This window comes from Chelonia mydas, chromosome 4 (genome assembly GCF_015237465.2).
Source record: "Chelonia mydas isolate rCheMyd1 chromosome 4, rCheMyd1.pri.v2, whole genome shotgun sequence".
Taxonomy (NCBI): domain Eukaryota; kingdom Metazoa; phylum Chordata; order Testudines; family Cheloniidae; genus Chelonia; species Chelonia mydas.
Genome location: NC_057852.1, coordinates 102724348 through 103301063, shown reverse-complemented (window position 1 = coordinate 103301063; position 576716 = coordinate 102724348). Strand labels below are relative to the sequence as shown.

Sequence of the window (576716 nt, the reverse complement as noted above, 5' to 3'; positions counted from 1 at the left end):
CCCCTCCCACCCACGCCCACTCACTTCCTCATTGACTACAGATTATATAGTAAAACTTGAGTTCTGCTTAGCTATACCTTAACCAACCATTTTCCTGAAATTTAACTAACCAATCCTAACATACTGTAACATGATTATGTAACCAATTATATCCCTCCACCTTAATTAGTTTACACCCAGCAAAATTAATTATGCAGCAGACAGGAACAATCACAGAACCAGACAGAGATTATACAGACAAACAATAACAAAGTGGGAACTATAATGACAAAACAATACAGAAGTGAGGATTTCACATCCCAGTATTGATAAGTGAGTTCTTGCCAGACAGGATGCTGTTTCCTTTTACATTTTCTAGGCAATTCCCTTTCTCTGGAGGTGATAGGCATTATCAGGACAGGATTGTATTCAGGACAGGATTGTATTCCTAACAGCCCAATAGCACCTTCTTTCAATGTGACTAGTTTGGAATGTGAGGATGTGACTGTTCACTTCCTGGCTTATGGCTGCCTCTGCTGCTTAGCCAAAGGCCTTAGCCTAAGCACAGGGCCTCAGACTGTCACAGTAAGAGAAGGCCCTTACACCAGCAGACAGTGATTTTGATTCTCTCTTTTATACCTCTAGAACTAGCCACGTGATAAGAATACACCTAAATTCTTAAAGTACAGGCCTTTGCAGACAGGCCTGAATATCTATATCCTAACACCCCCTGTCATAAATATAAAGGGAAGGGTAAACACCTTTAAAAACACCTACTGCTGTTGCAGACATTGGCCTGGGGTCCGGGTCCATCACCTCTGACTGGGTCCTGATAGAAGTTTCCGGAACAGAGCTAGGCGTCACGGCAGGTTTAGTCTGGCTGCGGGTGACCATTCCCACCCTCTTGGCCCGCTTCACATGATTGGCCAAGTCTTCCCCCAACAGCATGGGGATGGGATAATCATCATAGACTGCAAAAGTCCACGTTCCTGACCAGCCCTGGTACTGGACAGGCAACTTGGCTGTAGGCAAATTGAAAGAGTTGGACTTGAAAGGTTGAATCGTCACTTGCATCTCTGGGTTGATTAAATTGGGGTCCACTAAAGAAGCATGGATAGCTGACACTTGTGCTCTGGTGTCCCTCCACGCGGTGACCTTCTTCCCACCCACACTCACAGTTTCCCTCCGCTCCAAGGGTATCTGGGAGGTATCTGGGCCTGTGGATCTTTGGTGTGATTCCGGTGCAATGAACTGTAATCTGTTGGGGTTCTTGGGGCAGTTGGCCTTTACATGCCCCGGCTCGTTACGTTTAAAACATCGTCCAGCTGACAGGTCACTGGGGCGAGGTGGGTTGCTGGAGAACGGTGTGACGAGACGATAAGGTGGCTGGAGGTTCCTTGAGCGGTAGGTTGGGCCTTGGATGGCCCCCGGTAATAGGGTGTGGTCTGAGGTTGTCCCTTCTGATATCCGCTCCAACTGTGACCAGATTTTTTCCTCTCTGCCACCTCCACCCATTTGGCTCCAATCTCCCCCGCCTCGATTACAGTTTTGGGTTTCCCATCTAGGATGTATCTTTCTATTTCCTCAGGAACACCCTCTAAGAAATGTTCCATTTGCATTAGGAAGGGCAAATCTATTGGAGATTCAACACTTGCCCCTGATATCCAGGCATCCCAATGTTTCACAATGTGGTAGGCATGCTGAGTAAATGACACGTCTGGTTTCCACCTTAGGGCTCTGAATCACCGAAGGGAATGCTTGGGTGTTAGCCCCATTCTGACTCTTGTCTTGGTTTTAAACAGTTCATACTGGTTCATGTGTTCTTTAGGCATTTCAGCCGCCACCTCAGCTAAGCGTCCACTGAGCTGCGGCCTCAGCTCTACCATGTATTGGTCTGTAGCGATGCTGTACCCAAGGCAGGCCCTTTCAAAGTTTTCTAAGAAGGCCTCGGTATCATGGCCTGCCTTGTAGGTGGGGAACTTTCTGGGATGGGAAGTGGTACCTGGAGAAGGATTGCTAGGGTTTGTTGGTATATTCTGCTGAGCCCTTGCCTTCTCCATCTCCAGTTCATGCTTCCTCTCTTTTTCCTTCTCCAGTTCTTTGTCCCTTGCTTCCATAGCTCTCCTGTGAGCAGCCGCTTGGTGGTGTTCTGCCTCTTTTGCTGCCTCCCTTTCTTTGTTCTTTGCCTCCATTTCTCTCCTGTGAGCAGCTTCTAGGGCTTTTTCGGCTTCTTTCACTGCCTCCAGTTTGGCTAACTCCAATTTGTGTAGTGCCTTGGTGTCTGTCATCTTTACCTCTCTGTTTTTAACTAACTTTACACCCGAGGGTTAGAAATAAAACAAACAAAACTTGGCTTGTAAAATTTTGCTGTGCTGAAGTAGGATACCTATATTCTCTGATAGTGATTGTCAGCCTACAGCAAAATCAAAAAAACAAACAAACAAACAAACAAAACCTTAACAACTTTGTCTCCAGGCAAATAGGTAGAAAACCCCTCTAGTTGCTCTTAGGAAAAAAAAACAACTTCAGGTCTGTGAAGACTTGTGAATTTCCCTACAGGAGGTTAACTACTTTGCCTTTAGGTAGAGAAAACTGCAATTCCCTTTTGTCTCTGCTCTGGCCCCAAAGCAAAGCAAAAAACAAAAAAAACAAAAAAAAAACTAAAAGCTTCCAACTATTGTCAGTTGGAGACCTGCTTTCTAGAAGCCCAAAGGATTTTAAAAATTTCCTTTTAAAATCTGTGTTTCTGGTTCAAAAAATCTCAAATTGATCTCAAAAGGATTTCAAGTTAATCCCACCGCTCTGCCACCATGTCAAGGTTCCTTCCCCACTCTGAACTCTAGGGTACAGATGTGGGGACCTGCATGAAAACCTCCTAAGCTTACTTTTACCAGCTTAGGTTAAAACTTCTCCAAGGTACAAACTATTTTATCCTTTGCCCTTGGACTTCCACTGCCACCACCAAACATTTATCTGGGTTTATTGAGAAAATGTTGTTTGGAAACATGTTTCCCCACAAAATCCTCCCAACCCTTGCACCCCACTTCCTGGGGAAAGTTTGGTAAAAATCCTCACCAATTTGCATAGGTGAGCACAGACCCAAACCCTTGGATCTTAGAACAATGAAAAAAGCATTCACTTCTTGAAAACAAACATTTTAATAGAAGAAACAGTAAAAAGAATCACCTCTGTAAAATCAGGATGGTAAATACCTTACAGGGTAATTAGATTCAAAACATAGAGAATCCCTCTAGGCAAAACCTTAAGTTACAAAAAGACACACAGACAGGAATATTCATTCTATTCACACAACTTAATTTCTCAGCCATTTAAAGAAATCATAATCTAACGCATATCTAGCTAGATTACTTACTAAGTTCTAAGACTCCATTCCTGTTCTGTCCCCGGCAAAAGCATCACACAGACAGACACAGACCCTTTGTTTTTCTCCCTCCTCCCAGTTTTTGAAAGTATCTTGTCTCCTCATTGGTCATTTTGGTCAGGTGCCAGCGAGGTTACCTTTAGCTTAACTCTTTACAGGTGAAAGGATTTTTCCTCTGACCAGGAGGGATTTTAAAGGTGTTTACCCTTCCCTTTATATTTATGACACCCTCAAAATCTTTTTCAGCATCACTGCTTCCCAAGACAGAGGTCCCCATCGTGTCACGCTTACATTCTTTGTTCCCAGATGTGTACATTTACATTTAGCTGTATTAAAATGCATATTGCTTGTTTGTGCCCAGTTTGCCAAGTGATTCAGATTGCTCTGAATCAGTGACCTGTCCTTTTCATTATTTACTCTGCCCAATTTTTGTGTCATCTGCAAACTTTGTCAGTGACAATTTTATGTTTTCTTCCAAGTCACTGATAAAAAAAGTTATAGCATAGTGCCTTGAACCAATCCCTGCAGAACCAAACACACCTGCTCGATGATTCCCCGTTTACAGTTATGTTTTGAGACCTGTCAGTTAGATAGTTTTTAATCCATTTAATAATGTGCCATATTACCTTTCTACTGTTCTAGTATTTTTTTTAATCAAAATGTCAGGCAATACCAAGTCAAATACATTTCAGATGTCTAAGTATATTTTCATCAATATTATTACCTTTATGAATCTTGTTGTAATGGAGCACTGTGACTGGGTGTATCTACCCCACACTGACCCAGCTGAGGTTAACTGTACATTATGCAAGAGGCCACACACCCCTCGGTCCTACTGGGCATGCACAACCTGGAGACAGGATATAAAAGGGAGTGGCCCAACTCAGTTTGGGCTGGTGGAGAAGCAGAGCAGATGCAAACTGCAGGCACCTGTCAGGGAGTTGCTGGTGTCACAGATCATAGAGGCCAAGCCAGTGGGATCTGCACCAGAACCCACACTGACCCTGGAAGATGAGAGTGAGCCAGAAGGCTGAAACCCCAGGAGAATTGACAGAACAGGAACCAAGAGTAGGAAGCGACCCAGGGAACATCACTGTTAAAATAGGAAACCAAGCCAAACCACGGACTATCAGTTTCATAGGCCCTGAGTCAGAACCCAGTAGAAAAGGGTGGGCCTAGATCCCCCTACCCTGCCCTACAGCCACTGTAGGGTGTGGGTGCTGCTCAAGGACTCTGGCCATTAAGCCATGCTTCCTGAGAGCCTGGGCAACCCCCGGGACTCTGGCTGCTAAGCCAAATTGCCCTGAGAACAAGGGCAGTTCCAAGGACTCTGGCTGCTAGGACAGGCTACCCTGATTTATAAACTAGGATAGCCACATCTTCTCTAGCTACTTAAGCTGTAACCCCTTATTTGTCACACATAACATGACACCCCATGATGAGATGCATCTACCCCATGACAGGCACTCCTCTCATGCTAACCATGGAAGGGTGAATAGAAGCAAGGGAGGCCAGTTAGCCCTAAGCTGTACCTGGAGGGGAGGTAGGATGAATGAGCTTTAACTGAAGATAAAGCTCACCTGGGCAGAAACAACCAGGGCTTCTATCAAGCCAGGGAGCTGGCAATAGAGAGACAGCTGCAGTGAGGAGGCTGCAGTCTTGCTGCCTGATACACCCGGGGGTGGGGGGAGGGAGTAGAAGCCTGTAATAGAAGTCCAGGGAAGGAGTCCCTAGGAAGCAGTCCAGGGAAGGAGAAGAAAGGGCTAAGAGAACAGATCTGAACTGCTGGTTCGAGGGCCCCTGAATTGGAACCCAGCGGAGAGGGCAGACCTGGGCTCCCCTACAAGCCACTGTGGTAGCAGCATGGTCAGTGCAGTGAATATGGAGACTGCCTGAAACTGTGTGGAGAGAGACTCTTGTAAGACCCGGGAAGGGGAGAATGATTAGCACTTGGCTAGAGGGCTAAGCCATGAAGGAGAGGTACTACAGCTCGTGACCAGCAAGATGGGGGCTGCAGAACAAGTGACTGTGGCAAGGCTGAGTGACTGCTAGACAGTGGCAAGCTAATTCCCCAGATGAAGCATGAGGAAGTGCTGCTTCCATTACACTTATCTCATTTAGAAAAGCATGTTGATTGGCACTAATTATAATACCTTCCTTTAAATTCTTTATTAATCAATCACTCCATTACCTTGCCCAGGTCTAAGTCAGACTGATAGACCTGTAATTATTTGTGTCATCCCATTTCCCCTTTTTAAATATTGGCACAATGTTAGCAGTCTTCCAGTCTTCTGGAATTTCCCCAGTGTTTGGAGATTTTTTTGAAAAATCAGCATTAATGGTGCAGCAAGCTCCTCAACCAGGTCTTTAAAAACTCTTGGTTGAGAGTTATGAAGACCTGACAAATTTAAAATGTCTAACGTTTGTAGCTACTATAAAAGATCCTCCCAAAATATGAGTGGAATGGAAAGTGTGTTGTAGTCATGCTATTTCCCCCCCCAAAAAATACAGAACTGAAATATTTATTGAACACTTCTGCCTTTTCAGCATTATAATTGATAATGCTAACATTTCTATCTAGTAATGGACCAATACCATTGTTAGGATTCCTTTTCTTCATAATATACTTAAACTCCTTATTGTCCTTAATTCTGCTGGCCATAGATTTCTCCTTCTGTGTTCCTTTGCTTCTCTTATTAATTTCTACAGTTCCTATTTTACAACTTATTTTCATCATTATCAACTTCTCCTTTCTTCCATTTGTTATATACTGTTTTTATAACTGCCTTTATTGTCCCTCTATCCCAGGGTTTGGATATTTTTTTTAAGCCAGTACAGATTTCTTACTCAGTTGTGGGATTGAGGCATCTTGTAAAGTGTTTTTAAACAATTTCACATTTTTCTGATAAAATTCTTCTTTGCAACTGATTTGGCTCAAATGTTTTCAGCTTTGTTAAACTGGCCCTTCTAAAGCACCAAGTATATTTATTACTGGTTTGGACTTAACTCTGTTTGCAGATGTGGTTGTTGTAACTATTTGGATGGGATTGTTCTGATTGTTGTCCTTCCATGCTTAACCCTTTCTAAGGAAATTTTAATATCAAGTATTTATAGCAAAACTGCATTAGTACCTTTTCCCTAACAATATGTAACCATCCTACAACTCCACTACTTCATTCTGCTCCCTTCATCTTTGAAAGAAACATTTTTTTTATTATCTACAAAACCAATTACCTTCATGAAATAGACACAATCAGGGAAAAGTGTTATCAAAATCATCATCCAGGCAAATCGCAAAGGGATGTGGCCTACTTTCAGAATGACCACCATCAAAATTGATCTCTGACTAGGTCCTCAAGGTGCCGCCACTGGCAATTTTACTGCACCACTGAAGCTTTTGGTGTCCACGTGATTGCTGGCCATATAGTAGCATTCCTTGGTAACCACACTTTGTAATTGGTTGGTTTTCCATTTTACTAATACCTCCCTACCAAAAAAGCTAACAAAACTGAAATAGTGCTGAATGAGGTGGTTGCTCGGTTCACCTTTGAATATCCTTTTTTTTCATTATGTCCTGCCACTTAATATGGAGGGGGGAAAATGACAAAAAATGCCCAAAAAATGAGAACTGAAAGCTACAATCTGGTGTTCTTCAGCCTTCCTCAGCACGCAAATTTCACTTCTGTACAACAGATATTTTATACATCCACAGCTTTGTTTCAAGCTTGATGTCACAATGTCCCTGCAGAGCCTTTGAAAGGCCTGAAGCATGGTAGCAACTTCTGCTATACAAGTGTCCACATATTTTAAGCATCTTTCAGCACTGTCTATGATGCTGCCCAAGTATTTGAGAGTTACCATAAGCTCAGTGCCCCATCTGGAGAGATTAACACTAAACTGTTTCTAATCTGGAGCTGGTGGCTGCTTGATGGATTTAGTTTTCACTGGCCTAATAACCTGACCAAGGCATGCAGATTCTTTCCAGACCAGATTGGCCATTAGCTGCAGAAATTCACAACTTAGCCAACAAATAATGTCATCAACACATTAGAGCTCTCAAAGCAGATTGGTATTCAATTCAACATACCACCAACTGTCTCCACAAACTTCTCTATCAGTGCTGATATTGAACAATGTGACAGAACACAGCTGTGCCAAACTCCCATGGAGATAGGAAACCAGGCTCTGCATCTGCCATTGACTTAAACTTGGTTTTCTATTGCAGTATACGGCTCTTCTATCAATGACATTATCTTCCCAGAGACACTGAATCATTTCATCAGATCCTAAAAATGTGTGATGGACTGAATCAAATTATGATGGAAGTTTATAAGAAGGCTGCACACAGCTAGTTACATTCAGACATCTTCTCAAAAAGATGTCTCAAGATAAAGATCTGGCCAACAGTGGGATGTCCAGGTCTAAAGCTGCACTGAGTATTCTGGCCTTTCCCATGAAGTGCATTGTTGAATTGAGATATTAACATGGAAGCAAAGACAACAGCATAACATCTCTGTAGTTGCAACATTCAGCCTTATCACTCTTTTTGGACAGAGGTCCTTCTTTCAGTCATCACAGACAATATTAGTGTGCCAGATGGTCTGGAAAAGCCTGTGCAGTCAATCAGAAGGTCTGATATTCCCATACAAATACCTTTGAATTTGCAGGTACCCAATAATTTACAGGAAGAGTTCAGTTTTTTGGCTGAATCACTGCAGTGCAGAGAGAACAACAATAATCTCACCTGTCTTCAGCAGTTTAGGGGTGATGTTCACTGTTCCCTCTAAGCTGTGTGCGTGTGCATGCACACACAGACCCTAAACCCCGCACACATGGCGAAACATCGCGCTCACAAAAACTGAAATGATACGTAGGAGCCAGGCCGAAATATCATTTACGGGCGACTTTTGACATTGTTCGCCCTCCATTTATCAACACAGCCAGATTCTACTAGCTGGCAAGGGGTGGGAAAGGGACAGGAGAGCAATGAATCATACCCCTCCCTGCCAGCATTTCGAACGTGGAACGTTGATCACATCGGGATGGTTGGGATCCACACATCTCCTTGTAGTCTGTTCATTTGGCTGTGTACAAACTCAAGTACGTACGAATAAGTCAAAATGCCTGGCCATAGTTGCTAAGGAACGGCAAAGATTTCCCAGAAATGAACAAAGGTAAGTGTTGTTTTCGTGACTGAAATCTTTCAAAGGCATTAGACTTCATACATTTACTCATGATGTTTTACCATTTTCCCATGGTTTTTTTGCAGCAGATGCATGGACGTGATCGGAGCTATGCACAAACTTCCGGTATCCTGATCTGAATGATCTCCCCTTTTCCCTTTTGTTGAGTCATGCTGTTAAGTGCATTGAAATAGTAGCCATATAATAAAAGTATTAATTTTAAATAAACCAATCTGGTAAAAAAATCAATCCCAAAATGTCACTGTCTAGAGGTCTAAAGTGTAAAAGAACAGCTACTTCATTTAAATCTGGATGGCTGGATGAGACTATAGAGATGGTTACACCGAAGTCACATAGTGTAATGCTTGTTAAACTTTGTGAAATATTCACATATGATGAGCACAACGGAGTGCTTTGTGTATATTGTCGAGATGCCAGAGCTTAGGGAGAATTTTCAACAGGAAGAATGTGGAAGTTGGATTTCTTAAAGCGTCATCTGTCAAGTAAGTCTCATATAGATGGTGTAACAAGACTTAGAAACAAAAACCCTTCCTTACAGAGCGGATTGCTTAGCATGATTCTTGAAAGTCCAGCTGAAAAGCAGAGGAGGCAAATTAATCTTGAATGCAAGTGCTCAACCCCAGAAGAAATCAAGGTACTTATGGGCAGTGTGTTGTTGGCTGTTAAAATAAACAGCTCAGTGCTTTCTGTTCAGGATATTAATGACCGTATGGAAAAGTATGTGCAGATACCAGCAAGCTGGAGAAGTAAAAATTATGCTTTTGAATTTCTTGAAATTACCAACTGCGTTGTCCAAAAGGACCTCATGCATGAAATAGCATCAGCAATGTTTCATACTCTAGCTGTTGCTGAAAGGACTGATATATCTATTAACAGATACTTGATACTCTAATATAGATCCATAAATTCTGCAGAATATAAAACTTCGTTTGGTGGACTATTACGATTGCAAGAATGTGATGCTGTTTCAATGGTGTCTGCAATCAAAGAGTTTTATAAAAAGCACCAACTTGATCTAATGAAAGTGGTGATGTTCACATCTGATGGTGCCTCCGTGATGTTGGGCAAACTCAGTGACATGGCGGCTCAGATGAAACATGATATTCCACACTTAGTCCACCAACATTGCGTTGCACACCGGGAAGACTTGGGGATTTCCGATGCATGGAAAGAGGTCAAGCTGATAAGAGACATCGAAACCTTAATGAGAACTGTCTACATGGTGCTGTCGGTCATCTGGGAGAAAACCCAAATTTCAGAAAATAGTGGATGTTTCTGAATGTGAGTCAGTGGCTTTCAGGCCACTCAATGAAGTGCTCTGGTTATCTAGGCAGTTTGCATTTTGAGCAATTATTTGCAACTATAATCCTCTTCTGGAATAGTTTGAGCAAGACAAAGATACTGATCCAGTTTCTAAATACTGCCACAAGAAGCTGAATACCATGGAATACCGAACAACATTAGAAGTTTTGAATGCTGTTTTGTAGGAGCTGGCTTCACTATCCACCCTGCTCCAGAAACGGAGCGTTACACCTCTTGAAGCATTTAACCTTGCATGAGGTAAATTGAACAAGTTCAGAAGACAGTACCTTGGACATTCAGTTTAATGGAGTGACAAAGTTAAGGCTTTCTTAGATATGAGCTCTCAAGAAAATAATCAATCAGAGGGGTAGCCGTGTTAGTCTGGATCTGTAAAAGCGGCAAAGAGTCCTGTGGCACCTTATAGACTAACAGACGTATTGGAGCATAAGCTTTTATGGGTGAATACCCACTTCGTCAGATGCATGTCAAGAAAATAATGAAATTGATACCAGTTCCATAATAACTTTCATAAACATCTTATGTGCACATTTGGCAGACAGGTTTCCAGAGGATGAAGTCCAGGAGTGGTCCTCTTTTGATTGTGCAGCAATAGTTAATTGTGACTTCAATTTTGGAATTCATCAGGTCAAATCCCTATTTTCAAAATACAAAGACTTTTTTGCTGAAGAGATTGTTATAGTCAGTCAGTACAATGACTTCAAGTTTTCAGTAGCTGAAAGAATCAAAAGCCAATTGGTTTTAAGTTTCCCGGATATGGTGACATTTGCTCACCAGAACGAACAGTTTCAGGATCTTGCAAAGTTGATGGATATTGAAGGAGCATTCCTAGCATCAAGTGCAGACTGTGAGTGTGGCTTTAGCTTAATGAACACTCTAAAAAGCAAACTATGGAATCGTTTACAAGTAGATCATTTGGACATGCTGATGTGTATTAAGAGTTAGCAGCTGGATGGAGGACTGATAGATCTGACAGAGTTTATATTGAACGGGCAAATGAAAAAGATTGCAGGGAAAAACAGTAAGGTTAGTTTAGCAGTCTTTGACATTTTGACCAATAAGGAAATTAAAATGCATTTGTAATTATATATCTTATTCTTGACTGATCATTTATTGATATTTTTTAGGAAAATTTTAAATTTAAAACACAAACTCTTGTTTTTCTTTTTTTAAACTTATGATGTCTCTATCTGAAAACCCATATAAATTGACATAATGGCATACTTATTAAATTGTCTTTATTATGTGTTTATCAAAATCTTTTCAGACATGCATATAGAATGAGAGGTGAAAGTGGACACCAATGGGCAGAAGCCTATGGACTGATAATGATCATAATTAATATGCTTGATATATGCTCATGATTGTCTATGAAAAAGATCATAAAGCGTAATGCTTAAAACTAACTTCTGCTTCATGAAGAATGGTTAAATTTCCTTTTTCTAAGTATATAAAAATGACATTTATAAAATAACATGGTGTAAAACTATTATTATCGCAAATTGAAAATTAAAACTTTTAAAATGTATAAGCATTTTACTTGCTTGGGTGCATTTGCCTCATGGCACACAAATTTGAACTCTGCTTCAAAAATTTGCACAGAAGAAATTTTTTGTGCACACGGCCTGTCAAAAATTAAAGGGAACATTGGTAATGTTACAAACCTCTAGTGCCTTCCCAGGCTTCAGGTAACGGACTGTGATCCATGTCTCTTCCTGGTTGAAGGAAGGTGACTCTATTGGAACTTCCTTCCCCATCTCATTTGTAGAGGGAATGTGGATGGAAGACAAGTGAGAAATGTCTTGAAATGGTTTTCCTATTGATGCAACTGATCTTGCAGATTGTAACTGATGCTGCCATTCCTATTCTTTACTAGAAAATCTGGTGCCTCCTTCCCCCACAAACACTGCAAAAGCTAAAAAGAGGATGAAGTGCTTGTGCCAGGTGGCAACCTGTTCTAAGTTGGCTGCTTGAGTCTACCACCAAGATTCCTTATCTATATTACCCAATGACTGGATGACAGTCCCAAAGTCAACCCCCTTCAGTCTTTGCTTTTGCTCTTGACAAAGGTGTCCTTGAAGATTCAGATCATCACCTGTTTTTTCCTCTTAGCTCCAACTGCAATGGGCATCTTCTCACTGATCCACAGATGATATTTGAGGGTCTGGGGCCGCAGCACTGAACTTGCAGTAGTCGACACTGATGACTTAAAACAATTCAATTCCTCATCAGAAGAGGGAGGAAATGAAACATCAGTTTATAATGTGTCAATAGGCTTAAGCAGTTCAGTAGACAAAGCTGCCAGATAGCTTCCTTGTAGTAAGAGCTTTTGGTTGCATTGGTCTAATTTTTGGCCCATTAACTCTCTGTTTGAAGCTAGAGATGTCCTTGAATCAGCAGAAGCTGATGATCAGTGTCAAGGTCACCACCTCTATGAACTTGAACTTCTATGGCTGTTGACCATGAATGATTGTTAATGAGGACATAATTAATAACTGTTCTAGTGAAACCATTTGGGCTGTACCAGGTCTGTTGGTGAATCTTCAGGTGACAGAATAGCATAGGGAGGATATTTGTCCAGCTGAAAGCCAGACAGTCCTAGTTTTGCAAAGCACTGTCCCTGTCCAGTAGGGACTTAGGGCTGGACATGAGTTGTCTGATGAAAATAAGAGGAGGAGACTGTGTATGCAGGAGAAGCCAGTGGAGGCGGAAGTGGGGGTGATGCTTGTGTGTGGAGAGGAGCAGGACAGGCATGTCTTGTATTCTGGGAATGCACAATTGGTTACCTTAGAGCAAGTCAGCTATAATGATGTCATTGACAGCTGCACATTCCAGCCTGTTCCTGTTCTTCTGCCCAATACTAAACATCAAGCATTTGTGCCCAGTTGTCATTATCTTTTTCTAAGTGGACATTAAACTCACCTCCAGGTTCAGTATGTTTGCACCGTGATGGTGATTTTACTGAAGCTGCCCACCTGCAACAGTTTAGTCAATTGTCCTTGTAGCTGAAACAGCCATGCGTTTCTCAGCCACTAAGGTGAAACCAACCAATAAAACCTTATAACAAGGCCATTCCACTGTCCTGATGGCAAATGTAAAATTTATTTTGGAACATTTAAATAGTGTCCACAAAAGCTAAAGCCATCCTCCTCATCAGGCAGTTGAAAAGACTGAACATTGATTTCTGTGCTTTATTTGAAGTGAACTAGCCAAGAAATGATGAAAAAGTTGGCGATCATATAGCTTTATTCTTATGGTCACCCCAAAGAGTTGCTCCAGCAATGAGTGGCCATTGAACTTTCACCCAGTGCCCAATGGGCATTGTATAGTTGGCTGGTGATAAATTAATGACTTATCAATGTCCAATTCTGTACTGGCTGTGGGCATCTTATCATAGTGCATGGCTCCACCAACAGAAAAGCCAACGATGTGGCTGAAAATAGATTTACCAGCCACTGCAGTCAAAGTTGTAATGAAACTCTAAAAAGACAAGTCATCATGATCTACTATTTACCCTGCACATTAAAGAAAACTTGTATGAAAATATGGCTGAAAGAGTATTGAGTAGACCTTGAGTAAGTCTTGTATTTTGAAATAGGTGAGTGAACAACTCATGGAATCATAGGCTTCATGGGCAACTCCTCAGATGGTGTAAACTGGCATAAATCCCACTCTTACAATAGAGCTATGCCAAATTGCACCAGATGAGGATATGACCCACATGTGCATCTGTTTTTTTACATCTATTCTAGATATTTCCAGGATGCCCAACCCCATTGCATGGGAGTGTTATATGCAGTAATTAAGGTTTACATAGGTGTCTGTAGTAGAATCTGAGGTGGATTTTATGACACCAGTGTTAATTAGTTTTTGCTTACTGTGGGCCTAATTCTGCCACCCCACCCCCTGGGCACAAGGAGCAGTACCCAAGTATGTAAGTAGTCCCACAATGTGAGTAACGGTTGCAAAATTTATATGTTGTCTATGTCTGTGTCTATGTTACTGCTGTAGTTCCCTCTCATCAGCTATTCCAGTGTCTTTTGCAAAAGTCTTGCAGCATTCACTGAAAACAGTCTCAGGCAGAATAGCTGCACATTTTCTAAAAAACAGAATTGTCCCCAGTTGTACAATTGATAGCATTTTATCTAGTCCAGTTGGGAAATATATTGAATTGGCTACTAGACCTCATTGGCTGAATGGTAAGTCAAACATCCTGGGAGTTTCCCCTTTTTAATTTCCTTAATTCTCATTATAACCCATTTTATTATGCTAAATAATTCCTCTCCCTCCTTGGTGTTTGTCTTAAAATATTTGTAGAATGTTATCATATATATCCCCTTCGCTGTTATTTAGCTAAGCTATGCATATGTAACTCATTTAATCTTTACACACAAGTGTACCAGCTACCTAACCATTTCTGCTGCTCTTCTCTGAATTCCTTTCAAATTGTTGTCCTCTTTATAGAAAAGAGGGGCCCAGAATGAAACAGTATTCCCAATGCAGTTGCAGCAGATCTATATATACTTGTCCTGTGATGCTCTTTGCGTAGCTTTTTTTGCTACCAAATCACATTGAAAACTGGAAAGCTGCCCTGGGTATAGGAAAGACCCAAGCATAGCCAGTGGGGGATGGGATCACCCGAGTTATGGCCCAACCACATTTTGGCCAGGCCAAACTTGAGTGGTGCTGTGATCCTGCACACCAAGTTTGGCCCAGCTGCCCTGCAGCCATGATGGAAGGGTGGCTACGACAGATTTGAGTGAGTGACATTGCAACCAGATGCGTGGGGTGCAGCACCATTCAGGATTCAGTTAACCATGCCACTCTCTGAAATTTGGACGGCATGGGGTCAGGCAGGAGGTGGGTGTAGCCTGTATTTGGCTAGGTGAAATATAGGAATAAGTCAATAATGCAATGATTCTACAAGCCTCGTGGCCCGTAAGACAACAGCTAATTAAATTGGCCAAACTAATTAAGGACTGAGGCCCAAAAAGCCTTAATGTAAGGGGACTGTTGCCCCCTTACTAATATTCAGTGGGGGTGTTTTGGTTGGCTAGCTCCCAGTACTAAAAAGGGGGAAGGGTCGATGCGGAATCAGGACCCTGAGACTGACAATGACTCCCCCAGGAACAATGGGGAGAGGCCAGTGCTCCAGGTCAGCCTGAATGACAGGGCGAGCAGGCTAGTCAGGGAGTCAGGAGGCCAGGGAGGTCCTGTCCTCCGTGTGAGCTGGAATTGCCTGGGTCAGACAGAGTGAGGCCGAGCTAAGAAGAAAGCAGGGGCCCAAGCTAAGCTGGGGAGCAGAGCTGGGCCAGATCCAGAGGGATCAGAAAAGCAGCCCAGAGAGATCAGACCCTGTCCTGGGAGCAGAGCTGCAGCCCCAAAGCTAGAGGCACAGCCCAGAGAGAGCAGACTTGCCCTGGGAGCAGAGCTGCAGCAACCTGAGCCAGAGGGGCCAGAAAAGCAGCCCAGGAAGCAGGTCAGTGCTGGGAGCAGAGTCACAGAAGCAGCCTGCAGAGCAGACCTGTCCTGGGAGCAGAGCTGTAGCAACCAGAGGCAGAGGGGCCAAAGAAGCAGCCCAGGGAGCTGGAGGCAGAGCAGCAACAGCAGTGCTGAGACAGAGTGGTGGAGCTGGGGCTGGAGCAGTCTGGAGCTGGGTGCAGTGAGCAGCTGGGGAGAGGGGGACCCTGGGCAGAGCCCAGCACAGGAAGACGCCTCAGCCAAGAGGCTCTGCAGGCAAAGGCTTGGATCATAATCCCGACAGGGCGGGGGCGACACTGGGAAGAAGGTTCCTACCACTTAGAGCCTAAGAGCATGTGACCACCACCAGAGCAAGTGTCCAACCCACAGCATCCCTGCAGCACAGCCAGGGCCTGAGAAGAAGGACTGGGACTTACAAGGAACAGACTGTGAATTGCTCTGACATTCCAGAGACACTGTTTGTGATGTTCCCTGCCAAGAGCGGGTTGATGTGTTTCCTTTAACCTTTGTCATTTTTCCTTATTCTTTTTAAAATTAATAGTTGATTAAATAACTTGCATTCACTTTAACTTGTATGTAATGGTCAGTGGGTCAGAAAAGTGCCCAGTGCAAAGAGAGTACCCCGGAGTGGGGACACCCTAGCCCCTGTCCTAGGTGACCACAGCAGGGTTGGGGGTCGAGCCCCCCCAAGAATCCTGGGCCCAGACTTGTTGGGGTTACGAGGACTCTGCCAGACAGGAGAGTGGAAGGGGAGTCCTCAAGGGCAGGGAGGCCACTGGGTAAAGGAAGTGGGAGCGAGGACTCAGATCCTTTCGCTAGCCCACTTCACCGGGGTAGTGCAGAAGCCAGGAAAGTTCCCCACAAGAGCGGGACTATTGCCCCGCTTACATTAAGCATAAGTAGCTAACCAAGTCATAAGCTATCACAAGATAGAATGCTGTAATAAAGAAACTGAACAAGTAACAATGAGATGCTGGTTTAGAGAAGCTTGGTATATTCTCAGTTAGAGACATCAGCTGATGTCTGACTACAAGGATGCCATGGTAACTAATTGGCATATATGCTAATAAACTGAGGTAAAATGATTAATAACCTATGGGAGAAAGGCAACCCAAGGGTGAGGAACTACAAATAAGGAAGAGGGGCTGAAACCTTTACTGAATATGCATTAGGCATAGTGGCATCAGCATAATACATTATAAAAGTTGTACCCAGCCTATGTGCTTTGAGAGGAAGAGATACAACTCTTCGGACAGGCCAGGATGATGATCACTGATGATGGTGGTGGGAATGATGAGGAAGATAACTAAAACTTCAGATTGTTTTGCAAGGGATGAGGTAAGTATATGGATGTTCCGTTCATTCTATGTTATCTTTGCCTGCCTTGCTGAGTTGGAGAGTTTATGAATTTGCTAACTGTGTTAATGAAACAATTATAAATATATTTCCTAAGTGTGAGTGTTGCAACCATGCTTACAGGGGCTCCTAACTGAACAGTAATTCCGATACTACTGGGCCTGATCTTGGGACAAAAACCTACCATACTTCAGAATGCTAACTTGGGGAAACTAAATCAGTATAAGTGGCAAAGAGTCCTGTGGCACCTTATAGACTAACAGAGGTATTGGAGCATAAGCTTTCGTGGGTGAATACCCACTTCGTCAGATGCGTGTAGTGGAAATTCCCAGAGGCAGCTATAAATATGCAAGCAAGAATCAGACTAGGGATAACAAGGTTAGCTCAATCAGGGAGGATGAGGCCCTCTTCTAGCAGTTGAGGTGTGAACACCAAGGGAGGAGAAACTGCTTTTGTAGTTGGCTAGCTATTCACAGTCTTTGTTTAATCCTGAGCGGATGGTGTCAAATTTGCAAATGAACTGAAGCTCAGCAGTTTCTCGTTGAAGTCTGGTCCTGAACTTTTTTTGCTGCAGGGTGGCTACATTTAAATCTGCTATTGTGTGTCCAGCGAGGTTGAAGTGTTCTCCTACAGGTTTTTGTATATTGCCATTCCTAATATCTGATTTGTGTCCATTTATCCTTTTATGTAGGTACTGTCCAGTTTGGCCGATGTACATAGCAGAGGGGCATTGTTGGCACATGATGGCGTATATTACATTGGTGGACGTGCAGGTGAAAGAGCCAGTGATGGTGTGGCTGATCTGGTTAGGTCCTGTGATGGTGTCGCTGGTGTAGATATGTGGGCAGAGTTGGCATCGAGGTTTGTTGCACGGATTGGTTCCTGAGCTAGAGTTACTATGGTGCGGTGTGTAGTTGCTGGTGAGAATATGCTTCAGGTTGGCAGGCTGTCTGTGGGGAAGGACTGGCTTGCCTTCCAAGGCCCGTGAAAGTGAGGGATTGTTGTCCAGGATGGGTTGTAGATCACTGATGATGCATTGGAGAGGTTTTAGCTGAGGACTGTATGTGATGGCCATTGGAGTTCTGTTGGTTTCTTTCTTGGGCTTGTCTTGCAGCAGGAGGCTTTTGGGTACACGTCTGGCTCTGTTGATCTGTTTCCTTATTTCCTTGTGTGGGTATCGTAGTTTTGAGAATGCTTGGTGAAGATCTTGTAAGTGTTGGTCTCTGTCTGAGGGGTTGGAGCAAATGCGGTTGTACCTCAACACTTGGCCGTAGACAATGGATCGTGTGGTGCATCCGGGATGGAAGCTGGAGGCATGAAGATAGGCATAGCGGTTGGTGGGTTTTCGGTATAGGGTGGTCTTAACATGACCGTCACTTATTTGCACCATGGTGTCTAGGAAGTGGACCTCCCGTGTAGATTGGTCCAAGCTGAGGTTGATGGTGGGGTGGAAGCTGTTGAAATCGTGGTGGAATTCTTCCAGGGTTTCCTTCCCATGAGAAAGGAGACTCCAGAAAGTCCAGAGACTCCAGAAGGCAGGAGTAAATGCATCCAAAGCAGAGTTGTCCAGACATTCTAGTCAAAACTGTAGAAAGTTCTGACTTTCTCTGCCCTGTGCCAATTGTTTGCTCCAACCCTCTCTCTTCACCTCAGCCTCATTCCACATCTTACCCTCTTCTCTCCTGGCCCTGTCCTGTTCCCCCCAGTCCTTTTTCTTTCCATTTAGTTGATCTCCCAATAATCCCTCCCCAAACAAATGATTGTTGAACTAACATGTGGTTTGCCACCATCGCATGATTCACTCTGCTTGTGTGTTAGACACCTTCTCCAACTCTGTGTCTGTTATGTCTACATAGACAATATTGTCATTGTTTCCTGGTACTCCCCCATCTGTCTGTATCCATCTGTTACATTCTAAGTGTATGTCTACACTACGGAATAAGGTCGAATTTATAGAAGTCGTTTTTTTAGAAATTGGTTTTATATATTCGAGTGTGTGTGTCCCCACAGAAAATGCTCTAAGTGCATTAAGTGCATTAACTCGGTGGAGTGCTTCCACAGTACCGAGGCTAGAGTCGACTTCCGGAGCATTGCACTGTGGGTAGCTATCCCACAGTTCCCGCAGTCTCCACTGCCCATTGGAATTCTGGGTTGAGATCCCAATGCCTGATGGGGCTAAAACATTGTCGCGGGTGGTTCTGGGTACATATCGTCAGGTCCCCCTTCCCTCCTTGAAAGCAAGGGCAGACAATCGTTTCACGCCTTTTTTCCTGAGTTACCTGTGCAGACGCCATACCACGGCAAGCATGGAGCCCGCTCAGGTAACCGTCACCGTATGTCTCCTGGGTGCTGGCAGACGCGGTACGGCATTGCTACACAGTAGCAGCAACCCATTGCCTTCTGGCAGCAGACGGTGCAATATGACTGGTAGCCGTCATCGTCGTGTCCGAGGTGCTCCTGGCTACGTCAGCTGGGAGCGCCTGGGCAGACATGGGCGCAGGGACTAAATTTGGAGTGACTTGACCAGGTCATTCTCTTCAGTCCTGCAGTCAGTCCTATTGAACCGTCTTATGGTGAGCAGGCAGGCGATACGGATTGCTAGCAGTCGTACTGTACCATCTTCTGCCGGGCAGGCAAGAGATGAGGATGGCTAGCAGTCGTATTGCACCATCTTCTGCCAAGCAGCCATGAGATGTGGATGGCATGCAGTCCTTCTGCAACATCTGCTGCCACCCAAAGGTGTAAAAGATAGATGGAGTGGATCAAAACAAGAAATAGACCAGATTTGTTTTGTACTCATTTGCTTCCCCCCCTCCCCTGTCTAGGGGACTCATTCCTCTAGGTCACACTGTAGTCACTCACAGAGAAGGTGCAGGGAGGTAAATCTAGCCATGTATCAATCAGAGGCCAGGCTAACCTCCTTGTTCCAATAAGAACAATAACTTAGGTGCACCATTTCTTATTGGAACCCTCCGTGAAGTCCTGCCTGAAATACTCCTTGATGTAAAGCCACCCCCTTGTTGATTTTAGCTCCCTGAAGCCAACCCTGTAAGCTGTGTCATCAGTCGGGCGTCAGCCCTCCATCAGAGCAACGGCAGACAATCGTTCCGCACCTTTTTTCTGTGCGGACGCCATACCAAGGCAAGCATGGAGGCTGCTCAGCTCACTTTGGCAATTAGGAGCACATTAAACACCACACGCATTATCCAGCAGTATATGCAGCACCAGAACCTGGCAGAGCGATATCGGGCGAGGAGGCGACGTCAGTGCGGTCACGTGAGTGATCAGGACATGGACACAGATTTCTCTGAAAGCATGGGCCCTGCCAATGCATGCATCATGGTGCTAATGGGGCAGGTTCATGCTGTGGAATGCCGATTCTTGGCTCGAGAAACAAGCACAGACTGGTGGGACCGCATAGTGTTGCAGGTCTGGGACGATTCCCAGTGGCTGCGAAACTTTTGCATGCGTAAGGGCACTTTCATGGAACTTTGTAACTTGCTTTCCCCTGCCCTGAAGCACATGAATACCAAGATGAGAGCAGCCCTCACAGTTGAGAAGTGAGTGGCGATAGCCCTGTGGAAGCTTGCAACACCAGACAGCTACCGGTCAGTTGGGAATCAATTTGGAGTGGGCAAATCTACTGTTGGGGCTGCTGTGATGCAAGTAGCCCACGCAATCAAAGATCTGCTGATATCAAGGGTAGTGACCCTGGGAAATGTGCAGGTCATAGTGGATGGCTTTGCTGCAATGGGATTCCCTAACTGTGGTGGGGCCATAGACGGAACCCATATCCCTATCTTGGCACCGGAGCACCAAGCTGCCGAGTACATAAACCGCAAGGGGTACTTTTCAATAGTGCTGCAAGCTCTGGTGGATCACAAGGGACATTTCACCAACATCAACGTGGGATGGCCGGGAAAGGTACATGACTCTCGCATCTTCAGGAACTCTGATCTGTTTGTTGTTTGAACGCCAGCAAACATACACTGCAATGCTTTGTTGTACAATGATTCCCGAGTACATGTTACTGGCCTGGAGTGATAAAGTGTCCTACCATGAAGGACGCAATAAGGCTGCCGTCCCCAGAAACCTTTTGCAAAGGCTTTGGGAGTACATCCAGGAGAGCCGTGAATGCCAGGGCAAAGTAATCCTTTCACATGCTTCCTTTTAAACCATGTATAGTATTTTAAAAGGTACACTCACCAGAGGTCCCTTCTCCGCCTGCCGGGTCCAGGAGGCAGCCTTGGGTGGGTTCAGGGGGTACTGGCTCCAGGTCCAGGGCGAGAAACAGTTCCTGGCTGTCAGGAAAACCGGTTTCTCCGCTTGCTTGCTATGAGCTATCTACAACCTCCTCCTCATCATCATCATCTTCTTCGTCCCCAAAACCTGCTTCCATGTTGCCTCCATCTCCATTGAAGGAGTCAAACAACACGGCTGGGGTAGTGGTGGCTGAACCCCCTAAAATGGCATGCAGCTCATCATAGAATCGGCATGTTTGGGGCTCTGACCCGGAGCGGCTGTTCGCCTCTCTGGTTTTCTGGTAGGCTTGCCTCAGCTCCTTAAGTTTCACGCGGCACTGCTTCGGGTCCCTGTTATGGCCTCTGTCCTTCATGACCTGGGAGATTTTGACAAACGTTTTGGCATTTCAAAAACTGGAACGGAGTTTTGATAGCACGGATTCCTCTCCCCACACAGCGATCAGATCCCATACCTCCCGTTCGGTCCATGCTGGAGCTCTTTTGCGATTCTGGGACTCCATCATGGTCACCTCTGCTGATGAGCTCTGCATGGTCACCTGCAGCTTGCCACGCTGGCCAAACAGGAAATGAGATTCAAAAGTTTGCGGTTCTTTTCCTGTCTACCTGGCCAGTGCATCTGAGTTGAGAGTGCTGTCCAGAGCGGTCACAATGGAGCACTCTGGGATAGCTCCCGGAGGCCAATACCGTCGAATTGTGTCCACAGTACCCCAAATTCGACCTGGCAAGGCCGATTTAAGCGCTAATCCACTTGTCGGGGTGGAGTAAGGATATCGATTTTAAGAGCCCTTTAAGTCGAAATAAAGGGTTTCATCGTGTGGACGGGTGCAGGTTTACATCGATTTAACGCTGCTAAATTCGACCTAAAGTCCTAGTGTAGACCAGGGCTATGTATAAAACACAAGATAAGTCATTTGGGACAAGGGTTGTCTGTTTATTCTGTGTTTGTACAGCATTAACACAAGGGGGTCCTTGTCCATGACTGGGACTTCTTAGCACCATGGTAATATAAATAAATAATATATCCCTGTGGCTCCTTTGCAAATCCCAGCCTCCATACAGATCACTGTACAGAGGATTTATATCTCCACCAAACTTATTTCTATTCTTCAGCACTACTGCCCAGAAACATCCGTCACGTACTTCCAATATAAATATATTACATAGAGCTACAGGGGTGTCTTGTGCTATGAAATGAGTATCTCCTGCTCACAGATGATGGGTTTGTTGTTGTGGTGGGGTTTCTTTGTGAAAGTGAGAACAAGCATTCACATGGCACTGTTGTTTCCAGCGTTACAAGATATTTATATGCCAGATGTGCTAAAGATTCATATGTCCCTTCATGCTTCAACCACCATTCCAGATGACAAGTGTCCATGCTGATGACAAGTTGTCAAGGTTCCTTCCTCACTCTGAACTCTAGGGTACAGATGTGGGGACCTGGGTGATAGACCCCCTAATCTTATTCTTACCATTTTAGGTTAAAAACTTCCCCAAGGTACAAACTTTGCCTTGTCCTTGAACTATATGCTGCCACCACCAAGCATCTTACACAAAGACCAGGGAAAGAGCCCACTTGGAGACGTCTTCCCCCAAAATATCCCCCCAAGCCCTACACTCCCTTTCCTGGAGAAGGCTTGATAAGAATCCTCACCAATTTGTACACGTTTACACAGACCCAAACCCTTGGATCTTAAGAACAATGAAAAATCAATCAGGATCTTAAAGGAAGAATTTTAATTAAAGAAAAGATAAAAGAATCACCTCTGTAAAATCAGGATGGTAAATACCTTGCAGGGAAATCAGATTCAAAACACAGAGAATCCCTCTAGCAAAACCTTAAGTTACAAAAAGACACAAAAACAGGAATATACATTCCATCCAGCACAGCTTATTTTACCAGCCATTAAACAAAAGGAAATCCAATGCATTTCTAGCTAGATTACTTACTAATTTAACAGAAGTTCTGAGGCTGCATTCCTGATCTGTTCCCGGCAAAAGCATCACACAGACAGACGAACCCTTTGTTTTCTCCCCCTCCAGATTTGAAAGTATCTTGTCTCCTCATTGATCATTTTGGTCAGGTGCCAGCTAGGTTACCTTAGCTTCTTAACCCTTTACGGTGAAAGGGTTTTGTCTCTGGCCAGGAGGGATTTTATAGCACTGTATACAGAAAGGTGGTTACCCTTCCCTTTATATTTATGACACAAGTTCTGCTTGATAATGTTCCAAAGCAGTGCAGCCTGACGAATGTTCATGTTCATAATCTGAGTCAGATCCCACCAGCAGAAGGTTGATTTTCTTTTTGGGGGGTTCGGGTTCTGTAATTTTAGTATCAGAGTATTGCTTTTTTAAGACTTTTGAAAGCATGCTCCACATCTTGTCCGTCTCAGATTTGGAAGGCACTTCAGATTCTTAAACCTTGGGTCGAGTACTGTAGCTATGTTTAGAAATCTCACATTGGTATCTTCTTTGCATTTTGTCAAATCTGCAGTGCAAGTGGTCTTAAAACTAACAATATGTGCAGGGTTATCATCCGAGACTGCTGTAACATGAAATATATGGCAGAATGTGGGTAAAACAGAGAAGGAGACATACAATTCTTCCCTAAGGAGTTCAGTCACAAATTATTTAACACATTAATTTTTTAACGAGTGTCATCAGCATGATCTCTGGAATGGTGGCCGAAGCATGAAGGGGCATATGAAAGTTTAGCATATCTGGCATGTAAATACTTTGCAATGCCAGCTACAAAAGTGCCATGAGAATGCTTGTTCTCACTTTCAGGTCACATTGTAAATAAGGAGGGAGCAGCATATCTCCCATAAATTTAAACAAACTTGTTTCTCTTAGTGATTGGCTGAATAAGTAGGACTGAGTGGACTTGTCCCTCTAAAGTTTTAGATTGTTTTGTTTGAGTGCAGTTATGTAACAAAACAACCAACATCTACATTTATAAGTTGCGCTTTCACGAAAAAGATTGCACTACAGTACTTGTATGAGGTAAATTGAAAAATACTATTTCTTTTGGTTATCATTTTTACAGTGCAAATATTTGTAATAAAATATAAAGTGATCATTGTACACTTTGTATTCTGTGTTGTAATTGAAATAAATATACTTGAAAATGTAGAAAATAGCCAAAAATATTTAAATAGAACAATTATTGAAATTTATTAACAGTGTGATTAAAACTGCGATTAATTGCAATTATTTTTTTATTCTCAATCAATTTGAGTTAATCGCGTGAATTAACTATGATTAAATCAACAGCCCTACTGTCTACATAGATACGAACTGGCCTACGGTAGGTAACTATGCACTTGGACGGGATTCCATAAGGCTCTTATCTTTCCACTTCCCCCATGGACAATCTTCTGTTTCTGCCAGCACTTAAGAGATAGCATACCAGTTTTATCAAAGTGAATACTTTTGAATGCATGTTACTTGCCTTATTGAGGGGGTCACTTACCACTTGATGACTGAGAGACTTTTGTAGTTGGGAGATGGTCAGGATGGGGTGGGTCGCTTGTCAGTGAAGGACAGCAGAAAGGTTCGTGAGGATGGGCAGCTTGTCAGTGGGGAAAACTAGCAAATAGAGGGCTGGGAGTATCATAGCTCTTGTCCATGATGAGATTATTTGGCAGCTGGGAAAGAGAGTCTAGGACATTTGTCATAAGTGAAAGCTGGCTTAGAAGACTATTATTTTGTGTGTGTCATGTTTTTTGAGAGAAACCCTAATATGGGCTTTTGGAGAAGGACAATCATTTAGATAAGTGCAACCAATTGTAGTGACCCCTCCACCAATTCCTTCCTATTCTGTTCTGTTTATCCTTTTAAGGCTAATACATTCTCAGTCATAGCTAGCATCCCAGCATATTAAGGCAGATTGTTCCACAACTAGCTCGGTCATCCTTTCATCCATTTACAGGATGTGGTCCCAGTGCAGGGCTCTTTGCCTTCAGCTTCTTCATGTGGTCCACCTTCTTTCTCTTCTGCATATCTTTTACCAGTGTGTCATTGCCATTTTTCATGCACAAACATGTATCCTCTTTGCTCACACAAGCCTCAGACTTGAATTAAATAGTATGTTTGCCATAAGTGAGTAGTGTCTGGTATGCTAACATCATCATGACTATCAGTGATTAAGGCTCATGCAAAGGTTCTTTATTTTCTTGGAGGAGGGGGAAAAAAGCAGCAGCACTTAAATAAAGGACTATTTGAAAAGGGCATGATTTGTATAATAATGTAAGTAGTCTCAAGTGGCTGATCTGATTGCAAGAAAGGTTATACAATAGTTCATCTGTTGCAATACAAACCTCTTCCTTTTTATATAGTCTACTACAAAAAAAACACATCTAGTTTCTGATCAGCAATATCCTAGCTTTCACATTTAAAATAAATTGCAATTGTGCTAGTTCCTAAGGGTTCAGATTCCATCATGCTTAATAGGTTTTTTTAAAAAATCTAGCTAACTAAAATCCCAAAGAACTGTTTTCTGAAAAGTTTGTTGTAGCTTTAGTCAAACAACTAAAGCTTGTTTATAGTTCAGCCTCCTGATAGCATTATTCTCAAAGGATATTCAGTATGAATAAATACAGTATGGCAGAGGTTCTCAGCTAATGGGTATGACCCTGAAATTTTTGTGGGCTTGTGAGAGTGCTTACTGTCACCTTTTGGGATACTACTAAACTGCATTCTTAGATCTCTGTATGCTATCAGACTGTAAGTGGAAAGCCACTTGCAGGAGGTAATCACAGTACAAACTACCACAGGCTAGCCCAGCACCTTCATGGCACTGCAGAACTTTTCCCAACCTAACACTGTAACCGAAACACATTACCCAGAGGAAACAGACACATGGAATTCCACCACCATCATAGCAGCGAGGAAGTGCTAGAAAGAGGAACTAGCCCCTCCAATTTAGGCAGAATGAAGAAAGATGAAGGACAGAAGAAACCTCTCCCTCCTAGCAGCAAGGAAGGACAGAGAGAGAGAGAGAGAGAGAGAGAGAGAGAGAGTGAATAGAGCTCCACTCCAAACAGGAGTCCTTTAAAGTCATTGAAACTACCACAGAAAGTCTTGGGACATCGTGTCAGAAGTAGAAATAAAAGTGACTAAATGTTGGTCAAGGGGGAAAAAGTGTTAAGAACTGATGTAAAGAGCTGCAGAAAAAGCCAGTTGGAGGTACAAGTTAGTAGTCCTTCAGAACACAGGAACTAAACTACACATTCCTAGGCAACATTTTCTGGCATCTTATCTATTAGCTAATTACATACAAACAGACAACAAAAGATTTGAGAACAACTGCAATACATAACTGTCATGGGGTCCCACCCCAGAGTGACCCCCAACTCATGAACAGAAGCAACTCATCAGTTTTGAGTTTCCCAGCCTCTTGGGCTTGGTCACCTGTGTTCCTAGTTCAGGCAACCCGCCCAGCCCCCTTTCTGGAGCTAGGCTTGCACTTCAAATGGTCTCACCTTTATCAGGAATAACCAGCTCTCCTCCCTCAGATGTGAATTGTGAATTATCCAGCTGCAGGGCCTTAGCCAGATTCTCCCTCAGCTAGCCCCTCTTCCCAATGAATCCTCTTGATCACCGCATTCAGCTGACCAGCATTATAATGCTGATGTCTGCCTTGCTATGAGGGAAGAGGCAATATTTATGCTGGTTCCCCTCTCCCAGCTCATCCCCAATTGGTCCGGTGAGAGGAGATCCTTGCCCCTACTCTTTCTGCCAGGCTCCTGGCTCCAGAGCCTTAGAGCTATAGTGATTGGATTTTTCTCCCAAACACCACTTATTCCCAGGACCACTTCCTCTCTGTCAATATCCTCTATATTATTGAAAGGGTGTATATAATCTTATATGATCTTTCAAAACATTAAAGAGTCATGCTGATCAGCGGGTTGGCTGATCACTAGGCACCAAGTATCCTTATGGGCAGACTACTGGAGTTGTGGGAGGATTTTAAACAAAAGTTTGATTTTGTTACTTGGTAGACATACTGTAGTCAGTGTGAGGTAGGTGGATTATTAACATGCTCAGTAGAAACAAGTGGCCAGATTCTGAACTCCATTACACTGGTTTAAATCCAAATTAAACTCACTAGCACCTAATAGAGTTACTCCGGTGTGACTGAGATTAGGTGGCCATATCTTTATCTGGTGTAAATCAATGGATCCAGCTTATACCATCTGAGGATCTGGCCTAGAGTACAGTCCAAAGAATTAGATATAAGCCAGACCACAATAGTAGCAGCAAGAAGGTATATTCAGTCTATGCAGATATGTATTCAGTGCATTAGGCCTCTGTGTTCTTTGCTGTCATACTTATAGATTCATAGATTTCAAAGCCAGAAATCTGTGATCAAGTCTGACCTCCTTCATAACACAGGCTATAGAACTTCCCCACAATAATTCCCAGAGCAGATCTTTTTAGAAAAACATCCAACCTTGATTTAAAAATTGTCAGTGGTGCCACATTCACCATGACCCTTGGTAAATTTATCTTTGGTAAATTATTCCACTTTTTAAAAATTTCATCTTATTACCATTCTAAATTTGTCTAGCTTACACTTCAAAAAATTGGATAGTATAAACTTTCTCTGCTAAATTGAAAAGTCCATTCTTAAATATTTGTTCTGCAGGTACTAACAGACTGAAATCAAGTCACCCCTTGACCTGCACTTTAAGATAAATAGATTAAACTCCTTGAATCTATCACTGTAAGGCAGGTTTTCTAATCTTTTAATCATTCTCATGATCTTCTCTGAACCCTCTCCAATTTGTCAACATCCTTCTTGAATTGTGGACACCAGCAGTACAGCAGGGGTCACACTAGTGCCAAATACAGAGGGAAAATAACCTCTCTGCGCTTCCTTGAAAAAAGAAAAGGAGTACTTGTGGCACCTTAGAGACTAACAAATTTATTTGAGCATAAGCTTTTGTGAGCTTCAGCTCACTTCATCGGATGCATGCAGTGGAAAATACAGTGGGGAGAATTTATATACACAGAGAACATGAAACAATGGGTGTTACCATACACGCTGTAACGAGAGAGATCAGGTAAGGTGAGCTATTACCAGCAGGAGAGAAAAAAAACCTTTTGTAGTGATAATCAAGGTGGGCCATTTCCAGCAGCTAACAAGAATGTGCGAGGAACAGTGTGTGTGTGTGGGGGGGGGGTAAATAAACATGGGGAAATAGTTTTACTTCTGTGTAATGACACATCCACTCCCAGTCTTTATTCAAGCCTAATTTAATGGTGTCCAGTTTGCAAATTAATTCCAATTCAGTAGTCTCTCGTTAGAGTCTGTTTTTGAAGTTTTTTGTTGAAGAATTGCCACTTTTAGGTCTGTAATCGAGTGACCAGAGAGATTGAAGTGTTCTCCGACTGGTTTTTGAATGTTATAATTCTTGACGTCTGATTTGTGTCCATTTATTCTTTTATGTAGCGACTGTCCAGTGTGGCCAATGTACATGACAGAGGGACACTGCTGGCACATGATGGCATATATCATATTGATAGATGTGCAGGTGAACGAGCCTCTGATAGTGTGGCTGATGTGATTAGGCCCTGTGATGGTGTCCCCTGAATAGATATGTGCCCACGTGTCAAGACATCTAAGGTTCCACAAGTACTCCTTTTCTTTTTGCGGATACAGACTACCACGGCTGCTACTCTGAAACCTCCGCTTACTTGAGATTCTCCTATTTATGCATCCCAGTATTGCATTAGGTCTTTTGGCCAGAGCATCACATTAGGAGCTCATCTTCAGCTGATTCTCCAAATGTTTTTCAGAGTCACTGCTTAAAAGGATTTAGAGCCCCCACCCTGTCAGTATGGCCTGCATTCTTTGTTCCTAGATATATAGTTTTTTTTCATTTACGCATATTGTTTACTTGCACCCATCTTACCAAGTGACCCAGCTTGCTCTGTATTAGTGACCCTATCCTCTTCATCATTTATCATTACCCCAGTTTTAGGATCATCTGCAAACAACATCAGTCATGTTTTTGTGTTTTCTTCCAGGTCATTGAGAAAATTCTTAAATACCATAGGTTTAAGAACAGAATTCTGTGGGATCCCACTAGAAACACACCCACTCAGTGATGATTTCCCATTTACAATTACATTTTGAGACCCATCAGTTAGCCAGCTTTTAGTCCATTTGATATGTGACATGTTAATTTTATATTGGTCTAGGCCTTTTTTAATCAAAATGTTGTGTGGTTCCAAATCAAACCCTTCACAGAAGTCTCAGTATATTAAATAAACACCATTACTTTTATCAACCAATCTTGTAATTTCAGCAAAAAGAGTTAAATTATATTAAATTACAGCAGGTTGTTCAGTTGCTTTTCCAAATGGTTATAACACATCCAGTGCCAGAAGTAAAGGGGGAAGGAACAGAATGAAGACAAAATAGTCACAGGTATTTTTAAATGATTTTCTGAAAAGCAAAATAAATTGTGGTTCACGCACTAAGTGATTCACTAGTAACTTGAGTACAGTGGTTTTTCATTCACTAGACTGCAAATCAGTGTCTGCAATTAAAAATATGTGATCTATGCTGAATAATTCCCTTTCATCCCCTAGTTCTTCAAACAGTGTTTTTCATGTTCATTGTTATACAAATGAAACAATATCCCTGCTGGCAAATTCTTTTATTTTCTAATCTTCTCTCTTGTTCTAACTTTTTTCTTTTAAATAACCAGGTATTTCTCAGGAATGTAAGTGGGGAAAAGCTTCATCTTTGACTGTGGGTATTGAAAGGGCTTCTGCCCAGTACAGGAAAGTGAGAAACAGATAGTCAGCAAGCTATCAGTCTTCTGCTGATCAGCACAAGGAACAAGATTCTGCTACCCTCCCTTTTACTCCAAACCTTTTACTCAAAACATTGATGCAATAAGACTACACAAAGGGAGGGATTACTTAGCATGAGTACGGGTGGAAGAACTGAGCCTTTAGTAAAGAGCCATCTCTTCCTAATGGTGAAATTTGCTCCCAGAGCAAAGCCTGAGTGACTGGGTTTTATTGTCTACAGCCAAGGTCTACGGTACAACCGCATTTGCTCCAACCTCTCAGACAGAGACAAATATCTACAAGATCTCTATCAAGCATTCTTACAACTACAATACCCACCTGCTGAAGTGAAGAAACAGACTGACAGAGCCAGAAGAGTACCCAGAAGTCACCTACTACAGGACAGGCCCAGTAAAGAAAATAACAGAACACCATTAGCCATCACCTTTAGCCCCCAACTAAAACTTCTCCAACACATCATCAAGGATCTACAACCTATACTGAAGGACGACCCATCACTCTCACAGATCTTGGGAGACAGGCCAGTCCTTGCTTACATACAGCCCCCCAACCTGAAGCAAATACTCACCAGCAGCCACACACCACACAACAGAACCACTAACCCAGGAATCTATCCTTGCAACAAAGCCTGTTGCCAACTGTGTCCACATATCTATTCAGGGGACACCATCATAGGGCCTAATCACATCAGCCACACTATCAGAGGCTCGTTCACCTGCACATCTACCAATGTGATATATGCCATCATGTGCCAGCAATGTCCCTCTGTCACGTACATTGGTGAAACTGGACAGTGTCTATGTAAAAGAATAAATGGACACAAATCAGACGTCAAGAATTATAACATTCAAAAACCAGTCGGAGAACACTTCAATCTCTTTGGTCACTCGATTACAGACCTAAAAGGTGCAATTCTTCAACAAAAAAGCTTCAAAAACAGACTCCAATGAGAGACTGCTGAATTGGAATTAATTTGCAAACTGGATACAATTAACTTAGGCTTGAATAAAGACTGGGAGTGGATGTGTCATTACACAAAGTAAAACTATTTCCCCTTGTTTATTCCCCCGCCCACCCCCCACTGTTCCTCAGATGTTCTTGTCAACTGCTGGAAATGGCCCACCTTGATTATCACTACAAAAGGTTCCCCCCCTCCCTTTGCTGGTAATAGCTCACCTTAAGTGATCACTCTCATCACAGTGTGTATGGTAACACCCATTGTTTCATGTTCTCTATGTATATAAACTCCCCACTGTATTTTCCACTGAATGAATCCAATGAAGTGAGCTGTAGCTCACAAAAGCTTATGCTCAAATAAATTTGTTAGTCTCTAAGGTGCCACAAGAACTCCTTTTCTTTTTGAGAATACAGACTAACATGGCTGCTACTCTGAAACCTGGGTTTTGTGGGGCTACTCTGGGTTTTCATCAGACCATGAACCAACATGTGGTTTCAAGCTGTGGTCAAGGAGCTGGGCTGTATACTAGGCTGGAATAGCACCCACAATCCCTCTGTGACCCTAACCAGGAGTTTAGGGCCATTGGGTCTGCACAAGAAATGATGCAGTAGTCCCTCCCCTAATGGCCTCCTTTGATCCAGCCTCTTTAGGTCTAATTCACAGGACCCCTCTCTGGTATGGAAGTTGTACAGAGGCTTCTCTCCAGGTCTCTTCTGGTTATTCTGCTGCCTACATGGAGAATTGATGATTAGCTTAATGATGCAGAGAGCTTTGCAAGAGTTGAGAGAATCCTTCTAGTCTGACCTCCAGCATAACACAGGACATTGGATTTCAGTCAGTAATTCCTGTTCAAACAGAAGTTATGTATTTGAGGCAACAGCATATATTTTAGAAACACGGCCATCTTGATTAAAGGAGGATTCTCTGCTCCTTGAAGTCTTTAAACCACGGTTTGAGGACTTCAATAGCTCAGACATAAGTGAGAGGTTTTTCGCAGGAGTGGGTGGGTGAGATTCTGTGGCCTGCATTGTCCAGGAGGTCAGACTAGATGATCATAATGGTCCCTTCTGACCTTAATATCTATGAATCTATGAAAAGACTTCAAGTGATGGAGAACACCATGTCTCTTGGTAAATTGTTCCAATGGTCAATTACAGCCACTGCAAAATATTTGCACCTTACTTCTATTTGGAATTTGTCTAACTTCAGCTTCCAGCTATTAGCTCTTGTTGTGCCTCTGTCCACTAGATTAGCAAACCCTATCTTCTCCCAGTTCTTCTTCTTAATATGGCTGATGTAGATGTACAGCAGTAGTCACCAACTAGTTGATGACGATCTCCGGTGGCGCAGTGTGGCTGCTGCTAAGGCAGGCTCCTTGCCTGCCTCAGCCCTACACACCACTCCCAGAAGTGGCCAGTGCGGCTCAGCAGCCCCGGGGCTGAGGGGGGGGATCTCCCTACATGTGCTGCTCTTCCCTGCAAGCACCACCCCCACAGCTTCCATTGGCCAGGAATGGGGAGTTGTGGCCAATGGGAGCTGTGAGGGTGGTGCTTGCGGAGAGGGGCAGCATGTGGAGCCACATGCCCACCACTCCCCCGCAGGAGCTACAGGGGTGCATTGTCCCCTTCTGGGAGCAGCGTGGGGCGGGGTAGACAGGGAGCCTGCATTAGCAGCAGCCATGCTCTTCCACCAACCAGGAACCACCGGAGGTAAGTGCTGCCTGGCAGGAGGCCACACCCCAGCCCCTAGCCCTGAGCCCCCTCCCGGAGCCAGCAGCCCATACCCCCTCCTGCACCCTGAATCCTCTCTTGCACCCCAAGCCCGAGCCCTGAGCCCCCGCTGGAAGCCAGCACCCAGTACTCTCTCCTCCACCCCAACACTCTGCCCCAGCCTGGAGCCCCCTCCTGCACCCAAACTGCCTCACAGAGGTTGCACCCCTCACCCCTCCTGCACCCCAAACCCCTGCCCAAGGCTCGCCCCAAAGCCCTCTCCCACACTGCAAACCCCTCTGCCCGAGCCCAGAGACTGCACCCTATCCCGAACCCCAACCCCCTACCCCAGACCGGTAAAAGTGAGTGAGGGTGGAAGAAAGCAAGTGATGGGGGGGGGGGAAGGAGTGAGCAGGGTGGAGCTTTGGGGAAGGAGAAAGGCCTCGAGGAAGGGGCAGGGTAGATCCTGGGTTGTCCTTAAATTCAAAAAGTGATCTTGAGTGTAAAAAGATTGGAAACTACTGATGTACAACAAGAACTACAAAATTTTACATTTAGATGGTTAAGCCAGATTATTGAGTCAAGAGTAGCAGAGCGTATCACTGTGATACCTCCTTCATATTTATGAATCGGGCATCGAGTCATTATGTGTTCCATGGTCTGTTCTGGGTGACCACAGTTGCATGCTGGAGAGTTTTTAATTTTCTATTTGTGCATCAAGTATCTACATCTGCCATAGTTTGTGTGGATGTGATTTAGGGTTGCCCATAAGCTTTGCAGAAGATCATAGCCAGGGATCTTCCTCATCGGGGCTTTTACAAGGTGTTTGTGACTTCTTGTGAGCACAATTTGGCTTTTCAAGCTTCATCGTGGGTTGAAGTCACATTCTTGAAGGTTAAGAATGTGGGTCCAAAAGGGCTTGCGTGACTTTAAGTGATACTGAGCTTTGTCACTGAGGTCCTGGTGGATGGGGAGGCATTCATTTTCCTTGATTTGCTGGACTTCCTGGAGGGTTGCAACATCGCAGTGAACGGATGAGGGAACGATGTGAGACAGCATGGGCAGCCAGGGTGTTGGGATCAACCTGAGGGCTTAGTTGAACACAAACAAGTCAAGCGTGGCTACTTCTGGTCCATACCAGTGCACAGTACTCGGCTTTTGAGTCCACAAGGGCTATCACTGATGTCTGTAGCATTGATGCTGATGCTCCCCAGCTTGTGCCTGCCAATATATAGACTAAGTTGGCCATTGTGTTTGTCTTGGCAGCTACCTTCTTCAGGTGGAAGTGGAAGGTTAGCGTGTGGTCCAGCTTCACTCTAAGATAGCTCAGAGTGAGGTCATGTCGCACAGTGTTGCCGCAGAAGATCACTTTCAGGGTCAGCATTCCTGTTATAAGGATGGAATGTAGTGACTGTTTTGTGGGGGTTTGTCTTGAGCCTCCATTTCCAGAAATATTCCTTCATTGGGATAGGTTCCCATTTAAGGTGGACTTGATGTTGCTGAAGGTGGCTGCTTGTGTTGCCAGGGAAAAGTCATCTGCATATGCAAATTTGCACAACTTTATTGGTGGCATGTTGCTCGTGTAGACTTTGAAAAGTGTTGGTGCGAGTACTGAGCCTTGTTGCAATCCAGTGTTGAGGAGCCAGGGCGAGCTGACTTTGTCACCCAAATGGGCATGTAGCCATCTATTGATTAGCATCATCCATAGCAGGCGTAGCATTTTGAAGAAAAGGATGATTCTTTCAAGCTTCATCTTCAGGCCTTTAATCCAGACTATGTCAAAGGTAGGGTGACCAGACAGCAAGTGTGAAAAATCAGGACAGGGAGTGGGGGGTAATAGGTGACTATATAAGAAAAAGCCCCAAATATCGGGGCTGTCACTATAAAATCAGGACACCTGGTCACCCTAGTCATAGGCCAATGACAAATCTACAAAGGCTGTGCTGGTCTTGGATTTCCTCTTGAATCCAGCCTCAGAGTGCACTGCAAGGGCCAAAATGTTGTCACAGCAACTGTGTTTAGGCCGAAATCCCACTAGTTCTTCGGCACCCAACGAGAGAGCTGATTCGCCGGAGGATGACACTTAAGAGTTTGTAGGTTGTACACAGGAGTGATAGTGGCTTATAGCTTCCTAGGTTGTCAGTCAGCTTGCCAAGTTTGAGTATGGCAATGACAATCACCTCCTGCCATGCTTTTCGAATGCATCCAGATTCCATGGTTTTGGTGTACAATTTCGCCAGCCACTGGAGTCCCTTAGGGAGTAGCTGATGAAGAAATTCTGGGGGGATTCCATCTCTACCAGCAACCTTCCCTTTCTTCATTATGGCTAAATCCTCCTTTACTTCATCAGTGCTGATGGCAGTGGGGTCTTGTCGGGGGACTGAGGTCATTGTCCAGTGTAATTGGTGATGGCTCTCCTGCTTGGTGTTTTTATCAAGTGGTCCTTTTTTGCTCTCCACCAATTTGATTAGAATACGCTGGTGAAAGAGGAAGAGATCAAATATGTATTTAAACTACACAAAGCAAAATTCAGTTCTTTTTGTGAAATACCTTCTGGTTTTTGGCTTAGGCTCATAGCAGAAGTCTTTTATTTGTTGCAGCAGGAAAGGAAAGGGAGTCTCAGTTCAATCTCTGATCAAACTCCAGTTACCACATATTTATATGAAAAAAACTCATTTCACGGACATCAGAGATTTACCAGAGGGCGAATGTTCAGTGAATCTGTCAATGTGGTTAAGGAAATTTGACTAGGGAGGCTCGAATATCAAAAGGTCCCTAATATTAATATAAACAGTTTGACAGGGCTCGTTTTTATATAAGAACGGTGAAAGACGAAAGTGCACAAAAAATATTTGTAACTCTTGCTGGAATTTTTACCAGGGAAGCAAACAGTAGAAATCCCAAATACAATTCTGCTCTTCTTTACCCATGCAATCAATCTACTGAACAAGAATTTGTCTCCTTTGTATAGTGTTTCTCTTTTTGCTCACAGATCTGCAAAGCACTGAGGATACTGATAAGTGGTAATGATATGTAGGGCCAAATGCTGATGTACATATGTGACTGTATAAACCATCACTGGACGATGGGACTCTCTCTTGTTGAAGCCATTCCATTTTAATTACATAATTGAATAATTACATATTAATTGAGCCAAAGAAAGTGAGAATAACTTTATAGTCCAGTGGTTAGGGCACTTTCCTGAGAGGTGGGAAATCCCTGCTCAAATCCCTTTTCCTCATGAGGCAGGGGCAGAATTGAACTAGCGTCTCCCACATCCTAGGTGAACACCTTATCAGTGGGCTAAGTGTTATAAGGGAAGCTGCCTCCTGTTGCTGTTTTGTGTGGAGTTAGGTGCCTGCTGCCCTCCTTCCCACAAGAAACAACTTAGGTACCTAAGCCATCTCACTCCAACAGAGGTGTGCCCGGCTGTGTATCACAAGCAGAAATAGGCCCCACCTGCAGCCTGACTTAAGCACTAAACTCCATTGCAGGAGCAAGGCTTAGGACACTGCCTGTTTGTCAACATCCGCCATTGGCTAGCTTAGGCAACTGCCCACCTAAAATATGTCTACACAGCAATTAAACCCCCGCAGCTGGCCCAGCTCAGCTGACTGAGTCTCACAGGTCTCAGACTGCAGGGCTGTGAAATTCCTGAGTAAACATTCTGGCTCAGGCTTGAGCCTGAGCTCTGGGACCCACTGAATGGGGAGGCCCAAACATCTGCATAGCAATTTTTAGCCCTGCAGCCCAAGCCACGCGAGCCAGAATCAGCTGAATTGGGCCAGCCATGGCCATGCTGCAAGTCTTTTATTCCAGCGTAGATGTACTCCTAGAGTGCTGACTTATGTGGATCTTATTCACAGGCACCTATATCTCCCCATTCATTGCACAGGGAGCTTAAGTGTCTAACTCATACTCCATGGATCCCATTATTGTTCCAGTGATTTTTTTAGGTGCCTAAAAGTTAGCCATTGCAATGTCTAAGTCCCTTTGTTGGTCTTCACCTGTGATCTTAACACACTAATTAGCTCCCTCCATGTCCTTGTCTACATTTAGGAGTCAGGACTATAGCAATGACAATGATTGTCAGCCACTAACTGCTGATTTGGGGCAATCTTCAAATGCATACAAGGCCTGGGACTACTGCATTGACCGTAATGGAGTCATTACAGATTTACACCAGTGTAACTGAAATCAGAATGGTCTCTTTCTTTGGAATTTGTACAAAGTTAAGGAATTACAGAATTAAAGTGTATATTATAGAAATCATTTTTATTTACTGGATTCTATTCAAGTATGTGTGCATTATCATTATTTATTAAAAGGAGAAACTATCCAAAATTCTAGGCACACAGGCAATAACTTCAAAAACAAAAATTACATTACTCACAACAGAAATGGATCCAGTACTTCCCCATTTGTCTTTGTCAACCAGGAATGACATTGATCCAAATTTCCCACAGGTAGTGGGACAAAGCCCCCACAAATATTTGTAGAACCTTTGTCAATGTCAGTGGACTAAAATAAACAAGGGAAGACCTAGAATTTGTCCTCTCAAGATTTCTTTCCACAACTAGGGGGATCTTATATTATGCTTATTATCATTTCCATTTCCATATAATCTGGAATCTGTGAATCAGATTTTATTTGTGTTTAATAATCTATGTGACATGGACGGACCAGCCAACTTGTATATAATGCATAACCATTTAAGAGGCATTACAATTGTATCCAGACAACTCACTTGTATGTGAATTTCAAAGAGATGTACTAGATCAGCAATCATTAACCCATTCATTTGCAGTGATAGAAATCAAGGCTTGATGGTAAGTATATTTGTCTGTGTTTACATATATCCTGTTAGAAGTTTATCAATGTAACCAAATTAGCTTTTAGATGCTAAATGTTTTTCATGTCTTAATTGGACCTGTTTGCTAGATGGATCAAAGGGCTGGAATGCCTAAAGGGGACTGTGTTTGGCTTCTGGGTTAAACAGTGTGGTACTACAGAATCTCTTTTGTTATTAGCATGGTGAATCTAATTATAGAATAAATCACCAGTTTTGGAGATTGTCTGCCCTCTTACAGTCTGCCCTGAGTGTGGCATTTTCCGTGTGGCCCATCCAAGCACCCAGTCACAATCTATGTGGTACATTGCAGCCAGAAAGTGGACACCATATACTTCTTCTAAACATTAAATTCCTTTTACTTGAGTATTGCTAACTTATTAAAAATAATATCCAGTTCTTCAGTAGTCAGATAAGTAACAGAAACAATTTTCCTCCATCCAATATTAACGAATGGTAAAATAATACAAACTGCTACAGTTTGGTTGAAAAGTATTTTTAAATCCATGCCAAGGCAAACCACTAGAAGCAATTATTTTCTAGGTCTTATAAGCATCTGATTGCTTGCAGGCTCATATCTCCAGATAACTGTAATTATCCATAATAATTTGTTAGTTAATTTGATTAATTCAGAAGGAGCTTCTGCTTCTCCTTGTATTAAATATATAATGGTATGGACCTCTATTACCTACCTGTCATAAATATAAAGGGAAGGGTAAACCCCTTTAAAATCCCTCCTGGCCAGAGGAAAAATCCTCTTACCTGTAAAGGGTTAAGAAGCTAAAGGTAACCTTGCTGGCACCTGACCAAAATGACCAATGAGGAGACAAGATACTTTCAAAAGCTGGGAGGAGGGAGAGAAACAAAGGGTCTGTGTCTGTCTGTATGCTGCTTTTGCCGGGGATAGAACAGGAGTGGAGTCTTAGAACTTTTAGTAAGTAATCTAGCTAGGTATGTGTTAGATTATGATTTCTTTAAATGGCTGAAAAGAGTTGTGCTGAATAGAATGACTATTTTTGTCTGTGTCTTTTTTGTAACTTAAGGTTTTGCCTAGAGGGATTCTCTATATTTTGAATCTAATTACCCTGTAAGGTATCTACCATCCTGATTTTACAGGGGTGATTCCTTTACTTCTATTAAAAGTCTTCTGGTAAGAAAACTGAATGCTTTTCATTGTTCTAAGATCCAAGGGTTTGGGTCTGTGGTCACCTATGTAAATTGGTGAGGATTTTTACCAAACCTTCCCCAGGAAGTGGGGTGCAAGGGTTGGGAGGATTTTGGGGGGAAAGACATGTCCAAACTATTTTTCCCAGTAAACCCAGTTAAAGTTTGGTGGTGGCAGTGGAAATTCCAAGGGCAAAGGGTAAAATTAATTTGTACCTTGGGGAAGTTTAACCTAAGCTGGTAAAAGTAAGCTTAGGAGGTTTTCATGCAGGTCCCCACATCTGTACCCTAGAGTTCAGAGTGGGGAAGGAAACTTGACATGGTGGCAGAGTGGTGGGATTAACCTGAAATCATTTTGAGATCAATTTGAGATTTTTTGAACCAGAAATACAGATTTTAAAAAGGATTTTTTTTTTCCTTTGGGGCTGCTGGAAAGGAGGTCCAACTGAAAGCAGCTAGTTTTTTCTCTGCTTTGGGGCCAGAGCAGAGACAAAAGGGGATTATCTTTGTGAATTGCAGGTTTTCTTTGCCTGGAGGCAGGGTACTTAACCTCCTGCAGGGAAATTCACAGTCTTCGCAAACCAGAAGTTTTTTTTTCCCCCTAAAAGTAAATAGAGGGGTGTTCTACCCATTTGCCTGGAGATAAAAGTGGCAGGGGTTTTTTTTTAGGATTTTGATTTTTTTTTACAAGGAGCACAGGTTTGAAAAGGAATTTTTTTTTCCTTTGGGCTGCTAGTAAGCAGGTTTTCAAGTAATTGGAGGTTTTTTCCTTTGATTTGGAGCCAGAGCATAGACAAAGGGAATTGTCTTTTTCTGTAGGCTGACAATCACTATCAGAGAATAGGTATCCTATTCCAGCACAGCAAAATTTTACAAGCCAAGTTTTGTTTGTTTTATTTTTAACCCTCGGGTGTAAAGTTAGTTAAAAACAGAGAGGTAAAGATGACAGACACCAAGGCACTACACAAATTGGAGTTAGCCAACCTGGAGGCAATGAAAGAAACCGAAAAAGCTCTAGAAGCTGCTCACAGGAGAGCAATGGAGGCAAGGGACAAAGAGATGGAGGCAAGGGACAAAGAAATGGAGGCAGCGAAAGAGGCAGAACAACACCAAGCGGCTGCTCACAGGAGAGCTATGGAAGCAAGGGACAAAGAAATGGAGGCAAGGGCCAAAGAACTGGAGGAAAAGGAAAAAGAGAGGAAGCATGTGGAGGAGATGGAAAAGATAAAGGCTCAGCAGAATATACCAACAAACCCTAGCAATCCTTCTCCAGGTACCACTTCCCATCCCAGAAAGTTCCCCACCTACAAGGCAGGTGATGATACTGAGGCCTTCTTAGAAAACTTCGAAAGGGCCTGCCTTGGGTACAGCATCTCTACCGACCAATACATGGTAGAGCTGAGGCCGCAGCGCAGTGGACCCTTAGCTGTGGTGGCGGCTGAAATGCCTAAAGAACACATGAACAAGTATGAACTGTTTAAATCCAAGGCGAGAGTCAGAATGGGGATAACACCTGAGCATTCTTGTCGGAGGTTCAGAGCCCTAAGGTGGAAACCAGATGTGTCATTTACTCAACATGCCTACCACATTGTGAAACATTGGGATGCCTGGATATCAGGAGCAAGTGTTGAATCTCCAGTAAATTTGCCCTTCCTAATGCAAATGGAACATTTCTTAGAGGGTGTTCCTGAGGAAATAGAAAGATACATCCTAGATGGGAAGCCCAAAACTGTAATCGAGGCAGGAGAGATTGGAGCCAGATGGGTAGAGGTGGCAGAGAAGAAGAAAACTGGTCACAGTTGGAGCGGAGACCAGAAGGGACAACCCCAGACCACACCCTATTACCGGGGGCCGCCCAAGGCCCCACCTACCTCCTGAAGAACCCTCCAGACACCTTATCGTCCCACCACCCCGTTCTCCAGCAACCCGCCTCGCCCCAGTGACCCATCACTGGACGATGTTTTAAATGTAATGAGCCGGGGCATGTAAAGGCCAACTGCCCCAAGAACCCCAACAGATTACAGTTCATTGCACCGGAATCACACCAAAGATCCACAGGCCCAGATACCTCCCAGATACCCTTGGAGTGGAGGGAAACTGTGAGTGTGGGCGGGAAGAAGGTCACCGCGTGGACGGACACTGGAGCACAAGTGTCAGCTATCCATGCTTCCTTAGTGGACCCCAATTTAATCAACCCAGAGATCCAAGTGACGATTCAACCCTTCAAGTCCAACTCTTTCAATTTGCCTACAGCCAAGTTGCCTGTCCAGTACCAGGGCTGGTCAGGAACGTGGACTTTTGCAGTCTGTGATGATTATCCCATCCCCATGCTGTTGGGGAAGACTTGGCCAATCATGTGAAGCGGGCCAAGAGGGTGGGAATGGTCACCCGCAGCCAGGCTAAACAAGCCATGAGGTCTAGCTCTGTTCCGGAAACTTCTATCAGGACCCGGTCAGAGCTGATGGACCCGGACACCAGGCCAATGTATGCAACAGCAGTAGTGGATCCAGTTCCAGAGACCCAGACGGAACCAGTCCCAGAACCAGAACCAGCGGAACAACCAGCACCAGACCCATTGCCAGCACTGAATCCAGTACTTGCAACCTCAACACCAGAGGGCCCCACCGAACCTGAACTGGCAGCAGCCCATAACCCTACACAAGAGGCTCAGCCAGAGCCTGAACCCCAACAGAGTGTCCCAGCGGAGAGCGGTTCACAGTCAATGGAAACAGCCCCATCCCCTACATCGCTTCCAGAGGGACCAAGCATAGGTCCACAATACAATGAGGAACTGAGGTCTCCAGCATCAAGGGAACAGTTCCAGACCGAACAGGAAGCAGATGAAAGCCTCCAGAGAGCTTGGACGGCGGCACGGAGCAACCCACCACCTCTCAGCTCTTCTAATCGATCCAGGTTTGTTGTAGAAAGAGGACTTTATACAAGGAAACTCTTTCTGGTGGACACCAGGAAGACTGGCATCCCAGAGACAGTTGGTAGTTCCAACTAAATACCGGGCCAAGCTCTTGAGCTTAGCCCACGATCACCCTAGTGGCCATGCTGGGGTGAACAGGACCAAAGACCGTTTGGGGGGCTCATTCCACTGGGAGGGAATGGGCAAGGATGTTTCTATCTATGTCCAGTCTTGTGAAGTATGCCAAAGAGTGGGAAAACCCCAAGACCAGTTCAAAGCCCCTCTCCAGCCACTCCCCATCATTGAAGTTCCATTTCAGCAAGTAGCTGTGGATATTCTGGGTCCTTTTCCGAAAAAGACACCCAGAGGAAAGCAGTACATACTGACTTTCATGGATTTTGCCACCCGATGGCCGTAAGCAGTAGCTCTAAGCAACACCAGGGCTAAAAGTGTGTGCCAGGCACTAGCAGACATTTTTGCCAGGGTAGGTTGGCCCTCTGACATCCTCACAGATGCAGGGACTAATTTCCTGGCAGGAACTATGGAAAACCTTTGGGAAGCTCATGGGGTAAATCATTTGGTTGCCACTTCTTACCACCATCAAACAAATGGCATGGTGGAGAAGTTTAATGGAACTTTGGGGGCCATGATCCGTAAATTCGTAAATGAGCACTCCAGTGATTGGGACCTAGTGTTGCAGCAGTTGCTCTTTGCCTACAGAGCTGTATTACATCCCAGTTTAGGGTTTTCCCCATTTGAACTTGTATATGGCCGTGAGGTTAAGGGGCCATTACAGTTGGTGAAGCAGCAATGGGAGGGATTTACACCTTCTCTGGGAACTAACATGCTGGACTTTGTAACCAACCTACAAAACACCCTCCGAACCTCTTTAGCCCTTGCTAAAGAAAACTTACAGGATGCTCAAAAAGAGCAAAAAGCCTGGTATGATAAACATGCCAGAGAGCGTTCCTTCAAAGTAGGGGACCAGGTCATGGTCTTAAAGGCACTCCAGGCCCATAAAATGGAAGCATTGTGGGAAGGGCTATTCACGGTCCAGGAGCGCCTGGGAGCTGTTAATTATCTCATAGCATTCCCCACCTCCAACCGGAAGCCTAAGGTGTACCATATTAATTCTCTAATTAATTGCAGAGAATTAAAGGTTTGTCAGTTTACAGCCCAGGGAGGAGACGACACTGAGTGGCCTGAAGGTGTCTACTACGAAGGGAAAAGTGCTGGTGGTGTGGAAGAGGTGAACCTCTCCATGACCCTTGGGCCTATGCAGCAACAGCAGATCAAGGAGCTGTGCACTAGCTACGCGCCAACATTCTCAGCCACCCCAGGACTGACTGAACGGGCATACCACTCCATTGACACAGGTAATGCTTACCCAATTAGAGTCCAACCTTACTGGGTGTCTCCTCAAGCTAAAACTGCTATAGAACGGGAGATCCAGGATATGTTACAGATGGGTGTAATCCGCCCCTCTGGAAGTGCATGGGCATCTTCAGTGGTTCTAATTCCCAAAACAGATGGGGAGATACGTTTTTGCGTGGACTACCGTAAGCTAAATGCTGTAACTCGCCCAGACAACTATCCAATGCCACGCACAGATGAACTATTAGAGAAACTGGGACGGGCCCAGTTCATCTCTACCTTGGACTTAACCAAGGGGTACTGGCAAGTACCGCTACATGAATCCGCCAAGGAAAGGTCAGCCTTCACCACACATCTCGGGCTGTATGAATTTAATGTACTCCCTTTCGGGCTGCGAAATGCACCCGCCACCTTCCAAAGACTTGTAGATGGTCTCCTAGCGGGATTAGGAGAATATGCAGTCGCCTACCTTGACGATGTGGCCATATTTTCGGATTCCTGGGCAGACCGCCTGGAACATCTACAAAAAGTCTTTGAGCGCATAAGGGAGGCAGGACTAACTGTTAAGGCTAAGAAGTGTCAAATAGGCCTAAACAGAGTGACTTACCTTGGATACCAGGTGGGTCAAGGAACTATCAGCCCCCTACAGGCCAAAGTGGATGCCATCCAAAAGTGGCCTGTCCCAAAGTCAAAGAAACAGGTTCAATCCTTCTTAGGCTTGGCCGGTTATTACAGACGATTTGTACCGCACTACAGCCAAATCGCCGCCCCACTGACAGACCTAACCAAAAAGAAACAACAGCCAAATGCCGTTCAGTGGACCGAAAAGTGTCAGAAGGCCTTTAACCAGCTTAAAGCGACACTCATGTCTGACCTTGTACTAAGGACCCCAGACTTTGACAAACCGTTCCTAGTAACCATAGATGCATCCGAGCGTGGTATGGGAGCAGTTTTAATGCAGAAAGGACCTTATCAAGAATTCCACCCTGTAGTGTTTCTCAGCAAAAAACTGTCTGAGAGGGAAAGCAGCTGGTCAGTCAGTGAAAAAGAATGTTACGCCCTTGTCTATGCCCTGGAAAAGCTACGCCCATATGTTTGGGGACGGCGTTTCCACCTGCAAACCGACCATGCTGCGCTACAGTGGCTTCATACCGCTATGGGAAATAACAAAAAACTTCTTCGGTGGAGTTTAGCTCTCCAAGATTTTGATTTTGACATCCAACACATCTCAGGAGCTTCTAACAAAGTGGCTGATGCACTCTCCCGTGAAAGTTTCCCAGAATCAACTGGTTAAAATCGTCCTTGAGATGTGGAAAATATTGTTAGTCTTTATGTACTTGGTAGTATATTGAGAGGTACATGTGTCTTATTAACTCTGTTTTTTCCTAGAGCTCCAGGAAGAAATCGCAGCCAGCGTTTCACCCTAGCTGAGATTTGGGGGGCGTGTCATAAATATAAAGGGAAGAGTAAACCCCTCTAAAATCACTCCTGGCCAGAGGAAAAATCCTCTTACCTGTAAAGGGTTAAGAAGCTAAAGGTAACCTCGCTGGCACCTGACCAAAATGACCAATGAGGAGACAAGATACTTTCAAAAGCTGGGAGGAGGGAGAGAAACAAAGGGTCTGTGTCTGTCTGTATGCTGCTTTTGCCGGGGATAGAACAGGAATGGAGTCTTAGAACTTTTAGTAAGTAATCTAGCTAGGTATGTGTTAGATTATGATTTCTTTAAATGGCTGAGAAGAGTTGTGCTGAATAGAATGACTATTCTTGTCTGTGTGTCTTTTTTGTAACTTAAGGTTTTGCCTAGAGGGATTCTCTGTTTTGAATCTAATTACCCTGTAAGGTATCTACCATCCTGATTTTACAGAGTGATTCCTTTACTTCTATTAAAAGTCTTCTGATAAGACAACTGAATGCTTTTCATTGTTCTAAGATCCAAGGGTTTGGGTCTGTGGTCACCTATGCAAATTGGTGAGGATTTTTACCAAACCTTCCCCAGGAAGTGGGGTGCAAGGGTTGGGAGGATTTTGGGGAGAAAGACGTGTCCAAACCACGTTTCCCAGTAAACCCAGTTAAAGTCTGGTGGTGGCAATGGAAATTCCAAGGGCAAAGGGTAAAATTAATTTGTACCTTGGGGAAGTTTTAACCTAAGCTGGTAAAAGTAAGCTTAGGAGGTTTTCATGCAGGTCCCCACATCTGTACCCTAGAGTTCAGAGTGGGGAAGGAACCTTGACACTACCACATTGTACTAATTGCTAAATTTTATTTTATTTAACAGCGTAAAGACATTTGAAGGTTCAGTAAAGAGATTAACTCTCACAGTCCAAAGACAGAATAATTAGTCTTGCAAATTAACTTCCCCCCTCTCCCATAAGAGCAAAGAACCCTTATAATTTATGGTCGGTTTATATACAAAAGTTGACAGACTCTTCAACCCCAATCTGAGGATGTTTGTAGCAGCTAATACCATTTATCTGAATTTTAAATACAAAATGATTTCACTAACACCACAGAACCTATTAAACATTCCATTCAAAAACCATGATGTATGGGAGGTCCTGTTAGGAGTATAATTCATAGTGAGAAATATATACACACGATAAATCACATGATGAAATTATATACATGATATAATTAAATACATATACATCATACTGAAATATTTATGGCTACAAACACATCAGTAGAAGGTGTTATAGATGCTGATATGCCAGGGTTATAAGCAACCTTAGAGACTTTGTAATAAGGGACTCTGTATATGTTATTTGTAAATGGTATCTTAATATAAAGTATTATCAAGAAATTACTGTAGACTTGTGGGAATCACAAATAGAGCTGGGTGGGAAAATTCTGATGAGAATTTGAATTCTTTCATAAGAATCTGACAATTTGTCAAAATCTATACGTATGTCAGAAATTGTTTGACTTTGAAAACTTCTGACAGAACCATGCCTACCAGGTTCCTGTCTCCCTTTGAGACTACCAGGCAGGCAGCCTGGGACCCAATGCTTCCCAGGCTTCTAGCCTCCCTATGCCCCTGTCAGCCATTAGGCTGGCCGCCATGGAGCTGGTGACCCTGGAGGCTGCACACATAAAGGGACATGATTGTTGTCAGTTTCACTGTTGCCCACCACTGAATAGCAGTGATTAAACTGTACAGACTCTTGTTAACTTGACAACTCCATTAGGTTGACCACAGGATGACTATGAGCTGCCAATGTGATATGGCCGTGAAAAAAGCTAATGCGGTCTTGGGATGCACCAGGCGAGGTATTTCCAGTAAAGATAAGGAGGTGTTAGTACCGTTAAACAAGGCACTGGTGAGATCTTACCTGGAATACTGTGTGCAGTTCTGGTATCCCATGTTTAAGAAGGATGAATTCAAACTTGAACAGGCACAGAGAAGGGCTACTAGGATGATCCGAGGAATGGAAAACCTGTCTTATGAAAGGAGACTCAAGGAGCTTGGCTTGTTTAGCCAAACCAAAAGAAGGTTGAGGGGAGATATGATTGCTCTCTATAAATATATCAGAGGGATAAATACCAGAGAGGGAGAGGAATTTTTTAAGCTCAGTATTAATGTGGACACGAGAACAAATGGATATAAACTGGCCATCGGGAAGTTTAGATGGAGGTTTCTAACCATCAGAGGAGTGAAGTTCTGGAGCAGCCTTCCAAGGGTAGCAGTGGGGGCAAAAGACTTATCTGGCTTCAAGATTAAACTGGATAAGTTTATGGAGGAGATGGTATGATGGGATAACATGATTCTGGCAATTAATTGATCTTTAACTATTCATGGTAAATAGGCCCAATGGCCTGTGATGGGATGTCAGATGGGGTGGGATCTGAGTTACTACAGAGAATTCTTTCCTGGGTATCTGGCTGTATCTGGCTGGGTATCTGGCTTGCGCACATGCTCAGGGTTCAGCTGATCACCATATTTGGGGTTGGGAAGGAGTTTTCCTCCAGGGCAGATTGGAAGAGGCCCTGGGGGTTTTTCGCCTTCCTCTGTAGCATGGGGCAAGGGTCACTTGCTGGAGGATTCTCTGCACCTTGAAGTCTTTAAATCATGATTTGAGGACTTCAATAGCCCAGACATAGGTGAGAGATTTCTTGCAGGAGTGGGTGGGTGAGATTCTGTGGCCTGCGTTGTGCAGTAGGTCAGACTAGATGATCATAATGGTCCCTTCTGACCTTAATATCTATGAGTCTATGAGGTCCCTTTGTAAACCCCAGCATTAATTATCTGCTAAATGTTGGCCCAGATTTGCAGGGAGCTTCCCCACTTAGCTAGCTGTCTCCTAAATATCTGAGCTGAGGATGCATTGGATGGGGATAAAAGTCATCCAGTGATAAGCTGATACCAGCAGAAAGAAGAGACAAAATTTGCCTAGGTCTGGATAGAAAAGAGAGATGGTACCCCAGGAATTCATATAAAAATTTCAGTGTTTTGGAAATGTAGATAACTATTATCCTAATTTTACAGATGGGGGAATGGAGGCACAGAGAATAAGGCCATAATTCAGCAATGCACTTAAGTATGTGGTCAAACTTTACTGCTTTGCTAAAGCAGGGCCTAAATAACTTGTCCAAGACCAAAAAAAGAAATCATGAATAAAACTCAACAATTCTGATTCCGAGTTCTCTGCACTAAACACCTTGCCTTCCAAGGTTTCTCCAAGCTTATAGTATTAGCTCTATTGTGGTCTTTAAAGGATATGCATTTCTTCCCTGAAGAAATCACACCTGATTGCACTTTGTTCATTCATTACACAATTTATGCTGTTTCTGAAAGCAAGTCTTAGCCACTGACGCTTTCAGTTCTTACCTTTGTAAACAACGCTGTGGTTGTAATGCATGTCAGAAGGTTCAAACCACTTCAGTACTCAAACTACTTTGGATAAAATGATCAAATAATTGAATGTCATCCAGGGCTATGATTTCTAAAGTGATTTGTAAAAATGATTTTTGATGAGGTAGGGGGTATTTAGAGAAACCAGATTCAGAAGGAAGAGTTTCAGTTGAGATGTTAACAACTTAGATTTTAACCTGGCTTTTTCTGATCTCATGAATTCCATGTGTGAGTAATGAGCACATTTGTATTATCTGGAGGGATGGGGTGGGGAGGGCAATGGTTTCAAATGTTTGATGCTTAACATTTTCTAAAGACAGTGAAAATTATCATTTTTAATTAATTTATTTTTGAATTTAAAGAAGATTTTATTTGCTAGGCTAAGAACTCTTTCTAAGCCTAAATGCTGATAATTTTTGCAAACAAAAAACAGATTTTATATGCCACCACATCTAGATTAACATGGTAGCAAACATGTTTCTAAACTAATCCTTCTTTACAGCAGGCAGTATAGTTCAATAGATAGGGCAGGGGCTTTATCACTGGCTTACTGGATGAGGATGGGCAAGTCACTTCACCTTTGTGTGCCTTGGTTCCTCCATCTGGAAAATGGGGGAGCTATTCAAGTGATTTTCCAAAAGTGAATGTCCTGTTAAATTAAAACAAAGACAAAAAAAATTGAAAGAGGTCCAGCAGCTATACATTACTTTCTTCAAATAGATTTAATAATGTAGCAGTGAGCTTTGCTATGGAAAAATCTGCCTAGGTATGTAAATATGGCTGTCTTAACTGCTTTCATAAAGCATGCTGATTATTTTATGCATGACTTACAACCCTTATTTTACAATAATTGTTCTTCCTCTGAATCCTGTGCATCACTTTATATCTACAATGATGAAAACTACTACCAACACCAGTGATGAAATGCAATGCGTCTAATCATATAAAACTTTACCCATGTGATGACAATGACATGTAAACACATAAACATAGAAATAGTCCAGTAGGAACTAAGTTGCCAAGATATACATATAGCATATTCAAGTCAAGCAAAGTGGATCTGTGATAGTTTTCCTTTACTGGAGATGATTATCAGCTAAACAAAGAATTACCCAACACTCTGTTTAACTTCCAAGAGAGCCTTCTTTCAGAAATATTTGTGTTTCAAAGACAAATTTCTGGCTGGCCCAGCAGTCTAAAGGCAATATAATATACTGGAAGGAAAGAAAGCTGCTATCTTGTTTGCTATCAAATTTGGAAGCAGAGTATAAGCTCTCTCTTGTTGGCAAACTGGTACTGGGAAAACTATAAAGTCACACCCTAGTGGAGAAGAGTGACTATTCTTGCTCTCCAGAAAACATTCTGATGGATGAAAGGACAGAAATTGAAATGTTCTGAAAGCTATCCAAATCCAAAACCAAATCCAGCCCTCCTCCTCTGTAGAGAGGATCCCAGCAATATGGTGCCTTTCAGAAGGGTAAAGCAAACAGAGGGGGTGGAGGGTGTTGTCCATCACTTGAGAGGTGCCAAGAGAAATATCAGCTGAGTGGAGGTGGCACAATATCCCTAGCCTAATCACCCAGACTAACTACTGTATTTTAGGTGACAGCAATAAGCTATGATGGAGTATGCATTAGGATGTTATGGGCATACTCCGTTGCTGCACTGGGAGCATCAAGGCAGAACACCAACAGGTGACAATTCACTTCTCATGGCTTATTGTCATTGAATAATAATGCCTTAAAAATTACAATTTTCATTTCAATTACAAAAAAATACAAATTTCTTTTTAGAGATCAGTTTTGTGGGGCCTATGACATATCCTTCCGCTATGAAAAGTAATCCCTGAGTCAGGATCTTGACTGATATGCGAGGAGAACCAAACACTAGCCCAGAAGAGATGGTATATGACTAGGACTCCCCAGACATGAGGCCTGGGCCTGGACAAACACACAGTATATCGGAGAATAGGTATTTATAAAATTTTCCTCTTATGTTTTGAATATATTTCTCTGCTTACTTTTTTTTTTTTTTTTGAGCCCTTCTTCTCTTGTTTTAAGATTTCATTTACTATACAGACTCTATCCCATTGCTTCTCTAAATCGCAGCAGCCTGATTCCCCTTGTGATCCAGCAGGCAGTTTCCTTTTATAAATACTAAATTTGGAATATTTAATGAGTTCCCTTGATTTGATAGATAGATAGATATAAACATTAAAATTTGTTACTATAATGGAAGATTGTATCTCTCCTTTAAGAAGGTACCAGGGATGAACCTGGGCATAAAAGCTTTATTTCATTCCTAGGTAAAATGGGTTGAAACCATTGTTAAAAATTAAATTATAAACTACCTACATTAACTTGATATGAGAGGGACAAACCCACATGGCTCTGTAAAGTCATTCACCATAGGCTTTTAAGGTATTTAAGTGGTCATGACATGAGAGCTAAAGTACTGTAATGGATTAGAAACTGGCTAAGATAGAAAACCAAGAGTAGGAATAAATGATCAATTTTCAGCATGAGAAAAAGTTAACAGGGTGCCCCAAGGTTCTGCACTAGGATTGCACTAATGATTTTGAAAAGAAGGTGATGATCTAGGTAGCAATATTTGTCAATGACACCAAATTATTTAGGTTAGTCAAGTCTAGAGAAAGTTGTGAGAAACTTCGGAGAAAACTAATAAAGGTCGGTGGCTAGTATGATGACATGAAATTCAGCATTGACAAATGCTGGGTTCTAATTTCATCAAGAAAAAAAGAGGTAGCTATCACTATGGATTGTTCAATGAAAATTTCTGCTCAGTGGGCAGTGGTGGTTAAACAAACAAAATTATAGTAGGATGTGTATATATATACACACATATATATGGCATGTCCTCACCTGAAGTACTTCTGGTTACACCAGCTCAAAAAAAGATATCACAGAAAAGAAGAGGCTCAATTTACTGACTAAGATTTGGATGGGTCTCTGTGAGAAACAGAGTTTAGAAGTCAGGAAGCTGGATTAGGCAGAGTTAGGAAATGGAAGCTGATGATGGGTATTGACAAATCCACTGAGTTTTCATAGTATATGACAGACAAGGGTACATGTACGTTTTCTGTTCAACTACAAGACTTTCAAAGTTGCCTGTGTCCAGTCTATGATGATGTGTTTAGTTTTGAATTTGTGGTGCCTGTAGTTGTTTAACTAAGGGCAGGGAAATAAAAATGAGAGTTGCCGGGTCAAGTTCAAAAAGTGCATGATTTTTAATTATTTTATCTGGAAAAATTAGTAGCTATGAAAACCTAAAAAATAAATGTCAGAAAATATTGAAGAGTGAATATGTAAAATTTGGAGACTAAATTCAGCATAGTGTGAAATAGGGGGATATTAATCTTGCTGTAAGTAAAAAGCTGAACACACATTAACTTTGCTGTAGTTGCTACTGATGTTCCCTTTTTAAATACATATAACATAATATGTGTGTGTTCAGTTATGAGTTTTGTGGCATGACATTCTCCTGCACTTTATCCTGTGAAGGTATTAGCCTACATGTGTCTGTTTATCTGCTCCAATTAATTGGCCATTATATAAGTGTGAGTGAAGTGAATTATTAATCGTATTGATTGCTCATTGGCTTTTTGATCTGGCTATTGTTCTTAAGTGGAAGCAATTAAACTTCAGTCAGCTATACCCTTTCATGTTTTAAAGCTTCTGCTATTGCTAGCCATTGCTAGAGTCTATTACTATAGTTCATCCAATGGGAGATATGCATTGTGCATTATTAGGTTATCCTAAACAACACTATGGAAAATTGCATTAATGAAAATGCATGTATGGATGATAAAGAAAATCACTACAGACTTCAAATAGGACAGGTTAAAAAAAGTCTCTTTTATTAGTATATAAAGGAACATTGCACATGTTTTGCTCAGATCAAGAGTCTAAAAGTTTACATGAGGAAAAGTGTATCTCAACATGAGTAAATTGCAAAATTATATTTTTTGAGATTTTTAATTACCAGTGAGCCTGTTGATCATTTGTCAAAATCCCCTGTTTCTGGAAGAGTACTCCACATTTGGGCCACTATCTCCTAGATCACTTCTCAATCATGGATCACACAGTATTCGTCATCTGTGTCCTTGGCTCACTGTATTGACTCCCCAATATAGAATATAGGATCAAGATCATGGTCTAATTGACCATGGTCTATTTTCAATGTTTCTAATAACCTCCTTTCACTTCTCTGGCAAAATAGAATAGTCTCTAGCTAGTGTGAAATGCATTTGCATAGAAGAGAGAATATTTTCAAAGGCTGGTCCAAGATTGTGGAACTCACATACACAGAAACTAAGAACTACCTCAAATTTCATTACTTTCTCTTCCTAGTGCAAAGCTCACAACTTTAATTCATCCTTCACCAAAAAAAAAAAAAAGCTCATAAAACATCATTGAAACTCCCTCTACATTTTCCCATGGAGGAAAGGAATGGAGAAGAAACCACATATGAGAGAAGCTACTCACACTGCTTTATGCATCCCTGAAAGAATTCAGATAACATGGTGTGACAGTGCACACTGACCTCTTGTGAGTGCCTCCTGTCAGGTAAGTGTGAACCTGCATTCTCTTTCTCTCTTCACAGTGCCCCCTGTTCGCTGTTGCCCTCATCAGTGAATCTTCAGTGACTTAGCTCTCCGGTTAAGACAAACAAAAACTAAAATGGATGAACCTCTTCTGGGGTAATAGAGTCCAAAAAATGGTTGGCCATTTCCAGGGTCTTCTGTCTCATCTGTGGGCTGGTTTAAATTCTAGTCCCTTTCTTGGACTTTTAGTGCTGAGTTTTATCCCCTTCTTTGGGGCTTAGGCCACTTCTCCAGTGGCCAGTGGAGGGGTCTTGTCCTGCCCCCTACTCCAGGTCCCAACCCAGTGACCCTGTAGAGAGCGGACACATATTACTTCCTCTTCTTGGTTGTTGCTGCTATTCCATGGGCCACTTCACACTCAGTCCTATCACCTTTACCTTGACCTCAGAGCTGAAGTTCTCAAATCCTCTCCTTCCTTACTGCATGCAAGTACCTCCAGAATCTTCCTTCTGGTTCTCTTCTTGAGCACTTGTGAACAGCCACAAGCACTGATCCTTACTCCTCTGGTCCCAGCCAGAAACTGCTCACCTTAGCCCCTCGAGCTCCTTTTATCTGAGCCTACTGTGCAGTGATTGGTTGCTTCCCTCCAGTCTTTCTAGGCAGGACTGGAGAACCTACCCTCACTGCTCCTTTTCTGGGGCAGGGTGTGATAGGACCACGAGGCCTCCCGCAGGGGGCCTCGAAGGGCGTGGTACATCCCATCACATATGGTGAAGAGTGTGGTATAAGAATCTGAATAGAGCATTATTCACTAGAATGCTAGCCAGTTTCCCTTTGTGGCCTGCTGCATGTGTAAAGAACCTGATGTAGACAGAAACCTGTCAGTGAGTGTAATGCCTGTAGAAGAAATATTTGTTCCAAACAATAAATAGCTGGCAACTTGGCTGGAAAGCAGGTCACCTTCTGTAACTGGACTATACCTAAGTCTTATTTTCATAAATTCATAGTTTCCAAGGCCAGAAGAGATCATTGTGATCATCTAATCTGACATCCTGTACAACATGGGCATAGAACTTCCCCAAAATAATTCCTAGAACACATTTAAAAAAAAAATCCAATCTTGATTTAAAAATTGCCAGTGATGGAGAATCCACCATGACTCCTAGTAAATTGTTCCAATGGTTAATTACCCTTAGTGTTAAATATTTTCCATGTTAAAGAAAACCCTGTCCTTATGCTTTAGAATGATGCTACTGCATCTCACCTTCCGGGTCGGTTCTTTTCAATTTCTTGTGAATGTGAATAAGCCAGTCTTACCAATGTATTTCCTTTTTTTTCAAAGATTTAATTTACTAATATGTATTCAATTAGAAAGCTCTGCCCTTCCCTTGCTTTACATCAGTGGCAGTGTTAATGTTATCTTTATACTGGATTCATTTTTTTTTTTTAAAGGTATTGACATCCACTGTCTGACAGCACCTGGCTTAATCATGCAGTGCTGGTAATGATTTCCTTAGATACCATGTTAGATGTGTAGAGAGGGGAAAACCAAACCAGCTATCAGATTCTGATGAATGCAGGTTAGTGTAACATCTACCTTGTCTATTTTTTACTTGTTTCTGTATTCATGCATAACATTCTTCTGGTTCAAAAGTTGCTCAAGCATACAAGTACAGTTCCAATAAGCTGAATCTTCTTTCTGTAGCTGATGTGGCAAATTGTTCTCCTGTTGTTGCAGCCACTTATACAGGACTTTTCTTAGCTTTCTTAGAGTGACTAAAGTAGCCAGAGATTGTGCACATCATTTCTACCGTTACAGTTCTCAGGTTAAGGTGCAGGATGTCAGTGATAATAAGCAAGTTTAAGCCATTTGCAGAGCATGATACCTATGCACTATTATAAAAAATGATATTATCTAACAGATCTTTCAATTTGTACAGCAGTTTCTTTGCTCTTGTTTCACTTTTACTTTGCTGTTGGCAATGAATTTTTAAGATACCTTTTTTTAATCCTCTTTTATAATAGGCAGCAACTAGAATTCAACTTGTACACGTACTAAACCCTATTCCCATCCATAGGAGAACTTTTGATAGACTTCAAGAATGCCAGACTCTGCAAAAGCACCTGTCTCTGTACCTGCAGGCTGCAGCAATATCAGTTCATATTTCACCTTCAGTACTGTGGAGACTAGTAGAAGTTTTGAGCAACATAGAAGCAAAATTGGAAATTATGTTGCTATAGTGAATGATATTTGATATCTAGTTACACTAACAGCTTTTTATTAAATTGGTTAGTCTCTAAGGTGCCACAAGTACTCCTGTTCTTTTTGCGGATACAGACTAAACACGGTTGCTACCCTGAAAGCTTTTTATTAGTCACACTGCATTTGTTTAGTTTTGTATTTTTCATTTGTTTTAATGATCTGCTCAAGGAAATAGGCAGAGTTAGAGTTAAAGGATAGGCAGAAAAGTAATTTAGATATGTCAGAGAAGTCAGTACTAAGAGCCAGTAACAGACACAGAGCAACACTAAGTACACTTGTGAAATATGTATTGGTATGGCAAGATTTGGGTGGATGAGACGCTTAGTACGTGGCCAGACAGGGTTTTTGGTCTGTGGTTCAAATCCAGCTCAGGTTGGTGATCAAACTCATTATTATCTGATGGTTTATATGAAAGGAGTGGGCTGTTTCTGTTGTGTAAAGCCTACGCTCAATCCAGTAGAATGCAATTGTAAGATTTCTAACTTTTCAATCATTGTTAGTATGATCATTAAGTTCTGTAAACTTTTGCAAACTTTGTAACTTTTAGTCATCGTTAGCATAGCCTTTTAAATTTTGTAACTTTTGCAAGCTTTGTAACCTTTTCAGTTACCACTTGCATAACCTCCAAGCTTTGCAACATTCCATCACGCAGTCAGGGAGAGTGTGAACAAGGGAGTGTGTGTGGGAGATAAGGGAATGTGAACAAGGGACAGGAGTGTATGTGGGACTGGGCAGAGAGGAACTGCAAGGAGCAAAAAGCCAGGAGCCAGGTGTGTCTGATGTAATCTGCCCTGAGAAGGCAATCCTGGGGTGCTGAAAAGAAGAACCTGGTATGCATGAAAAGAACAAGGTCTGGGAATGCTTCTTGGTGATGGACACAGAAGAAAAACTCAGTGTACGTGACAGGAGCCGCCCCGTTCCAATAAAAGGAAGAAAGCACGCTCACAAGCTTTCTTCTTTTTGACCTGCTCGCCGGCCCGGACGCATGACTGCAGGCAGACACACCAGATCTACTATGCTTTGGCTTCTCGGCTTTCTCTGCTGTCTCCAGTAACTCTGCGTCTGTATGAGTGTGTGGGTGCATGAGGGTATGAATGCGTTCAATGTGTGCGTGCATGAATAAGCTCCATCCCTTTTCTGTTTGGTCCAATAGCAGCATTTAATAAAACCAATATAAGTGTAACCCTGGGTTGGTTTGTAGTGAAACTGAGGTAACAGTTTCAATCTTCTTCTTACTGGGCAGGTATCCACGCTACTAAAACCATTACCTCAGTTGGCACTAATAGACACTATTGGCACGCTGATCAATGAAGCCAAGGCCTGAACGAGCTTGGAGACTGAATTTCCTAGGGTTGACCATTCCAAGTTAGGGATAAACCATATAAGTGGGGGGAAAGTTAAGAAACTGAGAAAAATATTATATGATTCTGAACCATCTAGCTATGCATATTCCTACCCTGTTCTTATTACTATAACTCTCATCCTCTCTCCTCCTTGTTCATTATACTCACTTTTTTGTCTTGTCTTGAATGAAATGATAAGCTATTCAGAGCCGGGACCTTCTCCAATGTCCTGACTGGGGCCTCCAGGCACTAATCCTATACAAATATTAACTAATAGGTATTTCTACATCAAACTAATCATAATAAATACTAAGAATAATGCTATTGCACTGCTTTGTAGACATTGTCCTTCAGTTTCAGATTGACACCTCCCAAAAGTATCTTAAAAATCCTAACATGATCAGACAACAGCCTCATAGATAGAAAACACCAAAAGTGATGTAAAAAGACTAACAAGGTTCAGCGTATATAGTGACTACAACAAGGAAATGAGGAGAAATATTTACTTTGTGTCAGGATATGTTGATGGTAACAGCTTGGTGATGCATCTGACACAGTTTTGGACTCTGAAGTCAAAGGCAAATACCAAAACAAAACCATAGTTGGCAAGAGTATTGATTTTGACACTTGACCATAATGGTCTCTTGTTGGAGAGACAGAAAGGACAATAACAAAATAGGCTTGGAAAGTGAATTGACCTCATCTCTATGGGTGGTTGCTTCCAGGCAGAGCTGAGGCATATTTCTTTCATTAATGTATCTGGTGCTTAACAAATATAGACAAAACTATTCTTTCCTCCCCCCCCCCCCCCCCGAGTAAAAAAAATCTTTTTTCTATCTCTGTTTCCTTTCCTTCTACTCTGCAACACTAGATAAACAGAACATATATAAACCAGTGGTATGCCTTTACCTGGAATACTTGCTGGCATTCTGGTCATCCTGTGTAAAAGAAGGATATAGAAGAAACAGAGGGGGTTCATAAATGGGTGATAAGAATGGAGAGATATTGAAAGAACTGGGATTATGTACCCCAGAGAGGCAATAGATAATAGAGAACATGATAAGAGTATACAAAATAATTTATGGCATAAAAAAGGTTGGTCAGGAACTTCTGTTCACTATCTCTAATAATACAATATTAAAAGGACATTCAATACAATGGAAAGGTGGCAAATTTAATAATTAACCTGTGGAACTCATTGCCACAAGATATAGTTGAGGTCAAAGGTTTAATGCATTTTTAAAAATTGGACATTTATATGAATAACAAGAAAACCCAGAATTATAATAGCAAGAGGGCAATAAGCAAGAGTGTTGGAAGGGAAATGAACCCTCATGCTTCAGGGCATAAACCAGTCTCTAATGAATAGGAATTAAGAAGATACTGTGATGTGCTGGACCCCCCTTTTGGGGTGCCACCAGACATCCTGGGGTCCCACTGAGCCCACCTGCCCAACCAGCCTGGGCTCCCCCTACTCCATGCTGCTGTGAAAAGCTCTCAAGCCCCTTTCCAGCACACACATAAGTAGGGACACACCCGCCTGTAGAATCACACAGAGTCTGCTATCAGCTCTGTGTGAGAGGACTCAGAGAGTGTAAACCCAAAATTATATTGTCTCGGGCCACGTAGAGATTTATATAGCATAAGCTCATGAAAATCACTCCGTCTCTCAATGTGGACGAAAATATGCACAGCTTTTTGTTCCCCTCCCCCATTTATGAATTGCACAAACTGCATTTTGGAATAAACAAAGAACAAGTTTACTAACTACAAAAAGTAAATTTTAAGTGACTATAAGAGATAGCAAACAGAACAAAGCAGATTACTACCCGAAGTGAAAACCAATGCTCTATACTACTGCTGGAAACTGAATGGAGACTTCAGAGCCAAGAAATTTGACATACTGATTTTATTTCTCTGCTGCTAGTTAAGTCCCCTAGTAAGCAGGTTGGTGTAGGGAATGCTAAAGATCACAGCTGGATAGAAAGCTAAATTATGTTACCTTTTTACAACAAATTAATGAATGATTACATGGGGTTGCACAGTAACAAGTTATATACATGTTTACTCAAAATGGCAAAATGTGTCAGTGTCTGTCAATTCCAATGAGCAACTGTCAAAATGATTAAAATGCAATTAAAACCTTTAAGAATGATCATGTTTAAAAAATCCATTAAACTTTTCTTTGTTTTCCCACAGTATTTATTTACTATTTAGGCAGCACTTCCCTCTTTCCCTACTCCCTGTGCAAGGACCTGCTCTGATGGCTGGCCTGGATGGGCAGGAGCCAAAGAGCATAGGAAAGTAGTTGTCACCAAGCACTGGAGCAGCTAATAGCCCTTGTTCAGAGCACACAAAGGAGGGGAAAAGCTCTTTGCAGCAAACCTTAGTCACTCCACAAAGGCCAAGGACAATTTGTACTTAATCAACATATCTCACAAGGATGTTGTGAGGATTAAAATAGTGTTATCTTCATTCTATTCTACAGTGATTTAATGGAAGACTACAGAGCAGGTGAATAGCTGACAGAGCTGTGATCAGAGCTTGGCGATTCCTCCCTGCTTCCTGCTCAATGCACTGGGGAGTGCTGTGTTTCAATAGTTTTTTGTACAGTGCTCATTACTGTTGTATCAGAGCACTTGTAGACTCAGCTCCCTCCTTATTTTAACAAAGATTTCCTCAACTGCTGCTGCCCATCATCTTCAGTATCAAGCAATGAAATCATAATGAATATGTGAAGGCACAGTCACTTCCAGGGCAACAAAGATGTCATAAACACTGAATTATTACAAGTGGGTGCCACCTATTATTAAGATTGTCCTACACTTCCCATTATAAGACCTTATTTTCAGTTGCTTATAACTTTGCTAAACTTTAACTGATTGGGCTAAAGTTTTCCATGATGGATATCTGTCTCAGCAATTTTTTTTATTTCAGCCAAAAAGCATCAGTCCTTTCAAGAAGGCTAGTGAAAAATACATTGGTATGACTATACTGAAAAAAAAATTGTTGACCTTTTATTTTAGAAGCTGTAGCATCCCCAGGTTTTGGCAGATGGACTTGAAATTTGGGAGGAGGATGGCCATTTTATCATAGATGGGCCTTCCTCTATTCCTGTGAAAATCTGCCCATATTTACCTAAGTTATAAGCCTTTGAAAAATTATAGTTTGCACATGCTCAGTACAGATTTTCTAGAAATTAGTTGCTAAAAACTTCATAGACTGAACAGGACTTTCCCTCTGATTGCACCTGTGGCTTCTGTTGGCCGGGCTCGAGCCACACACTGTAACTGAGGACAGGTAGCATGTCTATCCTGTGCTCTCAATGCTCCCTTAGTAAGCCCAAGCAGCATGAAAGGGGAAACTACCTGATTCAACTGCAGAGGGGACAAGAGCTGGGACCTAGGGGAGATGGGGAATAGATTGGGAAAGAAGAGTGGGGTAAGGAGTGGGAGACTGGGACTGGAGCCAATAGAGGACTGGACAGATTAAACAGGGAACGTAAGGAAGGGAGAGATTGGGGCAGGGCAGGGAATCCAGAAGGTAAGACTAGCATTAGCCAGGGAGACTGAAACTGGGACGAGATGCTTGAGGAGTCAAGACTGGACTGGCAAGGGAGAAGAATGGGAGAGAGCCGAGAAGCCAGGGGAGGGGAAGAGACAGGAATGAGACAGGGACAGGTTAGAAGGATTGGGGCAGAGAGGTCAAGCTTGAGGGGAAAAAAGGAAGAAGAGTCTGTACTTTCTAGAGCACACATGCCTTCAGAGTCTGGAATGGAACCCAAGATTTCCGAGCATCACCATTCCTCTGCTTTCAGCAGTGTCTGTGAAGCCGACTGCCAAAGTACTCCATCCCCCTCTAGTGCTGGCCCACAAAGAGAATGACAACTTACTCCTGCTATCAGTTACTCCATTAGCTCAAGTGACGTAGGTCTGTGTGGTGGATCTAAAGGTTCCAACCGTGCTGATGACCCATGTGAGTGTCAATATGATTACACATGATAGAATTCCTGGGATTTTTTCAATATGCTTTTTTTAAAAAATCAGGAAATTACAGACACATAACTACACTGAAAGACCATTATCAAGGTTGCAAAGTCAAGCATAATAGTATGTGACCAAGCAAAATAGTTTGTAATGATTATTTCATGATACATACACACAAGAGAGAGGAATTAAGGTTGCTTAGGCAACTTTACTGGCATTTCTTAACTTCTGAGTGCTTGATTTTGCAACCTTAGTAATGTTCTTTTAACATTGTTTGTTTGTTTTGTTTGTGTAACTGGAAAAGAAGCTTAGTTGTAAAGGAGAAAATTTCTATACAGATATAAAGTGCCTTCAGTGTTTAAAAATACTGTAGCAATAAAGAGAGCTAAAAAAAACTGCATATAAAAAAAGTTGCTTTACATTTAAATATTCTCTTTTTCAAAGTTTGCCTGAGTGGGAAAGTTCATCTTTTAGCATGAAAGCCATTAATATAATTAGCATTAACCTCTTAAAGGTTTTTTCAAGTTGTTTACAAATGTCAGAACTAATGCCATATTCTTACTTACGTAATGTCACTTTCCTGAAGCATCACTCTGGTTTAATTCTTTTCACTTTGGAGTTTTCTTCTTTCCAGAAGGTTATTAGAATTGTTCTTTCTGCATTAAACCCAGATCCTTGACAATATTTAGGCACATATCTGCCTTTTTAGACACCTAAGCCCACCATTTAGGTGCCACTGACATTTTCAAAGCCTCCACACAGCTGTCACCTAACACTGTAGATCCTAAGTCCTCCAGATGCCCACGTTTGAACTGGTCAGCATTCACAAAGTTGCCTAGTACACCCCACAGCTAACAAGTCACTCAGAGCCCTAACGCAAGAGGAAGCCCTGGGGGCCCTGAAGTGAGATTCTCAAGCTAAGCAGGGAAATGCCTATATCATTAGCAATGCCTGATCCCTCAGCATGCTCTGACCACACCTGATGCCTACCACACCCCATAGCAGGCCACTGATAGGTGGGGGATGAGCACAGCACCCACACAAAAGACAGCTGGGAGCACATGGAAACGTAGAGCAAGAGAGAGGTATTGAGCAGGAAAGAGAGGTGGGTTTGACTGACCTGGTTTAGCTGTCTAATTTCAGGAGAGAGTCCATGGCTAACGATCCGGAGTGGAGGGATGTTCCTATCTTTGGTCCATCAGTCAGGTGCACATGGGCAGCCAGGTAGGTTCCTGGGGCCCTCTCCTCCCCTCTCTCTACTCTTGTCCTCAGCATTTCACTCCTGGCTAGCTTAAGTGGGCATTCTCGGTTTGCTGGTTTCTGAGGATCACTTTCTTAGGGAGTTTCTTTCCCTAACTCTCTCTATGTGTTGGATGGGGAGTCTGGGTACTTAGTTCAGGGCTGAGGACACCACTGGGTGGCAGGCCATGTCCGGGTTAAACATTGCAACACTGAGCAGAACAACACCTAAGTACCTTTTGAGGACTTGGGCTCTAGTATATCTGAATTAAATTCCTTAATTAAAATTAAATTAAATTTGATAACAAAATTCACTGCAATTGAAGACCTCAGTGCTTGTTGTGAAATAGAGGGGTCTGAAGAAGCAAGGAGTTATTCACCCTGGGGGCTAGAGAAGATCGGGCTAAGTGCTCAGTTTAAAAACCTATTGACTTAGAAGGGCTATCGCCGTCATAATATTGGATTTATTTCCACACACCAGCTGATAAACATTATATTATCAACAACCCTTGCATTTTAGCTCTGCTCAACTTTTGTTCCTTCCCTTGCTTCTGCCCAAGTGTTTCTGGAGCATAGTACGGAGTTATTTATTAACAGTGCTCTCAGACACTGTGGCAAGGCAGCTCACAATAATGTGTTAAAATCTGGTAAGCACCAACATACTATTGTGTAAGAAGCAATGGACACATTTAATTTGGACTAGGCGTGATTGATTTACAAGACAAAAATGCTAACATCTTTGCAGATATATGCTCTCCCTTCTTTTGTAGTCAATGGGAAGGGTGAGTGAGAGAGCTAGAGAGGCAAAATCTGGCACTGTGTGGGTCAAATTCACAGCCAACATCTATGCCTCAATATACTAAAGGACAGATTCCTCCTTCCCCCCCACCCACACACCCCACACACACCCTCTGCAAGAAGGTGAAAATTGCATCTCCCTGAACTAGTGCAGGCTGTTGCACCAGGGGGGAGTCACTTTCAAGGCAAGATGCATTTCATTTAGGGGAGCGCAGCATTAATCTTCACCAGAAGTTCTACAGGAGCAGCCCGACTTGAGGCTGCAATGGTGATGCACTCATTCAGCATCTTTCTTGGCCGTGCCCTTTTCCCCAGCTTGTACTCACCCTGGTAGAGGGAAGATCACAGGTCTTTGGAGGCATTTTCTCCTTCCTCTGCTACGTGGGTCATGGGTCACTGGATATATCTCACCAAATCAGTTCCTTCCCACTGCAACGGCCTAGGTGCACTTCAGACCTTCCTGTTCTCTGCCTGTATCACCAATAGTTTAGCCTCCAAAGAGCTGTAATACTTTGGTCTAATTCTAGTTGCTGGCCTTTCAGGGGTGGCTGAGCGGGGCTTGGTGGCATGTGGCTTGGAGGTCAGATTAGATGATCTGCTGGTCTCTTCTGTCCTTAAACTCTATGTTGTAACCTTGTACCTGCTGTTACCAGGGGCCCCTCTCCCTGCACAGGCCTGGAATGAATCTGGTCAGTGGTGAGCTGGAGCCGGTTCGTGCGAACTGGTTGTTAACTTTTGAAACAGTTTTAGAACTGGTTGTTAACCCGCTTCCCTGCAGGGGGCGCTGAGGCTTTGATGGGCTCCAGTCGGGAAGTGATGTAATTCCTCTTCTGACTGCCGGGGGCGCTGCACTGCAGGAGCCATGTGGGCTGCCGCCTGGCTCTGGGCTCGAGCCGTGGTGCTGCTGCTGCTCCCCCATGGCCCTGGGGCTCCCGTTGCTGCCTGGTGGGTCCCCGGCTGCTCTGCTGGGCCTGGGCTGTGTCCTGCTGCTCTCCCTGTGAATACCCACCACCCTGCCCGCAGCCAGCCCCTGTCTCCAGCCACCCCCGCACTCACTACCCGCAGCCAGCCCCTGCCGCACCCCCTGCCCTGCCCGCAGCCAGCCCCTGTCTCCAGCCAGCCCCACACCTCCCTGCCCTGTCTCCAGCCAGCCCCGCACCTCCCTGCCCTGCCCGCAGCCAGCCCCGCACTCTCCTGTCTCCAGCCAACTCCGCACCCCCTGCCCTGCCTCCAGCTAGCCCTGCCCCACGCCCCTGCCTCCAGCTGGCCCCACGCCCCTGTCTGCAGCTGGCCCCACGTCCACTGGTGCCCTGCAGCCTGGTGGGTCCCCGGCTGCTCTGCTGGGCCTGGGTTGTGTCCTGCTGCTCTCCCCGTGAGTACCTACCACCCTGCCCGCAGCCAGCCCCTGTCTCCAGCCACCCCCACACCCGCTGTCCGCAGCCAGCCCCTGCCGCACCCCCTGCCCTGCCCGCAGCCAGCCCCTGTCTCCAGCCCCTGTCTCCAGCCACCCCCTGCCCTGCCTCCAGCCACCCCCTCACCCCCTGCCCACAGCCAGCTCCCATCTCCAGCCACCCCCGCACCCCCTGCCCGCAGCCAGCCCCTGCCACACCCCCTGCCCTGCCCGCAGCCAGCCCCTGTCTCCAGCCAGCCCCGCACCTCCCTGCCCTGCCCGCAGCCAGCCCCGCACTCTCCTGTCTCCAGCCAACTCCGCACCCCCTGCCCTGCCTCCAGCTAGCCCTGCCCCACGCCCCTGTCTGCAGCTGGCCCCACGTCCACTGGTGCCCTGCAGTTCCCAGGGCAGTAACCCTGCACAACTCGCATACCTGCACACCTCACAATGAGGGGGGCAAGAACAGCTGGGACCCACACATGTGCACACCCTAGGGTGACCAGACAGCAAGTGTGAAAAATCAGGACAGGGGGTAGGGGGTAATAGGAGCCTATATACGAAAAAGACCCCAAAATCGGGACTGTCCCTATAAAATCGGGACATCTGGTCACCCTAGCACACCCCCAGGGAGTGGCAGGGACCTACACATGTGAAACGGAGCTCATTTCTAGTTCAGGCCCATCTTTTTAAAAAAGAACTTTAGGCAGGGTTAACATACATCCATATTTTCCCGGACAGGTCAGGCTTTTTGGTTCTTAAATCGCTGTCTTAAATCGCCGGGAAAATACGGGCATATGGTAACCCTGTTGGTATAAAAAATACATACTGGGGCACATCTCTTAAACCAGAACTTTTTATAGGGAACTGGTTGTTAAGATTTTGGCAGCTCATCACTGAATCTGGTCCTAAGTCTTTATGTGAAATGTTACCCATTATTGAATGTTTATCTTTGCTGATAATTATTTGTGTTCAATAATATTAACAAAAGAGAGATTTCTACATGCATTAAGAAAACACTGGCTTATTGTTAGTTGTAAACAGCAGGCCTGCTGACAGGGAGGGGCAAAAGGGGCAATTGCCCAGGGGGCCAGGCGATTTAAAAGGGCCTGGGGGCCCCAGCCACTGCTGCTGCCGCAGTAGCAGCAGTGGCAGCCGGGAGCCTGGGCCCTTTTAAATCGCCCACGCACTATAGGGCTCCTAGGAATAGGCACAGGCGGGCCCCTTCTCACCCACAGTGCCTCCTGCCAGCGGTGGGCTCCACCAGTTCCCGTCCCCCCCTGTGTCCCCTGGCCGCCGCAGTCAGCTATTTGGTGGTGTGCCGGAGGTGCTGGGGAGAGTGGGGAGTGCGAAGAGGTGGGGCAGGCCTGGGCGATGCATGGCCCAGATGCCGGGAATGGAAGGGGTGGGACCAGTCTCTTCCAGCCACTGAGACACTGCTCTGCAGTCCTAACCAACAGCCTGAGAGAGCCTGGCTGGGGAAGTGACTTCCGCTCCCTACCCCAGCCTGGGTGCCGGGGTCCCTGGCAGCCGAGCTGGTGAAGAGCACAAGCCACCTCCTCCCCATCCAGTCTCTGTCAGGCAGCTGCCAGGCAGGGCTGCAGAGCAGCAACCGGGAGGGGCCAGTCTTAAAAGAGGATCCCTCCTGCTCCCCGCCGGGGTTCCTGCCTGCCAGGGAGAGCGGCAAAATGTGCTCGGGTAGGGGGTCAGGTGCAGTGCGAGGACAAAGCTCCCCACCCCCCAGCAGGTAACATGGGGTGAGGAGAGCATGGTGGCCCTGGGCTGGGCACGGGTGGGGGGACACCTGATCTGCCTTTTAGATTGTTCCCTGCCCCCATGGGGAGGCACCAATTGTATATGGGGCACCCTCGGGGAAGGGGGTGGAACAGGGGTGGGAAGAGGTGGGGTGGGGGTGGGACATTGGGGAAGGGGCCTAGGAGGGAGCAGGGGATTGAAACCCCCCCAGGAAATCTGGAAGTCAGCGCCTATGCTCCTAAGTGGGCACGAGATGGTACCAGTGGCAGCGAAGGCAGCCAGGCGGGCATGTGGAAGCCCTGGCTGTGCCAGAGGAGTGCGCCCAGCAGCACAGCCAGCAGCTGTCTGGGCACCAGCGGGGTCCCATTGACTGTTTTGCCCTGGGTCCCGGAATTGCTGTCAGCAGATCTGGTAAACAGTGATGCGGTGAGTCAGTGTGTTTCCAATATTTACCTGCTCATAGGTGAACAGTACCAAGGTCTTAAACATTTTTATCTGATTTAGACTGCAGATGAAAATGAGGGTGTCCTGGCTGACTGTAGATGAGTTCAGCAACACTTACCCCCTCAGGTTAATAAATCTTGTCATTCAACTCAATAGACATCAATATATGCTTATTATAACCTTCTTAACTTTAAAGTATTTAAATCTGAACTGGAGTTGACGGGTGCTTTACGACAACATATATCAGAAAACGGAACCAAAACAGAAGAAAAAAGGGAAAATAAATAATTTTCTTGGCTGTAGGGTGTGTAATGGAAGTCATACAATATATGAACTGTATTTCATTAGAGTTCATGTCTGTGCAGGAGATCTGTGTGGTTAAGACACTGGACTTTATATCAGGAATTTGTGGATCTATTCCTGGCTCTGCCACAGACTTCCTTTGTGACCGTGGGAACTTCATAAAACCTTTTATGGGTCTGGATCAGTTCCTCTTCTACAGAATGTGAGGCTAAATGAATGTAAGGTTGGTGAGACTCTCAGATATTATAATAGGAAGACCAATAAATAAATATAAATACAAATCTGAGATGGCCCAAAACCAAGTCTCAGGACTTTAGGAAAGTTCCCATCTGAATCCAGAACCTGGGCCAAAATCACTTTCTTAACTGCTAACATTGCTCTTAGAAGCCATTCGTAGTTGTTGCCCTTCATTTGGGAGGTGTAATATAGTATGGCACACCCCAATCTATTTGTATATACTATAGAGCAACGTTCACTTTACAAGGTGCTGCCCAGAAAGGATATACCTTAGGACATTGCAATAGTAAAGGCATAAGCAGTTTTCTTGTGCTTTTCCCAAATTCATCCAAAGATGAGAGATTCAGTATTTCTGTAGTCTTCATACATTCAATTTAATGTCTTCAGGTATGGAGGTGTCTGGTGCCTTATTATTTAGTATTATAGTCATTGTTGTTTATTATTGTAGTACGGTAGTACCCACAGACCCCAGTCAAGGTTATTCCCCCTTGAACTGGCACTGTACAAACCCACCCACTTATGTAAGCAGTCTAAGGTCCAGATACTGTTAGCTTCTCAGAGTGAATAAACCCTTGCCCCTATACTCAGCCCTGTGACAGATTACATAGAAGTCCACCTGTACAGAGCAGCTTTAGACTGGATTCTACATCAAGACAAGATGCAACAAGTAGTTGTAATAGTTAACTGGAGAGCATGCACACTGGGAAGAGCAAAGAGACAAGAGATAGGAACCCATGGCTACACTGATTAGTTTGTGACAGCAGGTTTTATGACAAAATAATATTTTGTCAAATATAAATAAACCAGAAATATTCATGACCTCAGTAATCCCTACTGGCCTCTTGCCTAACCTCTATCAGCCGGCAATTTGGCAATCACAATTAAATTGTCTTAATATTTTCATGAAGAACCCAGACTTAAGATGGAATTTTTACCTTTATGTTATGTTTCTATCCTACTTTCAAACCTGTATTAGAGACTTTTTACTTATTTAAGATGAAGTATGTTGGTTTTTTGCAGTGCTTTCTTCGTCTAATTTCTGCCTGATTTCCCCTAAACAGCTCCTTCTTTGTCAATATTTATCAAATCCGTGGCAATCTATATTCTAATTGCAGTTTTTGGAAAGTTTGTGTTGCTCTATTTGCTAACATGACTCATGGATGCAGTACCCTTAAGTCTCAACCAGTTGTGCCATATGAAGAGAACCTTTACTGCCCACAACCTGCATAGATCCAAAAGTGGTCAAAAGAACAAAGAAAGGTGGGTTTGGAATATTTTTGTAGCCAAACTTCACATGTTATCAGGCCCTTATCTTGCAGATAAACATGTTCTTAACTTTACGCATGTGAATAGTCCTATTGACTTCAGTGAAACTACTCAAGTGAGTAAAGGTTAGTATATGTGGTGTGATATGCAGGATTGGGGCCTTTCTGTTTACCCTAGTGAAGTTGAAATCAGCTTTCTGGGCTTCAGGAGGTATGCATCTTGTTTCTGCTTGTGATCATTCTGCTTTTCTTCAGTCATTTATGAATTGTCATATCATTGTTTGACACAGGTAGTATAAGCATAGAGTTTAGGAAGATCCATATCTTCCTATTTAAAAGGAACTTGACACTTTGAGAAATCCTAGGTTACTCACTGTCTGTATAAAGTTTAGTTCATTTGAAGATAACATCAGGATCATCTAGAGGGTTCCTGGATGTTCATGCTGTTTTCATTTTCAGTTTATTCACCTTTCTACACAGAGTAAGAACTCTGCATGTTTCCATCCATCTATAGGTTTCCATGAAGCTTTCAAATAAGCAAATTATTCTTATGTGTTTCAGATGTTAAAATTAGTAACAAACTTTCATGCAGATATGCTTCCTAATAACATTAATTTGCTATCATAAGTGTATAATGAGATACATCAACATGGTCATAACAATCCTAACTTTTCAAGCATGGAAAACAATTTGTAAGAAGATGTATCATTAACTAATTAATTTTACAGTTGGTAATGTGAATGTTATAGAAGCCTTTTAGTCGTACAGTATCAGAAAAATATTTTATAAAGGATAAAACAATATATAAATTGCATCTAATTATTTTAGTACAAGGTATATATCACTCTTGACTTTAAATGTATATATCTATAGACATATTAAGCCTGTACAAAGTGCACATCACTTTGTAGATTCCTGGATACATTTTAAAAGAAAATTAAAAGCAATTTTTTTCAGGCCTCAGTAGTGCAATTAACTGATTACTAAGAGTGATTATTTATATATAAATGTGGGGTGGGTTTTTTTTTTTTTTTAGTTTACCAGTTTGCCTTGAAAAATAGTAAATTGAATAAATTAAGTTCTGTCTTGAGGTTGACCTAAACCACAAAAACAAGAAAATTCAGAGCTGAGTTTGAAACACCTTATTCCATTTCATTATGTTAGTTTATAATATAGTATGAAATATTTATTTCTATTTATGGGGTAAGCAAGGGTAGCCCTCAGGAAGCACTAGTACACATAGTTTGTATTCTCTGAATCTTTATTTTGTTTGGTTTTGGGGTTCTGATTGTTTTTTAAGGTTTAGCAATGATATGTCTTCATTGATATATTTTTTGCAATCCCAAGAAGTGAATTTCTTAGTGGAATACTTAGGAGCACAGCAAAACCATCAAAAGTTTTCTTATTTTAGACACTCAATTCTATTCACAGCCTGGGATTGCCAAAATAGGTTGCTTCATTCAGGAAGCTAATTGGATAACTCAAGTTCCCAAGGTTAAATTGAATAGACAACATTAAGGGTCTCATTCTGCAGGCAACAGGACTTTTTCTAAGTAAGGACTGAGTGAAGACTGCAGGACTGGACCATAAATCTGTTGGATCACAAAACTGATAAGTTCAGTACCAGCACAGACAGTGCACAGAAAAGAGTGGAGGCTGTGGAAAAGCAAAGCATGCTCTTTGGATAAGAAAGGTGCGCAAACCCAGGGATTCCTTTACAAAACTCAAGGAAAACAGCATAATTTAAAAAAGAACCTGAACAGATGGACAAGTAAAAAAATTGGGCTTTCAGTTAATATTTAATATAACTAATCAACTGTTGAAATAGCCAGATTTTTATTTGTTTTTTAAATTATTTTACTATTTTTTTGAGTTCATACTTTGGAATATGTTACCAAGTTTAAATGAGGAGTGAAATTTATAGTTTCCTGACATTAAAGAGTCTCTAAAGGAATGGCTAGCACAGCCATAATTATAATGGTTCTAACATGCTCCACTGTCAAGTGTTAATTATTTTTATTCACACCTGGTTCACAACTAATTTTAAAAAACCCTATTAAGACCTACCTTTGAAGACCTTATTATTGACATGTTTGCAGCTGTTGTTGGTTTGTTTGTTTGTTTGTTTTCAAATTAGCACATTTTGTGTGAAAACCAAAAGGGGGGGGGGGGGACAGCTGCCATGTCTGAGTGCCTTGTGTTCATCAAAACACCATCTAACTTTATTACCAAATGAAAGGAGAATGAAATTCAGCATTAACTCAGCACTACTTGGCTAGCTCAGTTATCTGTCAGTAGCAAGATGCACGGCTAGATTGGAGAATTTTCAAATTCATAGAATCATAGAAGATTAGGGTTGGAAGAGACCTCAGGAGGTCATCTAGTCCAACCCCCTGCTCAAAGCAGGACCGACACCAAATTCAGAGTTCAAACTCAGCCTTTTCATGCTGGGTCAGCACATACCATGGGCAAACATCACATCACTTTACAGTGACTTCCCAGCCTGGCTCAGGAATAGTGTTTACAGATTTCATGGGGACCTGACTTCATTCTGCTTGCCTGCATGGATAGTCAACTCTACATTAGGTCCTTAAGTGTGGGAGTTGAGAATAGAATGAAAATAGGAGGCTCCCTAAGGCTTAGCGTGAGTTGTCTGGGGGAAAAAAAACGCTATTGTATATCCCTCATATTGGTATACTAGCTTAATAGCTGATATGTACAATTGCCCCATTTCTACCTGAGCAGCTAGTCAACTTTTGGTATTCTGGGGAATGTTACAGCTAGAAATAGAAGTTGATGGAGTCAGATATATTCTTTGTTTATTTGCAAGAAATGTACAAAGTCCTGCTTCTCTGAATGCAGGAAGAACCAAGAACAAAAGGAGCAATTTCTTAGCTTACAGACCCAGGCCTTTTTATCCAACACCGGTTGGCTAAAAGAGCTTCCTCTCTTGCCTTTCCCAGGGTCACCCTGCACTCACAGACTGTTGCTTGACTTTCTTGCTTTCTGCCTCTCAGTCTCTCCCTGTTCTTGTCTGTTCTCAGTTTCTGCATGCTCTCCCACACACGCCACTCACGGTTTGTCACACTACCCAGTGGAACCTTCCGCCCTCATGGTGCTAGTTTCTGGATAGGATCTGATAGGCTTTGTTTTAGGCTATGTCTACACTACACACGTTTTAGCGACACAGCTGTGCCACTACAGCCATGCCGCTAAAAAGGTGCACAGTGTAGCAGCTGTTTGTCAGCAGGACAGAGCTCCGACGGACAAAAAACTTCCAACACCAATGAGCAGCAGTAACTTTGTCGGCAGGAGAGCTCTCCGGCTGACAAAGCGCTCTTCACACCGGCAGTTTTCATCAGCAAAACTTTTATCATTTGTGGTATATTTTTTTCACACCTGAATGACAAAAGTTTTGTCATCCAGTGTAGACAAAGCCTTAGGTGTGGCCCCTTAACTGTCTCTTACAACTATCTTAAATGAAGGTCCCATTCACACATCAGTATTAAACCCACAACAGGGTTTAATAAAAATATTATATGATATCATACTAGCAGACTTTGCAATACAGACTATTAATTAGGTGGTCACTGCAACCCTGTGACTATAATTTGTGACCATTTGACCAATATTATGAACATCACTGTTGCTAGATAAAGTTAATATGCCAGCTTGGCACAAAGCTAGCATAAAGTTTGTGTAATCTTCTGTGATGACCGTGCGTGATCAGTAGTCATTCATATGTGTCCCGTGCTGTCACCCTGAGGTCTTTCTCTGGTAATAACAACTGTATTGTGGTTTAATCAGGAGCAAATTCATTGCACAGGGTGGGAGGTATATAAGGTTACAATTGAAATAATTGCTGTATAAGTAATAACTAGGGCTGTCAATTAATCACAGTTAACTCACACTATTAACTCAAAAAAATTAATTGTGATTAATTGCAGTTTTAATTGCACTGTTAAACAATAGAATACCAATTGAAAGTTATTAAATATTTTTGGATTTTTTTTACATTTTCAAATATATTGATTTCAAATACAACACAGAATACAAAGTGTACAGTGTTCACTTAATATTATTTTTATTACAAATATTTGAACTGTAAAAATGATAAACAAGAGAAATAGTATTTTTTAATTTACCTCATACAAATACCTTAATGCAATCTCTTTATTATGAAAGTGCAACTTACAAATGTAGATTTTTGTTACATAACTGCACTCAGAAACAAAACAATGTAAAACTTTAGAGCCTACAAGTCCACTCAGTCCTACTTCTTGTTCAGCTAGTCGCTAAGACAAACAAGTTTGTTTACATTTATGGGAGATAATGTTGCTGGCTTCTCATTTACAATGTCACCTGAAAGTGAGAACAGGCATTTGCATGTTACTTTTGTAGCCAACATTGCAAGGTATTTACCTGCCAGATATGCTAAACATTCTTATATCCCTCCATGCTTCGGCCACCATTCCAGAGATCATGCTTCCATGCTAAAGACACTCATTAAAAAAAATGCATTAATTACATTTTTGACTGAACTCCTAGGGGGGAGACTAGTATGTCTCCTGCTCTGTTTTTTCTCGCATTCTGCCATATATTTCATATTATAGCAGTCTCGGATGATGACCCAGCACATGTTGTTCATTTTAAAAACACTTTCACTGCAGATTTGACAAAACGCAAAGAAGGTATCAATGTGAGATTTCTAAGGATAGCTATAGTACTGGACCCAAGATTTAAGAATGTGAAGTGCCTTCCAAAATATGAGTGGGATGAGGTGTGGAGCATGCGTTCAGAAGTCTTAAAAGAGTAACACTTCGATGTGGAAACTATAGAAACCAAACCACCAAAAAAGAAAATCAACCTTCTTATGGTGGCATCTGACTCAGATTATGAAAATGAATGTATTGTTCTGCACTTCTTTGGATCGTTATTGAGCAGAACCCGTCATCAGCATGGATGCATGTCCTCTGGAATGGTGGTTGAAGCGTGAAGGGACATATGAATATTTAGTGTATCTGGCATGTAAATATCTTGAAACACTGGCTACAACAGTGCCATGCAAATGTCTGTTCTCACTTGCAGGTGGCATTGTAAACAAGAAGTGGGCAGCATTATCACCTGGAAATGTAAAGAAACTTGTTTGTCTGAGCAACTGGCTGAACAAGAAGTCGGAGCAAGTGGGCTTGTAGAGCAAATTCTTCCTGGGCCCATAGTGGGGAGGGTGGGGGTGAAGAAAGTGAGCTCCTCCCCTGCCAAGGCCCTGACTATTATTGGGGGGAGGGCGTGCCCCTGCTTGCCCCCCTTGGCCCTGAGTGAATGAGATGGTAGATTATTTCTGTAGAGATATGTTGGTAGTAGATTATAATTTAGAGACTGTCTCTCATAAGGGACAATATTATGAACATAGGAGTTTGGAGATGTGCACTGAATGTGGGGGTTGGGAACACTGCACTGTTCTGTGCAGCAGTTCACCAGAGATGCTCTCCAGTTTGTTTTATTGAAGTTTTATTTCTTTCTCATTCACTGGTTAGTTATTTCATGAACCCCAAGATCATTACATGGTGTCAGAAGTGCTGAATGAGAAGGAAAGTGCAGTTATTTTGAATTTAACTCCTCTGTTTGCAACTGAAAGCAGAGACAAAGGGAGGCCCCCCAGAGAAGCACATGGAACACCAGGCACAAAGGCTTTTCAGTGTATTTGGTGAGCACAATAGTAGCTTGACTAGCATAAAAATGGGCAGGGGGAGCCAGAAGTGGATGTGTTGCAACCTCCTTCCAGTCCGAAATTGTCAGGCAACATTACAGAGAACTGGAAAATATTCAGACAGAGATTTGAATTGTATTTAGCAGCCACAGGGGCAGAGGAAAAAAATGACAAAATGAAATCCTCAATCTTTGTTGTTGGGGAGGAAACATTGGATATTTATAATAACTTTAAGTTTGAAGAAGGTGAAAGCATTAAGTAAAATATTGACTAAATTTGAGGAATGCCAAAAAGGAATGAAACCTTTGAGAGATACCATAGAGCAATATGTCACAGAATTAAGGAAACTCAATAAAGCCTGTGACATTGGTGAGCTGATGGAGTCTCTGGTCATAGATAGAATCATTTGTGGCATTAAAGACAAAGTGTTAATAAAGAGACTGCTCTGTGAAGGAGACTTAACTTTAGAAAAAACCTCTCCAAAGATGCAAGGCAGAAGAAACTGTGAAAGTCCAAGGCAACCAAAGAGCTGAATTCACCAGAAGAGTTTATCCATGTAGTAAGTACAAAAGAATATTGCCAGAATAGGTCAAATCAAAGAGTGGGATCACTTGCGATGAAGACCACAGCTAGGGGGAAGACTGGGTACAGACAATCATGTGGAAGGTGTGGATCACAGCATGGCTACAGACAGTGGGTTGCCTTTGGGAAACTCTGTCATAAATGAGGGGAAAATAATTGTTTTGCAAAATGCTTCAGATCTCAAATTCAGAAAATCCAAGTGTTGGAAATCATTAAGAAAGGGATAGATAAAAAGACAGAAAATCCTCAATCTGTATAAGGAGAGATTAATAAGACTGAGACTTTTCAGTTTGGAAAAGAGATGACTAAGGGGGGATGTGATTGAGGTCTATAATATCATGACTGGTGTAGAGAAAGTAAATAAGGAAATGCTATTTACTCCTTCTCATAACAAGAACTAGGGGTCACCAAATGAAATTAATAGTCAGCAGGTTTAAAACAAACAAAAGGAAGTATTTCTTCACAATATGCACAGTCAACCTGTGGAACTCTTTTTGCCAGAGGATGTTGTGAAGGCCAAGACTATAACAGGGTTCAAAAAAGAACTAGATAAGTTCATGGAGGATAGGTCCATCAATGGCTATTAGCCAGGATGGGCAGGGATGGTGTCCCTAGCCTCTCTTTTCCAGAAGCTGGGAATGAGTGACAGGAAATGGATTACGTGATGATTACCTGTTCTGTTCATTCCCTCTGGGGCACCTGGCATTGGCCACCGTCGGAAGACAGGATACTGGGCTTGATGGACCTTTGTTCTGACCCAGTATAGCTGTTCTTATGTTCTTATTCAGTTAAAGACAATCTGATTGAGGAGCTTTTCATAGACGTAGACATACAATGATCTAGCAAGCCCGATGAGAGGGACTGAATACTGCCTATGACAGTGAATGGAACATTTATTCCACTGAAACTGGACATAGGAGTGCAGGTTAATATTTTGTCTGAATAAGATTATGAGAGACTAAAAATAAGACCAAAACTGGGACCAACAAAAGTAAAAGTTACTGGTTATTCTGGAACAAATATAGCAGTGAAGGGGAGGTGCATTGCTAGCATTAGCCATGAAAACACCATGTACAGGCTCCTGTTCTTTGTAGTGCCAAAAGAGGTGACACCAATTTTAGGCTTTGCTGAATATGAGAAATTCAGTCTGGTAAAATGGGTGCTCTCACGACAAGATCCTACTAAACCTGGATATGAGGCATCCTTTTGGGAATATCATGACCTGTTACACGGGTTGGGTTTCTTGCAGGATGAACATATAATCCAGATAACAAGTAGGTCCTCCAGTTATCCATCTATATAAGAAGGTGCTATTTGCACTCCATGGTAAACTCAAGGATGAGCTTGCAAGGATGGCAGCAATGCAAGTAATACAAAAAATTGAGGAGCCAATAGAATGGGTGAGCTCTCTAGTTATCAGAAAAGTAGTGGCCAGCTATGCATATGCTTAGATCCCAGAGACTTCAACAAGGCTATAAAAAGAGAACATTTCAAACTACCAATCAGAAAAGAGATTATGACTCAGTTTGCAAATGCTCAATATTTCATTCAATTGGATACATCCTCCATTTTTAGCAGCTAAAATGAACTGTCAAAAGCTCAAAGCTATGTACATTTAATACCCCATTTCGAAGATACAGGTTCTTACACTTACCCTTCATCATAGCTTCAGCCCCAGAAGTGTACCACAAAACCATACATATGATCTATAAATATATCAATGGTTTTGACACCTCAGTGGATGACATCATCTGGGACTCCACGAAAGAGGAGCATGATCATAGATGCAAGTCCTGGATGCAACTAGAGCTGCAAACCTCAAACTAACTAGGGAGAACTGTGTTTTAGGGGTTACAGAACTGACTTTTGTTGGGGACATTATTTCCAACAAAGATGTAAAACTGAAAGAGGAAGATTTCAGCCACTGAAATGATGCAGTCAAAGAAAGATGTTCAACGGTTCCTGGGAATAGTTAATTATCTTGGAAAATTCATACCTAATCTATCTACCAAAGCAGCAGCTTTGAGAACATTCCTAGAGAATAAAAATGAATGGCATTGGGGTGCAGAACGGGAGAAATCGTGGTAAGGTTTAAAACAACTGATACAAGAACCAGTGTTGAAGTTCTATGCACCAGGAAGACTTATTAAAATCTCAGCAGATGTTTCAGTCTGGGTTAGATGCAGTGATTTTTACATAAGCATGAAGCTTGTTGGCAACCAATGGCATTTACATCCAAATCACTGACTGAGGCAGAAACCAGATATGCACAGATTGAAAAGAAGCTTTTAGGAATATAATATCAGTATATTTATGGACAGACAGGGGAAGTTAAAACAGATCACAAGCCCCGATAGCATTATTTAGCAAACCGTTAAATGACTGTACCTTAAAGATTCAAAGAATGATGCTAAAGGTGCAAAAGTATGATTTGTTTGTGACTTACATGCCCGTAAACTCATGTGCGCTGCAGATGCACTTTCCAGAGCAGTGGCTCCCACGAGACCAGAGAAGATTTTAGAAACAGAGATGCAAGCCTATGTAGATCTTACTGTGAAGTCAACAGGAAACTGCAACAAATAAGTGAAGAAACAGACAATGATGAATCGCTGGGAATCCTTAAAGAACTGATAATTAAAGGGTGGCCTAAAGAAATAAGCAGTTTATGTCCAAGTATAAGAGACAATTGGAACTGCAGATAAGAACTTACTGTGATAGATGGGGTGATTTTCAAGGACAGTAAGGTTGTAATTCCAATGAGCCTCCGAAAAGAAATGCTACAGAAGATCTACAAGGGTCATTTAGGAATTGAGTAGTGCAAACAACGAGCACAAGAGCTTGTGTATTGGCTGCAGATTTATCACGACATTACTAATGTGGTACGAAACTGCTTTTCATGCTTGAAATACAAGTCTTGTCAACAGGCAGAGCCACTGAGATCTCATCCAGTTCCACGAAAGCCTTATGAGAAAGTAGGCACTGTCTTATTTACCTGGCAATCAAAGGATTAGTTAATAGTCACAAATTATTATGTTCTGCATCCCAAAATTTGCACACTGCACAGTACTAATAGCAAGTCACTGATAGCCGGCATGAAGGGAATCTTCTCCAAATGGAATTCCAGATGGACTCTTTAGCGATAATGGGCTGCAATTTTCCAGTGCAGATTTTAGGCAATTTGTCATAGATTGGGATTTTCATCACAAAACATCAAGTCCAAATTACCCTCAAATCAAATGGACTTGTGGAAAGGTCTATACAGACAGTAAAGAACCTCATGAAAGATTTTTTACAGCGGGGGTGATTTGTATAAAATGTTATTGGTTTACCAAGTACACCTCTGGAGAATGGGTTTTCTCCAGCTCAGCTATTAATGGGTTGAGAATTTAATGCATGTGTTATTAGATAGGTGTTAGCTGTTTTATGTATGTGTATATGAGTTAATTTGTTTTTCTTTTAAGAGGGAATTTGTAGAGATGCTCCCTCATAAGGGATATTATTATGAACATAGGAATTTGGAGATGTGCCCTGAAGGCGGGGATTGGGAACACCACATGGCTGTGTGCAGCAATTCACCAGAGACACTCTCCAGTTTGTTTTATTGACATTTTATATTCATTTTATTCCATGTGACACTGCGCTTGGTTATGTCACCATATATAACCTCCAAGAGGTGTCCCACAATGCTCATTGTAACTCTGGTCAACAGTTCGAACACCGCTACACAGATATCTGCCACTCCCCCCTTAAAGGACCAGGAATTTTTGAAATTTCACTTCCTGTTTGCTCACTGTGGAGCGCTCACATCCCATCTTCCTAGTGACCATGGCGGCTCTATGCAGCAAACACTCTTCCACTTTGAGCACACCAGAGTTATTGGATCTGCTGGGTCTGTGGGGAGAGAAGGCTGTGCAGTCCCAGCTCTGCTCCAGCTGTAGGAATTTCAGTACATACAATCATATTTCTCATGGCATGTTGGATAAGGGCTATGAACAAGACATGTGTCAGCACTTTGAGAAGATAAAGGAGCTGAGACAGGTGTACCAGAAGGTAAGGGTGTCACACCGTCGCTCTGGTACTGTGCCGAAGACCTGCCACTTCTATAAGGAGCTGGATGCCATCCTCTGCGGCGACGCCCCCTCCACCAACAAACAACCCATGGATACTTCGGGGGGCTGGAGACAGCGGTCAGTGGATTCAACCCCAAGGATGAAGGAATGAGGAAGTGGAGTTGGAGGATGAGATGGGACAGGCTACCAGGTCATCCAGTACCGTGAGCCAGGACCTCTTGTCAACGCTGGAGGGTTCAAGCCAGCACTCCATCTCTGGCACACATAATGCAGGACAGGAGAGCTCTGGTAAGTGCTCATTTTGAGTTGGTGCCGCTTGGTTACATGAGGCAGGGCTATCCTTTCCTTTGTTAGATGCTAGCTGTGCTTGTATCTGCTTCATATTCCCCTGTGCAGCTATGCAGTGGGGCCCTGTGGAACCGAGTGTTAATGCATACTGAGATTTCACGGGAATCCTCCAGAGAGATCTCTAGGAAACTTTCCCATGCCAGCTGGCAATCATTTGTGCAGGGACCAAAGCGACACACAGGTGAGCAGCATAGGGACCCTGTCCCACCCCATTCCTCCACCACCATCCCCGGCTGAATTCACCATGTTTAGGGCATTTGTCGAGCTTTGTGCTTGACAAGAGACAGTGAGAAAGAGGTGCATTTTACTATTATGATTTGATGCTGGAGTGCACTAACAATCATGCTTCTGTTTATTGTGTCTTGTGCTTCTGCAGATGTGGCCTTCAGGGGAACCCCCTTCACACCAGCAGAGCACCTCCACCAGATAAGGAAGTGACCGAGGAGGAGCAAGGAGGACATGTTTCTGGGGTGCTCCAATCCTCTGATGTGGCAGAACAAGAACACAGAGCATGGAGAGAGACAGTTAATTAAAATTTTAAAATAACTAGGCAGGAGAGGAAACAGGGTCAAGAGCGAATTTTAGTGGGCCAGGAGCAGATGATAAAAGTGATGGAGGAGAAACCAGATGTGCTGAAGTCCCTAATCATGCTGCAGGCATAACACATGCATGCTCACCTCCCGCCCTCTCCTCTGCAGCCCATACAGAACTGCTTGCCATGTCCCCTCAAACTTCTCCCACACCCCTCTAATAGTCCTGCTGCTATGATATCTGGCTGCTCGAAATCAACCACCGGTTGATCCGCCTCCACACGCTACCCCCTGGAGAAACTTTTCACCCTTTAACTCACAAATATTATGCAGTGCACAGCAGGCTGCTATGACCATGGGAATATTTTCCTCATTTAGGTCTAACATATCATAAAGGCAGCACCAGCGATCTTTTAGTCTGCCAAATGCACATACAATGGTCATTTTTCACCTGCTCAGCCTATTGTAGAAGTGCTCCTTGCTGCTGTCCAGGTTTCCTGTTTAAGGCTTCATTAGCCATGGGAGTAATGGTATGCTGGGACTCCCAGGATCACTATGGGCATTTCAACATCCCACACTGGAATCTTCTGGTCTGGAAAGAAAGTCACTGCTTGCAGCTTTCTGTACAGGCCAGTGTTCCTGAAGATGAATGTGTCATGCACCTTCTCGGACCACCCCAAGTTGATATTCTTGAAACGACCCTGGTGATCCACAAGTGACTGCAATACTCCCTTTTTATTGATTTATTTCATCACAAGTCTTAACTCTGTAGTGTAGACACAGCTTAAGTCACAGATACAGACACATACCAGAAACACACACACACACACACACACAAACGTGTGCAGCAGTGAAACCTTCTCTCTCCCATTGCATTCCTCTGCATTAAGTCATAGGAGCTGCTAATGCTTTGTGACAATGATACAGAATCACAGAAAGTCACATTCTTCCAATACTGAACAAAAAGCCTTATTAGAATAAGAAGAAAAATACTGTCTCTAATGCTACTCTGTCTCTCTCCTTCAATGCAGAGATTCTGCACACAATGTTCCCCAGCTCCTCCTGCCTGATTTCCTGCTACAGCTTTAAAGAAACTTACCTTTACAGGTAGCAACACAGAAGGGTAATTCTAGTAGCTAGCTCACCCTCAGGTGTTGTCTTTATACACTTCTTCTCCCCACTTTTCTAAGTAAATGAGTTGTTTGTAAATGTATTCTCCAAAGAAGACTTCCCAAGCACACTGCCACACTCGAAGGAGATCAGAGGTCTCTCTACCCCCTTGACCTCTCAGATTTTTTCTTTTGCATTCCCAGTCTCTCTCAGGATCAAGAATATGGAGGATGGGCACATAGCTCCTTTTTTTCTAACTGTACATGTTAGAACTTAATGTCAAAGGATACCTACAAGATCACCCAAAGTTCTGTGATGTGGATAATGGTGGACAACTCCACTTCTCTAGTCCAATGAAACTTTCTACAACAAGGAAGTGTGTTTGTGTGGGAAAGCTTTCTATGGGACCAGACTAAGACTGGAACAAACTCCCGTAGAGTCTACGAACCATCACAAACCTCACCACTTTCCCTTACAAGTACAAGGCATACTTCTTCAAATAAACACAAACAAATGAAATCCATATGCAATCTCATCCCAGGGAATAGGAAGATAGAAAGAAGGAACCACAAATGGCAGATGCTAATCACATAACATAATGCACTACTGGAAGGCACTCTGTTACCAATGAGTCTGAATGCAGCCACTCATGTGTTTAAAGTTATACATGTGCTTAATTACCTTGCTGAACCAAGACCATAATAAATCACTGTCTTTCACATTGACCTTTATAAAAATACTTTCAAAAGATGTACTACCAAATTAGAATTTCCTGCACTGAAAGCACATAGCTTTGATTGTTAAGCAGCAGTATTTCCTCCTTTTTGTTTTGCATTCAATGGTTATATGATTTCTAAAAGAGCTCATTTTTAAACGTCATGGCTTTTAACACAAGAATGATATTTGAAATCACCAAAGATTGCACAGGAAGCTAGAATGTCTGCATTACAGTAAACATGTGTTTATTATTAAATAAAATAGAAAATAAATATTTTCTAATGCTGAAAACTTTATTCATGATATTAAACTACAAAATAAACCCAACCAAATCCTGTGTTTCTGTTCTTCAGTCTAGATTGGGTTGCAGGCAAGAACAAAGAAATATAATCCAATTTCTAGGTATCATCAGGCTGTGAGCACCATGAGATTAAGTATTTTTTGTGGTTCAAAATTGTACTGAGGTAGTGGGTTTTTTGTAAATGATTTTTTTTTTTGCTGTCTGTAGCCAAATGCCAGTAGCCCTGCACAGCATTAGAGCCAAGAAATGATGCACAGCTTGTATAATACTGTAAGTGCTATCTCTACTTCAGGATGTCCCTCCTGTGATATTTAAGTGCCAAAAAAAGATGATCTGCAAAGTGAAGACAAGTACATAAGAGTTCCTGAGTATCTGAGACTGCCAAGAAGACAAATTGTTTTTGTAGTAGGTGCCTAGGAAACCCATTAATACCACTTCCACTTGGAAATCAAAATGAATGCAACATTAGAATGCAGTCTGCTTGTAAGGCAAGCCTATGGCAGACAATGGCATTGTTGGCAACTGAAGCACAGAGGAGTAAATTGTGTAAATCCCTCCTGGTTGTGAAGATAACTGATTCAGTATTATTAAAGAGAGCTGCATCCATTGCTGGATTAAGTTTTACAAATACATAGACACACATACAGGTACTTCAAAGTGCACAGCAAGAGTCCAATCCTTATAGCATAGCACTTTTACCCACATTTTTAAAGGCAGGCATCTCAGTTATTGGCATTCACAATAGCAGGCAGAAGTAGTTGTCTCCATTATTGGCATTCAGGACAGTAGCTGAGAATCAAATATGTTACTTACATTTTCAAAACTTGTAGCTTTTTTTCTTGTGCAACATCCTTTCAAATGAATGGAATGTCAGGATGCAAAAAGTACATCCTGCTCCAATGGACAAATGCCTCAACTTGATATGTCTCATACAAGGATCAGCTGTGAAATGGTTAATGTGGAATGTAAAAACTTCATATTCCTCTTAGAATTTTATGTCATTTATGATTTTTTCTGTTTTGTTAAATGTTAATCACAACATTTGTGCATATTTAATAGTGATTAAGAACCAAACCCTGTAGTCTTTACTCAAATGTCTTTGGGAGTTTTGCCTGAATGAGGCCTGCACAAATCATCCCTTTTCTCTCTTATTTGTTTTGTCATAAGGAGCCCAGATTACTTTATATAAATTGCATTAGCATTGCTGTTGTTTCAGCTGGTCTGGCTGCAACTGAAAAAGGATTCTGTACAACCACTGTTTACATTCAGAAATTATCTTCACAGCCAGGAGGGCTAGACAGATTCTCCAGACAGGGCAGATTTTCCTAATGCCAAACTCCCTGTTCAAGTATCAGATCCTTCATTTTTTAATTTTAAATTGCAAGCTTATCCTCAAGCTGTGGTTGTTCTCCACGGCTGAAAATCAGGCTGTTTATTTAGACACCCAAGTTTGAAATGTTTGGCGTTGCATCTGGGAGGTGGGGGACCAATAAAATCTGCAAAAAGACCCAGACTCCACAAAATTTGCAAATTTTTGACATACAGGGGTTGCTTTTGTCCCTACTTATGATTACTTCCATTGCTTCCATTTCTACTCCCTGCAATAATAATAATTTTCTCTTCTTTAGTGCCTAGGATCTCAAAGCATTTGAGAAACTTTAATGAGCTAAACCTGTGTAATGCCTGGGAGGAAGGTATGTGTGTGACATCCTGTAACCCATTTGTACCCCATCTTCACCACTTTTGTATGGTTATGATATATTTTGTATAAAGCATGCCTTGTGCGTATCAACTGAAAACATGTGATCTACTGAACATCGTTGTCCTGTTAATATGTGTGTATCATCATTGTATATGGAGTTATGAGATTTTGCTATATATTTATTAATGAAACATGTTGTGAGTCTGGGGAACACCCACAGGCTAGGTACTTAGAAATAACAAAATGACTGTAAAACAAAGGCTTTGCATTTTATCCCCGAAGACGCTTCAAACATCACATACACAGAAGGTGTGAGCAAGAAATTTACAATTCACCTGAAAGATGCTTCGAATCTCACATACACCATAGATCGATTGTCTGCACACCAGCGAGAGAAAGGGGGTATTCCTCATGGAGAGGAGGAGGGTATAAAATGAGATACAATGGCTTGCTTATGACCTCTCTTCTCCCCAATTTCTACACGTCAGCAAGAGCATCTGGAAGACAAAAGGAACCATCATTGAACAGTGGGATGGGTGGTCCCAGGCTGAAAAGAGACAGCCTTTGAAATGTATTGCAGCTTATGGTGAGATGAGCTATTTTTCTTTTAGAAGCATTAGCCATGGTAAAGTTTAGGAATTGGATTGTGATTTTATCATTTTACTTCCTTTTGTAACTAATTCTGATTTCTATGCTTTTATCACTTATAATCACTTAAAATCTATCTTTCTCTAGTTAATAAACGTGGTTTAATATTTTACCTAAACCAGTGTGTTTTGACTGAAGTTTCTTGGAGAATCTCTATTCAGGCTAATAAAGGCTGTAGCATGATCATTTCCTTTGATGAAACGATGAACTAATTGATCAGTTTGCTCAAGACCTCCTTGATTGGAGTAATGTAAAACACACATTTCTGGGATGCAAGGTTGTGCTGAAGGATTTGCAGGTGTTACCCTGCAGACAGTTCCTGAATAGCTGGGAGAGCATTCATGTAACTTTGCTGGGTGTTTCTATACATGCTTATGGTTGTGTGAGCAAAACCTGGAAAGGCTGCTTTTCACTAGCAGAGCAGTGTAAGAGACACACTGGGCTGGAGAATTAAGGGGACACCACTGTTCCATAGTCCAGCTAGTACCCTGGTGGATGTCACAACGTGTACCTTCTCCATGTCACAGATGATAACATTGAAGCAGAGGCAATAACTGACTTGCCCAAAGTCACAGAGCAAATTTGTAGTACAGTAGGATAGAACCCAGACTCCTGATTCTCAGTCCTTTATTTTAACAACTAGATCAAGCATTACATAGTAAACCTTGGTGTGGCATAAATGATACCACAAATACACAAAAACAGTGCACTGTTGCTTTATACAGAATAGAATGTGCCTTTCCTGAGTGGTTTTCTGAGCCTTGAAGCAAAACACCATTTTCTTTTTGTTTCTGATGTGTAAATGTCTGAGAAGCCAGAGAGGAGGCTGTTGTAGTAGTTGAGAGAAGAAATAATCAGGGCTAAGACAAAGATCTTCATACTGGGGATGGATCACATGGTGTGTGCTAAGAGGGAGAAAGAGAAACTGGGTTTAAATTAAAATTACAGGACCCATCTTTGTCATCAACTATCCCCTGTTGAAATAAATAGAGTTACATATCTGTAAATTAGATTAGAATCCTTAAAATCACATCTTAGTGTTTGATCTCCAGACAGGGTTGGTAAAATCACCAGCCAGGATTTCACTCTTTTTTTATTATATTTTCTTGGACTAATATTTCTCTCAGTAAGTTCAGCAGAAGTAGCGTTACAGTAGAGGCTGAGGGAGGAACGTGAGAGAACCAGACACTAACTCCACCTTCAGGAAAAAAACACTGTACATCCTCCTCATCTAACTACATTAAAAAGCAACCCATCATAAACACACAAAGGCAAACACAATATTCATAAAAATAAATCAGATATTTCCCAGTTCTTCACATCCTGGAAATGGGAAAATGTTCTAGGATGAATGATGCCAGTATAATAAAACATTTAGTAATGTTAATAATAACTTCTTTATTTTATGCCAATGGTAATTACAATTAACTGAAAACAAATAACTTCCAAAAGTAAAATATACATAATTTATTCTATCTCATTAAAAAGATTTTCTCAAGAAAAAAGACTCATACAAACAATTATTAGTGCAATGAATAGGTCTCAGTTTTAATTAAACAGTGATGATCCAGTAAAACTGGAAGATAATTGCATATCTTGATTAATATAGCACAATTAAATATAGTTAAGCTTATATGGCAGGGAAATATTTAATTGTGCATATCTCTAAGCATAAAACATTGCGCTTACTCATAGGATAACATATGTATTTTGTACCTGGATTCTACGCTACGTAAAAGTAGGCTATCTTTAGAAGTTTTAGTAATGTTTTAAAAAAAACTATTAAAAAATTTAAATCATCAACAGAATATACATGCATATTTCTAGGGTAGAAGTAAATATTATGATACTAACAATTACAGATAATGTTATTCTGCTAAGCTCTGAATTCAGGAATCTTTGTTTCCTGGTAATGACTGGTATCAGTTAAATAAAAGCAAGGCAAGGGATGACAATAGAAAACTTCCTAGTTTAGTTTTTCGTTTTTCAAAGATATGCAAAACAATTGTCATGTGCAGTTTTAAAACTGGACATGATTAGACACAATACATTTTGGGCCAGACTCTGCCACCTTTGCTTATGTTGAGTAGGATTTACTCCACAAGTAGGCCCATTGACTTCAGCTAAACTACACATGGAAAAAGGTACTAATCAATGTGAGTAAAAATGGCAGAAACGATCTATCAATGTCATGCTCACTACCTAATATCTGAATGCCTTTTCCCATCCCAAGTACTTCACTGTACAGATTCCACACCCAATTTCCCCTGAATTTTCTATTTAGGGATTGATATAGATCCCTGGTGAGGACCTACAGAATAGATTTTTAAAGGCTCTCCCTATGAGCTCTTTTTTCCTTTTAACTACGATTAATAAAAGGAAATTAGTATAGAAAAATACATTAATGTTGTTGTAATGGTTTGACTTTAACCCAAGAAAGTAAGAAAATTCAGTGATAAGGCTTTCAATTAATCTTTAACTCATAACATAAAAGCATTGATCTCTAGCCTTTGCAACTCTGCAATTACTGAGGCACAGGGGAATGTGCTGTGGACAGAACTAAAGTCTTAATCCTAAATGTCTTTGGCTTTGTTGAGTTTATCAGAGCCTTACAATTTAACATAATTTCTGTATGTGTTATAAACATATGTGTTCTTGACCCACTTTGGAAAACAGCCACCAATGAAATACTGGTTGCATAAATAATTCAAGAGCTCTGTAAAAATTGCTTCTCAGGAGAACTGTTTTCTATTGAAGTTCACACCATTTAGTTTAGTTTCTCCATTACTTTTTACGTGCATTGCATTACAGATACTTGTTTGTCTAAGCATTAGCTTTAGAACTTATTCCCATTATTTCATACTGAAAGTGTATATTGTAATCCTGAAGAGCAAAATATTTTTGTATTTATATATATGCTTTTAACCATGCCTACTTATAAAAATACCATAAGAACTGACTCTTTATACTCTGTACAAATAGTAAAGTAAATCCAATAACAACTGAACACAGGTAATCGCCCTCCAGAGTCGACAGAACTTTATGTGGGAACGAAAGTCCACACTAGAGGCTCCCTTTGCAGGATCAGAGCCTAATATAGTTTTATATGTGTACAGCTTAATTAGATTTTCTTTATGAACATGTAATATTAGAAAAATGCAAAGACTTTTTGAGACTGAAGCCTCATTTTACTACACTCTATAAAAAACATAGTGAGAGACAGTCCTTGCCTCTAAGAGTTTACAATCTAAATAGACATGACAAAGGGTCGGAGGTGAAAACAGGAACACAGTGGTGAAGTAAGTTGTCAGAGGTTGCATAACAGGCTAAGCAGACAATCAAACCTATGTCTCTTGGCACACTAGCCTATGCCCTAGACCACACTGCCTTTTATAGGCAGACGTTATTATCAAAGTTTATTTGATATATGTGAAATATTACCCCACCACCACAGAGAGAGAGAGAGAGAATGGGAGAGCGCGAGCTTTGGCTACTTGATGGCTAGTCTAGTATTTGCATACAGCATGAAGATTTTCTTCGTATGTAATCTGCTTCCAGTAGATTGAGGTTGAAAAGAGAACTCCACTTTGGAGTAAAGGTCCATGCTTGAGAAACCTCACAGACAGCTGCAGCGGCACAGGAGCCAGCAAACAGAGCTGTAAACAGGGAAGTTGGAGTGGGAGTTTGCAAGGGGAGTTTGGGGGAAGACTAAGAGAGCCAGGCAGAGGAACAGACAGGCTAAGGAAGGGAATGTGTGGTGGTCTGGCAGTGTTTTGGTGCTCGTTGGGGGTTTGTTTTGCTGTGGGTGGGTGTTTCGGTTTGGTTTGTGTTTCCCAGACTAACAGGACTCAGGTGAGAAGGCAATAACAGATACAGAGGCAGCAGTGGTAGTGACCCAAATAGTGGAAGACACAATGAAGATGACTGGATGTAGAAGCTGCAGCATGTACATGATCCTGGAGCGGGTACCTGAAAAGAATTTTGTCTGCATGAAGTGCCACCTGATAGAGCTGATGGGAGAAAAGATCAGAGGATTGGAGATGCAGGTGGAAACTCTGGTCGAGCTTAGAAAGGAGTTCGAGCGGATGATGAAGCAAAGACATGAAGAGGCTGAAGGGAAAAGCTCAGACTTGCAGATGGAAGCAGGAACGAAGAACTCTGAGGGGAGACTGCTGGGTGAAGAAAGTGGATAGTGGAAGCATGTGACTAAGAGAACCAGGCAGAGGAAAAGACGGGCTAGTGAAGGAGAAATAGAGCTCAGGAACAAGTTTGCAGAATTGGGAAATGAAGAAGGGGCACAGCAAGTGGTCACTCAAGGTGAGACGGCAAAGAAGAAAAGAATAGCAGCTAGTCCTATAGGAAGAGGGCAAGAGTCAATGGAAATAACAACACCAAATATGAGCCCCAGGAGGATACGGGATGGGTTACAGAGGATTGCAAGGGACAATAGGAATCGAGAGGACTTCCAGCCAGAGGAAACAGGGGATAGACTGGAGAATCACACCATCACCAGGAAAAGGCAGGTCTATGTGATTGGGGACTCATTACTGAGTAGAATAGACAGGCCTGTAACAAGAGCTGATCCAGAGAACAGAAGGGTGTGCTGTCTGCCGGCTGCTAAGATACGGGATGTGGACCTGAGGCTGAAGAGGATCCTAACGGGAGCGGGAAAGAATCCATTGATTGTCCTTCATGTGCGAACAAATGATACGGCTAGATTCTCGCTAGAACATATCAAGGGAGACTATGCCAGGCTGGGGAAGACGCTTAAGGAAATCAAGGCTCAGGTGATCTTCAGTGAGATTCTGTCTGTTCCTAGAGAAGGGCAACAAAGGTGTGTCAAGATTATGATGCTCAACAGATGGATTAGGCACTGGTGCTATAAGGAGGGCTTTGGGATGTATGGCCACTGGGAAACATTCATGGACAGAGGACTGTTCTCTCAGGGTGGACTTCACCTGAATAAGGAGGGAAATAGACTTCTAGGATGGAGGATGGCACAACTGATCAAGAGAGCTTTAAACTAGGAATTTGGGGGAGATGGTTGGGAGATGTCCAGGTAATCTCCACGCCGGATTTTAACATTGAGAGGGAAGAAAACGAAGTAAGAGAGAATACAGTCATGGGTAGGAGAATGGACATAAGGAGGAAGGGTAGTGTACATACCAGTCTAATAGGTGATACCTGTGGTAGAATGTCTGTGCCTAATCAGGTAAAGAATGTGAGCGAAGCAAAACAGCAAAAATTAAGATGTTTGGACACCAACGCAAGGTAACAAAATGGAGGAACTAGAGCTACTGGTGCAGGAAGCGAAACCAGATATTATAGGGATAACAGAAACATGGTGCAATAGTAGTAATGACTGGAGTACAGGTATTGAAAGGTATGTGCTATTTAAGAAAGAAAGAAAGAAAGAAAGAAAGAAAGAAAGAAAGAAAGAAAGAAAAGGTGATGGAGTAGCATTGTATATCAATGATGAGATATGATAGAGACCTCTTTAATGTTTTTAATGAAGTAAATACTAATAGGAATTGTGTGATCATGGGAGACTTTAACTTCCCAGATATAGACTGGAGGACAAGTGCTAGTAATAATAATAGGGCTCAGATTTTCCTGGATGCGATAGCTGATGGATTCCTTCACCAAGTAGTTGCTGAACTGACAAGAGGGGATGTCATTTTAGATTTGGTTTTGGTGAGCAGTGAGGACCTCATAGAAGAAATGGTTGTAGAGGACAACCTTGGTTCGAGCAATCATGAGCTAATTCAGTTCAGAATAAATGGAAGGATAAACAAAAATAGATCTGTGACTAGGGTTTTTTATTTCAAAAGGGCTAATTTTAAAAAATTAAAGAAATTAGTTCGGAAAGTGGATTGGACTGAAGAACTTGTGGATCTAAAGGTGGAGGAGGCCTGGAATTACTTCAAGTCAAAATTGCAGAAACTATCAGAAGCCTGCATCCCAAGAAAGGGGAAAAAATTCATAGGCAGGAGTTGTAGACCAAGCTGGATGAGCAAGCATCTCAGAGAGGTGATTAAGAAAAAGCAGAAAGCCTACAAGGAGTAGAAGATGGGAGGGATTAGCAAGGAAAGCTACCTTATTGAGGTGAGAACATGTAGGGATAAAGTGAGAAAGGCCAAAAGCTATGTAGAGTTGGACCTTGCAAAGGGAATTAAAAGCAATAGTAAAAGGTTCTATAGCCATATAGTCATGCTCAGGGTTTAGCTGATCATCATATTTGGGGTCAGGAAGGAATTTTCCTCCAGGGCAGATTGGCAGAGGCCCTGGGGTTTTTTTGCCTTCCTCTGCAGCATGGGGCACGGGTCATTTGCTGGAGGATTCTCTGCACGTTGAAGTCTTTAAACCACGATTTGAGGGCTTCAGTAGCTCAGACATAGGTTAGGGGTTTGTTACAGGAGTGGGTGGGTGAGATTCTGTGGCCTGCGTTGTGCAGGAGGTCAGACTAGACGATCATAATGGTCCCTTCTGACCTTAAAGTCTATGATTCTATGATTGCGGCCTGAAAATAGACTGTCTCATTTACCTTTTCTTTTATGTGGATAGAAAAATATTTTTTAGGAATTCACCTACTCCTTGTTTATAGCCTTCGGAGATCCCTGAAAGAAAAAAAAAGTGTTCTCCCCACTATGTCTGTCTAAGGGGATTAGGCTATGAGTAAACCATTGTGGTAGTACCATAGGGCCTTAGGACTCATGAGTTAAGGAGTGTCATTTCGCATAACTTTGTAATGTTTCTATTTTATTTTGTAGGAATGCTACCTTCATTGCTATACAGATTTGTTTATTATGCCTTCAACTTGATATATAGATCTGATGCTCAATTTTCCAGGGCATTCCTGCAATGTTTAATTAATTAGAGCTCCTTATTTCAGCACTGCTTTCTAGAAGGTTCTAAAGCATACCCCAAAAGTACGAATATGCAGAGACAATACGTTTGAACTAAGTTACTAGGGTATAATATTCATTTGTCACAAGCTATAATTCACAAACACACACGCATACATGCACACACACCAATATAAATATAATTGTTCTAATTTTTCTAAAATATCTATCCTGAGATTTTGATTAGAAATGCACTTACCACTCAATGCCTGATTGATGTCACATGCCCTGTAAATAAATATACATGGAAAAAATGTAATAATTGCTAATTATATGATACATAATATTTATTCATAAAAGCCAGCTGTGCTTTTATGTCAGACAAATGCTATGTCTTTAAAATTCTACTCACACTTTTAGGATTACATGTATTCTGGGGAAATAAACCTTAAGCCCAAACTAGTTAACTGATTTTTCCTCTACAGAGATACAGCAATGCAAACAGAGTATACTGAAGTCATAAGGATAGCTAAGTGGGATTTTCAAAAGTACTCAGTGTTGGCCTAACTCTTCTCCCACTGAATCAATACCATTAAAGTCAATACCATGGACTTCAATAGGAGCCGAATTAGACCAATGCTGAGCATTTTTGAAATCCACTCTCTGTTTTGCTACCTATTTGTGCAACAAAGGGTATAATCAGGCTGACACCTCAACATTTGTGTTGAACATGATGCTTGATCTTTGGAACTAAATATTAGAAGTTCATCCTGTTCACTTAATAGAAAATCAGGTAAATAAGCCAGAAAGGGTAGATGGTGCAGAAAAATTTAAATTAAATATAAAAAATTTAAATGGTCAGGCATAAGGCTTTGCTATTAACCTTGATTTAATGAAGCTGTGCCTTGAGAAGGGCCTCTAACGTGTCAATTATTTCAATATTAGTTGAGTATGTTTCATAAAAGAAGTTGCCCATTTTAGAGGGGTTTTTTCAGTGCTCAGTAGAATCCAAAATGTATTTGCCCCCCAAGCTATGGAAAATTATTACAGATGGGGCTCAATACTTTCCATTTTACAACTCTGTTTTCAATTGTTTATAACTTTTCCAAACTCTAACCATTTGGGCTGAAATTTCCCATGCTGGGTGTCAGTCTCAGGCTGAATTTTGTCAGAAAATTTCAGAAACATTGGTTCAGTTGTTTCCAGGAATGAGGTGAGGGAAAAAAACATGTTTTTCCCATGTTAAAAAAAAAATCTTTAGACCTTTTCTTTTAAATGCTTTTGGTCCTTCTCCCATGGAACAGGGACCTAAAATTTGGCAGGGGCTGGCCTTTGTGTCAGGAAGGTGCCTTTTACTGTCCCTGTGAAAATCTGCCCAAACGTGCCAAGTCAGGCAGGGATTCCACAGATAATAGGCTCCTGTTTAAGCAACCCCAATTCATCTCCAGAGCAGATCCATCCTGTGCACTGAAAGAAGCAGGGGTCCTGTGGAAGAAATAGTATGTGATCATGCAATGAAGAACTGTATCATAATGCATACACACAAGTTGTCTAATTATGGTTTCATTGGAAATCTGAATTCTGGCATTGAGTGCTTGACTAATTATTGAGTGCTTGACTTTGCAACCTTATTAATGTTCTTACACCATTTTGTGTGTGTGTGCAATTTAAATATGGAGACAGGCCATACTAAGATACAGTATGATCAAGTGTTAATAATAAAAAATGCATTTTTTTCCATTTTTGGCATGCTCTATTATAAAGCAAATTTTGTAGTGAAATCATGCAGCTTTGTTATAAATTATGACATATGAGAGATTCAATGTAAACCATCATAAACTAGTTGGCTCAAATTCATCTCCAACGTGTCTCCCTGGGTTTCAGAGGACATAAGAACATAAGAATGGCCATACTGGGTCAGACCAAAGGTTCATCTAGCCCAGTATCCTGTCTTCCAACAGTGACCAATGCCAGGTACCCCAGAGGGAATGAACAGAACAGGTAATCGTCAAGTGACCCATCCCCGGTTGCTCATTCCCAGCTTCTGGAAAACAGGAGTTAGGGACACCATCCCTGCCCATCCTGGCTAACAGCCATTGATCAACCTATCCTCCATGAACTTATCTAGTTCTTTTTTGAACCCTGTTATAGTCTTGGCTTTCACAACAACCTCTGGCAAAGAGTTCCACAGGTTGACTGTGTGTTGTGTGAAGAAATACTTCCTTTTGTTTGTTTTAAACCTGCTGCCTATTAATTTCATTTGATGACCTCTACTTCTTGTTTTATGAGAAGGAGTAAATAACACTTCCTTATTTACTTTCTCCATACACATCATGATTGTATAGACATCAATCATATCCTCCATTAGTCATCTGTTTTCCAAGCTGAAAAATCCCAGTCTTATAAATCTCTCCTCAGACGGAAGCTGTTCCATACCCCTAATAATTTTTGTTGCCCTTTTCTGAACCTTTTCAAATTCCAATATATCTTTTTTGAGATGGGGTGACCACATCTGCATGCAGTATTCAAGATGTGGGCATACCATGGATTCATATAGAGGCAATATGATATTTGATATGATATGATATTTTCTGGAGAATAACTACGGATGGTATCTTACCTTCCATGTTTAAATGAAAACTGTATAACTAATTCATTTAGGCCAAAAGTTGTTCTTGTACCCCCATGACATGAATTGGGGTGAAGCAGAGAATTAGAAGTTAAGTGATGGGATCCTGAGCCATGCTGCTTGTGCAGGGTAACATGGCTCAGATGTTTAGGGGAGCTCACTCTACAATGTCCCCTACTGCTGCTCGATAAAATACACATAGTGCACTGCCCCAACATTTGTTGAATGGTGGCAGCACGTATGCAGGAGGGTCAGTGGTCTTGTCAAGAGGTATATGTCCCTTCAGAATTACGAAGTACATTAGTCAGGCATACAGCCTCATACTCAAGGGATAGCACTAAATCATGCCTAGTCCGGTTCTCGCAGAGGTGAATTGAAGAAGTTCTCTGCACCATCTTCTCCAGACAGGGCAGAATTTTGCTATTTGCTAATTCTGTCATCAGTGAGTGCCAACACTTTTGCCCTAGAGTTATATTCATCTTAAAGAAAAAATAGTGGCCATTGTGAATGCCATTTTAGCCCTGGTTTTGAGCTTCATGCCATTAAAAAGAGAGAGGTCTTGAGTAACAAGTAACAAGTGCTGGTACCAGAATTCACTTAACCTGATGTTATCCCTTCAGTACCTGAGTAAGCAGAGTTACTAGCACTCTTACTTTAAACTGCAGTGACAAAACAGCTAAGGCTCTTGCCCAAGATAATGACCCCCCAAAAGATAACCTCACAGTAAAATCAGTGACATTTGTTTGCCTACTTTGCCAGTTGTAATGAAATATGCCATTATTACCTGATTTTAGATTATGAAGAATACTGTTTAAGTGATATTTACTTCTTTTGGAAAGGTTCTCAGGTACATAATGAGACAAACAAGATGTTTATCTTTTGTGGCTGCTGCAAACCTCCTGCATGCAACACATTCCCTTTTGTCTTTTTCAAAGTCAAATACTAAGGAAAATACTACTTTCTGACTCCATTAGAGTGTGAGCATATGATTCAACTTCCAAATCTGAAGCCATAAATACAGGGTTCATTTAGTATTAAGAAAGAAAGAAATTGCCTAGGGTCACCAACTCTGAAGCAGCGAAAAATAGGACAAATGTGAGATTCATCAAATGGAAATTGTTCACTGGGAAAAGAAATTAAGCTGGCTACTTTGAAGAAATAGCCATCCATCATAGGATCATGGGATCATTTTGATCCTGAAATGGGGAAAATGGGAAATATTCTGTTTAAATTGTTATTATAGTATTTTTCCATACTTGGAGAGCAACTACATACTGTACTTTAAGATAGAGCCAACTTTATTTTATACGAAGGGAACAAAAATATAAAGAACTAACATAAGGTCCATATGAGAAACTCACAACGTGTATGTGTCTCCTCTGAAGGCTGCATATGAACACAAAATGGCTGTTTCTTTCCATTTAAAGGTGCAGTCTAGAAGAAACACATCATAATATATATCAGTTACTTGCACAATTACTGAAGGATATAGAATACAGAAGGAAAATTATGTTGCCTCCCTCCAAACAAAACCCTGACTTTTCGTTACACATAAGAAAAAGAATTGCTTAGGTGATCCCTTCCTTCCTCTGCTTCTCAGAGAACTGGTCATCAGAAATGTTGCAGCAACTTTCTATTTGCAAGCTATATATTAGTGCTGTGTGAAATATTCACTGCTAAAGGGAAAAGATTCAAAATTTTCCCATTTTTACTTTCATGGAGCTCCAACATTAGAGTTAGTCAAAGATTTCTTTTGTCCACAGAAATTCACAGAAGAAGAATATATTTCATATACACATTCAGAATTTTCTTTTGACCTTAGAGAAGTTTTGAACATGGACATAGATTCCTTTTAGAAAACTACTTTTTCCTCTCCCAGATAAGAACTGATTTTGACTTTCAGGATGGAAGACAGATTGCTGAACTAACTGGACAGAACGACAGATATTATTCTTCAAAATCAGAAAACCCTCTGGGGAACCCTGGGATGAATTTTGCATAATTTCAGTTTTTTTTAAAGAAAACTAAGAAAAGAAACATGATATTAGCATTAAAGGCCTGATCCAAAGTCTGTTGAAGTCAATGAGATCAAGCCCTAAATCATGTTGAAAAGGAAATAAAAGAACAGAAGAAAATGAAAGAAAACAGAAAAATAAAGTTTAACAGTTGGTTGTAAAGATATTTGGGACCAAAAAACTAGCTCATTGGTGGAAAGGGGTTTGTTTCTATAAAACAAGGACAGTCAAATAATCCATTAGCATGAAAGAAGGAGAATAGGGATGAAAGAGAGAGTGAGGATGAAAGACAGAATGAAAGATTCTAGAATAGACCTGGGGAAAAACGGGAGAATTTCAATGCATATTGTAATAGCGTCTGGCCATCTACTTGCTCACCTGCATATGACTCCCCTCTGTGCATACATATTTCCATGCTTTCACTTTGTTCCAGTATCTGGTCCTCTGTTTGATAAGGAAATACATTAGAGATCCAATTAAAAAGGGAGGCATATTCCTCTGTCATTCCTATACCATTGAGTCAGCAAAGAAAATGAATGAATGACAAAAGTGTCAGCAGTAAACCATATTTTATTAAATATTTCTACTTGACAGTAATTTAAATATGCACCTTTTTTAATAAAAACAAAACCTGCAGAGTTCTACTTTATCATGCAGTAAGTTCCAAACGTAATAGATAAATAAAATTTGTGTACTTGAGTTATATATAAATTTAAATTAAATATTATATATATGTATTAGTGCTCCAAAGTGACCTAAATGCTTTTGAAAATCTCACCTAATATTTTACTGTTGTTGTTAACAACAAATGTGAGGTTGAAAGTGTGTTTCACTGGAGTACAGCCAACTCTGACAATAGATATTACACTTTCTTTGAAAAAATTCTACTCCTGTTAAAAAAATGCCAAATTTTAGCATGTCTGATAATGAACAGCTACAGGATACAGCCAGTTCCCTGCTGCCATATAAACCTTCATCACCTTCCATCGAATGCCTGACTTATGCCCCTAAAATGTGTAAAAAGGTACACAAAAGTCACAATAACAACTTACGAGGAAATTGATGGCTTGAAATGTAACCTGAGAATGGAAAATGGTTTTTTATCATCCCCCAGGGCTAGATTGTAACCTTAAAATCAAGCTTGAGGCAGGGACAATGCTGCCCCAGGAGCAGGGCAGGAATCAGACTGACTTTGCCTGTGTGTCAACACTTCAGTTAAACACCTGTGGCTGGCCCATATCAGCTGATTCAGGCTCGAGCTGGGAGGCTGTAAGATTGTAGTGACTGTAGATGTTTGGGCTTGAGCCCAGGTTCTAGGACCGCACGAGAAGGGAGGGTACCAGAGCCCAGGCTCCAGCCTGAACCCAAATGTTTACACTGCAATGTTACCACCCCACAGCCCAGGCTCCCCAAGCCTGAGTCAGCGGGTGTTTAACTGAACTATAGACATACCCTGAGTATCACAATCAGCTTCCTGCTTCCCTATTGCTCCCTTTTGCTAGTTCAGTTTACTTTACCCTCTGCTCTGGTGAACATGTTTGGTGGGAGGCAGAGCCAAGGCCCCCACCTTCCCCCTTCCTCCTTAAGGCTCTGGTGTTGTGGGCAGCCTGGTCCGAGGAGTAGGGGGATCCCTATATTCCCTTACCCATTGTATGGACACAAAGCCAGGCTCACTACTGAGCAGGAGCTAATTTGTTATTTTGACATTTGGGTATGTGACCCTGTCTTCCATATGCACAACAGTATCCATTATTACAAGATGACACAAATATGTATCTTTTTTTTTTTTGGAGGGGAGGGTGTTTGATATTATACTGGATTACCTGAGAATACCTGTCATTGATCACTAACAGACAGACTGGGGCTGAGGCTGTGTACCAGTACAGGGGGATAATGTCCCCGCAAGACCTTAGGTCTGGGTCTGTAGTGATACGCTGGTGGTGCATGCCCTCTACTGTCCTCCCTTTCCCAAAACAGTGGGTAAGAGGGGTGGGGATGATAATGTTGGCTAGAAGCAAATTATTATGCTTCTGTGGTAAGTGAGGTGGCACACAATATGATGTCCCATAGCCAGGGCTTATGGTAAAACCACAATTTAGCCCTAAATCATACTAAATACACAAAGGAGGGAAGAGTTAATATTATTGTTGCAATCTTAATTGAATGCTGAATGTTGAATGTTGAATACTTCACTTTGCAACCATAACATTATTTTAATGTTATATTTTGTATGAAATTTTCTGTTATTGTTTTAAAGAAAATTAAACCACAAATTCCATCAGGTACAACTGTTGGTAATCAATGGACCAGAAATCCTGTTTCTTCCCCTATTTACTTTTGCTCTTTGAATAAAAAGAGACAGGACTTCAAGTCCTGTGTCCCGCCCAATGCATATTTACTTATGGTATAAACTACACAGCCTTCCCTACACATCTTCACATTTTGTATAGAAATTGGAAACACTACTTATAAACACTCTCTATAAACTTCCCTAACTTGTCCATGCATGTGCATTGCCTGTGGAACATTGACAGACAGATACTTGATCATAGTTAAAAAGACAATGTGCATATATAAAATATGTGTTTGGAACCTTTTTTTTTCACAGATCACAATTAGTTCTTACGAAACCCCAGACACTATTTTGTTCAAAATATGTATATTTGGGGGAAATGCATTCTCTCTCTCTCTCTCTCTTCAGTTTTTAAAATGGCTGAACTAATTTTGTTCAAACTTTTATTTAAAAAAAATCTCCTGGACTGAAAACAAATATGCTCAGTTTCAACCTGAAAGGTAAAAAATTAAGAAAGCTTCAGAGTTAGCAACACTTTCTTTCTTTCTTTCTTTCTGTTAGAACAGAAACACCCATGCAAACTTAACTCCTTAACTATAGGTGCCACAATGTGCCATCAAATTATTTTACTCTTTCACTGCCTCTAATTTTTCTCTCTCTTTTTTTTTAATATTTAGCTTTTTGCTTACTGAATCAATAGCCTCATATCTTTACATTTTTTCTAGCCACAGTGCTAGTTACTAATCAAAGATGATATTTGACTAACAATAGGATTTTGATTAGTGGTTAGTAAGAGTTACTCTATCAAAGTTCTGTTTTCACTTTCCAAAATACTGTTTTTCATGTACTTTTATGTTTGCTTGTATGCATGTAAGTAGCATACTGTACTTTGCAATCAAGAGAACAAAAGAAAATCAAAGAAATGCCCACCTTTCTCAGTGTGGCTTTTTCAATTTTTATGTTACACATATCTCCCACTATGGTTCTGATTGATAGATTTTGAACCTAAGAGATTGACAGCATGTAGGATGTAATCAGTAGGAAGACGAGTGGAGTGTTCAGCTTACAGAAGAGTGGCCTGCCTGCACAATAGCACTAGGAGTTGTCACAGCTGCCTGCCTGTTAGTGCACTTGAAGGAGAAAATGATAAACAGTGGCTGTGAAACAGATCCAAAAAAGTGATGTAAGTGCTGCCTTTTTAAAATTATGATTTGCAATGTGGGGTCCTGCCTTCAGGAGCTTGATTTCTTCGCTTTAATGTTGCATTAAATGCTAGTTTCTTACATGAGATGGGTGGGCAGATAGGGATGGAGACAACATTGTTATGGCTTCTGAGCAGGCAGGAAGTTCAGGCCCCAAGAGTGGATTTTTTCCTTGCTGGGAGAGAAACAAGTTAGAGCTAAATTGTTCTTGCTCAATTCCTAAGCAAGGGACGACATATACTTAAGCTGCTCTCGAATACACCAACAGCTTGCCTACACACACAGTGGAACTGAAAGACGCACATATGTAAACCAATTGTATTTAAATTGAAATAGAACACTCTGATTCCCAGGTAAGGAGTGTCCATACTCAGACTTGCACCAAAATAACTAAAGATGTGCACTGCAACCAGTTTAGTTATTTCAATTCCTCTGTGTATAGACAAGCCCCAGAAAACAGATTGTGATTCAAGCCACATTTTGCTCCCCAGTATTGTCCCTTGCTCCATGTGAGGAAGTATTCTCTGCCAGCTCTGTACCTAAAGCCGATTATTTCTCCTGTTGCACCTGTTCAGCTGGAGAGAAAGCAAAAACACCCTCCATTCCCTGCTCCTGTCTGTGTACCCTCTACCCGCCTGTGCGGGAGTAGGACTGACAGTCCCACAGACGCTGTTCTCTTTCCATTCTACTAATTGCAATACAGGCAGCAAGTACAGGAAGTAAAGGTGCACCTATCACCCCCGACTTCCTGGCATGATGCACAGGCAGGATCACAATCTGTCCCTTAATCAAGTGACACATTCTAATATAATGTAATTTATTTATAGACATATGTAGAGGCTTGAACAGGGATATCATCTTGAACAGAAGGCACCTACCCTAGTCCACAAATGAGGCATGCCACTTTCAGAACTCCAGCAACCATGTGTATTAAGACCTGTACTATATATCTGTAAGACCCGAGTGCCAAAGCCACACCTCCTATTCACACGGGTTTTGCTGCTTTCCAACGCAAAAGGAAGTGGACCTGAATTCAGATTATTAGTCATCATTTTTATTATTATAGTTTATTTTTATCTTTACAACTCCCAAAAATGCCCCCAGGCACTTTACAGAATAAATAGGCTAAACCCCTGTCCCAAAGAATTTACAATCTGATTTTAGATATGTTGTGGCAAGTCCAAATTAAAAAAAAAAAACAATAAATAAGGGTATGATACCAGGCTGCCAAAATAAGATTAAGGTTAGGCATGTGCATGGATCTCAGGAATTCAGGGGTAAACCTCTGCACTTAAAACAAGGCTCCAGTATCTGCTTTGATAGCATATCAAGTTTGGAGTCACCATTTGTCGTCCATGGTGAAGTGAATTTATTATGGAGAGGTTGTTCAGTCCAGTCCCCAGCACCCATGACACAACTAAGTATTATCTAGAGTAGACCATCCTTGACAGGTGTGTTTGTTTAACCTACTCTTACAAATCTGCAGTGATGGAGATTCCACAACCTCCTTAGGCAATTTATTCCAGTACTTAACTACCCTGGCAGTCAGAAAGTTTTTCCTAATGTCCAACCTAAACCTCCCTTGCTGCCCGTTTAAGCTCATTGCATCTTGTCCAATCATCAGAGGTTAACAAGAACAATTTTTCTCCCTCCTCCTCATAACAACCTTCTATGTACTTGAAAACTGCTATCATGTCACCTCTCAGTCTTCTCTTCTCCAGACTAAACAAACCCAATTTTTTCAATCTTCTTTCAAAGTCATGTTTTCTAGACCTTTAATTATTTTTGTTGCTCTTCTCTGGACTTTCTCCTATTTGTCCACATCTTTCCTGAAATGTAGCACCCAAAAATGGACACAATACTCCAGTTGAGGCCTACTCAGCGTGGAGTAGATTGGAAGAATTACTTCTTGTGTCTTGCTTACAACACTCCTGCCAATACATCCCAGAACGATGTTTGCCTTTTTTTGCAACAGTATTACACTGTTCACTCATATTTAGCTTGTGATCCACTATGACCCCAGATCCCTTTCCACAGTACTCCTTCCTAGGCAGTCATTTCCCATTTTGTTTGTGTGCAACTGATTGTTCCTTCCTAAGTGGAATACTTTGCATTTGTCCTTAATTAATTTCATCCTATAATGAGGATAAGTCTCTTCCTCATCTTATGGAGTGTACTCCAGTGCATTGGCATTACTATTGAAAGGCCTAACTTCCGTCAGGCTTCTTAGTATTGATACCTGAGTTGTATTAGAGACAATGTACTGTGTGATTGTAGTTGTCATGGTGGTTCTCTGGAGGAGAGGTGGATCTTGATATAGTAGTTCCCCTTTTAATGGGTTATTAGGCATGTAACGAGCTGAAGCAGATTCTTAGCAGTTGTTAAAATTCTACCCTCAAAATAAGGGGAGGATGGGAGAGTTGATAAGGTTGGAGAATCTCATGGAGTTCATGCTCATCCTTCTTTTCTGTGCACCTCCAGCACATAGGGTCAATCAGGGGCTGATGGGGTCACATGGTGTATTCATCACACTGTCTTCTTAAGGATGTTATGATTATACTTTGTCCATATGCAGTGTGGAGATGCTTATCTTTGACATGAAATTCTATGTTAGTCAGTAGTATGAATCTGATATGATAGCAATATTGATATCACTTTTTAAAAGTATAGTTGATTTTAAACATTGACAGTTGAGCCATTCCATTATTATTATTATTTTATAAATGGCCAAGACAAGTTACTTCACATTATGAACTAAGGGCAAATTTCTGCTCTCTGGATTTCAACTCTGTTATTGGCCACTGACAGGAGATCCATGTATGAAGTTTGTGTGGGAACTCCTTGTTAAAATATTTGCACTGCATCATTACTGCAAATTCCCTCATATAGTCTCAACAAGTTTGTCTGCTGTCAATAAATCTTGAGCAATCTGGAGCACGTAGAAAAATCCCAGAAGGCACTGTGTTCTTCTGATTCTAGAAAAACCTTTGATTGCATGAAATTTAAAGTTTACAAGACCTGCTAAATTGCCCCATCTGCACTAAGAACTGACCTCAGTGAATTGTTGCTAAACTGGTGTTGGAACCAGTTTAGCTGCCAGTGTACACAGGACAATTCAACAAATTTACTGAAAATGTGAATTCTACCACAAAACCAATCACTCTTGCTATAATGGTGTCAAAAAACATGTTCTCCTGTCTTCCCTAGCAGCTATATGCTGATTCAGGAGGACCAGTTGCTGACAGTTGTTGTCAGTAACAGGACAATTTCCAAGCAAAGATAGGGTTTCAGGTGGATTTTGTGGGATATTAGAGAAGATAAATACTGGTGTGATGATTTATTTTTTCCACATTGCTTTGCCCATTCAAATTGAAACAGCTGAGTTCCAAATGTCTGATAAATGTTGGTTGTAATGACAATATGTACGGACTTGTAAAGTTGAACTATAGTGTGACTGTTGGATGCTGCTATATTATCAATGTTACTCAGCACTACAGGCAACATTGGTAAATTCTCAGCTACAAGCGAAATAGGTTCTGTGTTTCAACAAACTCCTTATCTGCTATTGCAGCTCACATCTCTAAAACTTCCTTCCTTGTCAGGAAGTTCTTTCGAATGGTTTTGAAATCACTGACTTTGTTCAATGGGGTGTTATCAGTTCCTTTCCAATCCTGTCACAGAAAGTGCCTGGAGAATAGACTAATTTCCTACTTATCTGACTACTATTTTTTACAAAGACTCTGAACTGTAATCTATTTTGTGGCTAATCCTTTAGTTTAAGTCCCTATTTATGGGCATAGTCAATGAGATAGAAGTAGCAAAATAGCAATCTAACCCCCTCACACCATAGAGGGACAGAGGAAGAGAAATTGCCAGAGCGTGCAGATTTCATCTACACTCTCTTTGATACTGAGATTCTTCTGGCACTGTTATTAGGGGTTTTTCAGCATTTTCATCTGAAACTTTGATTTTTCAAGACTTTTCTTATTGCATAGGCTGGTGACAAAGCTTTTGACTTCAATGGGAAGTTGATCCCTATTTCCTGCGTCAGTCTGGCAGATTTAAAAAATCTCTTGCCTCTGCCTTTGTGCCACCTATCTTCACTGTAATGAAATGCCATGAGTCAAAACACAGCTCATGTCTGTCTATGAGAATTCAGTATGAAACTGTGCTAGCAGCCCCAACAGCCACTGCAATGTGCAATGTAGAGGAGATGGGTTAGCCCAAACCTCTGAGCTCACAGCTTTTGGGTTTTGAAGCATTGTTTCAACATCTGCTTGCCTTGGCTTTATTCATACTTTCCTACCGTGGTAAAGAACTTGGAGATCCTTGGAATAAAGGCACTTTATAAAGGTTAGATTGAGACTTGGGTGACATACCCGTGCAGGGGAGAAAGGGTGAGTAAGAACCAAACTACCAACACCACAAATTGATAAAACAGCGAGCAGGAGTAAGTAGATGCTACACACCCTCTGACTCTCTTCCCAGAGCAGATTGGTGTGGAGGAGTGGAGAATGGATAGGGCCTTGGTTACAACCCTGTTCACTGTCCAGCATGGCTGAGCCAGTGCAAGAGTGGGATGGAGGGTTGCAATCTGCTGCTGGCATAGGCCAGTAAGAAATTTCTATCTCCTTTAAAGCAAAGTATAAACAGAGTATTGACTGAGGCTTCCTAGAGCCACAATTCATTCCCCGGGATGCCGCTGGTGCGCAGGAGCTTCTCACCTTCCTTTACTAGGGATGTGTCTGAGAGAGACACTGTACAGTAGAATCTCAAAGTTATGAACACCAGAGTTACGAACTGACCGGTCAACCACACACCTCATTTGGAACCAGAAGTATGCAGTCAGGCAGCAGAGACCAAAAAAAAAAAAAAAAAAAGAACTAATACTGTACAGTATTTTGTTAAACATAAACTATGAAGCAAATGAAGGGAAAGTTTTAAAAAAAAGATTTGACAAAGTAAGGAAATTGTTTCTGTGCCTGTTTCATTTAAATTAAGATGGTTAAGAGCAGCATTTTTCTTCTGCATAGTAAAGTTGCAAAGCTGTATTAAGTCAACGTTCAGTTGTAAACTTTTGAAAGAACTACCATAACTTTTTGTTAAGAGTTACGAACATTTCAGTTAGGAACAAACTCCATTCTCAAGGTGTTCATAATTCTGCGGTTCTACTGTAGACCTAAATGAGCAGTTATTTATGTTTTTGAAATGACACTGTTTCTCTATACTAAAATTTATATAGAATGAATAGAAATGCTTCAGAGTATTTTTTGAATCAATAACAAGTTTTTTTTTAATTATTAAAACATTTCCCTGCAATGCTGAATTGCCAGATGCAAGCAAAATTGAACATGAACAAAAGGGGTAATTTACCAGACTTGTTTCACTGTCTGAATGAAAAGATGCAAAAAGTAAACAGTGTGTGTATATATATAGGTCTTAATCTAAAGAATCCTTAGTAACACAGGTAAGGATTATCTCTAAATGTGATTTTTATCTTTAGGGCCCCTTTTCATTTGCATCTTAATGTGTTTCCACTTTGCAATAATACATAAAACAGCTGTTGAAAGGTTTAATTTATTTTATATATCTTAATTCTAAGGATTTTTTGTTTCTACAATTTGTATGTATATTTTATAGTCCAAATTTTCAAATCTGGGTCTCTAAAGTTAGGCTCCTACATTTATATGTAGGCATCTAAAAAAAATGGCCTGATTTTCAGAAGGTCTGAGCACTTGTATGCTTATTGCATGCAAAGATAAACCTTTTATTTTTTTTAAGATAATGCAGAAAGAGAAACTGGCCGTTCCCTGTCTTCCTAGTGGAGAAGTAAATGGTTGATGGCAACCAACAGTAGAGAATCTTTAAAAGATACGGTTGCATGTCTATCCCATTAACAAGTTAAGAGTAGAGGTAATGGTGAAGACATTTTTAAATTGTAATAATCCATTGGAAAACATGTAGTTGGACACTGATCAAATCTTGCAAGCAACAAGATGGATTTAGTAATTCTTTAAAATTTCATATTTATAGCATAATCCTTCAGCGCAAGCAACTTAAAATCCTTGCCAAATCGTTCTTTTAGCAACTGAATAGACTATGAAAAAGGTGTCTCATTAATACAGAATGTATGGTTCTCAGCATTTATTTTTCACTATGACAAAAGTACCAAAGTAAAAGAAGATCCCCAAGTAATACATGGTAGTCTGTGATACAGAAATAGGCAAAGTGGTGAAATATGTGCGTGCCAGATGGCTATGTTTGTCAAGTACCCATGAGAGTGTCAGAATTCCATTCTTCATTTCACTCTTTATTGCATGATGGAGAGGCGCCGAAACAGAATACATGGGAACTTGGTACCTTACTGAAGAAATCTGAAGGTTCATATGATATTAACTATCAAAGCTGCTCCAATAATACTATGAAGAATATAGTGTAAAAAGATAAACAGAGAAGCCCTTCTAGAATATTTAATATTTCAAATCAAGTTCTTCAAAGACAAGAGCCAATGTTCCTTCTGTTATACTCCAAAAATGCTTTCTTCTGTATAAGAAAAAGAGAGACAGAATTCATAATGGCATGTTTACCAATTCCTACTACAAGCCTTGCTTTTTTCCCAGTAGCACTAGTTAATTTCTATAAAGCTAATATATCAAATGCTGTTTCTTACAAGGTAGTTATGATTCAGACCACAGAAGATGAATACCCATGCCAATCAGCTGCTATTTTCTGTTAGTTTTGATGGAGATAAACTTTCTGAGGAGACTTTTGGAAAAGGTGGTGGTGACTGGACAAAACAAGAAACAAGCTAGAGGTTTTGGCAAAAGTATGGGAAAAGACAACCTCAAAAAGGTATGTTGCAAATTATCAGATGTGTAATCACAAAGCCAACACTGAGGTTCTTGCTTGATCAGAGGACACACAAATAGGCTTTGAAAACAATACCCACCTCTGTGAAGAACAAGCTTCAGTAGAAGAGGGTCTCCTGGTGTTATATTTGATTTTCTCTGTAGTAACAGAGAAACATTTCAAAATGGAAAAATCAAAACTATACTGAACCTAAAGGGCTAAACAAATATTTGAGAAGTGATAGATTTTGCCACTCAGATTGTCTTCAGTAAAACACAAGGTATATGACAGGGTTGGACTAGGGGGGAAAGGCTGTGTGTGAGAGAGAGGTCAGGGGTGACAGTGGAGATTTTGTGCATCCACATGAAGTGGTAGAAATTTGAAGTTTGGCAGGGACCTAGTTCCTTGTTCATAGATGTCTTTTTTGATGGATCTGTGAAAAATGGCTCTGAACAAGTTATAAAAGGTTGTGAGCTGTCAATTGCGCATATACATGGCTTTTTTTCACATAACACACTAATGATTCGCCAGTGTTCTATTGGCAATGCAAATGCTACCTATGTAAGAGGAGTAGAACTTTCCTTTTAAGCTGTCACCATTCTATTGCAGTTGCACTGCACGCCTAAGCAAGTGGAATGGAATTTAATTTTTAATTTGTAGGTGCCTGTGAAATATGATCTGATGTGTGTGGAATGAAGGGGCTGCAAAGGAACTTTGCTTCATTTCATATAATATACAAAGGTTCTTATGGAATGAGGCAAAGTAGTAGAGAGAATGAAGCTGTAGCACGCCTGCCTTATTCATTCCAGAAGTTGAACTGTGTGTAATAAACAAAGCACTTGTTCACAGGAGCCTTCTCATTTAATCTAGGGTTTATGTACTGCACAGTGTACAAAGCATAAGGTCACAAACTTAGCAATAAGAATAAATATATTGAACAGCTGTCTCATTCACTGAGCACTGTCTCTCGGAGTTAAGAATGTGCATTGAATTAGCAGGCATCCTGTGGAAGAAATAGTATGTAATCATTTAATTAAATACTGTATCAAAAGGCAAACACACAAGGGGCTGAATCAAAATTGTGGGGGCATTTCTTGACCTATGAGTGGTTCACTTGGAAACCTTAATGTTATTTTAATGTTGTGGGATTTTTAAATTGTTTGGGGTTTTTTTTAAATGGACACCATCAGACTTTCTGCCAATAGCAATGAAAATCCTGATACCTATCTGAACTGGAGACTCTTATTTTTATAACAAGTATTGTATATTTCATAAGGATAAGGTGGCATTACAGAAAACAGCATAATTTATGTCCAAGGTCCAAGAATTAGGTTTCCTTTCATTTTACCAAAATCCCTCACATAAAAAGGAAATAACTTGAAACTAGTCAGATGTCTAGAGATCTGCCAAAATTTACCTCAAAGGAACCAAAAATCAGCACCATTATTTATCTCTCTTCATCCATGCTGTAGGGAAGGAAAGCCTATATGATCTAGAGAGCAAAGCAGATCAGGAGACACATATAAATCAAGAGAAGTTGCTCCACCTCATGGGAATAAAACCTGCTCTACAAGGGTAACAGCATCTTTATGCTGTGCTTGACATGAAGGGCATGTGAGTTGGATAAAGAAAAATATCAGTCAACATGTTTGACAACCACTATAAGCTGGACATATTGCCTTCTTTGGGTAGAAAAGTTCTCTGAACTCTCTTAGAAGGCTGAAAGCTAGCTCCTTCCCCCCCTCCCCCATCTATTTTAATAGTATTTAAATAAATAGTTTTATTTTCTCCATGGAGTTACTGTAATCCTCACTGCTAGTATTATCCCTTTTGTGATGATTTGCAGACATGTTTTGGAAAGAGAAAACTTATCTGTGCTTGTTAATTTCTTTTCTTGGAGAAAGCATTGTCCACTAATTTACCCCACCTGGAGAATTAGTTTTGGGTCATTGGATGTTTCATATAAAAAAATGCTAACTATATTCAGGTTAGACCTTCTGATTCAGTTATGTTTACCAATACATACTAACCTACAGTACTAATGAATTACATCTCAGAGAAAAGTGAAAGCTCTGGGGAAAGCTATCAATTTCTAATAACACAAATGCAGGTAAATTGAGAACTGGACATTTCCAAACCTTGACATAAAAATGGTTTGTTTCCAGGTACTAAGTATTTAAGTGTATTAAATAGTGACGGTGTGTTTGCATTAAGATGTACTCATGAAGCACCGTTAATAGTGAAGTAGGTTTTGAAAGGGTTAATGTAGTAACCCTCTATGACAAAACATTTTCACTTGTTTCAGTTATTCTGTGTTGTTCATTGTCATTATGATTTCCAAGTATGGTTTGTGTATGGTGTGTGTATTTTCAGATAAATGACTTTTCTTGACTTTGTCTGAAATACATGGAGTAATATTAATGGATGCTACATATGTATCTAAGTTGGTAGAAAAAAGTATGATATATGGTATTTAAGAAATGGTATGTGATTGATTATGTAATTAAAGAAGGTGTCCAAATGCATCCACATGAGTGTCAGAGTTAAGGTTGTGCATAAATTTTAGTGTTTGTGGCATTTTAGTATTTAGCCTTGCAGCTTTAACATTGCATGAATGTAGATCTTTTGCATTTAATATTCTAGAGTTTTCTTAATGAAAAAAGAGGGATGAGAGTGGGAAGGGACATAAACCTCCAAAGAAGTCCTCATGGTTTTGAATTTCTGGTTTGTACCCAGGATGCTGCATAACAGTGTGGGGAGTGGAATTTTTGTACAATGACACCAGCACAAGTCTCTGCTCTTCAGAAGTGCCTTAAAGCTTTGTGACTATGGCTGGGCACAATTTTTTAGCCAAAACTTTTTTCAGCCAAAAATGCAGATTTGGGTTGACCAAAATATTTTGTAAATTTGGGTTGAAACCAAACCAAAACAACAAATTCTGAAAAAAAATGAAAACATTTCATTTGAACAATTTTGAAATGAAATATTTTGACTTTTTATTCGAAATGATTTTTCTCTTTGAACTTCATTTCAATTTTATATTTTTTTAAAGATTAAAAACATTCAAACAAAACAAAACTGGAGTACTGTGTCCAGTTTTGGGCCCCACACTACAAAAAGAATGTGGAAAAATTGGAAAGAGTCCAGCGGAAGGCAACAAAAATGATTGGGGGGGTGGAGCACAGGATTTATGAGGAGAAGCTGAGGGAACTGGGATTATTTAGTCTGCAGAAGAGAAGAATGAGAGGGGATCTGAGAGCTGCTTTCAACTACCTGAAAGGGGGTTGTCAAGGTTCCTCCCCCACTCTGAACTCTAGGGTACAGATGTGGGGACCTGCATGAAAAACCTCCTAAGCTTATCTTTACCAGCTTAGGTCAAAACTTCCCCAAGGTACAAAATATTCCACCCTTTGTCCTTGGATTGGCCGCTACCACCACCAAACAAATACTGGTTACTGGGGAAGAGCTGTTTGGAAACGTCTTTCCCCCCAAATACTTCCCAAAACCTTGCACCCCACTTCCTGGACAAGGTTTGGTAAAAAGCCTCACCAATTTGCCTAGGTGACTACAGACCCAGACCCTTGGATCTTAAGAACAATGAACAATCCTCCCAACACTTGCACCCCCCCTTTCCTGGGAAATGTTGGATAAAAAGCCTCACCAATTTGCATAGGTGACTACAGACCCAAACCCTTGGATCTGAGAACAATGAAAAAGCATTCAGTTTCCTTACCGGAAGACTTTTAATAGAAATAGAAGTAAACAGAAGTAAAGAAATCACCTATGTAAAATCAGGATGGTAGATACCTTACAGGGTAATTAGATTCAAAACATAGAGAACCCCTCTAGGCAAAACCTTAAGTTACAAAAAAGATACACAGACAGAAATAGTTATTCTATTCAGCACAATTCTTTTCTCAGCCATTTAAAGGAATCATAATCTAACACATACCTAGCTAGATTACTTACTAAAAGTTCTAAGACTCCATTCCTGGTCTATCCCCAGCAGAAACAGCATATAGACAGACACACAGACCCTTTGTTTCTCTCCCTCCTCCCAGCTTTTGAAAGTATCTTGTCTCCTCATTGGTCATTTTGGTCAGGTGCCAGCGAGGTTACCTTTAGCTTCTTAACTCTTTACAGGTGAGAGGAGTTTTCCCCCTGGCCAGGAGGGATTTCAAAGGGGTTTACCCTTCCCTTTATATTTATGACAGGGGTTCCAAAGAGGATGGAGCTAGACTGTTCTCCATGATAGCAGATGACAGAACAAGGAGTAATGGTCAGTCTCAAGTTGCAGTGGGGGAGGTTTAGGTTGGATATTAGGAAAAACTTTTTCACAAGGAGGGTGGTGAAGCACTGGAATGGGTTACCTAGGGAGGTGATGGAATCGGGGGGAGGGATAGCTCAGTGGTTTGAGCTATTGGCCTGCAAAATCCAGGGTTGTGAGTTCAATCCTTGAGGGGGCCATTTAGGGATCTGGGGCAAAAACTGGGGATTGAATCATAGAATCATAGAATATCAGGGTTGGAAGGGACCCCAGAAGGTCATCTAGTCCAACCCCCTGCTCAAAGCAGGACCAAGTCCCAGTTAAATCATCCCAGCCAGGGCTTTGTCAAGCCTGACCTTAAAAACCTGTAAGGAAGGAGATTCTACCACCTCCCTAGGTAACGCATTCCAGTGTTTCACCACCCTCTTAGTGAAAAAGTTTTTCCTAATATCCAATCTAAACCTCCCCCATTGCAACTTGAGACCATTACTCCTCGTTCTGTCATCTGCTACCATTGAGAACAGTCTAGAGCCATCCTCTTTGGAACCCCCTTTCAGGTAGTTGAAAGCAGCTATCAAATCCCCCCTCATTCTTCTCTTCTGCAGACTAAACAATCCCAGCTCCCTCAGCCTCTCCTCATAAGTCATGTGCTCTAGACCCCTAATCATTTTTGTTGCCCTTCGCTGGACTCTTTCCAATTTATCCACATCCTTCTTGTAGTGTGGGGCCCAAAACTGGACACAGTACTCCAGATGAGGCCTCACCAGTGTCGAATAGAGGGGAACGATCACGTCCCTCGATCTGCTCGCTATGCCCCTACTTATACATCCCAAAATGCCATTGGCCTTCTTGGCAACAAGGGCACACTGCTGACTCATATCCAGCTTGTCGTCCACTGTCACCCCTAGGTACTTTTCCGCAGAACTGCTGCCTAGCCATTCGGTCCCTAGTCTGTAGCGGTGCATTGGATTCTTCCATCCTAAGTGCAGGACCCTGCACTTATCCTTATTGAACCTCATCAGATTTCTTTTGGCCCAATCCTCCAATCTGTCTAGGTCCTTCTGTATCCTATCCCTCCCCTCCAGCGTATCTACCACTCCTCCCAGTTTAGTATCATCCGCAAATTTGCTGAGAGTGCAATCCACACCATCCTCCAGATCATTTATGAAGATATTGAACAAAACCGGCCCCAGGACCGACCCCTGGGGCACTCCACTTGACACCGGCTGCCAACTAGACATGGAGCCATTGATCACTACCCGTTGAGCCCGACAATCTAGCCAGCTTTCTACCCACCTTATAGTGCATTCATCCAGCCCATACTTCCTTAACTTGCTGACAAGAATGCTGTGGGAGACCGTGTCAAAAGCTTTGCTAAAGTCAAGAAACAATACATCCACTGCTTTCCCTTCATCCACAGAACCAGTAATCTCATCATAAAAGGCGATTAGATTAGTCAGGCATGACCTTCCCTTGGTGAATCCATGCTGACTGTTCCTGATCACTTTCCTCTCCTGCTTTGAGCAGGGGTTTGGACTAGATGACCTCCTGAGGTCCCATCCAACCCTGATATTCTATGAATCTCCTTCCTTAGAGGTTTTTAAGGTCAGGCTTGACAAAGCCCTGGCTGGGATGATTTAGTTGGGGATTGGTCCTGCTTTGAGCAGGGGGTTGGACTAGATGACTTCCTGAGATCTCTTCCAGCCCTAATCTTCTATGATTCTATGATTTTGTTCTAGGTTGAACTAAAATTTATTGTGACCAAAAATTAATTAATTAATTTATGCATTTATTTTACTTTTTCAGTTTACTGAATCATTTCCATTCCAGGTCAACCCCAAACTATTTTTGTTAATATTTTGGTTCAGCCACTGAACCAAAAAATCAGTTATTCACATAGCTCTATTTGTGATATCTTCACACAGCCGATGCAGCTTCAGTTTTTGAGGTCTGATCTGAAAAATCCACACAGTGATATCAGTGTCTACAGTGATATCAGTGTTTCCATCTTGATGAAGGTATGAGCCAACTCTGCCTTGATTTGAATCACTGGCTCAGGGAAAGTAAACATTTCCACTATGTTTAGATTAGTAAACCATTCCCTCCAGGAGAGCCTGAAAGCTCCATTCCTGCTGTGGGTACCTTCTCTTTCAATTTCCTTTGAAATCAGCTTCTCCCTCTATAGAAAATATGCAGCCGAATATTCTTCCCTGTTAAATAAGAATGTGAAGAGCAAATAATTATTAAGATCAGTTAGTGGAAGAATTGGGAATAAAATTTAAAGACTCTAGACTTCAAGCCTATTTCGGGTTCCCTGAGGCTAAGGGAAGAATTATGGAAAACAAGGTTTCTTCTACCAGGCACCCACTATAATAATTACACAAGAAGGTTCCTTTCAGGAATATTTATGATAATACTATTTCTTTGTTTGGCAATGCCAAGATAGAAGCATCTTTTTTTTTAAAAAAATGGAAGAAATAAGAAACTAATTTATATTTTATGCATCTTACGGTCTAGATCCATATAAAAAATTAACTATGTTTACTGTACCATCTGGTTGATTTGAAGGGGGGAGCGGAATTACTGAAACTAAGAAATCCAGTGAGACAACCTGTCTCAAAAACTAGCACAAGTACTTTCTGAATTACTTGTGTTGACACTCTAATGATGAGATTTGAAAGAAGCTCTCTTGTGATCAGAAAACTGATTTTTTTTTAATCTCAATTTATCAGTGGGAAGTGTATGAGGTTTGCTATATTCTATATTCAATACAATCTTTCCCAACAAAAATTGTTACAACTTTAGTGCATCAGGAATAAAAAGAAAAAGAAAGTGACAGAGGAGACTCTTGCCAAAGCAGCAGCTGCTTCTGATCATTCATACTTAGCACACAAAGCTATTCATCTTCAAGAGATTTTGGCTCAACCTAGAAAACATTATAAAGCATTAGATACAGAAGCAGTTTAGTGACTGTGTCATATTTTATATTTTCTTCCTTCTTTTTCATTATCAGAGATATTTGTATTGATATGTAAACCATGTGTCCTGAAGCTATAAAGGGTAAGGAGCTCACCATCTGCTGATGAACAGGGGAAAGACTGAATCAGAATTCCAGAGGGAAAGGATCTTTCTGCCACTAACTACTGTTGAACAGGAGTAAGAGTGACCAAAATTTTGCTTAGCTGATTACCTAGAATGCCAGATAAACAGTTCTATAGGGATGGAACTTTCAACTACCACCTACTGGAGAACAGGGGGAAATATTACTACAGAGAGTTTTCGTTTGCATAAGTTTTCCACTCAGAAAGCCACCAAGTGACACTTTTGGGACTCAACAGAACTGTACATGATCTCCAAATTGGTGAGGTAATGGAACTGAACTAAGAGAGAAGAGAGAGAAAAAGAACTGTTACCCTGTGCCAAAGACTCTGCTTGAGAGTTCTATATATTACTGATCCTTCTTTACTAAAAACTTTATGAAGGGATTATGCAGAGGAGATGACACAAGGGCAGCTTTGTGGTGAGAGGGCAGCAGCTCTGTTAGGTGTTGGAGCCTCAGGACCAGGCCAAGCAGCCCTTTCCCTACAGGCTGGAGGCAGGCCTGCTTGAGCACACTTCAAGACTCTGGGACTATGCTGTCCACTGACACCACACTCTGAGTGGGGTTAGTGGAGGGGATGGGGAATAACGTAAAGGGACATTTCCGTGTCAGATGGTCACGCAGTTGGTGGGGAGCTAAGTTTAAGGACTTTTGCCAAAAACACTTTAGGGTGCGGAGTTACTTATTATTTGTATAAGCATATTCCTGATTTCTTGTGGTGATGTTTATCCCAAGTTGATGCTGTGTTCCTTTGCCCCAATGAAGATTTCCCTCCATATTATACACAGACTCATTGCTTATGAGTGGGTAAATATTGTCTGTTTAGGGCACCCAGGGAAGATATTTACTTTTTATTTGGTCAGGGCTCAATCTGGTGGTGTTTGTTGGTTTTAAGAGGAGCTCATAGACACTTGAACCCCAGCCCTTGCTGCTACTACCAACACCTATCAGAAGGGTTATAAATACAAACTCTTGGTACCCAAAATAAACTCACATACAAAATCCTCATTAAAATTAAGCTATTCACTTTCCTTCAGCTCTTTTTCCAATGTTTTTTTTCTCTCCCCATGCCCTTTTCATTTCAGGTCTATCAAGCTCAATGTTATCAGAGCTACTTATTCTTGTACTGGCTCAGGGTGGCAACACTAAAAAGCTTGGATTTGTTAGAGTAGTGCAGTGAATCCATACATCTCCTTTTGGTTTTTAATGAAGTCTAATTGGGGGGTTGTTTTGCATTTCCCAGATGGGCAGAACCATCATTCTCACAGGATCCATCTGAAAGTTCTCTTCTGTTAAAATATATTTTAAAATTATTATATTCAATGTGCTCTGCCCGTTTTAAGAGCATAGTTGAAACTGAACTGAGAGGTAGTTTAGGTGGTGTTAGACCTACTTTCTCTGGGGAAGGGAAATGAAAGGTGCTGCAGGGGATGAACGCAGCATTGTGGAGTGGAGTTGGGAGGACCAGGTGCAATGCTGCAGCTGTGATGCCTGTTGCTCCTATATTGCATGAGTGTGCAGTGAAACAGTGCAGGCTCCAGGAAGATGATCTCACAATAATACTGCCAATGCCTGTGGAGTGTCAACAACATTTTTGTGTGTGGACATGTGTGTCAGTCCTCAGCTGCAGTCAAAATACACTTAGCTTAACTGGGTGGAGAGGCTCAAAGGAGGATTCATGTCACCTTTGCAGATCAGTCATCCTGGAGCTGGCAGGGTACCATCCTGACCACCATCATCATTTAGGACACCCTCAAGGATGCGGCAAATTATATCCAACAGCCAGGGATAGCTGGAGCAGAGTGGTATTCTGGCTGTAGCCCCTTTCTCTCAGCTATACACCTACCCCGGGCGCTCTGAAGGCAGTTCTGGGCCACCCAGCTCCTCAGAGGAGTTCTTGGGAATCTAGATCAACTAGTTTACTAGGTTTCTTGTGTTACCAAGCACCATAAAGCAGATGGAATGGTGGGCCAAGTACCTGGTTCAAAGATTCACTGCAGGCATTGAAACCTACACTGACTTTTATTTCTAGTGTAAATAGTCTACTGCTGTATTTCTCTTCTACTCCAGTATCCACCCTCTGCCGTATTCCTATTCTCCTACTCCAATACCCACCCTCTACCAGCCTCTTTCACTGTGTTGTACCTTTTGCCTCCTCCCCTTTGTTTCAGTCTCTTCCATTTTTTTGTTTGAGCCCCCCACCCTTCTTTTTGTGTGTGTGGGGGCTGTCTTTGAGGATCCTCATTTCGTTCCCCTCCCACTTCTACATCCCACAACACTGTAACCCTCCCACTGATTGAGAATGGCTGGATCTGGCTCCTTTCATAGATTGTCAATTACTGGTAGTTCAGTTGGCCAGAAGGAGTGTCTAGAGAGCAATGCGTCCCCTCACTGGGTAAGCGTACCCCACAGAGCTCCTAGCCCCTGCTTGTTCAGGGAATGAGTGACTGAACCAAGTGGTGCAGTTTCACCTCCTTTTGTCACTCTTCTTTTTCCTCCTGCTCTTTTGCTTCCTCCTACTCCCCCAGGATTGTATCTGTGCTGCTATTTCTGAGCATAGCCCTTCCCAGATCCTAGGAGGAGCAGCTACCGATTGAAACGGATGCAATTCTTGTCGATCTCATTATAACCCCTTGTTGGGAAAGTGCTAGGTGGTATAGGCCAGACACATATGTGTTGCTTTGGCAGCGACGGTGTCTGGTGAGAATTTAAATACCACCACAGTACTCTCCCATCAGCAGTGGAGGATTGTACCGTGTATTTCCCCAGGAACAGCAGCAGAGTGAAATTGCTGAACAACCAGTTGCTTTCTGCTCTTACTGATGCTGGCTAAGCACTAAGAGCAGGAGCTGAGGTGTAATTCTCCAAGAGAAGCATTAATAAGACAACGTGAGGGTAGGTAATGAGGAAAATAGGAGATTTAAACCCCTTTATAAACTGCACTATCTTTAAATAGAATATTCTTCAAGTCTACTGTGAGACACCAGAGGGTTTTAAAGTCTTGCAACCATACTCATTAACCACATTAAAGTGAAAGAAGGTCTCATGATTTTATAAGACATTTTTAACATTTATAACCAGTTGGCTCTGGAATGCCTTTAAAAGGTATTCAGGTTTTTTTCTAAAGACTGGAGGAGTCTACTTAGAGACAGAAAAGAGGGAACAAGGCCTTCTCAAGAGGGAGCAGGATATCATAATCCAGCCGGCTTCTTGCCTTATTGTAAATGTACAGCAAATCTGAAAGGTTGGTATCTCCCACATCCTCATTTAAAATGGAAATGTGACCTGTTTTAGGCATCTATGCATTTTCATTGTACAAACGTCTCAATTCTTGGTAAACCAACTGTGAGAGCAGGGTGTTTTTAGAGACTGTAGTTGTTGGGTGCAGCCAAAAGAACAATGAGAGTGGAGTCAAGGCCAGAACAATAGTTCGTTTTGGGAGATTGAAAATCCCTAGGCAGGAGTGAAAAGTGCAATAGCTCTTCCATTCCAGTGTTCTCAGTGTTCCTCTCCCACTCTAGTCTTTGTGCCTTTCTCTATACAGTACCCTTTGCTTGAAATTCACTTCATGCCACACCACCATCCTGTCATCTTCCCACTCCCTCCTCCAAATCACACTTCTTCTGTGAAGCCTATAAACCCTAGGCATACCCTTTAAGAAGTTGCATTGCACATTTAGTAAAAGGTGTATAAAACACCAAAACCCTTGGGAACTTCTACCACCTGTATGTCACCTACTAAAGCTTATTGGATTTACCTTCATCCTCTATTTTGCCCTCCTCCAGCCCTTGTATCCACAATTGCATCTCAGTTTAGATTGTATACCCTTTAGGGCAGGGATCCTGTCTTTCATCTGTCTGTTAAGCACTATGGACTGTAAGCTACATAAATAATTACAAACACAAAAATACATTAAAAGATGCCCAGTTATCCTTAATTCTGGTATTTCTTTTGAGTGATTGACTTTTCAATAATAATGTTCTTTTAACATAGTTTTATGTGGAAGTACCTAGGGTTTTTTTTTAAACATACTGAAAAAACAGTAATTCTATCATGTGTCATCATATCGATATCCATGTTTGTCATCAACAGTGCAGGAAACTTTAGATCCACCACACAGATCTCTGCTACTTGAACTAATGGCATACCTGATAGCAATAGTGGGTCATCATCCAAATGAAGAGCAACACTTCTCCAGTGGGTTTCACAGATGTTTGCTGATGGACGGGAAATGGTGAAATTCAGGAATTTTTGGTTTAATTCCAGACTGTGGAGGTCAGTGAGCTCTAGTGGGCAGAGTCTTCTGTCCATTCCTCCCACCATAACCTCTTCTGCCCCTCCCTTCCAAACTGTCCTTGTCCCAGTCACCCTTCCCCTGACTTCTGGTCCCAGAACTATTCTTAAACCCTACCTGGTCCCAGTCAACACCTCACAGGTTTCTCATCCCAGTTTCTCATGCCCAGTAAGTCCTAGTCTCTCACCACATTCCCATTTCCTATTTCCATGCTCAGCCATCCCCAGTTTCCCCCCTCCTGGCTTCAATATATCTCTTTCCCCCTCTATATCCTCCAGGCACCTCCCCTCCCCTGTTTCCCTCCCTCCACTGGCTTTCAGTTCCAACCTCCCTCACTGGGCTCCTTGTCCAGTCTCAGTTTTCCCCTTCCCCAGCTACTTCACTCTTTATCCAAATCACTCCCAGTTCTTTCCCTGCACACTGGCTCCTCAAGTCTTTCCCCCTGACCGCTGGTTCTCAGTCAGTCTCCTTGCCCAGGCAGTTTCAATCTCCCCACAGGCTCCTCATCCAACCTCAGTCTCCCGCCACATGTGACTTTTAATCCCCTCTGGTGCCCAGTTTCCAGTCTCCTTGTCCAACCCACAATTCCCAGTTCCAGTTTCCCTATCCCCCACATCCAGCCTCTGTCCTAGTCTCATCCCCCAGACTCCTTGTCCCAACCTACTCTTCCCATTTCCTCCTCCTCACAGATCTGTCTTTTGTCCCCTCTTCATTCAAATCAGGAAATTAGGCAGCTTCCTCCTTTGTTCTGCCTGGGCCCAGCTGAGGGAGGGAATAGGGGAGTGTCACTGAGTGTATAGGAGAGACAGGCTCTCTGCTCACAGTTTAAGTCCCTGGACCCAACCCTACCTGCAACATATCAGAACTACACTTGCAGAGAAAGTCCTTATCAGCCCCAGAATGGGCTGACCCACTGTGGATAGAATCTTTGGGGACTATAGCTGCTAAAATCTGAGACTTCTCTACAGAGCATGTGTAAACTGAGATTTTTCAAAGACTTATAAATTGGTCACATTTGGATGAATTTTCAAGACACACCCTTTTATGCTAAATAATTGAGAATGGAACCTCCTTCTCTCACTCAGTCATGTCTTGGTTCTTCTCTTGCCTTAGCATGAAAACCTGTGCATCCAGCCTCATCCTTTCTGCTAGTGACTCCTCCCTCCTTGTTTTAGTTGATCTTTGACATTCTGGATAATTCTTTCCTCCTGAAATGCCACAGCTATGCATCTTTCTCTTCTCCCTTCCCTTCTCATAGAATATCAGGGTTGGAAGGGGGACCTCAGGAGGTCATCTAGTCTAACCCCCTGCTCAAAGCAGGACCAATCTCCAATTTTTGCCCCAGATCCCTAAATGGCCCCCTCAATGATTCAACTCACAACCCTGGGTTTAGCAGGCCAATGCTCAAACCACTGAGCAATCCCTCCACCCCGCCCGCATAAACAGGTTCTATCTCAACCTATCTAATTATTGACATTCTTTAGAGGTATCACTTCCCTTTTACCAAGACCCCTCTTCTTTTGATCCTGAAGTTGCCCTCTGTCTACCTACCATCTCTCTCTCACTCCTTCTCTGCTTGTGAAGCACTTAGTTGTGAAAGTAATGGATACTGCGTACGGTAGGTAGATACTCTCAGCGAATATACATCTTGGGTCTTAGTCAATGGACAATGATGCTACCAGGGCAATGGGTTGGCTTTATAAAGGCATGCTTTAAGCAAATAAATGCCATCCCTATGGAAAAATCATAAAGTAATGTTTATACTCCAAATGATTTAATTTTATTTAGTTTTATTAAAATTAACTTCATTCATTGTTTTCACGCTTGTGATTGTGATTGTCCTGCAAGCTTTGTCCATTGTTCACTCACTGTGGACCTGATGCAAAGCCCTTTGAAGTCAATGGAAAGACTCCCACTGACTTGCATAGACTTTGAATCAGACCCCAAATCCTTATGTATCAACTAGCTGCTACGATCTTCCTATTTTATTACATTGCATTTCTCCTTTCTTCATGATCTTACAAGGCAAAGAAAGGTGTATGCCTTTGGTTGCTCTGTGTGTTCTTGAATGCACATAGATTGCAGTTATGTCCTGCCTAGTCCTGGATAATTTTTAATTTGTTGACGAGCAGCTCACAGAATGAACATACAGGAACAGATGTCAGCCTTATATCAGAAGAAGAAAAATGTGTAAACTTATCAGTAAGTATCTCTCTTCCTCTGGATATATTGCAGGTCATAAACACTATGTACCGTACTTATTACTGTTAAAGTGCGCTAAAAATGTAACTGATTCCCAGAAAATTTGGAAATAAGTTAACAGACAGTTAAACCGGACATTTTAAAGTGTGTGCACCTGTGCAGGGGAAAGAGGGGACTCATTCAAGGATTTTTTTTTTGTACATTTACAATCCACCCAGCATAAGGGGCAATGTATAACTCCCGCATGGGCCCACCCTTTTGGTTCTGACCCATAATGATCCCCCACTTGGAGTTTTGGTAGTAGGGGGAACACCTCCCAGAGCTGCAGGGTGGGGGCAGCCTTGGGCCTCCTTCTTTTCCAAGAGAAGTAGCGGTGACCCTGTCACCCTCATGGACAGGCAAAAGTGGCAGTCAGGGGCCCCCAGTACTTACTTCAGTAACCAGAGTGTATTTATTTGTCTATGAGTCTGCTGCACTTTTTGCTTGACATACACAGAATCCTATTTCAGGGTCCTATTGGCAGGGCCCCTCACTACTTCTGGGTGTAGTTTATATCCCAGTGAGATAAACGGGGAAGTTCACCCCTCAGAGCTATTGTATCTTTTGTCTGCAGACTTGGGCAGATGTTGCTGCATCATTTACACCGAGATCATTTTTTCAAACTTTTCTTCTTAACCACAGTGGCTAGAAATTTACTTTATTTCAAATTAAAACTGAGGTTCTGATCAAATCACTTGACTCCAGAAACTTTGGGTCCCAGGCAGAGGTCTATAGTGCTTTATGCTTTAATCAGGCCTTGAATTGGAGCAGAACCAAGGTCCCTCCCATTCCCTGCCTCTCATACCTATCCTTGCGTACCTGTTAATAGCCAGTGCCATCAGGTGAGTTGCCCTTGCTTGCCCTATTGTATGCAGTCACATTCTGATTGGGTCAAATACAGGAGTAAGGTCAGGACCTTTCTCTCCCTTACTCCACTGCATGGCTAAATAAGGGTTGTGACAATCTAGTCCTTAATGGTTCTAATATTGGAGTTTCCATATGAACAGTGAAGCAGAATATAGGGTTATAAGACACATAATAAAATAGTTTTGATCACTGAAGAGCGCAGCCAAGCAGGCTGTCTAAAAAGCAATTAACAATTTGGCCTTACTTTAACTTTTTTCTCTTGTTGTCATATTTGCTTTCTTAATTTACAACAAGAAATGTATGTTTATATTTCCCTTATTTCAGCAGGAGAGCAATAATTACTTTTGACAGGTGAACTACAAATATTTTTGTAAAGAGAAAGCAAAGGGAGACCCCTAAAGTTCCCAAATAAGTAAGGAAAAATAGGTGTAAGCCTAAAAATAGCATATTAAAAGCACAGCCAATAACACATATTGACGAGACCATTCACAGGAGACTGGAGCTCCAGAAAACATAGTCTATAAACTGGTTGCTGTAACAGCATTAGAATTTTAAAATCAACCCCCCTCCCCCCTCTCTCTGCAGAGATGCTATCTTTTTTTATATATATTCTTTCCTTCTATCCAACAGGCAACAGACACAGTGGATTCAGGCAGACATGCCAAATCTTTTGCTGCCATCCTGAATGATGTTGATCATAAATTAAGCACTGCACGGGATGCAACAGGACATCAGACAAGAAGTTTTATGATATGCTAGTCTAATTTGAAACAAACAAAACAAAAACTTTAACTCACAGCAAAACTATTTTCAGCCTCTCAAAAAGACAATAAAATTATGGAATACAAAGTCGACGGCCTTGGACAAACATGAGGCTGAGAAACCTTGCAGCGGGAGTGGAGACAAATGATCTTACAGTGTTTGTGTTCGATTCTGGATGTAAGAGATAGCTGGTAGAAATGTCACTTGAGAATAACTTTATTGCAATAAGACTGGAACAATCATAGTAATTTCTGCTGTTGCCCCTCAGGTTTCCTGGTTCAGGACTTTCCTTTGTGTACAGAGCTCTTCTGAACCCCAATTTGCTTTGAACCTTCCTTGGACTGACTCTCTTTGCACTGTTGGCCTTTCCAACCGGTCATCAATTAAAGAGGAAAAGTCTCCTAGATGCTTCCTCACTAAATTCTCCATCCTGCTCCCTATTTTTTTTCTTTCTGAGGCAGCTTGTTCTGCCCCCATTCACTCTTCTACACCCTAGACTGGCACTGCTAGTCTTCCAAATGGGAACCACAAGGAACAACTGCGCTCTAAATTTTTCTTCCATGCTAAGAAATGTTAATGGTTCTAGTGGAATTCTCCATTTAAGGATAGGGAATATTTCTCAAATCAGTAAAAACTTAAAAAATATATTAAAAAATTCAATGGTGACCATTATATAACTTTTTTTTAATGGAATAAAGATCTCCAAAGAGAGCTCTTAAAGAGAACCCACTCTATATTAAGCAAGCATACCAGTGGAAGACAGTGTGGGCTAATGGACAGAACAGTGGAGTGACACTCAGGAGATCTGGGTTTTATTCCCTGCATTGCCTCTGGCTTTCTGGGTGACCTTGGGCAAGTCACTTCACATCTCTCTTTCTCAAGGGGATAATGATACTTACCTCCTTTGTAAAATGCTTTGAGATCTGCTGATGAAAAATGATGTCTAATTTCTAGGTATTACTATAATTACTAATTTACAAGAAGATTCATGCCAAAAATTAGGATCTGAACTCCCAGTATGACCATCATCTTAATACTTTGAGACATTAGTGATATGGTCACAGGCAGAAAACTTCAAAATATTGCCTGGAAAACAAACAAACAAACAAAAAACAGTTCCTCTTTCCTTCAAACAAACTCTCCTTGCCTTGCTCTCCCCAAGAAGTCCCAATGAAGTTAATGGGTAGGGCCCTACCAAATTCATGGCCATGAAAAATGTGTCATGGACCATGAAATCTGGTCTCTCCTCATGAAATCTGATCTTTAGTGTGCTTTTACCCTATACTATACAGATTTCACAGGGGAGACCAGCGTTTCTCAAACTGGGGGTCCTGCCCAAAAGGGAGTTTCAGGGAGGTCACAAGATTATATTAGGGATGTCATGGTATTGTCTTCTGCGCTGCCTTCAGAGCTCGGCAGCTGGAGTCCGGTGACTGTTGGCCGGGAGCCCAGCTCTGAAAGCAGCATCCCACCAGCAGCACCACAGAAGTAAGGATCACATCCTTACTCCTGCACTGCCAGTGGCGGTGGCTCTGCCTTCAGAGCTAGACTCCCGGCCACCAGCCACTGCTTTCTAGCTGCCCAGCTCTGAAGGCAGCGCTGCCGCAAGCAGCAGCACAAAAGTAAGGGTACCAGTACCGCAATCCCCCACCCTCACAATAATTTTGTGACCCTCCCCCCCTACACACACAACTGCTTTTTGAGTCAGGACCCCTACAATTACAACACCATGACATTTCAGATTTAAATAGCTGAAATAATGAAATTTACTAATTTTAAAATCCTATGACCTTGAAATTGACCAAAATGGAGCATGAATTTGGTAGGGCCCTATTAATGGGATTACATATATGGGTAAATCAAGCAATATTTTGCCCATAATATACCTTTTGTATTTGGCATCATGTTTTGGGAAACATGGAATCCTAAACTCAAGACTCAATGAGAAAGTAAAATAAGTGAATTGATTTTTAAACATTTGAAAATACATTTGTAGTTGATATGTTTGTACCTATAGTATGTTACAATTTGTGATCTTACACAACTATTTGTTTTGTCATTTACAAAAGCTTTGTTAGATAATCCTGGATTCTCAGACAGCAGGGGAAAATCATCAGAGTGTATCTGACTTTAAAAAGATTCACTGAGTGCTCAGCTGTTGTTTTACTCAAATATTCTTTAGGATGCTGATGCACATTTCTATCACCTACTTAAAAAAAAATTCCAAATGTTAAATAGTGCTAGTACACTGAATGGTTTCTAGTTCTTGTGAAAATCCACATTCTAAAACAATGTACAATGTAAAGCATAATATATCTACTTACAAATAAGGAAACTCCTTTGACTGCTATAAATGCCTTGCAAATCAATATAACATGAGCAAGTAATTTTAAAACTTTAATATTCATTTCTTACTGATAAGATCACCATCATAGCAACATTTGACAGATTATATCATCAAAGGACCTATATTATCTAAGTTCTTTCCCAAAACGACAGCAACCCTATGAAGTATTCCTATGGTAATGGTATTAGCATATATGCAAACTGTCCCCGTTTATTATTTTTATGAAATATTTACCTTTTTTTCATTCTGTTTCTCCAAAATTATATTTTAGTCTCCGGTATTTTATTTAAATCCTACCCTGTTTATCTCTTTGATATGTCCTTATGATTTATTTCATATGTAGAGTACTAATAATTCTGAAATCTCTTCCAGTTTTGACATGGAGATACTTATAGGTTTGTATCAGTCTAATTTGTCCTCTTCAATGCCCTTTTCCTATAACTTATTTTGGATTTCCAGGAATGGAAATGTAGTTTAATTAAAAATAAGAATATAAAATAATGGGCCAAATTCAGCCTTTGCAACTCCAGTGAAGTCAATAGGTTGCATATGAAGTGTAAACCAAGGCAAAATCTGGCCCACTATGTAAACCCATTTACAGTTAAAAAAAACAACCAAACAAAAAAAACACCACCTTTTAGTAATGGCCTTGAATTTTTAAAGAAAATCTACCTATATCTCTTGCAGCTTAGCTAAACAAATTAGACTTCTTCTTTTTTCAAATAATAAGCAAATTTCACTGCCTCTCTATGGATGACATTTTAAAACCAATACTATATGGAAAGATTTTTATTTAGGAAATTATCTTCAGGCTAAATCATTGTGATTTGTAAAGAATAATAATAATAACTGTCAAAATCTTGCTAAACACAAATAGACTGGGAAACCACTTTTTGCTAAATGTTATTCTAAATCTCAAAGCAATCTCTATAAATCTGAAATTCAGAAAGGGCAATGGGATGACCCCTGGATGAAAACCATTTTTTATTCCTTTTAATGAGACAAGTTCAAATTTTGTCCTCGGGATGTAAAGTTTTAATTAAACACTTACACAGTTTAACTACAGCTATCAATTCCCTGCTGCAAACAGCCAACTATTATTGTTCTATCTAGTAATATTTTTTTAGTTCTAGTCTTTCCAGCATATAAAAAACAATGATAGAGAATTGTCTGATTTAAACAAGCTGCTTTATGTTTGGCTAGTGCCCAATTAAATAACCAGGAAAACAAGCAACTATGAGCTGTTTAAAAGGAAATCTGTGGTTTCCTTATTTAAATTCTTAAGTTTTACTGTCCATCACAAAGGCTATTATTGCAATTAATAATTTAATCACTTCGGTCTATTATATGTTACTATACTGCAAACATGGTTTCAAGGCTGTGAAAGACACTGGCAAGTGTCAGCACTTGTTCCAACCCAACCCAACTATGTCCTAGTATATTCACTTTCACAAACTAAGGAAGCTTTGGAAGGGGGAGAGGGTGTTGCAGGAAGAGAGGTGGGAGATCAGGACACAAAGGCAAAAAATCAGCGAGACGCTTTTAAAAGATGAAAGGTCAACACAGATTTGGTGCTGTTGTGGTGTCATTTCATCTCTTTGTCCCTTGGTGGAGTTCTTGAGTCAGTTTCTCCTTTCCCATCAAACTGCTTTACCTGCTTTATATTTTTTCCCTAGAATTGGCTATCATGTTTACTGTATTTAACCTTTCCCTTATATTATTGTGAATATGCCACCTCCTTTCAGTGAAAACCCACCTAAGATTCTGCCTTCAGGATCTACTTTGTCTTCCGGGCACTGGACCCCCTCCTCCCCTTTTTAAAATTTTTGGTCACTCTTTTCTTCGAGACTGGACTCCATTGCGGATCCTAAATGCTATTTTCCAGTGTGAGACACCGACATTCCCGAACCGCAAAAAAACAACAACAAATTGTGCTGGGGGGAGGAGGAGGAGGAGTATAGCCAACTCCAGCGGAGAGTTAGTAGGTACGAAAGATGAAATCGGGCTCCGCCGAGAAATTGCAATAAGCTAACGATTCATTATATTTGCATATTTACCAAAGGACTTTAACTATTCTAATCAACAGATACAATTACAAAATCTGTAAACTACCGAAGAGGGAACCCTAGAGCTGCAGGGGAGAGGAGAGAAAAGCCCGGTGATGGCTTTAAAAGGATTTCCCGTGCATAATAAAGGCTAGAAATGCCAGATGGACGTCCCCACACACAAGCTGCCATCTCGCCAGTATGATCCGATGTTCCCTTTAAAGACACAAGCTCTCATTTTAGTGCTTTAGTGGGAATCTAGTGCTTCTTTTAGTGTTGGTCGCCAGCATCTTGGGCTATTTTATTAATTGCAGCCCATGACACGTGCGATCCTACTTCCCCAGACCCAACCTCCGAATGTGTCGCGGCGGGGACTCCCTCGCTCACCAGTCTTGGCCAAAGGGGCAAATCTCCACCGCCTGCCCTAGCCGGACTGGGTCCCGCTGAGAGTGAAGCGGTGGGGCCCGAACGAGCTGGGGTACGAGGCAGGGAGCGGAAGCAAGGGGCTCCGATTTCCCTCTTCCCCCAGGCAAACGGGCAGTACACACAACCTGGACCCGACTTCCTTCCCCTCCCCCCGTAGCCAGGGCACGAGGCCCAAAGGCAGCGCTGCCCATCCACCATGCAGAGCACGTCAGATCCATTTCCCACGCCGGCCGCCCGCGTAGGAGAGAGAAAGGGAGGGGGGCCGTTACCTCTGCTCCGAAAGAGGAACCAGTCCGCTGTGAAGGACGTTGCGCTCCCGAGCAGGCAGGCTTTGCACACTCGGAGACATTGCACGTGCAGGGGGAGGAGAGAGAGACACTGCATGGGGGAATAAGGCACGTTGTGTGTGTGTGTCTCTGTGTGTGCATAGGGCAGGCTGCACCGGGCAAGAGAAAGAACCCGCTTATTCGTTTGAAACCCAGGCTTCCCCGCAAACCAGACCGCGGGAGCAGTGTGCCCGTGAGACAGGGGAGCTCTGAAGACACGATGCGGGGGGGGGGGGGGGGCTGTGCTGTGCAAATGTTTCCACACACAGGAAGCCGAGTAAAGTTTATGGCGGGGAGGTTAAAAAGCTTTTTCGCCTCACCCCTCCCACAAGGGAACGCATTAAGTTTTCCGCCTGCGTTTAAAAGCAGGGAGGGAGGCAGCGGCGGATGGAAATGTGTAGCATGTGCCGGGACCAGGGCAATGCAGCGTGCCGCCGGTATTCCGATTGGCACGGCGGGATTAGTGTGGACACGATTCCTCCTCCCGGACAGCGAGGGGGAATTTCGAGACAGTCAAGTTGCTTGGCAAATATAATGGGGATTTCGTATTAATCCCACTTAACCCTACGCGAAGATGCCGAGCTCCTGGAGCCCCCTCCCGCAGCCCGGACTGCGGCGGTGAGCACTGAGCCTGCGCCAAGCTGGGCTTTCTAGCTGATGCTGCAGATATCAAGCTGAGCGGCTCCCGGCTTCAGCACAGCGGGAGGAGGAGTCCCAGAGCTGGGCCAGCCAGTGAGAGACGCAGGAGCTGTAGCGTCCACCTACACAGGAAAACGACTCCTCTCTAGCCCTGGCACGGCAGGGAGTGGGGAACACTCAGGCACTCATTCCCCAGCTCACACTCCGCAGATACACATACTGTCCCTGTGTGTGCCTACAGTTCGCACAGGCAAGAGGTGGAAACCTCGCTTTCTCCTCCCCACATGAAATAGACAGCAAGCTAGATTCACTGTGATCATTGGTCTGAATCATCTGAGCACATCCGGCTGCTTTAGCTCAAATGTGCCATCGGCATAAAGAAAGACGTTTGGACATATTTGTCTGCATGTTTTTCTTTAAAAATAAAAACCGCTGGGGTTTGTTCTGAACGTGTGTGCAGGTGAGTGACTGGGAAAGCGGGATTCCCCACTGTCTGCCCCATGCCTTCGTGCCCTGGTCCGTTCTCTCCCACCAGCCTGAGTCTCTCTCGCTGCTCGATTGCATGCGAATGGAAGGGACAAGTCTGAGAGTCAGACATCAACCAAAAGAGCAGAGGCATGCACATGCCATGGGCCATTAAGTGGCACAAAGTCAAAAGAAGGAGAAAGTGAACTAGGGACGCAAGAATAAGCAAAGTTGTGTCGAGGTCTTTCACATTAAAGTTTATTTCTTACCTACCCTGGTAGGTGACACTACGTTTTAGCAATCACTGAAGCAGCAAGTCCCTATTCGGAAATACATCTATTACTTCTTCTTACATGTGTTTATTTGCCTAACCCTCCCCCACCCTTCCCACACACATTCTCTCTTTCTCTGAGGGTCCAATTTTCCCAAGAAACACACAGATGCCGTTGAAAATGGGCATTCAAATCACTGAAAGACGCACAATAAAGACAAAACCCCCAACACTGGGGAACAGTCCAGCGAAAGCCTGAGCTCTCTAATGCACTCCCCTTTCCTCCCTGGAGTTTGATCCTGTTACCGTCACTGCAGCTCATCATCCGTCTCAGAGAAGCACCAGCGGACAGAAAAGGTGGGAATCTATGCAAAATGAGTTGTTTGACCAACATGATGCCACAAAATGCCGTCACCAGCGCACCCAGGGGCTCTAAAATAAAAGAAAGAACAACAATGTGCTTAACAATAATTGATCACTGAAGAGTCAGAAGGTGGTGGTGGCTTGAGGGGGGAGGAAATCACAGGAGACCATGGGTTAGAGAGAGCAACAGCAGCAGCGCTGTGGTGTGTACCAAGGATGGGCTTGAAGACTGGACTGGTGTTTTGCGATCAGCAGCTATCCCACTTGCAGCTGCAGAGGGTAAGGCTGGGCTTTCTGGAGTGCAGCGCTTGGCTCGTCCTCCCTCCCTCCCTCTCTCGGCGTGTGTAGCGCAGGCGGCTCTGCTGCTGCAGCGTCAGGGAAGAGCCGCCGAGAGAGGCTCCAGCAGCTCTCACCACTTTGGGCAAACTTGCTGGTTTACTGCTTTTTTTCCGAGCGGGAAGCGGCGCCTCACTCGCCGTTCAACATTTTAAAGCAGAAGCCGCTTTGCTGCGAAAGCGCCTGAACCACACTTCTCTGAAAGGCACAAGATTTCACCCGCCGAGGCGGTGGGGTTCAGGGAAGACAATTGACTGGTATCGTTTTCTTTGCAAAGAGGACTGCATTTTTATAAATCGCACCGCGGCTCTCCTCCCCGCCCCTTTGCCATTCCGCTTATATGGATGTAATTCAGAATCTGTTAATTCACGTGGGGGATCCAGTTACATCTCGTTCCGCTCCGGGTATATTAACGAGAGAGCAAAGCAATAATCGCCTTTGGACACATAGCCTTGTTGCTAACCTTTGAACTGAAAGGATCAAGTTCAGCTCTGGTTACCTGCATTGGGACGGAAAGGAAGAGAGAGAGAGAGAGAGAGAGAGAGAGACTGACTGCAATCTCATTTGTGAATCGCTCTCACAGTGCTGCAGATCCAGATTGCTATAACACATGCAGTGCAAATGCAGGTAAGGCACACACACAAACTGCGGATGCAAAAACAAACTTGGGACTCTTGTGTGTGTGTGTGTATGTGCATTGCTCCAGCTTTGGAAATTTTGGGCAAACGGCTTCTGCAGTTTTTGTAGCGTTGCTTTGTGACTAATGACCTTGCGCAGAGTTGTTAAAAAAAATCCTCTACGGAGAAAGAACTGAACATTTTAGGCGATCTGTGAAGATGGATTTGGGTGCTTTTCTGCTAACCGAAGGGGATTTTCTGTGGACTGCTCTGTGATACAGGGGGTTCTCGCCTTCCCACTGTACAGCTACCGATATTATTGGGGATTTTTTTTTATTTTGATCAGTTATTTAATTGTATTTTTTGCCCATTGCTAAGAGGATTGGGAGTTTTCCGGACACAACTCCTTTGAATGAGGCGATTCACATTTTTTTCCGTGTGCGTGCAGAGTGGGGAAAGAAAAGAGCTAATGCCTTAGTCGTAAACGGCTGAGAGAGACAGAGGGAGAAGAGTGTGAATTGTACTTAACTCTAGGAGCAAAGAAGGCGACCTGGGGAGGGGGGGCTTCGAATAGCGCCGTGCTGCTCCTGCTTTTATTACAAACCTTGCAAAGTGATTACAGCAAAACCAGAGAGGAGGAGCAGGAAAATCCCGTCCTATCTGTTGAGATGAATCTTTAAAACGCAAAATACACTGTCCCATCAACTGTAAGCATATTGCAACTGGAAGGAAGGGAGGAGAGGAGCCAACACTAGGGTTTTGATCACCGATTGCACCAGTTATGAGACAATAAGTTTCCCGGAAGAGAAGGATTTTATAATTGATCATCCGCACGCTGAGCATTTCTGTTGGCTTGTCGGGGGAGTTGGTGGGAGAGAGGAGGGGGTTTTTGGTGAGAAGAAGATGAGGAAGATGCGGACTCTCTTTGGCTTTGTGCATTGCTGCTGCTGTTGCTTCTTGCTCCTGCTGCCTCCGCCGCTCTGGGTCAGCCTGGCCGCGGCCAAGCAGCTGCTGAGGTACCGGCTGGCCGAGGAAGGACCTGCCGACATCCGCATAGGCAACGTGGCTTCGGACCTGGGCATCGTGACTGGCTCTGGAGAGGTGACATTCAGCCTGGAGTCGGGCTCCGACTACCTGAAGATCGATAACATGACCGGGGAGCTGAGCACCACCGAGCGGCGCATAGACCGCGAGAAGCTGCCGCAGTGCCAGATGATCTTCGATGAGAACGAGTGCTTCCTGGACTTCGAGGTCTCGGTGATCGGCCCTTCGCAGAGCTGGGTGGACCTCTTCGAGGGCCGGGTCATCATCCTGGACATCAACGACAACACCCCCACCTTCCCCTCGCCCGTCCTCACCCTTACCGTGGAGGAGAACCGGCCCGTAGGGACCCTCTATCTCCTCCCCACCGCCACCGACAGAGACTTCGGCCGCAACGGCATCGAGCGCTACGAGCTGCTGCAAGAGCCCGGCGGGGACGGGGGCAGACGCGGAGGAGGGGGGTCGGCTTCTGCCGCTGAGAGCGCCCTCTACCCCGGCGGCAGTAAGAGGAGGCAGGAGCCGGACGGGGCGGCCCGCAGCAGCGTGTTCGAGCTGCAGGTGGCCGACACCCCTGACGGGGAGAAGCAGCCGCAGCTGATTGTCAAGGGGGCGCTGGACCGAGAGCAGAGGGACTCCTATGAACTGAGCCTGAGGGTGCGGGACGGCGGCGACCCGGCCCGCTCCTCCCAGGCCATCCTGAGGGTGCTGATCACCGACGTGAACGACAACAGCCCCCGCTTTGAGAAGAGCGTCTACGAGGCGGACCTGGCGGAGAACAGCAGCCCCGGGACCCCCATCCTGCAGCTGCGGGCCGCCGACCTGGACGTGGGGGTGAACGGGCAGATCGAGTACGTCTTCGGGGCGGCCACCGAGTCGGTGCGGCGCCTGCTGCGTCTGGACGAGACCTCGGGCTGGCTCAGCGTCTTGCACCGCATCGACCGGGAGGAGGTGAACCAGCTCCGCTTCACCGTCATGGCCCGGGACCGGGGCCAGCCGCCCAAGACCGACAAGGCCACGGTGGTGCTGAACATCCGCGACGAGAACGACAACGTGCCCACCATCGACATCCGCAAGATCGGCCGCATCCCGCTGCGGGACGGGGTGGCCAGCGTGGCCGAGGACGTGCTGGTGGACACCCCCATCGCCCTGGTGCAGGTGTCCGACCGCGACCAGGGCGAGAACGGCGTGGTGACCTGCACGGTGGTAGGGGACGTGCCCTTCCAGCTCAAGCCGGCCAGCGAGGGCGAGGGGGAGCCCCAGAACAAGCGCAAGTACTTCCTGCACACCTCGGCCCCGCTGGACTACGAGGCCGTCCGTGAATACAACGTGGTGATCGTGGCCGTGGACTCGGGCAGCCCCAGCCTGTCCAGCAACAACTCGCTGCTGGTGCGGGTGGCGGACACCAACGACAACCCGCCGGTGTTCGGCCAGGCCGTGCTGGAGGTCTCCTTCCCGGAGAACAACTCGCCCGGGGAGAGGGTGGCCACGGTGGTGGCCACGGACGCGGACAGCGGCAAGAACGCCGAGATCTTCTACTCGCTGGAGCCCTCGCCCCTCTCCTCGGAGGCGCCCGGCGGCATCTTCAGCATCGACCCGGACTCCGGGGACGTGCTGGTGCAGGCGGTGCTGGACCGCGAGCAGCGCGACACCTACGAGTTCCAGGTGACGGCCCGGGACAAGGGGGCGCCGGCCCTGCAGGGCTCCACCACGGTGGTGGTGCGGGTGGCCGACCGCAACGACAACGAGCCGCGCTTCATGCAGGACGTGTTCACCTTCTACGTGAAGGAGAACCTGCAGCCCAACAGCCCCGTGGGCATGGTGACCGTGATGGACTCCGACCGGGGCCGCAACGCCGAGCTCAGCCTCTCCATCCAGCCCGGGGAGCAGGACCAGGCCGCCGGCATCTTCTCCATCGAGAACGACACCGGCACCATCTACTCCACCATCTCCTTCGACCGGGAGCAGCAGACCAGCTACACCTTCAAGGTCAAGGCGCTGGACGGAGGGGAGCCGCCCCGCTCGGCCACCGCCACAGTCAATCTCTTCGTGATGGACGAGAACGACAACCCGCCCGCCGTCACTTTCCCCAGCAACAGCTCCTACACCGTCCTGCCCCCCTCCAGCAACCTGCGCACCGTGGTGGCCACCGTGCTGGCCACCGACGCGGACACGGGCCTCAACGCCGACCTCAACTTCAGCATCGTCGGGGGCAACCCCTTCAAGCTCTTCGAGATCGACCCGGCCAGCGGCGTGGTGTCCTTGGTAGGCAAGCTGGCCCCCAAGCACTACGGCCTGCACCGCCTGGTGGTGCAGGTGAACGACAGCGGCCAGCCGCCCCAGTCCACCACCGCCTTGCTCCACGTCTTCGTCAACGAGAGCCTCTCCAACGCCACCGTGGTGGAGAGCCAGGTGGCCCGCAGCCTGCACACGCCCCTGGCCCAGGACATCGCCGGCGACCCCAGCTACGAGCTGAGCAAGCAGCGGCTCAGCATCGTCATCGGGGTGGTGGCCGGCATCATGACGGTGATCCTGCTCATCCTGGTGGTGGTCATGGCCCGGTACTGCCGTTCCAAGGGCAAGCACGGCTACGAGGCGGGCAAGAAAGACCACGAGGACTTCTTCACCCCGCAGCAGCACGACAAGGCCAAGAAGCCCAAGAAGGACAAGAAAGGCAAGAAGGGCAAGCAGCCCCTCTACAGCAGCATCGTCACCGTGGAGGCCTCCAAGCCCAACGGGCAGCGCTACGACAGCGTCAACGAGAAGCTCTCCGACAGCCCCAGCATGGGCCGATACCGCTCGGTCAACGGCGGCCCGGGCAGCCCGGACCTGGCCAGGCATTACAAATCCAGCTCGCCGCTCCCCACTGTCCAGCTTCACCCGCAGTCCCCCACCGCTGGGAAAAAGCACCAGGCCGTGCAGGAACTGCCCCCGGCCAATACTTTTGTAGGGGCAGGAGACAACATCTCCATTGGATCGGATCACTGCTCCGAGTACAGCTGTCAGGCCAGCAGCAAGTACAGCAAGCAGGTAAGGGTGCTGGGGTCACCCCCTAACTACTTCCAACCGCGCTTCCACACAGCCAGCCCTCCCGACCCCCAGCAAGTAAGTGAGGGAGTTGGGGACCCTCCCAGTTACACACACACAGAGGCAGCCCACTAGCCAGCACCAAGTGTTGTAAGCTAGCGAGAGAGTCAGGGGATCCTCTTGGTACTCTCCCCTACTCCTCCCTGCAGGCAGCCAGCGTAGCCAGCTGCAAGTACAGCTGGTAAGTAAGGAAACCAAAGACACCCCATACCCTCCCTCACCCCATACAGCCTGCCAGCTAACTGGCAGTAAGTAATGAGCAGATAAAGGAGTCGGGGACTCGCCACTAACATTACTCCTCCTCCTCCCATGCCTCACAAACACAGGAGGCAGCCTGTAGCAAATACAGATTATGAGAGTGAGGGCAGAGGGCCCCCTCCCTCCAAACCAGCAATCGAGTAAATCCCTAGAAGGGAACTTGAGACGTCCTTATCAGCCCCCAGCGCACACATCCAGCCAGCAACAAGCACAACGTGGGAGCTGCAGACATTCTCCCCGTCACCACACAGCTTTTAAGCCACAGATAACCAGCCAGTAGTAAGCACAACAAGCAGTTAAGGGAAACGGAGACATCCCCATTACCCACTGCCACCAACCACCACACTCCACACATACTCAGCCAGCCACCAGAGTCCCTTTGAAACAGGCAGCCATCAGTGTCTTTCTTTCAGAGGGAGGTGCATCCACTAGACAACAAGGTTCCATTCAGAGAGAGAGAATTCTTTCCTGCCACCCAGGCAGCAGGGTCCTACTGAGAGAGGGAGCTATCCTCTGACTTCATTCACACTCTCTATGGCTTTGTGTGTATATGTATATGAATTTGCAGCCACGATGTTAAAAGGTTGGGGGATCTAATTACGGGTCATTCATTAAGATTCAGATCTCTCTATAATATATGTGCCTGATTGTGATCGCGCTTATATATTTTTCTTTATACCACTAATACCATTGATTTCAGAAGACTGACTCTTGATAAGTGCAAGTGAGCTAAGAATTAGCCCCTACTTCTATAATATTTTAACTGGTTTGGAGGATATTATATTAAATTCATAAGGCCCCAGTTGTGCCACCCTCACACTGAGTGGTATGTGAATGTCAGTAGCGGTGGTACTGATTTCTGTGGTATCCCCAACTCAGTAAAATATTTCTGAACTTAAGGGTGATACAAGGGACTGATTCTGATCTTAGTTACATTGATGTGAATCAGTCATTGAAGTCAATGGAGTTCTGCCAGTATAAAAGAAAGATACCAGGGTAAGTCACAGCGCCAAATTGGTGTAACATAGTGGAGAATCAGGCCATTATTACAATTCAAACCTATATTTTTATTTTATAAAGCATATGTTTAATTTTGAACTGAGATCATTTTCCTTGACTTACTTTGTTGGGAGCTTATATGCTGACAAAAATGTTTTGCAGTTGGTACTGTCATGGCGGAGATCTGCATAAGATGAACATTATGAAAGTTTTCTCAGCTACTATGCACATTATGCAAGATACTGTAGATAAATGAATGCAGATTTATGCAAATATGGTGCCAAGTCTGGAACATGGAAAATCTGACAAATTTGACAAAAATGCTTTCTTTCCCACATATTAACATGCAGATATGGTACACAACTACATTTTTATACTTTGAGATGTCTGTTAGTATACTGAAATTGACTTTTATAATATGCAACCAGTATTTGCATTCTGCATGGTGGAATAAAATATTGTAAGTAGAAGTGAATTTCATGAGCCATTCATTCTTTCAGCTGAGCTACAAAACTGTGTGATTGATGTAGTATTAGCTAATATTTGTGTGTGTGTTGTTTTACTAGTCATACTAATGTTTTACAGAACATTTGACATAGTCGTTTCTTGGAAAAACATTTCATTAACTTTCTCCCACGGAGACTATTATAAATTTACCTTTTAAAATATTGCCTATATAAAATGTACAATACTAAAAAAGTTCACAAGCTTCCATCCACTAAGGTTTATTAAAAACATATTAGATTATGCCTTTTTAGTGATCATTGTGCCAACACATGAGGTATAATCCATGCTAATCAGATACTAAATCTTTCTTGATGCCAGAATTCATCTCAAAATATGATTTAAAGACTGTGAAAAGTATAATTTGTTTTTGGTGAAAAAATGGCTTGTGTGTTAAATGCAGGAATTGGTAAGAGATTAGACTATACAAATGACTACTTGTGCTGATAAGTGCTTTCTTTGAGGTTACTGTGCAAAAATATATTGATTGTATCTTGTTTATTAAATTATTTAGAATGTTTTCCCGGGAAATATTTTTGATGTACAATACATTACGAGATGTCCTTGGAGAAGAAAATAGATTACTACACTTTGATTGTTCCATGTAAAAGTGGAAGGAACACATCAAGAAAGCCTCTTAATTTATCTACTTTAAAACAGCTCCCCTCCTCCCACCCCCAGTTTCTCGGTTAATGTCTGACAGCTTTTTGTGATAGTAGTTTGGTTATAAAGCTCCATATAATTGAGTAATGTATGGCTGATATTTTAATGTGTAAAGATAGAAATTTAAAATATACTAAAAAGTTGACATTACTTAACATTTTGGTTTAATATCTTTATAAGTATTGTAACTGAAGTTTTCTTTGGACAAAATAAATAGCTTATCGAAATGGTCAGCATACACACACACAAAAACATGCATATAAATTAAAGACAGGACACAGGGTATTGACTCAGAGGACAGTAAGAATAATGTTAAATAAAAGTTTACAGGATAGATTTTTTTTGGCAGACTTGTTCTGTTACAGCCATCCTCTGGGCACTTGCTAACTTGCTGCTGAGTGACATTTATGTGCTCTTGTGCTTTTATTTTTTTAAAGTTTTATTTTAACATAATAGTGAGCATATCAGGTGGAAGTTTATATAAATAACCTGCACTTTTCATATCTCAAACGTTACCATTTGAGCACTGACTGACTCACCAGAGTAGGTATTCATATTCTTGAACACTTAAACCAGGTGGTATTCATGCTCAGTATCTTGTTTAGAAGGCAAGGTGACACATTTAGAAATAAACTACTATCAAATAGTATTAATTTTATCATAGTTTAATTGCACACACAAGGTAAAACAAGTGGAACGTTAGCATGCATATTACAGCAAGAGTTTAGCTGAAACTTGCATGTCTTTCCTCATTTACTCATTGACAGTTGCCTTTATTCCATGGAGAGATTAGAAAGTGCATAAAGTTTTAAAGACAAGTAAATAGACAAACCAGCAAGTACCGGTCCTGAAGTAGATGAGGGTGATATCCATTATCCATTAATGTAATTAGACTTGGTAATTGATACATCTTCATACCCACAATATTGTTGTCAGGGGAAAGGTCTCCATTTACAGGACCAAATGGTGTGCTCAAGTGAGTACACAGGTAATGCTTTTCCATTCTGATTTTGTGTTGTACTTTTTTTTCTTTAAGGCAACATATATTTAGTTTTAGAGTTTAGTACCTCATATTTAGTTCTTCAGGGCATTTTGTTTGGTGCAGTACCATATGAAACACTATAAACAGAAAAAATAAACAACAACAACAAAAACACGTCTTGGCATAAGTATTAAAAATAATAGATTTTATAACTAAATTTTGTATTGGATACACTACTTTTAATAAAGTTTATTTAGATATTATAGCATTATGACACATATCACATTTAACCTTCACTTTGCAACAAATCTCTATATCCCCCCCCGCCCCCCCGAATTACCTTGAAGGAGCCTCTTTCAAGGTTGTTCTTGTCTTATTAATGTGAAGATTCTGTCAGAAATAGTATATTATTTTAGACCCTGAGTTAGCAGTCCATCCCTATTCAGCAAAGCACTTATCCACATGCTTAACTTTAAGCAAATGCATAAGTCCCATTATCTTCAGTGGGATTTAAACATTTGTCTAAAATTAAGCATATGCATAAATGCTTTGCTGAACAGGCATGGATTTAGGCAAGTGCTTTGCTCAATCGGGGCTTGATGACCTCATCTTCAAGGTGCTAACCACTACCTGTGAGGTGGTGAACACCCTTAACTTCCAGCAAAGGCAACAGAAGTTAAGGAAGTTCAGCGCATCACAGAAGCAATCAGCAGCTTGGAGGAGATTGGCTCCCTAATCATAATGGTAAACCAGAAGTAATAATTGTCTGATATGCAGTATCTCTTGTAAATTAATCTTTGTAAGTTATATTCCACTTTGCTTTATAATGCAAAATAATAGAGAAACACATGAAAAGACATTTGGGCAGATTTCATCCACTGAAACTTTTAGGCATGCATGTGAGATTTTCATGTTAACGTCTGCTAGAGGCTCCTTAGAGGGTTTTCTTTTCTTTTCTTTTCTTTTCTTTTCTTTTCTTTTCTTTTCTTTTCTTTTCTTTTCTTTTTTGTGGTCTGTTGATGTCCACTGGTTTCTCTTTTGCTTGCTATACAAACATGATATTTGAAAAATGGAATCTTTAAAATATTCTGGATGCCTTTTTCAAAGAAATATGTGTCACCTTCAGTGTGATTAGAAAGAGCTATGTAAGAATCTGTGAATGTCATTATCTCTTTCCTTGAGATACATTGTTGCCTATCCAATTCTATAATCCTTTATGAATTATCCTCATGCTTTTGCTATCTGGAAAATGTGCTGCTTAGTGAAGAAAACTGTTATCACACCTAAGTGTGGTGACAGGCCTACCCAGTCACATCTCGATAACAATACAATTTGTAGAAATTAATTTTTAAAAAATCTTCTTAGTACGCTATTCAGTTAATTGGTTTACCCAGGTATTGTACATTAACAGTCTCTTGGATTGTGGAAACATTGTATATGGCTGCTTATCAGATATGTGAGTTGTAACTATAAATTAAAAGTATCCATTCTGCCATCAGTATGCACATGTAACTCCCGTTGATGTTAATGAGAGGTTATGCCTGGTGCATCAAGGAGCAGTCAATCTTAAATGTAAAATTTAACCAGCCAAGCAAACATCCGCTTTCTTCATGATAATGTATGTAAGGCAGTTTATAAGAATTACAGACTAATCCCCGAGAGTAAAGTTGGTCATGACTTGTGCCTTGACTAATTTTCTTGAGTCTAATCAATGTTTTAAAAAAATCTTACTTTAGCACTAGCTCATTGTAGCAAAGAAGTGTGGAGCTTTGTGATGAGGTGTAACATTTTAACATTTAACATGGATGAAGTTTGGAGAGAAGTTTCCAAAAGCATAAGTAAATGTTCTATCTTCAGTTTGCAAAACAGTAAATATTCTACAGTTGGTTTTAGAAATGTTCCATATTTGTCACTTAGTAACAAATCATTTTGAAAACAGGGACTAATTAAACATGGTGATACATTTTTTGAAGTTTTTATTAGCTCTGCTTAACACAATGTGTTCAATTAACAAGTAAAGGCTTTATTTTCCTGTTCAGTGAAACCCTCATGTCCTATGTGCAAACAGCTAACTTGCTACTACAATCATCCCCCTCATTCCAAAGGGATGGAATCTGAGTAGAGGAGGAGTGTCATGCTTTGAAGGACTAAAGAATGCCTACTGTTGAGGACAGGCGGGAAAGCAGGCATCTTCAAAGGGATAGGGTGTGATTTACTAACTTTGACAGCTCCCTGACTGTCTGTATGGATATTTGTCTAGACCAGTAAGACGTTCAGCAATTTGATTATTGCTGCATCAGTCTTTGTATCATGACCCACTGATACAAACATATTCTCAGAACTTTTATTTCCTTTTTCTTCCTGAGCACATTAAAATACTCCGAAAAATTAAATATCTAAATTAATTATATATATATATATATATATATATATATATATATATATATAAACTAAGTGTGGAATGATTGGGTGGAGAATATTGGTCCTTATACACCTGTGATACTGAAGCATATGTGTATATATATATATGTGTATATAAATATATATATATATGCTTCTTCATTTCTGCCTGCTTAGATACCTTGTGCCCCAATATTTATTGCGGTTTGACTGACTAGTATTTTTGCAGACTAACTTCTGCCCTGAAATGACAGGCAGATTTAATTGTAAATTTGATGTGTGGAAGTTTTAGAATGTTTATGCAGTTAACTTTTCAGTGTGTTGCCCTTAAATAGAAAACTTGGCCATGATTAGGTTTTTCAGTAAAACATAATAATAAATCATCAGACTTCAGAGTTCAAATCTTGTTGGTATTTTTCTTGTTAGCTAATTACCTAAATCCTTTAGAAGCACTCTAAATTCTTTACTATAATTAGTTTAAACATGCTATGTTATTTTCTTTTCCTTTTGGGAATACTTAAAGTACATCTTTGTTACACATGTTTGAGAAATACAGTTCAGCATCTTACAGCCAGGCTTCTAAAGCATGTTTTCAGCATTTCTGTTTATAGTAAGTGTTAAGGAGCTGTTAAAGCTATAAAATGAATTCCCTGTATTCATTCATAGGATTGGTAAAATATATTGCATATAAATTACAACACAAGCTTCTCCATATCTTTTTACTGTTTCATACTCTAACAAAGGAATATGTATGTCATATGTCTGGGAGATGTGCTCAGTATCCTTTTTATTTGGCTTGATTTCTTTTATCTAAGAGAGAGATTCTGTTGTCCCTAATTCTATCACATTTTGGGCATTTCCAGTGTTACTCTAAATGTTATATTCTGCAAATATTTTGAAATGACATTATTAAACTCAATCTTAACTATCACCTGCATTAATGAATTAATATCTAAAAGGAAACAAAGATTTACATTGCATAAATCTCTTTTGAACCAAAAGATAGTAAGAGAACAATTCCAACTTTTGCACAGAATGTAAGTGACAGCTTAATATTTATTTACCATGCCATGCAAGGTGACTTGCAAAAGTAAATTACCCAATCCATATAACTTTACCAATATGTGCTGAATGCCCCCAAAAACCAGTATAAGAAGGGCATTCGGAGTGTTATTATGCAAAAATATCATTATATTTTCTCTTTCAGATTGATCCCACAATGCCCATTCCTATCTTGCTTTGTTAATTTCCACTCTGACCTGATGCCTTAACATGTAGTATGTTGGTATGTCACATATGCCACAGAACCAGTCTTGGGGTTTGTTACTATTTTGTATGATTTTTGAAATTTGCAAAATTATTTAAAACCAAATACCATCATATGTAAATTAACAGTCTGTGTCATGCAAGAGGTCAGATAAAATTATCATAATAGGCCCTCTGACCTTAAAAATCTGAATACAAAAGAAATTTGGAAAAAACATTCTACATATGAAAAAATAATCCACAATACTTATTTACACATCTGCACTGTGATGGGGCAGCTGCAGGAACCAGTGTGTTTCTGAGGTCGCTATTGTATCAGTGTGATAGCACATCAGATTGGAGGGGAATCAACTGAGAGTGGTGGGGATGGATATTATGAGAATTGCATGAATGAAAGAAAATAAAGTAAGCTTTAAAGTATTTTATGTTCTTGGTTCCTTTCTCAGCCTGGGGGAAATTCAGCAAATACTGATAACATAATTTTGTAATTTACTTTTGTAGGCGACTTACAAGTATCAAAAATCCAAAACCACATTCAGTACCAAAGCACCAGTTCAGCAGGCTACTTAAACATGTCCCTAACTTTAAGTATGTGAGTAGTCCCAAGTACTTTACTGAATCAGGGACCAAATTCTTTCTTGTATTATACCAGTGAAAGTTCAGTGAAGCTGACTGATTGCCACAGTCGTATTTGAGAGTAGAGTTTGTCCCACACTTTTCAGGAAATAGGAGACATAATTTAACATAAAATGTGAACACTGAATAACCAGATTTCAGAGTAACAGCCGTGTTAGTCTGTATTCGCAAAAAGAAAAGGAGTACTTGTGGCACCTTAGAGACTAACCAATTTATTTGAGCATAAGCTTTCGTGAGCTGCAGCTCACTTCATCGAATGCTGTAGCTCACGAAAGCTTATGCTCAAATAAATTGGTTAGTCTCTAAGGTGCCACAAGTACTCCTTTTGAATAACCAGAGTTGCTTAAAAAGTGCAGTATTTTTTCCGTAAGGGGGGAAAAACCAACCAACAAACTAACTATCAAACAAACAAAACACTTTGAACCAGTAAAATCTTATGGATTCATGACATTGGCTATGCAAGCTTGTTTGAACAGAACAGTGCTTTTCAGTCAGATTCAGAACAGAGAGGTTTAAAAAATGATCTGATTTCTTTTTCATTGTTTTCATCCTTTAAACCAGTCATTTCCCCACTCAGAAACTTGTTCTACTGCCATCCCTACATTAGCTTGTACAAAGCATAACTTCCAGTGCATACTTTTATTATTCTCACAAAGGATCACAAATAGTACACTAATTATTATCTTATAAATGACAATTAGGAGCTCAAAACAAGCATTTTATACCCCCCCCCCCCAAAAAAAAATCTTAGCTTGGTCTATCCTAACATTGGCAAGCATAATCTATTATGTAGCAAGATTTTATTTTATTGGCTCATATTCAACAGCTCAAAAAGAAATACCTCAAAAACCTCACCTTTTATATTATTAATGGTTTAGAACCTTGACTGTGTTGTTCAATATTACTTGCCTGAGTATAGTGAGCAGGATTTGGCCCTATAACAAATGCAAAATGCAGAACCATTGTTGTAACCATATTCCCAGAGTTATGTCTCTTGGATATAAGGTTCAAGAGAGTATAACTCCATTCTAAAGTAAGTTCTTGATCATACTAATTGACAGTACTTGGCTATGTACGCTCAGACATCTTTGTTCAATCTACTGGGCAGTCCATTGTGCATATTTGATCATGCAATGGTGTGCTATCCCCTAGTGTGCATACAGATGAGACAGATTTGACCTAAAATGCTTGCCTACTTTTGAAATTAAAACTTTGCAACCCAGTTGGGGTCATGCACGTTGATTGAGCAAATCTGGCCTAGGCAAATCTATGTACTTTACTAAGTTTAAAACTCTAATTCTGTATGCCAAGTTTAACCCACAACAAATGTTCTCATTGGAATCTATGTCTCCTAAAATGAAGATTAAAAAGAAAAATGGAAAAATGACTAATGAAGTAATAGCAGGTGGTAATATAATAGACATTTAATTAAATTGGTTTTTTTTCAGTGTTTTCACTACAATAGTGTAAGTTAATATTTTATTATTTTTACCTCCCCCAATTTTATTTTTTGCTGCTTTTAACATGCATTTGGCTTGATTCTCTAGAGTGTTACTCCAGTTTTATGCTAGTGTAATTCCATTACTTTCAGTGGCATTACATGGACATAAAATTTGAATAATACAGTGGTGAATAAAGCTCCTGATCTCCCTCCATGTGCACTAAATAGGTTGTAGTGACATTGTGTGTGTGTGTGTACTTCATTATATAAAAAAGGGAGATTTTAGTTGATGTGAAAACAAAATCACTGATACTTTATGAATATATAATTATGTTACAGTTGCCTTATGAGTTTACCAAAAAGCAGTAATTGAGTCCTTTGAAAGAAAAGTTATTTTTTCTCCAAGTAATTTTGTGAATCCTTGTTCAGTGGGAATAATTGTACTGGAAATTGCAAGACCTCTGTTTAATTACAGGTCACTACATGCTCAGCCAGTGACCCTCCATTCTGATCTTGGGATATAACTGTTTTACAGATTTAGAAAACTCATTCATAAGACTGATTTGAATATGTACTTGCAATTTCATTCTGCTGCCTGCCATCTAAGGGACTGAATCTGTCACCTTTACTCACATTGAGTAATATTTTACTTCACAAGTAGTTCTACTAAAATAAACTAGATTATTCATAGAGCAGGTAATGCTTAGCGTATATAAATAGGATGACAAAACTGGGTCCTAAATTAAGCAACATCCATTTTCCCTGTGGCTTTGAACCATCAGTAAATTCTTCCAGAAATTATAAAACATACTGTGCATCTTGTAACTTAACAATTAATATACATATACAAAATGGAATTTTAATCTAGAATATCGAAAGAAATATACAGATAAGAGTGCAAAATAAGGTAAATAGCTAGGCATATAACAACATATTTTAGCAGAATATGTGTTGATTTACTGTATGGATTCTTTCGACAGAGACAAAGGGGATGATTCTGATCTCACATACATCAATAACTAACTTGAACAGATGTAAAACAAGTAGAATTGAGATCAGAACCATGCCTAGTTATTCTTCTTTATGCTTATTGGCCTTTTATGAGAGCTATGAGGGATCCTACTCACATTTAAGTTAACAACAAAACTCAATGACTGATGAGAGCAGGATCACTGCTATGAAACACCAGAATATACTCTTGTTACTCTCTTGACTTCAGGGGAGTTGTTAGCATATAAAGCTGTAGTTACACAGTGGTATATCAGGTCCCAAATTTGTAATTTGTTTGCATTTTTGTAAACAGAAAAGAGTATATTATTTGAGTGGCTTTATGATATATGTTTGTCCTTTACTATATTGAATTTAGAAAAAGATGTCTTGGAGGAACTCATATGTAGTCTACTAATGAGGACAACAAATAAAAAGATTAACTGTCTTTGCAAAACTGGGATCATTCTAAATATATATTTATTAAATATGATTTAAAAGTATGCTTTTTTTTAGCACTAGTTTGTGTTCTGTGTGGAGGAGAAGATAAAGAGCAATATGAAATTCCCTGCATGTAAAACAGATTGAACAGATTTACTTAGCCTGCTTATTCAGAGTATTGCAAAATAGATTTTGACTTGTGTGGTATTCAACAGGGAGTGGGTTTTGCTATATTCCGTTGGCTGTTCAGATTTAGCTGAATATACTGGTAATTCATCTTGAACATTCTAACACTGAAATTCAGGGTGCTTCCATAGAAATCTAGTGTGCTGAATTTAGAGTGTGTGTTTTTACTTGTTCTTCATTAAGTATAGAAAGTGACTGAACTCTTCAAGTTAAATGGTAACCTCCCTGGAGAATTAATGTTACATAAATATAAAAGGGCTAGTTAAAGCTTCCCTCTATCAAATGTTTCTAAAAGGCTTTATGTATTTATAAGACTTCATGATCTACTATTGATGCAAATTACTAAGGATAAAAGAAAATCCATCTGTTATCAAAGAAAAAAAATAAATGAAATAAGTCCAAGGATTTGAAAGACTTAGCATTAAGAACTAGGAATTCATACTTTGCGATGGGTTTATAGTAATTGACAGAAGAAAAGACTTCTTTTTAGCATTCATAATTTTTTTTTCAACTAAGGGAAAATGACTTTGCTATAAAAGCATCTCTTGTAACGTATCCTGTTTCATTTTATAATTTTGTATGCGCTACTAAAAAAATCTCAATTAAAATATGACCTAACACCACTTCATGTAGAGTTTGGAATTATTAGTTTTGTTATTACTACCCTTACATCTAATCAAATTGTCCATAGCTAAATAAGTAGCATTTCATCAAGAGACACTGGTTTCCAATCTACTAGGATTCAGATTACTAGCATGAGAATGTATCTAAAGCTAGTGTCTTCAATCTCCAACTAATTGTGCACTGATAATGGTATTGCCCACAGGCAGTTCTTTTTTGCTGTCTTGATAAATGGTAGATTTTTCTGTGAGTTAATGTTAAAATCAGATGGAGACATATAATAGTGCAGTTACTACTCTTAACCTTTCTTCTTTGCTCATTTGAAATGTGCACCATTTGGAGAGATCTATGCATTTAATTTCCTTAAGAATAATCTCAGGAAAAATAATAATAATTTAAAAAAGAATCCTACTCACACTAAAATAGAGTTAGTTTTATAGAAAACTGGTATTGTTGAAAAATCTGACATGTACCCAGAGTCCCCTGCCAAGATTTCTGGGAACAGAAGTGGGTAGCCAACAGATGAGCTCAAATTGAACCATAAAGCTTTGCATGCTGTTAGCCTATAGTGGCACATATTTGTTACTGTTACCCTATTTCTTCCTTCCTTTTCCCTCCTACTAGTTGTCAGTCACTTGTTGAGTTTTGTCTTAGGCTCTATTATAAACTGTACAGGGCAGGGACTATATATCACATTTTTACTCATGAATATCAAATCACTTTACGAAAGCGGGTTTGTGTAAGTCCTAGCACAAAGGTCATAATAACAGTAATCTGCAAAATGAGGAAAATTTTCATGTTTTAAAAAATATTAGTGCATTTGTATTATCGTACTACCTTGGATTCCTTGTCATGGACCAGGACCCCATTATGCTAGGTGCTGTACAAACACAGAACATGTTAGATATGAATGTTAGATATGAGAGAAGCTTTTAAAGAAGGGAATGAATAAAGGTTAAAAAGAATAGTGGGGCAGCCACTGTTTTGGGCATTGAAAGAAGGCTTTGTTATGATCCATGTAATTTTGTTCCAGCACAATGATTCCAACAGTTTGAAATCTATTCTTCACCTTACTGGTTACATGTGAACAGCTCTTCGCTTTTGCACTAAAGCAAGTGGGAATTGTTCACTGTCACAAACAATAAATAACAAGAGTACCCAATCTGCACAGCATGGAAGTGATAAAAACACATGCTTATGCGTGCTTGAGATTTCACAGCTATTAATTTTGAACTTTTTGATTGCAAGTCTGTTTTACAAGAATAGATGCTGTTAGGGCTGCAGTACACCGTGACAGTGAGAAATTATGACAACATACATTTATCATTATGAACCTGATCTATTCTGTCTGAGCTGATAAGACAGTGTCCCTAGAGCCAAAATCATAAAATGTTTCTCACCTTTATTTCATGTTTAACTCTTTTTAATACTAATAGTTGTTAAAATAGCACTGGCTAATATTAAGTACTAATTTATTCTTAGGATAGGATAGGATAGGACTTTGTACATGATGAACATGTATAACTCATCAGTGTTAATGGAAGCTGTATGTGTACATTGAGGGCCCCCAAGTATAAGTGTATTGTATACTACTGCTATACAACTTGTTCTCTCATTCACATATTCACAGAATAGACTCTGTCTCCTGGTTAAAATCCCTCATAATGCATTTTTGGGAAGAAAAAATAATGGACCTAAAAGGACGTGTTCAAGCTGAAAAAAGTGTTACATTGTAACTTTAGTAAAAGACACCTTAAAATTTTGAACAGTACAATACATGAAGTCTCTAAAAAGTGTAATTTCCAAATACAGAGGTATTTTTAAAATGTTGTGGCTAATTTTATTTTCCAGTCTGTAACATGCAGTATTTACTTCACAATATAGAGCATGAATTTAGCAATCCAATTTTTATTTTTTGGACCCATTGTGGACAACGCTATTAAATATGGGTAAGGCTGTGATTATTTCATGGAGGAAACGGAAATCACAGATTCTGTGACATTCCGTAACCTCTGTAACTTCCACAGCGGCTGTGTGGTTGACTTCAGGGTCACCCAATCAGCTGGCCCCAAGCAGTGGACCTGGGGGCATCTCTGGGGGCTGCCCCAGAGCCAGCTGTACGGGCAGCTGGCTCCAGGGACCACACAAGGAGCGGCTAGTGTGGCTGGTCCCGGGGACTGCCCAAACAGCAGTCCTGGGGGGCGGCCCCAGGGAGCATCTGAGCAGTGGTCCCGGGGGCTCCCCGGGGCCAGCCGCACCAGCCACTGTTCATGCGGCTCCAGGTAGCTGGCTCTGGGGACTACCGGAACAGTGGCTGGTGTGGTTGGCTCCAAGGAGTGCCAAAGCAGTGGTCCTGGGGGTACCCTGGGGATCGCTGGAGCAGCAGCGGCCGAGTGCAGCTAGAGCAGCAGTCACGGGGCAGCTGGAGTAGCGGTCCCAGGGTGGCTGGAGCCGCAGTCCCGGGGTGCCTGGAGGCCGTCTGGAGGGAGATCCCAGGAGCAGCGGTCGGGGGGCACTTAACCACGAGTACTGGAGCAGTGGGGGGCCCAGAAGTAGAGATTTAGTCAGGGATATTTTTGGTAAAATATTTGGTAAAATATTCATGGCCATGAATTTTTATTTATTGCATGTGACCTGTCCATGACTTTTACAAAAACACCCGTGACTAAATCTTAGCCTTAAATATGAGTAATTCCTGAAGCTTTCCCTGTACTGTGAAACATCAGGAATCTGAATTCTGATCATATATGGTATTTTCATACAGGGTGTGATAGCACAGTCTTTACACAGACAAAACTGCCAGTGACTTCAGTAAGAAATTATCCAGAGTAAAGATACACTCTGCCTCCTCCAAAACCCCTATCAAGCTGGGGTGTCTTTTTCAGCATGCCCAGAATGTCATCAAATTCAAGAGTCCTAGAGACCTCACAGACAAACTCTCCCAGCAGTTCCCTGTCTTTTATAATGAGGGCGATTCACCTGGAGCTCCTCTGCTCTAGATGATCATAATGGTCCCTTCTGACCTTAATATCAATGTATCTGTGTATCTATGCTCCTGTGGCAGCATGGTACCTGGAGAGAGGTAATCCCTCAAATAGGCCATCCTAAGGCCATTTAAGGCCTTAAATGGCCAACACCTTAAACCCTACCCAGAGGCCAGTAGAAACACAGTGCAGATCCTGGAGTGCTGGTTTCACATACTCCCAGTGAGATATCCTGCTCGACATGTAAGCTGCTGTGCTCTGCATCAGTTTCAGTTTCTGAATGGTTTTAAGGTGTAGCCTGTAGAACATATTGCGATAGTCTGATCTTGAGGTTAAAAAGGAACAATGTCATAGAAAAAGAGAAGTCCAAGTTATATTAGTCACATTTTTGTTCTTAATAGTTTTTTTCTATGGTAGAAAATTGCAGGTATTTATTTTCTCTTCCAGAGGAAAAGTCTAGCATTTTAGGAAGAATTTTCTTAGAGATAAAAAGGAGAGTCGTTAGAGAGAGAGTTCAGCGCCCCCCCCCCCCCCCCCCCCCCCCCCCCCCCCCGAATTTTGCTACAAACTCCAAAGGAAAGGTGTGTTTGCTTTTTTTTTTTTTTTTTTTTTTTAAATCATTCTAACATTGTAGTTTTTGTCCAGGTCTTTTATTAAACATTTGGGGAAAATATTTTTGGGAGGTGGGGGGACTTAGGAGAAAATGATTTTTCTTTACCTTCCGTTTCTTCAAAAGCAATACATGCTAAACATGCTGGGGGATATAGATAAGAAATTTGCATCTTTTTGTGCTTTCATGATTGCCTGAATTTTTGTAAGCTTATATATGGAAAGATTTTGAAAGAATTCTAACACAAGGCATAGGCTAGCAACTAGTATGAAGAAATGAAGACAATATAACATAAAGAAAACCTAAGATGGAAACAATTCTATCCAAAGATTTTTCTCATTCTCAGTTTCTTTATTTAAACACAAAGATTCTGATGAAATAAATCCATCTGGTGAGCCTTAAAATAATCATTGTATGTTACTTTTATGGAAAGCTGTTTCAAGAACCAGATAAATTGAACATTGCTATAAGGTTTGTGTTTGGAGGGAGATATTTTTCTAGTGATGCAGTAGAACAGAGATCAAAAGCATTGTACTCATATATAGGGGAATCTTGACCTCTTGTGGCATTTCCAATGTACCCTTGGATTCTTCAGTAACTATGTATGTCAGTCCCAGGTCTTCATGGCCTGAATTTTTGGTCTTTCTTTCCCCAGTGACATCCTGAAGGTTTTTACACTTTAACTCCAGACTTCATTCTTCCCACCAAACAGGTTTAGTTTTCACACTGTCTCACTGGGAGGCAGATGTCAGTGAGCAGCAAGCAACCAAGCGATAAGAAAATTTTGAACACTGAACGTTTTTCAAGCTTCATTCTCTCTGCTGGATTATGGAAAATGTTGGAAGCTCAGCAGTACTGGACTCATTTTTTTTTAACCTGAGGCTTCTTTGAAACACTAGGCATTTGAAGCTTCATGAGCAAAAGATAAGACAGGGAGAGCAGAAAAATGCTTCAGCTGCAGAGTTTCCCTAATATGTAGCACTGCAATGTCCTTATTGTCTTTCTTCCCTTTTGGACCTTGATTTCCTATAGAGGAATCCATCCTTTGTCATAATAATGGAAGAAAGATTCTCAAATTCAAGCTGATTCTGTGACTGTGGATCCACATCAGGAGTTAAAATGAGAATCAATCTAGCACGCACCTGGGTCTGACCTAACTTGTTGAAAGTAAACAATAGAAATGTCAGTATTATGACTAATCCTCTGGTTTTCATGAACCTTTTTCTTCCAAAAAAGGCTCAAGCATTTCAGACCTAAATGAAATAGTACCCCTCTCCTCTATCTAGCCATAATGCAAGAGCAAGGTATCCTTTTTTGTGAGAGGCTTAGGGAGAGAGTTTCTGTATAATTGGCAGTGAAGGGGAAAAATGAGGCAAAGAAGACCTCTGCATGCTCTTTCTAAAGAAAGCAAAATATCTCTTTATGCATTAATGACCCCCAGCTATATTTAGACTCAGGTTTCTGGCATAATTTTAAAGAGGGGAAGGGAAGGTAGAAGATATTTAGGATATAGTAGGAGCTCAAATAGGAAGTATTTAGAAAGTTAATTTCTTGGGAAGTCCTGTATAAATATCTGGCATATCTCATTGGCTTCAATAGAGTTGTAGATGCACATCATATTACAAGACTTGTGTGACAGTTTTATTTTTTTTAGTATAGAATTACTTGATGCCAAGTTGAAGGTATAAGGAGGATTTTGAGGATAAGGAATATATGGAAGAAGGAAAGAAGGCAGAGTAGGATCATCAGCCTTAAGAGTTTAACAAGAAACAAAAGAAGTATTAGCTAATATATTGAACACAGCTGGTCAAACAACTGAGAGAGCCTGTGTCTTTCCCATAGTTCAATTCAAGCTGCTGTGATGTAATACTATTGTGCCTGTTCCTGCATTCTACATACCTTTTGCAAGATCATTTGAACCAATTCCCAAAATATGGCTGCTCTAATATGGTGTTGGAAAGGAATTAGTTAACATTATTGTTGAAACCACATTAAACTGTTAAAATATATTCTGATTTGTGTTGAGCATGGACAAACCACATGGGAAAGGGAGCATGGTCCAGTGATTAGGGTGCTAGCCTAGGGTTTAGAAGATCTACATTCAAGTCCCTTCTCCAGCAATCCCCAGTTTGACCTTGGGAAAATTACCTAGCCTCTCTGTAAAACAAGGATAACGGTACTTCCATATCTCATGAGGGTGTTGTGATGTTCTCCAGTACTACAGTAATGTAGTACTCTCTGAGTACCTAAGACAGACAAATATTCCTTTGTCTTCATTATATTTCAAGGAAAGTTAAATAGCTTAAAGTAGTCTCATTTGGAAGCAAACTGAAAATAAATTGGAGTTAATGGAAGTCTGCGTTGCCCTAGTCTGTTTCATAGAATTATAGAATCATAGAATACTAGGGTTGGAAGGGACCTCAGGAGGTCATCTAGTCCAACCCCCTGCTCAAAGCAGGACCAATCCCCAACTAAATCATCCCAGCCAGGGCTTTGTCAAGCCTGACCTTAAAAACTTTTAAGGAAGGAGATTCCACCACCTCCCTAGGTAACGCATTCCAGTGTTTCACCACCCTCCTAGTGAAAATGTTTTTCCTAATATCCAACCTAAACCTCCCCCGCTGCAACTTGAGACCATTACTCCTCGTTCTGTCATATGCTACCACTGAGAACAGTCTAGATCCATCCTCTTTGGAACCCCCTTTGAGGTAGTTGAAAGCAGCTCTCAACCCCCCCTCATTCTTCTCTTCTGCAGACTAAACAATCCCAGTTCCTTCAGCCTCTCCTCATAAGTCATGTGTTCCAGTCCCCTAATCATTTTTGTTGCCCTCCGCTGGACGTTTTCCAATTTTTCCACATCCTTCTTGTAGTGTGGGGCCCAAAACTGGACACAGTACTCCAGATGAGGCCTCACCAATGTCAAATAGAGGGGAACGATCATGTCCCTCGATCTGCTGGCAATGCCCCTGTTTATACATCCCAAAATGCCATTGGCCTTCTTGGCAACAAGGGCACACTGTTGACTCATATCCAACTTCTTGTCCACTGTAACCCCTAGGTCCTTTTCTGCAGAACTGCTGCTTAGCCATTCGGTCCCTAGTCTGTAGCGGTGCATGGGATTCTTCAGTCCTAAGTGCAGGACTCTGCACTTGTCTTAGTTGAACCTCATCAGATTTCTTTTGGCCCAATCCTCTAATTTGTCTAGGGCCCTCTGTATCCTATCCCTACCCTCCAGCGTATCTATCTCTCCTCCCAGTTTAGTGTTTCCTAAGAACACTGAAGAGAAATGTGATATTAAAATATTACAGCTCCATAATGGTGCCTTGTATATGGTAGATCACCCAGCCAGAACAAAAAGCATCTCTGTGTGGTCCAAAACAAATATATTTTCTGTCAATAAAAGGTTTACGACAAAAAGATATAGACATAGTGGCTACATTTTCCAACATTGTAGCCTACAGAATTTATTTGCAGCCTGAAAATACTAATTGGCATGTCTGCAACATGAATAATAACCAAAAACTTTTAAGTACTAGTGACTAAATGACATGTGAGTTTGTGATTTCAGTAGCTGTTAGGTAGAATGTCTTCCTATCTCTTATAACTGAAGAAAAAGCAGCTTCCAAGAACAAGAAGGGGAAAGCCAGCACCACACTCGTTAAACCACATAGGGCTAGGTTGCCACAAACCTTTACTACCCTGCTCAGTACTGCTCAGATTGTGACACTGGCTGCAGTAAGGTGACCATGTGCTTGCCCAATATACTCTCTTAAAAGCAAGTAGTGAAGAAGGGAGTGGGTTGTGGGAGGAGCACTAGTTTATTCCATCTCTTTACCAGCCAGGGTAACTGAGTGGATGTACAGGAAGAGTAAACTGCTCCATGAAAGGGGATGAAGTAATTTACTCCCTCCCCAGAGCTGGGAGGAGCAGCAGAGCAATTGGGATTCTCTATTCATTCTCTTCAGTGCTTTTGGAAGATGGGTAGCTGTGCACTTCCCCCTACTCAGGATAGGTTGTAAAATTACAGTTTAGCACACTGAGATTTGAGAGACTTTAACCAGATAATGAGTTCTGTTTTATTCCAGATTTATGTTAGCGACTTTGATGAAGTCAATTTATATTTAATATAAATAAATAAATATCATTTAATATGTTTACACTGGCGTAAATGAAGTCAGAAGTGTTACTGAGATTTACAGCAGCATAAGTTTCGTTTTCAAGGGTTCCATACAAGGTTCCTTTAAAATATGTTGTTTAGCCATGGGACTGTTGAAAGATCCTATATATGAATTTTGGGTTGGTTATCATGGTAAAAATGAGATACATAAAACAGATTTAAAAAGGTATTTAGGCACTTAAAGATTCAGATAGGCATGTGAGGGATTTTGAGAAGTGCCTGGGATTTGAATGGGAGTTGACCTAGGCGCTTCTAAAAATCCCACTGGGTGCCCATCTCCATCCTTAGGCACCTAAATATCTTTAAAAATCTATATTTTTAATATGCAGCATAATCTACGTTTCATAACCAAAAGCTTCTTTTTCATTTTCTTGTCTACTAAAGTAGGTACTAACTGATGAGTGTTAGAATAGGAGTTTTCTTTATAGTATTTCTGTTTATTATCGTGGGTTGATAGTGCAACAATAGTTAAGTTTGTACTAGAATTTTCATTTTAACACGTGTGGAAAATGTCTATACAAAATTCTGTCGCTTCTGTCCCATGGGACCAGCTGGGCTCAGCTCTTTGCTCCAGGCATTGGGATATCTGGGGTTGCCGAGCTGCTCCAGTTTGGCTTGGCCCTCTGATGGGGGGACTGGGCAGGCCAAATTCATGTGAGTGGTTGTGTGACCTGGTGCAGGGGGGTTGCAGCACCACTCACTCAAATTTGGTCTGGCCAGCCCCGTCATCGTGATGAAATGGAGGCTGGGCCAAACTTGAGTGGTGTGGCAAGCCCGTGCACCGTGTCTCAACTCCCAGAACAGGGAGCTGAGCCCAGTCACCTCATGGGATTGGAACTGCAGAAACTGCCATTACTGGGTGATTGCAGGAGAGGCTCTGGCATGCCCCCATAAGACTTCCCACCACCCCAAAGGGCAGGATCCAATCTCCTTCTGTCCCTTATGAAGGAGTGTCTCCAAATCACAATCTTTCATAAACATCTTGCCTCTTAAAGAAAAATGAATTACTCTTAAATACATGTATAAACTGTTAACAAGTGTTTCGTAACACATACATTAAATTTGCAACCCATCTAGTACATTTCCCTAAACCCAGTGTGTCACTACCTAGAGAGGAGAGGTTACCAGAACATCACTTTCAATTGAGCCTTTACCACTGACTTTCCTCAAATATCCCTTCTCCAGGAAGTTTAGCAAGTCTCTATCAGTCTTTTAGGACATTTAATCTCCCACTCTGATCTTCTCGGTATCAGCCTTTCATTAGAGTCTGAGCTGTTCTCTTGTTCCTTGACAGTTTCTCCTTTGTGCATTGATGATAAAGAATCAGTCAGATGTGAAATGCCATAGTCCACCTCAGTTGTCAATGTTTTGGAACTTTCTGGGATTACTTGTAGATTCCTTCGATTATGTTGAAATGTGTTCCCCTGGTTTGTCTGAACTACATAAGACCTTGGATGCAGCTGTTCTTTAATGGTACCCCTTTGGTCCCAATTATTAGAGGTTGATTCATCAGGCACACTCTATAACGTGGGTTAAGAGATGGGAGATCACAGGCCCTTTTGTTAAAATAATATTTCTGTTTCTGATTTTCTTTCATCTTCCATATGGTTCCATTGTGAAAAGATTTCAGTAGGTTATCAGTAATTGGTAAATTAGATCTGATCCTCCTTCCCATTAACAGTTGAGCTAGAGAAAAGCCATTCTCCACGGGTGTACTTCAGTAAACCAAGAAAGGTTTATACAAATCACCCCCACTATCAAAAGTCTTTTTCATAAAGTTTCTTTACTGACCATATAGATCTTTCCACATTTCCATTTGATTGGGGGTAATTTGGACTTTGTTTTGTGATGAAAATCCCAATCTATGGCTAATTGCCTAAAATCTGCATTGGAAAAACATAGCCCATTATCTCTAAAGACTTAATCTGGAATTTCATGTCTGGAGATTACCTTCATGCCGGATATCAGTGACTTACTGTTAGTACTATGCAGTATGCAAATTTCTGGATACAGAATATAATAATCTGGGACTCTTAAATAATCCTTTGATTGCCAGGTAAATAAATCAGTACCTACCTTCTCATAAGGTCTTTGTGGAACTGGATTAGGTCTTTGTGGCTCTGCCTGTTGGCATGGCTTGAATTTCAAGCATGAAAAGCTGTTTCCTACCACATTAGCAATGTCTTGATTGATCTGTGGCAAATACAGCACCTCTCGTGCTCATCGTTTGCACTTCTCAATTCCTAAATGACCCTCATGGATCTTCTGTAGCATTTTTTTTTGGCGGCTCCTTGGAATTGCAACCTTACTGCACTTGAAAATTGCCCCATCGATCACAGTAAGTTCATGTCTCCAGTTCCAACTGTCTTATACTTGGACAGCACCTGCTTATTTCTTCAGGCCACCTTTTAATTATCAATTCTTTAAGGATTCCCAATGATTCATCTTTCTCCATTTCCTCTCTTATTTGTTCCAGTTTCCTGTTAGTTATTGGAGTTGTCTTTACAATCAGATGTACATAGACTTGCATCTCTGTCTTTAAAGTCTTCTCTGGTTCCATGGGAGCTACTGCTCTGGAAAGTTCATCTGCAGTGAACATGAATTTTCTGGGTGTGTACGTCACAACCAAATCATACTTTTACAGCTTTAGCATCATTCTGAGAATCCTTAAGGTGCAGTCATTTAGCGGTTTGCTACATAACGTTATTTGGGGCTTGTGGTCCATTTCAGCTTCCATTGTCTTTCCATAAATATACTGATTGAATCTCTCACAGGCAAAGAACATTCCTAAAAGCTCCTTCTTGATCTGTGCATATCTGGTTTCTGCTTCAGTCAGTAATTTGGATGCATATGCCACTGGTTGCCAACAATCCTCATGCTTCTGTGAAATCACTACATCTAACCCAGATTGTGAAGCATTTGCTGAAATTTTAATAGGCCTTCCTGATGCATAAAACTTCAACACTGGCTCTTGTATCAATTGTTGTTTTAAACCTTCCCCTTATTCTTCTTGTTCTGCACCACACTACTTAATGCTAAGCTTTTGTCATGGTAATTTTTTAGTAAAAGTCACAGACAAGTCATGGATAATAAACAAAAATGCATGGAAGCCCATGACCTGTCCCTGACTTTTACTAAAAATAACTGTGACAAAATGGGGTATGTGGGGAGATCCAGCACCCACTGCCGCTGCGGCTCTGAGGTCGCCCAGGCACCTGTGGTGGCTCAGAGATCCAGGGTCCTCCCACCACCCATGGCGTCTGAGAGTACTGGGGTCCACACCACCACCTGCAGCATCTGGGAGCTGCAGGGTCTCCCTGCTGCCTGTGGCATCTCAGAGCTGTGGGGGGCCCAGCCGGGGCTGGCGGCTGGGAGCTGAAGGGGGCCAGCACAGCTCACGGCTGCTGAGAGCTCCACAGTCCCCCCACCAACCGCAGTGGCTGGAAGCTCTGGAGCTGGCGTCTGGGAGCTGCTAGGGCCCCACCACCTGTGGCAGCTGAGAGCTCTGGAGCCTCACTTGGTGATGGCTCCAGACCTGCTGCCTCTGGGCTGAAGTTGAAAATGTCACTGAGGTCTCTGGAAGTCATGACACCTTTCTACATGGATGGATAACTGGAGGGACCTGCTTGTATATACAGATTGTATGTTTACCCTGCAAGCAACCTAACCCTGGAAAAAGGTCATGTTATTCCAAAAAGAGTGCCTTAAAGCGAGGTTCAGTATGATATTGTAGTGAGAGCACCCGTTTTACCAGGTTTAGTCTCTCACATGCAGCTAGGCCTAGAATTGGAATTACCTCCTTTGGCTCTAAAATAGACAGGAGCCTGTACATGGTGTTTTTATGATTGATGCTAGCAATGTATCTCCCCTTCATTGGTATATTTGTTCCAGAATAACTAGTAACCTTTATTTTTGTTGGTCCCAATTTTGATTTTCTTTTCGGTCTCTCGTAATCTTGTTCAGGCAGAATATTAACCTGAGCTCCTGTGTCCAGTGTCAGTGGCATAATTGTTCTTTTCGCTGTCATAGACAGTATCCAGTCCTTCTCATCAGGCTTGGTAGATCCGAATAAGTCTGTGACAAACTCCTAAACCATGTTGTCTTTAACTGAATGCACTTGCATTTTCTGTATTTGGGATCTGCAGCAGTTTGCAAAATGATTCTTTCGCCCATATTTATGATAGAGTTTTCCAAAGGCAACACATTGTTTGGGGCCATGCTGTGATCCACACCTTCCACGTGACTGTCTGTACCCAGTCTTCCCCCAGCATTGTTTTTTGTAGCGAGTGGTTCCACTTTTTGATGTGATCTGTTCTGGCAAAACAACAACAACAACAACTGTACTTAGTACATGAATAACCCCTTCTGGTTAATTCAGCTCTTTGCTGGCTTCTGTTTTCACGGTTTCTGTTGCCCTGCATATTTGGAGAGCTTTTTCTAAAGTTAAATCTCTTTCACAAAGCACTCTCTCACTTAATACATTATCTTTAATGCCTCAAAAGGTTCTCTGCCAGCTCACGGAAGTCACAGGTTTTACTGAGTTTCCTTAATTCTGTGACAAATTGTTCAATGGTTTCATCAGTTTTTTGCATGCATGTAAAAAAAATATGTCTCTCAAAGGTCTCATTCATTTTTGGCATGCAGTGTTACTCAAATGTAGTTAGTATTTTATTTAACTTTATGCTTTCACCTTCTTCAAACTTAAAGTAGTTATAAATATTCAATGCTTACTCCCCAACAATATGCAAAAAAGATTGATGATTTCCTTTTATCATTTTTCTTCTCTGCCCCTATAGCTGCTAAATTTAATTCAAATATCTGTCTGAATATTTTCCAGTTCTCTGCAACATTGCCTGACAAATGCAGGCTGGAAGGAGGTTGCAACACATCCATTTTTGGCATCACTCCCTCCTCTCCCCCCATAAGCTATTCAAGCTACTATTGTGCTCACCAAACATGCAAAAGCCTCTGTGCCTGGTGCTTCTCTGGTGCCTCTCTTTGTCTCTGCTTTCAGTTGCAAACACAGGAGTTAACTTCAAAATCACTGCAATTTCCTTCTCATTCAGCTCTTCTGACTCGATGTAATAATCTTGGGGTCCATTAAATAACATACCAGTGAATGAGAAAGGAATAAAACTTTAATAAAACAAATTGGAAAGCTTTTGCGGTGACCGGTTGCACACATCTATGTGGTGTTCCCAGCCCAGGCCTCCAGGGCACATCTCCAAATTTCCACTCTCACAACATTATCCCTTACGAAGGAGCATCTCCAAATCACAATCTTTCATAAACATATCTCTGCAATATCCATGCTTCTAAATTCAGTGAGTGGAATTGTTTAGATACCATACAGATGTCAAAAGAAACCTATAAATGGTCTTTACCCTATTTCTGTGGGAAGTAATATGAAGTGAAAAGTTGTCTGTGTGTAACTGACTCTGTTGTGTGGTAGCACAATATACCTTTTGTTATGATTCCAGGAGATCTCTATATATTTTGTGACTTTTTAAGGACTGCTTCCTGTGTTGAAGTTTCACCACCTTTAAAAATAAATTAGTTTGTTTGAGAAAATATTAAGTTAACTGAAACCACAAATCTAGTTAATCACAATATTCAAAGCTTTCATTTGGGAAATGGAACGTATAAAATAATAGTTTTTTACATCAAATTTTTATTCTTTTGGAAAGCTTTCTGTTAAAATCAGAATCAGGTCCAGTCTCTTGATTGGTGAATAACCACCAAGTCTTTTGGGATGGCAGAAATCAAGGGGTGGATCAGGAGTTCCAACCAGAGGAAATGAGCAGCACGCATAAGTGGATTTTTCATGAGAGTGGAAATACATTGGGCATATTTGCAATGTGAATGAATATGCGGGGCTGCCTCAATGGGGACAAAGAAGCATGTCAGAAGTTTTCACGGAAGGGGTGCAGGACCCTTTTAATAAAGCCTCATTGGAGCCTTTAGATCTATTGTGAGTGCTGATGGGTTTCGATAAAGGAAGTGTGGGAGCTGATTGGAGGTTAGGGCAGTGTGGGAGAGCAGAGTACAGCTGCATGAAAAATGAGATTCCATATCAGGAGGATCCCTACAGGGCAACTAGTAGCATATGGAGTTTCTGCAGTTCCAACAGTCCTTGCAGGGGTGCTAGACAGATCTTCTTCTTCAACACTTAGCCAGTCAGCCATAGCGATCGTTAGCCATTTGGTCCATTCCTGTGCAACCACGAAGGCTTGACAGCCTGACAGTCCAACATTGGAACAGACTTGATGAACCCATGTAATGGGGGTCTGCCTCTGGGCCACCTCCACCCCATGTTTGGTGGTATTTTATCCCAGATGTTACAAGCCACCCAGAAAATGGCATTCGCTGGAATGTCTTGTAGCATCCTTGCAACATGTCCGAAAAGTGTAATGCGCCACCTGCAGACAATGGCCCCGGTAGTCTGTAGATCCAAATGACCATAAACATCTGCATTACAGATAAAGTCATTCCACAGAGGCACAAAGCATCTGTAAGGGGAATGGCTGAATGGCATAGAGCCAGTCAGTAACCCTACACCTTCTTAGCCTGTGGGCTGGCTTAACTGATGAGGCCCGGGAAAAAGCAGTTCAACTGGACTAGTTTCCAGAGAAAGTTAGAGTAGCCTCATACTGCTCTAATCTACACCTGGCTGCCTGTTACCGCAAGGTTCATTTTGGTTGCTGTGGGTCACTGAAGCATAGCTGTTGCTGTAACAAACTGGGGCCTGGACACATGCAGCCACAAGATCAGAAGAATTTAAAGGTGGTTAAAAGCCACTTTGCCCCTCCCCCTGGTCCTGTTCTGTGCTCATTTTGGACAAGGTAGAAAATCTGGGTCTAAATATTTTTATCTCCCATTTAGCAAAATCTTTAAAACAAATGAACTGAGTTCATCTGTAAACTAGTTTATACAGATTCTTTAGTCTACTACAAATAAAAGGCTGATGTTGTACCTCCTTATGGCCATGTCTGGAGATTAGCTCTCAACCAGCCTGGCACATTCTCCTTTGATTGCTCACCCCTTTTCATCCTCTCCCCTCCCCGGTCTCTCTCTCTCTCTCTCTGGACTAGATTGTTCTGTCTTTGTGACTCCAGGTGCTTCCTCTTTGTGGCTTGGTCCTCTGGCCACATCACTATAGCTTTCCTGGGGTAACAAAGTCCTTCTGGACAAACTGTCAAAGTCAGTCTTCTGCTCTACCACCCAGACCGTGCCTCTTCCCCAGTAGCTGGTAGGGAAAACTAGTCCTGCCCACTATTCCAGGTTCCATCCCGGAGACCCTATTTCTTTCAAACATGGTCTGCTTGCCTGTCGCTATCGATCTGGGCTTTTTCTTATGTTTCTTCATTATCTTCTGGTCCAATCCTGGGTGGAACCGCCTTTGTTCCCTGTGGCTACTTTACCCTGTCTTGGATTCTTGCCAGAGTCTGTATTCCAAGGCAGGATCTTTGGGCTTAGTCTCCCCTAGGCCTCCTCCTTGTTTGCCTCCATCTTCCTTTCTAAGGAGTGACTGCAGAGCTCCTTCCTGCAGCCTCTTTTCACATTCCCTCTATACATATCTCAGCTCCTCCCTCAGCTGGGCTTCATCAGCCATTAGGCCTTATCAGTCCTGACTCTCCTTCAGGCGCAGCCTATCACACAGTTAATTGGCCCTTTTTTTCTACTTAGGCCGCAAGTGGGGTAGATATCTCTGCACAATAGTATCCTGTGCATATATTGCAACAGTGCATTATTTTCACTCACGTGTTTTCAAACTTTGCAAAGCTTATATTTTTCATGAAGGACTACGACATGTCAAATGTGAAAGCTTTGAAGAAAACAGTCTTTAAGCTTCCTTTAAATTAAAAAAACCAAACCCCAAACAAAAACAAAATAAGAACAAAACCCAAAACTTTGTAAATTGAGAATAAGCATGAGAAATTTAAACCCAAGAAGTATTTTAGAGGGAAAAGTGTGTAGCTGAAAAGTGGTGCAAGTACCTTCTCAACTATAGCTCTTAGTATCACTATCACTGGTACAATCATATTACATTACATTAGCATTATATTACATTAGCATATTCAGAAACTGTTTAATAATACAGCTGTGAAAGTAAAACTTGCTTGGTTTCATAATTCCAGAGAAAGGATATCCAGATTTTTCCTTTTAATTTTGTAAAGAAATTTGGGAAGGATGGGTGTGTGTGCACGCATATGTGCACATAGGCATGCTTTTTAAAACTCGAGGCCCATAAACTCATGTTCCCCACATATATATTTTGGTTGACCCAAGGTGTGTTTGTGGTCAATGGAAATTTTTCCAGATGTGTAATCTGCCAGGGGAATACAAATTCTGTAATTCTGGGCATAATGTTCATTGTGACAACTGTGTAGTGATTTTTCCATTGGTTACTGGTAGCGTAATCGCAATACAATACATTAAAATAATTCATTACATTACTAGCAGCTATTGAGAGATGACATTCTTTGATGTTGCTTCCTTGATTTAAATTTTTGGAGAGCAGAACTTTGCTGACCTACATAAGGAGAGTTTTCAATGTAAGCTATGTAACTATATTAGCCATTTCATTCACCTATTGTGAAAAGATTGGAAGAATCTCACAGCGTTACCTACTTTATTTAGGTATCACTCTGTTGGCTATCACAAGTGATCAGTATTCATGTGATATTCTCAGGAGTATCCCATTCTTCTCCAGGAATCTCAGCAGACAGAGCCCAGTAGCAGAGAATAGCAAATACAGTATCTGTGATAAGGCATTACAAATGTCAGCAGAGTCTCCTTGTAAGTTATCTCATCCCCAGAGGATGTGAGACAAGTTAGTATATTACTGGTTGCATCTCCAGCATTTATCATCTGATGAGACCTACTCGAGGATAATATTCTTTATGTATTCTGTGTGGTGTTCTATAATACAGTGTCTATTTAGAATTTTATTCTGATACTATCTAGGTAGAAGAGAACTATACATTTTCTTAATGTTTATTTCAAGTATCCTAAATCAGTGAGATCTGAAACTGTTTCCATTTTGTCTGAAATTTCTGTTCCTATAGATTAGAGCCATGTCCTTTACCTATTTATAGGATTATGAAAAATTATGTTTGTTTTAATAAAAATAAGAGAATATGCATATATTTGATACAAAAACATATGTAAATGTATGTGAAGTATATGTAAATGAGGAGTATAGACTGTATGCAAATTAGGTGTGGTCCTTCGGCTACTGGCAAGTATGTAGCAAATGCAACCTTTATTGCTGCGAAGTTTGGGCATCCATTTCTTTTATTGGAGGAAAGGAAATTAATTATTTTTCATTTTGTGTTTGCTTATAATGTTCTTTTTTTAAATGGAGATTTATACTGCTTTTTTAGGCAAAAAGACATTTTGGTAGATATTTAAATTAATTTATTCACCTAACATAAGAAGGCCCATACTGAGTCAGACCAATGGTCTGTCTAGCTCAGTTTCCTGTCTTCCTATAGTCACCAGTACCAGATGTTTCAGGGGAAATGAACAGAACAGGGTAATTAGCGAGTGATCAGTCCCCTGTTGTCCACTCCCAGCTTCTGGCAGATGGAAGTATTGGGATACCCAGAGCATGTGGTTGTGCTCCTGACCGTCTTGTCTAATAGACATTGATGGACCTGTCCTCCATGAATGTATCTGTTTTTTTTTTCTGAACCCAGTTATACATTTGGCCTTCACAACCTCCCATGGCAAGGGGACATAAGTTGACTGTGCACCATGTGAAGAAATACTTCCTTTTGTTTCCTTTAAACGTGCTGCCCATTAATTTCATAATAACTTTGGATATACATACACGAACTTGGTAAGCTGTGAAAAGAGTTTATTTTAGAGATTACTTCCTCATTTAGGACTTGATTCAGGTGGATACATAAACATACACTTAACCTGAAGCCCATTGACTACAGGACTAATCACATGCTTAAAATTAGGGATATGCTAAGTATCTTACTAAATTGAGGCCTAAATTTTGTAGTGTGTAATTCAGAAAATAGTGACTGCAATATGTAAAAAAAAAAGTTTCTAAAAATAAGCCCCACAAGTCCTTATCTATAGTTTTAAGTCTGTTGGAGTCCATTCTGAATGTTGTTAATGTATTAAAGAACTTATTTTAAAAAGGAGAAAGATTTAAGGCCGCATGCAAAAATGTGCATGTACACACATAACTTATTTCTATATAGAATTAATGTAACTGCACATGCACATTAGGTATCTGCATGTTCAGATGGTTGTTTTCATGCACAAATATCTGATTTGTGCACACATTTGTGGTAATCATTTTTGCAAATTAGGCATGCAGTTGTGTGCATACTGTTGCATGTGGCCCAAGGCTTCTGCTCATTTAAATTTCAGGCCTCAAATATTAAAATAAAACGGAAACCACCATGCCAACTTGGTATACTATAGGAACTGTTATTTTTATCTGAAGTGAGGTTGACTTTCTGACACTTTAAGAACTAAAAAAATCTGGTTGTATTTAAAATCTTTCGAATACAAGTTCTTCATGCTCTTTGCTATACTTCTCTGATAACCGTGTGTCATAAATATAAAGGGAAGGGTAACCACCTTTCTGTATACAGAACTATAAAATCCCTCCTGGCCAGAGGCAAAACCCTTTCACCTGTAAAGGGTTAAGAAGCTAAGGTAACCTAGCTGGCACCTGACCCAAAATGACCAATGAGAGGACAAGATACTTTCAAATCTGGAGGGGGTGGGGGAAGAAAGGATCTGTTTGTCTGTGTGTTGCTTTTGCCGGGAACAGATCAGGAATGGAGCCTTACAACTCCTGTAAAGTTAGTAAGTAATCTAGCTAGAAATACGTTAGATCTCCTTTTGTTTAATGGCTGATAAAATAAGATGTGCTGGATGGAATGTATATTCCTGGTTTTGTGTCTTTTTGTAACTTAAGGTTTTGCCTAGAGGGATTCTCTGTGTTTTGAATCTGATTACCCTGTAAGGTATTTGCCATCCTGATTTTACAGAGGTGATTCTTTTACCTTTTCTTAAATTAAAATTCTTCTTTTAAGAATCTAATTGATTTTTCATTGTTCTTAAGATCCAAGGGTTTCGATCTGTGTTCACCTGTACAATTTGGTGAGGATTCCTATCAAGCCTTCCCCAGGAAAGGGGGTGTAGGGCTTGGGGGAATATTTTGGGGGAAGACGTCTCCAAGTAGGCTCTTTCCCTGTTCTTTGTTTAAAATACTTGGTGGTGGCAGCATAGGGTTCAAGGACAAGGCAAAGTTTGTACCTTGGGGAAGTTTTTAACCTAAGCTGGTAAGAATAAGCTTAGGGGGTCTTTCATGCAGGTCCCAACATCTGTACCCTAGAATTCAGAGTGGGGAAGGAACCTTGACACTGTGCTATATGCCATCAAGGATTTTCCCCTATTACTGCTACACAAATATTAAACAAAATCTCATGGGAAGAATAATTCCCAGAGCATTTCTGCTAAACATTTGAAAGCACTTTTATGGGGATAGTATGAATAGAATTATGGGCTCAAATTCTACTCTCAGTTACACATATGTAAACTTCATTTCAGCATGTTACCCTAGGTGTATGCCTACATAAACTGAAGCAGTAGTTGCACCATTATGTCTTCACCATATATCGCTTCAGACTGGTAATTCAAATATATTTTGATTTAACTCTGAAACTTAAACTCCTTACAATAGTTGTTGGAAATACCTTGGCTCAGAATGATCATGGGTTCCACAATTACCTAAAGCCACCACTCAATAAAGTATTGATAGCTAGCTATCAGCAGGCACAGAGTATGTTGGGTGAACCTCAAAAAATTCTGGCATTGTACAATTCTGAAAGACCGTTGTTCACTCCTTGAGGCAAGGATTGCAATTTCCTATTGCTATAAGCTACTAAAAATGTATTAGGGCTAACAGTGAGAACTCTGGAAAGGCTTTTGTTAACCTCTTGATGCTAGGGATCCTCATTAAAATGTGCTAATGCAGATATGGAAGCTCTGGAGGTAAGTATCAAGGGATAAAATACCACAACTGTGAACATTACAGTTTGGTGCATTCTTAAATGATGATGGAGCGGAAAGTACTGCACATTTTTTAAGTGCAAAAAAGCATCTAAAACACCATTCTCACATGCATGGATAACTCCCAGATGGTTGAAGGAATATTATTGCAATTTTCTAAAAAAAAAAATCTTGTGGGACAAGGTCAAGTATGAGAAATTTTAGCACCAAAACAAAAGTATCTGAGAATTTAATAAGAAGTAGATATTTAGAAAGGAAGCGCCATTTCAGCCTTAACTATAACTTACTAAACTCATATATATATATATATATATATATATATATATATATATATATATATATATATATATATATATATATATATATATATATATATATATATATGACTCAGTGAAACTACTGTAGCACGTTATTCCCAGGCCTATGTTACTGAAATTCAAATTCTCCTGGTAACAATCAGTCCTTATTATCAATTTAAATGGTCAGGTTTGATCAAAACATCTGGTAATGCTTGAAAAAATGTATCAGGTTTGAGTTACTATTAGCCTATAACATGGTTCATTTGAATACGTCCTGAAATGCGTTTAGCTTCCTACAAGACAGGGTGCTGAACAGATAAGTCATCTATCAAATGGCTTGGAAGATGGCTGTCATATTGCAACTGCAGTAGAGATGTGAGCAGAAATGCATCACTTCATTCTTTTTTCTGTGTGGAAAATATGATGTATTGATTAATTTCAAAGTGTTTGGGATCTGAGGTGTTTTGTGCTTGTAAAAGTTATGAATTAAAGGCCATAAAATATAAGCTTTTAATATGAATGAAATTCTCATACAGTTTAGGAACTATTAGTCTGAAACAATAAATCTTGTCAAGCTCAAGGTACTCTTGTGGCTGTAAAAAATGAAGGTCACACGATAATACTGTCCTGGGAAGTGTGTAAGACATTTAAAAAGATTGATTGTAATGAGTACTGCTCCTAAATATCTCTTCAGGAATCCTAATGTTTTTGAGGTTTTTAGTCTTAACCATTTTGTCTTTAATTACAGTAGTTTATTTTTGCCACCTGATTATTTCATTAATCTATTTGGAAGGTTGTTTCCAATTAGATTAGTTTGCTAGGTGGATTATCATTTTTTCCCCTAATTATTAAGTTTATATTTTTGGAAACTAATGTTAATGGCAATACTTAATAATTATACAGGACTTCGCAGCTTCAAAGCAGGGTAAAAAAAATTGAACCAAATTAAGTGTTATGGCTGCTTTGAATCACAGGAGCAGCGCAAAGCATCCACAGTGTACCGGCGAGTCTGCCTCAGAAACGAATAGAGGGCCTAATCTTATCCTCAGTGAAGTCATTGGGCATTTTATCATTGAGTTTATAGGCAGTGGGATCAACTCATAATTAACAATTCAGCATGAGCTTGGAGAAAGTTGTCTATGGCAGCATCCACCTAATCAGGACCATAAAAGATGAACCAGATGGTTCCTTTTTGTAATGATCACTATATTAACCTCCAGTGCATTTCTCTTTTCAGTTTGCTCAACTAGTGCTGATAGCTGCTACAGCATCGGATAATATCATATACAAGCAAATAGTTGTTTCTGAAATTATATGAAATCTCTTTTTGGGTGACTCTTTTGTAATAGAATTCTTGGAAGATTCTGAAAGAGATGAGGTTGGTCAGAGAAACATATAGCAATTATATAAAATGTAGCTAGAAGACAAACAGAAACATTTTGTACCTTATTTGGAACAGCCAGTATGATGATACCTTAAAATGTCAACATGCTCTCTGCATCCTTGAAAGAGTCTACTCTAGAGTCAGGCAGCTAGATCATTTGTGAATATTTGACCTTACAGAGAATGGACTATTCAGTCATCCTAGAATGAGAACTGTTTTAGCCCTTGTGTACGCAGTGGTCTAATTTGAGGAACCTGAAGCGGCTATCATTACTTGCCATTTTAAACAGCAGCTTCTAGTTCACAGCACTAATGCCATATTGTGTTTTATGGTAGATATTTCTAGATGTCTTTAATCTTAGGAATTATGCTCTTCTCTAGAAAAATATGTTGTAACATTAAACATTGGTGTCATACCAAAGGGCCATTTTTTGTGTGGTTCTGATCATTGAAGCATTGAAGTTTGTTCTATGTCTTTGTGGCTAGCACTGCCTATGTGATACCCACCGTTGGGAGTCAACACAAACTCCTTTTGGGTTGCTGGAAATATTATAAAGCTAATAATCTCATGATACTTCTTGGATAATAGATGTAGAGTTCCATGCTCTTTTGCATCTCCTTCATGATTTATTATGGACAGTAGTTAAGGTTGTGAGCCAAATCAGTTGGCTGTAGATTGTATTGGTGGCAGTAGCTCATGGAATAGACAGGGGGGAATGGAGATATCTGGTGAAAGAATAGTGAAAGCCAAAGGATGCCCAATTGGTCTGGCTTTCTCTGTGTTATAATCACTACCTTGGAGAGATATGTAACCTCATGGCAGACATGCTTGTTAGAATTGATGACTTAAGGTAAAAACCAACACTAGGATATCAAAGGCCCTTTCAAAATAACAATACTAATAATGATATTATTAATAATAATATTAATAATAATTAATAAAAGGATACAAATGGTACTGATCTTTGTTAAGAGCTGAGTGGTGAACCTTTTCATCATACACTGATTACTTATGTTCTGGTTATATGGTACAACAGTATCTTTAGCTTTCCCTATTATTGTTTCCCATTCAGAGTGTTTTCACCTTTATTTAAGTCTCTAACTGACAGTAATACAACTATTGTTAAAAAAATCTCTTTAATTGAATTGATCTGCATACAGATAATGGCTATTAACCAAAGCAAACTAGGTTAGTGAAGCAATTAAATAAAAAAGAGAGCAGACTGGGTTGTGTGGATGGCAACTTTGGTGAGTTGCCCACCTAAAATACTGTCTGGGGTCTTGAGTGTGTACATGGACAGCTAGCTCCCCTTTATAGCCTCCTGTCTGTTATAGATGAAGCATGCCCATTAATCTGCAACTCCCCTAGACTTCTGCTGCTGTCAGGAAGGGAGAAGGAAAAAGGTTTCACTACTCTGTCTTTCCACCGGCCTTATTGGAGCCTACCGTTAACCCCAGTGCCTGCCTGCCTGCCTTTGCTGCTGTTCAAGCAGGGAATGGCAGCATAGCAGAGTATAACTTCTGATATGATTTCAGCAATGCTATTTGTAGCAACAGAGGCACTGGATCGGTGTCTGCAACACTGCGTTATACATTCAGACCCCAGTCCAGCAAACCCTTACACATGTGATTGACTCTAAAACGTCAGTGGAGCTATGCAGATGTTTGAAGTGAAGCATATATATATATATATATATATATATATATATATATATATATATATATATATATTTCAGGAATGAGGCCTTAATTCAAATTTACATTTGAAAAGTAATCTTTACAGCCTCATTGGCTAGAAATATAAGTTTTCATTTTGCTTTTTAAGTAAGTACTTAACATCTGGAGAAATTGATGGCTTAGTCTTCCAAACTCACCACGAAAAGCATCCAACTGAATGTTGGTGCGTGGGTGGGTGGATTTTTCAAGTCCTGTGTATAAGATTTACAAAACAGCTTTATTTTTACAAATAAAACCCAAACATATAAATATTACATTTCTGTACCTTCTTTGTTATTTCCTTAGGATAAATACAGCCAGTAATATTATAACTCTTTTACTTTTTTCTAGTTCATTATCTGCTGAAATAACATAGCTGTGATTTGGTCAAGAAAACATGAAAATATCTGCTTTGTTTCTTCAGGGGAAATGCTTACAATTTTCTGAATAATGATCATTTATAAAAGTTATTTACTCTTTTCGCCTTGCTACGTGATATGACTGCTTATATTGATTGTTTTTATTTTTATTCCACTTGATTGCACAAAGCCCCCTGCTTTTATTATAATGGAATATTTGTAAATCAATGGAGGCTGTTAAATTAAAATGACTTACCCGCAGAGGACATTCAAAGTCCAAAGAAAATATAATTTTGCAGGGGAAAAACCTTAGTCTTTGGCTTATTGCTATCATAGTACTGATATCATGTACTATGACCTGTTCGAGGGTCATAGTAAAAGCCACTTTGCTCTGGAAATATAAGTCAAACTGAAATTAGAAGTCACAAAAGAATGAAATAATAAAATAAAATAATAATAACAATAAATAATAATAATAAATAATAATAAATAAGAATGATATCTACAAAATAAGCTTTGTTCTGCCTAATAATTAAGAGCTTGATTTTCAGGGGAGCCACATACTGACAACTCCCATTTAAATCAATGAAAACAGTGGCTGTTCAATGTCTCTGAAGATGTGGCCCTAAGGGTCAGTCCTGGTCCATAGTCACTGCCTGAGCAAGCGGATTGTGGAGAAAGGGCTGTGTGGGCTTCAGAGAATAAATACTTCCTTCCATGGCTGCCGTAGCCCTCACAGCTATTGTGCAACCCCTGTATATAGGGGAGTTTGGCCACTGGATCTGCACAGACAGAAATATTGCCTGAGGAATGTATTTCAAAGTGCCCGAGGGATAATTTGTTATAGCAATCTAATGAAAAGCAGGGATGAGATCCTAGAATTATTCCACAGTCATCGGATTTTGGGATCAATTTCATGTTAATCCTGTGATGCCAAAATCCTTCCTTTCTATTGGTTGAAGAAGGAGTTCAGTGTGCTGGAGCGGCTTCTTAATATGCCAGTGTTGTTGCTTGGGGAGGAGAAGAAGGTGAGTGCAGATTCCTGGCCACAGCCCAGCTGTCTGTCAAAGTTCCAGAGCATGTTCCTTTTCACTGCTGTTTGCTCTCTTCACACTTGTGAGTTCATTTCCCCAAAATCATAAAACAAGCAATGGTAAAATCTTGGGATCTGGTGATTTAAATATACTTGGGGATCCCTGGCTGGCATTCCCTAGTTGGAGATGATTGACTCAATATTTGTAATGACACACTTGAAGGTTTTTTTAAAAACGTACACAGCAAAAGCTGTTTTTCTCCAGACACTTGAATTCGCCATATAAAGCAGAAAAACTGCTCCAAAATGCCTGTTATGTAGTTAAATTTTATTTATAAAGTAAAAGCTTGAAATGAAAACAAGACGTACTTTGTGCTGAAATCCAGAACATCGTGCCTAGCCTAAGTAACCAAGTAGGCAGAATAACTTCTATAGCAGGGGTGGCCAGCCTGAGCCTGAGAAGGAGCCAGAATTTACCAATGTACATTGCCAAAGAGCCACAGTAATACATCAGCAGCCCCCCATCAGTTCCCCGCCGCTCCATCCCCCAGTGCCTCCCGCCCTCCAGCAGCCCCGCCAGTCAGTGCCTGCCACAATCAGCTGTTTCGCGTGTGCAGGAGTCCTGCAGGGGTGGGGGAGGGAAGTGAGTGCATGGCAGGCTTCGGGGAAGGGGCAGGGGCCTTGGGGGAAGGAGTGGAGTGGGGGCAGAGCCGGAGGCAGAGCAGGGGGTTGAGCAGTGAGCACTCCCTGGCACACTGGAAAGTTAACGACTGCAGCTCCAGCCCCAGAGTCAGTGTCTATGCAAGGAGCCACATATTAACCTCTAAAGAGCCGCATGCGGCTCCAGAGCCACAGGTTGGCCAACCCTGTTGTATAGGCTTCTAGCCAGCCTCATTCCCCACATTGATGATGGGGGTGATGAAGGATCTTTAAAGAACCAGCTCTTCTGCTCCTACCTTTGCTCCTCTCTGGTCATGCCTCTCTGCTCACCACCAGCTGCTCATGGTACTCCCACAGAATTGAGTTCCATGCCTTATGGGAGATACACATCCCTTGCATGGACTCCCTACATCCAGATCCCTCACTAGCTGCAGATAGAGGAGACTGCATTTGTCCATGTTTGAATAAACATGATAAGTCAAATCCTATGGTCTGTACTTAGTTCCTTCTGATTTAACTGGGAAATTAGACCACAGGATTTGACTCAGTGCTAGGTCTGATGCATTGATGGATGGACTTGGGGAAGCTTGGGTGCAACTGAATCATAACGTCCGCTCCACAACCCCTTCCCACTCAAGATTCTGCCAAAATTCTAGTTTTCAACACCTGAAATTCAACGCTCTCTGAATCAGCAAATACATCTTTGAGATCTGATAAAATATAGGAGAAAAATAGTGTTATTCATCTGGCTAGAGTGCAAATGTGAGTGAATGTGGAGGCCTGGGAATAAGAAAATGGAGGGAGGATCAGTGTACCTTGGGTGAGGGGATTTGATGTCAGCATATTTTTAAGTCCAGGGTTTACAAGGTGTACAAGATCCAGTCCATACATTGCATTTTTTTTCAGGCGGTTATTTTCTTGGATTTTCTGAACTTGTAGAACCAAATCCAAAAGTGACTTATGAAATCTAAACCTAAGGGAATAAACTGGCGTAGCATAGAGTTTCTTCCTCTCTCAGTATACTCACTCTGCCTTTTTTAGATACAGACTCACACCCACTTAACATCTCTTTATACATCAAGATCACTTCTGAATTTGGCTGATTGAGTCTAAGAGAGTGGAAGTTGGTGTAATACACACTGATAACCTGGAAGAAAGAAGCATATCAGGAAAAACAGTAAGGTATAAGATGGTGTAAGTGAAGATAGGCCAGCCCTTAATTAAACTTACTTACACCTCTTGTTGGCTTCTTGGTGTGTAAGTACCCCTCAGTTAAATTCTCATAAAAGAATTAACACTCAGTTACGAATGTGTAACATACATCATCTTGAATTCAACCTTTAATATTTCTGTGTCATTCAGATCATATAAAAACAATAATAATCTGATGGGTTCTAGTTTTACTTATAACTGTTTGGCCAGATGTAGTTTTAAATTCATATTGCTGTACAAGCCAGAAACTGTTGTCTCAATTTGGAATTTTTAAAAGGTTATCTTATATCCAAACTTAAAATTATTCAGGGCTCTCCAAAGTCTGTAATCTTTAAAATCCAGGATTCTTTCCCTTAAGTAAATGAGAGTTCCATAAAAAATTCTAAATGCTTTTATAGTAGAGGCCTTGTTGAAGAGTTCAAAGAATCCCATGGGTGTTTAAGGAAATTATCCTTTTATAGTCTTCAGTCTGTTTAATTAGAACCTCTTTGTTCATGTTTTGTGAGAAAGTCTCTCTGTCATCTTAGGGTTAAACCATTAATGAAAAGGGTATGTTAATTAAACAACTTGTATATTTCTAATTGGCAAAAAATATCCTAACTCTCCTGATACTTACAACAGAGCAGAGCGACGTCTGCTAAGAGACACCAGTGGATTGGAAAGAGACGTCATAGAAAATATGAGAGTGTCCTGGGGAAATAGCAGTAATGAAAATCTTGTGTACTGAATGTTGCAAAGAGAGTAAACGACGTGGATATCCACATTCTCAAGAGCCCTGACATTATTTACACAAAGCAAGAGTGATATCAGAGTTACAACTGAAGTCCAATATTTGGAAACTATGACGCAAACAGCAAGAAACTGGCTGTGATGCTTGAAATTTTCAGTTTGCATTGCAGCATGTGGAAACAATACCTATCTCTCCTCCTCTTTTCCTTCCTTCTTGTTCGCTGTGGCGAAAAATTGATTGAAAGAAAAACAGACCTGGACTATGAAAAAAGCTTCTGAGATACGATGCACTGATTCACACAGTAAAGTGACAACATTACATCTGTTGTACCAGTTTTCTTCATTGACAACTTCTTTAATGTATTAATAGAAGGCCTGCTGATTATCCACTCAATTTAGGTAATGATACATGAGTGTAAAGCTGAAGTTTCATTATGATATTGTGCTGCAAGATGTGCTAGCATTGAAAATTCTGTTATCTTGATGAACTTCTGTGAAACCCAGTTATCATATTACTTAGTATAGTAGGAGTCTAAAGGAAAGAAAAATAATTACAAAATTCTACATGTGTCCCCATAATGTTGTAGAAAAAAAAAGAACATAATGTTAACTTTACACATGCTTTTTTAAAATCTTTCAGTGTTTATTATGAAATATCAAAATTAACCTGTTTCTTTACTGAAATATTAAAGTGCCCATTTAGGAAGTCCCTTTTATAAATACTTAAAATTATCCTGAAAAGTCACCTTTCTTCTATATAATTTTGCTATTTATTAGCAGATGTCATAGTAAACTAATACAGTTTTGATATTCAGTTTGGTTATTACTTCTTTATAAATGTTAGTCCACTTCATTCAATTGCCATTGAAATAAATAACATACAATATACTTTCATATACATTTGTTACAGGTGCTCAGCACCTCCCAGGATTTGGCTTCTGTACACTTATGCACTGCTACAGGCTGGGGACCGACTGGCTAAGCAGCAGTTCTGCAGAAAAGGACCTGGGGATTACAGTGAACGAGAAGCTGGATATAAGTCAGCAGGGTGCCCACGTTGCCAAGAAGGCCAACGACATATTGGGCTGTATTAGTAGGAGCATTGCCAGCAGTTTGAGGGAAGTGATTATTCCCCTCTATTCAGCACTGGTGAGGCCACACTTGGAGTTCTGTGTCCAGTTTTGGTCCCCCCACTACGGAAGGGATGTAGACAAATTGGAGAGAGTCCAGCAGAGGGCAACAAAAATGATTAGGGGGCTGGGGCACAAGACTTACAAGGAGAGGCTGAGGGAACTGGGGTTATTTAGTCTGCAGAAGAGAAGCGTGAGGGGGGTATTTAATAACAGCCTTCAACTACCTGAAGGGGGGTTCCAAAGAGGATGGAGCTAGGCTCTTCTCAGTGGTAGCAGATGACAGAACAAGAAGCAATGGTCTCAAGTTGCAGCGGGGGAAATCTAGGTTGGATATTAGGAAACACTATTTCACTAGGAGGGTGGTGAAGCACTGGAATGGGTTACCTAAAGAGGTGGTGGAATCTCCATCCTTATAGTTTTTTAAGGCCCGGCTTGACAAAGCCTTGGCTGGGATGATTTAGTTGGTGTTGGTCCTGCTTTGAGCAGGGGATTGGACTAGATGACCTCCTGAGGTCTCTTCCAACCCTAATATTCTATGATTCTATGATTTCTCTTGCCAGGTCACATGATAAAATGCCATTTTTTTTCTAGCACAGTTAGCTAGATACTTTGCTATGCTTTGCTATATTGCTAAAAGTATATTTTTTATTATTAATTGAGAATAAATTAAACTGATCTAGGATAATATCCTTTAAATGTGATCTTTTACATAATAGATTCCTTTGGTTTGGCATTTTAGGTTTTATGTCCCAGAGCTGCTATTAACTTGCTAGCTGGATACATTTTGATAACAACTTGGGATATCTTTAGTTTACAAGTTTCTTGCCCAGTTTCAGTAAATTCTGTCTTCAAATGAGTGCCAACTTGCATGTAATCTAGCTATTAGTAATTCCCAAAGTACTAGCCATGTGCTTGTAAGAGTCTGCAGTAAGTGTCTGAACAGCATTGTTTAGCCTTAGGGGTTATACTAGGTACCTAATCCTGCCTCTTTACTAACATGAGTAGTTCCGCTGACTTTAATGTCACTAACTGTGTGAGTAAGGTGAACAACATTTTGACAAATCAGTATTAAGATACAAGGGGGGGAAAGAATCTAAATATACATGATATTACCAGAAAATGGGGCTAAGCAATCAGGGCTGAATTAAGTCTCTTACAAAGCCAAACTGGGCTGTGGAGAGAGAAAGGCACATTATGCTTCCTGGAAATGTCAGGGTAGGGAGTGTGTTCGGCTTATGGACTTGCTACGCTTTAGAAAAGAGATAGTCAGAGCCCCTATGCTGGTATATAAGAAGTGCTAAATCCAATAGTGATGCACTTCCCTATTTGTGTTTCAATATCATTGACAATCTCAGGAATCAGGTTGGTTCATTAATATCCAGCCATTGGTGGCTGGTTGGTTTTGCGACAGAGAACACAAAATACTGTGAAGGTCCATTAACTGAACAATGTGAGATACACTAGACATTCTGAGGAGAAGGAAGGGAGGAAATTAGTTTCTTACTTGAAATTTTTGTTTCTCTAGTAGGTTTCTCTGTTCTTGCCTTGGCTTCTGGTGTTCTGCTAAAGTAAATTGTTTGGATGCAAATACTGTGTGCAGTGAGAGGATGCTTGGGCTTTTGGCAAAACAATAGGAGAAAAATTAGCTGACTCAAATGAACATCTATTTTTCTTGGACACAGAATCACAGGGAGACCTGAAAGCTGTCTGGTCTGGGAAAATGTGCAAATGCTCATGGCTGGAAAGAACTCTGGGTTTGCTGACTCCTTGCAGAGGTAATAGTTCAGGGAAAGGTGAGCTTGGGGAACATAATGAAGAGAGACACCTCAGACATGGGCTTGAAGGGGAATTGTTCCACTGTCCGTCTGACTGCAGGCCTTTCCTGGGCAACTGCTTTAAGTTACTGCGAAATATATGGATGCAAAAATTGATTGGTGTTTGAAGCCTTAGATGTTACACCTTTGAGAGCTGAGGGTTGAGGGCTGAACTTTCCGGAAACTAAGATTTAAACCTTAATGAAAACCATCTAATAAGAATTACAGGATATGGTCTGGTGACAGCACCAAGAAAAACAAGTTTTCCAAATACCTTTTGTTTGAACAAGTAATCAGTACTCTTCTTGATTTCAGGAGAAACTTCACTAAATCATGATAATACCCATGCTAAGGTAGATTTGTCCTCTCAGGTTCCAGGTTTCTTCTGTCTTGTGTTCGGGAAATATTTCAAAGCACCCATACACTAAAATAGGTCAAAAGAGTGATGATTTTGTCAAGCATTGGGGAAAATTACTACTGTTGTATCAGAAAAGTGAATAGCTACCTCCTAAATCCTTTAGAATATGTTGCAGCATTGTTTCATTGGGGTCTGAGGCAGGGCTGGATTTCTAAATAGGCACAGTAGGCATGTGCCTCGGGGCACTGGCATTCTAGGGGTGCCTTAAATTTAAAAGCGGGTTACAAGTTTCATTTTTTATGGAAACACAAATTTCAGCTGTATGCGGGGGGTGGGAGGAGAATGCGGGGAGGTGGGGCTGAAGATGCTGTGCCTAGGGGCACGTAAGGTATAAATTCTGCCCTGGTCTGAGGATGCGTCAGAGTTTTTTCTTGGAATTCCTAAATAGCGAAATGATATCACAAGTTGCCTGGATGAGGTTACCTTTGGAAGGTTCAGTGTTCAGGTTTTGGGGCAATATGTTTCTTTGTGCTAGAGTAATTTGTTTGCTTGTTTGTTTAGTTTACTTTTGTATTTATAGATTCCTTCTTGGAGGAAGAATTGGCTTTTTTGAGGTGCTTTTGTGATGCATGAATGGATGGATGGATGGATGGGCTTGCGGGGGAGGAGCTATCAAAGGAAGTTACTGAGAGAATCCTGGCCCGGGGTAGCCTAGAGGTCGTGGGTGTGTAGCTGCATGTGGTAGGCAGTGGACCTAGTGGTCAGTATCTAGATACTCTAATGATTGGTGCTTTATAAATACCTAAAATATATAGAGTTGGGAACCAGTGTGAACACTTCTGAGGTGTCCTTCTTGCTGTCCTCATGTGAAATAGTGTCTGAACAACTTTGACCTTTATTTTGGTTCCTGTGCTGCATTGAATGTAACTTGAATGAAATCTTTTATTTGTCTAAGGCTATTTCCTGCTTAGTAAGAAACTTGAAATTGATTTTAACTTGACACTTTTCTTCTCTGAAGTAATATAAAATCTTTGTCTAATAAATATATACAAAGGCTTTGTGGGCCATCAGAGTACCATGACATTCCAGTGTATTGATTTTGGAGTGTTAAAAGGTGACGGATTTGGTGTTAACGGGCCATCAGAGAATTGGGATTCAAATTGTACCCCATAAGCTGAACTGAGTTTCCTGTAACATGACAGCCTTTCAAAAGCAGTGGAAGTAATTGTCGCCTTATGTAATTCCTTGTGTGCAAACTTGGAAGATTAATTTAAACAAGTTTCTGTGTAATCAGGCACAAAAATAAAAAGAAAAGTAGAATGGTTAGAAAAGTATTAGGAAATCTATGAAAACAATTTATATTGACCTGAAACAAGTACATTTGAAAAATTGCTTTAAAACTGTTGTTTGTACACACTCTCAACATATTTTAATTTTCTTCTTAAAGATGATCCATCATTTCTATTATCCATTAACAGCTAGGATAATATACATTTATTTTATCTGAAAAATATAGCTAGTGTTGTGGTAAGAGCTCCTGACTTTTGGACAACGTAGTTCACTTTAACATACTGGGATTTCTTTATTTTTTTTCTTAGTTTTTGCTCCTTTTCATTCTTACTGTGTTTTTTGAGTTATGATACATGCAGTACAGCATGGCCAAAGGTCTACGAGTGTAATGCTGTAGCAATTTTTGTTACCCTGCAAACCATCATATGTTGACAAATAAAGTATAATAACAACCACAGACGTGGACTAGAGAGAACTACTGGTCATATTTCATTGTACTCTTTTTCCATTGAACTGTTATTTTTCAGTTGAATGACCTTATAGTGGATGCATTGAAAATAACATTTTCATTATATGATTGTTATGTAGAAAAAATCAAGGAGCTAAGTCCAACTGTATCTTTGGAAACTAATCATAGGGGTACTAGATTTGTGGACTTATAACCAATCTATCATAGTCAGCTTTTAATTTATTTTTGAACGTTCTTGCTATTTTGTGTGCTTGAATAAGAGTCTGACCTGTAAAGGAGTATAGAAAGCATTTTATAATATATGTTTGCTCTGTTTTATAACAACATAAGTATTTTGCTTAAGCAGATTTGCTAGGAAGTGACAGCTCTGAAAAATTGGACACACTGGTTGCTGGAAGCATTTCAGTTCTAGGCAATCTAAATAGTGCAGAAGGGGAAAATGAAATATCACTGTATTTTAAAGATGACAGTTTTGTCAAAGATTTCTTTCCACTCTTTGGCTTAAAACAAATGGAGTAAATCAAGTGTATCTATTTAAAATGCGTGTGCATTCATTGAGGAAAGCACCACCTTTTAGATGCTTTTCTGCAGAGAACATCAATGATAAAGTTGACTTAATAAATGTAAAACAGAGTGTGAAGAATATAATTCTCACAGTTTAATTACTAGTTCAAAACAGTTTCTGATCATAACAAGATTTCATAGAACATAGGTATATCTTGAGGACCTAAGTAAAGTCTGGAGAGATTAGACTACAGCTCACTATATTATTTTGCACACACCTATATAGCTGCTTAGAAATTAGGATTTTTTGTCTAATAAATGTTCAATTAAATTTCCATAACCTAGAAATAACTACATGATATTAATGAACAAAAACAGGAACGTACTTCATTTTTTATGCTGGGATTTCTATGCCAGGATTTAGCCAGGACCTTCTTCCATTTAGCAATGTGAGAAGATCAGGATAGTTATGACTCCATGACACCTGTTCATGGCCCTCTAGGGGATTGAAATCCCCTTGAGTAGATCAGTATATTTTTCTAGAGTATATTGTGTATGCCATGTTCATATCTAGATAATTGTTATTCTGTGACTTGGCCTGCTTTGCACAGGCTGCAGTTTTCCTCTCTCTGGTAGCAGTAGGCAGGGGGAAGGCAGCCAGCCAAATTGAAATACATCCATATGTCTCAGTGGCTCTTCTTATTTCACTCTTTCTCAGCTCCACAGCCTCACAGTAGTATAGAAGTGTGAAGGTGACCTGTAAGGCCCACTTGTATCCATCATCTTGAATTTTACCATGCAGCATGGATTCAGACTCAAAAGCCTTAGAAAAGCCTAACCTTAAAAAGAAAAAAAAATAACACATTATTCATCCTGCAACATCTATCTTCCCTCTTTTACTCCAGGCAGTTTTTGCTCACACTGCAATTCTTGACATTCTGACCATCAAAAGGGGGCAGCAGTGGCCTTAGCTGCTCTTGAAATAATGTCGGTCATGCCTGCTGCAGACCCCAGCCTTTTCTGTTAGAAGGAAAATGGGTAATTGCCATAGTAAATGTGGATTCAGATAGGGGAGAGGCCAATGGAAGTGTCCATCTTTCTGCCCTCTTTCTTGCAGTACTTGCCTGAATAAATCAATCCTACTTGGCAGCAGAGTCAAAGCCAAGAGTTCTTCATTCTCCCCACCCTAAACAGATCACTAAAATATAGTCAAGGATACTCTCATTGCCTTCCTCCTGTTTCCAGAGATTTGTTTGCTCATCTTAAACCCAGTAAGTCCGAGTAAAAATTCCAGAGCCTTGACTTTTTAAAGTCCTTCTCATTTTTGTCTATACATCTAGACTCTCAGATTTGTCTTCGGCAGAAGAAGAGGTTTCCTCAAAGTCTGAGATTGAGATCTGTCCCTTGGATCCAGCCAGGAGTGTCCCTCAGGAAAACTGGGTGTATCTGTTCAGAAATGTTTTTCTGCTATGTATCTTGCAGGCTCTTAGGAAAAGGGAGAATACAAAGGTCTTCCTCAGTTCCTAGGATTTGGGAATTAAGAGAGATGCTGTTGTAAGGTGTGCCTGTCCTGTAGTGCTCCCTGATGAGCACTACAGGCACTCCTGCCTCAGTTTCCCTTCTCTTAGGGCCCTTGAAGAACTCTACATGGTCAGTATAGCTGTTGACAAAATTCCCATGCTGGCTTCTACTTTTTAAATACAAATAAACTGTAACTTAAGTCTCTCTCCTTGGGTTCAGGGGTTACACAGTTCAACTCCTTTGGGCCTGCAGTTCTCAGTCCTGGCCTCCCAGGCCTGCAGTATCTCCCCTTAACTCTAGGGTTATACAGCCTTCCTCCTTAGGGCTTGTGGTTCTCAATTCTAGTTCTCAATTCTTGTGGTTCTCAATTCCTCTCCCTTAGAAGAGTTTCTTTCTGTGAGCACTCGCTCAAATGACACTTGATGGTATTTTATCATGCCCAGGTGCTTGTTATCCAATTAACTGCCTAGATGGGCTGCTTAAATTAGGTGGCCATGGGTAGCCTGAGCTCAGACTCACCTTAAATGGGCCAGCAACCCAATCCAATGACAGAAGCCATCCTGTCCATCCCACATTGTTGAAAATAATGAAACAGCCTGTACCTTGCCTGATGCCAAACTGGCTTCCTGTAACTGCACAGCAGCTATGCAAGCTTTTAAAGGAATTTTCTGAGAAATGGCTTAATTGCCCTAAAGAGGATTCTGTTATGTCTGACTCTGCAAAAAACGGACTTGGAACTCCATTCTAAAAACAACCAGTGGTCACCTCCCAAATGGGAAGAGTGAAAGCTACACTAGCAGAACTGTGTATGGTCTTGTTACATGTCTTTGCCAAGCATAGAGTTTGTGTTTTTCCTTGTCAATTTGTGCTACCTGCAGATAATGGGTTGTTTAGAGCAGAAGCAGTGGTATAACAGAGCCCTCCTTTTATGGTGAAGGTTCTCAAGTCCTTTTATTTAATTGAGGAATATCTAGCTATCATTCAGATTGAAAATGATGTGCTGTTTGTGCAGGAATGGAAATTCTTACATGTTATTTCTTTTTTCAGTATTCCAATTTGTAGTGACCCACTCTCGGAAAACTCAGTTCGGAATTGTTAGTTCAGATTTTCAGTAAGTTTGCTCCAACTGATTAATTGGATTTGGAGGGGAGGGGATATTTATTTATTTGTTTATTCCTTTTGCCAGTTGTTGCACTAGGTCACAAAGTTAAACCTCTAAAACTGGCGTGTTGGTGTTTCCAGAATAAATACAAGATCTGCATTGGCTCTGGAAAAATCAATAGATCCTTGATGATGCGTTGGAGGTGGGTATTGTAGTTGTAAGAATGCTTGATAGAGATCAGCTGCTGACTGCCAGGAAGTTGCAGACAGAGACAAACACCTACAAGATCTCTATCAAGCATTCTTACAACTACAATACCCATCTGCTGAAGTGAAGAAACAGATTGACAGAGCCAGAAGAGTACCCAGAGGTCACTTACTACAGGACAGGCCCAACAAAGAAAATAACAGAATGCCACTAGCCATCACCTTCAGCCCCCAACTAAAACCTCTCCAACGCATCATCAAGGATCTACAACCTATCCTGAAGGACGATCCATCACTCTCACAGATCTTGGGAGACAGGCCAGTCCTTGCTTACAGACAGCCCCCTCAACCTGAAGCAAATACTCACCAGCAACCACACACCACACAACAGAACCACTAACCCAGGAACCTATCCTTGCAACAAAGCCCATTGCCAACTGTGTCCACATATCTATTCAGGGGACACCATCATAGGGCCTAATCACATCAGCCACACTATCAGAGGCTCGTTCACCTGCACATCCACCAATGTGATATATGCCATCATGTTCCAGCAATGCCCCTCTGCCATGTACATTGGTCAAACTGGACAGTATCTACGTAAGAGAATAAATGGACACAAATCAGACGTCAAGAATTATAACATTCAAAAACCATCCGGAGAACACTTCAATCTCTCTGGTCACTTGATTACAGACCTAAAAGTTGCAATTCTTCAACAAAAAAGCTTCAAAAACAGACTCCAACGAGAGACTGCTGAATTGGAATTAATTTGCAAACTGGATACAATTAACTTAGGCTTGAATAAAGACTGGGAGTGGATGTGTCATTACACAAAGTAAAACTATTTCCCCATGTTTATTCTCCCACCCCCCCCACCCCCCACTGTTCCTCAGACTTCTTGTCAACTGCTGGAAATGGCCCACCTTGATTATCACTGCAAAAGGTCCCCCCCCCCCCCCCGCTCTGCTGCTGGTAATAGCTCACCTTAAGTGATCACTCTGGTTACAGTGTGTATGGTAACACCCATTGTTTCATGTTCTCTATGTATATAAATGTCCCCACTGTATTTTCCACTGAATGCATCCGATGAAGTGAGCTGTAGCTCACGAAAGCTTATGCTCAAATAAATTTGTTAGTCTCTAAGGTGCCACAAGTACTCCTTTTCTTTTTGCGAATACAGACTAACATGGCTGCTACTCTGAAACCATACATATAAGGAGTTACCTCCAGGCACTTAACTCTCCTATACATTTAAAATTGATTACTGATTCCAAAAGAAACATTATACTATTCCGTCAGAAAGAAAGATGCTTTTCTTTCATGTGTCAATTGAGATTGTAAACTTAAGTCATCATTCCCCTGCAGCAAATCTGTACGTAATTTAACTTTTTATGAAGGTGATGAGTATCTTAGGTGAGACGCTAAGCGCCTAAAATATGTATCATATAATGTGTTAGATGTTTGGTCATAATTTTACACGTACCATAACTGTTAGCAAACATCATTATTTAATCACATCAGGGTTAATCTAAATGGATGTCCAAGAAACCAAACATGAATTCATTAACTATACTTGTTTTCCTTTCTTTCTTGTTTTTTATTTATCCTGGATCATAAAATTTGCTCTGTTTCCATTAACAAAAAAGTGAGTAGAGAACAAAATGCCAATTATTTGCAGCACATAAAATCTGTGTGATAATTTGACAGACTTTAATAAAGCCAATATTTAAGTGTGCTTATAAGACAAACAGTATCCAGTAACCTTTTATTTGTTAAGAAACACCATATCACTTATTGATTAAGAACTTCAAAACCTGCAACTTATTTTAAAGCACAAGATCTAAAGTTTCTTTGAACAATGAGACATATATTCAAAATCCCTTTTGTATTGAACATAATTTTCAAGAAAATTATTAGGTGTAAAATGTAAGGGTCAAACTGGTTTGCATTGCTAATACAATAATTTCTCTGTTAAACCTCCTGGATATTACTTCACAAATATATAGCAAGGATATAAGGAACAAAACATGCATTGGGAAAGTTAATTAATTCATTCTCACAACACCTATGTGTGAGAGGCAAATTTAAGGATACTCACTCAGATGATTACACTGAGTCACAGAGAAGTTATGACTTCCTTATAATAATTCCTTTGACTGCAAATCAGTGGTAGATTTAGGAGGAACTTAAAAGCCTAGATCCAGTTCCTTGGTCTATACACTAGACTGCACTGATCTTTAAGAAATCATCATTTCTTGAATCTTTAGTTACTTATGACCATATTGTTCTTGATCTATGCACACAGTGAGAATCTGCTTATGTCAGGGGACACATATAGCTGTTAATTCTTGCACATCCTTTAAAAATTGGCATTTCCATTTGTGAGACAGATATCCATTCAATGCATTGCTGTGTCTCCTATGCCCATGAAATGAGAGGTACTGTTTTATAGTATATGGAAAACAACAGCTGTATCATCCTTGTTCTGGCACGTCACACTAGCCTATTTGCAAATAAATTTACAGAACATTTAGTTCCATGAATAATGTCTTTCTCACAAAATCACTTCTCTGGCAATCTCTGGTGACCTTGAGTATGTCGATGTAGATTGTAGTGAGCAAAAAAATTAATTGACAGACAACATTCCTTGGAGTTTTAAGTTATCCAGTTAGTAATAAGTTCCATGAAAAATGACAGAAAACATGTTTTGGCAGTTCCAATGCCTTTTAAAAATACAGTTGCATTCCCAAATATATATGTTTCAGTTCCATCTTAGTTTTTGCACGCTTTAGATTTGGAAATCTTGTCTTTTTTCAGGTTCTTTTGTTTCAATCTTACTTAGGATAAACAATGGCTTGATAAACCACTGCTATGCTAGTGGGATATTAGGAGTGGCATAGAACAATTGGCATTGCCTCCAGAGGATACAGACAGGCAGGACATGGGGGAACATACTCCCTTTAACAGCATATAGTGAATATTCACCCAGCAGTGACTCTGGTGGGCTGGTGTGGAAAGGTTGGGGGACTGTGGTCACATTTCATACCCTTGGGTGGAACTGTAATTCTCCCATTGTACTTCCGGAGTATGAGAGGTAGGATTTTGCAGTCCTTGGAATCTGCTACAGCAGGTATGACAAGGGGGAATGGCTTCTTTCACCGTTCCCTTGTACATCCACACAAGAGAAGCCAAAAATATGGTCTGATTATCCTACTTAGATCACTCTCTTATTTCTTGTGGTATTGGCTTTTGTCACCTGCAGGTAGTTCAAACAATTAGTTGCTTTCGCTGTACCTAGAGGCATCTTAGTTCTATATGTTGTTTACAGAGAAGCACAAACCTCTCAGTATGGATGATTACAGTTTCAGAGGCATATAAGTCCTCGGTGCTTGTTGTTCATTTCCTCTTGTTCCTATCAGGCATTTTATGTCTCTGGGATATGAATACTGGCCAGTATTGTTACAGTTTCCAACAAAGACCATAGGATTGGAGTCTGAAGAATGTAAGGAAGATGTGTTAATTTTGTAGCATTTTTCATTCTTATTATATTCTTTCTGAGACAGGATTAATGTTTGTACCATTTTCTACTGCAGTTTTTGTCACCAGGGAGAGGTAACAGAATATTGATGTACATATTATGTAAGCATAAATATAGCAGTGAACTCTATTTTCACCTTTCCAATAGAGCAGGGGTTCCCAAACTTGGTTCGTGGCTTGTTCAGGGTAAGCCCCTGGTGGGCCGCTAGACGCTTTGTTTACCTGAGCATCCACAGGTACGGCCATGCTCAGCTCCCAGTGGCCGCGGTTCACGTTCCCGGCCAATGGCAGATGCGGGAAGTGGTGGCCTGGCCTGCCCTGCTTCCTGCAGCTCCCATTGTCCAAGAACAATGAACCACGGCCACTGGGAGCTGCGAGCAGCCGTACCTGCGGATGCTCAGGTAAATAAAATGTCTCACGGCCTGCCAGAGGCTCACCCTGAACAAGCCACGAACCAAGTTTGGGAACCCCTGCAATAGAGTCTAGTTTGGTTAGTGTGTTATTCTACTCTGACTTGCCTTTGAGAAATTATAACAAGATAAATTGTTTACAATAAATCAATGTATATAAAATGAAAACAGAGAACAATGCTATGATAATTCTCTCTTGTCATTCAGAGAGCTTTTATAATTGATCCTTATTACATTTTAAAGTTTGTGATGTTTACATACTTTATAAATGTTTCAGTTTGCCTTCTATGTTTTCAAATTACAGATTCCATCTCCACCTCCACCCCCCACACCCATGCTGGAGGCAACTTTCTAAGTGAGAATACTTTTTAAAGTTGTTAATTACAACCTAAGGTTAATGAGTGTATTTACCTTATAATCTGGAATGTTCTCTTAATCAACTAACAGCTTGAATGTCTCGGGCTAAATAATCGGTTACTGATTTTCATGTAGAGTAATTAGGGATTCTGTTTGTTTGTTTGTTGGGTATTTTTGATTGTTTTGTTTATGTCTTCCTCTAGTATTATTATAAAAAACTGGTTTCTGTAGGCATGCTTAATTTTTTTATTACAAAATTTTGACCTGTAATGTTAGTGGGCCAGATGCCTGGTTTTCCATTGGAAAGTGTGATCAAAAAGAGGATCTCACAATCCAGTAACCTGGTCAGATCTACTGACAGGACATCCAAAGTCAAGTTACTGGGTGAGGGGGAGGTGGGGAGGTGCCAGGTCATCACCCGCACCAGCTCCTTCTCAGCCAGGGCCGCCTCCTATCTGCGTCAGGTGGCTACAGCTCATAGCCCCAGCTCCACAGGCGAGTCTCTCCTGACCTGGGGGGAGGGGGTAAAGGGAAAAGCAATGAACGATTTGGGGAGAGGGGAATAGGAGCGAATGGGGACGGGGCCTTGGGGAAGGGGTGGGCTTCCAGGATGGGGCGGGGCAGGGGCAGCGCCTCAGGGAAGAGGCAAGGTAGGGGTGGGGCCTTTGGGAAGAAGTGGGGCAGGGTCTCAGAGGGGGAAGAGGTGGGATCGGAGAGGTTCCGGCACTCTTCCTGGAGTGTCCAGGTTTTACGTACAAAATTGGCAACCCTAAATGGCTTATTTCATTAGCCCATGAGGATGACAAAGTTCACTTCTGAGCAGTGTCACTCAGGTTTGAGCCACTCTCTTTAGGATAAATCCACAGCATGAAGAATGTATCCTGTTTCACTACACACTATTGCAAAGTGTGACTCAAGGTGAATGACAGCAGACAGTGCGCCCGATCCTGTGAGATGCTGAGTGCCTCCTCAGAGGTGCTAAGCATTTGAAACTTGTGTAGAGTTCGTAGAGTGTGGAAGGTGCTTAGAACCTTCCATTGGACATTTGGAATTAGACCTAGTGTGATCAGGAAGTGAATAATAAAGGAGAGCATGAACAGGGAGTGAATGATATTTAACAGAAAAACCTGAGGAGTACTTGTGGCACCTTAGAGACGAACAAATTTATTTGGGCATAAGCTTTCGTGGGCTAAAACCCACTTCATTGGATGCATGCAGTGGAAAATACAGTAGGAAGATATATATACACAGAGAACATGAAAAAATGGGTGTTGCCATTTTTTCATGTTCTCTGTGTACATATATCTTCCTACTCTATTTTCCACTGCATGTATCCGATGAAGTGCGGTTTAGCCCACGAAAGCTTATGCCCAAATAAATTTGTTCGTCTCTAAAGTGCCACAAGTACTCCTCGGTTTTTTTTTGCTGATATAGACTAACACAGCTACCACTCTGAATGATATTTAAATATCCCTTTCAAGGAATATTAACCTTTCCATTTTTATGCTCTCATTTTAAGTTGGAATCTTTAGAGATAATAAACTTGATTACCTTTCACTTAACCAGTGTAAATCAGGAATAATGACATCAATTGACCAGATACTCTGTCGTGTAAATCAGCATTAAGTATAAAATGCTGATTTAAACCAGCTGGGAGTACAGCCCATTGGATTTAAACAATTTTAAATGAGAGATCACTCAAACCCAACTAATGTCGAAGCGCCATACCATACTTACAGTATCTCACTCTTTTGTATTTTTCTTAAAAAACAACGTTTATTTATTTATTTAAGGTGTTTTAACAAGTTTACAAATCTTTGACATGTAAATATCTGAAACAAAACATTCATTACAACAGTTAGTTTTTGTTTAAAAAGACATTATACAGGAGTGCAGTCATCAGATCTTTCTGTATAACAGGGTGTTACCGTATAGCAAAGTGAGCATCATTACAACACCTATAATAAGTCATTTCTAGTGATTTTATTAAATTGAATGAAATCTCTATAGACACATATTTAGCTGATCAGGCATGTCTATCAAAGAGTAATATTAAAAATCTAAGGGTTTTAAAATCTGTTTGACATCATCAGTAAGAGTATGAATATATTTTATTATATAAAACTGGGCAGTGGCAGTCCAGCAGCCGGAGCCCCTCCACACGGGGTTGAAACATCAATTTCCCATATTCCTGTGCGTGTGCCGGTGGTTTGGTGAATCCGGAGAGCTAGAGGCTTGGATAAACTGTATATATCACCATTTTTCATATCCTGTTTGCTGTTACTGTTGTAAACTCCATATGTAGTTGCATGCATTGCAGAATTTTATAAGCAAGCTTGCAGCATTTTGTGGCATATGACAGAACATACATCACAAACTACATTTTTGTCTGATTCTTGCTTTAGTGATCAACAATGAGCATGCCATGACTTCAGCTTCACTTAGCGCCCCCACCCTGCATACTACAAAATTCTGTAGTTCTTTTTTCTATTTTAAATGATATTTATTATGTTAATAACCATTTTTGATAGTGCTTGAGCTCCCCAATCAGGGGTCAGAGCCACATTGTACTAGGTGCTGAGCAAGCAAATTACACAAAGACAAACTGTCCCAAATTACTCACAAGGAATGATTTAGATAATACACAACTGGTGAATAAAGTAACACAGGCAGGGTAGGTAGGCAGAGAGGACAAGGTAACAGTAAAGAGATGTGTGCTTGCATAAATTAATAGTTCCATGGATTTAAAGTAGTCATGTGTGGTTGCCAGCTATCTATAATCTATTTCTGTTAAATTGTGTTCTGTTACATATTCTGTTATGAAACAATTACATGAAATAGACCTATACTTCTAACATATTCAAGGTGGTAGAAATGCTCACATGCCAATGGCAACCCACATTCCTGACAGACAGAGCTGCAAGGGTCTTGTTCTCACACTGAGCAGTCACTCTAATGGTTGCTTTGCATGCATCTGTCTGGTTGTAGACAGAGCTGATTGAACCTTGGGCACTCTTTGCTGTTCTTGATATATGTGCCCACCCACACTGAGAAATGTGGAAGATGGGAAGGTAGTAGTGTTCACTTCTCAGAAACCATAAGAGAGGGAGACTCCCTATGCCACTGTGAGCAGAGGAGAGAGAGGAAGTGCACTGCTTTCCCCACTTCCGTGAAGGAGGAGAAGAGAGAGAGAGAGAGAGAGAATGGAGTTTCCTAACCTTTCCTAGCAGTCATTAGAGGGATTGGAGGGGAGGGGTTGAGCTCTCCACTAATGCTTTGTGCTTGGAACCTTTTGAAGGTCCCCTGAGGACCCATATTTACTCTCATTATTTATTTCATGGGTTTGGCTAGTGGATTTATGGTACAAAAATAAGCCCTGCTTTTATTTTTATCTTGAACTGAATTATAGTTTGATGACTTTTTTAAAATTGAAGAACATCATTAACATAAAACACATCTGTCACAGATGAAAAACACTCTGCATATGCAAGACTGGAATCAGTTCATTTTTATGGATCTCCAGTTCTCCAGAGAATCTTACAAATGCACATGACACTCAATTTTGTGTTTGCATCTTGTAGTTAACTGAAAGGTGCTTAAAATCACAAGTAGGCAGAGAGATCCTTGCTGACGACACATTGGAGGAGACTAAAATGTTTTGCTCATTCCAGCAGATACAAGAAATATCTTGTGCTCAGTAAATAAACTACATTTATTCCATATGAATACGTACATAACTGATGGGTAAGGATGAAGCTTCCAACTTCTGGGGAAAACCATGCTCTTTTGATATATCTCAATTCCTCTGTTTTGGAAAGTCCTGTACTTTTGCCCATGGATGATACCTCTGACATGGGGGAAACAGCACAAAGAAACATGCTTGATAACTGGACTAATGGCAGTGAAGAGTCTTACTGAGACATTGTAAATATATTGCTGCTGAAACCAAGGCAGAATGTTTTGCATGCTTGTCCCAGATGGCTTCCTTTGAGAAGATCACATTTAGATTGGGGAACAGACGTTACTTATTTGAGGACATTTGGCAGCTTTTTATGGATTATCGTCATAAAGCAAATGTTGCTTCTTAGACATACTTGATATTGTTGTCTTGTACTTGTGTAAATTAGGACTAATCTTGCATTATGTTATGGATCCGGAAGAGTTCCACAGTCCATCAACCTGCTGGAGAATAAGGAACAAGCAGTGATAGGTGCAAATGAGCAAATAATGGTAATTAATAAAGTAAACAAACATTCATAAAATTACCTTATAAAACCTAACTGCCTTTTTTGTGTAACCATCTTGTACATGGCAGCATTGCAGGATTAGTATTTTCATGAACATGCATTTTTCTTGAATAATATTTTAAGAGCTGTTCTTGAACGATGTATCGGAAAGCTGCTTTCTTTTAGCATTAGGCATGAATGTATTTTTACTGCATCATTTATCTCATCAACATATTGATCACAGCACTTCAAAAAAACCATTAATGCTTCATTTTCTTTATGTCCATCCTGTAGTATAATAGTGATACTTAATAGCCAGCACTTTCACAGTCCTTTACATGTTCACAGCATTGTACAAGCAGAATTCCAGGATATTGCTGTTTTTCAGACTTTGTCTTGTACAGTTGCTTTTTTTTTTTCTGTAAGAGTCCCTTTCTAGATTTTGCTAATCTAAGACAACTGGTATTATTAAGTCCATCATTTGGGAAGAGAAAGCTGTGTTTGTCACTGATACTTGGAAGATTCGTATTGTTTCTTGTTCTATGATGAAGCATGTTCAATGACAACAACAACTAAGGATATGAAGGAATACAGATTTTAGTATATTTCTCCTATCATACACCATAAAACCAACCTAATACTGGACTTTTTGCACTTGATTTAAATTGCCAATGTATTGGTAAATAGTATACAAATTGTTATAACTGTTTTCATTGTGATATAGTTATCTTATGAAATATGCTTGGACCTAATGGAGAGAAGAGGATTCTCTCTGCTCAGGTATAAAATCCATGCTGTAGGGTTAGGTTAGCTAAGCCCTGCTCACATCCCGGTAAGCAGACATATATTTTTGTATTTTTTGTAGGTGGATACAGTGCAGACTACGCAGCCCCCTGGCCACATTGAGGAATCGTGTAAAATGAATGTATGTGCTCGTAAGTGAAACATTTATAAATAAAGCTCCAACTTTAATGTATGTTGGATCATAAAACATGTAAAACCTGCTTACTGTCATATTAAGAAATCGATTCCCAGGGGGCAGGGTGACTGCAGAATAAAGAAGATGTGCAAAGCAAAGTTCTTTTTTAAAAATAAGAATGAAAAACCCAAGAACTTTAGAATTATTCAAAACAGATAAACAAACATTGTGCAAACAAGAGATTGAAATTACCTCTTGGATGTATTTGGGAAGGCACTGAGCTGATTCAAGATTCCAAAACAGAAAAAAAGAAGGGATGTGAGAAAGGTTTTGTAAGCTGAAATCATCATCCATCGAGGAACAGGATCAAATACCTTCTTACTTAGGAGTATGAAATGGAGGACACAACCTTTTCCCCTTCAATCTGTGTTTGAGAGGACAGAAATTTTGAAACTGAATTTGATCAGATTATTGCTTCAGTTAATAACTGGGAGAGGAGTGTGGATGGGGTTGAATTTTCAATGCTTGACATAAGCAATCAGTTATATGTAGAAAAAATAACTTTGAGCATGTGCTAGATGAACAAAGAACATGGAAACAATACCTCAGAATTGAATTCCTGGAAAACCAGACACAATCTCATCATTTAGAAACCTTGAGCTACTTGAGGAGGTGAGAAGACTCAGACTCCCTGGATTTTGCTGAAAAATGACTTCATGAGGCATTTAAAGTAGATATGCAGAAGAAACCAAAATGTGTTAAATGGTCCTATCACAGAACTCAGAAATCAGCCATCAACCATCAACCTGCATATTGAAATTTTGTACTTTAATTGATAAACATAGACTAATCCAAATGGATAAGAAACTCTTAAGTATTTGATATGAAATCAAATGAAATCTCCTTGATTTGAATAACTGTACAAAGAAAGGCTTTTCATTTTGATTAAATAAAAACTGCATGATAGGGAGATCCCCTTTGCATTTCTAGTCCCTATTACGATAAATATATCAAATAAAAACAAAGGCTATATTTTTTGGTACCCAAGAGATTAAAAAAAATATTGGGACACCACCAAGTTAGCATATTGGTTTATGTCTTTTACAGGGTGAAGAGGCTGACTACTCTGTCCCTAAATAATATTTCATTCATATAACCCATCTTCATCATAAATAACAGAAAACAGGGATATTTAAGTATTAATGAATGTTTCAAAATGTTTGCTTAGCTGTAAGGTGTAACTTGGACTTTTTTGAATTTCTGGTCTAAATCTGGTGCAGTTGTATGCGGAAACGATATTGTATTCAATAATAAATGGTACATATAGTCTATCTCTTGCTTTCACAATATGCCTTTTCTGATATTGGAGTACAGAGCTAAAGATCACATTTTCCCTTTTGATTGCTATGCATTTAGCTCCAAATTATATCACCCTTCGTGTTTATCTTTTGGGAACTTGTGGTCTGCCTCTTTCTCCACTTGTAGTCAATTTCAAGTCTTAGAATTAATGATTTGGGAGAGGTTTTGGCCTCTTTATTGTATTAAGAATATATCATCAAACTTCAAAGTCTGTACACTTCTACTGTATTGATTATTTTCTGTGAGCAAAATCAATAGGCAAAATTAAAATTAAAAAATCAATTTCTTCATTTTTGTTTTGCTTCATATTTTTATATACCTATTTTGTTTATTTAACCTTGAAGGGTTTTTTGTGAACTCATTGATATGGAAACACAACAAAAGCTTCAAGTAATGCTGAATAAAACATACTGATGCAAATAAGTGAAATACAAAGGGAAATACATAGTTCTTTTAGCTGGGAAGAGGAAAGATAAATGCTGAACACCTGTTACCAGATTCTGATTTCTGATACAACACTGTAAGTCTGGCATAACTCTGATGATCCCACTGGAATTATGCTGGATTTACACCAGTACACCTGAGATCAAAATTTGGTCTTTGGTGTTTAATGTTCTTCTGTTTTTCTAGTCTTAATTTTTTGCTCAGGAATGATTACCAGCAGAGGAGTTCTGAAGAAATATTGCACAACTGCTGTAATTTTCAGATTCACAGTGTTTAGCAGCCAAGTGCCTCACAAGGAATAAAACCACTTTTATTTTTGCCTCCTGCTACCGCTCCAATGGGGAAAGGTCAGCAAAACAGTGGGAGGCCAAATGAAGGAAGATCTTTTCCCTGTAAGACATCAACTTGCAAGACTGTGAATTTCAGAATTACAAGTGATATAGCTTTTTTACAACTGCTCCTTTCCTTCTTACCTCCTACTGCTGCTTCATTGTTGGATAATGTCTTTTTCCTGTCAGAATGAGCAAGCAAGAGCTTATTTGTGACAAGCGAAATTCCACTTTCTACCTAGTATTGTTGCAGATAGAGGAAAAAAGAGCCTGGTTCATACCTATCTCATTTTCTAGCTTTTGAGGGTTTCAGTTAGGGCTTTCAAAGCCAAATCCAACCTGCCTTGTACACATGAGTAATCCAGTTAATGCCAGTGGGACTACTTGTATGATTAAAGTGAACAGGGTGTAGCTATACATACCATTTTATTTGTATATTTATTTTCCCCTCAGACCATACCATTGAGGAAAAATAAGTGTCACTAACAGGTTGCCACAGAAGTTGGGATACATCATTGCTACAGACATTCGAAAGTAGGTTAGATAAGCCATTAGTGGGAATGATGTAGGAAGTTGTGTTTGTTGGGGAAGTCAGGTTGGGTAGCAAAAGATTTCTTTCATGTCCCTACTAGCTATCATTCTATGGACCTTATTCTGCCCTCAGTCCACAGAGACAATCCCATTGATGTCAATGGCAATTCTGTCTGTGAATCAAGAAAATAATATGGCCTTAAGTGTAATAGTCACTTTGCCAAGCCATTCATCAAACCTAAACTAAAGACTAAAATGAGACAGAATACCACCAGCTAGACTGCATTCTAGCCTAGGAATGAACAACATAATTTAATAAAAAAAATATTTTTGTGAAAGTCAATTAAATATCTGAAAAGCTCCTATTGAGATGTATCTGGTTTATTAAAAAGCCTCTGTACCAAACCCTATTGCAAGCTCCATTGTAGGAAGAAGGAAGGCACATAAGCATAGAGGCTTGGTTCAGCCACTCATCACCTACCATGCTTCAACCCAGCACTGATTTTACTTTGGGAATTGTATGGTACACTATGTTTTGCTGAGCTCGTAAAGAATAGCTTTTCAATCTCTCATGCAGGAGCTACATTTATGCAAGATATACATGTTATGCCTGCTTATGAGCTCAACATTATCTCTCTTCTCTAGAGGAGAATAACTTGAACCTATTGTACCATGACACTGACATTATATTTGACTTTTGACATTGCATTTAGGGAACATTTTCTTTACATGAATAACTATTTCTAGTTTCTACACAATTCTAAATGTTAAAGGGTAACTTGCAAATATGAAAAGTCCCTAAAAATTACCACATTAATAATATAGTACTGTATGTGATGGATGCCCCAAATTACCCTATGCCAAACTATCAACATGCCTACACAATTTCATTGTTTAAAATTAAGCCATTTATTTCAGTTAGAACAGGTCAGAAAATATCTGAAATAACAATCAAATTACGTCATACATTGGTTTATGATTCCAGCATTGGGTTTTCCTTCGATCTGCAGCTCCCAGAGTCAGAACAAGACCTATCAATCATAGGAAAGACATTTGGCTACCAGTTTACCTCCTAGCAATTTCAGCTCATGCTTTTTGGACCTTTGCAGTCTTGAGCTGCCAAACACAAGGAGATAGTTAAGTTTTCAGATTTGGCTCAACATTCCTTTCCCTTAAGCATTTTCTTCCCCTATCTGAGTACTCTTCTATGTTTAAAACACCCTCAATTTAACCTAATAACACCATGATGAATGCCAAGTTTTAGCCAGCTAAAATTGAAATAAAAAGGGTGAAAAAAAAGTTTTATGAAATTCATGCCATTAATTTTTTACCTTTAACCTCAAAAAATAAAAATATATGATGTTGGAATACAGACCCTGCATGTTTGTTTTGTATTCTATATTAACAATAACCAGTTACCATATCACTTTTTCATTTTTCAAAGTGCTTTAAAATATCCACTGTTTAATCCTCACAACAACTATTTGATACAGGCAAGTATTTCAGATGGCGAAAATGAGACAGAGGTGTTAAGTATCTTTCTAAAGTTAGAGAGGGAATCAATGTCAGATCTGAAATTAGTAGTTCCTGGGCACCACTCTTGTACACAGACCACGTCTCTTTCTTGCTGATAAAGCACAACATACTGGTAGTTACTAAAGGACAAGGACACAACTGTTAATGAAATATAGCAATTCAAACTGAAAAAATTACCAGGCACCAGTATAAACTGTGTTTTATGATAAAGCTGGATGGCATCCACCATGTGCCCTGGATGTAGATATGTTGCAACCTGAAACTGCAACCTCCAACCCCGAAACTATATTTATTGGGGAACATGTTTTCTTGAAAGAGGCTTGGTTCCTGTGCACAGCAGTAAGCTCCACCTGCGTATCATTTCTTCCCACCACCATTCTTATCAGATAAGTGATAAGTACTCCACACTCTTCACGTCCTCACCCTCGTGTCCTGCCCCGACACAAAGTGGCAGGACCTCTTGCCACCTCTGGAGGGTGAGGAGCCCTGGTAGGCCAGCCTATATTCCACCTGGTCCTGAGGCCTGCAGGGGACGTAAGCTAGCGGCTCCTTCACAGAACCGTGAGCATGGGCATGTACTTGGCGTGGTTCACTCCACTTCCAGACACGTGCCCCTTGTGCGGCATGAGGGAGACGCTGGCGCACGTTTATCTAAAGTGCGCCAGATTGCAGCCCCTATTGCGGCCCCTCCTACATATATTATTATGGTTTTGGTTGCACTTTTCCCCTCACCTTCTTTTCTATTTACTCCCTATCCATGGCCCCACAAAGTCGCGGGACCTCCTTGTCAGCCTCCTCCTAGCCCTGGCCAAAATGGCCATCTACAAAACCAGGGAGAGGAGGTTGGCCGACGGGGTTTCCTGCAGCTGTGGGGCCTATTTCTGCTCCTCAGTCCGTTCACACATCCGGGCCGAGTTCCTGTGGGCAGCATCCGCTGGCTCCCTTGATGCCTTCAAGGAGCAGTGGGCGCTGTCCGGGGTTCTCTGCTTGGTGTCCCTGTCCAGTTCCCTTCATTTAGCCCTGTGACCTCACTCCCGTTCCTGTTATCTCCTTAGTTGTCCCATGCAATTATTTAGTATCCTGGACCTGTGGATCCTCCCCTTAGGCTGCGGGGAGGTCCTTTAGCAGTGGGCGGGCTTCTGCCCACCCACTTCCTGGATCCCAACAGGACCATTCTTATCACATATGTTCCCAAACCCGTGCAAATGTTTGAGGGAAGGAGGTCATGGCAATCAGGTTTCACTGTAAGGAACTATATTCCATCTAGTTGCAATGTGAACAACAAATACCTCAGACTTAATAGTCCATGTGCATCATAGAAGGAACATATTCTGAATTGAGCAGTAGCCCTTTAAAAACGTTAACTAGAAGGTAACCCTCCCTGTCATTCACCCTTCAGATTCTCCTGGAACAAATGAGCAAGGATCAGTAAGAAAAACCTCTAGATCATGAATCATGTGGACATGATTTATCTTGACTTTAGCAAAGCTTTTGATACGGTCTCCCACAGTATTCTTGCCAGCAAGTTGAAAAAGTATGAATTGGATGAGTAGACTATAAGGTGGATAGAAAGCTGGCTAGATTGTCGGGCTCAGCGGGTAGTGATCAATGGCTCAATGTCTAGTTGGCAACTGGTATCAAGTGGAGTACCCCAGGGGTCAGTCCTGGGGCCAGTTTTGTTCAACATCTTTATTAATGTTGATGATGGAATGGACTGCACCCTCAGCAAGTTCACAGATGACACTAAGATGGGGGGAGAGGTAGATTTGCTGGATGATAAGGATAGGGTCCAGAGTGATCTAGACATATTGGAGGCTTGGGCCAAAAGAAATCTGATGAGGTTAAACAAGGACAAGTGCAGAGTCCCCCGTTAGAGAAGGGATGTGGACAAATTGGAGAGAGTCCAACGGAGGGCAACAAAAATGATTAGGGGTCTGGGGCACATGACTTACGAGGAGAGGCTGAGGGAACTGGGCTTGTTTAGTCTGCAGAAGAGAAGAGTGAGGGGGCATTTGATAGCAGCCTTCAACTACCTGAAGGGGGATTCCAAAGAAGATGGAGCTCGGCTGTTCTCAGTGGTGGCAGATGACAGAACAAGGAGTAATGATCTCAAGTTGCAATGTGGGAGGTCTAGGTTGGATATTAGGAAACACTATTTCACTAGGAAGGTGGTGAAGCACTGGAATGGGTTACCTAGGGAGGTGGTGCAATCTTCATCCTTAGAGGTTTCTAAGGGGGGCTTGACAAAGCCCTGGCTGGGATGATTTAGTTGGTGTCGGTCCTGCTTTGAGCAGGGTGTTGGACTAGATGACCTCCTGAGGTGTCTTTCAACCCTAATATTCCATGATTTTATGTTAACATAGAAATGAAGTCCATTTTCAAGTCAATCTTTGGGGGGTGCATTAGAACAACTCAGGGTTTCAACAAGGAAACAGGAGTAGCCATGGATGATATTGGTAACCTCTTTTAAGTCCTGCCGGCACTTTAACTAGAAGGTAACATGAGTGTACATGATGTTGCCGCCATCCTGTTGGTGCAATCCATTCAGGGGAGATAGAAAGGCAATCTGGTCACCATGGTCAAGTTTCCACTCAAGTTGATATTGGAGAAGCAGGCAATGAAAGAAGGAGAGGCCAGGTGCAAACAACCTTTTTAGACTTCCTGGCACCTTTCCTTTGGTTACAGCAACATCACTCGCTGTGGAGGAGAGATTTTCATTTTACTGTATGAACTATGTACTTGAAGCAAGAGGTGAATAGGAACTATAGAAATGCAGCTGAAATAATGTAATTCATCTATGAATATATGTTTCATCCGGCCAAAGTGGTCTTAAAGGATCACTTGGTCAACACACAAATTAATTGACTTCCTCAAATGATTTGTATATCAAATAACATTGTAGGAACTATTTTACACAAAGGATTACTCTCAAACCATGCGGAAATGAAAGCAAACAAAAACAATAGCAAAACTAAGAGAGGCACTATCTTTTGTGCTTTAATGCCATAGAAAAATGTATTTACAAAAAAGGCTTACCAAGGAAATCCAGCATTTTAGTGGGAACATTCTTAGAGAAACCGAACATTTGAAATGTGTATGTGAGAAAATGTTTTGTATTTCATTTCATTGAAATAAAACTTATGTCATATAATCCATTTTATTTGGTTTAATCCTTCATTTACATGTTTCCCAATGTGCTGTGTTTATGTTCAGGAAGGTGGCAAGATGTGAAATTGGCTTATGGAACAAAAAATACTTTATTTAATTTGAAACTGTATGAGAGCCAAAATTAACGCAAATAATCTTACTTCATGGATATTGAATGGACAAATTAAGGCTAGATTTTTATTTTAGGCACAGCTGTGAGCAGGGGGTGTTATGTAAGCTACACCACCCTCGGAGTAGCCCTGCAGGCTTTGTGAGTCAGAGATACATCTCTGCATCATGATTTCCCCCCTGCTTTTTCTTCTGGCTCCTAAAGGGGTAGTAATTTACTGTTGCATAGGCCCAAGAGTGGTGGGGAGTGGTACAGGCCAAAGAGTATAGGGTGTGGCCCCACCCTGTCTGCCCACTCCCCAGCCATCTGCTCTGGAGAATGAGTAAATGGGCGAGTAACTGCACCTAGTCATATATGCCTTTGGACTCAAGATCTGGGTAGACCACATAAAGAGTAATACCATTGTGCAGTCCTGTCATCTGAGTCACAGTCTGACCATTCCTTTTATTAGTGATTGAACCTAAAATTAAAAAGAAAAGTTCCTGTTGAAAGTTTAACATCATCTAACATGGTTTATGTTGTTTGACTTGAAATATCTCACTTAATTAACTTGGAGCCACTGATGAATATCAAGAGATAAAGCATGTTCTCATTTTACTAGCATCAAAATGTGAAGACGTATAGTCTTGTGTTTACAGACACAGGGTTGGGAATCAGGAGATCTGGATTCTATTCCTGGCTCTGCCACCAATACCCACTGTGATCTTGTGCAAGTCCTCTCTTTGTGCTACAGTTTTCCCATCTGTAAAACGGAGAATAACAACACTTCCCCATTGTGAGTGTCAATCCATTACTTTTTGTGAGGGCGATGGTAACGAGGGCCATGAAAATGTCTATACATAAATAAAATAATAATATAGATTTTTTTATATCCACTGCAATGGCTTCATTTAAACTGAGGGAGATTATTGAGTCAAGTCTCACTGGCTTTCAGAGCAGGTCCTAGTTTGCTTAACATCTATAAACTGCTTCCTGGCCTAATTATTTGAAGGAATAATAGTTTGTCGTTATGTAGATGGTATAGTGATGTATATATCCTTCAGCGCACTTTCATCCAAGGCTGTTGTACTGTTAAAATGCTATATTTAAGACAAATAGTTATAGATTGCCCACTTTTTTCCAACAATTTATTATTAGTGAAGAATCTGAAAGTTAAACTTTTTGGCTCGTCTCAAAGATGGTAGGTTTATTTATTTATATCTGAGTTTTTAGAGCGTGCGAAAGGTGATGGAATTGACAGCACTACAGGCTGAAGTCTTCCTGCAAATGGAGAAAAAGTTCAGCAGGGAAGTAATTAATTTGTTATTATTATTGAAGTGTTGATTATACGCTCAGTGCTGTATGAGCCACAGATAAACACAGTCTCTGCCCTGAGAAGTGACATTCTAAAAGACAGACATGCCACACTAGGGGATCCAGAGGAGGGTGTTTAATTAGAATTAAAACATAATTCTATCTTACTTTCTTCTCTTCTGAAATGTTGGTTGGCGAAGACATTTGGCTCATGTGTGTTATCGTTTGCAGGGATTGTGGAAGAAATGGGTATCTAGTATCTATTAGAATAAGCAGAGTGAGATGTTTGGTGCATTGGGGTTGGGAGATCATTCCATGTACAGGTGGAATAAAGATAGAAAGCCTCAAGATTGGAGTGAGAAAAAGACACAAATAATGTGGTGAAGAGTGCCCATGATACTCAACACCATGGTATCTCGTGCCTTGCTGTGCGTCAAATCAAAAATTACTGTTGTTGGTTTCTTAGAGGATGGAGATTGCATGATAAGATCTAAGGTAAGGAATTTAGGAGTTGGATTCAATTCATTGTCTGAAATATATTGTCTATGCATCTGATTCAGGACCTGACCCTGCAAAGATTTGTACCTATGATTATCTGTACACATTAGAATAATACTATTGAAGTCATAGTTAAGCATGTGTATCTGTCTTTGCAGGATTGAGGCCATAGACTGTAAACTTGTTGGAACAAGTTTTATGGTGTTAAGCACGTTGATAACTGTCACTAAATAATGAATAATATACAAAGAATAAAAAAAATCAAGGTTCAATATCAACAACAGCTACATTATTAAAGAAGCAGGTTTTCACTTAAGGAACATAGTATGGTTTCAGAATATGGCATTAGATTTTAACTACACTGAATTTTTAACATCATGATGTCTTATGTCATGTGTGGAGTACTGCAATGCAGTCTTCCTTTGTTTGCTTTGTTTGAATCATTCTCACTGATAACCGCACAGATTTTGACTCTATTGAAAACGTGTGATCATAGTATGATGATTTTTGTCAAATTTGCACTGTTTCTCAACATTGCAGGTTTTAGGTGAAATGGCTCCTGAGTGCTCATGAGATTGAATTTTTGGCTATAATTATAACATCAGGATGAAGGATTGCTTTCCATACATATGGCTTAAAACTGCAGGAAGTCAGGCATTAATGTCAAGGCCCCTCTTTTATGGAATTCTGTACCTTAAGTTATCAAAGAAGGTGATAAATTAGCAAGGTTTAAAATAAGACTGAAAACTTTTGAAATGCATTGAGTGTAATAATTGTCTAAAGCTCCTTTAGTTATTTCTGATCTCTGCTATGTAAGTATCGATAGTTAGATTTCAATGTTAGTACTTACCTCAGTAAAATAAATTGTACTCTTGGCATCTTCAGTTAACCTATGCTTTCTTTAATTATGTAATGTAAAATATTGTGGTTTAGTATATAGAGCAGGAGAATGGGAATCTGGAATCCTGTGTTACCTTTCTAATGATGACATTGAATTGCTGTGTGATCTGGGACAAGTCACCTGAGCTTTTTGTGCCTCAATTAATCCAGCTATAAAATTGATATAAAATATTTTCTTACCTCACAAGTCATTGTGAGGATTAATTAAATAGGAACAATTCATGCTCCTTTCGAGGTCAGTTGAAGTTTTTCCATTCAAGATTAGGCCCTTAATATATGCAAAGCTCTTATACATTATTGTTCTAAAAATATGGAGTGCTTTTGCATTTCAGAGTTCAATAATCTGGATCTAAAGCTACAGCACAATAAATTCAGCTCTGTCTTTTTCTAAATAATAAGTTCTGATTTGTCATTTATTAGAAAGAAGGGAAATGGCACAGCATGGCTGAAAAAATGGTAACAACTTCAGTTTTGTCTTACATGTCAGAAACATGGTAAAACCCCCTTGTTGCTGATTCATGTACTGAGTTCAATCCTATTGAATCTCCAACAGAGTCTGTATTGGACCATGCCAGAAAGTGATTAAAATAGCAATTGCAGTGTACATAGGATATACGTTTAGTGTGGGATTTTCAAAGAATGCTCAGCATTGGCCTAATTCTGAGTTGGGCCAATGCTGGACACTTTTGAAAATACCACCCTTAAGTACAAGTACCATGTAGCAGATATTCAGATGACCATCTATGTCCTCTGATAACCACTGTCTAATTAGTGCAAGTGTGAATTCAGGCAGCAGGTGGGGAGGTCCTGGACATCTGTATCATCTCTCTTGCCTGTGCATCAGAGACTGTACAGCTGCCATGGTGGCTTCCCTGTCTGCCATATCCAGGCAAGAAATTGCAGTTGGAATTCTAGTCCCAGGAAGAGACATCAGTGACTGGCACCTGATACTGAATTCCCCACTCACTGCATGTATTTTATTTTTCTGTATATCAGCAGACTTTTTAATGCGCATGCACCTAAAAACTCAATGTATGCTTTCAAAATTTCATTGCACCTGTACGTATTACTTCATTTTATTTTAGGCTTAAAACTTATTCCAAACTTTAGGCTATCAGAAAATGTATTGAATAATGATTGTTTTTTTTAAAAAGAAAAACAACAGAAAAATCCATTTATCACTGCATCTTTCATAAGAAATCTTTTTATATTCAATTTTAAAATGCAATAAATTCTGTTGAAAAAATTTGGAATTGGTAAAACTGGGAGGCTGCCAATCAGCTTTCCCTCATCTATGATCTTACTCAGATTAGTACTGGCGATATCAGATACCTGCAATATTATAAGTAGCTATAGCCCTTCCATAATCTAATAGGAGGAAAAAATGTTGTCCATATGGTAACGTGGAGGAGCAGTCTTCAATTATTTCTAGGCCAAGATCAATTATATAGCTGAGGTTTACCTATAGCCTCAGTCATGAATTGTTTTAATATAAGGATAATATCTGTTTAAATCCACATTGTCTGAGGCCATCTGTTGACTTCGTAAATCCAAAACCGCAGTTCTTGAGCTGGACCAACCTCCCATTCATCCCTGTACACCTTGACCTACCTGGAGTTTAGAACATTTGAAACTTGTAATCATGAGGCAATGGTTTGGAGCATTATGAGTCAGAATAGGAGGTGTTATGGATTAGGGCCTGATCCAAAGCTCATTAAGTAAATAGAATGGCTCCCCATTAATTTCTGTTGCTTTGGATCAGTCTGGTAAAGTCTTAGTCTGGTAAACTAACTAGTAATGTAGCTGACACTATGTAAATATTAGATAGGGGCATATTTAAACAGAGGGTAACCACTGTTCTACTTCTTTTTGGGAACGATGCTATAGACCCATTCTTTCATGTATTGACATGAAACTATTAGGAGACAAACAGTATATTCTGCATTTTTGATTGAATTTCAGGTTTTCACTAATTAAAAATGCAGCTAATTTCTAGGAGACCAAAATGAAAAGTGTAATCATATTAAAAGGAAAATTCATTTAAATCTTTGGAGAGGTCAAATCAATGTCCGAAGCCATCAGTGTGATAAAAAAAAAACCAAACAAACCTGCTACTGTTCCTGAATGAGCCATGAGGAGTAATATGCCGTAGAGTACTCATAATTTTGAATCCACTTTGTGGCTATTGATATGTCACTATATTATGCTGTCAAGGGACTACTGTAGCTCCTGAAAAGGGAATGTACTTTTTGTTGCAACAAAAAAAGCAAGTTACTCAGTAGATCTAATGACAGGAATGCAGATCTTCTAATAGCTTATTGCCAGGGCCAACTGTTGGGTCCTCTGTAACACAGAATTCCAATCAGTCTGTGTGCAGTCTTCTTTATTACAAAGAGAGGATGACATCGGTTGTCAGAAACTGCTTCTGCCAGCATGTTGAATGTACTTTTCTGTAGCTGTATTAAAAAGTAATGACAATAGTCATGAAAATATTGTGCTATAAAAGACATAAAACCTCCTCATATTACCTTTCTTCTTTGTACCTGCTAGGAGTTGAAAACAACATGAAAAAGTGAAATGCTTTAAACTATTTTGTTAATGTCAGTAGATTTCCCAAAGATATCTCTATATCTCACTTAAAATGGTTGATTTGACTATTTTTATTATTGTATAACAATTGCATTACTTTTCTTAGGACAATATATTTGATTTGGATAACATAATGGACTTCCAAAGGACTTTCAGAAACACCATTATTTTTTGCTCATTTTGTATTAAATAAGTACTAGCTTGTATGTGGGGGTTAATGTATGCATACCATTTGGAACTTACTTAGTGTCATTATGTAATTCACAGATGTTTTATTATTCATAGTACTGTGCATTCATAGCTTTCTGTTCACTGTTGTGCAAAAGCTAATGAGGGAGAGTCTGTGTAAGTCTTTTGCTGGTCTTTTACCCTGGTCAAACTCTTATTCAGTTAATTCAAGCTGCAAACAGTGGGATATGGTAAACTTTACTGGTTATTTCACTGTTTGACAGATGGAGTAGAAAGAAAATAAATATAAATATTTTGATAATTTTATATTTATGTTTCATAGCTATAAATTACAGTTTTGTAGGATAAAACGCCAAGAGCCAGACTTTCCACTGAATTCCACCTTGTGTAGTAATTTGCCCCTGTGTGAAGTGGGTGTATAACACCATCAGATCAAAATGGTATTTTTTTTTTTACTCCCACTTTGCACAGGTTGAAATGACGGTAGTGGAGAATCAAGCTCCAAGAATTAGAACTTAACTGAGTTATAGTGAGAGTTCCTTATATGTCCTATTTTTGGTTTTAAGACTGATGAGAGAAATTTTATGCATCCAGTTTACTGAATCTGCCCATATTAATTTCAGCAACAGATCAGTTCTGGAGCACCATTCTGGAAGAAAGAGGAAAATAATGTTTGAGGCTGTAAATCGATTTATCACTTTCTATTAATCTAAGAAATATGGGATCTTAGTAATGTTGTAATTCCACTGAGAGAATCATAAGGAGCCAAGCTAGAGTGATGTGTTAATGTCACCAGAACACTGAGATGGAATTGCATATATATGTATATAGATATAGAGATAGATACAAACTGAAGTTATTAACACAAGATTATTAAAACTCTTGCCCTCTTCATACTTTGCTTTCTTGCCTTTCTGTCTCTTCTCTCCCCTCCCCCATTTCATTCTTCACCCAGTATGTTTCTTGTCACCTCACCACCACTCTGGCTTTGTCTTTTGAATTTTGGAATCATGCATATTCCAATATTTAACTTTTATTACTTTCTTATCTGTTGCCACTTTCTTATATGCTATTTTATACTACTTTGTTATTATGGCACCAAGTACTATACAATAATAAGGATATTAACACTCACTTTAAAAATAAAAGTGTATAATAAACTTTAGTGTCCAACACCTTAGAGATTTTGGGTTTGCAACAGACCCTGGACAGTGAGTTCAGTGAATCACAGTTTAGTCTTTGGTCCCCCTTTTGCTCCAGGAGGGGAAGTAATTTGCACCGGACCTTTGTGTGGTGCAGATTAATTCTCTCTATATATTTGCCCATCTGTGCTGGCTTATGTCTTGGGGGCTCCTGGATTGAAGTCTCTGCCCACTCACCATTCCTGACCTGCAATGGAGGGTGAGTTGGAGTCCCATAGAGGCTGTGGTCCCATGCCAGGCTGAGAACTTTGATGATGTAGCCCATGCAGGGGAGTGTCTCATACCCCTTAATTAATTTGGTTCAAACATGAACAAAAGATGGCCATAACAGTCTTTTAAACATAATACTTTTTCCACAGGAGGTTTGTAGAAATATGTTTTTCAGTTAATCACATTCATATTGCCATTATGTTAATTGATATGTTGTTTTAGTAACTGTACAAATCACTTTCAATTGAATCTTAATCTTTCTATGAAATACCTGTGGGAGAGTGACAGAAAGCCTAGGAAAGACTGACACTACTGTGAATTCTGTCACATTTCTGGAAACTGAGATATCCATCAAATTGAAGAAGAGGGAGGGTTAGCAGCCTATGGAATAGGTAGGTGCGCAGCCTTCCAGTTCTGGTGGGTTCACAGGAAAAGGAGCCTCTGGTTCCAGGGAGGAGCTTTTCTGCCACTCAGGACTCCTCATAACACCAGCTAAAGCTGTGTTTTCATTGACAGCTCCCCATCAGTTGCACAGAAGCAGCTGTAGTGTGGACCCAGAAGAAGTTACCACTTCTGACAAGCAACATTAAACTCTGGATTACTCAGAAATCAGCAGGGTCAGCTGGGAATGATAGAGTAATGTGGACAACTCCTCCCCCCTTTCCTCAAAATTTCCTAGAACACCAAACTCATGGAGCTTCAGCAGGGTCCCAAACATTAGTGAATGATACCCCTTCTGAGGCCACATAGAGCTCTGCCAGAGCAGGGTTCCCTCTGCTCACAGAATAGCGACTTCTTTCTAAGGATGTTCTGTGCATTTATATAGATATAAAATCACAAGTGCTGAGTGAGTCACAATGCATAGTGAGTTTAGGGAATCACAGTCTTTCATTCCCTCTTTGCTCCTGGTCTTTGGTACAGATTAATTACTCCTCTGTACTCGGTCATCTGTGCTCCCTGGTATGCTGGGGTTTACTACAGTGAAGTCTTGCTTACTTGTCATCCCTGATGAGGATACATATGTGTGTATATGCACACACACATATTTGTGTGTGTGCTCAAACATGTACTCAGGGCCAGATCAGTATATCAGAATGGAGCTAGAGTACCAAAGAGCAAGTGGGTGGGCCACCAGGGGCCATATTCTGCATGGGGCACAACACTTTTTCATGGATGGCCCTTGCTCGCCATGGATCCCAGGGGATCTGCAGGATATAGGGGCGGGCTTTCTAACCTTTACTACAGGAACTTAAACCCTGCCCTCCCAATAGAATGCTGCAGGGTAGTCTCTTCATGGTAATCTTCATGGATATTTCTTCACAAAGATTTCCCTCCAGGGGTCTGTTGAGCAGGGGATCATGATTTAGCTCATGATTGTTCTTATTTGTTTTGGGGTGACAGGAGCTTTGGGTTGCTTGTTCCCTTTTTTTTTTTTCATTTATGTAACAAAGATACACTGTAAAGGAATTTTAAGTTTTGGAGGGGTCCTTGTCAAGGTAAGCAATGTCAGCTACATTTCCATCTGTCTTATGTAGTACAGTCAGTGATATTTTTGGTGACATCATTGCTCGAGGATTGTGTGTTTGGTGAGTTCAGATACATGTATAAAGGATCCTATATGACCTGCACAATTGGCATCACTAAAGTCATTACTGACAAAAATTGTCCTGATCCATTGGCTACATTTTGCCTGACAGAGAGGTTGAGGGGGTAGGTAAGTCATAAATACATATTAGTGGATGACTGGATAGCAAGTGTGAAAAATCAGGATGGGGTGAGGGGTAATAGGCGCCTATATAAGAAAAAGGCCCAAATATCGGGACTGTCCCTATAAAATTGGGACATCTGGTCAGCCTAATTAGTGGATATGAAACCACAAAATCCTAATTTTCTAGTAAGAAAATGCCCTTGTCCAAATTAAATTGTGGCCTTTCTATGTATAACAAGGTGGGAGTGCAATTAAACATCCCATACAAGCTCTCGTTACAAATCTTCTAAAAATAGAAAAACCATCATATGCTATCAGTCAAGCTTCACATGAATTCATTATTGGCTAAATATGTCAAGCTACCTTTGTGCTTACAAATCATCATTCATTCCATGGTGGCAATTTATGAAAAATTTTATACCAGTAATATATTCAATTAAGAGAACTCCTTGGAAGAAATTCTCCATGTGTATTAATATACTGCCAACCACAGAACAGTCTTGATTATCCAAATGTCATGGGGACATTGAATGAGTGTGGATGATCAAGCTTTTGCATAGTCAAAGGTATTTCCAGTGTAATGAATAGCTATGGGGGCTCTGCCCCAGTTTTGGTAACAGGGAGACTGGGTATAATTGCAATTTAGCTATGTACAACATATAGTTTAGATGTGCAGGGGGTCACACTGTCTTGTTTGTGAAAAATGGGAGGATGGTGTTCAACAGTCCTACCTCTAGATTTAAGGAGCAATGCATCATATTTGTTTGGTTTTTATTACAAATTGAGATTACAAAATGAGACCAAGAGGTGGCTGGGAAAAAGGCATTTTCCCCTAATGGGCCCCTGCACTTTCCCAGCTGTTAGTCCACTCTGGCTCTGTCGCTAGGGGGAAACTGGTTGACACTCTGTTACTGTTACTCAGCCAGAAATGCACCATCCTATCCCCAGGCAAGAACATCAGAAGAAGCTGGTCCATCTATGATGACCACACTGCCATCTACAGCATTGGTGGCACAGTTATATATTAGGCCTCTAATTCTGTGCTCATGCAAGCAGCAGATTCAGGATTTGGCCCCAAATGAATAAAAATAAGAAATAGGACAGGAAGATAGACTCTATACAGTGCCCACAAGATAAATACTTAAAGCAAAATAGCTTTGGCTTGGCTTTCTGTAAAATACAAATGTAAAAGCAGCAATCTGTCTTTCTCCAGCTCCTCCTTTACCAGACTGAGAGTGAAAACCTTGTTCTTGCTTCTTAATTAATGTATCCTCTCCTATTATAGACGATTAATGTGTGACAGCTATCTCGTTTTGAGTTCTTGCTTTCCCCTCATGTAGACAGCATCCAGAGGCAGGAACATAAGAGAAAGAAAAGGTGGAGGTATTGGAAAGATGCCACAGAACTTGAGACAGGGCTGCTCACTCTGAAATTGAAAAAGGAAGTATGAAGAAAAAAGTAGAAGTAAAGAATAGGCTAAGAGTTCTGTGAGAAGGGGCATTTCAGGCATTACACAAATGGAGTCAGGTAGCTGGAAGTCTAAATGACATCAGTAAGAGCCCAAAATAATTGTGACAGTGAAACCACGGATACTAACAGGAATTGGTTGAGATTAAACTGAAAATGAAGCCTGTAAAGTCAAGACTCTACTTACATTTAAGTTCCTGAAAGGAACTTGGAAAGTGTCTTTTTCTGGCCGAAAACAATCACTACAAGATGCAAACTGCTTAGAAGCTAAGCTTCCTAAAGCACAAACGATCTTTTGAAATTTGTGTTTTACACTTCACCTAAGAAGCATGTCACTATTTCGCTTTTGTGTAACACCATCTCTAATATGTGTTAAATTAAAAATAGAGGCTAATAGAGGCCCTGGAAGGAAGACAAGTCTATAATTCACTTGAACTCTGCTGCTGATATAAGCTGTAAGAGTATCACTCTGTTGTGTTTCTGAAATCACTGGAGTCATCTATTGTAGTTTTAAAACATTAACAGCTGCTGATGATGCTTGAGTGGAATAATTACTAGGTGCTGACATTTAGGTATCATATTTATTTAGATATTACAAGGGAATGTCATCAGTTTTAAGAATGTTTATTGTTTTGTTTCCCCAGCAGTGTCAATGTGTTAATCTACTATATATATATATATAGTAGAACACTCCCTCCCCAATCAAAAATTCACAATTCTGAAAACCTGCTGAAGTTTGAATTGTGTTTCCTCTATATCTTACATATAATATGGGTCATTCTCTGAGTAATAATGTGGATTTTTGCCCTGTGAAATAGCATGGAATGTCCTCCTGAAGCATGTTTGCCAAGCCACCTCCCTCTCCTTATTTAAGCTCCTTCTGGAAGGTCAGTCCTGCCGCAGGACTTCTGGGAAGGGAATTTCAGCACACACACACCCACCCTCTTTTGCTTTATATTTCTTTTGGGATCCATACTAGAGCTGGTCAGGAATTTTTTGTCAAAACACTTTCTCATTGGAAAATGCCAGTTTGTCAAAACCAGAATGAAATTTCCAGTCCAAATGAAATAGAAACTCTCTTCCAGAAGTGCCAATATCTCTTGGTTATTACAATCACTTGATGTAGGAGATAGAGTCCAAGCCCCTACTCTGGACTTGACTCTCAGGTTCCCCCATCCCAGGTGAGTGCCCTAACCACTCTACTATAGAACCAGTATTATGTTGTCTCTCAGTCTCTCCTGTTAGAGCTGCTCCACCTTGTATAAATAATTAAATATTCATTGGGCCAGGAAAAGAGGATGTCTCTTCTGCGCAATGGGCACTTACTGGGGATATAGGAAACTCAGGGTCAAGTCTGAATCAAGAAGGCCAGGAATTTACCTCTTAGGTGAATGCCTGGACCACCAGGCTATTGGCTGTTCATGGTTCTCCATGAAGAATTTGGAAAGGTCTCAGTTTGGTTCCAATGAAGAACAAAAACAAATTTTGATTTTTTTTTTTGCAAAACAGAATTCTTGTTTTCTGGCCAGCCCTATCCACACAACTCCTGCAGCAGTTCTGAAGAGATTCTGTCACAACTCTTCATTCCATAGTGAATGTAAGCGGGGGAGATGGTGTCCCTTCAGCATGTCCCATACACAGGGGTGTGGGAGGCCAGTGGTAACAGACGAAGAGGAACTTGTTCCCCAGGCAAGTTAGGTCTAGGAAGGGAAATGTAGGAAAAACATTGGAGGACTCACAAATGTTGATATCACCTTCCTTTTGTCAATACTGGCCATAATTCAGATATGTTTTTTTCACCCCCAAAATTTGCTATGACAAAATAACTGCCCTAAGTATTATGAATCATTTGTGTTTTGAGACTCAAAGGAATTTACATTTGTAGTTTGGTGTAAAAAATTGATGTACACTTTAAAAGAAATGGTAAATAGAACATCCTCACAGTTCTTATGATGAAACATTCCTTGTTCACTACCTACATGACAGTTCTGGCAATGTTATAAATCTTTCTAACCTTCTCATCCCAATTTAGCTATACTTGTGAGGATATTTGTTAAGGGTATCTTAAGCATAATAGAAAACAACGATGCTAAGCAATAAAACAAATATGACAAGTACCAGTTTTTAACTACATGGATTTGAAAGGATTTATACAGTATATCAAAGGGCACCCTTTCTGTACCTGTTTGCTGTTCAAGACAGTCACCTCTGACTTCCTTAGGATGCCAGAATTGCTCAGCTTTGCTTCAGCGCTCTTAGATCCTAGAAATGTACACAGCACTACTCTGGAATAGTTACGAAATACAGAAGTTTAGCTGTGTTGATACCTATAGGTGCACAAAATGTTTGGCAATTGGACCAGTGCAGGAATCTAGTGATACAGAGGAGTATCAATCTCATTCTTTTTCTTCTGGACCAGCAGGAAATGCTGTGGAGATAACATAAAGCTTCTAGAAATGTGGGTGTACAGTGCTTTGTGTAGTTCTTTAGTGACCCCTATAATGACACATGAAAACAGTGGTTCCGATTGATCTGGAGAGACCCCTAGTTAGCCCCTCCCCTCATTGTTCTGATGTTAGGCTTTAAAGAAAAAGGAGATCGGGGGGAGGGTATTTGTTTTGTTTTTGTCTTTGTTTTTAAAGAATTATGAGGACAGTAAAGGGAATTGAGAGTTTGGGGTGGGGGAACCCTCCTGCCCCATTGAGGAAAAAAAAAGTTTAGTAATGGAAGTATATTATTGTGAAAATGAGGAATTGGTTTCTGATTTCTTAGATAGTCATTATGTGCTTATGTAAAAGGGAAAACAAATTCATTAACAGCTCAAGTGATGGTGAAATGGAGCGAGCACGGTCCCACTGTCTTTTCACAGATTAGTCCACTTGCAGGTTTTGGTTTATTGCTTTGCTGTTCAGGCCTTGTTTGAATTTTAAAATCCATCCATCTTCAAAAGAAAGGGTAGAATTTAAACAGGCATTTAGAGAAGCTTGGGCTAGTCTCCCTTCCACTGTTGATTGGCATGGTGAGGGGCAAAGAAGCAGAAAACTAGTTCAAAGGGCCTGTAACTCCTGGGCCAGGGGAAGCGGAGCTTTTGCAGCATGCTCCCCCTAAGTCTACAGAAGCCCCTCTGTGTGAACACTTCATAACTGAGGCTCCATGTGCCCAAGGGAAAGGTACACTGCCAGGGAGCAGCCTTTCTACACAGCATGCTACCCTAGCAACCTGACAGAGTTCCAGAACAAGTCTGTGTGGGAGTCAATGCTGATCTTTGCAGCATTAACTCTTTTTAAAGAGGGAATTGTGTGCAGCTACTGTGGGGCAGCTAATGCAGCATGGCGCCCGAGTGAGATACATAGGAAAAGTACCAGATTTTAACCTATCTCCTTATATGCCACACGTTTGCAAGGCTGCGCTCCTGTTCCATCTACATAGATTCAAACCCCCCTGCCTTTGGGAAGAATGTGACAGCAGTACCACAAGTTTATATTAATTGACTGTGCCTTTGGCCTGTCAGTCATCTTTCACGTCAGTGGTATGTAGGCTCTGAATACATGTTTTTTCACAGGTGCACAGGATATGCCCTTTGTTCATGAATTTTCCCAATTACCATGTTACTCCCTTCCCCCTGAAATGTCCATGTTTAAGCATATTTAGACATGGGTCATCATGGCCCGAAAAGTTTAGTGTTTCTTATCTTGTGCATCTGCGAATCTCAGTCAGGATTTCACTTGTGCTACCCAGTTATGCAGGGCCAGAGTGCAGGGGAGAGTGTACAAGGAGCCCATCCTGGTGTGGCCTGTGCAAGGATCTGGCACACTTGCTGAGAGCAGGCTCTGTTGCTTCAGTGCATCCCAGTGGGGATGAGTAGGGGTGATGAAGAGCAGAACTATGGCCCTAGTCCATCAATAGCCCTGTTACACTAAATGGTAGGAGGGGAGAAAGGAGGAAGGGGGTAGGCTACACCATTCTAAAGGAGGATTGGTACAGCCTGTGCAGTCTTTCAGCACACTGAGCCACTTCGGGAGGTATTCATGGCACAATTTCTGCCTGAGGTCCCCAGGGGAGTAGCATGGCTCCATGCACATCACAATTTGGCCCTTTGTAGTAAATTGCTAGTTAATTAGGGCATTTTCAGGAAGGACTCAAAGATAAAGATGTCTTGGAAATAAATAATGTGTTGCCTCGGAACTATTTCATTATGTCAAAAAACACTCTGTGATAACTTTATTAATTAATGGAGAAAAGGCAGCTGGTATATGGCACATACAGTGTTTGTACACAATCCTGATAAAATAAATCTGCAAATTCCTGATATTAATCATCAATTACATTAATAGAATAAAGAAAACAATGAAATGAGATTCTTGACTAAACCATTTTTTAGAGGAATAAGCTTCACATACCTTAAAAGGGAAAAATTGCATTCAGTTAAGATTCTGGCTTTTGTACCTATTTAACATGGATTTGGTGGGAAGAAAAGTTGAGGGCATCTCATAAATCCGATGAAGTGAGCTGTAGCTCACAAAAGCTTATGCTCAAATAAATTTGTTAGTCTCTAAGGTGCCACAAGTACTCCTTTTCTTTCAGTGAAAGGTGTTATCTTTCCCTCTGTTGGCATGTAAAGCCTGAGAATTTTATCAATGGATCCCAATCAGAACCCTTCTGAATTCTTTCCTTAGCTTTACCAAGGGCTAATTCTTAAAGGAAAATATTTGGCTATTTTCCATTTGGCTCTTGTCCTCTGTTAAGTTTTCTAAACTGTTTCTGCATAAATTAAGCTTGTTTACAGTTCAACACCCTTCCTCCTTCTTTCTTCGTTGTATATTGAGCAATTATCTATTACTACATAGCAAAGGCAAACTCAACAGTGAAAAGGGATAGCATCAGCTGAAGAGGGGGGTAAACTGGGGGTGCAATCAGAATTTTCCAGTGGAAGAGTGTAACAGTTATGGCAATTTCCTGCAATGTCTTTGGGAGATCTTACTGTGTTAATTTTATGTATCGTTGGGGCCAGGTGTTGTATATAATTCCATCGGGGAGGAATTAAGAACAGTGGGGAAGTGATTAGACAAATTTACAAAGCTTGTAACACCTCTAGAGAGCTACCTGGAGAAAGGTGTGGAAATACTGTTTCTTACTGGATTCTTCAGAGACCAACAGAGAAAGAAAGGAATTTTTGTTAAATAACCTGAGTTAAAACTGACTAAGGCTCTTCTTTCTGATTTAGCCAATGGACTGGACCTTCTGTCCATGGTGGGTTTGGGTGGGGCCAATACTTAGGGAAGGATTGGAAGGACTGACACCTTCCATAGCCTGAGGTTGGAATTGAGATGACCTCTGGTAAGCTTTTCAGCTTGCTTGTAGGTTCTTTTATTGATTACAGTATGTTTCCTCTGGCATGATTTCACCTTAAGAATAAATGTGCTTCCTTAGTAAGGGTTGTATGTTAACTCATAACTGTGGATAACTATTTAGCCTCTGGAGAGAAAGAAAAGTGCAGAACCCTGGCTGTTTAGGCTGTCTGGTATGCTGGGAATATCACAGTGTAGGCAGGGAACAGTGCAGCCTGGAAAAACGCTGGTCATGAGGAAGAGAGACACTCAGTAGGTCTCTCCCAACAGCAATGATGACTAAGGAGCCAGGTGGGTGCAATTTCCTTGAACTGTGACTGGGACCCCAGAGTTCTCCCTCCCCTACCCATTGAAAAGCTCTCTCCCCTGCACTCCCCCCCTGCAGCCAGGGCTCTTCCCCCTGCACTCAGCTCCACGTATACTCCCTTCCCGCTTCTCCAGCCCCAGCCCTGTGCTCTTTCCCCCATATTGCCCTGCACCCACCCTTGAGCTGTCCCCCCTGGACGTAGCCCTGCAGTCTCCTTGCCCCACCCCTAGTCTGAGCTCTTACCCAGAAGAGCACCATCTCCACCAGTGGCCAGGCAGTTCTGAGAGCCCCAGACCCCATCCTCCTTCTGTGTCTTTGCTTTCTCAGGAAGCATCAAAAGCCTGGATCTAATCCCCTTACCCTCCTGGGTGTTGGGGGTTCCTGGTGCCAAGGGGTGCTGAATGGACTACAAAGGTGGGGGGAGCAGGTGCACCAGGTTGTGAGAGGGGCAATTAGACCAAATATAGAATCATAGAACTTGAAGGGACCTTGAGAGGTCATCTACTCCAGTCAGCTGCACTCGGAACAGGTCTGAGTATTGTCTAGACCATCCCTGAGAGGTGTTTGTCTAACCTGCTCTTAAAAATCTCCAACGATGGAGATTTCACAACTTCCATTGGCAATTTATTCCAGTGCTTAACCACCCTGACAGGAAGTTTTTCCTAACATCCAAATTAAAACGCCCTTGCTGAAGTTTTATGCCCATTGCTTTTTGGCCAATCCTCAGAGGTTAAGAAGAACAATTTTTCTTCCTCCTCCGTGTAACAACCTTTTATGGACTTGGAAAATGTTGTCATGTACCCCCTCCATCTTCCCTTCTCCAGACTAAACAAACCCATTTTTTTCAGTCTTCCCTCATAGGTCACGTTTTCTACACCTTTAATCATTTTTGCTGCTCTTCTTTGGATTTTATCCAATTTGTCCATACCTTTCCTGAAATGTGGCAACCAGAACTGGACACAATACTCCAGTTGAGGCCTAATCAGCATGGAGTAGAGCCTTGCTTCTGTAACCCTTCTGCCCGTCAGAGTTGGCAGCAACAAGGGCCAGGTTCAGTATCTAGGGGTTCCATTCCAATAACACAATGCAAAACTGGCTCGAGCCCCCACCCAGTGACCTGGGACAAATATATACCACCCCCACTGGGCGCCTCCAAGAGGCAATACTTCCCCTCTCGCAAGCACAGAGTCTCAGTGTAGCAAAAAGCCTTTTAGTAACAGAGAGAAACAATGTGGCATTATATTGGGAAAACACCACCAACAGGATTCATAACACAACCCATGAGCAAAAACCCACCCCAAGCAAATTGGGGCATCCCTTTCCTTTTGGTTCTTGAATCCAGCAACTCCAAATCACCCAAAGTCCCAAAAGTCCAATGACCCAAAAGTCTCTGTCCCTGGTCAGGGCAGCCCCAGAGTTCAAAAGTTTATCTGCAGAGCTTTACCTAACAACCTGGGTGGAGATGGGGGGGGGGGGAGAGGTAGGGGGCACCTTACATGATCTGAAGCCCTGCAGCTCCATAGGCCTTCGCTTCGCTTCGCTCCGCTTCGCTCCGCTTCGCTCCACCAGCCGCCCCACGAACTGCTTCGCTCAGCTCCACTCCGCGGCCCACAAGCAGCTCCCGCCGTCCCATGAACCGCTCCACTCTGCGTCCCACAAGCAGCTCCCATCGTCCCACGAACTGCTCCACCAGCCGGTCCACAAACTGCTCCGTGTCCCACAAGCAGCTCCCGCCATCCTATGAACTGCTCCACCAGCCTGTCCACAAGGCACACCAGCCATCCCGCAAACTGCTCCACAATATATCTTCAGGCTCCCCCACTACTTAACACAGCGCTCAGTGATTTCAGCTCTTAATCAGTTCAGCTCTTTGGTGAATTCAGCTTGTAGTAGGGGAGCCTCAGTGCTGGTGCACCATTAGCCCAAAGTGAGCTCGGCAGCCTTTAACTAGACTCCTAACGTAATCAAAATTAGTTCTGATATTCCACAGTGGAGAGAGAGAAGGAAGTGCAATTAGCATGTAAGGCCCTCACCAGGGGGCCCATGCCACCAAGTATTAATACCTGTTCCTAGCCTCTCTCAATTCACAGAGTTCTGGAACCCATGACCCTTGCCTAGTGAGTGCTACTTAGTTGATGGCGAGTCCCTCCATCATAACAAAAGGCCAAGTACAGTTCCAAGCACAGTTCCCATAATCGGGGTAATAACAATTTATTCTTCCTGCCCCAATAACAGAGACACTGGGGATCCCACAGCATCCAAAGTGACATTTGGGCAGCTATGGCCTCATTCTAGGCAGGGTGGGTGTGCCTATGCAAATGAGATGGCCCCTTAAGTTCTTTTCCACAACTTGTCACACCTCACCACCAGGTGTCAGGGTGGAGCTCATCCTGACTCTGCTTACACTTCTCATGCCTTGCTTACAATATTCCTGTTTATACATCCCAGAATGATGTTTGCTTTTTTTTTTTTTGGAACAGTATTACACTGTTGACTCATATTTAGCTTGTGATCCACTATGACCCCTAGATCCCTTTCTGCAGTACTTATTCCTAGGCAGTCATTTCCCATTTTGTATGTGTGCAATTGATTATTCCTTCCTAAGTAGAGTACTTTGCATTTGTCCTTATTGAATTTCATCCTATTTACTTCAGACCATTTCTCCAGTTTGTCCCAATCATTTTGAATTTTAGTCCTGTCCTCCAAAGCACTTGCAACCCCTCCCAGCTTGGTATAATCCACAAACTTTGTAAGCATACTCTCTATGCCATTATCTAAATCGTAGATGAAGATATTGAACAGAACCAGACCAAGAATGAGTGAGTGGCATCATGATCTTGTGCACTGGGTCACAGCGCATCTCAGGTTTGACCCCGCTTCCCCTCTGTTATGACAGAGGGGCAGCCAAACCAAACTTCTAGCTATGATCAGGGACCAAGGGGAATGGGGGCAGGGCTCCCCACCCTTATTGCACCCCCAGCTAACACTAAGGAGCACATTTTGAGGGACCTTTGCATCGGTGTGCAGGGGTGATGGGATACACATGACTCCTTCCTGTCTTGTGCATCTGCACAAAAGCCCCCTCAAATAACAGTCCTTGTGCTCCCTCTACTGTGGGTGTATAGGGCTGCTTATTCCTGGTTGGAAGAGGTTTGGGAAGAGAAGGAGCAGTCTGCAATTTTATATTATTAATTATTTTAATGCAGTTGGAGGTGCTGTTTTATGAAAGGTATACTGAAATTAAATTGGTATTGCTTTGTCTCCATCTCTATCTGTCTCCTATGGTGGTAGGATTCATAAAAGTATGTAACAAATTTTTACTATAGCAGCAGACCCCCAGGTTGACTTCTGATATTTCCCAGGGTGCTCAACTCCAGGCCAAGCCATCACTCCACCCCTTCCCCCAAGGCTCCACCCCTGCCCCACCTCTTCCCATCCCTGCTCCACCCCTGCCCCTCCTCTTCCCCGCCTCTTTCTACCCCCTCGCCTTAGTGTGTCCTGCCCCTTCTCCTTCTCAGTGCCTCCTACACACTGCTGAACAGCTGTTCAGTGGCATGCAGGAGGCACTGGGAGGGAGGGGGAGGAGTTGATCTGCAACATGACTCGTGGACCCCCTGTGGTACCCTCATGGACCCCCAGAGGGTCTGTGGACCCCAGTTTGGGAACCACTGTACTATATTACTTTTCAGTCCAAAACGGATTTAGATGGGACATTTGTGTGATACCATAAATATCATCATGTGAAAGGAAGCCCCTCCGCTGTGATAACACTGCTACATGTATTTTTACATTTGTTCATGTCTGTTCATACCTATGTTTCAGAGCAGAAAACTGAAGCAGGGAAAGGGATAAAGGGACAGAGTTCAAGACCATTTTCTGTAGCAAAGGGTACTAGTACAATTTATCAGGAATATATGGTTATTGTGTAGTATGCCCACCGTACTATTAGGAAGGCAAGCCAATAACAAAAAAAAATCAATATCTCGAAATGGAGTCAAGGTGACTGAGCCAAAATACAAATCGTATATGTTAGTAAAGGAGTTAGTAAATAGGCTGGTTGGTTGTAATCTTGACTGAGTTTTTTACTGGGTGCAGACTTTTTGCAGGGTGTGGAAGAAAAAATAGGATAGCAAATATAGATTTAGAATAATACCCTTATTTTATCTATAGCAGGGTTGTGTGGAGCACAGGACAAAAAAAAAAAAAAAAGCCCATACGAAAACCGGTTTGCAATTACAGTCACAGCAGCCAAGAACTAACAGAAGTTTGACAATGCATATTTGACCATCATGAGAGATTCAGAAATGTGTTTTTGGCAGATTCTTGACAGGCATTTACAGCAAACCTGTCACTTTTCCTGTAAAACTATAGCAGTGTTTATGACTCAATATCAGAGAGACTTTCCTTGACATCTGACATCTCTGTTCTCTTTTCTCATGCTTATTTCAGTCCAACTCATACCATCCATGTGGCCCATCTTACATACACTGGAAAGCAGAGAAGCAAAAGCCTTGTAGCAAGAGATCTGAGATTTTGCAGTCAATCTGAATTGTAATATATTGTGACCTACAGAGACTGCACTGTTGTGTATGTTTCAGTTAGTAGCACTCCTCTCTGTGGTTTGGAAGGTCGATTTTTTTTTTTATACCAAGCTGCGTAATGATGACACTGTAGTGCAGAACTGTAGGTGTGTTGCCCCATGAGAAGTGCAGCAGTTCATTACATGGTGACCTGTTACACTGAGAACCCTTCTAGTTTATCCACGTTTAGGTGGAAGCCAAGGGTCCCATGTCACTTTTCAAGAAGATTTATGATTAATCCTGGTACCTTAACAATATTCCCTCTCTTAAAACACATGCTTGTGCCCAGGGCTAGCTATGTTGAACACCCATTTATTGAGTGTCATATATAATTCTGCCATCCACTGTTATAAGTAGCTAATTCATTGCTTTGCACTGTACTTTAGGATATTTTGAATGTTAAGAGGCTATTTAAAACAATTTTGTATTGTACTGTATTCTATTTTTCAATTGTTACCAGCTTATTTGGATTGGGGCAAGAGAAGGTGGACTAAAGGTCCAATTACACACCTCAGAGATGGGTAGTATTTCCACTGATATCAAAAAGTAAGCCAATCCCTCTCCAAGGTTCCTAGCACACAGTGGGAGTGCACACACAGCACCATCTCTGTGGATAGTGCTGCCTGCTTTCCTGAGTTTGACCAGATACACAAGCCACTGCTAAGGGGAGGCAGGCCCATGCTGCACTTGTACTCCAGGAGACCCACAGAGGGAGTAGTCCCTACGCTCCCTTGTTTTTACTCATTGTGGAGAGGGCAGAGGGGGAAGTTTCTTGCGCTTTGTAATTATCTCTATACAAACTCCATGTAAGGACCAGTACTCTCCCTCCTTGCTGGTGAGCGATGGTAAAAAAATAAAGAGTTTTAAGCCATTTAGGGGCAAGAATAAGGCTAATTATTTGGCTTCGCTAGAGGCTGAGTTGATCTAAAAGTTTGCTGAAAAAAGGCCTGAATAATTAAATTTTAACAATTAAGAAATTGAACTTACTTTTATTCACAGTAATAGATATTACACGCAAGTGGGCCGATATTTCCCATTTAACTTGAGGCCTGATTTGTAGCCTCCCATTGCCTTCAATGGGCTCTGAATCAGACCCTGAATGTGCAGGAATAACATTAAAGAATGGGTTCTTTGGCTTTGATCCAGCAAACCACTTAATCCTGCATTTAACTTTAAGCATTTGAGTAATCCCGTTGACTTCAGTGGAACTGTTCACTTGCTTAAATTCAGCACATTCTTAACTACTGGTGCCTTACTTATTTTTATAAACTGCTGAATTACAGGGAAATGAATTATTTTATTTCTTAAACTGAGTAAACATGCACATATTAAATTCTCTAATTGTCATAAATTTAATCAAAATTTTAATTAGAAAACAAAAATGTAATGAAACAGCAAAGTTAATAAATACAGCACAAATGGTGAAGACTAATTGTAATATTGTGAAAATAAAATGCTGTTTTATATTGAATAATCTTTTCTCCACTGTACATAAACACTGGGATAGGTGTGGAATGATTAGTTTTGTTTATCCTCTGGGTTTAACACATTAAAATGTAAATTCCTTTAGAATAGTCTTTAGTCTATAAAAAGAAGCTGATTTTTTGCAGTAAGTTGCAGAATGAAAGTTTGACCAGAATCAAAAAGGAAGAGTGTAAAATGCTTCCTGTTTAAGTAAGGATATACATTTGAACATGATTTTGAGGATTTGGAATTGTAATAACAGACATGCAGATTTTACAAAAGAGACATAAACTACAATGTTAATGGGGTAGTGACGCAGATCTCAGTTCCAAGGAAAACATGAGCCATTGAAATTTGCAAGAAGATTAAGCAAGAAGAATTAATACTTAATTTAACATGTACTGAAAAGCTCCTTGCTTCATCAGGTCTACATTAATTTTCCTGCAGCTTTGCTTTCCTACATATCCTGAGAAAAGATCTTCCATCCACACTGATTCCTACCACCTCCTCATTTAATCAGTCTCCTTTAGTTCATTTTACCCTTCATTGCATTTGTGTGTGTGTGAAATACAGTGGTAGCTTCATCTACTCTGCCCCTTCTGCTCTGAAAATAATGGTGCTTCTGCTTTTTCGCACCTACCATCCTCTGCCTGATCAAGAAACTCTCCTTTTCTACGTTAGATTTTCATTTGAAATCAGACAGTTTGCAGTTGTTTACGTTCATCACAAGTAGAGCTGGCTTCTCTTTTAGTTTTATGAGCTTAGAAACCATTGTGAAAATGAGTCATGGCTATTTTCAATATTTGAGGGATTTTTTTTTTAAATTAAGTATATATATATAAGCAATAGAGCATTTGTATTTGCATTCATACATAAGACTGAGCACGTATGTGTGGGTCTGTGCATGTGTATACATCTAGAGGTCATCTTTTAGTAACGTTATTGTTAAAGTTGTTAAGCATTTTAAGTAATGATGACACATTCTCATGACTTTCCATTCTTGGTTTCTGTCCAAAGATTTTTTTTCAAGTTGGAGAAAAAATTCCTTCAGCTGTTTTTATGTTTTGTGACAGTGGGGGAAAAAAATATGTGGTATTTTTAGTTTTTTTCAGCAGAAATTTGAATGAAAAGCTAATAGAACTCACTTGATTTTCTTTTTTTTTAAGGAAAGTGTTGTTTTTAATGCTTACTTTTGGAAACACTTTTACTTGATTTGCATGTAAATAGGAAGCTCTATTTTCCTCAAAATGTTCACCTAGAAGAAATCCTCAAATACATGACCCTTAGTGAAGTCTGGCTAATTTTAGAGTTTAGATTTTGAATAGGAGCATATTATATATCCTTCTTTGGCTCATAAGGTGTTTGTGCGTCATTAAGAGCAAAATTCACCCCTGTGAAGAGGGCTCACCAAAGGGCTATGCACCGTTTGAGTTCCATTTAAGCCCTTAAAATATGAAGTATTTGTTATTTAAGGTCAATTTCACCATAATGAAGTGTTTTATGATATCCAGAAACATAGAAAGTTGTTTTATTAGAGTATAAGAACCAGTAATAAATTGACTCTATGCCGTATATAAAGGAGAACATCATAGAATGTTACATTTATATTGAGGCTGTGATTTTGCCACCTCTAACTCCCTTAAGATTCTTCCTACTCATCCTCAGCTTTTGATGCAATTCTACATACTTAATAAGATGTTCACACACCTACCTCCCTTCTCCACAAACAGGACCACAGCTACCAATGATTTGTAGCTGGCAGAAAGGGGGGGGAGAGGAAGTCTATAGTATTTTGTGGGAAAGTCACTTTTTAAATAAGGCTTTTTTTGTTTAATACTCATGTTTATTCCTCTAAATGGTTAGTTCATGCTGAATGTGCACACAATCAACTTGATGGATATGTAGACCAAACCCTGAAAATTCGACAGCATAAAACTGAAAGCACCATGATTTTAGTGTCCTTGGCCTACGCTCCCCACTCAGCCCTCTAAATAAGATGCAGAGAAAGAGTCAGGGAAATATGTTAAATGTGAGTAATAATTGAGTGAATAAATGGAGATGAGTGAAGCTGGAGTTTGTTGTGCTGATATATTTCCTATCACAGAAGCTTAAGTGTGGAATTTTCTAAAGTCCCCAGCTGAACTGCAGTTGACATCAGTGGGGGTTTTACCGTTGATTTCATTGAGGGATGAGTTACATGAATGCTTTTGAAAATCATCTGTTAAGAACTTATTAAAATCAGATTTTGTCATATGAGGGAAGACGTGATCATGAACAAGGAGCAATGGCTGTATTTCCTTTTCATGTCTTATCCTTACACCAGGAAAGTCAATGAGACTTTATCAATTGACTTCAATGGGCATAGGATATGGACCCATTACAATATGAGTGTGGCACATCTGTCTTGAGAGAGTTGTTGGACAACTCATTATGTAAAGATGAGATTGTGATCGGGTAAGCTATCCCGTGTTGAAGACATATTTTTCTAGATTTCTGATTCTTCTGAAGGAAACAGTGATGTTCTACTTAACTGTGCAAACAGATGTTATTCAACAATCAGGATGAGATCCTTGGATTTATTGCAGATAAAACAGAAAACCAACATTTTCTCTATCAGCAAAGTCCAGAAAATAAAAGGGAATGGTCAAATCCTTATTTTTTTTCATACCTTAATATAACCCATATGAATATGAGTGTATTGTCTTAGCACTGTCCACAATATTTAAAACAGGAAATAATAAATATCTGTATGCTTGCTGCTGAAAGAAAGCACATCTGTGCCTAGCAGAGAAATTGTTTAAAAGCAAAAGGCGATTCTGAGATGTCATACTACTCCTAAAAGCTGCCATGGTCAATGAGACATTTATTTATCTGTTCCACACATGTGGAGTATGTAAGTTACACTAAGTAAGTTAGTGAAGGGGATTTAGGAGCTTACACTCCCAACTTTATAAAACATTCTAAAGAATTGTTCACATATCAGCTACTTTCTTATGCGTGTTGGTTCTTCACACCTTGACTATTATTGTTATCCTTCAGTGTTACATCATGGGGATTTTTTTTACACAAATAGCCTTCACAGCATACGCATAAAAAAGGAGAAAGCAACTGTCTAAAATTTAAACCCATTAGTCACTAATATATGCTGACCATGAATTGGTTTGAGTAGTCAGGAGTTCTGTTAAGCTCTCTGCAGAGATCCTTCATTTTAGGTGCTCAAATGCACTTGTTCTCCTTTGACTTTCCTTAAAATTCTCAGAATGCCTAAAAGTGCTGTCTTCTGGAAGACACTGATTGTCATGTCTTCTACTCCTCACATGCTTTTGAGATGCTCATTCAAACCTTTAAGGATTGCTCCAACTACTCCAATGAACAAAGGCAACATCATTGTTCTAGTTTTTCATAATTGTTCCACTTCATGAGTTCTTCATACTTTGCCATTCTCTCTTCTTGTTTCTTTTTTATGTTTCTGTCTGCTGGCAATATTAATCAATATGGTCTTGCTTGTCTTCTTTTCTGCAATGATTATGTCAGGCCTGTTGGCCTGCACTCTCTGATCTGTGACAATTGCCAGAGTCCTTATAATCTTGACCTCTTCATTCTCTAGGGTGCTTTCAGTTAGGTGATTGTAATACCGCCTGGATTGTCTGAATCCGTACTTGTCACAGAGACTCCAGTGGAGACGCTTGGTGACCTCATTGTGTCTGTTCATATATTCTCCCCCAGTCAGGCTCGTGCAGGTGCTCAACTCATGCCCCACCATCTCTCCCTTTTTGGAACACATTGCTTTTTAGAACTGCAGTTCGAGGTGCAGATCTGTCTGTCAATTTTGAATCATAATTAAAATTTAAGGACTGCTCTTTTGCACTTACAATGAGGAGGCATCCCTCTACAAGCCATGGGTTATGAATAGGTTCGGTCTCTCTCTACCGCTGTCAGTGCAATGATTTCTGTGTAAAGCTTTAGCATCTATCTTTAGTATTGTACTTTCTCCTTTTATTCTTTCTGGGGCTGGGATACATTGCTTGGCCATCATTTGTTATTGTAGCCAGATGGACTTTTACTCTGGCTGACTCCTCATATATTTGATGTTATGTTCTTCACTGTCAGTTGCATCCTCCACAGATAGCAAACCTTTCCCTCCATCGCATTGTTTGATGTACATCCTGTCCATGTCTTGGTTGATATTCATTCCTTTATCCATCATCAGGAGTTTCTTATTGGATATCATTTTTTCCTTCTCCTCTTGGTTCTACGTGATCACTCCAGCAGCGAACTGTTCTACTGGTATCGGCCACATATTAATGGCTTGGATAAAATTCTCTGAGTTGAGTTTTGTCTTTAGAGAAGTTCTTCCTCTGTCATATTCTTTCCTCACTTCTTTAACTTTCTTAGGTTGTACTCTGACAGTTCAGGGGCTTTGCTGAGAGTATTTTGGATAGTACCTATGTTAACTTGTATGCCATCTGAGTTTTCCAGTTTGCCCCCTTTACAGAGGTGCTTGCATATTTAGCAAAGCCAAACAATAGCTTTATATCTTTAGCAAAGCTTTTGATATGGTCTCACACAGTGTTCTTGCCAGCAAGTTAAAAAAGTATGGATTGGATGAATGGACTATAAGGTGGATAGAAAGCTGGCTAGATCATAAGGGTCAATGGGTAGTGATCAACAGCTCGATGTCTAGTTGGCAGCCTGTATCAAGCGGAGTGCCCCAGGGGTCTGTCCCAGGGCCAGTTTTGTTCAACATCTTCATTAACGCAGATGACACTAAGCTGGGGGTGGGGGGATGGGGTTGGGGTAGATATGCTGGAGGGTAGGGATAGGGTCCAGAGTGACCTAGACAAATGAGAGGATTGCGCTAAAAGAAATTTGATGAAGTTCAACAAGGACAAGTGCAGAGTCCTGCACTTAAGACGGAAGAATCCCACGCACTGCTACAGGCTAGGGACTGACTGGCAAAGAGACAGTCTGCAGAAAAGGACCTGGGGAATACAGTGGATGAGAAGCTGGATATGAGTCAGCAGTGTGTCCTTTTTGCCAAGAAGCCTAATGGCATATTGGTCTGCATTAGCAGGACCATTGCCAGCAGATCGAGGGAAGTGATTATTCTCCTCTATTCAGCACTGGTGAGGCCACATCTGGAGTTTTGCATCCAGTTTTGGGCCCCCCACTACAGAAAGGTTGTGGACAAATTGGAGAGAGTCCAGCAGAGGGCAACAAAAATAATTAGGGGGCTGGGGCACATGACTTATGAGGAGAGACTGAGGGAACTGGGCATATTTAGTCTGCAGAAGAGAAGAATGAGGGGGGATTTGATAGTAGGCTTCAACTATCTGAGGGCAGGGTTCCAAAGAGGATAGAGCTAGGCTCTTCTCAGCGGTAGCAGATGACAGAACAAGAAGCAATGGTCTCAAGTTGCAGTGGGGGAGGTCTAGGTTGTATATTAGGAAAAACTATTTCACTAGGAGGGTGGTGAAGAACTAGAATGGGTTACCTAGAGAGGTGGTGGAATCTTCATTCTTAGAGGTTTTTAAGGCCCAGTTTGACAAAGCCCTGTCTGGGATGATTTAGCTGGGGTTGGTCCTGCTTTAAGCAGGGTGTTGGACTAGATGACCTCCTGAGGTCTCTTCCAACCCTAATCTTCTATGATTCTGTGATCTTCACCAAACTTTTCTACATGTATGATAGGGTTCACTCACCACTGTGGTGCCTCCTGCTAGCTGTACCAGGGATTAGCTCTGCTACCAGTGTGCCCTCTTCTGATGGTGTCTCGCTGCCATCACTTCTGTGCCAGGACCCACATCACTCTCAGAACCGTGGTGTCCTCTTCATGACACAACCCTCCAACCATGTCACGCTCTGTTCTTCCCCCTTCTGGGGGAACTGCAGTCCACTGTCCAGCCATTTCCCTCAGTGGCAACTGCAGCCAACTGTCTGGTCACTCCTTCAGTGGTGAGGGGAGGGAGGGAATCCAGGTGCACTATTCTGGGTCGTGGCCCAGGGACCCTGTAGATGTCCACCACATGCTCCGTCCCCTCTGACACTTCAGTTCATTTCTCTCGGCCACTTCCCCGTGGCCCCCAGCACCCTCTTCACCCTTGCCTCAGGGCCTCAGTCTGTGAATCCTTGCAGCCAACCCAGAGCCATCTTTAGCTCCTCCCCACCCCACCCCCCAGTCGCTGGTCTGTCCAGGGTGCTAGAGCTCCTTTCTTCTGCTAGGAGCCTGATCTTCCCTTGAGCTCCAGGCAGCTTCTGAAGCTGCTCTGCCCTGCAGCCCTTCTTATATGGGCCAGCCCTGCCCTGATGAGCTGCTCCTCGCAGCCCTTCTCTAATTGGCTGCCTCCTGCACAGTCTCCCTCGGGCCCTCTTAACCCCTTATGAGCCAGTGTGGTGCAGTCACCTCATCCAAACATGTCTTCAATTTTTGTTGTTACCCATTTCCAACTTGAGCTGGCTTTCCTAATCTGCCTGGAGAGTTTGTAGGTGCTGCTCCTACAGGGATTTCATCTCAGCCTGCCTCTCTGAGTCCTTTCTGGGAAACCTCCAGTTCTTGTTTTAGATCATGTTTAGGTCATTCTTTAAATTCCGCTGGCCATTTTAACTTGTGCAAGCATCTCCCTATTTGTCCCATCATGGTTCAACAGGGATACCAACTGACAGTTTCTCTCCTTGGAAATTGGGTCCCACTTGTGATACCAATGTTGCCCCTTTTTGACCCAATAAGCTAGTGAAAGTTTGGGGGATGTTCCAGCTAGAGGTAGAAATTGATGGAATCTATTGTTTTCTTTTGATGCAGTTGAGTTTAATGACAAGGAATGTACAAAGTCCTGTGTCTCTGAACCAAAAATCACAAGGAACGGTTTTTTAGTGTACAGCCCCAAAGCCCTTCATTTAACACCAAACCCAAAAGCTCTCTCTCTATATAGCTTTTTCCAGTCACACCGTGCTCACAGGCTCCTCTGTCTTGCCTCTCCTTGGCTTCGTCTACACTGCACTTTCGTCAGTAAAACTTTTGTCGTTCAGGGATGTGAAAAAAACACACACCCCTATCGACAGAAGTTTTACTGCCAGTGTGGACAGCGCTTTGTCGGTGGGAGAGCTCTCCTGCCAACAAAGCTACTGCCTCGCTCCTGCCAACAAAAAGCGGCTACACTGCACACATTTTAGTGGCATGGCTGTAGCTGCATAACTGTGTCACTAAAATGTGCTTGGTGTAGACATAGCCCTTCTCTCTCTTGCTCGTCTTGCAAGTTCTCAGTTGCTGTGTGTTCTCTTTTCCTCCCCCTCCACACTCCCCTACCCAAAAACCATACTTAGCCAAAAGCTCATGGGTGGGTTCTTGCAGTTCTTTTGTCTTAGGTGGGGACTTTTTCTTATAGCTGTGTTAATGAAAGGTGAGTTTACACCTATCAGTCTCAGTTTTAACTCAACCCATAATAAGGTTTCACTCACCTCCAATTATTAATTATTATTATTATTAATAATAATAATAAATTATTATTATTATTACACCAAATTATAGACCAGTGCCCCATTATGCTAAGCACTATGCAAAATAGCATCTTGTGGATGTGTATCCCAACATTTGATCTGGAAAAACAAAGATCAGGCAGGTGAATTATATAATATAAAGATTCTTACCATGTTATAGGTGATTTCATGGCTTAGTAAAGTAAAGTAACCAAAACAATAATAAACAAAACAAAAGACAATGAAAAGGCTGTTAGTTTCGTTTCTTCTGTGGTGCCTCTCTTGTAAAGCATGTCCAAAAGAGATTTTATAAATGTGAGACCATTTCTGGTAGTGGACATTGTTCTTTGGATGGACTGAAATAAAGGTTAATTATTCTCAAAATGAATAGGAGACTCTTATCTATTTGGTTTAGATAATTCTAACAGTTAATCATGGTGAAGGCAAGTTTGTATAAGGTAGGTAGCTGCTATTTGGTTTTCATATAGAAACTAAAACAAAATATGAATGAACAAAAGTAAATGATCTTTCCAAGTATTGTGAAATTCCATAACTTGAAGTAGCTGTAATTCAATTACTTAAAGAAGCCAGTTGAAAATTCTTTATTTTTGTCATATCTTTTAACCCATTACCTTAAAGAGTGGTTTGAGACAGGCAGGTTAATAAAAATGACTATTTAAATTCATGCTAAATCCCACAGTCTCTGTCTTTCACCCTAGCCATTGTACACTTCTTCTCTGGGAGCGGATTGTCTAGCCATACAGGGCTTAACAAGTGAAGTTGTTAATAAACCTTAAGTTACAGTAACTAACCCTAACCCTAATTCTTGTTAACACTTTATCGCAACAACTGAAACTAGGGGTTTGATGGTGGCATCTTCTTGCAGAGAAGTAATTCAGTTCGGGGGCAAAGACTGAACTGATGTATTCTTGCTTGGACTTTGGCTCATTGCTAGTCTTTTAGGATGGCAATAACCTGAATAATATATGCTATATTTGAATAATTTGTCTTTAATAATCATTTTTGCATCATATTTGAATGTTGCATCTTCACAGTTTTGCTGAATGGTCAGGGAAAATAAAAATGATTAATTTAATATTTGCATGTTTTTACCCATCAAAAGACATATATATGACTTTCCCAGACTGACATTCTTTTCTAGAGCTGTGTTGGGTGGCATGCTAAGTGACATATAAAGCCAATCAAAATGTGGGATCAGGGCTTTGTGCTGTATTTTATAATTAAACTATTTTATATGCCAATGTTTTGTAACAGTATTTGGGAAGATAGACAATACAAAGTGATTCATAACATAATCTCTAAACTTTATTGTCTTTAGATGAAAAGAAAACAACCTCGGCTAGTAAAATAATGTGTAGCAAAGTTCTCCCACTCAGGTCCATGCACCAAAACTTGGTTCTGTAATTCTGCCCTTTTTATATGAGCAGAAGTTTCCATGTGTGAGGAGAACATGCCAGTCAAGATATGTAATACAGATTTGAGTGGCGAATGTTGCCAAATGCCATTTGTTATTAGTGCTTTTATAAAGACTGTTAAATTAAATGTATTAGTTGAAGTAGTAACTCAGCAGTATATTTTTGGATTCTCTTGGGGCTCTGATGATGTTGGGGTGGAGTATATGATTAATGAAGCGTAGATGACTTTGTGGCTTATGATAGCTTCAGAATGTTAGAGGAAATTGAAATAGGCAAAATAAAAATAGAATTCTTTGACATTTTTTAAACTAAGGACTAGTTAAATGATTCATCTTCAAATTGTATGTCCCTGCCATTAAGTGAATGAGGGTGTTATGTTGTCATTGTTCCACGAATAATTAGGTTAATGTTAGTTACAAAATCTTTTGCTGTTGTTAACATTGATCATTTAATTTTCAACACACAAAAATTCCCTCTAACTAGTTACGTAACTAGAAAAAGTCAGTTGTACAATACATTGTTCCAAAAATTCTGTACTATTAAGTAGTTTTTAAACCACCTTGAATAAATGTATTATGTGGCATGAAAAAGCAGATGCACAACTATTCTTAACTAACCCTTAACTATGACCTATGTGATTATTTAGTCATATGCTGTTCTGAAAAATAATCCCTTGTTTGGTCTTACAGCCCTTGGTCAAAAGCATTTCTGTTCTTTCATGTACATATTGAGGTGAGCAGCTCTTGTATGCAGCTCTTCAGCAACTGTGAGTGAAACGTAATTTTACAGGAATGCAGGAGAGATTCTCTTCCTGTGAAATCAAAAGTGAAGTTTTTACATTTTAGCTGTCTTGAAGGACTGTTTCCAGTTCTCTCTCATCCTTCTGATTGTACTAAGCATTTAATGTAGTTGTACTGACAATATACAGTATGACAATATATTCTTTACAAAAGTCTTCATTGTGCCCTGCTCTGCCTGGTTGTGCAGTAGTGGAATGGGGCTAATGGTGTGAGGATGCTTTTCCCGTATTGCATCTTTCCATGGAAGCTGGATATTGGTGCCTGGTTAATACACAGACTTTGTACCAGTGAACCTATTTTGGTTAGGGATACTATTATTATTTTTTTTTTACTGATATAGTTATAGTAATACAAACTCTAGTGTGGCTTCAGTTATACTAGTCTGTAAGGAGCCTTATACCACTATAATTTATTCCCCATCCCATGTGCGTATACACTATACTGATATAGCACTTGAATACCAGTATAACTAGACCACCACTATGGGGTTAGACTGCTTTCACTATCCTGGCATAGTGAAAGAGATACAACTTTTGTGTGTAGACAAGGCCAGAGTCTTTATGCTCAAGGAACAGGAAAACCTTAATCTATGTAGCACCCTGCTTCTCCTCCACTCCAGCCAGCCGAGGCAGCCCTGAGCAAGGGCTAGAGAGGATGCTGCACCCCTAGGAAGTTGGTTTAGCAGCTTCATTCCCTCACGAACATTCATTGGAGCAGTGGACCTTTTCCCCACTCCCAAGTCAGGTGTGTGGCTGAAGAGCTACAATTGAACCCATGACACCCAGTTTCTCAGAGACTGGTTTAAAATCATTATCAACCATCATTAACTTCATTAAAGGGTTAATAACATGGTAGCCGTTCTCTTCATTACAATCTGCCAATTTGTATTTCTTTTGTGGGGGGGGTGTTGAAAACATAAAAGTAAAAAGCCACGAACATTTATTTTGGTAAAAAAATAACAAGAATGAGTGAAAAGCGGAGTCTCCAGGGTGAGCTGTTCATGTCAGCTGCATCACGGGATGTGTAGTTGTGTGTTTATATAACCCCTTTTCTTTCTAAAAGAAGCCCACAGCACTTTCAGGATTATGGCCCAAATGATCCTCGGACTAGCACAATCAGCACAGTACAAAATGATGGGTGCAAACGTGTGTGGAGTTCTCATGTCATTCTCTTTCTGGATGAACTGTAAACTGGTGCTGAGAGTCTGCACAAGACCTATACACAACTTAAATCAAACTTAAGCCCTCAGGGACTTGTTTTTAACTTTTTAACGGGGATGAATTTCACTCTATATCAGGTGCGTGCACTGTGGGTGGGGCAAACAGGGGCACCCCCCCTCCAATCTCCATATGTTCCTGATGCCCGGGAGGGAGGAAGCATCAGGATGGCTTGCTGCCCGGATGAGCTTCTCTGCCCCGACCCCTACAGCTGCAGTTTGCTGCTTCTCCTTCCCTTCTGCTGGAGTTCCAGGTATTGCCTTTGCCTCCAGCCCCTGACTCATCTCAGAGGACATCTGCAAAGCAGGCAGCAGCACTGGGACTCCAGCAGCAGGGAAGGAGAAGCAGCAGGCTGCAGCTGTAGGGGTGTGTCCTCTGCTCTCTACACAGACTTCCCATGGACTATCGAATCAAGCTCAAGGTTTCATTCCTTATCTTCAAAGTGCTCCATGGCCTGGACCCAGAAACATAGTTGACAACTACACTCCTCTGGCACAATGGAATGCTCTATATTAAGAGTACAGATCGTTTGTGCAGGAGACAGAACTTTTTCTGGGGATTGTCCAAGGCTGTGGAATGAACGCCCGCAGGAACTAAGGACTCCAAGTGTAAGGCACATTTATGATCTGCATTTTCTAATATAATCACAGAACAAGAGAGGTGTGTATGTGTGAGTATGTGTCTGTTACAGTACCAAAATAAGACACTCCACTGCACAAGCTTCCCCCCTGGGGAGAGGATGAGAGAACAAATAGCACACGATAGATGTGTGTAGTCACGTGCCTTAACACACTGCTGAAGGGCACTCAGATACTACTGTGATGAGCACGGTATAAAAACCTATATAGAATAGAATAGAATAGAACTGCTTATTAGCATAGCACAGGCATACTAAGAAGATTTCGGATTCCCAGTGTTCCTGGACAGACTCCCAGTTTTAGAAAGAGACAAGTTGACCCTTACTTTGCAAGTGGTAGCAGAAGCCTTTAAGCATAGTGTGGAAGATTAATTCTCAGTAAAAGCATCTGGATGCTTTTCATGCCTTGTAGTCATCTTGATGTGCAGTGCTTTGTATTTCACTTGTGGACTCTATCATATACTGAAGTTAAAAAACCCACAAACCTGCTGCCATCAGCATAAGACAAGCAGTGCCTCACTGGAAATTGGTTTCAAGCTGAAAATTAATACAATGTCTGGTAGGGCTACAGCATGTGGTATGTACAGAGAATTAAAAAGGGGAAATTGTTCTTTCTACTGAGCAAGCTTCTTGGCATATTTTTATTCATGCATTTGATAACTCTGTTACCCTTGCTGTGTTCTGCCTCTAAAGCTTTTCCAGCTATAATATGCATGTACTCTGTTTTTTCTTTCATTGTGAAGACTCTGTCCTTCGGTATCTTTCATAGTTTGACATGCAGCAATAATGGCTCTATTAGCTGCACTGTAGCTGCTGAGTTTGCTGTTTTCAGTGAGGATGTCGTCACTAGTGCCTTTCTGAAGTTTCCTAATTAGCATGTGCCCTTTACTGATTTTGCAGGAGCCTTCACCTAGAATTAAACATTTTCTGCTAGACCTGTCCTTACTCTGTGCAAAACGATTACAGTCAGTTTTGCCACCCACTTGCTGATAGCCAAATGCCACTGAGATTGCAATAAAATTGCCCCCAGCCTAAATATGATACTAGCTTGGTGCAATGAGTGTTTGATAATAGAAGATGTTGGAATAACTATCTTTCAATACTCAGAAACTGATGAAGATCTCTTGAAAAAAGCTATGGGTATTTACTATACTGATCATATCAACTGTGCTGTAATGGTCATAATAACCATAATAGTGGTAAATATAAAGCATTTAAAGTACCTGATTGCACCATTGTTAATATCATATACAGCATCATTGTTCTTTAGAAATTACAAAAATAATGTAATAGAAGAGGAGTAAATGATCTCAAATTCTTTATATTTAATTGTACATATAATATTTTTTTGTATTTCAATTAATTGTCCTTGAATTTTTCCTAATGTAATGGCTTCTCTGTCCTTAAATATTATCAGATGCAAAACAAATATGCTAAATGTGGTAATAGGTGCCCACTTTTTAAAGCAGAACCTCCATGGTAGGTTTTCATTGTGATAATGATGTGGCTAAAGTAAATGTTTTCTTTCTTTTTGTGAGTAACTTCCCTTTCCCTCATCCACGTCCCATCCTGTCCAACATTCATAGAATCATAGAATATCAGGGTTGGAAGGGACCTCAGGAGGTCATCTAGTCCAACCCCCTGCTCAAAGCAGGACCAACTCCAACTAAATCATCCCAGCCAGGGCTTTGTCAAACCTGACCTTAAAAACCTCTAAGAAAGCAGATTCCACCACCTCCCTAGGTAACTTATTCCAGTGCTTCACCACCCTCCTAGTGAAAAAGTTTTTCCTAATATCCAACCTAAACCTCCCCTGCTGCAACTTCAGACCATTACTCCTGCTTCTGTCATCTGGTACCACTGAGAACAGCCTAGCTCCGTCCTCTTTGGAACCCCCTTTGAGGTAGTTGAAAGCAGCTATCAAATCCCCCCTCATTCTTCTCTTCTGCAGACTAAACAATCCCAGTTCCCTCAGCCCCTCCTCATATGTCATGTGCTCCATCCCCCCTAATCATTTTTGTTGCCCTCCGCTGGACTCTTTCCAATTTTTCCACATCCTTCTTGTAGTGTGGGGCCCAAAACTGGACACAGTACTCCAGATGAGGCCTCACCAATGTCGAATAGAGGGGAACGATCACGTCCCTCGATCTGCTGGCAATGCCCCTACATATACATCCCAAAATGCCATTGGCTTTTTTGGCAACAAGGGTACACTGTTGACTCATATCCAGCTTCTCGTCCACTGTAACCCCTAGGTCCTTTTCTGCAGAACTGCTGCCTAGCCATTTGGTCCCTAAACTTTAGCGATGCATGGGATTCTTGCGTCCTAAGTGCAGGACTCTGCACTTGTCCTTGTTGAACCTCATCAGATTTCTTTTGGCCCAATCCTCTAATTTGTCTAGGTCCCTCTGTATCCTATCCCTCCCTTCCAGTGTTTCTACCACTCCTCCCAGTTTTGTGTCATCTGCAAACTTGATAAGGGTGCAATCCATGCCATCCTCCAGATCATTTATGAAGATATTGAACAAAACCGGCCCCAGGACTGACCACTGGGGCAGTCCACTTGATACCGGCTGCCAACTAGCCATGGAGCCATTGATCACTACCCGTTGAGCCTGATGATCTAGCCAGCTTTCTATCCATCTTATAGTCCATTCATTCATCCCATACTTCTTTAAATTGCTGGCAAGAATACTGTGGGAGACCATATCAAAAGCTTTGCTAAGGTCAAGGAATAACACATCCACTGCTTTCCCCTCATCCACAGAGCCAGTTATCTCATCATAGAAGGCAATTAGGTTAGTCAGGCATGACTTGCCCTTGGTGAATCCATGCTGACTGTTCCTGATCACTTTCCTTTCCTCCAAGTGCTTCAGAATTGAATCCTTGGTGACTTGAGGATATTCAAAGGCTTCACACTACATTACCTTTCATCCTGCCAGTAAGAGCCAGATGTAGCTTTCAGCAGGGTAGTGTAGACTCTTCAGCCTTAACCTACTGTGTTTTCCCTCACATACAAAACTTTCTTTTCCTAGTGCTACAAATTTACTCTGAACACATCTTTATATGCAAACTTTGTATTTTCAGGTATCATCCGTCCCTGTACAATGCCCTGAGCACTCGCATATGTTTCTCATGACTTCGCTTCCTGGTTCTGCCACTGACCTCCTGTGTGACCCTGGACAAGTCATTTCCCCTCCCACACTTTGCCTTGTCTATTTAGAGTATAAGTTCTTCAGAGAAGGAGGCTCTATCTGTTATGTAAGGCCAGCACAATGGGGCTCTGATCTGGATTGGAGCCTCTAGGCAATGATGCAATACAAATAATAATAATAGTAAGATGCACACCACAAATGGGTGTACTGTAACAGCAAATGCATAACCTCTGTGTGCCTGGGACACATTAAACCACCCAGAAACAGGATATCAGCTAGTACTCTTAGGCTATCTGAATGGTGATAGGAATATAGGCATTATCTTGCTTCTGGGTGGAAGGCTGTACCTGAATGATAGTCAAGCCCTCTGTCTCAGTATAGACTTCAAAAACCTGCTGCCTGTTTTACAAAGCTGATACGTTTTTCCTTTATGGAACACGTTAGTGTGCCCGACCCAGAGCTCATGTTAGTGTAAATCAGGACTAACCCTGTTTAAGTCAAATAAGTGCAACTGAGATCAGATTCGGGCCTCTTATTTCTACTGAATGGCACTTTACAGATGTAAGAAGAAAAATACCCTCCCATGAAGAATTTACTGTATAAGCATATCAGCACAATTGCTAATCTATAGTTTGTAGAACCCTTTACATTGCTAAGCCTCCGGGGATGCCTTCCTCTAGCTTTCGGCTGTTATTTTTTTCATGATTTGCACATGCATGCAGCATGCAGCCGCACAAGAAAAGATAGATCACTGTCACATTAAAATTTGCCTGCCTGCTTCATAAAAAATATATGCCTCATTTACATGGAATTGTCAGTTACAAAAAAAACCAACAAAGAACCCAACTCTTTTGTGGGGCATCTATCCTTCTATCCCACTGCAGTATATGCAAGGTGCATGAAACAAAGAAGTGTGTCAGGTTGGATGAATTCCCATAAATTATTGACAGACAGGCTGAAAGTATTTTAAGTCGTTATGCTGAAAATCTCTGGAATACTTGAGACGTTTTTCTTACCTTCATGTAGCTTTTTTCTCAGCCATTTCTTCCTAAAAATGCAAGAAGTACTAGTTCAAACATTGATAGAATCATAATAGGGAATTAATGGGATGTGGTTTCTATCAATCCCTCAAAGGACTATTGGGTAGCCAATTTTACTTATGTGAAGCACACAACTTACCGTTATATATTTTTTTCTTTTGGTTTTGGGCTGGCTGGCAAGCCTTATGATTGCCTTAATTTTCTTGCAGGTTGGCTTGTGTTCTTCCAGTTGAAACTGAAGAACTCTTTAGTCTTTTATATCCCTTTTAAAATGGAATATAAAGGTCACATTCTCTCCCAAATGCTCCTATCTATAATAGATGCAGAAGCCCCAATAAAATGCTGCTTTTTAAGGGCAAGATTCTGAGTCCTTTAGGCATATTGGCTAGCTATTGAAATCACGTTGAAGTCAATGGGGCTGTCACTCTACAAGAGAAACTGGGTTGAAAGATCAGGTCCTTAGGCTTTAGTATCTGATCCAGTGCTTATTGAAGTCAGTGGAAAGATTCTTGCTGATTTCAGTGAATGTTGCATCAAGCCTTTAGTATGATGTGATTGTTTTTGAACTAACAGAGCAGCACAAGTATTCATGAGGATCTTTATGAACTGCATTTTACCAAATAAACTCCTTCATTCAGAAGTCCATATAAGCTCCCCAAACCCTCAGAATGGGGCCAGGAGTCACCCAGTCAAGGGATTGGTGAACAATCATTTCCTCCTCCTCATTAATGTATAATACTGTAAGTCTGCATTAACGACTATTTTAATAGGCAGTAACTGGCAACTTTAAGTATTTCCAAGTTTTTCAATATGTTTTTTTCAATCTTGCATTAAAGTCTAAATTGCTGATTTTTGCTGTTTGTTTAGGTGATTGCTTACATAAGTATACAACCACTTTTCATGTACAGTGAAATGAGTGTAAGAGCTAGATAAAAATCCAAAACATTAGACTTGTTTATGCCAAGCAGACAGTACTCATTCATGAATACTCTGGCATGTGGGCAGGATTTAGAAGATTACTTATTTAGAAGATTATTACAAATAATATGTGTGTTTGTATGTATTTACATATTTTTGCTTAGTTTTTCCTTGTCCCCAGTTCTTCCTGTCACTCTGTGTGACTGCCAGAACACAGTACCTGTCGCCTCTCCAGTTGGTTAATGGTGGTGTCAGCCCACTCATTTGATTGACCACAGTTGGCACAGTAAGAAAGGGTCTTCACTAGAGATGAAATGTTTGACTTCTTAGTTTATACCCCCAATCAAAGAAACAAAGAAACACTAGTCCTGAAGTCTGTTCAGACTCCCAAAGCAAAGCTTTCTTGGAGATGCAAAAAAAAAAAAAAAAAAAAAAATGGTGGTTATGAGAGCTCTTCTATTCAGGACTTTCACTCAGTCATTTTGCAGCAGTTCTCTAGCTGTCTCCTGTACTGGCAGTAAAAAAAAAAAAAAGAAAATAGACATTAATGTAGAGTAAAATATTTTTAAATAACATTTACGTTGCCATTTAAAATTACATCTCTGCTTATTATACCTCCTGTTTTTCCTTTAAAATACAGCCAAAAATGAAAAAGTGCATATGATGTATTGGAGTGTGTGCTTCTTTATAGCTTGCATGCTTTATGATCTGACAGTTGCTCCATTGACTTTACATTATTTATTGAATAGCAAAGTAAACAGGTTAATAAATCATTTTAGTACATCCACCCAATCAGAATTCATCCTGGCTATGGGTGTGAGGATCTCCTTTTTATTAATAAAACCCAACAACAACCCAAAAACCTATGTACAGAGTGCCTCATGCATAAAAAATAATTGGAGGAAAATGTGTTCAATGTCATTTAAAAAAATAAACAAATGAAAACAAAACTGCAAATGATTTATAATACACCAATAGCTTTTGTGTCTGTTGGCTGTTAAAGAAGTTTATCTCACATGTCTGCTACATGGGATTGAGTATACTAAGAATTATATTAAATTATTCCTGCCCTGGAGAAGCTTTATCCTTGTTCATTTATTTGATTCTTTAGTGTTGCTGTATTCTGTTGAACAGCAGCCACATACCAATCTCGTAGATTTGCATCCATAAAGATTTTCATCCCCAACAAAATGTGCATGCAAATATTAGCATTTAGAACGAATATCTTCAGTTTTGGTGTCTAAGACTGGGCAGGGCACTTAACAATATATTTAGAGACCTAAATAAAATTGTCTGATTTTCAGAGATGCTGATCACCCACATCTCCCACTGAATTGAATAGGAGCTGTGGGGGTTAAGGAGTTGGAAAATCAGATAATGTATTTAGGTGCATTGACTTTAATGGCATGATGAATAAGCTCCTAAAACTAAGAAAAATATTTTAAAAAGTTGTCTGTTATTTAAGTAAAATGTTAAAAAAATTCTATGGATGTCAGAATGGGATTGGGTAGATTGCAAAAAGAAAAAGCAAATTATTTTTTCATTTGGATAAAAATGATAGAAATTAGTGTTCTGTTTCTCTATTTCTCTGGGAAAACACAAAAAGTTTGGTCCAAATCCTGGTGTTACATACAGTAAAAGTCAAAGAGGTTGCACTGTACAATTACCATCATGATTTGGTCCATTTTGTGCTTGAGTGTGCACGGGATGATGAATGAATGCAAGGTCCTTCACAGTTCTCCCTTTCCCTGTTGGGCTGCTCTTGCCTTTTACCACATAGCTTCCGGCATCCTCTGCCACACCAGTTTTATCCACCTATTTGTTAGCTTTTCTTGCAACATCTCCATGGATTCTTCTGCACTGTCCAGTGCAAGGAATGTCCTACATAAACTCCTTCAAATCCTTTCCTAAGACCTATATCTGCTGCACTCACTATGACATGTCAACCAACAAATGAAGGCTTGAGGGACAGGAACTGTGACTACATTTATATTTGTAGAGTACCTAGCACAATGAGGTACCAATCAAGATATAGGCTTCTGAGCATTGCTGTAATATTAAATAATAATAGTCAGGGATCCTAGAAAGCCATTTGCCTTGGAAAAATGAGGAAAAACACTGAATTTACATTTTTACAGAGACTCTTTAGTTTTTACATTTTGTGAAAAATAAGAACATACATGGGAAAACCCCAATTATCCAATCTAATTGGGACTGGGGCCAGTTTGGATAATCAAAAATTTGGATAATCAGGAGAACAGGCGGGGCTCCTGCTGTCAGCCCCGGGTGGCTTTGCTTGGGCTGCCAGCTTAAAAATTGTAAATATATCAGTACAACATTGTGTTCAACTGATACTTATATATATATTGTGGCTAGGGAAACTAAAGTTCAGTCTTTCATTTTGATTGCGGAAAAATGTGGATTAAGTATGTGATTATCTTTGCAAATCAGATACTCATACTTCTGAGTGATGTACATGGTGTTCACAGTTATTTGTGAGTGCAGAAAGAGAAGGCCAGATGGTAAAAATATAGCCTGTAGAGTCCATAGAGTAGAAGTCTGATTCTGCTTTCATTCACTCTGATAAAAGGCCCCAATCCTGCAAATGCTTATGTGTGTGCTTAATTTTGTGCAGGTGGGAATTCATTAAACTCAATGGGAGTATTCACCTATATGTGGCTAGCATGTGTGCAGCACTGGGACCTAAGTAAGGAATAACTCAGCTGAATTGCACTAATGTAAAACTGAAGTGAGAATAGAGTCAAGCTCTAAAGATTTAATTCTGAACTAAAATATGTGGTTGTGCCTCACTGTGAATCTTGAAAAAGATGTTATTTCACTTATGTTATTTGGAATGTTAACATTTTGGTGCCATTATTTTATAATGTCTTTTCCTACCTCAAAACATGATAAACAAAAAGACATTTTATTAATTGAATTTTGTAGTTACCTAAACTCTGCAATGATGCATGTTCTTAATCACAGAAGATGGGATTTCCCCCTCTACACGATAAATTCACGCAATAAAAAAAATGCAATAACATATATACAGTATACAATCAGCACAATTGTATACATTAACACACTCAGGTGTGGGTCATAAATTGGCCACTTACTTGATATTAAATTTTAAGAATAACATATATTTCTATCCACTTTGTAATTGACACAAATAACAAATAATGTTCAGTGGTATTCAAAAATCCATATTCTTATAATATTTTCTGAATATAATGCACATTCTACACCCTGTAGTACTCTTCAGCATCATGTTATAGGAAGGAAAATGCAGAGGGAAGGAAACACTAATAGTGCTGAGCTATTAATACAAGAAATACCAGTGTATAAGTGGACATAATTATCAGGTCTTTTCCATTATACAGCTTGTTCAGTAGCAATGTAACAGCTTGACGGCTACACTGTGTCTATGGGGGACAGTATTGACACTAGTACAAACAAGCATATAATACATGAGAAAGCAAAGAAGAAAAGATAATTTATTCATATAGTCTTGTAGCTTCGATTTTAAAGTTGTTGTATACCTGCAAAGAATATCATTTTAATAGGTCTCATTTTGCCTAGAAGGAAATAATAATAAATAAGATGCAGAAGGCAAAGATTAAAACCAAAGGATAAATTATCACAGCAATTCTGAATTGTCATTTCTGCTCGCAGCTCCACATTTCATTTTTTGCTAGAATATTGTTTTCACTGTGAAGGCAGCCATATTGCTTTGTAAATCTGCTGATTCATAAATAAAAGGACTTATTTCAACTGACTATTATTTCAACTGTTCAACTGCTCTGTACCTTAATATGTTGAACTACCTGAAGGGCCAAATTTTGCTCTTAATTACACTGGTATAAATGCAATGTCATTCTATTGATTCTAGAGAAGGATTTGGCCCTACGCTAACAATTTACAAAAGTTAGCACTATAAATGGAGTGACTTCATATGTGATGACTATTCAGATGCTGGCTAGCTTCCTGTTGCCTCAGTGTATGCAAACATATCAGTTTATATTCTCTTCTGTGCGCATAGCTCCTATTGGTGTATGTTAGTACAACTTATGAATATTGAAAGGAGAACTTACCTCTATGTACCTGTGGACTTTTTTGCAGTAACACCTTGCATAATTTATAGACGCTGAAAATGTTCATTTTTTTTTCTGCTATGTAAGTTGGAATTTGAATGGAAATTTGATAGGATCTGACTGGAAAGTTTCAAATATTAATGTCCAAAGGGATTTGAACCTTCTTTCTGCAGGTTGCAAGGATGCAGTAAATCACTTTGTTGTAACATGCTCACATCATCTCAAGATTGTATTATCTGCTTCCTTAAACCACCAGTGTTATAGTCAAACTGATTAATATGACCCCTTTTTATTGTTGTGTCTTTGAATAACCATCAAAAGGGCTGTGTTTTACTTCAGTAGCTGAGCTTAGTGTTTCTTGGAGCTGATTGTACCTGACATGCTCTAGGCACACTGAGTTCATCTGCGTAAGCACACTAGGACATACTTGGCTCCTTGACATACATATAAAACCTTTAAACAATAGAAAACCAGTTTTCAGTTTAATCTGTATCACAGAGAGACAGACTGATCGAATGCATTGGAAATGTTGACAATGAATCTGCGGTGTTCTCACAAGAGAATGGACAGTTGTGTGGTATGTAAAGAAGAGCAGAAAGCAAAGACTATAAAAAGAAAACAAAAATGCCAGCAGGAACTTTACATTCATCTTGATGAGGTGGATTTAAAAATAATTGAAATGCTGTTGTTACTGGTGGCCACCTGCAATGTAAAGTAATGCCCTTATGGCTTCCTACCAAGGTCATTGGAAGCGCTGCTGGCCTGTCTGGTTTGACATCAGATTATATCAAGAAGAGACAGGCATGCAGAGCTGGAGAAAGCAATTAATGTAAGATAGTTTATCATCAGTGGAAGGTTTTTAAGATTGACATTGAGTATATTTAAACAGGAGGGAGGAGTAGCTGGTTAACTTTTTAAAATACATGCTTTAACTATTCCATATGATCTTTAAGTGTTTCATTCTTTAAAAGCTTTGGGAGTGTTGTAAACAAATATATTTAACGTTTTTTAAACTTGAATAGTTGAATGGGCTAATAAAGAAGAGGATAAAGCAGAAAATAATTGGTAAAGACTGTGTCATAAGACTTCTTTCACAACATTTGTTTAGATTTTGTAAATAATTATTTAGAAAGTTTTCTCTTTTATTTTGCTTAATTACATACTTAATGAGTTCCTTTTAAAAAGCAAAATCTACAAATTGTAAGGTATTTCCGAAACACAGACCTTTTTTTCTAAATAGTTTTTAGTGTACGTGACTTCTACCTATGACTTGATTCACTCAAAATTCTCCTCCTTGGCCCATAGGCTCTTGGAATTGGCAGCAACTTAGTCCAATTCAGAGTTGACTGTAAGGCATTACAGAGGAAATGTAAAATTATTTCACTTTCATCTGCCCATATCTCCAATATATATGATACATACCAAAGGGCACCCATGGCGTGTTCTGAGTAACCTAGACATACATTTAAAACTCAGTGTCAGAGTCACAAGCCATAAAACTGCAAAAAGCAGTTCTCCTCCCTCCCAGCCTGCCACACCCTAGTTGTGTGACCTGTGCATCTTAAAACCTCCAGCACATTTTCCCATGAGGCAGAAAGATTACCCTTTACTGGCTCAGCCTGCCACTAGTACAGACTCAAACAGATGGGCTCTGGGGCAGATTAGGGCTATTTCAGACTTGGCAGAGGAGCGCATTCCAGAGGAAAGCTCCCTCACAGAAAATGCTTTGCCAGCAGCCCCCACTCTTTCGAAATAGAGTAATCAAATTTGAGGGTGTCTGCTGGTCTCAACTGTGGCGATATGAATTTTCTAGACAAATGCTGACCACAGCTCATCAGCATGTTGCAAAAAGGTGTCTTCTGTATCACTGACTCAAGACATTGGTTTGTTAGGTACCTAGAAAAATGGGCTCATCCTTTGATAATGACCCAACCAGCTGCTTTTTGATGAAAATTAATGAATTGTTCTTTTTTTTTTTGGCTCTGTATTATTTCATATTAATTCCATGTGTTATAATGTTGAGCAGAAGTTAATGATTAATTGATTGTAACAATAAACAGTTTTACAGTTGTATTATTCACAAGAATACCATTGAGTCTGTTGATTAGCTGCATGCTTTCCAATTGTTTTTTCTACCCATTCTGCAATCTATATTCAATGGAAATTTGTCCTAATTCAGGCCCAGCAACTGACAAATATTTACTACGTTTGCTAATTAAATCCAATATTGTTTGACAAATTGAGACTCAGATCCTGCACAGACTTACATAGGAAATTAATACTGTGCATTTGTACATAGCCATCCTGAACTCAGTCAGCTGCTTGCAGTGTAGAAAGTTTAGCATGTGTGTAAGTCTTTGCAGGATTGAGGCCTAAATCTATACCTATCTTCTTTTGACCTGATGTGTGCACAGGCTTATGTGTCTGACACTGGTAATTTGGGGAAAGTAATTGTAAAACCTTAGTGGAGTCCAATAGATATAGATATCTAGATACACATACACAGACACACACACACACATATTACACTTTTGGGTATCTCTGCAGTCCCATAATCATCAAAACAAACCATAAAACAGCAGCATCAGATTGCCAAAATAATAAAGTTAGAAAGCCTGGAAGTGCCATCACACTAAAAGCCATCCCATATCTTGGTCCACACACAACCAACTGTTATTTGTAATGCCTTCAAAAGGTTTGACTAGAAAGCTTAAACTCTTTAGCTCTTTTTAAAGATATAGTTATTGTATTTCTGCCTTGCACATACTGAATTAAGAATTATAAAATAGATTTTGAGTTCAAAGGAGTAAAATGCCAATAATTTTGCTATTGCATGCTTTAAAGCCGTAGGCTCACATTGTTGAAAATGGTGCTTTGTGCTTAGCTTAAAAAAAATCATTGACGGAGTGGTAATGTACTGCAAATTGTTGAGAAACAATCATTCTCAATGGTATTGTAACCTATGCCTGCTTAGTATGGCACTCTGTCCCCCTCTAGTGTCAGCCAGACCAGCTAAAGCAGTGTCCCCAAACTTTTTACCTAGTTCCCTCCCTCTACCCCTTCCACACCACCCACCACCCGGGGATGGGAGCAGGGCTGTGGCTCCTGCATGGATCCATATAAGGGGGTCAAGGCTGGGGCCATAGCTGAGGATGGGCACTGAGCCCTGGGCATGGGGCTAGCAGTCAAGAACAGAGCTCCAGGCATGGGACCAGCAGCTGAGACCCTGGGCGTGGGGTCAGGAGAAGAGCCAACAGCTGGGGCCGGGAGCAGAGCCCCGGGTGCAGGGCTGGCAGCCAGGATCTCATGTGCGGGTTCAGGGGTGGAGTCCCGGGCGCAGGGCTGGCAGCCTGGTCCAGCAGCTGGGGCTGGTGCTGGGGCTGGGACAGGAGCAGAGCTGCGTGCCGCTCCCTTTCTGCCCCCCACAGGGCCTGACTTGGGCCCCAGCTGGTCCTCCCTGAATGGTCCTCCGTATCCCTCTAGGGGGCATACCTCACAGATTGTGGACCTCTGAGCTAGAGATTTATGAGTCTGCTGTTGCATTGGCTAAGAGAGAGGTGTTTTTAGCTCATGCAGTAGAAGCTCATGCATTAAGCTCCAGAGATTCCAGGTTTGATACTTGCTGCCTACGAGTGGGGACTCATCCGGCATATCACCTGGGAAGTTTCTGAAGCTTAAGATGCACTTCCTCAGCTAGAGGAAGTATGTAATCCATGCCTGTTGTTTTGGCACTTTGTCCCCCTCTAGTAGCAGCCAGACCAATAGGGATTGATGAGTCTGCTGCAGCCTTGGCTAAGAGAGCTGTGTATTTTAATTCATGCAGTAGAAGTTCATGCATTAAGTTCGAGAGGTTCTAGGTTTGATCCCAGCTGACGAAGACTGCGGTCTATCGGCGTTACACTATCACAGTACAAAACTTAAAACAGAACCCAATGGGAGAATTTTTATTAAATGTAGAACTAGAGTTCAGATAATGAAATGAACTGTCTGATATTCTCCTGACAGTAGGTGGAAATAAAGGAAGCAAGCTCGGGACAAATCATGCCAGGGCTGGTGGAGTGAAAGTTTGGAGAAACACTGGCTGGTACGCCTTATGTTACAGGGGCCGTGCAGAACCGGTAGTGATTATTCATGGCATGCCTAAGTGCTGCACTGTGCAGTCCACTTCACTCTCCCTCTGAGCAGGAGCATAGTTCACATGCACACAGTTAGTGCTTCTTGTTCACTGCAGTATGTGCGCTAGCTATCTGGACAGCTGCATATACCTCCTGAAATGCAGATCATGGGTGAGATTCTCAGCTGGTGTAAATTGGCATAGTTCTGTTAAAGTCAATGAAAGTGCCCTGATTAACACCAGTTGAAAATCTAGCTCTGTATTTCTTAACACAGGATTTTAGGGCCAGCACGTTACCTTGTCCTTTTTCCTAGAGTATCCTAAGTGCTGTGGAGATATCCTGTCCTGCTGTTTGTTTGGGGAGGAGTGGTTTCCTATGGCCCTACCTTCCCACTCACCCTCAGTACATTAGAAGGCAGGATTTCTCTCATACAATATCCATTAGCCTGTTGGTGCACTCTCTTGTACAAGTCTGGAATTTTCAAAGATGGATATGAGAATTAGATGCTCAGATCTCATTGAAATTCAACTCTCTTCTTCTTTGAAATTCCCAGCTCAAATTCCACTGGCTTCAGTGGAAAAGAAATTGACTCAGTGTCACAGGGTCAGACAATGAAATGTATTCATCTTATCCTCTTCTTTTTTTCCCTTCCCCCTGTTTGATCTTGGCAGTAAATTTGTAGTTTACTGCTATTATTTTTATATCAGATCCACTTGTGTGGTTGATCATATTCTCTCTCTTATGTAATTTATTTGAGGAATCTTTTTTTTTCCTTCCACACGTCCCTTTTCTTACACTTCTGTTATGGAGTCCATAAACACTGCAAGCAAAAATTCTAAGAGAAAGTGCTTCTACTTCACTAGAAAATGTTTCCTCTACACTTCAATGATTCCTCTATGATTCCTCAAAGATTCCTCTACACCTCATATTGACCTGGACTGGGGATCAGATTGGGAATTAAAATGTGGTGGCTCTTAAGTTATGCCTATTAGCCTAAAATCTACCCACTGTATGAGCATAACTAGATGTTTGTCCTAAAACCATCCACAGCTAAATAATTTTGACATATATGGCCATATTTTCATAAAGGAAATCAGGGATCCATATGCATTTTGTAAGCTAACTTTTGTGTGGGCAATTACCACCGCTGGTAATTTGTGCATTGAATAAATATAGTATATCCATTAGTTCAGGCAACTTTACAAATGCAGGCGTGCCATTGGGTATGCAGAAATGTTCATGGAACTCAAGTATCACTGTATGAAAATTAAATTGAATCCATTAAGCTTCACAGTTAACCACACTTTTAAAAATAGGCATAGTTCACACCTTTCTTACAGAATTGTTGCGGTCTGTGTGCCTACTCAGTTATAAGAAAAGCAGAATAAGAAGCATCTCTATGCTTGAAACATAATTAAAAATCAATAATAAATCCTGCAGAAACTGCTGCAGGTACTAGAAAAATGCTGGTACAATTTCATTTCAATCCCTGACAAAAATCTCTGGAATAGCAGAATCTTTCTGCTTCCTTCACAACACAACAGGATGTACTTGCGGACATCTGTACAGGTGGCAAAGAAGGAAAAGAAACCAACCCTGTCACAAAGGAGCTCTTCTGTTTACAAAAAAGGAGCAGAATTGTAAAAAGAGATCCAGTAGATCTAATAGTCATTCTGTATTCTCTTCCTTTAAAAGATCGAAAATGTCTAAGCTCTTGTACATATATATCAAGAAGGCTCTATGGCATGATATAGCCATTTGTCCTTGAATTCAGATTCTTAAACAAGGGCGTGTGAGACATTTGTTATCTGGAAAGGAAGCAGAGCCATTTGACTTCCAGGTCCTAGAAGTCATCATGCTGATAAACAAGATGCAGCTCAGAACTGCATTGCAATCGTGAGAATGCTGAAGCAGAACGCACTGTATACAATGATTACTCTGAATGATTTTTTTTAACTGGATGTGAGGTTGGAAGATAGACAAGCTTGTTTTTCTTTAAGAATAATTTATGTCTGCTCAGTCCTCTGGGAATTCTGGAAGAATGTATTTTTAATACAATCAGCATCAGCACAGAACATAACATTTAGTCATGCAGCCAAAGAAAGTATATCAGCATGCTTATAGTCCATGAACAAGATCCAAGGCTAGCAATTATCAGTCTGTGTGGTGACCCCCAAAAGGTTCCCTATTGGGCAAAAGGGTCGGTGGTTGCAAGTTTACTCTCATTGTTGTTCTCAGTCTTCTGCTAATGTGGATTCGCCTGGTCACATCCAGTTTTTCTCAAATAGAAGAAGTGCATGATAAACCATTATGCTGATTGCCACAGCTTCTCCTTTGAAATTCCTTAGGATGTAGCAGCTCATTTGAAACACATCAGAAATGAGCACACATGATTCTAATGTGCATCTGAGGCAGATTAACTGAAATGAAAAAATCATGTCCAAAACAATTTACCTTTCCATTCAGGGAAAACTTTTCTTTGGGTAGTTCTGTAGAGGGAAACAGAAACAAAAGTGACCCTTGTATAGGACCCAATTTTTTAAAATATTTTTTCTTCCTGTTCCTTTTTTTTTTTTGGTTAAGAAATAAAGGTTTTAAGGGCTCCCATCCAGCTTCTTCCACACATGTGAGGGAACTCCCTGCTCCCACCTCTGTGCACCCAGAATTCCTTCTTGCCTGGTTGTGACAATGTCTCCACCACAACTCCAGGGTATGGTGAACGATGTGTGTTTGCAGATAGTCCCTAGATGTGATCAGGTGTAAGTAGCAGGGGACCAATATCTATGTGGCCCTGTGTGGCCTTTGCCTGACCCATACATTGGGATCAGTGTATGCAAAGTGATGTGCTGATGGTACCTGATCTGACTTCCTGTTTGAACCCAAGCTATATCTTGAATTACTTGAAAAATATGTTTTGGACCAATGGTGTCAGAGATTTAGAGGCCACAGTTTCAGCTGGCTCTGTGTAGCAAGCTGATATGCTTCTTGATGTTGAAAATAAAGTCAGTGTTGGTTGTAATAATGACCTCCTCCAAAATCTAAACACTGTACATACTAATTTTACTTGCATTCAGCAACTAATTTAGTCTCATCTCTGCATCTACTTGTTATCTTTTCTTTTTTTCTCCTTTTCCTAAGTAAGTAAATCCATTTATTCGTGTTTGAATATTGGTGACATCACAGCAGAATATTCAAAGGCCTTCACGATTCATAGCTAACTTTGAATATTTAGCAGCTGATCTTCCAGTGATTGGCCACACACCATCCATCCATCTTCTTGCTGGTTGTCTGTTACTGTCATGACCCTCTACCATTCTTTCCATAATAACTTTCTCAAGGTTATTTCCTATGCCTATGTGACTAAAGTACATATGTTTGCATCTGTTGATTTCCAACCTCATGGTCTGCTTTGCTCCAATAATATTTCTAATGTAGGCATTTATCCTTTTTTTTTCATTGAGGAGATACACAAGAGTCTTGGCCAGCACCACATTTCCAAAGATTCAGTTTTGTTCTTGTCAGCTGCATTAACTTTCCACAATTTACATCTATAAATTACTATAGAAAATATTAGGCTTTGCACCTTTTGAGATGCCCCAATTTACCACATTTCCTTAAGGCTGGCCATAGTTCAGCGAGCCATATCTAGTCTTCTTCTGATTTCTTTGGAATAGCTTCCTTGGTTGGATTTATATGATCCCAGATAATTAAATTAATCTACTGCCTCTATAGCTTATGCATTAATCATGATGCCCACTTTCATCCTGTTTTTGTTAGTCATGTCAATGTACATGCATTTAACTTTAGTTGCATTAAGGAATAATCCATATTCCTCACTAACTGTTTTTATTGTTTTTACAAACATGGTGACAAGGATGATCCAGTGGATATAGTGTATTTTTTTTCAGAAAGCCTTTGAGAAGGTCACACATCAAAGGCTCTTAAGCAAAGTAAACAGTCATGAGATAAGGGGGAAGGTCCTCTCATGGATCACTAACTGGATAAAAGACAGGAAACAAAGGGTAGGAATGAATGGTCAGTTTTCATAAGAGGTAAACAGTGGTCTTTCCCAGGGATCTGTACTGGGACTAGTGCTGGTCCACATATTCATAAATAACCTGCAAAAGGGGGTAAACCGTTAGGTGGCAAAATTTGCAGATGATACAAAATTACTCAAGATAGTTCAATCTAAAGCAGACTGCGAAGAGTTAGAAAGGGATCTTACAAAACTGGGTGATGGAGCAACAAAATGGCAGATGAAATTCACTGTTGATAAATACAAAGTAATTACTTTGGAAAACATAATCCCAACTATACATATAAAGTGACGGGATCTAAATTAGCTGTTACCACTCAGAAGGAGATCTTGGAGTCATTGTGGATAGTTCTTTGAAAACATCCACCCAATGTGTAGTGGCAGTCAAAAAAAACCCCAACCCCCCCCCCCTCCTCCTGTGACTGTTAGGAACTATTAAGAAAGCAGGGCCGGCTTCAGGCACCAGGTTTCCAAGCAGGTGCTTGGGGTGGCATTCAGAGTGGGGCGGCAGTCCGTGTCCCGCGGTGGCAATTTGGCGGCTTGTCTTGTAATAAATTCTGCATGTATGTTAAAAGAGGCTTGGGGACAAAATACCCCTTTTCTCATCCTGTGCAGTGGAAAACCACTCACTGTTACCTACTGCTGTTTGCACCATGGTCTGTTGGTGGTGGCAGAAACCTGTGATTAGGTCAATGAGATGCTTCAGAATCCCTATATCAGCTAGTGTTCTCCAAAGATGGTTGTGTCAGATATAATCAAACCATTCTGAGTAGTCAATAAAGCACATGATGCACTCTGCATCTTTTCAATGATGTGAAAGATATTCACAATTTGGTCATGTATGCTTTGGCTCTCTCTGATCAGGTAAAAGTTTCTGTTAAGAAAAATCTAAGAAAAATCTTTCATGTAGATGTGTTCTGGCAAAAGGAAAAAACCTCTGTTCTCACCATCTCTCCTGGGAGGAGGAAGAAGGATAACCCAGTCACTCTTTCTTCCTTTCCCCAGTGAAGAAGCAACTAACACACTATACATCATGTTTTGGTAGGTCTACCATATCCCTTACTACATCATATTTAGGGCTTCTGCTTTTGAGTTTGAATTGATAACACAGATAAAACAATCCCAATAAAAATCATAAAATAAAATAAAATTAGCGTTTATCCAATAAACACTAGAAATGGTTACCTGTAACTAAGGGCTTCTCTATGTGGAGTAGTAATACAGTCTGGAAGCAGAGGTGAAAGTAAGCCAGTACGCCCCGGTACAGCGTACTGGTAACAGCCAGTGCGCTGTACCAGGACCGGCTTTCTGAGAGGGCAATTTAAAGCCCTGGGGGGGCTGCAGCAGTGATTTAAAGGGCCTCGGAGCTCCAGCCGCTGCTACCCCCCCTGGGGCCCTTTAAATCCCGGCCTGAGCCCTGCTGCCCGAGCCCTGGGATAGCGGCAGCGGGGCTCTGGCGGGGATTTAAAGGGCCCCGGAGCTCCAGCCACTGCTACTCCCACGGGACCCTTTAAATCCCCGCCTGAGCCCTGCTGCCCGAGCCCTGGGGTAGCGGCAGCAGGGCTCCGGAGGGGATTTAAAGGGCCAAGGCGGTAGCGGCTGCTGGAGCCCCAAGCCCTTTAAATCCCCGCTTGAGCCCTGCTGCCTGAGCCTTGGGGTAGAGGTGGGGGGGCTCTTGCAGGGATTTAAAGAGCCTCGGAGCTCCAGCTACCACTACTGCCCTGGCCCTTTAAATCCCCGATGGAGCCCCACCGCCGCTACCCCAGGGCTCGGGGAGCAGGGCTCAGGCAGGGATTTAAAGGGCTCGGGGCTCCAGCGGCTGCTACCACAGAGGAGCCCCAGGCCCTTTAAAGCTCTGCCAGAGCCCAGAGCCCCGGGGTAGCAGTGGCTGCCGGGAGCCCCCAGGCTCCTCAGTGATTTAAAGGGCCCGGGGCTCCATTGCGGTTGTGGCAGCTGGAGCCCTGGGCCTTTAAATCGCCCCCGAGCCCCAGGGCTCCCAGCCGCCTCTGCAGCTGGTAGCTCGGGGGTGATTTAAAGGGCCCCGGGCTCCCAGCCACCACTATCTTGATTTAAAGGGCCCGGGGATTTAAGACCCTGCCTCTTCCGGTTGAGGCTACACCCCCTGCTCAGGACTCCGGCGTACCAGTAAGTCCTCTAACTTACTTTCACCCCTGACTGGAGGGGTATGATTCTAGAGCACGCTAATGTGTTTCGTATTAATTGGCCCATGTTGACTCTAGTGTGATTTAATATAATGTTACATTAAAGTGCACTAAGGAACATTAAGAAGAGATTACTCATTACAGTATATACTACTGTATTGAATAATGTATATAATATACATTACTCATTACAGCATATACGAAGAGAAAACCGTGAAAACCACGGGTTTTGGACATGGACATCTGTCAAGGTTCCTTCCCCACTCTGAACTCTAGGGTACAGATGTGGGGACCTGCATGAAAAATCCGCTAAGCTTATTTTTACCAGCTTAGGTTAAAACTTTCCCAAGGTACAAACTATTTTACCTTTTGTTCCTGGACTTTATTGCTGCCACCACCAAGCATCTAACAAATATATAACCGGGAAAGAGCCCACTTGGAAACATCCTTCCCCCAAAAATCTCCCCAAACCCTACACCCCCTTTCCTGGGGAAGGCTTGATAAAAATCCTCACCAATTTGCATAGGTGAACACAGACCTAAACCCTTGGATCTTAAGAACAATGAAAAAGCAATCAGGTTCTTAAAAGAAGAATTTTAATTGAAGAAAAAGTAAAAGAATCACCTCTGTAAAATCAGGATGGTAAATACCTTACAGGGTAATCAGATTCAAAACATAGAGAATCCCTCTAGGCAAAACCTTAAGTTACAAAAAGGCACAAAAACAGGAATATACATTCCATTCAGCACAACTTATTTTATCAGCCATTTAAACAAAACAGAATCTAACACATATCTAACTAGATTGCTTATTAACCCTTTACAGGAGTTCTGACCTGCATTCCTGCTCTGGTCCTGGCAAAAAACCCACACAGACAGAGAGAACCCTTTGTTTCCTCCGCCCCCCTCCAGCTTTTAAAGTATCTTGTCTCCTCATTGGTCGTTTTGGTCAGGTGCCAGCAACGTTATCTTTAGCTCCTTAACCTTTTTCAGGTGAAAGGGTTTTTCCTCTGGCCAGGACGGATTTAAAGGTGGTTAGCCTTCCCTTTGTATTTATGACAGCACCAGACTCAAAATTTGCTAAAAATAACCCCCACAAAACAAAGTCTCTCATCATATTGTTGGAGCTGGCTTTATTCAACTAACCTGCTTGAAGGATTGTTTGGGAAAACCTTATTCCATATTCAACTCATATATACAGAGAACAGGGTTGCCATTTTCTAGTTCTTTCTATGTGTTACAGTCCTCTTTTTAAAGTTGTTAACAATAGTTTTTTTTGTTTGTTGGATAATATATGGCAATGTTGGAGTTGTCAGACCTTTCCTTGTCTTTTTGTAGAGTAATAAAATAACCTTCCTTGTCTTAGCTCCTGTATGATTCTGATTCACTAATTGGACCAAACACAGACCCAGCTTTCCAAAATATATTTTTTCTTCTTACATATCCCCCAGAGACAGTGTAGGATCTCCCCACTGAGTTGGAACATAGTTAGCATTTCTTGAAACCAAGAAAATTTTCCATCTCCCTTGCTAATGTTCTGTCTAGGCCTCAACCCAAAGAAATCTTCAGCAACATATACTGGGCCTGATTATTCTGTTACACTAGCTTTGTGCAGTGTAACTCCATTGAAAACAAAAGCAAGACGATTATATGAAATAATAAACATATGCCTTATTCTGAGACAGAATATTCTAGTCTTAATCAGGAGCTATAAATGATAAAGTCTTAAAATGCAAATAAAAAAGGTTTGCTTATTGTTAATTGCTAGTGTAGGTGTTCAGTCAAATGCTAAGATTAATAACAAATGCAATTTAGTTACTCATTTACATATTAATTTGATCAGAAGTAACCTTTCCAGGCAGTTATTACTGTGATCAATATTACAGAGATGTTCATGCTCACACAACATTCCTTTCAAATTCCAAACTTCCTGTGTTCATAATGAACGGTATAAACAGATATTGATGTTTATAGATTAATATATTCAGTGTTTATAGATTCATATATTAATTAATAAACGAGTAATAGATGTTATAAGTATATTACACATATGAGTAGTATGTGGCATATGATTGACACTTCAGGTGTATAAATGGTTTATGCTTATTACCTATTGACCTGTTGGACTCTGTAACAATCAATTAACCATTTATTAAACCAGCTATTAATAATTTATTATCCCTAGTAACTATTTATAAATAGATTCTTAATTTAAAGTGGGACTATATAATTAAATATTTGACAGTACTTTCACCCTTAATTCCAGTAATGTAACATATTCTTTTAGTATTTAATACCATATCAAGTTCATATAATGTCTCAGTTGCCTCTCACATGGGAGCTTTCTGACATCCGTTCTAGAGATAGGGTTGAGGAGAACCAGAATTCTGTCTTCAAGTAACTTCATAGACACATGACTTCTTAGGTTTCAGTTGTGCCATTCAAGTGCTGCCTTGCATTAACAGTGACATGGAGCCTCATTCTTTCAGGAGGAATTTGGGAAGAGATTGTGTTTCATGGATGCATGATCCTCCGCAGCTGCACCATCTGTTTCTTAACTTATTAGGTTGATGAGATTGTCTGGCCCAATCTATGAATCAGTATCAAGAGTTATCAAAGCGAGGGGTCCACTTTCATGTTTCTGCTTCCCACCCCACGAGCCGTACATAGCTGAAATCTCCTGAGCATTTCATGGTGGTTCTGTCCCCCACATGGGCTAAAAGATTGGGGGAGAGGTAGGCTGCTGGGACCTGTTATGCCCAGGTGGATCCTGTGTGGTCTTCTGGTGAACCTTGAACTCCACCCGCTGTTTCCTGCTACGTATGTTGCTCCTTTGAGGAACTCCCAGGAGGGGGGCCATCTTCATGGTTCTTTTCATGGTCTGAACAATGTATGCTAATATCCAGGACTCAGGAAATTTGCCTTCTTGCAACAAACTCAGTTGAAAACTTGTGTGCTATGTTATAGACAAATACTCTGCTTTGCGTAACAAAGAAGTAGTGGATTTTTTAATGAAATCTAAAGACCATACATAGCTCAACTTTTTATTAGAGAGGTGAAATGGATTGTGGAAGAGAAATGTGAAAAATGAGATATATTTTTCCTGAAATTTCAAAATTTGATTTTTTTTACCAGCTGAGTGTGAGTCAGGTATGGATGATTTAGTTTGGAGACTGTCATGAAAACAATCACAAGAATCCTCTATTTTTGTAGAGTTGTGCTAGTAACAAGGTGACAGAAGTGGGGACTGGGGCAGTGGTGAGTTAGGGGTTGTGAAGTTTTTAGTGCTTTACTATGAGGGTAGTAAGAGGTATATAAAGGGGGAAAATAATGAGAAAAGTAGTTGGCTCTATTTGGAGAAGGTTTTATTAACACATTTGACAAATTTGTTCATACTTGTCATTCTTATGGTTATGTTGATTTTCTCCTTATTTTTACATGTTCATAGTCATAAACTCCTCCAGTATTTAAAGAATTGTGCTACCTTATCTTCTTTTGCCTTGTAATTTCTCCTCAGCTGGCACAAGAAGAGTACAGAAAACAAATCAAAGTAAACAAAAGGAAAGAGTCTATTACAACTTGGTCAAAGTACAAGCAGTAGCTTTCAGTATAGTTGGAAATAAATGCTTTCTTTTCAGAGCTATGTTAAGACATGTCTAAAAGCTGAGTGCATAAACCAGCAGCAGCATTCAAGACAGTGGAGACAAGGTCTGTCAGCAGTTCCATTTATAACCCACCTCTGTCCCTCCACACCCTTTTAAAAGCATTTTTTAGTTGATTTTTGGATATTTTATCAGCAACAGCATATCCCTGGTTACACAGAACATAAAAATAAAATTAAATAGGTGATTTAGGTAGGTGATAAGTGAACAGTCCTTTGAACTTTACAGAATAGTACCTTTACTCATAAGGTTTTAATAAGAGTCTTCTTAAACAGCTCTACATTTACAAAGCACCAGAGGCTTGGCAACTGTACGGAAAACTTTATTCAGGGTTAAAACATTAATAACATGGTTATATATGCCTTGAGGTTTCTTTGTTTTCCTCTTTTTCAACCATAGAGAGTTCAATCCTCCTGGGTGAAACTGAGGATGAGCTGTCTGAGGATTGGTGTAGTTTAGAGCAGCCCCAGGGATGTTATAAACTGTGCTGAGCTGTTTATAGCCTTTACTGAGCCATCTTCCAACCAGGATTTCCTGATGTGCATTGAAGCTTTGGCCACCAGCCCTAGCTCTAGAAAACATTTCCAGCCTGCCCCTATGCCATGGGCTGGGAGGAGGGCAGTAGAGATTCTGCAGTGCAAAAGGGCTGGAGCTAGGATCAGGATTGAGCCCATGAAGTTTTAAGGGAGGGCAGAAATGATTACATTAAGAAAAAGACATAAAGATGAATATTTATTCTGATAGAGATCAACATTGAGAGGTGTTGAAAATGCTCAATTCCTGTTGAGCTGGATTCTGGTCTTGCTTTCACTGGTGTAATTCAGGAGTAATTATTAAAGTGGATGAAGTTACACTGGTGTAAAAATAATGTAAATTAGGTCAAGATCATGTCCCCACATCATCAATAGGACATAGTTTTAAAATATGAATTTGGCAAGCTAATAGTCTACAATATGATTGGATTGCTTTTAGTATCTTTCATGAAAAATAATGGCAATACTAATTTGGTGTTTAGAAAACTTACTGATCTTCTTTAGTCTTGTTGATGTGGGTTATCACTGCACTAGGTATTTGAAGCTGGTTATGATAATATTCAGATTTGCAGAAATTATAGATAATTTAAATTAGATGGCAATAAACTGAACACATATAACTGGTTTACCACTGAGAAGTCTATTATTTCCGATAGTCACAAACTTAGTTTTCCTTGGAGGTAACACTGAAGTACCCATTATTCATAAACAGCTGACATTATAACAATTGCCATAAACCTGAGTTGGAATGTGGAGCAGTAACCTTGTTAACTAAAGAGGTAATAAAAAATATTACTTGCAGGTGAAATATGTATTTTATATAGATCACTTCTTGGTATTTAATGTTGCTTTGCTCATTGCAATAAAAATGCTAAAAATGGTATTTCTGTCTGAAAAAGGACTGTGGTAGTCTGCATTTTTATTTGGACTTTCATGCCATTTATATTTTTTTAAATGCTACTGATAATATACCAAGTGTTTTCTGCTAATACATATCAGAATCCTTGGAGTTTCAATGAAGCTGCATGTTGTTTTTTTTAGCAGTACTTCAGAAATCAGAGATGAAGGTAAATGTTTACACAGGAAGCATTTGCATAAAACGGGTGAGAAAGTAATCATTCCAGATGTGGGGAGGAATTTCAAAGGATTAGCAGCCTCCAAATGGCGAGGGGCATATATCTTCCATCATCACTGTTTCATCTAATCAGCTCCAATTCTGACACATTTCTGAGAGTATTTGAAGTACCAAACTTACTGTGAGTACAGCAGATGCAGAGTATATAGAAACAGTGTCATGCGAGAAGAACTGAGATGATCAGTTTGATCAGTGTTACTGCTGAGAGCGAGAACAACACAGAACGGCAAAGACTCTGCTTGTAGCCAAGATATTTGACTTAGTATCAGGTATTTTTTCCTGCTCCCAATTAAAAACAAAAAACAACCAACCACAAATCCACAATAACAACAAGAACTAACAAATCTTTGGTAATTCAGCCAGATTGCAAGAGTACACCTACATTTTTCTAATGTTGAATCCTGTGGGTTTTAAACACCTATAAAATCAGATTGTCATATTTCTAAATTTACAGTCCTTAACTTTTTTTAATAGATATTGGATAAAAGTGCTTTTAGAAGCGTAGGTTTTAACAGTCAATAATGTTGAGTTTTATTTTATTTCAATCGAGGAAAATGTCCTTCTTTCTTTGATATTCTTTGTGGGCCGATCCTTCAAGGATACACTGAGAACCCCCTATGATGTCCAAAATGTCTTTTTCTCCCAGAGATTATTTTTATTTTAACTTACATGGAGCCATATATATGCATGGCATTTTACTAAACAAATACAGACAGAGGGCGAAATCCTGGCGCTGTTGAAGTCAATGGCAAGTCTCCTTTTGTCTTCAGCAGCTCCAGGATTTCACCAAGAGTTACTGCGCCAGAGATCTTATAATCAAAGGCTCGATCATGCATTGAGATCCATGCAGGTGGGCAGACTGCTGTGCCCTCCTGGAACCCTGTAGACTTCAGTCCAGCTCTGCGGGAGTGTACCAGTGCACTGTGTAAATCACAATGCAGGATCGGAGTCAGAGTTAAGACAAGAATAACAGGAGAAGACAACAGAAGAGGGAAGTGGGGGGTAAGAGCAATGATATGATCACAGGATTGCTCGAGAGATTGATACAGGCATTCTGTGTCCAATGTAGATCTGGTTGGGAATTTTTTGACAAAACTAGTTTTGTCATAAAATGCTGATTGGTCAAAAATGAAACTGTGGAAATGGGTCGATTTCAATGACTGTCTCAATTAAAAAAGTTTGTGAAAGCAAAAGATTCAAAGTTGTAAGAATGTCCTGTTTTGACATTTTAGAATCAAGAAGTTTCACTTTTTTAAATAACTTTTTGTTTAGAAACCTTTTATTTATTCTATTTTTTAAATTAAAAATTCAAACTCAAAACAAAGTATTTTGAAATTATTAAACAAAACATCTTGATCGACCCAATCTCTCTTTTTTTTCAGATTAATTGTTTGTAGAAGTTTTAGGATAAGAAAGTATTTTGATATCTCAAAAATTGTCATGGGACAAGAAAACTATTTCCCTCCCAATTGTTGTTCAATAAAATTTGAGGACATATAATACCTTAAAGGAGGCATTCAGTCTCAGCACCCATGAGATCCTACTGACAGGTCTATGGAGAAAAACACCAGAATCAAACCATCTTTCATAAAAATAATCAAAACACATGCAGTTTCCTGAAAAGCCTGTTCTTCCCCTTGCATCTTTGAAGAAATAGATTCCTCAGAGACTAGATTAATCACATTTAAAAGCAACTATAAATTTAAATCAAACATTTAACTTTGCTCTAATTGACATTTCAAGGTAAAGGGAAATGTGATAATTGTAAATAACAATCCCATGTAGATTTTTGCAGGGTCTATTTTCATGTTATATTCTTACAGAATTGTGCAAAGTAGTAGATTGTATTTAAAATGTGCCGACATTAATAAAGACCCTGATATAGTGAACTGAAATTTACACCTGCCTTCAACTTATAATAAAGGATTTAATAATGGTAAATGTCCACAAATCACTCAGCCACTTTGGCCTCTCCATATGTGCTGATGAAGTATTTTGCTTAGCTGCCTCTGCATATGCAGCAGTATTGCAGGGTAATGGAAACTCGAATTTAATCAACTTGTCTTAGTATAACTACCACATAAATCAAAGTATATTGTTCAGATAATGCTTTCTAAAGGTTTTTGATTTGTCATGGTCAGAGCAAAACCCCCAGCCTGGTTCATTTCCTCATGTATCCCTTTGTTTACTCTCATTATTTTTACAGTTGCCTTTTGTCCATTTCCTCTAGCCCAAAGTGCAGAGAGCAGTGTGACTAACATTTTTTTCTGGCCGGTGCATAGTGCTTCTATTTCTAAACAACAATACCTTTCTCCCGGAAGAGTGAGCACTTTCACGCTCCAGTATCCTTAATCATCAGTGGAATGAGCCCTTCCTGGATGTTGATTCATTTGTAACCTACAGCTACCATACCACTGTGTAGGCACCAAATGGGACTATATATTAATACACTTTTAATTGTTTTTAATCCTCTAAATAGGATGAGCTTTAGCTCCATAGTATTTGGATTATGTTGGTAAACTTGGGTATGCATCAAAGTGAGCTGCAGTGATAGGAGATCTTTAGAGCTAATCCTGCTGCCTTTCTAGTTAAAAACTAGGGAAAGGGTAATTTATTATTCACCCATTCATCCTGAATAAGTCAGAAGCAAGAAACTTCAGAATCTTTCATTTGAGACTATGAAGACAGTGAGGAGATTAAATCTACCCTGAGCTGTAATCATCTGGACAGCCCCTGCCACCAGCAGAATATCAGATCTGTCAGATTTATTAGTGTTAGGGACAGAGGCCGGATAATCACCATTTGAAAACAGTGACAAGTAATTTTGTTTAAATGTGGAGTAAAAAATGTATACAGTTTTAAAATAGTTTTGTGTGTGTGAATTTATTCCTTTAGTTCCCATGTTTCAAAACTGTAAATTATTATTATAAGTATAATTATTTAATGAATGTTCCCATCTAGATTTGACATTTTTTTAAAATTTTTGTTATTATTATCAGTCATACTGGCACTTATATCATGGTAATGGGAACACTAGATAGATATTTTCATTATTTTAAAATCGTTTTAATTTTTTTCAATCTACAATAGCCCTTTGTAATTTTGAAACTGATATTTGTTTTCTTATTAAAATAGGGTTTCTTCTCTAATGTGTGTCGCCTGGTTTTGTCATTGTGCTAGCTGGTTGCTAATGAGTGTTAACATACTAGCTTGACTAGCAACTACTTCTTAATACAAAAACAAAAAGTCACTGAAGGAAACAACAGCAGTGCAGACAATCAATTAAGTAGACTTTGCAAGTAAGTATGTGGAAAAAAATATATATAGATCAATTTTTGATTTTAGCAACTGTGACAACATTCCAATTCAAGTACCAGAAATTATATTGGTCTGAGGATCAAGACTTGCAGTTTTAATTCTTTGGTCAGTGCCAAAATACACTTGCTGGTTCAAGGGATTGGTAACTGTTTTAATGTCTGAGAGCTTAAGAGCCATCAGGGATATAAGCAGATTACCATTATGTATAAAATTGATTTCGAATCCTGATGTTTCATGAAATGTCATTACATCTCATTATTCTGATTACCTTCAGACCCTTTCCCTTCATTTCTATGTTGAGTGGATTTTAGTGGCTATTTTGAGAGCTGCTATAATTGTATACCACCTGAGAACTTAGAACTGGAGCGATCAAGTGGTATGAGAAGAGAGGATTCCTATAATAATGCTGACATGGAGTGGGAATAAATGAGTAAGACCACAATCAGAATAACTTGATTTCAGAACAGCTGTGTCACCAAGTGTATCACTTTTTTAGTATCTTTTGATAATGAGTATTTGAAACACATGTTAATCATTTCAGCAAACACAAAAAAGTGACTATTTGTACCACCACTGTGACTTGTGCCTGCAGTTGACAAACTGTTAAGTATCCCATGCTGCTGATTTAATCATTCTTGTTTCCATTAGGTAAAGTAGAGAAAATATTGGACTTGAACTTGGATGGGGGGAGGGTGAAGAGTCTAGTATTTTATGCATTTTAATTGTGCCATTTCAGCCCTTTTCTGAACATGAGAAGAGAAACTGCTTATGATTTGAGCAGGTGTAGAGAACTCAACAACCTTTCCTAAGTGAGGGAACCCTGGTGAAGATAAAAATACCCACTTCTTAAATGTTTGTGAACTGACTGAAGTTTTGCATTGCTAATACTCAATGGCACAGCAAAAACCTGAGGGGGGAAATGGTTCATTAATGAACACCCCCATTTTAAGCCTTTATATTTCATATCCTGCCAGAACTTAGAAACATAAAAAAATGGATAATTTGCACAAATATTTTTGGGAGAAGAAATTTTTTCTAAGTGCTAATCCTGCATTAGTGACCAAAGAGAAACATTATTGGTCCCTGCTTTAATTTAAGAAAAATGTTTGGCATGTAGCATTAAGGATGTGGTTAATGCCCAGAGGCAATATTACTAAATGAATACTAGTAGTTCAGTCTTGACTGTCCCTCAGGTCACAGAGTTGCATGGGAAAGATGCAACTCTATTGAAGAACAAAATTGGCTGGGTCTTAGTCTAACTGAATCTTGGGATTCTTCTTTAATCCGGCCCCCGATGTGCAATACAAAACAAGAAATACTGAACATTAGCAGTGTTGCAGCTTCTTTTTAAATTGATTAAGCTCAGTAGGGTGTGTGATTATTTCTTAATAATCATGCGCCTAAGGTGCATGATGAGTCACAGGGTGAAGCCAAATATTTTCAGACACGCTAATCATGCAGTTGTGTATAAAACAGGTGCTAAGATACCAAGGAGACTCTTATTGAAATTATTACATAAGTAATTAAAACACCCCCACAAAAACTCTGCTGTTTGTTAATCTTTAAAACTTTATTAGACTCAAGGTGACATTCCAAACTGTAGTCTAATACCTGAGCAGATGTCATGTCAAAATAAGTGGTTTTGATTTATTCCTATATTAAAGCCATTATAAAATCCTTCTTAAAAAATAAAATTAAGCAATTTCAATTTTTCACATCTCAATCAGTGGAGAACAGATGTGGTGTTGAGTTAAAAGTGGTTGAAATTTTTCCAACAGAATATTTTTCTGGAATCAAAATGTGTTGTGGAAATGTGTCAGTGTTGATTAAACTTTCTTTTGAAAAACCAAACTGGACCATTTTAATTATTATTGGAAGGATTTTTCATTTTGAAATACCTTTTTCGTTTCATTTTTTAATAGATTTTTATTCTTTTTAAAGTTGAAATTGGAATGAAAATTTGGATTTTGTTTAAATAGAATGTTCTGATTGACCCAAAATGAAAACAAAACAAAATAAAACAAAAAATGCAGAGGAAATTTCAATATATTTTCTTTACCTTTGATTCAGAATTAAATCAAATTTTGAGTTTTGCCCAGCTCTACTGTTGAATCAACATGTAGCTTGCAGAATAGAAAGAATGAGGTTAATACTATAGGCTGAAATAAGAAAACAGGAGTGGAGGTGATATTTCTGCAAAGTCTCTTCTCTCTCATTGACAAAATAAACTTTTCCTGTCACTGTTTATTTTAATAGTTCAATGGCATGCCCTTTTAACAGTGTTTTCCTTAAGCCTGTAAACAGATACTGTCACTTTGAATATTATAAATTGACTAATTTCAAAACATCAGTTTTATAAAGTGTTTTTCTGCTCCGCTGCAGAAGTTAAGACAGATATCATGGGTTGGTCCATGAGTAACATCAATAAACATGCTGGGGCTTCAGGCTGTCAAGAGACATTTGGGGCCCCAGGACATCATGTTTTCTGGAACCTCTCCCTCGTCCATTTCACTTTATTTACACAGACATTACAGATGTTTTGGGGAGGTCCCACGCTCAGGCCCCAGGTCCAGTCCCCCCTTCCTTTTCCTGCCCTCTCATCAGCCCATACCCCTCCTCTTCTTTTCTGTGTAAAAGCCTTCTGCTGCTGTTCACTTTCAGCATTGCTGCAGCTGTCACTGATAAACATCCTGGTGCAGGCCGGAGAAAAAGCATGCCAGAGAGCACCCACAGAGTAATGCAAGAAAATGATGTCCTCATTGTAGTACATGAAGTAGAAAATACAACTATCAACTAAACAGTGAAACTGAGTATATATAAATTTCTCTATAAAGAAATGAAAATTCAGTGCTGTTTTATTTACCAGTCTCAAGCGACAAATACAGCTAGGGGAAACAGTTCCAAATATATGCATAAAAACAGTTTAACTAGAGTTTTTATTTCTTACTCCATATTCTCCAGCTATACTTACTTTGATGGTGAAGTACCTCTTATTCAGTGCTTGTACAGAGTACATTAGTAAATGCACCAATTTTTCAGTGCCCTCCGTCCCTCCCCACAAGCTCCCTCCGGGACCCCACACAGAGGCTTTCTCACACATATACAGATGTTTTCTGGTATGTGAATTTTAAAATGTACATTCAAGATTGCAGGGAATTGCATTGGCTGACGTTAATAATTAACCATGCCCCCTAAATCCCTACGAGGCACTCGCTTGTTCACTTAACAGAGGCACCTCGCCCCCTGGAAGCTCCAGTTGCTGTACTTACTTACTCAGTGCTCACTACTTCACTCAGTGAAGTACACTGCTCCTATTTCTCTCTTTCTCAGATGCTGGAGAATGTGTCACTGCAGACTAAAGCCATAGAGCTATGAGAGGTTTACGTCCAATTTACAATGGCTTTAAGAGACAGCCAGCTCTGATTGGAAAGAGCATGTACTGCTACGAGCTTGCTACTGAACTGAATTGTAGGAATTTCCAACTCAGCTTTTTATTAAAATCCAGAGCTTAGAATCAGATTGAAGCACAGGCATACTTATGGACGAATCAACCCCCAGCCACTGCCCAATTTGGGATAGTTTCAAAAGTGATTAAGAACTTGTAAAAGCGATAGAGAAGCACACACAGAGACTGACAACCACAGAGAGCTTTACTTTGACAGTATCTCCGTTTCGTCAGTGGGAGTTGAGCACGTGCAGCACCTCATCTTGCAAGACTGGGCCATATCTAACTCTCTGGGCTAAAATGTGCCTGTTGGGTACAGCCCAGAGTCAGAAGTGGTCCCATTTACCTATGAGGCCGGCTCTGTGGAAGAAGATCGGTGAATTAAGGATGTGGATGGAACCAGAACCTTGCCTGCTCCCCACTCCTTTGGAGCACCATATAACACCCTTGGAAGTAGGAGTGGAACAGTCCCTAAGCATCTTTTAGTCCCTATAAGGGCCACACAAAGAGGTGTGGAGAGACATCTTTTGTCTGCCCCTCCTACACTGCATACACATAGAATCATAGACTATCAGGGTTGGAAGGGACCTCAGGAGGTCATCTAGTCAAACCCCCTGCTCAAAGCAGGACCGATCCCCAATTAAATCATCCCAGCCAGGGCTTTGTCAAGCCTGACCTTAAAAACCTCTAAGGGAGGAGATTCCACCACCTCCCTAGGTAACGCATTCCAGTGTTTCACCACCCTCCTAGTGAAAAAGTTTTTCCTAATATCCAACCTAAACCTCCCCCACTACAACTTGAGACCATTATTCCTTGTTCTGTCATCTGCTACCACTGAGAACAGTCTAGTGTTGGGACCACGTAGAACATGTCTAACAAGATAACCTCTAATCCCTTCCAAGAGAGACTATGTTTATGCAGCAGATGAAGAACCTTTTCTAGATTAAGCTCCGGATTTTGATCTCGTTGTCACCATTTTCACACTGCTGTAGCTGGGAAATCAATGAAGTTACTCCTGATTTACACCAGTGTGAGATCAGAATCAGTCCCTAGGTATACTCTGGTACTATGTTCTGTTTCTGACAGCATCCTGAAACTGCAGCCACAAAGGGATAACTTTGTTTGTTTGTTTTTACTATAATTAATGGTGCCTCCAACAGAGCAGGAAAAGCAACGTTCTTTAGCTTTCTAAGGAAGCCCACAATCAGCGGTGAAGCTAACCTAGTGATGGCAGTGCAACATGATGTCCTCTTATGGTGCATGAATTAAACTGAATTGTAGCATCCCATGTCGTTATAAAAGATCCATATAATGCCTAAAGCTGCTGTTAACTAGTTCTTAAGTTAGTTACAAAGATCAAATCTCAGTAATATATGGTACTTTATTCATTTATTCTGCAAAGTATACTTTTGTGGCAAAGGAAATTCCAAACTATAGTGTGCCCTTCAAAAACATCAGGTATTGCCCAGTGTGTCAATATGCAAAGAACATATCTGGTTTATTTACTGCAGCACAGCTAGGCTTTAAAAATGGCTACATCCTGAAACACTGAACAGTAAACATGCTGCAGGGCATAAACCTTAGAATCATAGAATATCAGGGTTGGAAGGGACCTCAGGAGGTCATCTAGTTCAACGCCCTGCTCAAAGCAGGACCAATCCCCAAGACCTTAAGAAAGATGTGTCCATGCTGCCTATTTAAATGATAGCAAAAAAATACTATCTGTTTACAAGGTAATAACTGTATGCCAGCAAAATGGGATCTGGTTTTCACTGAGTTATCAGGGAGCACTCTCAAGGTATTGGGTAAAATATTCAGTGACTTTTCAGCCTAGGTCCCATACAAATGCTCAGTGGTTTGAGCATTGGCCTGCTAAACCCAGGGTTGTGAGTTCAATCCTTGAGGAGGCCATTTAGGGATCTGGGGCAAAAATTGGGGATTGGTCCTGCTTTGAGCAAGGGGTTGGACTAGATGATCTTCTGAGGTCCCTTCCAACCCTGATATTCTATGATTCTATGACTATAAATGGGACATAGGCCCCCAAGTCAGGTAGGCTCATTGAAACGTGCTAACATTTTCAAAATGATAACGGGTATCTTCTCATTCTTACACTCTGATTGGCTCCTGGGAATCTGTCTTCTGTGATTGCTTATTGTCCTCAGAACTCCCCATCATTCTGATGACAACAATCAATGTCTGAACTGCAAGCAACCTGCCCACCTAACCCCAGTTTTCTCTTCTCACAATACCTCTCCTTTCCTCTTGAGGAAAAGTAATCTCTCCCTCCCCTATCAAATGTAATTCATTTAAAAAAATGATATGTAATACCTGTGCTTAGGTGGAAGTTAAAGGCCCAGGATTGGGCCAAACATTGAGATGGCCATGTGGACAGATGGATGGGGTTTTCTGAGAGCAGAGCAGAGGCATAATCATACTCACTGTATGATTTTTGAGAAATAGGAGTACAGTCATTATTCAAAGTATATGTCCTCAACCAACAGCAGTACAGAGATCTGCATAAGTGAAAAATTAGTATACCCTTATGGGATAGTAACTACAGCAACCATTTTCTTTGACTAAGAGGATTCAAAATGAATATAATGCATGGAGCTTTGCATGTTTTCGCTTTTCTCTTGAGCATGTTTAGATGTATGTATACAAAGACATTCTTGGATATTTTAAAATACATTGTGTATCTGCTGTCTGCAGAATCAACTATTTGGTTACTAAAGTAACCTCGTTTATCACATCACTGGCAATGTTTTGTAAATATCTTGGATTTGGCATATTTATTAAGCATCCTCTAGAAAGACAAACAATATAATAAACATAAACAAAAGCCCTAAACAGATGAGTGCTTGCTACAGGCTTGAGCTCTGATTTTTAGTTGCTATGCTCCCTTACCACAACTTCCCCAGGGAAAGAATATTGGCTTCACATTAACCTGGTCTTATTACTGTCCCCAATGAGTCATGTTTCCTCTCCCTATCAATTACAGAGAGATAAGGGAGCAATATCTGCTTTACAGAGAGTGCAGCCACCCTCTGTATCCCAGCTGTGCTTATTTTACTTTCCAGCCCAGGTTTCCTCAGCCCATGACACTCATTTGTCCATCCATTGGTCTAGATTTTTCGGTATAATTTTCTTTAAAATTGTATTTAAATTTGCATTAATTATATATTAGTAGTTGTTTTGGGAGGTAGTGTAAAGGTGCCTAACTCCCACTGACTTGCAATAGAAGTTGGATGCCTAATTTCCCTTTGTGCTTTTAAAAATCTTTCCCCATTAACTCTCATTACATGGCTTCAGAAACAATGTTCTACCTGACTTTCAAATTAAGAATTTCATTGCCCCTCAGAGCTGGCAGGAATACTTTTTGACAGTAGTAAGAAAATGAAAACTCCAAAATTATTATATTACAGTTGATCTCACCATGGTTATGAATATTCTCTACTAAAATGAGAGGCAGGTTCTCATCTGCACAGCAGGCTAATTTGTGGAATTCCACAAGATTCTGTCTTGTTGCCCCTCTTATTCTGTGTGAGATGGTCAGGAATAAAACTTCAAAAGTCAATAAAAGGGTGATACCTAGTTATAGGTCTCCTTTTTATCAAATCTGGGTGATAAAGCTCTCCCTGTGGATGATGGAGATAATGGAATGACCTAGATTCAAATTGGTAAGGTTAAGTTTCAGTTTTGATCAAATAGAGGAGGTGTTTGTTGTCGGAGGATGCATTTCAGTGTGCTGTGGTTCCAGCTGTTGATTAGACACCTGGTTCACTGTCTGTGGTCCTTACCAGATTTACCTCTGCCCCTTCATTCACAGGGCTAGACTTTCCTTCCTTTATTTTCATCAGGCCAACAATTTGCATTCTTAATTCCCAAACTCAGATCTCACCACATTCTGAAGACATTTGTTTGTTACTTCTAGTCTAAAATATTGTAGTGGGCTGTACTGGGCTACTGTTGGAAATCACAGAATGTGATTTACCTCCTTCTTTTAAGATGGATATTTTTACATTATACCCATGCTCTGTAGTTTGCACTGGATGCCAGTTCACTTCCAGATACAATTTAAGATCTTGATTATTATCTGTAACATTCTAAAGGGTTATGTTAGAGACTACTTGCTCCAGCTACTAAAATCGTAGTTGGAAACCTTGGAGAGACTTTGGCTGTTATTTCCTGGAGCTGAACTCATGGGAGCCATGCATATGATATCTTCAGAAGTAAAATCTTAGCTCTAGAATGTGCCTTTGAATTCCAGCAGAGCCCGAATAGTGCCAATTGTAGAGTGTGATGGAAGTCAAATATGGTTTTGTAATCCCCTTGGCAGCTGGTGCCCTATTTGGTTGTCCCTCTAGGTCCAGTTTTTTTCAATTAATTGAATTCAATGAAGTAGATAACGGCAGAGAGTATTTTCCTAAAGTAAGAGGAAAAAACAATCTGTTATCATTTTCATTATGTAAATGATACCCAGATGTTATGGTGATAGGCCCTTTGTAAGTAGATGTAATAATAGCAATCAGAGCAAGGGACTGAGATTTAGAACTCCTGGGGTCTTTAGAACTCCCAGCTGCATCATTGACTTGCTGTTTGATATTGAGCAGATCACCTTACCCTTTTTGAACTTGAGCAAGTCATCATACCTTATTGTATTCCTCTGTAAAATGGATGTAAAAATACTATCTTATCTAAGGAGATTGTGGTTTGGCTTAGTTCATTTGTGTTTGTAAAGCATTTTGAGATCCTCTGATACAAGAACTATGTATCAGAGCAAACTCTTATTATTAGGAAATAATTGACCTTGCTTTGGCTAACTGGCCTTTCCTTCAATATGTGTAAGCTTCTAATATGGACTATTTCCTGATAAAGCCCACTAAACGTCATTTGCTTTAGTCCAAAAAACCCCCAACAAAATAAACTGAGTCCAATGTTATTGTTACAGATCCTAATTTTAGCAAAAGGGTTTCTTGACTTTTTTTAAATAAAAAATTTGACCATTTGCAGAACATATTCTTGACTACGCAGATGTAATGGGGCAAGAGCATACAAAAGCTGAAGAACACCAAACCTCACTTAGTTTTGTCCTTGATGTAACAAGCTGACAAATCTGTCTATTTATGGAGAGATGGACACCAGCTTTGTAAATTCTGCCACTCCCCTATCAGCTGACCCAAAGGCTAGTATGTCAGCTACACAGAGAGATGCTTATATGCTAGGGTAAGGCTTCATGTATAGGACAAGGGCTATAGAAAGAGGGAGAAGGAAAGCAGAAACAACAGTAAAGGAGAAAAGGAAATTTTATGTGTATGACAATTTAGGAAAACCTACAAAAAATAGTTCCATCAGGTCTATCCAAATTCATATATGGACAGTATATATGGCCCACTATGTTTCAACCTACTCCTGTCAAAATCAAATAATAAAATCCTAGTCTCTCAATGATATATTTGTATAACTCCTAGAGCCTGGATGATATATAAAAATGTGAAATTTAAGACAAATGTAAATACTGTGTAATAATATATTTAGAAATTATAATAATGTTACCACAATATATAGATGTGTCTATCTCAGAGATCGGCAACCTGCAGCACACATGCCAAAGGCAGCACACAAGCCGATTTTTACTGGCACGCTGCTGCCAGCCAGGGTGAACAGAACCCCAGGCCGTCAGCGGGCTGAGCGGGGCTGGCGGCCGGGACTCCGGCTGGCAGGAGCCGGTGGACGGAACCCCAGACCGGCCCTGCCTGGGTCTGGGGTTCTGTCCGGCAGTGTAGTGTATTAACTTTCTCCCTGTAAGAATGGGCTACTTGCAGAGCACCAGGACTGGCAGCCCTAAGTAGTACACCGTAAGTAGCAGATTTCTACAGGGAGAAATTTAATACACTACACCAGGATAGGGAAGGCTGTGGCTCCCCAAACAGTCGGCCCACTTCCCGCCCCCTGACTGCCCCCCTCATAACCCCGACCCATCCAATCCCCCCTTCTCCTTGTCTCCTGACTGCCCCCTCCCGGGACCCCCCAACCCTATCCACCCCCCCCGCCCCGGAACCCCACCCCCCATCCAAGCCCCCCTGCTCCCTGTCCCCTGACTGCCCCGACACCTATCCACACCTCCTACTTCTGACAGGCCCCCTGGGATTCCCACCCCTCTTCCCCGTCCCCTTCCCATGCTGCTCAGAGCATCAGGACTGGCAGCTGTAAGTAGTACACCGTAAGTAGCACATTCCTATGGGGAGCAATTTAATACACTATTCCTGTCCCCGCTCAGCCCGCTGATGGTCTGGAGTCCTTAAAATATGTTCTCTCACCCCTAATAAAAAATTACACTACAATTAGCTTAAAAACTTGAAAACTTAAAAACTTTGTATATTACAGTAATGGTTAAAAACGTATAATGTTAATAAATACATAGGTTTGATGAAACAAAATAGTTGTACTTATGTGCCTGTGCTTAATTTGTGTTTTTGATGATTTACCTCCTAAAAAAATCTCGCATGTCTGACACCCCCAGAAAGAGCATTTCGCACCAGCCGGGGGTGCGTGCGCCCCAGGTTAAGAACCACTGCACTAAACTGATAAGATTTGCATTTTAATTTAATTGTAAATGAAGCTTCTTAAACATTCTAAAAATCTTGTTTACTTTACATACAACAGTTTAGTTACATAATATAGACTTACAGAGAAAGACCTTCTAAAACATTAAAATGTATTACTGGCACGCAAAACCTTAAATTAGAGTGAATAAATGAAGACTCGGTACACCACTTCTGAAAGATTGCCGACCCCTGGTCTATCTGTATGTAGACATGCACTCTAAAATGAAGATAAGGGAAATAAATTCATTGACTGGAAAGATATAAAGCATTCAGAACTAGGGAAGCCAATAGTTAGGGATGAGGGAGAATTTGTGTTCTTACTAAATTAATTACTGCTTACATGCGTTAAAGAGCAGGGGATGGAAACTTAACTGTATATGGGCTGAACTGGATCTTATTAAGTGTATTGTCTATCAGGAGTAGTTATCTGGACTCTGAAAAATGTAAACAAATAGAGTGGGATTTTCAAAAGAACTTAAATCCCATTGACTTTCCATGTGTCTTGTCCTCCTAACTCTCTCAGGTGCTTTTTGAAAATCCCACCCATCATCTCTACCTGCTCTGATGTTGTTAGATATACATTGGGGCCAACTTTACATAACACTGTTCATGCTTAGTGCTATTTCAGGTAATGAAATGACTATGAATCCATTATGCTTTTGAAAACCAGAATGAGGCATTGTGCCATGTAAGGTCAAAATGTTGATCTTTGGTCTGGATGGAATAATATGCAGAAATAGAAACCATGTTTATATCCCATGTGACAGGGTCGGGCCAGATGGCTACAGGAGAGTAATAGAAGGCAGATATATTAGCCTCAGGTTAAGTAGGTCCCTTTTCCCTGGGTAGGGTAACAGGGAAGGTTCCAGAACAATCAGGAACCTTCTGGAGACAATTAAGACAGACAGGCTGATTAGAACACCTGCAGCCAATCAAGAAGCTGTTAGAATCAATTAAGACAGGCTAATGAGGGCACCTGGGTTTAAAAAGGAGCTCACTTCAGTTTGTGGTGTTCCTGTGAGGAGCTGGGAGCAGAGGCACTAGGAGCTGAGAGTGAGAATGCGGACTGTTAGAGGACTGAGAAGTACAAGCATTATCAGACACGAGGAAGAAGGTCCTATGGCGAGAATAAAGAAGGCGTTGGGAGGAGGCCATGGGGAAGTAGCCCAGGGAGTTGTAGCTGTTGCACAGCTGTTCCAGGAGGCACTCTAGACAGCTGCATTCCACAGGGTCCTGGGCTGGAACCTGGAGTAGAGGGCAGGCCTGGGTGCCCCCAAACCTCTCAACTCCTGGTCAGACACAGGAGGAGTTGACCTGGCCTGTGGGTTCAGAAAAATGGCCAAGCTGAGGGCTGCCGTGAAGCTCCAAGGTGAGCAAATCCGCCAATAAGCACAAGACCCACCAAGGTAGAGGAGGAACTTTGTCACACCAGGTTCATAAGAAACTCGTCCAAAAATCCTAGAGATCAGTCAAGGTATAATTACCCTTGGGATGCACACACATCCACCAGAAATTTCATCTGAATCAAGCATAGTCTCAGAATTTGGCCTTTACTATGCAAGTTTAGACAAACTCTACTTGTAATGTCACAGTGATATGCCCCTCACCTTCAGTTCTTATTTGTGATGTGTTGTTGGCATAGTCTTCCATATGGCAAACAGTGAAAAGATTATTTCAATGGTGATATGCAATATTGCAGAGATTATGTCAGTGTTGATTTTACATATTTATTGTACTGTTGCTGGCCAGATGTTTACATATGTTCTTGCTCCAACTTTCAAGAAGATAAATAGCAAATGAGAATCATGGAAATCAGTAATATTCTTTTAGTCTTGGGCTTTGAGGCTCATTGCAGGCTACACCAATTACTTGAGTTATCTAAAATACTAGAACATTGACCTTCTGGAGCATCTTCCACCTGAGCGTCTCAAAGTTGTTTGCAAACAGTAATAAATTCAGCTGTACCATACCGTAGCAAGGTAAAAAAAAGTATTATCCCAATTTTGAATATGCAGAAATTGAGGCACAGATAATTCAGACTTGCCCAAGGCAACACAATAAATTTATGCTGAGCCAGAAATACAAGCCAGATCTTTCAAACCACAGTTTTTTTCTTTAAACCTCCCACCTTCCTATCAGGACAATACAATACTAAGGGATAGAATACTTTACATGCACTTTACAATACTCTACTTTCAATTATTTGTCAACTCAAATCTGAGTTATGTACCTTCTTCATCTAGTACATGTTACAGAATAATTTAAAAATTTAGTAAAGATTCTGCTTCTTTGAATGGATGAAGTAAAGAATTCAATAAAATGTCTGTGTATCTCTAAACCTAGTCACTCACAGTTGAATTAAGACTGAGAGATATATGCAGAGTACATAGCAGTTCATAATGTACAGTATGTACCATAGTTTTACATATCAATAACCAAGGAGCATGCTATGAGTAATGATATGTTAATATGTTAACATAAAATATAACAAATATTGGATAAAACCAGCATTACTTAACCAATATGAAGGTAACAGGATAAAGTCATTGAACTTTAGTTGGACAATTCACCCATATCTATTTAAAAGTAACTCTAATTGTTGAACCCTTTTTGTTTACTTTAAAGTCCTTGAATTTTTTATATTTTGCAAAGAAAATTCTGTTTGCAGAAGCCTCTTTTCCCACATCTGCACAGACTTTCTGCTTCATTTGTCCTGAACTGAAAAGAGAGAGAGAGAGAGAGAAAGACATCTTTTCCCACCAATTCTCTTGCTTATATTCAAGAATTTGGACACAGCTCAAATGTAAATATTTATCCTGTGAAAGTAACAGACACAAAACTTATTCGGTGCTAAATAATTTTTCTGGCCAGATGGCATAATGGCATCAAAGAAAGCAGTGAAATGGGAAACCTATATATAATTCTGGACTTTGCAATATGGGGTGGCTGATGGTGATATTGATACTTCTTTATTTTCAGAGGGCATTGACCAGAAATTTCTCTCAGAAAGGCTGCTAAGACACACACTATCTTATCCAACAATATCCAATATTCTCTGCGACCATCAAAATGGTGTTCCCCATTATTGTAGTCTGGTATGAGAGGGAAAAAAACATCTTGGTCTAAGTAGGGTAAGAACAGAAGCTCAGAATCAGACTGCAGGGCTACACTAATTGATACCAGCTGAGAATTTGGCCCGTAATCTGTAACCTTATTTACTTAAAATATTTTTTTCAAAAAGTAACACTATATCTGTGAAAGTTACAATTGTGATAAGAGTGAGGCATCAGACATCCATCTGTCTGAAGGGAAAGGACAGGTATATTATAGGAGTAAGCATGTGCCATTCCCATCCTTATATTCTCCCCAAAAGTTAACATACTTAGAGTAGGATCAAAGCCCCCCCTTTCCTGGGGTTCATTTTTTTTAACAAAACAGCAACATAGGCTTCAGCCCAAGTCTTCTCCCCAGGCTTTGACTGTTCCTAGGGTCTTTCCCTGTGAGAAGTGCTCAGCCCCAGACATAAGATTCCTCTGCCCATAGGACCATTCTTATTTCCCTTCTATCTGCGTCGAAGATGAAAGAGATACACCTGTCATGGTGAATCAGCAGGAATCAATATGTCACAGTGGGACTCCAACACCTGCTAGCAGGGTAGATCACCAGAAGATCCCAGCTCCCTGACACACTGAGCAGTAATATCCTTCTCTAATAGTTCTGTAGCTGTTATTTTATTTTTTCAAGATTGAGTCATCCTGTAACAGATTTCAACAGCCTAAATTGTAACCCCATGAAAACAAGGATTTAGGATGAAAATTATGACACATCATATATCTGTGTAAATAGCACCACTCAAATATTATTTTTTTTTGTATTGCTGTAATGCCTAGGAGCCCCAGGCATGGACCAGGATTGTGCTTTGCACTGAACACAGAACTAAAAGCCCCAAAGAGTTTACAGTATGTCTTTTGATACTTTATGTACATCAAAAATTAAAGTAAATCCAGTAGAAGCTCTTCCATTAGAAATAATAAAGGAAAGATCTGTTTGATTCTCAACTTTTAATTAGCATTGGTGAGTGGGGCAAAAGTATGTTACATGGTCTTATATTTCTTAACAGTAGTGCAGATGCAGATTTATTATCACATGGATAGTTTTAAAGTCTAATAACTTACTACATCAAAATTCTTTGGTGCTTGATTATAAGCATGAGTAGTTACTCTTGAGGGAACTCTGTGCCAGAAAGTTAAAAATTCTGTGCCAAAAATTAAAATTTCTGCTCAAAATATTTTAAAATTCTGCAAAATTATGGAAATTTTATTCGTGAATAAATAAACGAGGAGGCTCCATCATGGCAGTGTGGAGCACAGCTCACTGGCTGCATGGAGGTTGGAGATCACCCTGCAGCTCCCCCTCACCCAGGGTATGGACTCAGCGGTGAGGCTGCACCCAACTCTAACATAGAGGAAGGGGTGGGCCTTCCCCAGAAACACCCTGGGGCCCTGCCCCTCTGTGCTAGGTGCACCAGGTGTGGGCAGGCAGACTCAGCCCAGAAGGATCCAAGTGTAGAGGGACTTAGTGTGGGGGATCCAGGTGTGGGATAAGAGGGTTCTGTGTGGGGCAATCTGGGTGTGGGCAACTCAGTGGGGAATCTGGATGCACAGGGAGCTCACTGGGGGGCTCTAGGGTCAGGGGCAATGGGAGTCTGCAGGGGGGGTCCAGATGAAGATGGTTGAGGCTGAGCAAGAGGGGTCTATATAGGGGGAAATGGTGCTTGCGGGGGGTCTGGGTGGAGGGCTTAGTGGGGAGAGTCCAGGAGCTGAGGGAGTGGGGGTGGAGGTTTGGGAGCAGGGGGCTCATTGGAATGGTCCAGATGAAGGGTGGTGGGGTGTTGGAGTGGGCGTTTGATGGGCCTGCTGCTGCTGAGGGGACCCCACATGCCAGGATCCCACTAGCTCCCAATTCCCCTTTGCTCTTTTCTTCCCCATTCCCTCCCACTTCCTCTCCCCACTATCTCCTTCCCTATCCCCATCTCACTTCCCCTATCCTCTCCCCTCACTCCTATATTCCCCTCCCCTGCCCTATCCTACTCCTTTTCCCCCATTTTCCTCCCCCACCCTGCCTTGCCCTGACCCATCCCTTCCCTTTGCTTCCCCATCATTTTCTGTGAGGAAGTAAAGAAATCTGCAGGGGAACATGAATTCTGTGTACATGCAGTGTTGCAGAATTCCCCCAGGAGTGATTAGTGAGTCCACTGAATCACACTCAGAGCATTAATCCTCTAAACATTTTAAATGAATATTTGAAATAGTGCATTAAAAGGATGGAATCACTTGTCAGTGCTGACTACTATGCATCACATATCAATCACTGTATACTTCTGTAGACCTGTGTTTTTTTCCAGGAAATTCATCAGGCTTCAGGTTTTCTTTTCCCTGTGACCTTGAAATTTACCCATCTGATCTGTTGCTATAGAACTGAGGAATGTGTATTAAAGTTTATGGACGTGTCTGAAAAGTTTCTCAAATGTGTTCATGAGCAAAGTTGATAATGTGTTTATGGTCAAATGTCTACAAACATTTAATTGACAGTGATGGTTGCTGAATGCTTTATGATCATGAAAATATAGTCTTTGATTAACAATAATGTGAATTCATCCTTCAACAGACACATAACGCCAACTGAATCATAAATCATTCACTATCTATGGTATTCATTTGAGGCATGCAATCAAAACCAAGCTATATTAAGCTTAGAATATTTTTTGCTACTACCTTATTTTCAGAATGTTTCAAAGAGATTAAAGGAACATGAGCTGTGGCCAATGAATAGCCACTTATTCCTGGCAACCAAATTACAGCTACCTTTCTTACAAGACAGTTCCTGAGAAGTCACCATAAATACTGGTCATCATTTATCTATGTGTGTAAAGGGTCTATTTTCCCATCCTTGTGCAGGAACTTTTGCATCAGACTGTAATTAACATCAATGAGATGTGATCCATAAATCTTTCAGTCATCAATAGGAGAACAAACCCCTACATATAGTTCAACATTGTCAACAGCAGCATTGCTATATATTGGTGGGTATTTAATATTAAAGTTTTCCTTTTTAAACCGTATTCATTGTATGATGATGTTTATATTGCATGTGCTGTCATATTTCTTGTTTGATCCAGGGTAATTTTTCATTCTTATCAATTTTAGAGTATTTAAATTATCCTCGTTAGTGTGGTCATCAGCATTAACCTTCTACTTGTGGAAAAAATCCTACCAGGTTTTGATTTGGAAGACTTTCGTCTTCCAGAGTAATTTTAGATCATCCTACTTATTCCCCATAAACCATTCCTGGCTGTTTAAACACCAAAATACATGCACACTGACATTCTTTTTTCTTTATAATTTGCCTTTAGATACATATCTTCATTAATTAAACGTTCATGCCAAATTTTTAGGGACAGATTTTCAGAAAGGTGGCCTCCCTTTTGCAGATACATGACATGAAGTGAGAGATGCAAGTGCTCTCTGATTTGAACTGTAAAAATGAAGGTGAAGCTGCACCTACTAAAAATAGAAGCTCAAGTTGGGCCTTAGGGCTTTACACATTAGAGGGTTGCAAAGCCCACTCTGTTTATTTTTTTTATCTAGTTAACAGCCTGCCTAAGAAGTCCAGTTTATATTATGGCAAGGTTGAAGCATGATAAGGTTGAAACATTAATGGGCAAACATACAGGAATGCTTTTAGTATAAAATATAATCAAATGAAACTTTACCTTTATACGCTATTATCATTAGCCTCTGGTAAACTGAAAATGTGATGCTATTCTGTTACTTTGTGAAATCCTCCAACTCAGTTACAAATTTACAAGTTAAGGATTTCACCCAGTCAGACTCACACAGATTTTGATCAACAATCCTGAAATCATTATTGACACAGTATGTCTCCTGGCAGTCATATTCTGTCTTTTTTGTACAGGCTACTTCCTTAAGCAATTATTCGTCTTTTAACCCAGTTCTGAAATAAGGGTTTGCTTTCTTAGCAGCCCTCAAACAGTTATTCAGCTAAGCGATTCCCCTCAAAGTGACATCAGTGGAAAGTGCAAGAAAAACAGAACTTTGAAATCTTCATGAGAAGAGGGGAAAAAACAACATGAAGTCACCAGGACTTATGAGTGACCAGCGCCTTGGAAAATGAGGCCACATTTGCCTAAATATGAAGTTAGGTCTCTAATTTAGGTGCTCATATTTGGAAAAAAAATGGTTTTAATTGTTTATAGATTTGGAAAGTATATGGAATTGGCCTCTTTTGAGATTTTAAAATTGTCCATCAAAAATATATATTGCCTTGTACACTCATTCACCATGAACATTTTCCCATAAAGACACTGTAATTTATAATAAGTTTACAATTTCTTTTAAGGGCTTTTCATCATTGTAAAGCAATGTGAGAAATCAAGTTAGGAAAACAAAAATTACACTTTTTGGGGGGGTGTCTTTTTCTCCAAAGGATTTCTGTCTACATAGGGATCCTGAGAAGCCAGTGTCTAGACTTGGAACCGAATCCATGATTTTTTCTACAACTACTCCTCAATCATGTCCTCCTTTAAGTGCCTCCTCAAAACACATTTCTTCCAATAAAGCTATACTTCCTAGTTCTCAGGGAAATGTTCCCTACCCCTATTTTTAAGAAATCAAATTATGGAACATTACATAAGCTATACTTTTATGTTCATTCATGCTTTTTCATGACCATATGATCATGATTATTATCATAATACCTTATGTTTCAGAAGAAAATGAAAACAAGCTATAACTTGCTAATGTTTAGGACTGTACATGAAGACATTTTTGTTTGTTCCTGACATGTTCTGAAGCCTGAGATATGACTACCTTTACTATTTTAGCTCAGATAGCTACAAATGTTATCAATGCTCATAAAATGATCTGTCTCCTTTTAAAAAAAAAACCTGTTTAACTTGATATATTTAATATTTGCATATTCGAGAAACATTTTTATAATTAAAAGTAAACAAACAGGGAAGACTAGATGATTCTGAAAACTAGTAATGGCATACTGAGCCTTTCACCTCTTGTTCCCCAGCCTAGGTTGATAGCAAAAAATAATCACTCCTATTTGAGGATTGTTCATGAAATTGTTTGGTATTGCTAGACCACAAGAGAGTAGAATCTATTTATCTGTCTATCTAACTAGATATCTGTATACCTGCTTCAACAGATCTTGCTCTACAGACTGTGTAAACACTGAGGCCCAGATTTTTGAAGGTATTTAGGCATTGCACAATGCATTAGGAGCCTAATCTAATTTTCACATGGGATTTAGGCACTTGGGTCTCTAAGTTCTATAGACTGTTGATGGAGTTTAGACTCCTTAGTGTCTAGAGCTCTTTTGAAAATGAGATTTAGGCTCCTAAATCAGTTACGTATTGCAACACTGAACACAGCAGTGCTTAAATACCTTAACAAATCTGGGCCTGACTGTACCTGTCTTTTATTGAGAATAATTACTAAAAACAAAACAAACAAAAACGTCAGTGTAGAAAGTGGAATCAAGCATAAGGTGAAACTCAAGAATCAAAAGATCAGCTTTGTTGCAATGTACATATCAATAATTCAAATCTTTATTGATGCTTTATTTTTTCCCCAGTTCATCTAATGTATCTTATATTGAACACTGTGATCTAATGGCAAGAGTATTCAAAATGTCTCATCTAATCTCAGCAGCAAGAATGTTTTTCATTACTGAGAAGATGAGGTGCCCCATAGGTCATTATTTCTTGCCCTCGATAACGTGTTTAATAATTTAATTGCAAGTTTTTGTTGTTGTGGGAATTTTTTGGGGGGTGGACTGTGTGTGTGGGGGGGTGTTTTTCTCTTTCCTTTCCTTTCCTTTCCTTTTCTGTGATAACTGAGAGCTAGTAAAATAGTTATATTTCGGGTAACTTTTTGGCAGAAATGTGTGTCTATGAGTATTTGGCTTATACTTCAGCTGTACACTTTTGGCAATGCTAAGGTTCGATCCTGTAAAGAGCTCATGAAAATTTACACTCTCCAGAGACCTATTGCTTTCAGTGGGACTCTGTACAGATGTAAGGGTATGCATTGATGGATCACTTTGCAGAATCAGAGCCTAAATGTGTCCTGTGAACTAATGCTACACAAAATATAAAAAGTATGTTTTAAATATTGTTGAATGTATGCCAAATTCTATCTGCTGGGTGGTGTTCTATAACACTACTCAGAGCAATCTCGTATTTTCTATAGAAAAATGACCGAATAATGGTCAGGTAGCTCCACTGAGTTCATTGTACTTAACTAATTGCTATATTCCCACACCCTATTCTAAAGAGAAGCTGTGTGTGTCTCCTTATGTTATTTAGAGCCTCAGAGGTACACCAGATCCCTGTGGTCCACTGTGTCAGCCAGGGATCACCAAAAAAGCAAAAACACTCCATCCATACCACCTTCCCCCCATGAATTGGCTGTGATTGATGGTGATGGCATTGAGCCAGATGTGCCAGATCCAATCCACTTGGGGATTCCTCTTCACAAAGGGAATCCCCAGCAAGGCACTTAGGCCAGACCTAACTCTGTTGTTTACCTCCAGGATGGCGCATGTCTTACTTATCAGGGCTTCTCTGTCTCTGAGACCTGAAACCCTGTATCCCATAAAACACTCTTCTACAACTGTCTGTGACTGCTTTTAATGCTAACTACTAGCATATGGTTATGGTGATGATGAGGAATGAGTGACTTAGCATGACGCTTCAGCAGTATTTTTAATAAATTCATATTTTCTGTAGAATGGTGGACTATAATTCAGAATATTTGTTTATGCAGCTTTTCATTACAATATTTTTAAGATAAAAGAGATACAACCCTGCATTCAGGAGTACATGTGACTTAATTTGGAGTTACTGCTCTGAGGCCCGATTCTTCTGCCAGTACTCACCTTGAGCCATGGTCAGGAATTTTAATTTCAAATCTATTTTCTGCTTACCATGTCTTTTGTCCACTACATACCTTGTGACTTTAGTTTCCTTCTGACCAGTTTTTATAGACCAACCTCTCAATTAGTGTATGCCAGCTCCCCCCAGTCTTTCAGAAAACTCTTTAAAATCCTTATAGATCTAGGTGAGTTTCAGCTATAATGATTATTTAGCATACTGCCTGTTTGTTAGTGTACTAACTGTATTGAATCCACTGTGCTTTTAGGCGTTAGATTCTTTGGGTCAGGGAACTCTGCCACTTGTTTAGTTCATTTCAACTGACATCCAGTGCTGTTTCATTATATAAAACTTAATAATTGAAAACACAGGAAAAATATTCTCATGGACAAATGGAAGAGAACAAAATTGTTCTTGTGTTATCAAAATTCACATTTCCAGGCTTTTACAAGTGTATAATATAAACGGTTTATATTATACACTTGTATATATGTGTTTTGAGAGTATATAATCTGCACAAAATTAAGCACACGATATAAGCATTAAACCATTTTCACAGGCAGATAATTTATATATATATAGTTTCTCAAACATCATTACTATGCAAAAAATAAAAACAAAAAAAACTTTTTGCTCAACACTTTGAGCTTCTAAATGGCTGAACAGCCTCTGCACAAGCCAAGAAGGCTACACTCAGATGACACACTAACACTAACAAAACTGTTCCTGTGGTCTGGGGAACACAAAGATTGATCACCCCTACAAACTATCTTGGAAAACAGGACTCCGAAAAGTGGGGGGAAGTGGACAGGGACATGGTTTTGCCCCCAATTCCACACTGTAGAGTAAGACTGGCACACTGGGATATGCAAGCTACTGCATCTTAATGATTGCACAAAGAACAGCATTAGGAGATATTGTGCTTAGCTGAGGCAAAATGTGTGTAGTGACTACATACTTGCAGCTGTGGTTTAAAAGTCACAATCTAGCTTAGTGTATTTAGTCCAGATTTACCTCCTTCTTGGGATTTGGCTTTATTGGTAATTAATAACAATAAAAACATAAATGTCAATCTACTGATAAGTCTTTCCCTAACCTTTCCCTTCAGAGATCCTTTCTGTAGTAGACATGAGGGGTGAGAGCTTCACCCTTGCTCCAGCCCTTTTACACTTGTTAAAAGAGCCAGAGGAGCATAAAGAGACACTAAAACCCCATGTCTGGCTAGGGGAGGGTTGCACTATGGAAAACAGTCATAAAACCGTCTTCTTAGGTCTCTTCACAAGCCCTGGTGTAGGGGGCATGCTGGGGACAGGACTAAGGGGTGGGAATGGCTTGTCAGGGGCAGGATACTACACGGTACAGAATAACAGCACATAGGGCAGCCAGGGGAGTGGCTTCCATAACTTAAACAGGCCATCCGGGCTGCTCCTTTTAGAGGCACAGCTGAGAATCCCACCTTGTTCCTTCAGCCGAAAGATCCACTCCCACGTGCTTTATTCCCAAGGTGGAGTTAACAAGCCACTTCTGCCAAAATGAATCAGTAGCAATAAATCAGCATCTCACTCCAGGGTGACAGGGTGAGTCAACTTAACAAAAGAGCTTTGCCACTTTGTTACATACGTCTTATCAGAATTTATTTTGGGTTGTTTTTTTTTCCCAGCTGCCATGCATAAACCTTAACACATGTGTTCTTTTTGTTTTAGCAAGAACTAATTTATGTTGCTGTTAAAGTGATGCTGTGGGAAGTTACTAATCCAGAGTATGCAGAGTAGGTTTTCCTGTCTCAACAGTGAGTTCAATTAAAATAAATATGGATGTAGAGTGGAAAATTGGATGAAGTAGTATAAATTAGCAGAGGGGAACATATCCATAGAAAATGCCAATGTCATGCAAAATCATTAAGGGCAGAATTATTGAGTATGATATGATTAGGACAAACCAACTAGCCAAGTTGTGTCTGTCCGCCAGATGCAGTGGGCTGCATTATGACAACATGGAGGTTAAAAGGATGTATCTTGCTCCACACTGCCATGTGACATTCTCCAGCTCCTACCAGGTGCGGACCAGGAGGGGGCATGTCCCTCCTGCCACCCTTCCCACCACTCCCCTTTGAGGTTTCTAGCATTGCTGTCATTTACTGGTGCTTTCTTGTACCTTGTATTTGCTGAATGCAGAAAACAGAATTCTGTGGGACAGGGGGCTACATGTATACAAAGGAGATGTGAGAGCTATTTCTTTCTTTCAGCCGTTTCCCACCTGCTTCCACACTCTTGCACAAGCAACTAGAATTTGTCTGCATGGAGGAGCTAAAATAGTAGCTATGGCAGAACTGGTGCACATGATTTATTCACAGCCACACAATGGAGTGGAAAAGCACAAGGCCCAAGACTTTGAAAGGATTTTTGTTATGAAGAATCAGAAGAGGCTACTAAGGATTGGTTAACACACAGTGAGGGGGAAAGTCCTATTATGGATTGAAAACTGGTAAGGAGTTAAAGCAGGACTAAATGGCCAAAGGTCATCATGGAAAGAGGTGAGGACTAATAAATGGATTAGTACTAGGATCAGTGTTTAATATAGTTATTAAATTATATAATTGATCACGGATGGATGTGAAGTAGAATTTTTTTTCCCCCAAGAACACATAATGTAGGCTACACTGTTAGAGATAGGAACTCCAGAAGACCTAGACACTTATAGCCATTTAGAGAAGACAACGGTTGCATACAAATGCAAGGTAATTCACACTGAAAAGAACAGTTTGAACTACACATATGCATTGATGGTTTCTCAACTAGTTGTAACCGCTCAGGAAAAATGATGTAGGCATAACTGAGGAAAGTTCAAAAGTAAAGTTTTCGTCTCTACAAAAAAGTGAATAATCTGGAAAATATTTTAGTACCACTTATATAAATTAATGCATCTTCATCACCTGGGATGCTACATTTAAGAAAGACAGGAAAGAAACAAACAAAATGTTCAGATGAATTCAATGAAAATTATTGGAAGGATGTGTGGGGAGTGGGGGTGGATTCTGTACAAGGATCTGAAGAAAATACTAGATTCGGTGAAATTGCACTTCCCTACACAAAAACCTTAGCATCATCTGGAAAGGAAAAGAGAAATATGATAAAGGTGCACGATATAAAACTGTTAAAAAATTATATAAAAACAGTTGGGAAGACCAATGGATTACTACTCATGTTCCCTTTCCATTAGACTTGAATAAGAGGACACTCCAGGTTCCTGGTTCTTGTAACAGCCCAAATGGTGAGACACTAAAACAACAATCTGACAGTAAATGTATTTCTGGAAGCAGGCAAAAAGAACACGAACAGTCATTTCAACCACCTCCACCATAGCTCCTCATATAGCTGTAATTGCTGTAATGGAATATCTCATATGCCCTCTGCTTCTTTGTATGCCTCTTTTCTGCTGCTGCTATCATTGGACTATCACAAAACAAGAAGATGCTTGAGCTGAAGGCAGATCTACTTAACATGCATCTTGTGGTTCTTTTTCTGCTCCCCAACTTCCCTCATGCATCTCTTGCTTTTCTGGCCAGCTGTCAGACTTTTTAAAAGTGTTTGTCTCTCATCTGTTCCTGGAGACTACCCTCCTGGCTAAATCTAGGCATGTCTGGCAGCTGAGAGTCCTATCTTTGCTCACTCAGCATGCTCTGTTTCCCAGTTCCACTCCTGGCTCCAACTCAATCTCTGCATCTCACTACAAAGCTGGGGAAATTGAGGGGGTGCCATAAGCAGAGAGCACATTTAGTGGTTAGGTGATAGTGATGCCAAATGGCAGCAATAAGCCCGCTACTCCATCTGTAATTGGTTGCAGGAGTGAGGGAAAAGAAAGTTGTAAGGCCTAAGAAAAGAGAGAGGGAGAGAGAGAAAAGGGCTAAACATGTCAGATAATGGGAAAGAGAAAGGTGATTTTCAGGAACGTGTGTGGGGCAAAACGAGGGGGAATCAGGAGAGAAGGAGGACTTTGAGGTTAGACAACATGGATGGGGACCCTGCTGGCTAGGATGGCTGCAGAGTGGATGGTTTGGATTCCTTTCTGGTGATATTTCAGCAAAGTGAAAGCTCACTAACCTATTCTCCACTAATCCTCAACCTTGTAATTCTCATAAAATACCAGCCATGGCTACACCATATGAGCACAGATTTAATAGCAGGGACTGTAGTGAGTTGCTGGATTACTAAGACTTCTTTTTCTTTTTTTTTTTTTTTACAAAATATACTACAGTATGTTTACTAGTACATTATGAAGTATGAACATAAATAATTAAAATGGAATCGCCCTTGTCAACATCAACGAACAAATGTCCCAGCTTTTCTTTTATTGTGCTTATTCACTTAGGAGCAGTCCAGCCACCAGAGTCTGAACTGCAGGGCCATATAGACAAGCCTTGAGTTTCTTTCTGATATAGGGTCTTTATAGGGTCTTTATTACCATTTTATTCAACCATTATATGCAATCTTCATTTGTTAATGATTGTAGCTAATAATCAAGGACTTTATTCTTGTCAAAGTATTTCTCTGCTCTCTTTTTCTGTTGTAGTACTTCTCTAAGGTGTTACAGGCTTCTCACTGAAAAAATAATGTCTGTTTAATTTTCCAGTTGTACATTAAACACAATAGGAATTTAGAATGATAGAAATGTGTGACTGTAAGGGGAAACAAAGAGTTGTGTGGGTTGAATGCATTCACGGAGAAGAGTAATTGTGCATTAATATTTTGTTTGTTAGTCTTTTAACAAGCTGCTAGCAATTAAGAATGAATACAAAGAAAAATATAATTGCATGTTTTGTCAAAAATCCAATGCTTAAAGAAACACCTTGAATTTGGGTGATTAGTTGATATTACTGTTTTTCCACTCTGCAGATCTGTCCCATACACATATCAATGCCATTATATTTATCTCACTATCATTTGACATTATTGACTCTCTGTGACTAGTGGTGATTGTCTCCTAATATCTTCATCTAGCTTTAGAGCATCATTTTCAAATATCTGTGGCTGGATAAACACCAACAGCAGTGGAAGTAATGAAGATAAGTAAAACACCAACAAAAGTGAGCAATAATCATTTTAGTACAGTGATGGTAATGGCTGCTGTTGTCACTGAATTTAAGTGATACTAAATTTCTGTGTCAGTATCACTGTGGTTGTCTGAATTCCTACCCTTCCTTGTTAGGTCTTATGGAAAAGCAGGGAGAGTAAGAGTTGCTGGGATGTCAACCAGTGCTGCTGCATGAGTGTAGTTCTGATGCTGCAGACTTCATGGACCTGATTCTTGACTGCCACATACCTTGGGCCCAAATGTATTTGTGTAAATGAGGAGTAATGCAGGTGTAAAACTAGTGTAAGTTAGGGAATAATCAGAGCTCTTGTGTAATCTAATACACCTGGGCAAAATGGGCTAGATCCTGGGTTGCATCCTAATTGTGCTTGGGGAATCTTGAGGAGTGTGAGCAAAGGTGCCTTAACCTATTCAATGCCCCTCCTCCCAATCTTGGGTTTGTCCAGCCACCAGATTGGTCCACAAGGTAAAGTTGAGAAGTGATTTTATTTGACGAAGTTCCTCCAGAAACCAGACAGGCTTCCAATAGTCAGGCTTCCAATAGCCTGCCAGCCACATTATCTATGTCTATCATAAATATATATGAAGATTGTTCCCTGGCTTACACCAGTTTTACACCAGAGTTACTCCTTATTTACACAAATACATTCAGTCCCAAGATTATATATATATATATAGTGGCAAAGCTCTGTCCTTGTCTCCGTGGGTCCCTGGAGGATTTCACTAGCTTCAGAGGCTCACTGTGACCCTCCACGTAAACTTCTCTCTCTAGAGACAAGGGTCACAGACTACTGAACCATTTTCATCATAAGCCAGCTAGGGAAGTGAGGAGAAGCTATCCTCCCTTGCACAGTCTCTGTTGTCTCCCAGTCTCAGTGATTAATCAGGGACAGGGCAAAGTGGGGGGAGCCCGGGCTTCAGCCCAGAGACCCTAATAGTATCAGCTATGGTAGCTGACCTTTTAGAAACAGACATGTACAATTCCCTGGGCCACTTCCCCACAGCAGCCCTCACTTCCTCAAGCTCCACTTCACCCTTACCTCAGGGCCTCCTTCCTTGTGCTTGATATGGTGTGTACTACTCAGCCTCTCCAACCGCGCAACTTCCTCCCACAGCTCCTGACATGCACACCCGCCTGACCAACTGGGAGGCTTTTAACTAGTTTCAGCCAGTCCCTGATTGGCTTCAGGTGTCCCAATCAACCTATCATTCTCTCTGCCTTCTGGAAAGTTCTTAATTGGCCCCAGGTGTCTTAATTGACCTGGAGCAGCTGCCATTTAACTTATCCTGGTAGCAGGGATTTGTTTCACCTGGAGCTAATATAACTATCTCCCACTATTTTTCTATAGCCATATGGCCTTGCCCGTCACAATATATATATATATACACACCCCTCCCCCAAATCCTGGTGTACAGTTGCAGTTGAGAGATAGGTTCTGTAACAGCAAAGGATTGGCAATTAATTTCTGAATTACCTGGATCTCAATTAAATATAGAAAGGACTCATTCATCCACCCTTCCATTACAGTACAGGTAGACCTGAAGAGGAACTTGAATCACATTGGAGTAAAAAAAGTTAGTAATAATTGCTGTGCAGAGTCTAGGGAAATGGGTGAAAGGGCACAGTCCATAAATAATTTAGAGATACCAGGAGACACAATGTTTTTCTCTGCTACAAATAATAATAAGGTACCAATTAGTCGATACTTTCCAAAAGTACAATAGTGTTAAAAAAGGAGAATATTGGGTTTACTCCATTAAAACTTAAAGAAAGTGCACTGTGCGCACTCCAGATTCAGATCCATCTATATGTGCAAAGAGTGTTCTGGAGACCTAACTCGTGAAGAACCCTCAGTACATAAAAGATTCTTGATCTTACTCACCAAACAGAATTAAAATTGAAAAGGGAGTTTTCAAAAACAGTCTCCAATCCAGATTGAAAAACTAGTTGGCAGACCTCCTTGTGCAAGCAAGTCTTGCAATAGAAGGAAAACTGGGGAGAAAAAATATGCTGAGGACTTTAGAGGACAATTCTGTCTTATGTCATGGAAAGTATGTGTCAAGCTTAAGTATGATGCAGCTACTACTGTTGCTTTATCTTTCTGTCTAATCTGCCTGTATATACATCCAAGGTACTGGTAACTGAAATTAGGGTTGGCCATCCCTCGGAAGGTAAAAGTATTAATATGATTTAATTTTCTTGGTCATGTAGGGTATAATTTATCTCAGTCAGTGCAGGGTGAAAGGTGATGTATACCACAAAAATGCTTAAAATGGCTTAAATTGTGGAAGCAGTAGGGTGTCATGCAGGACTTCTGTCTTGAGATTAATTTTACCATGGTGGAGTGGGGGAGAGAGGTGAAGCATGGTTCATGAGACTAAGGAGTAACAGGAAAGAATTCATTATTTACCTTGTGGGCAAATTTGAAGGAGAGTTGCAGGGGTTTCCCTTGTGGGCAGACACAATCAGTGGCAGAGTTATCAATATCCATGCCCTGTTAGCAGAGCATGTGGGGGGGCAGCAATGTGTGAGCTGAGGATGAGGAGGACCATTAGCAGACACAACTGCACTCCATTTACTGAGTTGCAGTATTAGCAAGAATTTTTTTGGGTAGGGAAGAAATGCTGAGCAGCAACAAGTTGGTTTGGTTGGGTCTGGAGCAGCTTTTTTTTTAATGTTGATTCACAATGCTAGCAGAATCACTGGGCATTGGAAATGGTACAGCTAAAATATAAAAGCCCTTAATGATATGTTGCCATGTTTGCCAAGCATTTGGAGACTCTTGTGTCAATTTGCCTGTGTAATCTCATTATGAATGTATCAGGAGCAATGCCATAGTTAAGGATATATTTATTATTTTCCAGGTTTAAATCCCCTAGGTAGGCTTTGTAATAAAAATTGGTAATCGAAATTTCACTGCTGACATCTAGGACAAAGTTTTAGTTTTTGTCCTTTCTGTGATATTTCAACTAGTGTCTGCTTTCCACCCATCCCTCCCCCCCACCACCAGTCATTTTAATTTACAAATGGCTGTGTTTTAAAACTTCAAAGTTTAGGTAGATCTAGATCTAAGCAAGGACTCATGCTTAAATTAATGTATATGAATTGAAGTTATGAGCTTTATTTGTCATAAATATCCATATCTGCTCCACTGCAGCTGATGCATAAATACTGTTCTTCAAGGATGCGTCAGTGTGGATGCCACAGTTGGAGCTGGCACTGGTGCCCCAATAGAAGATTGAGGCTAAAAGGAAGGGCCGAGAGGAAGTCAAACATGGCTCCTACCATAGAGAGGCCCCACCCCACAGAGAGAAAAAAATATCACTTCTCCAGGGATAGGAGTCTAAGTCCTTTGCCACGAGAGTAGTGCTAGGTAAATAGACACAACCAGCATTGACACCAATGAAGGCACCTGAACTGACCATGGTGCTGATTACAAGACCAAAGTATGCTCTCACAGAACCACTGAGATCCTCTTTGGGGACATCATCTGTACCAATGGAACATTAGGCTGGAATCACATAAAGACATCCTTCCTTGGCAGTGCCATTTAGAGAATATTACACTTCACCACTTGTCCTACTCCACTGTCACTGGACTACTCCTTCCCAGGGTCAAACAGAGATGCCTTACTGTTACCATCTGAATGTGATCCTAGAGATCCCTCTTGCATGGTGTCACTACAAAGGATGCAGGAATAGCACTGGGTTGACCAGTCGCAACCTGGTCATTACCTGCCTATCCTGGCACCCTGCCCATAGTGGGGGCTACTGGAACCATCATTTCAAAAGTCCTGCAGATCCCTCTCCTTTACATTCTATGATTCTATGAATGTGTAAAGTGAATTTTCATGTCAGTAATATCATTAATTAAATATGTTTACTGAAAGGGTCATAATATATGTAAGTCAACATACATTCCTGGTCATTTCCAGTACTTTTAAAAAAAAATATGGACACCCTACAGTTTTGTGTTTTGCATAAAGGTGAACTATATCTGCAGCCTTAATTCCAAGTGCCCCCAGTTAATGAAAGTCAGGTTTTGTTCGAAGTATGTAAAGATGTAATACTTTGGTTTTCTTAGGATTAGTAGTGTCCTGATCCAGTAGTATATAGACTATACTATTCCAGTTATATGGCGCTTGGCATCTTGTTGTGGATTATTGTAAGGGTCATGGTGAACAGCATATATATGTCCAGAATTTTCTATTTTTAATGTGTACTGAATTAATCAATATCAGTGCTCCTTAATTGTTCTGATAGCAAACATATTGCCATCAATGTCTGTTTCTTTTTATCGGGGAAGTACAGGCCATGATCTTACTCCATGAGGCAAGATACATGGAACATTTTTAATACATTTGACTGTGAAGATCTGATTCTTAGAAGTCCTGCAATATAGAGTTCAGAATTCTAATGTCTGCATTGTCTCTAAATGTGTAATAAATGCTACAAAATACCAATTAACTTGCACATCGTTCTTGGAGAAAGGATTTTGCTGGAATTATATCGCACTCATTTAAATTCATTGGAATGGGCTAAATGGGCTGTACTGAACTGAATATTATGTGTGTTAATTTTGTGTCAGATAATTCCTACTCAGACTAGCACTAGAGAGAAATGGCAACATTAAAACCTGAATGTGTTTTAAAATGTTAATTTTTAATAATTCAAAAAAAGTTCCATCATATTTTTAAATGTAGAGAATAAACAGTAATAACCATACTCAGGGCTTTCAACTTTTTCCATACCACATTCCTCTTTTTCATCTCCTTTAGGATTTCCTTTCTGTCTGTCGTGACCTAGCTGGGAACTTTATTCCTTTAACAATATGGGAAGGGCAGGGAGGTCTCAAATCCCTGATATCTATTCACATCTTCTAGGTGGAGAATGCCTCACACCTCATTAAAGGCATCACTCCACAAGATCCTAAAACCAACAAGCAATAATTTAAATGAAAAAAGAGATTTCCCTTTTTTTGTTTTTTGGGGGTTTTTTTTAGTAACAATCGGATTATTCTGGATCTTGTGATAGGGCAAAATCAGCATGGGTAGGATTTCATTGGCACAAGGTGACCCCAAAGAAGTGGTGCTAACTGGAAAAGGAGGATGCGCTGATTCATCACACCTCTGAGTAGGCCTCCCCTTTTTAAAGCAGAACCTCTAGGACTGGGTGGCAATGCAAACATTTGGGATTGAATACCCAGTGGGGGAATTGCAAAGAAGTTGCCTCAAACTGGTATTTCAGTGACTTCTTCTGCCTAGTGGTAAACAGAAAAAGTGTGTGTGGCAAGGAGTTTGGGGGAGGGGGGCAAAAATCACAAAGCACACCTCTTCCATCACTTTCTTGATTTACCATAACCTTATTCATACTCTCCAGTTATTGATGGTCAGAGCTGCGGGTGAGCGGTTCCTGGGATGGTGGAACCTGGGATGAGGGGCACGCTCTTTGCGTTTTAGGGCCAGACCCTGCAAGGTGCTGAGCATCTCTGTGAGTTCAGAACACCACCAACTTCAGCTAATTTGTAATTGTATTTAGCACCTTGTAGGAAGAATCAGACCTTTAGGGTATTTCTACACTGCAGAGGAGAGCATACTTCCTAGACGAGTAGACAGATGCACTCTAGCTAGCGTGCTAAATATAGCAGTGTAGCTGGGGGTAGCATGGGCAGTGGCTCAGGCTAACTGCATGAGTACATACCATGGGCATCTGGGGCAAGGTTGTACTCATTCATTAGACCGAGCTGCAGCCTTGTGCTATCCCTGGCTCCACTGCCATTTTTAGCATGCTAGCTACATGTTGGGAAGCATGCTCCCACCTGCAGTGCAGATGTACCCTAATTTGTTATGGGCCCTGATCTGATCACCCAGTCTCTCTTGCAGATAACTCCTGGTTTGATAGATTATATCCATTTTGCAGAACAGCATCTAAGTCTGAATCCAGATATATATATATATATATATATATATTTGTGGGGAGGGGTATGTAGTTGGGTCAAAATATAGGCACATTTTTCTGCATAGTGCCATAATTTATTATTATTTGTATTGTGGTAGCACCTAGGAGCTTCAGACTTGGACCAGGACCCCATTGTAATAGGCACTGTACAAACACAAAACAAAAAGATGATCCCTGCACCAAACACCTTCTAGTCTAAATAATGAGCTGAGAAGACATCTAAGGGGATTCGTAAAACAGTGGTGCAGTCGGTGGGAATTTAGCTAATACATGCTACCATCACTCCTTGAACCCTACTTTAGACAAAGCCTTTAACAGAACAGTAAGACCTATCCTCACACCTCTGTAGGCTAATCATCATGCACAAAATAAAGGGCCAGTTTATCAGCTGGTGCAAATCAGCAAAGCTCCATGTCAATCAACTAAAATGAATAGAGTTGCACCAGTTTACATCATCTGGAGTTCTCCCAACCCTTTGCAGTTTTCTGTACTTGTATATATTTGTCTTGTTTGTACTTGTTAGTGTATTGTCTTTTATATGTTTTACTGTTTACTGTGGGGGTGAATATGAGTTATCCCTGCTTGCCTGGTATCTCACATTATAGGACGCTTTCACTGCAGCATGTTACAATACACATTTTTCAAGGCAGGATGTAACCATAAGACATGCATATTTATATATTATCTCAACCAGGAAGCAGAATGCATTCCTCTTGCCGAAAAACAGATGCTTTATGTACACATGCTGTTTTGACGAAAAACAAAGCTTCTTCCCTTCCTATCTTAAATGTTGGGGTATTTTTTACAATACTATTTACTGTAGTTTCAGGCATTCACTTTTATAGCATATTCTGCCAAATGAACATGAGGTTAAGGGGAGCGTTGGCTAGGACAGACACACTGCACCTCAGCAACACAGCTGTCGGCAAGATAACGGAATGTCTTCCTTTTTCTATGTTCATGTACTATGGACGCTACACTGAGCAGAGTTTTATCACTTATTTCAGCAGGAACAGGATTGCAACCTTTTTCTTCATTTGGGGAGTTAGGTAGGGGAAATATATTTCTCTTCAATCTTCCTCTGGTAAGTTTTCTGTATGAACTGATGGATTTAGCCAATGTGAGGTTAATGCTGTGATCTGTGACTCAGACTGTAGAGCTCTCGAGTCATTGATCACACCAAATTGCTCACAGCTATTCTGTACCTTTAGTAGTGCAGTGTGTCACATACCACCGCTCTTCACCAGGATTGGAATTTGGAATGCCTCTTCTCCCCATCCACCCGGCGGAAGCTCATTCAGTGTCTCTCTGTGGGGGTTGCACTCAGCCCAGGTTACATTTACTCACCTTGTGGAGGTTCTACATATTCTACTCTAAAAAGCTGCTATTTTGCTGCACTCCTGCTAAGGCAGAAGGAAAGTCGCAGTACAAAAGAAATGTGCTGTGCAGCACTGGTTCAGGTGCTCTCCACTGCATTGCTCCGTTGCTCCTGCCATCCTCTCTAAACATAATACCTCACCTGTGTAAGTGTAGTGTTGTTGTTATAAATGAAAATATAAAACCAGCTCAAGGGGGAAGGAGAAAAGTTAAGAAGTATCAGGTTACAGAATATGTAAACACTGAGTGACTTCCTACTTTTCAGTTCAGTGTGTCAGCCCTGCTCCAAAGCTAGAAATAAGAGGAGTTGAGTTATTTAAAAATAACTGCAGTGGAATCATCTTATAACTAAGTTACTTTTCCTGCCACAGAGCAACCTCAGCATAAGCACAGGTTCACTATTACCGGATTTTCAATTTGTGCCTTGCAAAGCATTGAAAAACTCAAGCCTTTCATTTTAAGTGATTATGAATGGAATTTCACTGTATGCAGGCTCCAAAGTACTATTAGGAGGCCAGTTCATTGAACCCCAAACCTGAGCCCAGGACCCAGCCCGAGTAGTGATGCTGGGCACTGGGTAGATAAATTGGGGGTGGGAGGAAAGGAATCCTTCTTATAGGCCTTGGAGCAACTGTGGCGGCTATGCCATAAAGGCTTCCACAGGGCTTTACATGCCTCATCCCTTACTTTACATAGGGACAGTTCAAATAGTTGTAGTTTCTCTGGCTCTCTTCTTGTTGTCCACCCAGGACTCTGTGCTGCAAAGAGGGTGTGCAACAAATGCAACCGGCTGCCAGGGGTCCCCCTGTAGCAGTAGGGGAGGGGCAGGATTTGTCCCTTTAAGCATAATGCTGTGTATTAAAATGAAAGAATATTGAAATTATTAGAGCTCAGAATACACTGACAGCTTTTACTTACACATCATAGTTTAACCTTATTTAAAAAAGGTCTTGATGTTTTAATTGTTTAGCTGGGAGCATCATTTTTTGTTGACACTCTCTTTTGCTTTTCATTTCCCCTTAGAGCCATAGGAAGTTGGTCAGTTGTGTATAAAACTTAAATAGGTAAATAGACTGATTTTAAGTACATTCTGCATTTTGTGTTTCTTATTCTGAAAACCTTTATAACTGGCACAAACCTTTTCCTCCTACCCCCCTTTTAATACAACTGAGTTGTTTTCTGGGCAGTAGTATATCACCAGTTTGGAATGTTTTAGGAGCTTTTAACATTCCTTACGAAATAATATGCCCTTATTTTCCAAAACAAAAATATCTCATCTCCAATGTAATAAAATCAGGCAACCAGTCACCTTACATGGTCACAAAGTGAAGAAATGAATATAGCAACCATGTCAGAACAGTGGAAATAGCCGGTGAGTTCTGTCAACGAGAATAGCGATCTTTACTTATCCGTAACTTTCCATATAGTTCACACTTTTGTTTGAGAGTATTCTTAAATTATCTGAAAAAAGTCATGGTAGAGAAAAATGGCAGATTATCAAGAAGACATATCTGTGTTTGGCATCCATTTAAAATTCTTTAAAGTCCAATGGAGTGAGAAAATGCACTGAGTAGAAGTGGCTCTCTTCAGTACTAAAGATAACATGATAGCTAGTTACTCAGCTCTAAAACTATAAGGACAAAGGACTTTACCATTACTTAAATACAAGGTATATGTGAGCATATGCCTACATGAGTAAATTGTTAATAGCAAATAACATAATATGTAATCTGACATATGACATGGAATACAAATGATCCAAACATCTCACCATTCAGAATATTAAGGGCCTTATTCTACCCTACTGTTTTAAAACACCTGGGAAGGGCTCTAAAATTCCTATGAGGTTCAATGAGATGATTTTCTGCAGAATGCTCCATTTAAGGAGGAGGGGCTTCTGGTCTTGTGGTGTGGCAAGGGATATAACCATCAAAATCCACCTTGCTGAGGTTCCTCAGGGGAAAAGAAGCTTAGATCACACAGGGCCCGGGTCCCTGCACAGAGGCTCTAACCCTCTCTATTGTTGTCTGTCCCCTTCTCCCACTTTAGTATCATTGGCTGTCCACGTCTTTTTTAGTTTATTTGCCCCATTTTGCACTGTTTACACTTTCCTCTCTTCGCATAGTGGACGTACTGTACAACCATGAGTAAAACTGACATACCGGCATTCTATAGCAACAAATATAAGCAAACTTTAAAAGTTTGAAGATTTACCATGACAATACCACAGGTCTGTTAACTTCAATTTTTTCTTATATTAACAGCAACAATCACGTTTATAATTGGTGCTGATTTACTTGTTCCAGGAGTTGTTGTTTATTAGTTTATATCCATAATGCTACCTAGTTACCAACCTATTGAACATTAGCACTTAAATATTGCATTATACCTTCAAAGCATGCCTCAGTCAAACAAAGGGACCCATCTTTAAACCTATAGAGTCTCATTCATCTCTTTGCAGGATTGTAGCTTTTGTTAGTATTCATGTTTGCACTGTGCTTTGAAAATCCAAAGTGATAATGTCAATATGATTGTTAAGATGACAGCAAGGTGAAATTATATATCTATAAATAAACTGTATTTTTAGGGCTGCAGCAAAACCTATAACGCTAGAAAACTAGACTATATTTTAATCTCTAATCTATTTGCACAGGGCACTCTTGTTTATTAGTGTATATTAGTAACAGTAATTATATTACTAATATACACTAATAAACAAGAGTGTCGTGCAAATAGATTAAAGAGTAAAATATAATCTAGTTTTCTAGTGTTATAGGTTTTGTTGCAGCCTAAAAATACAGTTTATTAATAGTAAATTAAATGTATTATTATTGTTTGTTATTACTGATACAATATTTCAAAAACCTAATATCTATTAACTTTAATTAAAATGAACTGAAATGTGTAGTATGTTTCAATGGGAGGTAGACACCTAGCTTTTTATTTTTATTTTTTAATCCCCAGTCTACATTTAAGTGTCTTCTAAATGTTGAAAGTAGAACTCACCCACTTCTTGGTATACTCTTGAATGTCAGAATTCAATAGGTAAACTTTTACAGTGACAATTATTTCTTCTGTAATATCTGACATTTTGAATGAACACAAATCCATAATAGTCAACATTTGAATGGTCCCAGTGGAAGCATCTGGTTTCAGCTGTGCCAGTGGTACTTTAAAGGCTTTATAAAGTCAGCTGGCAGCACACCCAATCTCCAGGCATTAAATTTTATGGCAAAAGAGCTAAGAGAAATTGAACATTTCTGTTTCTGTTATCTTTCTTACGTGGATGGGCTTCCAAAACCACAGACAATGATTTTAAAAAGGTCTATGTGTGTGTTAGTGTTACCAGCTGCCACAACATAATTCAAATTTGAGCATTTATCTTGTAAATCTTGTATAGTTTCTCTCTTACCTGATATAGGTTTTTTGAAACAGATTTATTGCCAGACTGCATGAAGGTACTTGATAGTGTTGCAAACTGAAAAATCCAAGACATTCCTCATGCAATGTCAAAGGCTACAAATTGTTTATTTTAAATTAGGCAAAACTTCAAAGTTTTATGTTCAGTTAGTCAACATTAAGATATTAGTATGTTTTAAGTCATGTTTTGAGAATCACTTGTTCAAAGACCTAACTTTTCAGTGACATTCAGAATCTTTTCTCTTGCAGCCATTTCGTAGAGTGACGTTTTCTGTTGTGAGTCAGCCTCAGGACCCACATCAAGGGTCATTGCAGAGTTGCTATGACAGCGGTCTGGAGGAGTCAGAAACACCAAGCAGTAAGAGTTCATCAGGGCCAAGACTGGGTGCCCTTCCACTCCCAGAGGACAACTACGAAAGGACTACGCCGGATGGCAGTGTTGGTGAGGCAGAGCATATGGAAAATGGTAGGGGCAAACACGACATTCACACACATAATCACACTAGTGAGCCATAATAAGTAGACATGTGGAAAGGTCAGTCCAAAATAATAAAATAAAATAGCTTAAATTATAACTATTTTATTTTAAATGGTAACATTTGTTAAAATGCAGCTATACAAAATAATGGAACATAACCATACAAATAAAACCAGCAGCATTTTTTTACATTATTTTAAAATTACATTGCTGAAACAGTTAAATAATTAAAAAAATATTAGTGCAGGGGCTGGGTTCAAGGAAATTAAATTGCATACACAATTTTTTTTTAACAAAAGGAACTGATAAGGGACCTGTGTTCTCTTTTCTACTTCCATTTTTTTTATTTGTCATACAATCATTGCTTATGACATTTTCCTGAAATTGAATGTGTGCAGCATCAGCATAAAGAAAATAGGAATTAAAAATCTCCTTCTAGAGTCTTCCCTTTCCCCCAATATTATGTAACATGTTTTCAAAACAATATTGAGGTTTCTACTCCATGTTGAATTATTTAGAAAAGGAAAGCACTGTTTTATTTTTTGCTCCACGGTATATTGAGGAAAATACTTTTAGAATATATCATTTAAATTAAGGATTTTTTAGAAATATGGGGATGGGGTGGGGAATGCATCCTGATTTGCAGTATGAGTAATTCTTCAGCAATTACAAAATTATGGTAATTAAATACTTAATAGTTTGCAATTTTCTTTTTTGTCTATAATTAGAAAATAGCGGACTTTAAAATACTTTTTATAATAGATCTTAAATAAGTTACTGTTCCACACTTATTGACCCTTATTTAAAGCTCTGTGAAGTCAATGTACATTGACTTCGGTGGGCTTTGAGTGATACCCTTAAACTATATAGTAGATTACTTCATGTCAAAGACTACCGCATGTCAAAGAGTACATAGTGCTGACGTGTGAAATGAGGAGTTTGCTAATCAAGTTTGTATAGTAGTGTATGTGAGTGTCATCAGCTCCTCAAACCCAGTATAGATTTGGTTTGGCTTTGTGCATGACTTTAGCTTCTTTCAAAGGCTTAGATCAGCAATTAAAAATTGTTCTTGTTTTATTCCTAAAATAGACATATTGACCCAATAAAAATAGATCATTCTCTGTGGTCAGGAAATTGACATGTCTAATGTATATGAGGAAGAAGGACTGCAGCAGTCTGCATTTGCTGAAGGTCTGCATTTCAGCAATGCATGACTATTTCAAGTCATGCAGATTAATGGACCCCCCCAGTGGAAATAATAATAATCATAAGTTCAGTTATCATTTGCCCATTTATAGATGTGTGTGTATTAAAATTTCTTTTTAGAAGGTAGAAAAAATGAAAGCTTTTGGGAGCCTGCTTCCTAAATTGTTATTTATTTGTATTTTTGTTAATTTAAGGGTGAAATTTAGTGCTTAGGAAAATGAGGCTAAAGCACTGGCTATATCCAGGTAGATACAGTGCAGTGAAGGCAAGTATTTTTGAGATTTAATTGAATAAGTTCACAGTTCTTCAGAAACTGTCTGAGTCACAATATGTATAAAGCAATATATAAACGCAGAATCTTGGATGAACTGTAGGACTATGATTTATCCTAACTTTTGATGTACTCTTCAGTAGATAATGAAAGTGATTTTATCCAAATTTATTCTCAGAAATTCCAACATACAGTGGACTCTAGTTTGCTTAAATTTTGGAAATTGTGGGGCAACTGCCATTATAGTGCATTAATTATTAAACTTTAAAATGAAATTAGGCTATTTTTTGGACGTGGAAAGTAACTTTCTTTGTTAGGATTACATACTTACCCTTTGAAATTAGACAGATTTCAGAATAAGTAGAAGCACAACCAGATCAAACTACTAAATTTATTATGTCATGAACACCTCCAAAACAAGAGTAGCATGATAAAGTCTCAAATGGTATAATGCAAGGATTACAGACAGTAAGGGAGATTTTTTTGTCATATTCACAAAATCTTGAACTGAACCCCGTGAAAAGTGGGTGACATTGCAATGAAAATTATACTCTACTGACTTTTGAATTCTGCTGCCACTTTTAAAAACAGGATTTAGACAGTGGCATGTCATCTGCCTCCAGTAATTTTTGTTAGCATTAGTCAATAGGTGATGACAGAACAAGATGCAATGCACTTTTGGTCGTCTATAAATGTAGCATTTGACATTTGAGTGAGTGCTTTCTCTCATCCAAATTTTAAGATGACTTGTCTAGCTACACAGAACAATTGTATTGCTCAAATTCTGGTAATTTAATCTTTAATATTAATGGATCATTCTGACATAAATAGAATTGGAATTGAAACCTGTCAGGTATTCATGTGTCATATTTAACTGGAATCTCGGTAACCTGCAGTGTTTTGGTTGGTTAGGTTTTAATCAGGATTTGTATTGGATTTTCATTTGGATTTTCCATGGAAACAGCACTTTGAAAGCTATCTTAGTTTTTAATTGTTATTACTTCAAATATTTACCATTTAATTTCAACCGGTGCGAAGCAATGCAGTTATAACTAATTACTTTGGATTTACTTTCATTTTAAAGTTTGAGAAGATAATTTTCAGTGCAGTAATGTAAAACCTTCTGATACCTTTGATACAGTCTCTGTGCAAGATAGCAACGCTAATGAAAATAAGGAACCTTTCATGTTTCAGCAAGTGGAAGAAGGCTGAATCTACTGCAGCCAGAGTAAATATCGGTAATGAAATGGAACTTCCCAAATTTGTGGGTTAGATGTCTCTTTCTACTTTTTCGGGTTAGCATAAAACAGAGAATTGAAACACTAGCGCAAGTGGGTTGGTTTTCTTTATAATCAACTGCACAGTATATTACCAGCCTACATGAATGTCAGATGTAGATTGAGTTTTGTTTGCATTATTAGATGTGGTGTCAGCTGTGCTGACTGGGGTGGGGTGGAAGAAAAGTTAGCAGTCTAGCTATGAAAATGCAGTATGAAAAGATTTGCTAATTCGTAAGATCTGGAGAACCAGAAATAACTTCTGAGTCTTTTCCCCCTGCCCTTGCAGCTTTCTTTACAAGGAAACCCTACTCATTTGTGCAATCTTGTCCAACAAACATCAATTGTTTCTCTAATGTGGTCATTAAAAAGACATTCTTTTAACAGAAATTGCACACCGCTTTTCTCAAGAGGACATATTATTTTTCTTTCCAACATGATTTTTATATTGTGACTATAGGCATTGCCATACTGGATCAGACTCCTGGTCTATCAAGCACAGTATTTTGGTTCTGACAGTGACCAGTAGGTACCAGATACTTCATAGGCATGTGCAAGAAAGCACATAATAGAAAATTGTGGAATAACTTTCTCTCCTGACCTCTATTAGGCTGGTCTACATTAGAAAATAAGATTAGTTTAAGTATATCAGTCAGGGGTGTATAAAATCCTCACCCCTGAGCAGTGTAGTTAAGATGACTTAACTCCCTGTGTTAGGTAAGTGTTAGGTAAATGGAAGATTTTTTCTGTCAACCTAGGCACCACTTCTCGGGGAGGTGTATTACCTATGCTGATGGGAGAAACACCCCCTCCACCCCAGATTGTTTTCTGTAGTGTCTACACTTAAGTGAAGACAAGCCCTTAGGTAGTTGTCTGCTTATGCCCCGAATCATGAAGGTTTATATTTTCTAAAAGATTATTCATCCTATCTCATTTCATTACAACTGTTGTCACTGTGCATACATGCAATTTTATGAATTCTACAAAATTATTGGCCTCAGTGATCTCTTGTGGCAGTGTGTTCCACAAGTTAATTATCAGTTGTGTAAAAAACTATTCATTTTTATCAATTTTATGTTTGTTTTCTTTAAACCACACTGAATATCCCATTGTTCTTGTATTATGAGAGAGAGTAAATAAAGGTGCTCAATTTACCTTTTCTATCCTTATTTTTATACCTTTATCATGTGGCCTCATATTTATATCTTCTCTGAACTACATTCACAGCCTTTCCAATCTTTCCTCATAGATAAAGTCTTGTTGTGCATCTAATAACTTTTGTTGCCTGTCTCTGAACTTTAATATCTGCTTGATGTTTTCTGAGATGGGGTGACCAGAACTGAACACAGTATTCCAGGTGAGGGCATCACAATATTTTCAGTGTTATTTTCTATCCCATTTTTTACATATGCTGTCATTAGGGCAATACTTTTCATTGACATGTCTGTAATGATGACCATGTCTTTTTCCATGGGGCTAATTTAGAACCCGACAGTGTGTATGATTAGTTCAAATAAATCCTTCTGATGTGCACAACCCTGCTTTTGTAAACAAAACATTTCATCTTTCATCTTGTTGTCTAGTAAAATAGCTTTGGTAGGCCCATCTGAAGTTTCTCACAGTCCTCTCTAGTCACAATTAAACAAAATAATTTATATTTATATAAAATTATAATTTGCTTTTATATATATATATATATATATATATATATATATATATATATATATATATATATATATATATATATATATATTAGCACCTTTCATCCAAGGACAAGGAAGCAAAGTATAACCATTCTTTAAGTCTCACAATGAGCTTTTCAGAGGATAGCTGTGGCCCACTAGGTTGAACATAGGACTGGGAGTTAAGAGACTTTTAAGTTCTCTTTCTGTCTCTACCACTGACTTAGTCTAGTCACTCAAACTCCTTGTGTCTCATTGCCAAATCTGTAAAGGTTGGAGAATAGAGATCAGCTGCCTTTATAAAGGGCTTGGATATCTATAGTTGAAAATAAAATAAATTATATATATATCCATCATTTTAAAGAAGGGGGAAACCAAAGCAAAGGGAGTTTAAGTGACTAGCCTAGGGTTCACAAGAAGTGAGTGGTAGAGCATGGAGTAGAACTCAGAACTCCTGTCCCTCATTGCTCTTTTATAGTCACTAGACAATTTCCTCCCTCCTAAAAGAAAGCAGTAGTTAAATGATACTCCAATCAACAGAAGAATAGCTAAAGGACAAGAAAGAAAAATGGTATTGTCCAGTTCGAGCAATATGATTTGATTACTGCATTATTTTACCTATGGTGGTTTCAACTTTAGTTCTTAGGTATCAAACTGGTTGTGCAAAATTAGAGATCCCTGCTAACAGAGCAAGAAAGGTTAGTTGTGTATAAGGTGAGCAGCCTTTTTTTCCCCATATGAAGTGTTAGGAGATTTCAGGTTATTAGAAAATAAATACCAAGCGCAATTCAGCTTTGCAAAAAGAAAAGGAGGACTAGTGGCACGTTAGAGACTAACCAATTTATTTGAGCATAAGCTTTCATGAATAAATTGGTTAGTCTCTGAGGTGCCACTAGTCCTCCTTTTTGCGAATACAGACTAACGCGGCTGCTACTCTAAATCCAGCTTTGTTCATTTAGGGCTCAGTCTGCCATACTTTCTTTTGTAAAGCATTAGTCAGCTTCATGGAGTAGGGTAATAAATATGAGTAAAGGTAGGAGAATGTAGCCACACACCGTTTTATATTATTCAGAGGATATTAGTGTAAAATTGTTTTTTAGGAACATTAACCCATTGCAGGCCCAAAGTTAAGTATCTTTTATACAAACATTACCAAGCAGAAACTCATGGGGTTGTTCCTAAGAGTTGCTGTACATTTTTGCACTCTTCTTCCCAGACTACTAACATATTTAAAAAAAAACAGCCAACTAACAAAACAAACAAAAGCCCTGCATGAATGATCATGTTGACATTTCATTTAATTGCTTCTGAAAAATGCGGCATGCTGTTATTCACACAGATGAACTCCTGACCCAGGTGATCCTAGCATCCTGCCACAAGTGATATTTTGGATCGCAATTACACTTTCTATGATGGAATAAGCCTAGAGACAGTTAATTTTGAGAATGAGCTATTCTGAGACTTGTAAAAAGACAGCCAACTATCTGAGCGAAAGAGAAGACGATAGTTCAGTTCACATTATAGAATACATAAAAGCCTTTGGTGAAAAGGTCTCAAAGCAGCACCAGCCCCTGCCAGAATAACAGATGCAAAACCTGCAGATGTATCTCTACCTCTATAACGATCAATACCCCCCACAACCCACCTTTCAAGATATATGCGCCCTGCACATGCCTATCACAACATGTGGTGTACCTCATCCAGTGCATTATATGCCCAGATAACAACTGTGTGAGTGAAACCAGACAATCACTATGATTTCGAATGAATTCACACAGAATAATAATAAAAGACAAAAACACTGAACACTTTTCACAAAACGATCACTCCATATCTAACCCCTCAGTCCTCATCCTCAAAGGAAACCTGCACAACACCTTCAAAAGATGAGGCTGGGAGCTTAAATTCATAACTTTGCTAGACACAAAAAATCATGGTTTACAGTTTATTATAACCTACTATAATCCCCACTGTTTTGTCCTATGACTGCAGTGGTGTTAATGGGCCACTTTGAATGCCCCCTTAGAATATGTGCAAAAAGAAAAGGAGTACTTGTGGCACCTTAGCGACTAACCAATTTATTTGAGCATAAGCTTTCATGAGCTACAGCTCAAATTGGTTAGTCTCTAAGGTGCCACAAGTACTCCTTTTCTTTTTGCGAATACAGACTAACACGGCTGCTACTCTGAAACCTTAGAATATGTGTTAACTACTTATGCCAAACTATCTGTTCCACCTTGTAATTAGCTGTGACGCTCCGAGTACCTTCCCCAGATCTGAAGAAGAGCCCTGCATAGCTAAGCTTGTGTCTTTCACCAACAGCAGCTGGACCATTACAATATATTAGCTCACTCACCTTGTCTCTCCATTATACTAATGACATCCTACTCCAATGGAATTTTTCCCCTATACACCTGATTCTTCTGTGAGTTTCTCCACTGTATACCAGATAATGATATATCACATTCTATCCAGCCAACAGATAATACTTCATATATATGCACGGTAGCACTTTTTACATTCAAAGCTATGTAGTGTTTGCTGTTAAATAGTTTTTGTTAGTATTTTGCACCAGAAATTAGGCAGGCGTATCTTGCTTGCTTGCTGCTAATAGCTCTTGTTCAGGGATATTACAGGATAATAGTTTATTCTATATACAATATTGTATTAGTAGAGAAACATGTCAACAAGATAAGATGGTTTTATTTTTATAAATAAATAGTGCTATGTGTTTTCATTGTACTTTATATACCTAGAATAAGATATAGGACCAAATGCAGCCTTGCAGTGTGTGGTGATCACTCTCATTAAACCCACTCTGGGGTGCTGGAACAATTTATATAGTGTGGGTGCTGAAAGCCACTGAACCAAACGGTAAACACTGTATATGATGGAAACCACTTCAAGCCAGGGGGTGCATCAGTATCCCCACGACCCCTAGTTCCAGCACCTATGAACGTGCCAGGAGTGGACTGTACATGGCTTTTGACCTGTGGAATAGTTATTTTTTTAGTTATTCTTTTTTGAGTCTCCAGAAACAGAAATATCGCTTGTGCACTGACCATTGGTAGAATGTACTTCTGAGTGGCAAAATACCATGTGAAGTGCTTTCGGATCAGTCATGGTTTTGGGTTCTCATAGAGTGCATGATTGGGTCTGCTCTTATAAAAAAAACAGATCAGTCTTACTGAATTTGAAATCCACATTCATACCTATAGCTTTGTTTTAATTGGAGATAACACTGCTCTCTTTTTGGTACTTTCTGTCTATTTCTGTTCCGTTTTATTTACATTAGCTCCCTTATGTGCCTCACAAAGGAGCAGAACATTTGGCCTTTCCTTTTAAATTTACATTATGAAAAAAAAACAATTCTCTCCTTTCCCTGTAAGCCCCCTACTTTCTCAAAAAGAAAAATATTTACAGCAATCACTGTACTGCGCTCATAAAAGTCAGTACTATTAATGTCAAGTAATTTTTAACTCCTGGTTCACTACTGTTTAGCCTTCTTTTTATCTTTTGAAGACAAAAAAGACAGCCCTTTTGCAGCAGAGCTTCATATTATTACTGCATCCATTGCAGGAAAAAGACAGAACAAAGCTACCTATCCCTTGTGTATTCCCATAATCTGTGTTAGAAAGAAGCATGTGTGTGTGTGATCATCAACTATGAGATCTAGAGAGAGCTTCTAAAATACCACTTATTTAGAATAATTTAAAATCTTTTGTCCTGCATAAAAGAGACAATAATTTGTATAATCTGCATTATCCATGACTAGCAGATCAGTTTACAGAGGTAACTATTAATAGTCCAAATTGAGAGATGTGGAAACTCAGTCACCAAAAGATTAAGTGACTTGTCCAGCATCGTACAGCAAGTTGGTGGTTGAGTGAAAAATTGACACCAAAGTGAAATCCTGGCCCTGTTGAAGTCAATGAGAGTTTTGCCATTGACTTCACAAGGACTAGGATTTCACCAAATATCCCCTGAGTCCCAGTGCACTGCACCAACAGCTAGTCCATGGTGCCTCTGACTAATGCAGATTGCATAATTCCCTTTGATGTTATTCTGAGCTCTGAACATGGATTGAAGGCAGAACATGCTCCTAAATTTCCAGACTGAAGGGAGAAGGAACTTTTTTGTCTGAAGAATAATTAACAAGCCTTGCATATAGTCCAGGTTTCCTCCAGTGAAGAGTCTAATGCAGACAGTAAACAGAAATGTATTTTCCCTCAATTCATTGCACTCCATTCAGCATTGTCTATTTTATTGAGTCTTCCTCAGTTGTTTGAGTATTTGTATTTGATGACTGTTTTTGCAGTTTCCTGGACAACATTAGGTCTTTCAGCTCTTTCTAATCTACAAATATAACGAAGTTCCAAAATAAATCCTTTGCACTGGGCAAATCTTCTCCATTTCAGTCACAAATGAGTTTTGTTCTCCCCTGCTGGCTACCAATTCCCATTTTTACTTTTTCCACTGCAGCCTGTACACCCCCTCTGCCATCTGAAATACTTAATTAGTTTTATCTCTTGCATATAGGTACAATGGCTTTGTTTTGGGGTAAATTATCAGCAGGATTTTTCTTTTTCCTCATGGAACAAAGGTAGATAAAAGTAATAGAAGAAACCATAATTTGTTTGTGTGCGTTCATTTGGTGATTATAAAGTACGATACATTGTACTGCACAGGGAAAAAAAAAATCAGAGTACATTTTCAAAAAGATGTACCTGTTGAAAGCCCCAAATTGACAATTGCATGCCTAACTGGTCAAGTAATTGAACCTGCATGTACTTTAACATTTCCAACAGATTGTGTTTAAGTGCATACAACTATTACACACATAAATTAGAACCCCAAAACTATTAAGTATTATTACAGAAGTAGGCAGTTCTGGAAATATGCCCATCTGTTTTTATAATCATTATTATTACTACTATTTGCAATTATCTCTAATCAAGATTAAGGCTCCTGTTTAGTTGGTGTGTACAAATATACAAGGAGATGTAATTATTGACCTGAATTATTTACATGCAAATACATGTTCACCTTAATTAGATGTTGTATTTGTTTGTTTTGTTTTTTTGCAAAGTGCTTTGTTTTTAACTGTTTGTTCTTAGTTTCCTTCAAATAAATTTACTGTTTTTTTAAAAGGAAGTACTATGTATTAAAGTTTTACAAAATTACAAAACAGTCACCAAAAACAACTGCTGTGACAAAATACATAAAACATACAAGAAAACAACAAGGCCCAATCTTGCACTTCTTTCTCATTCCAAACTTCCGCTGCAGTTATTGAGAATGGTAACCGTGAAACAAAGGCAGCATCAGACTTATTATGTGCAAAAAAAGAAGCAGAAGTTCCACTGCAGAACAATGGAACTCCGGCTTACCAAAAAATATAATTATAATAAACAACTTCTTTCCTTTTTTGATTCACTAACAAATACTTATTCCAGTACAAACACATTGTTCTCTGAGAAAGAGAGGTACTCAGATTCAAATTATAGTGTACAATCCACAAAATTTGAAGAGACTACCAAAAATGCCCACATAAATCCCAACAAACTTGTATGTTTTCATCATATATACTGAAAGAAATGAGAAAAGAAAAGACATTATTATTGTGCTAACGAGTTATACATAGCCACATGGGTTTAATTTTTTACTCTTACTGAGGAACAAGTCTGAGGGATGTTTCACAAACAAGATACAATTAATGTATAACGAGCTGTCTTTTATGGACAGATATCTTGCTAATTTTTTTTTTTTTTTTTTTTTTACAGGTAATTAACATGTTGCTATCAATATTAAACATAGGGTTTTTTTATTGCTTCTAATTTTACTTTTGGTGCATGTCATGATTACAAGGTGGGTTGCACGTTAGATCCTTTTTAGGCCTTCTCGAGTGCCCTCAAGTGACTGGTTTTGCTATCTTCACTCCTCTCTGAGTGGAACCAGATGGCCCTACCATTCAGATTGGGTCTCTGGGCTACAGCACCCCTGTTTACCAACTGTGATAACATAACAGCTCCAGCTGTGTTTGGCAATTATATGCTTTTTTCCTAGGGTGACCAGATGTCCCGATTTTATAGGGACAGTCCCGATATGTGGGGCTTTGTTGTATATAAGTGCCAAATACCCCCCCATCTCCTGTCCCGATTTTTCACCCTTGCTATCTGGTCACCCTACCTTTTCCTGTGACCAGTGGCTGAATAAAGTGGCTCAAAAACAATGAATTCAAAATAAAGTATTATTTATTCACTCAAAGGCACATAGCATTCAGAGAAGTGAGTTAAACAGCAATAGGCCTACATGCTTGTGTCTTACTTAAACTTTATTCTTTCCTTTCACCCTTTTCCCCTCAGCTCAGACATCCTTATAACTGGCCTGGGAGATACAAATATCCCCCACAGCATACAGGGACTCATCTCCGGCCACCGCTGCCCACTCAGCCCTCTTTCCTCTCTAGGCAGGGGTCTTTAGTGCTTTAATGTTTTGGTGTCCCTTTGATCCTGGGCTTGGACTGGGAAAAATAAACATGCTAGCCTGGCTGGAAATCAGGAGGTAAGTATTTTTCAATTAATAGCTCCCCCATTATTCCCTTAAGTATCCTTGGTGTTCTCTCTGAAGGTACCTTATATCTGTCATTGTTTCATTTACTGTTTGTTTCCCCCAACAGCCTCCTTGATTTAACTCCATACAGTCAGGCAGGATCATTCTCCATAGTGTTAAAGGCCAGTTTTCCATGAGGAAAGGCAAGACTGAGTTTATAGAAAGAAATTTGCATATTAATGAGTTATTGAGGTTGATCAGTGTGCAGTGATGAACACATCTTTCTCTTGTGACTTCTGTAACTCTGTTTATATTTTGAAATAACGAAGATGAAATATTTTGTATCTGTCTAATGTATCTGTCTGCTTATATGGACCACTTCACTCTAAGAGTACATTTACCCTGCCATAAAAACACCAGGGCAGTGAGTCTCAGAGCCCCGATCAACTGACTCAGAGTCACAGGGCTTACACTACAAACAGCAGTCTAGACATACCTGCTCAGAATGGAGCCCAGGCTCTGAGACCCACCTCTGTCACTGGGTTTCAGAGCTCAGGCTCCAGCCCAAGCAGGAATGTTTACACTGTTATTTTTAGCCCTGTCCTGTGAGCTGTCAGTAACCCAGGCTCTGAGACTTGCTGCTGTGGTTCTTTTTTTTGCAGTGAAGGTGTACCCTATCTGAATACATGTCTACAATTAAAAGAAGTAATAAAAACAATTCCCCTCTCTTTCTTCACCACCTATGGATGTAAAACCTTGAAGAATTATATTTTTTTAGGCATTTTATGGCTGTGGTAGGTATGCAACAATCACCTATATACACTGCACAAGACTTGCACAAGACCTGTACTAGATTCCATAAGTTTGCTAGGAATTATACTAAATATCTGAGAGTAGGATCAAGTCCCCAGTAGGTGAAGTTTAAATGAAAATACACAAAAAAGGTCAACGTAGTTTAATGAAAATAAATTTTTTAAAATGGATTGTAGGCCAAACCCGTTAGTCCTTCTCTGTGTACAGTTCTCAGCAAAATTAAAGGCTGTTCTTGGAAAGACAAAAATACTATGTGAAATATTATTCTTATATTCCAATAGTACAACAATATGCCTTCAGAAGTCAAATTCTATTACAAAATAAACAGTTATAGCTCATTCAACTTAGAACATGTTATTAGAATTAAATTTGTATCAATAAGTGAATTAATTCATCTTCTAAAAGAGCTGGTCATTCTTAAATGGATTCTTAGAGTTATGAAAAACCCACTGAGAGTTCTCAGTGAACACCAGAAATTAGGCACTTAGATACATAATGTAAGTCTATGCCCTTTATCCCATGGAAAATAATTGAAACTAGGTCATATCGCTGAATATGTGGTAAAACAAACAAAGAAACAGAAGAAGAAGAAGTAGAAGACCACGAAGAAGAAAAATGTGAAGCCAGTGGAGGAGGAGCAATACTTAAGGAGTTACCTTATTTTAATAGTTGCCTGGTCCCTCAAAACTAAACAAACATACCCAAACTGGTTTTCCCAACTTGCTTGTCTTAACCTGTTTTTTTGCTATATCTAAGGAACAAATCAACCCTAAAGAGCCCTGCAGGGGCACTTGTTCTTTTACTGAGCAATCTGTTCTATTTCATCAGCAAGGGAAGTGAAATCAAAGTGAATCATATCTCAACTTTCATGTAAACAAGCCATAAGACAAGCTTGTATTGAAGCTTTTTTTTTTTTCCCTGTGGGGTAATGGCTGATTTGTTTTCTTGATCAAACGATTCTCCTTTCATTTTTTTTAGATTTGTAACAGTGCTATAAAGACGAATGGTGTCCATGGAGAAAACCTGGTAGAGCCACTTTTTTACATTGAGTCTCCAGAAAGCAAAAGTACACAGTATTTTTATAGTGCTGTATTATTCAGGAATGTCTTTAAAATGCTCCAGCTGCTCTGTGGTTTGTTGTATGACAGAGGGTTAATTGGTTTCACAATTAGGGGTATTTTCCCCTTCCATGAGTGCATATTGCTTCTTTGAAAGGGAGACTATTTCCCTTTTTGTCAGAGTGAAATGACATTTATATACTCCTGCAACGTTAATGTAATGTTTGCATGTGGAGTTTAACAGCACAAGCTTGCTTTAAGATGGGATGGCAATGAGATCTGATGTAATTTTCCGACTCACTGCTGTTAGCTAACAGCACACCTGATCCTTCTGTTCCCTTATCATGCAGATTATTTTATTAAGCTACTTAAAAATAACATTTCTGGTATATCATACGAAATATTAATTTTATTTGTATAGTTGCTTTTAAATCTTCTTGCTGGTGGACCCCTACCATATCTGCTGCATTCCATCATTTGTGATGGGGTTCCTTTTATGTTCTCATGTTCTGATATACTTGGTACATGTGACAGCTCTGGAAATTTATTTTGCCTGGTGTAACTGATAGGCATCTTCCATGCGGGAGCATGAGGTAGTGGGGAAGAGATTAATAATATAACTGATTTATTTTGGGGTGGCAGGATGGAAAATGGACACGCAGAAGTTTTTTTTTTATGCATAAGTGTTGTAAGAAGGTGAGCAATAAAAGGCTCCAAGTATTACTTTTTTATGGTGGTGACTAAATTCATGCTTAAGATGCTGTACTTGGTGCAGTTTTAAAAGTATGGTCACTGAGAGTTTTTAATAGCATGATTGCAGAAATAACATAAGGACCTGTAAAGCAAGTATAAGAAGGAAACTATTGCCTCTCTCAAGGGCAGGATTGTGACCAACCCATTTGGCAGTCAGCTAGACCGCCCTTTTACTCACCTTCATGAACTATCCACATTGTGGGTCACAGTGTTGAGTGGGAAAGGAGCCTCAGTGGGGCCCTGATTTCTCCCCATCAGTCCTGTGTGTGGGGAGGTGGGGAGTGAGCAGGCAGAGGAGGAGGATGGGCTGAGCTTTGGTTCCAGCAGCACAAAGCACTGGCCAGTACAGCTTAGCTGGCATGGAGAAGATGCTAGGTATAGGCCAGATTATTTTTTATCCTGAAACAAGAGGGAAACTAGGAGGGGCACTGGGACTCTACAACTTTGACATTACATGCCAACCCTTATGCAGGACAGACTGAAAAAATACAGTCTATCTCGCAGCTAGGACATGGCCTGTTCTCAGTTCTTTATGTAGCTATCACCAAAAAAAAAAAAAAAAAAAGAAAAGGTCCAGATTCTTTCTTGTGCCAGGATACCCTGTGTGTGTGTTTTGGGAGGCAGTGGGTGAAGGCACATTATGCCTTTCCCCGGATCAGGTGTGTAAAGGGAGAAAGCAAAATGGGTTTTCATCGCCCCCTTTTGCCTATTCACAATTCCAGACCTTGCACTAAGAGAACTAAAGGACAGCATAAAGGAGCAGGAATGGGACTGGGCCATGGCTAAGCTCAGTGGGGAGCAAAGTGGGTTGGGAGTAAAGGGGAGCAAATACTAGATCTTTATAAAGGGCAATGTACAGGACTCCAGATTCTATTCTGGAACTGTGTGCCATGCCATCCACAGTGAGGGCTATTCCTTAAAGGCAGAGCTTACTTGCCAGAAGCAGAGATATAGAAACCTTTCATAGAGCCAGCTCTAAGCACCCAGTTATAAATGGGAGAATACAATAAAACTCATGTTGCCTCATAGGTGCATATAATCCGAAAGTTTCTAGATAAATGTTATGTTATTGGACTGTCTCAACAAATGTGCTAAAACTATTTTTTAACCCTGGCATAGACAGTTTATCTCTAGCCAGTGTTTTTGTTTTTCCTGCTATTTTCTAACAGGGATTTTGGAATATGCTTTGTTATAGAGGATCTATATAAGTGACCTGTACCGGCAAGATTTATTTATTACAGTGAAGATACATTTTAAGAAAATTGAATTGATCGAAGGTCATTACTTTGCATTGGCTGCTGAGCAGTCTGTGTAAAATAAGTTAGTGATCTGAGAGCAGTATCTACTGTACCGGTGCTTACATTACCAATGGTGCTAACTAGCATCCTGGTTGAAAGTGTTATCAAAGAGGCCAAGGAATGAGGACCTGGTTCAAAGTCCATTAAGCCCTGAATGGGCATGTTGTCTGAGAGAGTCACTCCAGGGAGGTTTAAGGCACTTTAACAGGGCAAAAACTTGCATTTCTGCTACCCATGCTGTTTAATCTGTGGATAGAGGAATTATATCTCCTTCAATCTGGCACTATTCTTTGCTAAAAACATTAGAATGTTCATGTTGCATTAAATATGAATACCAAATGAAACAAGCTTTACTAAGAGAATCACAGTAATAAAAAGTGGAAAAGACCTATTAGATCATATTCTGGCTTTTTTCATAGAAAGATTGTTGCCTATAAGTATATTTTCTACTGTTTTCACCAGTGTAGTTTTAAGCATTTCAAGATCTACTACTTCAGATCTCCTCACAGAGTCATTGGGTATGTCTACACTGCAATTAGATATCTGTGGCTGTCCCATGCCAGGCTTGCTGCACTAAGGCTAAGGGGCTGTTTAATGCAGTATAGAGGTTCCAGCTCAGGCTGCAGCCCAAGCTGTGGGACCCTCCCACCTTGCAGGGTCTTAGAGTCCAGGTTCCAGCCCAAGTCAGAACATCTACACTACAATTAAACAGTCCCTTAGCCAAAGCCCCATGCCCCTGAATCAGCTGGCATGGGCTAGCCATGGGCTTTTAATTGCAGTGTAGACATACTCAAACTCATAGACTTTAAGGCCAGAAGGAACCATCATGATCATCTAGTCTGTCCTCTTGAACCTTGTAGGATGCAGAACCTCACTACCCACTCCTGTAATAAACCCATAATCTCTGCCTGTGTTACTGTAGTCCTCCAATCATGATTTAAAGACTTCAACTACAAAGAATCCACCATTTACTCTAATTTAAATCTGCAAGTGACCCATGCCCTATGCTGCAGAGGAAGGTAAATATCTCCCTGGTCTCTGCCAATCTGACCTAGTGAAAAATTCCTTCCCGACCCCAAATATAGTGATTGGTTGTACCCTTAGCATTTGGGCAAGACTGACCACCCAGACACCTGGGAAATAATTCTCTGTAGTAACTCAGAGCCCTCCCCATCTAATGTCCAATCTCTGGCTGTTGGGGATATTTGGTACTAGCAGTCACAGATGGTCCACTTGCCATTGTAGGCAGTCTCCTCATATCATCCCCTCCATAAGCTTATCAAACCCAGTTAGGTTATTTTGGCCTCCACTGCTTCCCTTAGAAGGCTGTTCTAGAACTTCACTCCTCTGATGACTAAAAACCTTAATATAATTTCAAGCCTAATCTTGCTGATGAACAGTTTATATCCATTTGTTGTTGTGTCAACATTGGCACTTAATTTAAATAACCCCACCCTGGTATTTATCCCTCTGATTTATTTCTAGAGAGCAAGCATATCTCCCCTCAACCCTCATTTAGTTAGGCTAAACAAGCCAAGTTCCTTGAGCCTCCTCTTGTAAGGTAGGTTTTCCATTCCTCTATTATCCTAGTAGCCCTTCTCAGCACCTGTTCCAGTTTGAATTAATCTTTCCTAAACATGGAAGAACAGAATTGCACATGGTATTCCAGATGAGGTCTCACCAGTGCCTTCCGTATCTCTAATGAAGATACCTCACCTAATGTATCCTAGGATTGCATTAATCTTTTTCACAGCAGCATCACATTCGCAGCTTATAGTCACCCTGTGATTGACCAATACCAGGTCTTTCCCCGCCTCTCTCGCTTCCAACTAATAAATCCCCAGTTTATAGCAAAAAATTATTGTTGTTAGTCCCTAAGTGCATGACCTTGCTCTTTAAACTATTAAATTTCATCCCATTTTTATTACTCCAATTTTCAAGGTCATCTAGATCTTCTTGTTAGATATTCCAGTCCTCAACCGTCCTGGCAATAACTCCCAGCTTTGTGTCATCCACAAAATTTATTAGCACACTCCCACTTCTTGTTCCAAAGTCCTTAATTAAAAATGTTAAATAAGATTGGTCCCAAGTCCAATCCCTGAGGAAGTCCATTAGTAACCTCCCACTAAGCCTGACTGTTCAGTGTGATCTGCTGAGGTCTCCCCTTTAACCATTTCCTTATCCACCTTTCAATTCTCATATTAATCCCCACCTTTTCCTAGTTAGCTAATAATGTCCTATGTGGAACTGTATCAAATGCCTTACTGAAATCCATTGTTTCATACAGTGTTGTTGTAGCTGTGTCAGTGCCAGAATATTAGAGAGACAATACCTGTGGTTCTGTACTGAAGAGCTCTGTGTGACTCGAAAACATTTCCCTCTCACCAATATAAGTTGGTCCAATAGAAGTTATTACCTCACCCACCTTGTGTTGTTGAAATCCAGATATATTAGATCTACTATATTTCCTTTGTCTAAAAAAGGAGTTATTTTATCAAAGAAACAGATCAACTTAGTCTGGCACAATCTACCTTTTTTAAAACCATGTTGTATTATCCCAATTAACCTTTACCTTTATGTCCTTAACTACTTTCTCTTTCAAAATTTATTCCAAGACCTTGCATACAAATGAGGTCAAACTAACAGTCCTGTAGTTTCTCAGAACACTTCCCCCCACCCCTTCTTAAAAATAGGTACTTTATTAGCAATTTGCCAGTCATAGGATATGACCCTCGAGTTTATGGATTCATTAAAAATCCTTGTTATTGGGCTTGCAGTTTTATGGGCCAGTTCTTTAATACTCTTGGATAGAGATTATCTAGGACCCCTAATTTGGTCCCATTAAACTGTTTGCTTTTGACTTCCCCTTCAGGTGTCTACTTCCATATCCTCATTTCCATTAGCCAATCTGCCACTACCACTAAGCTCCTCGATACATTTAGTGAAAACTGAGGGAAAATATTTGTTTAGATGTTGGGCCATGCCTAGACTATCCTTAATCTCCACCCCATCCTCAGTGCTTAACTGTCCCACTTCTTTCTTTCTTTCTCTTTCTTTCTTTCTATTCATATGACTATAGAACCTTTTATGGTTGGTTTACTGTTGGTCCAGCTCTGCGTGGCTTTTAGCAGTTCTCACTTTTCCCCCTTGCTTTGAAAAAAATGCCGGCAATTTTTCCCCCTTGCTTTGAATGCTGGCTTCACGTAGATTCTGCAAGTAATTTCTAGCCTTCTGTATGTTCAGATCCTTGAATTTTTCAGTCCAGTCCACTTCCCTAACTGAAACCCCTTAATTATTTTTTTAAGTTTTCCCTTTTGAAATCAAGGATCCTGTAAATCAAGTTCTGTAGCATATCCCAACCACTACCCCAGTGGAGCCTCTGTTTCTTTCTTCACCAAAGTGATTTTGACCCAAACAGATTCTGTTTTATCCATTCCATCACTTCTAATTTCTTTACAGGCTACCTCCTCATTAATGAACAATGCTATTCCACCACCTTTACACCTTTATTTCAGTCTTTCCTGAACAGCACATACCCTTCAATACCTGCACTCCAGTCGTGACCATTATTCCACCATGTTTCTGTTATCCTTATAAAATCTGGTTTCACCTCCTGCACCGGTAGTTCCAGTTACTCCATTTTGTTACCCACGCTCCCTGCATGGGTGTACAGATATCTTAGCTGTTTCTGTTTGACTTCACCCAGATTCCTTGATCGATTGGGTACAATCTTCTATTGCCTACTTGTCACTAACTTTCCTCTTGCAATCCATTCTCCTACTCTCTGTTCCTTTCTGTTTTACTTTCCTCCTGCTTAAACTCAGAATATTAGAATCAGGCGCGGAGATTACATGAGCATTTCTCGACCATCTCCCTCAAATTCCTAGCTTAAAGCTCTTTTAATCAGTGTCTATTTAATCAAGTCTATTTCCCTCCCTACTCAGGTGGAGTCCTTCTCATGAGAACAGACCTCTGTCCGTTAATGCCTCCTAGTCCTCGAACATCCCCAAAAGCCCCCTTGTAGCACAACTGCCTGAGCCATCTCTTGATCATCATAATCTTGTCTTGCCTTCACTCTCCTCCTCTGTGGGCAGGTAGACCTGCCTCTTCCTGGTGTTGATTTTGCAGCCTTCTTCCTTCTGTTCTTTCTGGCTGTAAGTCCTTTTGTCTTTTGTTCTACCTTGCAAACTTATGGAAGTCCTCCTCTATTCTCCTGGTGGTCTGAAGTCTGGCTATTTCCATTGACTCTTCCCCTCATCTTGTAGGACTAGCTACTCTTCTTTTCCTTGCCCTCCCACCTTCTGTTACTGCCTGCTGCAGCCCTTCTTCATTTTCCAACTCAGCTGTATTTCTCCTTCACTAACTGGTCTTTTTCTCTGCCTGGTTCTCATAATCACATGCTTCCACTGGGCACTTTCCTCATCCAGCAGTCTACCGTACTCCAGTCCAGCTTACATCTATGAGTCTTGAGTTTTACCTTCAGCATTCTCTTGCATTCCCTCCATCATCTGCTTGAATTACCTTCGAAATTCAACCATAATTTCTACCTGCATCTACAAACCTTAGATCTTGTCTTTCATCAGCTCTATCAGGCAGCACTTCATACAGATGGAGCTCTTTCTGGGTACTCACTCAAGGATAATATACATCCTGCAGCTTCCATATCCAGTCATCTTCACCGTCTCTTGCATTTGTTGGGTCACTACTACTGCTGTCTGTGTAGATTTCATAGCCTGCCCTCCTAAGCTCCTGTTAAGGGGAAACACACACACACACACACACACACAATAAAAACAAAATACCACACACTCCCTCCCCCAAATTTCCTTTACTCAAACTCTCCTGTGTTCAGCCCTGTTTGCTGGCTCCATTTTTCCTTTGGGGAAAAGTGTTGCCATATGGAAAACATTGATATTTTATAGCAGTTGAGCTTGGGGGTGTTTGCATGCTGCTCCTGAAAATGAATAAAATTGTCCTCTACCAAGGAAGCATTGCAGCATGGAACCAAATGAAGAAAAGAAAGAAAAGGAAAACATTTTTTTTCCTCTTTCTCCTCGTAGATAAGCTCTTAGTACTGCAATATAGTCACTATTTTTCTATCCTTGATTTGAAGTTAGATGTCCTTTGATAGCTTCATAGTTGCTGTTTAATCATGCAGACAACTCAGTGTTACATAGTGCAGGGCATTTCCACCTACCTTGACTAAGTGTTCTATCATGTATAGACCATTTCTTCCCCAGAAATAAGAGCATGAGAATGGAAATATTAATTTTAAGTTAAAAAAAATAAAAAGAAATGAGGATTCTGTATGAAAAGAAGCTCTTCAGTAGGAACAAGATGGAGAATTGCAGAAATAGAATAAAATCATGTCTTAATTTAAAATGGTCAGCAAACAATTAATCAATGATTTATCATCAACTTTGGTTGCCAAATATGAATCTTTATAAGAAACACTGACCCGGGGGGGGGGGGGGGGGGGGGCATCATGTTGACACAGCTAAAAATACGTCACTTCCACCTTAAAGTCCAGCTTCTGTAACTTTAAAATGTGTCCATTTTTCAATATTTAGTTTGATTAAGAAAACATTAGAAATCAAATAGAGATTATCTCGATCTACAATTCTTTACAAAGTGGATTACTTGGCATTGTCCTGAGGGAAATGATTGAGGACAGTTTTTTGAAAAGAGGAAAGTACATACAGTAACTTCTCGCTTAACGTAGTTATGTTCCTGAAAAGTGTGACTTTAAGTGAAATGATGTTAAATGAATCCAATTTCCCCACAAGAATTAATGTAAATAGGGGGGGTTAGGTTCCAGGGATATTTTTTTCACCAGACAAAAGACTTGTATATACACACACACACACACACACACAGAGTATAAGTTTTAAACAAACAATTTAATACTGTACACAGCAATGATGATTGTGAAGCTTGGTTGAGGTGGTGGAGTCACAGGGTGGGATATTGCCTTACTGCTAAATGATGAACTAGCACTGGGCTGAGCCCTCAAGGGATTAACACATTGTTGTTAATGTAGCCTCACACTCTGCAAGGCAGCACAAATGGAGGGAGGGGAGACTGCATGGCAGACAGAGACACACACCCTGTGTGTGAGAGAGAGATGTGCATTGCCCCTTTAAGTATGCTGACCCACTCGATGTACATTGCCTTTTTAAGTAGCTCAGCAAGTTGAGATAGCAGCTGCTGCCAGCAAGCTTTCTCGGCCTGAGCCCTGTTATGTCCCCACCCCTGCTCTATGGAGAAGGGATAAGTGGGGGGCAGGAACAGAGGGGAGGGGGACACCCTGACATTAGCCCCCCTCTTCTCCCCACCCTGCACAGCAAACAGGTGGCTCGGGGAGCAGCTCCAAGGCAGAGGGCAGGAGTAGCACATGGCAGTGGGGGAAGGGACAGCTGAACTGCGGGCAATTGATAGCCTGCTGGGTGGCTGTCGCACATAGCGTGACCAGATGTCCCGATTTTATAGGAACAGTCCCGATTTTTGGGTCTTTTTCTTATATAGGCTCCTATAACCCCCTATCCCGTCCCGATTTTTCACACTTGCTGTCTGGTCACCCTAGCTGCACAGGGAATTTAGAGGAGCGGGGAGCTGACGGGGGCTGCTGGTCCACCCTGGCTCCAAGCCCCCACCAGGTAGCTCTAAAGGGCTGCTCTTCCTGCAAGCAGTGGACAAAGCAGGCGGCTGCCAAACAACGTTATAAGGGAGCACTGCACAACTTTAAACAAGCATGTTCCCTAATTGATCAGCAACGAAACAACGTTAACTGGGACGACTTTAAGTGAGGAGTTACTGTATATTGGACCAAACCCCACCGGCAGAGTTCTATTGAGAACTTCATTGAGACTACTTATTCATTAGATCAAGCAGGGTTGCGTCCTTGCTAAGCCACAATTTTGCCAGGAGATCCCTTTTCTTCTAACAAGTTTTAGGTTAGCACTTGTGTAACAAATTTACAAAAAGCTTCAGGCTACTCCCTAAGATCAGCAGCCTAATTGATAAAACAATCTCCTTCCCTCTGCTGAGTTAACCCTGCCCTGGACCCCCAGGAGGCACAGTGATTTTCAAGATACTCTGAATAAGCATATGGATTTCAGAGCACTTAATAAAACTTGCTGTTAAACAGTAAGCTAGTCTCAACCTTAACTGTCATGATGCTATTACCCCATTCAAATACAGGTCATTTTGCTGGATGGTCTGATTGCTTACGGGATGTAATTGTACTTTTTGTTATGCAAGAAGAAATAGCTAAGGCTGTGATTAAGACAATGGTGAGTCATCCTTGCAGGTGTTTTCACTCCCCCCCCTGCCCCAAGCTTTCAGATAGAAATGGCAGTCTGTTCTGTTAGAGTACTGGGTGTGATTTTAAATCAAGAAGAAGGACCTCATATAATGTATTAGTTAAGATGCATTGAAGTGCTCCTGAAAACTAGCCTTCCATTTCAGTTTGGGTTTTAATAAGTCTAAAAATCCCAGGTCTGCTGCAGGCATTTCAGAAATGTATATTAACCAACACAGCTGCAGGGTTTTTTTAAATTATTATTTTAATTGTTTCATAAAATAAAAGAAACTACTAAAGATAATTATATGACAACAGTATAATTACCAATGTGAAAATGACTTAAACAATGAAACTTTATGGCATTAATTATAATAAATGAGAATCTTTAGCTGAAGAAAAGAACATTTTATATTTATACTGGGATTGTAGCTAATATTTTTTTCCCTACAATAATGTTTTAAAGTGTCATAAATCTAGCATTTTAAATTATTTACATGCTACATCCAATTAAAGGTTAAGTTCAGCCAGCAAAAAGTAATCAGTTTACAACAGAAAAAAATCATGTTTAATTAATTGCTTCATTATGCAAACTTTTTTTTTTTAGACAGTGACTTTCAGCAGTTTTAAATAAGTGAGTATTTTCATGGTAATATATCAAAAAATAGTTTTCACTCTCTGATGACTTTTGTGTCACATTGAATTAAATGGGCCAAATTCGGTTCTCCTTTACATGAGGACACTCTAGGCCCTGGACTTACAAACACTTGCAATACATGCTTAACTTTATATTGATTTCAGTGTAACTGTTCACAGTACTATAATTAAGCATGTGGGTAAGTGCAGGTATGAGGCCTAATAAAGAAAGTGGGGTTGCACATGTGTAACTGAAAGCAAAATTTGGTCTTAAATGTATATTTTTACCTGAAAATATTGGCTCTTGGGATTTTGCTTTCCCCATATAGATCATCCAAGTTGATATTCTGCTTTTGGCATGGGCCAGCTCCTCACTCTTTATTTCTGGTAAAAAATGAAGAACATTTTTTGTCAAGATTGAATTTTTTGAAAAAGTCTGGCTACTATGTAAGCTGATCATAAACTAGCAACAATTCCTTGTGAAAAACTTCAGGCAAAATTTGCAATATTTTTTGACAAATTCAACACTGCAAATATGGTTGCCAACCCTCCAGGATTGTCTGGGAGTCTACCAAAATTGGCATCGATCTCCTGGTGACCATTGAAAGCAATCCAGGAGGTTTTAATGAGTACAGTACAATTAATGACATTACATCATGTTGGGGGGAAAAAATCTCCCGGAATAGCTTCAGTCACAGTTGACAACCCCAGCTGCAAAATAAGACATGCAGAAATAAAATAAAATAAATAAATACATCTCTCCAACAAAAAGAAAAGGAGTACTTGTGGCACCTTAGAGACTAACCAATTTATTTGAGCATAAGCTTTCGTGAGCTACAGCTCACTTCATCGGATGCATTCAGTTTTTCCACTGAATGCATCCGATGAAGTGAGCTGTAGCTCACGAAAGCTTATGCTCAAATAAATTGGTTAGTCTCTAAGGTGCCACAAGTACTCCTTTTCTTTTTGTGAATACAGACTAACACGGTTGCTACTCTGAAATCTCTCCAACAGTGCATTCTGTACATGGAGCAGAGAAAATATTCCTTCCTGTTGCACTTGGGATTTGGGGTTTGTTTGATTTTTAGCCCAATGAAAGAAGGTTTTATAGTCAACATTTGCTCACATGACATTAAAGGAAATTACTTGGCTTGAAGCGTAATAAATGGCAAAATATTCAGGTATTCAATCTCTTGTGAATGTTGCCATAATCTCATGATGATAATGTATTGTACAGCTTATTAGCCTGGCAAGGATACAAAAAACAGAGCTGCAACATCACTCTGTACAATAAATAGTTATATATCAGAGGTAACTGGGTTGTAATAATACGACATAAAATATTTACTATATGAAATATGTAAAAAAAATCCTAGATTGTCCTACTTTGTATAGAACATATAAAAAGTAAAGCCTCAAACCTGCAACTAATGAGAATGGTGGTGGCTTTAGTTGGTTATGCTCATTATTCTCTTAAGTACAGAAATCAGAACTACTGCATTAGAAGCAGAAAGAACCTATTAGGTCATCTCGTCCATTCCTGTGCTATTGGGGGATGGTTCCCAATTGTATAATAACTATCCACTAAGTAACACATGTTCATTTTCTGCTTTTACAAGTCTCATGTTTGTGTTGTTAAACTATAGGGCCGCTTATATTCGCAAATTATAGGGCTATTTATCCTATTGATTTACAGATTATTGCCTGTATAAATCTTTTCTCTCATCCCTCCATCCTCCCCCAAAAGAAGTGAGAATTCTTCCCATATGTTTTAGCTTTTGGTTTGCCTATTAAATTTCTATTTGGAGTTTCTAGGGGCTATTTAAACTCCCATTCTTATTTTTTGTAGACATGTATGTTTTATGACTGAATTTTGCCCTTACTGAGAAAAGGCAGAAGGAGATTCAAACACTACCAAATCTTTGAAGTATTTTAAACCCAAAACTGGACCTGCAACTGCTCCCTACTTTAATTATGAGCTGCATCCAAGCCCCCTATGAAATCTAGATCCAAATTTAGTAGACTGAGCTGATCTCTGTGTTAATAGTCATAGGCCAGGTTTTCAGAATCAGTGTAGCTCTAGTGAAGTAAAAGTTTTGGTAACATTAAATATTCATACCTTTAAAATTAGTAAACTTATCTTCAACTTAGCTTTTTTTTTTTTTTAATATCTTAATCAGAGCTGCAAAACAAAGATTTTAGCGCCAATCTGAGTTACACTAACCCAAACATGACCTGAGTTTGAGATAGTCAAGCCAGTGCAGTCCTTCCTCTTTCCCAAACTCAGTGTGATCCAAAACATTGTTTCAAAGTAGTCTGAAATCAAGACTTCTCAAAACTCTGAAAGCCACACCATCACAAACCAACCTTTTTTAAAAGTGAAGTTGTCCATAGCATACATAAATCTATCCTGAACTATTGGATGTACATGATTTATGTGTGTACATTTATAGAACAGTGTAAATAATTTACATCGAACAGGTAGAAAGATAAAAAATCCAAATAGAACATATGTTTTCCAAATCTAGAAGTAACAATCTTTTGAGTTAACAATGTAGAAATAACTAATAATGACTTAAGTCAGAAGAACATTACTTCCACCCTTTGGAATTGAGATTTCTAACTGAATCAGCAAGCAACACTCTTCTGTGGTTTGTGTAAAGCAGCACTAGCTGTAAATCTTTGTAATTACAAAAACAGAAAGTGAACAGGAAAAAGAGTCTTTAATCGGTGTTTAATTTCTAAGGTTTTATCATATTTTATGTATTTATTTTGTTACAATTAAGTGCCATTCCTGCAACAAGTGTTGTCATCACAAAACAACCATTACAATGATCACTAGCTGACACTGAAAGTCTCTGCAGAGTGACAAATACAGGAATAGACAGGATAACCCTTGAGGTTGTACATCCAAAACAAAGTGTAGGCCTAATAGCCATAATAATGGGTCAGAGTGCATAGTCTTTCATTGAATCTAGTTCTGCTTTTTCTTGAAGGTATGGTGGTGGTAGTGTTGTCTACTGATTTTCCCTTTACATATTTTTTTCCTTCATTTCCAGCAGTTGCCACCTACACACTTGATGCCACCATTCCTGGGGTCTGGTTTATTAATAAAGTAGTTCCAAAATAACACTATATGATCCCTCACAGCCCAAGCCTGGGCATGGTGGGTGCTGCTGCTGGTTCTCGTGCCCTCAGAATCTATCCTAGACCTTTGGCTCTATCAGAAAGTTACTCTCACCTCTCTTACGTTCAATAGGGAGTCTAATAATCCATAATTGTCCCAAAGAGTCATCAGTAGTTAACCTGAAGCCCTCTGCAGGGTTCCAGCACCTACTAACAGGGAAAGAAAATGAGAGAATTCTGCTGCTATCTTATATCTCCTCATCCCTTGCTTTTGTCCTGAATAATGGATGAAAAAATCCCTTTCCCTTCATGGACAGGTGTGTGCTGGGGAGGGGCAGAAGCAGTGTCTCTCAAAGTAACTTAGGTAGCTTTTCCCTCTACTTCCTTAAGACCAAGCACACCACCCAGCTCCCAAGCACATTTAATCATGACGAGTCCAGAAGCAAGTTTCACACTGTTGCTCCTGAACCAGGGCTTCCTGCACAAAAACAAATTGTACTGTTAGCGCAACCCAAGGCCTTATTCAAAAATGACAACAAGCAGGGTGATGCTTCACACTAGAAAGAATGAAAATTAATATTTAGCAAATTGCCTTGTAAAGATACACATGACTTTTCAACATACATGGATAATGCAGCCTGTATATTTGGTCTATTACCTGAATATTTATATCTTACCCTTTTTAGAGTTTCTCATTGTATTAATTAATTATTAATTATTATTATTATTGTCATTCATAGTGGTATTAATAAAAGCGGTTATCACAGTCCAGGGCAACTGCACCTGGGTTTCCTGTATGTGGTACCTCAAGGGCATGCAATAAGCTCCTGGCAACTCAGCCATCTTCTCTCTTGGGCAGAGACCCATGTCTCTCTCCCTCCTGATCAGGGTTTTTACAGGCTGCACCATGCCCTGTCTACACTTAGATATTCCCAACAAACCAGGCTGCCTAAACAGGCCAGCACCTGTGCTTTGCTTCCTCTCTGAAGGATGGGAATGGCTGTAATTGCCAGCAATTACAAGTTATCACACAGTTTTTTCTAGCAAGTGCATTTATCCTTAAGATGAAAGCATAACAGATAAAATATATTAAAAACAATAAAAACTTACACACATACTAAACAGCTTCCCAGAGATCACCCCAACTGCAACTTCAGGCTCTGGTAAGTGTCAGTCCTTCAAAACCCATAACTGGGTTTTCCCCATGGTTACAATTTCATAACTGTCTCATATTCACAACCAGAACAACCATGAATTGTTCAGTCTTTCCTTTATACAGCTTGGGCCTTTGATGTCCAGTGACCAAGAAAGGTAATCAGCAGATAAAGAACCTCTCCTCAGGGCATAGCTTCAAAAGGCTGGGTTTCTGCATTACTAGAGGTGAGGAATTTGCATTAACTTCTCCCTAAGTATTTCCCAAGAAATCCACTTCACATATATTGCCCCAAAAGTCCATTTTTGTATGGCATAACGTTCAATATAGTCCATTGATCGTCCAGGCCTTATCTCACATTTCTTCCCTTAGAGAGGTTACATATAATCCCAGATCACAGTAATACATACCGTTTGCATTTCATACTATTGACACCCAAAGATATTTTGACTTAATTCAATGAGGTTTTTGAAGGATATTGCAGGAAATTGCCAAATCTGTCTCAGTACTTTTATGTGAAAGAGAGTCAAATGAAAAGATATACATTTAGCAACAAGGAATACAGGCCATAGCTACAGAATAGGGGACTGTATCCTGGAAGAGAGTGACTGCAAAAGATTTAGGGCTCATACTGGACAAGCAACTCAACATGCGTTCTCAGTGCATTGCTGTGACAAAAAGGACTAATGGGATCATTGGATGTATAAACTGTGGAATAGTGAGGAGGAACAGGGAGGTGATTTTACCCCAGTATATGTCATTGGTGGGACTGATAGATATTAGAATACAAAAAGAAAAGGAGTACTTGTGGCACCTTAGAGACTAACCAATTTATTTGAGCATAAGCTTTCGTGAGCTACAGCTCGCTTCATCGGATGAAGTGAGCTGTAGCTCATGAAAGCTTATGCTCAAATAAATTGGTTAGTCTCTAAGGTGCCACAAGTACTCCTTTTCTTTTTGTGAATACAGACTAACACGGCTGTTACTCTGAAACCTGATATTAGAATACTTCATCCAGTTCACCCCCTCCTTTTTTTGACCACCTCTAGCCATTAACTTAATTGAGTATATGAGGCTTTATCACCTCATGTGAAGATGGAAGAGGTGGTCTCATCACCTGATCCTTTTAATTGGAATGAAGAGTACTCCATTTCTGGTTCTCAACACAAGAGAAGATAGACATATTTTAGATCTTTGAAGGAAATGTTTTGTGGAACAGTAACTTTAATGTTTGAATGGCTCTTTTCTGATATTCTGTCAGATTGCCAGCGTAACCTTTGATTTATCTGTTCCCAATTAAATACAGATATTTTAATTTAGCGGAGCACTGTGAATGACATAATGAATAATAAAAATTAAAGACTTCAGTTAATATAAAATAGTTAGTTAAGCAAACAGCCATTACACTATGACCTTACACCACACTGATACTCACATTCAAAGATGAAATGATACATTTAAGGATGATCAGTCCCTAAATGAGGAGAATGGGTATAATCCTTTCTCTAACACAGTGGTTTTAATCTTTTTTCATTTGCAGACCCCTAAAAATTTTTGAATGGAGTTGCGGACTCCTTTGGAAATCTTAAACATAGTATGTGGACCCCCCATGGGTCCACGGACCACAGGTTGAAAACCACTATTCTATGGTAATGACAACCTTTCATGGACCCCTTAGACATAATCTGTGGACGCCCGGACGTCCAGAGACCACTGGTTGAAACCCACTGCTGTAACAGTACCTTGGCGGTGGATGGGCGCGCCTAATCTAAAATTAATATGCTACCTTTTTATAATCAATTACAATAATGTTCCTTCATTAATTAACATTAAATCCACCTTTTTACCATAATTTAAACATTTCTACTTTCTTATTGACTATTTAACGTGAAGCATCATCTTAATTAATATCTGTGTAAATGCCATACCAATAACTATCAATACAAGTAGCATTTTCCAAAACATTAACGTTTTATGTAAAATACTTGTAAAAACCTGTTAGGACAAAAACATGTTTACAGCACAACCTGGGGTTATGTCCTAATTTATCTTAAACTTGCCTCTGCATTATCTCATTTCACTTTATTCATGTTTACCAGGCCCTGCTTGACTATCATCAAACCTATTTTTAAGAAATAGATTTTTGGGCCTACTTACATTTCAGCATTTCTTTGTAAACATAAAAACATCATTTCTGTAGGCTACAACAGTATCCTGGACTGCAATGGGTCCACTCCCAAAGATTTTTACAAAGTTACCCATTTCTCTGCTTCCAAATGGAACACGATCACTTAAAGTCATATCACACACATGCAATTTTAATTTGTCAATCACTGCATTTTCTGTTTTGTTTGGCAAATGTAAAAATTCAAGATGCTTTGAAAAGAAGTCTACCAAGAGTAGACTGAATATATACTAAAGTTTAGAAAAAATGCAGCTACTCTCTTGGGTCTTGTAGCTAAATAATCTGGTTGGGATAGATTATGGTTCTTTCTGATTATTGGAATGATATATTTGATACATCTCCTGCTTTCTAGTATGTTGCTTTATATTTTGGCCATGCTGTCCCACTACATTAAAGCTCAAATTTTCAAAGGTGGACTGAGATTTGGGATTCTTCAGTAGGTGCATAAACTTTCTATCCTTAGGGCATAATTTATAAAGGTGCAGAACATCCACACACCATTCCTTTCACTTGGGTTTGTGAAAATTATCAATTTTGAAATTCAGACCCTAGCTTTCAAAAAATAAGCACCAAAAAAAAGGAAAGAAAGAAAGAAAGAAAGAAAGAAAAAAGAAAGAAAAGAAAAGAAAAGAAAAGGAAAAGAAAAGAAAAGAAATAACCAGGTTATAGCCCACTTTTGGAAATGTATCCCCTTCTGGTTCATCCTTTTCCTCCCTCTTGAATGCCCTGATATAATATAAATACACATTTCACCACACCTTGACTGTCCTATCACCTATCCTTAACATTCCTTATTGTGAGGAGAGTGTGTCTGTAACAAGCCCATTATGGCTGCTCCTTTGGGGTTGGCTTGTATACTTCTACATTGTTTCTTGGTAGGTATAAACTCTGTAGAGCTTGTATTTCAGTTTCATTTAATATGCCCTCTCCTACAGCCTGTGAAGCAAATCTCTGCAAATCCTGAGGTGGCCTCAGTGGCATAAACAACCTTCTCATCAATGAATTAATAATTTTGTTCTCTTGGGTGTTGTGCTACCTCTCTACAGAAAATGTCTGCAGGTACCATGTCTCTAACAGTCATATGGTTAACTGAGTTTTCTAAATTTTCTTGTGTAGCTAGGTTAATTTATACTATTGTGTTTTGTTGGAATGATGTATGGTATATTGTGCATGAACCATTCAAGGACTAGGCACAATTTGGCCCATAGTAAATACAAAATGTCTTTTTTTAAATTCTGGTTATGCTCTTAATAATCAATGATATCACTGTCTTTTAACACAAAGCAATGTTGGCTGCAGTGAATCAGGATTTTAGTGAATCAATTCCTAATGGATTATGTCAAAAGATTGTCCAGTTAGTTATACAAGTTCCCTCTGAGTGAAGTTTATTGTTGGAGGCATTCACCAATGTTTGGAAGTTGAGTAATTTCCACGGAGATCGTATCAGTTTTGTTGGGTTTCCACTGATAAAAACAATAAGACAATGCCTAGGTTGCTGTTGCCAGTAATTATTCCTACTGAGAGACCTCTTCTTTAAAAGTATAATTTCTTCTTTTTCCTATTTAGTATATATAATTATTACTGAAAAACTAAAGATAACGAAAAAGCTGGTTATTTTACTAAAGATACTAATCTAGTGGAAGTCTCAGAGTTCAGCATTATACTGTGGCTCTTAAGTAACAATAATAAATAAATAAATAAATAATAATAAAACCCTTCTGCTGATGTAAGAATAAATCAGATTGATGCTATTCAGAGTGACTCACCATTTCCGCTGGCTTCATGCCTAAATCTAGTCACTCAAGACTAAGACATCTGAGTATAGAACATCATGCCAGATGTTGACTAAGCTTATCTTGTAAGGCTAGAAGTCATTAGAGAGTTCATATCCCTAGTTAAATTAGCCAAGTTCTATTTTCTTTTTCTTCTACAATCTTTTAGTACCTACAGTTGATGGGGTGTATGTTTCTAACCGTTTTCTAATTAACAATATATAGACTTCATAAGGTACATACTGTTATTTTTACCCCTCATATCACATAAATTTGCTTAATTTGTTTGATAAATAGTGCTAGACATTTCTCTCATAAATCAAGCAAATATGTTTATATCAGTGTGTACTCTTATGTTAAAATTTATAAAATGTATCAGATATGAGGGGGTGAAAATAGAAAAAGAAGAATTAAGAATCTATACTTATTAAGAATTAAGAAATTAAGAATCTATACTTATTCTTATTTCTATTATTATTTTTTAATCCTAGAAAAATTGGACACACAATTAAAGTTAAGGCAGCTTTAACTTGTACGACCTGCACTTCCTCAGCAGGTCACCCGAGGTCTCATTGACCTTGGCAGCATTACAGCCGTCATATTTTTACATGGATGAACTGTTTTTGAACAATTTCTCCAGCGTATTAGGCACAACATGCTTTTCTTCAACATCAGACATGCATGTCTTTTCTTTCTGTATAGTTGCTTCTTCAGCAAATGTACTTATTTTGGCTTTTGCAATGAATTTCCAATTTTCCATTAATGTTTGAATTGCCTGTATATTATCTCAGGGTAATGATGAAGTACAAGATCATGCTCTGAACTTTTCTAATTGTTGTAGTTTTTTTAAACCATCTCATTCAAGACTTTAGTCTAACAGGGTTATTGGTAGTGTACTCTACTCCTGCAGTAACCATGTTGATTTTGAAGGATTGAATTTCATTATTCACAACTCTGAGTAAAAACAAAACAAACAATCCTCCCCCCTCAACCCTACAGTGTTTCCTCTTGGTCTCTCTCCCTAATGACAATTGGAAGGGACAATTCAAGGAAAGCATCTTTTAGGCATCCAAAGTGGCAACATTGAATTCTTACCATCATTTTTCCCCTATCTTTGATAATCACAGAATTTATATGTTCCACATTAAAGGACTAATTTGCCATGCTTTCATACAGTGCACACACATCTAAACATGGCCTGTGTGAGGGCCAGACAAAAATGCAAGGACTGCTCCATCCTAATTCCCCAGGGGATGCCTAGTGCCCCAAAGGGGGTGGGAATTGGAGGACAGGCAGGCCATGTCTCTGGATCCTCATTCACTGGTCTGCATAGATCTCTGTTTTTGTACAAAGCTGCACCTCATAAAGGGATGTAACAGTGGTCTCACTACTTCGCCCATTAGGTCAAGATGCTTTATTCATACCAGTGCTCCTCCTGGGACAAGGTGACTCTGTTCTGCTCCAAATGCAGGGTGGATTCTCCAATATGAAGTCCAGACTATAGTTACAGTGCATTAAAAGAGAAAAATCAAAAAAAGAGTGAGAAAATCCTATCAACATTGTCTAAACAAAGCACTGTTATTGTGCTTTATTACATAGACAATATTAAGTCTTGGCAACAACTTTCCAAGTGTACATAAAGTTCATAGACTTTGTAAAATTCCATACAGAAGCCTATTTACTGGAACGCAAGGAGTTAGTAAATTCTAACTCTTCATCTAATCCATCAGTTTGTTCCACATATGCCAATAAAACCTCTTTTGAAGATTAAAACAACACAAAACGTTCAGAGTTGCAGCCAATAAAACATATTGTTTATCCTCCCAAGTTGTTAAAAATTTGGCAGAGAAAAATTGCTGAACCACTACCAAATTTTGCAAATCCTTCCTTAAGAAGTCTGACTGTCTGTCTATCTCCTAGCCTTATTTCCCTAACCACACCATTAACACTTGGTGACCTGAAAAAACTAAACTTTTTTGTGTGTTTTAAAAATCTGTTTCAAGCCCTAGAATTATCATTTACAAATACTGATGGTAATAACAAACAAAACAAAACACCACCCAACAAAAAAATCCCAGAAAGCATGAATAAACCAGTCTATTTTCTGATCCCTCTTGCACTGGTAGTTTCCAGATGCCTTGCTGTGGGTTAGAAACAAGGTGTCAGATGTCGCATTTAAATGCTCTTCTTGTGAAATAGGCAGAGTAATAATTCATTTATCTTCTTCACCTTCTTTGAACCTAACACACTAGAGTTGGAGGACCTAGATTTATTTTCCAGAACATCCAGCTCCAATGCGTAACATTATCTTGAATGACTGTTTTTTCCCCATGTAACAGCGTGGGCCTTTAATGGCATTGGCCTAGCCCTCCTCTTTCAGTTGCACCCTAATTTGATGTAATGAGGAGGGCAGGGCTGGCCCTAGGGCTTATAAAATGAGAGCGCTCAAGGCAAGAGTGATTTCAGAGTTAAGAGAGAAAATTCAAAACCAAGAACCCAGTGAGATTGCTCATCAGAGCAGAGCTGAGTGGAGAGCTTCAGGGAAGGGAAAGACCCTGAAGGAGGAAGCAGTGAGAGTTGCCTAGTAAGTAGTGGAGTCAAATCAGGCTAATGAAAGTGGAAGGCAGTTGGGTGATCACCTGCAAACCTACCCAGACCAGAGATCCATGGCCAGAGAGGGCCAAAGAATGAAAACAGTAGAGGGAGATGCCGTTTGGTTCTCTGTGCTAGAAAGCTAAAGCTGGAGGGTCAGAGAGGGCTGGGGAATGATGGAAGGGTGAATCTGCGGTTGTCTCTGGGTAGGAGCTAGAACCAGACCTGAGGAGGAAAGAGGATGGAAAAGCACCCCAGTGAGAGAGGCGGGGGTGAGGAGTGATGAGAGATGCCAGAGCCTTACTGAAGAGCTGGAGTGTAGCAAGATCTGCAAGAGCTGTGCTGGAGTGCTGGTGCATGGTGAACAACGCTGGAGCTGTATCTGGTGTTGAAGGAATTTTGGGAACTGAAAGAGTGAATGTACTTTTTGGACTGTGTTGGGGAACAATGGATTATGGTCATGGGATTTTTGTTATGACTTTAGTGCATAGGATTTTTGTAATAAATTAACCCTTCCAGGACTACTTGTATGTGAAGAACTTGCATGGAATTACCAGGGTCTCTGGAAGAAAAGGGAAACCGAGGCAGACACACCAGGCATGCTGTGTCCCGCCACAGGAGTGTTCTACCATATCACATATGATGGAGAAAGGGGAGGGTAATTGGCCTCTGAGGAGAGGGGAAGTCTGAGTGCCTGAAAGAGGGAAATTGAGGCAGGGAGATGACTGCAGGGCCACCCCTGAGGCCCCGAGGGGCATGTTGGAAGTGGTCACGCTGACATCCTGCAACTCTACAAATCAGTTTTAGCATGATTTTGTACTTTAAAGAGGCTTGTATGACCAATCTCTACTAATGCAGAGTTTAAACTAAATAGTATAGATACATGAATGAATTAGAGTCTTAGGTTTCAAAAGGTAATATAGGCTTCTATAATTAGCAAGCTCTATTTGTTCTTTAAGGCTAACCCAGGCTAAGCAGCTGGGGGTGTCTTCATTATGCCTAGATACACCTCGCCTCCAGAGTCCAAGCAGCACAGAGATCCGTAATTCCTTTGGTTTGGGGTTATCATCTTCCTCCTGCCAGTGGGGGAGTTCCCTACGGAAGTCCTGTCTCTAAATACCCCCTTCTGGGATCAATATCTCCAGTGGGTTGGGTGAAACTCACTATCTGAGAGGACTTCAGCACAGCCTTTATCATTAATTTTATTATAGCTAAGCAGTGCCAGTGCAATCTGAAAAGGATTATTTTGTTTATTTGTTTTTTACTCTAGAATAGTGTGCAATGTGCATATTTCACAGAGAAGCTCTAATAGAGTTGGAGATGAGAGGCCAGTGCATATTGATTATCCAGTACTCAAGTCCTTCATACACTGAGAGTGTGGAGGAAAAACATGATATTCCTGGATAACTTTTAAAAAAGCCCAAATAGTATGCTAATATCTACAGAGCACAAAGAAAGCAAATAAAAATCTTGAATGTGCTTTTAGATTTACTGACACTAAAATGGGAGAAAAATATTCTATCATTTCTTTTTTCATTACTCTGTTAGTTGTAATGGTTAATATTTAAAAAAAAAAAACATATCTGCGTGCAATCAAAATTTATAAAAGTGGATTTTCTGAAACCTCTGCACTCTGGAAACTACTGCTTAGAAACTTACAATCTGATATTAAAGATGTCAGATTTCCCTGTCCAGAACTGGAGACTTTATACAAATAGAAATATCAGATCATAGGACTGAACTTGAAGAAATGCTGTTTAAAAAAAAAAGTAAAACATAGCACAAGATCAGTATAAATCCTTCAGACTGATAGGTACAGCATAACACTGAATTTTGTAATCCAGGTGATGTAGGGACAAATCATTTTAGAGCAATGGTTAATCCTTCAGAACAAAGAAATTAATTTTACAATCACATTGCAAAAAAAAAATCAGAGGCACGCAAGATGAAATATTATATGATTTCACAAAGGAATACTTAGAATATTTTTCAGAACCCTTCTGGTTTTGAAGCTGTACAATATGTACTATATTATTAAACAATTAAATTAATCATTCCAAACACAGAACAAGACAAACTAACATTTTAAGCAATTCTTTTTTTTCCCTAAAGAGAGATTACTTCATTTTGTGGAATAGTCACTTGCAAATGTAATGTATAAGCAATTAAAAAAAAATCTGCAAAGATTTTCAGTGGCAGCCAATAGCTGTTAAACAAACAAACAAACATCAATTAGGTGGTGTAGGGTAAAAAGAAAGATGTTAAAAAATAATTTGTTTGGCTCTTCCTCTTCATTTCAGCAACCCATACATTTTAGCATTGCAGAAATCACAGCTTTTTATTTTTTTAAGTAATTTAGGGAGAGATTTTTCTAAGTCACAAAGAGGAATTACTTACCCATCTCTCACTGAAATTTTTAAAGTACTTAGACGCCTAACTCCTATTTATTTCAGTGGGAATTAGGCACCTAATACCTTTAGCAATCTGGTCCTGTTTGCCCTAAGTATCTCCTTCCAAAGTGCCATATTGCAACACCCTTCCTCTCACTGAGTAGCAGTTAAGGTCCAGATCCACAAAGGGATTAGGCACCTAAAGCCTAATTTTAGGCATCACTGTGATCCATAAAATCCTGCTCAGCTGCTGCCTAACTCTGTCAGCTCTTAAACTCACTTGATGCCTACATTTCTGTTATAAAAGTCCCCTAGTTGATTAACTTCCTGCCTCTGAAAAGGAGCACTGCTGCCCTTAGGTAGGTGACTGGGTGCCTATCTCATACTCTGAGCCTCACTGCAACCTACAAACCAGGGGAAGATCTGTTAGCCATGCTTTGACTATGCCCAGCTCTGCACAAAATGACCTGTGGGAAAGGAAAAGGGGCTTCCCTTCAGCCTAGTGGTTAGGGTACCTGAGATGAGGGAGACCCTGGTTTAGCTCAGCCCTCTTCCTGATGAGGAGAAGGGATTTGAACATGGATTTCACATCTTTCTACTGACGATCCTAACCACTAGAGTATGGATTAGTCTGATAGGGAGCTCTTGTTGAATGCCTTCCACTTAATTAAATAATTACATCTTCAATTAGGCCAGACACAGACTAAGAATCACTTTATAGTACAGTGGTTAGGGCATGCACCTAAGAAGTAGGAAACAAAAGTTCAAATCCCTTCTCCTCATCAGTTAGAGAGGGGGAATTTAACCAGGGACTTATGCATCTCAGCTGAGTAGTCTAATCACTGTGATAACTGTTCTTAGAGAGGCTGCCTCCCCACACCTTGTATGGTCTTAGGTAGCTACCTAACACGTTCTTTCAAAAAATGGTTTAGTACCTAAGCTGCCTGACTCCAGCAGCAGGGTTCCCAGCTGTGGACCCGAAGCAGAGAGAAGCACCTTTCTACAGCCCAGACTTAGGCACTGAACTCTGTCAGAGGGGCAAGGCTTAGGACACAATCGTAGCCCTATAAGCTAGTTTAGGCAGCAAACTGCCTACCATGCTGGCTTGTGTGGACACCATTCTCAGGTTGCCTATCTCTCCCCATTCATCGTATAGGGAGCATAGGTACCTAACTCAGACTTTGTGCATCCCATTGTTGATCCAGTGACTTTGTTGGCACATAAAAGTTAGGTATGGTGATGCTCAGCATTGCACTACTTAAGTATCTTTGCAGATCCAGGCCTTACTCTATAAGTGGCTATGATTAAACACAGATAAAGATACCCAGCTCACGCTAAAGGATTATAAGGAGCACTAATTATTTCGTAACCTTTAAAATTATTATTTTTTATTTGACAGGGTTCTTCTTAAATACAGTAATGTTTCATTAATATTCCACAATATGTATTTAATATCTTTCCACCAGAAATTTAAAATAATTGAAAAATATTTAGAACAATTAAATAATCCACCTAAAATACTTTCAGCAGTGGCTGAAAGGCCATCAAATTCAGGAAACTACAAAATGGTGTTTTGGTATATTCCTAACCATATAAGACTTTGTGGAAGTTCCCTGACCCCCTACTCTTTGAATCCCCACAAAAATAAATGTGCTTTGAAATTTTGTCTCTATATTTAACATATGATAAGAGCTCACCAGCCTGTTTCTTTTTATTGTAAAGTGTCCTCATTAGCTGTTTAAACAATGTCAAGAACTGTTCACTTGTCCTTTACAATGCCTACTCTTACTCATCGAGCTCAGGAGCAATTTTTGTAATGTCAGAAAGAGATAAAGCAAGAAACAGGAGCATTGTTTAATTCTTCTTTAACATGACACTTAAAAATCTTAAGTTTAAACTTTAAATCCTCTGCAAAATTCTAGAGGCTTCAATAATGTCTACAATTTTGAACAACCAAAATTGTGCACTCAGGTATTTCCATTTTAAAAAACAAGTCAAATTACATCCACAAATGACATTTTAACAAAAAAAAAAAGTCAATAATCTCCACTTTGTTAGTGATGTGACTGCCATTCCATTGTTTATTGTTTCCAGCAGACCCAAGTTGTGTTCTGTACAGAAACCCTTTTACTCATCTGGCACACTGATTGCTGTTTACGTGTTTAGTTTGTAATGTGAAAGTCAGGAGAGGAAAAAGAAGGACTTTCATTAGTAACTCTATCATCCTTATCTTCTTCAGTCACATCACCTGCTGATTTTTCAGTAATGTGGATTGAAGCTCAGATGAGAGGCTCTTCTTCACTGTCTACTCCTAGCTCCTCACAAACTGTTAAAGCATCATCAGCTGCAGCATATTAAGCAGCAGGTGGTGCATCAGCTTTGCACTGAAGAAAATCATCTGTTTGCTGCAATGCAGATTCTTCATCATCAGAAGGAATTTTCACAGATGTCAGCATTGCTTACTGAAAACCCACACATAGTTAATGAATCACGTTTCAATTGTCAGGGCCTCTACTACATTGCAATTTGCTTCTGTCCATTGATGCTGTCCAGCATCAATCAGGTTATGTTTTACCAGAAGAATTGTTCTATTAACAGTGTCCATATTGACTACCAGTAAGGTCAACAGACTTTGAGAAAGAAATATTTTAAGTAGGGCTGTCAATTAATTGCAGTTAACTCATGCAATTAAAACACAAAATTGTGATTAATTGCACTGTTAAACAATAGAATACTAAATGAAATTTATTAAATATTTTCAGATGTTTTTTCTACATTTTCAAATATATTGATTTCTATTACAACACAGAATAAAATGTACAGTGCTCACTTTGTATTTTTTTATTACAAATATTTGAACTGTAAAAATGACAATAGTATTTTTCAATTAACCTATACAAGCACGGTAGTGCAATCTCTTTATCATGAAAGTTGAACTTACAAATATAGAATTAGGTACAAAAAATAACTGAACTGAAAAATAAAACTATGTAAAACTTTAGAGCCTACAAGTCCACTCAGTCCTACTTCAGCCAATCGCGCAGACAAACAAACTTGATTACAATGTGCAGGAGATAATGCTGCCTGTTTCTTATTTACAATGTCACCTGAAAGTGAGAACATGCATTTTCATAGCACTGTTGTAGCCAGCGTTGCAAGATATTTATGTGCCAGATGCACTAAAGATTCATATGTTCCTTCATCTTCAACCACCATTCCATGCCGATTCCATTCAACCACATACATCCACCTGAAACCACATACATCCACATACATCCACCTGAAAGTGAGAACATGCATTTTCATAGCACTGTTGTAGCCAGCGTTGCAAGATATTTATGTGCCAGATGCACTAAAGATTCATATGTTCCTTCATCTTCAACCACCATTCCATGCCGATTCCATTCAACCACATACATCCGTGCTGATGATGGGTTCTGCTCAATAATGATCCAAAGCAGAGTGGACCGATGCATGTTCCTTTTCATCATCTGAGTCAGATGCCACAAGCAGATGGTTGATTTTCTTTTTTGGTGGTTCAGGTTCTGTAGTTTCCATATCTGCATGTTGCTCTTTTAGCACTTCTGAAAGCATGCTCTGCACCTTGTCCCTCTCAGATTTTGAAAGGCACTTCTGCTTCTTAAACCTTGGGTTGAGTGCTGTAGCTAGTTTCAGAAATCTCACATCGGTATCTTCTTTGCGTTTTGTCAAATCTGCTATGAAAGTGTTCTTAAAACAAACATGTGCTGAGTCATCATCCAAGACTGCTATAACATGAAATAAATGGCAGAATGCGGGTAAAACAGAGCCGAAGACATACAGTTCTCCCCCCAAGGACTTCAGTCACAAATTTAATTAATACATTATTTTTTAACAAGCATCATCAGCATGGAAACATGGCCTCTGGAATGGTGGCCGAAGCATGAAGGGGCATACGAATGTGTAGCAGATCTGGCACATAAATACCTTGTAATGCCAGCTACAAAAGTGCCATACAAATGCCTGTTCTCACTTTTAGGAATAAATAAATAAGAAACAGGCAGCATTATCTCCTGCACATTTGTTTGTTTGTCTGTTTGTCAAGTTTGTTTGTCTGCGCGATTGGCTGAAGTAGGACTGAGTGGACTTGTAGGCTCTAAAGTTTTACATAGTTTTATTTTTCAATTCAGTTATTTTTTGTACCTAATTCTATATTTGTAAGTTCAACTTTCATGATAAAGAGATTGCACTACAGTGCTTGTATAGGTTAATTGAAAAATACTATTTCTTTTGGTTTTTACAGTGCAAATATTTGTAATAAAAATAAATATAATGTCAGCACTATACACATTGTATTCTGTGTTGTAATTTAAATCAATATATTTGAAAATGTAGAAAACATCAAAAATATTTAAATAAGTGGTATTCCATTATTGTTTAACTATGCAATTAATCGTGATTATTTTTTTTTAATCACTTGATAGCCCTAATTTGAATTATCTTTATTATCTCAGCATCCATTGGTTAAAAATAGGAAAAACAGATTACTGGCAGCCTCTCCGGTTTCACATTTGAAGAAGATACATCGGCATGAGTGGAGAACTGTCATAAGCAGGTTCACATACTTTGTGTAGAGTAATTAATGATTTAGCCAAATTAAAGTTTCCTCCAATTTTTTAACATGCCATTCTAACTTTCTTACTGTATTTTCACATAAGTAGTACATTTTGAATTACTGTAGAAAACTCAACATTTCATGATCTTTCTCATGACCAACAGCTTTCCCTACTGCCCAGTCTTGCTACACATCCTTTGATCAAGTTTCTATTCTTGGCTTTGTTTTTGTCTCTCAAAAACAAGTTTTGGCTACAGAGTCCTGTAACATCATATTCCATATGTTCTTAGGCTGATATCCAAACAGAATCAGGAAGTCTTTCCTTTCAATAGATGATGGTCTCTTCAAACATATTTTGAGCCTCACTTGACAGTTTTGGTAGGATAGTATGGTATGTTTTCAAGAGAACTCAACATGGACCTTAGTCTGCTCCTGTTGAGGGCAGTGTGAGTTCTTACCATTAATTTCACTGGGGAGAAGTGTTAAGCCAAGAATGAGTGTTTCTGAAAATACCTCTTCACCCAGTTATCAGTCTTGATGACTGAAAACATGACTGGGAAATCTGAGGAATTCTGATAATAATCAGGAATAATGGGAGGAAATTTAGAAAAGGATAGTTCAGGGTAACTCAGGGCCAGCCTTATGAGTGGGTGATGTGGGCAACAGCCTACGGTGCTGTGGTTGCAGGGGGCACCATGCTCAAGATGCTGCAGAAGAGCCATGCCCACCCATAAGGTGGAGATAAAGGGAACTGCAGGATGAGAACCAGGTGCTCACACACATCCCCTCTCTGCAGTCCCGGCAGCATGATACCTGCAGTACTTAAAGGGCTTAAAGGAAGTTGCCCAGGGTGCCATTGTCCATAAGGCTGGCCCTGGGATAACTACTGATGAGATTTCTTCGCCACTCAACCTATCCAGAGCACCTCGTCCAGTTCTGGAAGAGCACTTCATCCAGTTCTCTGGAATCCAAGAAACCAGTTCAACTCTGGACTCATTACTGAGGTTTCTTTAGAACATAAGAACAGCCATAGTGGGTCAGACCAAAGGTCCATCTAGCCCAATATCCTGTCTTCAGGCAGTGGCCAATGCCAGGTGCCCAAGAGGGAATGAACAGAAGAGGTAATTGTCAAGTGATCCATCCCCTGTTGCTCATTCCCAGCTTCTGGCAAACAGATGCTAGGGACACCATCCCTGCCCATACTGGCTAATAGGCACTGATGGACCATTCCTCCATTATCTTATCTAGTTCTTTTTTGAACCATGTTAAACTATACTTGAGTTGATCAGACTTAGGCGTAGGGTGTGCATACAGGGTATACCAGACATCCAATGTACATAATCATGAATCAGCTTATATACACATTTACACTTAATATTATTGGTTAATATATCATGGTTGGTCTATTTTCTGTAACCCATCCCAGTTCAGATTATGAAATGTCCACAAACTGCAAAAGTATGCTAGTAAGCAAGCTTATCATACATTACTCTTCTATTTCTTTATCTATTAACTATGTTATTTTCAAGTTTACTTGTGAGTTTAGGCGTTGTCCATTATTAACCTCTTTTTCCCTACTTCTGTTTTCTTTTATGCAAGGCCTATTGCTACCAGGACATTTTTCTTATTAGTGAAAATACATGAAATAGTTTTCTGACAGAAGAGGTGGAAGCTTCATAGTTTGTCATATTTCAGTCTAGACTTGACAAAACACTAGTGAGTGTGTATACAGTAAGGCACAAATTTTCTACTGATAGGGAGATGGATTATTATACTTTAGTAATAGGTCCTTACCACAGCTATGTTATGATATTTTGAATACTATAGGATAATATTCTTCATATGAATATTTAAAACCTACAAAGCAAGCCAACTTTTAAGTTTCTAGCTACAGTTGCTTATGTTGCTAGAACACTACATCTGAGGGAAGAATCTTGGGTTTTTTCCCCCATATCTGAAGGTCTAGCTTTAAAAAATAAATCATATTTGTGCTGAACACACAAGTAAAAGCTGCAGGTTTGTCACCTAGACACCTAGGTTTCTCCTGCTGGGCATGTACACTATGCCTCACTCTAGGTGTCCAGACACCTAAGCCTCAGCAGGATCCTCAAACCAGGTAGAAATATGTATTTTCTTGCCTATCTGACATGTGGGGTCTGATTTGGCTGCTGGATAAGGGCCCATATGAAATCGGGCCAAAGGAGGAGATAGTGGTGGTGACTCCCTTATAACTTTTAGCCTATGGTCAAAGCACTCACATGAGATGTGTGAGATCCAGATTCAGTCCCCTGATATGTCTAATAGGGAGAAAGGATCTTCTGAGAGGTGGGACATGCATATTCAAATCCTAACCACTTAAACAATTATTGAGCCAGAGAGAGAAAGAATGAATGATTCTATAGGATGGTGTCATGGCACTCATCTGGGAGGCAGAAAACCCAGGGTCCCCTCCCCACTGCTCCACTGATTATTTAAGTATTTATTACATCAGAATTTCTTCTTACTCTAATTATTACCATATTAAGCATAATTTTCAAGTTAAGCATTGGATTTCTTGTTTTATGGAAATGGCAGATGTTCAGTTTTCCTTTAATCTGAGCACCAATCCTTCCCTCAGTTACATGAACTTTTGGGACATTAAATCTTGATCACAGAACTCCTTGTTGCTAATGGATCTGCCAGCTGACTAGCTGTATTTTTGGTAATTTGATTACTTCTAATATAAGTCATAGACTCTTATGGGTTTATTCTTAATATACACAGTTCTGCATTAAAGAAAAGAAGCCATATATGAAAATTAAATGTCTATATTCTGCTATATAAAAAAACAATCAAGTATGGAATTTGAGCTGACCTTCCCATTAACCTTTAGCTGGAATACAAACAGAGCTAAAAGTGATCAGCATAATATACAACTAGTTTCAAATATCTGTATAACTTAATCTTAAATTTACTGTAATATGCAAAAAAGCTCAAAAATGTTAATACAGATTCCCTCTAATATTGTTCATTGACTTCAAATGGGTGTTCAGTTCCTCTGAAGATCAGACTGCTTTCCCAGGTGACTGAGTATGGATTTAGATGTTTAACTTTAGAAAAACAACCTCTAAAATGTTGGCCCTGAAAAACCAATTCTGATAATAAGGAAAGGCCAAAGTCAAAAAACCTGAGCTAGCATTCATCTGCTAATCACAGCCACCTGTTCTAACACCCAGTAAAAGCTCAGTCCCTGGGAGAATTCCTTCCATTAATCACACTGCATTATCTGGCCATCTGTTATAACTGCTAGAAAAGCAGCAGTCCCTTTGGTGGCCATTATTAACAGATTTTGCACTTTATATTTTACTTGCTGAAATGTTCCACACACCCCTTATCCTCAAAAAAAGCAAGAAAATAAGTCCTAATAACCCAACAGTTATTCTGAGATTACTGGTTTGCTTGACTAGAACATGCCAGGTGGGTGTTTGCGACATGGGGGAGAACCCTAATTTTTTCTTCAATTTTGACTAGTGTTTCCAAACTTAGTAAAGAGAATGGGGTTGATTCATGCCCACTGGGAGAGAAGGGTGAAAACTGTGCATATAGGCTATATTTCTGCTGGTTCAACTTCCCGACAAAGTGTTCAGTCAATATATCCCTCCACGTGACTTGACAGTACCCCATTGTGCTTGGGAAGGATCAATTATTTTGTGTCTGCCTGGATGTTTGCAAACTCAAAGAAAGTGGAGGTTAGAGGTAACTTGCTGTCAAGGTTCCTTCCCCACTCTGAACTCTAGGGTACAGATGTGGGGACCTGCATGTAAGACCCCCTTAGCTTAGTCTTACCAGCTTAGGTTAAAAACTTCCTCAAGGTACAAACTTTGCCTTGTCCTTGAACCCTACCCTGCCACCACCAAGCGTGTTAAACAAAGAACAGGGAAAGAGCCCATTTGGAGATGTCTTCCCCCCAAGCCCTACACCCCCTTTCTTGGGGAAGGATTGATAAAAATCCTCACCAATTTGCATAGGTGAACACAGACCCAAACCCTTTGATCTTAAGAACAATGAAAAAAGCAATGAGGGTCTTAAAAGAAGAATTTTAATTAAAGAAAAAGTAAAAGAATCACCTCTGTAAAATCAGGATGGTAAATACCTTACAGGGTAATCAGATTCAAAACATTAGGGGAAGAAAAAAGTTATCTAATTGTGCTACGTGTTTTGTCTGTCTAATGGATTTTCACTCCCAGCCCACCCTAAATTAAGCAACCGGGATTTGGTATGTGCTGAAAAATGAATCATCAGTGGCACGCATACAGCTGTACTGTAGTTCTCTTACACACACTAGTCTGTATTTGCCAGCTGGACAGTCAGCAGATAGACTTTGGGGCAGACCACCCACAATGGTTGCACAGATTGAGAGAATCCAGTAATATGCTAGTCCTTTTTTTATAATACAACTGTTCACTCTCATCTTTTGAACTCTGAGATTGAGAAACAAATCAGGAATGTTTTATACAGTAATTATTTTTAAAATGTACATTCTTAACAGTGGATGTGTTAGCCAGGATTCTTCAGTATCTCATAGTATCTTTGCAACAACACTGAATATGGGAAACTCAGGTGGAGAAATGCTTGTTTTTTTTTGTTTTAGTGCGTCATAACTGACTTCTAATTTTATTACTAATATAAATACAGAGAGGCACATTACATCTGATTTTAGTTACAACACTTGAGGTAACTTGACTGATTTCAGTTATGACTTGGAGTAATGTCCATAACTGAGATGAGAATCCAGCTCACTGTATTTGTCTGGTCTCCTCCCACTAAACTTATTATAAAGCCCAAGCAGTAACAATTATAAACAATTTGCACTTAAGTAATTCCTTTCCTTCTATTTGGAGATCACATAGCACTTTATAAATTTTAATGAGTTGAGCCCCACATCATCACTGTATGAGGTAGGTATCATTTTCCCCTTTCACAGTATGATCAAACTGAGGCAGAGAATGATTATGTGACTGACCAAATTGAATACATATTATTTTTTTTCACATGCTCATGGTGATTAGTATCTTTAATCCATGAGTACATATTTATTTGGGGGTAAGCAATAGATTGGTTGAGCTCTGCATGCCCTGGCAATTATTTACTCTGTAGTACTGAAAGCAGTGGAACTAGTTGTATGTTACTCAACACGAACAAGAGTGACAGAATAGAAACTCGGAAACTTTGACCTCTTCCAAAGCCTACTGAAGTCAATGGAAAGACACCCAACATCTTCAGTGGGCTTTGGATCAGGCTCTTATTGATAGGAAAGGAGCTTTTAAAGTCATCTAGTCCATCTCCTTGCTGGGAAATATTATAGTCTCCATTTTATTGTCTTAGTTTTGACCCCAGTGTTTTTATTTTCATTGTTCCATGCTAAATAATTCTTGTCCTTCCTTGGTATTCACATCCTTTAAATATTGGTATACGGTTATACTGTGTCCCTTTAGCCATCATCTAGCCTAGTTATATATGTTTAGTTCTTTTCAACCCTTGCTATAAATCATTCCTTCTGAAATAATTTTTGGTGCTCTTGCCTGCACTCCCTCTACAGACATTTGTCTATGTCTTTGTGCTAGTGAGAGTCATAAGTGAATGCACTGTTCCTGATTGCAAATTCATCAGTCAGATAAAGAAGGACTAGTCTCACCTTGCTCTGTGACATGTTACCTTTGTGTATCCACCCCCACATCACACTGACCATTGCAAATTCATACCTAATTTGCTCCCCATTGTTACCCCAGGTGTTTTATGGCATTATTTCTTTCCAGATATTTTCTTTCTATTGAATATCTTTCTTTGATTTTTTTCCCCTCGGATGTATTAGTGTGCATTTTTTCAAGCTGAATCTTATTTTGCTATTTCCTGCCCATATGTCTAATCTTTCTAAGGCCCTAAGTCCCTCCTGTCCTCATTGGCCCTCTCAGCACCTCTCAATTTAATATAATTTGTGATTGCTATTAATATGCAGTCTTCTGCTTTGTTCAGATCTTATACAAAGATATTAAGAACTGACCTAACACTAGTTCTTGCAGCACTCCACTAGACACTTCACTTTAACTCAAAACTGGACAGGTAACAATATCCTCTTTGTACAATGGCTCCACATTTGGATAAGGAGGAGATATAGAGAGGTGCCTGTATCATGTTCCTGTCATTTTGGAAATTTTCAAAAAAGGTCGCTTACTGGTTTATTAAAGAAAGACTCATTATTGGAACTACTAAACCTAGATCAAATGTCAGCTCAGGAAACATCATTAAAGGTCATTTGTGCTGATAATTTTTTCGTAAATTCCAGACTGTACCTTGTAGTTGTTTTAAATCAGGGATGAAGAATATTCTAAATCCAAGCAGAGATTTGTTATAATACATGCTAAAAATCCTTGTTTATAAATAAGTTTTCTATGTACTTTTTCTGGAAGTCAGTGGATAATTCCATACAACTGTGCCAATGCCAGATATTTAGAAATCAGCAAATTAACCTCATCATACCATCTACCGCTCAGTAACTGATTACTTGTGGTGAAGAGCAGTACTGTCCAATCTATTTCACTCTATTCTTTTTGAACACTGTCTAACACGTGACCATGGGTACAGTTCAAATTCAAACAGCCACATTAATCAGAGAATGTTGAGATGACGCCTTCTTTCAATTGTTGGGTTAGTGATGGTCAGTTGTTAGGTTAATGCTGAGTGGTGTTGGTGGCCTGTGCTATAATGGAGGTCAGACTAGATGATCTCATTATCCCATCTAGCCTTAAACTGACTCTTGATTAAATAGAATAATTCATGTAAACACTTTGTACAGGATTATGGCCAAATCCTATAAACTCTTACTCATTCAAACAGGTCCTGTGCCAGGACACCATTGTGCCAGGTACTCTATTTCTCTTATTCCTAATTTACATACTAACCCAACAACTGAAATGAGACCCAAGTGTTACAACCCACAGGAGATTAGGCTATTATGTGCCACAGGCAGAGACTAGAAGGGACCAAGGTGCACCAAATGCCCAAGGCCCCTACAATGGAAGGGAAATTATAATGTGAAAGAGACCCAGATAATCATGGCAAGTGAGCTGCACTCACATGCTCTAGAGGAAGGTGATCATCCCACAAGGTCACTGCCAAGCCTACCTGGGGGGAAATTCCTTCCTGACCCCATATATAGTGATCTGCTAAAATTCAGTAAGAAGGTAAAAACTGGATGGCAGACAGTATAGTGAGTCATTGTTAAGCAGAAGGCTGTGGACATTATCATTCTATGAATATTCTAGTAAGGCCAGATGTGGAATCCAAGTAGCTGAATGGCCATTTTTAAATCTTTTGTCAAATAAGAAAATACAAGAATGATTATATCAAGTCCGTCAGTATTACAAGTTTCAATACTGGAAAATGTAGCAATGAGGTTGCATACCACAGGGTTTTGTTGATCTGAATTCAAGCTGAAGATCTGATAGTGGCAGACCCAAACATTCATAAATCATGCCATGATTCTTCTGTCAGACTTTGAAACCTTATACAATTTACATATGAATGGCAATAAATAAAGATGTGATATAGCATTTCAGCAGCTGATCGATGAGGTCACACCACACATCTTTGCAACAAAGTCTTTTTTATACAAAATACATGGTAGCAAGCTAGGGTATGCTATTTCTATCACATAGGAATGCACAACTCTTTTATATCACAATGATTCGTTTTCATCTTCAGCATTAGCCAACCAAACCTATAGCAGTGCATTTTTGCTCAGAGATGGGGTAACATTAGCATCTTAGAGGAAGTGATGCCAGCCCAATAAGTATAGCAGGTTAAACAGCTAACATAGAACAAAGAATATAGTTTCATTAATCTATTGAAAATTATGCAAAGGAGTTTCCTCTACATCATTCCACAAAAGTGGGATTCCTTAGATTATAATCCATTTTCTACTGAAGTACTTCGTTCCAGAGTATACATTAAACTTGCTATGTTTGCAAAACATAGCACTGGCAGAAAACAGTTAATCCTACTTTCAGAAGTAGGATAAAGTCAAAAGAATTGACACTCCAATTTCTAAAAAGCAGATTTTCTATGGAATGGAATGTTAAAGGTTTTACCTGATATAATACAGGGATCAGCATATAACAATGACATCAAACTTTTCCAAAAGGTAAATATCAAAGCAGTTTTACTTCTGCAGTTTCCACAGTATGCATCCGATGAAGTGAGCTGTAGCTCACGAAAGCTCATGCTCAAATAAATTGGTTAGTCTCTAAGGTGCCACAAGCACTCTTTTTTTTTTTAAATAACACTGAAGATCCTGTATAGGAAAGAGAACATGAGATTTGTCCATGAGGAGGGTTTTTTTAGGGTAATTGGCTCATGTAGGTAAGTCTTTGAAAAATACCAATGTTACCTTCATTATCAGATCTGTAAAGGACATTGCATAACAATCAGCACTGGCAACACCACATTATTTCCCTTTCCCCAAAGCCTACACAGCTGATTGGTATTTTGCCAGCCACTGAAAATGCTTCATTCCTGCAGGGAAGAAGCAGGATTCTGCAAAGTGACTGGAACACATTCTGGTCTCCTGCTGTTAAGGGCTCCGTCAAGAGTCTTAAGACATGGGTAATTCAGAACAAGCATTAGTGAGACACTTACCAGAGTCATTTCTGTGGCGTAGTAGACTGTGGGTTAGGGGGTTACTAGCCAGTGTTTGACTATTATTGATTTACATGACTAGGGCCAAGTAAGCATATGTGGCACTTAGAACAATGTGGAAATAGCAGGTGAGAGTTTATAGGGACTGAATAAAGTTTTGATCTAAAGTTCCCTCAAATTATTTATTACAGTATTTTTAAAATTATTATTCATACTTAAACACACACAATATTTCTCAGTCCTAATGAAACCAGGAAAAGGATTCCATATTCACATGGATGTAATGTCTGTTGCATATGTATATTAAAGACTAGATTTATAAAGGTATTTAGATGCCTATAGATATGGATAGGTTACTAACTGCTTTTGAAAAGTGCCCTAAGCACATAGCTTACTGCATGCCTTGGAAGTTTTGAAAATTCCCCTAGGTGCCAATCTCTATCTTTAAGAGCCTAAAAACCCTTAAAAATCTGGACCTAAACCCATCAAGAGGGAGAACTTTCCCAGACTCCTTATAAGTCACATTTCCAACTACCCATTTTGTCATAAATAACGCCCCCTCTCACGCACATATTTCCTAATTAGTTGTGCAGGTGAGGCTATGCAACACTGATATCAGCTTGTGATGTTCTAGGGAAATGAAATCAATTGTATCTATAAAAGTGTGCTCTGTTGCTGTGTTAGGCAACTACCCTTCTTGAATCCACACTATGTCATTAATAGACCTGTTTCATGCACCCTAGAGACTAGTATTTGATTCTTAGTTTTACAGTGGAATACCAATAGCTTTGTGTATGTGTGTGTTCGCACTTTCTGCAAGTGCCCAGATGCAGGGATTCCAATAGAAAAGTCTCTTCTATTTAGGAGTAACATCACATGTAAGGAATTCAGGTAACCCTGAGCAAGATTAATGATGTTACGTGTTAAAAGTTTGGTTTTCACTAGACAATAATGTGTGTGTGTGTATTTTTTTTAATACTGATATGAAAGAGAGTTATGGCAAGGTAATATTGAAACACATCTGAAAATATTCATTTTCTTTGATCAGCCAATGATATTTAATTGTTTAACATTCTGAATGTTCTGAACCTGTATTGCCATAACATCTTCTTATATCATGCAAATTGGATTTGGCCATGTCTAGTATTTAATTTAATATTCTTAAGAACTTAATTTCTGAAAAAGAGTCAATGTTACATTTAACGTGTGTGTGTATATATACACACTCAGAGCTAGAACAGGTGTAGCCTTTTTGTTTCTGAAGACTGAAGTTCAAACATGTCTGATTAACGTTGATAAACAATTGAATATATAGCATTTATATCAGCATTTGCATTTTCAAAATGCTATATAAATGTTCGTGTTTTCCCACGTGAAGTGAGTTTGGGTATAAATATTTCTCGGTGGACACATCCCCTCTTCTACCCACCATGCAATTTGACACCAACTCCTGCTAACAACCATGCAGTTTGACATAATTTTGCAGTCTTTGCTCAGGAGAGGTACCAGTATAGACCATGACTTTTGTGTAGATCAGGACAGAGTAATATTAACAGAATTCTATTGGATTTTACAGTGTACTTTCCCTTGATGTAGCCAGTGTTGTCTCATTTTCATGAATATTTAAAATCCCCAAATTAGCTCTAAATATGTAAAAAGAAGTGCCTAAAATATATTTTGGAAAACACTCCTAGTAACCCTTCATATTACCTCTAGAGCAAATTACCAGTGAATTTTAGTTCAAAAGTTAATGCAGCCTAAATTGTGTTCAAACTAGAGATGGTTGAAATGCTTTTTTTATTTTAAAATAGTCTATTCTTTAAACAATATTTTTAATTTCTTTAGAAAATTTCCAGATTTTGAAAATAAATAAATAAGGTGGTGGTTCTTGAAAATTCTTTTTTTGTTTGTTTTGTTTTTCAGTTTTTATTAAAAGAATTTTGGATTTGTTTTTATCTTTTTCATTTCTTTTTAACTTTCTTTTCATAGAAATACTTATTTTCTAACCACTTCCAAGTCATACTATTACCAGTTAATATACAGTAGTTGTTCTTCCTCCCTCCCCAGATATGTAGCAGTGCATATAGTGAAAGACATGACTGAACCCTCAGATGCCTATATTTTGACATAAGCTGCATTTATTTAATTGCTACTAATATTTCTAGCTTTATTCCCAGTTCTTAAGAACAAAAGATTAAAATATCTTAATGCTACAATGCATGGAAGACTTACACATTTAGAGAGGATTTTTGCAGTCTATATACACAATTAGTAGGTCAATAGTTTGTATACTATATGCTTACACTCTTTTATTTATTATTTTGTTGAACGTTATATTTGACAGCTCATAACCTCCAGTAACTGTAGATGATTCTGTTTATAAATATAAATGATCTAATAAAATCAAGTAGTTGTAATCAGTATGCATTCCATGTGGAACTATAACAAAACTGACATTTTGAAATATTTAATTGTGTATTCAAAAGTGCTAGTGGATATGCCATAGCTTGAATAAAATCCTGAAACCAATTAATGTGGTTTCATTTATCAAACATGGTAGAGCTGTTATAAATACTACTAATAACATCATAACAATATATTTCCATTTGTCTGTAGATACAAAATGCTGCAGTGTTACATTATAGCCCTGAAGTACAAAAAATGCTTCTTTAGGCTTGATTCAACAAAAATGTAGCCATTTTCCACGCTCTGGAAGCTGCCAGGAAGCTGCAAAAGCCCCCAAAATACTTATCTTTACATAGTCTACCAAAGAAAATAAACGTACTCTTAAAAGCTGATATTCCTAGTGTATCTTTTTTTCTTCTTGAAACTGACCTTTCATAACATTGAAATGGAGGGTAAAGTCAGGCATTGATGCTAAAGTTCTAAAATATATAAGATGTAGACTTTTCGTAGTGTTTTATTTTTGTTACTAGAAAGCACAAAAAGACAGTGGGCCAAATTCTGCTCTCATTTATAGCAGTTTAAGGGCCCAGTTAAACACTCATCAAAGTCAGTGGAAAGGCTACCATTGACTTCTTTAGGCGGGTCCTAAATCTGGGATAATTCCACTGATCTGAATGCTTTGGCCAAGAACCTCTAGTACATTTTAGAATTTCACATAGTTATATGTTTGCTGCAATATTTTAATTGCTGCATCCTGAAATCATAGACCCTTTTTAGTCACTTAAGGCCTGATTGTGCCTCCCTTACACTGCATAGGTCCTTACTACACAAATAGACTCAGTGATTTCAGGGGAATTATTTGTATTGCAAGATATTGTTCAAATGAGAAAAGGTTTTAGGATCTGTCCCTCTATTACTATGCATTGTAAAGGGGGAATCCAGTTTTATCATTTGCCTCTCGGGACATATGCAATACAAAATGTCCCAACATTTTCAAAGCAGCCTCTAATTTTGATGTTCTCCATTAGTGGAGGCCTCAAATTTTGGCCAGTTTAAGGCTCCCTGGATGTGACTTTCAGAAGTGCTAAACACTCCCACTTCCAGCTGAAGTCAATGGTGACTGAGAGATTTTTTTATTTTTTTATTTAAAAAAAAAAATCAGGCCAAGCTGTCTCAAGCTGGCCAAAAATTTAGGCCCTAAAAATCAAAGGGCTCAAAATGTTGATTTCTAAATGGGTAGGGCTATGATGGTACCATTCTAAAACTCTTAATCATTGCCAATTTACTTTAAATCCATACCATGTGGGAAAAGAACATTTAAAGTAATCCTTTCTGGTGGATGAAAATGGGAAGTCAGATAGAAGCATGTAATAAGACTTGTGAACAAAATATGGATATAAAAAGGTGAGATTATATCAACCACTGTGTATTGTTCAGAACCATACAGCATTCAGACCACTTACAATGACACCATAGATAATAAAAGTATATATTTACTTTCTATAATGTTTCAGCTTCAGGTAATATTCAACACTCAAGTCTGAACTAGATTGAAACTGTGTTCCCAGTGAAAGGGAAACCTAACATTTTCCATATGCACTGTCATATTCCATCCCTTTTCTAATATTCATGTTTCATTAACATTCAGTATTGGATGAACCTAGGCCTGAGTTTAAAAAAATTAACAAAAATAAAATATTTCTAATTTGTTTCAATATTTGCTATCTATTTAATATTTTATGAGCTAGGCCATCTTGTTTTTTTTTTTTAAAAAAAAGCAAATTCAAAGAGGCAGATAATAAACCAAAAATCTTGACGATTTGTTTTAATATTTGATATAGAATTGTCATGAAGGGTTACTTACTTGCTGACATGGGGAGTTGGGAATTTGCAACACTAACAACTAGTGCAGCTTTGATGATTACACTACTAGAATTTAGTGTTGGGAAATCCTACCCTTGTTGCCAGGAGTTTAAGATAACAGATGAGACTGGGAATGGAAGAACTCAGTTTATCCAAAGGCTATCTACTGCAGAGGTAGTGTTAATGCATGCATATCTGTGATACCCATGAACTAATTCAGTCAATTCACAGCCTTTCACGGGAAAACTTTTTTCAGGAAGTTACACTGATACTTTTCTTGAAAAAACAATTGCTGTTGTTGTGTTTTTGTGTTTTTGTTTTTTTAATGATGATTTTACTGGACAGTTTTAGATTTTTTCCTATTTTTTTAAACTTAACCTCTCATACTTCAGATTTGCTAACATACTGTATGACTAGCAAATATATTTTCTAGTAGATAGGAGACAAGATTATTGCAAATAACAATATATATTGTTTTATGAAGTCCTTTTATTAAATGCTTAGAGACATAATGACTCCTATGGAAATCAAGCATGCATCTATTACAAACTTGAACATGGGTGCTGTTTCAGTAAATTTGTTTGAAGTACTGAATCACAAACTTTTGACATCTCACTAAATCAGAATGTTATACTAGTATTTGCCAGCGAATTGAGTGTTTGATAGTCACTAATGAAATATTTACTCCCTTTTCTTCATCCCTGTAGACTTTTTCTTATCATGGTTGAATTTTCACTTTATTAACATGTAGTCCAGAAGAGGTCAATTTATTATTACTGCAGCTATGACTAAGGAATATCTATCACTTATAGCAGTGGCTCTCAACCTTTCCAGACTACTGTACCCCTTTCAGGAGTCTGATTTGTCTTATGTACCCCAAGTTTCACCTCCCTTAAAAACTACTTGCTTACAAAATCAGATATAAAAATAAAGTGTCAGCACACTATTACTGAAAATTTACTTACTTTCTCATTTTCCCATATAATTATAAAACAAATCAATTGGAATACAAATATTGTACAGTACTTATATTTCAGTTTATAGAATATAAAGCAGTATAAACAAGTCATTGTCTGAAATTTTAGTTTTTACTGACTTTGCTAGTGCTTTTTATGTAGCCTGTTGTAAAACATGGCAAATATCTAGGTGAGTTGATGTACCCCCTGGATGACCTCTGTGTAACCCCAGGAGTATCCGTACCCCTGGTTGAGAACCGCTGACTTATAGTATAGTATACCTTCAGCAGTGCATGTCCTTGGTCTGAATTATACAGAAATATTATATGTTTGTAATATGCCTGTAAATGTGAATGCTAACTAAATTTTACAGGTGCTGCTACCAGACTTGCCAACTCTCCTGATTTTATCACGAGTCTCACAGTATTTGGTGTGTGCACCTTTTGTGTTTTTTTTTCTTTTTAGTTGGCTTTTCAGTTCATTGTCAAGATTGTTGGCATTAAATCTGCACATTTTTCCTAAGGAATCCATCTCCTGTTACTTTAAAAGGGGCAGAAGCCATGCTGCCTTTGTCAAGGTGGCGTCCATTTCACTACAGTCTTTACATGTGGAAGTGAGGCTGCCCTGAGTCATCATGCCCACCATGTCCCATTGTTTCCAATGAGACTGAAGCTAGGATGCCTTCAGGAAAATGGCTCTACTGTAAAATAAGAGTGTGGGACAAGAAACTCTGAGGACACAGGGGTATATGGGGAGAGGAGCCTGAGAGGGTTAGGGAAAGTGGAATTTAAACTAAGGTGAGTTCAGAGAAAGAATGGATGATGAGAAGAGAATGTGGAATACAGAAGAAATTGAAGGCTCTGGGAAAAGTGGGATGCAAGAGAGACTGAAGGGGTCCAAAAAAGACTGAGATGGGAGTGGGAGAAGACAATAGCATAGAGGACACTATGAGAGAAATGCTGGAAAAATGTGGGATCAGGTGAACATAAGGGTTGAGCTGGGGACAGGAGACTGTATTGGGTATAGAGAGAGACACGAGGGGCCAGATTCTGCCCTCTGTGGCCCCCTGACATTGCTTCTACATCATATAAGGCCTGTAAAGAGGCAACAGTGACCCACAGCGGAATATCCTCTCCCGCCTCCCCCCCCGCAAGGGAATGTAGGAGCAATGAAGGAAGCCTTATTCGGCCCCTGGCATAGTATGGCAAAATTCTTCACATGCATACTTAAGGTTGAAATTTGAAGTGTCCTTACACAGGTAGAGGCAGGCATTTCACTCTAAGGGCTAAACCCTCCCGGATCTCAAAACCTAACTTTTAAGTGTCTAGAAAATCACAGGAACAACACTATGATGCACAAAGCCTGAATTAAGGTCCTAAACTCCTTATACAATTAATGGGGGGAGATATTGCCTGAGAATGGGATCCACAAAAGCCAGGGGAGCTGCCTATGCTAGCCAATGGGAGACACCAGCCAGAGGGGTGTGTGCTAAGCCCCAAACCTATCTCAGGCTGTGGAGTGGTGTGATCAATTAATGGAAACCCACTACTTGGAGTTAGGTGCCTACCTTGCTCTCCACAAAAGGGCCACAGTGGGGAGGAGGTGGTGGTGTTGCCCATTTTATAACGTTTAGCCCAGCGGTCATAGCACTCACCTGGGATGTTGGAGACCCAGGTTCAACTCCCCCCTCTCTACTAGAGAGAGAGAAGGAAGTTCCCCTGTTCATATCCTAACTCTCAGGAGAGCATGCGTTAATCTCTGAGATATTCTGATGAGAGGCTCCCTCAATCTTCTATTGAAGCTGTTTCACTATGGATTAATAATGCAAGTGAGATAGGAGCAAGGGGGGAACCACATCCTGGATTCCCACCTGCCAGTTGGGTGCCCGAACCACTGGGATACAGAGTCATGAGTTCTCTCTCACACCCAGTGATGGTGCCACTGTAGATTGTCATTGGGCTGGGCTGGGCTGATTCTGTAGTCCAGTGGTTAGGGCACCCATGGGGGGCAGGGGGGTAAGGGGTCTCCATTCTCCCCCTTTGGAGGACAGGGAGGGAGTTGAACCTGGGTCTCCTATATCTGAGGAGAATGCTCTCTAACCCCCAAGAAAAAAGTGACAAGGTGGGCACCACCATCTCCTCCTCCTCCATCTGAATTTTGAATGAGACCCAATCCAGGTAGTGGCCTCTGAGCACACCTACTGGGTCAGGGTCTGTACACAAGGTGGGTGGCCAAATGCCTAAGTTCCCCTAGTTCATGAATTGCTCTGGGGCTTAAGCAGGATATATCCAAATACCTAGAGAAAAGCAGCAGTATGCAAGCCCCAGGGATTTAAATTAAGCATGTCGGAACTATTACAGTAGAAAGTTAGCCACTGAATGAGTTTAGGCACCTACAGGATTTGGTGGTAGCCAGGCAGGAATTTCGTGAATCACAGTATGTTATGCATGGGGACATAGGCACCTGGGTCTGGAGTTTTTCTTTGTGGCTCATACCCTTAGCCAAAAGGAGCATGATCAGTGATAGTTAGCACAGCTTCATAAACGTATTATGCCATAAAAGTATAAGTGCATTCTTCGCCAGTGACTGGTTGGCGGACAAAATCAATGTAGTGATTTTAATTTATCTAGACTTTAGTAACATTTCAGCCAGACCTGCACGGAAACAACCTAGAAATTAGAAAGAAGTTGGCTGTTTAAGAATTCTGCACTGTGAGTACCAAATTAGCTGATGTGCTGTAAGTAAAGAATAATTATAATTTGGCTTTGGATGTGAGTTAACAGGTCAGACTCTTATATTAATAAGTTTCTGATCATTATATCAGATGTTCTGTAATTCAAATAAAGAGTAAAGAAAACAGTGATGGGAAAAATCTGTTTTCCTATAAAGTCTTCAGTTAAAACAGGAAAAAAAAAAAAGGAAATATCTGTTCAGAGAGGGGGAATGGATAGTATATATCTATAGCAGAAGCTTCTTAAATATGATAGACAGCTGTACTAGCCAAGGAATTCTCCTCTAGGGCCCCAGTATCCATTGCTGCAGACTGTTTCCCGAGCTCTAGTAACCAAGCATGAAAGGAAAGAGAAAGATGCTGAGTCTTCTTTTTCAGCGTCTCTCCTCCCCTGGGTAACAACCTTCCTAGATAGAAATGAACTTTCCAGTGTACATGCCAGCCCCTTTTTTTGTACATTTTTGGGGCCCTCCAGAAGGCACAAAAAAGATGAGTGCCATCACTATCTGCAGCTGGCATTAAGAAAGGAAAAGAAATTAAAGTGATTTAAAAACAGCTTGGAACTAAAAACTTTAAACATTCAGCATCATAGCTTCAGAGCAATCTGCTGTGCTTGTATTCTTTGCAGACAAAAGGCTGAATTAAAGCTTTGTTGCTTAAGAAAAGGAATTGGTAACTGTCTCCCAATTCAGCTTTTGAAATAAAATAAAATGTCAAAGCTACCCAAACTTTTTCTGGAGAGCAGTTGAGTGCCAGGGCTGATCTGAAGGAGTAAGACAGCTTCTATTAGGTATTTCATCACTAGAAGAGTTTTAGAAACCAAAATCAAATATGATAACCCTATATCATCCTCTGCCAGGCTGGCAACCAAGATATACAGGTGCCTGGGTTACTTTTAAGTTTTATTTTTGCCTAAACAATTACATTGACATTGAATGTACAGCTGTTCCCTGAAAATGACAGTAAAAAATTCCATTGTGAGCTTGAAAATTTACTGTCAATGATTCCCATATTGAATAGCCTCAGTTTATACTTAGATTTTTTTTTTATTATTATTATTATTATAATAATGGCCTGCCCTAAAAACTTAGTCTGGACTCTTTTGTTCCTGTGCATTATCACCAGTAATAAAGGTTCTACAGGATGAATTATATGCATCCAATGGTTTGAAACTATGTCCTTGCTAACACATGTTCAACATCAGTGAGTGGGGTTACCCAGGTGTAACTGATTGCAATACATAGTTCTGTTGATAATGCTTAAATAAAGCACATAATTCAGCTAATTCTCTTACCTGTGCTTGCCCTGTAGGGCTAATAGGAGTAAATAGTAATGAAACCCTACCTGACAAAAATAAGTTATGTCTTCATTGCAAAGTTAAACTTGGATGATTGGCACCTGGGTTAGCCTAGCCCAGGTATGAGCATTTCCACAGGAAAGTCATAGTCATGTTACCCCGTCCTTACTCTTTTTGCATTTGCCTGTGTGGGCGGGGCGGGGAACATCCCATGGTTCTTTGAGCTGACACACCTGAGGATTCTTTCCCAGTGAATTGTCAATTGCATGGGAAGTTGTCTGTCCTCCAGGGAGAATTGTGAAAAGGTCATTAGAGGACTGCCAGCAGTATTTCCTTGAATTCTGTCTGCAAAGTGGGTACGTTCCAGCCCAAGTGAGGGCAGCACCCAAACTCTAGATGAATAAACCAGCCTGGATTTAAAGCATCTTCAAACCTGGGCAAGGGGTTTTTCTTTGGAGGGGTGGGTGGGAATAGAGCTAAAACCTGGGCAAGTACCCAGGTTAACTCTGCAGGAAGACATACCTAAAGTGAATTAGACACTATGGGTATGTGTACACTGTATTTAAAACCTGTGGCTGGCTTGTGCCAGCTGATTCAGGCTAAGGGGCTGTTTAATTCCCATGTAGACATTTTGGGCTCAGGCTGCAGCTTGAGCTCTGGACACTCCTACCTGGCAGGGTCCCAGAGCCTGGACCACAGCCCCAACCCAAATGTTTACACCACAGTTAAACAGCCCCTTAGCCCAAGCTCCATGAGCCTTAGTCAGCTGGCATGGGCCAGCCAATGTTTTTTAAGCGCAGTGTAGACATACCCTCAGATCCTGGATACACAGACGTAGCAGATCTGTTGAATAAAATGGCATCATTTTAATTTAATTGCTTTTCAGAGTAGAGCTGAGTTTTAAAATATATTAAAGCAACAGAAAATCTCAGCTGAAGGAGGAGTATGGCTAAATCTGGTGAAAGGGCCATGAGGGGAAAAAAGAAGCAGTTTTAAACTGTCCCCTGAATTGCTCAGAACTGCCCTTTCAGCAGTAGTGTATGGATCTGAAGCCTCTTGTAATCTTCACTTTCTATTATAAAAAATTAAGGTCTTTTTTGTAGTAGTAGGGAAAAAAAGTAGACCTCCTTAAACACTTCAGTTTCTCCTATCACTGCATAAGACAAGAGTGTACGTCTGAAAGAAGAGATAGGGTGCACATCAGGACCAGCTCTAGGCATCGGCAAAGCAAGCACGTGCTTGGGGTGGCATATTTCCAGGGGCTGCATTCCGGCCAGCCTTTGGGGGGGGGGGGGGGCAGTTGCGTTCTCAGAGCTGCACCACTTAGATGGGGTGAGGATGCCGTGCCCCCTGCCGCAGCAGGAAGGGGAAGCCCCAGCCCCGGGATGCTGAGCTGCCAGGGCCCAGCCGCTACCTGGGGAGGAGAGGGCTAGTCCTTCCGGGGCTGCGCCACCTCATCTGTGCACTGGCTGCTGCGCTGCCTTGTGCCACCCCTTATATAGGGGCTTCTCTGCGTGGCCGGGGGCTTGGGAGGGGGTAAAGCCCCTGCAGGTGCCGGGAGAAGGTGACATCACTCCCTCCACTTCCAGCGCCGCCTGCGAGCCCCAACCCCACCTGAGCTTGGAGCGGCAAATTTTTTGCTTGGGGCGGCAAAAAACCTAGAGCCAGCCCTGCATATAATAAAATAAGCTGTGACAAAACACAGATGCTGTCCAAGTGCGGCAGTGTTTAATGAAATAAGAAAGTTTAATTTCTTATGTGAACTGTACCGTCTTCTTTGTATGGGCAGATTGCAGGGGTTATTACAGTGGCATCTCTTCACCTGTTCTGGTACTTACCAGGTGTGTTTTTGCACATGAAAGTAGGCAGTCAACAGGGAAAGTATGCACACGCTTTTGCTGGAGATAGTGGTTCTTTGACTCTCTTCAACCTTTAGCGTGATACTTTTTGTCAACTAAGATGGGTTATTTCCAGAAAGTTGGAAAACTGTGTCTGTAAATATAACTCTCTGCTGAATAATGCAATTCACTTGCTTTCACTTTTTATAACTGTATATTTAGATGTAGAATAATCTTAATATTGAAAGATGTTTTAAAAATATAAATTACTTGTCAATAAGATGAAGATATTTAAACACTATGTTTATACATGGAACTTGTTCTATATCGTATTGTTTACATGATTGCCTATATTTTTACAATGAAAATGACTTAACCAGAGCTGGGAAAACAGTTCAATTATTGTATACTCGTGGACATAACTATATGGGCTATTAATTGCTGGGAGAGGCCCAAAGTAATCATATTTGTGATCCCTAAATACACTGACATAAATACTGGCATAGTATTTATCTGATTTATGCACATTTATACAATTATAATCAGCTTCATTTTTAAAGTGTTTGATTTATTTTTTCTTCTCTGTAATATTTTATGGGAATGCTTTAGAGATTATTGCCAGATAAAATAAAATTGTCGTTTTTGTTGATACAGACTAACACGGCTACCCCCCTGATACCTTAGTGAATTGTTCCTTCATTATTACATTTCTAACTGCTGTTATCACAGAAAATGATGTGGCAACATCAGCACACAGCACACCTTACCTCATTGGGCAAGCTGCAGTTATGCCTTGTATGATCCACTATACAATAGGCACACATGAACAATTCTGGCTCCTAGAAGGGAACCACAAGGTGCAATAGTTTATGACCGAAGCTTAGCTTCTACTATTCCAATAGAATTGACTCTGTATTAAAGAACATATTGGTTTTTTTGCCATTTTATGGATAAACTCCAAACAGAATAAGGATTTGGTCCATAAACAAACTTGTATGATATTACTATGCACAGTATAGATTTTCAAACAATAATACTCGCTCATTTCTGTAAAAAAAATCCTGCTTTGACTCAGAGTTTAAGGTGATATAAATAGAAGCTTAAAATGGTTATTACATCTTAAAATACAATATCATTATAAATATTTTGCTGCTTATTTATCAACTGTGACAATTAATGCAGATAATACTAATTAAAGCTAGATGTAGGCAGTGACTTTGTTTTCTCGTTGTTAGAGAGAATTGATTCTTTTGAAGAACTAATATAGTAAGGTAAGAAATTAATGATATTGATGCATTTTAAAGCATCTAATTTAAATTGCAATTCCAAGTACAATTGTGATAGTACTGACTGTTATTGGGAAAAGACTCTCCTGAAGAACTAACACAGTGCACAAAACCCTAGAGACAAACATTGTTGCCATTTTATAATTCCTTTTGAAATAATTTGTCTATATAATTTCAACTACAGAGTCTGATACTGCTCCTATTGATGTCAATAGCAAAACTCCCATTGGCTTCGATAAGGAATGATCAAAACCACAGGCAAGAATTCTCCCCTTTGGTCTACACTCTTGATATCCTATTCACAGAGTAGGTTTTTGTAGTATTTTGTACTTGTTTACTGCATGGAACTCCCATTGACTCAATACAATTCTGTGCAATGAATAAGTGCAATATTTGTGATAGAGACCCACATTGCAGATTATAGATAAGAAGTGTGGATTAGAGAGGAGAAATTAGTTTTCCTTATATATCTTATTAGGAGAAAATTTCACAAATTTGAATTGTATATTGCATTGTGTGTCTGCATCTGGCATGATGTCTTAAGTACATCAGAATTAGCAGCAGTGTTTTCATAATTCTATTTGGATTAGATTAGATAATTGAGAAGTGACTATAGATTTCTTGAGTTATTAAGGAAGCCACCTAGATTCTCCTGCTAACATGAAACTAAATAACTCCTCAATAACAACCAGTACTTTAAAATTTTAATTGTATATATGAAAGGGATGATGATGGAACATACATAGCATGCTAAGCAATCTTATAAATATTTTTTGTAACCCTCCTCCACCGCCTTTAACCCTATGTACTGTTTGCTGTCATTCATTGTATTATGTTCAAATTTAGATAGTAAACTCTTCAGGGAAGGGATCATGCCTTTTTTATGTACTGGATATGTACTTTGGGTGCTATATGAACCATTAACACTGTCTTGGATGCTTTAGAATCTTGTTTTCTTTCTATTGGAATTGGATGTTGAAATAGAAATGCCATTGATAGAGAAAAAGACAGGTTAGAAAGTATTAATGAGTTATGAGTGTGCTTCCTTTTTCTTGCTATCAGACACTACTTCTCAAGAACAGAACTTATTACAGTAATAAATATTTCCTTTAGCTGTGAGAGATTCCTCCCCATGCTGCTTAAAATTGAACAGCGGTGGTTTGCTTACACTCAGAGAGGGTTCAATTTTCATTGTACCCTTTAACGTGACTGATGTTATGGGGCAGTTATGAAAGTGTAAATGTGATGTGCTCAAGGATCAGATCAGGGAATAGGTCATTTTTCTGGTTACTCTTGAAGCTTTAATTCTAACAAAGCTACACATGTGATTTGATGATGTCAAACTGTATGTCATAAAAATACTTTCATTAAGAATACGGAGTCAGCTACACATGCAAGCCTGAGAGGGAGAAGTTGGTGTTGATTTGGGAATACCATTTCATCATGCTGACTTGCTTAACAAAGTAAACCCATAGAGAATTGTGTATATGTGATGGGTTGTGTTTCTATGGCAAGCCATTTTGTATGTCTGTGATATTTCCAAATTCGGTATACGCTGTCTGTGAAACAGCTGGGGAATGGAATAAACAACTACGAACTGGGAACGTGCCTGGACAAGGACCCCTTTAACACCATGTGTACTAAACTGCTCCCTGGGAACAACAGACTAACTTAAAAGCTTGATAGTAAAGTCATTAAACTGATGGCTAAGGATGCCAGCTTCAAGAAGGTGAAATAGCGCTTATGGCACCTAGAGCAATGTGGGAAGAATGCTAAATCTCCCCCTCAATACTTAAGCAACTTGGCCTATGAGTCACCTAAAAGCAGAGCCAGTCTCTATGCTGCAGGCTGGTTGCTAGATAAGGGAACTCAGACACATTATCTGGAGGTAGAGCAAGACCAGACAGGTTAGCTGAGGGGGTGGAACAATCTTGGTTGAACTGAACACTTTATGATTTATTATTTCTATATAAACTTTATCAGGAGCAGTAGAGAACTTCAAATCTGTGTGCTGAGATGTGTGCGAGCTTTAGACTGTGCCTAAAGTTTTGTGATTTACATTCATTTTACTGACTATCTCATTTCTCTTTTGAACACACTTCTTTTTATTTAAGATAATTTGGAATTATTAAATAATTGCAGTTTAATAGCTATGAGATGTTGGGGAAAATGTAAACAATTCTTGGACTTCATCCTGGGTTTTCAGTCTCACACTCAGACCAGAAGATTATCTAACAAGGTGCTGTCATCATTCTTGCTGCAGTCAGACAGAAACACAGAAAAGCCTAACTAAAAAGGAGGAAACCCAGGCTGTGAGAGAACAGGTGACAGAAATATCTTTATAAAAGTGGTTGCTGATATTATGGGAACACATGAGACTGAGAGGGAGATCATAGAAATTGGCATCTAATGTCTTTCTCTTCACCTTGACTTCTGATGTCATATTGTTATTCACAAAGCTATCAGTTACTGAGAACCCAACTAAAATGTTGCATGCTCTGACATACAGAGTCAACATCCCACATTGAGCCAGACTAGGATACGGATCTGGATGTCTCATTCTGGAGTGCAATCCATACCAGTGAGGTGTTGACACCACCAGCCCGGCAACCCTGAGCGTCTTATAGTGCTTTGCTGTGGTAGCTCCCAACCAGGGCTGCTCACCTAGATTGTGTCTGTGCTCTGGCTACAGCCCTGGCTCAGCAACGCTGACCTCAGCAACTGGTCAGTCACTCCAGTCACCATATGGCTTCCACCAGCCTTGGTGACTGCTCACAGGGTGACCCTGACATGCTCCTAGTCCTGAATTTTCCCAAAACATGTGTTCTGCATGCCCAGCGCTGTCCTGGCCAGTTCAGATATTAGGTCTGTTGCCCCTGTAAAGGGTCCGTATTCAACAGTTTGCTACTTTAACTGGAGTTACCAAACAGTTCGGTTTAAATGCAACACTGGATTAGTTTAGATTAAAAATAAAACAAGTTTCTCTCTGGAGAGAGGTTTTAAGCAAGTACAAGTATAAGGTATTAAAGTCAGAAATAGTTACAAGAGAAATGCTTTCTAGCAACTAAAACTTAACAGGCTAGACTTGATTCAAAATAAAATCCTTCCCACAGGTTTCCAGCAACATGGCTGACCAAATTCTCATGTCAGGATCTTCCCCCAAATCAAAGGACGAGAGAGAGAGAGAGACACACACACCTCACAACCTTGGGATTTTCTTCCCTGGTTGTTTTTTTGTTTTTATTTTTACTTTTTTTTAAATAGTCCAGTTAACTTTTGAAATGAATTCTTCTGTGGGTTACCCCAAAGCAAAGTTTTCTTCAAACAGTATAGGAAGCAACATGGAGTCTATGGCGAAGGAATCACCATGATCTTCTCACCTGTGTTTGCTGAAATGCAAACTTGCTTTGTCTCCTGCCATCTCCTTTCCCTGCTGTCCTGAGGACCCTCTTTACTACCTGTATGTAAAATGAGGTAAACACACTTCTTTATTCAGGATACTTGTGCTTGGGCAGAGCTACATGGTTTTGAACATCATACGGGGGATTTCATACATTTACATATAATGTTGCTACATACATTTCACAATGATATTATTGATCAGCAAGCTATTAGTTTTCAGATGATCTCTCACAAGGCATATTCTGTACAAAGATTATTACAATAGTGTGTAAGGTATGAATAAGGGATATATCTGGTCACAATGGAATTTTCTGGAGTGTGAGCATTTGAAACTGTTTGGTGGTAAGGTGCTCCCAGAGCCCACCACAGCTAGAATCTGAACCCTGAATTAATCTACATGTCATCTGCCCATAATGTGCCAATCACGGTAGTATCTAGACATGATATACAACACAAAGGCTAATATTTTTATATCGAAATATATAATCTCCACCCCTCCAGAGATGTTGCTGGGCCATTCAGCAGTCATGGTTATTCTTAAACAAGAAAAGGTACACGTGACATGAGTGCTATTTAATACTCTTCACTTTACTCCTCCATCTCTAGAAAGGCTGAACAAATATTTTATAGGTTTCAGAGTAACAGCCGTGTTAGTCTGTATTCGTAAAAAGAAAAGGAGTACTTGTGGCACCTTAGAGACTAACCAGTTTATTTGAGCATGAGCTTTCGTGAGCTACAGCTCACTTCATCGGATGCATAGCATATCGTGGAAACTGCAGAAGACATTATATACACACAGAGACCATGAAACAAAACTTCCTCCCACCTCACTCCCCCGCTGGCAACAGCTTATCTAAAGTGATCCTCAAGTAGAGCCATTTCCAGCACAAATCCAGGTTTTCTCACCCTTCCCCCCCCACACACACACACATACAAATTCACTCTCCTGCTGGCAACAGCCCATCCCCCTTTGAAACCCCTCTTTATAATGCGCATGATAATCAAGGTGGGTCACCTCCAGCACTAATCCAGGTTTTCTCACCCCCCCACACACCCCACCCTTTTCCAAAAACCACACACACAAACTCATTCTCCTGCTGGCAACAGCTCATCTTACAATGTGCACAGCAATAACCCCCCCCCAAGACGCTCTGGTTAAACTTGGATTATTGCTGTGCACATTGTAAGATGAGCTGTTGCCAGCAGGAGAATGAGTTTGTGTGTGTGGTTTTTGGAAAAGGGGGGGGGTGTGGGGGGGGGTGAGAAAACCTGGATTAGTGCTGGAGGTGACCCACCTTGATTATCATGCGCATTATAAAGAGGGGTTTCAAAGGGGGATGGGCTGTTGCCAGCAGGAGAGTGAATTTGTATGTGTGTGGGGGGGGGGGGGGAAGGGTGAGAAAACCTGGATTTGTGCTGGAAATGGCTCTACTTGAGGATCACTTTAGATAAGCTGTTGCCAGCGGGGGAGTGAGGTGGGAGGAAGTTTTGTTTCATGGTCTCTGTGTGTATATAATGTCTTCTGCAGTTTCCACGATATGCTATGCATCCGATGAAGTGAGCTGTAGCTCACGAAAGCTCATGCTCAAATAAACTGGTTAGTCTCTAAGGTGCCACAAGTACTCCTTTTCTTTTTACAAATATTTTATAAGCCATCTGGCCTTTTATTTGAAAGGAGGCGTGCTACAGTAGTAACACTTACACAGGCCATTAGGCCCATAAACGGGATTCAAAGACGCAAAGGATTTCCATTTCTGTCAAACGATCCCTTTAGCAATCAGTGCTTCTCTTAGCAGGAATTGATACATAAACTAATTGTTCCTGGCGTATTCTCCAGTTGCTGTGGAGATCTAAAGGTATATTTGTGTCTAGGATGTCAATTTTGTCTAGAAAGTCATCTCAAAATATTTTGATGTATGCATTCCTCCAATCAGTGAAGCAGTCTTCTGTTTGTAACGTTGCATTTCCTATATATATATATTTTTTTAAATTCCAACTTTTTTCATTCTTCTTGAGGTCTATTATAATCTAAATAGTACTTATTGAGTTAGTCTCTCTTTGATCCACAGTAGACTTATTCATACTGAAACAATTTTAAAATCTCATCTAGGTTTTTGCTTTTGTTTACTAGATTTGGATAAACATTTGAATACACAAACACAAGTCTGCTATTGACTTCATTGATTTCGTTGAGATGACAATAGTCTCCTGACATACCAGAAAAAGAGCACGAAAATTTGTTCTTGTGTGTAATGAAATTATGCAGGGGCAAATGCAGTCTTGTTCTTATGATGACTAGCTTTGAGTAGCTTGAGTTTTAATTTCCTTCAGTGTATTGGCTCTTCCAGCAATCTGAAGCTTTTCTTTTGATATGTTATTTATGGAGTTAACTGTCTGGCAGACTCTTCCATCAATGGAATTTAGCTTGTGGTGACAGTGATCTGAACACCTGCTCCGCTAAAGCATAAGCACTAGAGTTTTCCCTTTAGGTAACTTCCTTTCCCTATGGGGCAAGCTTTCCAGAAAGGGACCATTAACCTATTTCAGCTAACCAGAGAAATTTTAGTTATTGTGGTGGAAATTATAATATAATTACAATACCAAACCTTGTTATCTGGACCTTGTAGCAGTGTATTTGAAGTATGCTGAGCCAACTTAAATGGAATAATTTAGACGGCCATGCTAAGAAGATGTGGTGTTTTTTTTGTGCCTGAACTTTAGATATAAGCAGCTTTCAATTCATGAGCATTATGTTGCTGGTACTGTGTATTTCTATATAGCCCTAGATAAAACAAAGTTTAGATTAGAGATATTGTTTGCTATGGGCTCAGTTGTGCCTTAAAGACAAAAGCCTGCATTGGGTTGGTGGTGTTACTTCCACCAGTGGAATCTGCAGGTAGCCTGTTACTGAGACAGACCTGATGCCTCCTGAAGCAGTAGGGGAGGGCACTTAATGTGTTTCCTTTTAGCCAGGGCACGACTTCTTCCCTGCTCCCTTTGACGTGACTAGTGGTATTAATCACAGGCAGTCCTTGCACTTAAGGGAGCTGAAGAACTATGATTGTGTTCAGATATGCAATTTCATGTAGTAATGTAATTTGGGGTCTGTTGCATTAAATCTATGAATGGTTTATTTATGATTGGGTTCTACTCCATGGGGAAGGGTTACCACAGCTAATGGGTTACCTCTGGGAAGCTTTTTAGCATATGAATAATATTTTTGTTTTTATATTTTTTTCTGTAGTGCTTTAACTTTTTAAGAATAAGTGTGCTTGCTTAGCAGGAACTGTGTGGTAACTTCACTGCTGGCAATACACTATCCATAGCCCTCATAGAGAAAGCCAAGCACAGGTGTTGGCCTTTAGGCAGATTAGCTTGCTGGGGATATCAGTGTAAAGCAGGGCACTGTGCAGCTTTAAACCCTCCAGTCAGAAGGGAGTGGGACAATGATCCTTGCCCAGAGACAGGTGATAGCAGGAGACTTGAAGTCTGACAGCAAACTCCTGTAGTGGACCATGGTGGAGGTACAGGTGCAATTACCCTGAAAGTATGACGATGCCTACAGAAACCTGCACGATTGTGTAACCCACACACCTCATGGGTGTGCTGCTCTCTCCCCCTCTAGTGGCACTGAGACCACTTAGAGATTAATGAATCTGCTACAGCCTTAGCTAAGAGCCATAAAGCTTTTAGCCCATATAGTAGAGGCTCATGCATTTAGCTCCATAGGTCCCAGGTTTGATCCTGCCGAGCTGTCAGTGTTACAATTGCAGCTCCTTGTGCCCTTTCTCACTGTCAGTCCTCCACAGCACCAGACACAATCTGGCCCTATCAGTATTTTAAGGCACAATGAACTGCTTAACGATACGACACAATGTGCCAGATTGTCAGCTGATGAAATTTGGTGTCTCATCATTTGACTTCAGTAATGCTATTCAGATTTATACCAGTTGAGAATCTGGCTCTCTGTATTTCTAAAAATCCTTAAAACCAGACTAGCTGGTTGGTAGAAAGGTGAAGCCCTGAGTAGTTTTGGAGAGACATTCCTTTTGCTATCTCAATATTAGTTTGCAAAGATATCATTAAACCTATTGGTTCATAAGCAGCCTCTCTCTTTTCTATCCCACATATTATTGGATGAAACTTGAGCATAACTAACTATATTCATTTATACTTTTGTGTCTATATTAAATAATAAAATGATGCTATAAATGAGCATTCACTATATTTAGATTTGATATAGCTTATGCTGTAACATGGGAAACTGCCATCAGTTGTGATTACTTAACTTTTTATTTCCAACCCATCTCCCGCTATCCCTCATCTTTCTACAGCACCAGTCATCTTGGTATCTAAGCTGTGTACAGTTCAGTAACTTTAGTTTAACTCCTCAATCCTTCCAAAATTCACTTGGTGTCCTAGGCTGATCTGAACAATATCAGTTAATCTCATAACTCCTGACAGGGGATTGGCAGCAAACTCTAGCAGTTGTGCAAACTCTAATGGTCGGAGCAATACAACTATGTATTACAGTGGGTGGTTCTTGGGTTTTCCAGCTATGTTATGTGGCGCAGGGAAGGGCTGGACATAAACACAAACAGTCAGCAAAGAGATTGTGGGAGGCAGCAGAAGGAGAAGTTATTAAAGCAGAATACAGAAACTCTGCATAGGAGTGAGGATAAAAAAAAGTGCATTAGATGACTGAATTCTTTAAAACAAAATAAAACCCTAAGATGTTTACACAGTCCTGTGTTTAAAGTTTCATTTCTGTTTTTGTAGCTTTTTAGAGTTTTTCCTTTTTGCTGTTTTCCCCTCTCTTCCATGCTGTGTATTTAAAGCATTTTTGTTATGGACTGAATTTATTATACAACACATTGGCAGCATGATTCCTTTGGGAAGCACAGATACAATCACACTGTATTTTATAAGCACTTTTCAAACTGGTGAGCTTTTCAAATGGCCAGCAGTGGATGAGAGCCCAGAAAATGCTGAACATTTACACCAATTTTAGCCCTTCTTAGTATATTGGGGGGACGGGGCAGTGCACATGTTTCTAGAAAACAAGTAAAAATTTGTGTTAGAATATTGTTGTATTCTCCTTGTTCCCTACTTTCCCTGTCACTCCACACTTTTTGCTCTGACTCTATGGCACTGTTAGACTGTGTCTGACCTTGTTCCCGATCATGTTACTCTCTGCAATAATTCTCAGTAAATAAACTGGCACTTGTTTACTAATCTTACCTCCACACTCTGCAGAGCTGCTGCATCCTGATCAATTCAGTTTTGCACAGTCCACTGCAGCTAATGCCACTAAAAAAAAATTGCTTTATTTTTTAAATTCCTCCTAGTTGATGTCTCGTCTTTTACAATTTCAAATTCTTCTCCTGACTTTTTTTCCCCTCTTGTCTCTGAGTTCTTAACTTTACTCAGTCTTGATTCTGACTGAGTTTATTGCTTCAATGTGCTTCTGTCATACAGATAATATCCTGTACTGGTGAACACATTGCCATCTCATTAGCTTGTGTCACACCCTGCAGCCCTCTTGCATTTATTCAGAAAGCCTACTAACTGTATTAATCAATTAATAATCAAGTGATTGCTAGAAATGATAAAACAAAGTAACAACAAAAATAAATTACATAGTCATGTCTATTTTAAGCATATATTAGAACAAAACAAATTATGTAGTTACTACAAAAATTATAAATTGAAGGAAAAGCACTATCCTATTTGGTGTACCTTTCTTTGATTATTCAAGGGATTCCCAGAGATAGAGTATAAAAGTTTGATTTTTCAGAAAGTTGCAGCTTAAGGTCAATTCATAATTTGTGTGCATAGACAGAGCAGTAAAAGCATGCAAACTGGCCATTTGTTTGTACTCGTAAATGTTTGTGTGTTCAATTGTTGTAATTATTTGTGCAAATGTATTCAGAGTTGGGCCTTGATGTTATGAAAATGAGACCCAAAATAACCAAATTGTGTTAATAAATGGAAAAGTTATGTAATCCTGCCTGATCTAGTTCGGTTGCCATATACTGAAGAATCCTGGAGCAATTCACAAAATGTTTCCCATTTCATAGCACAGGTCTTTTTTCTCTGTCATCTTTCTCAAAGTACATTTTATATCTATATACTAGATGTAAATGCATATGTGTGTAACACATATGGTGGTAATATTCATGGTAAAAATGCATTTATCCTACTCCTTGACCTGCTTCACCTGCATTCTGATCAATAATTCATCTATACTGGGACCGACTAATGCTCCAAACTGCAAACCCCTAATAGCTGCCAATAAAAATTTTAAAAAACCAACAAAACGCAAATCCTGAGGATTGCCTCTGCATATTACTGTGTATTTCATGGCAAGGGAGAATTGAAACCAAAGACTTTAAACAAAGACCTGGATAAACTGGTTCCACCCAGACACCTGGAACTGTGGATGGCTGGTACTAGACATCAAAAGGCAGCTACTACTAATTGTTAATGGGCTATCTTTTCCTCATTGGACAATTTCCTGATGCGTAAAGGGTGTCCCTGCTCCCAGACCCCTATTTTGTGTGTGTGAGAGAAAATAACCATATTGGGAAAATGGGATGTGCTGAGCTTGGTTGATGGGAAATAATAAATAGGTCTAGGAGAGAAGCTAGAGATCAATCTGGATGCAGTGGTGAGAGGCTTTCACTCTGACGAGGTAGGTCAGAGACCAGACTTGCTTTTTAGAAATATAAGATTTTCCTTTGTTCTCTGTTACTAAGCTAAGGCAAAGCAAAAACTAAACTTTGCCAAGTATTAGATTAGGTATGGTGTGGGAGCCATTCATTTTATTTTGATACGGTTCCCTCTATACTTTTTAGTAAATACTGTTGCGTGACTGTTTCACACACACTGCCTCTAAAAAAACCAAAATCCTGCAGTGAAAAGGAATGATATAGAGAGCAAAAAGTGTTTCTGGAGCCTACTCCCACCACATGCCAACACACACACACACACAGCCTCAGACAAAAGGGCATGGGTAGAGGTTTTCTCTCCCAGTGATGTGTGTTGCAAAGGACAATGGCTGGTGCACATAAGGAGAGAAGTTGAATAACTCAAGGAAAAGACATGAGTATGAGGGGGTGAAAGTGATCATTTCCCCATGGCTCTGGGACACACATGCCAGATAAATGAACTTCAGGAACCTTTACAAAAGCAGTGCTTCTTGGGACGCCTCATGAGCGCTCCCTCATAGATATGATTATCTGTTGCTAATATTAGAAAAGGACAGTGCTGTCCCTTTTCATAGATGTTAGTACTGGGACCTTCTCTCCAGGCCCAGGTTGCATGTTTGTTTATTTTGGAACCCATATTTCTTCATTTGCTGTGGTTTAGTCTAGGTCATTTTCAGACATATTTTATGGAACATAAATTCCAGGACTGGCTTGAATTTCAGGTCTACAATGGCTGATCCAGATCTTAAACCCCAGAGAAAAAGCCTGGGTATAAATGATGTGTGGCATATCTCTACACTTCCTGGTATCAGATCCACACAACTGCTGTTTGATGTGTCTCAGGAAAAGCAAGTGGTGGATTAGTGTTAGATATTCCGAGACTTTACATTTCAAACCCAAATGGACAGGTATGTATGGCCTTCCTCCTCATGTAGTCCCTGTGAACCACAACTGCAGATCCACTGTCAAGTCAGGCTCAGTCTCCTGAAAGGAGAGGAGATCTTCAAAGCCTCCCAAATCAGGGAAACAGAAGGTCTCAGAGCTCCAATTACTAACAGTTCCAACTATGCTAGACTTCAATCTGTTACTGGATCAGAAACCTTTTCTTATTGAGACAACACTAGTGAATTAATCTTTTTCTCCCTAAAGTCATAATGGCCTGGCAATATTCATCCCAGTACTATTGATAGATTTGAGGTCCCATATAATGTACCATCAGAGTTAGGCAGGCGGTTCCTTCTCCCCTTCCCTTCCAATGAAGAGATGGTAACATCCCTTTGCAATGAGATACAAAACTTGTTTGTGGTCATGGCAGATCACAAAACATTAAATGTATTTATATTTTTTCTCCTCTTATTCAGACTAGTTGTAAGACAACCTGGCTTTACAAGCAAAATGAAAAATATTACTAATAAATCCTTTTAAAAGTATCTAAAGCATTTCCAAAATAGATTTTCTATAAAAGTAGTGTCATAAATAGAATATATGACATATAAAGGTGTCATTGACACTCATTTGGGTTGACCTGCATAACTCACTTCTGGCTTCATGACTAGCGAATAATGCAGCCTTCCCAAACTTGAAATGGAGAAATTAAGAGAAATGTCACAAATCTTGGGGGAAGGTAGAGAACATTTCCGAAAGTGCCTCCTATTGAACTCAAGTGTTCTTTATTTCTGTAGAATTTTTGAACCACTTTGTAGAATTGAACAGAGATTTTTTTTTGTCTTGTTCAAGCTATGTGGGCATGGACTTATGTGTTTAAAGTTAAATGTGCTTAAGTGCTATGCTGAATAAGGGGTGGTTTAAACATTCTATAAAAATATACTCCATTAAATTCTATAAATTTTTGAATAATTGCGATATCACTCTATCAGTTCCAACCACATTAAATTCTGTAAGGCTCTCTATAAGAAAAACTGCAGGAGTGAGGAAGGAGCCTTTGGGGAGGGAAAGGAAGCAGAATCACACCTGAAAAAAATGTTCTGAGAGTTCAGGCATTATATCCCAATTTAAGGTCACCTTTTCAGCCATGAAACAGGTCATGATGATGGAACAATGAGTCAATTCAAATGACAGTTTTTCATTACGAAGCTCAGCTGCAGAGTTGTGTGTGTATACAGATGCATAGCGAGACAAAATATTCAACCTAAGAAATTAATCAAGAAGGCATTAGGAGAAATGTGCTATGTTTCTGAAAGGCAGTACCATATTTAACTGGCATTCTTTGATTCAAACCTTTTAAACTTGCACTTTATTTAGAACATTGGTAGCTAATTTTACCACTGGTACTGTATTCTTCTGATAACAGGATCATTGGCATTCTTGTAAATGACAAGAAAAATACTTTGGCACGAAACTGTGTGGTACATAACCTTTCCGCTAAGTGCAGCTGATTATCTTTTCCCCCTTCTCATTAAGAACTCAGTAATAACATTTAGGACCCACCTGCATTGGGGGGGATGATGCAGAGAAATGAGGGAGCTGCAGTTCTGACTGAAGTTCTGCACAGATCTTGTTCAGAACATTATCTCTAAGGCAGGCTCCTTAATGGCTGTTCCCATCCCATGATGCACTGTGCCACTTAATTAGGGAGAACCTGGCCCTAAATTAATTAGATATCTCCATAGCTACCCACGTGTTGAATGAGTAAGAATAAAATCATCTGGACAATGTTTCAATTGACGGGACACCTTGCAGAATATATTACTCGCTCATCATGTGTAAAGGTAGTAAAAGGTGGCTTGTTTTAAATAGGAAGGCCTGAATAAAGAATTTAGCCCCTGGGGAGTGGGGAATTGGTGTGCTGGTTTTTGGCAGCAAGTGTCTGAAACACACAGAAAACAATGCCATGTAACTTACTGTTTTCTCTTTCATCTGTTTCCCAGTAACTATCCACATCTCACCGCTGCGTATCCAACTCTGAGTACATTTCCCAGGCCTGAAAAAGAGCTCTGTGTCAGCTCAAAAGCTTGTCTTCCTCACCAACAGAAGTTGGTCCAATAAAATATATTACCTCACCTACCCACATCCCAGAAGAATCACAGTTAGTCATAAAAGTTAGATCAAGAATATGGGAACTAAGGTTAACATGCTGTTCTCTAATGGATATAGTTCTTAGTTTGGTCCGCTTTGCTGACTGCTGAAGAACGCAAGAGATCAGGGGTAAAGGCCAGTTCTCCTATCACTTACATTGGTGAAATTAGTGATGTTTTTCCTCAGTGTGAGACTTGTATGAGTAGAGAATTGAACCCCGGTATCCATTTAACTGAAAAAAGGGCCATACCCTCATTCGCATTGCTGTATATCCAGAGTACCACCTTTTTATCACTGTGGAGTTTCTCCAGATAGGATTGCCTGCACTTCTTACATTGGAGCATAAGTGTCCATAGGGTTGTGTGGCGGCAGAGAGGACTCTTGCCATATAGTATTTATCAGTTTGCTTGCAATGCATTTTGTACTATCCTCCTTTCAAGCTAATGACAATTACAGTAAAGCAATGAGACTAAAGCATGATTATTGTTACTAGAAGGGCATGCTTTGAGGGTGTGTGTGTATTGATTTCATTTTCTGGGCATTTTATTACTGCTCTGGGAGAAAATATTAAATGTACACACATGCTGACTTAAATAACGCCTTGCACAAATTGCAGATGTTGACCATGTGCGTTAGAAATGCTAAGAGTGGAATTTTAGACTGCAAGCCATCCAGAGGACTTTCCAAGGTTGAAGTTAAGAGTATATGGGGAAACTTCATCTTCCATCCCTTCTACTTTGCTAAGTTCCACTATGTTGTAGGGCATGGCACTTGTGATGAAGAATGTGTTCTTTATATTCCCCAGTTATACTGTAGAAACATAGATTACTTCACGCAAGTGGATTTCAGACCTTGTATGGTCCTTAAAAGATCAAACAAAATTCCTCAGCAAACATTGATACTCAGCAAAGGTATTGAGCACCTTTTGTGAAGTATTCAACACTTTTATCTCTAGTTTCATCTTAATGGGAATTACTCATTTCCTGAAAGGTGCATAGAATGTTTATCTCACTGTAATAGGTCCTTAAATCTCATCTGCATAAAGCAGAATGTTTTGGTTCAGATCCCCATCTGTTGAAAATCAGTGGTTATCTATTAACATCAAGTTCTGTGTTTTATAAAATTGTATGAATCATAAAAAATAGGATTTTTAAATCGTATCTCCTTCTGAGCCTTAAAATGTCAGTGTCTCAGGCCTTTTCCCTTGCCACTTTTGGGCCCTAGTTTAAGAGACTAGACATGGTTGGACTGCTTTCATGTCTCAGTAACTGTTGAAGTCAATAGGGTTTTCAGAATTATTAGTGAGATCAGAATTTAGCCTAGCTGTGCACAGATGAAAAGAAAACTCAAAGTATTAAAGCACAAAAATTGGAACCTAGCAAATACCTTCCCGCCTCCCCCTGAAAGATATCTGCAGCCCGTGTATATTTTTCTATAAGTAAGTAAATCAATTACTTCATGTTTTAAAGTATGTTGTTGTTTCTGAAGCTAGAATATAGCAGAATAATTTGTTTTAACCCAATAGGCTTTGAGTAGAAAAGAGGAGCTCTAAAAGAAGCATTGCTTAAAAATGTTTCTGGAAGCATTATTTAATAATATTTCTTCTGCTACTAAGCTCTTTGGAGCAGAAACCTTGCCACCTTTGGTGTTTGTAAAGTGGGCACAACTGGAAAACAATATTAATTAAATGCAGTAGTATTTCTTATTTGAATTACAGTTGTACTTACAGGCTGCAGGAGTTCAGGGCCCAAGTGTGCAAGGGACTGGAAAAATATACAGTAAAAGACATTCTCTGAATTAAACAGATTTCAATCTAAGTCATCCTTGTTCACAATGAGTATTGCATTACTCTATGATGTTAATGGTAGTAAGGTGTCATTCAGTGGGAGTAAGAGGATCAAAATCTGGTCCCCAAAAACCCCTGTGGCTAAGAAACTAAAGAAAATTAAACTTTATCTGGAAATTTCTTAACTACATGTAGAAATCTGTAAAATATGGAATGTATAATATATATGGAATGTTATACATTCCAAGTGTGTGTGTGTGTGTGTGTGAGTATAAAAATATATTTATTCCATACATGTACACTCTTTTAGCGATATATAAAATGTCTGTAGATGCTATATTCACATTGGAAGGATCACAAATAGGAAAAAAAAATGCCATACTTCTTTTTTCTTTCTTGGGAAAGCGCCTCCCTTAGCATAATGAATAATTTTATATTCATTCTATATGTGGGTGTTAATATGTTTCTGTATACGTATGTGATTACTCCGATGTGCAACTGGTAAATTATAATTGTACTGAACACAATCTTTTATAAATAATAGCTCTAACCTCATGCCCCGTCTCTTGTTATCAGCAAATTGGAATGCATAAACTCTATAAAACTACCATTTGCTTTATCACGCAAATGAGTAAAGCTTAGCTGTTCTGGATTCTGATCAGACAGTGCACAGGACAGTTGTTGTGCAATATCCCCCCAACAAAAAACTTTGTTTAAAAACTCAGTTGCACTTACCACAACCGTAAAAAAGTCAGCTAATCATTGAAGTCTGCACCCAACCCTAGGAGTAATTATTTCCCTTCTCCACATTATCTGGCACACACTATGTGCACAAGATATAATGTGTCTCCTCCCTCCACCATCACGTTCAGCTATAAGGTGATATATATATATATCAACATAAACATGGATATGTGTAATATTAGAAATCAGATGTATATTATAGCTTAAATTTGGAATGTTGTAAGTAGGGGGACCTGGTAGGGACTGAGGATGTGATTGTAAGAAGTACGAGGAGAGGAACTGTGAGGGGAACAAGAGGGAGAAAAGGGGTAGTGTTTGGTGGAAAGAGAAGTGTGGAAAGTCTTGGGGGCAGGAACTGTTGTGGGGAGTTGGGAAATTGTGTAGGGGTATAAGAGGCATAATCGGGGAACTCCTGGTCACTGATGTGAGGCGTTATGACCAGGAAGAGGGTGCTGGTTAACAGAGCCTGGAGTTGTAGTGTTGGTCTGGAATGGGTGGGAGAGCCCAGTGGTTCTGCAACACATCAGTGCTTGGGAGACCCTCCCAGTATTGGAGCCTCTGTTCCCTGACACATCAGCTCTGCAAGAAAACTTGATGTGCTGCTCCCTTGGTGGAGAGACACTTGGTTCACCTGGTGCTGCTCCTTGACACTGCAGGGAGCCAAAGCTAGAGCGCTGCAGGTACTTTGCATATCCATCGACCCCTTCTGACCTAGCTCGCTGTATAAAAGTCTCTGCTTTTCTCCAGCCCTTTCCCACATACACATCATTGCTCAACCCCTTTGCTCTCCAAGTCCCATTCACTTGGTCTGTCCCTCAATTTGTCCTAGACAAATTGGAGGATTGGGCCAAAAGAAATCTGATGAGGTTCAATAAGGATAAGTGCAGGGTCCTGCACTTAGGACGGAAGAATCCAATGCACCGCTACAGACTAGGGACCGAATGGCTAGGCAGCAGTTCTGCAGAAAAGGACCTAGGGGTGACAGTGGACGACAAGCTGGATATGAGTCAGCAGTGTGCCCTTGTTGCCAAAAAGGCCAATGGCATTTTGGGATGTGTAAGTAGGGGCATAGCGAGCAGATCGAGGGACGTGATCGTTCCCCTCTATTCGACATTGGTGAGGCCTCATCTGGAGTACTGTGTCCAGTTTTGGGCCCCACACTACAAGAAGGATGTGGATAAATTGGAGAGAGTCCAGCGAAGGGCAACAAAAATGATTAGGGGTCTAGAACACATGACTTATGAGGAGAGGCTGAGGGAGCTGGGATTGTTTAGTCTACAGAAGAGAAGAATGAGGGGGGATTTGATAGCTGCTTTCAACTACCTGAAAGGGGGTTCCAAAGAGGATGGCTCTAGACTGTTCTCAATGGTAGCAGATGACAGAACAAGGAGTAATGGTCTCAAGTTGCAGTGGGGGAGGTTTAGATTGGATATTAGGAAAAACTTTTTCACTAAGAGGGTGGTGAAACACTGGAATGCGTTACCTAGGGAGGTGGTAGAATCTCCTTCCTTAGAGGTTTTTAAGGTCAGGCTTGACAAAGCCCTGGCTGGGATGATTTAACTGGGACTTGGTCCTGCTTCGAGCAGGGGGTTGGACTAGATGACCTTCTGAGGTCCCTTCCAACCCTGATATTCTATGATTCTGTGATTCTATAAATATCTGCTCATGCCCGATAAGCCTCCCAGATCCACATATCTTCCCCACAGCATACTTCCAACTGCCCTGTTGCCCTGTCTGCATAATTGGCTCCCATGTTTTATGTTCAGATCAAAACTGCTGAGTCTCGGAAGCTGGCTGCAGTGCTGGAAAATGGAAGTAGTTGTTGAACAGTGCTACTTTTTTAAAGCTAATATTGGCACATTTTAAAATGGAATCAGGAATAAGTGGAACAAATCTTGTGGGTTTTTTTTGTTTGGTTTGGTTTGGTTTTTTAATTTCAAATGTGGCTAACATCTGAGGAGTTAGCAGAATGGGTGTAAAGTTTGGAGATTGGGTTCCCTAACAAAACAGCCACTCTACTCGCAAAGGAGGTATGAAAGCAACTGAGCATAATTTCAAAAGGGAGCAGCATTTCCACTGCAAAAAAAAAAAAAGTAAATATTTGTTTTAAAAATCGTATAGAAAATTCAGTTGCTGTATGAAATTTGGAGACTATATTCAACCATTATATTGTGAAACAAGGGGATTTTAGGGCCTGATCCAACTCCCATGGAGTCTTTCCATAGCCTTTAATCATTATATTGAGATTTTTACTCTCAGATCCTTAACTATTGGGCAGCTAATGATGTCATCATGTTAGCTGCTTTAAGTCTATTTCAAGTACACAAGTGCAGGTGTTTTTTTTTTTTTTAAAAAAAACAAAAACAAAAACAAAAAACAAAAAAAACCCTTATGATTTAGAAGTCTTATTGTCACATATTTTTGTCAGGTAGATCTATTAACATGTAAACATAGAATCTTATCCTACTTCATATGTTTCAACTGCTATAAATATATGCAGAATTATAGTAGGAACGTAGTCTTCTGATGAGGCAATAGACAAAATATCATGTGTGCTATTTATTGTTTCCATTATAAACATCTGAGTATTTTTTCAGTGCAAGGAACATCCTTGTTTAGTAGTGTCTGAATAGGATCAAATCCAATCCTGACATAAGCAAGTTAAATGGTCATTAAAAAGTAAAATTGACCCTTAACCAATATAGAACACTTTCCATCTTCAAAGCATTGTTCAAGCATTAATGATAGTCGATAATCCTCGTTACTTATGTGGTAACGTTGTGTGGAGGATGGAAATTCTATTGTGCAAAGGATTTTTAGATTCCTATATTTGGCTTTATTTCAAATCAGAGTGAAAACCAATTTTTTTTTTAAGTCACTGCAAAGGAAAATTCTGATTGTTTTTTTTATTTATTTAGGGTGTTTGAAATACATGATTTAGAGAAAATGTGCTTCAGTTTTTATTTTTTACTTTTTGTACATTAGAACATAAAATTACAAAAACAAAAAACTGCTCATTTCAAAACAAAAATATTGAAATGTTTCATTCCAACAAGTCTGAACAGGACAGGAGTTTGTAATAAATTCCAGTGAAATCATTCCAGTTTGCCAAAGCATTTCTATTTCAATGAAACCACATTCTGATGGAATATGGTTTCATTAAAGTTTCTCCAGCCAGCTCTATTACATTGAGGGTGTTTCATCTTTAAAGCCCTTTACAAATTATTATTCGTAGTAATAATAAGTATTGTTAATGTTGTTAAATACTTAGCACTTATAAAGAGTTTTACAAACGTGGCTGTGCTTTATTCTGTAAAACAGGTGACTTGCTCAAGTTTGCACAGTGATGCAGTGGCAGAGGTGAATTGGAACCCATTACACTGTAGTGTAAAAAGATGCATGTGCCAGAATATGTAAGAAGTGTAATGTTGCTCTTATAAAAGAATGCCTTGATAATTTTTTTTTGTCAAAAATAGTGTGTGAAAGAGTGTCGGCCTGGCTTCATCAAGGGGACTACTCATGCTTAAAATTAGGTGCATGTGTAAGGATCTTGCTGAATCCTGGCTGCTACGTCATTCTTATTATACTTAAGGAAGGATCCAAACCCTATTGAATTCAATTACATGGAGCAACTCCAACTGGCTTCAGTGAGCTTTCAATCAGAACATTTACCGTTTTCCATCAAATGGTCTCAAGCACGTAAACAAGGAATTAAATCTCACAGCTCTCTTTGAAGTAGGGAAGTATTACCCTCATTTTAAGAAGGGAAAACTGAGCCCATACTTTTCAAACTTGGTTCCCTAAAGTAAGTGGCCTGTGTTATCTGTGGTGCTGGATATTTCGGTTTCAGGGTTAGCTGCACTTTTACCCCACCTCCATCCCCTTTTTGGCATCCTTTCAGGGCACCCATTTGGGGATTCAGGCTCACAGCTGTCCACCTCTCTTCGGCAGAGACCCAAATCTCTCTCCTTCTACACCAGGGGTTCAGGCTTGCAGTCCTTGTGCACCTCACTGTGATTTCCCCAGCAGGTCTGTTCTGGGTCCATCACTCCTAGGAAGTATTGCTGATACCGATATGAGAAACCACAAATAAAAGTAATGACTTGCAAAGACTATCACCCTCACCCCCTGTTGTTAAACTGGTATAAGTGTCACTAATATAAGGATTACAGTTAAACTGTGGGGGCCTTTTAGTAAAATCATTATGTTGTTAACATTTAACCGTTTACTGAAAAAGAATGCAAAGTATAATTTCTTTGTCTTCAAATGAATGGAAACAAATTGGGAACATTATTTATGCTGCTTTAGTCAAAGTGAGCTGGAGATATTTCAGCACAGTAACCATAATATTTCAGGTTAATCTGCTGGATATAAACTCTCACTTTTAGCACAAAAGATCCAGCCCAGGACCATTTTTAGACAAAAAACAACTCTTGTTTTTGTTGCTTTGAGATTTTTTTTTTTTTAACATAAATCAAAGCCCTTTTGTTAAGACACCATCTCTTTCAGAGAGGAAGTGTGTGGTGATGCAGAATTCTGTTAGTCAGTAGGAGGGATGGTTAAAAGAGAAGAAAACAGGTTTAGGCTTAGTTCCTGGCTGTTAAGACTTCTGACCACATTAGTAGGGTGATCAGATAGCAAATGTAAAAAATCAGGGCAAGGGGTGGGGAATAATAGGTGCCTATGTAAGAAAAAGCCCCCAAAATTGGGACTGTCCCTGTAAAATCGTGACATCTGGTCACCCTACACATTAGGCACTGGGAGTAAGCCACATGTACCATAGTAGATGTATAGCAATTTTGTAAAGTCTTCTGAATTATGTGATGAATGGTGGTGGATAAGCCAGAAAATTATTTGCGTACAGATATTTTTTTCTTTTAAACAGTCCATTATATAATGCATCATTGTACTTTGCTTTTCTTTCCTTACAGTCTGGGATAGATACAATAGAAGTCTGGGATAGATACAATAGAATAGATAGAAGTTGCCAAAATACTCAATTTCAAAACAATATGACTAGTTTTTTTCACACTAACTTTTTTCCAAATCTCTTCATAACTGTATTTAATTATTCTGTAATAATACCTAGGGGGTTATATAAATAAAGCTATACACCATACAAATAAAGGGGAAGCTTCTGCCCCAGAGAGCTCGCAGTGTATGTTTATGTATGACACAATGATGCAGACAAAGTGAATAGGAAAATATTGGGAGGACAAGGAATAAAATAAATCATACGGGCCCTGATTCAACAAGGTACTTGGGCACATGTGTAAGTTTAAATATAAGAATATTCCTATTGTCTTTTGTAGGCTTATATACTACTCATAAGCACCTTACTAGGGCTACAGTTACTTATATTATTTACTCTGTTACTTATATTTTTTTTAAAAATGCATTCCTTAAGGATTGCTTGTTTGGGCATGTTGCTTTATTTGTTGATTATGAGTAATTAAGGAGGAGCAGTTGTGTTCTGTTGTCGTGAGTGCTGTTCTCTCGGTTCTGCTGATCTGCCTTTGTGACTTGAACTTTGCTCCTAGAGCCTGTGGGACAGAGCAGTAGTCAGAAGAATGACCCTCTGAATGGTACTCCGCTCTAGGTCCTGCCCGTGTGTTTCTAACTGAATGGGGAGTGGTGATCAAAGGGACAGCAGCAATGGGTCCTAGATGAAGCTCACTCAGCAGTGCTCCAGCTCCACAGAAAGTCCTGTTTAACTGCTGGACTGTCTCAGATGGTGCAGAGCAGCAATAATTCATGCAGTGCCAAGTGAATTTGACTGATAGCTTTTCACCACAAGGGGGTGACTTTATTTGTTTTACTAATATCATGAAACAAAGTTTTGTGTCTGACTGATGGAAAAAACACTAATACAGTTTAAAAATTACAAATTTCAGCCTGGATTTATGTAACTTATGAATCAGAAAGCTAATTTTACAAAAAATCTGAAGCAGTATCTATGATCTGAGCCTGTTCAACAATTATTTCAAAAATAACCATTTTCCCTGAACAAAATATTTGCCACTGCAGATCTGATGGCTCAGTTGTACGAAGCATTCACCTTTGTATTTTAGGGCCATATGCTGCTGCCCTTACTAGAAGAAAATTTCTAATGATTTCAATGAGAGTTTTGTTCCTATAAGTACAGTAGAACTTGGCTTTTAGATTTAGACGTCTAACATTTTGCAGCTGATTCTGCAAATTGTAGTTCATTAAACACAAAAATATGTTCATCATGCAGAGGCAGGTATTTTAAAGAAAAAATAAACAAAAACTTATTCCATAACAACATGAAACTTATCAAAGATTATTTTAGTTTGCTTAGATTTCATCTCTGTGTCATCTGATATCTGAAACCTAATCCAGCTCAGATAGAATTTCACCAGAGAAAAATATACTTATATTGTTCAGGTTACATTCAGTCGCATATAGGATTGATTTAAAACCTTATACAAACTCTTTGTAAAAGCTGACAGTGGGTTTGCACATCCATGACATCTAGCTGTATCACCTCAATAGCAGCAACGCCTCAGATTCTACAGAATTGTACTAGAGGACTAGCTTTAGCCAGCTTTGTGATCTGCTGAGGCATAAACACTTTGCATAGCAAATTAGTAGTTGTAGTTCAGCGAACACATTGTCATCCAAAGGAAGTTGTCTAATACAGTGTAAATATTTGGTGCTGTTTCCATAGCTCAGATATTCGTTACTACTGAACTAAGCATGTCTTAATATATCTATAAATTGTAGATATGTATGAAAAATAGGATTTTTCACAGGGTCTTTGTAGTTGATGTTCAACATGTTTGGCAGCTATATTTTGGCCAAGTGGTATCCCGGCAATTGAGAAGTCTTAGTATCACTGCACCTTTAATATGTATATATTGTAAATCTGTTTCATGCCAGCTGCCACAGGCTCCTTGTGATTTATTGTAAAGAGATCTGTTACATTTTTATACAGTATCTTGCACAGATGTATGTACACAGATAAACATATGGTCTCCTAAGCATATACAGTCCTTGCTTTCCAAAAGGAAACATCATTGTCTTCATTCCATATTTCCTGTTACTGCTCAAATACTAACCTGTAACTGCAATAGCTGACTAAGGAGAATCATAAAGGCTTGAGAATGACTACAACAGTTTTGATCTCATTTTAAAATAATAATTCTAAAATTACTGTTGAAGAATGTCATTCCTCAGTATTGCTTCTATGTAACTGTGAGGCTCTCTTGCTGTTTTGATGCGGCTTTGAATTGTTTGTGCAATTTTACTGTGTATAAAGGACCTTCAAGCAGCATCTAATCAGTAACATCACAACACCCCTTTTTATTTTGTACTTATCACAATAATTACAAAGCACAGTGACTTTGGAATTGCTGCTGATGTTCTTAAGGCATTCACCCCCCCCCCCCCCCAGTCATTCTCCTTGCTCCTCAGAGCAGAGTTGAAGAGCAGTGTTACAGGGAAGCTCCTTGAAGCAGCAAAGTTGAAGCACAGCTTACAATCAGACTGAAATGTTGCACTGTAATGTAGTGGTACATAGGTTAGCAGCCTTTGCTTTAGGAATGGGCAGTACAATTCTGGCTACTCTTTTAACTGGGCATAGGGTGATCAGATGTCGAGTTTTTATAGGGACAGGCCCGATATTTGGGGCTTTTTTTAATATAGACTCCTATTACCCCCCACCCTCTGTCCCAATTTTTCACACTTGCTGTCTGGTCACCCTAACTGGGCAATATATCTAATTGTTGGAAACACTGACAGTGTCTTTGAGCAGAACAAGCCTGGATGTTTTTCCCACAGCATGATCTGTGTCACAACCAGGAAAACATGAGGATTGATTTCCACAGGCCAATCATCACTTGAGATTCAAAAATTCTCAACTTGAGTATAAATTTGGTATCCCATTAGCATTTCTGAACTCATGCAGGAGATGGGTGAGAATATATAATAAGGTCCCTGAAGCCCAAACATTAAAGGCTCCATTACCCCTTGTGACGGGGCAAGGCCAGATGGCTATAGAAGAGTAGTGGGAGATAGATATATTAGCTCCAGGCTAAACAAATCCCTGGTACCAGGATAAGTTAAATGGAAGCTGCTCCAGGTCAATTAAGACACCTGGGACCAATTAAGAACTTTCCAGAAGGCAGGGAGAACGCTAGGTTGATTGGGACACCTGAAGCCAATCGGGGGCTGGCTGAAACTAGTTAAAAGCCTCCCAGTTAGTCAGGTGGGGGCGGATGTCAGGAGCTGAGGAAGGAAGTTTCCCTGTTGGAGAGGCTGAGTAGTACACACCATGTCAGGCACAAGGAAGGAGGCCCTGAGGTAAGGGTGAAGTGGAGCTTGAGGACGTGGGGGGCTGCTAGTGGGGAAGTAGCCCAAGGAATTGTATGTGTCCTGTTTCTAAAAGGTCAGTTACCATAGCTGATACTATTAGGGTCCCTGGGCTGGAGCCTGGAGTAAAGGGCAGGCCCAGGCTCCCCCTTTTTGCTTCCCCCCCCCGATTAATCACTGAGACTGGGAGACAACAGAGACTGTACAAGGGAGGCTAGCTTCTCCTCACTGGCTTATGATAAAAATGGATCAGTAGACTGTGACCCTTGTCTCTAGAGAGGAAGTGTTACATAGAGGGTCACAGTGAGCCTCTGAGGCCAGCAAAATCGACCAGGAAAGGAAGGACCCACGGAGACGAGGACAGAGCTTTGTCACAACTAGTCTGAGAAGTGGGGTCTCGTTCACAGTGTGGCGGAAGAAAGAGGTTTAAAAAAAAAAGTGCACTGGGGTTTTGGATTTTTTTTGTTTTGTTTTGTTTGTTTTGCTTTGTACCACAATGGAGGGGGTGGTAAGAGCTCTGGTACAAGCCACGGCAGCCCAGCAGGAGGCCACCCGGGTTCAGGCAACAGGAGTCTATGCCACTACAGCAGGAAACCAATCAATTATTGATGATCCAGGTGACCCAAGACCGTGCCCTCTTGAGAGAGGTGGTGGACCAGCTGAAGATCCTCACCACCCAGGCCTGGGGATCTGATGGGACGCGAACCCTGAGGGCCACTGGTTGTCTGCCAAAGCTGACGTCAGGAGATGACATAGAGGCGTATGTCCTCTCATTCGGAAGGACTGCTCAGCGTGAGGCGTGGGCCCAGGAGCAGTGGGCCAGCATTCTCACCCCTTTTTTGTGTGGAGAGGCCCAGAAGGTCTCCTTTGACTTGTGTGCCACAAATGCCACTGACTATACCCATCTGAAGGCAGAGATCCTAGCACGATCAGGGGAAGCGACAGTGGTAAGGGCCCAGAGGTTCCATGAGTGGAAATACCAGGAGAACAAACCCCCGAGGTCCCAGCTATTCGACCTCATACACCTCGCGCGGAAGTGGTTACAGCCCAAGGTGTGCAGCCTGGAGGAGATTTTGGAGACCCTGGTCATGGACCATTACATGCGGGGACTGCCACCAGATCTCCACAAATGGGTAGGCCAGAATGATCCGTCCACATATGACGAGATGTTCACGCTGGTAGAAAGAGGGATGACAGCCAGGGAACTGACCCCACTACCCAACGAAGGCCCCTTTCAAAGCAAGCACCCAACCCCAACCCTGGAAGGTTGAGCCGCAGAACCCCCAGGGAGTCCTAGGTGGAAGAAGGGGGAGGGGGCAAAAACCAGTGGGGACCCCAGAAGGAAGGGATTGGCCTGAGTGGGGGGAACCCTGGGACTAAACCCCCTAACCCCTGGGATAGGGGAGTGATTAAAAGCAATTATAGATGTTATGCATGTGGGGAGTGGGGACACATAGCAGCACAGTGTCCCAGCACCAAGGAGCCTATGCAATGTAACTTGGGGGATTGGAAGGTACCATGCTCCCTTATCCACCTCGCGGGGGTTGCATTAGTCCCGCATAATTACACCAGGCCAGTGAGGATAAATGGAGAAGAGACTACATTGCTTGTGGACTCTGGGAGTGCTATCACCCTCATACCGGGTAAGCTGGTAAAAAGTAGTCAGCTGCTACAAGCCAAACGCTTAGCAGTGACGCGCGTGCATGGGGCCGTGAGCCATTACCCCACCATCCCGGTGGAAATAGAGGTTCAGGGGAACCCCATTGAGGTGACCGTGGGTGTAGTTCCTAAACTCCCATATCCTGTCATCATTGGGAGGGACTATCCAGGGTTTGATAATTTACTCCCCCGGGAGAGGCTGGAGGGAGGTGGGGACCCTGAGGACAGCAACTCGTCACCGTGGGAATGTCAACCCCCGATGTTCACTGAGATTTCTCAGGATCTGTTCTCAGCCCCACAAAAGACCCTGAAGACAAAAAAAGAGGAAAACCGCGAAGGCCTTGGGAACCCGGATCGTGACCCGGGCCAGAAGACCTCCCTAGTAGGCAGATGGACGCGAGCAGCCAACAGAGAAACTTCCACCACAGAAGGTGAGCCAGAGGCTGCTCCCAGCCATGACGGTGGCGAGCCATTGGAAGAAGCAGAAGCCAGCCCCTGGGAGCTTGGTTAGGTTAGTCCCAGGAGAGAGACTTTCGGTGGGACCAGGCGGAGGACCCCAGATATGATAATGCCAGGAAAAAGGTGGCCGAGATGGATGGGATACTCGTGGATGGGAAGGTCCAGTGTCCCGGACCTTACTTTATAGTGAAGAAAGATCTCCTGTACCGCGTGGTGCAAATGCAGGAGCAAGAGATACAACTTCTGGTGACACAAAAACATCAAAAAGCCACATTGAGTCTCGCCCACAGTCACCTGTTTGGAGGAGGTAGAGATAGGGGTAGAGAGAACCCAGGCACGGATCTTGCGGAGGTTCTTCTGGTCAGGAGTACATGAAGATGTCCAACAATACTGCACCTCTTGTCCAGAGTGTCAGTTACATAGCCCTTGCCCACATTTGCGGGATCCTTTGATACCTCTTCCAATAATAGAGGTTCCTTTCGAACGGATAGCCATGGATCTGGTAGGGCCCCTAGAGAAGGCAGCTCTGGGCCACCAACATGTGCTTGTTGTACTGGACTATGCAACCCAGTACCCGGAAGCTGTTCCCCTACGCAACACAGCTTCCAAGACAATAGTTAAGGAGCTAGTACAGATCTTTGCCTGGGTTGGGTTACCCAAGGAGATTTTTGATTACACTGAATCTGACAAAAGGGTACTGGCAGATTCCTCTGACCAAAGAAGCTAAAGAAAAGACGGCGTTCTCCACCCTGGACGGGCTATTCCAGTACACTGTCCTCCCTTTTGGGCTACATGGGGCTGCAGCCACATTCCAGGGCCTCATGGATAAGCTGCTGCGCCCCATACTAGTTATGCAGCTGCATACCTAGATGATGCCATCATCCATATGCCAGACTGGGGAACCCACTTGGAGAAAGTTGTGGCAGTACTGCACACCTTAAGGCGGGCTGGCCTCACTGCTAATCCTGCTAAATGCGTCATAGGGCTAGCAGAGGCTAGGTACCTGGGATATATTGTGGGAAGGGGCACAGTGAAACCCCAAATGAATAAGCTAGAGGCAATTCAAAACTGGCCCCGGCCGACCCAAAAGGAGCAGGTACGCGTGTTCCTAGGTGTGGTAGGCTACTACCGACTTTTTATTCCCACTTCGCCACTAGGGCAAGTCCCCTAACAGACCTGGTGAAGGCCCGAGGGCCAGACATGGTAAAGTGGACCGACGCAGCAGAGGGGGCATTCACAGACCTTCAGACGGCCCTCTGTAATGACCCCGTACTTATAGCCCTGGACTTTAACAAGGAATTTATTTTACAAATAGACACTTCTGAGGTGGGGATGGGGGCGGTTCTGTCGCACATGGTGGGAGAAGAGGAACACCCAATCCTCTACCTAAGCAGAAAGCTTCTCCCAAGAGAACAGAAATACGCAGTAGTCGAGAGAGAGAGAATGCCTTGTTGTGAAATGGGCTATGGAGACACTGTGTTATTACCTCTTAGGCCGGCGATTTACTCTTGTGACGGACCATGCACCGCTCCAGTGGATGCAGCGGAATAAGGAAAAGAATGCAAGGGTCACCAGGTGGTTCTCATCCCTCCAACCATTCCAGTTCAGCATACGGCACAGGGCAGGATGCCACCATAGCAACGCTGATGGTCTGTCACGAGCATACTGCCTGGCGTCCCAAGTTGGCCAATTCTATGGTGTTGAGCAGAGGCGGGGGATATGTGAAAGGGCAAGGCCAGATGGCTATAGAAAAGTAGTGGGAGATAGATATATTAGCTCCGGGCTAAACATATCCTTGGTACCAGGATAAGTTAAATGGCAGCTGCTCCAGGTCAATTAAGACACCTGGGGCCAATTAAGAACTTTCCAGAAGGCAGGGAGAACTGGGACACTTGAAGCCAGTCGGGGGCTGGCTGAAACTAGTTAAAAGCCTCCCAGTTAGTCAGGTGGGGGCGGATGTTAGGAGCTGTGGGAGGAAGTTGCGCGGTTGGAGAGACCGAGCAGTACACACCATATCAGGCACAAGGAAGGAGGCCCTGAGGTAAGGGTGAAGTGGAGCTTGAGGAGGTGGGGGCTGCTGTGGGGAAGTAGCCCAGGGAATTGTACGTATCCTGTTTCTAAAAGGTCAGCTACCATAGCTGATACCATTAGAGTCCCTGGGCTGGAGCCCGGAGTAGAGGGCGGGCTTGGGCTCCTCCCTTTGCCCCCCTCTGATTAATCACTGAGACTGGGAGACAACAGAGACTGTACAAGGGAGGCTAGCTTCTCCTCGCCTCCTCACTGGCTTATGATGAAAATGGCTCAGTAGACTGTGACCCTTGTCTCTAGAGGGAGAAGTGTTACGTGGAGGGTCACAGTGAGCCTCTGAGGCTAGCGAAATCCACCTGGAGACGTGGGACCCACGGAGACAGGGATAGAGCTTTGTCACACCCTTTAATATGTGTGACTCTGTTTTTCAAACCCAGGGTGTGATGGACATTTGCTTCAGAGTGGAAAATAAGAATACAACTTTTGTCTTTTTGAAACAAAGACTTAAAATTTAAGAAAAAATATCCTGGAATTTAAAAAAAAAAAAAGAGAGAGAGAGAATATGGTGGAATAATAGGGGTAGGAGGCAGTCTTACCATCATTCATGTGCATGGATCTGTCCTGCCATTGTGTATGTGTGCACACGCGCGCAGACCTTGCAAATGTCATCTGACCCTTTGTCACCTCCAGATTAGACTATTGCAGTATGCTTTCTACTTAGCTGCTAGGCTGTCTGTGTCCTGCCATAGTGTCACACCTGAGATCAGCAGGGCAGCTGAGCTTTAACCACATTCATATAAGAGAGAAAGGTAGCTGGTGTGATGTTCTCCATGACAGTCCCAGAGCTTTGAAACTCATTCCCTACCTTGGTGCAAAATAGTCCTGCTCTAGCAACCTTCAGGACATGCTAAAAGAAACCTAGGCTGTCCTGAATTGGAGGATATAGACTGAGAGGACTGTGATGGAAGATCATAAAAATCAGTTATATGGTTTTTTCCCTGGGGATAAGGTTATATTAATTGTTGGGTTAAGGGAGTTTCCTGGTATGGTCTATTTGGTATTTCTAAAAGGTATTAAGGAGCACCTACAACAATGGACAGGTTCTCCTTTTCATGGACGTATGAAATGTTGAACGTGCCCTTGTTGTTCAAAGCAGTAATGCTGTCGCAGAATATTCATTTATACTTAAAATTGTCATTTCTAATTTAATCAGAATATTCCCCTCCCTCCAGCTCTAGTACTCTGGTGATGCTAAAATATGAAAAACTGCTGTTTGGAAATAATAATATTCCTAAAACACACATTTTTCCTAAAATGTGCATGTGTGTGCAAATTTATTTAGATCTAAAGATAGTGGTGTTGAAATTGTTTTTGCCTTTTTGCACATTTGCATGTACCCAGATGCTTCACAAAACAATAAACAGGAAAACAGAAACTTTAAACTGGCAATGATAAAAATAGCTAATATAAATGCATGAGGAGAAAAGTTAAATTTTAGGATAGTCATCATACATATTCACATTATGTAGCAAACATTACTTCATTAATGTTTCTGAGAATTGCTGTTTTTCAGATGATCTCCTAAACAACTGTAATACAAAATGCAGGTAAATGTCAAATGACCTGATTTCACATATGTTGCACTACTGTTACATTTCTATCCAGAGTTCAGGGAATTTAATTCCCACTGGAAAACAATGCCAGTGGCAGACACTGTGAGCCAAATTAATCTCTGGTGTAAGTCTTTTGATGTCAGTGGAGTTAAATCAGAAATAGAGTCGGCCCTATGCCTTGAAGGTGTTTGTTAATGAAATATATTTTGGGGGTAGCTTTGTTTGCACAGTAAAAAGGAAGGAAAAAGTGTTTACATGTTAATCCTTCTGGAACCATTATATATGTGCCTTGCAGTTAGATAGAAAACATTAGTTATTTCTTCCTAGACTAGTACTTTGAAGATACTTAAACATGAAAAAAATACTGATGTTGAGCAAGTTAGTATTCAGATTACATCAAAATTTGATAATTGTAGTGATTGTAAATATCCATGAATATTCCATGATAGCATTATTGCTTTGAACAACAAAGGTGCATTCATAACTGTGTGCTGTAGCCAGTACTGATTAGCCATTCAACTTCACCTAGATACACTCTCTGTTTGCAGCAGCTTTTTATTCATGTGTCCTTTCAGGATTGGTTGAAATCTTTCAGTTTTGTCTTTGTTGCATGAAGAAAATAACTCTCCAACTATATTTACTGTGTATAACCAAATTATGCTTTTGATAACATGAATTTTCAAATGAGATCCTGTGGTATCTGTTCTGTAAAACTACAATAGGTATTGAATTAAAAGCAATTTAAGTGCTAAAATATATTGTGCACTTATTCAATTTTTATCATGTGTGAATGTGCTAACAAATTGACAGTGAATTTTTTTCAGTAAGACGATATAAAAGTATGATGTGTCAGTTTCACACTTACAGAAGAAACAGACGCTAACATAACCACTAGAAGTCTACTTTTGTGTTGCAAATTAATCTGGGTAGGGAAAGTTTGATGGAATTCATTCTTTGACATCACAATGCGATATTGTTATAAAAAGGAAAGCTTTTTCTGAAGAGAGGGTATTAAATATGTTTATAAAATTGCAGAAATTTAGGGCTGGAGGGGACCTTGAGAGGTCATCTCGTCCAGTCCCCTGCACTTAGGCAGGGCCAAGTATATGTAAACCATCCCTGACAGTTTGTCTAATCTGTTCTTACAAACCTCCAATGATGGGGATTCCACAATCTCCCGTGAAAACTTATTCCAGTGCTTAACTATACTTGTAGTTTGAAATCTTTTTTCCTAATATCTAACCTAAATCTTCCTTGCTGCAGATTAAGCTGATTACTACTTGATTTACCTTCAGTAGGAATAGAGAATAATTTATAAGGTCCTTTGTCTGAAGGCTGTTACTGGTTCCCTCTTCAGTCATCTTTTCTCAGAACTAAGGATAAGGTTTTTTCGTTTTATTTGTTTTTTTTTAACCTTTCCTAATAGGTAATGTTTTCTAGATCTTTAAAATCTATGCTCTGTACTCTCTCCAATTTATCCATATGTTTTTTTGAAGTGTGCTGCCCCAGATTTGACACACTACTGCAGCTCACCAGAGCCGAGTAAAATGAAACAATTATCTCCTGTGTCTACATACACCATACCCCAGAATATCAGCGTTTTTTGCAACTGCATTATGGTGACTCTCAGTCAAATTGTGAGCAATTATAACCCCCAGATTCTTTTCAGAAGTACTACTGCCCAGAAACTTATTTCCCATTTTATAGTTGTGTATTTGATTTTTCCTGCCTATATGTAATTCTTTGCACCTGTCTTTACTGAATATCATTTTGCTGATTTCAGACCATTCTCCAATTTCTCAAGGACATTTTGAATGCTAATCCTATCTCCCAAGGTGCTTGCAACCCCTCCCAGCTCGGTGTTGTCTGCAAATTTTATAAGCATACTCTCCACTTCATTATCCAAGACATTAGTGAAAATATTGAATAGTATGGGACACAAGACAGACACCTGCAGTACCCCACTGAATACATCTCCCTCCTGCTCTCCCCCCCCCCCCCCCCCCAGCACACACACACACACACCCAGTTTGGCAGCAAACCATTGATAACTGCTTTTTGAGTACGGTCTATCAAGCAGTCGTGTACCCCACTGATAGTAATTTAATCTAGACCACATTTCTTTAGCTTCATTAAGAGAATGGTATGTGAGACTGTCAACAGCCTTACTTAAATCCAGATCTGTCACATCTACAGTTTCTCCCCATCCACTACACCAGCAACCCTGTCAATGAAGGAATTTAGGTTATATGTGAAAGCCTTGTATAGCGTAGGCAGGAAGAACATAGTGCTGGAAGTGGCGCGGGACGAGGGATGTGCTGGCCGCCCTTCCCGAAGCTCCCATTGGCCTGGAGCAGCGAACCGCTGCCACTGGAAGCCGTGATCGGCCGAACCTGCAGACGCAGCAGGTAAACAAACCAGCCCAGCCCGCCAGGGGCTTTCCCCGCACAAGCGGCGGAACAAGTTTGGGAACCACTGCTCTAGTAAATAGACTCGTTCTATTGTCTAGAGGATAAAAAGTAGCAATGTTATGTGTGTTCATGTATTTTGTGAAATAAGGTTAATTCCAGGACTTAACTATAGGAGGACAATAGGCAGGTCAGGCTAATTCATGTCTTCGGAAATTCATCCTTTTAACCATTCCAGTTTCTTCTGCAATCCTTTTCCTGTTATTTTTGAGTTTTGTTTCCTGAAATGTGTTGAAAACCTCTTGCATAATTTAATTACGTCAAACAATGCTGTTAAGGGACTATTAGTAGATCAATACTTACAAAAGAGAATATAAAATAAGAGCAGCCAACTGTCAGGGGCAAGATCGTTATTTTTACAATCTATCTTAGGCATGCAGCAGCATGTAGTGGTGCTGCTCTGGAAACAGACCACGAAGTAGGATTCAAAGTCATGACCTGCCTCCCACATCCCCCCTGCTCTTTGGGAGCATACCTTGGGCCAGCCCTAGGCCTAGGACAGTGTACATAAGAACAGCCAGACTGGGTCAGACCAGAGGTCTATCTAGCCCAGTATCCTGTCTTCCGACAGTGGCCAATACCAAGTGCCCCAGAAGGAATGAACAGAACAGACAATCATCAAGTGATCCATCCCCTGTCTCTCGTTCCCAGCTTCTGGCAAATAGAAGCTAAGGGCACCATCCCTGCCCATCTTGGCTAATATCCTATCCTGCATGAATTTATGTAGTTCTTGTTTGAACCGTGTTATAGTCTTGGCCTTCACAAATTCCTGCTGTGCCAGTGAAGTTACACTGGCTGGTGTGTTGGAAGAGATCTGTTCCCTGTCCTTTCCTAACCATCTGCATGGGAGATGTTGAGGCTGCACTCCCTTCTGTGCTTCAACCTATATACAGTAAAAGCTGTTTTATCCGTCAGTTCACCAACTGGAAAGTCCTATAAACTGGCATTTCTCATGTTCATTGAAAGTTGGTTTATAGTCCAGATGGCACAGGGCCGGCAGGGGGATGGGGGCCGGAAGGGGATGTGGAGTGCGGGCTCTGGGAGGGAGTTTGGGTGTGGGAGGGGGCTCAGGACAGCAGGTTGGGGCACAGGAGAGGGTGTGGGTGTCACAATCTAGCCCTCTAATGTAAGTGAAATATACAAGAGAGAAGATGATTTAAACCTATCCTATTTGAAAACAATAATGCTAGAATACCTTTTAAACAGAGTTGTTTGGAAAGATACTGGATTTTCTATCATTTTGATTTTTGTATTTTTTAACATCTACCTTGAAACATAATTATACGTAAGTACTATTATTTAACTCACCTACCCAAACATCCATACTGATAAGGTACGAATGTATTTGATATGTGATAAGGGAAACACTTAATTCCTGCCATTTCTTTTAAACCTCGTGTACAGTACAAAGCAGTGGGGGTTAGTGAAAAATAGCAAGGCGCTCATTAAAATATGGAATTCCAGAAGCAGAAGGTAAATATTCCATAAGTAGGATCAACACCATCAGGTATCGAACAAGATTTAGTTATTCTGAAAAAAATACTGTGTAATTTACTCTGTACTACTTTGCAGTAAAAGGCATTTTATCATTTGAGTTTTGTATGCTAGTTTTACTGCAGAGAAATGGAATACTGTTTATTCTAGCATGGCATGAAACAGTGGGAAGCTGAACAGATGTACAGAAAATTGAGCAAATTCCTATGTCACCTGCATTACTGTCCCTGTGGTTGGATCTGAAGCTTGAACAGCCTCTTGTAGATTTAATTTACTTTGAAAGCTGCTTCTTCCCAGAACAGCTAATTAGAGAGGATGACAGAAGCTTGGTTCTTTGTCACAGGTGCTGCTGCTTTCCATAAGTAGTTTAATGGAATGCATCCTTTCTTTTATCACTGCATGTGACTAAGATCTGATGTAACAACATTAGACCACCTTGTTTTTTAAACAAGTACTATAAAGGATAACAAGTGGTTTTTATATAGCACGACCTTTCAGCCAGAAGGATCCCAAAGTACTTCTCATACTACACAAACGCACTTCCAGCTGTGGATTAGATTCTGCCCTCTGATGTATTCATGTGCTATGGGGGCAGGAGACAGCAAGCTAGCCGGTGTATCACAATCAGCAGGATATGAAGTGGAGAATATAGCATAAGCAAAACTGCCGAGGGAGTTTTAAATGAGTGGAATGTAAATTACCCACTGGAAGTTTTTCAGAACACCAGGTTTTAACAAACTTGGTCTTCTGGAAAGTGTTCTTACATTTTTCATGCCCACAACTGGTCAGCATCATGGTTTTACACCACATGAGAAATATGAAGCCTACAGCAGCATTCTACGACTGCTAGAAGCATGTTGGGGCACTTGCTCAGTCATCACTCAGTGAGAAGAGTGCCGCTTACTGACTCACTAGCACCACTTCATGAAACACATAGTCTTTCTTTGGACGTCTTCCACTATGGGGCTAACCAAGCCATACTTGGTTCTTAATGTATAAGATCAGACAGGATTACAGCTCAAGGTTCTGTAACTGCAGGCATCCAGTAGGAAACCACAGGGGAAAAAAACTCCAAAATGTTTCTTGAGTTATATAACTTCCTTCCATTCGACATGGCTAGCACATTAAAGAGAACAATTGAAAAATATCTGTGAACATTTCACTTTATTCCAATTACTTACGGCTTAGCATCAGTAATTTAGAAGCTAATTTGATTAGTAATGAACTTTATCTGTTGCTAAAAGAGACAACAAACAGTATTATAATACTACTACTAGTTGCAGTGCCTCAAACGCAGGGGCTGAATAGTGCTTATCTCTGACATTATTTAGACATTATGATGACATTATTCATCATAATTATGATGAATATTAAATATCTATTGATCTTAGAGCGATGGAACACAAGATCTAATAGGTTAAAATTCAGTGCCATGCAGCAAGGACTAACAGAGGTTAAAGGTGTTTGGGTGTTGAACTTTTCTTCATATAAAGTGTAATGGGTAGTCAGGATGCAAATAGTATGCATGTTAAATGAAATTGCTGTTGTAGGTGGGTTTGGGGTAGCATGCAAATAGGAGGTATGGGAAACACCCCCTTTTTTTCTGTGCACCTAATTGGTGGCACACAGGGCTGAACACGATTAGAACTGCACAACTTCTTAATGGCAAATTTGACAGATTATTTAAATAGATGAAGTATGAATTCCCTTTGTTGTAGAATTACATGCAGATATTTCCCCCCAGAAAACTAAAGCTTCTTGTAGTAGGTTTCCTGCTGGTGTTGATCTCACCTTTGTGACTAAGTGTATATTAAATTTTTAGCTACTGCTGCTGTAATTTCACACTTTAATGACTTCCTTGCTACTGTACTTTTTAATAACTACCACTGCTGTGTATATGCAATTTAACAGGAGTACCTAGCTCCAGGTACTAAGGGTCAAGCTACAGTTTACTAGTATATACTATATATACATATTTTTAAATGTTTGGGAATATTGGGTTTAAAAATATTGTTTATAAGTGTGGGTCAGATTCACACTTAACTTCATGTTAGGCACTTAAGGCCCACAACTGAGCATCACTGGCATTCACAAAACCCATACTCAATGGTTGCCCAACTCTGGAGGTGCTTAAATTTCCTAGTGCCTAAATTTTTGCTGTGAAGGTCCAAAAGGCCCCTAAGTTTCTTCCAGTGGCCATGTGCACTGCTGCCTCAGGCAGGTGCTCAGATGTCTATCTCTTGCCTAAGAACCAGCAGGAGTCTAAAACTAGGCGGTCTACCTCCTATCTCACCTGAGGGGTCCAAAACAGTTGATGTGTGTGAGTCGAGCAGAATGAGGACCTCCCTTATAACCTTTAGCCCAGTAGCTCTCACCTGGAATGGGTAGACCCCAGTTCAATTTCACCTGCTGCCTTCTGAGAAGGGATTTTTCCCCTCTGAGGTGAGACCGATGTGGGTTTTCCTCAATCTCTCTTGTTGAAGCTGTTCCACTATGTATAAATAATTAAATATATAGTGGATGAGTGAGAGAGACTGACTCTACAGTCCAGTAGTAATAAGGGAGCTGTTTCTCCTCCTCCTGGGTTTTGTGAATCCCAGTCTTAGGTGCCTAACTCTCTCCATGCATTGTATAGGGAGCCTCCATACCTGACAAAGCTTTTGACATGGTCTTCCATAGTATTCTTGCCAGCAAGTTAAAGAAGTATGGGCTGGATGAATGCACTATAAGGTGGATAGAAAACTGGCTAGATCATCAGGCTCAATGGATAGTGATCAATGGCTCCATGTCTAGTTGGCAGCCGGTATCAAGTGGAGTGCCCCAAGGATCGGTCCTGGGGCTGGTTTTGTTCAATATCTTCATTAATGATCTGGAGGATGGCATGGATTGCACCCTCAGCAAGTTTGCAGATGACACTGAACTGGGAGGAGAGGTAGATACACTGGAAGGTAGAGATAGGATACAGAGGGACCTAGACAAATTAGAGGACTGGGCCAAAATAAATCTGATGAGGTTCAACAAGGACAAGTGCAGAGTCCTGCACTTAGGATGGAAGAATCCTATGAACTGCTACAGATTAAGGACCGAATGGCTAAGCAGCAGTTCTGCAGAAAAGGACGTAGGGGTTACAGTGGACGAGAAGCTGGATATGAGTCAACAGTGTGCCCTTGTTGCCAAAAAGGCCAGTGGCATTTTGGGCTGTATAAGTAGGGGCATTGCCAGCAGATCGAGGGACGTGATCGTTCCCCTCTATTTGACATTGGTGAGGCCTCATCTGGAGTACTGTGTCCAGTTTTGGGCCCCACACTACAAGAAGGAGGTGAAAAAATTGGAAAGCGTCCAGCAGAGGGCAACAAAAATGATTAGGGGACTGGAACACATGACTTATGAGGAGAGGCTGAGGGAACTGGGATTGTTTAGTCTGCAGAAGAGAAGAATGAGGCGGGATTTGATAGCTGCTTTCAACTACCTGAAAGGAGGTTCCAGAGAGGATGGATCTAGCCTCTTCTCAGTGGTAGCGGATGACAGAACAAGGAGTAATGGTCTCAAGTTGCAGTGGGGGATGTTTAGGTTGGATATTAGGAAAAACTTTTTCACTAGGAGGGTGGTGAAACACTGGAATGCGTCACCTAGGGAGGTGGTGGAATCTCCTTCCTTTGATGTTTTTAAGGCCAGGCTTGATAAAGCCGTGGCTGGGATGATTTAGTTGGGGATTGGTCCTGCTTTGAGCAGGGGGTTGGACTAGATGAACTTCTGAGGTTCCTTCCAACCCGGTTATTCTATGATTCTATGACTCAGGCTTTCTGAATTCCACTGTGTGGTTAGGTCAGGTGTAGTAACACTGACCATTGCAATGCCCTAAGTCCCCTTTGTGAACCTAGCCCTACATATCAAGTAATACTGTAATACTAACTATATCACAGCAGAGTTGTCACACAGTATGACACACCCTTCTCTTTAATGTAAATCCTGTAATTATCTAAGTATTCCTTGCAGCCACCACTCCTGTGGCTCAGATTCAGCCCTTAACTTTTCCTTCTTCTCAATAACAATGCTTTTTTTTTTAAGCGAAGGAAAAATTGCAGTGACATTAAAATGAATGTGGAACAGTTTGTCATCTTCTTGAAAACAACTATTATCCTCCAGTAACATTAAAGACAAAAAAACCCCACAAGGATTAGAACTCTGATCTGACCACTGTGTCCCTTTCAAAGGTCTTTGTTGTGTAACTCCTGTCCTCTTCTCTGATGTGGTCTTCTTTTGCACCATCCCCATAAAGCCACCAATCCTCTGCTAATGATGCCACACTTGATGATAACTTTCTTTTCTTTTCACAAGTATCTTCATATCTTCTTTCAAGTGGCCCTTTATGCTTGGAACATTCTTCTATAAACTGTATGACAAGCACCTACCTTTGCAATATTCAAATTTACCCTAAACATTAATTTCTGCTTTGCCACCTTTTCTCCTCTTTAGTTCTCATAGATAACACAACACCTGCAGCAGTAAAATCAAAACTTAATGGAATCAGTAAGACATGTACATACTTTTCTGCGTATTTGTATCACCTTGTTATTGCCACCCTCGTCTGTCTTTTTTGTCTATTTCTGAACTTCACTTATTGTCTCTTACTGAATATATATTATAAACTCTTCATGGCAGGAACAATGGCCAAATTTTCAAAAGTAATTAGTAATTTTTGGGTGCACAACTCTAAAAATCAAGCCCTTTTGAAGATGTCTTGAGTATGGATGCTCAGCACTTTTTGAAAATGAGGCCTTCTTTAGTTGTGTCAAGTTGAACATCCAAAAACTGAGGCAGAATCACTGGTCACTTTGAAAAATATTAAGGCCTGATCTACACTAGAACTCAGGTCAACATAACCAGGGCACTTAGAGGTGAAAAATCCACACTCCTGAGAATCGTAGTTAGGAAAATCTAACCCGCATTGTAGATACAGCCAGGCTGATGGAAGAATGTTTCTCCACTCCTAGAGGTGGAGTTTCTCTGGCAACAGGAAAACCCCTTCAGTCACTGTAGTCTGCAACTATACAGCTTGACAATGGTGTGGTAGATATGCTTCTTTAGTGCCAGCAGTGTAGACATGATTTCAGTCTAAATCCTTACTTTTTTTTTGACATTCGGAATTCTTAAAACAAACAAAAAGGTACTTGCTGCATTTCTGACACAGCATGTGAGAATACATGGGATTGTTATAGTGGTTGTCATTTTTCTTAAAAACAGTGGATGTTCAAAATACAATAGGACCATATCCTTGTCCCCGTAGTTCAATATAAACTAGTAGAACCCAATCCTACAATTTATAATATGCAGGCAGACTTCAGTGGGCCTCCATAGGGCTTCCATTTTTCTCTTGTACTGAGCAGAGTTTGGAGTTTGTGCATGGAATTCCCACCCACTCACTTGGGAGTGCCCCTTGCAGTCCTGAGGTGTGTAGAAGGAGGGGTTGTATGTTGCAATGGAGAACTTTCTTGTGGTTTGTTTTTTCCATTTCTTTAGAGTAAATTTTAATTAAAATATGCAGCTTAATTCAAGAATCCAGCCCTAGCTTCTTACACAGGCTTCTCTGGCTCAGGGGCCTATTCAGCAAAAAAATTTCTGACTTCAATATTGCATGAGGCCATGGGAAATCAGTTTTTCAGGGTTTTCTCAGTGTAGAAACCAGATTAATTTTTTTGGCTGACTTGGTTATAAGAATGCTAAATATCTGTTCAAAAGGACACAGCCTAAATTTTCAAAAGTAACTAATGTCTTTTGGGTGCCCAACTAAAGGAACCCAACATTCAGGAAGCACTGAGGACCTGCCCTTTAAAAATCAGACTGCTTTTAAGATATTTCAATTTGAGCACTTCCAAAAATGAAAATTTAATGATGCCTTCTGAAAATATAGGTCTCTGCAGGACCATTCACCCTCTTCCCCCATCCCCACCCCCAAATCCTTGATATGATAGCGCTGGGGACTCTCTGCCCCCGGCCATTTCCAAAAGGTGTAGTCTAGGACTGCATTATTAGCAGGTGTGAGGAGTCCCCTCTGTGCTGGTCAGCACCTTCTTGAGAGGGGTCCCAGGGGCAACCATGGGCAGGGGAGTCCTGTCAATTCAGGGCTATTAGAAAGTCCTGTGTTACGGAGCTTGGGAAGTTCACAGGGCCCTGGATCCCATGCTGTGCAACAGAGACTCCATAGGGATTTGCAGGCAGTATAGATCTTCCAAGTTACTTGGTGTCCAGGGGGAAAACTCCTTACTGATTTGCAGGACAATCCTTGCACATCCATTTTGTCAAAAGCCTGTGCTTGCAAAATGTGGACCTGAAATTCTCCACCAGTGGAGCTCTGCCGCTGGTAGTAATATTGGAGATTGTAGACAGAGCTGTCTCTTGTTTTGTATGTACAGCATTTAGCACAATGGAGCCCCACTCTTGGCTTGGGCCTCTAGGTGCTACTTTAATACAAATAATACTAACCTCTACAGTGGTAAGATTAGTGATGCTTATACCTTCCTCATGAGCAGGATTTAAAAAAAGGATTGGAGTTAGTGTTTCAGTATTATTTTTCTTCACTCAGACTTCTCTGACTTGGAGCAATTTAAGGAGCATGCTCCTTGTTTAGCATGTCGAAATCCAGTCACTACTAATTACTGTGGTTGCAATTTCCAACCTGACAAGTGAAAATCAAACCACAGTCTCTTGAGTGCTGTAGGCTGTACAACAAGCCCTTATTGTGGAGAATCCAAAGGCGCACAGAGAGAGAATATTATGTCAGTTAAAGCAACTATTAACTTGGAAATAAGTAAGTTTTAAACATGGATAAAAGCCCCAAAATATGTCACTACTTTAGCTCACATTCGCTTGGTGTACTATAAGTAGCCCCCACCCCCAAAAAAGACCAAATAATCTGTTCGTGTTTTTGTGTCTTTTCTATGTGATCAGTATGCTCAGTCATGTTTAAGAAACAGACACGTCAAGCTTAAATTTTATGATATTTTAAAAGTTATGATGTAGCCTTAGATGACTTGTCACTTTTAACTAAAATATGTTTGAACACGAATAAACAAATATCTAGTAACCCCCCCTCCCCCCCCCCAAAAGGCAGAGCAACTGCCCTTCCATTCATGGAATAGGGATTGTGTGTGTGTGTGTGTGTATGTGTGTGTGAAAGAGAGAGAGAGTTGTGGCTCAACAGGGGGACAAAAAGAAACAATGGGAATGGGAAAATTAATCAAAAAGGTAATCGTGCATCCAGGCTGTGTTCCCTCTGCAGTCAGACTCTAGTTTTCCTGATCAACAGAGCAACACATACATATGGGGCACTGATGATCCAATCAGCTGTGTAGGCCTCTGCATTCTGAATTCTTGAGGAGTCTTGCAGCTTTTGCTTTTTAAAGGAAGTGCAGGTTATTTTCCTTTTTTCTTTTCTTTTCTCTCTCTTGTCTCTAGATGATGATGTGAGACAGGAGATGGAGACTGCTTGTAATGTCTGTTCTTGTTAATCAGAAGGTGATTAATTAAAATAACAGCTGTCTACTTTTGACATTACAAAGCTGACTACACCCATACTAAAATAAAAGGATCTATTCTTCTCTTGGCATGAGGACGCTACTATTAATGTTAACAGAAGTTATGCACATGTCAGGGGGTGAATAGATTCCCCCTCTCCTAAAGCATGCCTGATAAATAGCAACAGCAGACAATATACCCACATTTCAATGGAGGGAAAACCAGTGCCGCTTTGTCTGTGTTTTGGGAGACTGGGGGAGACAGCCCTCATTCCTTTTAGTGGGGGTTGGAGACTTCTCACTTTGCATGATGGCTGTGCCTATGATAGGGGGAGAGAGAAAAATATCCCTGGATATTCGTGTGCATACTAAAATCCAGGTTCTGGTCTCATTTACTCTAGTGTAACTCGAGACTAACTCCATTGATTTTACTGGCATGACTCTGAAGTTACAATGGTGTAATTGAGAACCGAACTTTATATCTTGATCACTTTAGTAGTTGCAAATTAATGAACTATTCCGGGAAGTGGACTCTCAGTGACATACTGAGATTAAAGACCTTTTTTCAAATATGAAAATTTGCTGCTGTAATTGGACAGTTACTATTACTGTATTGTATGTGAAATGACAACTAAAGACATTCCTCAGAACATTTTATAGAAACTGTTTTCATCACTAATTCCCGAAAAAACTTTTATGCATTAGGATAGAACTTAGATTAGTGCATTGAAAAGAGCAATGACCTGTTAAACTCTGGTATGTGTGCCCTTCACTCATCCTTCAAAACTAGCCAGCCACCACCACAATCTGTCCTTTACCCTCTTGACAATAGAATTTGTTTCCCGTTCCAATCTGACTTTCTCCTTTTGGTAAACTGTACTGATACGGGCAAGGATTGCTCAGGGTTCCTAATAACGTGGTTGCCTTTTATCTTCTGTCTCTTCATCCTCTTTTATCTTAGATGCATATTTCTGGCATTGTTGTTGTTAGTTAATTGCAGGTTATGTAGTACTCTTAGTATGTGACTACACTGAAAATGGTAATTGTACAATTGTATAGGGGGTTTATGACCTATTACTGAGCTGCTATTCTTTGCTTTTCGGTCAAAGTAAGTCAGCTAGTCGTCTTGGCCAAGTGTAACACAAGAGAGTTTGCATATTAATTATGGTGTTGAGGACATACTGCAAATGATGCTCTCTTGATTAGGCTACTGGCATATTGTGCCAGATTTTCAAAGGTGATTAGGGACTGAAGGATGCAGATAAGCACTTAAGTGCTTTCAGAAACTTCACTAGGTGCTTATCTCTCATAGATATCAATGGGAGTTCAGTGACTGGGCAATTTTGAAGGAAAAAATTCCTAAAACTCCCATTCAAATCAATGGTGGTTAAGCATCTAAGTACCTCTGAAAATCTCACTGGGTGCCTATTTGCATCCTTAGGCACTTCAATACCTTTAGAAATCTGGCCCACTGTCTATACCATTGTGTTGGTAGGATGAAGGTAAAAGCTTTTTAGAATCTTTGGATTTGCTTACCAGTGTCCACAGGGTTAATACTCTAACTTGAAGATAATCAAATCTCTGGATTTCCAGCCTTTTGTAATGGTGCAGTGTGAAACTTAAATTGAAGAAGGAAAAGTGCATACACATTGATGAAGTACTTGGGCTGCTAGGTCTCTTCTTATTCGATAAAATACCATGAGGCAGTGAGCTTCCTCTCTAGACAGGTTTCTCCTTTTCTGGAGATGATAAAATGGGTAACCTTGAATTATGAAGTCATTTTGTGTATTTTTGCAGTTTGTGGTCACTAATAAAATTAATTCTCAGTGTAAAAAAGACAAACATATTATAGTACTAATCTATAGGAGGCAGTGGGGTCTTGGGGATCAGGCTGTGGACTCGGAGTCAGGAGACTTCAGTTCTCTTCCTGGCTGTGCTGTGTGATCTTAGGTAAGTCCCTTCACCTTTTCATGCCTGTGTTTCTCCTATTTCCTTTTGACTGGCTCTCATTGTGTGTGCTAGGGATTGTACAATCTGACCTCAGTCTTGTGTAGGGTGAGTAGGTGCTATCATAGTATAAATCAGTAATCAGAAATATATGTTAAGTTCTCTATGCCTTTGGATATAATTATTTGCCCATGTGCCAAGGTCAATGTGCAACTGACTCAAATATTTCCTACCCCCAAGCCTTTATAAATTGTTTCCATAATCATCACTACCCACCTTTTCAACACTTACTTCATAAAATAACTTTGATTACAAAGACCAGAGAAAGCCTTTCAGTGTTTTATGAGAGAGATTAAAATCTCTTTGAATGTTTGCCGACTGTTGCAGTACAAAGGTAGCAAATATTCTAATACCTGGAAAACTGAATCCATACTTAATTTTGCCACTTGAGAACATGAGCTGTATTGGAAAAAAGGCATGAAAAACGGTGAACTTCTGAAATACTAAACAATTGTCTTCATTTTCATAGAATCATAGAATCATAGAATATCAGGGTTGGAAGGGACCCCAGAAGGTCATCTAGTCCAACCCCCTGCTCAAAGCAGGACCAAGTCCCAGTTAAATCATCCCAGCCAGGGCTTTGTCAAGCCTGACCTTAAAAACCTCTAAGGAAGGAGATTCTACCACCTCCCTAGGTAACGCATTCCAGTGTTTCACCACCCTCTTAGTGAAAAAGTTTTTCCTAATATCCAATCTAAACCTCCCCCATTGCAACTTGAGACCATTACTCCTCGTTCTGTCATCTGCTACCATTGAGAACAGTCTAGAGCCATCCTCTTTGGAACCCCCTTTCAGGTAGTTGAAAGCAGCTATCAAATCCCCCCTCATTCTTCTCTTCTGCAGACTAAACAATCCCAGCTCCCTCAGCCTCTCCTCATAAGTCATGTGCTCTAGACCCCTAATCATTTTTGTTGCCCTTCGCTGGACTCTTTCCAATTTATCCACATCCTTCTTGTAGTGTGGGGCCCAAAACTGGACACAGTACTCCAGATGAGGCCTCACCAGTGTCGAATAGAGGGGAACGATCACGTCCCTCGATCTGCTCGCTATGCCCCTACTTATACATCCCAAAATGCCATTGGCCTTCTTGGCAACAAGGGCACACTGCTGACTCATATCCAGCTTCTCGTCCACTGTCACCCCTAGGTCCTTTTCCGCAGAACTGCTGCCTAGCCATTCGGTCCCTAGTCTGTAGCGGTGCATTGGGTTCTTCCGTCCTAAGTGCAGGACCCTGCACTTATCCTTATTGAACCTCATCAGATTTCTTTTGGCCCAATCCTCCAATTTGTCTAGGTCCTTCTGTATCCTATCCCTCCCCTCCAGCGTATCTACCACTCCTCCCAGTTTAGTATCATCCGCAAATTTGCTGAGAGTGCAATCCACACCATCCTCCAGATCATTTATGAAGATATTGAACAAAACCGGCCCCAGGACCGACCCCTGGGGCACTCCACTTGACACCGGCTGCCAACTAGACATGGAGCCATTGATCACTACCCGTTGAGCCCGACAATCTAGCCAGCTTTCTACCCACCTTATAGTGCATTCATCCAGCCCATACTTCCTTAACTTGCTGACAAGAATGCTGTGGGAGACCGTGTCAAAAGCTTTGCTAAAGTCAAGAAACAAAACATCCACTGCTTTCCCTTCATCCACAGAACCAGTAATCTCATCATAAAAGGCGATTAGATTAGTCAGGCATGACCTTCCCTTGGTGAATCCATGCTGACTGTTCCTGATCACTTTCCTCTCCTCTAAGTGCTTCAGGATTGATTCTTTGAGGACCTGCTCCATGATTTTTCCAGGGACTGAGGTGAGGCTGACTGGCCTGTAGTTCCCAGGATCCTCCTTCTTCCCTTTTTTAAAGATGGGCACTACATTAGCCTTTTTCCAGTCATCCGGGACTTCCCCCGTTCGCCACGAGTTTTCAAAGATAATGGCCAAGGGCTCTGCAATCACAGCCGCCAATTCCTTCAGCACTCTCGGATGCAATTCGTCCGGCCCCATGGACTTGTGCACGTCCAGCTTTTCTAAATAGTCCCTAACCACCTCTATCTCTACAGAGGGCTGGCCATCTCTTCCCCATTTTGTGATGCCCAGCGCAGCAGTCTGGGAGCTGACCTTGTTAGTGAAAACAGAGGCAAAAAAAGCATTGAGTACATTAGCTTTTTCCACATCCTCTGTCACTAGGTTGCCTCCCTCATTCAGTAAGGGGCCCACACTTTCCTTGGCTTTCTTCTTGTTGCCAACATACCTGAAGAAACCCTTCTTGTTACTCTTGACATCTCTTGCTAGCTGCAGCTCCAGGTGCGATTTGGCCCTCCTGATATCTTTCCTACATGCCCGAGCAATATTTTTATACTCTTCCCTGGTCATACGTCCAACCTTCCACTTCTTGTAAGCTTCTTTTTTATGTTTAAGATCCGCTAGGATTTCACCATTAAGCCAAGCCGGTCGCCTGCCATATTTACTATTCTTTCGACTCATCGGGATGGTTTGTCCCTGTAACCTCAACAGGGATTCCTTGAAATACAGCCAGCTCTCCTGGACTCCCTTCCCCTTCATGTTAGTCCCCCAGGGGATCCTGGCCATCTGTTCCCTGAGGGAGTCGAAGTCTGCTTTCCTGAAGTCCAGGGTCCGTATCCTGCTGCTTACCTTCCTTCCCTGCGTCAGGATCCTGAACTCAACCAACTCATGGTCACTGCCTCCCAGATTCCCATCCACTTTTGCTTCCCCCACTAATTCTACCTGGTTTGTGAGCAGCAGGTCAAGAAAAGCGCCCCCCCTAGTTGGCTCCCCTAGCACTTGCACCAGGAAATTGTCCCCTACGCTTTCCAAAAACTTCCTGGATTGTCTATGCACCGCTGTATTGCTCTCCCAGCAGATATCAGGAAAATTAAAGTCACCCATGAGAATCAGGGCATGCGATCTAGTAGCTTCCGTGAGTTGCCGGAAGAAAGCCTCATCCACCTCATCCCCCTGGTCCGGTGGTCTATAGCAGACTCCCACCACTACATCACTCTTGTTGCACACACTTCTAAACTTAATCCAGAGACACTCAGGTTTTTCCACAGTTTCGTACCGGAGCTCTGAGCAGTCATACTGCTCCCTTACATACAGTGCTACTCCCCCACCTTTTCTGCCCTGCCTGTCCTTCCTAAACAGTTTATAACCATCCATGACTGTACTCCAGTCATGTGAGTTATCCCACCAAGTCTCTGTTACTCCAATCACGTCATAGTTCCTTGACATCACCAGGACCTCCAGTTCTCCCTGCTTGTTTCCAAGGCTTTGTGCATTTGTATATAAGCACTTGAGATAACCTGTTGATCGCCCCTCATTCCCAGTATGAGGCAGGAGCCCTCCCCTCACAGACATTCCTGCCTGTGCTTCCTCCCGGAATCCCGCTTTCCCACTTACCTCAGGGCTTTGGTCTCCGTCCCCCGGTGAACCTAGTTTAAAGCCCTCCTCACTAGGTTAGCCAGCCTGCTGGCAAAGATGCTCTTCCCTCTCTTCGTAAGATGGAGCCCGTCTCTGCCCAGCACTCCTCCTTCATGGAACACCATCCCATGGTCAAAGAATCCAAAGCCTTCTCTCCGACACCACCTGCGTAGCCATTCGTTGACTTCCACGATTCGACGGTCCCTACCCAGGCCTTTTCCTTCCACGGGGAGGATGGACGAGAACACCACTTGCGCCTCCAATTCCTTTATCCTTCTTCCCAGAGCCACGTAGTCCGCAGTGATCCGCTCAAGGTCATTCTTGGCAGTATCATTGGTGCCCATGTGGAGAAGCAGGAAGGGGTAGCGATCCGAGGGCTTGATGAGTCTCGGCAGTCTCTCCGTCACATCGCGAATCTTAGCCCCCGGCAAGCAGCAGACTTCTCGGTTTTCCCGGTCAGGGCGGCAGATAGATGACTCAGTCCCCCGGAGGAGAGAGTCCCCGACCACCACCACCCGCCTTCTCCTCTTGGGAGTGGTGGTCGTGGAACCCCCAACCTCAGGACATCGCATCTCATGCCTTCCAACCAGCGGAGTCTCCTTCTGCTTTCTCCCCCCAGACATATCATCTGGTCCACTCTCCGCAATGGTACCTGTGGAGAGAACATGAAAGCGGTTAGTTACCTGTGTTTGTGTTACTGGAACCCGGACATTCCGCTTACCTCTTCTGGAGGTCACATGTTGCCAAGCTTCTTCACTGGCCTCTTGGCTCCTCTGTGCAACCTGCTCTATATCTTTAGAGCTTTGTGCCCCTAGAAGCCTACCCTGAGTTTTGTCCAGAAAATCCTCAGTCTCTCGTATACAACGCAGGGTCGTTACCTGTTGCTCCAGACCTTCAATCTTCTCTTCCAATATGGAGACCAGCTTGCACTTTGTACAGACAAAGTCGCTTCTGTCCTGTGGAAGAAAGACAAACATGGCACATCCAGTGCAGGTCACAACAGCTGAACCCCCCCCTTCCATATCACCTACCTACTATGAGCTTCCTCAGAGACGTTGGCAAGATGTAAGCTTCACTGGGCTCACTCCAGGCGAACTCCCAGGCAAACTCCTGCTGTGAGCTGCTCTGCTGTCCCCGCTGCTCAGCTGGTTCGCTGCCGCTCAGCTGGTTCGCGAGGCTCTGGCTATTTTTAAACAGCCAGGCTTCCCTGACGCAAACACACAGACACCCTAATGCCCGCCCCCTGCATTTTGTTACAGATATTTCTGCAAGAATTCAAAATTAGTTTCCCTTTTCAAATAAACTCCTGAAAGTAAGATTATTAATACCCGCTGTAAAACAGAGTATCCCCGCCAGCATTGTTTGTTGTAAATAAAATACATTTCAATAAAATTCAGTTTTTCACTATAGATAATAGAAACAATTGCAAATATTTGAAAAATCCTGGATTTGTATATAGTGGAGGGGAATTTCGGTGCTACTATAATATAGCATAACTTTTTTCTGATCTCTGGTGCTTCCTGTCGAGAGGTGCCAACACAGCTTTAATGTTATTTAGCATTCATTGGAAATGATGAGATGTTCATAAAAGAATTAATCTTCATTTGGACCTTTTGTTACAAATTCCTTTACACAGATCTGTTAACAGCTTTCATCGCTGCTTTATATCTACAATCTTAACAGATCTACACAAGTAGAGTGACTATCCTCTTACATGTACATACAGATACACTGAGTGACTCCATCTAAGAACAGTTGCACAATTCCAAAACTCACTGGAACATGCACACAGTAGTAATATTCACTTGGCACGCCTGTCTCTTTATCTAATCCTTGCTCCTCCGGCAGTTGAGTCAATTCATTGTCATCACACCCTAGTGTGAGATTGACAGCTTCAGGACCCATGTGCAAAACACTGTAATGTTAGCTTCTATTTGCAGCACTATTGGGTTGCTTAGCTCTTTTTTCCTGTCTAGTTTCTTGGGGGCCCTTTTTTTCAGATTCTATTGCTTTCCGTATCTTTGGGGCTGGTGTAAGTTCAGCCTGTTGCACGGGTAACTTGTCACTTTTTGGATGATGTTTCCTTTTGACTCACATAAGATAGTGAGGAAAATATGCTTTTTGTTATATACTTCAGAGTAAAATGCAAAACATATGTGTTTTCTTCAGGTATGCTCAGTGTGTGGGTGCGGGTGTGCGCACATGCTCCTCTCCATGCACTGCTCCCTGAGATTTCTTAAAATGATACAGGTGTTATGTTCCAATTGTGATAACATAAACATACCTCCTACAAATATATTTACTCTTTTTTTAGCATCCACAAATGCACATAATTTCTAGGAAACTGGGGCCCTAAATCAGGAAAGATTACCACACTATAGTTCACCTTAGTTAAGATAAAAAATTCCTAATGAATGTAACTAATAGCACTCACTATTTTACAATAAAGGATTTATGACTAGTCCTCAGGCTTGATGCCAGTAAGAATATTTCCATGCCAGTACACTAAGAGTCTAATTTGCTGTGATTATCAGGGAATTACTTTGTCAGACTTCATGTTCGCTTATGCAAGGACAGACCTGTTAATTCCAACTCATTTACTTTATGGGGAATGAAAGGTGAATTCAACAAAAGTGGTCAGAAGCCTCAAGCTTTTCATAGTAACAGTTGATGTTGGTTGTACATACTGTATGCTCAGAAGGGTAAAGCACCACATCTACACTTTAAAAAATGTCAGAGTGCTTAATACATCAAGCAAAGGCATTACTGCACTTTGGCAAAGGAAATGCATGTAACCAAGTGCACGCTGAGCTCCTCAGCCAAAGGCCATAGCAAAACCATTAAATCAGAAGGTTGTCTTAACAAAGTATCTTCTATGTACGTCAATGCAAGAGGACAGAGTATTTCCTGAGAATTTTGAAGACGTTGGTACAGAGAAAAGACAACTGGATGCATGATGTAAGATTCAGAACAAAGCCATGGGTTTATAGAAGAAAGAAAACATGACTAAATTAAAAGGGGACAGTTCAAATATCTGCTAAGTTTAGAATTCTGGATGTCAGTAGATGAATTCCAGCTGAAGCAATGATGGGTTATTGGTAAGTGATATTGGAATTTTAAATATTGATCTGTCTAGCCCATTTCTTTTTTAAATGAGATTGTCTAACATCCATGTCCAGTATAATCTAACTATTCAATTTCCTGTATTCTATACCCGATCTTTTTCAAACCATCCTGTTTTTAAAACATGCAGTCTTCTGAACCAAGTAGAAAAGTCAAATTACAATTATATCCTGCTGAAGCCTCTATAACCATGTACATTAAATCAACACAACTATTTATATGATGCAGAATATTTTTGTGGTCTTCAACTTTAATTAGCACTCCACCATGGTAACAATTTTTTCTTCAAGTACTTGAGACAAATAGAATTCAAATTCATACCTTTTTTAAAGTTAGATTCCAGTGTTTACTAGAAGCTCAGTAAACAGCAATATCCTCTATGTTCACTGGAGATTTAACACCAGACTACAGTTTACAAATAGGGATCCATGTTTTAAGATTAATTCTTACCCGCAGTTTACTAATCAAGTAGGCACTGGGTTTTAACAAGCAAATCTAAGAAGGGAACCTTACCAGAATTTCTGAAGTTTATACTTATATTTTAATGTGATTTTAAAAAAAAAATAAGGAAATTTAACATCCCCTGCGATACCACCACATATCTTAATATGTAGTAATTTACTTTTATTCTTCTGGCATATTGCATTCTCCTGTCCAGAAATGCAAAATGAAGATCATGTACATATAAGCAGGATCTCTGGTTTCTGGGTGAGCTTGTCATATGCAGGTATTGATCTGAGGATGAAGTCTGGATCAGAGTAGAACTGCTCCTTGCTTTCTTCTGTGCTGGTCAGTGTAGGCACATAAGCACTGATGACTGTGACTTGCTGTAAAGGATTCAGGTGAATTGGCATTTCACAAGCCATTCATTCAGGCCAACAGGGATGTCAGAAAGTTCTTTCAGGAAAGATGTTCTAATTTCAAATCCAACTCCATGGATACTGTCTTCATCCTCTACTTTTCCTTTCCAAAATAAAGTGTAGTTGCCTCCTTGATGGAACCCTCTCCTGTGAGTCTAGTCTTATTCAGTGCTGCAATATTAATAATATTGTAGCAGGTGAGTTCTCTGGAGACAAGAGTTGTTCTTCTCTCAGGCCTTTGTGGATCGCCTCCATACATAAGGGTGCGGACATTCCATGCTCCTAGAAGGAGTCTCTTTGTTTTTTCAACTGCTGTATGATGATCTGGGAGCCACGGTAGTCTGGCCAGATGTTATGGGCAGGCAATGCTTAGGGCACCTTTTCTAGCCCCGTCTCTTAGAAAAGAGTGAGCAGTGCTATCCTGAAAAAGGCTGCTGAGTTGCCTAATATGCTGCCAAACTTCTCCACTGGCCTAGTGATGGAACTGAACAGCCACTAATCTCAAGGCCACCTGTGTGCAGGATTGTGGCTAGGACAGCCAGTAGTCATCTCCACCTGTCACTTTACCACACCCCCATCGCTGCAGGACTTGGATTAATGATGTTATGGATGATGAGATTTGATAAAATGTTAATGGGATGAGATTTGTGAAAAAACTTGCATGGGAAACTATTGAGTGAGAAAATTGCACAAGGGCAGTCCCACTCTCTCTTGGCAATAGAAGCCTGATTCCAGCGGCATGAAGGATCGTTATATCTGGGGACTTCCTTAGCTATAGTGGGTGACCAAGACATCTCCAGTGCCTTGTTATGCTCTCAGCAGCACACTGCTGAACCGCCTTCATGGCTTTTGAATCACAAATTGATTTCCTCCACCCACTCTGCCGGAATAGTCTTTGCATGCTAGGGAAAGGCAATTTCCCTATCTCACTGAGGGTAAAAGACTCATCAGCTACCCCCACCTGGTTTAGCCCACTTGTTGACGTGTTTTACTGGGGTGTGGCCACTGTCACATACAAACAGCTACTTGGAGCTACAGGTGAGAGCTGGGTGTAGGTGGGGACCAAAGGGAACTATTCCCTAAGGAGCATGACGTGTTCCTCCAACAGAGGTACTACCTCTTCCTAAATCCCTCCATACACATGTAGACAGCCAATATAACATGGGAAATATGAGACCTCATACTAAAAACAGTAGGGTTGAGCTACAAATATTTGAAGGGTGTAAACACTAAGGATGGACAGGAATTGCGTATATAGGAGAGTACAGACGTACTATGTGAGTATATCTTCTAAAAATGGGATAAAATTAAGATGGAGAAAATTTAGTCAAGTGAATCACATAACTTCTTACTGAGACAGAGGTGGAGGAAGAAGAGAGTAAACAGCACAGGAGTGAAAGTTCCTATGATGGAAAACAGTGACAAAAAAAGAGGGTTTTTTTAAAAGGTATTTGAAGGAGAAAAGTGAAGATTCCTAGCACAGAGGAAGAGGGATGCAGGGAGAAGCATAAAATAGGTACATGGGCAAAGAGGAAGGAGGAGTCAAAAGCAGCAGCTGATAAGAGGAAGGGTGCAGGAAGTTTGAGGGGTGAAAGGTGGTGAGATGAGTCATAGCCAAGGGAATTGTTGGACAGGGTTTTAAAGGTAATGAAAAGTGTGATTTTATTTTTTTAGATGGAAAGAGATGAACTAGTGAAAGGATTTGTGAAGAGGTGAGTGAATGATGGGTAAGAGGCTAGCACTGGATGTTAGAATCATAGAATATCAGCCCTGCTCAAAGCAGGACCGATCCCCGACTAAATGTTGTAGTGTTAACTTGACAAACTTGTATAAAAATGTGACCATGAACCCAGTCAGTTACTTTATAGCTTGAATTTCTTGATATTGTGAAAAAGCCATGTTGTATAACAAGATCTTGTACTGAATCAATACCCTATAATATTGCATGAATGGCATAAAGAAATTCTGAACAAGTGAAGACTAGTAGCACTGAGTATCTAAAAATATTTAAAAACAAAAAAACACCCACAACCTGGTAAAACACAAAGATGTGCTTAAAATTGAAAGAAACATGTTTGTTCCCAATATATTGCACACAGTTCAGAATAATTTCCTCTGTAATGGTGTCAAGGACGATGACTGTATAGATTGTTTGATTTGTAGTGGCCACTTACGTAAATTGATGTTTTAATTAAATGTAGACAATTTTCTTTCAAAATATATGCAAAAAGATTTTTTTCCCCACTCTTTCCCTTTTGTTAACTGTCTTCTGTTAATCTTGCACTTCACAACCTTTGACTGCAGCACTGGGCAATCACATGCGGCCCATCAGGGTAATCTGCTGAAGGGCTGCCAGACAGTTTGTTTACCTTTGCATAGCTGCCCGCAACTCTCAGTTCCCAGCCAACTGGAGCTGCGGGAAGGGTTGCGGGACACAGGGACATACTGGCTGCAGCTGCCATTGGCCAGGAACAGAGAACCGCGGCCACTGGGAGCTGCGGGTGGCCATGCAAAGGTAAACAAACTGTCTGGCAGCCCACCAGAGGATTACCCTGATAGACTGCATGCGGGCTGCAGGTTGCCCACCACTGCTTTACTGGCTTTAACAACACTTTTTTTTTTTGTTAGTCAGTCATCTTTACTCAATAGCCTATTACGTTAATTAGCTTTTACCATTAGGTAGCAGAATGGTGAGGTATACTTAATCCTAGCACTTGTATATCACCTTGACATTAGAAAGAACAGCTTTGTAATATGTAGATAACTTTTTTTTTTACATTTTTTCCCCTTTACAGGGTGTCTTTCACTTGTAATAGAAATACAAGTGAGCACCAAACACTGTAATACTACACTTTTTAAAATTTCTATGGTAAATATCCTGCGATAACAATTGGTTTAACAGACACAAGACTAGTCAGTTTAATTTCTATTGTTTAGCTACTGTGATATAAATGATCAGATTACGTAGGAAATTGAGTGCATACTCATTGGCTGCATCTATGTTCCATGAATACTGTTATTCATCTATCTGTGAGCCAATCAGATAGTATAGGCAAATCTTTGCTTGCTGATTGGATTATCAGAGAGTAAATTACTTTAGCAACAACAACAACAGTACATTCTTGATGTATGATTTGGGTGTTTTATAGGTCCCTGATTAAAAAATGTTCATATCTTGTTTCCAGAGACTCTTCATGTTTATCTCAGTGGAAATTATCGTCTATTCATTGCTGCCTTATATTAGCATTTAAACCAGAACATCTCTGAACAAAGAGAACCCAATTTTGTTTTTAGTCTCAGGACTTCATATAAAAGATCTGTCTTCCTTAGCAGATAGTATTCCCATGACATTTGGACTTACTTGAATTTAGTTCACTTAGATTTAGGAGTCATAGTCTATTATAGTCTCTATAATTTACTAGAATAAACACATGTATTAGATTTGGGTAATACTTCTATTGTGTTATTGATTTAGTCTATTTTGTTATCTTCAATTTCAGATTAGAGATTATGATTTGAATGCAATTACATCTGTTCTGGGTTCTCCTTCTGTATCTCATATTCTATGTTCTAGTCCCTAACGTCTTGTAAATTGTTTTTGCCTTTTTCCTGTTTATTAGATGTCATCTATATTGTGTCAGTCTTTTACCTTCAGATGTTTCAATTATATAGGAACAAGCTGCATTTGCTATGCGCTTTGCTGTAGCTGGTTTCCATTTGCCATCTCAGCTATGTGCAGTCACCTAGTTTTAACTTCAAAAGTACTTTTGCTGATTTGTCATAATGTAGCTTTCGATTTTATCCGCCTGCTTTTACTTGATCCCTGGCTGCTACCTGTGTAGCATTAGCCGCTGTTTTGGACCACAGTGACTTGGTTTTCAGTTGCTTGTTTTATTAGTACTTAAAATGGTGAGCTACATTCTATTACTGTAGGAGTATATCTGTGTTCTTTTGATTCTGAAATACAGAACATCTCTCCCATTTCCTTCCTTCTGTTTCCCCTTTAAGCGGTTTGTACTCCTGGTTTGTTTTACTAAATCATTTGCTTGCAGGTTGATACAGTATATTTCAATTCTCACTCTCATGCAAACCTTAGGGATTCTTTTAAGTTGAAATCCTCCCATCTGATGCATGTTTTGGATCAGAGATAAGAAGTTGAATTGACTACTTATCTCCGTTGCAGCAGGAAAATGTAGCTTCTCAAGATGCTTCCACAGTAGAAATAAAGAACTCTACAGTCCTCATATCATCTGTGTATACTACAGGAAGGTGCCTCTCCAATAGAAGAGCTTATTGTAGTTTCCTTCAGCACAAAAAAAAATGGATTAAACTATCTTGAAATCTATTGACATGAAGACAGAAATTCTGTCCCAGTTGATAAGTTAACTAACAATAAGTAGCTGTCTCTTCAGATGCAGCTATGTAGATACATATAAATCTACTAATGTTCAGCTCCCCAGACATATCCCCAGAATATTTTACAATAATAACCAAAATACACCTCATCTTAAAATAAAGTTACTACCAGTTTTTGCACCCTAGGGTAGCGTATCTCTTTATTTTAAATGACTGAAATTACATAACCATTTAATGTTAATTCCGCCACATATCTGGTAAATGTTACATATCAGTGTAATAAATGGTATGGTGATGTTTGCATACATTACATTAACCAGGTTGTACCTTTATCACAGTTATCAGTGACATGGGACTACCATAAACTGTGTGTAATTATCCTTTCACTTTACTCATGTGCATGTTAATATCACATGCAACCTATCCATTACCTTTTCATGCTACAACACACTTGAGACATTTTAGGGGTTCTTAGGTTTGTACTCGCGTGGTATAGCCTGGTTGGTATTTCAAGAGTGCAACTGCATGTTTACACAATTTGCTTTGAAACTGAACATCTTGGCAACATCTACCATGACTTCAGCTGAGGAGTTATGGCACACGACGTTTGGCATCGCCATATGATATAGACCATATCTGGAAAATAATTTTGGGGTTAAGTTGTCATGGAACAATCTGTTCAATTCAATTAACAGCTGTGACCCTAATCCTCCAGGACAAATATAAATAATCTTAAGAAAATATTAGCTTCAGGATGTCAGTTTGTTTGTGAGTGAGAGGGCAACTAAGGGGCACATGCTCAGCTGATGTAAACTGTCATGACTCTGTTGAAGCCATTGGAACTATGACAGTTTTGCACCAGCTGAAGATATGCTCCTAAAGGAAGACTTCTTTGTATACAAGCCAGAGTAAAGCACCCTCAGAACCAAGAATGTGTGTAAATTGAGCTCCGGGTGTGGGACTAGTTAGAGGTTAATTGCAAACCATGTACGTAGAGGGTAGCTAAGGACACACTCTTTAATCTGAAGAGAAGGCAAAGGAGGCCTGAAATCTGCTGCCCTGCTCATGTACAATGAGCTGCAGACAGCTGTGCGATTCGTCTTTAGATGCCCCAGATCAGGAAAGTCTTGATCTTAAAATGTATGGTGTATTATCTGATCTGGTCTCTCATCCTGAAATATGGTATATGCCCTGCTTTGGTGGTCTGGATTTTTATGTTGTGACACATTACACTGTTGTTCTTGATATTAATAAGTCTTAAGCTATTTCTATATTCCAATTTCTATTCCATGTAAACAAGTCTGTTCACAGAATTTGACATGGTTCATCTGGTATTTCTTTGTCAGTTTCTGGCTTAATCTCATCTAGTTTGTGATTCCTCCCTTGAAGATTTTTAACTAGCATGTGTATTTCCTCATACATTTTTAACATTTGTTGTCTGTGGGATTTTCATGAATGTTCATTACATGTTCTCCTAGTTCCAGATTTACAGTCTTTTAGTTGTGGTCTTGGCTCTGAATGTACATTTATGCTTTCTAAAGTTCACACTGTTTTGTGCGTCTGTGGTACACACGTTTTCCTTTCATATTATAGGTCCACTTTAGGCAGAAATTACTTTTCCCTCATGGAAGCCTGTGGACATTTCTGTCATGAATTAAAACAGTCTTCTGAAATAACATTTTTCATATAGTCTTTGAAATCAGAGATGGAATGATCTGTTCTTAAGTACATTAGGGACTTGATCTCGTGTGTAGAGATCTCCTGTGGAGTGTTGAGTGCACAGAGCTCCAGCAGAACTCAGATGAGTTGCTCATAACTTCACAATATCAGCTGTCAAGTCTTTCCTTCTTCTTTTGCAGTATTTTCCCTATAGTACTTTTTCTACTCCTTTGTCCAGTCCAGTTGTATATGTCCCAAACAGCGGTCTTCCACAGATGTTTTAGTCAGCTTTCCTGCATTCTGTGTCTGCTTTCAGCTTTGCTATGTTTATCATTGCATCTAGATTCACAAGGCAGGAATTACATGACTAAACCATATTGCAATACAATAAATATTTCTTTTTTAATTGTGTATCAGTAATATCTCTCAAATACTGTACCATGGCATGCATGCTGGACTTCTTAATACCACAGGACTGCACCTACATGAAATTAGAAGCATTTTCTAGCAGCTCATACTACCTGGCTCAGTTTTGGATTCTGACTAGAGCTTATTCAATTCTACTACGGACAGAAATGTTTCAGTACTTGTTTTTATTTACCTGCTCTGGGTTATGATCTCTTTTTCAGTGGAGCTTGCTGTATAATTTACTAGTCAGAGTTTTCAAAGGTTGTTTTTCAGTGTCTGCTGCCCTGCACAGGAGAGCTATATTGTGCTCATGTAACAATCATGGTCTTGTCTTATCAATTATTTGTCCCTCTAGAATTTTATTATGAACTGTGCCCTCTGAAAGATGTTCATGCTTGGAGGCTTTAGAGATTAATAGCTAGTTTGTTACAAACTGATCAACTATTTAATCAGCATTTTGTCTGGAGGTGCTCAACGGAAATGACTTTTTCGAGAGGGGGCAGGGGAGAGTGGAGGAGAGCAATAATACTCAACCAACTTGATTTTAAAAAAAAACTTAACAAATCAATTAACTTTTCTAACATCAGATGGAAATGAACCTATAAACCAAAGCCAGTGCTCAGAATTCAGGCAGTGCAAATCTATGCAAACCAGATTAAAAAAAAAAAACAAAACTCAACGAAGCTCTAAATTAAGACCTCTTCATATAGTAGCTTGTTGCTCATCAGTAGGCAGCAAAATAGCACGTCTTCATACTACTTAAATGTCTTATCAGGTGGCATAACAATCTGTTTTGATTACTATCCGTTTTGTTGTATTTGCATGTATGTTATGCAACTTTCAGTGTAATTTGCATGAAAGTCATCTTTAGAATTCTAAAGTAGCAAATTTGGGTTTATCAAATTTTAGTTAATATTTTTTGCCACCAGTGGCAGGTAAACATTATGAATGTGATCTATGAATTAGTTAGTTACAATTTGTTTGACCGCAGAACATTCCAAACATTGCTAAAGGGGGCACTTAAGTATCCTAGGTTTTTAGTCTACAATAACATGGGGCAGGCAAAAGATTCATCAGTGACTAATGGAAATTTGAGTTCTTACTTGTGAGATGCATCATGATTGAGTGACAGTATGGTGATGCAGAGGCCAAATGCTGAGAATAATTTGTTCTGATCTTTTCAAGGTGTCATCCCAGATCTTACTCCTCAAATATGCACTATTTTTTCGTCCCACTACATTCATTGCAGTTTGCCTGTCTGCTAAGGGTTACAATATAATGAGTAGTTTCTAATACCCAACAGAGAATGCTTCCCTGGAATACATAGACTACATCTGTACCTGGGCCACGTCTACACTTGGAGGTGGGAGTGTGAATATCAGCTTGAGTAGAAATATGCTAGTGCACTAAGAATAGTCCAGTAGCTGTGGTAGCATGAGCAGCAGCATGAGCTAGATGCCCCAAGTACAAACCCACGAGGTCTTGGTGGGTGTGTACTTGGGGCATCTAGCCTGTGCTGCTGCTACTTGCTGTTACCATGGCTACACTACTATTATTAGTGCTATAGCTTGATGAGAGCTAGCATGAGTATTTCTACATGAGTTGAGAATCAGACCCCAGCTCCAGGCTTGGGACCCATCCTAGTCTAGACAAGGCCAAAGTTATTTGGCTTTCACCACTGCCACCTTCTCCTTTCCTCATATCCTGCTTTTGAGACAAAGGAAGAAAAGAAAAATTTGTCAACATTTAATGAAGGGAAGGAAATGAAAATTGAACTTTGAAGACAGCAGAGGGGAGGTAGCACTGAAACACAGTACCGATTTAACTACAAAATATATTATACATATTGTTATAAATTGTTCACATTCCTCATGTAGCTCTTGTGATTGAGACCATTCATTATATTAAAACTGTGATCCTGGTTCTCCACTTACTTACCCCAGTTTTAGACCAATGTGCCTCCACTGACTTTCATAGTCACTCTTAATGTTCACCACTGTAAGTGAGATGGGAATCAGGCCTTGGGTCTGCAAATTTGGTTTTCTAAAGTGAAGTTTATGAGTAAACTCAAGACCATAGAGGGAATAAAAATTTATGACTACATAAATTTGTAATATCTCAGTTTTAAATTGAAGTAGTTAAAACAAAGTCATCATGCTGCAATCTAATAAAGCCAAAGGCACAGAGGTTATTGCATTCTTAGAAGTGTGATCCCAAATCGAGCAGTTCTTTTAGAAAGGTGTCTCTCCCCCCATTCACTAGAAAAGATAACTGTATAAAATAAACCTTAGAGATTCTACTATCATTTTCTGTGAAGATCCTTTTAACAGTGATTGTAATAAATCCAATTATTAATCTACAATTTTTTTTATTCGGGCCTCATCTGCTCACTGTCTCTTATTCTGTGTTTTGTGTAACACCAGAACAGTTGGACACTATCCAGATTGGAGATGGATGTTCCCATAACACGGATAATAATAACTAAATAAATGTTGCTGTTGACTTCAGTGGCAAAAGGATTGTCCAAAATATTTTCATACATCTTGTCCGTTTTCTTTTTGCCATAAATATAGAAACTAGCAAAATACTAATAACTAAAAGATGAGAGCCGAACTTTGCTGGTGCTCTCGAAAGCCTGTCCCTTAGTGCTGAATCAACAATTGCTTTTTATAAATGTAGTCCTCCTATTATGAGCTTCACTGCCAATGAAAATCAATAAAAACAATTTCCATCGACATTCATGATTTTGTCTTCACACTGGTGTCCCATTATTTTCTGGAGCTGTTCTATGAAAATGCTAAAGGACCAGGCAATATGGGATTTTATTTGCCCTCTGGCTAAATATATGACACCTAATTTCTTTTACATTTTAAATGTCTTTGATGTCCGGCTTTGAGTGCATACTATATAGGAAACACTCGTATTCAGTCTTTTGTGCTAAAGATTTCAGGACACCAACAGCTGGTGCTGATCTTTGTAGCATAGATATAAGGCTATTGAGCTCTGGGTCAGAGGAGCCAAAAATGAGGGCCCACATGCTTCCTAGGCTTTTAGAGTTCATTTGTGTGCCTTTCTGAAGGGAGACAGATGTACCATTATGAGAGAAAAAAGAGGCGGCAGCCTGTATTAGATGCAGTCATTTGCTAGCCTGCACAACAGAAAAGCATATTGAAAAGCATTTATTGGAAGTGAACCCATAAAACACCATCAAGGTGTTTTCCATAATTGTAAAACTCATTTTCTTTATTATTATTCATTATAAATCTTTGGAAGTCTGATGCTGAAATCTGTTACTGATGATTTTTGCCTCACGTCATGTGCACGCTTCAGTTATCATGGTGGTTTCCCCCTGTTCTTCCCCAACCAAGGTACTAGACTTAATGAATTCAAAGAATGTAATAGAAAAGTCAGCAGTGGAATACTTTGGGGGCAGCAGAAAAGGGAATTAACTGTTTTTTTTTTGCAATAAAATAAAATGATAGCTCACATGTTGAGTCTACCAACTGGAGTCTCTCTTTTAAAGCAGTCAGTATGTCAGAGAAACTAGAAATTTGACTTTTGCCACTTTCTGTAATCTTAGGCTTGTACAGTAAGCATGCTGTATATTGGTCATAAATGTTAGTTCTGCATACCAGATTCAAGCTACTGTGTTCTGTGGTTAGTCATCATACCATCCAGAAGAGCTGTCTTATCATAGAATCATAGAATCATAGAATATCAGGGTTGGAAGGGACCCCAGAAGGTCATCTAGTCCAACCCCCTGCTCGAAGCAGGACCAATTCCCAGTTAAATCATCCCAGCCAGGGCTTTGTATATACAGCACCTTAGTGATATACTTGGGGTGAGGGTCAGGGAAGAGTTAGAACTAGACAGATGTTGACGAGAATGTGATGGAATGTACCGTCAGCTTGGGAGAAGAATTCATTCATTGAGCTCACTCAGTCACATGAAACACCTATTGCTGAGCAGCTGTGTTTGCTCTAACTTGCAGGATTGCTCAATAAGGAAGATTGAACAGCAAAAGAACGGACATTGTATAAAGAGATTTAGAGAATGTATTGGGCCAAATTTTGTGATATTTCCTGTAGAGAACAGGAAATTTAAAACATAGCAACATTTGGTCTTATTAAAGTCGTTATAGAAACTTTGTTATCTGGGAGTTAGTCTTATAATAAAACTCAGATAACTGCCTAAAGCTCATACCATATCTGGATATTATGAAAAGTGGTATAACTTTAAAAAAATATTCTATATAATACGGATGATTTTCCTGTTAATTCATTCAATTTTTAGAAAGATACAAATCAGCCTTCTTTTCCCTTCTTTTTTCCAAGAAAATATTGCAATATTAATTACCAAATGTTTCAAAACTTTACTTTAACTTGCCGAGTTCTCTTTTGAATAGTTGGAAAGAAGTGAAAAGTAAATATTAAGGAGCAGCCACCAGATACTCCTTATGTAAGATTGCAGCTAATTTTTTTTTCTTTGAAACGTGTGTGTGTGTGTGTCTGCGCCCGTGTGTGCATACATGCACATAGTGTTTTAATTCAGCATATCTTTAAAAAGAATAAACTATGAGTTATATTGTATCTGGTAAGTGAAAATAATTCCTGCAGATTACAAGGGTCACACTTTCTAGTGTTGGCAGAAGTACTAATTTACAGAGATTCCATCCTCTGGTGCCAGGGTGGATAAAAATCAATTATTTTTAAAAAAAATCTTTTTTTTTAATCTGATTTTTTTGATAAAATGCGTTTTGAGGAAAAAACCCTATCTTTAGATACATTACAGCTCAAAGGTATCTCCTCATAGAATAGGGATTATAAATTCTAATTCTATAGTATGAGATAATATATTTATGTAATGTTTAAGAAACGTTTTGTAAATGAGTTCCAATAGTTCATGGATTAGGGACCCAATTTTATGGGGTTCCACAGGCTTCTTTATAGATTATTTAGGTTAATCTTTCTATCTACTGAATAGGACTCAGTGCTCAGTCTAGAGGACACCATCAGACATGCTTAGTTTTGCAGTTCTCAAACTGTGGATTTGTGTCTCCAGAGGTAACATGCTTGTTAACAGCAAAAATGTTTTTAAATAAATTAATATATAGAGGTGAGAAATAACAGACCTCAACTCTATGGTCCCTCCGCAAATTTGAGTACACAGAGTCAATCCCTTATCTCTCTCTAAAAGTGCAAAGTTTCAAAAAGTTCAATGAATAGAAGATCGCTGGGGGCAGAATAGATCTGGACAAGGAGAAGAAGTCTGGCGATAAATGTGAGAAGCGAGGGACATGTGCTTGTTTTGTTAAAATATTATATGTTTGCTGTTTGAAGAAAAATATCGAGACTCATAACGTTGTTGTTTTAGTTAAATAAAACAATTAAAATGTCTGTCTGGTGGTGGTCTCCTCCTAAAACAGCACGGCAAGAAAATCCTCCAAATGTTAATGATAGTTCACCTCCCAGTGACTTCAGAAATATCTGCTTCAATTACTTTTGGCAAATGAAATAACCAAACAATCATTCATTTTTTGATATAGCTGTAAAACTAATCTGAAAGTTTTCAGAATAAACCACTGTTTAAAAATATATAGTGTGTACCTTCTAAAAATGAAACCTACATCTATCTGAGTTGTGAAGAATATGTATTAAGGTTATGACAACCAACAAGAATGCACTTTTATGTAGAAAACCATGAGTAAATAGAGTCTTCCTGACAAGTGATTTGAATCAAATCCACCCTGTCTGGTGCTGTGCAGTGAGAACAGTAAGTCACAAGCAGATTTCATTGACACCTTAGTGGGAAACATTACACAGGCTATGAAAATTTTCAAGATTTCTATGGGGATTCTTTACAGTAAAGTCATCTTTTTCTTGACAGTTATATCAAATGTATAATAGAAGCGTAAGCCTACAAGAGGAGAAATGAAGCTGTTATTGAGGGTAGTGCTATTTGATATAAGAAAAGAATGCTGAAATATAGCTCCAAGGTGGAAGGGAAGAGGGCTACATGATTATCATAAACTAATATTCCTGGCGACAACTGCTCCAGGATGTTTCTTTTCCTGCCATATTATACATGATGATTCTTTTATTTCTCAACCAGATCTGGGAAAGCCACACGAATGGAGGAGGGGTAGTTCCTTAGTGAGGTTTGAGAATGGGGCTGTCATGAATCTGCCTGTGGTAGTGCCCCTTTTTGGCTATATGGGAAGTGTAAGTACATGAGTCCAATTACCCCATCATTCTAGCAGCTCTTCATGGGTGTCTTTTCAGCAGGCCACCGTTCAGCTCTCAGCCCAAGGCCTTTCAACTGTCTCGACTCCCTCAGGGTCCCAGATCCAACCATAAAATAGCCCACAATCAGCAAATGGGGTTAAACAAAAGAAAGGTAAAGAAAAACTTGTAGGCAGCTCCCACCAGGATATGCGTCTCTCTTATGTCAGAGGAGCCTTGAGTATCTTGAGTATCTCTGTCCCCTTCAGTGCCCCTCCTCCCCAGGATTCCAGTGCCAGTCTGAGTCCCTTTTTCCCCTTCAGCTCCAGGGTTCTGCACCCACCTGGGAGGGCAGGAGCTCTATAGGCTGTCAGTCTTCTCCTGAGGGCTGGAGAAGCTCAACAGTCTGTTCCCTTCCCAGGATTTCCCTCATGTGCGTGGGGTTCCTCCTTTTAACTCCTCTAGTCCTGGCATAAGTTGCAGATGCAGTGGGGTGGATCTCCAATCCAAAGAAGTTCCTTAACCCCTTCCATGTTAGTGTTGGGTTAATGAGCCCCATGACAGGCTGGGTGGGCCAACAGGGTTGTGCTGGGAGCAGGATCAGAGGAATCTGCCTCTACGTCAGTGATCTCAAACTCAAATCACCACGAGGGCCGCATGAGGACTAGTGCGTTGGCCCAAGGGCCACATCACTGAAAACTTTTCATATGATGATACAAAAGTATAGTCAAAAATGGAAAAAAATGAAGAGCAATATAGTATGCTGTTAAAAGTCCCCCCAACCCCATGATATTTCTCTCTAATTCACCTTCCCTTTCCCTCCCTCCTAGTGTTAAAGGAAAAGGGTTTTTCCCAGTGACTGGCTGCTGCTGCTTTCCCAGCTCCCTTCTCCCCCAGCGTTTCACACTGTGCATGGGATCAATGGGGACAGATTTCACTGGTGGGTGTGTTTGGCCCTCTCTTGAGGGAGGGGAGATTTGAAGAGTGGCAAAGGGGCTGGCTTAGGGTTGGTATAAGTCGGGTTATAGCTTGAGGGGAGGATTGGGGATGCAGGAAGAGCAGGCTCAATGGCTTAGTCGGTAACGAGGAGCTGCAAGGTTGTTTGTCAAGCTTGGGCAGTTTGACTCAGGTAAATTTCAGAGAACTGTGGAAAGGGCCCATTGAAATGTACACAGCAGACATCCCCATCCCCAGAGCAAGAGTGACTGTAAACACTGCCTTAAACAGCAGCTCTGAGAGCCCGCCCACCTGCCTGCCTGCCCCCCTCCCCAGAGCATGTGTGTGGGAGCTGGCAGGAGCAGGGCCTGAGGTGTGTTATGTTTTGCTGATCCAGCTAACAACGTCTTCCCTGCCCTGCCTCTCTCACAGCTTTCCCGCCCCTATTCCAACCCCTTCCCCAAATTCCTGCCCCAGTCCCGCCTCTTCTACACCTCCTCCCCCTCCCATGAGCATGCCACTCCTCCCCCCTCCCTCCTGGAAAGTCCTAAGAGCAGCCAAACAGCTGTTTGGCAGCAGGAAGCACTGGGAGGTAGGTGGAGGAGTGGGGACATGGCACACTGCGGGAGGGTGGGAAGGGGGGGGGGAATCGGTGCCTATGGCAGGCTGCAGGAAATAGCTCCATGGGCCGCATGTTTGAGACCCCTGCTCTACGTGAATCTCCCATTCTTTCCCTCTCTTTTCTCCTGATATGGGGAAGAGCCTGCTCAGCAGGAGAGTCAACTTCTGTTGTCGGGCTGAAGTGACTTCAATAGAACTGCTTTGCTTCCGCTGTGCAGCAAATGGTAGAGAATACCTCCCCATTTCCCCCCTCTGGAGATTCCCAATGTCCCAGCAATATGGCACCAAAACATTGTAATGTACTTGGGTCACCTTCTGCCCCATAGTCTATTAGTGCAGGAGCAAGTAGAAACAGGCGATTGATGACATTCTGCACCCATACCATCTGCTATGCACGTGGTCACACTTGTGAATTTATTACTGCAGTGATAAAGGGCCAACTTCCAGAAGGCAAGAGGTAGTAGAAAAGAAAATGAAAGAACAATGATCTGAGGGGATCCCAGCTGCACAACAGAGGAATCCCTCCTCATTGTTCCTTGCCTCCCACATTTCAGCCATGACAGCATAGTAGGATTACTAATTTTGTTGTTTTCTCAGTGCCTGAAACTGTGCTCTGTAGCTGTTGGGGAGTTACAGACTGAGGCAGCACTAAGTCTGTCCTATTGCTTTTACCTACATATGTATTTGAGCGGATGGGAGAGGTCAAAATGCTTAAACCTGCTCTTCCCTTTTCCCCTAATTCTGTTACTTTTCCTACACTCTCATTGAGATGTGCAGATACATGCACAAAGTAAGACTGAAGGCTTTGCAAAGGAAGTGAGGGCAGCATTCTGCTTAGCCATATTCCCGTTCACAGGGACCCACCTAAGTTTGTTTTTTTTTTGTTTTGTTTTTATGAATTTGCTCCTCTCGTCATTGCACAACATGGGGGAGAAAACAGATCTTTGTTGTTTTTACTCCACCCAAGCAATCCTCAGGGGTCTGGATCTGCTGCTTATCGCAGAATAATGCAAAGCAGCCAGAGCAGGAGCCAAGATCTGACTGACTTTATCCAACAGAGTGTAAATGACTACACAAAAATGCAAGGCAGTGTAAGATAGGGACTGCAAGAAGCTGTAACTGTCTATTACACAGAACTCCCTCCAGCTGTGCAGTTGTTTGTTCCTTGTTGCTACACGTAGCACTTACCGTATTTATAGACTTCATTGTTTCTTAAACTTTTTTATGGTTTGCCTGCTATATTTAATTGTGAAATTAACACAATATTTTTAAAACATAAGGGTACTAATATGTGCATAGTTCTGATGCAACATGAAAAACATGGTGCTTAAGCATAAATAATGTATTGAAAATAAATAATTTACTGAACAAAATCCAGCTTGTCTCCTAGATAAAGTATGAGGAGAGCGAAATATTAAGGGCAGAATTTTCAGAAGGGCCTAGCATATATGCTCAGGGCTAGATTTTCAGAAGAGCTTAACTTCAATAGAGACACCAAAATAAGTAGCTAATATGTATGTTGGGTACTGAGCTCTTTAGAAAATCTGTCCATAAGTGTCCCAATGGAAACTGCAGTGTGCTGAGCACTTCTGAAGTGGCCCCATAGGTGTAATCTGCATCTTTGAATGACAGGCTTGTAAATTGTGTGTGTATTTAAAGCTTCTACATGTGGGAAGGTCAGAGAGGAGAGTTATGATTAGAGCTGGCTGGAAAATGGTATTTTCCATGAAAATTTTTGAAAAATGATTTTTTGTTTAAAAATATCATTTTCAAAACCCAGAAAGCTTTCTGTTTTAAGATGGAGAATTTTGAAAGAAACACAAATGCACTGCAAAATGTTTTGTTTGGAAAACAGATTAAAAAAGAAAAGCAGAAACTAGCTGTTGTGATAAGGGATACCTCATGTGGCAAGCTCTTCTAAAATTTGCTTTCTGTTGCTCATGGCTATATTAGTTTATAAATCTGTATCCTTTGCTAATTTCATATGATGCATTCTATTAAAGCAATGGTTTGGCAACCCCCTGCCTTTTACTGTTTGCTTGCATTTGTATTTCTGCTACCTGATTAATAGACAAAATCCAATCTGTATTGGTTGATGTTCAGCTTTAGCTCATAAGGTTCCAGGTTCTTTGTCAAACAACAAAAATCAGATAATATGGAAAGCAGGGTTCAAAAATATGTAAGAATATGATGCTTATGTGGTGTATGATTTCTGATAATACAAATAATGAATTAGATGCCAGGTAAATGATGTAGCCACTATTATGGCAGCAGCATCTGGAGACCTCAAGTGCATCCATCCTCCGGCAAGAGGATGAATAGAGCAGTCCGTGAGTGGTGGTGTGGTTATTTAGTTGGTGGCTTTCTTCCCTCTGACGTCCCTCTGTGATTTTAGAGAATACCAGGCATTGGAGTTGCAGTCTTTCATATGAGAATCCTGAGGACTTTGGGTCATTAAGGACCCTGATACCTGGTTCACCACTGTGTTGTTTGACTCTACCACTAACTTCAAAGTAGAAAATTGGTGTTAATGGCACAAGCATAAAAATAAAGTATTACAGTGGTGAATCAGGCCCCTGGTTACACTTTATGCAAAATAAGAGTGTTAGTTTCAGCATCTTGGTCTAATTCTAATTGGGCTAATTCTACTTTCCCTGTACAATTTCTGTTGGATATTTCAGGTAAATGGCATATTTAATTGTGTATTCTACAATACTTTTCACTCTTGTGTAGATGGTTGTGCTTCACTGGTGAGGAAATCTGTATATAAATCCTGTCTATAGTGCAGAATGGGAAACCGCATTTGTGCACAAGAGTACACGTGTCCAGTGAAGGCAACAATCCATCTTTGCAGGCCAGGGTGTTGAAAATGGGGTTGGCATATTGTGTTGCAGGTCACTGTTTTTTCAGCAGAAGAATCATGCTTTCTACTGTTGCTGTTGCTTGTTGTTGATGGCAGTCTCTAAATTCACCAGATTGTACGTCAGCCATGCCTTTCATCCAAATAAGAATATCTTTGCAGTTTCGCAAACCACCTTTTGTGAGGCAGACGTAGTTGCCAGCTCACCTTGTGCTTGAAGTCAGGATGCTGGCTACACACCTACTCTATGCGCAATGTCACTTGCATTCAGAATATTTGCTTCTTTTTTCTGTCTGACATGTCTGTGCAAAGGTGGGAGTTATCTTATGATTTGTAAAGCACTCTAAGTTCCTTCAGGCTGAAAAGTGCTATGTACTTATAAGCTAGAATCAAAAAGCATGTGAGTACTTACTGTACAGAAAATCTGCAAAATCTGAACCCAAACAAACATTAAACTACTTTGAAGTATGGTTACAAAATAGACTAAAAAAAAGGAAAGGTTGCTATGCCTTTTGCAAAAAAAAAAAAAAAAAAAAATAGGGCAGGGGGGTCTTTTACTATACCCTCTAAAACAAACATATATTTGGTTAAAACATAGCCTATGCATGTACTGACTGAATGAGCTACAACTACATCAAAGGTCCAGTCTGACTCTCTGATTCTAGGTATTCTTTAGTATTAATTTAGCTGGTTGGGTGAGTAATTGTTCTGTCACACTAACCAAATCAGTTACCAATGTAATATTTCAGTTGTTTCATTAAAGCGAAATGACCTTAAGTATTTAAATGGACACCTAGCAATTAATGCTTTTCAAACAAGTTGTGGAATGTTCATCGCGTTCATTGATCTGGCAAGATCCAATACCCAGGGTGCCTTTCTGTGTAAATTAGGAGTCAATGCAGAATGTTCTGGTCCATTAATAGAAAGGAATTGTTTGAGTTTCACACTGATGTTTTCAAGGGCATTGTCCTTGATGTGGTTAAAGCACGTGTACACACATTTGCCACAGTATAATTTGCAAGGTATTTTATTGTATTGGCTTGTTGTTATACATTCCTGATTCGTGGTTTAGCTCTTCATTTTTGTTATTTTTGTTTATATATTCTAGAGAACCGTCAGTAATAGCTAAGGTATGTTAAAGCATTTCTGTTATTGGCTGGAAAATATTGTAATAATGTATCAGTATATTAATTAAAATGTCACAATATTTAAGCTAGTTGATACCAGGGAATGACAACTTTGGGAAAAATATGCAAATATGTGTTTTTCATCTGTGTCCTGAATTCAAAGGTCCTGTAGGTGTTACTCAATAAGCAAAGAAAGAGGCATCAAACAGTATTCCTTCCATATGATTGCAAACTTGACTTAAAAGAAACCTAAACAAAGGAAATTATCTAACGTTTATCTGAGTCTCTGTTAAATGCTACAGCTGTCTCCTAGTCTGCCTTTCCTCTTTGAAAGAGAACCCTACTTTTATTGAAGCAAGAGAGCAGAAGCCTTTCTTGCCCTTATTTGATTTTAGAGACTTGCTATGTCAGGTTGATAAATGGACTTTGACAGAAGCAAAGGTAATTCAAAGCCCGTTCCCAGGTAGAATGGTTTTAAACAAATTCCCACAGAACCCTCTTCCTCCACACCCCCTATTTCCTGCTGGAAAAAATACAGAAAATGTTTAGCATTAATCCAGTCTGTGTCAGTTATTCAGCCAACGTTGGAGACGCACTCAGCTCTCTGTGGAATTGTATTTTAATGATATGAACTAGGTCTAAGTGTTTTTGTTGGTTACTAACAAGATGATATATTGATTATCTGAAATGAAATTTGCATAGGTGTGAAGGAAAATCAATTATTCAGTATGATGAGATGAATTTTATAGCACAAAGTACTATACAGTATTTGTAAATAAGCACTGATCAATTATAAGACTCGCACTGTGCACATCCTTGACAACACGATTCCATAACTGCATAGAGCCAGAGAAAACAGCTCAGAGATTTCAAGAGTCTGAGTAAATCATGCTCCTTTATGCTCTGCAATTGACAGTCTACAATCAGTGTATTAGGAATTAAAGAATATGATAGACCTCCAGGGTTAATTCAATTTATTGTCATTGTCAAACTTACTAGTTCATCGTGAGGTCATAGCTAGTCCATTTGTATGTGTGCATCGTTTCCTGTTACCCTTCCTAGTTCTAAGACTCTGTGTCAGTTACATTTCCAATAGCAGGTAATTTTTTTAAATTGCATTTCATGCTTATGAACATTCCCACTTATCAGACAGTCTTTGCAGTTCAAAACCAAACAACATTAATGAGGTAATAATCAACAACTGTTAATTTTGAAAACATCAATGCAGAGTTAGGTATGCTTAGTATTATGACTTCTTTTATGTTAGCTCAATAGAAATAAAAAACAACTTTTTCTAAACTTCTCTGGTATTTATTGCCTAATTTACTCTTCCTGTCATAATCAGCAAAGTCAGTTTGATTTAACTGGGAGTCTTTTCTGTACATAGATGTTTTATTCTTAAAAAAATAAGTTTTTTTTAATTTTATGTTTAGGGCCCAATTGTACTTACTGAAGTCAGTGGCGAAACTCAAGTATACTTAAATGGGAGCGGGATTAAATATATTAAATAAATATAGAAATTAGACTTTGGACATAAGCCTCTTTGCATTCTCATTCTGAGAGAGTTATGTCTAAAGTCTATTTTATATATTTAAAGATTGCAATTCCTAAAATGTTTGCTGTGAATAGATTTTGAACTCTTAAATATTTGTTTTGACAGCACTGGTATTTGATGCCGACAATGAGTGATTTATAGTCTGACAGAAATAATACATATCAGAAATGTTAAGGAGGAGGAAGTTGGATTTGCTTTTATGAATCTATGCAATTAAAAATTTTGTTAGCTTTCTTGTATATAGAACTCTGATACTATGGTGAAAAGGACCGCATAAGTGCATAGATAAACTATATTAGATTAGGTAGATGCAAGTGTTTACCATAAATATAGCCCAGTTGTCCTGATATTAATCCCAGGACAAATCATTAGAATAACTACAGTAGAACCTCAGTCTTACGAAAAACCAGAGTTACAATCAACCACACACCTCATTTGGAACCAGAAGTATGCAATCAGGTAGCAGAGATCCAACCCCTCTCCCTTCCCCCCACACAAATACTGTACAGTAAACTACTGTGTTAAACGTAAACTACAAAAAAAATAAAGGGAAAGTTGTTTTTTTTTTTAAATAAGGAAACTTTTTCCTTGCTTGTTTCATTTAAATTAAGATGGTTAAAAGCAGCATTTTTCTTCTGCAGAGTAAAGTTTCAAAGCTGCATTAAGTCAATTTTCAGTTGTAAACTTTTGAAAGGTCATAACATTTTGTTCAGAGTTGCAAACATTTCAGAGTTATGAACAATCTCCATTCCCATGGAGCGCATAACTCTGGGGTTCTGCTGTGCCTAGGAACATGGTGAAATCTCCATCAGTTGAAGTCTTTAAATCAATACTATGCCACAGCTCAAACAGAAGTTATGGTCTTGATGCAGAGATTAGTGACTGAGGTTCTTTGGTTTGTGTTACACAGGAAGTCACATTACATTATCATTATGGTCCCTGATGGACTTAAAATCTGTGAATTTGGAGGTAACTGCAAAAAGATAGCTACATAGTTTTGTGAGGTAGGCAAGCACTTGAAAAATCAGAGATCCTGGCTCTGCAGGAAAAGAATGGTCAAGCTTACTTTAAAACTCCCTTCCACTTTCTCTTGTCCACTAGCATCCAGCATCCAACTTCTAACATCCCACTCTTCATTATTCCCTTTCCTGGAATGGTAGTTATACTGTATGTCTCAATGTGTCTGATTTCCACACACCCCCTTCCATCTTCCCCCATACATATTGTCTTTGCTGGTGCTGCACTGCATATAAGAGTACTTACTGGGAGGGATCAGATGTGGTGTGCAGGAGGAGGGCAGCCACCATTCCGATGCCGTATATGGGAGAAGCATCAAATCCTCCAGGCTCCCAAGAATTGCAATATAAGATCTCCAGTGAATCCAGTTCGAGGCATGGGGTATACCCTCAACCTCCTCACCATATTCTTTATTGGGGAGGCTTGGAAAATAACCCTTATTTTTGTTAATTGCAGATGTTTGGAGTAGAGCTGGGAATAGAGTTAGGAATTGTAGACACCCATATCTTCTTTAGACAATACCATGGTTTTAAAATTCTTCTCTGTCTGACTAAAAGTCAGGAAACTAAGGAAGAACACACATACCGTATCAAACATTTCACATAGCTTGATCACAGCTACCACTGTCTGTGGAATATGCCCTATATTATTTTATGATTTTGCCCCTGGAAGTCAATAGGTTAGTCTCTGACTAATTGATGACTGTGTCTTATGTCTGGATTTTTGAGAGTTCTTGGTCTTAAATATTAGGAAAGGGAAAATATTTATCATGTTGATTAGAAGCGTGGTAAGACTTGTAAACATTTTATATTCCATTAACTTTTCATAAGGCGTATATATATAATAAAATTTGGAGGTCATGGTGGATTATCAGCTGAACATGAGCTCCCACTGTGATACTGCAGCCAAAAGAGCAAATGCAATCCTGGGATGCATAAACAGGGGAATCTCAAGTAAGAGTAGAGGAATTTTTACCTCTATATTCTGTATCCATATGGCCACTTTTGGAACACTGTGTCCAGTTTTGGTGCCCACAGTTCAATTTATCAACAACCTTCTTGGAAAGGGCTCACATAAGAGCCACAAGAATGGTTAAAGGATTACAAAGCGTGCATTATAGGGATAGAGTCAAAGAGCTCAATCTTTTGTAGCTTAAAAAAGAGAGGGTAAAAAGGTGGCTTGATTACAGTCTGAGTATCTACATGAAGGAACAGATATTTAATAATGGTCTCTTCAGTCTAGCAGAAAAAGCCATAACAGTATCCAATGGTGGAAGTGGAAACTAGACAAATTCAGACTGGAAACGAGGCACAGATTTTTAACGGTGAAAGTAATTACCCATCAGAACAATATACCAAGCGTCATGATGGATTCTCCATCACTGACTATTTTTAAATCAAGATTGGATTCTGTTCTAAAAGATATGTTCTAGGAATTATTTTTTTTTTGTACTTTCTATGTCTTATGTTAAACAGGAGGTCAGATTAGATGTTCACAATGGTCCCTTCTGGCCGTGGAATCTTTGAATAGACATAGTGAAGGGTGGCAGAACCATTTCTTTGGAACATGACGGCACACAACTCAAAGTTGCAGAGCAAAGGATGTTAATTTGCAGACTGTTGTTCAGAATTTATTTTATCTCTTATCAAACTCATTTCAATTTACTACTGTTAGTCTTGCTTTCCAAAGCAATCTATATTTTCTGATGTCTCAGAAGAAATAATTATGTAAGCAGGTAAAGAATTTGTGAACCACATTATTCATAGTATCATTTCCTTTATTGACTCTTTTTTTTTAATTTCCTAAAATAAGTAAACAAATGGTAACATATGGATTCTTAATTCATCTAGCAAGACTTAGATTTTGTATCAAGGATTCAATTTTTAATCATTTCATATATCATTGGAATTTGATCGGATTTCCATTGTTGTACAATGCATAAAAATGCACTAGAAAAAAAAGAGGAAAATATATTTTTTCTTCTAGTGCATTTTTATGCATTGCACACCATTTTTATATATATATAAAAAAGTAAAATCCTACACACTTGTTGGCTGTAATTGGATGGTTGATTCATTTTCTGAATGATCAAAAATTAACTATAAAAATTATGGGGTTATTGCAAAGGAAGACAAGGAATAAACAATTGTCTCCCAGAAATATACAGTCTGCAAGGTAAATGCAAAATGAATAGTCATCCTCTTCAAGCAGTTTTTGTTGTGATTCAGTTGTGAAAGTAAACAATCTGTATGTAAGTGTAGGGACTTGCTATTGATCTTGTTCTTGTCAAGAGATGCTTTTTCACACTTAGGAGTATTTACTTCTCTCCCTCAGAGTTTGATGTGCTTTTATTGAGAAGAATGGTAAAGTCAATCCTGGTCTTTCTGATTCTGCTAAATATTTTTATTTCAATACTAAGTTTAAGAAAGAAGCCCTTACTGCCATAAAATATTTCATTTTTGAAGGGAATGAATTAGCCTTTCGATTCTTCTGTGGTGCAATATGCCATAACATCAGTTGAAAGTGGGAGTTGGTGGGGATTTCAAGAGTATTACAACAGAGTTTTTTCCTTGTAATAATGGAATTGTAACTAGCTTTTGAATCTTGCTATGATGTAGGGTCTATGATATTCAGACTTTAATATCACTTTGTTTTGTTAATGACAATTAGTACTTTACTAGTGACTCTGTGCTTTCCTAGACAAAGTTGACCGTGTGTAACCTTTGAAGAAGGGACTCATTGACTGTGGTCTTCCATACCCATAGAATCTATATCCATACATAACTTAGCAGTATTAAGAGGTTAGGAAACAAAGCAGTAGAAGCAACAAAAAGTACATTCTATGTCCGTTAATAAATGTAGGGTCGCCTTGAGAGCCAAGAGCTTGCAAGAGGAGGAGAATGCCTTTCATGCCTGAGTGCTGTGGAGAGGGGAGAGGCTGTGTACCTTTGTAAACATCATAATGCTGCCTAAGTTCTAGAGGAAGTGCCTTGGGCAGTGTCACTTGCTACATGTGTGTTATAGGTATTGTGTGACTGGTTGGTGTATGGAGAGGAGACCCCCTTCTGTTGAATACAGTGCCAGTTGCAGTGCTGGCTGCACACCCCGCCCCCATCTATATTCCTGGAGCGAAGGCAGCAGCATTATGGTTGACTCATGTGCAGGTGTCACTTCATCCTTTCCCCCCATCCTCAATGCACCAGCACAGAGCAACCATAATGGAGCTGGTAGACTCTAGAGCTAATGGTAAGCATCTAATGATTGATAAGCACCTACTTTCATTTGTGTGGGGAGCTAATTATTGTATTAGTAATTATTCCATAATTTTATCAACGGCAACTTTATCTAGCCTTTATTCATTTTTTATTTATCTCTACTTCACATGCACTTCAAAATAAATTTACCACATCGTTTGCAGAAACTAAGTGTAACAAGGAAACAAATAGCATTCATTTGTATTTTTACCTCAGGAACTTTTGTCTTAGCAATAACTTGTAACCTGAGATGTCGCCAAACTTCCATATTTTAAGATGTAAACATTTACCCGAAACTATTATTTTTGTACATGGACACCTCTGTTTTTTGTAATTGTAGTCTGTTACATGCTCTGATAGCATTGGATGTGCTATTTTTTCAATTAGAAAAGCATCAGTGATAAAGCATAATAAGAGCAGCTGGAAGCTGAAGTCAGTTAAGTTCAAGCTGGAAATAAGATGCACTTTTAAATAGTGAAAATAATTAGCAACATACGTCCTTTTGGCAATGGTACTTAAAGGCTATCACTATCACTTAAAGGCTTCAGCCTTTAAATCAAGATTCAATATTTTTTTCTAACAGATATGCTCTAGTTCAGCCATAAGTTATTGAGAATCAGTGGGTGAAATTCCCTCATCTATTTTATGCAGGAAGTCGGACTAGATGATCTTTTAGCCTTAAGATCTATGTATCTCTGAAGATTGTGAACCATTGTTTATTCATAGTTATCATTGTTTTACCCTCATAATACTATTTCATTATTAAGGAAACCTTTTTCTGAAGATTGTGAACCATTGTTTATTCATAGTTATCATTGTTTTACCCTCATAATACTATTTCATTATTAAGGAAACCTTTTTCTCTTCATAGAGTCAGTGTAAAATACATTATAAGTAAGGAAACTTCACTGCCTCTCATTCTGAAATTTACAAAAAAGCCATTTGTTAATGATTCAGTAAATGGGAGTGTGTGCATTCTCTTTCCAGTTAAAAATAGATATAGGCTGACTAGATTAATTCAACATACTCTTCTCATTTGCAAAGTTTTCTTCTTAGTGACCGTTCCCTTTTTCATTACCTTTTCATTACCTCTTGTTGATAAGGCATGGAATTCCCTCTTTTAGCATCAGTCTTTATTTTTACCACATGCAGCCAGTATGAAACTACAAAAAAAGGAGTACTTGTGGCACCTTAGAGACTAACAAATTTATTAGAGCATAAGCTTTCGTCATCAGATGACATCAGATGCACAGATGCACAGAATGGAACATATAGTAAGAAGATGTATACACATACACAGAGAAGGTAGAAGTTGCCATACAAACTGTAAGAGGCTAATTAATTAAGATGAGCTATTATCAGCAGGAGAAAAAAAAAACTTTTATAGTGATAATCAAGATGGCCCATTTAGACAGTTGACAAGAAGGTGTGAGGATTCAATCTAAGTATCCTCACACCTTCTTGTCAACTGGCTAAATGGGGCATCTTGAGTATCACTATAAAAGATTTTTTTCTCCTGCTGATAATAGCTCATCTTAATTAATTAGTCTCTTACAGTTTGTATGGCAACTTCCACCTTCTCTGTGTGTGTGTGTGTATATGTGTAAAATATATAAATCTTACTATATGTTCCATTCTATGCATCCGATGAAGTGGGCTGTAGCCCACGAAAGCTTATGGTCTAATACATTTGTTAGTCTCTAAGGTGCCACAAGTACTCCTGTTCCTTTTGCGGATACAGATTAACTCGGCTGCTACTCTGAAACCTATGAAACCACAGTGAGCTCTAGAAGACGTCTTGTATTGTCCAGACATCTGCAATTTATTTCAGCTAGAGAAGTGCAAACTTCTTTGTATCAAATCAGAATTAAACATTTTTCTAAAACTCAACACAAACTTGAAAATTACCAAAAGTGCATTTTCTTTTTCTCTTTCTGTTATTTCCACACCCCTCAAACTTCCTGACTTCCCTTGCAACCAAAAATGAAAATAGTAGAAACAATATAAGAAAAGTTTCAGAGTAACAGCCGTGTTGAGCTTATGCTCAAATAAATTGGTTAGTCTCTAAGGTGCCACAAGTACTCCTTTTCTTTTAACATAAGAAAAATGGTTCTTAGAGTATTTCTTTTCCAACCGAAACCCATTAGTACTGGAAAGCACCTGCATGATTGCATTATTCATATGGACTTTGATTTATGTGGGACGTCTCATTCCTCCCCCTTGAAAAAACCTGCTCCTGCAATCCTGACACAGGCAAAACTTCTACTGAAGCCAGTTTACCAAACTGCACTGAATGTTTCCCTAAAAGGGAATTGCTTGCCTTAATCTCCAGTTGCCCGGAAAGTAGATTTGGTCTAAAATGGCACTCTCTTCCAATTATTGAATTAACTACTCATTTTCATTCACACTTTATAATCTATAGATTTGTGTCAGCCTTCTACTATTTCTTATATTCATGCTTTTCCATTAGTGCACATGACATGGACATAACTCTTCTCTATAAACTATTTTACTCTAGCTCTGTTTCCCTGCGATCCCAATATAAGAGAGTGACCTTATGCATTAAATATATATATATCTAAGTGTGAATATGTTTGCACAGAAGAACTATGTATCTGAATGCATTTGGTTTCTCTTTAAATATATAGGTCTATACAGTTTATCTGTTTCCTCTCTGTATCTCACAGCATATTCTCACCTCTCTATCTCACTCTCACCATTTCAATTTTCTGTCTAGTGTTTGCATCCTGTTTGTAAAAGTGATTCACTGTCCCCTCACGATAACTTACAGTTTACTCATGCAGAGATTTAAATTAGAGGCACTGTAAAATGTTCTAACAAATATATAGGCAATTACTAGATGTGTGTGTTAATTATGCAATAACCCCAAAGTAGATTTGAAGGAATAAACAAGGTGAAAAAACAAATTCTCTGTGTCAAAGGATAAAAAATATTCAGTATGGAGTTCCTGTCTGAGCCTATTTTGCCTGCTTTTTGGTTGTTTAGACCAGTATGTTGAAGACCTTGTCTGCATAGGGATTAGAATGTCTACTGTACTGTTATTAATGACAGGTTTCAGAGTAGCAACCGTGTTATTCTGTATCCACAAAAGGAAAAGGAGGACTTGTGGCACCTTAGAGACTAATTTCCACTGAATGCATTTGGTGAAGTGAGCTAAAGCTCATGAAAGCTTATGCTCAAATACATTTGTTAGTCTCTAGGGTGCCACAAGTACTCCTTTTCTTTTTGTACTGTTATTAGTACCTAGAAGGGGAATAAGCATAAAGCATATCAATGTTCTGATAGCTTGAGATCTCCTTGTTGTACAGTTGTTAACATCACTGTTGTAGATTCCCTTGATATGTGTTTAAATTACAGTAATTAACCTTGTGTCCAGGATATCAGATTTTAACTTCTTGTGGGGAAAATTGTTCCCCAAAAGGGATTATTTTTATACTTCGTTTAATTGGCTTTGTAGCTTCTCAGTATAGGGAAGGGGAACAGATGAATGGGGAGTGTATCATGCTTTTGAAAATAGGGGAAAAAATTAACCCTGAAAATACCTTTTGAAAAAAAAATAAAAAGGTAACAGTAACTCTCTGCTCTCCCTGGTGTCAGATTGATAAAAGGTTGGATCTGTGTTGTAAATTACATTGTGTTCATATTTGGCATTTCTAAAATACAGATATTGTTAGTAATGAGTCAACAATTTTACCTGAGGAAGGAACAAGGAAGGGCTTTAAAATAAATTGGTTAGTCACTAAGGTGCCACTAGTATTCCTTTTCTATTTGCGAATACAGACTAACACGGCTGCTACTCTGAAACCTGGCTTTAGAATGTGGCTCAGTACTAAGTGACTACATTTTGCACTCTCAAAGACCTTTTAAATCCTCAGCTGAAAAGGACTAATGAAGTTGGAGTAAAATAATTGTCAGTTTTACAGATGGGGAAACTGAGGTAATGATGTGCCCAACTGGAGTTCATGCAGAAAGTCAATGACAGTCAGCAATTGAGCCTGGGTGTTTTGACTCTTCGTTCACTGCTATACGACACAGGAATTATACAGGGTACTTTTCAATATGATGGAGAGAAATTAGGCTTATATATTCAGCTATTACTCTCCCTGCCCTAAATCACAGTATCCTGAGAGGAATTAGTGCAATGAACCATTTAGGATGAGGTTTTTCAAAGCCACCGAAGGGATTGGGATGTCCAATTCCCATTAAAATTAACAGGGATTCGGCATCCATATCCCCTAGGTGGCTTTGAAAATCTCAGCCTTGAATGAAACCACCTTTTATCTGCAGAATTAATCTATCCACTTTGTTAACACTTAGTTGGGAAAAGCTGCAGCTGCTCCTAAAAATCAGACATGATATATCTATAAAATCTATATATGGTGGTGACAAATGTCATCTATGGTATGCAAAATGTGATATAATGAACAAAGTCACTAAGAAAATAAATACATCTCTCCCTTTCATTCTTTTGTTGTTGAAATAACTTGCACCAGGAAGGTAAGACTGGAATCAGTTTGGGGAAGTGTCAGTGAACCTAGTGAACTTCAGCCACTTTAGAGAGATTGTCATTTATTGTGTTAAAAGCTGCAGTTGTATGCTAAACAACTAATTTACAAGGGTAAAGAAGTGTTGGAGGGGATTAGGGTGTCATTAACACAAATAGGAACAGGCTCCACAGAGCCATAACCCTGGAACAAGTTCAAATCTCTCCTAATAATGAATGTACATGAATGATGATATTGTCTGTGCAGGCAAAATGGCCACGAAACATACATGAAAAGGGCAGGCTGGAAACAGACAGACCTTCATATCTATGAATCTATGAAATTTTGAAATATATGGCAACAAATATTTCAGAAAATGAAAGCGTGCTACCAAAACTGAAGAGGTTTATGAAATAACAGAAATAATGTAATCATGAGCTTAAGAACCAACAGAGAATTTTGAATGATAGGGATTTACTGGCATTTCTAAAGCAGCCAGCCATGACTCCTTCCCTTCCCCGCCCCTCCTAGTGCACAGTGTTTTAAAGTGAGTAGACAGACTGCCTGTGACCTACAACATGATGTCCACTTCCCCAATCCCACACTACACAGCAGACATTGGGGGGCCTTTCTGCAGAGTGAGGATGGCGTGGGGGCATAGCATATTATTTTCTCATAAAATGACTTTGCAAACTTTATACTGAATAGAACTGTGAAATAAAAACTATTGATGGATAAGAGCTAACTGGTCATACAGAAAGCTCTTTCATACTACAGTGATGATCACAGTATAAATGTTTCAGACAAGTAGATAGGTCTAGTCCCTCCCTCAACTTGTGCAGTAATGTTCCCTACGATGTAATGACTAGCATTCTTCCAAGTTCTGCTGAAAATGTTCCAATCAACCCCCCCCACCCCACCCCTTTAGGTGGTTATTCCACTGTCTAGGAGATCTTAGGAAAAATATTCCATCAGTAATACTGTATTAGTACTACACAGTGCAGTGGATTAAAACCTACAGAAATTCATGACATAACTATAGCTAACTGTAATAAGCCAATATGTTTCTTCCAAAAAATAAGTACTGGAATCCTTTAGCAAATATAAACCATTTATTATTTTAAATAGTACAACAGCATAATTTCACGGACTAAGAAAGTGTTAGGAATCTGGCATGAAATGTTAATGTAAAAATATGAACTCATGATTATATATGAAGTTTCTATATCTTTGACAGTCTCCAAAATTGGTTACACAACCATAATTTTCTAGTTTGACACATTCCTGACACAGTATAAATTTCATTGAAATCTATTGCTTATATTTACTGAAAAAGTATAGATATAAAGAGGGGTTCTTTAACTTGTCCACTTTTTAAAATGTTGCCCTGTGTAATATGGTCTAATACAGGGGTGGCCAACCTGTGGCTCCAGAGTCACATGTGGCTCTTCAGAAGTTAATATGCAGCTCCTTGTATAGGCACCGACTCCGGGACTAGAGCTATAGGCACCAACTTTCCAATGTGCCGGGGGGGGTGCTCACTGCTCTGCCACAGGCCTTACCCCAACTCCACCCCTTCCCTGAGCCTGCCGTGCCCTCACTCCTCCCTCCCCCACCCCAAGCCTCCTGCACACCATGGAACAGCTGTTCGGGAGGTGCAGGGAGGAGGGGGAAGTGCTGACTGGCGGGGCTGCTGGTGGGTGGGAGACACTGGGAGTGGGTGGTGGGAGCTGCTGGGGTGCTGCTGACTTATTACTGTGGCTCTTTGGCAATGTACATTGGTAAATTCTGGCTCCTTCTCAGGCTCAAGTTGGTCATCCCTGGTCTAATGCATGCTATTATGTGTGACTTTACAACATGGTATCATTTAAGGGCCTGATCCTGAAGAGTACCTTAACTCATGAGATCTTTGGAATAATTTACAAAGGTTCATGCTGGATTCTCCATCCCTGACAAATTTTAAATCAAGATTGGATGTTGTTGTAAAACAGTGGTGGGCAACCTGCGGCCCGTCAGGGTAATCTGGTGGCAGGCCTCAAGACAGTTTGTTTACATTGACAGTCCTCAGGCATGGCTTCCCACAGCTCCCAGTGGCCGTGATTCACCATTCCCGGCCAATGGGAGCCGCAGGAAGCGGTGCAGGCCCCAGGGACGTGCTGGCCACCACTTCCCGCAGCTTCCATTGGCCAGGAGCGGTCAACTGCGGCCACTGGGAGCTGCGGGCAGCTGTGCCTTCAGATGGTCAATGTAAATAAACTGTCTCGTGGCCCGCCAGCAGATTACCATGACAGACCACAGGTTGCCCACCACTGTTCCAAAATATAAATTCTAGGAATTATTTTGAGGAAGTTCTATCACCTGTGTCTTACAGGAGGTCAGACTAGATTATCACAACAGTCCCTTCTTGCCTTGGAATCTATGAATGTGTTAGTGGGAGCTGATTATGGGCAACACCTTGAAGGATCATATGGTTGTATAGTACATAGTTAAGGTGCAGTATATTCTACCATATTAATATAGTCATAGAGGCTGCTGACATGATTTATTACTACTATATTACTGTAAAATATTACATTTTAGAATGAATGAATTGTGCCAAATAAATAACTAGTCCCTAACACGAGGATTTACAGTGCCAGATCCTCTTCTGCAAGGGGATTAGTGGCAGTGGCATAAAACCTGCCTTAAAAGGAATATTGGAAAATCCTTGGGTAAAACAGAGATGTCATAGCAACTCTTTCGTTACCCTTCTCCTTGCAGCTGGTGCTAGGAGAATGGTGGGAGGATATGAGTGTAGTACAAAGGTAGTTTGTTTGTCTCCTGCTGAGCTACTTCAAGCTATGTAACGGCTTGTTGAATGAGACTGAAAAATTAATTGTATAATATACACTTTTACTTGAAGCCTATCAACTTATTCATCACTGCTGTCCAGATCTGCAGAAGGGAAGAAAAAGCTTCCACAGTCTGTCTGATTTGGAGGATTAAAAGTTCTGTTGGTACAAATGCCTATTCTGTGACATACAGAAGTGCAAGTGTTCGGGTGTTTTCTGATGAGGAGCCCACATGTGTTAGTTCTATAAAAGTTCTCCATTTTACCGCTGCTTCATAGTGTTATTGGTTATTAAATAATTAATAGGTTTATGCCTTCATCTCTGAAAGATCCAGCAACTGTGCATAGCCTTCAGACCTTGTTCTGAGCTTCAGCATTTGCAAGAGGTGAGAGAGAACACAAGAAAGAATATCTATTTGATCAACATTCACTTGCTGGCTAGGAGGGGACTGACAGAGAGAAAGATTAAATGCTCAGATATGCTCCGAGAAACCAAAGTAAGTGTACAGCCAAGACTACCATCTGTTGAATATGAAATGCTTAGATCAAGACATTACAGATACACTTCCCCAAACAGCAGGGACAGTCTTTCTGGAAACAGAATGGCAACAGAGTAGAGAAGCACTAAGGCAGAGAGAAGTGAAAGTCTTTTTTCATTGAATTGTAGAGAACAAGTGTGTTTATCGGTATTCTGGACCTTTATGACTATATTGTTTATACACTGCAGGACCTGAATAGGACTTTGTAAGCAGGCTGTGAATTACTCTTAGATTTTATAAAACTAAATAAGCCTCAACATCTTGAATGATTTTTCATTCCCTATTCAGGACCCAATCCTGAGCTGGACTCTACATAGCTTGAGCAAAGGCAAATGTGGCTTTTCACCATCTTTACGCCCCCAGCCTCAGAGATTGTTTCATTTCTATTTGATTCCACGTTGTTCTTAAACTAGAGGATATTTGTTTGGTGTAGAGACACCACAGCCACATTATCTTTCTTCAGGCAGCTCCCTAAGCTGTACAGCAGGAAATAAAGTGGTATGGGAGCTAATACAAGGACCTTTACCACCTACATGGGAAGAATCAGCAGTTGGGATAGCAGTACAACTGCTTTGCAATGCCAGAAGCGGCTGAGGATCTGCCCCTCACTTTGGCCCTTTGGAATAGGGTCTACTGCCACTTACTGCCTCAGAAGCTCCCCTTTATGACTGTGGGAGGGGACCTGCCATGTCCTGGTACTGTTTTTTGTTCCCTTCTTCGGGCTTCTTATACTCCACACGGTCAAAATAAAATTTAAATATTACCCACCTGGGGTCCAGTTTATTCAGTTCTTAGGTCCCCTGGCCTTCCAGCCCCCAACCCCAGTTCAATGTCTTTCTCCTGATGATCCAGAATTTCACAAAGCCTTTGTTCAAAACAGAACACAAGCTCACACAGTCCTCAGCTGAGCACAGCCCTTCCTCCCTGAGTGTATGTCTTTCTGCCTCCAAACACCTCCCGCCTGAAGTTTGTCCTCCTATACAGGCTTTACCACTGGTGCTTTCTCTGTTGCTGACTCGGGAGCCTTTTTAGTCTTCCAGGCATATCCACTGTTCCCCGGACTTCTCCCTTTCCCGCAGCATCCTGGATCATCAGATTCCTCTCAGGTAAAGCTCATTCTGTAATCAGGGTTGGGTAGTCCCAACCTTCTAGTCATTAAGGGGTGAGCCACACTGTTACATCTCTATCTAGGAAAGAACTTAAGCACATAAGTTCTTAAGGGGGGAGGGATAGCTCAGTGGTTTGAGCATTGGCCTGCTAAACCCAGGGTTGTGAGTTCAATCCTTAAGGGGGCCATTTAGGGATCTGGGGCAAGAATTCAGGATTGGTCCTGCTTTAAGCAGGGGGTTGGACTAGATGACCTCCTGAGGTCCCTTCCAACCCTGATATTCTTTGATAAGGAGGAAGAACTTAATCAGAAAAATGTGAATGGTAATTGGGAACTTGTTTAAGAAAATTTTACTAGATGCCAAAAAAGCCATAATTAAGGAAGCGAAGTCTGCCTCAAAGACCAGCTTAGTTTAGAGTGAAAGTAAAGACTGGTATTTTTTAAAAAGTGGAAGAAAGGGGAAATTAATAGTAAGGAATATAAATCAGAAGCTAGGAACTGTAGAAAATTGATACAGGAAATAGAGAACCAAATAAATCTATAGTCCATAGAGTTAAGGACAATAAAAATGAGGGTTTTTGTTTTGTTTGTTTTGGTTTTTTGTTTGGTTGGTTTTTTTTTAAGTATAATAGGAACCAAATGTATCCTAACTCTATGGTATTGGTCCATTACTAGCTGGAAATGGAACACTTATCAATAACAATGCAGAAAAGGCAGAAATGTTCAATAAATATTTCTGTTTTGTATTTGAGGAAAAAACAGATGTTGTAGTCATATTATATGATGCCATTTTTTCAATTCCTTTCGTAACTCAGGAGGATGTTAAATAGAGCTATTAAAGTTAGATGTTTTGAACCAAGCAGGTTCAAATAAGTTGCATTCAAGAGCTATAAAAGAACTGGCTGAGGGGCTCACTGGACCAGTAAGGTGTTGTGGTGGTGGTGGTGGTGTTTTTTCAATTAGTCTAGGAACAGTGGGGAAATTGCAAAAAAAAGTGGAGAAAACTAATGTTGTGCCAACACTTAAAAAGTGTAAACAGGATGACCCAGATAATCATAGGCCTGTCAGCCTGACTCCCATTCCGGGCAAGATAATAGAGTGTCTGATATGGGACTCAATTAATAAAGAGTTAGGGGAGGATAATATAATTAGTGCCAATCAACATGGGGTTATGGAAAATTGATTCTTTCAGACTGACTTGATATCTGTTTCTTATGAGATTAAAAGTTTGGTTGATTAAGGTAATAGTGTTGATGTAAAGTAGTTAGACTTCTATAAGGCACTTGACTTGGTACTGCATGACATTTTGATTAAAGAACTAGAAAGATATAAAGTTAACATGGCATACATTAAAAGCTGGCTAGACTAAAAACTGATAGGACTACAAATGTAATTTTAAATGGGGAATCCTCATCAAACAGGTGGGTTTCTAGTGGGGTCCTGCAGGGATCTGTTCTTGGCCCTATGCTGTTTAACACTTTTAATTACCTAGAAGAAGACATAAAATCACCATTGATAAAGTTTACAAATGTTGCAAAAATTGTGGGAGTAGTAAATAATGAAGAAGACAGGTCACCAATAGAGTGTATTGGATTGCTTTGCAAGCTGAGCACAAACAATATGCATTTTAATACAGCTAAGTATAAATATATAAATCTTGGAATGAAGAATATAGGCCACACTTATAGGTTAAGAACATAAGAACGGCCATACTGGGTCAGACCAAAGGTCCATCAAGCCCAGTATCCTGTCTTCCAACAGTGGCCAATGCCAGGTGCCCCAGAGGCAGTGAACAGAACAGGTAATCATCAAGTGATCCATCCCCTGTCGCCTATTCTCAGCTTCTGGCAAACAGAGGCTATGGACACCATCCCTGCCCATCCTGGCTAATAGCCATTGATGGACCTATCCTCCATTAACTTATCTAGTTCATTTTGAACCCTGTTATAGTCTTGGCCTTCACAACATCCTCTGGCAAGGAGTTCCACAGGTTGACTGTGCGTTGTGTGAAAAAATACTTCCTTTTGTTTGTTTTAAACCTGCAGCCTATTAATTTCATTGGGTCACCCCTAGTTCTTGTGTTAGGAGAAGGAGTAAATAACACTTCCTTATTTACTTTCACCACACCAGTCATGATTTTATAGACCTCTATCATATCCCCCTTTAGTCGTCTCTTTTCCAAACTGGAAAGTCCTAGTCTTATTAATCTCTTCTTATATGGAAGCCGTTCCATACCCCTAATCATTTTTGCTGCCCTTTTCGGAACCTTTTCCAATTCCAATTCCAATATATCTTTTTCTGAGATGGAGCGACCACATCTGCATGCAGTATTCAAGATGTGGGTGTACCATCGATTTATATAGAGGCAACATACTTTCAGTCGTCTTATCTATCCCTTTCTTAATGATTCCCAACATTGTTAGCTTTTTTGACTGCCTCTGTGTTGTATCAACCAGGGAAGGTACTAACAAGCTTCAACAGGACTTTATTTTCAATATGGAAACCTCTTTACCAAGCTGCTGCTGCACCCTCTGTAGCTCTCTCCCAGCCTCTCAATTCCTCCCCATTCCTTCCTGTTTCCTGTCCTTTCAGACTCCCAACAGCCAGTGCTCCCAATCCTAACAATTACAAGCAACATCTAAATACCACATTCCCTCCTCTCTTAAGAAACTCTCCCAATTAAAATAAACATTATTGTTCTAACCACAGAAACAAAACACTATACTGTTGGAAGAAATATTACACTGAAAACACTGTAGATACTACATAACATAGTCTCTAGTCCAGACAAGTTGTCATCTGGGTCTGACAGGCTGTCTCTCAAGCCCCGGTTCCAGTGCAATGCCATGTTGATACTACTGTGAAGTCATCCAATGCAGACTGGGTGTTGGCATAATCTCCTCTTGGTGCATAAGCAGGTGCAAGATAAGAAGCATTCCATACCCGCCCATCAAAAAGTCGATAGGTGTAAGGTCCCTTCTTCTCTATGATTTTAAGAGGAGCTGTGAATTTATGGTCCCCTTTGCGTAAAATTCCAGGTTTTCATATTCTAATGAAGGAACCACACTTGAACTTTGGTTTCTTAGCACCCTGTTGCTTGTCTGTGAAAGCCTTAGACTTTGCTTGGTTCTGTTCAACTGTTTTTCTCACATCATCCTCCTTTGGCGCATCAGGTCGTGTCTTTAACGATCCAGCAATGTTCAGTTTAATATTCATCTGTTTCCAATGCGGTAACTCTGCGGGTGAGCTTTGCATTGTGGCATGTCGTGTAGCCCAGTATGCTTGTGAGAAATCAGTAATGAAGGGTATCCACAATCGCCCTTCCAGTTTAGCGGTTTGCAAACTCTCTTTCAAACCTCGTTAAACCATTTGATTTCCCCATTGGCTTGAGAGTAATATAGGGATGACCTTCTGTGTCAAATGTTCCTCTGTGTTAGAAAAGTTTCAAACTCCAGGGAAGTAAATTGACCACCATTATCTGAAACCAGTTCTTTGGAGTTACCTTCCCTGCTAAAAACTGAAGAGAGGAACTTAATTGTTGTATCAGAAGAGATTTGCGATGTAAACGCTACCTCAGGCCATTTATTGAAATAGTCTATTAAAGTGACGGCATAACGGCAGTCAGTTGGAGCAGTATCAAAGGGTCCTACAATGTCAGTCTCCACTTTTTCCCATGCAAATTTAGGAAGAGGAACAGGCTGTAATGGAGGTGTACATGTCACTACTGTCTTACCATGCATTTGGCAAGTAACACAGGATTTTATGAGTGCTTCAGTTTGAGAGTCCATCCCTGGCCACCAATACAGATCCCGTAGTCATTGTTTGGTTCAGACAATTCCTTGATGAGTATTGTGCGCCAGGTGTATGAGTTTTCACTGTAGTTCTTCTGGCACCCCGTAGCACACAGCCATCAAACAAAGAAAGTTCATCCTGAACTCTAAAATAAGGCAGCAAAACTGGATCAAGGTTTTTAGGGTGACTGGGCCATTTCTTTGTCAGAAATTCCCATAGTTTTTGCTGAATTGGACACTCTGAACAAGCAGCTTGAAATTGTTCTCTTGTAACACAGACAGCTGCAGCGGCACAGGAGCTAGCAAACAGAGCTGTAAACAGGGGAGTTTGAGTGGGAGTTCTGTTGGAGGAGAAGGTATTTGTGTGTGCTTGGTTTTGTATTGGTAGTATTTGTATGTGTAGAGGCTTGTAGGGGCTTTGTGCTGGGAGAGAAGCTGAGCCCTGATTAGGGGGCGGGGCTTCACTGACTAGGGGTCCTAGTTAAGGTAGCAGCCAGTCAGGCAGCGGCACAGACAGCTGCAGCGGCACAGGAGCTAGCAAACAGAGCTGTAAACAGGGGAGTTTGAGTGGGAGTTCTGTTGGAGGAGAAGGTATTTGTGTGTGCTTGGTTTTGTATTGGTAGTATTTGTATGTGTAGAGGCTTGTAGGGGCTTTGTGCTGGGAGAGAAGCTGAGCCCTGATTAGGGGGCGGGGCTTCACTGACTAGGGGTCCTAGTTAAGGTAGCAGCCAGTCAGGCAGCGGCACAGGAGCTAGCAAACAGAGCTGTAAACAGGGGAGTTTGAGTGGGAGTTTGAAAGGGGAGTTTGTCTTGTGGTGCTCGTGTGGGGTTTGGTTTTGCTGTGGGTGGTGGTGTTTTGGTGTGGTTTGTGTTTCCCAGATTAACAGGATTTAGGTGGAAAGGATATGACAGATACAGAGGTGGCAGTGGGAGTGACCCATGTAGCAGATGACACAATGAAGATGACTGGATGTGGAAGCTGTGGTATGTACATGATCCTGGAGGGGGCACCTGGTAAGAGTTTTGTCTGCATGAAGTGCCGTCTGATAGAGCTGATGGAGGAAAAGATCCGAGGTTTGGAGATGCAGGTGGAAAGTCTGGTAGAGTTTAGGAAGGGGTTTGAGCAGATTATGGAGCAAAGACATGAGGTATCTGAAGGGAAAAGCTCAGACTTGCAGATGGAAGCAGGACTAGGGAATTCTGAGGGGAGACTGGGTGAGGAAAGTGGTCAGTGGAAGCATGTGACTAAAAGAACTAGGCAGAGGAAAAGGCGGGCTAGTGAAGGAGAAATAGAGCTTAAGAATAGGTTTGCAGAGTTGGAAAATGAAGAAGGGGCTCAGCAGGTAGTCACTGAGGGTGACAGGGCAAGGAAGAAGAGAAGAGAGGTTAGTCCTATAGGAAAAGGGGAAGAGTTAATGGAGATTACACCAAATATGAGCCCCAATAGGATACAGGATGGGTTAAAAAGGATTACAAGGGAGAATGGGAATGGAAAGAACTTGCAGCCAGAGGGAACAGGGGATAGACTGGAGAATAGCACCGTCACTAGGAAAAGGCAGGTCTATGTGATTGGGGACTCTTTACTGAGAAGAATAGATAGGCCTGTAACCAGAGCTGATCCAGAAAATAGGAGGGTGTGCTGTCTTCCGGGTGCTAAGATACGGGATGTAGACCTGAGGTTGAAAAGGATTCTAAAGGGAGCGGGAAAGAATCCCCTAATTATCCTTCATGTGGGAACAAATGATACGGCTAGATTCTCGCTGGAAAGTATTAAGGGAGACTATGCTAGGCTGGGGAGGATGCTTAAGGAAATTGAGGCTCAGGTGATCTTTAGTGGGATTCTGCCTGTTCCTAGAGAAGGGCAACAAAGGTGTGACAAGATTATGACTATCAATAGATGGCTTAGGCAGTGGTGCTATAAGGAGGGCTTTGGGATGTATGGCCATTGGGAGGCATTCATGGATAGAGGACAGTTCTCTCGGGATGGACTTCATCTGAGTAGGGAAGGAAATAGACTTCTAGGATGGAGGCTGGCACAACTGATTAAGAGAGCTTTAAACTAGGAATTTGGGGGAGATGGTTGGGAGATGTCCAGGTAATCTCCACGCCAGAATTCAGCATAGAGTGGAAAGAAAATGAAGTAAGAGTGGATACAGCTGTAGGTAGGAGGAAGGGCAGTGTAGATACAAGTCTAATAGGTTATACTGGTAGTAAAATAACCGTGCCTAATAGGGTACAGAATGTGAGTGAGGCTAAACAGCAAAAATTAAGATGTTTGTACACTAATGCAAGGAGCCTAGGTAACAAAATGGAGGAACTAGAGTTACTGGTGCAGGAAGTGAAACCAGATATCATAGGTATAACAGAGACCTGGTGGAATAGTAGTCATGACTGGGCTACAGGTATTGAAGGGTATGTGCTGTTTAGGAAAGACCGAAATAAAGGTAAAGGTGGTGGAGTAGCACTGTATATCAATGATAAGATAGAATGTAAAGAAATAAGAAGCGATGAAATGGGTATGACTGAGTCTGTCTGGGCAAAAATTAAATTGGGGAAGAAAACTATTAGAGCCTCCCCTGGGATAGTGCTTGGGGTGTGCTATAGACCGCCGGGATCTAATTTGGATATGGATAGAGCCCTTTTTAATGTTTTTAATAAAGTAAATACTAATGGAAACTGTGTGATCATGGGAGACTTTAACTTCCCAGATATAGACTGGAGGACGAGTGCTAGTAATAATAATAGGGCTCAGATTTTCCTAGATGCGATAGCTGATGGATTCCTTCAGCAAGTAGTTGCTGAACCGACTAGAGGGGATGCCATTTTAGATTTGGTCTTGGTGAGTAATGAGGACCTCATAGAGGAAATGGTTGTAGGGGATAATCTTGGCTCAAGTGATCATGAGCTAATTCAGTTCAAACTGAATGGAAGGATTAACAAAAATAAATCTGCGACTAGGGTTTTTGATTTCAAAAGGGCTGACTTTCAAAAATTAAGGAAATTAGTTAGGGAAGTGGATTGGACTGAAGAATTTATGGGTTTAAAGGTAGAGCAGGCCTGGGATTATTTTAAATTAAAGCTGCAGAAGCTATCGGAAGCCTGCATCCCAAGAAAGGGGAAAAAATTCATAGGCAGGAGTTGTAGACCAAGCTGGATGAGCAAGCATCTTAGAGAGGTAATTAAGAAAAAGCAGAAAGCATATAGGGAGTGGAAGAAGGGAGGGATCAGTAAGGCAAGCTACCTTATTGAGGTCAGAATATGTAGGGATAAAGTGAGACAGGCTAAAAGTCAAGTAGAGTTGGACCTTGCAAAGGGAATTAAAACCAATAGTAAAAGGTTCTATAGTCATATAAATAGGAAGAAAACAAAGAAAGAGGAAGTGGGACCGCTAAAAACTGAGGATGGAGTGGAGGTCAAGGATAATCTAGGCATGGCCCAATATCTAAACAAATACTTTGCCTCAGTCTTTAATAAGACTAAAGAGGATCTTAGGGATAATGGTAGCATGATAAATGGGAATGAGGATATGGAGGTAGACATCACCATATCTGAGGTAGAAGCGAAACTCAAACAGCTTAATGGGACTAAATCGGGGGGCCCAGATAATCTTCATCCAAGAATATTAAAGGAATTGGCACAAGAAATTGCAAGCCCATTAGCAAGAATTTTTAATGAATCTGTAAACTCAGGGGTTGTACCGTATGATTGGAGAATTGCTAACATAGTTCCTATTTTTAAGAAAGGGAAAAAAAGTGATCCAAGTAATTATAGGCCTGTTAGTTTGACATCTGTAGTATGCAAGGTCTTGGAAAAAATTTTGAAGGAGAAGGTAGTTAAGGACATTGAAGTCAATGGTAAATGGGACAAAATACAACATGGTTTTACAAAAGGTAGATCGTGCCAAACCAACCTGATCTCCTTCTTTGAGAAAGTAACAGATTTTTTAGATAAAGGAAACGCAGTGGATCTAATTTACTTAGATTTTAGTAAGGCGTTTGATACGGTGCCACATGGGGAATTATTAGTTAAATTGGATAAGATGGGCATCAATAGGAAAATTGAAAGGTGGATAGGGAATTGGTTAAAGGGGAGACTACAACGGGTCCTACTGAAAGGTGAACTGTCAAGTTGGAGGGAGGTTACCAGTGGAGTTCCTCAGGGATCGGTTTTGGGACCAATCTTATTTAATCTTTTTATTACTGACCTGGGCACAAAAAGTGGGAGTGTGCTAATAAAGTTTGCAGATGATACAAAGCTGGGAGGTATTGCTAATTTAGAGAAGGATAGGGATACCATACAGGAGGATCTGGATGACCTTGTAAACTGGAGTAATAGGAATAGGATGAAATTTAATAGTGAGAAGTGTAAGGTCATGCATTTAGGGATTAATAACAAGAATTTTAGTTATAAGCTAGGGACGCATCAACTAGAAGTAACGGAGGAGGAAAAGGACCTTGGAGTATTGGTTGATCATAGGATGACTATGAGCTGCCAATGTGATATGGCTGTGAAAAAAGCTAATGTCGTCTTGGGATGCATCAGGAGAGGTATTTCCAGTAGGGATAAGGAGGTCTTAGTACCGTTATATAAGGCACTGGTGAGACCTCACCTGGAGTACTGTGTGCAGTTCTGGTCTCCCATGTTTAAGAAGGATGAATTCAAACTGGAACAGGTACAGAGAAGGGCTACTAGGATGATCCGAGGAATGGAAAACTTGTCTTATGAAAGGAGACTCAGGGAGCTTGGCTTGTTTAGCCTAACTAAAAGAAGGTTGAGGGGAGATATGATTGCTCTCTATAAATATATCAGAGGGATAAATACCAGAGAGGGAGAGGAATTATTTAAACTCAGTACCAATGTGGACACAAGAACAAATGGATATAAACTGGCCACTAGGAAATTTAGATTAGAAATTAGACGAAGGTTTCTAACCATCAGAGGAGTGAAGTTTTGGAATAGCCTTCCGAGGGAAGTAGTGGGGGCAAAAGATCTATCTTGCTTTAAGATTAAACTCGATAAGTTTATGGAGGAGATGGTATGATGGGATAACATGGCTTTGGTAATTAAATATTCATGGTAAATAGGCCCAATGGCCTGTGATGGGTTTTAGATGGGGTAAGATCCAAGTTACCCGGGAAAGAATTTTCTGTAGTATCTGGCTGATGAATCTTGCCCATATGCTCAGGGTTTAGCTGATCGCCATATTTGGGGTCGGGAAGGAATTTTCCTCCTGGGCAGATTGGAAGGCCCTGGAGGTTTTTCGCCTTCCTCTGTAGCATGGGGCACGGATCACTTGCTGGAGGATTCTCTGCTCCTTGAGGTCTTTAAACTACAATTTGAGGACTTCAATAGCACAGATATAGGTGTGAGGTTTTTTTGTGGGAGTGGTGGGTGAAATTCTGTGGCCTGCGTTGTGCAGGAGGTCAGACTAGATGATCATAATGGTCCCTTCTGACCTAAATATCTATGAATCTATGAAAAAAAAAAAAAACTGCAATGAGAGCGCTTGTAATAAGCGCAACCACTACATCCTCATCCTCTGGTGGACCATCTGGTGAAGGCAAAGGCAGGCAAGAAAAACAATCAGCGACCACATTTTGGTTTCTAGGCTTATATTCCAGTTCATAATTGAAAGAGAGTAGTCTTGCAGACCATCGAGCAATATGGTATCCTGCTCTTCCCAGTCCTTTCGTGGTGATCAACCTCATCAAAGGGCTGTGGTCTGTGCGCAACTTGAACGTGCGGCCCCACAGGTAAGTTCTCCATTTTTCAGTAGCCCAGACACAAGCAAGTGCTTCTTTTTCGACTGTAAAATATTTTTTCTCAGCATTACTTAGTGTACTTGAAGCAAATGCAACAGTCCTCTCTGTGTTGTCCTCATGCAGTTGTGTGAGGACAGCCCCAAGTCCATAATCAGAAACATCAGTAGTTACAATAGTGGGCAATGCAGGACTGAATAGTGCAGACACTGGACTATGTACAATCAAGTCTTTCACCATTTCAAAACTAGCTTGTGCATCCACTGTCCACACTAAGATTGAACTTCTCCGTAGTAATTCCCATAACGGTTCAATGACAAAAGCATAATTGGGAATGAATTTTGCATACCAGGATGTAAGACCCAAGAAGGAACGTAAGGTTTGCAAATCTGTCGGAGAAGGAGCATTTGAAATTGCCAGGATATGATCTGGATCACGTTTAAGTCCAGGCTGTGAAATTGTGTGCCCCAGAAGGGAGAGTTCAGTTTGTCTAAATTTGCATTTGGACCTATTGAGCTTGAGGCCTGCTTTGCTGATGCAGTTTAGTACAGACTGCAGGTTATTGTCATGCTTCTCAGAAGTATTTCCAAACATGATAATAGCATCCAGATAGCACTGAACTCCATGTTGATTCTTCAGAATCAATGACATCATTTTTTGAAACGCATTTGGGGCAGATGCGATACCGTATGAAACATGTTTAAAATGAAATAGTCCCTCCTGTGTAATAAATACTGTGAGATCTCTGCTATCTTCATGCAACATAACCTGGTGGTATGCGCTCTGCAAGTCAAGAGTAGAAAACATCTTTGCTCCACAGAGTTCTGCAAATGCTTCTTCTATGTGAGGAAGACGATGGCTGTCAATCACAATAGCTTTATTTGGCTCCCTTAAGTCCACACAAAGACGAATGCCTCCACCCTTCTTCTGCGTCACTACTATAGGTGAAACCCATTCCGAGGAGTCGATCTCTTCAATAATGTTGTCAAGTTTCCTTACCCACTCTGAACTCTAGTGTACAGATGTGGGGACCTGCATGAAAAATCCCCTAAGCTTATTTTTACCAGCTTAGGTTAAAACTTCCCCAAGGTACAAACTATTTTACCTTTTGTCCCTGGAATTTTTGCTGCCACCACCAAGCGTCTAACAAATATATAACTGGGAAAGAGCCCACTTGGAAACGTCTTTCCCCCCAAAATCCCCCCAAGCGCTACACCCACTTTCCTGGGGAAGGCTTGATAAAAATCCTCACCAATTTGCATAGGTGATCACAGACCCAAACCCTTGGATCTTAAGAACAATGAAAAAGCAATCAGGTTCTTAAAAGAAGAATTTTAATTGAAGAAAAAGTAAAAGAATCATCTCTGTAAAATCAGGATGGTAAATACCTTACAGGGTAATCAGATTCAAAACATAGAGAATCCCTCTAGGTAAAACCTTAAGTTACAAAAAGACAAAAAACCAGGAATGTACATTCCATTCAGCACAACTTATTTTATCAGCCATTTAAACATAACAGAATCTAACGCATATCTAACTAGATTGCTTACTGACTTTTTACAGGAGTTCTGACCTGCATTCGTGCTCTGGTCCTGGCAAAAGCAACACACAGACAGAGAGAACACTTTGTTCCCCCCGCCCTCCAGCTTTTAAAGTATCTTGTCTCCTCATTGGTCATTTTGGTCAGGTGCCAGCGAGGTTGTTTTAGCTTCTTAACCCTTTACAGGTGAAAGGGTTTTTCCTCTGGCCAGGAGGGATTTAAAGGTGTTTACCCTTCCCTTTATATTTATGACAAATGTCCTTTTGAACAAGTTTTCTAAGTTCCTCTGAAACAGCTTCCCTGACTGAAAATGATAAGCGCTGTAACTCCTGTCGTACAGGCATCACATTATTCCGCATTTTCATTTTGTGCAGAAACCCATAAGCACAGCTGAGTTTCTCCTCAACCTGGTGTTGGGTCCCAGCTGAAACTGGTTTGTGTACCGCAAGAGTGCTTTGCTGAGGAAGATCAATTCATCCATCAACTACCCTGAGATTTAAAGCAGCCAATAAATCTCTGCCGAGGATAGGAGTGCCTTTGTGGACAATGTAGAACTTTGCAGTTACACAGCAATCACCAAAAGTAACTATTACTGGCAGGCAGCTGTGTACTGGAATATGGTTTTTCAAATAGCACACCAAGTGAAGTTTGGGTTCAGTAAGAGGCACATCTTTAAAGTAATTCAGACAGATAGAATCAGGTAGTATAGATACTGCTGAGCCAGTGTCCAACATTAGCTGAATAGAGTGTGGTTTGCCTGAGGGTGTGGCAGAAATGTTTACAGTGCACTTTATCTGTTCTGGAATATGTACAGTAGTGATTTTGTCCACGCTCAGCACAGTAACATCTGGTATTGTAACTGCGTGCACCTGTTGATTGAACTTTTACCAGACATCCTGTGTAGCTTGCAAGGTGTTGTGGGGAATCCACAGCAAAAGCATGCTTTTACTGTATTTTGAATTTGCTAATTTGGTGGCTTTTCATCAGTTTTCCTCTTGCAATTGTGTGTCTGCAGTGGTAGTGAACTTTTCTGCAAAGGAGTCACAGCCTGGACTGTGCCTCCTGTATCCATGCTCATTATTTTGGCTTTAGCTGTAGCTGACTCAATCTGAGAAGCAGTGGTTATTGCTTTTTCTAGTGTAAGTTGTGGTTCTAGAAGTAAGTGTTCTCTTACATGAAGCACGGTTGTTTTCTCAATAGCTGGTCTCTAATAATCTCATCTGCCATATTCCCAAAGTCACAAATTACAATCAGACTCCTAAGGGAAGCAATATACTGCATTATAGTTTCCCCTGGTTTCTGCTCACGCTGGTGAAATCTGTAACGATTAGCTACTACATTCACTTTTGGCACAAAAACATTCTTTAATGCAGTGAGTGCAGTCTCATATTTATCATCTGCAAGGGGAAAAGTGTAAAATATACGCTTCCCTTCTGCTCCAAGGCAGTGGATTAGCAGAGCACACTTTCTTACTTCAGAAATCTCTGTAGCACTGATTGCAAGCAGATAAGTCTCAAACATATGGATCCAGGTAGTAAAAGCAATTGGAGGCTCACCTAGGCTTTGCAGAAAGGGTGCAGGTGGGTTCAGAGGCAGAAGATCCATCCTCGTCACCAAAATGTTGCATCAACCAGGAAAGATACTAACAAGCTTCAACAGGACTTTGTTTTCAAAGTGGAAACCTCTTTACCAAGCTGCTGCTGCACCGTCTGTAGCTCTCTCTCAGCCTCTCAACTCCTCCCCCCTCCTTCCTGTTTCCTGTCCTTTCAGGCTCCCAACAGCCAGTACTCCTAATTCTAAAAATTACAAGCAACATCTAAACACCACACTCTGGACATTGAGTGCATGTTTTCAGAAAACTATCCACAATGACTCCAAGATCTCTTTCTTGAGTGTTAGAAGCTAATTTAGACCCCATTATTTTATATGTATAGTTGGGATTACGTTTTCCAATGTGCATTACTTTGAATTTATCAACATTGAATTTCATCTGCCATTTTGTTGCCAATCACCCAGTTATGAGACATCCTTTTGTAGCTCTTTGCAGTCTGCCTGGGACTTAAGTATCTTGAGTAGTTTTGTTTCATCTGCAAATTTTGCCACCTCACTGTTTACCCCTTTTTCCAGATCATTTATGAATATGATGAATAGTACTGGTCCCAGTACAGACTCCTGGGGGACACCAGTATTTACCTCTCTCCATTCTGAAAACTGATCATTTATTCCTACCCTTCGGTAACTGGTTAAAAGATAAGAAACAGTCTATGAGAGAACCTTCCCTCTTATCCCATGACTGCTTACTTTGCTTAAGAGCATTTGAGTGACCTTGTCAAAGGACTTCTGAAAATCTAAATACACTACATCCACTGGATCCCTCCTGTCCACATGCTTGTTGATGCCCTCAAAGAATTCTAGTAGATCGGTGAGGCATGATTTCCCTTTACAAAAACCATGTTGACTATTCCCCAACAAATTATGTTAATCTATGTCTGACAATTTTGTTCTTTACTATAGTTTCAACTTGTTTGCCTGGTACTGAAGTGAGGCTTACTGACCTGTAATTGCCAGGGTCACCTCTGGAGCCCTTTTTAAAAATTGGCATCACATTAGCTATCCTCAAGTCATTTGGTACAGAAGCTGATTTAAATGATAGGTTACAGGTGACAGTTAGTAGTTCTGCAATTTCACATTTGAGTTCCTTCAGAACCCTTGGGTGAATACCATCTGGTCCTGGTGACTTATTACTGTTTAGTTTATCAGTTTGTTCCAAAACCTCCTCTAAAGACACCTCAATCTGGGACAGTTCCTCAGATTTGTCACCTAAAAAGAATGGCTCAGGTTTGGGAATCACCCTCACATCCTCAACCATGACGACCAACGCAAAGAATTCATTTGGTTTCTCCGCAATGACCTTATCATTGAATGCTCCTTTTGCATCTCCATTGCCCAGTGGCCCCACTGGTTGTTTAGCAGTCTTCCTGCTTCTGATGTACTTAAAAAGATTTTTGCTATTACTTTTTGAGTCTTTGGCTAGCTGTTCTTCAAATTCTTTTTTGGCCTTCCTAATTATGTTTTTACTCTTCATTTGCCAGAGTTTATGTTCCTATTTTCTTCATTAGGATTTAACTTCCACTTTTTAAATGATGCCTTTTTGCCTCTCACTGCTTCTTTTACTTTGTTGTTGAGCCACGGTGGCTCTTTTTTGGTTCTCTTACTATGCTTTTTTTAATTTTCGGTATACATTTAAGTTGAGCCTCTATTGTGGTGTCTTTAAAAAGTTTCCATGCAGCTTGCAGGGATTTTACTTTTGGTGCTGTATCTTTTCATTTCTGTTTAACTAACTTCCTCATTTTTGTGTATTTCTCCTTTCTGAAATTAAATGCTGCAGTGTTGGGCTGCTGTGGTGTTTTCCCCACCAAAGGGATGTTAAATTTAATTATATTATGGTCACTATTACCAGGCGGTCCAGCTATGTTCACCTCTTGGACCTGATCCTGTCCTCCACTTAGGACCAAATCAAGAATTGCCTCGCCTCTTGTGGGTTCCAGGACTAGCTGCTTCCAGAAGCAGTCATTTAAGGTGTCAATAAACTTTATCTCTGCATCTCTTTCTGAGGTGGTATGTACCCAGTTAATATGGGGATAATTTAAATCCTCTGTTATTGAGTTTTTAGTTTAATAGCCTCTCTAATCTCCCTGAGCATTTCACAGTCACTATCATCATCCTGGTCAAGTGGTCTGTAATATATCCCTGCAATATTCTTATTATTCAAGCATGGGGGGTTTATCCTGTGAAGATTTGGGGGTAGTGGTGGATAATCAGCTGAGCATGAGCTCTTGGTACAACTTGTGGTCAAAAGACCTAGTGTGATTCCTGGAAACATAAACAGGAGTATTTAGTTATTTTACCTTTGTATTTGGCACTGATGTAACTGCTGCTGGAATTCTGTGTCCAGTTCTTGAATTGTGGACACCAGAAAGATGTTGATAAATTGGAAAGGGTTCAGAGAAGAGCCACAAGAATGATTTAAAGACTGGAAACCCTGCTTTATAGTGATATATTGAGCTCTTCCAGTCTATTTTGCTTCACAAAGAGAAAGTTAAGGGGCGACTTGATTGCTATCTATAAGTACCTACATGGTGAATACATATTTGATACTGGGCCCTTCAGAAAGGTATAACGTGATCCAATGATTTGAAATTTAAAGGTAGACAAATTCTAACTGGAAATAATGTGTAAATTAACAGTGCGGTTAATTAACAATTTGAACTATATACCAAGGATCATAGTGGAGTCTCCATCACTGGCAACCTGTAAATCAAGATTTGATTTTTTTTTTCCTGAAAGATCTGCTCTAGAAATTATTTTGGAGGAAGTTTTATGGCCTGTGTTATACAGAAAATCAGACTAAATGGTCCTTTTTGGTGCTGGCATCTATTATTCACTTTTAAGCATGAGTAGTCCCATTGACATCAGTAGGATCAGCATGTGCTTTTTCTGACCAGGACCTATTTTTCCTTATTCGATTAGGAATTGATAGTGAATTAAAGGGACACTCTCTCAATTAAATTTGGTCCAAAATATATTTTTTTGTAAAAACAAGCTTCTGCAAAACCAATAGAAGTGCCCCCCCCCCCGCCATGTTCTTATATTCTGGTGAATGCAGTTAGTTTTTAAAAACTAAATGTTGCCTGAAATTTTTGAAACTGTGAAAATGAAATGGCTCAGAAACAAAAGTGAAACTGACTGCAGTCATTTTCATTTTCCAAGATGAGAGAAATCAGTAGTGCCAGATCCAGACATATTACCAAGCTAAGGTGTTAATAACATCGGTAAAGAAATGTGTGTGTTTACAATGTATACTTTTTGTTCTTACCATGCCTGACGATAAAGCTGGGTTTAAAAAAAACCCAAACAAACAAAAAACAGAAATGGATGACTTAGGTTCTGCACTTCAGATATTCCTATGAAGTATTCTTCGTTTAATTGCAGTGCTGCATCTGAAGGGAATCAAGGACTGTTTTCCCACTTCCTCTTACCTAGCAAGTTTCCTCTTCTGTTGTTGGTCTTCACCCCCTTAACTCTTTGCTATTTTTGTAGTTTTATAAAGTTTTCTTATTTGCTACTTGTGACGGGGCAGAGTGGCCCCGCACTGGTACTGCAGGGGTTAACCCTTCCTTCCTGGCAGAGGAAGCCCCGCCCCGGAAGTCCAGCTGGGCATGCTGCAACTGGACAATAGGTATAAAAGCCTGCAAAGGTGTTCAGTCTGGGCTGACCACTGGAGGAGAAGGAGGCACACTGCCAGCTCCTGAGGAGGGACAGCCAACGCTCCCGGATCCAGGGGCGAGCACAGGGAAACCGGCCATTGGGCCACACTGCAACGCCCTTACAGGACAGGCGTGGGAACGTAAGAGTGGCGGGGTCCCAACACCGCATCCACCCTTGCCACAAAGGGGCGCTGCAGTGCCGGACCCGTCACAACTGGTGGAGAATGCGGGTAGTGATTAGGGCCTGACATAAGGACCCAGATGCTCAAGATGGAACCAGAAAAACTGCTGAAGTGGCTGCTGGACAACCAGCAGCAACAGGCTGCGCCGCAGCAGCAGCAACAAACACAGTTGCTTCAACAACTAGCAGCCCAACAGCAACTGCAGGCGGAATGGCAGCAGGAGCAACAGCAGCACCTGATTAGGAGCTGACCTCCCAACAACAAGCCAGCCAGGAGCGATTATTCCAAGAGATGACCACGCTGTTAGGACACGCACCAAGGCCTTCCTCTGGTGCTGCTGGGGGCGGGGCCGGGGAGGGCCTCGGAGGGCTACCGGTGCACTTGACCAAAATGGGGCCCGGAGACGACCCCAGGCCTTTCTCATGATGTTTGAGAGGTTTGCCACCACCGTCCAGTGGCCCCACGTACATTGGGCCACTATACTAGCCCCCTATCTGATGGGCCCCGTGCAGGCCACTTATCGTAACCTTGACCCGCAGGAGGTGCTGGACTATTCCAAGGTCAAGGCGGCCATCTTAGACCAGACTGGTATCAGCCCCGAGACCTACCGCCAGCGACTCCACCAAGAACGATACGCGCCAGGGGCTAGAACACGAGTTGTGGCCCAACAAATCCACAACCTCTTCTGGGGGTGGCTCTAGCCAGAACGCCGGACGAGTCTTCAGGTTGCCGAGAAGGTGGCTGTGGAGCAGTTCCTGAAGACCCTCCCTACCGGGGGGAAGGAGTGGGTGCAGCGGCACCGATCGAAGACCCTCGCGGAGGCAACCTCGCTAATGGAGGATTACCTGGCCGCGGAGGGAGAGCAGAAGGCTGGCTCGAAAGGGGGATCCCAGGTGAACAGAACCCAGCCCCAGGAAGGGGGGCCTGCAAGGCGGAGGGGGTGAGCACCCGGTCATAGGCCCAAACCCTCAGGGACCCCACTGACCTGTGCTGCAAGGGATCCCCCAGGGGAGAACCCTATGTGGAGCCAAGACAACTCATTGATAAGACAGTATCCCCCAGGACACCCCACCCAGAGAAGGAAAACGGGAGCAGTGTTATGAGTGCGGACAGGGAATGACCGTACATGGATTGTAATTATGGACAGGTTTGGGCCGCCGGTCAACGGGCCGAGAGGTAGTAACTGGGTAAGATCCTCGTTCCAGTGAAAGTGGATGGGACCCCGACCATAGCCTTGGTAGACTCCGGATGTAGCCAGTCAGTCATCCGGGCGGGGCTGGTAGAACCCACTGGCCCCGCCGGGGCCCCATATGCCTGTAGTGTATCCATGGGAATGTGAAGCCCTATTCTACCAACTGGATGCAGATCGAGATGGCGCAACAGGGAGGGCAGTGCCTGGTTGGAGTGGCTCCAAAGCTAGCTTACCCGGTGATTCGGGGCCGCGACTGGCCAGGCTTTGCTGAACTCCTGAAAAAATGGGGTAACCAACCGGTGCAGCCAAGAGGGGGGCGGGCCAAAAGGCCGGGGTTACTAGGCCAAGCCACACCAGACACCCCCTTGGAGTGGCCCAAGCTAGACGAAGGAGGCCAAGCCCTGGCTGAGAAATGGGTGAGGGAGAGTCAGGGATGGCTGGATATCGATCCTGATTTCCGAGAAGCACAAAGGGGGGACACCACCTTCAGCCGGGCCTGGGAGCAAGCAACGGGTGCCCCGGGGGAGGAAGACCCGCCCAGACACCAGCAGCAAGGCTCCTGCTTTGAGATCTATAACTACCTACTCTATCGGGTGGTCCAGGAACCCCAGACAAAGGAAGAACTGCGCCAATTGTTGGTCCTGAGGCAGTTCTGGTGGAACTTGCTCCACTTGGCTCACTCCGTAACTTGGGCTGGGCGTCTGGGGAGTGAGAAAACACTACAATGTGTGGCCCAGAAGTTCTTCTGGCTGGGCATTCATCAAGAGGTGTGGGAGGACTGCGCCTCTTGTCCCAAGTGCCAGAAGGCCAGCCCGAAGGGGGTACCGAAAGCCCCCCTTGTGCCCATGCCGGTGATAGTAACATCTTTCAAGCAGATTTTTCTGGACTTGGTGGGACCCTTGGAAAAGAGCAGCTCAGGCCACAAGTACATCCTGAGTTGTGGTTGACAATGCAACCCGATACCAAGAGGTGGTACCATTATGGTCCACCATGGCCCCGATCATTGCCAGCAAGCTCCTACAGATCTTAACTCAGGTCTGCCTGCCGCGGGAGATACTGACAGATCAAGGGACTAACGTGACCTCTAGATTGATGGCGGAATTATGCTGTCTGTTGAATATCCATGCGCTGAAGACCTCCGTATACCACCCATAGACGGATGGGTGGGTAGAGAGATTTAATGGCACTCTGAAAGCCATGCTGAGAAAGTTTGTGGACGACGATCCCTGGCACTGGGATAAGCTACTCCCAGCACTCCTCTTTGCCATGAGAGAGGTACCACAGGTGTCCACAGGGTTCTCCCCTTTCGAACTCCTCTACTGGAGGAGACCCCAGGGAATTTTAGATCTCCTGAAAGAAACATGGGAAGAGCAGGAGATGTGGGTCAGAGGATCCATTCAATATATTCTCCAACTACGGGAACTGCTACACATGTTGGGAGCCTGGGCACGAGAGAACCTGGTGAAAGCCCAGCATAACCAAGGGGCTCATTATTACAAAGGAGCCAAGATGAGAAGTCTTGAGCCAGGAGACCACATCCTCTTGTTGCTACCTTCCTCGGAATCCAAGCTGTTGGCAAAGTGGCAAGACCCCTTCGAGGTAACCAGACGAAGAGGGCCTGTCAACTATGAAATTCGGCTGTCGGGACGAAGGAGGGATACTCAGGTCTACCATGTGAACCTCCTCAAGGCCTGGAAAGACTGCAAAGGCCTGATAATTGCCCCGTACCTGCCAGAATTCGAGTTGGGGCCATTGGCCGGGTAACCCACGGAACCAGGGGCGGCAGCCATAGGCCCAGAGTTCGACCCGCCACAGCAGGAGTATGTACAACAGTTGATATCCAACTTCCCCACAGTCCTGTCAACCTAGCCAGGGAAGACCAGGTTGACTAGCCACTATATCGCCACCATTTCCGGCCACAAAGTGAGGGAGAGCTACCTCCCGCTCCTCAAGAAGATGTGGGAGACCGTGCGAAAGGAGCTCGAGATGATGTTGGCCCTAGGAGTGGTCGTAGAGTCGAGAAGCGAATGGCAGAGCCCAATAGTACTAGTCCCCAAGCTGGATGGGGCAGTCACGTTCTGCATTCACTTTCGCAGGGTAAACACAATCTCTCGTTTTGATGCCTATCCTATGCCCCGGGTGGATGAGTTGCTGGAACGATTGGGTAAGGCAGAATTCATCTCCACCCTAGACCTGACCAAGGGTTACTGGCAGATCCTTCTGACACCCACCTCCAGAGAAAAGACAGCTTTTCCTGCTCCATTCTGCCTCTTCCAATTCACAACGATGCCTTTTGGGTTACACGGGGCCGCAGCCACCTTCCAGCGGCTCATGAATCAAGTGCTGAGCCCCCACAGTTCATACACCGCGGCATATATCAATGACATCGTGATTTACAGTTCCAGCTGGGAGGAACATCTCCAACACCTCGCGGACATGCTGCGCACCCTGGGCATGGCGGGTCTCAACGCAAACCCAGCCAAATGCCACTTGGGCCAACAAGAAGTGACCTACCTAGGCTATACAGTGGGCCGGAGGAGACTCTGCCCTTTGGTAGATAAGGTAGAGGCCTTGAAAAGCTACCCCACGTCCACGACAAAAAGACAAGTTCGGCCGTTCTTAGGGCTGGTCAGATACTACCGACGGTTTGTACCTAATTTTGCCACGCTCACAGCCCCCCTCACAGACCTGACGAGAAGCTCCCAGCTGAAGAAGGTCCAGTGGTCGAAAGCCTGTGAGGAGGCCTTCGACACCCTACACAAACGGTTGACCCAGGAGCCTATACTGAGACATCTCAAAGAACTTTGTTCTTCACACCGATGCCTCCGAGGTAGGGCTGGGAGCCGTGTTGTCCAGAAGGAGGGGGGAGAGGAGCACCCCATCTTGTATCTAAGCCGTAAGCTGTTTTCCCGAGAAACCTGGTATTCCACTATAGAGCGGGAGGTCCTTGTGGTCAAATGGGCAGTTGAGGCACTGAGGTACTACCTGTTAGGGAACACCTTCTCCTTGATGGCAGATCACGCACTCCTTAGATGGATTAACAGCATGAAGGAAATGAATATACAGATCATGCGGTGGTATCCGTCTCTCCAACCCTATTCCTTCCACGTGTCACACTGGCCGGGGAAGGCCCATGGGAATGCAGACTTCTTTTCCCACGTCAGGGAAGGGGAGGGGGAAGAAAAGTCCCAGGAACCACCGGCCCCAGCCACGGTTTTAAGGAGGGAGATGTGTGATGGGGCAGAGTGTCCCCGCACTGGTACCACAGGGGTTATCCCTTCCTTCCTGGCAGAGGAAGCTCCGCCCCAGAAGCTGGGCATGCTGCAACTGGAGAATAGGTATAAAAGCCTGCAAAGGTGCTCAGTCTGGGCTGACCACTGGAGGAGAAGGAGGCACACCACCAGCTCCTGAGGAGGGTCAGCCAATGCTCCTGGATCCAGGGGCCAGCCAAGCCAGGACGCACCCAGTGTCCCAGATGGCAGTCTCGGCAGGAGGGGATGGACCGGAGGGACCCCTCCCCCCTGGAGTGGAGAAGACGACATTGAGGGTAGGAAGTGACCCAGGGGAACTTTAGAGACAAGCAGCATTAAAGCTGCACTGACGCTTGGTGTGTTGCTGGCAGATCCCCGCCGAGGCAACACACCAAGCGCGAGGAGAAACCCCACTAATAGGAGAGCCCTGGGTCGGGACCCAGTGGAAAGGGTGGGCCTGGGTCCCCCTACCCTTCTGACCACTGGGCTACACTTCCCTGCCTAAGCGGGGTGAGCTATATGGACTCTGGCCATTGGACCACACTGCCCTGGTACTCGGGGCGAGTTATATGGACTCTGGCCGTTGGGCCACAATGTTCTGATTCTCTGGGTTAGTTATATGGACTCTGGCCGTTGGGCCACACTGCCCTGATACTCGGGGCGAGTTATATGGACTCTGGCCATTGGGCCATGCCGCCCTGATACTTGGGGGGGCGCAACACATGGACTCAGACAGTTAGGTCCTGCTACCCGACCAACGGGCGAGCACGGGGAAACCGGCCATTGGGCCACATCGGAATGCCCTTACAGGACGGGTATGAGAACGTAAGAGTGGTGAGGCCCCGACACACCATCCACCCCTGCCACAAAGGGGTGCTGCAGTGCCGGACCTGTCACACTACTGAATAGCTTCTTTCTGTGGTGTCTGCTAGTACCTGTACTGTAGAATCACCCTCTTTGTTTTGTTTCAAGTGATTGATAGCTGGAGATGCTGCTTGCAGTGCTGCCAATTCTGGAGAATAGAAGATGAGTGTAGTAGAAGTTGCTGGAGCAGAAACTGCAGAAAGATTCTATTTTTAAACAATAGCACTTTAGAAAATTAGACAGAAATCTGGGGAACGAATAATTTATCCCCATATCTTTGTGGGTGATGTTTGTTGTAAGAAATATGTTCCATTGTAGTCAGTTGTGCTGCTTGATACAGGTAAAGATCAGGGGAGGCCAAAAGGCAACAGTTTTTATATTTGGGGTGCTCCATAAATTACATATCTTATCTTCTGGTGATTCCACCCCCCCCAAGACTTTGGTAAAGGATTTAAAGAATGCATTTGTTAAAGGAGCAGAACAAGGGGGAGAGGGGTGTCTATGACTGGGAGCCAACCCACTTGCTTTATAGCCCACCCTAACCCTCATTCGAGGGGAGGTGGGATGACAAGGTCCCACCTGCAGGTTGGCTGGGGACCAAGATGGCAAAGGCAGGGCAGTGGCTGACAGAAGCCCTGAGGTAGGTATTGAAATGATCATGAGTTACCTGACCTGTACACTTTTTTTAACCTACTAGGTACTCCCAGAAATCTAATAATAAAGTTGTGGCCTATTTAAACCATATCCAGCGTCTCCGGTCCTCCTTCCAATATAGCCAATTAATGCAAAGTTCTCCAAATTCTGTAATAGCAGCATTGTTTAACCATTCTCTGCAGGGACTATTTCTAGGGGCAAAACAAGAAAGCCAGTGGGGCTCTGCCTACACTGCAGGAGTGAGCAAGCCTTCCAGCCCAGGTAGACAGACTCTCAGCAGCGGGGCTGGAGCTAGCAAACTAAAAACAGCAATGTGGATATTGGATATTGCAACTTGGGCTGTTTTTGAGGCTGTCAAGCAAGTGCAAGTCTGGCTATGGGAGCTAGGAGACTTACTTCCAGCTGCAGCATAGACCTTCCCTGAGTGCCAATTGTAGTTGCGGTGTTTGTGATGCAAATATTTAATTTTGTTCCCTCTGAAGACAAAGAAAAATAATTCATTTCACATAGGTCATCAAGTGGCCATCTAGGAGTGTGCTTTGTGGAGAAGTGTGCAACTCTCTTAAGACTTGCAAAAAGCAACATTTATCTGCTATATTTTTAGTGAATCAGCCACTTACTAAGAATTTTGAAACATACTGGATAATGTGACCTGAAGGGGCATAAATTATGGTGTTTGTATTTTGAGGTTAGTGGTTTTTTTGTTTTTATTTGTTTGGGGTTTGGGGGTTTTTTTACATGTATACTCTCTTAAGTGATACAAAGAAGAACAGTGTAAAGTGAACTGAAGTTTGTTTGCAGTTTATTCCAGGTCTTTTGTCATGGAAAATTAGTCAGAAACATCCATGACTGCTACTTGTTTACATTTGTTAATGAATTCCAATAATCCATCGCCCTTCTGTGTTTGAAAAGCTGACTTTACAATAGCATTCATTTTACTTTATTAACCAGGAAGTGGACGACTCACATATATAATTAGAATAATTTCCCTTACCTGGGACTTTTTTCATATTTTAAGACACACAATCCAATCCAGGATTAAACGTAGTGCTGACTGTCATGAATACGAGGACACTAGAGTAGTTACAGCTGGAGCAGAAATTGTACTAAGATTCATTTTTAAACAATAGTTTTAAGTATAGTAAGCTAGATGGGGGGAGGGGATATTTAGGGCCTCTGAAATCCATGAGTACTTAGCTTAAGCGCTACCACTGGTCATATTTGCAGGATTATCCTCTGGGCATGAGAATCAGGCTGTCAGTTTACAACCTATGCTTCTTTGGAGAAATCCTCAACTGGCATAAATTAATGAAACTCTTGTCAACTTTAATGGAGCTAGGTCAATTTATACTAGCTGAGAATTGGGCTCCTTGTGCCAAAAAGGGTTCCCGATCACTTCTTTGACACTACTGTACTTAAGTGTAATTTTCCTGTAAAAGACTCTTCTGATCTTATTTATGACAGCGGAAAGCTACAGTTACTCTAGTGAATTCAGTGGGGCTGGAATTTATACTTGTGTAACTGAGATCTGGCCCTAAATGATGTCTTTTTATTCAAAAATATATATTAAAACCTATTATAATGTATTTTGATTCATCATTGCATTTCATTATACATTCTATTCTGTAACACAATTTAGGGCAAAATGAGCAAATTCTGTTTTGCAAGAAGAAAAGACGTCATTCCCTTGAGTGATGCTTAACTGGTAGGTCAAATTACTTCTGATATCACAAATATCTGAGTATGACACAACTGACTCAAAGTTTTGTATATTTCACAACATCATAACTGCACTGCTTCTTCCCCCTTCCTAAAAAATCTTTTAAGGTATTTATATGGCCAGGTCAGTGCAATGTGCAGTCTGGCAGAAGACCTAGGTTTAGGAATGATTACTCAACTCCAACCCTCAGGTCAGTCTCTATAATGTACACAGCCCTTAACAACCTGGAAACAGGGTCCAGGAAATCTTTCTACATTTTAATCTACGAGGAAAAAATAACTCTGCTTAGGATACAACATATTGTACCGTAGTAGTATGTCTGTTAATTAGTTGTATAACCCTGGAACTGAGAAAATTATAGAACAATCTCTAGTTCTCATCTTCCATTTTGGCATGCATTGTTCAATTACTGACAGAGCATCAATAATTGAAATAAACTCAATATAAAAGGATCAAACTTTCACTCTGTGAATGACTTGAAAATGATAACAATATGGGGAATAGCTCAACAGGAGGAGGCTAATAAGAGTCAGTGGGCCATATCATTCCATCCACACTTTTTAGTGCAGAAGGGAGCCCAACATAACATAAGATCCTAAGGAACACTGCATACCCCCTCCTCATGCTTTAGAAGCTCCTTATTTGCATTGTATTAGGGCACTAGAGGACTGGAAAAATGGAGTGTCAGGTGTTGAGGTACTGCTACAGGATGGGCATCTGTGCATTAGGATTGCACTCGCAACTCTTTGACATGTTCTGGCTGTGCACCAGGGGACAGGGGTGGACAAAAGAAGGGTACAACACACAACAAAGGAGCATATTACCTGAGACAGTAGCAGACAGTCGACCCTTCTGTACTGAGACCCCAAGATTTCTGGGGCATCAGCACATATGGAGGGCCATGTTTCCTGCACCCCACACAAATTTCAGGAAAACAATGGACTTAATTTACTTTTTCCTTCTACTTGGTTTACGATGGTGCTACTCTGTTGATAGCACTATAGCTTCTCTTAGCTGGGCTAAGCTCCCAAGCCTCTTCCAGTCAAGCACACAGGCAGGGCCACACCAGCTGCACAGAGAGCCACTCTGGAAAGTTTCAGCCTTAGGGGCTTGCCCCAACACTCTGGTGCCCACTCCCTTTAAGGGGTACAAAACCAAAGGTTTTATGTAGTTTGCCCCCTCCCTCAGTGTGGAGGGAAATATGCACAACTCCTTCCCCTCTCCTCCAGTTAGAAATTACATACACTGGGTTATATTATAAACAAGAAATAAATTTAACAACTACAAAAGGTGAATTTTAACTGAATATAAGGGATAACAGACAGAACAAAGCAGATTACTGAGCAAATAAAGCAAAATATGCAAGTTAATCTCAATACACTTAAGAAACAGGTTACACAATATAATTTCATACCCTAAATGTTGTTTTAGGCAGGTTGCAAAGTTTCTCTGTTTCAGAGTTCCAGTTATGTTTGTTTTCAGATTGGATCCCTGTCTCAGTCTGATCTCTCTCTGCCCCCCCACCCCCGCCTTCCCTTCAGGTGGCTTTAGCAGTCTTTCTTCTTGGGCAGACAGGCCATGGAGAGCAGGAATCCCATTTGCCTTCCTCCCAACCCTTAAATAGGATTTCATAAGACAGGAATACTTTGTTTCCAAACTTGACCCTGCTTCTCTTCCAATGGAAAGTTACAAGAAGTCCCAGGTAATGTTTAGTATCAGGAGACAAGACCACCTGGCCTAGTAGTGTCGCAGTCACATCCCCAGATGCCTCTCAGGAGGGAGAAAGATGAGTATCTTCATGGTTTTGTTGTTCCTTCCTGATGACTAATCAAATTTGATGGCCTGTCATCTGACGGGTGTCTTCCCAATACACACCCAGTTGTAATGGTTACATAGTCCATATTCCTAACTTCGGATACAGAAATGATACATGTATACAAATTGGATAATCACATTCAGTAAATTATAACTATCTTAAGACCCATCTTGCATAAAGTACATCTCAGTTATGTCATATCCATATCATAAGCATATTTCCATAAAGAATATGGAATGCAACGTCATAGGAACCAACACAAGTGAGAGGAGAGTCGGGCTCTAATGGGTCAGACCTTTATGTAAAACAGCATAGATCTATTGCAGTCCATGGAGCTACACCAATTTACACCAGCTTCAGATCTGACTATTAATTTAAACGTGCAGTTTCCTATGTATGTTATCCCCTCCCTTGGGTAAGGAGTTCATCTGGATCAATGTTAATCATTTATTTCATTTTTGTGCATTGTTCTAGGGTGTCTGTTTCCTCTAGAATCTGTCTGGACATGGCCTTATTACATCATGTCACTGAGGCCTGCAGGCATTCATCTTAAGCCTGCAGATGGGTTGTGACCCACTAGCAGAAGTATTCTGTACCAGCCTCAGAAACAGTTACAAGTAAACAAATGCATAAAAAAATCAATTGAGAATGCATAATGCACTGCTTAGCTTATTTTCAATATGTTTTTTTCTTTTAATTCTGCATTCCAAGTAGCCTATATTGGGAGGAGTGTGCAGAAGTGATTCTTAATTCACTGTTTGAATGCTGGCTGTTACCCTTGGCTTAACTAGCAGATGTTACTACAGCCTCCCGAGCTCATACTGGAGAGAAGGGACTAAAAAGTCATGTGAATACAAGACTAAAACAGGATTTAAAAAATTAAACCATGAGCATGAAAAAGTTAATTATCATTTAGAATAATCTGATATTCTGTTTGGGTCTCTGTATAAACATTATTTTTCAGAATCTTATTAAATTTTGATCGTCTTCCCCATTTTATGAGAACTGCAAAACAGAAATCAATATTAAGCTTTTCTGTATATGGAATAGATTTTTTTATTTTAATTATTCTGGGCCCCATTCATTCATTCCCAGAAGTATTTTACGAAGTTTATTGGTGCCTGTAAGAGATGTTCAGGGTGTTTTTGTTTGTTTGTTTGTTTTTTTAAATAAAATGTATTTAGTTTTGGTTTGTTTTTTGTCTCTCCACTCTGCCCCTCTAGGAGGAGTAATAAAAATCTCAGTTGCATGGCCTCCCCTAGACAAACAGAGACATTAGAACAAGGTATAGGTTTTCTACACACAATACCCAGTTCACAACAGAGAATATCTATATTCAGTAGTTTGTTCCATAGGAGCCATGGTACATAACATTCTGTCAAATAAATCACTCTTCTAGTACAAGGAGATTGCTCTTGGTAAAGTTAATTGTTTAGTACATCAGCCTCAAGATTTGTCATCTTAAGACAGAATCACAATAAATCTGTTAAAATAGTGATATAATATTTTGATATATTGAAGGAAATGAGGGGGAAAACTATGGGATTTTCCAGGTAGTTTAAGTAAAATGTTCTACTAATGTTTGCACACACGCTTGAAATTCTTGATAGCAGTATCCTTTGGGGCTGCCTACGCATCTTTCCTATCCCCTCAGTGTCCTGCACCAGAAGCTATTTCTGAGCTCTATAGGCAGCAAGCAGGCAGATAGTGGTGTCCATTGCAATGCTCATGATACCCTTTCCAGGAAACTTTTTTTTATCTCTTTTAACTTTTTTTTTTATTTAAATTACTGTTAGGCAAGATTTGACAAGTTGTTGTCTCCATGGAGTTTTTCCCACATCGAGGTGGATTTCACTCCTTTGTCTTGAGGAAGGCAGAAGTCAAGGCCAGCTTTTAGCTATGTCCTTCCTCTGATGGCATCATGTGATGGACAAGTACAATTGTGCCTATTCAGGCTGCAACCCAAACTGCAGGTCTGTGTTCTGCATCTTCTCCAGGTTGGGAGAGCCATCTCTAGCACTGTGTATTGTTCATCGGTCTACGTCTCATATGGACCCCAGCATATCATCACCATGTTGATCACTTGATGATTATCTGTTCTGTACATTCCCTCTGAAGCACCTGGCATTGGCCACTGTCAGAAGAGAGGATACTGGGCCAGATGGACCTTTGGTCTCACCCAGTATGGACATTCTTATGTTCTTATCTTTGAACTAAGCCTGCTTCACTCCCCTGTTCCAAGTATCTGGGGAATTTCATTTTGAGGTCTCTCTGTCCATTGAGTCTAGGCTCAACATATAGTTTCTGAAGCTTCTCCTCCCTAGACTCAATGCCTAGGGACTCCACAATGTTAAAGCATAAGGCAGATTCTTAACTTGAAGGGTGGCTTAGAATGACCTAAAGTTGTTTGACTGTTTAGTCTTGCCCCCTGAAGTCTGGCACTGAAGATAAGAAGGAGTAGGCTTCACTATCAAATGGCTCATCATCCACATAGCAGATGTCTCAGGGCAGAACTGAGGTGCCTTTGAGTAATTCTGCTCTCTGGTACCACAATTCTTCATCAAAGCTGCGGACAGAGAAGTAGAGCCATAAATTCTATCCTACCCAAGACTGTGCCTAGCATGATGGTATCAAAGCTTCAGTGTTGTCTATTGTAGTCTATCTAGTTTCTTATACTGCACCTATTACCACAGTATTTGATTCCTAGGCATACTTTTAAACAGCAGTGCTTCCGACTTTCAGTGTGGGGGAACACAATTCAGGACTCCTGTAACTGTTAGTCAGGTGAGACTGTTCAAGTCTGTATCCTCAGTGTATAACATGTGCTTACTCGTCACCTAAAGTGGCACCTTGAAGGGGAAAAACAGTCCATGCCATAGTAACAGTGATTCTTCAAGATGATTGCTGATCTGAAGCTACACTCACCTTCCTTCCCCTCTATTTCAGATCCTATTTTATGCTCTTGGTTTACTAGAGGAAACCCAGTGGCAGCTGGAAAGCTGAGTCCCCTTATGTATCTCCAGGAAGGTAGGGGGAATGAGGTGACTATTGGGGCTGCACATATATCCCACCTGACACTGCTATTAGGGTTGCCAGGTGTCTGTTTTTTGACTGGAACACCCAGTCAAAAAGGGACCCAGCCCAGTCAGTGGTGCCGACCAAAGTCCAGTCGTCAGCACAGCAGGACTAAGGCAGGCTCCCTGCCTGCCCTGGCTCTGTGAGGCTCCCAGGAAGCAGCTGGCACATCCGGCTCCTAGGCGCAGGGGCGGCCATGGGGGTTCCTCGTGCTGCCTCCGCTCCAAACGTTGGCTCCGCAGCTCCCATTGGCTGGGAACCACGGCATCCGTGGAGCCAGGATTTCGCTCAAAGTAAAAGAAGCTCCAAGTCCCAAAGACATTACTATCTATAATCAATAAACAAATAAGTTTTAAAAGCCAAATTTAGGAACAAATTCTCTTTATCAACACAAAATATGAGCCCTGTGCACCTGAATGAATTTTATTCCAGTATATCCTGGTGCTCAGACAAAGCACAATTGTTGTAAAGAATGTGTATGAGGGCTGAGCCACAAAATCAAGATATCTTCGTTTCCCCAGGGTACATTTGCTTTCTGTGTTCTTATTCTCTGAGATGGTGATAGGGACATATGTACAGTCCTATAATTATCATTATATTCAACAACTGCGGAGCACAGCATACTAACGTTTCTACATTTTGATGTTAAGGATAGAAATTATTATTACTAAAATCTTAAAAAATAGAGCAATCTGTGCCTTTTCTTCAATTACTAATGCATCTGCTTGGCTGAATTGGACTGCTTTGTCTGAGCACCTACATGTGCCTGCAAAAATAAAATAAATAAAATTTGCCTTCCCTTTTTGAGATGCACAGTGCAGCATTCTTAATTCCCAAACATATCACTAAGCCATCAAAAAGGCTATTCCCTTTTTTTAAACCATGAAGGTATTTAAATGTTTCAAGCAAAAGCTTTTGTAACCATTAAAACTTGCACCTCCTTAAGCTAGAGGAAGAAAGGAAAGGTGAGTGAAAGGGTCCCAAATGAAAAATGGCAGAAGGGGAAGGTTATTTTTCAGGTAGGGGTTAGGTAGGTTTCACTACTACTCGCTTGATTAGTAGACAGACAGTAGTGATATTTTTATTCTTGTCTCCCTCTCCAGTTCAGAAAGTTTTGTGGGAGAGGGGAATCTGCAGCCATACTTCATTTCCTTCACTATCTGATCATCCATAAAAAGGTGGGGAGAGGAATTGTAAGAGCAAGTCCTTAGAGAAAGTGGAGTGCTTCACTAAACCTGGGTTCTAGCTGTAATGAGAGAAAAGTGACAAGATCTCTCCAGAGATTTTCAGTGAAGTAGGAGATGTAGAGACAGTGATGCTTATGGTAAAGATACAGCCAGACTTAAAAAATCAATAAAAACATATCAACTGTAGGCTGCCCTAGCCTTTACGTTGTTCCATTCCTGGCCGTTGTCAAGGGACTGGATAGGAAAAGTAGAGTATGGGACTAATAGCAGTGTGTGTTTTGACATATGCTTGCTTGGCATCTGCTATTCAGAATGTGGAGGTTGAGGACACTAGATTGTTACATAGCTGCCACAAAGTCCTTAAACAGAGATACCAGAGGAAGCTGCTTTATCCAATAGGGAAGAACAGCAGGTCAGGTAAATGATTAAAGGCTTTGAAAGCTTACAGCTAGTGGAGAAGAGCTGAGAATCATAGGTGTTCTTTATTTCTAGGATGTGCAATTGCACAGCTAAGCAGCAGGCAAAGAGATGGTCAGAAAGGGTGACACACAGGCAAAGTCAGCCTGATCATCAAGGTCAAAATTTTCTAACCTGCAAACCTCACATATTCAATTTAATGTTTCACAATAAAAAAAGGTTTCAACCTGAAGAAGATAGTTGTAGTGGCTCAATACTGAAGGATGAATTATCAAAGGAGCAAAGAGAAGCCACAAGATGAATTAGTCCCCAAATAATTTGGGAGACAAGGTAAACAAAACACCTGCAGGACTGAAAAGCACCTATGTCTATTTGATGACTGGGGAATGAGTTACTTTTGCTACATGAAGTTTTTAGGAGTAATGTATTCTTTTTGTGATATGTAGTTTAAGATGAACTAAAGGCTACACTGCAGTCCACTAGCTAGCAAAATCCTGCATTAAATCCTCTTCAGTTCCTTTTAAAGGCATCTGTAGAGCTGAACAGTAAACTAGATAAAAATCCTATCATGGACCTCGATATCATAGTTGGGAAAACAATGCATTCCAGAGCTTGGCCACTGGATTCTGCCCTTACAAAACATAGCCTATAAATGGTCAGTCAGAGATGCTGGCTTTAATGCTGAAATGCATTAAGTATAAGGTCGAGAGGGTAAGATCAATACCACCAGTAGCAGAAGAATGCAGTGCCATGTTGGGATCAGAATTAAAGTCAAGTGTCAATTTGCCTTGTAATTGTGTTGCTGTTTTGAAAAGACAAAGATGGAAGTTTGTACAGTAGCTGCATAGTTGGGTAAATCATATCACTGAGGAGTAGTGTGATTTCAAATATGCACTAATGTGCTGCACCTTAATTTGTCTACATAGACCCTGCTGATGCACACTAAAGGCTTCCTAGTGTGCTTTTGCATAGTGCTAACAGTAAGGACACTGTAGTGAACACCAGCACAATCTGCATGGACCAATTAATGCACAGCACATTTGTGCACATTACAGATCACACCCCCGTAGTCTGCATTACTTCACCATTACTTCACCATTACTTCCAGTTTCAGCTGGAGGGATGCATGTATAACAAAAGAACAAGTGTGTGTTGTTTTCTGAGACTTTTTGTTTTAGGACATTGCAGTGACTTGTCAACCTAGAGTATTCAACATTCATAGGGCAGTTGGATGGCGTGTTCTCCTGGATTATATATTTGGATCAGCAATATTAACATGTTTTCTTCGAAAGGTTGTATAGTGATTACACTAAGTTTGACAGTATAGTAAAGACACTAATTCTAATCTTTATAAGTCAATGTAACCAGGATCTAATAACTCTGGTAAGGTAAATAAAAATAATAAAGTGCCTGTGTAAGAACACTGAAGCTTTGGCAGAGACAATAAGTTATGTAGATTTCAGCCAAAGCTACTGCAATAAAGCCCCTCTGTTAAGCAACCTCACTGTTCTTCCCTTTTTTTTTTTATGATTGGAGTTCAATTTTTCCCACTCCATGCAGTGCAGGATTCAAGTTGCACAACACAAAAACTATTTTGAGGTATTATGGATGTAGGGGGGTGGGAAAGGAGGGTTTGTTCATCTACTCAGAAATCTACAGTTCCCTAAGCATGCTATACATTTTCACTTCCCTTAGTCGGGGTGCACTGGAGTGTATCTAAATTTGTCAGTCATCTCATTAGATTTCAGTAGCTTTTCTTGTACTATGTTTTGTGTCTTGTAATCAACAAAGAACTAAAATATAGTATTAGAAAAATAAAAATGATTTAAAAGTCCTTTAGAAATAAAGCCTGATCCCGCTAGAGTTTGAGGCCCTTTGAGTCCCACTGAAGGACAGCAGTCCACACAAACTAATATGAAGTTGACAGTGCTTTAAAAATGTCAAAGGACACTTCACTAAGTAAGCTGGGGTAGGGCAGAGGGAGTCAGTTTGAGACAACTGGTCCACTTCCCCCAGCCACTGGAGAGTAATGTCAGCGGGAATTGAGGGTTCTCAGTGCCTCCCAGGCGGCCTCAGGTCTTTGCAGTGTTGTGAGGTGCTAGGGTAATAAAAATCATTGCTTGCACTGAAGAGAGTAAGGAAGGAATGGGCTTGCCTGTATTGATAACTCTCATCCCCCTTTCTAGGTGCTGTCTGCTATACCATCTTTTGCCAGGAACTATTTTTATCTTAGAACTTACCACGTATCTGTCATGTCAGATAGTTTTTTTAAAAAAAAATGGGGAACCTGCTTTGCGTTGCATCACTATGTCATTTTGGTCATAGAGTAGAGTTGAAGGATTTCCCTAGTGTAAGGGAGATCCTGTGGTAATACCGATATTTGTAGGGGCTCTTAAACCACACCCCAGTAGCTGCTTCTGTGTGAGCATGGCTATGACATGCCTAACTAAGTCCACCCTTGACTGCTGTTGAATTATCTAGGGGCTGTTAGCAGCCAGTGTATTTTTTTAAAAAACAGTTAGGCAGCAGTTATGCCTGGGGACCAGCTCTGTACTCAGTAACCCCAGGACTGGGGGAGTGCAAAGGTGAGTTTCATGCCAACTTTGCCCCACTTGGGGCTTATAGCATATGCTACTCAGCCATGTCCAAAGGTCTGACCCTTTATCTCTCTTCCCTCATGCAAATTACTCATTATACACTGGATAAAGTAGTAGATAATAGTGGCTCAGGCATAATTTAACTTGAATATTGAAAGCTCTTAATTAGGGCCATCATAATGGACAGTTACAGAAAATAATAACCCTGGGGTAATGGGAAAATTTCTAATGTGGATTAAAATCTTGTAAAATGGTGTTTGAAAAAACAAATAAATAAATAAAGGGAAAGAAAAAATAGGGAAATGTTTTTCAAAAGGGAGTGACTCATTCATAAAAACTATGACTTTAACATTATACAATTGAAGCGGGAGGGAGGGGGTGATGCTGATGAAGTTTGCTGCTGATCCTAAATTGTTTCCATTATTAAAATCTCCAGATGAATTTAATTGCATTGTGGATGGGTGGCTAGAGGAACAGTGGGAAGTACTTTACTATGATGAGCTTTTGCCCTCTCTTATTCTATTCATGTTAAGTATATTTTGTCAGAAGCTAGACCTGTTAGAATTAATTTGATTGATGTTCTTAGAATTATGGAAGGCAGAACAAAACATTATCTGTCTCCTTTCACTTTGTCCCAATATATGAAAACCAAGATGACACCTGAAAAAAAAAAGTATTATACAGAAGATATATTTGTAACTACTTGTAACTATATTTGTCTAACTGTGGAATTCAACTGCTACTGAGGTTGGATTTTTATACAGGTTGGGTAATTTCAAAAATATTCTAAATGTCAACAGTGGGCCAAATTCTATTCCCGCTGAAGACAGTGGTTAAACTCCTATTGACTTCAGTTGGAATAGAGTCCTTTCCAATACTTTTAACTGTGCTAGCTAGGAAAATAAATCATGATGATCTTGAAAGATACAAGAGGACTGAGGAAAGGTGCTTTTGTACTCTACATAAGGTACTGAGATTTGAGAGAGGATGGGTGCTTATTTTGTAAAATGAGCACAAGGGAACCCCAGCCTGTTGCCTTTTTATTGAGCTATGAAGTTCCTAAGGGTCACAGGAGAGAGAGAATCTTTCCTGTATATCTCCAGATTATGGAATTTAGATATGATATATTACCAACTTTTTGGAATCCAGCAGACCTTTGAAATCATACAGTGGCCATATTCTGCCACCTTTACTCACACTTTCCTTACTTCTCTTATTCCACAAGTAGTCCAACTGCAGATGACAGAATCTGATCCTTTTGTGCCTTATCTGTTTTCTGTTCTTATGCTGAGTTAACATTTTCTCCAATACAACTGATACATTGCTTTCATTTCTATGTAGGTATTCATACAAATGAGGATTGCTACAGTTACACAGTTAAGAGGTCTACTCCAAAGAAATGCTAAGATTGCAACCACAATCTTAAATCTGCCCTTTGGGCATGTGCACTATGGGTATAATTTTCAAAAACACCGAAGTTAGTCAGAAGTCTAAGTCCCATCAAAAGTAATTTTTGTTTTCTTGAAGTTTCTAGACAAAAGTGTTGGTTTTTTCCTTTGTGTTCTCTATATTTACAAGAACAAATCAATCATTACAATGTACATGCATGTAGTAATTTGAATATCAGTAGTCAAACTACTTGGTATGTTTGGTGAAAAAATGAGAAATATAAATCTGAATTCAGAGCTAGGATAACAAACACTCATCCACTGAAGCAATGAAGCTGTGCTTACTTCCACCAAGTCCGAATATGGCCTTCAGTCAGTAAAGAAAGATAATACAAATTAGTTTTGGTCAAATAAATGTCCTTTTCCTTTTCTGTCTATGTAGCTACTGAATGTAAGACTTTTCCCCTTAATTCCATGACAGGTAGAAAAGGGGATATAACTTCCAGATGGAACGTTTGTTTCAACACTGATTGATAGGCACAGCTTCCTACAGGAATATTTGCATCAGTAAAATTAATTTTACTCACTATACCTGTGCTGGCAGTAATGAATTATAGTTTTAAGTCACAAGTACATATACAAATGGCTACAGATGAGAGAAGGGAAAAAATGCATGTTCTGGTCTTCCCCAGATGTTTCAGTGTTCACTATCAGGTAGCACTAATTCCTTTCTGCATGCGTAATTCTCATTTGTATGAAAATCCAGAAAGAAATGAAAGTACTGTATTAGCTGTATTGGAGAAAATGTTAAGTCAATTATACTACTGCAAGATTTATAAGAACTAAAGCGAGTTTAAATTTGAATTGTCAAAGGAAATTTTACATGCATTAACCACTCAGTAAAATCCATCATATGTATTTAATTATGTACTGAGTTTTGAACCACCATCTCCAAAGCAGCGTAAAAAAAGAGTTTTCTTAAACTACTGTTCATAGGCATTGCTGTAAATTATACATGTAAAATACTCTGTTTTAAAGTTAAGGTCTCTCAAAAAAACGCTACTGTCCATATACTTTTATTCCTCTCCTGGCAACGCATAATGTAGTAAGATAAACTTTCCCCTGTTAATGTTCAGCTAGATGTGTGTTGCCAGTCATTTAAGAAAATGTTTGATATTTAAAAGTGTTTAATAGATGCAGAAAAATATAATTTTGATTCTAAAAATTAGATAAATCAGAAATGCGGTTTTTTAACCCTCTTTTTGCAAGGAAAAACAAATATGGTCTGATTTTAATAACCTGAATATTAAACAACAATTAGTGTGAAGCAAGGAGAGTCTTATTAATGCTTCATAAGTATTATCTGTCAATCTAATGAATAACATTTGTTCTTAAATATACTTTTCATTTGTCTTCAGCTGCTTCCGTTTGCATACATACTCCCTTCAAGGTTCCAGGAAATCTTTCTGGTCTCTAAAAATAATCTGCAACATAAATGAAACTCAGCAGCATGATAGATTCCTTTGTGTGCATGTATCTGATATGTCCCTCTTTGTGCAGGTCTTATCCCACTGCTCTATGTAATGTGAATTCTTGTAAGAAGGCAGGGTACTGCAGTGTACGTGGATTCTGCTGTAGAGTCCTGTTCTCCTCCAATTGACATCATGGCAAAACTCCCATTCAGTTGAAAGGGGAGCTAGATCATGTCCTTGCAGACTGGGCATCGCTGTATGTTTCAAATTAATACTCTGCCTGCTCTGAGAAGTGGAACAGAAAAGCAGAGTAGCGAGACAGCCACAAAGTAAAACTGACAGACTAACTGTAGGCCTCCCAACGTTGATAGCAGTCCTTTAGACATTTTGAGATTAGTTGATTAAGGTTCAGACAGTGAAACAGTAAATTAATGTTGATTTGGGCCACCCAAATCATAGCCAGGTACAATGCAAACTCATCCACAACAGATAGACCCAAACAGCTCACTTTCTGAACAAGCTGTTTTGTTTGCCTGGATTTCGTAGGGTAGAAATACTCAAGTAAACTTAGCTGTCCATTATGATAACTTTTTGTGTATGGGTTCACTGGGGATTAAGCTAAGAAAATTATGTCCAGTTGTATATTTGGGTTTTTTTCCCTGTGTTCTCTGAGGATTAAATTAAGAGAAGACAGGCTTGCTTTTTCTACTAAAGGCAAATGATGTATCATTAAACTGTTATGGTGCCCAGTCCTTCTCGTTGCTGATCTCATTTATCATCCCAATGTTCCTTTACAGGAAAACATTACTATCTATGTATAAAAATACATTACTGTGCATTCTGTCTTTGCAAAGCATTTTAAACAGCTACTTATTATGATTTAATTTGCAGGACTTCTGTGCCTAATAAGCTTTCTGTTTAAAATCCAAGCTCTGAGCTTTCTAAGAGCTACGTGGTCTACATGTTAACTCTTTGAAAATAGCATCTGAATAACAGGCAGAGACACACATTAGGAGCTGCCAGAATTGTGTTTGTTGTGGCTGCCCCGTTAACTGATGCTTGAACAGCTTGAAGTAGAAGCGTATTGATCGATTAGTGCCAGCTCAAACAAGAACTATGCCAACCTGAAGGGGAGTTAAGGATGAATGCAGAAATGGGCTGTAAGAAGTGTGCATTTGTGGTGATGGAAGGGCAGGACAAAGCCATTTAATATGCAGTCATGAAATAAATGTTTGGCTGTGATGAATTTAGTTCACAAAGACAGTAGCAGGTTGTTAGTTTCAGGGTATGACAGTCAGATTATAGTACTCTGCTTTACATTATTTTATGGATCTTATACAAAGTTGTTGCTGTGTAAAATAAATTGTTTTCATGCATGGATACGTAAAACATGGCATGTTTATAAAATGTTGATAAGATTAAAATATGAAGGTTTCTTTTGCATGTTTTTCCCCCATAGAGCTAAAAATAGTGATGATGTATTGTGAATGCATAAGGCCAAATTCATCCCTGTTGTAAACTCTGTTGCTTTAAGTGGAGTTAGAGCAGTAGCTGTACTGAATGTGGACTACAGCTTCCAACATCCTTTATGTATGCGGAGAAAATCACTCTAATTAGGAAGAATGTTTAGATTCCAACTGTGGAGAACTTTTAATGGCGTTTGTCTCCACAGTGCATTGTTGTGTTGGGAAACTACATGTCTCTTTCTTTTTTTTTTCATTCTCTCTTTCTTTGCCTCTAAAGGAAAACAACCAGTTACTTTTTACTCAGAGCACTTGAATTTAATCAAGCATTATTAAGTAGAGAAAGCAAAATGTTGTATTGTTTAGAGCAGGAAAAAGAATTAAACAAGGAAATTGGCCAAAAAAAAAAAAGTTTGGATCTTTTGGTGCAATATCCTTGAATCTGTTCGTAGTGTCTACTAACATTACTTGAGTAGCATGCCTTTCATAACTAAACATCGGCAGTAAACAAGTAATGACATGAATGTAGAAATGGTATAATGTGGCTTGTAGGCTAAGTGGTTATTGAAATAGATCTCATATTTGTATTTTTTTTCCACATAAAGTAGCAGGAAAAAAGTATTATAGAAATATATGATGAAAGGTCCATTAGCTGGCATACAAACTGTTATAGCAGCATTGTTCAGATCAGAAGGGGGAAATGGCATATCATGACATGGGAAAGTTAGTTTTTATAATTAGAAGAATTTTTAAAAACAAACACACACAACCAACAACCAGTAAGAAGCAATCTCCTGAATGCCTTTGATGGTGTGGAGGGAAAATGTTAATTTCCTGCCTCAGAGAGAATATCAGTCCTATTGATAAGAGATGCCAACAGATGATTCCGCAGGGTCAAGTGCTATTGAATTGCCCCATTCTGATTGTTTCCTAACTTCACCTACATTCTTCAAGTCTTTGAAAGTATTTGAATGTCCTAAGCAGTATCAGACCAATTTGTAAACCCTTCTGCTTGGTTAATACAGTATGGTGCTGTGGCAAAATTGGAATTTTCTGTAATATTTATATGAATCCTAGGCATGCCTATATACATTGCATTGCTACCCAGGGGGTGCCAAAGTGTTAACACTGCTCCTGGAGCCACACAAGAGGCATAAAGTGTGTGTGTGTGTGTTTGTGTGACCTCGCTGTCTGGGAGGAATGAATAAAGTCATTTAAAGAACTGGCTCAAATCAACAGAGTCCAGCAAGATAGAAGATGCCCCAATGACTGAAAATCAACATGTAACAGCAGGAAACTCTATCAGGAAGATCTTGGGAACTGAGATGGGGAACGATGTCAGGTGACTGGAAGAAAGGGGCTTTTTGGAGGGACTCAGACTGGAAGAGACAAGTAGTACAGTACAGACCCGTTTACGCACAAAACCGCTTAATGCGTGATAGCGCCGTGCCTCCCAGTGCTACCTGTTTAACATACGAGACTCGTTAACACACAGTACAGGAACTTGCTATGTAGCGCTACAGATTTGCTCACTAACTCACTGACCTAGAAATCGACAGGAAGTGTGGAGCGGAAACGTATTGTATGTCTTTACCGATATTGATAAAGAGATATCACGCACGCTTAGTCATTGTCACGCTAGAGAGATATATAATATATAGTAATATGTATACTACATTAGAAAATTTTAACGATAGGCCTAATATAATGGCAGAGGGCAAGCATCAGTGTTCCTACACTGTAGAAGAAAAGCTAGCTGCAATAGATCGAGTAAATAGCAGAGAAACCCAGGCCAAAGTTTCAAAAGATATTGGGATTGCCGAATCTACTCTCTGAGGATGGCTAAAAAATGAATCTAAACTGAATGGCTTTGTACAAAATATCGATTCTGCCGCAGGGCTTAAGCGAAAACGTGTGTGCTAGTCAGCAAAACCCACAATAGACAAAGCCATGCGCACGTGGTTTGCTCAGGAAAGGCTGAAAGGAATGCCGCTAAGTGGGCCAATTCTTCAAGCCCAAGTGACAAAATTTGGAAATTTAATGGGGGACGAATCATTCCAAGCCAGCAAGGTATTTATAAGTCATTTTAAAAAGCGTCATGGCATAGTGCAGATATCGATTTCTGGAGAAAGCCGATCAGTCAATGAATCGGCTGTGAACGCGTTTCCCGCCAAGTTAAAATCTATTTTACAAAATGAAGACTACCACAAAGAACAACTTTATAATTGTGATGAAACAGCTTTATTTGCAAAACTGCTACCTGATAAGACTTTAGCCTTTAATTACGAGACGCAGAAAACAGATGGATTTAAAAAGATAAAAGATCCTGTGACTCTTCTTTTTTTGTAGTAATAAGATGGGCAGCCATAAGCTTGCCCCTCTTCTCGTTGGCCACTTTCATAACCCTCGCTGCTTTAATCACCTCAATAGAGCCAAACTGCCAGTAATATACGCTAACAGCAAAAATGCTTGGATGACGAGACACATTTTTGATGACTGGTTCCACAACAGCTTTGTTCCAGCTCTTCGTAAGCATCTGCAGTCGAAGAAACTCGAAGCCAAAGCACTTTTGGTACTTGACAATTGTCCAGCCCATCCTCCAGCCGAATCACTGGTATTGAGCAATGGAGAAATTTGAATGCTATACCTACCATTCAACCCAACATCAAAAATTCAACCTTTAGACCAGGGTATTATTCAGAATTTTAAAAACAATTATCAATGGGAGCTGATTTCGGCGAGTTCAATCCTTGAGGAGGGCATTTAGGGATCTGGGGCAAAAATTGGGGATTGGTCCTGCTTTGAGTAGGGGGTTGGACTAGATGACCTCCTGAGGTCCCTTCCAACCATGATATGCTATATGCTAGTTAAAAAAGCTTGGGACGGAGTAAAACAAAAGTCCATTGAAAACTGTTGGATGAAAGCTCTTGGTGATGCCTTTTTTGTCAAAGACGGCTCAGACTCGGAAAACTCCAGCAGTGGCACTGATTCTGAGCCAGACTTTGAAGGATTTGTGGAAGAAGACATCCTACAAACGTGCAAAAGAGGATAAAGGTAAACTTCTCTTTCAAATGATAAAAGATTTTAGTTTGGATACGTCGCCAGAAATCATTACCGAGTAGCGGGAGATGGATGAAGATTGCCCGACTTCAGAATTTCTGTCCGAGGAAGAAATATTAATGGGCTGCGAGGCTACATCAGACCGCAAAAGTGATGATGAGGATGTCGTTGAAAAGGTCAAAATTTTGCCCACAGAAGCACTTAGTGCTGTAGAAACTGTTGTAAGATTTATGGAGGAGCAAAATGCAGAAAATATTGAAATCATTCATCTGCGGCGAATGACAGACTTCATAAGAGAGAAAAAAATGCGATCCAGAAAGAGCAGAAAATAACGGCTTTTTTTTCTACGTGAATCAGATACTTTTTTCAGCATGGCCCTCTTAACCCGCAGTCCGTTAACATGCAGTCGTGACGGCTTGACTCCCGACGTCCGCACATAAACGGGTCTGTACTGTAGTTGTCTGGCAGTAATCTAGCTTGGCTGGATTCACTGCAGGGAGCCATGGAAAGAAACAGGGATCGCTAGTGCTGAAGACCTACTTTGAGTCTTGGAGGTCACACGCCTGCCCCTATGGAACTGTGTGGGTCCTTGGGACCTGGCACACTAAAGGGGTCCCTCTCAGAAGACTGGTTACAGGCTGGGGCATAGACTAGACTCTGTGACTCCGTGACAGGAGCAGTGCAGTCCGTTCTGTTTCAGCTATGGTTACTGTTTTGGAAGGATAGAAACATGTTCCAGAAATGGTAAAATAGAGAAATTGTATTACTTGTATATAGGGAATGTAGATGACATTTACAAAATATATATTGGGCTTGCCTATAAAAGGTGTTAGTAACTTCTCATAGACAAGTTTTCAGTTGGCCGTAGTATCATAGTATAGCAGAGGTGTGCCCCAAACTGCAGTAGAGAACATACAAAAATTCTCTGGTTTATGTTGCTGTTGTGACATGTTATGATGTCAAAAAGAAGTCTGATCTGGGTTTCCCTTTGATCCTTTACCCAAAATGTAACTTTTAAATCAAAATTGATAACACTTTCAAAAACACTTAAGTGACTTCGATTTTTCCTAAAGTGTAAGATCCAATGGGATCTTAAAGTCACTTAGAAGCTTTCAAAAATTTTTACCCAATAATATTAAAAAGAAAAGCTCGTTAAAATGCTATATTGAGAGGCAAGTAAAATTTGTCATGAAATACCTTACTCTCCTAACTTGCCACACGTAGTGTTAATTATTATCACAATTAATTATTTTACAGCACTTGAAAGTGTGCTATACTATATATAAACCATAAAAAGATGCAATTCTGTCTCTAGAAGAATATACAGTCTACTGATTAAATGTGATATGAATGAGGGTATCAAATAGTAAGAGAGCAGGATAGAGACACACAACACAAAGGTTACTTGGCTTACATGTGCACTTAGTGGTAAAGTTCTTTTTAATGTGTAAAAATAAAGGATAAAAGGAAATAAACATTTTATGTTTGCTGATTTAACTGCAAAGCTCATGGAAGAAGTGAGTTTTCAGGAGGGATTTAAATAGGGTTGGGTGAGTGGTTTGATAGAATGGAATAGGAAAGGCATTGGATGTTTAGGGTCATCAAATTTAAAAGTGGGATGAGTGTGTGAGAGACAAACAATGGCGTTGTTGGGGGACAGGAGAAGGTGTGGACAACAAAGTAAGAGGCAGGGTAGACCAAATAGGGAGAGGTTAAAGTTTATGTGAAGCCTAGACAAATTCCATATTTATATTGGATACAGGGGAGCTGTCCTCTTCTAACGCTGTTATTGTAAAGCAAGATTTTGTTAATTGTCAGATCAGGGTTTTCTAGTGCTTTGATGTTTTGGGGTTTTTGGCTATTGGGGATACTAAGCACAGGATTTATGATAGTCAGCACAGTTAGTGGCTGCTATTTCTGAGACAGATGGGCTAGGCAAAATACTTGACCTTACTCACAAGTCTCTAAATGCCCCTGGGTACGTTAGTTTCACTGAATTGGCCTTGTCCCAATTCCCTATAAGAGGACAAAATTAACAGTGAGCTGTTAGTAATTAACTCAACAAGTAATAGCTGTGGATTAAAGTAGAGGACTAACGGATATAAGCAATGAGACAGAATTTCTTTTCACAATACATAGCTGGAATGTGGAACAAAGGTAGAGGTAGTGTCTGGAGCAAGTAGCATCAATCCATTCAAAAAGGAATTGGTCCTATTTCAGAATTCAAATGGGGTCCATTCCCTAGAGAGATTGCAGGAGTATGATTGTGCTTCACTTTACGTAACCCTGGTACAATAAGAAAAAGATCTGTTAATAGTTAGTTATTGAACCCATTTTCAAAACCACTTAATATTGTCCCCAGATGGCATGACATATTTGTTGTATTTCTGCTGAACCGCTTTTCATTTATTTAATTAAATACTGACGTTATAATGAATTAGAGCAAATAAATGAATTAGTGAAAGTTCTGGATGCTTAAATATGCATTCTGAAGGATATTACTAAACTACTGCCTCAAAAATTTGAAGAGTTAAAGCATGTTATGATGCTTTTCAGTGTAATTTCTGTCTCGTGACTGAGCAGACTGATCTGAAATATAAAACTAAGATCAACCTATCCAGACTGTTTCTAATTGTCTTGTAACTCATGTTCAATCATGCTGGTTAGTGAGACATTGATTAGTGTTGAGACAAGTGATGAGCAGAATAAGAGGGGCACAATAGTGAAAGGAATAGCAGAATAGGCATGTTGCATTTGTATCAATCATGTTGGGGACTCATTCAGATTACCTTTTGGAGACTAGCAACAAATTCACGGGATTGGTACATCAAAGAAAAGAGTTGGTCAATAAAATGGCTAGCATTTTGTGTTACTTGTATTTATAAGTGACTGACAGCCCTTATTTGCTTATAGCTATCACATCTTGGAAACCTATGGAAGGGTTTCATTTGTGCAATTATGGAAACTAGTGGACTTGAAATGCAGTTAGAAACAAAATGGAGAGCCTTGCTGTTCAAGCTGACAGATCTATAATCAATTATCATCTCACATTTACTTTCAAAGACTTTATTAAAGTGTACTGAATATTTTGACAGAGAATTAGAAGGCTCTGGACATCATACTATTAATCTGGTGAGAACAAGGTGATAATGAGTGAAGTTTTAATCATTTAAGGAGCAAGGATATTTATTAATACTGTATTTTTTTCAACTATATTTTTAAATCTTTCTTTATTGAAATGGTGTGGCAAAGATGTCACACCAATATCTTTAGGTTCCCATCTCAGATATTTATTTAAATTTTCAGCTCAATATTTAGTAAGTGCTTTTGAATTTAATGTGTCATCAACAGAAAATCACTGCCCTTCACTTTAAGCAGGGGGAGGGAGGTTTGTCTGGCTGGCCAGGAGAAGAGGGAAATGCTTTCTGGCTTGCAGGGAGGAGGGGAGATGTAAAACTGTTGGAAAAGCAGTCAGCATGGTGGATGACTCACCACCTAGGAATGAGGGGTTTAAAAAGGTCAGTCTGGGCCTGGCCCCTCCCCTCATTCACTCGAAACAGGCATGAAACCTTGTGTTTTAAAGGGAGGATCATTTCCCCGGGGGGTTGCCACTTGTGTCATAAAGCAGCTGTAGACCCTGCCATGCCCCAAGTAAAACCAGGGATTTTGGCCTGAGCAGTGGTTTGGTTTTGACTGACACCAAAATAAGTGGCTGTGGGTAGTAATAGTGAGAGCCCTGGGCACATGATAATAAGGGATCTAAAATATTTGGATATTAAAACTCTCATCACAGCATTTGAGGATGTGTTTGTGTGAGAAATAGTCAGATTTGAACACAGAGCTCTTTGCCCTAATCCTAGTGTGCCCTAATCCTAGTGTGCCCTAATCTTATGTGAGTTATTTTGCCATCTAATCTCCGTATTCAGGAGTGTAACTGTTGTAAGTAAATTACCCTAAAACACCATATCCTGTGTCTATGCAACTGCTTTCTCTCACAACAAGGAAATAACCCTTACCCTCTTGCTGACTGTGCACAAGCTAGGACATTTTAATTGTACCTCTTGCTTTGATGTTACAATCCCAGATTTAAAAATAAACTAGGTCAGGGTTAGGGTTAGGATTTTTATTATAATAGAGACTTAATAACGGGAACTGTCATAAATATTCTGTTGCCTGAAATGAGCTTGTACAGGTATAAGAGTATGAACATTAAAAGTTCTGCCTGCCATTATTATGCCTAGTAGAGTTTAAGAAAAATACACTTTGATTTTGAGAAGTTAAGTATTTATGGTACTAAATCACCATGACTATTCATACATAAATAAGCAGGTCTGAAAATGTCAGATATTCTCTGAATCTGTTATCTCAGTATCTAAATATTTGCACAGAAGTGTCTCTCTACTTTGGGTGTGCAGTATGAAGTCTGCTTCACCCACACTTGCCCCGTATTTTTCAGGCTCTATGTATTTTTGCCTGTGCCAGCAGACTGACAACTCAAAGAACATTTTGGTTATGAGTCAGGCATTAGAAATGTGCCCTGTATTCCAACAGACATATCTTCCTCAAAGTTCAAACTGTAGTTTAAAAATGAATAGAAATGAGTTCTGTTTTACCAATAAAAGATTAATGTTTTCCTACCGAATTTAAGATTGCGACAGCTCAGTCCTCTGTAATTGCTAATAGAGAGCAATGCAGTTTTCATAACTTTCATAAAGAGCTGCATTTTGAAATAGGTATTTTTTACCTTTAGCAATGCTTTATACATGGCTGCTACACACTGTGGGGTCTCAATCCAAGATGTCTTCTAAAACATATGAAGCAGAGCCCTTTGATGTTTATAGGGTTTAAAATAAATTGTTCAATTCTCTCTAGAATTGCTTCCTGTCGAGACGATCCTCATAATTAAAAGAGCAACTAGAATAGAATTGAAATGCAGGTATTCTGATGAACTGAATACCTGGTGGATTGTTTTGAAATAAACTGACCTATAGTTATTACCAATACTTTCCTTTCTAACCAGGATTTGCATAACTACATAGAATTAGCTCATCCATATTCCTTTTTTGAAAACAGAGAATATTTAGTATGAAGGGGGTTATTATACTATTTGGGATAATAGTCAGGTTTACTGTCTCGGATAGCTATTGAGAATATTTCATTATAATTGCTTAGATCCTGTTTAGGGTAAAGCAAATTTCCTTTTAAACTTGTGTTAATGCTTTCTGTTGTTTTTTTAATAAGTAGGCATAATTTTATAAGCATGAATGCCTCATTTATGTTTATTTTAACCTTCTGTTGTTGTCTTTTAAAAAAAGATGTAAAAAGTTTAACTAATAATATCCAAGTTGGACAGAAGGAATATGTTCAGAGAGGAAGAGCTTGTGATCTGTAGTGTAGGACTGAAAGTGACTATTTTGTTTTAATATACTCTTACTGTTTTGGAGAAGGCAACTATTGAAGCTCAATAGTGGTTACTGAAGTAAAACTATATATATAGTGAATTCCCACTCCACCTTTATTTTCTATGAGGGCCCACATATGATTTATATATGTTCCTGTATTTAGTTAATCCCTGTCCACATGCAGGTAGGCACATAACTTGCAACTTACATTTTGAATAGGATGTATGTTTTGCAATCTGATATTTGTGGGAAAGAGAAAGGAACCCAAATGCCTGATCCAGTTGGCATTGATTTCATATTTATTGGCATATTTACTTCACCAGTTTCACATAAGTTGATAGGCATTTTATATCTGTAACATTGCTCCATGTTTAAGGTGGCAACTGATTATAAGCTTCATTGTATCAGCTTTCAAAACTGAGAGGTTAGGCTTGTAGGCAAGGTCTGATGAACTTCCTTTGGTTCATCAGAATGGGAGTTAATGGTGGTGAACCACAGAGGAGGTTCACCAGATAGTTCTTCCCCTGTGGCACTTTCCCTATCTCCACTCCTCAGATAGCTTCAGCTCATGGAGTACCACTCTTCTTGCTCTGTCCAGTTTCACTTGTCTCTGGTGTGAGTACCACTACTTTCAGTCTGCATTCCCTGACATTCTAATATTTGCTTTTTTGTCTTTTGACTGTATCCTGGTAAAGCACATGTTGGGGAGTGAGTCAAATATGGTAACAGACTTAGCTCCAGTTTTAACACAGATTTTTGTCTGGTGAATATCTGTCATAGTGTTGAAAATTGTGACCCCATGTACGTGAATGTTGTTGATCCATCACTTTGTCCAGGGAGTTTAGAATTTGAGTTTTATAAAGCTTCATCTCCCTTGTCCATGGTAAAACTAAAACTAAAATAAATTAAATAAAAAAAAATCCAAGAGACTCAATCCTGTATTCTTTACATACCCCAAGTTCCCAGTTGAAGACATTGGGCCCAATTCTGATCTCACATACACCAGTTTTAGTGTGTGATACCCCCCATTGGCTTTACTGATGTTACTTCTGATTTCTACATCGTTACATTGGTGAGATACAAATCAGATCTCAGTGAATGCGTAAATAATGCAATATCAGACCCTGGTGTGCTTTTTCGTAATGTAAATGAAGTTTGTGCTTTTTCATAATGTAAATGAAGTTTGAACTGACTAGACTTCTAAACCCTGAGTACTAATGAGTTAGTGATTCTTATCAAAGCTGTGCCTTAGGTATGTATTTACTCTCCCAGAAAAGACAGATTAGGTCAGCCCTGCACCAGTGACAAAGTCTCTCAGACCTTTATAAATAGATTCATTGCTGAATTCTCTGATTATAGTTGGTCCATGGAGCTGAAGCCTTAAAAATTACAGAATGCATTTAAAAAGCTGCTTTATCCACAGAATCAAAGCAGAGGTTCCTGCAGTTAAATTCTTATAAAATAAGAGAGAAATTAATCTAGAACATCTATCAACGGAGAAAAATGATACTTAATTTTTGTAATGTCAACAAGCAATGTGTTTTTTTTCAAAAACCTGAATTCTATATACATCTTAATACAAATTTATCAACCTTACATAATTTAAAAATGTGAGTGGAGAATGATTATAATAGTTCTATCTACAGCATAGGGTTCCTAAGTAGTTTGAGACAGCTATTTTGTTGTTCTAACAGAAGATGTAATCATTATCCTAAAAAGAGTTTCAAATATAGAAAGGGTATTTTTTCTATTGAGTTTTGAACAGATGGCAATGTAAAATACATTAAATCCAAGGAATCATTGTCAGTGACAGACCAAAAATCCTTTTAATCTGTTGAAACTTAATTGGTGCGTGTGTCTCCAATGACTTTTATATTTAAGTGTTTTTAGGACATGGCATCAGTCATAAAAGTGAAGAAGTCTTGTTTCATTAATCTGTCTTTGGACACAGTATCCAGTGTTTTATAAGAGAAGCAATCATACCTATTCCAGTAAATGATCTCAGTGTAGAGTTATAAATTTACTTATGGATTTAAATAATTTTAAAGATCAGAGTTGAGCAAATTTTTATTATCATTTGACAGTTATTTGGCTGGTAGTTGCACTCTGCTAATGTTATCTGCAGGTAGATCGTGGATGTGCACTCAGTACAACAAATCCAGGGGCTAAAACATTCATATTACGTATTATATGATATTAAAAAGTGCTGAAATATGTCAAAGATGTGATAGCAGAGTTTATGTGGGGATCATTGACATCAGAAAGAAATGCGTAGCAAACCAGAGTAAAATTCACCCTATTAAGTCTGATCCCTTAAAGGAAAATAAAGAAGATCTATCTTTCATAGACTTTACTTGAAGCATGAAAATTGTTAAAGGGCATCCTAATTTAGCCGGTTCACAAAGCTATCTGTGATGGCAGGAAAAGATTCTTCCTTGAAATGGATGCTTCATTCTCTTTCTCCCAGTAGCTATTCAGAGTCTTTTTTTCTATTTATATTCATTATTGTTGCTGTAAGAACAGTGCTGTTTTTCATTACTTCATTGGCATGAGATGTGCTGATTCAGCTTTACTGTCAGTTCTGACCTCTTTCTCTCCCTCCCCCATTTTCAATGACTAAAAACAGTGGTAAACAGAAAAAGGAATCATCATGACATGCTTATGCAGCAGCACAAAATAAGTTTAATAATACTCAAGGCACACAAAGTTGTGGTGCATGGTATAAATTTGGTAGGGGACTGCATGAGATCATTTTGTTGTTTATGAGACTACCATGCAGCCACTGAGTTTTCACATACCACAAGTGTAAGTAAGGGATTTAAGAGTAAACAGAAATAATCCAATGAAAAATAAAGATTCTCAAGACACCATATGAAACATTACTCTGAAGAGCAGAACCAAATGAATTTTACATCAATAGTGACATGATCAATTTAGTGTTTCCGAATTGTAAAAGTTTTGATGGTGATATATGAAGCTTTCCCCTACCCCCACATAAATACATAGATATTTTCTAGGTTTCTGATATTTTGCATTACTAAGCAGCCTTTCAAAAGTGTATACATGATCCATAAATACTTTTTGTCTGCATCTCCTGTGTGGCATTGGTCTGATGCTAATTGTGAGCTGTGATCTCAAGATAGGAAAATGAAGTATCTAATTATATTCATTATACTATAGTACCAAATAATTTTGTAAAAATGCATTTAATTTTTCAAATGGTTTGCTTTTTAAATATTCATACTGAAGATCAAAAGTATTTTTAAAGCATCTCATTGGGAGTCACTTGATTTAATTGGACTGGGAAAGCAGCTAGAATTACAAATTTCACCAACCCAAATCCAATCATCTGCCATCCACTACTATGGATTGTGATTTGATTCAACCTCACACTAAACAGATGAGTGATGAGATGGTTTGTCTCAGTCTGATTTAGCAGATTGTTCTCTGAGGTGATTTGCTTACAAGGGGGCACTTAGTATGTTTGACAACTCTCACCGCTACTTCTTACTGTACATTGGTTCTGATACCTCTGAGGACTGTGACCTATTTGTTAGAGGCAGTTAAGAGAATTGTAAAAGAACTTCAAAACAACACGTTCCTGGAATATCAAATGGGTGAAGCGGTTGATAGTTGGACATAGTCTTTTGTCTCTAGGTCACTGCTTCAACTCTGAAATAGGTTGGTACAGACTATTCAATGGTTTATAGGACATATATTGATCACTGTCCGATGTTTAATATACAACTGTCTATAGTCACGAGAATTACTACCCAACTGACACCCTTAAAGACTCTCTCTTGAAGGAGAAGCAGAGACTGAAACAATGACTGCAGGAATTGAATTATCCTTTCCTTCCTCAATATGATCATTTTTAGAAGAGCTCATTTTGAGGTCTGTGAGGCTGGCCAGACAGAAGAGTGATTCCTGTTTTAAAATGTGTTTGCTGTGAGATGGGAGTTTTGTGATGAGTGGACGAACAGAGATGAGTGACTAACAGATGAGGTTTTAAATTGTTGGATTAAATTAAAGATTATGTCCCCTTTGAAATTATGTGCAATATAGTGGAATTTAAAATGTGTATCATGCAATTTGAAGGTATGCTAATTGAGAGCGTTCATTAACAGGGAACTAGATAGCAAGTTAAAGGTAGCTTGGACTCACTTGTGGGCAAAATACCGATAAACCTAATTATATGGGCTAAAATCTAATTATTTTCACAGAGTGTCCAGGGGTGAAAGTAAGTCTAGGGACTTACCGTTACGGGGCTGGGCTGGGGCTGGCTCTGGCCCCCGGAAGGGGCGGGGCCTTGGGCGGAAGGGGCGGGGCTGGGGAGGTCAGAGCCAGCCCCAGTCCACCCTATACCGGCAAGTACCTCCTTCCCCCTCCCCGGGGTAACAGCATCAGCCGGGGGCTCTGGCAGCGGTTTAAAGGGCCCTGGGCGGTAGCGACAGAAGGAGCCCTGGGCCCTTTAAATCATCCCTGGAGCCCCACAGCTGCTTCCCCAGGGCTCCGGCAGCAGGGCTCTGGGAATGGGGCTCCACCGCCACTACCGCTCCAGGCCCTTGAAATCATCCCCGGAGCCTGCCGGAGCCCTGGGGAAGCGGCGGCAGGGCTCGGAGATGATTTAAAGGGCCCAGGGCTCGGCCGCAGCTACCGCCCCAGGCCCTTTAAATCGCCGCCCCAGCCCCGCCGCCGCTACCCCAGGGCTCCTGCAGCGGGGCTCTGGCAGCAGTTTAAAGCGCCGGGGGCTCTAGCTGCTGCTGGGAGCCACAGGCCCTTTAACTTGCACCTGGGGAAGCCGATCCACCCTGGTACGGCGCACCGGCTTTTGCCGATACGCTGTACCGGGGCGTACCGGCTTACTTTCACCTCTGGGTGTGACTCAAATTGGAGGCAGTACTACCAATGAATCAGTATATTTTATCTGCTTCCATTAAAGATACTGAAGTTATGAGATTTGTCATACAATCAAGGAGGGAGTGAAATGAAAATAGGAAAAGAAAGGATCCAAAAATGTTTCTGTTGAGACAGATTGTAAGCCCCCTGTATAAAAGATTATTAAAGATGGCTAGAGACATTGAGAATCCAAAATTATATCCTGAATGGTAATTAGATTTGTGTACATAAATCATGCCCCAATATACACAACTGGGACCAAGTTCATGTAAAATAAAATAAAAAAAGTCCCTATGCCCTTTATGCTAAGTATTTTAGGTTTTTTCTTCTTTCAATAAATGGGGGGATATTTAATATGTTTTCTCTATTTCCCTTTTTTTAAAAAAAACTGTTTTAATCTACATTAATAATGTTTTATTTTTCCAATAATTAGTGGTGTCAGGTTCAAAGCCAACCAAAGCCTGTCATACCAACACACTTCTGTCTGTCCCAGTCACAATCTCTTTCTTCCCCTCTTTTGCTTCATTATGTCCCTATTCATGACTTAAATGTGACCTCTTAGCCTTAATTCTTTGGATCTCCTAGTTCAAATATAGGCTCTTAGAGGAGCAGATGACTTTCTTTTAGCATGGCTGAACATGATAGCTGAGCTATGGTAGACCAAGCATGTTGAGATCCTGTGGGTTTACAGATTTGGCATAATCAAGAGGAGAATTTAATTTCTGCTGTTATACTTAAAACAAGGCACTAATATATTTATTTCCCCTTAACACCTACAACTTAAACATGTTAATGTACAATACTTCATTCTTTTATGCTATCCTAGTAGATATGGTTACTTCTCTTCCACCTACTGTCAAGTATTTGTTCTTCCAGTGCAAAGGGAGCCATTTTGAAAATTTATCCATTTTAAAATATTTCATGAACTGCACTGGAATCAGATTGACACATAAATTAGTACTGGCAAGAGATTACTTGATCTTAAAATGAAAGGGAATATGCAAGACATGAGCCAATAACTTATTCTTGGGAATGGAGAGCAATGGTCACTAAAGTAGACTATAAAGCAGTCCAATGTGTGCATGCTACACTTCTTGAGAAATCAGGGAAAGTCACCAATTGAAGCAGAATGGATTCCTCTATATATGTGTGTGTGTGATTTTTTTTTCAGTGACCCATAAAGTAGAGGGCTTATGCCACCACTCTTCTGCAAAGTTCAAGATAAAACACATAAATTATTAACTTTTACATATTTATTAGTCTACATATAAGACAGAGGGGAGGTGCTAACATTTGTGTGGGGGTTTTTCATTTTGATGATTTTGATCAGTCCCAACTCTATTTTTCCTTTTTGTGCGGGAATATCTTTCTCACTGGTAGCTGTAGGTCTGGAAGGGGCGTTGAGAGGTTTTATTCTGCACTAAGGCAGGACCAGGTATACCGAGATCATTCCTGATAGGTGTTCGGAGGTTTTTAAGAAAAGGTTGGACCATGACAGGGACGCCACAACCTCTGCTGGAAGCTATTCAGTGATTAGCTAGCCTTATAGTTAGAAAGTTTTCCCTAAAATCTAACCTAAACCTTCATTGTTGCAGATTGAGCTGATTACTTCTTGTTCTATCTTCAGTGGACATGGGGTACAATTTATCACTGTCTGTTTTATAATAGCCCTTAACATATTTGGAAAAGGTTACCAGATTTCCCTCCCCGCCCCAGTTTTCTTTTTTCAAGATTAAACTTACCCAGTTTTTTTAACCCTTCCTCATAAATCAGGTTTTGTAAACCTTTTATCATTTTTGTGGCTGTCCTCTCTAATTTGTCCACATATTTCCAAAGTGTGGTGCCCCAAACTGGACACAATATTTCATCTGAGGCCTCACCAGTCCTAAATAGAGTGGGACAACTCCTTCCATTGTCTTCTCTGTGACACTCCTGTTAATATACCGAGAATGACATTAACCTTTTTCTGTTGAAAGAAGGTAAGAAACCTCCAAAACCCTTATAGGTGTCCACTCTACTTAGAGATGGGGGACAGCCCAAAGCTTAGGATGCTAGCCAGAGACTTGGGTTCTATTCCCATCTCTGCCACAGACTTCTAATATGCCTTTGGCAAGTTCCCCATCTTTACAATGAGGATAATAGCACTTTCCCTACTTCACAGGGTATTAGGAGGATAAATACATGAAAGGTTGTGAGGCATTCAGATTCTGTAGCAATTGGCACCATGTAAGTACCACAGCTAGACCCCATCAGAGTCCCACACTGCCCCTTAGGGTGGGCCTTACAGTCACCAAAAGCCTCAGCCAGCTTTTTGTTTTTGTATTTGTTTTTTTTTTTCTGCCTGCCTTCTGTTTTTGTCTCAAAAGATTAATCTATCTGCCCTATATTTTGAACCCAACTCCTCTGACATTGTATCTTTTCCTTTTTCCTGTTCTGTAACAATTTGATACTCTTCCTCTTATATTTAGCGGGTGGCAGTATCCCTTTGAGCCATTTTTATGGATATGCTACAGCCTGTCTACTGAACATGAGTAAGGGGAATTAGTGTCGTGCTTAATACTTAATTACTAATGGACTATAACCCAGATGAATCTGCCATGAGTCTGTAACCATGCTGAGCTGATGTTTGTAATTAATCCACATGCTGTAATCTGTACACACAGCTGAAAATCAATACAAAGCTAATGACAAAAAACCCTTTCAATGGAGTATAAATCAAAGGAAGAGATTCATTATCTTTCTTTATTTGACTTTCCCATTTTGTGAGGTGTGAAGATTTTTTCACATTTTTACTACAAAAAAAATCTGACACCTTAGTAATAAAAGAAAATTCTTAAATAATAAAACTACTGAGAGGCTCAAAAACCTTTCATGGATCTCTGTACTTTGGGACAGTAAATTTGGGGCTAGATTCCACCTTTGGGAGAAAGAGGCATGATAGAGGAGATGCAGTAGTGCTGAGCTTCGGCTTAAATCCTCAGGAGGAATTCTGGCTATTCAGCAGAATTCCTTTTGGGGCCTCCAGGGGGTGCATGCCAGAGTAAAGGCTCTGCCACACTTGGAGATAATGAACTTGCCTGCACCTCATCACTTCTTTTCCCATTTCAAGCAGTTACACGTAGGGCACTAGCAGGGAGCAGGACCTGCACTCCACAGTCATATTGTGGTTTATCCCTTCATGAAGGCAAATGAGAAAAGGGTCATCTTTGTGTCCTTCCCTTTGTGCACCCACAGAAGGGTCAACCTTTAATAATCTATATGGAGCCTTAGTTTTATCACCACACAAAACTTAATCACTGTTGGCCCAAACTTTGCCTACCAAAAGCCCTCTGTAATTTAAATGGCATATATAGCATTCTTCTCTTTCTGTCCAAACAAGTTGCTATCTACTACTAAGTATGTGTTGCATTCCATTTCTTTTGAAATTCTTTGATGGTATTCTTATAATTATTATTTATTAGTTATCAGCTTCTGACTAAGTTGTATAGAAAGGCAAGGTGGATGAGGTAATATATTTTTTTTGGACCAACTTCTGTTGGAGAGAGAGAGAGAGACAGACAAGCTTTCAAGCTACACAGAGCTCTTCAGGTACCCTTCCCAGACTGGAAGAAGAGCCCTGTGTAGCTCAAGAGCTTGTGTCTCTCACCTAAAGAAGTTGGTCCAATGAGATATTACTTCACCCACCTTGTAGCCATGAAGGCTACAACATGGCATATATAAATTGTATATCCGTATGGTGTAGCACTGAGAATGGGAATATTTCCATTTATGTGTCAGTTTCATGACTTGTTTGTTATTCATCTTGTCTGTTATGCTTAATAGTGATCAGTAACGTCTTTTTTATGTAATGTAATCAAATTCCTTTCGGACAGGCTTTTGTTAAATAATTACATTAAAACACTGTCAAGCTTGAGAAATTGCTTTTTTGTAGTACTTATCTTGATAGTATGTGCATAACACAAGAGGCATTCTCTTTTACTGACTGCATGGATAATGTATGGCTAGTATTCTTTTTCAGTTTACCATATACCAGTGCTCTACCTAAAACCTGACCATAATTTTGAATATGTCTGATCATACTAAATCCCTATGTACATTTTTGAGACACACAGGTATATCATGGGCAGATAATTAGACCTCTCTCTTACTGGACAGGATTTCACACAATTAAATGAAGCTTCTTAATATGGCATAAAGGCTAAATGAATCCCTTAGGTCATTGCTAGTTTTCATTCTGCAAGGCAACTTTTTCTTGACAGTTACTTACAAAGACAAGTAGTCTCAAGATATTTGTTTTCCCCTTCAAATTCTCATGCTGAGCCCTGCATTATTTAGAGGATCATTCGTTTGCAGAGCATGGAGAGGTTTCTTAACCCCCAATCCACCCCCATTTGAAGGTAATTTTAATACACATTAACAGGGATTCAGCACACTTTTTGTGCAAGTTTTGGACTAAACTATGTCTTGCAACAAAAATAAAATAAAAATTTGAAATCTACAGACACAGTCCAACCAAGAGATGAGTTAGAAATACTTCTGTTGGGAAATAATGGCTACTATTTTTTAATATGTCTGTTGTATAATATTTCTTAGTTCTCTCACACAAGAATAGCCTAGGATCTAAATAGTCCAGCAATAGGGAAATGAGTTGCTGTGCAATGTAAAATTATTTCAAATGTTTTACTTTTAGCAAGGAAGTGGTCATGAACAGATAAGCAGTTCGATGAATGTCAGCTAGTAAGGGTAGAAACCATCTTCAGAAGATGTAACATGCTGAAAGATGTAGAAGAAAGAATACAGTATTCTCCCTCAAAGCCAATCTGTAATATTTTTAAATGATTTGACCATGATCTGTCGTTTTACTGTTCTAATCCTTATCCATCATCATACAAGTATCAGGTCTATTATGAAAGGTCACACACATTATTTTATTCTTCATTGTAAAATCTACCTAAACACTGAATTTTACATTCCTTGAAACTAGAATTTAAAGTCTACATAATGTATTTGTTATAGCATTTAAGCATAGGTTAAACTTACAACATAGTTAGCATACAACTTTGTTGCTCAAACTATCTCCCTATCTACACAAGTGTCTCACATAGTAAATGCTTTTAAAATATTTTTAAATCTATATTTCCACCTTTAATCTACCTGCCGGTAGAGGCTGCATAAACCAAACAAGATACACAGGAGGCCTAATTCTGTGAAGTGCTGAGCATCTCCAAGCAAGAATCGAGGATGCTCAGCACCTTCCATGATTTGGCCTTTAATCTCTAAATGGAAATGCTGGCTTTGTTATCATACACTATGTCTACTGGCTCTATCTATAGAGCATCACTGAGAGAAATTCCAAGAGAAAAGTTGCTTTCGTATGCAAAGAGCTTCAGAATAGCTGGCAGAACAAACAGGGTGTGGGATTTTTGTGCATGTGCACACATGCCCATGCCAAGAATGTGTTTTCCCTCCCAAGGTGCTGCACTAGCAAAGAAAATTTTAAAGCATTAGTCTGAAGATATTAAATGAACAGGGAGCATGTCCTGTAGTTGGGACAAGGTAACAATATCTGCTGGTCAATCTCTATTCCCTTCAATTTGCTGAAGTCCCATCATTTTGATATGATGATCAATGAAATGATGTTGACTTTTGAGCCCTGATTGAGACTTTTCTTAAGCTTGCTTCAGGAAGGATGACATTCTAATTGCACCAATGAATTGTTTCAGCCCAGACTTTAAGCACAGACACATTTTACTGAATAATCTAAATGTATGTAATTTGACACAGTGACAGATTAATACTTAAGCATTAGACCAGCAGAACAATTAGACAGCTAAAACGTGTCCTACATCTTAATGTCTATATGACTTCAGGAACTCATGTTAAGTCCTACTTTTCAGAAAGATCTGTCGCCACTTTAGTGATAGAAATAAATTAGACTATCAAAGGATTTAACTGGATTGCAAATGGATTTAACAATTACACTTAATTCTAGAAAATTAAAATCTAGGGAATTACTTTAAATTCTAGATGCTGTATTAAACTGAGTGTATTTAGTCCATTGTTATCACTGATGTTAGTACTTTTTAGTCTTAAACTCATTTTAAATTTGTGTTAAAAGGAATGAAATACCAAAGTCAGAGCTACAGTGGAAATATTTAAGAAAAAAACATTTTAAAATACATGATATTGCTCTTTCATATTACTTAATCAGCATTATAAATTGGTGTTTATGTAGAATTAGGTTTCAGCTATGCAGAATACTGTATACAAGTCGTATTAGGTTGTCTGCTGACCACAGATGTTTAGTTTGGCCTCAATAGTGCAGAAAGGGCCCTTTGTACCCTTTTAAACAATAAATGTACTGTGCTAATATAAATAATATTTGTCATTCTCCCTGGGGAACTATGTATGCAATAGTAAGGGGCTAGTAAGAACACTAATTTAGAAAACACACATTTTCTGTATTCATTCCCTAATTAGATGAACACAAGATGATACATAACTTGCTAGGAGACAACTGTATCTGAATTTTTTTAAAAATTGCTAAAGCCATGATTTTATTACTTTGGTAATGATTCTTTGGTTTACCTGCCCAAAGGCAGGTAGATGGCTACTTAGTCTAGTCTAGCTAATTAATTAAACTAAGAAGGAAATACCTCTAAATCTAGATGAATGAAGACTCTGATACTTCCTGTAATACAGAGAAAGCTTTGCTAAGATGCCAAATAAATAAAACTAGAACAAATGTATATTAAAAAGTACATATATTAAGGATTCTCCACTCTGTAACACCAGCGGTACACCCATGTAACTTTATGGACTTCAGTAGCATTACTCCTGATTTGGAATAAGTGAGAGCAAAATCAGGTCTTAGTTGATAGATAAGGCTGTTAAGTGGAGTGGAGTTGTTGGAACTCAGCTAGAGGGTACTATAAATTATTAAGTTACCATGCTGGGCCCTGAGGACATTTTGCTTAACATTACTGGCCTTTTGTTTCTGTTGTTTCTCTATTTATTTATTTGATTAACTCATGTCTTAAACGTTGGATACAAGGGGTTTTTAAGCTGCATTTGTACTGGACTCTTTTTAGTGCAATGTTTGGTAGGACAGAATTTTAATCTAAATGTTATTCTAAAATGTTCTTTTAAAATTATTAAATAAGTGATCAGTAAAATAATCAGTAAAGTAGCTAAATCTTTCTAACACTATTTTCTTGAAAAGGAGGCTTTACTAATTTGCAGTAAGCGTACACAGTCAGCCAAATCAGATCAATTCTCACTGGCTGTTATCTGAAAGTAGTTTTATTGCAGGCCCAAATTATCATTTGCCCATAAAAGGACTTTTTTATGCGCCCCTGCCACATGAGAAGGGAGAGGGAATCAGCCTTGCAGAAACCCTTGGAAGGTGCATCATGGGGAAAGGTCTGTGCTGGGGTAGTAAGTAGAGACTGGTTGGGCTAAAAGAAGGCAAGGCTGGGAGGGCACAAACATTGTCATAAGTGAGCAAGGTGGAAATGTCCCAGAAAAGATTACAAATAGTAATCTTATTCTTTTCTGCAGAGAGAGCACCTATCCCCCAAAGGCCTTGGGTGCAACCATAAATAAGGGGAGATTTCCTTCCCAGAGTCTTCATCTCCAGCTTCCTTCCCAGATATGACCGCAAAGGCTAGGTCCACTATGTTTATTATTTTAGTAAAATATAGGTATGACCAGTTGCCCCCCGCACCTCCCCCCCATCCAGGGTGCCACCTGATGTACTGGGGTACCACTGAGCCTGCCTGTTCCGCCATCCTGAGATCCCTCACCCTGTCCAGCTAAGCCAGGCCTTCTCTAGCACACACACAGGTAGGAACACACACAGTTGCAGAAAGACACAGACACTGAAATCAGTTCTGCATGGGAAGGCTTTCACCTAAGGAATTGCCCAGCACAAAAGTACTCGCCCTCTGGAGAGTAAACCCAAAATTGTATTGTCTTGTTCTGCTAAGAGAACTGTACAGAGAACTGTACAGCATACGCTAATTGAAATTCATCCCCTCCCTCAATATGGAGAGAGAGAGACACAGTTTTTTGCCCCTCCCCCCCGACCCCCACCCCAGTTATGAATTACACAAACTGGGTTTAAAACAAAAACAAGTTTATTAAATACAAGAGGCACATCTTAAGTGATTAAGCCAACAGGTCAAAGCAGATTACCTTAGTAAATAAACAAAAACCATAAACTGATTTTAACACACTAGATAGGTAGGATATAAATTAGCAAATTCTCACCCTGAGTGATAAACAGGCTGGCAGACTCTTAAGGCACAAGTTGCCTTGGCTTTCCCAGGTTTTCAGACACAGGCTAAAGATCGTTTTAGCCTGGCACCATCACTTTCCACAGTTCAGTCCTTGCCCCTTAGGTGTTTCCAGGTGTGTTGTGGCAGGGAGAGTGAGGACACCCCATGACGTCATTGTCCCCCTTTTATATCGTCTTTCCACTTGCTGCAAAGCTCTCTTGCTGAGACTGGGTCAAACAGTTCCCGCTGTGTAGTGCTAGCCCTGAGAGGTTTCTATTGTCCACAGTTCCTAGGGTAATCCTTGTGCTTGCGTGCATGTCCTCAATAAGCTATTAACATGGTTTGGCCTTTTTATTGTTGTACCTGAAAGGCTGCTTGTGGATGCTTTCAACCTAACAACATGTTTCAGTAACACATACGTAGCCAAACCTCATAACTTCACATACGACAATAACACATACAATCCAATGAGATATTGATGTCTAGCAGATCAAGATTTTTAGAATGATACCTCACAAGACATACTTTGTACAAAACATATCCTAATTACATGACAGTGGTGAATATTGGGGTGTCAGGGTGTCACAATAGGCATTACTGTGTTGTAGCAGACCCACAATCTAGTTACTGGTACCAGACACTTTTCCCTAAAGTGCAAGAATCCTTGTACTGGTCAGTACGGGAAAGTGTCTTCCTAACCCCTTGTAGTTAATGATTGGTTTATGCTTAGAAGCATGACCATTTATGTAACTGTGATATTCTCATCCATATAAACATACAGAGTGAGATTTTTTTCAAAAGTACATAAGAGAACTGGGTGTATAATTGCCATTGACTTTTAGTGAAAGATGGGTACTTAATTCCCTCAGAGGATTTTGAAAATCCCATTTTTGAATCCTTTTTTGAATCCTGCTAACCTCTGGAACTCAGTGATACCTTGTGGCAATGAGTTTCCCAGGTTAATTATGCATTGGGTAAGAAATATTTTTCATCACTTTTAAGCGGGTTGCTTTTGATTATGTGTTCCTTTCATCTTGTATTACAAGAAGGAAATAATTTGCTATCTGATATTTTATATCCTTCTCTCATACCTCCTTCCTAAACTACACAGTCTTAATCATTTCGATCTTTCTTCACATATAAGCCATGCCATGCTCTGAATCATTTCATTAATTTATTTATTAAATACTTAAAAGGACCTTGGGATTTGGCACAATATGTATGAAATTATTTTAGTCCAAAAGCAATTAATGCATATTATTACTGTGGAGCAGTTTGCATGTCTCAAACAGAAGATTTGTGTTTGACTTTATTCAGCAAGACTGCTTTAGAGATGGCATGCGCTATCCCTAGAGAACACGATAATGCCACATTCAGAATGACAGCAGTCCAAGCCTTGGGGCAGTAAATGCTTCTTGAGATATGTTCAATTGCTGTTTAACTGTGTTTAGCCTAAGGTGCAGAGAAAGAAGTCGCTGATGCTTTCAAAAGTGTTTAAGTATTTTAATGGTGTCTTGGCATGTCAGAAAATGCCACAGTACTGACTGGGGTGCAGCTCACTGAATTGCTGCATTTAGGAGGTAGGGATTTCCAAGGCAGTAGTGCTGTGGCTATCATATATGTAGTTTGATCAGTTTTCTTAAATGTATTAGTATAGCGTGCATCATCTCAGTTACATTCTGCATTGTTTTTTCTCTAATAATATACGGTAGTTGATTCTTATTTCACAGTTTATACACCAGACTTTAATATGAAAACTATGTACATGGCTCTTGTTTAATTACACAAGCTTGGCACTCTCTCATTTATGATTATAATATGCATCTCAGGTTGCAATATATTTATGCAAGGAGGGCAAGGAACACATGTTGCAGGAAAGGGACAAAAATATATATTTTGAGCCAAGCTCAAACTCGGCATGCTGTCAATGAGAGAGCAAGGAAGAAATTGGCTGTTCTTTTTATGGCTTTCTGTAAACACTACAAGGACATAATTTATAGGACCTTGGCAGCTGGAACTACAGAGTGGTGTAAGAGGATGTGCTCATGCAGGGGAGGCAGCATAATCTGCTTGCTCATCTTCTGATATGCCCTTACATGGCAATGGCAACTGCTCATAACTCCACATGTACATGATTCCTGCTTTAAATATTATGAACTTAATGGTGTTATTTAGGCAAGTCCTGTGTTGCAACTAGTGCAGAGCCAAATTCTCTTGGAAGAGCTCTGGGGCAAGAATTGTGCCTCAAGAAGCAGTCTTTCCCCCCAGTATCCCAATGCACAGTGGGTATGCGCAAGCTGTACCGTACCTTTTGTGCAGATGTGGGAGTAAGAAGGCAATTACTCCATCCATTGTGGGGTAATTTTACACCTCCAGGAGCAGGTGTAACTAGTGCATGTGAACCCTCATGTACAGGGACTGTGACTGTCCCAGCCTTTTTGTGTGGTGTGTAAGAGAAGGGAGGTCTCCAAACATGTGCGTGAGCAAAGAATAATCTGGATTTATCTGGTGAGAAAACCGGACTATGACTCAGAAGACCTGGGTTCTATTCCTACCTCTGTGCTGGCCTACTTGGTGACCTTGAACACATCATTTTGCCTGCCTTTATGCCTCTGTTTACCCATCTGGAAAATGGGGATAATGAAATTGACTCCGTTTGTAATGTGCTCTGTGATCGACTGATGAAAAGAGCTTCAAGAGCTAGGATTATTAATCTGGTGCTGTCTGTGAACACAGAGCTACCTAGGAAGTAATTGTGTGGGAATGGTATATCTATAGGAATGTCCACAATCTGAGTAGGTGCACAGATTAATGGTACTTTTGCAGTGTGCATATCTGTGTCTTTAAAAGGAGGGTGGTATTACAGTGTGAGCTAGTTGATTTATAGTGTGTAGGGTTTATGTTTTTGTTGTTGCTTGCCAGAGTTTACTGCTCCATTCATGTTAACCTCTTATAAAAAAACAGAACAAAACAAAAAACAAAAAGTACTGCATCATTTGTTTTTATCTTAATGTGAATCACACTTTCTCTCTGAAGTGTTAGGTGCCTTGGTTTCCTGATAAATAAGCAATCCTTCTAGCCCTAAAGCAACAGCCGTCCACAATCTCATAAACATACACATGCATATAAATAAGTTCCCTTTATTTGCATACTCCTATACAAGGGAATCATGGAAAACACAGGACAAATATTTAAAAAAAAACTCATAAATTCAACAAAATTTTTAAAAAGTAATCAATAATTACATACATGATTATTATGCGTGTGGCTTTAGGGAGCACATCAGAGCCCTTACCTAATTTAGACTCTCAAAATCAGTGTACCCCATACTTTTTAAACCCTCCCTTTAATGAAAATAACACTAATTCTGCGCCCCTTAACACCTCAATATGTTGTTATATGTGCATCATATGTGGCATCTCCCTCCCCCAATGGTCCTATGCACCCCTTCCCCCACCTACACACAGAGAAACCGTGGTGTAGCTCTCCACAATGTGATATTTCATCTTTTTGCATATGCTTTGCTGAGTTGCACCATTGTTTCTATTAGCATTTAATGTATTATCATTAACAACTGAGTTATCACCTGTTGAAATGAAGGGGACCGTTCACAGCTCAAAGCTATTGTTTTAGGCTCTTGGAAAACTCAAGCAAATGACATTGTACATCATCTACACTGGCTTCCTGTTTCTAACGTTTTCTTTACAATCATGACAGCTAGAGACCTTCCCCTCTCACAACCACCCTCTACCTCCCCCCCCTCCCCCCCAAAGTGAGACTGCAAAACAATTGAGAGGCCTGTTTGTGCATGCCTGGCTAGTCCTACACACCCACAACCCCTTAAATGGCACACCTTACATTTTGGAAAACACTCCTGTAAAAGTATCAACAGCAGGTCATACAAAAAGGTAATATTTTAAAAATACAAGGTACAGTCAGTGGGGAAAATGCAAACTATAGGAAAGATACGTACTCCTGTTTCCTCTCCATAGTGCTGGGGACCAGGGTGATCCTAAGAGGCTGGAGAAGAGAACCTGAATTTTTATATTTTGTGTCATAGGCAAGGAGATAAGAAACAAAGAACAGCCAAGTGGGCTAGAAACTGAGCCCCAGGGTTATATATGTCCTGCACAATGCCTCAATCTTTTAACTTTTTTGGATGTATTAGCTGCATCAGCAGATGCATGAGTTGGATAATCTCCTTTTTTCAGTGCAGTTGTCGCTAGGTTGGAAAATAATAAGTAACAACTTGCTGCAGTTTAGACTTGGGCACTAAGGCTTCATGTTGTTAGAAGTGGAATATTTGACATTTTCTGGTCTCCTGCATGCCCAGGTACTCACTCACCTATATTTCCAGTCTTCCTAAAGCAGAAAGCATAAGTGCTAGTATTATTTTAGTTGTAACCTGGTAATTGTTACAACATGTGCTAGGTGCTTTGCAAACATTGCCCTAAAGAAGTTAGTTTCAGTCCAAGATTTTAAAATGTGGCTACTAAATTTAGGCACTCAAGTAAGTGATCTGGCTGTCTAAAACTGCAAAATTTCCAGAAGCTTCCACTGAAGTTAATGGAAACTGCTGAGTGCTCAAGAATTTTTTGAAATTTGCCTGCTTTTTTAGATGCCTAAACCTGGACACAGGAGCCTAACTTTAAGCATCTGGCTTTAAAAATTCAATGCTGAGAAGACAAGTGATATGTAAAGGTGATAGACTATCTGCAGTGCATGGGAGGATAGAGAAACTGTTTTTTTATTTTTTAAAAAATTGAGATTAAAATGAGTAGTATATGCACAAAATAAAAACTATAAAAATAATAACAAATAAGAAAATCTATACAAGGAGGAATACTGTCCCACAAGGATCATTCTCTTACTCATTAGCACAGTGATTTTTTTTTTTTTTTTAATCATTGACATTTTAAAACATCTGTTTGAGTCAAAGGATATTTCTGTAGTGCAAAAAAGGACCCGCAGCAGCAAGTCTTGGGGCCTGGCTCAGCTGATTCAGGCTCATGCTACGGGGCTAAAAATAACTAAGTAGATGTTCAGGTTTGGGTTGGAGCCTAGACTTTGTGGGGAGAGGATGTCTGAGCCTGGGCTCCAGCCTGAGCCCAAACGTCTACACAGCTAGTTTTGTTCCATAGTACAAGGCCGAGTTAATTGACACCAGCTCTGAGATTCACTGCTGCAGGTTTGGGTTTTTTTGGGAAGGGGGGTGGTTCAGTGTTAGACATACCTATGGAGTTTTAAGATATGGGACTATGATAGAAATCTGGTTTAGTCTTTCTTGATATTTATCTTCCAACTATGATGACAAATACTGCAATATGTCTTATCTGATTAGGCTTGTCAGTTAGCAGTGTGTAGTCTCCATTGAAGGGTTTAATTTTAAAATGAATTCTTTATTTAAAACATGTCTCGTGGCTGCAGATGTGTTTGGATGTGGATTATGCTGCAGACAAAAAGCAACTTTTATTTAAATGTAAAAAGTAGAAATTAGTCTCATCTGGGCGCTAGCAGCTCTTGATTATGAAGAGATAAAAATGTAAGATCACTGCATTTCAATCTGGACCTGAAATCAGTAGGAATAGTATTAATTACTTGGTAGGTGAAATAATTTTATGTGGTGGGTTATATGGAATATAAGATTAATGAACTTCATAACGAAGAAAAATATTCCTGAAATGCAGCATAATGTTGGACACCTTTTGATATGTCACATTACAGCAGCTAAATAAACAAGGCTCAATTTCAACAAAGCACTTAAACAACTTTAAACACATAACTAATCCTATTTAGCAAGGGTGGGATTTTGAAAAGCACTCAGCACTGTCCTAGCTCTACTCCCATTGAAGCCTGCAGTTCTTCTGAAAATTCCACCCCAAGGTACTCAAGCACATGCTTAACTTTTAACATGTGTTGTTCCAGCCAATGGGTGTACTTGTCTACTTAAAATTTAAGCACACGTTTGAATGCATTGCTGGTGAGGAGGCAATTGGAGGACAACCACAGTGTCCTTATGCTACTTGAAAGGAGAGCTAGTCAAAAGGATGACTTTCAAATTACTGTATTATTATATCTCACTGTAACTTTCTGGATTTAGTAGCAAATATCATGGTTTCAGAATGAAGAAACTGAAAACAAACTTTGCATTTGCCTGAAAGGGAGGAAGGAGTGCCAAATGGAGTGCCAAACAAAATGGAAAATCCTTGAAGTGCCTTATCCAATGTCTACTTATGTTGGCAGACTCTTTGTGACTTCAGTGGGCATTGGATCAGGCTCTGTCTGATATATTAAGGATAAAACAATAACCTAAAATATGGCAGTTTACTCCTGGGTAAATGCTGCGCCATTGTGCATGTGCATAATGAATGAGCCATGCATATTTTAATTTTTTTGCACAGAAAAAAGCTTCTGCTGGAAAGTTTGTTGCAGTTCCACCTTTTACCGACCAGAGGGTGCTAGGGAAGAGAGAGAGCACCTGCCTCTTTCCCAGTGCCCATCGGGCCAGGTCAGGAAATGGGCTATGGGGAGATAGACAGTGTGGGGATGCTGGGGAGTCAGACAGGAACTCGTTAGGGCTACTGGGGCAGGGGCTGAATGGGAGTGGAGGCACAGGGCCATGGGGGAGGGAGGTGCAGGGCCACATAGGGAGAGGAGTTGGCTGAGTTGGGGCACAGAGACACATGGGGACAGGGGAAGAATTTTCAATGTTTTGGCTCAAAATTCCCCAAGAGTAAGTAGCTGATTCAAAGTATTTGAAACTATGCTTTTACTTATTTATACTGCCATCTTAAATGTAAACAGATCAAATACTGCCATTCAGTAGATATTTAAAACTATTGTAATAGTAATTCAAATAATATGATTATTTTGAATGGTCATTGATTTTATAATTCATTTTTAAACAATCAGAGACTTTATTAGGAGAAAAGATAGGTAGGAATGAGTTTTGCCTTGTTCTAAATAAAAAAAAAAGATGATTTGCCTGCTTAAAAATCAGTATCATATGGGCCTCAGTAATAAATTATTATCCTTGCTTCTTACCTTTAGGGAGTGTGAGAGTAATTCTACGCTAACCATGATGAACAGTGCAGTTTTCCTGTTATAGTCTCTGCATTCTGTGTACAACTCCCAGGCCACAGTAGTTTAAGAATTGATAGGCTGACAAATGACAATATTTCTGTTATCCATCACCAAAGAAGAAAACTGTGAGAGTCATAGCTGAGCCTAAATTGAAAAGTCTTTGAAAAGCAAAAATAAAAAAATAACCCTAACTCATTGTCAAGTACACATGAGTAACCAGGATTGACCAATCTAGGATCCATTCCTGTTCTTATTGAAGTCACTGGGATATTGAAACGTTAAACAGTATACAACATTAGTTTAATTAGAGAATCCTCTACAGTGTAAAATATTCATGAACTGAATATATAGTGTGTCCCATGAAAATCTTGACACTTATGGCTAGATTCACAAAGGGACTTAAGTGTTTGCAATGTCTAACTGGGAATCACAAACCTTAAATGTTCAGGCTTTCTATACACTGAGAGGAGGGAGACAGGTGCCTAAGAATGGGATTCACAAAAGCCAGCATGCTAGGCAGCTCCCTACCTCAGCTAGTCACTGGGAGATGTCGAGGAGAAGGGTGTGTTCTCAGCACTAACCCACTCAGGAGTTCAGTGCCTAAATCCAGGCTGGAGGGAAGTGCCTATTGATGTTTCAGATTCTCAGTGATGGTTTAATGAGGAAAACCACCATCACCCTTTATAACCTTTAGCTTAGTGGTTAGGATAATCACTTGGGATGTGGGAGACCACAGGTTCGAATTCCCCCTTTGCCTGAGTGGGAGAGAGGATTTGAACAGGGGTCTGTTTTCCCATCTCTCAGATAAGTACTCTTAACTACTGAGTTATGGGATATTCTGATGTGGAGCTCTCAATCTCGCCTGTTGTAGCTTTATGTAAATACTTAGTCGCTGGGACAGAGAGAACAAGAGAGAGCACATGCATGAGAGTGACTCTAACGTAGTGATTACAGCACTCATCCAGGATGTGGGCAACCTAGGATCCAGTCCCCCTGCTCCAAGGACTCTAATTATTTATACAATGTGGAACTGCTTCAGCAGGAGAGACTGAGATCTACATCAGAATACCCTATAACTAGGTTTGGAAAAATTAGATTTTTATCAGTAAATCCAGGTAAACATCCATTTCATCATACAAGTACAAACCAACAACAATATTTCTATCAATAATTGAAATTTGCAGCTGGGCAAAATTAAAAAAAATGCTGCTGGAGAATTTATTAGAGTTTGATTTAAGGATATTTACTTTGTATATTTTGACCTACTTTGACAATTTGTGTGTTAGTGATAATAAAACTGCAATTTTTTTGAATCAACATCTACTCTCATTAAATAGTCCGACCCTCACCTATTGACTGACTCCCACATAATTTCCTGAAGCTGAACATTTAAATTGATAAAAATCTAAAAAAAAGCTGTAAAATAAATACCAATATTATCTGTCTAAAAATAACAATCAAATTCTGTCAAGCTAATGTATAGCCCTGTGGTAAGGACGCTCACCTGAGTTAGGAGACTCCTGTTCAACTCTCTTATTAGGTATAAGGGGGATGTGAACCAGGGATCTCCCACATTCCAGGTGAATATCCAAACCACTGGGCTAAAGGTTATATGGGAGGTTTCTCCTCCTGAGCTATTTTGGGTGAAATTAGGTGGCCTCTGAGCCCACCTACAAGATCAAGCCCCACAGGCAAGTTAGGAGAGGAGGAACTCCTCTCTTTCCCCAGTTTGTGAATCACACAGGGGTGTAGATGGGAGATTGGTATCCAGATGCCTATAAGGCAGCAATGTGCATGTTCATAGGCAGGTAAATAGGCACCTAAGGAAGTTTTACTGCAAAAACATAGGTACCATGTGAGTTTAGGCACTTACAGGATCCAGGGGCAGTTGAGTGGAGGTTTTGTGAATACATGTGGTACCAAAATCTCTCTGTAAATCTAGTCCTTAGTGCTCTATGATAATTAGTTGTAAGATGGTACAGTCTTTTCACTATTCCTCATAGGGAATTCCACAAGAAATCTTCCTCAGGTAAGCATCATGGTGGGATAACCATGAAGGGTGGGATTTCCAAAAGCACTGAGTGTTGGCGTAACTCTGCTTCCATTGAAATTGTGGACTGAGTAGGATTTTTTCCATTGATTGATGAATGAAGATTTAAGACAACACTAAGCATCTGTGAAAATCCCATACCAAAATCTTACCCACTGCGAATCTTTTCATACAACTGGAGGGAAAAATGGTTAGTTATGATAGAATTGAAAGTTAATTTATGTAGGGTTCTTTCTGAGTCATTAAACTGCAACGTAATAAATATTTCCCAGTGGGATTTGATAGCAATCAAAAAGATCATAGGGCAAAAAATGTTAAGAAAGTGAAATAGTTTCAAATGACTTGCATTTTACTCTATTAAATTGTATAATAATATTTAGATAAAAACTGTGTAAAACCTACCTATTGACATAAGGCCAGATTTTGTCACTCTTCCTCATGCTGAGTAGTACCTTACTTGAATTAGACTAGTAGTAGATTGCTCACAGAGTAGAGTACTGCTCAGTGTAAACCGGGGTATCAGAATTTGGCCCAATTTTTGGAAGTGTGTGTGTGTGTGTGTGTGTGTGTGTATATATATATATATAATATAAAAAATAACATACTTTTCCTAATTTCAGTTGCAATTATGTAAATATCAAAATAATTTAACAACACCTGCCTCTAACAGGCTGCAGTACTGAGCCCTGTCTGAACCAAAAGCCCAGTTGATTTCAGTGAGTGGCCTATGTGTATAATAGCTGAAAGATTTTTGCTTCAGAGGTCAGAAACTACAGCACTCCACACAGCACATCGTAGTCACAAAACATTTTCCTTCAGCCAACACTTCAGCAGTCAGGTTCCTACATGAACACGCACAACACCTTTGACTGTACATATTAGACTGAAAAAGGGGGGTTGCATGCACTTATCCATTACTGGTTTTAATTTGCTTTTTTCATGTCCATGTATTTACATCTTGGGCCCTGATCTTCAAAGGTATTTAGGCACCTAAAAGTATTTGAGGATCTGGGCCCTAGACCCCAGTCCTGAGAAGATTTATGCACATGCTTAACTTTATATCCACAGAACCCTGGTGATGACAACAGGACTTCTTGCACACAGCATATGCATAAGTGTTCGGAGGATCAGGGCCTTAGATTCTGTTAATAAGATACTGAAACGTGTTTTACAAAGAATCCAAAAGAAAGGTTTTTTGTTTAAATCAGTTAAAGAAAGTGGGCAGCACAAAATTAGGCATCTGGCTGATTATGACCGTGTGAGTATCCAGTCGAGTTAAGATTCACAAGCTAACTGGTCCCAAAAGTTGATAAACTTATGCCTAAAATAATATCATATGTCAAGAAGTGCCTTTGTGCCCACACTTCTCAGTAATTTGTGCTGCCAATGTCTGGTAGAATTGCATACCTTGTTGTTGCATATGTATTATTAAAGTTAAGATGAGGTTCAGTGATTTTTAACTTTAAAGATTTTGCTAATGCAAAAACTTTAAAAAATATTTTGTTTTAAAAGTTCATTAATCACATTGAGGAAGGGAAGACATTTTCAGTACATTTTTAAAAAGGAAATTCTCCTCTGTTTTCAGACTCGAGGCCTCTACCAGATGTAGCCCTGACGGGGAAGTGTACTCGAGAGTGTGATGAATATGGCCACTCGGACTCCTGCTGGATGCCAGTTCGCACTTCGCCTGAAAGGAAGCAGAAGAGCCAGCCAAAACTCTCCACCTTCATGCCCGTTGATGAACGAGGCAGTCAGGAAAAGCTGGCCAATGGAGAAGCCTCCCTCATGGGTGATCGCAACAGAAACCTCCTGAACAAAAAGTTGACCTCATCCTATGAGACCTTCAACGCAGCTAGCTTCAGCAAAAATGAGGAAGCCAATCCAGAGGATATCCCCCTTACACAGACAGGGGAATACAAGCCATCTCCTGTCAATACTCTAACTAGAAGAGAAGTTTACCTGTAGGTTATAAAGAAGCCACAACAAGGTTCATTCATGCATAAGAAGGAAAAGGGGCAAAAAATCTTAAAATCAAAACAGTTTAGCACGAAAAAAGGAAAAAAGAAAAAAAGAAAAAAAAAAGAGGGGGCCACCAAAGAGACAAAAGCTTTGCCTGCCACTTCTGCCTCCATATCAGGCGTTTAATTATATAGTCTGCCTGACTATACTGTACAATGTAGAAACCATTGTTGTCCTTGCATGTCTAATCCCCCTCACTGATTTTTATTTTCTTAAATTTATGGTTGCAAATTGCTTTCATGGTAACAAGCCTGATTAAAAGAACACAACACACTGTTGTTACCCCTCTGCTGAAGCACGATTTAAGCCACTCTGATTTTGTTTGATTGTCATCTGGCTTGTTAAGGATAACAGGTCAGGGAAAATATACTCCAAGCATATCATCTGAACATTGCTGATCCCCAACAGGGATGTTCCTTCAGAAACCGTACAAATATAGAGGTAAATATAAAGGGATAACCATTAATAGGCACTTTGTGAAGATCACAGCTTTAATATTCTCACCTAAGGCTTGAAGCAAGAGAATTATACTCAGCCTGAGACTGCAGTCCCAAAAGGTGGCATATTTCCCTATGAATCATGAACTCTGGGTTCTGTTTTCTCCATAGAACGAACTCTCTATCGGCTTACTTCAGCGTAACAAAATTAATGTCATATGTACCGTAGCATTCTAATGATAAACTGTTAAACTCATGTTATTTTGGACAAGACATATATCTAGTTGGGATGATCATAGTAACTAAAAAGGCCAAAGATCGCGCACTATGGATCAGGGGAATTGCTAAGTATTTGGTCTTGGCTTAGAAATCCAGTGTACCCACAAACCATATGCATGCACACATAAATACACATTCAATTACATTTTGCACAGCAGCACAGTCCACAAGCCCAGATGACCTACTACTACTTCAATGGATTTTAGTAGAATGCCCAAAAGAACTGCTAAGATGTTTGCTGATAATGTTATAACATACAGCATCTGCTGTATGATATGATACTGCCAGTTCCAGGAATATTTTCCAAAAGATTACATTTAAAAAAAAATCAGAGGTGTTGATGTCACCCAGAACACTTTTCGGGGAGGGTGGATGGGGGGGAAAGTGGTGTGATGCAGTGACAAGAGTATATTGCAAGTCAAGTAAAAAATTTTCTTTTCACAGTGCAAGGTATGCTTGCTAAATCTTTTGTCATCAATGTTGCAGATTACCAATTGTGTTTGTCAAAGGTATGATGCAGGTTTTCGTGAAACACAAGTGCATTAAAACAGTCCTGTGCAATATGAAAAAATGTCAAGACTCAACACACTTAAGGAGGGTGACAAACGGTCGGATTGACTTGAGCATTGATACAATACTTTACACGGTAGCTTGAGAGAAGTCACAAGGAATCCAAACTAATCATGATAGCAAAGAGCTATGGCCAGTGACAATTCTCACAGTGTGTACTACTTAAAGGGAATAGGAAACAAAACAGGTTTTTGTGCAATAAAAGCAACAAAATGTGCAGAACTTGAGCTAGTTGCTTCGTAGCTGATGATGTAGTAATAATTGAATACTGAACTCAGACATTCAGATGAAAATGACAATCAGTCAACACGGTGGGGACAGTTTGAGAAGGGTGCAAACATTCAAATCCCTGGGTGTTTAACCTGGCATTAAGGCATGGTTAGATGGCTGTCTAGTAGACTGTAGTCACAATGTAGCTTTGGGTAGTTTCTTCCTTTTGAAGAATTAAATAGAGAATATAACATTAAACAGCCTGAAATATAGGTTAGTAAATCAGTACAAGTCATCACAGCATTTACTTTTCAAATTCTCTTCTCTATATAGAGGGGTGCCCTTTTTGGCCATTGCATTCCCCTCTTAAGTTTAGTTGTCATTTTGAGGCTAGTTTGTGTGTAGAAGTTATGATGAATGGACACATGTTATGAAGAAAAACATATTAAAACAAAGATTAATAATTGAACTTTTTTACATTTAATTATTTAAATTATGGAGAGTTGCAAATTAGTACTTTATTATGAGACTGTAAAGAGCAGTGACTGCATTGTATAATCTGTAAGTACCCTGTTAAGGAAAAAAAAAGATTCTAAAGATGCTTATATAATGTATACACAGTTTTATTGCACGCTTCAACAGAATACAAAATTGCATAACAGATGTTCAACATTTTTTTTTTCTTTAATAGGAACTTTTTATTTAATACTACAGTTGAAAACCACTAGATGACTTGTTTCCATATATCTTTAAACCCTTTTTCTAAAAAGCTAATAATACAGGTCATACAAGACCTTCAGATTAAATGGATCAGCAGTCACTCACCTGTTTTTGCACCACATAAGGCAGTCATGCCATTGTCATTTACTTGTGAGCAACTCCTTAGAACTAAAATGGGTGTGGAAAGAATAATTAAAAAAAAATCAATGTACTTTAAATATTCACAGTAATTCTAGTAGAACTACCCATCATAACATGTCAATTACTATTATGACCTGGCATGACACAGAAATACATTTTGTGTTTGTAGTTTTCTTCATTTGAAATAGGTTAATCTGGTGCCACTCCATATAGAGAGTGCTTTTGTAAAAATAAACACACAAAACAAAATGAAGTAAAAAAAAAATTAGATCGAATGCAAAATATGCAACTGTGCCTTTTATACCTGTTGTTATAGTAGAAAGGTGATTGGGTTTGGGCACTGAGGGGTAATGGGCTATTCCCAACTTTTTTGAACCTGTATATTGATCCCTGTTTATTTTCTGATAAATTATAAATAATATATTTAAAAAAATGCCTTCTGCCAAACTCAGATATTGGACCAGTCTTAAGTATCTTTGATTATGAAAACCAGATTGTAGCTTAGCTATGCACTGCTGTTTTGTTTTCCTTCCAATCTACTGCCTGGAAGGCTATAGTATAGATTACAATAGATAAATACCATATAGTTATTTAGCAAGGTGTCATAAGTTCATTTTGCCAGGAAAATTGATGATTTAGTGTCTCTTAATTGCTTTTAGCTGCCATTCCATTTTGGTTGTACAGTATAAAAAATGTCCTTTTTTTCCTTCCATGGGAAACTCAAATGAACTTTGCATGTATTTTACATTAGGACACATTTATAGATTGATGCATAACTATATAACTTTATATGTATTAGAGAAGTCTGTAGCTTCAGTCTAAAATCTAATGTTCCTTCTGAACCTCCAGATCTACTATATTATTCAATATGGTTTCTGACTGGCCTGCTGCCTGAGTTTCAGAAAAAAACCAAGGTAGACATTATTTTTATGTGAGGAAGAACTAAAATGGGATCGAAGATGCTTGGCTGAAAGGCTACCCTAGGAAATTGTCAAGTAGGAAATGTAGAGCAAGGCCAAATGAATCTGCCATAAATATTGCTGTTGCTAAAAGGCTTTTAAAGAACTTGAACAACAAAGCAGTTTATGTTATTATCAGTTATAAATATACAGTGTTTCCTTAAGAAATGAAAGACAACAGTAGAGGACAACAGTAGAAATGAGTGTAGTCCAGCAACTAAACTGAGTTGCTGCCCGAAGAGCATAACACATGGAAGAAGGCATCATTTTCCAGCTACCTGGGGTACACTTTCAAACAACTTTTTCCTAAATTTTAAAGCACTTGCATTCAGTGTGGTACGATCTGTTTGTAATATTAATCATTGACTATTGTTCTGCAACTTGGATGTTGATAGTGAAGCAGAGAACAATTGATCATTGTTTATTATGAGTCACTATGCACGCACCTATGCTAAACATGGCAAAATGTATTAAATGCTAGTCCACCTCTATTTATGAAATATTTTACATAATTTAATTTGCTTTTGTACAGTTTTATGTAAATAAATTGCTTGTCATTTTTGTCTCTGCAAATTAAAAATATAACATGTTCAAATGGTTGCCTATTTGCTAGCGTACTTTCTCTGACAGGCTCTTTCATTTTGGTAGGAAGATAGTGAACAAATTCACAGGCTAGTCTGAGCAGAACATTCAGATTTATTTCATGCATGATAAAAAAAAAAAAAGAAAAGAAAAAGAAGAATGCTGCTCTGGTAACTGGCCACTTCAGCTGGCAACGTAACTGTGGCATTACTTTTCTCTGTAGTGCAGCACACTGCGGATTAGTTACATTCCACACTTCAAGTTCTGACTACTTCGTGGTGTGTTTTAACTGGAGAAATAAAGTACTTGTAATGGCAGAACTTCTTTCCCCTTAACGTTGAAAGTGACCTGCCTTTTTAAAGCATTTAGAAAATACTTACATTAAAGTGAAAAAAAAAATCTAAGTAAAAGTACAGCTGTGTTTATTCACACAGTAAAACAGCAATTTACTCTTTGGGAGTCAAAAGAGGGGCCTAGTTCTCTTGGTTAAAAAGTTCAGTAGCATTAACAATTGGCATGAAACGTCTGATCAGAAAGGATGCAGTGCCGGCGCTAACCCAAGGTTTTGCAGAGCAGTATGCAATAGCACATGCAGCTCCTTCCCACGTCTGAACCAGGTCCTTCCATCTACGCATACTCACTTAGGATCACAGACAACTCATCCTCAAGAAGGAAGAGCAGAAAAGTGAGAAGAATCTGATCTTGTAGCTACCAGGATCAAACAGTCTGTGGTTAAAACAAAGGTATACTGGTAGGTCCCAACTCCTCCTCTCCCCCATTTTATTTTGACCAATGCAACTCCCAACTATTTAACTAAAAAGTGCACTTATGTACCTGATTGAGAGGTGAATTAGTCCCCTACTATTTTTCCTCTTTTTGTTTTTCTGCCTTTGATCCTCCCATACAGAAACATTGTGATTTTTTTAAAACAATGTGCTGACATTTTCCTATAAATATAATATTGCAAGGGAGAGCTTGCAAAATGTTTCTGTGGAGTTCCACCGAACAATACAAAAAAAGTCAGATGAATCCCATTACCTTAGCTGCAGAATAGGCTTTGAGATTTTTTTAAGTCTAAATTGAATAGTACTCATAATGTTTATGGCTCATGTTGTGATTATCGACCTCTGAGATGGTACTTTCCCTAACCTTGCCTTATCTCTTCAAGTGCATATGTCAAGGAGATGTCTACCTTTTAGCAGAGATCTAAAATGTGTGTGTTTGTGAAAAGGTTTCAAACCTTAAGCTGATCCTAAGGTTCTTTCACAGCTAGTCATAACCCCCGCCAGAGGCATCATTTTAATGAGTAGCTTCAATCAGTCCTTCATGTTTAGTTTATACTAATTCTATACACAAGGCATGACCTTATGTTTGTTTATCTTGTCTTTTCTTTTCACTCTTCTCTAAAACTTGCTTACAAACTGCATCTAGGAAGGTGATTAAAGCAAGATAAAATACATTTCCTGATCTGCAAGGAATGGTAAGAGATGAGAATGTAAAATGGAGAAAGCTAACAATTTATGCTCTCCTTTAACCCTGGCTTCATTTCTCCCTCTTGCTTTGCAGTAAAATGTAAATCTTGTGCAGTGACTGAATTGAATATGAGTGACCTAGGCAGAAGTAATTTTATGTCCTTACACAGCTTTCTGTGGGAGTGTGTAGAAGATGTTTAATAGTTCATAAATGTGCAAGCTTGTACTGATCGATGAATCAACACCAAAATTATACCAAAGGCATGAAGGTTTAGTTTGTCTAGTGAAACACACTATGATCTCAGACAGACTGCTTGTAAAATGGGAGGAGGGAAGGTCCACTTGATACGGGGGGTGGGAGGGCGATTGCTTGCAATGGTATGGTAATATGTATCATATAACAGGGAAATTGGTAAAGCAAGATGTTCAGTACTTGCGCACACAGATAAGGAAAAAAGTTTGAGGCTGAGCCAGTAGCGGAAAGAATATGCAATCATGGGTTACAACTGGAAGAAATGTGTTGATCATCATGGATACCTTAGCATCTCAAATGTATTTAAAAACCTTGCAACAAAATTGAGAGGCCTGTGCTATAAACTACTTATTTACTATGGCCCTCCCTAATTACCAGTAGAAAAGACCTTTCTAAACAGGATCCAAGGAATGGGAAAGAAGTGGAAGTGCCTTTATTCTATCTTTGGTTGCTCTCATCACAGAGGCAGCCATAGGCTAACATAGCCCCCACAGTGCAAATTGTAGCAACCTTAGTGCTGCTGTAACTTGCACTGCCTGCAACAGTTCCCTAGCAGCCAAAGGTTTCCAGAGCACAAGCAAATCCAGTGCTGTTCTCCTGACCCTGGAATATCCTGTATAATAGGGAATGACCCACAGCAGGTGCCATAAAGCCCCTACGCAAGGGAAGTTCTCAAAAGGCCATTTAACCCAGCTTTCCAGAAGGGACAGAGGCAAAGGTCTGGTCCAATATTAGATTGGGGGAGGGGGGTGTTTGTGTGTGCACACAAGTGCTTCCTTCTCTGCTTTTTCCTTTCCTTCATTGATTTTTGACATCATAGATTTTTATTTTTTAATTTTTCTTCCTTCCTTTTCTGGTTTTCCCCCAGATTTTGTATTCCTACAGTGTATGTTTTCTCTTTCATTCTTTTTGCCTTTTCTGTGTCTGTTATTTCAGACTCTCTCCTCTTAGTCTTTCTGTGTTCATGACCCTCCCCACGAACCTCACCACTCTTCCTTTTCCACCTCCTCAGACATCCCTATCACTTACCCCATCATGTAACCCATTTTTCTAGTGCTCATCTATACACTCTGAAGAGTTACACTGTGTCCACCTGCCTGACACACACACACACACACACACAGAGTGTCTCCAAGACAATTAAATGTATTCTCTCCCCCCCCTCCCCCAGCAATCACAAACTGCCCCTCTATTCCAGCCCCATCCATATTTCTTCCTCTGACCGAGAAAAGTGCTAGCGGTCAGAAGTCCCCTACTTGATCTATTGTTCGTTTTTTGTTTTTTGTTTTTTTAATCAATTGTTTAATTTTTGCAGCTCACTTAAATCTGGCAAGCTGCGCGATCTTTCTGTTTGAAGCTGTCCTAAATATGGAGCCAATGTTATGCTGTGTGTTTGAAAGTGAAACAACAGCTAATTTTGCAGAGATGACCTCTCTGAACCTTCGACCTGCTCTTGAAATAACCCAGTCCTTTCCCAGCATCAGGAAGGCTGGGAGGAACCAATGGCCAAGCTAAGGTGGTACTTTCATACAAATTATCAGAAATGTTTTAGAGATTTTAAGTGATTTGGTCAGAGTGAAATAATTGTTGCACAGAGGAGAGAAAATAAGAGGCATGGAAGGAAAGACATCTTTTAAGATGAGATTTTGAAAGGATGGTGAGTCAGTGACATGCAGAGATACACAATGGCTCTTTCAGATGGCCAAAGACACTGAGGAAGCCCCCACCCCACCATCCCTGCAGTGGTAAGATTGCATTAAGTAGAAAGAGAAGGTGTATGAGGCTAGATGAGTGGAAACAGCAATGCCAGGTGACCAGAGAGATTATATTTGTCAGGTGTATTGGATCGAGTCTGTGGAGAGTTAAAAAACCAAGCAAGACACTGCTCAGTGGTACTATAAACAGATGCTTGCTCAAAGACCGTGTTCATGGCGCACTGAAGGCACAGGAAGGATGAATAGGTGGAGAGCTATGTAGACTGTACAAAAACAGCTTCAGTCTCAATCCAGCCTCATTCTTCATTTCTCTTACTAATTCACTCCTATAAATAGCTGGAATGAATGTAAGAATATTTTAAACACCAGTTGACTTTTTTTTCCCCCCACTTGACATCTGCTTTGCTTTCTCCCACCTCATTCTGAAGCAGACACAAGCACCAGAACATTAGGTGATTTTATATTCTTTTCTTGTCTGACCTTTGAGTATCTGGCAGGCAGCATGTTCCTATCCTTATTTTTAAGGAGCATTAAATCATGTGAGAAGCCCTCAACCACTGCTGTAAAGGTGAATCTGAATACTAAAGGGACACTTACAGGTGGGAAAACAAAGCTGATAAATTCAGGATATTTTTATTCAAAATCACTGTCTGATAAAGAACAGACCACATGCTTGCAACCCTCTAATAGCAAAACAGTGTATGTTGCCTCTCTAATTCCTGCCCAAGTAAAGGTAAGTATAGGAACATCTTGGGTAATTGTAAAGTTGATGCACAGCCCGTAAATACGAAAAAGAAATAATCAAGTCCAGCTTAACCTGCCTGCCCACACTTTTTACCTAACACTTTTATGTGACATATATGCCTTCCATCACTGAAAGTGTCCCTTTAATGTGAAGTAACTTGATTATTCCTATATTTAACCCCCATTTTATGGCTAATTAGGGCTCCCATGATGCATTGTAGCAGCTCAGCCAGAGAGGAGGCTGTAGGACAGCATGGGAGATGTAGTCTGGCCAAGGAGCCTGACTCACAGGAGAGAATAAGGGAACGAGGTACCCAAATTACAACCCCCATGAGTCACCATAGCAGCTCAGGCAGATACAGATTAATGGCAAACTGACAGAAAATGAAATGTCTTGATTTGGTTCAACAAACTGGAATGTTTTGATTCAGGCTGACTGACCCAAAACTAAATGATTGGCTTAGATTGTTGGGATTGGAAAACATTTTTTTTTAAACGCAGTGTAATCAACATTTCCATGTGGAAAACTCCAGTTTTGTGGAAGTCACATTTTTTGTTTAAAAATCTTTTCAGTGGAGAATTCCCAACCAGCTGCAGTTGTGCTCTGAAGGGCTAGAATTCATGAAGAGCCAATGAGATTCCTACATCCTGGAATGATGGGGTTATGAGCACTGTATCACTAAACTCATTCAGGTTCCAGCATCATCAATAGGACAAGCCAATATCCCTGGTACCTCCTAGTGAGTGTAAAGATGTGGGGTGAGAATAGCTGCAGGAGAGGTGAAAAACTGAGCTGAAAAAAATGGCAGCTCAGAAAACTGGAGTAGTGAGCAAACCTCCATCTACTTTGTCTTAATTCTGTATTATTTCAAGTTGCTCTTTGTTTGAACTTGAACAGAAAAGGAAGGTGGGAAAAGTGATCTGATTAACACAGTAGGAAATCAAAATGTAGTCAGATGGCACTTTTCATGCAGTGAGGTTTCTCAGCTTTGTGGCTAGAGTCTCTGCAGCTATGTTGGGTGTCTTGCTCTTGATAATCCTGTATTTAAAAATCAGCCAGACTGTGTAAGCATTTTAATTAGAACTTCACTTTGCATTCCCTGTGAATAAGCAATATTTTTTTCAGAGAAAGCAATTTCTTATTAACAGGATTTAAATTTGGAAGAGATTAGAATCTTTCCGATTAATCTGCATTGCACACTGGTCAGATGCACATGCTCAAACTATTTTTCTTTTAAAATCTGTTGTTTTAAGATCTACTGCCAAATGGCTAATGTTACATGGCTAATGTTAATGTTAATGGACAAACTTTTTAGTGCCCAAGTCTGCTTTAATGTATAGAACCCAAGTATGAATCAGGCGCAAACCACTGAAGTTGTTGGCATTATGCCAGTGTACAACAGAGCAGAGAAGCAAGTACCATGATGTTTGTCAGGACACATGATGACAAAGTCAGGGAAATGCAAAGCTAAAGCTGATATCTCATTTTTAACTTGTCGTGGTATTCCAAGGTACTGTATTGTAGTACATTAGGAATACTGGGCCAGTTGCTTAGCTCCTGAATATCAGCATATTCTAGCTCTAGCAATGTTAATTGCGGGCAGAGGCTCTGGTGAGCTACTCCAGCTGATGATCTGCTTATATAAACATGCTCTACTACCCAGACCTATTTAACCTGATGAGTTAAAGGACACAGGATCACCTTCTGTTCTCAGTCTAAATCCATCTTTACCCCCAACACCCTCACCCACTCTCCTGTCTTGATCCACATGCATTTTGCAGGAATATAGGAGCTGGATCACTTTGAAAAGGTGCAGGTTACTGTGTAAGGTGCAAGGTGCAAGGCAGTGAAGACTCAGGCCCAAGGACTTAAATGATTAAAAGACATCAAAATCAAATAGATTCCAAAGAAAACAGAGCACTGACTTTGGCCACCTTACTGGTCTTGGAGTCACAGGCTGTTTCTTGGAAATACAGTTGATTTCTCTGCTGAATTTTAGTTTAAAGATGAAGGGAAAGGCTTTTTCCTGTCAAGCCCTGAAGTCAGTTTGATTCTTGTTCTAAATCCCTCATGCTATCATTGATAATGTCACTAAGTGCCCATTCCTGTCCCCAGTTAAGTCAATGGGAGTTCTGACATTAACTGCAATATGGAGAGGAGCAGTCCCTCTCCCCTTCATTCGAACAGCAGGGGGCACTGCATTTGCTGCAGGGCTATCACTGTTAGTTATGCAGGACAATCACAGGCTTGGTTACTCAGGTCTTCAGAGGTAACTTGATCGCATCTCAGGAACTGCCCAACTGCTGGGGAGGCTGCAGTCCTTTCACTACATCCCTTTGTGGGGTGCAACTCACTCTCATTCTCAGCCCCTCCCCGCCATGAGGGACTGAAGCCATAGCCCTGTCTCCTTCAGTCCATGCAATGTGGTGAGGTTCCACCCCCTTGCTCCATACTATGTACCTGTATAAGGAACAAGAACCATCTGGCCCTAAAGGAGGTCCTGACTATCTGTGTTTTATTAATAATTTGTTCATCTATTTGTACCGATTTGTGACACAAAAAACACCTTGATATTAGCCTTTTAGAAAAAAAGGGCGGTTCAAGTGAGAAATCTTAAAACATTTAAAAATCCACACTAAGGCAGCAGCTCTGCTTCCAGCATGATACAGCACAGTGTTACACATACGTTAGAACTAACAGACCAAATTCTACTCTGTTATACCCTTGTAACCCCAACTGGTTTGCACAGGGCTAACTTGGAACAGAATGTCTTCCATTTTGTTCATTTTGCACAGAAGGAGAAGAGGCCACTTTGCTCTGAAACTAGACTGACTTGAGATCCAGCCCTATCTCTGGACTAGGGTTGGATTTTCCTAGATGCGATAGCTGATGAATTCCTTCATCAAGTAGTTGCTGAACCGAATAGAGGGGATGCCATTTTAGATTTGGTTTTGGTGAGTAGTGAGGACCTCATAGAAGAAATGGTTGTAGGGGATAATCTTGGTTCAAGTGATCATGGGCTAATTCAGTTAAAACTGAACGGAAGGATTAACAAAAATAAATCTGCAACTAGGGTTTTTGATTTCAAAAGGGCTGACTTTCAAAAATTAAGGAAATTAGTTAGGGAAGTGGATTGGACTGAAGAATTTATGGGATTACTTTAAATCAAAGCTGCAGAAGCTATCATAGAATCATAGAATATGATTCTATGAATCATAGAATATCAGGGTTGGAAGGGACCTCAGGAGGTCATCTAGTCCAACCCCCTGCTCAAAGCAGGGCCAATCCTCAACTACATCATCCCAGCCAGGGCTTTGTCAAGCCTGACCTTAAAAATATCTAAGGAAGGAGATTCCACCACCTCCCTAGGTAACACATTCCAGTGTTTCACCACCCTCCTAGTGAAAAAGTTTTTCCTAATATCCAACCTAAACCTCCCCCACTGCAACTTGAGACCATTACTCCTTGTTCTGTCATCAGCTACAGCTGAGAACAGTCTAGAGCCATCCTCTTTGGAACCCCCTTTCAGGTAGTTGAAAGCAGCTATCAAATCCTGCCTCATTCTTCTCTTCCTCAGACTAAACAATCCCAGTTCCCTCAGCCTCTCCTCATAAGTCATGTGTTCCAGTCCCCTAATCATTTTTGTTGCCCTCCGCTGGACTCTTTCCAATTTTTCCACATCCTTCTTGTAGTGTGGGGCCCAAAACTGGACACAGTACTCCAGATGAGGCCTCACCAATGTCGAATAGAGGGGAACGATCACGTCCCTCGATCTGCTGGCAATGCCCCTACCTATACATCCCAAAATGCCATTGGCCTTCTTGGCAACAAGGGCACACTGTTGACTCATATCCAGCTTCTCGTCCACTGTAACCCCTAGGTCCTTTTCTGCAGAACTGCTGCCAAGCCATTCGGTCCCTAGTCTGTAGCGGTGCATGGGATTCTTCCGTCCTAAGTGCAGGACTCTGCACTTGTCCTTGTTGAACCTCATCAGATTTCTTTTGACCCAATCCTCTAATTTGTCTAGGGTTCTCTGTATCCTATCCCTACCCTCCAGCGTATCTACCTCTCCTCCCAGTTTAGTGTCATCTGCACTATCGGAAGCCTGCATCCGAAGAAAGGGGAAAAAATTCATAGGTAGGAGTTGTAGACCAAGCTGGATGAGCAAGCATCTCAGAGAGGTGATTAAGAAGAAGCAGAATGCATACAGGGAGTGGAAGATGGGAGGGATCAGCAAGGAAAGCTACCTTATTGAGGTCAGAACATGTAGGGATAAAGTGAGACAGGCTAAAAGTCAAGTAGAGTTGGACCTTGCAAAGGGAATTAAAACCAATAGTAAAAGGTTCTATAGCCATATAAATAAGAAGAAAACAAAGAAAGAAGAAGTGGGACCGCTAAACACTGAGTATGGAGTGGAGGTTAAGGATAATCTAGGCATGGCCCAGTATCTAAACAAATACTTTGCCTCAGTTTTTAATAAGGCTAAAGAGGATCTTAGGGATAATGGTAGCACGACAAATGGGAATGAGGATATCTGAGGTAGCAGCAAAACTCAAACAGCTTAATGAGACTAAATTGGGGGGCCCAGATAATCTTCATCCAAGAATATTAAAGGAATTGGCACCCGAAATTGCAAGCCCATTAGCAAGAATTTTTAATGAATCTGTAAACTCTCAGGAGTTGTACCATATGATTGGAGAATTGCTAACATAGTTCCTATTTTTAAGAAAGGGAAAAAAAGTGATCCGAGTAACTACAGGCCTGTTAGTTTGACATCTGTAGTATGCAAGGTCTTGGAAAAAAATTTGAAGGAGAAAGTAGTTAAGGACATTGAAGTCAATGGTAAATGGGACAAAATACAACATGATTTTACAAAAGGTAGATCGTGCCAAACCAACCTGGTCTCCTTCTTTGAGAAAGTAACAGATTTTTTAGACAAAGGAAATGCAGTGGATCTAATTTACCTCGATTTCAGTAAGGCGTTTGATACTGTGCCACATGGGGAATTATTAGTTATATTGGAAAAGATGGGAATCAATATGAACATTGAAAGGTGGATAAGGAATTGGTTAAAGGGGAGACTACAACGGGTCCTACTGAAAAGTGAACTGTCAGGCTGGAGGGAGGTTACCAGTGGAGTTCCTCAAGGATCAGTTTTGGGACCAATCTTATTTAATCTTTTTATTACTGACCTCAGTACAAAAAGTGAGAGTGTGCTAATAAAGCTTGTGGATGATACAAAGCTGGGAGGTATTGCCAATTTAGAGAAGGACTGGGATATCATACAGGAGGATCTGGATGACCTTGTAAACTGGAGTAATAGTAATATGATGAAATTTAATAGTGAGAAGTGCAAGGTTATGCATTTAGGGATTAATAACAAGAATTTTAGTTATAAGCTGGGGACGCATCAATTAGGAGTAATGGAGGAGGAGAAGGACCTTGGAGTATTGGTTGATCACAGGATGAATATGAGCTGCCAATGTGATATGGCTGTGAAAAAAGCTAATGCGGTCTTGGGATGCATCAGGAGAGGTATCTCCTTTAGGGATAAGGAGGTTTTAGTACCGTTATACAAGGCACTGGTGAGACCTCACCTGGAATACTGTGTGCAGTTCTGGTCTTCCATGTTTAAGAAGGATGAATTCAAACTTGAACAGGTTCAGAGAAGGGCTACTAGGATGATCCAAGGAATGGAAAACTTGTCTTATGAAAGGAGACTCAAGGAGCTTGGCTTGTTTAGCCTAACTAAAAGAAGGTTGAGGGGAGATATGATTGCTCTCTATAAATATATCAGAGGGATAACTGGAGAGGAAGAAGAATTATTTAAGCTCAGTACCAATGTGGACACAAGAACAAATGGATATAAACTGGCCACCAGGAAGTTTAGACTTGAAATTAGATGAAGGTTTCTAACCATCAGAGAAGTGAAGTTTTGGAATAGCCTTCCAAGGGAAGCAGTGAGGGCAAAAGCTCTATCTGGCTTTAAGATTAAACTCGATAAGTTTATGGAGAAGATGATGGGATAACATGATTTTGGTAATTAATTGATCTTTAAATATTCATGGTAAATAGGCCTAATGGCCTGTGATGGGATGTTAGATGGGGTGGGATCTGAGTTACCCAGGAAAGAATTTTCTGTAGTATCTGGCAGGTGAATCTTGCCCATATGCTCAGTGTTTAGCTGATCGCCATATTTGGGGTCAGGAAGGAATTTTCCTCCAGGGCAGATTGGAAGAGGCCCTGGAGGTTTTTCGCCTTCCTCTGTAGCATGGGGCATGGGTCACTTGCTGGAGGATTCTCTGTTCCTTGAAGTCTTTAAACCATGATTTGAGGACTTCAATAGCTCAGACATAGGTGAGGTTTTTCGCAGGAGTGGGTGGGTGAGATTCTGTGGCCTGCGTTGTGCAGGAGATCAGACTAGATGATCATAATGGTCCCTTCTGACCTTAGTATCTATGAATCTATGACACCACTATTTACCTCTCTCCATTCTGAAAACTGACCATTTATTCCTACTGTTTCCTTTTAACCAATTACCAATCCATGAGAGGACCTTCCGTCTTATCCCATGACTGCTTACTTTGCTTAAGAACCTTTGGTGAGGGACCTTGTCAAAGGCTTTCTGAAAATCTACATACACTATATCCATTGGGTCCCCCTTGAGCACATGCTTGTTGACACCATTAAAGAATTCTAGTATATTGGTGAGGCATGATTGCCCTTTACAAAAATCCTGTTGACTTTTCCCCAACAATTGTGTTCATCTATGTGTCTGACAATTTTGTTCTTTACTAGAGTTTCAACCAATTTGCCAGTTATTGAAGTCAGGCTTGCCAGCCTTTAATTGCTAGGATTACTTCTGGAGCTTTTTTAAAAAAATTGGCATCATATTAGCTATCCTCCAGTCATTAAATGATAGGTTACAAACTACAGTTAGTAGTTCTGCAATTTCACATTTGAGTTCCTTCAGAACTCTTGGGTGAGTAGCATCTGGTCCTGGTGACTTATTACTGTTTAGTTTATCAGTTTCTTCCAAAGCCTCCTCTAATGACACCTCAATCCGGGACAGTTCCTCAGATTTGTCACCTAAAAAGAATGGCTCGGGTTTGGGAATCTCCCTCACATCTTCAGTTGTGAAGACTGAGGCAAAGAATTCATTTAGCTTCTCCACAATGGCCTGATCATCCTTGAGTGCTCCTTTAGCATCTCAATTGTCCGGTGGCCCCACTGATTGTTTAGCAGGCTTCCTTCTTCTGATGTACTTAAAACGATTTTTGCTATTACTTTTTGAGTCTTTGGCTAGCTGTTCTTCGAATTCTTTTTTGGCCTTCCTAATTATGTTTTTACTCTTCATTTGCCAGAGGTTATGCTCCTTTCTATTTTCCTCACTAGGATTAACTTCCACTTTTTAAAGGATGCCTTTTTTGCCTCTCACTGCTTCTTTTACTGTATTGTTGAGCCATGGTCGCACTTTTTTTGGTTCTCTTACTAAGTATTTTAATTTGGGGTATATGTTTAAGTTGAGCCTCTATTATGGTGTCTTTAAAAAGTTTCCATGCAGCTTGTGGGGATTTTACTTTTTGCACTGTACCTTCTAATTTCTATTTAACTCATTGTTGTGTAGTTCCCCTTTCTGGAATTAAATACTATAGTGTTGGGTGGCTGAGGTGTTTTCCCCACCACAGGGATGTTAAATTTAATTTTATTATGGTCACTATTACCAAGCGATCCAGCTAGAGTGGGCTTTTTTAAGTAGTACCTGAGTAGCCCGGCCCCCTGGTTAAGGGTTGATGGGTGCTAAGGGATCAAAGTCTTGTTAAGAAGCTTTCAGCCTTACTATTTATCAATATGCAGTGTTCAGGCACTACTGGATGTTACCAAGAGATGCCTCATCCCAGTGGACTGAGAGAAGCAATTTTCCTTTGACAAATGTTGACAGTATCCTCTCTTGAACTTTTCCAGGACCTTCCTTGTTTTTGCTTGCTGGCTTTAAAGTCACTGCAGAGCTAGTTATCCTCTTGCTCTGAACAGCACTTAAAAAGTGCTTCCTAGGGAGAAGAAACAACAGCAGTCTGTGTTGGAGTAACACTGGGTGGGTTGGAGACACACATGGCACCAATAACTCTATAGCCTTTTTTCCCCTTCCTTGTAAAGAGATAAAAATACACAGCAACCCATCAGCAGAAGTGGTATCAATTTACTTCAAAGAAGGAAAATACTGGCCCTGAGTAATCATAAGTGCTCACAGTAGCTATTTCATTAAAACATGCTGTTTATGGATATTTGAAAGTGTTGATTTGTAACCAAGTAGAATGCAATGAGTCTTATGAAGATAACTTGGCCACATACCCCCATACTCAACTTGTACAAGTCAGCATAGCTCTGTTGAAGTCAGTGGAGTGATATGGGTTTGCATCAACTGAGGATTTGACTGACAGTGTTCAGATGCTTTTTGCATTACTGACAACTGCAACTAAATTCCTATTTAAGAACTGTAGCAAACAGTTGGTTTGTTAGTAGATTTTATTTTTTAAAGAAGAGGATGTTCTCCCTGTTATTATTCTTGAAAATGGATTTCTTGGCACGCATCCCTTTTTCCTAATGTTTTCAGTACACACAGTCTTAAATGTGTGCCAGTAGCATGTGCTGTCACAACATTATCAGAAAGGCTGCTATGCTCTCTCAGGTAAATGATATAGTTTTAAACATTATGTGAACATATATATTAAACCCTTTATACTCACAGCATCAGACCTTCAGCTGATATAAATTGGCACAGCTCCACTGAAGTCAGTTTACACCAGCTGAGGTTCTGGCCCATATTATGTTTTATAATCAAGGTGGAGACATGAGGCATTTTCCAGCATTGGCCCCAAAACCAGAGGTTTGGTTTTTTAGATATGTTGTGCGCCTACAGCTCCCACTGAAATCCCTCCCCGAGGAGCCAGCGTACAGGGCATTTTTCACCAGTAGAACAATGCAGCTTGCTCTCCAGCTTCTGCAGAGTGCAACCAACCCACTCCCCCCAGCCTGGCTGATGTCTGGCAGGACCAAACCCTGCCTCTGCCTTTCTCCTCCCCATTCCTTTTGCAGCACAGAGGGAGCAATCCCTGCTCTCTGCCCGGTGTAAGATCTGCAACTATAGCAGGTGCTTCCCCTGCTCTGCACCTGAGCCAGAACTCATTAACAATCTAGACCTAAATTAAACAGATAGAATACAAGCAATTAAGGACCAAGCATAGCTGTAATTGGAAGAGAGATCAGCAATTGAAATCTAAGTGAAAGGTGCCATATCAGACACTAAGGGATGCTGGGCAGTATTTCCATGTGCAGGTGCCTAACATTAAACATCTAAAACTATATTTCAGTATACAATTAAAAGTGATCTAGCCTTTAGAAGTGCTGAACATCAACAGCTCAGATTATAGTTAGTGGGCCCTGCAGAGGTTCAACACCTCTGAAAATCTGATTTTTCAAATGCAATTTGCAAAGGAAGGGAGAACTTGTGGGCATGCAGAAACACAGCCTGCATTTTCACTCACCTGTGGGTAACTGCATGTTCAAAATGAGTAATTAAGCATGCAAATGGGAAATTAGGCATGCACACCAAATAAGCAGGTTCTTAGCACTATGACAATAGTGGTTACCTATAGGGAATATGGATTCTTGGCACCAGTTCTTTCATGGGGCCCTTGAAGCACTGTAAAGTGGCAGTCAGCTATCATCTTTAATTGTATCCTTCACATAGGCACTACCTTCTGGCCTGCTGTGGTGGGATTGCTGATCTTTGCGTCCCACTGTCGTTTTGTTGTCACTCATTTTCATGTAGCTTCTGATCAGCATATTCTGTGGCAGGTTTTATAGTCTGCTGTGGCTGATAACTTTGGCCTTCATGGAGTCTCACTGTTGCCCATTAAATGATCTGTAAACCATTTTATGGACACTCCAACTCAGAGAAATTTCAACAATCCAAATTTTCTTGTAATTGCTGTCACATCATTGCAACATTGTCATTTATAATTTCATTCAAGAAAGGTTGCTTTCCAGACTGCCCTGGATTTTCTTTCTAAGGTCAATTCGCTGTTTCTCATGAATTAAGAAATAGTGCTACCATCCATCTAGCCAAATACTAGCAATTTTACTTAATTTTATTTTGTAAATTTTCTTATTCAGTAACATATCAGTATGTGATTATACATTCTAGGAGTCAGCTGAGCTCCAGCCTCTAATTTGCATCTCCCCTTGACCAATTTGTATTCTCACTTGTCATGAAATCTGTGACTTGGAGGTGAACTTTCATAGACCATTGTTCATGTTGCCAAATCATAAGCACACCTCCATCTCCATTACCGTGTTATTCATCCAGTTTTTTGGAGACAGCCATTGTTCTATGTCTTCCTGCAGTCTACCAGTAGGAGTACAATGACAGATGAAACAAGGCAAGATGAACAGAGCAGGGGCATTGCCATGAAGTCAGTAAGCACCAGACTCTCCAATAAAGAGAAGACACACATTCCCTAGCTTTTAGTTTAATATAGAATTCATCTGAATCTGCCCAGTCTGGCCTTTCTGATCCAGCGTTACAGCTACTATTAGCAATAAAGTGGTCATTAGTCATTGGCCTTTATGAAGATCAGTTGATTTCTGGTGTGCTACAGCATGGGGAGATAGTTTAAAGGTAATTTTATTTGACCCCAGGCAAAAGTACATTGTTCCACTTAAACTTTCTTTGACAAAACAGGAATGGTATTTTTGTTGAGGAAAGAATGTCATGTTACAATCTGTTTTTCTGTAGGGTGAGGCAAATATAGAATCCCCATATTACATCAAATACTTGTCCTAAATATATGCAGTACATTGAAATACAAGACAGTCTAAGAGTTATATAACTGGCCACATTTCTGTAACATGATCTGCCCAAGGAGTTTATAATAAAAAATTGGGGCACAGGAGATGAAATTAAACATGCTGTATTTTTGCTGACAAAACCTGCATATTTATTTTTAAAATCTCAGTCAATTTATGAAGAAGAAAGAATGCAAGTTACAGTAAGGTTGCTTAGAGACTAAATTTTCTTATGTGTAATTGGTAATTCATTCACTTTTGCTCAGATTTATCTATACAACACATGGCAACCCCTGCATAAATGGACACACATGCATCTCTCTCATATGAAACATGTTACCTCCCTGTTCCACACCCACGTCATCACAAGACATGGATAATAATACACCATGGGCCAGATCCCAGCTACTGTTCTGCTCACAGTACAAAGAGGGCAGAAAATGGCCAGATTGTCCCAGCTGGGAAGCTCATCAATGTGGGCATAAAGCTAACATAGATCGCTTCTGGGCAACCCACCACCTACCTTTGGGAGCTGATAACAGGTGATGCAATTCAGAACAGCTCTTGGGATGTACTGATCTCCAGTGGGTCTGGAGCTGGTTAAACTAGCTCCAGAATTACAGAGCTGAAACTGGCTGTTTTTCACCTGCACTCTGAAGAGACTAGAAATAGCAAAATATCTTGATTTATGCCTAAAAATTATTCATAATTTATGTGAGTTTATAACAGCAAAATATTGTAGATGGGTTTAGAGGAACTTTATCTATCAATTAAATATATTGGGATGAAACATGTAGTCCATACATAGGGCCCTACCAAATTCACAGTCCATTTTGGTCAATTTCAAGATTATTGTAGTGGGGGTTGCGGTACTGCTACCCTTGTTTCTGCTCTGCCTTCAGAACTGGGCAGCTGGAGAGCAGTGGCTGCTGGCTGGGAGCCCAGCTCTGGAGGCAGAGGATGGTATGGTATAGTATTGTCACCCTTACTTCTGCACTGCTGCCTGCAGAGCTGGGCCCTCAGTCAGCAGCCACTACTCTAAGGCCACTCAGATCTGAAGGCAGGAGAGCAAAAGTAAGGATGGATGACATGATATGGTATTTCCACCCTTTCTTCTGCACTGCTGCTGGCAGGGTGCTGCCTTCAGAGCTGGGCACCCAGCCAACAGCCACCATTTTATGGTCACCCAGTTCTAAAGGCAAAGTAAGGGTGGCAATATCGCGACCCCCCTAAAATTACTTGACGACCCCCCTGCAACTCCCTTTTGGGTCAGGAACCCAATTGGAGAAATGCTGGTCTCCCCCCATGAAATCTGGTCTGTTGTATGCTTTTACCCTATACTATACAGATTTCATGGGGGGAGACCAAATTTCCTGGTCTGTGATGCATTTTTCATGGACGTGAATTTGGTAGGGCTCTGTCCATACGTACCATCCTAATCCACTAGGAAATAACCAGTAGGCTATCTTTTGTGTTTTAGGCACTTGACTTCTTCACAGAGGGAAAGGATTGTACATGGTATCAGTCAGTTCACCATGATCTGATATTTCACAATGTTTGTAGCAAATGGTCATGGGTTGTTTGGTTTCTACTCCATTATTCATGATAATTGTAAGTATAGTGATTCCTGTTGGAGGATGGCAGAGTATTATCAGATATACAATATGTATGTTTTAAAGGCCTTTTGCAAAATGAGAAAGTGTGCAGGAATGAAAACACAATCACTTCACTATGAAATATTGGCATAGATAGAGTATTCAGAATTAACATTGTGAGGTAAATTCAGACATTTTATGCCTCCAAAGAACAGAGCTCAGGAACAAAGTGAAATCATGACCACAAATATACTCATTGATCAAAGCTGCTGGAGGAACATCTCCAGAATCCACACTACACCCGGTATTGTTATGTCCATGTCCCATAATCTGTGACATGTTCTACCACAACTAAGCAGGCATCATAAGACATATATTTCAATGCACGGACAGCAAGGACAAAATAGGTTATTACTTAGTGCCAAGACACACAGTCAGATAAAATTATACGCTATTTTCTGCTTTCTCAGACACTATTAGATAAATGTTCATTTGCATAAAATTATAGTAATCCTTTCCCTGACAACACATACAGAAAAAAAAAGTCAGATATCTGAGGTCATATGTGGAATTCTCAGTATTTCTGCTTATTATAAAGTGTAAAGATGTGGATGAGTTGCCACAGTTCTACACTTTTCAATGTCATTGATCAAATATAAAGTTCTTAGTGAGTTTCTAAGCTCTTAAGAGATGAAAGCTAACTAGTGAGCATGGAAGATCATGGAACATGATTGCAACCATTGTTCAAGATATTCAGATTTAACAACAACTAGCTCTGATATAAAATTTGGTGGTAAATGTGTGGAACCTCAAATTATAAACTTCTGTCAAAGTGTGTCCTCACTCTAGAGGAAGGATGATTCAGTGATTAGGGAGCTAGCTGGAGGCTTGGGGAACCTGGGTTCAACTCTATATTTGGCCACAGACTATGTGGGCAAACTTGGGTGAGTCACTTCAAAAAATGACTTGAAATCTAGGTGCTTAGGCACTTTTGAAAATCTTACTATGTGTGTCTATAGGCACTTAAGTTCCTTTAAAAAAATCTGCCCAAGAGGCCTCTATGCCTCAGTTTCACATCTGTAAAATGGGGATAATAGCATTGCCCTCCCCCTCAAAGGTGTTGTGAGGATAAATAAATTGAAGATTGTGAGGCACTCAGATACTATTGTTATGGGGATCAGACAATACCTACATAGATAGTCGATAGAAAGTGATGAACACATAAGACAAGATTGTATGTAACCCTGGAGAAGCACACGGGTGGAAATGGAGCAGATGCAGGATGCTTCCCCTCCCCCATATATTGCTTGATCAGGAGTCTAGCTGGACTCACAGTAACTGTGCATTTAAAGCTTCTTGCGCATGCCTGATAGGCTGTAAGACACCTCAAGAGATGTAATATCAGGCACATGTTTTCCAGCATGACTGAGAATTCATACAGCACAAGGCCAGAAGGGACCACTGTGGTTATCTGCTCTGACCTCCCGTATAACACAGACCATAGAATTTACCCAAAATAATTCCTAGAGCACATCTTTTAGAACAACATGATTTCAAAATGGTCAGTGATGGAGAATAGTTGGTTACTGTCCCTGTTAAAAAGTTACAGCACTGTTTTTTTTCATTAATCCCACTGGAGCAGGGTTACTTCCACTGTAGGGAAGTAGCTTAAAAACACAACTGTGTGCCTACATAAAGAACATACAAGTTTAGGTTATTTTTTCAAAGTCCTGGTCAATTCCACCCCTAAGGGTGACTGAGAAAAAGGCTGAACCTGGGAAAACTTGAAGAGCAAATCTGAGAATGCCAGACATAGGGCCACATTCTCAGCTGGCGTAGAAAGGCTCAGCTGTATTAGTTGAAGTGGAGCTCTGTGGCTTTACATGAGCTGAAATTCTGAATTTCACTCCTGTACCTGATTGATCCTTCAGGGCGGCCATACACATCACTCTTGATCTCAAAGTCAGCCAAAAACAGTGTTAAAATTGCATTTGCTTCTTAAATTTTCCTTTACCACACACAAACTGTCTTGAAAATAGGCTAGGGCTGATTTTCAGGTGGTTCAAGAAGGAGCCTTCATGCCTCTCATGCTTGAAGGTCAGATTAAAGAAAGAATTCAGCCTATCTCCCAGCTTTTGACAGCTAAAGCACAACACTGCATACATATCTCAAATCTTATCTCATTGGAGGGCTGCAGGAAAAAGGAAGATTCAAAATAACCATGTTTGGCTACTGAACCACCAAAAGAGCAGAGCCAGGTAGATCTTTTTATGCTTGTAAAGACCACAATTAGAAATTGCAAGACTAATGTAAGGGCAGGCAAAATATTTTCAAGTGAGGTACGATGAAGATGATTGCTTCAGTGATTCTAAGATGTAGACACATTTCTAAATTAAACCAGAGAGCTGCTGTGTTTGGTTTGTGTTGTTATTATAATTATTTATCATGGTAATGCCCAGAGGCACCCATCAGGCTCACAGTGTGTTAAACACTGTACAAAGAGACAGTTGTGTACTATGAGTAGGCACGGAAGGATTAAATTTTTAACGGCAAGTGTTGCTTTCACCATGCACACACAAACAGACAAAAAATATTTCCCACAATAATAAACAGAGGACTCTCACGTAGGAGTAAAGATTTTTTTTTTCTGTATTTGACACTGGTGTGACCGCTGCTGGAATAGTGTGTCTAGTTCTGGTGCCCACAACTCAAGAAGGATGTTGATAATTGGTGAGGGTTCAGAGAACAGCCATGTCAATGATTAAAAGATTAGAAAACCTGCTTATAGTGACAGACTCAAGGCACTCAACCTATTTTGTTTCACAAAGAGAAGGATAAGGAGTGACTTGGTTACAGTCTATAACAGGGGTGGCCAACCTGTGGCTCTTCAGAAGTTAATATGTGGCTTCTTGTATAGGCTCCGACTCCTGGGCCGGAGCTACAGGCACCAACTTCAATGTGCTGAGGGGTGCTCACTGCTCAACCCCTGGCTCTCCCACAGGCCCTTCCCGCACTCCACCCCTTCCCACCCCCTCCCCTGAGCCTGCCATGCCCTTGCTCCTCCCCTTATTCCCCCAGAGCCTTCTGCACCCCACAAAACAGCTGATTGGGAGGTGCGGGGAGGGAGAGGGAGGTGCTGATCGGCGGAGCTGCCAGTGGGCAGGAGGCACTGGGAGCTGGGGCGGGGGGAACTGATGAGGGGCTGCTGACGTATTACTGTGGCTCTTTGGCAATGTACATTGGTAAATGCTGGCTCCTTCTTAGGTTCAGGTTGTCCACCCCTGGTCTATAAGTATCTACATGGGGAACAAAATATGTAAGAATGGGCTCTTCAATCTAGCAAAGAAAGCAAAATCAGTGGCTGGAAGATGCAGCTAGACAAATTCAGACTGGAAATATTTTTGATAGTGATGGTAATTAACCATGGATTGTGGTGGATTCTCCATCACTGACAATTTTTAACTCAAGATTGGATATTTCCCTAAAAGATATGGTCTAGGAATTATTTTGGGGAACTTCTATGGCCTGTGTCATAAGGAGGTCAAACTGAATAATCACAAAAGTCCCTTCTGACCTTGGAATCTATGACTCTGTTGTCTGACCCCCAACATCTGCATAATTTACCAGCACTGTGAATGTTAAAATGAATAAAAATACTTAAAACCCATAATTATGTGCAATTATGAAACTTTGAATTGAGGAAAAATGCTTAAAATAAACACTGAGGTGATCAATCAAAATTTGTACATATAAATTTTGCCAAGCCAAAAACTCTGAGGGAAAGGAGGTTGAGGAGTGTTGCACAGAGGATTAGATGCCTAAACTTAATGCCTGTTAAAGATGCAGATACATGCCTCATGACATTTTAAAAAGTGTGTAGGCCCCTACCTCCCATTGATTCTAAATATGGCTACAGTGGGTTTGGTTTTTTATTAGTATTAATTATTTTATGATATTAACTGAATGCTGCAGATGCCCACATTGTTATATTAAAGGCATCATAATTTTGAATTCCAGGGAACTAAATTGACATGGGAACAAGTGGACTTTGTTTTTATTTTAATGCAGCTACAACAAAATTTTGAAGCTGGTTTATACCCAATTTAGCTTCATTGATATCAACAAGGTTTTGTAAGATGAATGAGTGAGTCCAAAATTTGACCCATAGTATATTTTCAGCAGATACTTAAATAATGTACTCGTAGAAGATACTAACCAATGACAGCTGAAGACAGAAACTAATATTTGTATGTGTTACTAGTTAAGTGAGCAGCATTTTTAGTATGAATAAGAGGCACCCCCTCACAGTTCAGTAAACTGAAGGTTGTATGGAATGAAATTATTAATTACTAAAACTGAAAAGTCATTTCTGAGATTAGCCAATCCAGTCTCCCCTCAGTTGAGTGGGGGTGGCATAAAGCCAAGACTAGCTCACTGAGAACTGGCTGGTGGCGACACCCTGTCCCTGTCTCTGACCTCAAGGAACCTTTTGCTCAAGTGGCCAAAAGCATCCCTATATTCACATCCTACACAATATTGTAATAATCTTTGTACAAAATATGCTTTGTGAGATATCATCTGAAAACTAATAACTCACTGGTCAATAATATCACGGTTAATATATATGTAGCAACATTATATGTAAAGTTATTAAGTCCCCCTCTCTGGTGTTCTTAGAACACGTTCAAAACCCACACAGCCCTGCCCTGTCAGAAATATCCTGAATGAAAAAATGTTTACCTCAGTTTACATATAAGTAGTAAACAGGGTCCTCGAGCCAGCAGGAAGAAGATATGGCAGGAAACAAAGCAAATTTGCATTTCAGCAAATACAGGTGAGAAGAACGAACTGGAGCTTCCATCACCACCAGACTCCATGTTGCCTTCTTTACTATTTGAATAAATTTTGCTTAGAGGGGTAATCCTCAGAAGACTCCACTTCAAAGGTTACTGGACTATAAAAAAGGGTACATGATTTGCCCAGAATTATGCAGCAAGTTAGTAACAGAGATGAGGATAGATAGGATTCTTCACTCACAATTCTCTACTCTAATCAGTAGATAGCACTCCCATTCTAATCTACCTAAGGTCAGTTCTTTATTTATTCATGACCAAAATTCATTACTATATGACAGCTGTTCAGTGATCTATGGAAGTTAGTTGATAGTTTCCATCCAGTTCCTAACCTACAGAAATCTATATCAGAAAACTGTTACCACTGGCATAGAAAATAACTTGGTTAGTTCCAGCTCAGCAGAAAGGTTCCTACTTTCATAGGGTGTGTCTATTCTGCAATAAGAGAGCCCAAGCCCAAACATCCACACTGCAATTTTATAGCCCTGGTGCCTGAGTCCTGTGAGCTCAAGTCAGTTGACCCAGGCCACTTGGGGGTGTTAAATTGCAGTGTAGAAATACCCATAGGTTTAAGGCAGAAGGGACCATTAGATCATCTAGCCCAGTGGTTCTCAATCAGGGGTACGTGTACAAATTCAGGCTGGAAATAAGGTGTAATTTTTTAACTGGGAGAGTAATTAACCACTGGAACAACTTACCAGGGGTCATGGTGGATTTTCTGTCACTGGCAATTTTTAAATCAAGATTGGATGTTGTACTAAAAGCTATGCTGTAGAAATTATCTTGGGGAAGTTCTATGGCCTGTGTCATACAGGAGGTCTGACTACATGATCACACTTGTTCCTTCTGGCCTTGGAATCTATGGTTGGATGGGCAGTACCTTCTCACACCCTTAAAGAAGACTCCAGGGCATATTAGCAATGGGCAGCATGCGAAAACTGGTTTTCTTATCTGTCATACTGATCTATGAATAACTATACAGCTTCCTTCCCCAGGATGGTCAGACGGCATTGAAATGACACACTTAAAAAAACCTTATGGTTACTTAGCACATATGAGCTCCTATGAAAACATTTTGCATATTTAGACTTTTTTGAATAATAATCCTCATGCAATCTTGTGTTCCTAAGGAGCATATACATTAACTGCTTTTTAGAGGTTGAAACCTCTAACACTTCATTTTCAAAGTAACTAAAAGAGATTAATCCATATCATTAATTTACCAAACCGTACTTTATAGATTGAAATGATGCAGTAGATGTTGACAAGTACCCACATGCATAAATATATTTTCCTTTAAAAACTTACACAATTTTTAAAATGACCCAATATTTTATATATCTATATCTATATATGGATAAAATAAATTTGGATAATTGTGGGATAACTTGCATGCCAAATTTTTGCTTCAAGCAACTACCAGGATCAACTTCCAAACCCTTAAGCATAAAGGTTTATGGAAAGTGCTGACACAGCTGAATATGTGGTTATAATAAAATCAATATTTATTTATGTGCTCTAACTATGTGGCAGAGACGGAGTCAATTGAAGTGGATAGCATACCACTGTTTATTAAAGGCTTGGGATGTTATTGTTTTTTAAATAGTGAATTAGAAATTCTCCAGAAAAATAATCTCTTGTATCATCAAATAAGACACCTTTAATTCTCTAGAAAACAGTTGTCCAAAGCCAGGAAACAAGGACATATGGATTATTATGTATTTCTGGAAATAGCAACGGCATTAAACTCACACATTTAGATGCCACTGACCCTCAGAAAGGAAGACTCAGATTTAAAGCTTAACAGTTGATGGCAATAACTGTAGCTTTCCTATATCAACACCCAGTCAGTAAAGGATGGTCTCATTCATGGGACTGGGTTTATGGAGATTTGAGCTCAATTCACACTTTTGTCATAGACATTCATGGGATCGACAGCAAGTCCCTTAATCCCTTTGTGCTCAGTTTTCCCATATAAATATCAAATTTTCATATTTTACATATAGACAAAGAGCTTGGTGAAATTTTTCAGACTAATTTTTTCCCCCAGAATTGCTGATTTGGGTCAACTAAAACATTTCACGAATTCATGTCAAATTTGCTGATCTACTTCAGCTAAATAAAAAAAAAAAAGGGGGGGGGGCGAAATTTCCAAGAAAGTCAAAAAACATTTAAACTCAAAATGCATTTTTATTTCAAGTTTATCCTTGATTTTTGTTTAGAAAAGATTAAATACATGGAAACAAAATGAAATGTTTTATTTCAGGTCCAAAAAAATGTTTCATTCAATTTGAATGTTTGTTGAAAAAAATCAAAACCTTTATGTTATGGGTGGACATGAAACAAAGTTTATTTTCAATTATTTGGTTCAGCCACCACAAAAATATATAAAAAAAATAAAAAAAAAATTACTTATTGGCCCAGCTCAAATGAATAGATAATACAAAGAGGCAGGTAGTAACTTAAGTGACAAGAAAGAAGCTCTTGCCCAGGGTCTGCCTCCTAGAGGTCTCCCAAGCTGCAAATTTTTGCTAACAACTTGTGCCGAATTTCCTCTCGCCCATCATATACCAAATAATTTCAGCCCTGGTGTACACGTAAATAGCACATGGAAAGAGAAGTCAATTTGTTAAAAAATAACATCTCTTGTAAATGGATATTCAGCCATGATGATATACGGTCAGTCACTTCTGCTTCATTTAACCCAATGTAAATTTGAAGTTGCTCCACTTTTAATTATTATGGATTTTCACCATTTTAATATAGGGGCAAGATTTTCAAAGATGCCTAAGGAACAGATTTTTATAAGATATATAGGCCCTGAAAGGTCATATAGGTGCACTGAAAAATCTCACTAGGCACTGTGAGTCCATCTGCATCTTTGGGGGTCTAAAATATTTTTGAAAATCTAACCCTAAGTAACTTAGGAGCTAAGGTCCCACTGAGGTCAGAATCTAACTTTTTGCTATTGAACTGAAATAATTAAGAAATATCCTCCATGTCATGACTGAAGTATGTCTAAACAGAAATAAGAAGGGCTTTAACTTAGGCTACTTCCTTTAATATAACCAAAGAGTGATGAGGATAAATGCAGATGAAACAATACTTTAATTATACAGACCTTCCAGGGTAAAATAAAGCTTTTTTTCTTAAAGCCAAAAAAAAAAATAGTTACTGTTGTGACAAAGTTCCTCCTCTGCCTTGGTGGGTCCTATGTTTATTGGCAGATTTGCTTGCCTCAGAGGTTCATGGCAGCCCTCAGTCTGGCTTCTTTCGTGGCTCAAATCTGCCATTCACTCAGTTAGTCTCATCACTGGCCAACACGGGGAAAAGAAGAAGAACAATCCCCGCAGCCTCTGCTGATCCACCTAGTGGATCGGCGAACAGGCCAAAGACCTTCCCCTCTGGTGGAACCCACAGTCCAATTCAACTCCTCCGGTATCAAGTAGGGAGTTGGGGGGGGATGGAAGGATGGGGGGGGAACCCGGGCCCGCCCTCTACTCTGGGTTCCAGCTCTCTACAGTGGCTCCTGTAACAGCTGCGTGACAGCTACAACTCGCTGGGCTACTTCCCCATGGCGTCCTCCCAACACCTTCTTTATTCTCACCACAGGACCTTCCTCCTTATGTCTGATAATGCTTGTACTTCTCAGTCTTCCAGTATACGCCTTCTCACTCTCAGCTTCTTGTGCCTCTTGCTCCCAGCTCCTTGCACGCACACCACAAACTGAAGGGAGCTTCTTTTTAAACCGAGGTGCCCTGATTAGCCTGCCTTAATTGATTCTAGCAGCTTCTTGATTGGCTGTAGGTGTTCTAATCAGCCTGTCTCCCTTAATTGTTTCTGGAAAGTTCCTGATTGTTCTGGAACCTTCCCTGTTACCTTACCCAGGGGAAAGGGACCTACTTAACCTGGGGCTAATATTTCAGCCTTCTATTACTCTCCTGTATGGGGTTCTCTGCTCGGTGTCCCCGTCCGGTTCCCTTTGTTTGACCCTTTGACCACACTCCTGTCCCTATTATTTCATTAGTTGTCCCCCATATTTATTTGGTGTCCAGGTCCTGTGGATCCCCCTCTGAGGCTGGGGGGGGGATCCTTTAGCAGTGGGTAGGCTTTGCCCACCCACTTCCCGGATCCCAATAGGATCACTCTCCAGGAGCTACCTCGACCAGGTCCTGCACGAGGGCATTCCCCGTCCACCCTCCACCCCAGGCCCTCCAGACCTTCTTATCGGGCCCCTGCCCCGTGGACCCAACCGACCCCCCCGCCCCTTCACCGTGACCCGGCTGCACAATCTGCAGCCGGTCTGCTTCCAGACTGCGCCAAGGAAACACCTATACACACTCATGCTCCACACCCTTCACGTCCTCACCCTCGCATCCCTCCCCAATGCAAAATGATGGGAACTCCTGCCACCTCTGGAGGGAGAGGAGCCCCGGTGGGCCAGCCTATACTCCACCCTGGTCCCAAGGCCAGCCGGGAATATCAGTTGGTGGCTCCTTCATGGGGCCGCGAGCACAGGCGTGTACTTGGTGCGGTTCACCCCTATCCCAGACACCTGCCCCTTTCGCGGCTTGAGGGAAACCCTGGCACACATATACTTGGAGTGTGCCAGGCTGCACCCCCTATTCCGGCTCCTCATGAATATTTTGTTACATTTTTGGTTGCACTTTCCCCCTCACCTCATTATCTATACACTCCCTATCCATGGCCCCACAAAGTCACGGGACCTCCTGGACAACCTCCTCCTGGCCCTGGCTAAAGTGGTCATCTATAAAACCAGGGTTGGGAGGTTGGCCGATGGAGTCTCCTGTGACTGTGGGGCCTATTTCCGATCCTCCGTCCATTCACGTATCCGGGCAGAGTTCCTCTGGGTGATGTCCACTGACTCCCTTGACGCCTTTGAGGAACAGTGGGCGCTGTCTGGGGTTCTCTGCTCGGTGTCCCCGTCTGGTTTCCTTCATTTGACCCTTTGACTACACTCCTGTTCCTGTTATTTCATTAGTTGTCTCCAGTATTTATTTGGCTTCCAGGTCCAGTGGATCCCCATCTTAGGCTTGGGGGGATCCTTTAGCAGTGGGCAGACTTCACCCTCCCACTTTCCAGATCCCAATAGGATCACTCTCCTGTAGCCACCTGGCCTGACCCTGTCACACTGTCATGAAAAAAAAAACATAATTAATTGAAATGTTGAAGATCTGCTTAACGTTTCTTGGCAATTGTGCTTCCATAGTCTAATGCCGTTAAATAGTGTATTTGAATACCATAGTCATGTGAAGTTTACTCAGCTGCTTTTAGTTGTGCCAGGGTGGTGAAACAGAAGGGCAGGCTGCAAGCAACACAGCAATTGACAGGAGTCTGTACCACCAAAGCATCTCAGCAGGTTTTGCTGGCATAAGACATATTGTGTATGAAAGTGTTGGTTCTTGAAACAGCGGATTCAAGAGCACAATCAATAGTACAAAAAAAGTTGGAAAAATGCAGTCAAAGTTATCTTGCAATTCAGCATTTTGCAGACAAGTACTCAGGGAAGTAGGTTTTCAACTTTAACATGTTTACCAAACATCATCAAGCCCTTCAGAAAATCCTGTTTGCTCCAGGGCTGCAGCCTACTGTTAGTTACAAGAACTGTAACATTTTGCCCATGGTAAAAAGTGACTTGGTCTAATTATTATTGATTTTGTTATTACTACATTGCCTCCAAAATCATTAACATTTGATGGGAGGGGGGGGAAATTGTGGAGTGATTTTTAAAAGCTCAGTCACAATGACATTTCTTAAACACAGAAAAAATGTTCAATTTCTTCACCTTAACACCCGAGACTAAATCCATTGTTTTTTCCCTTTTCTGTTTTTGTTGCTAAAGATAGGTTACAATAAAGCTACTTCATCGCCAAATTCAGGATGAAAGGTAAATCATTTGTTACAGCGTTGAGACAATTTCCTTGCAGTTCTCTTAATCATTACTGTTTTGTTAAAAAGCTCCTCAAGCTAAGAATGTTGTGAGAAGGAGTATGTTATTACTAAGACCTGTTATCCATCTGTTGTCTCAGAGAAAGCTTGTATAACATCAGGGAATTATTTGCAAAGATCTTTGTACAGCTCACCTTTACATTCCTGTAGTTTCCTTTTCAAATTAAAACATTCCTGCATAAAAACACCTCAAAATCTAATGTAATATTAAGTGAAATTTGTGAATTATGCTTGTGCACGAACGAGTTTGACAATCCTAGAAGCTGTGGATAAAATTTTCAAAAGTACACAGGACCTCGGAGCCTACAGTCCATTTTCAACTTGAGATTAGATTTTTAGAGGTACCAGAGTTAGGCTCCACAAACGGCCTCCCTGCATCTTTAGGTATCTGTGGGTATGTCTACACAGCAAAAAAGAAGACCCATGGCATCAAGTATCTGAGCCCAGGTTAACTGACTTGGGCTTGTGCTGTGAAGCTAAAAATAGCATTGTAGATGTTTGGTCTTGGGCTGTAGCCCAGGCTCTGAAACCCAGCAAGGAGGGAGGGTTTCAGAGCCCAGCCCCCAATCCCAGCCCAAATGTTTACCTTGCTACTTTTAGCCCCTCTGGGCCAGCTCCATGAGTCCATATCAGCTGACTTGGGCTCAGAGGCTTGCTGTTGTGGTGTGTGTTTGCTTGCTGTGTAGCTATACCATGAACACCTTTAAAAATGTGGCCCTTTGGTTTCTATGTGCATAAATTACTTTTGAAAATTAGACTTAGGAACCTAAGTCACTTAAGTGCTTTTTAAAAATGTTACCTCATGTGATTTGGTATCCATAGAACAGCACACACAATGGTAATGCAAACTTTCTAACAATGTGACAATATCCTGGAAGGACTGCCTCAGAGTGAGAATGTACTGTCCTGTTGGAGTTTTAAAATTCCACCTGGTCTGCAGGGGATTTCCTACCCTCCAGGGTGAATTACATTAATTTAATGGGCTTCTGTTAAAGAAAAGATATTCCTTTCCTTCAGGGCAGATCCAGGATGTCTTTTCAGCTCCCAGCCCCATTCAGTCTTTAGCTTCTCTGTGGAGATTGCCTACAAGGGTGACAATTACTGCTAATTGTGGTGGTGTTCATTGTTCTGGGGACACCTGGTCCATTGGGAACTGAACTGAATTAATCAGACAGCCAGCAGATGGTAACGGATAGTTAAAACTCTTTGACTCTTTTGGCTCAGGTTCTATTTGAAATGGTGACCTAGAGGTGACAAAAACTTAATTATATTGAGATCCTCATGTGTGAATATAAAATACCACAGAACATCTAAGCTTTGAAACTTGAATGTTATGTTTTGGGTAAGATGCCAAGTAAACCAACTATAGAAAGGGTGTTTTACATTTGCTTGGCAGCTGTCCACATTGTAAATGGAATTGTTTAAATATTTCTGCATTAGCAAATAAATATGATCAGCTCTCCAATTCAGTGCAGTTAAATTTTTCTTTTTCATGCCAAACTTTAAATATGTCCTTGGGGATTTTCTGTTGTTCATTTTCCTTTCATTTACTTGGTTTAATGTCAGTTGCCAAGCTCCCACTAAAATGCTTTGGCTCTGACCTTTGGTCCTGTTGAACTGTGCAAAGGATGGGTCAAAAGTGGCAGCTGGGGAAGATTGAGCCTTCAATATAGGTGAGAACAGCTTTGGGAGGAGGGGTGCATTAAATTATGCTGGCTGGCTAATACTTGAAGGGCTTCCATAAAAATGATGGGGAAAAGTTGTTCTCTCTTGTCACAGAGGGCAGGACCAGAGGCAATGGGTTCAAACTACAGCATAGCAGATTTATATTAAATATCAGCAAAACTTCCTAACTGTAAGAATAGTAGGACAATGAAACAGACTGCCTTGGGAGGTTGTGCTTTCATGGGAGATTTTCAAAAGGAGGCTGGAGAGCTGGTTTAGACACAACAAATCATGTATCTTGGCAGTGGGTTAGACTAGATGACCCTTGCTGTCTCTTCTAACTCTGATTCTATGAAAGCCCTCTGTTTAATTCACAGCCGTCTCCAGTCAGCTGTCTGTGAGCTACTCAGCAGCCCAGAATAGCTGTTGTGCAAAGCACTGTGCCCCAGATCCTCAAAAAGTATTTAGGTGCCTAACTCCCATTGATGTCAGTGGGAGTTAGGCCCCTAAATACCTTTGAGGTGCAGGGCCTTTTCATCATCAGCATGAACACTTTACCCCGGTCTCACCCCAATCTGTCCATTTACTAGGAGAGCAAGAAGTGGTGCCACACAGGACTGGCCCTGTGAATCTTGCTTCACTTCTTTGAGATTCATAAAGGTAAAGCTTTATGATCAACAAAACACAAATTGTCAACATCACATGTCAAAATGTACAAAGTAAATATCCTTTAAATCCAACTCTAAGAAATTCTCAAGCAGCATGTCTCTTATTTTGCCTAATCTGTAAATTTCAGTTATAACCAATGGATTTTTTTTCCAATCACTTTGTGTGTTTACAGTGAAATCAACATTTACGAATAAAAATCTAATCCTTCCAAGCCTCTCTGAAAGGGCTGGAGCAGGGGACAGAATTTGGCTGTCAAAATTTTGTCAAGTTTGTCTTAGGTTTCCAGACACAAAAAAAGATAAAGTATTGATCAGAATTGTATGACAACAAAAACTTACTTCATACTGACATCACCAAAGTTTTCCCTGCATCAGCCTTCAGTTTTAATACAAAGGTCTGTTTTCAGAAACTACAGGTCCCAGGCTGCAATATTCTGTCTTGCTCCATTGGCCATTGCATGTCTAATCCCATAATCTCTCTGGCTACAGTCAGTTCAGTGGCACACTGATTTATTTTTAATTCTTAAAAGTTCATCGGTATATCTGGGCAAATACAGAGTGGTTAAAAGAACACTAGAATTAGTTAATATATGGTAACTAAAACTTGAAGAATGGACTCAGCCTATATCCTATTCACACTGTCAGACAAACACCTGACACCTAAGGTAGGCCTTACATTGTCCCAGAAGGTCCACAACTGAAAGAATAGATTGGAACCCCAGTATCAAATGCAGGTGAAGTGAGGCACCTCAGGTCACCAAAAAAGGAGGAGACAGAATAGATGATAGTTAGCAAGATTGTCAAAAAGCAAACAAAGTTTTCTTGAGTGAGGACCAAAATAACTCATTTGAGGGATACTAGTATCCTTGGGAAGGCATCAAAATTGTCTAAGGACCCAGTACCTTTTTGTTCAGTTTTACTGAGAATGGTGGAGCCATTACTCAGTGCCTCACCTTGCACATCTTGAATCAACCCAGAAATAGACTCTAGTTTGTTCAGATCTGGTGCATCTTTTGGACTCCTGAATTTCCTACAGGGGCAAAGTTTGGGATTGCCAATATTGCTTGTTCTTGTCCTTTTCAGAGTAAAAAGGCTTTTCCAAACCTTCCTTCTCTAAGCTATGCTGCATTGTTTGGCTGTTACTCTTGGACACTATTGATGGCGAATCTGTGTCACTGACCTTACCAGGAAATTGAACATTGAATGTCATCCCAGAGGACATCATTTAGAAGTTCTCTCTGACACTTGTTGTCACTGTCACACTAAATATGAGGTAGTGATGATAAATTCTTAGAACTAATCAATGTTTAAATATCCTCCAGATATGTTGTACTGAAGGTTGCAAAGAAGGTTAGCATTTAAGAAAGACAATTAGTACGAAAGCATGTGTGTAATATACAGGAAAATAGCTGTAAAAATGAGTTATAATGTTTCAGGTTTTACAATTAAAAAAAAAAAAGACTATCTCCCAAATTCAGTAACTTCAGTGGGAGATGCCAAGTTCCCAGTAGTTTTGAATGTCAGATCATTAATTTTTGTGCCCAGATAAGAATTTTGTGCCCAGATAAGAATTTAGGGGCCTAACTTAAGGTACCTATATTTGAAAAGCTTGGCTCATATTATTTGTTTTTATGTTAAAAGGGGGAAAGTATCTAAGCTTAACAAGAACATCACTGGAAGTTTTGCATGGATAAAGAATATAGGACTGTGGCTTGTTTGAGAACCAGCTTCTTTGACTTCCTGCAATAACTATTTTCCTCATCGGTGCTATGTGTGTTGCTAAGACTCCTGGGGGCAATTTCCATTGTTCTTTGTGCACAATATGCTGAGCCTTTCTATGATTCTTTCCCAGTGAATTGTGGGACAATATAGCTGTGCTTCTTGACATATGGGGTTGTGACAGTCTATACCATTATGATCACCACTTTTACAAGACTATGATACATTTTGTACCCTGTATGTCTTGTGAGGTATCATTTGAAACATCCTAATCTGCTGAACATTATTGTCCTGGTAAAATATTTGTATCAATATTGTTTGTAAAGTAACAAGATTCTCCTATATAACATTGTTATAACATGCTGCAAGGTTAAGAAAAGCAAACCAAATTGTGTTTTCAGAGACAAAGATAAACCAGGTATTAAAGAGCTATCACCGGCTTAAGCAGCCATCATGGGTGGCATGTATAACAGCCTGCTCTGGCACAGCTGCCACCACCGGTTGCGGGTTTGGCGGGGGGAATTTTTGATTATTATGCGCCATGCAGGTTCTTGGGAAGCTGAGGAGGCAGTATCTGCTATTCAGCTTCCTGGGTTCATCAGTAATCTCCTGGGAGTCCCCAGAACCTGCATGGCACATATCAAAAGCTCTTCTTCTGGAAGAGAGAAGAGCTTTCCCAAAGGGGTGGCTGGAGGGCTGGGGAGAAGAGGTATGACTGGGGGTGGGGGCCTCTGTCTGGACTCTTCTGGCCAGGACTCCTCTGGCCATGGAGCGGATGGGGGGCTGAGGGCTTCAGCTGACTCCAGCTGGCCAGGCTGGGACTACTCCGGATGTTAGGGGAGTGTCATGGATCCAGCCACAGGGACAGCAGGTGGAGTGGATCCCCCATTCTCCAGCAATGGGAAGCTATGAATAAGAAATTTACATTCCATCACAGGGACGGTTCAGACCTCATGTCCACTAGAGACTACTTGTCGCCTGCTGGGGATAATCCTCAAAGAGGGGGAGAGTGGCATAAGAATGAGAGATAGTGGCCTCCAAATGACGTCTCTCTCTCTCCCCATATCTGTTCAGAGCAGCTACAACTCTTGAAAGACAAAGAAATTATTATTAAACTGTAGGGAGGAGTGGTCCTGGCTAGAAGGCTTTTCAGCCAGTACAGACTGCTGTAAATATATTGTGAGACAAAACCTTTTTGCCTTTAAGTTCACTTAGCTTTTTAGGATAGTATTAGCTTGCACTTTACTCTTATTTCTTTTGTAACCAATTCTGATCTCTATGCATCATTACTTGTAATCACTGAAAATCTTTCTATAGTTAATAAACTTATTTATTGCTTTATCTAACCAGTGTGTTTAGATTAAAGTGTGTGGGAAACTCCATTTGGGATAACAAAGCTGGTGCATATCATTTTCCACTGATGAAATGACAGACTTTATATGATCTTGCATAGTCCACTAGTGAACGGAGCAGTACAAGACACACATTTCTGGGGGACAAGGATGGGACTAGGAATCTGCTAATTTTCTTCTGCAGTGTAATTTATGAGTGTCTAGCTATTAGCACTCAATACTGTGCAGCTGGGAGCAAGTTACATGCTGGGGCTGTATGTAAACTGGCCAGAGTAGCTGTGCACCAGTAAAGCAATGTAAAAGGCATCCCAGGTTGGAGAACTGAGGAGACACGGCTATTCAGCAATGCAGATTGTACGCTGGGTAATGTCACAGGGAGATGTGTGGAAGGCACTAGAAGTCTATCAGCATTCTAGTGATTCACCATACATTCTCACTGCAAAGTGAGTGGGTTACTTACCTGGGTGTAAGCAGCACCCGGTTTTTAGCTCACAGCCCGAGATAAGCCAGCTAGTTCAGGCTGAAAGCATCAAACTCAGGTCAGAGGATTTTGAGCGTGGACAGGAGTAGGGCTTGAAGTAAACAATAGCTGAGTAAAAGCCCTCGAGTTAAGACATTCCCTTAGTAGACTTTACCTTCAGCCAAAGAGCCAGTGTGCTGAACGGAGTCAAAAAGAGCCACACATTCCATGGGCAAGATTCTCTAGCTGCGATACAGCCCCTTTGCTAACCACTGAGATTACACAAAGGGGTTATAATCTGGCTGCTAATGACCAAGAGACATTGGCACATGGGAATCTTCTGCTGGCACATCTGTGCCTTGTGCCTCAGTCCCTTGCCTCCTCCGTGTACAGGTGTTTTGTGTGGTTATTTTTAAAGAAGGAAACAATTGTGTATATCAAAATAAAGAGAAAGTACACATCTACCACATGTGTGTGTGTGAGAGAGAGACTTAAACTGAACTTGACAAATACAAAAATTACAGGATTTTTCAAATGGGAGTTACAAATTATATATCTGTATCATGTTACCAGCCAATGCAACAAGACATTCTGTCATCCAACCCCAAGTTAAGGAGCCTCAGTCAGCAGTTCTGGTTAATTGTGGGCAATGAATTGTGCTCATAAGAGTGTGCAATAATTATATTATCTCTGGGTGTTGATCAAGTTGCAGCATTTTAGCACTGGATGGTGTGTGTGTCTTTCATTGTGTTTCCATTAAACAGAATCCAAACACTGAAACATTTAAATATAATCAAATCGAGTTTATCTATGACAGTCCCACCTGAATACCATTTCTGATGTACATCTGCCACATGCAAAATTAAAAGATAAGTAACATGATTACAATCAGATTAGCGAACCGAGGCAAGTAAATGAGATTGCAGAGTTCTATGAGTGAAAAACTGCACACCCTAGTGAGACCACTTTACATCACATTAGTCTAAAATGAGTTTTCAATCTACATATAAGATAGCAAGTGACTAGAAATTCCAACCCTTGCGACTGTACTATGAGAGTCAAGAGGCTTCTCCTTTTTGTTACAGACTATGAAAGAATTATTTCCTGTCAGAACTTTTCACCTGGTACTTAGTACTAAATGAATGACTCACTGAGATTGATCTGTTGTTCACATCAGAAGAATTAGTTTTTTTAATGAGTAGAATTAAAGTGGGGAAGAAACCCAAGAAGAGACACTATTTTGCTTTCATTAGCAATTGTGAGATTGGCCAAGGGATAAATTCAAGAGAATTATAGCCAGGTATACATGCCATACATTTAATCAAAAAATTACCTAGATGGGGGCCAAGTGGCATTAACAATGAATGCATTAGCTAGAGCTGGTTTCAGATTGAGAACATTTCAGGAGCCAGAAGAGTAGGCTAGGCTCTCCCTCGTGGGCAAGAGGTTGATGTGAACTTCAGAGGATTTGGTTTCTTAGCAAGAATACAAATAGGCAGAGCTGGGCCTACCTTCAAATTTTATTGGAAACCGTTCACACATCACTAAAATTAACCCTGCACTTTTAGAGATCCCAGTTCAATCTGACTTATGTCCTATGTAAAATGATTCTGGTAGTCTTCAACATCTATTTATCCATTCACTGAAATGCCACACCACTTGGCACAATTTTATATGAAACAAGTCTCTGCTCATGTCAGGAGTGAAAAATGCTAGAAACGACTTAGAGGGAAACACCTTATGAAATGCCATCGTGTACTGCAGGATATTGGGTGCAATTGTTATTCACTTTTCCACAATAAAAACAAAACAAATAATTAGGAAATACAAAAAAAAGCCCACAATATTTTAGCTAAAAATGCATGTAGACATTTGAGGGCAACTCCTGCTAATGCAGATAGCCAGAATTAGACTAACAACCTGGCAAAGTAATTGCTGGGAGTTTCAAGCTGCAGCTCAACTCATCAGAATTCAGTTGTATTATGGAATGTCAGTAGATTAATACCAAGCTTAATGGGAAGCAATCATGAGCTTTCACCTTGTCTTCAAAAATAGGCAAATTTTCACATATCACACCTCATTTCCAGCTAGATTTTTTTTAAATGAGTTTTAATGGTGTTTCAAAAAATGGTATTTCACTCTCCTTACAATGTGTGTGAGAACCTTGATTGTGATCACTTTAGATAAGCTACTACCAACAGGAGAGTGGGTTTGTTGGGGAGGGTGGGGAGAAAACCTGGATTTGTGCTGGAAATGGCCCACCTTGATTATCATTCACATTGTAAAGAGAGTGATCACTTTAGATAAGCTATTACTAGCAGTAGTAATAGAGGGGGGTAGAGGGGAGAGAAAACCTTTTGTAGTGATAAACACCCATTTTTTTCATGGTTTGTGTGTATAAAAACATCTTCTGTATTTTCCACAGTATGCATCCGATGAAGTGAGCTGTAGCTCACGAAAGCTTATGCTCAAATAAATTGGTTAGTCTCTAAGGTGCCACAAGTACTCCTTTTCTTTTTGTTAATATAAACAGTTTATGATGAGTTTACATACTCCATACTAAGGTGTCATCAGTTCGTTCTTATTTTTTTCTCTCCTTCTCTGTTCACTCCTAGCAAGTTATATGATAAAAATGGACAAAGTTATTAGAATGGAGGCCTTGAAACCCTTGAGAGAACTGAAGATATCAGATGGCCACCATTATAACTTTACACTGTTTTGTCTTATTACTTTCTTGTCTTCTCTGGTTCAAGGGATCATTAATTCTGGCTTGAAACAGAAATTCTGTGCTCACCGTCTCTCTGTAGTTAGCAAGCAACTTATTACTTACTGAGGAGTCTATTTACCCTTGATTTTTTGGATAAATCCAAGGTAAAATGCTTTTGTGTAAAAATGCCATGCAGGTGTTTTTTTTAAACCCACTCTTTCAAATGAAAGAAATATTTTTTATTATCTTCACCTACCTAGCCTCTTTTTATATTTGTTCTCAGATTATTACTCACTGGGGTATAGTATAGCCAGCAGCTTTTACCTGTTTTTTTTTTTTTTTAAACTTCACATGCAAGAAGAGAAATCTACATCAAAACATGTGCCTGTTTCTTTTAGATATGTCATTGTTCAGACCTCCATATCCATTAAGGTTGCAGATCTATAATCTCAGTTCTATGAGAGTGGGAAAAAGAGAAGGCCCGCAAAGAGTGTAGTCCTTGTAAACATCAAGGAAAAGTGAATGCGAAATCTGATAGCTGTTAAGCTAGAAGACTGGCTACATCTCTTCAAAGATTACTTTTATGTAGACCTGATCAAGTTAGAACAAACTATATGGCCTTACATCTTTATTTATATAGATTTTCTAAGTAAATCTCCCAACTATTCAAGTATTACTTTAAGTTTTTGGCAGAGAGCATATAGAAACATGTCTGGGCCTCTAAGAATCAGTACAGTCCCAGGACAGCTTCAAAGCAGACTTGGGTAACATGAATCTGCAAAAGAGAGCTCTTATCTCATGACTGAAGATTTATATGATACCTATTTTAAAAATCAGTGTCTCTCAAGTACTGTGGAACAGGTTTACATGCTTGATATCAGAATACTCTGGGTACCTCATTCTATAGTGTTGGAAGGCCAGACTTTTTACATCACTTCACAGTGGCAGGAAAAGAACAGTGACTGGAAAAAAATACACATAACAAAAGGAACCTATTGTGGACCCATATACAGGACTAAAGCCTAACTTCAGGGTCATGTTAATTTATTGCTAGAAAAATACAACTTTTATGTTTAAAGATAAGATCACAAAAAAAAACTAGCAGGCTAGTCCCAGACTCCTATTACCTTTGTATCCCAGCAGATTTGTATAGAGACTGGTGTAACTCTGTGTGTAGCCCACAATGAAGTACAATACAATTATCTTTTTACCATCCTACATCATAACTTAGACATACAAAGGCAGTCATTCGTATGCTAAAATGAACAGCAAGTATTTACATGAAATCATAAGAGGTTGTGGTTAAGAAGGAAGTTAGGACAGTTTTAGAGGTCTGAGTTCATGAAAACTTAAACCTTCAAAATGTGGAAGGGATACAAAAGTGGAAAGGCCAGCTGAGAAGGGAGGGGTGAGGAAAATGAGGTAACATGGAGGAAGGCTCTCACAGTTTTGAACACTAGGAGTGCATCTTTTAACATGACTTGGAGAACCCAGGGCTAACTTCCTAGATAGTGCACTACATGATAAGGGCACATGTCTTTTCAGTGTAATAGCATTTTATTCTGAACTCCTTAGAGTCTATACAGCAGAGATTTAGGGCAAGTCTTATAGATCTCCTGCCAAGTCTGATGACTCTCTGTACTGTAAGTTACTGTGTGTAAGGATTTATGATATTCCAGGTTGCATTGTTAGACAAATTATTAATGATGAAGTATTGTTTCTTATAATAAAGATATCATATTAAGGCATGTTCAGTTGGACTCAGGACTAAGACAAGAAACCTCTCCTATAGGAGTATGAATGCATTCTTGGGGCAGCATTGGCTAGAAATCCCTTAAACATGCAAAATTTGAATTTGGAGACACAGGGACCTAGTGGAAAGACACTGCAGCTGCTTCTTTGGAACTTGATGTACAAAGATTGGAGGATTAGACAGGGGAGGGAATGGGACCCTGCTACCTGTTGAGGTATTGCCTGGAGCCTGTTTAGGAGACCTGCATGGAAGGTTAAGGAGATTGATAGAGGATCTGAAGGAGGGATAGCTGTGGAATGGTGAGAATCTATGAGATTAAGGGCACTAAAAGAAAGGGCAAATACGATCATGCTGAGTAGTAGAAAGAAAAGAAGGTAGGTGAGCAGAAGGTATCAGGGAAAACACAGTGAAGGAAGAGAAATCTGGCATCAAATGTTTGATTAAGATCTTCAGTTTAGCAAACAAACAAACATTTTAGTACTTATCCTAAGCAAATGGAACCAAATTTCTGAATCTTTTGCATTTCACGTAAAGCTACCCTTGAGGGTTTTTTTAATCCTGTTTTTTTAATCCCTTTTAATAGGAATCACATTAGACTTTAGTTGAAAAGGTATCTTTTGAAGAAATTTTACTAGAAGGCTTCCATTTAGAGCACTCAGGAATGTATCTATAATATGTAAAATGGCAAACAGCATAAAAAAGTGTCCATTCCCTTGGTGAGGGTTACTAAATAGTTTAATAGGGTTACTGAATAGGTCAGCATGACTGGTCAGGGGAGCCAAAGTCAGGTGAAGAAAACCAATTCAGCATTTGGAGTTCATGTAAGCAAACATAACAGGGATGCTAATAGCCAGATTTTATTAAATTAAAGTTCTTTACAGGCAGGGTTCCTCAGAATTAATCAAAAGGGCTTCCTGCAGCCAAATTTCAAGTAAAAGATTAGAAGGGATTCTCACAGCCAGGATTCATTCAAAGACACGGAGAGGGGCTTCTTGCAATCAGCCCTGTCCCTCCTCTTACAGAGTATATAACTCTTTGATCACATTCAATATATTTAGAGAATTTCTGACTCTTATTCTCTTTACAGACCCTTTGGATTCATTAACTCACTTCACCTAACCCCAGTCTCATGTCCCACTTCTGTCTTATAGCAGAGCTCATTGGCAAGCTCCCCTGGCTGTTCTAGAGATAGATGCACCAGAAACAATTGTTGAAAGGGTTGAAAAATTGCTTCTTTAAACCTCACGCCATTATGCCACATGACCAATTTATATGTGGATAGGATACTCTTTTATTAGACCTACTCCCTTGTTTTATCTTTCCCAATATTGTGCACTCAGTATCCTTTTTTTTTCCTGGCTAGGAGATTGCTAGGATGATGTCAACAGAACTATTCACATGCTTAAAGCTGAGCACTTGCTTAAGAGCTTTGCTGAACTGGCCTCTAAGATATTTACCCACCACTATACAAATTCTATGACAGAGCCAGGAATTGAGCCTATGTCTCTTGAATCCTAATCCAATGCTTTTAGTCTCTGACATTCTACTCCCACTCAAAACCAAGCTCCCTTTCATCACAGACTCTTCTCTGCTTACTCTGTCAGAGCCCCACTTTGCCTGGAGCCTTTTTCAGGCCATAATGAGTCTTCTTTTTAGAACTCCGTTGATTCCAGTCTATTTTCACAGATTTTAAGGCCAGAAGGAGCCATTATAATCATCTTGTCACACCTTCTGCCAAACACAGACCATGGAACTTCACCCAGTAGTTTGTGCATCAAACCCACAATTTTATGGTTGAGCTTCGCCCCCGCTCTGCCAGACAGACAACTAGTCTTGATGTAAAAACTTCAGGTAATAAAAACTGATGGCATGAGATGGGGATTACCTTGAGACCACCATTTTCTAGTTTGTGTTACATAAACTAACTAATTATCTGAATGGCTCCAGGAAGACTAGCAGATAGTCAGAAAATGAGAATGTCAGGGGATTGTGTGAATTTAAAATAATCCTAATTTCAAATACTTAAGGTCTGGATAACCAGAAGGAAAATGTCTTCACGTTATAGTTTAAATGTGCTTTTAAATTTTAATTAAATTTTCAAAGAAGAGGTTTTCACTTATGCATTTTTTTGGTGGAGGAGGGGAGGAGGAGGAGAGATGATATTTTGATTTAATTTTTTTCCTCACATGCTCAAGGGAAGGTTTGGCAGTGGAGTCAATGGGGTCAGTCCTCAGCATGTTCCTCTCATAATTTAGGTCCTAATTCCAATTCCTCTGCTCACACTGTGTAGCACCTGGCTCCACAATTGGCTTCACTGAAGTCAGCGGGACTACGCATGGTCGATGGTGCTAGTCATCATGAATAGGTGATAATCATCTGGATCTTAAACTGCTGATGTTAGATTTACTGGAAGAAATTGCTTTTCCTTGTTGAACAGTGCTAGGTAAAACTGCACAGAACATATTTTTTTCTTAACCTAGTCGGATGCTTTTTTAAACCCAGTTGCAACACAAGAGACAACATAAACCTCACTGGTTCTGCATTGTGTGTTCAATTTCTTATGACTGCATGGGAAGAATGATGGAATTAAAGACACTGTAAACTCTCCAACCAGAATGCAGAGCTGATTAATCCTGTTGTAAATGTAATGAGCTAAAATGATATTACTGCTTCCTGCATTCATACTTGATTTATTTTACTGTACATTCATGAGGTTAGCAAAATGAAGACACTCTTCTCAAGTAGCAGCAGTGGGGAAAACTGCCTCAATTTTCTTATCAGAAGAATTCTTGTTTTGGTATAGCCCTGCTAGCTGGAAACAGACAAGGTGTGCACTCTGCTGTGGCATGGACACAATGACTGTCACAAATCCTGAAACCACATCTAGTCTCTTTTTTTCTGCCCCCTGTTGTTGATGAGGCAAATTCTGTTCTCAGTTTTTCTGGTGCAGTCCCAATGATTGCAGTGAGGGTTGCATATGCGTAAGTGTGAGCAAAACTTGCTATATATGTTATACCGGTATTGTTTCCCCAAGCTCTGCTGGACTGGCTAGTAGATAGACTCGTATACTTTTTATTTTTACTTTGCCAAATGTACATTTACTGAAGGTAACAGAATCTGTGTATGCTCATATAGATATTGTTTCATTCTTTCAACTAGACTGAGCAAAACTACTCAGTGAATTCTCAAAGGAAGCCATGTAATATATAAAATATCCCTGGAGGGAGGAAATAAATGCTATTTAAGATATTGAATTGTTGGAATAAAGCCAGTGATGCAATTGTTGTTGAGTTTCATTTTTAAATGAATCATCAGATCTTGAGTTAATCTCTGGCTTGGGGCTCAAGGAGTCTGTTTGTTGTAGTATCCTGAACCCATGGGGGGAAAAGTCATTTTTAAACAGTAGCATTCTTTATCCCCTTAGAAATATTAGACAGGCTTTCTCCAACTGCATGTGTTTCAAGATGTGGTGTCATAGCTTGTACCAATGATTAACCTAGAAAGAGGAGTCAATTCTGTAATTCTATTCCCTGTTTTTTGCTTGAGGAAGCAGACATTTATTTGGCCTGACTGTATCATGAAAAATGAGAGGGTGAACAACATAAAAAAACTACTGCTTAGCTTAACATTGCTAAGGAAAATGGTCCATATAACTAATTTAAAGAAATTATGTTTGGGAAAAGGAAAGCCCAGCTCTAAAAAGAATTTATTAAAAAACATTTGGAACGTATGTTTCAATCCTTGAGAATGCTTAATTCTGTGTTGGTGTCTTTTCCATTCTGTCCAGTTGCTGTTCTGCAGTAATGCTTTGTCTTTATTTATGTGCCTACCTATTGTCTTTTAAGTCAAGCAATAGCTGCAAATCAAATAGCATCTTCTCATTCCCTGTCACATATATAGCCAGCTCCTCAATCACTAGACTAAACAGATCTGGCTTCACCAAAGTTGTTGTCAGCAATATCCTGCCTTCTGTGCCAATAAATTTACCCATTAGTGATGCAGATAATAGAATTGGTCTTTTGCTCTTCTTCCCCCGCCCCCCCACCCAACTCTATTTTTAAGGCAACAGACTGTATCAACAGACACTTACATAGAGTTAGACTTACCGTGGAAAGAAATCAGTCTAATCCATTTGCGTTATACATGTTGCAAGGGAATGAAAAATAAATTTGCATCATTATTGTAAGAAAGGGCAAGGAAAAAGCACAACGGCGAAGAACACAAATTTCCTACAAGGAAATGACTTGGTGTTATTTCTAAAATTACTCATTTCTCCCACAAAATATAATAAAGGCCTGCTAACTAACTAAGGGGAGACTGTGGATACGTGATTTTAAAGGCCAAGATGGGAGACAGCTCTAGGGTAGATTTCCATGGTTTCAAGTAAAATGAGTTCTGCTTTTGTTAGCCAGTAGAGGTAAAGGGGGTACCTTTGCCTGGTGAATTTAACTACTAGTTACCTGCCCTCAAAGTGCAAAATTTTAGCATGTGTTGCGTGGCGGTGCTGGAGCAGCACAGGGAGCCCCTTTTCTTCATACACAATACTTGCAGAGGCACAAAGCGATAAGGAACATCATGCCACTTTCAGTGCTATAACAGGGTCCAGTTAATGAACTGAGCCTCAAAGCCTACTGTTGTTCATCCTGCTTGGGGAGTGGCCAAGTCACTAGCTCCTCTGTTAGCAGCATGCACAGAGAGAACACACTTATTTATTTATTGCCTTTTAGAGTGGCAGTAAAGAGAACTTTTCCAGTTCCACTCCACCTCTTGGGCCCCTAAGCCCGTGGTTTTCAAACCATCGGTTGTGACCCAGAACTGGGTCACGGAATGGAAGGGACTGGGTCGCGGTGGCTCTGGTCAGCACTGCTGACTGAACTGTTAAAAGTCCCATTGGCAATGCTGCCCAGGTAAGGCAGGCTAGTCCCTATCTGTTCTGACACCATGCTGTGCCCTGGAAGCGGCCAGCAGCAGGTCCGGCTCCTAGGCGGGAGGGTGTGGGGGGGCATGGGGCTCCATGCACTGCCCCCACCCCAAGCACCAGTTCCGCACTCCCACTGGCCAGTTCCCAGCTTGGGGAGGGGGGGGGGGGGGGCAGTGCCTGCGGGCCAGAGCCACGCGGAGCCGCTTGTGCGCCTCTGCCTAGGAGCCAGACCTGCTGCTGGCCCTTCTGGGGCGCAGTGTGGTCCGCAGTGCCTGGACAGGCGGGAAGTCTGCCTCTGCACCCCGGCTGCGCCACTGACTGGGAGCCACCGGAGGTAAGTCAAAGCCCCAATCCTCTTCCCCAGCCCTGAGTCCCCCTCAAACCTAGAGCCCCTACCTGTACTCTAAACCCCTCATCCCTGGCCCCACCCCAGAGCCTGCAGCCCCAGCCCAGAGCCTGCAGCCCCCTGCCCCAGGCCTGAGCCTCCCCCAAACCGAGAGCCCCCTCCTTTACCCCAAACCCCTCATTCCTGTCCCCACCCCAGAGCCTGCACCCCCAACCCAGAGCTCTGACCCCCTCCTGCACCCCAACCCCCTGACCCAGCCCAGTGCCCCCTCCCACATCCTGAATGCCTCATTCCCGGCCTCACCCCCACACCCCTCACCCCCACACCCTGACCCTCTGCCCCAGCCCTGAGCCCCTCCCACATCCCAAACCCCTCAGCTCCGTTGGGTAGCAGGCATCAAAGATTTTTTCAACTGGGTCACCAGAATAAAAGTTTGAAAACCACTACCCTAAGCTATCTTTCATTGACTCCAATTGCTATGTGCCCCCTGCCACTGTTACTTACATTCATGAAGCCAGAAATTTGTCTATAGGATGACACCAAACCAAAACTTTCTTTCCTTTTTCTATTTCCCATGCCCACCTGCAATTACAAAAGGAACAAAACCAAAACACCTCCAGAACAAATCTGCCCATTTAGGTACATACACAGCTCCTGATACCATAGTATCTGAACACATCACAGTCTGAAATATTGACCCTCACAAAACCCCTGTGGAGGATTATTATTATTCCCATTTTACAGATGGTACACCAGGGCACAGAGAGAAAAGGTGATTTGCTCAAGGTCACAAAGAAAGCCTATGGCAGAACAAAGAACTGAACCCACGTCTCTGAAGTCAAAAGTTAATGCTCTAACCTTGGACCATTCTTCCTTTCATGTGACAATTCTTTACTGTACTCATTTACATGTATTTTTTTTATCTAGGGCTGTCAATTAACCACAGTTAGCTCATGCAATTAAGTCAAAATATTAATCACAATAAAAAAATGAATTGTGGTTAATCACAGTTTTAAATCGCACTGTTAAACAATAGAATACCAATTGAAATTTATTAAATATTTTGGATATTTTTCAACATTTTCAAATATATTGATTTCAGTTACAACACAGAATACAAAGTGTACAGTGCTCACTTTATGCTATTTTTGATTACAAATATTTACACTGTAAAAATGATGAACAAAAATAGTATTTTTCGATTCACCTCAGACAAGTACTGTAGTGTAATCTCTTTATTGTGAAAGTGCAACCTACAAATGTAGATTTGCTTTGTTACATAACTGCACTCAAAAACACAACAATGTAAAACTTTGGAGCCTACAAGTCCTCTCACTTCTACTTCTTGTTCAGCCGACTGCTAGGATAAACAAGTTTGTTTATATATAAGGGAGATAATGCTGCCCGCTTCTTATTTACAATATCACCTGAAAGTGAGAACACGCATTTGCCTGGCACTTTTGTAGCCAGCATTGCATGGTATTTACATGCTAGATACATTAAACCTTCATATACCTCTTCATGTTTCGGTCAGCATTCCCGAGGACATGCTTCCATGCTGATGACACTCGTTAAAAAAATGTGTTAATTAAATTTATGACTAAACTTATTGAGGGAGAATTGTATGTCTGTTTTATCTGCATTCTACCATATATTTCATGTTACAGAAGTCTTGGATGATGACCCAGCACATGTTGTTGGTTTTGAGAATGTTTTCACTGCAGAGCTGACAAAACACAAAGAAGATACTAATGTGAGATTTATAAAGATAGCTACAGCACTCTACCCAAAGTTTAAGAATCTGAAGTGCCTTCCAAAATCTGAGAGGGAGGAGGTGTGGAGCATGCTTTCAGAAGCCTTAAAAGAGCAACACTCCAATATGGAAACTACAGAACCTGAACCACCAAAAAAGGAAAATCAACCTTCTGCTGCTGGCATCTGACTCAGATGATGAAAATGAACATGCGTCGGTCCACACTGCTTTGGATAGGTATCGAGCAGAACCCATAATCACCATGAAGGCATGTCCTCTGGAATGGTGGTGGAAGCTTGAAGGGACATATGAATCTTTAGTACATCTGGCACATAAATATCTTGTGACGCGGGCTACAACAGTGACATTGTAAATAAGAAGCAGGCAGCATTCCTCATGCAAATGTAAACAAACTTGATTGTCTGAGCAATTAACTGAACAAGAAGTAGGACTGAGTGAACTTGTAAGCTCTAAAGTTTTACATTGTTTTATTTTTGAATGCTGGGTTTTTTTACATAATTCTACATTTGTAAGTTTCACTTTCACAATAAAGAGATTGCACTACAGTACTTGCATTAGATTAATTGAAAAATACTATTTATTTTGTTTTTATACTGCAAATATTTGTAATAAAAATAAATATAAAGTGAGCACTGTGCACTTTGTATTCTGTGTTGTAATTGAAATCAATACATTTGAAAATGTAGGAAACATCCAAAATATTTAAATACATGGTATTCTATTATTGTTTAACAGTGCGATTAATTGTGATTAATTTTTTTAATCTCTTGACAGCCCTATTTTTATCACCATGCCCTTCTCCTTGTGTCTTTAGATTTTAAGATGTCCAGGGCAGGTACTTTTCTCTGTGGTTGTATAGCAGCCAGCACAGTGATGGCCCAATCCTGATTTGAACTTGTGGGCACTACCATAATAATAAATAATAAATAAGTAAATAATTATAATAATCAAATAATTCTACAAGGTGTTTTAACTAGTATTTAGTGTGTGTTACCTGTCTTTTTAAATTAATGCATTTCACCATTATCACTACTGATGCTAAACCCAGTACAGTCTCAGTGGGTCAAGTGGGAAAGGTAAGCACTAAAGTGAGCACCTAGGACATCGGAGATGTAATGTGAACTCTATATTGTCTGTTAGTGCTACCAGGTCCTGCAACAAGATCCAGGATGTGGAATCCTTATGATCAGACACAGCAAGTATTTTTTTTAAGGGACATGCAATAAGGAAGGGTACTGGACTTTTTAGGAGTAGTAGAGATAGGATATGAGTCAAGAACATGTGTAAATGAAAATTATGAACTAGAGCCAGAGAGGAGAAGGGAAAAAAAACCCAAAAACCTACAGAAGAAAAGTTAGCTCTATGGACACTGATAGACAAGGATCTAAAATAGAGGTCTGCATTTCCAGCAACCCCAGTTCCAGCACCAGTGTTTATTGGATAGGCTTCCAGATAGGCCATCGCACACGCACACACAGCTGACCCACTCTCCAATCTATAAAAGCTGCAGCCAGTGCTATGACTCAGGAAACTCATTTTCTGAGTGCAGAGAAAGGTTAAACAAGTTCAAAGTCCCAACAAAGGGCCCTAAGCTACAGGGCCCAGAAAACAAGGAAGGAGACGGGGGGAAAAAAAAAGAGGAGAAACTATGTTGTAGCAAGTTATCACGCACATGCAGCAGCAGCACAAGTTATGACAGACCTGTTCCTTACCAGGTTTCCACATGCACGGTTGCTAAAATAAGTAACAGTGACTGAATAAATTAAATAGAAGGCTAATTAATGCAATAAACCCATGCAAAAGAATATAGTGAAACCACTACCACCCACCCACGTGGAAATAAATCATTTGTATTTGAAAAGCAGCCAAATGCATCAAGCAAGATCACTGAAACACTACACATAAAAGCTCATGGCTAAACATGAAGCATTCAAAAGTTAGGAAATAGCAGAAAAAAGTTAACTGCACAACTTTAATTCAGTCTCCTTGTGCATATGCATAATGATACAGTCTAATTACATGGCCACATAGTATTTTTTCCCACAGGACGCCTCTCTCTTTCGGTACACAGGTTGGATGCTGCTCAGTGGACACAGCTTTTCAGTGTTTCCTCTTAAACCTTGTAATTCAGTATGTAGCCCATGCCAGATCCACAGCACAGACTTTTATCCTTGATAAAGACTTGAGCTAAAGGAACAACTGAGAGCAGTAGTAGGCTGTAGTCCTCTACTCAGACCAATCACTATAGGGCAATGGTCCCCAAACTCCTCCCTAGGGGGACATGGAGATATGTTGTGGGGGGCCCTGGCCAGCCCCCGTGGGGAGCGGGCTCCGTGCAGCCCCTCCTTGCCCCCAGTCCTGCCCCCCAGCCACAGGTTGAGCCCTGGCCTCAGCCACTGGCTTCAAGCCCCACTCCCAGCTGGGACTCTGCTCCCAGCCACGGTCCCCAGCTATCAGCCCCGACTGTGGGCCCGCTCCCACTTGCAGCCCTTGGCTCCTGGCCCTGACTGCAGTCCCACTCCCAGCCAAGGCCTCAGCTCCAGTGCCAGCCTCACTCCCGATCGCAGCCCCCATCCCCGACTGTGGCCCCACTTCCAGCCCAGCTCCCAACCATCACTCCTTGGGGGGCATGGACCACATAAGGGGGGATGGACAAAGAAGTTTGGGGACCGCTGTTATAGGAGGACAAAACACACATTACTAGTGGGTTACACAACTGTTAGCTAGAGAAGCAGTAGAACGTTGGGAACCAGGATTTCTGGTTCTGGAAGGGGTGTATGGTCTGGAGTTTAGGCCAGCAGGTACAGACAGAATAGCCAACTATATGGATTTGGGACATAGATTCCAAAAACTATATATAGGTTTGGGACATTGATTCCAAAAGGAAACAGCTCGTAAATGAGACTTGGATCTGCTATATTGGAGACTTGGGTTCCATTCAGACCTACCAGTGAGACATTGAGCAACTTCTCAGTTACCTTGTCTGAAAAATGGGGGAGGAAGGGTGCATATTTTCCTGACTCTTAGGATTTGTGTTTGAAACATTGTTCAATAATAAGGGTTGTGGAAAGCACAATTTTTTTTTTACACCAGTCAGTGGAAGAGGTGTTGCCTGGTGCAGTATGCTATCCCCTAGGCTAAACTGTATTTTGATGGATGAAAACAACTAAGCTGGTCGGCACAGACAGCTCATTGTGGCTTGGCAACATTCCCACTGCAATTAGAATGATCAGAAAATTAAGGAACAAGGGTAGGAAAAATTCCACTGGTATGTAAAAGTGGCACTTTTCTGGGATTTATAACATTACCAAATCTCAACAGATTTTCACTGGGAGAGGAAAAACACACCTGTATGACCTCAGGATGATCTCCTTGACAAACTTCAATATCCTACCCAAACCACTGAAGCCCTACAGCTATTCAAAAACATTAACTCTGGGAAAACTACTTATGTTTCCATCATATTATTCTCAGAAATGGCTGAACTATTTGTGCTCAAACTTTCAAAAAAAAAATCATCCTGATGCATGGAGCAAGCATGGACAATTTCAGCCTGAATGGTTAAAGTCACTGTAGACATGACCGTGCATGCCAACCAGCTCGAGGGACTTGGACAAATGGAGAGAGAAAGAGAGAAGAAATTGGCCAGCTATCTCTATGGTTCCCCTAAACTCCCAATAAGGTAAAAAATAATGACGACGCATTGTATGTTCTGTAAAGTGAACTGATAGCTTACCTTGTCCTCTTGAGTACTATAATTTGTGCCTTGTGCAGAGCTGATTACTTAAATTAATAAAAAAATATTATTACTTTGGGCAGAGACCTCATGATTTCAACCATCTACTCACAGTATCAACCACGTATCTAAGGTCACACAATGTAGCACATATCGGTGACTCAAGCTGATGTGACAAGGTGCTACTTGAGGTGAAAACTAAACTTCTCTCCAAAAGTGTGGTGACTATAAAATTAATCACCATTAATAAATGGCTCTCAGTCACGTCCAATGGCAGTGCCCTGACCTGCAGGGCTCTATTCGTCACAAATAACTTCAGGATGCCTGCTTCCTGTGCCACTGCACAGCGGGCAGGCAGGGAAGGTGACACTTCTACTTAGTGAGGGATGAAGTCTTTTGAAACATCATTAACTGTTCACTAAGAAGAAGCCACAATAGTCAATTCCCTGCAATGGGGAGTTAAAAAGAGTCTTTTAAGCAATAATAATTCTACAATGAAAAAGGGGGGGTAGTGCCAGTGTACAGACTTCTGGACAACATAATTGGTAGATATGGATTGTTTTCAGTCTTCATTATCCACAAATATAAGTGGAGTGACTTTTCATTCATCTTTTCTTTCAGTCTGTGGGACAATATCTGACACAGTTATTTGAATTTATTATTAGCTACGTGGGAAGGAATATAACAAGAAGCACACACCTTCCTTGTCCATTCTTTTAGGGTTGGGTTTTTTTGGTAACATAGACAGGGCCTTATAAACAAGTTTATCCATAATCAGTTTTAATGAGTTTAGACATGGTGCCTTAACTCAGTGTAATTCAGTGTGGATGAGACCCTATCTTACCTTGGGTTATCCCTGAGATGTGTAGCTGTATTTCCTCATGCACAGGAATGGTTCCGTAGGCCAATGGGCTGCTTTGAAATGATTATTTGTATAATTTCTTTAGGAAATATGGTCTTGTGGTTAAGGCATTAGTCGGAGACTGCAGAGATCGGGATATAATTATTAGCTCAGCCACAGTCTTCTTGTGTGACCTAGAACAAATCACTGAATTTCTCTGTGCCTCTGATCCTTCTGTATGAAATGGGGGGTGGGTTTTTCATCTCTTTTACCTGTCCTTACATCCTTTGAAAATACACCAGTCTTTTATGACCTTGCTCTCCTAAACTTCCAGTTCAACCTCAGCTGTCCTCAAATTCCTGTGTCACTGTGACACTGGCAGACCATTTGACAGCTCCTGCCAAAGGCCCTCACTAAACACTGACAAATGCATAGCTGGAAAACAGTCTGCACCCCTCCGCGCCCCTCCCCCCCGAGTGTTAGTATTGTTAAAATAGATGCTAGGTTTACAAAAATGTGCTTAGTGTTTAGATATCATGAAATGCTTGTAGGATGCTGCATGTAGTAATTTCACTTATAACATCTGTATCCCATGGTATAAAGTTATACTGAGCATTCACATTGCAAACCCCTGTAACTATGTAACTCAACGAACAGGAGAGAACCATTAATAATGTAAAGTGCTACACACAAGAAGGCCCATTGAAACCAAATGAACCATGAAAAGGAGGCGAGTGCAAACACTCATCCATCACTTTGAACCCTGGGGGAAAGGAATAAAAATCCCTACCAGAAGGAACTGTATCATGATGTGGCTTCAAATTTGGAGAGGGCAATATATCTAAGCATAAGCAAGGGATCCCCAAGTCTGCTGTGATATGCAAGCTTGTATGTCCTCTAGAGCTAACCCAAATTCTATTACCTTTTGGAACCTAAGATTGTAACTCATTTGTGTGTGTGTATGTTTACCTGCTTCAGCCTTGTATATAATGCATCCCTTTTTCCTAGTTAATACATTTAGAATCATAGAATCATAGAATATCAGGGTTGGAAGGGACCTCAGGAGGTCATCTAGTCCAACCCCCTGCTCAAAGCAGGACCAATCCCCAATCAAATCATCCCAACCAAGGCTTTGTCAAGCCTGACCTTAAAAACTTCCAAGGAAGGAGATTCTACCACCTCCCTAGGTAACGCATTCCAGTGTTTCACCACCCTCTTAGTGAAAAAGTTTTTCCTAATATCCAACCTAAACCTCCCCCACTGCAACTTGAGACCATTACTCCTTGTCCTGTCCTCTTCTACCACTGAGAATAGTCTAGAACCATCCTCTCTGGAACCACCTCTCAGGTAGTTGAAAGCAGCTATCAAATCCCCCCTCATTCTTCTCTTCTGCAGGCTAAACAATCCCAGTTCCCTCAGCCTCTCCTCATAAGTCATGTGTTCCAGACCCCTAATCATTTTTGTTGCCCTTCGCTGGACTCTCTCCAATTTATCCACATCCTTCTTGTAGTGCGGGGCCCAAAACTGGACACAGTACTCCAGATGAGGCCTCACCAATGTCGAATAGAGGGGAACGATCACGTCCCTCGATCTGCTCGCTATGCCCCTACTTATACATCCCAAAATGCCATTGGCCTTCTTGGCAACAAGGGCACACTGCTGACTCATATCCAGCTTCTCGTCCACTGTAACCCCTAGGTCCTTTTCCGCAGAACTGCTGCCTAGCCATTCGGTCCCTAGTCTGTAGCGGTGCATTGGGTTCTTCCGTCCTAAGTGCAGGACCCTGCACTTATCCTTATTGAACCGCATCAGGTTTCTTTTGGCCCAATCCTCCAATTTGTCTAGGTCCCTCTGTATCCTATCCCTGCCCTCCAGCGTATCTACCACTCCTCCCAGTTTAGTATCATCTGCAAATTTGCTGAGAGTGCAATCCACACCATCCTCCAGATCATTTATGAAGATATTGAACAAAACCGGCCCCAGGACCAACCCCTGGGGCACTCCACTTGACACCGGCTGCCAACTAGACATGGAGCCATTGATCACTACCCGTTGAGCCCGACAATCTAGCCAACTTTCTACCCACCTTATAGTGCATTCATCCAGCCCATACTTCTTTAACTTGCTGACAAGAATACTGTGGGAGACCGTGTCAAAAGCTTTGCTAAATTCAAGAAACAATACATCCACTGCTTTCCCTTCATCCACAGAATCAGTAATCTCATCATAGAAGGCTATTAGATTAGTCAGGCATGACCTACCCTTGGTGAATCCATGCTGACTGTTCCTGATCACTTTCCTCTCGTGTAAGTGCTTCAGGATTGATTCCTTGAGGACCTGCTCCATGATTTTTCCGGGGACTGAGGTGAGGCTGACTGGCCTGTAGTTCCCAGGATCCTCCTTCTTCCCTTTTTTAAAGATTGGCACTACATTAGCCTTTTTCCAGTCATCTGGGACTTCCCCCGTTCGCCACGAGTTTTCAAAGATAATGGCCAATGGCTCTGCAATCACATCCGCCAATTCCTTTAGCACTCTCGGATGCAACTCGTCCGGCCCCATGGACTTGTGCACGTCCAGCTTTTCTAATAGTCCCTAACCACCTCTTTCTCCACAGAGGGCTGGCCATCTACTCCCCATGTTGTGATGCCCAGCGCAGCAGTCTGGGAGCTGTCCTTGTTAGTGAAGACAGAGGCAAAAAAAGCATTGAGCACATTAGCTTTTTCCACATCCTCTGTCACTAGGTTGCCTCCCTCATTCAGTAAGGGGCCCACACTTTCCTTGGCTTTCTTCTTGTTGCCAACATACCTGAAGAAACCCTTCTTGTTCCTCTTGACATCTCTTGCTAGCTGCAGCTCCAGGTGCGATTTGGCCCTCCTGATTTCATTCCTACATGCCCGAGCAATATTTTTATACTCTTCCCTGGTCATATGTCCAACCTTCCACTTTGAGTTTTCCCATTTGAGTTAGTTTATTATAGGATTGGCTGCAAGCACTGTCTTTGGTGTGGGGTCTGAGGTGTAATTGACTTGGAGTAAGTGACTGGTCCTTGGGGACTGGAAGTAACATGAATATTGTTCTGGTTTTTGATGTAAGGGGCCATCTATCACAAAGGCAAGTTTGCCTGCGTAGCAAGACAGACTGGAGTACGCAAGGGTACTGTCTGTGACTCCATGGTTAGGCTGATATAGTGCTTGAGGAGTTCACACTTGTTTCTTGGTTTGGAAATCTAAGTATAGAACTCACCACCAATTTGGAGTTTGTGCCCTGCTTCTTGACAGTCTGCCCTGAGGCTAGCAGTCACCCTCATGAGCTACTCCAGAGAACTGGACAGTAATATTCCTCCCAGTCCAGGTAGCAGGACCCTAAAGAGCCCATTTCTCATATAGCTCACAGAGTATAGGGAAAGGAGTTCCTTCTTATGGCCTCTGCTCTGTCCCCCAGCAGTCTCATCCCTCTCTTCAGGATGTTGTGATCCCATTCCTTAGGTGGTCTTCTTTCAGTCTGCTGCAGGGCAATGCTCAACCACACTCTTTTGCCTGGGCTGCAGCCTCTTAGCCCAGCAGTTGCTGGTACCAATTAACTGCAGCTGGGGAGAATTCTATTCTGCCTCTTAAGGGCTGTGGCAGAATGGGGTTTCTACGCTCTAACAGATTGGGAAATTAACACTTTCCTATCTCAGTGTTAGTGTTGATGGGATACATTAATCAGTTTTAGATGTAGTGAGATGCCCTGTAGAGGGGGCAGACACCTCTTCAGAAGAGCCTTAGAAGTGAAGAATGTGTAAAACTAATTATGCAGAGCAAAGCATAGAAGAGCAGAACAAAACCTGTAATTCCAGCTATTAGCAGTAGTAATAAGAGCCTGTCCATCCAGTGTCTTAGAGGGACTTACAAATCAGCTAACACAGTTTATAGGCCAGTCAGCCTTTCTCAATTGCCTAATAATTGAACAGAAGCAAGATGCCTGCTGAGTACTTACATGTTGTTTCTGCCAGAAAGGGAGCTAGATCATATAAATCTTGGACAAACACAGTGCTACAAAGAAGGCTTTTGCAGGGAAACAGTATACATGAAGAGTCATAGGTAGAGTTAATGCTCTTTCCTCTTTAAGAGCTAAGTAGAGAAAATAACGTTTCCATAATAAATATTCAGTCTACACCCCATGCTCAGAGACCCACTAATTTCCTACTCTCCATAGACCCAAACCCACACTGCATACATAGACCCACTTGTATGCCACCTTCCTCATATAATCCCACACCCTCGACCCACATACATGTGCCAAAGACTCACCTTCAAGTCCCCCTATTCGCCTCCACATACACACAAGAGTCTCAGAGTAACATACGAAGCAAGCTGTAATCCTTACTCACAACACTTCCCTTAGAAAGATCTCATTTGAGTAATTTCACAGTCACCGGGGTAGCTTTTGTTTGTGACATACCCTGTGGGCAGTAAGCATTGGTGGTCACAGTCCCTGAGGAGCGATCAAAAGCTATCAAGAAGCAACGAACTCCTGCTGAAGTTATTATTGTTCAGACTAGAATGGTACTTTTATGTCCAGCTAGAGGAAGGAATGAGAGAGTAGACAGTGATTTAAACCATTGTTTCTGTGAAAGTGGTAGCACCATGTCTAGAGGTGAAGCAGAAAGGGCTTTTCTGTTCAGTAGCTAGCAGCATCTATCTTACAACAAAGTGAAGTCACAATTTGCAAATTTATGGTGTTACCAGAGGGGTTTCCCTATAATAATGCAGCATGTTTCTTGATGCTATCAATAAGACTGCCATTTAGTGGGTTTAACTTGAAACAAAATCTAATCTTTCAAATAACTAAAATGGAAAACATCAGCAACAAAAAAACCACATCCCTTTTCAAATTATTGCAAATGTTGGCAAGTTAAGTGGGTCACTTCTAGCTCAATCAACTTGCCTTTGTAAGTTAATGGGGTAGAATTCAGTTTATTTATATCACTAGCCATTGTTAAAGGGTATTTTCGTGGCCCTGGTAAAAATGTCCATGTCTTTTCTTCGCATTGATACCTACTAGGGTTGCCAACTTTCTATTCGCACAAAACCGAACACCCTTGCCCCACCTCCTGCCCCTCCCCTCCTTTGAGGTCCTGCCTGCTTCTCCGAGCTCCCACCCCCCCTGCTCACTCCATCCCCCCTCCCTCATCGCTTGCTTTCCCCACCCTCACTCACTTGCTTATTTTCACCAGGCTGGGGCCAGGGTTTGGGGTGGGGAGGGTTCCAACTGGATGTGCAGGCTCTGGTATGGGGCTGGGAATGAGCAATTTGGGGTGGAAGAGGGGGCTCTGGGCTGGGGTTGAGGGGTTCGGAGTGCAGGAGGGGGCTCTGGGCTGGAGAAGGGGGTTGGGGTACAGTGGGGGTGAGGGCTCTGGCTGGGGGTGCAGGAGGGTACCCTGGGCTGGGATTGAGGGGTTCAGAGGGCGGGAGGGAGATCAGGGCTGGGACATGGGGGTGGGTCACAGGAGGGGGTCAGGAGTACAGGCTCTGGGTGGCACCTACCTCAGGCAGCTCCCAGAAGCAGCGGCATATCCTCCCTCCTGCTCCTATGCAGAGGCACAGCCAGGTGGCTCTATGCACTGCCCCATCTGCAGTCACCACCCCCGCACTCTCTTTAGCTGTGGTTCCCTGCCAATGGGAGCTGCAAAACCGGTGCTTGGGGCGGGGCAGTGTACAGAGCCCCCTGGGCTGCCCCTTCATGTAGGAGCCAGAGGATGAACATGACACTGCTTCTGGGAGCTGCATAGAGCCACGGCATGCAGGGATCCAGGCTTGTCCTGCTGTGCCGCTGATCAGACTTTTAGCGGCCAGGTCAGTGGTGCTGACCGGAGCCACCAGAGTCTCTTTTTGATCAGGCATTCCAGTTGAAAACTAGACCTCTGGCAACCCTAATACCTACTGGAAGAAGGAAGCTTTATTCTCCCCTGCATTTGCCTGAGAGCATGAATTTTATTGTGGTATGTCTTCACGAAAAAGTTAACCTGGACTCTTATTCAGGTGTTGCTCCTAATCCCATTCTCTCCTCACACAAAATCCACTCACCCTAGTTTAGTGGAGCTTTCCAGCTGGGCTAGCTGGCTTATGTAGGGCTGTAGGTTAAAGCCCCAGTGCTGCTTTCACTCAAGCTGGTAACCTGTCCACTTTGCAGTGAGAATGCAGGATAAATCACTAGAGTGCCAATAGTCCTCCAGTGTCTTCCCACAAGTCCCCCCAGGTGCCCAGAAGGACAGACACATTGTCCCACAATTCACTGGGTGAGAATAGTAGAGCCTACTGAAGCACAAAGAACAATGGGATAGGCCCCCAGAAGTTCTAGCAACAGACATAGGCCAGTGCATCACCAGTGAGAACACAGTAGCTCCGGCATGGCTTTGCAGTGAGGCTGCTCACACCTGAGCTAGGCTAACCTGCATGCTGATCACCTTAGTTAACTCTGGAGTGAAAACATACCATACAACAGATCTTAGCTTAAGCAGGATTAATTTCAACTCTGTGGTAACTCCACAGAGTTGAATGGAGTTACACGAGGGCTAAATTTGGCATGTAATATATTCTCTCTAACAAGTACATAAGTACATGTCCAGGGATGGTGACATACATTGCTATTTAATATTTGTACGTTATTCATATTAGGCTGTCCTAGTATTCATGAACTATTTGGAATATTTGAATTAAAAGTCCAAGAACTTTATAATAAAGATAAAATATAAGTCACAATGGGTAGGGGAGTCAGGGTTGCAGCAACAACACAATAGTAGGAATATGGGAGAACTAAGATTTGTTTCTTTCCCCTCTTTTTTTAAATTTGTGTTCTTCATGAGACAGCTGTATCGGGAATGGCAGAGACACAGGGAAGGCAAAGCACAGCAACAGCAAATGGGAAAAAGTAGAGGGTGGGTGGCAATGTTCTAGCTAGCTGAGTAGGGGGGAGGGAGCTGAGAGCTAGATCAATCTGAAACATTTTTACTGAATCATGAACCCATTTCAGCTGAGCCTGGGTGAGGTTCAGTATGTTTTGTGATCCTGAGGTAAGTGACTTTGCTCACTGTATACATTAAGTTATGCCAGTAGCACACCCTTCCTAAAGTTAGCTGGTCAGCCTTCATCTGTTTCCCCCAAACAGTCACCCCCTTTGCCCAAGAAGCTCTATGGACCCCACTTCTCACTGCATGTTCAGGGCAACACTAGGAAGATAAAATGTGTTGCCTTTCTCGTCTAATCACCATCTTATCCAAGCAAAGAATATATACTTCAGACAGAATGTGCTAGCAACTGGACGAGAGAAGAGCAGAATACTATATAAAGACCCCTGTGGATCTAGATATGCTGATCTAGTTTATGTGGGAAGTTCTTAGATATTATAGTGTTGGGCCCTGTAGAAAACCCTAAGGTAGGGAATGAGGATCTAGCCACTGGGCCCTATCCCTCCTAGATTCATTAATCCCTACCTGATTTTTTTTTTGAGGGGGGAGGAGCCTACTAGACACGTCTCTCATCAACCACCTTTGACGTGTCACCAGGCAGTGCCATCTGCAACTCATTTCTACTGGCCACTACACAGGACAGAGAGTGAGAAAAGATCTCCTTCTACAGCTACACTAAGCCTCATTAGCATATGCTGAATACATAAGCACCATAAAGCCTAGTGTGGTACCCACAAGGCCCCAGAATTCTAAGCAACGGAATGTTAGAAAATCTTGTGTGTTTCCAGTTCCATAACTACCTCACTAGACCTTATGAGATAGAAGAGAGCATATCCTGATCTATTCTGCTCCACTGTCTCAGCATTAGAGATACATAGTATTGTTCAAGTGGATTCTACCTTGTGTGTTTCTTGTGCTAGGAACTGGAATTGTAAGACTCAGAGTAAAATGATCAGAAGTGCCTATGACTCGGGAGCAGAAGTCACCGCTTTTAAAAAAATCCCTAGTCTTCTGTAGGAAGCATTGACAAGAGAGCAGCAAAGTGTTTCAAGCCTGAAACCGAAAATACTGAATAATAAATGCCCATGGCTGCACGTCATAGGGCAGAGACAAAATCCAGCCGTTGAATAATTTCATCAGTGACAGGAAGTTCCCTCTAACTCCTAGTGTGCTTTTGGTGCAAGCGCTCTTGCATATTCAGGACAAAATAGCTTTCTGTTGGTATTTAGAAATATGTGCCTTGCTGATTAGGGCCAGTGCTCATGCATTCTGTTCTGTTATACTATGCACCCTCCTTAGCAGTGGTTGTAACACATTTATAATTTTTTGCTTGCCATAGAGCATTTTCAAAATTAAAAATAAATCAAATTATATCTTCAACATGGAGTCAGTTCTTCCATTACTTCAGTGATATTGCTCAGAATTTGGGAGAAACCCTCCTCTCACAAGTTCAGTCACGTGTTGATTGTGTTGTGCAGTCTGAACACAGAGCGAATGACACTAAACCCTTCTCAAACAATAGTGTTGTGTGGGTAAAAGTCAAAGTAGCATCTGTCTCTAAATCTTATGGCATAGATCACATCACTGTGTTGTTTCATTGTAGGTGTAGGAAAATATCTTTACTTATCACAATAAAGTCAATATCATAATAAGCTAAGTGTTTACAACTGTCATATATTTACACAGAACAAGGGTACAAAATTTATTGCTCAGTAGCTACTATTAATGATATGTAATAGCCAAACATTATGCTAGTATTTTTTAAACATTGGAACCATGTTAATATCCTGTTTTCATAATTTCCATACAGCATAAACTAAGTGCTATTCATTTATGCAGAAGCAAATGGTAATTGGGTACCACAAGAAATAAATCCTCCTACTATTTCTAATTACTGATTTTCCTGTAGGTTTTACCTACACCTGATGCTGTTTAATTAGAAACCTTCAAAACCTATAGATAATATTGACCAGATCAGTATGAGCTCAGAACAAAAAAGGGCTGAAATAAGCCAGGGCCTAGACTGCTGTAAATTGTGGGGCAAGAGGAGTTTAGCAGACTGTTGCCTGCCATTTGGCTCAGCTGCTGGGAGGTCTAATTAGGAGAACACACAAATGTTGTGCATTGCTTATGCTCACGGCTAAGTCTGAGTGAACTGGCAACCAGAGATTAGAATAACCTTATGTGAGATCACTTGCAAAAGTTCAACAATTTATAAAACCATGTTAAAAAAACCACAAAACTTGCCTCTGTGGGGCCATAAAATTCAAATGACTTTGAATGCTGAAACCCGTGGGAATCACTGCTGTAACTACATCATGATCTTGTTTGGAATGGTACTGACAGAGTTACTCTGCCTATACTCAAAAAGAAAAGGAGTACTTGTGGCACCTTAGAGACTCACCAATTTATTTGAGCATAAGCTTTCGTGAGCTACAGCTCACTTCATCGGATGCATAAAAGTGGAAAATGCAGTGAGGATGTTTTTATACACACAGATCATTAAAAAATGGGTGTTTATCACTTCAAAAGGTTTTCTCTTCCCCCACCCCACTCTCCTGCTAGTAATAGCTTATCTAAAGTGATCACTCTCCTTACAATGTGTATGATAATCAAGGTGGGCCATTTCCAGCACAAATCCAGGGTTTAACAAGAACGTCTGAGGAACGGGGGGGAGGGGGGGGGCGAAGGGGGGGACAGGAGGACACCAGAGAGAATCGCATGACCAGAGAAATTTCCATCCCACCATCAACCTCAGCCTGGACCGGTCCATACAAGAGATCCACTTCCTGGACACTACGGCGCTAATAAGCGATGGTCACATAAACACCACCCTATACCGGAAACCTACTGACCACTATTCCTACCTACATGCCTCCAGCTTTCACCCAGACCACACCACACGGTCCATTGTCTACAGCCAAGCTCGACGATACAACCGCATTTGCTCCAACCCCTCAGACAGAGACGAACACCTACAAGATCTCTATCAAGCATTCTTACATCTACAATAACCACCTGCTGAAGTGAAGAAACAGATTGACAGAGCCAGAAGAGTACCCAGAAGTCACCTACCACAGGACAGGCCAAACAAAGAAAATAACAGAACGCCACTAGCCGTCACCTTCAGCCCCCAACTAAAACCTCTCCAATGCATTATTAAGGATCTACAACCTATCCTGAAGGACGACCCATCACTCTCACAAATCTTGGGAGACAGGCCAGTCCTTGCCTACAGACAGCCCCCCAACCTGAAGCAAATACTCACCAGCAACCACATACCACACAACAGAACCACTAACCCAGGAACCTATCCTTGCAACAAAGCCCGTTGCCAACTGTGCCCACATATCTATTCAGGGGACACCATCACAGGGCCTAATAATGTTAGCCACACTATCAGAGGCTCGTTCACCTGCACATCCACCAATGTGATATATGCCACCATGTGCCAGCAATGCCCCTCTGCCATGTACATTGGTCAAACCGGACAGTCTCTATGTAAAAGAATAAATGGACACAAATCAGACGTCAAGAATTATAACATTCAAAAACCAGTCGGAGAACACTTCAATCTCTTTGGTCACTTGATTACAGACCTAAAAGTGGCAATTCTTCAACAAAAAAACTTCAAAAAGAGACTCCAAGGAGAGACTGCTGAATTTGAATTCATTTGCAAATTGGATACAATTAACTTAGGCTTGCATAGAGACTGGGAGCAGCTAAGTCATTATGCAAGGTAACCTATTTCCCCTTGTTTTTCCTACTCTCCCTCCCCCCCTGTTCCTCAGACGTTCTTTTTAAACCCTGGATTTGTGCTGGAAATGGCCCACCTTGATTATCATACACATTGTAAGGAGAGTGATCACTTTAGATAAGCTATTACCAGCAGGAGAGTGGGGTGGGGGAAGAGAAAACCTTTTGAAGTGATAAACACCCATTTTTTCATAATCTGTGTGTATAAAAACGTCCTCACTGCATTTTCCACTTTTATGCATCCGATGAAGTGAGCTGTAGCTCACGAAAGCTTATGCTCAAATAAATTGGTTAGTCTCTAAGGTGCCACAAGTACTCCTTTTCTTTTTGCGAATACAAACTAACACGGCTGCTACTCTGAAATCTGTCTATACTATACCTTGAACTTCGTTAGCAGCAATTATGCAACCATGATGGAAAATTACTTTCAATCATGGTTCTGTAATTGCTGCTCGCTAGAGCAATTTTTGCTTTTGCAAGAACTAAGTCAGCTCATACTAGGCCACAGTATACTGCCCTAAAATGTACCTAGCCACCAAGACAGTCTATGTCACAGTTTCTATACATGATTTTTTATTATGTTAGACCTCGATATTAAACATCTAACAACCATGCTTCGAAGTAGCAATGGGGGCAACAACTATAAATCAGAGAGAGGGAAATAGTAGCATGTAATTGCATAAAGTGATATTCAATGCAAAAATTATGCTCACAAAAATACAACTCACAACTGATATAACTGAAATATATTTTGAAATATTTGATTCTTTTAAGCATCTCAAAAGCACTTCAGCATTCATTTTTGCTCTCAATAAATTAGTTTTCTATTATTTTAATGAGCTGGATCTTGCGCTATCTAAAGCAAATCTGGTCCTAAAGAAAGCAAACATTTTTGTTAAGTTATAATTTAAGGTTGCTGAATGCAGGGTTGCAATCCAAAATAAGATGTGCCACTGAACACAGCCTTCATTCTGCTTTTTAGGTAGGAAGACAGATGGCAGCAAATAATACCTGCTGTGTTCTGTACTCTACACTGGCTACCCATTCACTTTTAGGTGACTAGTTACTATCTGTAAAATCCTAAGTGACAAGTTACCTCAGAACCTGCCTATGCTGCTTTATGACATCTAAGCTTAGAATGAATGCTTCAGCTATCTGCCTCCTGGGATATGGAATTTCTCAGTAGTTTGCCATTAGAACTCCATCCTGCCTGATATACATCCAGGCCCAAATGTTTTCACTAGACCTGGCTGAAAAGCAGAAAATATCCTTGCAGGTTTTTTTTTTTTAATGTGTACTCTTGTTTGTCAGCTTGATTTGTTACCTTTAGAATGAGAAGCAAGACATCTCTTTGTTCAGTCTTTTTTGCTAACTATAGGCATTTGAATCCCCTGACAATTAGCCTACTGACAGCTGTGCACCCACTCCGTTCCTCTCAGGGAAACTGGTTTGGTTGATTGCTGCACAGAGTCACACAATACATGCTCCTTATTTTGAGAAGGTTATTGTTTTCATTGAATCATAGAAATGTAGCTGTGCCTGGAGACCACAATGAGGAAAACCTTATAAATACCTGAATAATGCTAGATATTTAATTGGTTTCATTTCACTGTACAACAGTCTTAGGCACAAAAGCCTTTATGAATCTGCAATGGAAAAAAAACAAGTAGAATGCATAAGTGATTTATATTTGCATTCTTAGAGATTTTCCATCTACTGTTTTCATGTTGTAGAATTTTTCATTATTTATTCCTGGCCCCACATGTTCTCCACTTTTTAATTCTCCATTATCTTTAATGAAGCTCTCTTGAGGTTTGTGAATTAACAGAATGTTAAAAATAGTTTGCTTACCAGACAGGTGTTTGCAATTTTTCACAATTCTATGTTTAACTCCAGTGTGTTCTCACCCCTCCCAAAAATATAAGAAATATAGATATTTGTGCATGAGATGACACAACCTTGGAAATACATCATTCCACTGAAAACGCATTTCAATTGACTGATCTGTCACTCCATTTGCATGTATGCAACTTTAACAAACCTGCGTCATCTCTTTTAATGAAGCAGGACTAATCGCTAATAAGAGCTTGTTGTGCCTTGGCCCAAGTGGTTTGTCAATATTTGCGGCCTTGCAGGTTTGTTTCGGTTAGGATAAGGAATTAGGGATATGAGTCATGTATATTCTTGGTGTAATCTTATTTATTTACTAAAAATTTACAAAGTCCAGTTTCCCTGGACACAGTAGAAATAAACAGCTTCCTTACTCAGAAATCCACAAGTTTAACACTCCAGCAAACTCTGTCTCTCTGCTTCTACTCAGGGTCACACCCACACCACCTTTTGCTGGTTTTTGTTTTCCAGCACACACAGTCTATAACCAATACCCTAGCCGCTGCACTTGCCACCAGGAAAATCCCTCTTAGCCTCACTGGGCTAGCTCTTGCCTGCCATCTGGTCTGTTTCCTGGGGCAGTCACCAGTATCATGTGCATTAGTTTAAACTTGTATAAAGGGTCTTGTTTGCTCTTTTTGTTGAGCCTTTTTGGGTATGCCAAACTTTCTCCATTGACTTTAGTGAGCTCAGTGATTTTCTTTGAGCTTCTGGCAGCCATTAGCCACCTTTCAGCATAACACTATTATAAGAGACCAAGGATCCTATGTATGTGGCTTTTTCAGAGGAGCCCAGCTCCCATGAATGTCTTCAGTTAAAATGTCTAACTTTTGGTAGCCATATTTGAAAATTTTGACTGAAGCTTGTCTTCAGATTCCAAATGCATAACAGGGCTCCACAATTCAACAGACATATCTGATGACAATTTTCATGAGGGACACTGATAGAACAGACAGGGCCAAAATTCATCGCTGGTTTAAGTCAACGGAGAGAAACTCAGCTCATACTTTTTAAATACAAACACACAGAGAG

At 40.5% G+C, this 576716-nt stretch overlaps 1 protein-coding gene and 2 long non-coding RNA genes across 11 annotated transcripts; 2 read left to right on the top strand and 1 right to left on the bottom strand.

The window, feature by feature from the left end:
* Positions 1-2794: 2794 nt before the first annotated feature.
* LOC122465547 lies at positions 2795-22579 on the bottom strand. Its single transcript, XR_006290474.1, has 3 exons — positions 22369-22579; positions 11838-11842; positions 2795-2809 (listed from the first exon to the last, which is right to left on the bottom strand). It is a non-coding gene; the product is annotated as an uncharacterized LOC122465547 (long non-coding RNA).
* Positions 22580-60881: 38302 nt separating this feature from the next.
* On the top strand, positions 60882-69200 carry LOC122465370. The gene is made up of 3 exons (XR_006290163.1): positions 60882-61007; positions 67062-67206; positions 68623-69200. It is a non-coding gene; the product is annotated as an uncharacterized LOC122465370 (long non-coding RNA).
* A 58406-nt stretch (positions 69201-127606) lies between these two features.
* Positions 127607-513714, top strand: PCDH7 (protocadherin 7). Of its 9 annotated transcripts, XM_043544547.1 has the most exons (5): positions 127632-132196; positions 188640-188699; positions 293761-293869; positions 348919-348975; positions 509365-513714. In XM_043544547.1, the coding sequence occupies exons 1-5, from the start codon at positions 129032-129034 to the stop codon at positions 509742-509744; spliced, it is 3771 nt and encodes a 1256-aa protein (XP_043400482.1). In that variant the 5' UTR covers positions 127632-129031; the 3' UTR covers positions 509745-513714. The 9 variants fall into 9 exon arrangements, with proteins under 9 accessions (XP_027686602.2, XP_043400482.1, XP_043400484.1 ...); XM_043544549.1 differs by lacking the exon at positions 188640-188699; XM_043544548.1 differs by lacking the exon at positions 348919-348975.
* Positions 513715-576716: the final 63002 nt, after the last annotated feature.

Excerpts from the sequence above, each read along its gene's own strand:
- PCDH7 (XM_037897962.2), top strand. The coding sequence starts at position 129,032 with ATGAGGAAGATGCGGACTCTCTTTGGCTTTGTGCATTGCTGCTGCTGT. Across the intron at positions 132,197-188,639 it reads GCAGCAAGTACAGCAAGCAG|GTGGATACAGTGCAGACTAC; the intron begins GTAAGGGTGCTG and ends TATTTTTTGTAG. Across the intron at positions 188,700-293,760 it reads AGGAATCGTGTAAAATGAAT|CCATTTCGTAGAGTGACGTT; the intron begins GTATGTGCTCGT and ends TTTCTCTTGCAG.